The 556,542-nt window shown below is 51.5% G+C and overlaps 21 protein-coding genes and 1 long non-coding RNA gene across 96 annotated transcripts in view; 12 read left to right on the top strand and 10 right to left on the bottom strand.

The window, feature by feature from the left end:
• The window catches only part of TIMM17A (translocase of inner mitochondrial membrane 17A), a 12,448-nt gene extending 285 nt beyond the window's left edge, over nucleotides 1-12,163 (top strand). The window contains exons 2-6 of the mRNA XM_068173197.1: nucleotides 4,364-4,463; nucleotides 5,863-5,926; nucleotides 6,687-6,815; nucleotides 7,355-7,465; nucleotides 11,808-12,163. Coding sequence (XP_068029298.1) covers nucleotides 4,364-4,463; nucleotides 5,863-5,926; nucleotides 6,687-6,815; nucleotides 7,355-7,465; nucleotides 11,808-11,878 — 475 coding nt within the window. The 3' untranslated portion in view covers nucleotides 11,879-12,163. The remainder of the gene's footprint in view (nucleotides 1-4,363; nucleotides 4,464-5,862; nucleotides 5,927-6,686; nucleotides 6,816-7,354; nucleotides 7,466-11,807) is intronic.
• Nucleotides 12,164-13,053: 890 nt separating this feature from the next.
• ADIPOR1 (adiponectin receptor 1) lies at nucleotides 13,054-19,847 on the bottom strand. 2 transcript variants are annotated; one of them, XM_068173189.1, is made up of 8 exons: nucleotides 19,698-19,847; nucleotides 19,367-19,590; nucleotides 18,617-18,733; nucleotides 17,786-17,957; nucleotides 16,672-16,858; nucleotides 15,481-15,668; nucleotides 14,098-14,291; nucleotides 13,054-13,801 (listed from the first exon to the last, which is right to left on the bottom strand). In XM_068173189.1, exons 2-8 carry the CDS (start codon nucleotides 19,520-19,522, stop codon nucleotides 13,673-13,675), a joined length of 1,143 nt encoding a protein of 380 aa, XP_068029290.1. In that variant the 5' UTR covers nucleotides 19,523-19,590; nucleotides 19,698-19,847; the 3' UTR covers nucleotides 13,054-13,672. The 2 variants fall into 2 exon arrangements, with proteins under 2 accessions (XP_068029290.1, XP_068029291.1); XM_068173190.1 differs by lacking the exon at nucleotides 14,098-14,291 and having other exon boundaries at nucleotides 19,367-19,744.
• Nucleotides 19,848-21,109: 1,262 nt separating this feature from the next.
• LOC137462710 (tetraspanin-18-like) lies at nucleotides 21,110-27,146 on the top strand. The gene is made up of 7 exons (XM_068173332.1): nucleotides 21,110-21,260; nucleotides 21,507-21,701; nucleotides 22,245-22,319; nucleotides 22,560-22,658; nucleotides 22,740-22,919; nucleotides 23,173-23,256; nucleotides 23,612-27,146. The coding sequence occupies exons 1-7, from the start codon at nucleotides 21,204-21,206 to the stop codon at nucleotides 23,657-23,659; spliced, it is 738 nt and encodes a 245-aa protein (XP_068029433.1). The 5' UTR covers nucleotides 21,110-21,203; the 3' UTR covers nucleotides 23,660-27,146.
• Nucleotides 27,147-56,650: 29,504 nt separating this feature from the next.
• UBE2T (ubiquitin conjugating enzyme E2 T) lies at nucleotides 56,651-61,534 on the bottom strand. 3 transcript variants are annotated; one of them, XM_068173022.1, is made up of 7 exons: nucleotides 61,447-61,534; nucleotides 60,439-60,584; nucleotides 59,839-59,908; nucleotides 59,014-59,119; nucleotides 58,306-58,404; nucleotides 57,853-57,933; nucleotides 56,651-56,942 (listed from the first exon to the last, which is right to left on the bottom strand). In XM_068173022.1, the coding sequence occupies exons 2-7, from the start codon at nucleotides 60,542-60,544 to the stop codon at nucleotides 56,817-56,819; spliced, it is 588 nt and encodes a 195-aa protein (XP_068029123.1). In that variant the 5' UTR covers nucleotides 60,545-60,584; nucleotides 61,447-61,534; the 3' UTR covers nucleotides 56,651-56,816. The 3 variants fall into 3 exon arrangements, with proteins under 3 accessions (XP_068029123.1, XP_068029122.1, XP_068029124.1); XM_068173021.1 differs by having other exon boundaries at nucleotides 61,384-61,476; XM_068173023.1 differs by having other exon boundaries at nucleotides 61,376-61,453.
• A 213-nt stretch (nucleotides 61,535-61,747) lies between these two features.
• LOC137462623 (cryptochrome-1-like) lies at nucleotides 61,748-79,095 on the top strand. 5 transcript variants are annotated; one of them, XM_068173182.1, is made up of 12 exons: nucleotides 61,748-61,979; nucleotides 62,968-63,092; nucleotides 65,655-66,115; nucleotides 67,041-67,157; nucleotides 69,907-70,054; nucleotides 70,311-70,451; nucleotides 71,559-71,729; nucleotides 72,273-72,413; nucleotides 73,539-73,690; nucleotides 75,681-75,778; nucleotides 76,888-76,998; nucleotides 78,667-79,095. In XM_068173182.1, the coding sequence occupies exons 3-12, from the start codon at nucleotides 65,703-65,705 to the stop codon at nucleotides 78,756-78,758; spliced, it is 1,584 nt and encodes a 527-aa protein (XP_068029283.1). In that variant the 5' UTR covers nucleotides 61,748-61,979; nucleotides 62,968-63,092; nucleotides 65,655-65,702; the 3' UTR covers nucleotides 78,759-79,095. The 5 variants fall into 5 exon arrangements, 4 of the variants coding, with proteins under 4 accessions (XP_068029283.1, XP_068029282.1, XP_068029280.1 ...); XM_068173181.1 differs by lacking the exon at nucleotides 62,968-63,092 and having other exon boundaries at nucleotides 61,841-61,979; XM_068173179.1 differs by lacking the exons at nucleotides 61,748-61,979; nucleotides 62,968-63,092 and adding an exon at nucleotides 63,959-64,206.
• A 26,182-nt stretch (nucleotides 79,096-105,277) lies between these two features.
• LRIF1 (ligand dependent nuclear receptor interacting factor 1) lies at nucleotides 105,278-116,782 on the top strand. 2 transcript variants are annotated; one of them, XM_068173177.1, is made up of 4 exons: nucleotides 105,331-105,377; nucleotides 111,174-112,698; nucleotides 114,062-114,340; nucleotides 115,598-116,782. In XM_068173177.1, exons 1-4 carry the CDS (start codon nucleotides 105,346-105,348, stop codon nucleotides 116,063-116,065), a joined length of 2,304 nt encoding a protein of 767 aa, XP_068029278.1. In that variant the 5' UTR covers nucleotides 105,331-105,345; the 3' UTR covers nucleotides 116,066-116,782. The 2 variants fall into 2 exon arrangements, with proteins under 2 accessions (XP_068029276.1, XP_068029278.1); XM_068173175.1 differs by lacking the exon at nucleotides 115,598-116,782 and having other exon boundaries at nucleotides 105,278-105,426; nucleotides 114,062-114,379.
• Nucleotides 116,783-117,890: 1,108 nt separating this feature from the next.
• Nucleotides 117,891-131,547, top strand: LOC137462632 (uncharacterized). The gene is made up of 2 exons (XR_010993738.1): nucleotides 117,891-124,491; nucleotides 130,735-131,547. It is a non-coding gene; the product is annotated as an uncharacterized lncRNA (long non-coding RNA).
• On the bottom strand, nucleotides 125,879-272,717 carry DRAM2 (DNA damage regulated autophagy modulator 2). 2 transcript variants are annotated; one of them, XM_068173195.1, is made up of 9 exons: nucleotides 272,705-272,717; nucleotides 137,790-137,881; nucleotides 134,904-135,061; nucleotides 133,906-133,973; nucleotides 133,216-133,355; nucleotides 130,880-131,057; nucleotides 127,463-127,545; nucleotides 126,674-126,766; nucleotides 125,879-126,193 (listed from the first exon to the last, which is right to left on the bottom strand). In XM_068173195.1, exons 3-9 carry the CDS (start codon nucleotides 135,032-135,034, stop codon nucleotides 126,086-126,088), a joined length of 801 nt encoding a protein of 266 aa, XP_068029296.1. In that variant the 5' UTR covers nucleotides 135,035-135,061; nucleotides 137,790-137,881; nucleotides 272,705-272,717; the 3' UTR covers nucleotides 125,879-126,085. The 2 variants fall into 2 exon arrangements, with proteins under 2 accessions (XP_068029296.1, XP_068029297.1); XM_068173196.1 differs by lacking the exon at nucleotides 125,879-126,193 and having other exon boundaries at nucleotides 127,405-127,545.
• Nucleotides 141,255-174,532, top strand: CEPT1 (choline/ethanolamine phosphotransferase 1). 3 transcript variants are annotated; one of them, XM_068173188.1, is made up of 9 exons: nucleotides 141,255-141,460; nucleotides 143,785-144,185; nucleotides 147,418-147,565; nucleotides 148,626-148,767; nucleotides 156,353-156,437; nucleotides 169,766-169,897; nucleotides 170,550-170,708; nucleotides 171,907-172,032; nucleotides 173,745-174,532. In XM_068173188.1, exons 2-9 carry the CDS (start codon nucleotides 143,847-143,849, stop codon nucleotides 173,862-173,864), a joined length of 1,251 nt encoding a protein of 416 aa, XP_068029289.1. In that variant the 5' UTR covers nucleotides 141,255-141,460; nucleotides 143,785-143,846; the 3' UTR covers nucleotides 173,865-174,532. The 3 variants fall into 3 exon arrangements, with proteins under 3 accessions (XP_068029289.1, XP_068029287.1, XP_068029288.1); XM_068173186.1 differs by lacking the exon at nucleotides 156,353-156,437 and adding an exon at nucleotides 164,905-164,989 and having other exon boundaries at nucleotides 141,258-141,460; XM_068173187.1 differs by lacking the exons at nucleotides 141,255-141,460; nucleotides 156,353-156,437 and adding exons at nucleotides 142,647-142,791; nucleotides 164,905-164,989.
• On the bottom strand, nucleotides 179,621-191,798 carry DENND2D (DENN domain containing 2D). The gene is made up of 12 exons (XM_068173183.1): nucleotides 191,729-191,798; nucleotides 188,385-188,569; nucleotides 187,733-187,845; nucleotides 187,538-187,607; nucleotides 186,338-186,415; nucleotides 186,107-186,247; nucleotides 183,991-184,139; nucleotides 183,680-183,857; nucleotides 183,179-183,220; nucleotides 182,493-182,583; nucleotides 181,836-182,075; nucleotides 179,621-180,540 (listed from the first exon to the last, which is right to left on the bottom strand). Exons 1-12 carry the CDS (start codon nucleotides 191,781-191,783, stop codon nucleotides 180,479-180,481), a joined length of 1,404 nt encoding a protein of 467 aa, XP_068029284.1. The 5' UTR covers nucleotides 191,784-191,798; the 3' UTR covers nucleotides 179,621-180,478.
• On the top strand, nucleotides 205,947-216,991 carry MYBPH (myosin binding protein H). 2 transcript variants are annotated; one of them, XM_068173239.1, is made up of 11 exons: nucleotides 205,947-206,505; nucleotides 206,727-206,861; nucleotides 208,621-208,788; nucleotides 211,366-211,454; nucleotides 212,403-212,598; nucleotides 212,927-213,066; nucleotides 213,198-213,357; nucleotides 214,087-214,223; nucleotides 214,639-214,825; nucleotides 216,443-216,485; nucleotides 216,793-216,991. In XM_068173239.1, exons 1-10 carry the CDS (start codon nucleotides 206,145-206,147, stop codon nucleotides 216,451-216,453), a joined length of 1,584 nt encoding a protein of 527 aa, XP_068029340.1. In that variant the 5' UTR covers nucleotides 205,947-206,144; the 3' UTR covers nucleotides 216,454-216,485; nucleotides 216,793-216,991. The 2 variants fall into 2 exon arrangements, with proteins under 2 accessions (XP_068029340.1, XP_068029339.1); XM_068173238.1 differs by having other exon boundaries at nucleotides 205,948-206,505; nucleotides 216,767-216,991.
• Nucleotides 220,641-244,665, bottom strand: ADORA1 (adenosine A1 receptor). The gene is made up of 3 exons (XM_068172995.1): nucleotides 244,366-244,665; nucleotides 243,540-243,922; nucleotides 220,641-221,309 (listed from the first exon to the last, which is right to left on the bottom strand). Exons 2-3 carry the CDS (start codon nucleotides 243,878-243,880, stop codon nucleotides 220,673-220,675), a joined length of 978 nt encoding a protein of 325 aa, XP_068029096.1. The 5' UTR covers nucleotides 243,881-243,922; nucleotides 244,366-244,665; the 3' UTR covers nucleotides 220,641-220,672.
• On the top strand, nucleotides 256,791-262,105 carry MYOG (myogenin). Of its 2 annotated transcripts, XM_068173237.1 has the most exons (3): nucleotides 256,791-257,482; nucleotides 260,309-260,390; nucleotides 261,504-262,105. In XM_068173237.1, exons 1-3 carry the CDS (start codon nucleotides 256,943-256,945, stop codon nucleotides 261,623-261,625), a joined length of 744 nt encoding a protein of 247 aa, XP_068029338.1. In that variant the 5' UTR covers nucleotides 256,791-256,942; the 3' UTR covers nucleotides 261,626-262,105. The 2 variants fall into 2 exon arrangements, with proteins under 2 accessions (XP_068029338.1, XP_068029337.1); XM_068173236.1 differs by lacking the exon at nucleotides 261,504-262,105 and having other exon boundaries at nucleotides 260,309-260,712.
• Nucleotides 262,386-322,451, bottom strand: PPFIA4 (PTPRF interacting protein alpha 4). 3 transcript variants are annotated; one of them, XM_068173172.1, is made up of 31 exons: nucleotides 322,363-322,451; nucleotides 296,323-297,187; nucleotides 288,209-288,310; nucleotides 287,937-288,101; nucleotides 287,337-287,411; nucleotides 285,680-285,775; nucleotides 284,617-284,838; nucleotides 284,058-284,204; nucleotides 283,816-283,954; nucleotides 283,052-283,131; nucleotides 282,116-282,247; nucleotides 280,451-280,513; nucleotides 279,182-279,273; nucleotides 276,332-276,473; nucleotides 275,886-276,091; nucleotides 275,233-275,473; nucleotides 274,983-275,018; nucleotides 274,264-274,397; nucleotides 273,965-274,122; nucleotides 273,224-273,317; nucleotides 272,909-272,990; nucleotides 271,918-272,118; nucleotides 270,301-270,363; nucleotides 269,011-269,037; nucleotides 267,945-268,120; nucleotides 267,124-267,221; nucleotides 266,341-266,516; nucleotides 266,048-266,116; nucleotides 265,278-265,455; nucleotides 263,941-264,028; nucleotides 262,386-263,518 (listed from the first exon to the last, which is right to left on the bottom strand). In XM_068173172.1, exons 2-30 carry the CDS (start codon nucleotides 296,557-296,559, stop codon nucleotides 263,970-263,972), a joined length of 3,690 nt encoding a protein of 1,229 aa, XP_068029273.1. In that variant the 5' UTR covers nucleotides 296,560-297,187; nucleotides 322,363-322,451; the 3' UTR covers nucleotides 262,386-263,518; nucleotides 263,941-263,969. The 3 variants fall into 3 exon arrangements, with proteins under 3 accessions (XP_068029273.1, XP_068029274.1, XP_068029275.1); XM_068173173.1 differs by lacking the exon at nucleotides 274,983-275,018; XM_068173174.1 differs by lacking the exon at nucleotides 280,451-280,513.
• A 3,390-nt stretch (nucleotides 322,452-325,841) lies between these two features.
• TMEM183A (transmembrane protein 183A) lies at nucleotides 325,842-339,177 on the top strand. 4 transcript variants are annotated; one of them, XM_068173297.1, is made up of 8 exons: nucleotides 325,842-326,002; nucleotides 326,704-326,793; nucleotides 329,652-329,807; nucleotides 331,975-332,131; nucleotides 333,535-333,715; nucleotides 336,866-336,946; nucleotides 337,564-337,719; nucleotides 338,699-339,177. In XM_068173297.1, the coding sequence occupies exons 1-8, from the start codon at nucleotides 325,906-325,908 to the stop codon at nucleotides 338,882-338,884; spliced, it is 1,104 nt and encodes a 367-aa protein (XP_068029398.1). In that variant the 5' UTR covers nucleotides 325,842-325,905; the 3' UTR covers nucleotides 338,885-339,177. The 4 variants fall into 4 exon arrangements, with proteins under 4 accessions (XP_068029398.1, XP_068029397.1, XP_068029400.1 ...); XM_068173296.1 differs by having other exon boundaries at nucleotides 331,972-332,131; XM_068173299.1 differs by lacking the exon at nucleotides 329,652-329,807.
• Nucleotides 339,178-339,332: 155 nt separating this feature from the next.
• Nucleotides 339,333-349,647, top strand: LOC137462691 (alpha-1,6-mannosyl-glycoprotein 4-beta-N-acetylglucosaminyltransferase-like). Of its 5 annotated transcripts, none has more exons than XM_068173294.1 (4): nucleotides 339,333-340,304; nucleotides 346,834-346,963; nucleotides 347,259-347,406; nucleotides 348,353-349,641. In XM_068173294.1, the coding sequence occupies exons 2-4, from the start codon at nucleotides 346,853-346,855 to the stop codon at nucleotides 349,492-349,494; spliced, it is 1,401 nt and encodes a 466-aa protein (XP_068029395.1). In that variant the 5' UTR covers nucleotides 339,333-340,304; nucleotides 346,834-346,852; the 3' UTR covers nucleotides 349,495-349,641. The 5 variants fall into 5 exon arrangements, with proteins under 5 accessions (XP_068029395.1, XP_068029392.1, XP_068029393.1 ...); XM_068173291.1 differs by lacking the exon at nucleotides 339,333-340,304 and adding an exon at nucleotides 343,535-344,184 and having other exon boundaries at nucleotides 348,353-349,647; XM_068173292.1 differs by lacking the exon at nucleotides 339,333-340,304 and adding an exon at nucleotides 343,960-344,184 and having other exon boundaries at nucleotides 346,834-346,978; nucleotides 347,298-347,406.
• A 1,134-nt stretch (nucleotides 349,648-350,781) lies between these two features.
• Nucleotides 350,782-357,624, bottom strand: TMEM9 (transmembrane protein 9). Of its 3 annotated transcripts, XR_010993758.1 has the most exons (7): nucleotides 357,297-357,346; nucleotides 354,898-354,999; nucleotides 354,710-354,801; nucleotides 354,161-354,269; nucleotides 353,147-353,278; nucleotides 351,132-351,850; nucleotides 350,782-351,015 (listed from the first exon to the last, which is right to left on the bottom strand). XR_010993758.1 is itself a non-coding variant. In XM_068173301.1 (6 exons), exons 2-6 carry the CDS (start codon nucleotides 354,988-354,990, stop codon nucleotides 351,701-351,703), a joined length of 576 nt encoding a protein of 191 aa, XP_068029402.1. In that variant the 5' UTR covers nucleotides 354,991-354,999; nucleotides 357,564-357,624; the 3' UTR covers nucleotides 350,782-351,700. The 3 variants fall into 3 exon arrangements, 2 of the variants coding, with proteins under 2 accessions (XP_068029402.1, XP_068029401.1); XM_068173301.1 differs by lacking the exon at nucleotides 357,297-357,346 and adding an exon at nucleotides 357,564-357,624 and having other exon boundaries at nucleotides 350,782-351,850; XM_068173300.1 differs by having other exon boundaries at nucleotides 350,782-351,850.
• A 32,141-nt stretch (nucleotides 357,625-389,765) lies between these two features.
• On the top strand, nucleotides 389,766-422,853 carry IGFN1 (immunoglobulin like and fibronectin type III domain containing 1). Of its 50 annotated transcripts, XM_068173485.1 has the most exons (29): nucleotides 389,770-389,944; nucleotides 394,596-394,664; nucleotides 395,118-395,240; nucleotides 397,527-397,666; nucleotides 398,203-398,302; nucleotides 399,107-399,154; nucleotides 399,698-399,743; nucleotides 400,453-400,627; nucleotides 401,181-401,294; nucleotides 402,498-402,669; nucleotides 403,281-403,553; nucleotides 405,247-406,171; nucleotides 406,253-406,359; nucleotides 406,501-406,656; nucleotides 406,810-407,070; nucleotides 407,143-407,571; nucleotides 407,728-409,026; nucleotides 410,246-410,370; nucleotides 410,808-410,949; nucleotides 411,420-411,716; nucleotides 412,340-412,639; nucleotides 413,387-413,560; nucleotides 413,959-414,087; nucleotides 414,519-414,821; nucleotides 417,371-417,459; nucleotides 418,560-418,755; nucleotides 419,923-420,222; nucleotides 420,683-421,009; nucleotides 421,742-422,853. In XM_068173485.1, exons 2-29 carry the CDS (start codon nucleotides 394,646-394,648, stop codon nucleotides 421,753-421,755), a joined length of 6,783 nt encoding a protein of 2,260 aa, XP_068029586.1. In that variant the 5' UTR covers nucleotides 389,770-389,944; nucleotides 394,596-394,645; the 3' UTR covers nucleotides 421,756-422,853. The 50 variants fall into 50 exon arrangements, with proteins under 50 accessions (XP_068029587.1, XP_068029603.1, XP_068029576.1 ...); XM_068173486.1 differs by having other exon boundaries at nucleotides 389,766-389,944; nucleotides 405,247-406,572; nucleotides 406,645-406,730; nucleotides 407,028-407,085; nucleotides 407,167-407,571; XM_068173475.1 differs by having other exon boundaries at nucleotides 389,769-389,944; nucleotides 405,247-406,359.
• Nucleotides 422,854-440,355: 17,502 nt separating this feature from the next.
• Nucleotides 440,356-487,270, top strand: PKP1 (plakophilin 1). The gene is made up of 14 exons (XM_068173614.1): nucleotides 440,356-440,807; nucleotides 448,477-448,577; nucleotides 459,321-459,742; nucleotides 468,012-468,156; nucleotides 471,188-471,395; nucleotides 472,078-472,255; nucleotides 474,299-474,413; nucleotides 475,618-475,773; nucleotides 475,875-476,051; nucleotides 478,373-478,526; nucleotides 478,974-479,160; nucleotides 484,176-484,260; nucleotides 485,579-485,678; nucleotides 486,682-487,270. Exons 1-13 carry the CDS (start codon nucleotides 440,606-440,608, stop codon nucleotides 485,648-485,650), a joined length of 2,202 nt encoding a protein of 733 aa, XP_068029715.1. The 5' UTR covers nucleotides 440,356-440,605; the 3' UTR covers nucleotides 485,651-485,678; nucleotides 486,682-487,270.
• Nucleotides 487,271-509,591: 22,321 nt separating this feature from the next.
• On the bottom strand, nucleotides 509,592-524,067 carry TNNT2 (troponin T2, cardiac type). Of its 2 annotated transcripts, XM_068173630.1 has the most exons (18): nucleotides 523,961-524,067; nucleotides 521,661-521,708; nucleotides 520,740-520,750; nucleotides 520,606-520,623; nucleotides 519,814-519,843; nucleotides 516,754-516,810; nucleotides 516,163-516,195; nucleotides 515,650-515,685; nucleotides 515,377-515,398; nucleotides 514,414-514,474; nucleotides 514,194-514,310; nucleotides 513,518-513,595; nucleotides 513,304-513,414; nucleotides 512,803-512,912; nucleotides 512,246-512,336; nucleotides 511,776-511,816; nucleotides 511,114-511,119; nucleotides 509,592-509,801 (listed from the first exon to the last, which is right to left on the bottom strand). In XM_068173630.1, exons 2-18 carry the CDS (start codon nucleotides 521,696-521,698, stop codon nucleotides 509,753-509,755), a joined length of 909 nt encoding a protein of 302 aa, XP_068029731.1. In that variant the 5' UTR covers nucleotides 521,699-521,708; nucleotides 523,961-524,067; the 3' UTR covers nucleotides 509,592-509,752. The 2 variants fall into 2 exon arrangements, with proteins under 2 accessions (XP_068029731.1, XP_068029730.1); XM_068173629.1 differs by lacking the exons at nucleotides 511,114-511,119; nucleotides 520,606-520,623; nucleotides 520,740-520,750; nucleotides 521,661-521,708; nucleotides 523,961-524,067 and having other exon boundaries at nucleotides 519,814-519,996.
• A 457-nt stretch (nucleotides 524,068-524,524) lies between these two features.
• LAD1 (ladinin 1) lies at nucleotides 524,525-535,843 on the bottom strand. Its single transcript, XM_068173092.1, has 10 exons — nucleotides 535,177-535,843; nucleotides 531,943-532,083; nucleotides 530,163-530,649; nucleotides 529,611-529,754; nucleotides 528,845-528,894; nucleotides 528,046-528,118; nucleotides 527,559-527,690; nucleotides 527,114-527,203; nucleotides 525,925-526,002; nucleotides 524,525-525,606 (listed from the first exon to the last, which is right to left on the bottom strand). The coding sequence occupies exons 1-10, from the start codon at nucleotides 535,212-535,214 to the stop codon at nucleotides 525,598-525,600; spliced, it is 1,242 nt and encodes a 413-aa protein (XP_068029193.1). The 5' UTR covers nucleotides 535,215-535,843; the 3' UTR covers nucleotides 524,525-525,597.
• Nucleotides 535,844-542,735: 6,892 nt separating this feature from the next.
• On the bottom strand, nucleotides 542,736-549,963 carry TNNI1 (troponin I1, slow skeletal type). Its single transcript, XM_068173263.1, is given in 9 exon segments — nucleotides 542,736-543,112; nucleotides 543,403-543,513; nucleotides 544,819-544,995; nucleotides 545,463-545,552; nucleotides 545,637-545,768; nucleotides 546,285-546,326; nucleotides 547,138-547,178; nucleotides 549,581-549,680; nucleotides 549,682-549,963. Coding segments are annotated over 8 exon segments (759 nt in total). The 5' UTR covers nucleotides 549,751-549,963; the 3' UTR covers nucleotides 542,736-543,112; nucleotides 543,403-543,405.
• Nucleotides 549,964-556,542: the final 6,579 nt, after the last annotated feature.

Genomic DNA, 556,542 nt, shown 5'->3' with positions numbered 1-556,542 from the left:
CCCGGGGCCGCTCCCCGTCGGGGGGGCGGGGTTGACCTTGGTGGGGCCCCCTGAGGGAGGCGGCGGAGGCCGTGCCGCGGGGCCCGTTCGGAGCCTGGGCAGCCAAACACCTCCGCTACCGAGCCCCGCGCGGCCTCCCGGAGCGGCGAGGAGCCGGCGGGGCCCTACGGCCTGCTCGTGGGCCTCCGGGGGCGGCGGGCGCTGCACTGATGGTTCCACTTTCGGTCCTTTAGCAGCCCCTTACTCGCAACCTTGCCTCGGTCCCTCATCCTCAGCTTCCCTTCCAGCTTTTCCTTATCCTTAGTGCCTCCTCATTCTCAGCCCCCCGTCATCGGCTTCCCTGTCCTCAATTCCCCCTCATCCTTAGGTCCTCACATTCTCGGTCACTTCCTCATCCCCCACAGGCTGCCCCCCTCCCCCTCTGCTCCACATATCATCTCAGATCGTCCATCCTATATCGCCTCTCATTCTCAGCTCGCTTCATGACTCCTCGCGATGTACAGCCCCTCCAATCCTCCCCGATTCTCAGTGCTACCATCTTCAGCCTCCCATCTCAGCCCTCCTTTCATCTACAGCCCACCTCACTCTCAGCTTCCCCCACACCCCACCTCAGCCTCTTCTCTCTTATTTCATCTTCAACCTCCCCTCAGCCCCCAAGTCCTCCCTCATATTTCTTCCCCCCCCCCCCCCCCCCCCCCCCCCCCAGGCTCCCCTCACACCTTGCATGGCCTGTCCCTTCTCTCTCTCCATTTCGATAAGCCTAGCCTGGCCCCCTCCATGCCAAGCTGGCAGTGTCTGAATCCTGCCACAGTTCAGCAGTGTCACGGTTCAGCAGTGTCACGGTTCAGCAGTGTCACGGTTCAGCACTGTCTTTGTAGACCTACACAGCCACATTGGTTGCAAGTCAAAGGTTGTAGGTGTAGTAGTAAAAGGATTAAGTGCAAGCTCAGGTGCAGGGTTACTGAATCATGGGCAGAGTTTTTCATCATGGAGAGGGACTTGGGCCTCAAGTCACAGGCAGGACAGAGGGGAATGGCTTCCCACTGCCAGAGGGCAAGATTAGATGGGATAGTGGGGAAAAAATTCTTCCCTCTGTCATGAGGCCTTGGCCCAGGTTGCCCAGAGAAGCTGTGGCTGGCCTATACCTGGCAGTGCCCAAGGCCAGGTTGGACACTGGGGCTTGGAGCAACCTGGAATATTGGAAGTTGTCCTTGCCATGGCAGGGGGAGGAATAGGATGAGCTTCAAGGTCTCTTCCAGCCCAAACCAGTCTGAGATTCTGCTCACCTTTGCAGACAGAGACCTGTAAGTGTTCATGAGGCTTTTCCCAAACTTTGCAGATTGTTCTGCTGACAAGTATTAAGTTTGTCCATAAACATCACCCCTGCCTTTTTACAGCATAACATCTGGGACATGAGCAAAGTAAATAGTATTTATTAATAGATTGCTGTGGGCTCCAGGTAATCCCAGAATTACTTAGATTGGAAAAGACCTCTCAGACCATCAAGTCCAACCTGTGACCCATTGTCAACCTGGGACCCCACCTTGTTGACCAGACCAGAGGACTGAGTGCCACATCCAGTCATTCCTTGAACACTTCCAGGGATGGGGATTCCACCATTTCCCTGGGCAGTCCCTTCCAGTGCCTGACAGTCCTTTCTGTTGAGAAATTCCTCTTGATATCCTCCTGACCCTCCCCAGGCACAGCGTGAACCTGTGTCCTTGATGCTGTGCAGCTGGGATGTTTTGCTGCCAAGCCATGCGGGGCTGTTTGTGTCCCCCATTGTTCTGGCCCCTTGGCTGCTGGTCACCCTGTGGTCCTCCTGTTATCCAGCCCCTGGGAGCTGCTATCCTGCGGTCAGGCTGGTTCCCTAAGAACCACTGGCACAGAGAAAAGGCCCCTTTATTCATTTAAAATGTGGTGGCCTCTGATTCCAGTGGTTTTCCAACCTTCAGGAGAGCTGCAGGATGCCACGGGGCTTGGAGGGAGGACTCACCCCTCTCCCAGGCAGCCAGAGCTGGTGTGTGGCTGTCCCATAGCCCTGGGAAAAGTGAAGTCTTGCCCTCTGCTCTCCTCATCTTTGAGAAATTACTGATGCCATCAGGAGCAGGAACCCAACCTTATCCACATGTCATTTCCCTATAGCCTGGGCTCCCCTCCAAGTCAGGGAAACAATTAACAGTAATGTTATGCTTGTAGATAAATGCCAGATTAACAATGGAATAATCTCTTTTCTTCTCCAGTTCTTTATGAGATCAGGCAGTGCCAGGGCTGGGGGTATTTTGTGTCAGCTCTGAGGGAGTTTGGAGAGCTGACACATGCTGGCTGTGCTGGGATCAAAGATGTTCTCTCATTTAAAAGGTGCTCAGAAAAGTTTGGAGAGTAGTTTAAAAGGAAAATTAGGAACACTGAAGGTAACAGTTAATGAGGTTAAAGAGGGAAGCATTCCATGACTGGCGTCTCATTAACAAAGCTTCAAGAAAAAAGCAGCCATGATTTGTAGATTGGAATTTCTTGACTTTGTGGTAAGGGAAGCCCACTTTACATAAGCCATTTAGATTTCCAAAGAGCTTTTAATGAGATCACTCTCAGAGAGTTAACAAAGGAAGAGGGTTGGGATGTTTTATTCATAGCAGAGAAGATAAAAATCTGCACAGGAGATGTAAGAACAAATCAACAAAAAATCCCTGAGAAGAACGATATGAGTTGCTTTTCCTCTTGGCATCTTGGACAAGAGTGTGCCTGGAACCTTTTCCTGGGAAAAGGTCTTTTCCTGCAGGAAAAAGTGGAAGGAAAATAAACTGTTGAATTATTGAATGCATTTAGGGAGTTGTAATGAGATGAGATCATATGCAAGCATAGCAGACAAACAGGAGGTGATGAGGGATGAAATACACCCCCCTGCTTCCTGAGGCCATGTGTGTTTGGGACCTGGATGTAGCTGTCACTGGGGACACTCAGTGGTGACACTTGGGTGGGGTTCTGGTGCCTTGGGAACAACCCGGCGATCCAAGGTGCAAAAGCAAAGCCAACATTGAGTGTGACCTGTGCATGCTGGAGTTCTCTTTGCAGGGGCAGGGCTGGCTGCGGAGGAGGAGGCTTGGAAGTAGGTTGTGAACATGAGGAGCCTGGGAGAACACTCAGGGGGAGGGACTGAAAATTAGAGATACTTTCTTCAGGAAGAAAACACCTTGTGGCAAAGCCTGCAGCACAGTGAGGGAGGTTTGTCACCCCTCACTAGAGGAGGTCTGTAAGGTGGGGAAGTGGCAGGTCAGGGATGATGTCCTCATGTGCAGGAGCTAGAAGCTGTAGGGGACCCTCAGGAACAGAAACATGACATTGCGAGTGAAATTGGAAGTGCTCATTGATGCTCCTGCCTGACAGAAACACTGAGCTTGCCATGGTGCTCAGATTTGTGACCTGTATGCTGTTGTAGGCTGATTTTTGCATTTTCTGATGATTGGCAGTGTAGGAGTTAAATCACCTGAGTGCTTGGCTGGAAGATCTAGATACAAGATGAAAGAAACCAAAACAACTTTGTTATTCTGTGCTCTGAGATTACCCACAGTGACAACAGAAGTGAATAGCATCTTAAAACTCACCTAATTCAGGAGTTTGGTTTAGGGTTGCAGGGCTCCAGTTTTTGGCAGAGGTTCTGAATCCATAATTAAGGGTCCCTTTGCAGGTACTGACAGCCTATGCTGCAGGAAGGTGCTTCTATGCAAGGTTTTCCTGGATGCTCTGTGGTGTTGGAGTAGGAATTGTGGGTGCTATACCTCTGAGGGGATCTCTCTTTTGTTTGAATGGACTTCAAAGATCTAGGATGCATCAGGAAAAACCTTTCCAGCTCAGCAAAGTTGACTTTGAAGTCTTAAATAAGCAGAACTAATGAAAGGACGAGTGATTCAAGAAAAAGTGTTTTGTGCCAAGTTGCAGCTCATGAGATGAGCTGCATCTCATGGAATTTGGTACCTCAATTCTCTGTAGATCAAGAGAAGAATGAGATCAGGAAATTTAAAGCTATTTACACTATGTAAATAGTGTAGGGCAGAGCTGGAATTCTGCAGGAGTTTTCCATGATGGAAATATGTCTCTCTGCCTTGTGTGAAGAGTTCAGGCATTTCTGTATATTTGGTACTTCCCACTCCGGAGAAGTGGGCCAGGAGACTCTGGCAAAGGTTGAGTCTGTTTTGCTGTAATATTCTTGATTTTTTTGTTGCTGCCTGCTCAATTAGCTGGATGTGAGATGACATAGCCATCAGGCTCAATCTTCGCCCCAGTTATACCAGTGCTGAAGTGCTGGATCTATCCCACTCACTTACATGGTGGGATTTAATATTATAATCTCTATTTTTCTTTCCAGTCCCTGGAGGATAGTGGATGACTGTGGAGGAGCCTTCACCATGGGGGCCATAGGAGGGGGCATTTTCCAGGCTATCAAAGGCTTCCGAAATTCCCCAGTGGTGAGTAAAATCCTCTGAAGGTGCATTGACTGCAGTCTTGCCTCCACTGTCCTTCCCCAGGGAGTGTGGCAGTGAAGGGGAAGGAGAATAAATCCCTGTGCAGGGAGCAGGGCTGATTAAAGACCTCTGCATTGTTAATCCAGACCATGAGAATCTGTCCTGGCTCAGGATCTGTGGGGGTTCATCTTTTGGGATAAAATTGCTGCTTCCCTGTTTGCTCTGGTGGCCGCAGTGGGACACTGGTTGCTTGTTCCTCCCTAACTGATGAACGTTTCCCTCAGGACGGGGAAGTGCAGCAGGAAAGATCCATCTGCCTGTAGATCTGTCTGAATGGAGGGACATGAAGCCTAGGCTCTCCTTCCTTTCCTGGCCTTTCCCTTTCTTTTAAAACATGGAACAAGTCAAAGAATGAATCTTTTTCTCCTTCAGATTTATATTAAAGGATATATATTTTTTTCATGAATCTCTTTTTAATCATTGCCATTTTTATTAACTCAATTTTTTTAATGATCAGATTTGGTTTCAGTGCAGGAGTGAGTAAACATGGAAGTGAAGTTTTGCTGATACAAGTTGATTTTCACTTTTGGGATATCTGCTGCAAAATTTTGGCTATAAACCCATTGCAGGGACACTTGATAAATTAAGATTCAATTGCTGCTTGAACATTAGTTTTAAAATTTCTCTGACTTCATAGATAAGGTGTTTTTGTTGTTACTCTGACAATAAGATGTTGGTTTGAGGTGGGTTTAATAAATAACAGTTTCCAAACTAGTCAGATCCTTCAGACACTTCACTTGCAAAGGACTATGTGCTTAATTAGAGTCTTAATTTTGCTTAAGACTTGCAATTTATACCTATCCCCACTTCTGAGTGATTGTAACAAAAATAAAACTTGGTGGATATTCTTTAAACTGTGTTAAAGTGTGGGGGGATGTGTGATTGTTCTGTGGGGTCCTGAGTGACATATTGAGTATTGGACTGTGGAATGCTCAGCATGACTTTGCTTCTCTTGACTTCAAAGACACCTACAGTTGCACCTGCAGGAATGACTAAACACAGGACAGCTAGTGGGCATTGCCCAGCAGATAGGAAGAAAAAATTATGCATGTGAAAAATCACTGCTTATCCTGCTAAAATGTTACTGTAATGCCTCCTTCACTCCTGCTCAGACTGTGAACCCAAATTGTTTCCTGTCAGGTGATTTCCATCTCTACCTGACTGGGATATTGTATGGGAGTGATAAATAGTGAAATAGGTGTAAAATACACTTTGTCTCAGCTCCTTACAGCTGCTGAGGGGGCTCAGAAATGTGTTGGGCCTATGGCAGGTTTATGCAATATAGACTCAGCTTGGTTGTAAGATTTTACTGTTTTATTTTAACTGAATTCTCTTATTTTAGGGTGTAAACCACCGGCTGCGGGGCAGTTTGACGGCTATTAAAACCAGAGCCCCACAACTGGGAGGTAATGAATTTTGGGGTTTTGTTGCACAGAATTGACTGTTGTTAGATAACAGAGTTTGGGAATGTAACATGGTGCAGTTGCACTGACACCTGCACTGAGTCTCAGCAGGTTTGTTGTCCCAAGCAACGGGTAAATACAGTTCTGATATATCCAGAATGAGTTTGGTTGGGGAGGAAACAGTCTATGTTCCTGGAGTGATAATCCAGCGGTAATAACTGGTCATATCTTAAAAAGCAGACCTCCCTGGAGCCTCTTAATGGTGTGGAGGGGGTTGAGATAAAACTAACTCATTACAAGAAGTGATCCAGCTTGGATGAAAAAATAGAACTTAGGGGTGTCCATGCATGTGCTGTAGGATGCCGAGCTCCTGAGGCCACAGGAGCAGGGTTGGGTGAGGTTTGAGGTGTGACATGACTCTGCATCATTGTCAGTAAGGAAGTATGTTAAAAAGGGATAAATCTGGAAGTTCCCTTAGCTAATCTGACTTTGTTAGGATGAAAGTTCCATTATAATCACAGTTTGATAAATTTTCTGTAGTTAATTGTAGATTAGTGAGATGATATGTAAAATGGGGGAGAGGGGGATGATGACATGTGGAGTTGGAAATTTCCCTGTATTGATTTTAACCCGTATTTGGCTCTTTATGAGTTTGAATTTACTTCATGTCTGAAATAGAGCACAGTAACACCACAGCATCTGTTGTGCAGCACAACTGGCTTCTCTGCTCTCTCCAAAGTGGCTTTGGTTTGATTTGGAACAGGGAGCTTTGCTGTCTGGGGAGGTCTCTTCTCCATGATTGACTGCAGTATGGTCAGAATGAGAGGGAAGGAAGATCCCTGGAATTCCATCACGAGCGGAGCCCTGACTGGAGCCATTTTAGCTGCAAGAAGTAAGAAACTGGGCATAACAGTTGAAAATCTCCTATTCTCTAAATGTACAGTTCTCATTGTTATAGCAAAGCAACAGTCTGTGACACACAAATTGGAATTTGCTGTCTCAGATGCCAGAAAACAATCTGAAACTTTTCTCCTGTGCTTAGGAAAGAAATAATCAGGCTCCCAAATGTCCCTGGTGTTCCTTGAAGAGAGGGCGGGGGAAGTTGCCCAGCAGTTATCCTTTAATGCGGCTTAATGGACACAAAATTACTGCTCTGAGTCTGCTTTAGGAGAGATTAAGGCACGAAGAGGGTGGTGAGGCCCTGACACAGGTTACCCAGAGCAGCTGTGGCTGTCCCATCCCTAGAAGTGTCTGAGGCTGGGTTGGATGGGGCTTGAAGCAACCTGGGATAGTGGAAGGTGTCCCTCCCCATGGCAGGTGGTGAAACGAAATGATCTTCAGGGTCCCTTCCAGCCCAAACCATTCTGGGATTCAATGGATTCTAACATGTAGCAAAGAAATTAAGTGTTGGTTTGTGCTTTTCATTTCCAGATGGCCCGGTTGCCATGGTCGGATCTGCTGCGATGGGAGGAATTCTCCTGGCCCTAATCGAAGGAGCTGGAATTCTGCTGACAAGATTTGCCTCCACACAATTCCCAAATGGTAAGGAGCCAGCAGATGATGTGTCACAAGGATTTGCTTTGCTGATGTGCCCCTGGCAGTCATATTATCCTAGAGTGAATCTGCACTGCCCTGCCAGCTCCTGAGGCTGTGGAAAGCCAAGGAGGAGCTGCAGGTGTTGATGACATGAGATTATCACCAGCTGCTTCCCGCTGGGAGACTGAAGGTGGCATGGCTGAGAGCAGGGATGTCCCTGCTGTCCCTGGCTTCTGCCACGCTCATGGTGGCAGAAGGGTTTTACTCAGGGGTGAGACAATGGTTTGAGGGAATGGCAGGCAGCAAATTATGCAAAAGAGGGCTAGTTCCAGCAGGCCATGGTCTGTGTGGGGAATCCCAGGTAAACGACAGGATGAAGACCTGGCAGGTACAGATACACGATTTCCAAAAAGGGTGGTGGTGAGTCTCTTCTAAACTGCTTCAATATCTACATCACTTTTTTGTTTCCCAAGTAAAATGCAAGCAGAGCTCTCACTGAGTCACAAACTGTTGTGTGAATGCTTCCTATGGAAAATCCTAAATACCTCTGTAACATAATCCCAGACTGGTTTGGGGTGGCAGGGACCTCAAAGCCCATCTCATTCTACCTCCTGCCATAGGTAGGGACACCTTCCACTAGCCCAGGTTGCTCCAAGCCCCGTCCAACCTGGGCTTGGACACTGCAGGGATGGGGCAGCCACAGCTTCTCTGGGCAGCCTGGGCCAGGGCTTCATCACTTCCACAGGGAAGAATTCTGTTCCAATTTCCCATCTGTCCCTGCCCTCTGGCAGTAGGAAGCCATTCTCCTTTGTTCTGTGATTCCAGGCCCTTGTCCCAAGTCCCTCTCCAGCTCTCTTGGAACCCCTTTAGGAAGTGGAAGGGGCTCTAAGCCTTCTGCTCTCCAGGTTTAACATTGCCAGCTCTTCCAGCCTTTCCTTATTGGAGAAGTGCTCCACCTTATTTTGGGAAGAACACAAACCACTAATGTTGGATGAGTAGCAGGTGAATCCCAAGTGAATCCTCTCCTGGGTTTGTTCACCAATATTCTTCATCCAACCTAAACTATGACAATTTCTGTTTTATAAAGATGCTTGAAAATTAATCTGCCTTGGAGAAAGTGTGTCATCTGTCCATGACAATTAGTTCTCTCTCTGTATTGTCCCACTGCAGCTGTGTTGCTCCCTCCAGCAGCAGGCAGTGGATCAGGAAGCTGACTCCACACTTGTTCCATTTCACTGGTTGCTTTATTGTCGGGCAAGTCACCATGGTTAAACCTTTCCAGAGGGGCCAAGGTCACCTAAAAGGCACTAATGTGCAAATTTCCAGCTCCTTTAGATGATTGGAAAGGTTTCCCTCTCCCTCCTCTGGTCCATTTCCCTGTTAGAAACTTTGTCTAGTGCAAGGTGTTCCCTGCCCATGGCAGAGGGTGGAGCAAGATGAGCTTTACGGTCACAGAATTCACAAAATGTCTGGGTTGGAAGATACCTTAAAGATCATCGAGTCCAACCCATGCCCTAACACCTCAACTAAACCATGGCACTAAGTGCCACATCCAGTCTTCTTTTAAACACATCCAGGGATGGTGACTTCACCACCTCCCCGGGCAGGCCATTCCAGAACTTTATCACCCTTTCTGTAAAAAACTTTTTCCTAATATCCAACCTATATTTCCCTTGATGCAGCTTGAGACTGTGTCCTCTGGTTCTGTCAGTTGCTGCCTGGTGAAAGAGGTCAACCCCCACTGACTACAGCCACCTTTCAGGAAATTGTAGGGAGTGATAAGGTCACCCCTGAGTCTCCTTTTCTCCAGGCTAAACAACCCCAGTTCCTTCAGTTGTTCCTTATAGGGCTTGTGTTCCTAGCCCCTCCCAGCCTCGTTGCCTCCTCTGGATGCACTCAAGCGTCTCAACGTCCTTCCTAAACTGAGGGGCCAGAACTGGACACAGCACTCAAGGTGCTGAGTGCTCACCAGTGCCTAGTAAAGGGGAAGGATGACTTCCCTGCTCCTGCTGGTCACACAATTCCTAATGCAGGCCAGGATGCCGTTGGCCTTCTTGGCCACCAGGGCACACTGCTGGCCCATGTTCAGCCGGCTGTTGACCAGTACCCCCAGGTCCCTTTCTGCCTGGGCACTGTCCAGACACACCGTCCCCAGCGTATAACGTTGCAGGGGGTTATTATGGCCAAAATGCAGGACTTGGCACTTGGACTTAATAAACTTCATCCTATTAGACTCAGCCTATCCATTCAACCATTCCAGGTCTCCCTGCAGAGCCCTCCTACCTTCCAACAGATGGACACACGATTCTACCTTAGTGTCATCTGCAGATTTACTAATGAAACACTCAATCCCCTCATCCATGTCATCAGTAAAGACACTGAACAGAGCTGGCCCAGCACAGAGCCCTGAGGGACAGCACTGGTGACTGTCCCCAGCTGGATGCAACACTGCTCACCACCACTCTCTGGGCCGGCCATCCAGCCAGTTCTGAACCCAGCACAGAGTGCTCCTGTCCCAGCCGTGGGCTGCAGCTTTTCCAGGAGTGTGCTGTGGGAGACAGTGTCAAAGGCCTTGCCAAAGTCCAGACACACAACATCCACAGCCTTTCCTGCATCCACCAGTTGGTCATATGACCAACTTGGTCATAAAAGGAGATCAGGTTGGTCAAACACAACCTAGTCCTCCTAAACTCCTGCTGGCTGGGTCTGATATCCTGGCCATCCTGTAAGTGCTGTGTGATGGCACTCAGTGTAAACTGTTGCATAACCTTACCTGGTAGAGAGGTCAGGCTGACTGGCCTGTAATTACCAGGATCCTCCTTCCCATCCTTTTTATGAATGGGTCTCACATTGGCCAGCTTCCAGTCTTCTGGAACCTCACCAGTGAGCCAGTGCTGCTGGTAAATGATGGAGAGCAGCTTCACAAGCTCACCTGCCAGCTCCCTCATCACCCTGGGGTGGATCCCATCTGGTCCCTTGGATTTATGAATATCCATCTGGCTCAGCAGTTCTCTGACTGCCTCCTCTTGGATGATGGGGGGACCATTCTGCTCCCTGATATCATCAAGCAAGCCAAGATGACAGTTATCATGAAGGCAAGTCTTCTCACTAAAAACTGAGACAAAAAAGGCGTTAAGCACCTCTGCCTTCTCATCTGCAGTAACAAAGTTTCCTTCTGCATCTAATAAACAACAAAGGTTCATCTTACTCTTCCTTTTACCATTAATATATTTATAAAAACATTTTTGTTATCCTTTACAAAAGTTGCCGTTTTAAGTTAAAACTGAGCTTTAACGCCACAAATTTTTTTCTTCTACGTACTCTAGCAGCCCCCTTAAATATTACCTGAGAAACTGGACCCTCTTTCCAAAGATAATACATCCTTTTTTATTCCTAAGTTTCTCCAAAACCTCCTTGTCCATCCAGGCTGGACATTTGCCTCATCGATTCATCTTTTGACACACAGGGACAGTCTGTTCCTGTGCCCTGAAGATCTCCATTTTGAAGCATGCCCACCCTTCCTGAACTCCTTTATTTTTAAAGACTACTTTCCAAGGAACTCTCTGAAAAAGTCTCCTGAATAGGCCAAAGTCTGCTCTCCAAAAGTCCAATATAAAAGTCTTACAAATGTTCCTCTTGACTTCACCAAATACTGAAAATTTTATAATTTCATGATCACTATGCCCCAAGGAGCCTCCAACCACCGCATCTCCCACCAACCCATCTATATTTGCAAACAACAGATCTAACATAGTTCCTCCCCTGGTAGGCTCACCCACCAGCTTCGACAATCCAAATCATTCCACAATTCCATGATTCTATGAAACTTGGAGAAGTGGTTTGTCTTTGGAGCAGCTTGAACAGCATACTTTTCCTAAAAGAGAGCTGAAGAGGGGTTTTGGACAAGGTCCTGGAGGGACAAGACAAGGGGGAATGGCTACCCACTGCCAGAAGGCAGAGTGAGATGGGATATTGGGAAGACATTCTTCTCTCTGATGGTGGTGAGGCCCTGGCCCAGGTTTCCCAGAGAAGCTGTGGCTGCCCCATCCCTGGAAGTGTCCAAGGCCAGGTTGGACATGGCTTGGAGCAACCTGGGATAGTGGAAGGTGTCCCTGCCATGGGAACATGGCAGGGGGTAGAATTGCATAAGCTTTAGCGTCTTTTCCAAGCCCAACTAGTCTTTGATTCTATGCAACTTTTGAAACCTTTTATGAAACTCAAACAATTCCAGGGTTTATGATTCATTTTAAGAGGGATTTATATAAACAAACCAGCTGAGAATTCTGTTAATAGGAAGAATCTCCTGCATTTTGGTATTTATTTGCCTTTTCCCCTGTCCCTCCTCCAGGCCCACAGTTGTCAGAGGATCCATCCCAGCTCCAGCCACCCCCGTTCAGTGACTACCGACAGTATCAATGATGGTCCCCGACCACCTCCTCGTCCTCCTCCTCTTCTTCCTCCTCCTCCTCTTTCTCTCCCTTCCCTGTTCCTGAGTGGTCCCACCTGGAGGATGTGGAGGGGGTTTGTACTTACACCAGTGGTTGTCCCTTACACACTGTGCCAGGAGGACCTGCAGCATTTCTCAATGTCAAACTGCTCAGGAGAACTTTTAGAAAAGAAAATCTATTTATTCCTGATATATTCCATTGCTGTAATGTTACAAATGTCTGGTAGAATACAAGGAGGTTTGAGACAAGGACCAAATGGAGTCTTGTCATCCTTTTGACACAGACTGGAATGAAAGTCTTAAGTCTCCTCTGGGATGTTACATCTGCAGTGAACACAGCTGGAATGTAGCCTCTTCCGTGTTGGATTTAGGTTATGGGGTTGGAGGGGGAAGCGTTGCACCTGCTGCCAGCACAGCCTCCTGTTTTTCATCTCAGATCTTGGCCTGAGCAGTTACCACATCTGCTCTGTGGTTTTGTCCCTAAACTCCAGCTGTGGAAGCCCCTTCCCTCTTGCCAGCAGTTACAAAATCACATCCAGTGAGGTTTTCTGTTGTAACTTGTTAACTCATTGACACCATTGCTTGCTGGCAGTTCTTGATACAGTATACAGGAGCCTGGGGGATTTCCAAAGCTGGGCCACATCCAAACAACTCAGCAAAAGGACACCCTCACCTCTGGGGGATGGCAGGGACAGGTGGCACAGGGGCAGTAGTTGCTTTGCCTACACTCCTTCACCCATGGGTCAGGCAATGGCCTTCAGCTGCCTGGGCTGGGCTTTACGCTTTACTGTGCTGACCTCTGCCCCTCCAAACCCCCTGATAATCACTGTCCCCTGTGCACCAGGAGAAGCCTTTGACTGGAGCATAGTCCTGCACTGCCCCCACTCTGGACAGGCCGTGACACCTCTCCTCCCCTACTGAGCCCCAAGGGAAGTCACAGTCCCAGAGCTGTCACCAACCAGGGCCGTGTTTCCTGCCCTGTCATCACCACAACACCCCAGTTTCCTGTTTTATTCCAGCCCAGTCCTGAGTCCACTGCAGCTGGAGGGATCCCACTGCCCTGGGGCACTCCTGCCCTGCTCCTGGGGTGGAGCAGGAGCCCGGAGCCCTCTCTTGGCCACATCAAAAATGGACACAGACACAGCAGTGACACTGAACTATTGACCTTTTTATTTCAATCAGCTACAGCAGCTCTACATTCCCTACAACACTGTCCTTCCTCCCTCCTCCCGACAGTGAGGGAGCCAAGGACTGTGGTGGCAGCGCGTTGTCTTAAAGCTTAGTATTAAATATTAAATATTCTTTCATTTATGTTTACATTACTTTGTCAAGGAAAACAGAACAAAACACAAAGGACAATTAAAAGTTTAAATTACACGAGTGTGCCCATGCCTGGGGCTGCCCCAGCCAAGTACTGCTGTGGGGGATATGCAGAACTCCTGGTGCGTGAGGACCAGGATGTGCTCGGCTGTGTGGGAGCAGGGAGCTGTTCCCCGTGCTGTCGGAGCGGCAGGTGATCCCGGTGCAGCTAAAACACTGTTTGGAGGAGTTGGGAGCCCCCCTGCAGCCCCAGCGCAGTGCGTGGGGAAGGGAGTGAGGATTTGGTCAACAACGTTGCTAAAGGATTTATCAATTTCTTATTTTTTTGTTTCTTAAAAAAAAACCAACAAACCAACAACCCCAAATGGTTTTGAGTCTTCCTTTGATTTTAGCAAAGACAAGAGTTTAAAAAGCACTTAGGAAGCTTGTACTAAAACCAGGCGCTCTCAGAGGAGAGAGTCATCTGTGCACCCCCCTTCCAGGCCGTAGCGGAATTCCTGCAGGTTGGACACCCCATAGAAGTGGACAAAGGCTGCAGCCACTACCAGCACGTGGAAGATCTGATGAGACTGGAACTGCGGGGAAACAAAAAAAGCCTTTAGACCACACCAAAGGGGACAGGAACGTTGTCAACAGCTCCTGTTCCTCCTTGCTGCTCCAGGACTGTCCTCTGTGCTCTGCTCCCCGCTCTGTTGCACCTAGCAGTGATTTCCACCCTGTACTTTGCCCTGCCCACGCACAAAACCTGTTCAAGGTCTGCCTGCCAGCATGTGCTGAGGCACAGACAGACACCCCCAGCCTCCAGCCCTTCACTGCCCCCTCCCCTGACCCCAGAGCTGCCCCCAGACAACCTGTTCACCCCCACACTCACCCAGATGTCGAACTTGCCCGGGAAGAAGCGCTCAGGGATGCGGGCAGCGTAGAGCCCAGCGCCCGTGATGTACATCACAGCCATGAGGAAGAACCAGCCCATCTGCCCCACCGTGGTGGCCTTCACAAAGCCCTCGGCAATGGTGAAGTGCATGGTGGGCACAACCCCGCTCAGTCCCAGCCCCAGGAACACGCCTGCAGCCCAGAGAGGAGGTCAGGGAAAAGAGCTCAAATGTGGAGTGGGAGCCGCTCTCACACAAACTCCCCTTGATCCCTCAACCTGTGCTAGGGAAGCAGCTTTTCTTCACTGAATTAATAAAATATCTCAAGCTGGAAAGGACCCATAAGGATCATTGTGTCCAACTCTTGGCCCTGCACTGGAGACCCCCAAACAATCTCACTCAGTGCCTGAAAGCATTGTCCAAACACTTAAACTTCTCCAATCCTCATGGCATTTATCCTTCACAAAATGAGGGACCCACAGCTCCACATCCCAGGTAAAACTGCCCCTGTGCTCACTGGGTAGAACCCGCCCAGTGTTTCTTATGCAGGGCTGCAGCAGCTCCCGCTCCTGGCTACAGGAATGGACATTTTGGAAGGTGCCAGCCTTTTGGATTGCACCAGGAACACAACCACCCCTTCCAATAAAGTAATTTCTTGCAGCTCCTGAGGAAGGAGCTCAGCAGCAGCTGAAATGTTCAACTCTGGCCTCTGATGAGTTGGCAGAGAACAAGTGGCACTGGCCTGGAGAGGCTCTGGGTGGCGCTTGGCTAGATCCTTGTGCTGGGGGCACAAGATACAGTGGGGAGGAGTCATGGGGACATGAGTCCTGCCTGTCCCCTGCCCTCATCTGCGGGCTCTCAGGTGGCCACTGTCTCAGCATGGTCTTTCCTCACTCATGTAGCCAGGACAGTATTCTGAGAGACATTTGCTTTGGGACTCCTGGGAGCTGGGGAGGGAGGGTCTCCTGGTGTTCAGCAAGGCTGATGGGACCTGCCATTAAAATTGGGGTAAATTGGGGTGTGGGGCTGGAGGCAGCCCCCCACTCCACCCCCAGGTAGGCAGGGACTGGCCAACGTGTCCTCGGCAGGGAAGAGCTCAGGAATGCCTTCCTCCTCCACCCCAGCTGCAGGTTCCTGCTGCTAAAATGCTTCCCAGAGAAGGCAGAAAAGGCACAGCCCCAGCCCGCCCAAGGCTATTTTTAAACTCCAAACCTCAGGCTCTGCTCAGGAGATGAATCCCCAGGACAGCAAGAGAAGGCAGGAGGCCACTCCCTGCAGTGCTGTGCTGCTCAGGGAGAATGAATCCTGCAGGTGCCCAGAGCTTCTACCAAATGGGATCTGCCCAAAGTGCCTCCTAGGACTCAGGAGGAGGGAGCTCCTACCTGCTCTGGTCTGCCTGTGCTTGGGGGTAGCAAATCGGTCCCACTGTGCCACAATGATGGCAGAGATACCCAAGACACAGACGATGGAGAGGTAGATGAGTCTTGGCTGTGGGGAGCAGTAGAACGAGTAGTAGAGCCACGGGACGAAGCTCCCCATGATCAGCAGTGCAATTCCTGAATAATCCAACCTGCAGGCAGGGTGCAATGACAGAGAGCCACAGGTGAGCCCCAAAATCCACCCCTTCCGTGTATGGGAACTCTCCAGCCTGCACCTGAGTGGAGTCACTGGGCAGGAGAGGTGTGTCCCATCAGGGCAGGTGCAAAAGGAGAAAGGGCCTGGGCACAGTGGGAATGCTGGGGAGGGGCAAGAGGAGGCTGGAGCTCAAAGCACTGGAAACAAATCCCCATGCACATGGATCTGTGATTCTCTACTCATCACACCACAGAAACATAGCTGCTGAACTGTCCCCATTGCCTTCCCAGGAACACAAGGGCATTCCTGCTGGATTTGTTCTGGAGACAGGATCCCATGGGATCTCTGGCGGTTGTGCAAAGGGGATGGGCAGGATTCCCAGCAAGCAGCACCCAAACAAATGCCTTTAACAGTCATATGGGAGCAAAATGTCACTTGTTAGCCTCACTGCAAAGGCTGATGGGAGCTTGACCCTTGCAGCAGCCCCGGAACAGGCACAAACCACTGACCAGCCTTCCCACTGTGCTGGGAATCCTGTTTGTGTTTCTTCTTTCCATTTGGCTTCACTCCAAACTAGATCCAAAACAGATGTTTTTAAAAGCATCCAGTAAAGTGGAACCTGCCAAACTGGCCATGGCCCCCAGCTGCCCAGTGAGAGCAAGACCCCTCCTCAATTCACTACTGTAAGGGGCATAGAGCCTGTTCCCTTGGGAACACAGAGGCCATTCCCTTGGGAGCCAGGATCCTGTTCCCTTGGGAGCTGCAGGGTCTCAGTATCTTTATCATGCACCTGAGGCCCCTGACCTGGCACTTTTAAGGTGCTCAAGCAGAACCCTCCAGAACCCTGTTATGGTTCCCCTCAGTTCCATGCTGGATTGGGTTGATGGTCCCTTCCCCCAGGGATAAAACATTTGGGAACACAGTGCTTTCCAAGAGGAAGTGCTGCAAAAACCCAGCACCTCCCGGGAGACCACACAATCACACTCATGCTGACTCACTTTGAAAAAGTCCGCGAGACCTTCTCTGAGTGACAGTAGACAGTGTGGAAAAGCCAGGAGAAGCTGAGGCACAGCACTGCTCCCAGGAAGAACATCCCAAACACCACCTTCTCTTGGAGAGGAGCCATAAAGTACATGTTGGGCCGCAGCATGGTCAGGATCCCCAGGCAGAGGAACAGAACAAACCCTGCAGGAACACACGGAGAGGGAACTAAGGGGGACAGTGGGGGATTTCAGCAGAACCAGGATAAGAACATCCCTGGCCATGCTCCTGGAGGTCCTGGATGTATCCCAGGGGTGCTCAGTAACCCACAGTGAGTCCTTGGCTGAGGCCTTTGTGCAAACAAGAAGGGCTGGGGCCAAGGGAAAGGGCAGGCACAGGGCAAAGAGCTGCTGAACTACTGTTTCACAGGGTCATAGAATCACAGAATGGTTTAGGTGGGAAGGAACCATAAAGCTCACCACATTCCACCCCCTGCCATGGGCAGGGACACCTTCCACTAGCCCAGGTTGCTCCAAGCCACATCCAACCTGGCTGTGGACACTTCCAGGCACGGGGCATCCACAGCTTCTCTGGGCAACCTGGGCCAGGGCCTCATCACTTTCATAGGGAAGAATTTCTTCCACTCTCCTATCTAACCCTGCCCTCTGGCAGTGGGAACCCATTCCCCCTTGTCCTGTGATTCCAGGCCCTTGTCCAAAGTCCCTCTCCAGCTCTCCTGGAGCCCTTTTAGGTACTGGAAGGGGCTCTGAGGTCTCCCTGGAGCTTTCTCTTCTCCAGGATTAGTATTCCCAGCCCAGCTCCAGAGCAGAAGAGCTCGAGCCCTCAGACCATCTCTGTGGCCTCCTCTGGACTCATTTCAGAGGAACATCCTCTGAGGCTCCCCTGTTTTGCCCAGGACACATTTCCCTGTCCCACTCCTGCAGTGGATGAGCCCAGCCCTGGTCCCTCTCTCCCAAGGGGCTCCAGGCACTCCATGTCTGATCCTCATGCATGCACAGGATCTGCACAGGGAGCCCTGGGCATGGAGATGACCTGGCACCAAGCCCGTTCTGACCCTAATGCAGGGTCTGAGTACCGCCAGCCCCAGGGCTCCCCCTTCCCCACAGTCACCCAGCAGGTGTGTCCAGATGTTGCCTGTCTCGGTGTGTATCCGGAAAATGCTCCGGAAGCAGGCACGGAAGGAGGGCATAGGGGGCCGGTGTCCATGCAGGAGGTAATCGTTGTCCTTGAGCCAGTCGGGCAGAACGTCGTATGGAATCACACGCCAGCGTCCTTCCCACACCTGCAACACACCAGGGGGATCAGGGCAGCCCAGAGCCCCAAATCCACGGGGAACAGCCCAGCCCTGGGATGCTCCTCAGGGAGAGGAAGTTTGGCTTCTGCACCATCAGGTGCCCTGTGGGACCCTGTAAACCGCTCACCCACATCCTGCCTTTTGCTCTCCATAACTTCCCAGGGAGTGATTCCCAGTCGCCCCAGGGAGTGATTTTACCCCCACCTCAGTTCCCACAAGGACCCCCAAGGAAGTCAGGGGTGATTAATACCCTTAGCTTTAACCCTTCCACACCCATAGACTGTTCCCTGTGGTGGGAATTCCTGTTCGATCAGGGAATTCCTGCACAGGAGCTTCTTGCACAGGAGCCACAGTGACTGCAGGACCGGGTGACACGTGGTCCAGCACTTGGACTCCCGGGCCCCACCCAGGCCCGCAGGAACATCTGAATTGCTCCCAGGTTCTCATCCACCATGGCTGGGCCAACCCCCATCCAAGCCATCCCCTTCCCACACCGTTCCCAGTGATGCTGCTGGGAGCAGCCCGGCAGAGTTGGAGCCAGCTGCAGCCATGCGGAGCGTTATGCAAACACATCCTATCACCCCAAACCGGGAGTTGGGGAATCTGCACCAAAACCAAGACTGGGGGATCGCCATAGGCTCTGGTACCTTGTACACGAACTCTTCCATCTTCTCCATGGCATGGTGAGCCTGCAGAGGCAGGGTCAGCACCCGCACCACCTCCTCCTCCTCCTCGTGGGCCACTGGGCATGGTGGGTCCTCAGCCTGCAGCAAGAAGAGCCAGGAGGGAATCGCTCCAGCCCCCAAGAGAGGAATCATCCCTGCCCTTCTGAGAGCACCTGGGGCTTCATCCCTCTGACGGGATGGGCAAGACCCACCGGTCACCCTCGTTTATGCAACACGCTGCTGCCTGACCCATCCTGAGCGTGCTAATCCCAGATTTATCCTGTCGAAAAGTGGGATTAGCACCAGGGATTTTCATCCCTACAACCAAAGCTGGGATGGCCACTTGGCCCAGCCAGGACACCTGAGCAGAGGCAACTCCGATCTGGGAACACTCAGTGTCCTGGCTCAGCTCCCGCTCTCCTCAGCCGGGAAGGGGTTTGGGAAGGTGATTCCCGGCCCTGTGGAAATGCTGGGGCACTGGAAACACCCGGTACAGACACAACGATCCCGGTGACATCCCTGTGAAGGACTATCCCGGCTCCATGCCTGCTGGGCAGGAGCAGAGTTTAGGCCGGCTCGGAACACTGACAGGCCCGAGGAACAATACAGAACCATACTCCTCTACTACTAATGGGATAACGGGCAGATTCCCGGGATAATCCGCGAAGACGGAGCGAGGAGACTGAGCCAGGCTCTGAATCCCCTCCCGCCCAGGGTCTCGGAGGGGCTCACGCTGGCCGCGCCGGTGGGTCCTTGGTCCCCCTTCTCTTCAAGGAGCGGCCCCAGCTCGGCGAGCTCCAGGTGCGCCCGTTCCCGCTCCCGCTCCCGGTCTCGGCCGGCGGCCACAAGCCCGCTGCCCGCCCCGGCGGGGGCCTTGCGGGACGCCATCGGGGTGGCGGGTGCGTGCGGCTCCGAGGCAGCCGGTGAAGGTCCCTCCGCGTCCTTCTGCCGCCGCGCTGGAGGGGGAAGAAGCACAGAGTTACCGGGACCGAGGGGACCGGTGGCAGGGCTCTCCCCGGGGGGCTGGGAACAGCGGACGCCCCCCTCCCCGCCCGTCCCTCACCGGCCGCTACATCCCGCGGGCGGCGGCGGCGGCACCGGAAGCAACGCTGAGGGAACGGGAACGCACAGGGCTGGTTCCGGCCTCGGGCCGCGCCCCCACCAGGGCTCCGCCCCTCGGAAGGCGCTCTATGATTGGTCAAGACCGCTGTCTGTCCCTCTTTTCTCCCGCCCCAACGGCCGCCGCCCGCTGCGATTGGCCGAGCCGCCTCGCTGGGGTGCCGGCGGAAGCCGCTCTGGCCGCGTGGCGCAGCTTTGTGGCCGCGCGCTCCGTTGCCCCCTGCTGGCGCCCCGGGGGTAGCGCGGGGGGACGGCGCCTCCGGCCCCTGGGGCTGCGGTGACACCGACAGCGCCCTCCAGCGGAGTTATCCGCCCCCAGGATGAATCCTCCCGCTTTTGCCAACGTAACCGTCCCAGTTCCATTTCTCCAACAGAACATGCTTTAATGAAGAACTTCGTGTTTCGAGCATTGAGGAAAGTCACATCACCTAAAAAAATATGCATTAGGCAGGCGAAGAATATGCTTTAGATATGCAGGTTCATGTAAATTTTACTGTATTTAATCTTTTATCCCTCGGTGTGCTTGATTTGTGGAAACCTTCTCTTTGTACCTGGTTCAGAATAAATAATGTTTCCTTTCTAACGTGACTCAGTGTTTAGAGAGCTCCTAAAGTGGGCAACAAGAGGTGACAGACTCTGTCATCCATCTGGGATGGCCCTGTGTCCCAACAGCCGATAGCCCTTGCCTGCCCGTGTGTGGCCATTGAGGGCTTTCCCCTAATGGCCACAGCAATTATCAATGGCCGAGGTCACCCCCAGCCTGGTGGGGTGGCTCGTCTTTCCCTGCCCACAGGTTTAATTTCCTTGGCTGACAAGAGCAGGAGACTCCCAGCCTCCGGCTGCACAATGGTGGATCCTGTTCCCCATCAATCATTCATGGCCTTGCTGCTGGAAGAGATTTCTTGGGGACTGCTGGAGTCGCAAGGGGGGAGAGATTTTCCGACCTTCGTGATGTTACATAGGTGCTGGCAGCACCAGGGAAGGCCGGAGGTACCTGGGTCGCCCACTATCCCTGCAGGGTGAGTGGTGTGGGGGCTGAAAGGAACACAGGGTTTAGAGAGAACATGGGTTTGGAGGGGACATGGAATTTGTAGGGGACACGCGATTTGGTGGGGACACAAGGTCTGTAGGGGACATGGGTTTGTAAGGGACACAAGATTTGGAGGGGACACAGGGTTTAGATGGACAAAGGACTGGAGACATGGGGTTTGAAGGGGACATGTGGTTGGGAGGGGACACATATTTGGAGAGGACACAAGTCTGGGGCTTTTTGGGGTGTCATGGGAGATGGTGGGGATAGAAAATGATCTGGGAATTTTGGGAGGCTGCATTCCCCCACATTCTGCTGGAGCCAAGGGGTCCAGGACAAGTCAGGGCTGGCTGTGGCCAGGGTTCTGCTCTCCTCTCCATAGGGACAAATACTGCGGTGTCCCCCCCTCCCGGTGTCCCCATGGGTGTCTTGAGCTGCGTGAAGTACCTGATGTTCATCTTCAACGTGCTGGTGTTTGTGAGTCCCCCTGGGCCCTGTGGGGTGCAGGGGTGGAGGGGACCTGTGCCTGGGACTGATAACTCCAGCTGGCTCAGGGGTGGGTGACGCAGGTCCCAGGGAGGGAACCAAGGGTTGAAGCATCCCCCATCCACAGGGGATGACATTTCTGTCTGGCTCAGGGGTGGGTGTCACCCATTCCCAGGGAGGGGACCAAGCCTTGGACATTGCCTGAGCCCATGATCATCTCCTGACCTCCCCCTGCAGGCTGGGGGAACATGCCTGGCAGGCATGGGAGTCTGGGTGGCCGTGGACCCGTCCGGTTTCCAAGACATCGTGGCCGCCAGGGCCGTGCTGAGTGCAGGCGCGTGGCTGCTGCTGGTCGTGGGCATCGCCCTGTCCCTGCTGGGCTTCCTGGGCTGCTGTGGGGCCCTGCGCCGGAGCCGCCCACTCCTACTGCTGGTGAGGGAGGGAAGATGGGTGTGAAGGGGCTGCAGGATATGGCCAGGGGGCACTGGGTCAGGAGTCATGGGCTGGATGGTGGTGGGGGATGCAGCTGTTCCTGGAGGAGCAAGGAGCTGGTGCTCCTCATCCTCAACATGTCCTTCCATCCACTTCCCACCTGGTGAGTCTCAGTTTAGAGCCCAGGCGATTTATAAAGCCACCACGTAGGGTCAATTCTCTCTGAAGCCACTGGCTTTTCTCACATGGCATTTCCAAGATGACCCCACTGCTGGTAAGGGGCAGAAAAACACCTGTTTGAGCACCAAGACCCCCATTTCTTCAGCATCCCCAGTCCCTTGCAGACACTGCTCGTTTTTAACCCCTGCCTTGCAGCCACAGTGGTCAGAGATGTGGCATCTGTCCCCAGGAGCTGTACAGATGTCCCTGGTCTGAGGGACACAGGGTACAGGCAGAGCTGGTGCAGAGGAGGGCAGGGATAACGTGAGCAAGCTTCTGATGGGATCAGGCTGGTTTCTGACTCCTTCACCTGCTGCCTTCCAGTTCTTCATCCTCGTCAGCCTCGTCTTCCTCACACAGCTCATTGGGGCCGTTCTCTTCCTGGTGCACTGGAAACAGGTACTGGCATCCCCAGTGTCACCCGCCTCCCTCTGTCATGCCATGGCCATGGCTCTGAGTCCACCAGGCAACTGGGGCTGGTGTAGGGACACCCTTCCCCTCACCTCCATCATCATCACCACAATGCAAACTGCAGAGCAGGTTGGGGGGTGTCCACTAGGTGCCCAATTCTCCCCAAAAGAAGCTAGTCCTGAGCAGAGTGGGAGAGGAACAGTCCCAGCCCTGGCACCAATTCCACAGGTCCAGCCTGAGAACTTCCTGTCTGAGCTGCAGAGAAACTATGGTGGGGACGAGGGTGCTGAGGTGTTCTCCACAGCCTGGAACACCCTCATGGTCACGGTGAGCAGCTGGGAGGCTCCTGGGGGATGCACAGGATCCACCAAGAGTGTCCACAGTGATGATGTTTCCCTTCTGTTCCAGTTCTCGTGCTGTGGTGTTTTAGGACCCGAAGACTTTGGGAATGGCTCCCGCTTCCAAGAACTGCACCCAGGCATGCCTTGGCCACGAGCATGCTGTGCCCGGGATGGGCTTCTGCAGGTGGGAGAGCTCCTGGGCTGGGAGCAGTGCCAGGACAGAAGCCCTGGCTACATCCATGAGCAGGTACAGCACAACTCTGCTGTGTCTGTGTACCTGTCCCAGCCTCAGCCCTTCCCAGGCTCATGGAGTGGAGCATAAGGGACAGAAACCAGGGACATTGCCTGGTTGTGGTTCAACAGTCCAATGGTTCCCGAAGTCTTCAGCTCGTCCTGCCCCACAAGGGACCCCCCACATCCCCCTGCAACCCAGTCCCCCTCTGGGCTCTCTGTGGCCATGGGGAACATGAGAGAGCCCCTCCCTCCTCTCTCTGCCCCAGGGCTGCTTCTCTACCTTCGGCAAGACCCTGCAGAGGTACATCTCCCTCCCTGGGACCTGCAGCTTAGCTGTGCTAGGCATCGAGGTAATGAGGGGCCGGGGACAGGGCAGGCAGAATGTCTACTCTTTGTGGAAGGGGGGTTGCTCAGTGGGCAAGGAGAGCACAAATGGGCTCAGGTCTGTCTTGGGGTACAGAGCCTGCTCTCTGCTGCAGATAGGGCAGGTGAAGGAACAAGGAAGGGTTTGTTTTACTCCCCCTGGGTCTTCTCGCCCTGGTGTCCCTGTGCAGCACCAGGAGAGCTGGCCCAGGCCCCTCGAGGGGCACAGTGATGGCCCCAGGCCAAAAATCTTCCTGCCCCTCTCTGCTTCCAACCGCAGCTAGGCCTGGCCTGGCCCAGCCCTGCTATGAGGCTGACCCTTTCCCACCTCCATCATTCCAGATCTTTGCCATGTTCTTCGCCTTCTGCCTTTACTACAACTTCGACTGAGTGGGACAGGGACATGCCCAGGGCTTTGGGAGCAGCTGAGGACACAGCCTTTCCTCACTCAACAGAGATCAGCTCATCACTGTATAAATGACTCAGACCCCGGGCGGGAATGAGTAAATAAAATTTAATTAGAACCTGTTAAAGTTACAAAGCAAAGAGGAGACAGCGCTAGGAGCATAGTGACACTCTCTCTGCTCACCAGAGGCTCAGCTCACAAAATGGCATCTTTGCCTTTTATATATTCAAGGTTGCATCAGCCACATTAATATTCATACACAGTCCTTCTATGCCCTCCCAGCACTTCCCACAGTCTGTTCCTTTGCCCATATATATATACTTGTCTCCTCCTAGGGTCCATGAGCTCATTCTTGTAAGTAGATTTGACTCCTCCCAAGGTCTGTCAGTTAGCCCTCTGTGCCTCTCGTTGGTGGAGCCCCTCTTGCATCTTGACTGGTGGTGAGATGTTACCCTGCCAAGCCTCCCAGCAACAAGTGTCCCCCACTCCCTGCCACCTCTTGCAAGGGGCAAGTGTATGCCCTCCCCGACATTTTTGACAGCTCTGTTGGCTAAAGTTGCCAGGCAGCAACCACACAGGGGGACGGGAGGATTGGAGGGAGAGTACAAAACGCTTCAAAACCAAACTGGAACAACAAAAGTACATGTCAAAAGAACTGTAAACCTTAGCACAACTTCTTCCCACCATACTTAATAACTCCTCCTCATTTGCATGAGTCAATCACTACACCTTATTCATTACAATCACCCCTTTTTCTCTTGATACCTCATTTATTTTGCTCATGCAAATGAGTCTCATTTCCAATTTCATTACAACACTTGAAATTGACCAACCCAACATTAACCGTATTTACTTAAAATTGTCCAACCTAACATCAACCATATTACAACATCCAATAATACAAAAACAATTCATATAGTGTCTAGTAAAATCAACGTCTCCTAACTTGTTCTCGTTTTATCTGATTAGATAAACTTGAAATATACTTGAATGAGTCCCAACATTATCTGTTGACGTGGTTCAGGGCAGCAAAAACCTTGAGTCTCCCTGAGAAAATGATTGATGGCTCTCATGATATGGGTAGTCCTCTGTAATAAAAGACAAGTGACAGACGAAAATGGGAGTAACAGAGGTCCGGTATGGCTTTTACTTCCACCCACCATGCCTTATAGGGTCGCTACCTATAGCAGGTGTGTATGATTTTCCTGGTGGAAAGTACAGAGGCCAAGCCGGTCTTGCCCTCCATCCCTTTGTTACTTCTCCCAATTTTGCCACCTTCCAGTTTTAGTTGCCTTTAGTACTTTTTCCATTATGACCTTTTCCTGGTCCTCCAAGCTCTTCCCATTTAACAGACTCTAGTAGTTTCCATCCACAGAGAATGATAACCTCAATAATACATCACATACTAATGTCAATATGTTACACCCTCTCCCTTTTGACCAATACAGTCCTGGTCCTTCTGCTGGGAGCTTAAGTGTCTTTCCCTGGTGTGAAATCGAGGTCTCTCAGAGTCCATACAAACTTGGCTGTCCTTCCCCATTTTCTGTGCTCCTTTTAATATTCTCCGGATTATTCGGATCATCTCAGTTCGTTACCTCTTAATCCCTGTTTAAGAGTCAGTTTTGTACCACCTGGTTCAGATGTTGTAGTCCACTCCTCAGGTTCTTCCACAGGTCCTTTGACTTGGCTAGCGTGGGTCCACCCTCGTTCAGCGGTTCTGATGGCTGTCTCGGTTAATATTAGCACTTGAAAGGAACCTTCCTATTATGGTATCAATGGTTGATCATTCCAGGATTTAATTAACACCCAATTCCCAGGTTTTATATTGTGTATCTTGAAGTATAGAAGGGGAATTTGGGGAATCATTCCTTGTTTTCATAAGTCCTCTAGATTTTGTGCTGTGGTCTTAGCATATTTCATGACATTTACTTCCTCCTCTTCATAGGTTGCAACTTCGTGGGTTGAAGCTAAAATGGGTAACCCAAACATCATCTCATAAGGGGATATACCTAGGTCGGACCAAGGTTGTATTCTAAACCATAGTAATGCTAGGGGTAAACATCTTATCCAAGACATTTGAGTCTCAATCATTAACTTAGTCAAGGTTCTTTTAAGGGCCTTATTCATCCTCTCAATCCATCCGAAACATTGTGGGTGCCACAGTGTATGTAAATCCCATTTTATTCCCACTGCTTGGACAATCTATTATAAAACCTTGGAAGTGAAGTGTGTTACCCTATCTGAATCAATCCTGTTCACCATCCCATATTGGGGAGTAATTTGTTCTAACAGCATCTTCAAGATAATATTGGCTGTGGCCCTCACAGCAGGTATAGCCTCGACCCAGTGAGTCAAATGATCACTAACATCAGTAAGAATTTCTATCACTGGATCTGGCAAGTTTGATAAAGTCCACCTGTATGCTTTGAAAGGATCTTAGGGCTAGTTCGCCACCTCCTGGGGTTGCTTTTCTCATTGCCTTTTTGATCACCTTTTGACAAACTCCTCATTTACCAATTATTTGTTTTGCTATTCCAAAGACTCCTACACACCCATAATTCTTTAAAAACTCATCACAGAAGGCTCGGGTACCCCAATGGGTCTTTTGGTGTATTCTGTCTAATACTTCTTTGGCAAGGGGTCTATTTAACATTTGCCTTCTCTCTGGGAGCCTCCAGATACCTGCATCATTCTTCTCTGCCCCTATCTCCCTCAATCTGTCCTCTTCTGGTTTACTAAACCTTGGAATCCCTGATTCTTTGTCTTTTGATGTTAGGACTATCATCATTCTCTTCTCCCTGTTTTTTGCAGCATCCTTTGCTTGTCTATTGGCCAGATTATTTCCTCCGATCTTTATGGCCATTCCCTTCTGGTGACCCTTAATATGGACTACAGCAATCTCTTCTGGTAACCTCATGGCTTCTGAGACTTCCAGAATCAACCTTTCATGTATCAGTCCCTTCCCTCTTGAGTTAAGCAGCCCTCTTTCTTCCCTTATTTTTCCAAAGGTGTGCACTACTCCAAAGGCATATTTTGAGTCAGTATAGATTGTCCCTTGTTCATGGTCTAGTAGTTTTTAAGCCCGGACTGAAGCACACAACTCACAAGCTTGGGCTGACTAGTCTGAGGGCAATTCCCCTTTTTCAGCTACTGTCATCTTTTGTTCATTTCTGATGGCATACCTGGATTTCCACTGCCCTTGTATATACCTTGAAGAGCCCTTTATATAGAGGATCTTTCCTCCTTGGGGAGGCTGGTCAGTCAAGTCCTGCCTCACCTTGGTTTGGTATTCAGTTATGTCCAGACAGTCATGTTCTAATTCTCTGAATGGTTCTCCATATAGGAATTCAGCTGGGTTTAAATACTTATCTGTAACTAATTCCAAATAATACCCATTTATTAATATGGCCTCATATTTGAGTATCTGAGAGTCTGTAAGCCACTTTTCAGTCTTTTGGTTTAAGATATTTCTTACTGAATGGGGAGTATATACTTGTAACTTTTCCTCAAAGGTTAATTTCTGGTTCTCCTCCATCAGCAGTGATGCAGTAGCTACAGCTTGAGTGCACAAGGGGCACCCCATGCTAATAGGATTCAACAACTTAGACAAGTATGCCACAGATTTTCTACATCCTCCCCAGTCCTGGGTTAGGACCCCATGGGCCACCCCATTATCCACATTCACAAATGGGTGAAAGGGCTTTTTTAGAGCAGGAAGGCTGTGGGTGAAAGGGCTTTTTTAGAGCAGGAAGGCTGAGGGCAGGGACAGTTATCAATTTTTGTTTTATTTCTTCAAATCTGTTTTCATCCTCCTCTGTCCAGATTATCTCCTCTTCAACTAACTTTTGATACAAAATCTTAACAGCCTGGATGTATCCCTCAATCCACAATCAGCAATATCCTTGTAATCCTAAAATCTGCCTTATTTTTTCTTTGTTTTTGGTCTAGTCATTGAGACAATCCCTGTAACCCTTCCTGGATGTAACTGTCGGCTGCCTTTACTAATTATATGACCCAAATACTGGACCTCCTGCTCCACAAATTGGATTTTTTTCTTTGATGCCCTCAATCCCTGGGCTCCTAGAAAATTTAGAAGGCCTATTTTGCCTTCCTTAACTTCTCCTTCCTCAGTCCTGGAAAGTAACAAGTCATCTACATATTGTATGTGTTTAATTTCAGGACTCAGGGTAGAGAATCACAGGGTCTCCTCTGTGGCCCACCCAAACAAATGTGGGCATTCTGTAAACCCTTGGGGTAATCTCATCCACCTCAGCTGTTGTTTTCGTCCCATGTTAAGATCCTCCCACTCAAAAGCAAAAATGTCCCGACTCTCCTCAGCCAAAGGACAAATCCCAAAAGCATTTTTAAGACCTATTATACTGAACATTGATGTGAAGGTGGTATCTTACTTTAGAGAGTGTATAGCTTAGGAACCATGGGATATCAGTCAATAGTCCTTTTATTCACTTCTCTCAGATCCTGTACCAGTCTGTAGGTACCATCTGATTTCCTAATAGGTAGAATCAGGGTAATGTGAGGAGACATACACAATGCCAGGGTTCCATCCTGATCAGAGAGTCAATAATGGGTTGTAACCCTCCTTGCCCTTCCGAGGAGATAGGATATTGACAAACTCGGATTGGGTGACTTTCATCAGTTATTGTAATTGTAATGGGCATCACGTCTAGTTTTCCCTGATTCTTGGGTCCTGTCCATACAATTGGGTTTATTTTCTTTTCATCATCTTCTTTTAATTTGAACAGTTTCACTACCATTTCCCCTTCTTTTGGTAACACCCCAATTCCTAATTGTACTTGCAAATCCCTCCCAAGAAGATGCCATCCTGCCCCTGGTACCAATAATATGTCTCTCATTCCTGTTTTATGACTCACTTCAAAGGTTACCTGTTTGATAACAGGCACCTGAAAGCCTTCTCCTTTTGCTCCTGTTACCTGCAAAGATTGTCGGCTCTTCTCACCTCCCTTTCTGTACACATTCTCTCAGCTCCTGTGTCAACTAAAAACTCAAAAAACTTCTTCTCTGGGGGGACTTAAATATAGGGTTATAAAGGGCTCACGATGGTATTTTATCCCCAGAAGACAGAGCCCCTGACTCCCCTAGTCCTCTGTCTCATTTTGTGCTTCCCTATACAGTTCTAAATCCCTTTTCCTTTGAGAACAATCCCTCCTCAAATGTCTCTTTCTCCTACAATGTGAACACCTGAAATTCTGATCTTGGTTTGTTGTTCTCACTCTACTATCCAAATCTCTACTTCTTTGAGGACAGTCCCTCTTTCGATGTCCTTTTCCCTTACAATAAAAACACATGAAACCTTGATCTTGTTCTGTTGTTCCTGCTTCACCCTGCCTATCACTGTCCCTGAAAGCCTCGGTTGACATCCTTCTCTATCCTGTTGAGGGTACCACTCCTAACAGATCAATTCCCTTCTTTTATTGCTGCCACCATAACCTTGGCTTTTGTCTTTGCCTTCTCCTCTTCTCTTCCCACATAAGCCTTCTGAGCCTCTCTCAACAGTTCATTCAATCTTTGTTCCTGCCAATCCTCAAGCTCTTGTAATTTCTTCCTGATATCTGGCCAGCCAGGAATGCATGACAAAAGTAACCTTTAATAGTGTCTTGCTGGCTGCTGATTCCTGGTCAATGTCTCATATTCCTCCTGAGTCTTTCCTCCATGGAGGTTTCATCCTTCCACTGTTGTTCCATCAAAAGCTTTACTCATGCTTTGATTCTGTGGAGCAGCCTCCTTTATTCCTCTAATTATCAATGGTTTATAGTCTTCCATATTTCATCTCCCCTCCTCGTTTTTGTGGTTCCAGGGAGGATGTTGGATGGGCATCTTTTCTTCCCCATTCTGTGGTCCATTCTGATGCTCTCTATCCCAGATTGCTATACGTGCTATCTTGATAATTTCCCTTTCCTCTGGGGTAAACAGTATGCCTAGGATGGACTGCATTTCGTCCCAAGTATAGGTGTTTGGTCCTAAAAACTGATCCACCTGTTCAGACAAACCAATAGGGTCATCTATCAGTCCTTTAAATTATTTCATAAAAACCTGCACCTCAGAAGAGCTTAGAGGAGCACTCACAAACCCCCCTCCCCTTGCACCCCACTCATCAGTACTTCTCTAAGGGGATATACTCCAACTTGATGATTCTTTTTCTCATTCTCACACCTTGATTTTGTTTTACTTGTGGTATTCTGGCTAGGCCCATCTAGGGTTACCACCTTCTCTGGGGATGCTGGCGCTTCTGGGGATATTGGTGCACCTTGGGCAATAGGGTAGGCTGGTACTGCTGGAAGTACCAGTGCATGCAGGGCCATGGGAAATGGCGGAGGTAAGTTATCTAGAGGATCCCGTTCCTTTTTCTGTGACACTTTAAAGGTTTTGACCTCTGAGGGAAAAATCTCCCCTTTCCAGCAGGCCACATAGTCACCTTCCTCCTGATTGTAGGGTTCTTTGGCATTCACATATATTTGCAGGGCTTGGCAAATCCACCCCTCAAGTGTCCCATACTGAGGCCAAAAGATATGATCAGGTTGTATTTCCTCTTTTGTCCACTATATCATGCAGTACCATATCATTTTTACCTCATCCTTCCCCCTTGTATCAGGGTGGTGATCCCATTGGGATAGTTTTAGTCCCAGGGACTATCTGATGGTATATTCCTAGGTACCCTCCTACTTTCTTCCTTTGGCTTTTTTTCTGCTCTCTCCCTGTCCCATGTTGTTAGTTCGGGACTACCTTCTGCTTTCTCTCCTGCCTCTGCCCTGTTGTCCAGCAGTTAGATTTCCCCCTTGGGTTCCTCCTCCGCCACTGCTGCCCCTTTGCCTGGTAACCAAGCCCCTCTTCAGGGCTCCCCTAGGGCTGCACTCCTCCCTTTGAGGCTTGTCGTATCTCCTCTGCCTCACAACATGTGTGCTTGATCACTATCATGCTTGCTCTCCACTCTTCCACTGCTTCTGTGCCCACCGCACATCCTGCATGTTCCCATTTTTGTGGCCACCACCCTGCCTCCTGCACCTCCCTGCCACTGGGGTTTCCCTGCTCCCTCTCCTCTGCCTCTGACCTCCTAGGGTTTCCCTGCATTTGTCCCTTGCATCCTGCCTCCTGGGGTCTCTCTGCCTTTGTCCTTTGTGTCCTGCCTCCCAGGGTCTCTCTGCCTTTTTCCTTTGTGTCTTGCCTCTCCCAGGGTCTCCCTGCCTTCGTCCCTAGTGTCCCACTGCCCAGGGCTTCCCCACCTCCCTTTTATGTAGCGCCAGAGATTCCTGACACTCCAGCTATCCATCCAACCATCCAATGTCCCCTTGCTCCAATGGACTGTGGTACAGGTTGCATGAGAGGCTGCTGGAGCTGTGACTCCCGCACCCGGATTACAGGGACTGGCCAAACCTCTCCTGTCCGCCCATGTCAGGTCTCCATGCATGTAAAATAATCACCACAGCAAAAAGGGGGAATTTTACTTTTGCCTTATGGGTTCTCCTCATTCCCGGTTATGCAGCTACAGTCCAAGGGCCCACCAGAGGCCCGGGGTGGGCTGCCAAAATCAATGAGGCAAGCCTCTCCACATGAGTGACCCCAGGGTCCTCAGAATCAGTGGAAGTATCCCGGACAAGTCCTCAAAATTGTTATAAATGACTCAGACCCCAGGCGGGAATGAGTAAATAAAATTTAATTAGAACCTGTTAAAGTTACAAAGCAAAGAGGAGACAGTGCTAGGAGCACAGTGACACTCTCTCTGCTCACCAGAGGCTCAGCTCACAAAATGGCATCTTTGCCTTTTATATATTCAAGGTTGCATCAGCCACATTAATATTCATACACAGTCCTTCTATGCCCTCCCAGCACTTCCCACAGTCTGTTCCTTTGCCCATATATATATACTTGTCTCCTCCTAGGGTCCATGAGCTCATTCTTGTAAGTAGATTTGGCTCCTCCCAAGGTCTGTCAGTTAGCCCTCTGTGCCTCTCGTTGGTGGAGCCCCTCTTGCATCTTGACTGGTGGTGAGATGTTACCCTGCTGTGGGAAATGCAAGTGCAGAGAGCTCCCAAAGCCTCGAACATACAAGCACGGAGATAGAGATGGATACAGTGTTTGACCTAAGATCTTGGAGAAGGCTTGAAGGTTTAGAATAAAAAAGTGAAACAGACACAAAGTAAGAATAAAGATTTGTGGTTTAAGCAGAAATATGCTTTAAGCAAGTAGAAATATGCCTCATGTAAGCAAATAAATATGTTAAGCAAGATCGAAGAAAATTTTAAAGTCTAGTAATGGAACTTGTTACAGAGTTAGTAAGAAGTAGAAAATAGATCAATAAGTTTCTGTAGAGTTGTATGATTGGATAAAAATAGACACATTGTGGCAAAATTCTATAAAAAATAGCAATTATTGATTGGTTAATGAAGATGCAAGTGAGCTTTGTGGAAGTAACTGATTAGATAATAAATTTATAAAAGACATTGTAACTAGAATTAAAACAGCTTCTGGTGTGATGGTGTTTGATGTAACAACCTTATGGTCTTACCCTTCCATGAGACTGATTTTGCAATAAACCATCTTTTAATTGCCTCATCAGTCAATCCCTTGAATTCTGTATCCCAAGCAATTTTTGCCCACTGTGTGAGGAAGAAGACTTTTTGTCCCAGTTTGGGACTGCCCCAGAGGACGATTAAAAGGCTGCTGAAAGGAAGCAGATTCTGTGGAATATGTACACTTGAGATGAGGGTGAATTGAGCTCTAATCGGCTGCTGAGAGGCAGCAGAATAACCGTGCTTGCTGGATCAAGACCGGCCTGAGCTTGACTTGGATCACCTGTGAAGAGAGCACAGGTGAGCTCTGGGAAACAGGACAAGAGATGTCTAAAGAACAGAGAGATGTTTATACCTTTTTAAAAACCCTGATAAAATCTAATTCCTGTGCCATACCTAAGGAAGAACTTAAAGACCTTTTAAGCTGGGTACAAAAATATTTTGCAAATGCAGATCTGGAGTCTGCTGTCACTATATCTCTTTGGGATGCTGTTGTTTTTAAACTATATGATGCGATCTCCCATTGAGATTTTATGGCTGCTAAGTTGCTCCCAGTGTGTCATATACTTACTGAGATATTTAGCAAGTAGTCTAGTCCAGCCGCACCTTTAGTAACTCCCTCAGTTCCACAGAGCCCACTGCCACCCACGGCGGCTGTGCCTGCTCAGCCGCACCCCCGTCTTGGGTGGGCTCCCCTCCTGCCTCTACTCCTGCTGCTCCAGCAGTGGCTGTGCCTGCGCCTGCAGCTGTGGCTCCAATTATGCAGCTTCTAACACCACAGAGGAAGGGAAAGATGAGAAGGAGTTTGGAAGTTTTAAACAGATTATTGGGGTGCATGAGCCCAAAAATGATTATGCTTCTGAAGAAGAAATGGTCTGCTAGACTGCAGTCCCATGGACCCAGATTTAAAACGTGACTTGTTTCCTCCTGACCCCCAGTCCTTTCCAAATCAAAGCATTTTTCAAAAAAACAATTTAAAATTGACTGATTAGGCTGAAATATGGTGCAAAGCAATGAAAGAAAGAAACTTTGACTTAGCGCATGACTAGCTCCTAGCTACACCAGTGAGGTACGGCAGGCAGAGCATAAATTCAAGGTGGGAGCCAATGACACATGACAAGATTAAAGACTTGCAAAAAGCTATTAAAGAAAGTGGCTTATTTTAAACAGTTGTTGAAAGGCATTTATGGTAATTATGATTTAACACCTTATGATTGTCTCTATGTCTCATCCATGATTCTAATGGACTTGCAATATGTTTTGTGGGATTTAAAGTGGAGAAAGCTTCTTAATAGGCTGATAGAAAACTATGCAGGAGGTGCAAATGCTGCTTTTAAAATTGCCCATCTGGCTGGAGATCCACCTCACGACAGAGCAGAGGATCAAGCAGTTGAATTACCTAGGGGTGTGCTTGTTGACATTAAAGACACTGCTCGCAAGGCTATCCTGCAAGTTCAGCTGGCAGGGAGCACTGAAAGGGTCTACACACAAAGAACATAAGGAATGTCTGAGCCATTCACCACCTTCATAGATCGCTTAACACAGGCCATTGAAAGGCAATGTGATGACGATTTAGTCCTTCTATGTATGCTTTGTAATCTTGCCTTTGCAAATGCTAATGAAGAATGTAAAAAGATTATTAATGCCTTGCCTCATATACAGCCAGACCTGCCTCAGAAGATTGAAGCCTGTAGTAACATAGGTAGTCCACAGCATTATAGCTACAATACAAGCAGACACTTTAGGAGAGAGTCTTGAAAAAGCCTTTCCAGCACAGGCAGAAGTGATAGACCAGAAACTTATAAAAACCCTCGCTGCTCTTAACACCTCAACAGAATACTTTTAAGGCAGTAATGCAAGCAGAGACTGTTAAAAAAGTATGTTTCTGATGTGGAAAGCCTGGACATGTAATAAAAAGATGCCCAGAGCCCGCAGAAAGCACAAAACCACTTACCCTTTGCCCTAAGTGCAGGAAAGGAAGACACTATGCGAGTCAATGCCACTCGAAGTTTGATGTTTCTGGGAAGCCTTTGTTGGGAAACTCAAGAGTGAATGCGCTGCACCACTGCGTGACGACACAAGCAGTGGCAGCCCAACAACCTGAAAACTTTGTAAAGGTGAATCAAACTGGAGATTTTGGCCAGATACCATTTGCAAAATTATCAGTCATTTTGCAAGCAACCCCGAGTTGTTTCCCCCAGGGGCACAATTCAAACTGGCAACTCCCAAATTAATACTTTTTATGAATGAAATTCATGTTGCAGATCCCACAGGAGTTACTGGAACACCACAGACAAGACAAAATTTTTTAATTATGGGGAAAGATAGAAACTGCTTTCTAGGACTTGGTTATCCAACCATTGTTTCAGCTAACTGTAATGAAGAACTTACAGTCTTAACTCAAGCATATCAACCACCATCAGTAATTCCAGAAAATACTCCAATCGCAACAGCTAATGCATAACCAGCTAAACTGGTTGAGTGAGTTTGGTTAACAAAATGCTGACAGTCACCACCTGAAAGCTCTGACATGGAGACTGATGTCTTTTGGATAAAGCACATCGGCCGTGATCTACCACAGATGACCTGCTACTGATGCATGATAACCAATTACAATTACAGGCTTTGTTATAAATGAAAAATGATCCAGCCAAATAAAAAAAATAAAAAGAATTTATTTTAGCAATAGAGATCTAACTTAGCCAGCCACACGGAAAAGGACAGTGCCAAGCCCGGGATCGGCGCTGGGTGCAAGACACAGAGATCAGCCTCAGCAGAGGTTTCACTCTATGCCTCCACACCACCATCCTGGTACAAGCGATTTTTTATAGGGAAAATTTTGCCTGAGGCCAGGATTTCTGCATTCAGTCCTTTGTTTCATTTAAAGTCCCATAAGTTGACGAGATTGCCTTCTCGGCAACAAGGTAGAGAAATTCAAAGTCTAGTGTAGTGGAAACTCTTGATGAAATTTACGGGAACAGAGTATTCACATGTATCGGCCCGGGGAGATGATCCTGATGTCCATCTTGGGTCGTTCACGCGATGATCAGCGCCTGGGTGTCTCCATATCGCCTCAGATAAGGCCCATCTCCTGGCGAGCCACATCTCCTTGCTTGTAAATGGTTTCAACACACACTCAGTTTTGCCTGAGAAGGGGGGGGCTTCTAATGCCAAGAGGTACATCCTAACAACTATTTAACATTATATATATATGAAGCAAGAAAATGGCGCAAATTATACCTGTTACATATAACAATCCCCCACCTTTTATATTGTATATCCTAACAACTATTTAACATTATATATATATGAAGCAAGAAAATGGCGCAAATTATACCTGTTACATATAACAATCCCCCACCTTTTATATTAACCCATTGATTCGTGCCCTACTTATTATTTCTAGTAGTTTCTATAGTTTTTATTTTGTCTTACAGTTACAGAGCCTACAACGAGTTTGTTATATATTCTTTCCTTACTTCCCCATGTTCAAGTCCTCTCCCGGAATTTCGTGGTAGTATTTGTGTATCTGTTCTCTTCCCTTTATTTGTTTTTCGAATCTGGCTAGGGCTTCAGCTGCCCTGCTATGTGGGGTCTCTTCTTCTAGTGTCATCAGTTTTGATACCTGGTTCATTTTTCTTAGAGTGGATTCTGGATCTGTGGGTAATGCTGCTATCTGCATCCCTTGTACTACTGAGCGTATGAGCCTTATGAAACAGGGGATGAGACAGGGTAGGAATATGACCCCTGCCATCGAGCATGAAATGAAGAAAATTACCTTTTTCCACCAGGCCCCGTCAAACAGATGGTCCCACCACGATGACTGGAGCAGGGAGTTCCACTTTTGTACCGGGACGTAGGCCACTCGTTTAATCTCTGTGGCCAGGTCTCTAATAGTTTCCCCATAATCGTCTATCTCTACACAACACTGAGATTCATTAAATTTCCTACAGACACCCCCTTCTTCGGCTAGTAAGTAATCGAGGGCTACCCTGTTTTGGTATACAAAGGCCCTCATCTGAGAGTGTTGTTTGGATAATAATTCTAGGGCATCTGAGGTGTGATTGGATACAATCTCTACCACAGCTTGCAGTCTTATTAAGCGGTTCAGCAAATAGATGGGGGTCCTATATCCCCATGACCCATCCTGTGCCCACGTTGCTGGACTATAGTATTCAATAATTCTTTCAGCGGGCCATTCATCTTCCTCCCACGTTTGTCCCCCACCAATGAGAGGGAATTTTTCCTTTAAGCTTCTCCTCTCCCGATTTAGAGATTCATACAAGGGGGCCCCCAGTGAGTTGCTTTCTGACCTGGGTAAAGTGAAGAAAACAGGTCTAATTAGTCCTACCGTGCAGGATCCCTTCCAGCGTTGAGGTAACTCGCTGTAGGCCTTTTTCCCACAGATCCAGTACAACCCATTTGGTGCTTTCCATCTATTCTTGATGTTCTCCGGTTCATCGGTATGGGTTGGCTCTGGGGCCTTTGTTCTAGCAAAGCCCAATTTTATCACTCCATTCGCACTTATCCTTTTTTTCTTGGCTCCAATACCCAGTAAGGTTTTCAGGCTGCCAGGTCTTAATTTTGCTGGTAGAGTTAATGGTTAAAATGGATATGCACGGAGTGTAGCCTACAACTTCTGAGTATTCTCTACCTTCTCTGCTGAGACAGAAAGTTCCAATTACCCATTTATCCAGCACCCACCCCTCTGGTCTTTGAATTATTTTGGGGGTCCAGTCAGCCTTTCACTTTAGTAGCTGTTCAGGAGTCAAACCCTCACCCTTCCAAGGCCATTTCTCAGCAGATTTTAGCCCCCCACAGATCCAGCAATTCGACAGCCTTAGTTCTGTGGCAATTTCCTGCATCAGATCCACAAATAGATTCTGATCTGAAGCATGTAATCCCCATTTTGTGTATTGTTTTTTCAATTGGTCATATTGCTCACTTAGAGTTTTCAATCTTTTCTGTTCCACCCTCTTTTTTCTCATTTCAGCCTTCTGTCTTTTTACCTCTTGCATTACCTGTTTCATTTTGTCTTCTGGGTCCATTCCCTCTTTGTCTTTTGTGAAGCAGAATACCTTGTCATACTGTAAACAAACCCTGTTGTCCTGGTCTTCTAAAAGGTCCAGGATAATTGGCTCAGTTTTTAGAGGTACCCTATTTTCATACTTCCGGTTATTTCCTACCCAGTAGGTTTTTCCCCCCATCACACACATACCTAGTTCATCGGGGTTATAACACAGTGAATTACCTTGAAAGTAAGCAACAAAAACTGACTCTTGCTTCCCACCAATCTATACAGTACGATTACATTTGCTACAGGCTGGGATGGAAATTTCCCCTGGGATCCTTCGGTGCAATTTATGTGCTGACTGTCCATTTTCGTGGTATTTTAATTTTTCCTTGAATTTATATGCCCCCTGTTGAGTGTTAATTTTAGAACAAGGTTTATTAGGCTTACCCTTACTGCAGTTCCATGCGGTCAGGGGCACTGGGCCTCCTGGGTACCTGCTACTGGATTCCCCTGCTTCAGGGTTAGGAAGGTTACTGAGGCATGTGGCTAGACTCAGGTTCATCAGGATTACTCTCACTGCTAGGATTCCTCTGCCGTTCCCTGCGCCCACTGGGGTGCTTCCAGCGGCAGGGTAGACCATCTTCTTGGCAGCAGGAATCTTTGTCAGTGGTTTCGTACTAAGACCGAGCTGCATACCTTCGCTCAAAGGTGCTCCACCAGTGTAATTCAACAGGATATGCACTGCAGGGTACCTTGTTCAACCTACGGCACCCAACAGTAATGATTTTAGCTTTTGTTTGTAATTTCTCCCTCAATCTGTTCTGATATAGACGAAACCAAATTATTAAATCCAATTGAATCAGTCTCAGCCTGGTGGCCAATACCAGAAAATGGCTGCTAGTCAGGTTTTGTTCTTGTTTAAAGCACTTTGCACACAGCCCACTAGGTCTTATTCCTCTCCGACAGTGAACAACCCACTTCTTATAACAGTATTTGCAAATGAAATATGCAAAGGGGTAACAGTTACAATCTGGTACAGAACATCTGACCAAGTTACTCTCGGTCATTTACTAGGCTGGTGCAAAGTTATTTTCAAATCTCCAGGGGAAGAGGTGACTTTCTACTCTGGGGCTCGGTCCTGAAGGTCAATTTTTTTCACCCTTGATGCGTGTGTCCACCCCTTCTCTGCAGTGCGTATAGCAGTGTCTGTAGTTAGAAGAACGATACAGGGTCTCTCCCAATGAGAGGATAGTGGAACTTCTTTCCATGTTTTTATGAGAACCCTGTCCCCAGGCTGTATCTTATGTATTGAGAAGCCAAGGGGGCTGTGCTGCATGATTACACCCTGCTTTCGCAATTCCTAGAGATTCTTATTTAATGTTATCAGGTATGGTTGTATTTGCCCATCCTCTAATTTCGGATGCCCTACAGGCATACCATGAGTATAAGGCATTCCATATAACATTTCAAAAGGTGAAAGCCCCGTTTCAGAATGAGGCATAGTTCTTATGTTTAATAAGGCCAATGGGAGACATTTTATCCATGACATTTTTGTTTCTAACATTAGTTTGGCTAGTTGGGCCTTTAATGTTTGATTCATCCTTTCCACTTGCCTAGAACTCTGAGGGTGCCACGGGGTATGATAACCCCATCTGATACTTAAGGTATCTGCCAATTGTTTAATAATTTTTGAAGTAAAATGTGTTCCTTGGTCCAAATCAATGTAGCTTGCTAACCCGTATCGAGGTATAATTTCCTCCAATAAGAACCTTGATACTGTCTGGGCTGTAGCCCTGGAGCTTGGAAAAGCCTCCACCCAGTGGGTTAGTTTGTCAACTATGACTAGTAAAAATTTGTATTTCCTGACCTTAGGTAGATCAGTGAAATCTACCTGGATTCTTTCAAAAGGTCAGTAAGCTGCTGGGCGACTCCCCAGTGTTAATTTCCAGGAGTTTGCCCTATTTATTTATTTTTTTTTTGCAGATTATGCACCCCTGTACCTCTTGCTTAGTCAGTTCATATATCCCTTAATAGCCAAAGAATCTCAGGAATTGCTCGGCTAGTGCTTGGGCCCCCCAGTGTGTTTGTTGGTGCAATCTCCTTAGAATCTTCCTAGTGTATTCTTTCGATAATAATTCCCTCCCGTCTGGCAACTTCCACTTACCTCTTTCCAGAGGCCCCCCAATCTTCTGATAATCTTCTATTTCCTTTTTGGAGGGTTGGGGGGGGGCGGTTCCTGGGTTTCCTCCCTTTCAACCTCCGGGATACTTACCTTTAACAAAGCCGCACTTTTTGCCTCTTTGTCGGTTAAGTTGTTCCCACACACAGATTTTATTCTTAGATTCTATTTCTACTTTTCTCAAGACAGGGACTTGAAAGGGTTCCCTTTTTGCCCCAATTACAGTCATAGAATCCTTACCTTTTGTGCACCCGGGAGGTAGTTGCCAGACTGTGGTTCATTCTGCTCCTGAATCAACTAAAAAATCAACTCTTGCTTTTGGGGTCCAACTTTTAATTTTATCAAGGGCTCTCCAGATGTTCGCAACTCCAAATTATAGAGCCCCTGACACCTTTAATCTTCCTGAAAAATAATTTCAACTTTTATCCTTTTTTTTTTACAGTCCCTCTTTAGGTGTCCTATTTTCAGTAAAAGCATTCAGGGGCACTTACCTGTTTGTCCTTCTTTTGTGTAGGTCCCCTAGTGCTTTACTAATCTTTTGTCTTTTGGGGACTGCTCCCCGGATACCTTGTATTACAATGTTTCTTAGTCCCATCATTTTGGCCCAATCATCTTCCGCCTGAGCTTTCCATGATGGTCTTTGTTCTGGCCACTTCTCCGCCCCGCTCCTTCCCTGGGGGTTTCTGAATTCCCAATCCTTGATGGCAGCCTGCTTTATCATATCTCGTTCTTCTGCATTAAACAAGGATCTTAATATGGCTGAGATATCATCGTATGAGTATATACCATTTCCCAAGATCTCTCTGCTACCCTTAACGGGTCATCTATTAGTTTCCCCATCTCCTTTTTAAAAGCCCTTACATCCCCCGTATTGATGGGAACGTTTACAAATCCGATGACTCTGGGGGTGGTTGGGACTTCCCTTAAAGGGTATAGATTAGGTCTGTCCCTTTCATCATTACTATCCTCCGTATTTTCTCTCCTTGCTTTACGCCGAGTTCTACTGGCGGGAGGAGATGAGTTTTCCCCAGTGTGAAGCGGCTGTGTGTGTGTGTCCCCGTGTTGTGGGGGGGGAAGGAGGGGAGGGGACGAGTCGGGGGGGGGGGGATGTTGACAAGGTCCCGGTGCGTCTGCAGCCAGTATTTGGGCATTAGGTGGCGATGCAGACTGAGCTAGAGGTGCTGTTGGTGGGGCAGCCAGGACCTGTGCTTGTGATGGAGGAACTTGGTATGGGGGTGGTAGGTTTTCCAGGGGTTCCCAAGTTTTACCTGAACTTACCTTGCTGCCGGAGGTCTTAATAGGGAACAGTTGTGCGCTAGCATATTCCCACAGCCTGGCATACCCCACCCCCTCATCATCCTACTCCCCTTCTTCGTACAAGTGCTCAGAGAGTGCTTGGCAAAACCCACCCTCAAAGGTACCAAAAATGGGCCAGTATAGGAATCCTCCAACTTCCCTGTTTCCCCATACTTCCACACAGTAGTGCATCATCTCCTCTCCGGACCTCCCCCGCCCCAAGGAGCAGACCTCCCAGCGCTCTAACATACAGCCTAGGGGACCCTCCCTCGGAGCCTCGGGCTACCCGTCTTCCCTCCTCACGATTTATTTTTCCCTGATTTTAAGTTCTTACCCTTTCAGGATTTAGAACTCTTCTCTTGAGTTCTCCCCTGGACTTTACTGTTCCTTTATCCCATGTCTGAAGTTTTTCCTTACCGTGTTTCTGAGTCGGTGTTCGTAAGCCGTTCCAAGAAGTCAGTAACTCGTGTGCTAAATGTATACTCCAGTCCTGTCCCGGACTGCGTCTTAACTCTAGTCCTGTCCCGGACCGAGTCTTAATTCCAGTCCTGTCCTGGACCAAGTCTTACCAAATGTTTAAACCGGTCTGTCCCCGACCGAGCCTTGCCAACTTAGCAGCCGCACAGTGAACCGCTCTGTGGGTTTTCAGTTGGAAGAAGGGTGAGCTCTCTTTTACCTGTTTCCCTGGACTCCCTGAGTCCAGAAGTCGGTGAGGTTTACCAATTTCCCGAATCCATGAGAACGTACCTTCCCTCCCCCGACCTGTCCATGAGTGGATCCCCGTCACTCCCCCGAGTTTCAGGTTGTATGCATGTTGTGAGTGTACCCGAGTTCTATTGCTTCCCGCGTAGCCGACCACTTCCCTCGCGGGATAGTGAAACTGCGGTTTATTGGGGTCCGCTCTCGCCCCGTGACGAGGTCACGTCTCACACACACACCCACTCACGCCTCACTCAACTACGCGATACTTACGGCTCCTTTTCCCGCGTGGATTCTTCGTGCACGTTGATTTTATGAGTGAAAAATTTCTGCTGCAGCCTCGGAGACTTAGGCTCCGAATTCTGAGAGCTCTGGGCTCACCTTTTTTCCTTTCCGTGGCTTTTGCGGCTTTTCGTAATCCAGTTGGTTCCGTGGGATTCCTCTTCCCCGTCCGGCCACTGAACTCAGCAAGGCGCCACCCGGATTGAGGATAGGGAACCCCCTGGATACCCCAAACCAGATCACGTCTGGGGTCACCGCGGCTGCTCTTTACTTCGTCTGCCCCGATCAGCTCCCGAATGCCTGGCTTGGGCGTCTCAGCTTTTCGTCGGGGCCGGGGCTCGCCGCAGTTTCCGGGCGCTTTTGCTGTCGTGCTCCGGGGTGGGCTGTTGGCCGCGCTTTGCCGTCGGCGCAAGGGAAGAAACAAAGAGGCAGGGAATTCGTCCAAATCCGTCCGCGTGGCGGCTGGATGCTTTATTGGCTGCGAGAGCTGCGATGGAAAGGCTGCAGCCGACCCCAGCTTCGCACGGACGCAAATGGCCTCGAGCATGCCGAGGAGTGGGATCAAATAGGGAAGGGACAGGGCGGACGGGGAGCCCTCCCGCCCAATGGGTACAGACATCGCGGTGATGACGTGTACTGCAGCGACCAATGGGAACACGGCAGGGGCGGACATGAGACTTTGGGGTGAGTGGGACCACGAGAACGGGAAGACGGGCACGGAAACCACAGGAGTAGGGGAAAACTCGGAGGATGCACGAGGGTACAGAGAACTGGAAAACTAACAAAGAAAAAACCTATTATGTGAACCCAAATCTGGGATGCAACAGGTCACCAAGATTGTTATAAATGAAAAATGATCCAGCCAAATAAAAAAATAAAAAGAATTTATTTTAGCAATAGAGATCTAACTTAGCCAGCCACACGGAAAAGGACAGTGCCAAGCCCGGGATCGGCGCTGGGTGCAAGACACAGAGATCAGCCTCAGCAGAGGTTTCACTCTATGCCTCCACACCACCATCCTGGTACAAGCGATTTTTTATAGGGAAAATTTTGCCTGAGGCCAGGATTTCTGCATTCAGTCCTTTGTTTCATTTAAAGTCCCATAAGTTGACGAGATTGCCTTCTCGGCAACAAGGTAGAGAAATTCAAAGTCTAGTGTAGTGGAAACTCTTGATGAAATTTACGGGAACAGAGTATTCACATGTATCGGCCCGGGGAGATGATCCTGATGTCCATCTTGGGTCGTTCACGCGATGATCAGCGCCTGGGTGTCTCCATATCGCCTCAGATAAGGCCCATCTCCTGGCGAGCCACATCTCCTTGCTTGTAAATGGTTTCAACACACACTCAGTTTTGCCTGAGAAGGGGGGGGCTTCTAATGCCAAGAGGTACATCCTAACAACTATTTAACATTATATATATATATGAAGCAAGAAAATGGCGCAAATTATACCTGTTACATATAACAGGCTTGCAAGACACCAGTGCAGATGTCACAGTTATATCTCATGTGTTTTGGCCAAGAGATTGGAAGTTAATAACACCTCTGGTCTCTCTCACAGGGATTGGGCGAGCCAAAATACGATTACAGAGTGAACATGATTACTGTTACAGGAACTGAAAGGAAAACAGCTGAAATAGAGATTTTTGGAGTTCACTTGAATTAACAAAATAAATTAAAACATTTAAATTTTAGTTTGTAGAATTATGTGTTGAATTTTAACCTTTTACTTGAGAAACCTCTGCCATGGTACAAAGGGCATAAGAAAATGCAAATCTCTGAAGCTTCTTGCATAAAGGACAATGCCAGAGAAGACCAGGAGATGCAAAGAACCCAGATAAAGGGGCTCCTCTGTCTCCAAGCTTATCAAGACTGACAGACCTACTCAGATAGGCACCAAAGGACCAAAAGCACATGCACAGAGGAGAAAAGTTCAAGAGTTCAAATAGGAGGAAGACCACAATCTTCAGCCTCAGAGACCACCAGAGACCACCCGCGCGACCACCACAGCAAACCACGCATGCCCAGAAGGGCGGGGACCTATTTAGCATGAGAGGCGAGGACAGGCGGGGCCAGGGGTTGAATATGCATGAAAAAGTTGTGTAATGTATTGCATATGGAACACCTTTGTGAATAAAGATGTGGGTCAGACTGAGGCTCGGGGCACAAGTTTTTGGAGAACTATCTCACTTGTGCCGGGCGCTGGCATACATACCCACTTCATAACTATATCGAGTTGTGGAGTCTATTTATTTATTCCTCAAATCACTTCATTTTGACGACCACGAAGGAACCACTCTGCTCACCCGTGGGTCCGGTTAGGGGGCAGATGCCCTCAGGCACTGCGGGGCTCTTCCCCGGAGGGACTCTGCGCCTCGGCTGTACACTGCAGGGAGCAGACCACGGCCCTGCGACTGCGGACAGAAGCAGTATGTATTAATTTCTTTCTTAAGGTTGGCACTGATAAGTCACAAGAAGACATTTTTGTGCGCAGTTTGCCCAGGGGCTTGCAAGCAGGATGCCACCGGGAGAGAGACCGGTGGCGGGAGAACCCCCCCCCAGCTGATAGCGCAGCTCGGGGAGGGAGAAATCGCGATTTCAGTGTGGTGTGTTGTGATTTCAGTGTGGTGTGTCCCAATTTCGGTGTGGTGTATCTGTTATGTCCGGACATGTATGCTTGTGTGCGTTGCGTGTATGTGTGAGTGAAACGGTGAAGCACGGTGTGGCGTTACTAAGATACATAGATGCGGCGCGGCGGTGCTGGAGACCGCAGCACGGGGCAGCTCCCAGCCCGCACTGCCCGATGGAGCGGGCAGAGCGCAGTGCGGGGCAGCTCCCAGCCCACACTGTCTGATGGAGCAGACAGGGACATTCGCCTGATAGAGCAGGCAATGCGCATGCACAGCACGGGCTGTCGCTGGCGAGCAGGGAGAGCGCGGCGCAGGGCTTGAGCCGGGGCTTGCAAAGGCGCTCTAAGCGCAGCCTAGCTGATAGTGCAGCGGGCGTGCGAACAGAAGCCGCGGTTTGAGGAGCTGCTTTGAACACCGCTAGCTGATAGCGCAGCTAGTGGGCGCGTGGTACAAGTTGGGACTTGCAAGCACCACTTACAAGCATCGCTGGTTGGTAAAGGGTTTGCAAAAGTAGCCAGCGAACCTGGCTAGGCTAAGAGTTAAGTGTTTGTTGTACGATAACACTGCCCTTTAGTGTAAAAGCTGTCACTGAGAGATCCTTTGCATTACGGTGTTTGCTGCTTAGTTCTTGTTACAAGTGAGAGGCGATCTGCCCACAGTGGCTGCAGAGCTTCAAGCCCGGGCCGAGAGAGCCCGGCCTTTGAGACAGGCTCTCCACAGGTGGTTTCAGTTTGACCCAAGTCAGTCTCTTCATCCATCAAGGGACTAGGTAGTCATAGAATGGGAAGACAGAGGGAGAGACCGAGTGTTCTTGGGAGGAATATACTAAAGTTCAACAAGTTGCTATCTAGCCTTTGACTGGGAACAGCCCCCAGTTAAAGGAGCATTTAGAAACCCCTTGAAGTGGGGTCTAGAAGGGGTAATGCCCTGTTTCATGTGCGGATTGACAACCTTTTGCTAGAAACCAGACTGGCACACAGCTTAGGTTCTCCTCCGATGCTTGAAGTGTCAGAAGAGGTGGTATTATATTTCATATACGCGGAGATCCACGTGTCGTGCATGTACCCCTGAATTACTGAGATATTAATTTTCGAGAGCACCCAGGATTGAGTAAATGGGCTGGGTTGAGGGATTAATATTCAAGAGCACCCAGGGTTGAATAAAAGTCTGCTGGGTTGAGATATTAATTTTCGAGAGCATCCAGGATTGAGTAAAATTTTGCCGGAGTAAGGGTACACCTGAGAGAATCTGGGGTTGGGAACAACACAGCCAGATTGAGGGGTATCCAAAAACACTGGGACTGGCCAGGGACACCTAAAAGTGTAATAGGTGTGTTGAAAAATAAAAGGTACCTTGTTGTTGTGGTTGTTTTGTTGTGTGTGTGAGTAAGTGAAAAATAAACTTGAGTGAATTGGGATAGTTCCTTGGAGGAAAGTGTATTGTATTGAATAGTAGTGTGAGAAAAAGGAGGTTTTTTTGAGAATATAGTCGAAAGAAAAGTGGTATTTAAGTAGGGAGAGGAAAGTGAAAAACAAAGGCATGGAATGAATAGATAAGATTTGGGAAAAAAAAAAAAAAAGGGACAGAAAACCAGTAAAAAGGAAGAAAAAGGGGAAAAGGGAGTGGAACAAGAGGGAACCACACCACTCGCAGTCGAACCGCTTGTCCCGGGCCCTGGCTCGCCGCTTGTTTCAGCTCCGTCTGTCCCAGTCCCGGCATTTGTCCCAGGTCCCAGCGAGCCGCTCCCTTCAGCTCCGCCGGCCCCGGTGCCGGCGCCTGTCCCGGTGCCTGTTTCGCCGCCCGCAGCCTCTGTACCAGTTCCCGTCTCGCTGCTCACAGCTGCCCAACCAGCCCCTGCCCCCATCCCGCCCGACTGGTCCGTGGCCGCTCTGCCGGCTGCGCCTGGCGGGCTCCCGTCCGTCCCGTCCGTCCCGTCTGTCCCATCCTTGACAGCTCCTCCTGCGGCTGTTTCCTCTGCCCCGTCCCCAGTGACTCTGACCGTTCCAGCTGCGCTGGGTACCGCTGCTGACCCCCTCATTCTAGCTCTTAAAAAAGAAAACAGAAGCAAAATATGAGAACTTAAACAGTGCTGCTCGGCCTGTAGCATAAGACAGAGGTGCACCAAGATGGGTGCGACTGGCTAAACTGAAAAGGCAATTTTCTTTAGACCACTAAAATACAATTTGGGAAAGCAGTGGGGGAATCCACAACTTTCTATATATGCCAAACTCCCCTGAGCCACTTTTGGGCAGAGATTTGCTGGGGCAATTACAGGCAACTACTACATTTAAAAATGGGGAAATTACTCTAGAGGTAAATGATCAAAAGTATGTAGAAATATTGAGTTTGGTATTAACCACTAGCTAAGTCACAAGGGAAACTGAAATTGAAAAGAAGGAATAGATCAGGTATTCCCTGGGGTATGGGCCTCTCATGTACCAGGGAGAGTGAAAAACGCTCCCCCTATACAGATCAGGCTAAAAGAAGGAAAGCAACCTGTCAGAGTTAAACAGTATCCCTTGAGGAGGGAGGATAGGGAAGGAATTAGCCCAGTAATTGAGAATTATTAAAAGAATGTCAATCTGATACCCCTATCCTACCGGTCCGCAAACCTGATGGGTCATACCGGTTAGTACAGGATCTGCGAGCCGTGAACAAAGTAACTGAGGATCGGTATCCTGTGGTGGCCAATCCCTACACATTATTAACTTGCTTAACACCCAAACTAACTTGCTTTACCATTTTAGATTTAAAAGATGCCTTCTTTTGCCTTCCTATCCACGAAGCCAGCCAGAAAATTTTTGCATTTGAATGGGAAAGTCCTAAAAGCGGGCGAAGAACCCAACTTACATGGACTAGACTCCCACAAGGATTCAAAAACTCACCCACTCTGTTTGGAGAACAACTTGCAAAAGAATTAGAGACCTGGGAAGCCCCTCCAGAGGAAGGGAAGCTGCTACAGTACGTAGATGACATCCTAATAGCCACACGAACAAGGGAAGCATGCGTGGCCTGAACGGTAAGCCTCTTGAACTTTCTGGGGCTCCAAGGGTACCGGGTATCAAAGAAAAAGGCCCAAGTAGTAAAACAGAAAGTAACTTTTCTGGGTTACGAAGTCAGTGCTGGACAACATACCCTGGGCCAAAGCCGGAAGGAGGCAATATGCCAAACCCCAAAACCTCAGACTGCAAAAGAACTACGAACTTTCCTGGGGATGACGGGGTGGTGCAGATTATGGATCTATAACTATGGACTGTTTGTTAAGCCCTTATATGAAATGATTGCAACTGAAAGCAGGGACATCCAATGGACAAAGGAAGCTACACAGGCTTTCAACCAACTGAAAAAAGCCCTCATGTCAGCTCCGGCTCTGGGATTGCCAGACGTGAGTAAGCCTTTCCTTTTGTTCTCCCATGAGAAGCAAGGAATCGCTCTGGGAATATTAGCACAGGGCCTCGGCCCGTACTGGAGAGCAGTTGCTTACTTCTCTAAGCAATTGAATGCAGCTGCTAAAGGGTGGCCTGGATGCCTCAGAGCCGTAGCAGCAGTTGTACTGAACATCCAAGAGGCATGTAAATTCACCCTGGGCCAGAAAATGACTGTGCTAGTATCTCACACGGTGTCTGCGGTACTAGAGGTAAAAGGCGGGCATTGGCTTTCCCCACAACGGTTCCTGAGACACCAAGCTATTATGGTGGAGCAAGATGATGAGGAGATAGTGGTGATTAACATTGTCAATCCAGCCTCCTTCCTCAGTGGAAACCAAGGGGAACCAGTGGAACATGACTGCCTGGAGATCATCGAGGCCACATATTCCAGCCGCCCCGACCTAAAGGACACCCCTCTCGAGAATGCAGATGTCTGGTTTACTGATGGAAGCAGTTATATCATCAGTGGAAAACGACACGCCGGGTACACAATCACTACCTACAAAGAGGTAATAGAATCTGGACCCCTGCCAACGAATACCTCTGCACAAAAGGCCGAGATAATTGCTCTAACTCGGGCCTTAGAATTGGCAAAAGGGAAAGGGATAAATATATATACAGACTCAAAGTATGCATTTGGAGTAGTGCATGCTCATGGAGCAATCTAGAAAGAGAGAGGACTGCTGAACTCTCAAGGGAAAAACATTAAACATGCATCCGAAATACTGCGACTTCTGGAAGCAGTTCAGTTACCAGAGAAAGTAGCAATCATGCACATTAAGGCACATCAGAAGATAAACTCACAAATGGAAGAAGGGAACGAGCTGGCAGATAGGGAAGCAAAAGAAGCAGCAAAAATTGAAGTAATAACTGAAGCAGCCCTGATTCCAGATGGGCAGATTTCCCTCGAAGGTAAGCCAAAATACAACAAATTAGACAAAAAAATTGATCCAAGAGCAAAAAGGAGATTATAGCCAAGAGGGATGGGCCACCATAGAAGGAAAATTAGTTATACCATCCTATTTATTATGGTCCCTAATAAGGGAGGAGCACCGGAAAGCACATTGGGGAATTGATGCCCTACATAAATATCTAAATGAAAGGATCATAGCTAGACATTTACGAGCCACTATTACTCAAGTGACTCGACAATGTGACCTTTGCCTCCAGACCAACCCCAAGAATATTCCCAAACCAAAACTTGGCCAGACTGGGAAGGGCCATGGGCCTGGGCAGCAATGGCAGATCGATTTCACAGAATTGCCAAGAAAAGGGGGGTATAAGTTTTTACTGGTGCTAACAGATACCTTTTCAGGATGGCCAGAAGCATTCCCCACCAGGACTTCTAAAGCTCAGGAGGTAACTAAGGTATTGGTACAAGAAATCATACCACGCTTTGGAGTCCCGGCCAAAATCTCCTCAGATAGAGGACCACATTTTATCGCAAAATTAGTGCAACAGGTTAGCCAATACCTGGGCATAGACTGGGAACTTCACACCCCATATAACCCACAATCAAGTGGTCAGGTAGAGAAAATGAATCATTTGATCAAACAACAAATTGTACGACTGGGACAAGAGGCTAATTTGCCGTGGCCTCAATCCCTCCCACTAGCACTACTGCGGATTCGAACCAAACCCAAGACCATGGAAAAACTGAGTGCCTTTGAATTGCTTTATGGGAGACCATATGGGGTGCAGAAGGGAATGTCTGCCCAGGACGTATCACTAACCTCCTATATGATCGCTCTAAATAAACAGCTTAGAGCAATTGAAAAATATGTAGCCGGAACTCGGGGTATGGGGCTTGATGCACCAGTACATGATGTACAACCTGGAGAGTATGTATATGTTAAGTCTCTTACAGAGAAGGCCCTGGAACCACAATGGGAGGGACCATACCAAGTGCTCCTTACTACCTTCACTGCCATCAAGATTAAAGAACAAAGCACGTGGATCCACCACAGTCGTGTTAAGAAAGCTCCAGAAGCCACGTGAAGAATAACACCGGGTGATGGTGAACTGAAATTGAAACTTACTCGGACAAAATGAATGTATCATGGTGGGTGGGGATTTTCGCTGAAATGTTGTTTACAATCATAGCTGTAATCCAACAATTAGAAGGTATTCCTAGTCACAGCAATGCTGAATGGGCGTGGTCCCAAGCCTTTACTCAATACACTGGATCTATGGGGAAACCTTCCGATTTAAAAGGTTTAAATCTAACAACTCTAGTCATGCACAGTAACCAAATATATAAAAAGCAGGAGTGGCAAAAACAGAGGTTGTGGTCACTTCAAGGGACCATAGGGGAGGTAATTAAGATAAGGTGTCAAAGAAACTTAGAGCCTTGCATTGCTCGGAAGCAACAAGGATTCATCTGTGAGAGTAATTTGATTAGTGCTCAAGACGTATGCCTTGACACTGACCAAGGCATTTGCCACTTTGAGATCCACCCAGACACCAATCAACAAACTGTACTAGTGTATATAGGTGATGGCTGTGTGTGTTTCAGGACTGTGTGTAGTGTCATAGAGATTGATAAGAACAAGGTCCCCTTATCTATTAAAAATCACTCCAATTTTTGTATTTGCAACTTTATCAAGGTTACGGGGTGTGACTTTGTATGTTCAGCACCAGTTGTATCCCACCAGTTAATAAAGTCAACCACCCACACCCATTGGAATGAATTTCAGAAAGCAAGACACAAGTTATAACTGGTGGGATGCGCTATTTGGATGGTCACCAACTGCAACTGGGATCATGAACACTTTATGTCACCCCATTATAGTCTTATTAATTTTAGTTAGTATAAGTTTCATTAAGTCTATTTTAACACTCATGTGGAATTGGAGGATGCTAAAACGTGTAGCCACTCTGACTTTGCTCTCTAGAACTCATGGAATCCTACTGAAAGAGAACTGTCATGATAGTAGGCCAGAATTTAGACAAGGACCCCTGTAGTAAAAGAATTTACTATACTTTAAGAAAAGGGGGGGACTGAAATAGAGATTTTTGGAGTTCACTTGAATTAACAAAATAAATTAAAACATTTAAATTTTAGTTTGTAGAATTATGTGTTGAATTTTAACCTTTTACTTGAGAAACCTCTGCCATGGTACAAAGGGCATAAGAAAATGCAAATCTCTGAAGCTTCTTGCATAAAGGACAATGCCAGAGAAGACCAGGAGATGCAAAGAACCCAGATAAAGGGGCTCCTCTGTCTCCAAGCTTATCAAGACTGACAGACCTACTCAGATAGGCACCAAAGGACCAAAAGCGCATGCACAGAGGAGAAAAGTTCAAGAGTTCAAATAGGAGGAAGACCACAATCTTCAGCCTCAGAGACCACCAGAGACCACCCGTGTGACCACCACAGCAAACCACGCATGCCCAGAAGGGCGGGGACCTATTTAGCATGAGAGGCGAGGACAGGCGGGGCCAGGGGTTGAATATGCATGAAAAAGTTGTGTAATGTATTGCATATGGAACACCTTTGTGAATAAAGATGTGGGTCAGACTGAGGCTCGGGGCACAAGTTTTTGGAGAACTATCTCACTTGTGCCGGGCGCTGGCATACATACCCACTTCATAACTATATCGAGTTGTGGAGTCTATTTATTTATTCCTCAAATCGCTTCACAGCAGCCATATGTCCCTTCATCATGCAAAAACTCATCATAGTGTGGGGAAGAGATCTGCTATCCCAGTGGGGAACAAAAATAGAAGTGGGTTTTTGATGGGGTCCACAACAGCACTTGCCACTCTAAAGCTGTCATGGAAAACCAACGATCCTTTTTGGGTGGACCCATGGCCCCTAGAAGGTAAGAAACTTAGTGCTCTTAAAAAATTAGTCGATGAACAATTGCAAAAGGGCCACATCAAACCAACAAACAGCCCCTGGAATTCACCGGTTTTTGTCATACACAAGAAAATCTCTGACTCTTGGAGATTGTTTCATGATCTTAGAAGACTTAATGAAATTATAGAAGACATGGGACCCACACAACCTAGATTTCCTTCTCTTTAAATGATCTTGAGAGATTCGCCACTTGTTATCGTTGATCTAAAAGATTGTTTTTTCAATATTCCACTTCGTCCAGAAGATGCCCCTCTTTTAGCCTCTTCAGTTCCAAGCATCAATAGACAAGAGCCTTTGCAAAGATATTACTGGGTAGTTCTCCCTCAAGGGATGAAGAATTCACCTGCTATTTGCCAATGGTTTGTAGCACGAGTCTTGTCTCCAGCTTGACACAAGCATCCTCAAGCAATGACTTTACATTATGTGGATGATTTGCTTATTGCAGCACCAACACAAAAGGAGATGTAAGAAGTTAGTGACTGCGTAATCACAGAAGGTCCAAATGCTGGACAAGAAATTTCTACATCAAAGAGAAAAGAATCCTCACCATTGAAGTATTTAGGATGGAAAATAACAGAACAGTCAATTAGGCCACAAAAAATACAACTTCAGACCAGTGTTAATACTTTGCAAGATTTACAGCAACTTTTAAGAGAAATCAATTGGATTGTACCTGTTTTAGGGGTTACTAATGATGAACTTGCACCACCTTTTGATTCATTAAGAGGAGACTGTAACATTAAATCTCCTAGAATTTTTACATCTGAAGCCCTTGAAAAAGTTACTGAAGCTCTTCAACAAAGACAAGCACACTGTTGTGCAATATCACAACCCTTTTTTCTTGCAATATTAGGAGAAAAAATACAGTTGTATGGTCTCATATTTCAATGGGACACTTCTGAAAAAGATCCTTTGCTGATAATAGAGTGGATTTTTTTACCTTACAGGTCCCTAAAAATTTTTACAACATTAGAAATGATGGCTCAGATCATAATCAGAGCCAGAGCAAGATTGTTAACTACAGCAGGCCAAGATTTTGTTGTGCTTTACCTTCTTTGAAAAAAAAAATATTTTGATTAGGCTTTACAACATTCAGTAGACTTACAAATTGCATTGCTAGATTATTCAGGTGTTTCTTTAATTTGATTACAGATTCTGTTTATGTTTCTACTATGGTTAGAAGAATAGAAGGATCGGTTCTAAAAGATGTTAATAATGATAACCTCTATCATAATCTCACATGGCTTTACTAAATTTTACAACAGAGAACTAACAAATATTTTGTTTCCCATATTGGGGCACATTCTTCCCTTCCAGGATTTTTAGCAGAAAGAAATGCAAGAGCAGATAAATTAACAATGGTTATTGCAAATATCTTACCCAATATTTTTGAACAAGCAATATTGAGTCATGCCTTTTTTTCCTCAAAATACACAAGCACTTATGTGAATGTTTTGTATTTCTAAAGATCAAGCAAAAGCTATTATAAATGCTTGCCCTGATCATAAACTTGTGTAACCTCCTATGTCCACAGGAACTGTCAACCCACGAAGGTTGCAAAGCTTGTAATTATGACAGACAGATATCACCAAATATCCATCTTTTGGGAAATTTAAAAACATCCATGTGTCAGTGGACACTTTTTCAGGTGCAGTTTTTGCCTCGTTACACACAGGAGAAACTGCCAATCATGCCTGTCAACATTTTTTGCAAGCATTTGATTCCTTAGGTGTACCTCAAGAAATAAAACCATACAATGGTCCTGCATATACAGCTCAAAAATTGGCCACATTTTTTATGGTTTGGGGTGTTTGCCACACTTTTGATATTCCCTACTCTCCCACGGCTCAAGCTATTATTGAAAGAACACATCACACTTTGAAACATCTTAGATAAACAAAAAGGGGGAGTAACACAGGCAACACCACAGATTGAATAAACCTTTATGTTTTGAATTTTTTAAACAGCTCTTTTGCAGAACCAGATCCACTGATTTTTCAGCATTTTTCTAATAGCACACAGGCAAAGTTGAAAGAAAATCCTTTCGTTTTAATTAGAAACAGGACAAATTGTGGGTCCATTTCCTTTAATAACATGAGGCAAAGGGTATGCTTGTGTTTTGACAGGTGGAAGACCTAAGTGGATTCCAGTAAAGAATGTAAAGCCGTATCATGTGCAAAAACACGCTGACAACCCCACAAGTAAAGAAATAAGCACGCAGATGTGAGCAGAACAGAGACTACATCTAGCAATAGAGAGTGCATATATGAGCAACAAGGAGCCAGGGTATCCTGTCTCATCTACACTGACCAAAGGCCAGAAGAAAAAGAGGGGAAGACCAAAGAAACAGCTACAGGAAGATAGTGGGAACATAGCTATTATCCCGCAGGATGATGTGAAAACATAGCTAGTAAGAAAACCATGAGGAAGGTTAAAAGGAAGCAAGAAAGCGACTGTTTTAACTGTGGGAATGTGGAGCTAAATAAAATGTTATGTATTTTTATTTTGTTTGCTTTTAGTAGCACAACTTTGACGATTAATCAACCCGAAACAAATGCTTGGCTGACAGCTAATGCATCAGGCTTAGACACCATATGCTTAGCCACTACAACCCCAGAAAATCCATTTTCCACTTGCTTAGTAGGGCTGCCCACAGACACATGGCCAATAAAGGAGAAAACTATTCATGTTTTAAGAGGTAAAAGTGCTGGCAGCATGTGGGATTGGAATCACAACCCTGAAGATGCTTGGAGAACTTTCTTAAACATCCTTAGAGCCTCAGGAGATCGATTGCCTTGGCTCAGGATTATATCCTTGTAGGAATGCTAGGCTCCTCCTCTGGGCGGAGCATCTCACAATGGGATGTTGTAGTTCTTATCAATTATACAGTGATATTCAATAGCCCATTATCAGCAAATGTCTCCCCGGAGGCAGGATTGATTGTGGAAGAGATAAGGAACAACTGTCCACTTAACACAACTGCCATACAGATGGCAAATAGAATACATCTTGCTTTTTTTCAATCGGGGACACTGAGCTTCATTGCTTCCCAGGCATTGGGAAACTCACTGAGTCCTGTCCTGCCTCCAGAGATGGGCCTGACTCGCTTTTCTGGGAGTAGGGACAGGACATGGGTTAAACTCCCAACAGGGAACCTGCAGAGCAAGAGGCCAAGCTCCTGACTCGCTCCTACTGCAATCTGCTGCCAGCCCTTGACTTTGGGTCTGTGGAAGCACCAAGAATCATCCTCCATAGTTCAATCCTCTTGCGCTCTTCCCTCTACACAATGCTGACATCTTGCTCTTCTACATCCATCCTCCCAGATCTCTTTGGGATCTTCCTCACCTGCTGTGAGCTGTTTCTTGTCACTGGCCACCTCTTGAAGTCACAACAGAGCAAAGACACCATCCCACTTATCCTAAATGGCCCAATTGGAATCTAACAGACTGCTCTGGAGAGCCAGAGTTGTAAGACTTGAGTTTAATGACTTAGCCCTTGAGATTACATGGAAAACTAAGCCTTTCCTGGGAAAGGATTCCCACCAGCTGGTTCTGACCTGTCTGCTGCTCAGCTCCTGCTCTGTTGGTTGTGAAAATAGAAACTGAACTACTTGGCGCTGTTCCCAGGTCTCTGAAAATTGGAAACTGGAAGCTGAAGCAGTGGTTCCAGTTTTCCTTTCCTCATGGTTTGACACTGGCCAAACACCAGGCACAAAAGTCATTTGCTTACCCTCTCCTGCTACAGTTGGGCAGAGGCAAGGGAAAAAAATTAAGGACTTATGAACTGAGATAAAGACTGGTAGAAAAAAAACCACTAAGGGCAAAACAGGTTCAAATTTAAAGGTATAAGGTATATTTATTATTAGCAGAGTCAGAAGAGAAGAATGAGAAGTAAAAGAAGCCTTTAAAATATTTTTTTTCTCCCCCAGCCCCTCCTTCTTTCCCACCAACAGTGTAGGGAGACAGGGTGTGGGGGTTTTGGTCAGTTTGTCACTCAAGATCATCTTCTGTTCGCTCAGGGAGCAGAGTTTTTCCTCTGCTATGCTGTGAGGTCCCTCCCACAGGCAGTCTTCCCAAAACAGCTGTGTTGAGGGTCACTTATCCATGGGCATGTAGTCTTTTCACAATAGGCTGCTCTAGTTTGGAAGCAAAGGCTCTCTTTCTCTATTTGGGTCTCCCACTGGATTGCAGCTTTCTCTGGCAACCCACTCCAGCATGAGCCCTTTTCTCCTGGCCTGCAAGTGAATTTCTGCATCCCCTGTGGACTTCATGCATTATAGGGGGACAGTTTGTTTCACCATGGTCCTCACCATGGCTTGCAGAGGAATCTTTGCTCCGATACTTGAAGCACCTCCTCCTCCACTGACCTTGGTGCTGGCATGTTGCTCTCACGTTCTCTCACGTGTTCTCACTTCCTCCTCTTCTCTGACTAGAAGAAAAACTGCTGCTTGTAGGTACTCTTGCCAAGAAGTCCCTCTAATTCTTGCGAGATCCTGCAGCACAGAGAAGTTGATATCATCTAGGTTCCACGTCAGGGAATTGCTTACCCTGTTTCCCTTGCTGGCCAGTTGGCCCTGCTGTCATTGCGTGGTCAGTGGCTGCCACAGCACTGGCATCATTTAACACCTCTCCTCATGCAGGGAGGGCATCAGGGAGGGGAAGACACTGCCCTTGCACTTCTGTCTGCAGTGGTTGGCTAGGGGTGGCCAGGCAGGCAAGGCTCACCACAGGCCACACCAGCATGGCAGTGCCTCCCCACCACTGGAGAAAAACTGGCCCTGTCTGCTGTTTTGATTTTCTTCTTAAATGTCATCACAGAAGCAGCCTCTCTAACTGGGCCAGCAGCATGTCCATCTTCAGAGCCATCAGATTGGCTCTGTAAGAAATGGTGGAAGCTTCTAGCAGCTTCTCACAGAAGCTACTTCTGTGGCCCTCTCTTGCTACCAAAAACCATGCTGTGCCACATCAACTCACCTTTTCTTTTGAATATTCCAAAACCTCCACTCAACAAAATGGAAAAGTGGTGTGAAAAATTAAATAAATTAAAGCTTTATATTTTATTAATATAATGGTACTTTTCACAAAAAAATAAAACCCCAAGGAAACAGAAACCCAAAGCTGGTGCAGCCCCTAAAAGGCAGACTCTTTCCTTGTACATGTGTGAGGGGAAGGGGACAGTGACAGCCCAAAGAGAACAAAAACCCCTCAGGAATCTGGGCAGGATTTCTTCTCCTTCCTACTGATGTCAACCCCTTTTCTTTTCCGCATGGTCGATTCACTGCTGGTGCTTGATTCACTTTGAATTATTTTCTCTTCCAAAGGCTTGGAAACCTGCGATGACGCAAGAAATAAAAGAGCAGTGAATAATTTAATTTTACAGCCATTGGATTGCCCTATGCTCCACCAAGGTCAGAGCCAACTGTACTCTGGCTCTAACGCAGTGAGCCTTTGTTATTCTGCTCTCACTGCTGGGATTTTTAGGAAGGGGGATAACAGGAGAGCAAGATAATGGCTGAGCAGAGCAGTAGAACATACATAGATGAGCCAGCTCACTCCAGGGCTCTGTGTGTTGTTGCAGGGATGGCTTCACTCTATGCCCTCCTGACAACCACAGTTAACTTGGAAATGCGTTCAGAGCTGGAGCAGTGAGCATGGCTCCTGCAGGGAAGATATCCCCATCCCACAAAGAAGTTACCCAACTCAGATGCAAGGGAGGGAAGGCACCTAGGGAAGGGAAAAGGCCTAAAGGTAACTGATTTTTGGGCAGAGGCTTTGATCTGCTTAAGTGTGATTTTATTCTTATGAGAATCATTGGTGAGGTGACAGAGAGGAAAGGAGGCAGAAAGAATGGAAGGATGATGGGAGGAAGGCTGAACTCCATCAGGGAATAGGGAGACCAGTCAGTGAATGGAAGAGCAGGTGGAAAACAGGCACAGGTGGGTATCAGGCACAGGAGGACAGGGAACAGAGCTGAGGGAGAATAGGGCTATAGGATCCCTGGGAAGGGTTTATCCATCTGTCCCTCCTCCTCCTTGAGCAGCATGGCAGTTATTAGAGAATGAGCACATTTAATTGGAAGGAGAGAATGTAATGAGCTTAAAAAAATATAATGAAAATACAGATCCAAAACACAGAGCAGAAGGGGAGGAAGGAAAGAACAAAGCAACTGAAAGGGAAACTGAGACAAAAGGACTGCAGACCAAGAGGGAGCTATACCGAGTGAGCAGAGCATGCTCCTTACCCTCAGCTGCCCTGCATATTTCTCGGTCCACTCCCTGGCGTTGAGCAGGAACAGCTGCTTGTTGTACTTGTACTCTGAGGACTAAATGGGAAGAGCAAGACAAAGACACATTTTACTGAATACATGTCACTGAGAAGCTGGGACCAAGTCTAGCTTTAGAACTCCTAAACCAGACTAAAACTGCAAAAAGCACGAAGTGTAAGATTCATTTAGCTTGCTTGAAGAACTCATGCTGCCATTTGCACTGAAGATAATGGCTTGAAGACAAGACCTTGGCCATCTCTTCTGGCCTCAGCTGCCTCAGGGAAGCCCAGGAATGCCCCAGCTGATCCAGGTCAAGCCATACTCCTAGTGTGTCAATCCAGAGTGAGTGAAGCAGAAGTTGAGCCTAAGTCCAGCCCCTCACTCCCTCCCCACCTGTGTCCATGGCCAGGAAAGAGGGAGCTCACGTACAATATTGGCCATGAGAGGATCGTCAGGGTTGGGCTCTGCCATCAGCAGCTGGATGGAGGTCAGCAGGGTGGAGATGTTCAGGGAAGGCCTCCATGCACCCTGTTAGGAAACAGGACGAGAGCAGCAGCTCAGAGAAAGAAACCAGCACGTGGCAGCCCAGAGACACCTCAGAACCCACAGCATTTCAACACAACCTGCCCACAGTTGCCTTGGGACTACCAGCACCTAATGCCCCATGGAACACACCAGACCCACACTCAATACAAGGCTCCAAGGAAGCCCAACTGACAACCACGGCAGTGGTCGTGGCTCCAAGGCTGCCAGAGCTCAAGGAGCATTTGGATAAAGCTCCCAGGCACATGGTGGGACTTTGGGCTTGTCCTGTGCAAATCCAGCTCATGGCTCTAATGATCCTTCCAGTTCAGGAGATTATATAATTCTATGGGCTGTACCCTACACATCTCTGCTGTGTTGGGGCAACTCATTTTCAGATGTAATGCATTTTGACTCCAATCTTTAAAGCCTTGGAAACTTATATGGAACAAAAAACATCATGTTCTGGCTTTAAACAAAGAAGATGCCACTCAAAACTTCATTCCCTGCTCCCTGTAAATAAGTCAGGAGCAAACAGACATTCAATCAGATAAGCAGATAAGGAGTTCATTATCCTGCCCAGGCTCACTTACCCACACCCAAGCACTGTCTTACCTTCGGTGGTAACTTAAGAACATCTAGGCAAATCCTTCCAGCAGAGTCGATGTTGGGATGGTAGATGGGGGTCAGGAAGCGAATCTTTGGTGGCTCAAATGGGTACCTGAAGGCACGAGCATTAAGAAACAAAAGTTATTGTTACATGTATAAGACCAGCTGTTTTGTCACCCAAGCAATGCCATCATTTCCTCCTCCCAGCCTACATAACACCCTTCCCCACAAATCTTCAGAGGCAGTGCTCTGCCTTTGCTGCCTCCAGCTGTGTCTGACTAACACTTCCCTGGATAGCCTTCCACAAGGGGAAGAACATAAGAAACTTTGTACTGATGAACAAGCTCTTTCCAGAAAGCTTTGAGAGTATGATGAGGCAAAAGTCTTATCATTGAACTTTTAGATTTTTAATCACACATCTTTGATGTTCAATGCAAATTAAGTATCAGCTATTAGAAAAATTGCATTCCTTAAAAAGAGGGCCTCAATTCCTTGTTGAGAAGATACAGGAAATACATGTTAGTATTTACAGCAAATACCTTACATCAGTTTACTCATATTTAAAGCAGGACTACACCAACTATTTAATCAGAGAATCCCAGACTGGTTTACATTAGGAGGGACCTTAAAGCACATTTTGCTCCACCCCCTGCCATGGGCAGGGACACCTTCCACTAGCCCAAGAGGCTCCAAGCCCCGGCCAACCTGGCCTTGGACACTTCCAGGCATGGGGCAGCCACAGCTGCTCTGGGCAACCTGTGCTAGGGCCTCCACCCTCACAGGAGAAAACTCCTTCTTAATTAATCTTAATTAAGTCTATTGCCCACTTACCTTTCAGGAACTATGATTTCCAGGTTGAATATTCCTTTCTCATACGGCGTGTCTACTCCTCCTAAAATTTCTTTAGGAGCAAGATGAAAATACAAGAATTACATTCAAAATCAGAATTATAGAATGGTTTAGATTGGAAGGGACCTTCAAGATCATCTTGCTGTCTAGCAGTCCCCACATACCTCCCACAGTTACAGAGATGTCCAGGCGACAGAATCACAGAAAGTTAAGGATTAGGAGGGACCTTAAAGTCCACCCAGTTCCAGGAACCCCTTCCATTATCCCAGGTTGCTCCAAGCCTCATCCAACCTGGACATTCCCAGGGATGGGACAGCCACAGCTTCTCTAGGCAACCTGTGCCAGGGCCTCACTACCCTCACAGGGGAGAATCCAGGAATAAAAAATGTCATCTTATCTAAGACCAGTTCCACTCCACAGCAATCAAAACTAAGGGCAGACCAGTCAAAGCACAGGCCAAGCTATGTTTAAAGGAAACTACAATCCAACGTTTCCAAAATAGCCTGTAAAGCCCAAAGCATGCACAGACCTAGCAGCAAACTGCAACCCAGTCCTGCCGTTGGGAACCCCCAATGTACGTACGTGCCCGTAGGTCATCCAGCTGCCCGTTCTGCCAGCAAGTGATACCCGGAGGTGGCTCTGTAGCCAGGAGCGAGAGCTCCCTTGTCAGCCGAGATGCTCTCTGCATGGTGCTGGAGCGCCGAGACCAAGTTCTATTCCTTACAAACCTGGATTTTTAAAAATAGCCCTTTAAACTGAGATTTTTTTTTTTTTTTTTTTTTTTTTTTTGCTAAGGACCTGGGGTTTTAGCTGTTATCCTGATGTAATACCAGAATCACAGAGAGGCAGAGCCAGTTCCTGGAGCTGCTCTTACACCCAGCTAGGGGAGGGGCATGAGAACCTTTATAATCCATCCCATCCCCTCAGTCCCCAGCTGAGTCTCATAAACCCTGGGCTTTAACAAACCCTAATAAACTCGGAGGCCGTAACCAGGCTCCAAACCCCTTATGGGACTGTAACATCTACCCTGGGACCACCTGTGTCCTTTCATGGTTAAGGTACCCACTGCCCTGCTTGGGCCCCCATCAGTGCCCCTTCCTACCCAAGAGCTCCATCTCCCCCATCCTGTGCAGGGAAGCTGCTTCAGGGATGGACTACAGCCCATGCCCCTGACACTCCCAAAGCAGGGCTCTGCCCCCAGTCCCCACGGACAGGGACACAGGCACTCCTGCCAGTCCACCCCGAGAGGAACCCGGCTCGATAACCCACCACAGCCTAAGGATGGGGGCCACCCCCCGAGGTCTCTAACTGCCCCCTCCAGGGATTATCCTTTCCATCAGGCAACATTAACATCCCACAGACTTCCTCGCCCGAGCACCTCTCAGTTTCACTGCACCTCTAGCCTGACTATCCCTACTGAAGAAGCGTTTCACCCCCCACCATCAGCCTAATTAGCCCCGCACACGGATAAGGGCTGTGCCCCCCTTCCCAGTCCCCAAGGATGGGAACGACCACCAACACCCTCACCCCTCCAAGATCCCCCACACAATCCCTTCGGAACGCCCACCACCCTCTCTGCTTACTAATTACCGCTTCACTCTAACTAATTAACGCTCCTCCGCAGCGGCCACGCCCCGGGCTCCCGCCGCACAGAGCCGTGAGGCGGCGCGGGCCGGACTTCCGCCATCCCCTGGCAACGGGCGGACTCCAGGAGGGCAGCCCCGCCCCCTCGCCCGCCGCGCGGGCGCTGATTGAGCTGTGCTGGCGCTCAGCCCCGCCCCTCAATTAGATTGGGGCGCTGCCATTGCGTGAGCGCTGCGGGCGGGAACCCAAGCCCCGCCCCTTGGTACAGCGCGCGCGCGGGGCGTGTCCTGATGCTGTGGCGGGGAGGCGGGAGCGGGGCCGGAGTAGCTCCGGGACCCTCCAGGATCCCCGGCTCTGGGATTCTCCGGCCCTGGGACTCTCCCACCCGGAACCGCGTTAAACATTCGCGGACAGCGGGCAGGGCCCCGCTGGGATCGGTCCTTACATAACCCGCCGTCCCAGCCGGCGTTGTGTAACCGGCCCCGTGGGGCGAGGAACCGGTGCCGCGCCCGCCGCCACCACGGGCCGTGGGGAAGGAGGTAAAGGCGGGCTCAGGGAGCCCCTCCAGGGAGGAGGTGGGAGTCCAGCCTGGCCCGTTCGCCCCCAGCTGCTGCAGGGTTGGCGCAGGGGCCGGCCTCCCCCGTTGCCTCCTCGCCACTTCCCCGTCCGTCTGAGGGGCCCGGGCAGGGGGTCCTGGAGCCTCAGCCCTCCTCCCTTAGCCCCATCCCCCATGGGTAGAGACTCCCGGGTGTGGTTCTCGACCTGTTGCAGGAGAAGCCCCAGTCAAGCCTGTACACTTTTATGTGTTTGGGACTTATTTCCTCCTGTGACTCAATGTGCTATTTTCTTGCATCAAAGCTGTATCCAGTACCGTATTTATCACCTAAAGTATTCAAACGGGAAGGAACCTAGACGTTGGAATCAACAGTAGCCTCAGGTCTGGCTCAGTGTGGAGAATGGGATTAAGGAACCAGATTTATGCAAGCAATTAATTCTTAGATCCCAATTAAGAATTGTTCTCAAGCCTGTCAAATCAGAATAACATTGAACAATGGTGATAATTATTCCACTTCCCAAGCCCAGACTGCGATTTGAGAGAACAGGTGTGAGGTCGCTCTCTCCAGGTGTCTGACACCTATGTTTATCTGTTTCACTTTTGCTTCTGAAGCAGCCAAGATATAGTCAAGGAGCATTTGACAATGAAGAGTGTCCCACAGAGGAAACTGCTACAAATTTCTCTTCCCAGTTCCTAGGCCTTGGTCTGTCCCTGCCCCGTCTGGCTCTGCCAGCTCCAAGGGCCAGTGGGACCAGAGAGGAGCTGCCTGCAATCCTCCTCCTTCGCTCGTGGGAATTACACAAAAGCTTGAGTGGCTTAGACCATCTTTGATGCAGAATCCAGCTCAGTGCAGATATTTATGGTATTTAGGGGTGTTTAAAACTGGGCAACTCATTTCTGGATGCCTGTAGGACCAGGAGCAGCACAGTGGGTTTTGGATAATGCCACTGACAGCCTTTGCATCCCTCCAGCACATTCCTGCCTGTGGAGAGAAATGCTCAGCAGTAGGAGAGCTGGGATCAGTGACTGTGTGACCTCCTCTTTTTGGGGTGACGTGTTGTAAAGACCCTGGAGCATCAGCTGTGCAACCCTCAAGGTAAGGCCTGGATTTCCCTGCTTTCTGTCTTGATGTACCTGTCCCGAAGTGCAGGGATGAATCCTGTGTGAGGTGTATTTTCTGCCTGCCTGGTTGATTTTTGGGGAACAGATGTGATCTGGATGTGGCAGGTACTCTGCCCAGCCTTGCTGAGTGAACAGGCTCAAGCCACTGGTTCATGCAGAGGTGGAAGAGTAACAGTGGATAAATCCCAACATGATGTCAATGACACACAGCACCTGCTCTGCCTTCTTTCCTTTCCTTGTGACACAACAGGAGTGTCCAAGAGCTCAGTTTCTTTCTGACACTCCCCATGGCCTGCACAAGTGATCCCCTTCCCCATTTCTTCCCACCCAGTAGGGGATCCCACTCCTCACCCAGCTTTGACACCTCTTTGGCTCTAGGCTCCTGCCCTCCCCAGTGAGCTTCAGCCCCTTTTAATGGAGCCCCTGCTCCTCCCAGCCTGTTTTAATGAAATCCTTGTTCCCCCAGCTCTGATTCCCCCAGCCCCCTTTAGTGGCATCCCCAGAGCTGCTGTTAACCCAGACCCTACAGCCCACCCAGGCCCTAGCCTGGGGCCCACCTACCCTGTGCCCTGTTGCTGATGTGGTGTGGTCCTGCTCCCCACTGCTCCTGCAGGGATGCCATGACTGGAAGGGATGGGATGAGATGGGATGGGTCCTGCCTGAGGATATATCTTGGGGCCATTCCATAGGCTGTGTGGGGCACTGGGCTCAGAGCAGTTCCAAGTGTGTGAGACAAAGGGGCCTAGGGGTGAGCGTGATCCTACAGACATCAGGGTGCTGCAGGGCCCTGGATTTGGGGTGACTCTGCAGACCATGTGGGGCCACAGGGCTTGGGACAGCCCCAAAGGCTGTAAGGCTGTGGGGGCCTTGGACCGCCTGATTGGGACAGTCCCTCAGTGAGGCTAGCTGGTGCATAGGATGCAGGGGACTCTTCCAGCACACTTTGCATGGTTTAGTACCCAAAAATGCCACCTGGGTGCTCCCCTGAGCAGCGAGAGTCTCCTTGTTTTTCCGGTTCTCCCAGGAAGTGGGTGCAGGGCAGAGCACGCCACACAGCCCAGCCCTGCATTGGGCTGCAGCCTGTGCTCGTGAGTTTGGGGCCTTACTGGGGAGTTGTAACAAAGTGGGCCTGTCTGCGTGCTGCTGGTGCATGTGTTTGGAAATGGAGCAAATCGGATTTATGGAAAAGCTGCTGGATGTGGGTTGAGCAGGGACAAGGGCTGAGTTGCCTGGTGCAGCCATTGTGAGGGGGTGAGTGGAGCTGTTTGGCTGGAAGAGCTGAGCTGGATTAGGGATTGTTGTTTAGTTCTTTGCTAATCTCTTCTCCTCTGGGGGTAAGGCTCGAAATTAGCAGCAGGTGGGGACCCACCTAGGAGGTGGGCATTGAACTTTCCCAATTTCACACGGGAAAGCGAGTTTAGGAGGTGCTACTGGGCTTGGTGCAGGCATGAGGTGGCAGCTGGGCTCCTCCTTTGCTTCCCGGCATCTGCTGGGTCCATTGTCCTGAATAGGGCAGCCAGAGCTTGGGAGCTGCTTCCCAAACTGTACCCTGAGACGCTTCAGCCCAAGACCCAAGGTCAGCACTCCTGCTAACCCTCTGAACTCAGCTGAAGTGGTTCAAAGGGGAATAAATGTATGAATCAAGAGTAATTTTGTGTCATTATCACACCCAGCTCTGCTCTGGAGGCAGGCTGGGAGAGCTGGGGATGTCCAGCCTAGAAAAGAAAAGGGAAGAACTCAGCCCCTTCCAGTGCCTAAAGGGGCTTCAAGAGAACTAGAGAGGGACTTCGGACAAGGGTCTGGAGGAACAAGACAAGGGGGAATGGCTTTGCACTGCCGGAGGGCAGGGTGAGATGGGATATTGGAAGGAATTGTTCCCTGTGAGGGTGGTGAGGCTCTAGCACAGGTTGCCCAGAGAAGCTGTGGTTGCCTCATGCCTGGAGGTGTCCAAGGCCAGGTTGGCTGGGGCTTGGAGCCTCTTGGGCTAGTGGAAGGTGTCCCTGCCCATGGCAGGAGGTAGAACTGGATGGGCTTTAATGTCCCTTCCAACCCAAACCAGTCTGGGATTCTGTGGAATCGATAAATTCAGATGTCTCCTGCTAAAATTGCCTGAAAGAGGGAGTATTTTACCAGGTCTCTGATGAGCTGATTGCTCCTGTGGACCTCCTTGAAATCAGCTGATGACTTCCAGAGGGTTTGCTGATGTGTGTGGGGTTAAAAAGTGTTTGTGCACTAAATGCAGCCCTGGCAGCTCCATCTGTTTTGATTCCTTCTTTCTGGTGAGTGTTACTGGGATGTAATTTCATCGAGGGATTTAATTTAAGAATTTGATTGACTCATTTGGGGCAGAGACCATTCTCTGTGGAGCTGGATGGTCAGCCTGCTGCTGAATGGTGGGGCCAGAGAAGAGGTTTGGTCTTGTTTCTGCATTTCTCTCTCATGAAAACTTACCAAAGCAAGAAGCTTCTGGTAAAAACTGCAGAGGATTTTTTTTTGAGCTCTATTTCTAATTGTTAATTGACCTTGTTCTTTATAGGGATTTGGTATCCCGAAAGCCAAGGGTTCCCTTCCTCCTGTAGCCAGGATGCTGCATCGCACCATTCACCTTTTCCGGAAGGAGCTCCGGCTCCACGACAACCCAGTGCTGCTGGCTGCCCTGGAGTCCTCAGAGGCCCTGTACCCTGTGTACATCCTGGACAGAGCATTCCTGACCTCCTCCATGTGCATTGGGGCCCTGCGCTGGAATTTCCTGCTCCAGTCCCTTGAGGATCTCCACAAAAACTTGGGCCAGCTGGGCTCCTGCTTGCTGGTTATTCAAGGGGAGTATGAGGTTGTTCTTAGGGATCACATACAGAAGTGGAATATCACGCAAGTGACGCTGGATGCAGAGATGGAGCCGTTTTACAAGGAGATGGAGGCCAACATCCAGCGCCTGGGGGCAGAGCTGGGCTTTGAGGTGCTCTCCCTGGTGAGCCACAGCCTGTACAATACCCAGCGGTACGTAATGGCCCCACATCCACAGGTGTCTCCAGGGAGGTCATTTTAGAAGAGAAAAGGCCAAGTGTCTTGGTTTTTCCTTTGGAGGAAATTGAACTGTCTGAGGTGAACATGATGCTGTTTGCTGGGTGAACTTTGTGTGTTGCTCTCTTGGAACAAACAGAAGAGATTGTGAACAGATTTTAGGATTTCAGCCCAAACAGCTGCTTAATTTTTCCTTTTAAGCAGTTTAATTCACCTAAGAACTTACTCTTTTAAACAGAGTGGAAGAAAGTCTAACACATTTAGTAGGATTTGTAAAAGTTCTATTAAATATGGTTAAGAGTTTATGGTGTCAGATTTTTTTCAAAATCTTTCAAGTCAACTTTCACTGGTGTCTGAATACACTTGGATCAGAGCCCCTCAGAGGTTACTCAGTGTTGAATGACTGAAGATATTGAAATTAGTAAGAAGGAAAGCAGTAATAACTAAACCAGCCCTAACACTCCAATTTTGCAAAACCCCTAAATTATGTAAATGAATGGATGTGTGTAACTTGCTGTCTTGAATTCAAACTTTTTGCACAGGTGATTGCTCAGAGAGGACAGTTATTTACTGTCCTGAACCTGTTTTTTGTGACACCAGAGGTGTCCCACGCCCTGCCCTGTGTGTCCTGGCTGTGTGTGGCTGTGCAGGTGAAGCCATGGCTGGAATCCTGATCCCAGTTTTGATGTCTAAGGTCCTGAGAAACTGCTCTTGGGATAGATGTAAAGTAACCCAGGGGAGTTTTACTTGTAAAATCTGTAATTTCTACATTCAGTTCCACTAATGGAGTTGTTATAGCCTGTGATGTCTCCTTCCTGTCCACTGGCAGTTCCAGCTTCTTCCTTGGTTTCTGCTATGTGAGAAGAGATCTTGTTGTTTTTGTTTTTTGCTTTTTTTTAAGGATTTTGGACCTAAATGGTGGGAGTCCCCCATTAACTTACAAGAGGTTCCTTCACATTCTCTCTCTGCTTGGTGATCCTGAGGTGCCTGTCCGAAACCTCACAGCTGAAGACTTCCAGTAAGTACCAGCCTGTGAGTGGGAATTGCTGGTCCTCTTTTTCTGCCCAAAAGAAGAGCCAGGCCCAAATGATAATGAGGCATTTTAGATGTTTTCTTGTTTTATTTCTGTGCATGGAGGGTTATTGAATCTATATACAGGGGATGTGACTGTTGTTGGGAGGGGAGAGCAGATGCTGGAATGGTCTGATACTCATCTCTTTTGATATTTGTGCAGATTTCTCACCATGTGGGACACCTCACAAAATAATGGTTGGATTCAATGACTTAAAGGTTTTTTCCAACATTAATGATTCTGTGATTCCATAAAAGTCTTCAGCTTTTGCAAGGTACTTTGTCTTGGTTTGAAAAGACAGGTGTCTGCTAAGGAAGGCAGCAGCCTCCCCTGAAATGGAAAATGTAAACCCCCTCCCTCCAAATTACTATAATTTTGAAATTAAGGGGCTCTCAGACAAAGATACGGGAATAGGAATAACAGTTCTTTACTAAGAAAATTAAAAATACAAATGCAATAGTACCAAAAAAAAAACCCCAACAAACCCAACACACTGATAGAGTCAGAATATATCCTGAAACCCTGTGGGTCAGGGTGGTGGCAGCAGTCCCATTCCATGGTGGCTGCAGTCCTCATGGAGTGCCAGCTGTGGTTCTGTTGGAGCAGTGATCCTGTAGAAGGGTGGAGTTTTCCCCTGAAGGGCCAGTGGTGGTGTAGATGGGCCTGGTCTTCCTCTGGGAATCTAGTGGAGAAAGCTGCTCCTCTTGGAATCCAGTGGGGAAAAGGCTGACTGTGGTGTTCCAATTCTCAGATTATATCCAGGTAGGAATACTTGGCTCCTCCATCTGGGTAAGGCATCTCCCAATGCATGATGGAATTTTATCAGTCAGGCAGTGACACTCAATGGCTCATTAACAGAAGATATTTCCCGGAGGGAGGGTGTGAAGAGATAAAGAAAACTGCCCCACTTGGTTTTAACAGGTGGCCCAATTAACAGAATATAACTGCCCCACCTCTAACAGATGGCAATGGAATACACGCCCCCAGCCACATCTTGTAACCTAAGACACACCTTGAGAAAAGCTTTTAAGAGCTGTCAAACTCCTGCAGAGGAAAGCTTGGGGAATTTACTCAAAGGCATGCTCTGCATTCCTCTCTAAATTTTGGACAGGAATTGGATGAACCACCATAGTTTTTTTTTATGCAGGAAGTATGATGGAATGATCCTGCTGTTCCCTTCTGACTTTAAATCTCTGCTCTCCTCTGCTATATGGGAAAGAGAGACTGAGCTCATGTCTCCCAGGACTTGAGAAAAAGCTCAAAGTCAAGGATGTCTTGTGTTTAGCTCTCCATGAGGAGAGGTCAGTGATCCAAAGGGAGGTATGAGTGGGGCAGGAGACAGCTGGAATGGGACTGCCAGTACTTGGGATTCAATGTCAGGTGCCTCCTGCATGACCTCAGCTCAGTGCCACCAACCCAGGCTTGGATCTTCCCATCTTGGGGGAGTCCTGTTTCTTTCTGAATGTTGTCCTCAGATAGTCTGATGAAAAGACTCATGTAAGTACTGGGATATATAAGTTCCTGTATTTTTTCCTAGCACTGTTTTTTTTTTTTTCCTTTACTTGCCTGATTTTTTATTTGGACTTTTAAAATTAATGCTGATGAGAGATAAGTGGTTCACATGCTTCCCAGCAGGCCTGAGCTATGTCAGTGCTCTGAGAGCTGCACTGGCCCCACCTCTGTAGGTGTTTGCAGCAGGGCTGAGCTCAGGTTTGTCCAGGTAAGTACAAAGATCTGTTGATGTCCAAGTTCATTCATGGGTTTTGAGAAGTCTCTGTGCCACCAACACTTCTTGGGCCTCTTAATCTGTGTTTCACAGGAGGGAAGAAAAACCAAACTGATGATCTTCTAGCCATATGCGGGGCAGAAGCCTTGGGAAGCCTCAGCAACTGAGGCTGAGGAGATGTTGGGGTGGGGGGCTGCTGAGGGGTGTGGGCTTGAGGGACCCCAACGTGGTTAGGAATGAGTAGTCAGGGTGGCCCAGGAAGCTATCTGCCTCATTCCCTGTGAAACTGAAAGAGAGAAGGTTTAGATTAGATCTTGGGAAGAAATCCTCCAGTGGTGAGGCCCTAGCACAGGTTGCCCAAAGAAGCTGTGGCTGCCCCATGCCTGGAAGTGTCTGAGGCCAGGTTGGCTGGGGCTTAGAGCAACCTGGGCTAGTGGAAGATGTGACTGCCCATGGCAGGAGGTGGAACTGGATGGGCTTTAATGTCCCTTCCAACCCAAACCAGTCTGGGATTCTTTGACTTCAGATTGACCTCTCCTCAGAGGAACAGGAGCTGGAGTAGCATTTGGAAGCAGCACTATAAATGTGTTTAGGGTCCCAGGAGGCTCTTGGTTCCCTCCTAGGGATGGATGTGACAGCTGGGAGGAACTGGAGAGGAGCTGCCTCTGAGCCTTGTGTAGGGCATGGGAACTAAAAGGGGTCTGAGCTGGGAGTGCAGCTGACTGCTCTGAGCACTGTAACTTGGTGGGACTGTTCCTCTTCCCCAGTTCAGGCTAGAATTCCATGGAGCAATTGCAGGATGAACTCTTCTCCCCCAGGAGAGTACAGCCTGGGATTTCTCACTGTGCTTTCATTCTCTGTGCTCTGGTTGGACTGTGATAGATGATACTTGGTATGTGCATGGACAGGGAGTGCCTCTTTCTCCTGGCTCCAGTTGCTCCTTTCAAAGAGTTTTCTCTCTCACCTCAGGAGATGTAGGGCCCCTGATCCGGGCCTGGCTGAGTGTTACAGGGTGCCTCTCCCCGTGGATTTGAAGATTTCCCCAGAGAGCCTTTCTCCTTGGAGAGGAGGGGAGACTGAAGGTCTGCAGCGCCTGGAGCAACACTTAACTGACCAGGTCAGCCCTGATGGAACACAGGGGATGGTGGTGGCTCCAGGTGGGCTGAGATCACTGCCCAGCTTGGCTTGGAGGAGGGTGGCAGCTTGGGCATGGGTTTTGTCTCCTTGATTTCTGAGAAGTGGGAGTGTTTTCCAGGCATGACATCAAACAAGCCCCAGTGATAGTGAAGCCAGTTCCAAGAGCTTTCCTCTGTTTATTAATGGCCATGTGTGATCTTGTGCTGCCTGAACCCAGATTTCTGTTTTCATTTCAGGGCTGGGTGACAAGTTTTACTAAACCAAGGACAAGCCCAAACTCGCTGCTTCCAAGCACCACAGGCCTGAGCCCATATTTCAGTATGGGCTGTCTGTCAGTTCGGACATTTTTTTATAGGTTGTCAAATATTTATGCTCAGGTAAGCAAATAATTGGACCTAAGTAAGCAAAACCAAAACCGTGACATGTGGTATGGGAGGTACTCGTCTTGGTAGAGACTTGGTGTATCACAAAATGCTGCTTTGTTAATGTCTTCTTACAGTGTCCCATGAAATCTGTGGAGTGGCTTCATGTTGTGTGAAACACCTGTGAATGTCTGCAGCTCTTCCCAATTAAGTTTTAGAAATAGAATATTCATATTCTAAATTCATATTTTCATCAGGAACTGTAGTGACAGGGCAAGAGGGAATGGCTTCAAACTTAAAGAGAGCAGGATTGGATTAGATGTTGTGAAGAAATTATTCTCTGTGAGGGTGGTGAGGCCCTGGCACAGGGTGCCCAGAGAAGCTGTGGCAGCTTCATCCCTGGAAGTGTCCAAGGCCAGGTTGGATGGGGCTTGGAGCAACCTGGGCTAGTGGAAGGTGTCCCTGCCCATGGCAGAGGGTGGAATGAAATAGGCTTTAAGGACCCTTTCAACCCAAATCATGGTTCTATGAATAGGGAGCAAGCAGACCTTGGATCAGCAAGGAAGTCCAGGAAAACCTTCCTAAATTTCAAAGATTTAGTTTGTCTGTCTGGTGGTTAAAGAAAGTTTTTGATTGGTTTATACAGTTTTGTTTCTGGAAATCAACTGGTTTTGTCTTAGACAAATTTTGATTGTTGCATAAATGAAAACCACTTCCTGAAATCTTGTTTGATTCTTAAGAAAAAGTGAGCTTGAAACCAGCCCGAGAAAACCAACCTCCTTTACCTTCATCCTAAGATTACCATTTGAGACATGGCTGAGCCACCTGAATTCAGTTAACACATTAATAAACACATGCTTGGTGTAGGAAATCCCAGTGTGATACTGTTTTGGAATGTTGATGGAGTATGTTTGCGGTAACACTGAAGTCTGGCAGTTTGACTTTGCTTTGGGCCAGGCAGCATTGCCTCAGATATTTGATTTCCTTGACTTGAATGCTAAAGTGCCTTGAAACCAGTATTGTAGTCAGATTAATCTTTATTTTATAGGCCTGACAGTCACATAATGAGTGAGGCTGCAATGGTATGTATGAACTGAAGCTGCCATCTTGTGTCTTTTGCAGGCAAAGCACCACTCTCTGCCCCCAGTGTCGCTCCAAGGGCAGCTGTTGTGGAGGGAATTCTTCTATACAGTAGCATCAGCAACCCCGAACTTCACCCAGATGGCTGGGAACCCCATCTGCCTCCAGATTTGCTGGTACAAGGATGCAGAGAGGCTCCACAAATGGAAAACGGTAATGAGATGCATGGCCACCTCAGCAGCTGCATTGGAGCTTGGAGCTTTCCTCTTCCCTTGATTGGTCCCTGCTGGCAGTTTGAATGCATCTTGCAGTGGTGTGACAAGCTGTGAGAACTGGGAATGTTCAGCCTGGAAAAAAGAAGGCTCCAGGGAGACCTTAGAGACCTTTCCGGTGCCTAAAATGGCTCCAGGAGAGCTGGAGAGGGACTTGGGACAAGGGATGGAGTCAAAGGACAAGGGGGAATGGCTTCTAACTGACAGAGGGCAGGGTTAGAAGGGATATTGGGACAAAGTTCTTCCCTGTGAGGGTGGTGAGGCCCTGGCACAGTGTGCCCAGAGAAGCTGTGGCTGCCCCAGATCCCTTGGAAGTGTCCAAGGCCAGGTTAGATAGGGCTTGGAGCAACCTGGGCTAGTGGAAGGTGTCCCTGCCCATGGCAGAGGGTGGAATGGGCTTTAATGTCCCTTCCCACCAAAACCATCCTGTAATTTTGTGAAACCAGTGTATGAGGAGAGAGCTGATGTTTCTGTTCTGCTGCAGGCACAGACAGGGTTCCCATGGATTGATGCCATTATGACCCAGCTGCGCCAGGAAGGCTGGATCCATCACCTGGCTCGGCATGCTGTTGCCTGCTTCCTGACACGGGGGGACCTTTGGATCAGCTGGGAAGAGGGAATGAAGGTTCACTGCTGGCTTTTATTTTCCTTTGTTCTCACTGGCCCTGAGAAACCCTGCACAGCCTGAGTCTAGCAGTGGAGGGTTCTACAGAGCAGCGTTTAGTTCTGCCCCTTCCTGCGGATCTCAGGATTTATGGAATTTCTTTCTTTGTCACTCAGTGCAGTGGTGAGAGTTCATTCCCTTCACCATAGCAGAGGGAATATATCTGAAAATCCTCATGATTTTCAGATAACGAGGATACTAGTGGAGACATGCTCAGTCTGTAGCAGGTTCCAAACCCAGAGTTTTTGGGTTGCTCTGTCTTCCTTCTGTCTGTGGAGAGCTGTCTTGGTTTGAAAAGACAGGTGTCTGTTAAGGAAGGCAGGAGCCTCCCCTGAAATGGAAAATATAAACCCTCTTTCTCTGAATTATTATAATTTTGAAATTAAGGGGGCTCTCAGGCAAAGGTATGGGAGCAGGACTAACAGTTCTTTATTAGGGAAGAAAATAAAAATAAAATAAACGATGCAGTACTACAAAACAATGCTGACAAAGTCAGAATACGACCTGACACCCTGTTGGTCAGGGTGTTGGTAGCAGTCCGGTTAAATGGTGGCTGCAGTCGTCCTGCAGTGACAGGTGTGGTTCTGTTGAAGCAGGGAGCCTGTACAAGGGTGGAGTTTTCCTCTGAAGATCCAGTGGTGGTGTAGATGGGCCTGGTCTTCCTCTGGGAATCCAGTGGAGAATCCTGCCTGTGGTTTTCCAGATCTCAGATTATATCCAGTTAAGAATGCTTGGCTCCTCCTCTCGGCGGAGCATCTCAGAATAGGATGATGTAATTTTTATCAGTCACACAGTGAGGCTCAGTGGCCCATTAACAAAAGATATCTCCCTGGAGGGAGGATGGGTTGTGGAAGAGATAAAGAAAACTGCCCAATTAACAGAAGATAACTGCCCCACCAGATAGAAATAGAATACACCCCATTTCCAACTTAAAACAAGAGCATTCTTGGTGTGCCTGTGAGGAGGTAACCCAGGCCCCACAGTGCTGTGCTTCCAGCAGCAACCTCCCAGCCAGGTTTTGTCTAGGTTTTGCAATATAGCCATTTCAGGGGTGTTTCTCTCTCTCTTCCCATCCCTGATGTGCAGGTGTTTGAAGAGCTGCTTTTAGATGCTGACTACAGCATCAACGCTGGGAACTGGATGTGGCTGTCAGCCAGCGCCTTCTTCCACCAGTACACTCGGATCTTCTGCCCTGTCCGCTTCGGGAAGCGCACAGACCCTCAGGGCAACTACATCAGGTCAGGGGATACCCACCCCACCATCTCCCTGAGAGCTTCTCAAGCTCCTCTGACAGCAGGAGCTGATGAACTGGATCAGTTTCAAACACACAGACCTGTTAAACAGGGCTCATAGCAATGGTTTTATTGAACACTTGAGGAAACTGAGGCATGGAGAAGCAGAGAGATATCTGTCATTCCAAGCGATGGCTGCGCAGGGCTTGTGTTCATTTGTGAGCACTTGTTGCCTCCAGCACCATGGTTGATCACTAGGCTGGCTCCTCTTTCTAAAGGATTTGAGTAGAACTTCCCACAGCTTCCCTGCTGCAGTCTGCACTTTGTTTCTTGCTTTTCATAGAGTTTTGGGATGTGATTGGAAGGGAGCTTAAACCTCATCCAGTTCCACTCCCTGCCATGGGCAGGGACACTTTCCACTATCCTAGTTTCTCCAAGCCTGGCTTTGGACAATTGCAAGGATGGGATAGCCACAGCTTCTCTGGGCAACCTGTACCAGGACCTCACCACCCTCACAGGGAGGAATATCCCATCTAACCCTGCCATTCTTTCGTTGCACACACATAGATTTTATTTTCCACTCTGAGTTCTCTTTGCTTCACAGTCTCATTTTGTTGTCTCTCCATAGTGTGCTGATGGGCTTTCTCAAAGCACTGGGCTCACTGTGTTAATGTTGAGCAAACAGCTTGTCTTGGTTTGAAAGACAGATGTCTGCTAAGGAAAGTAGGAACCTCCCTTATAATGGAGAATATGAACCCCCTTGCTCTGAATTATTTTAATTTTGAAATTAAGGGGCTCTACAGCAAAAAGATATGAGAATAAAAATAGCAGTTCTTTACTTGTATGTGTAGCAAGGCAAGCAAACAACCACAGCTGCACATTAACAATAACAGAAGCAGGAATCCAGCCCCAGCCTTCTCGGCTGCGGCACTTTCCCCTGTGCTGCAGTTCCGGGCACAGCCGGCAGGGGCGCTGGTGGCTCCCGGTGGGCAGGGCAGGTGCTGTGATCCCCCCGCGGCTGCAGGGGGCGCTGCGGGACAGGCTCGGCTGAGCCGGGCCGGGCCGGAGGAGAGGCTTCGCTTCACAAACCCTGGGGCAGCCAGTCCCAGCAGGGCTCTGAGAAACACTGAGCTGGAACAGCAGGAATGAGCAAAAAATCCCAGCATGGTGGGTGAGATGTGTCAGAAGCTCTGCAACAGTAGCTGGAACTGTGGGACTTCCTGGTAGGGCACGGGGGTGTGGAGCCCAGCAGCAGAAGAAAAGCAGCTCCCAGCTGGGTTTGGCGGTGGCAGCGAATTCCTTTTCCCAGGCCGCAGGTCCGACCATCCTCCAAAGCCCAGACTGAGCGAGAGATCCACAACTGCCCCAGCCCCCCTCCTTCACCTGCTTCTATTCTCACAGTGTCTCTGTCCCTCCTAGAGAAACTCCCCAAAACCAGAGGAGTTTCCCCATCCCAAAGTCTCAAGCACACAGCCATCAGTGCTTCTTAGCAACTCAATGGGAAAAAAATCCACAAGTAGAGGAAATAAAAGGAAAGAAAACACAACCCCCAATACAGCTCCATTTCCCCACATCTCTTCCTCCCATCCTGTCTAGATTTGGGTATTGCCAAGGAGAAGCCTGTGCTGAGGTACCTCACAGAGTGGGACAGTAAATGATTTCAGCATTCTGCAACAATTTTTAAAAATTAGTTTGTTTTTTAAATTTATTAACGTTTAGGATGAAATATCCATGAAAATGTTAAAAGCATATTTTGGAGGAAATCAAAACTGAAGTACTGATTAAATCACCCCATTTATTCTATGCTGTGAAGTTAACTTTTAGAACCTATCACCTATGGAGGTTTGAGAACATAAACCCGATTTTTTTTGTGGAGAGTGATTTCCCACAGATTGTAATATCAATATCAATACGGCACAGGTTGGTTTTCACTTCTCTGAATGTACGAATATTTGCCTACAGGATTATAAACCCCCCTATTCTCCCTGTTTTGTAGGAAATACTTGCCCATACTAAAGAACTTTCCCTCTAAGTACATCTACGAGCCCTGGACAGCATCTGAAGAGGAACAGAAGCAAGCAGGATGTATCATAGGTAATTCATTCACATTTCTTGCTAAGGATTTTTCTGCTGCTAACTATCCAAAATAAATATGTATGAGATGGAAGCATCACACTTCCAACATAAGCCATTTATCTTCTGAAAATGGATGAATCCAACAGCCTTCCTTCTGTTCATTCTCATTAGAGTTTTTTCATTGGAGTCTAATTTCACAGTACATATTTTTGCCTCAACTTTATGTCTTAAAACTCTTGGATCACTCCACACTTTTGCCTTTGAATTTATCCATCTTGGATGCTTGGCTGCTTTAAATAGTATCAGAACATCTTGTGCTTTTACTCCTGCTCTAACACATCTTTGAAGGCTCTTAGGTCAAAGTGGGAGCTCTTCTCTTTGATGGAAAGAATTAGGCACTTCCATTTAAGAAAAGCTGGAAGTATTTAAAATCCAGGGAAAATGTCCTTGCCGAGTGTGGTAAAGGCTCTGTCTCCACTTTACTGTTAAAGGTAATAAAATGATAGAGCTGAATTAATAATCAAAAAATAGGTTTTTATTTTGTGACCAAGATTTGGTCTCCTATAGCCACAATCAAAGGGAAAGCACCGAGCCAGGGATCAGCACTGGGTGAACACTGATCCGAACTCTATCCCTTCGGATCCCCTCTGTTCAGGAATGTTGTCTCTGTCCAGTTAGTTTTATACAGGTTTTTCTGCCTGGGGCAGAGGCTCTCCTATTCTTTTTGTTGCTTCATGTATTCATGGGGTCTCCTTTTCTCTGTGCTGGGCTGGACAAAGCTGTTTCTGGGAAGTGATGAATGCTGATCGTGGAGTTACGGGAACCTGGTATTGCAATGCACGCCCTTGACGGCTCTGACTATCTTGATCGTAGATACTTCTCGAGTATTCATCGCTTGGGTGTCTCCTGGATTGTCCCGGGAAAGGACCCATCTCTGCACAGAGCCACGTTTTTTCATTTGTAAATCTGGTCTTTCTTTCTGCTGCCATCTGTGGTTTCGAAATCTTTCCCCAGCTGCGGCTTGTGGTCTTTTAAAACTTTAAGAATCTTTTTGTACAGGCACAACTTATTTCATGTATATTTTACATAAGCACAAATTATTCCATAACATATATTACATTACCCAGGTCAGGATTACCCCTTCCCCATGGTGAACCACAAGGAAGCCAGTGACCACAACCTGCAGTTGATGAAACAGGTCAGAGAGGAGCAGCACAGAACAGTCCAGCTCACGAGAGGTGAGAGATGCTGCAGCTCCCACATTTCCTGTGCTGTGACACACAGGCTGTCCTCAGGAACCCAGGTCTCCAGGCTTGGCTTTGGGTGCTTTTCCAGGATGCTTTTCCATGTTGGATAAAAACATCATGTGCAACTCTTCTGGTTTCTGTTAAAATGTTGTCCCAAGTGCGAGAACAAGAGTGTGAGCCTTTTCTTCCTTCCCTCTCCCCTTGGAGCATCCTCCTGCCTGCTGCAAAAATGCCTTCTCAAAACCAGATCTTCTACACCTGCCCTGACTCTCCAGCCTCAGGCTGGCTGCATGTGTCTCCAAGGTGCAGAAATATCTGCAGCTCTGCCCATGCCTCTTGTAAACCAGAACATTCTTGTTTGTCCTTGGTACCATGATCTACCTATGCCATAGCAGAAATTGAGATTCCCACTGAGCACAAAGCTCTGGAAAGGTGAGTTGTTTCAAGAGATTTACCTTTTGGCATGGTTTTCTGCATTGCTTAACCCTATGGATAACTAACAGGTAGTTATTAGGTAAGGCTAGAACACTTAAACTGTGCTGAGCCTTAAGTACTTAATTAATTAGGTATTTCCAGTCATACAGATGTGTCACTTATGGCACCTCTGCTCTTAAAATTGAAATCCCAGGGCCTGTGCTGAGCTCAGAGGAATCCTTCATAGTAAAACGTGGAATCTCAGCCTGGTTTGGGGGGGAAGGGAACATTAAAGCTCATCCAATTTCCACGTCTTTCTATGGGCAGGAACACCTTGCACTATCCCAGGTTTTTCCAAACCCTGTCCTACCTGGCCTTGGACACTTCCAGGGATCCAGGGGCAGCCACAGCATCTCTGAGCACTCCATGCCAGGGCATCACCACCCTCACAGGGAAGAACTCCTTCCCAATGTCCCACCTAACTCTGTCCTCTGGCAATGTGAAGCCATTCCCTCTTGTCCTGTTCCTCCAGGCCCTTGTCTCACGTCCCTCTCCAGCTCTCTTGGACCCCCTTTAGGAAGGGTCTGTCAGGTCTCCTTGGAGCCTTCTCTTCTCCAGGCTGAACATTCCCAGCTCTCCCAGCCTGGCTCCATAATGGAATTTAAGTGACAAAATACCTTTTTATCTAATGGTGGGCCACAGCAGCCTCTCTATATTATAGAAACCCAACATGCAGCAGCTGAGGGGAACCTTAACTATTCCTTCCTTTACCCCTCTGATCTGAGGGAATTAATTGTTCCTAACCCTGGAACAGATACCTATTAATGTGTCCAGGAGGTTGCACACTGGAATAGTACAGGTATAACCACTGTATGCTGGCAGTTCTTCCAGCAACCCTGTGGTACCAGGAACTAAATGTTGGGAATGTTAGGAAAGCCAAAATTTTGAGAGTCCCTGACTCCAAGCGTTATCCCAACGCCCATCTCAGTATGAAAACCAGCTCATACAGGGGAGCAGATATTGGAATAGAGTAAGGGCTAAGCAGTAGGATGGGACTTGGAGCAGTCTGGAAGGTGCCCATGGCATGGGGTGGAATGAAATGAGCTTTAAGGCCCCTTGCAAACCAAACCATCCAGGGATTTCATTATTCTTGTTGTCTATGAATAAAAGCATTTTCTGATACTTTGTATCTTCACCTGACCAAAGACTTTGCAAACTTTAATCCTTCTTTATTTCTTGCTGTAGATGATGCAGATGACCCCATGGAAATAAAGGTGAAACGTGACCATTCCGAAGAAAACATTTTGAAAGGAAAAGTGGCCCGAATGACAGAATAAACCAAAATTCCCTCAGGGGTCACCTGCTGGGTACCAAAAAAGGCAAGAGAGGAGAGCCAGGGGCCAGCTGAGCTGGCCAAACCACTGTCCTCTATACTTTGCCCTGCTAATGGTGCCTCTTGCTTGTGACCTGACCTCAGGAGATGTGTTGGATCCTGAGTAGTTTTAGTGCAGTTATTTTGGATGGAATTGTTTATCTTTGAGTGGCTTCTGGACTATTTGTTGAAGCTCTTGGGTGAATGCAAGAGGTACTTGGTTGTGGCAGGTCCCTGCTGCTGCAGCATCCTTCAAATCCATGTGTTTCATGCACCCGTATAAATAGATTTTGTGACAAATATCTTAATGTCAGAAGACCATGTGCACATTAATGTGGTTGCACATTAGTATTAGGACCTTGAATTGCTTGCCTTGCAGAGACTTAGGGATGTTCAGATTATTTATTCTAAATTCCCAGTTTATGATTGTAGTCCCCAGTTTGGAGAGACAGAGCAGAGTGCAGCCCCTTGTACCTTGTGTGTAGTTTTCTAAGCCATAAGTAGGAATTATTATGTATTTTAAGGACGAGGTTGAAAATATCTCACTAAATTAGGGCTAATATATAACTTTGTCAGCATAATTCTCTTCTTGGCTAACTAGAACTGTAGGGCAGAGATTAACTCTATCACGTACCACATGGAAAAATTTCTCCTCCCACTGAAATGTATTGTTGTGAAGTTTGACAGGGCTGGATTAGTCAATTGTGACTGGGGGTTTGGGAGTGGGGAAGTTCAGTGGGGTTTTCATGGCTGCAGGTAGTATTCAGGGTTTGGAAAGAAATAAAATTTATTTCTGACATGAACAATGCAAGGCCTCTGGAGCAATCTGTTATCACAATTGATATCCATCAATCCTCTCGGGAAACCTGGTGGCACAACAGCTCCAGCTGAACTGCAGTGAAAAATCAAGACCCCACAATTCCTATAAAGATTTGTAGGGACGGTATGTTTATTCAGCACTGGACGCATGTGAGGGATCTTTTCCCTTCAAAGGACATGCGTGCCCCTGAAAACTCCCGATCCTTTTTTATTACTCTGGCTAATTTACATAGTCATAGAATTTCACAATAGGTTCATGCATATTTGTTCTTCTGATTTCATGTTACACTTACAGCTGGTTACACTTGTACTCAGTTTTTGTCAGAAAGTACAGAGAGAACTCCTGGGTCACTCTGCGCTGTCTGTTTCAAGGTCCAAGGAGTCTTTCTTATCTCTTTAGCTTGGAAATTTGCATTCTTTCTCCTTAGCTGGGGCACTTTTGCTAGTGCTGCAGTTACCAGACTAAACAGCATATTTTACTTATGTTAGCAAGCTCAAAGAGGCACATTTCACCTAAATCCAAATGGATTTCTACCCTGTTAAATTTTTACTCTGTCTCAGCAGCAATCCAAACTCCTTGGAAGCATCCCAGGATCTAGTGCAGGAGTAGCACAGGAGCCATGAGCACCAGGAGGAGGCTGTAAACTGCAGGATCTTTCACTGCTGCTGGAGACCTGCAAGACCTGTCAGGGCAGACCATGCTGGCAACAGGACAGTGAGGTGTAAATACAAAGCTGCAAGGACCTTCCTGCTACTCCAAGCCTGCATCAAGCTCCTGGAGATGCCCATATTCTCTGACACTCCAGCCCTCCAGCAAACCTAATGACTTGCAGGGAGGACCAGAAGGAAAGTCCTTCTGCCTTCCCCTTTATGGGAGGTAGAATTCTAAGGTGGTGCTTGTTTCTTTGGGGAGATCTGCTGCTCCAAAGCCTCCTGGCATTCCTCCCCTCTGTCTCCGGGCTCCTTCCTGTGCCTGAAGGGATTTATGGCATCCCTGAAGGGATTACGCCCATCCACAAGAAGGGCTGGAAGGAGCATCTGGGAAACTCCAGGCCTGTCAGCCCAGTAGGATTATGGAACAGATCATCTTGGGTGCTATCACCTGGCACCTACAGGATGGCGGGGGGATCAGACCCAGCTAGCATAGGTTTAGGAAGGGCAGGTCCTGCCTGACCAACCTGATCTCCTTCTATGATCAGGTGATCCACCTGGTAGATGCGGGGAAGGCTGTGTATGTGTCTACCTGGACTTTGGCAAAGCCACTGTCTCCTGTTACACTACGACACGAAATAACTCACACACGGATGCTACATGTAAAGGGGAAAAGAAAAGAACTTAAAAAGAAATTTTATTTTCTGACTCTGTAATATATACAATAGCAAAAGTGACAGTGGATTGGATGGTGAAACTGCCATCTCTTCAACCACACTGGTCAAACTAACAGTTTATCATTTTTCTCCACCCACAAAGAAGAATGCAAAACAATCATTGTTCATATGAACAATGTGAGAAAATTCAGTAGAAATATGTAAACATCAGAAGGCATAAGAAACTTTTAGAAGAACATTAAAACTCTCAAAAGAACAGGGCGACAGTCTCCCACAGCACACTCCTGGAAAAGCTGCAGCCCAGGGCTGGGACAGGGGCATTCTGTGCTGGATTCAGAACTGGCTGGATGGTCGGCACAGAGAGTGGTGGTGAGAGGTGCTGCATCCAGCTGGGGACAGTAACCAGTGGTGTCCCTCAGGGCTCTGTGCTGGGGCCAGTCCTATTTAATCTCTTCATTGATGATCTGAATGAGGGGATTGAGTCCACCATCAGTAAATTTGCAGATGACACCAAGCTGGGAGCATGTGTTAATCTGCTTGTGGGTAGGAGGGTTCTGCAGAGAGACCTGGAACTGTTGGATGGATGGGCAGAGGGTAGTAGGATGAAGTTTATTAAGTCCAAGTGCCCAGTCCTGCATTTTGGCCACAATAACCCCCTGCAATGCTCTAGGCTGGGGACGGTGTGTCTGGATAGTGTCCAGGCAGAAAGGGACCTGGGGGTACTTGTCAACAGCTGGCTGAACGTGGGCCAGCAGTGTGCCCTGGTGGCCAAGAAGGCCAACGGCATCAGGAATAGTGTGGCAAGCAGGAGGAGGGAGGTCATCCTTCCCCTGTAGTCGGCACTGGTGAGGCTGCACCTTGAGTGCTGTGTCCAGTTCTGGCCCCTCGGTTTGGGAAGGACGTTGAGATCCTTGAATGTGTCCAAAGGAGGGCAACAAGGCCCTTGGGACTTGGAACAGAAGTGCTTGGAACACAAGCCCTGTGAGGAACGACGGAGGGAGCTGTGGTTGTTTACCATGAAGAAAAGGAGATTCAGGGGGGACCTTACCACTCTCTAGTGACCACCCTGAAAGGTTGTTGTAGCCAGATGGGGGTTGGTCTCTTCTCCCAGGTGACCAGTGATAGGATAAGAGGTCACAGCCTGAAGCTGCACCAGGGGAAGTTTAGGCTAGATATTAGAAAAAAAAATATTCACAGAAAGAGTGGTTCAGCAATGGAATGGGCTGCACAGGCAAGTGGCAGATTCACCATTCCTGGAGGTGTTTAAAAAAAGACCTGATGAGGCACTCAGTGCCATGGCTTAGTTGGTAAGGTAATGTTAGGTCACAGATTGGACTCAATGATCTCAAAGGTCTTTTCTAATCTGGTTTATTCTGTGATTCTGTGTCTGTGGCCTGGCCCCAGTGCAGGGGTGTTGGAACACAGAATGTCCATTGGACACTCTTGGATGTTCTGGGCCCAGGTCAAAAGCATGTGAGACCCTGGAATGCAGCCAGAGACCCCTGTGGCTTTGAACCTGATCCATGGAACAATTTACCAACTTTGCAGGAAGAACAAGAAATCACAAAAGTTTAGATATTATAGCAGAAGTAGTCACAAAGTGAGAGGAAGAGTTTTTGAGTGTGGTACAGGTAGGGTTTAGGCCTTGTACAGAGGGGTCTGAGTTTTGTACATGGGGGTCGGAGGTTCTAAGATGGTGGAATTTGGGTGTGCCCTGTCCTCTTTCCTTCTTCTTCCTAACCTCCATGTTCTTGGTGATGTTGGCACTCACAGATTCTTTTAGAGTAGAAAGTCACTGTTCAATATAGGTGATAGGCATTGGGTAAAACCATAAACATTTAATACGTTATGTATGATATAAAAGAAGGCACCAGCCCCCTGGGTGTCGGAGTGTGCCTTTGCCTGACTGCTGAACGGACCGCAGCAGCTCAGGGAGAAATCTTTTAGATAACACACAATAAACTACCTTGAGACTGGACGACTGAAGACTACTGAGTCTTTCTTTGGAGGCACGGGTTGGAGGAGAGACTTTTCCACCTTTCCAGCTCACCCCAACCAGGGGGTGAGACCTGTCAACTGGCATCCCTGGAGGGCTGTGGCAAGAAGCCAATTTACTAGATGACCTCCAACCTCCACCCAGGAAAAAGGCTCCGAAGAGAGAGGGAGCGGAGAGCTCAAGATAAAACACCCTGACCGTCACCAAGGTAAATCATCTCGGGAGCAGCCCAGAGAGGGGAGAAACCAGAAGCGCGCCTGGAATTTCTCGCCTGTGATCTGCTGGACGGTGACCAGGACCATCTCCGGACCAGCCTTGTGCTGATTCAGCTTTTTGGTGAGAACTGTTTGAATTAAGAACGTGGTGGGGGGGCATACTCCCAAGAGCAGGTCCAAATCTTTTCAGCCCTTCAGGGGGTCGTAGCTACACATCCTGTGGAGATAGCTCCAAAAGAGCTGAGAGCCCTGCTGTTGTGGGTGTGGTGTAATTATCCGCACACAGAGATGAACCTCTTGTTTGAACCAACTTTCTGGCAACAGGTCAACAGACATCTATACCATTTAGCCAGCAAAAGAAATAAGATTGCCACGAAGCTTTTACCATCAGCAAGAATAATGCTAGAGTCAGTTTCACAACGTGGCAAGGGGTCTGTCATTTTACAGCAGACAGCTCAGGCTTCTGGAGGAGCACCGGGGGGAGAATTGCCCAGCCAGCAGCATGGGGCAGCCCCCTTCACCACAGATCCAGGGGAAGCAGGACTGCCTCCCATGGAAAGACAAGGGGAAGATTTTCCATCACGCCCTGGGTCCCCGGGCTCCCACAGTTCCTCAGCTTCCCCTGAGCCCCCAGAATCTCTAGGGTCCTCCGATGCAGAAGTCCCTCAGTCGACCGTAGATCAGCCAGGAATCGCTCTTACAGCAGGGGAGGCTGAAACGGTACCGGCGGGGGAGGATGCAGACGGGAGCGCAGAGCCCAGGGAGGAGGGGGAGCTGTCTCTCGCAGCAGCGGCGGCGGGCAGCTTACAGCAGCCCACGGCGCCGGCGGGAGCGGGGGGACCGTGAGGGCTAAGGGAACCGAGGAAGAGAGGCGGGGTGCGAATGCGGCGGTTGTACGTCCTAAGGGTCCTGTAACACACGCCATGGCGAGAGCCCACGCAGCCGTGGAGGCAGCGCCCAGCAGGGGCAGGGTGAACGCTCCCAGATCGCGGCGGCGGCGGCGCTGGCCGGGCAGCCGACCGAGACAGAGCCGAACACTGCGATAAATGCGCGTCTCGCGGCATTTATCGGTGAAGCGAAAGCCAGAAGCCGGGGCGGGGGAGGGCACCTCGCATACTGCAGATGCGGCAAGGACACAAACGGGACAGAAGCTGTGTGCTCGGGTTGTGAGCGTCGGCACAGAGCCAGGAGAGGCGTGTCCCTATGAGGGGCAGAGCGGGGCGGAGACATCAGAGCCGGAGTGGGATCGGGAAGGTGGTGACGTCAGGCTCGAGGAGGATGAGGACACTTCCGAGACCGCGGCTGCGCCGGGGCGAGCGAGGAGGAGCCGCGGGCGGGGTCGGGGCGGGAGCGTCCACACCCCCGTGATGACGCAGGCAGGGGCGGGGCGTGTCCAGGGTGCGAACGCCTGCCAGGGCACCGCCCCCCTCCGTTCCCACGGCAACCGAGACACACGCAGCCGGCCCAGGACCAATCCCGGCCAGCCTCAGACATCGCAAAGTTGAAACAGTTGACACAGCAAGAGTGGATATCCCAGACTGCAGGATTTGCAAATGAGAATCAATTATTACAAGAAATGCTCAGAGATTTGTCGCAGGTGCAGGTGGGGGAGCAAACGTCACAGTCTTTTGCAGCGCCGACCTCGGCCGGTCGGGCGGCAGCGCCACCCAGTGGCGGGACCGCAACATTGCAGCAGATCGTGCCGTCCCCGGTTGGTCAAACCACTGCGCCACCCTGTGGTGGCACTGTAGCATTGCAGCACTTTTTCCAGTTTGATATAAAAAGAAATCTAGGGTGAAGAAAACCACACCTGCACGACAGCAGGAACCTCCGCTGATTCCAGAACATCATGGGATTCAGGACATTCCTGCCGAGGCGCAGCAACAGGATGATACTGTATGTATCACCGCTTCGGAGGGTGTTCCAGTCTGGACAATTCCAACGTCAAGGTCTGCTGATTCTTCGAGTCAGGGAGAGTCAATTTTAGTATCAAAAGGGCTTGTCAAGTTTCTTTTACAGTACTTGGACACAACCTTGGAATCGCATCCAGAGCTGTTGGTTCATCTTCCGCAAATTTTCCAAATAATGCAGGGCAGTTGTGTGTTTTCCTCCACAGCAGACACTTCATCCTCATCCGCAAGCACTCAGCCTTCATCTTTGCAGATGCCACAGATGCCGTGGATGTCGGTGAGTTCTGCTGCACCAAAGCAGCAGTCACGTCAGATGACTCCACTGTACAGGCAAGTACCCACAAAATTTCCAGCTTTACCAAATGCAAAATTAGACTGACAGGACATGCGAGCAGAATTGGAAAAGGAGAAAGGTTTATTGCAGGGCTTGGGAAACATCATGATGCCAGTGAGCTACGACACTCAGGGCCAAAATCCGAGGCGGGAACGCCTGGACCGTGGTGCGATCAAGGACCTAGCCAAGACCATCTGAGACAATGGCTTGTCATCACTGTACTTCAAGCAGATGTTGAAGAGCATTTTTGGTATGTACGATTTAACACCCTATGATCTTAAATATCTCACAACATCAGTTCTTACAGACGCCCAAGCTCTCGTGTGGCAGAAGGCATGGAGGAGATCCCTGGAGGAGCTGGGAGCCAGATACCAGGGCAGACCGAACGCAGATGTCACCATGGTGCAGCTTGCTGGTGATCCTCCCGAAAATGACCCAACTCAACAAGAGGTGAGGCTTCCACAGAATGTGCTCAGCGACATCAAAGAGGCAGCACGAAGAGCAATCCTACAGATTGCTCCAGCGGGAGTCCAGGACAGCATCTACACGGAGATAAAGCAGGGTCCTTTGGAACCATTCTCCTAATTCGTGGATCATCTTTCCCAAGCAGCGGAACGACAAGTGGCCGACGAGGGGGCAAAACCACATTTGGTCAAAAGCCTCGCGTTTTCCAACGCCAATCCGGAATGCAGGCAAATCATCAGCATGATGCCACACCAAACCACCTTGGCAGACATGATAGAGGCGTGCAGCAAGGTAGGGACACCACAGCATGTCACATCCCTCATGGAAGAGCAGTTGGGAGACTGGATTGAGAAACGTGTCCAGGAAGCTCTTGCAAATTACACAAAGAGCAACAGCAGCGCAGAAGGACGATGTTTTGGGTGTGGGGCACAAGGACATATTAAAAGGAACTGCCCACAGTCTGCAAAATCCAACAAACTACCAGACCTTTGTTCCCGATGCAGGAGAGGGAGACATCTTGCGAGTGAGTGTTGTTCGCAGTCAGATGTGGACGGAAGACCTCTACCGCATCCGGGAAATGGGAAAAAGAGCACAAATCATCGCCAGCGCGCTCCGACACAAATCATGGTGGTGATGCAAAGTCAAAAGGGACAATCCTCGGGGAATAACAAGCAGATCCCCTCAGCAGAGCAATCTCCAGAATCCCCAGCAACCCAGACTTGGTACCGCCCGGATTCCAATGCGTGTTGGCAACCTCCAAATTGACGTGTCTTTTGGACAACAGCCACGCAGTGATACCCACGGGTGTCACTGGGACTTCTTGGAAAAAGCAAGACTTTTTGATAATGGCCAGGGACAGAAGCAGCATTCTTGGACTTGTTGTTTATCCATCCTTGATTTCAGCAAACCATCAAGAAGAGCTGATGGTCATGGCAAAAGCCCTTCGACCACCTTTGACAATTCCAAAAAATACACCGATAGCCCAAGCCATGGCTTTGCCATCTCACGCAGGAAAGCAAATCATGCCAGTGTTTAACAAGCAGGACTCTTTTTCTGGTGACCAAGCAGAAATACATGCATCTTGGGTGAAACATTTGAGCCGAGATCGACCCATCATTACCTGTCAGTTGACTTGTAACGAAAAAACAGTCACCATCACAGGAATGCTCGACAAAGGGGCAGATGTCACAGTCATTTCATACATTTTTTGGCCCCAGGAATGGGACTTGGTTGCACCTTTGAGTTCTCTCACAGGCATAGGAGGAAGTTCCCTAGGCATGCAGAGTGAGAACGCAATTGTTTTCACGGGTCCAGGGAGAAAAACAGCAATCATCTGTCCTTTCATTGTGCGAAAGCCCATTACAGTGTGGGGAAGAGACCTCTTAGCACAATGGGGACTGAAATTGGAGTTGGATTTTTAACAGGGATCACTTTTAAAGCACACAGACAATGAAATTTTATATTCATATCTATCGTGCATGAGAAGAGAGCAGAGAACACAAATACTTTGTTACACACATCAGGGCGCATTCCTTGCTTCCAGGGTTTTTAGCAGAAGGGAATGCTCGCGCAGACAAGCTCACAATGTCCATCTCACAGACACTGCCAGACATTTTCGAGCAGGCAAAATTGAGCCATGCATTTTTCCATCAAAATGCACAAGCACTGATGGAATCCTTTCGCCTTTCAAAAAGCCAAGACAGGGAAATCATCAGTGCTTGCCCAGATTGTCAGCTTGTGCAGCCACCTGCATCCACAGGAGCGGTCAATCCAAGAGGATTGCAAAGTCTCCAGCTGTGGCAAACTGATGTCACAAAATATCCATCTTTTGGGAGGCTCAAAAACATCCATGTTTTGGTGGACACATTTTCAGGGGCAATTTTTGCATCATTACATACAGGGGAAACCACAGAACATGCCTGCAAACACTTTTTACAAGCATTTGCATCATTAGGGATGCCACAAGAGATAAAAACAGATAATGGACCAACTTACACAGGCAAGGTGCTTGACAAATTCTTGAAAAAATGGGGAGTCAAACACATTTTCGGTATTCCTCATTCTCCCACAGGTCAAGCAATCATTGAAAGAGCACATCACACCCTGAAGTCCCTTTTGGACAAATAAAAAAGAGGGGAGGCAGGTGCAACACCTTCTATGCGGTTGAACAAAGCTCTGTATGTGTTGAATTTTTTAAATGGCTCTTTCTCAGAGCCCACTCCACCAATTGTCAGACACTTCACTAACAGCACACAAGCAAAACGAAGGGAAAATACTTTAGTTTTGATCTGAAACCCAGAGACAGGACAAATAGAAGGCCCATCACATTAATCACTTGGGGCAAGGGTTTTGTTTATGTCTTCACAGGGCGAGGACTGAAGTGGGTGTCAGCAAGGCACGTGAAACCTTATCGGACGCAGACGTAAGCGAACGCGGATCCAAGAAGCAAAAAGACAAGTGCGCAGACGAAAGCAGATGACGACACTGCGGACATCCCACCAGACAACGATTGACAACTCAGAGACTTAGGGTTTTTCTTGGGACTTGGGTGTCATTCGGGTGTTGCTGCACTGCAAGGTCTGTCATGGGGAGTGAGGACATGGGCATGGGGTTCAGCCAGATAGTGTTCATGTGCTCCATTCTCTTTCCTGTTGCCTTGAGCAATAGGACAGATTTTCCCAAGAGACTATCAAAGGGAAATGTGTGGGAGACTTTGTCAAAGGCAGCGGGTCTGGACAGCATTTGTCTGACCCATTCAAGACCGGGGAAACCATTCTCAACATGTCTGGTAGGTGTGCCAGTGAAGGAATGGCCGATCCTAAAAAACTTCCCTCCAAAGGTTCTGAAGTCTTTTTCAGATCCTATGGAAGGATGGCATGTTTGGACACAGTTCCTTCCTGTGGCTCATTTTGAACCTCAGGAACTGGACATCTTTGGGTCAAGTTCTGCATCATGTTTGATCCATTGAGAGTGACAGAGACAGATAACCACACAATAGATGTCACTCCAAACCAGCTTTTTTACAGAAATGCATCATCCTGGTGCAATTATACCAAGATGATGAGCAAACCATCCCTCCAAAGTCCAGCCATTTTACCAAAAGGGATGTTCTTGATTTGTGGGGACAGAATTTGTCCTGCTATCTCTGCAAAAATCAAGGGCGGTCCATGCAGCATTGGAGAACTCTCATTGATAGCACCCAATTTGAAAATTTTGAGGGAAGAGGCACGCAGGGAAATCAGATCCATTGAACAATACAGTCCAAATTGTGATGATGAAGTTTATACCTGGAACAAGGCTCGGAGAATTGCAGTAGCAATTTTCTCACCCCAAGCAGCATTGGGGGTGGCCTTGACACAATTGGACCACATGGCGTGTTGGTTGAACAAACATACTCATGCCATTTCCTCTGCACTGAGTGACATGTTAACAGACATCGACAGTGCAAGGCAAGCAATACTTCAGAACAGAGTGGCAATTGATTATTTGCTGCTGTCACATGGGCATGGGTGGGAAGAATTTGAGGGAATGTGCTGCATGAATTTGTCCGATCACTCAAAATCTATCCATGAAAATATAAAACAAATGCAAAACAGCATTAGCAAATTGCAGGAAGTTACAGGATCCTGGTGGGATGATTTCATCAACTTTTTTAGTCTCTCACCATTGTGGAGGGAGCTTTTGAAAATAGCATTTTATATTCTTATAGGATTTCTAGTTCTTCTGCTTGTTCTGCCGTGCATTTTTCTATGCATTCGGTGGGTCATGAACAAAGTGGCAAAGGCAGGTTTTCTTGGTGCAAACAGGAGGGGGAGATGTCGGAACCCAGAATGTCCCTTGGACACTCTTGGATGTTCTGGGCCCAGGTCAAAAGCATCTGAGACCCTGGAATGCAGCCAGAGACCCCTGTGGCTTTGAACCTGATCCATGGAACAATTTACCAACTTTGCAGGAAGAACAAGAAATCACAAAAGTTTAGATATTATAGCAGAAGTAGTCACAAAGTGAGAGGAAGAGTTTTTGAGTGTGGTACAGGTAGGGTTTAGGCCTTGTACAGAGGGGTCTGAGTTTTGTACATGGGGGTCAGAAGTTCTAAGATGGTGGAATTTGGGTGTGCCCTGTCCTCTTTCCTTCTTCTTCCTAACCTCCATGTTCTTGGTGATGTTGGCACTCACAGATTCTTTTAGAGTAGAAAGTCACTGTTCAGTATAGGTGATAGGCATTGGGGAAAAACCATAAACATTTAATACGTTATGTATGATATAAAAGAAGGCACCAGCCCCCTGGGTATCGGAGTGTGCCTTTGCCTGACTGCTGAACGGACTGCAGCAGCTCAGGGAGAAATCTTTTAGATAACACACAATAAACTACCTTGAGACTGGACGACTGAAGACTACTGAGTCTTTCTTTGGAGGCACGGGTTGGAGGAGAGACTTTTCCACCTTTCCAGCTCACCCCAACCAGGGGGTGAGACCCGTCACAGGGGCTCCAGGAATGTAGATCTGGCTCCTGCCTTGTGTTTCAAGGCACAAGCCTTTGCCATCAAGCCATAAAGGGGCTGTTCTTTTTTCCTGAATGTTTCTACGCTCAAGTAGCAGTTTCTATTTGAGCTTCAGTGACTTCTGGGGCTGAGTAGTACAGCAGAATTGTGGAATCCCAGACTGGTTTGGATGGGAAGAGACATTAAAGCTCTTCCTGTCCCAGCTCCTGCCATGGGCAGGGACACCTTCCACTAGCTCAGGTTACTCCAACCCTCGTCCAACCTGGCCTTGGACACTTCCAGGCATGGGGCAGCCACAGCTTCTCTGGGCAACCTGTTCCAGGGCCTCACCAACCTTTCAAGGCCTCTTTGGGACTTCTGTTGTTGAGAAGCAGTTCCATGGTCTGGTCTGTGGTTGGAAGGAGCAGGACTTAGCCTGCAAAGGAGCTGCTGTGAGAGTAGGAGCTGTGTTTGAGCAGGAAACGGCAAGTACATTTGGAGTCTGACCTCTGCTTCTGGCTGACAAAGTAGCATTGGAGAAGTTTCTGAAATAAGCAAAATCATGGAATCACAGAATCCTTGAGGTTGGAAAAGCCCTCTAGGATCACCAAGTCCAAATGTTCCCCCAGCACTGCCATCTACACCCCTAACTCATGTTCCCAGATGCCACATCCACACACTTTTGGAACACTTTAATGAGTGGTGACTCCACCACTGCCCCAGGCAACCCTTGCCATGGCCTGACCACCCTTTCCAGAAAGAAATTTTTCATAATATCCAACCTAAATCTCCCATGGGGCAACTTGTAAAGTCTTGTATTTTCAGTGCTGAACGTTCTTGTCCTGTCCCTGTTCCCTGGGAGCAGAGCCTGAGACCCGCTGGCTGCTCCCTCCTGTCAGGGAGTTGTAGTGAGCCAGAGGGTCCCCTCTGAGCCTCCTTTTCTCCAGTCCCCCCAGCTCTCTCAGCTGCTCCTGGTGCTCCAGACCCTTCCCCAGCTTCATTTTCCTTCCCTAGGACATGCCTCAAGGTCTTTCTTTGGGGGGGGGGGGGGGCTTAAAACTGACCACAGGGACTGACCCCAGGGTTGGAGGTGGGGCCTCACCAATGCAGGGGGACAGTCACTGGATGGTCTTGCTGACACACCATGGCCAGACAAACATCCCCAGGTCCTTCTCCCCAGCAGCCACTTGGAAGGACTGTGCTGGTTTGTGACCTCATGGCCAAGAGACTTGCTCTGTGAAAATTAATTACTGGCAGAGTATCAGAATGAATCAGGTGAGACTCCATTTCTTCATGCATGAAAAGACAATTCTTTATTCACACAACTCATTTTTATACAGTCTTTACAGACCTCGTGTGCAACTTTAATGGGTTAATAGCTTTCTTGCCAATTACTCTACTGGTTAGTAAAAGGTACTTTTCTTTTCATGAAATCTCTCTATTTTTAAATGGTTTACATATTTTCTTCACTGATTCTCATGGGATAGATTTAGTGTTTATGGAGGTGCTAGTTATTTTTCACCCAGGAATAGATTGTTATGTTAATGAACTGTTCACAGCAAGATTGTTTTCACATGGGAACTTGCAAATTGCTAGCTGCACTTAGAAGAAATGACAGGCCAGCCATCGGTCTAACAGAGCAGGACTGATTTTATGAGGCCTTTCTTTTATAATTTTTCTACTTGACTGCAACAGCAGAGTGTATCTGTCTCTGCACCTTTTTCTCTGCTGAGACAATCTTACTTTGGACGCAGCAGGATTTGATGTGGAATTGTTCAGACACTGACCCACAAAAATGCACCTGATGCAACTCTCTGAATTCTGGGGTGTGGAGACAACTGATGGCATCTTTGCTGGGCATTCCTGGCATGATTCAAAGCCACTCCAGCTGGATTTGGGTCACCTTAGGTGCTTTAATTATAGGAGGGAAATGTGTCTGATGGTGTTGATTTAGTTTGATTTTTCTTTTTTTTCTGACCACTCCTCCCCCACCTTGTCTTCTTCACCTCTTCACCCACATGCCCAAAGCTTCTCTCTATGCCTGGGTGATATTCTTTCTCATTTTTGCTTCCTTATGAGACTTATCTTGTAAAGTTTTCATTTAGGGCTTTAAGTGTCTTTTCTGATCTCATTTTCTTTGGTTTGAGTCACTGTTGGCGGAAATGAGAGCAAGACATGAATTAAATCACTTTTTTTGGGTCCTTTATGCTCCAGGGAGCCTTTAATGGAATCCCAGACTGGTTTGGGTTGGAAGGAACCTTAAAGCTCACCACATTCCACCTCTTGCCATGGTCAAGGACACCTCCCACTAGACAGGTTGCTCCAAGCCCTGCCCAACTCGGCATTTTCAGAGCTGCTTTAGTGTTTTGCCAACAGTGGAGTTGATGAGCTATCTGCCTTCCTGGCTCTTGAGGAAACCTTCACTTCCCATAACAGGGCAGAGCTACTGGGGGGCTGCAGCTCCTCCTGAAGGGCAGCTCTGATCTCTGCTCTCTGTGACCAGGGACAGGACTCAAGGGAATGGCTGGAGCTGTGTCAGGGGAGGGTCAGTCTGGATATCAGGAAAGGTTCTTCCCCCAGAGGGTGCTGGGCACTGCCCAGGCTCCCCAGGGAAGGGGCACGGCCCCGAGGCTGCCAGAGCTCCAGGAGTGTTTGGACAATGCTCTCAGGGATGCCCAGTGTGGGATTGTTGGGGTGTCTGTGCAGGGCCAGGAGTTGGAGTGGATGATCCTTGTGGGTCCTTTCCAGCTCAGGATATTCTATGATTCTATTCCTCCAATTCCTTTGGCACAGGAAGGTGACCAAAGCAGCTGCTCCCTCGACAGCTGCAGCCCAGCTCTCTCTGCATCCTGACATGTCACACATGATGGTGACAGCAGAGCTTTTGGAGTGGCACTGGCTCCACAGCACCTCTGTATACCATCTTGGTGTCCCTGAGGATGGGATATGCCATGATAGCCCTGCTCCCTCTGCCCCAGCTGCATCTCCACCTGACCGGTTTTTCCCCTCACTGGAAATCACTTTGCTCTCAGGAACATGGTGGGATTCTTAGGGTTGTCCTGTGCAGAAATAGGAATTGGACTTGACAGGTCCCTTCTAACTCAAAATATTTTGATTCTGTGATTAAAAACATTCACCAGTTCAACCAGTTCTGGCTGTGTTGAAGGACTGAAATCAAAGGCTGAAAATAGGAACAACTATGTAACCTTATCCCTGAGGACTTGCTCCTGGATGGTGACAACTGGATCTTTACCAGGAGTGACAGCAGAGGGAAATCCCACCCCTCACCTCCATATGGTCCCCCCAGGGCACGAGGTCTGCTGTGCTCTGACCAACCCTGGTGGTGCTGTACTTCCAGTGGTGGAGCATTTGTGTCCCAACACCTTCATTTCTGCAGAGCAGGATGTCAAACAGCCCTTCCTGGCTGGGAGTGATGCAGCAAAGAGCCACCAGGAAGATGTTTGATTCTAGGCCATAGCTGACCCTTGAACCAGAACCACCTCTCCAGGCCTCCGATGGACGATCCTTTTCGGAATAAACCTGTTCACTGCAAACCCAGTGCAATGAGTCACAACTCCAGCTGAACAGGGCTGGTGCCTCTGGTGCTGTCCTTGAACCTTCATCAGCTGGAGAGAGAGAAGGACAACCTGCCTGTCCTCCAGTCAACACTGTCTTGTTTAGGATGGATGTTTATGGGAGAAATAGCTGAGTTTTAGACTGATTGGGTTTTTCTGGATAACTAAACTATGTTTTCTCAGGTTTCCGCTGATGGGAGAAGTTCTGGGTATTAATCTTTCATGTAAATTTATTATAGTTTTTAAATAAAATCTTCTGAGTTTTTGTATCTAAAAAATGTGCTGTCTGAACTAAATCTAAATCCTTTCCCATATCTAAACTCTAAGACCACAGAAATCTGTATCCTAATGTTTTTCATTACATTACATGGTTAAGTGAGATATCACTTTAAAACTGAGATTTTGAATTCCAAGTAATTTACTCCTTATTTTATTTGATTCATTAACAGGAACAATAATTACCCTTCTCTGTGCAGTAAACACCTATGGGAGGCAGTGGAGCCAAGGCATGGGACTTTTGCCCACAATTAATTTTTTTCATTGTCCAAATTGTCCTGTCAAAATTGCAACTTATTTTTTTACTCAACTGGTTTTCCTTAATCCTGAAACTTCAAGCATGATGGTGATGGATCCTCAAACAGCCCATTGGCATTTCAGACTTGGGATAACTTTTGAATTTTAATTCTTTGTGGTTGAGTGGAATTGGACAAAGAAATATCTTGAACAAAATAAGCACTATGACCCAGGATTTGGTGCTCCATTGGGCCTTGAATAGAATTTCAAGCATTTATTTGCTTAATGTGTAGAAATCAGAAGTGGAATGTAAAATTCTTGTGAACCCTCATAAAGTCAAATTTTAATTAAAATGATGGGATCAACTAATCTCAGCCTGGTTTGGGTGGGAAGGGACATTAAAGCCCATCCAGTTTCCACCTCCTTCCATAGCAGGGACACCTTCCACTATCTCAGGTTGCTCCAAGCCATGTCCTACCTGGCCTTGGACACTTCCAGGGATCCAGGGGCAGCCACAGCTTCTCTGGGCAACCTGTGCCAGGGCCTCACCACCCTCACATGGAAGAATGTCTTCCCAATATCCCATGTAACCTTGTCCTCCACCAGTTTTTATACTTTAAAAATCCTAAATGAGGTTTTTGTGTGTCTAATGCCAACTCTACCTTTCCAAGCTGAAAAACTGGCAGCGAATTTAGCCAGTCTTACAACTTCATATATACAAATTTGCTTTACGTGGTGGAAAATATGAATTAGATATGTCCTCAAAGAGGTGGAGCCCTGCCCTTGTAGGACAGGTATGGCTTTGTTGACTCAGTCCTAAATATTGCACTAAGAACTGTAAACCAGTTTGTAATTGACGTAGCACATATGGAATAGGCAGCACATGGTAACGTCTAACTCAGCACCATTTGGTGCTTTCAAGACTCCAGGTGAATTTTGGCACTAGTTCTGTTACAGCTCAGTTTTTCATCTTGTGATATTCAGTGGAAATGAGTTTGACAAGAGCAAGTATTCACAGCATCCCTATTGACAGGCAGTGGATGCATCTGTCTGGCTGCTTTTCCAGATGAAATGGCAGACCAAGGAGCCAAACAATCCTTTTGAGAGCAGACTGGACCAACATCTGTCAAATAAATAGCTAATCAGCTCTGCACATAAGTCTCTGCTGACACCAGACCTCAAAGTCAAACCCAAATGATGTCAAATGAACAGGCAGGAGAGGAGACAGTCAGCTGAAATATTTTTTCCCCAAATTGTTTGTTTGAAGCCTGTGGCTCTGTGATTGGCAATTTAGAGGAAGCTGAGTTAGACCTTGCTCAATGTGTTTGAATTCAACATGAGGAAAATTTCTGACCATGAAAAAAACCTGAGATGAATTGTTAGCCTGGCATCTCATAAATGAGGAAGGCAAAGATTGACCTCCAGAGGCTGGAGGACTTCACCAATTCAAAGGGAGTTGAAAGACTTAAAAAAATTACCCAAATCCAAATGAATTTGAATTTTGCAAGAGACCAGCTGGCGTCCTCTTGCTAAAAGGATCAGCAGTAAATATTGCTGGCGGACAGTGATCCTGGGAAATAGCAAAAACTTATTCTCAAAGCCTTTACCTATCTGTCCTGGACTGGTGACATCCAGAACATGCCGGATGCTGTATTTCCAGTTCAGTCAGACACCTAACCTCGCTCATTTTTTAGGATTAGAATCTACGTGGGAAAATAAGAAAATAGGATAAAAAGCTTTTGACTGAGTAGAATGAGGTGCTCTGGTGAGGCACCTGTAAAGCTGTGTCCAGTTCTGGGCTCCTCCTGGAAAGAGAAACATCAAGGGGCTGGAGCATGTCCAGGGGAGGGAATGGAGCTGGGGAAGGATCTGGAGCACCAGGAGCAGCTGAGGGAGCTACGGGATGTCATGACCCATTGGTTGGTTCATTGTAAATCCTCATCAGGCTGAACAAAAGTCAGGGAGCACTTGTGCTTTTATTGTACTGTTGCCTCAACTCCAGCAACCAGCCAGCTGAGTCACACACAGAATTCACAGAATGTCTGGATTGGAAGATACCTTAAAGATCATCGAGTCCAACCCATGCCCGAGCACCTCAACTAGATCATGGCATCGAGTGCCATCCAACCGAGCCAGGTCTCTCTGCAGAGCCCTTCTTCCTTCTGGTAAATCGACACAAGCTCCCAGCTCAGTGTCATCTGCAAATTTACTAATGGAAGACTCAATTCCCTCATCCATGTCACCAATAAAAATATTGAACAGAATTGGTCCCAGCACAGAGCCCTGAGGGACACCACTGGTGACTGTCCCCGGCTGGATGCAGCACCGCTCACCACCACTCTCTGGGCCCGGCCATCCAGCCAGTTCTGAACCCAGCACAGAGTGCTCCTGGCCCAGCCGTGGGCTGCAGCTTTTCCAGGAGTGTGCTGTGGGAGACAGTGCCAAAGGCCTTGACAAAGTCCAGGCACACAACATCCACAGCCTTTCCTGCATCCACCAGTTGGTTCACTTGGTCATAAAAGGAGATCAGGTTGGTCAAACACGACCTAGCCCTCCTAAACCCCTGCTGGCTGGGTCTGATACACTGGCCATCCAGCAAGTGCTGTGTGATGACACTCAGTACAAGCTGTTCCATTACCTTGCCAAGTACCGAAGTCAGGCTAACTGGCCTATAGTTACCAGGGTCTTGCTTCCTACCCTTTTTGTAAATGGGCGTCACATTGGCCAGCCTCCAGTCATCTGGAACCTCATCAGTGAGCCAGTGCTGCTGGTAAATGATGGAGAGCAGCTTCACAAGCTCATCTGCCAGCTCCCTCATCACCCTGGGATGGATCCCATCTGGTCCCATAGATTTGTGAATATCCAAGCATCCCAGCAGATCTCTGACTGCCTGCTCTTGGATAACAGGGGGACCATTCAGTTCGCTGACGCTATTAACCAACCCAAGAGGACAGTTGTCCTGAGGACAAGCCATTTTTCCGCTAAAGACTGAGGCAAAGAAGGCATTAAGTACTTCTGCCTTCTCCTTATCTGCAGATACTGAGTTCCCTCCCTCATCCAATAAAGAACAATGGTTGGTCTTACCTTTCCTTTTACCATTTATATATTTGTAAAAACATTTGTTATTATCCTTCATGGAAGCCGCCATCTTAAATTCAAGCTGAGCTTTAGCCTCCCTAATTATTTTCCTACATGCTCTAGCAGCCCTCTTAAATACTTCCTGAGAAACCAGACTGTCCTTCCAGAGATGATACATCCTTTTTTTATTCCTAAGTTCCTCCAATACCTCCTTGCCCATCCAGGCTGGACATTTACCTCGTCGACTCATCTTTCAGCACACAGGGACAGTCTGTTCCTGTGCCCTCAAGATCTCTGTTTTGAAGTATGCCCACCCTTCCTGAACTCCCTTGTTTTTAAGGGCTGCTTCCCATGGGACTCTCTGAATAAGTCTCCTAAACAGGCCAAAGTCTGCCCCCTGGAAGTCCAATGCAAGAATCTTATTAATGCTCCTGCTGATATCACAAATTATTGAGAACTCTATTATTTCTTGATCACTCTGCCCCAAGCGGCCTCCAACCACCACATCTCCCACCAGCCTTTCTCTATTAGCAAACAGCAAGTCTAACATAGTCCCTCCCCTGGTAGGCTCACCCACCAGTTACAACAAAACATTGTCGTCTATACATTCTAAAAATTTCCTGGACTGCTTCTTATCTGCTGTATTAAGTTCCCAGCAGATGTTTGGCAGGTTGAAGTCACCTACAAGAACAAGGGCTGATGATCCTGAAATATTATCTAGTTGCTTATAAAATAAGTTGTCCACCTCTTCTTCCTGGTTGGGTGGATGGTAACAGACTCCCAGCAGGATGTCAGCCTTGTTGGCCTTCCCCTTAATTCTTACCCATAGGCATTCAACTTCATCTTCATTAGTTTCAATACCTATGGTGTCAAAATCCTCCCTAATATAAAGGGCCACCCCTCCTCCTCTCCTCCCTTTCCTGTCTCTTCTGAAGAGCTTGTACCATCCAATGCAGTGCTCCAGCCATGTGAGTCATCCCACCACGTTTCAGTGATGGCAATTACATCACAGCTCTGCTGCTGCACCATGGCCTCCAGCTCTTCTTGTTTGTTGCCCATGCTTCATGCATTGGTGTACATGCACCTCAGCTGGGCTACTGATTTTACCCCTAACTCAGGCTTACTGCCCTTGGGCCTGCTTCCAGACAGACCAGCTGCATCCCCTTCCCCCTTCAAACCTAGTTTAAAGCCCTGTCAATGAGGTCTGCCAGTTCATGAGCTAAAAACCTTCTGCCCCTAGCAGAGAGATATATCCCATTTGGTTCCAGCAGGGCAGGTGCCGTGAAAGTTGCCCCATGATCAAAGAATCCAAAATTTTGCCAACGACACCAACCTTGAGCCACTTGTTAATGATGCGAGTGAGTGATGGAGTCTAGAGTAGACTCCAAAGGTGTTGACCAACAAGCTCTTGAAAATTTACAATGCACTTCCACAGTAGTGGTGGCTACAAGCCCTTAATTTTGTGCAGTTCTCTTCAATGAGTTGTCAACTCCCACAACAAACTCCTCAGAGGAGCTGGCTCACAAGCCACAGTACCACTACTCAGTCTTCCAACTCCCACATCAAACTTGAAAACAGAGCACAGGATGGAATGTGAAAACCATGCTTTGTCCAGGCAAAGCAAGGGAGCAACTCCAGAGCACCCTGAAAACTACAGACCTGCCAGTCTCACTTCAGTGCCTGGTAAAGTTATGGAGGAGGTTACTGTGGGAGGTATGGAAAATACACCTGAAGGACAATGCAGTCCTTGGGCACAGCCAGAATGGCTTAATGAAAGGAAGGTCCTGCTTAGCAAACCTGATTTCCTTTCATGACAAGGTGACCCACCTGGTTGATCCAGGAAAACCACTGGATGGAATCTTTTTGAATTTCAATAAAGTTTTCAATACTGTCTCTCCCAGGATCCTTCTGGACAAAATGTCCAGCCCACAGCTGGATAAAATCATGGAATGGGTGAGCAACTGGCTCACGGGCCAGGCACAATGAAGTGACATCAGACTGGGGACCTGTCACCCTTGCTCCAAGTATGACACAAGAACAGATGAGAGACCAAATTGCAAGAGGGAAAAAGAAACTTTAATACAAAGGATTCTCCGGCTTACACAGACCAATACGATACATTCTACTGGATTGGCTAGTTTATAAAAACATCTTTCTCACACACCCTCCTTGAGAAGAACAGAAAAACAAGGTGGAAAAACACCACCTGCAAATTGTTTATACCAACAAGTTATCACATTCCTACAACTCCCTAAAAATTCTCACAAGCCACTGTGAGAAACAATTGCTGTTTCTCTCTCCCTGACCAGGCTGGCATCCACAGGGACCTATTACTAGTGGGGTTCTACAGGTCTCCATCCTTAGCTCTTCAACACCTTCATAAATGACTTGGATGCAGGACTAGAAGGGATACTGAGCAAGTTCACAGATGATACAAATCTGGGAAGGAGCTGTTGACTCCCTCGAAGGCAGGGAGGCCCTGCAGAGAGACCTCAACAAATTAGAGGTGGGCAATCACCAAATGTATGAAGTTAAACAAGGGAAAGTGCTGGATTCTGCACCTGGGATGGAGCAAACCTGGATGTACGGACAGAATGGGGAATGAGAGGCTGGAAAGCTGCGCCTGGAAAGGGACACAGGGGTTCTGGTCAATGGCCAGTTGGATCTGAGCCAGCAGTGCCCTGGCAGCGAGGAGGGACATCCCTGTCCTGGTAGGCATCAGGCCCAGCATTGATGGCTGGGCATGGAGGGGATTGTCCTGCTCTGCTCCTGGCTGAGGCATCCTCACCTTGAGTGCTGGGGACAGTTTTGGCTACCACACGATAAAAAAGACATTAAGCTGTTGGAGAGCATCCAAAGGAGGGAAAAAAAGATGGTAAAGAGCTTTGAGGGGAAGACATATGAGGAGCAGGTGAGGGCACCTGCTCTGTTCAGCTGGAGGAGAGCGACAGGAGACTAATCACAGTTACAATTTCCATGTGAAGGGAAGAGGCAAACACTGACCTCTTCTCTGTGGTGACTAGGGACAGGACCAGAGGGAATGGCTGGATCCTGGAGTGTCAGCGGAGGTTTAGATTGCGTATCAGGAAAAGGTTCTTCCCCCAGAGGGTGCTGGGCACTGCCCAGGCTCCCCAGGGAAGGGGCACGGCCCCGAGGCTGCCAGAGATCCAGGAGTGTTTGGACAGTGCTGCCAGGGATGCACAGGGTGGGATGGTTGAGGTGTCTGTGCAGGGCAGGGGTTGGACTCTCCTTGTGGGTCCTTTCCAACACAAGACATTCTGTGGTTCTGTGAAATAAAGACAGAAATGGGGAGGAAGAGAACAAGAGCAGTCTCACTAGTCCTTAGATCCCGCCTTGTTCCTGAAGCTGGGCTTGTGAGACAAAGTGAAAGTGAAAGAGAGGAAAACGAGAACCAGGGAGCCCAATACACTTCCCTCCATAGCTAATCCAGTGCAGCCTCCTATGTAAATTTGATTTTTTGTTCTGTTTTGTTCACAAATGCACAGCCAGCCCTTTGAGTCCTCCTTGAGAGGGGGGACTGAGCACAAGTCTCTGGGAGTTGGCTCTGCTCCACAGGACCTTCTCTGATCACACCTTTCCTGTTGTGACAATTACAATGTCTTAGACAAATCATGCCTGTGCCTGATCTTCTCAGGGGACCTGATGAAAAAGGAGGCTCGGGGGGACCTTCTGGCTCTGCACAATTCCCTGACAGGAGGAGGAAACCAGGTGGGGTCAGGCTCTGCTCCCAGGGAACAGGGACAGGACAAAAGGAAACAGCCTCCAGCTGTGCCAGGGGAGGTTTAGTTTGGATATTGGGAAAAATTTCTTCATGGAAAAGGTGGTCAGGCTCTGGCTCAGGCTGCCCAGGGCACAGGTAGAATCACCACCCCTGGAGGTGTTCAGGGGATATAGTTTAATGGTGGCTTTGGCAGTGCTGGGTTAACAATTGGTCTTAATGATCTTAGAGGGCTTCTCCAACCAAAATGATTCCATGATTCAGTGATTCTGGGCTGTGACTAGGATTACAGGTGTTGTAGAAAAATGGAAGGAGGTTCGTAAACACGAGTTTGGGCATAAGCAAATCCCATTGACCAAGTTGCTGGCCAAGAAGTACCCACAAGGGCTTGTAAAGGCTCCCTCCTGGGCTGAAATGGTGGGGTGTTTCCCCAGGTAACCTCTTGATGCAGCCCAGGGGTTGGATCAGTGCAGGATCATCTCAGAGCGGTGACATGGACAGACTGTGACTGGTCATGGCGCCTTTGCCTGGTGTCACATGCCAGATACTGTTCTCAAGTGTCCCCATGACACTTTTCTCTGTGTAAGCCCACCACTGGTTTCATGGCAGGTTCCAAACTCAGTCTTAGTTTATAAAGAATAGTAATTCTAAAGATTATAACTTTTTAGGTGTATCAGGAACCACAGAGATCAGAAGATGGTCTAAACCTCTGTGTCTTGAGCCTTTAGATGTGCCAGTAGAGGTTCAAGTTAGACATGAGGAGGAATTTCTTCCTGGAAAGGGTGGTCAGGCATTAGAAGGGGCTGCCCAGGGAGGTTTGGAGTCTCCATCCCTGGAGGTGTCCAAAGAATACCTGGACATGGCACCCAGTGCTCTGATCTGGCTGATAAGGAGACCAATCACAGGTTGGAGTCAATGGTCTTGGGGGTCTTTTCCAACCTGAACGATTCCAGGATTCTGTGGATGACTTTATAAGTCAAGTCTTGCCTGGATCATGACATACATAAAACAGGAGGAGGATTATTGGGCTGGGTATAAATTACCCTAGTGAGGAGGAACACCTTAGAGAGAATCAGTGGGTGACTCTGCTCTTGCCCCTCCCAGCTGGGGATGCCTTCTTGGTAATATTTTGCATACAATTATTATTACCCACGTTAGCACATCATTATTAGTATGGTTGTTGTTGTTGATCATCATTATAATCATAATCATCGTCATCATTCTATTGGTGCTGGTGCATTTATCAATGGCAATTCCAAACCTGCATTTCTGTTGTTTCAATAATTCCTACTGTTTGTGAATCTGTGATTATGAAGTCCTTATTGAACAGGACCAGACTTGTATTGCCCAATTGGTTATGACCGGAAATTTAACCCAGCTGTTCCCAGCCCCTCTGAGGACCAGCTGGGACAGAGGAGGATTATTTTCTGCCAAACTCCTATAATCTCCCACATGACACCAATAATTGTCATGGGCAAACACTTAATGTTGGAAAAAATAATTTAGTTTATTGCAAATTAAAATATGTTTGGATGTTGAGAAACCAAGACAAGATTTAAACCACTTTTTCCCCCAGGCTCAGCTTCACATCGCCAACTCCTCTCTTTCCCTCTAGTCTGGGCAGTGCTTGGGTATGGAGAATGGGGGATGTGGTCAGTGTATAAAAACTCCCCTCTGCTGCTCATTCTTCCTTGCATTTCTCCTGCTCCAGTGTGGGTACTTCATGGGATGGATGTGGTTTCTTCATGACACACCCACCTTCTCCTGTATTACCCCAACAGCCCATTGTTACTACAATCTAGACATTCACAAATCCAAAGAGTTTTGACTCATTCTCTTGCTTGGGGTGGAGGGGGGAAATGGGGGATCCATTGGTGGTAGAGTCATTGTCCTTGGACATTTCCAAGGATTGACTGCTTGTGGCACTCAGTAGTTTTGTTCAGCTGGTGACTGGTCATGGGTTGGACTTGATGGTCTTGGAAGTCTTTTTCAACCTAAGTGATTCTGGGATTCTGTGATCCTGGCCATGGGGCAAGGGAGAGGACAGAATATAAAAGGGTTTCAGTCTGTTCCCAAGGGGCAACATGAAAATCAGTGACAAGAATGTCTCAAGCAGTTTTGTAACATCTCAGAATCCCAGAACTCCAGACTAGTTTGGTTTGGGAGGGTCTTTAAGCTCATCCTGTCCCACCCCCTGCCATGGGCAGGGACATATTCCACTATCCCCGGGTGCTCCAAGCCCATCCATCCTGGCCTATCTTCATGGACAACGTGACATGGAGCACCATGTTTGGCCCCACTAGTGACTGTCAGTGTGTTGGCTCTGGGGTGGGGAAGCAGCTGAAGCTCTGGGGAGGTGGGGTGCGGGCTGACGTGGTCCTGGTTCACCCTCCGAGCCACACGGGCTCACCCCTGCCAAGGAAGAAGAACAAGCCTGGCGTCACAGAGGGAGGGACACGGCTGCCAAAGCTGTTCCTCCACCTGTGGAGAACACCCAAATGTGCCCCCAGCATTTCGTCTCACTTTGGCAATTTATAGGTGGTGGAAGTAAACTTTACCAGGTGATTTTGAAACTCCCCAGCATTTTGTGTCACCTTGGCAATTTATAGTTGGTGAAAGTAAATTTTACCAGGTGATTTTGAAACTCTTCCCTTCCATGGAATAGAGTCTGACACTGCAAGTCATGGAATCGTTGAGGTTGAAAAAGCCCTCCAGGACCATCGAGTCCAACCTGTGACCAACTCCCACCTTGTCAACCTGACAAATTTCACTAATATAATTAATATAATATAATATAATATAATATAATATAATATAATATAATATAATATAATATATATGTATTATATATCTAATATTGACATAATATATAAACACCTTTAGTATGTGTATTTATACACATACATTCATATCTATAGGCCCATGTGTTTATACAGTCTCAGACATCCTTTTATCCTAATGTTACACCATAGAGCACTTAACCATATATGATGTGATTTGTGTTATTTTCACTCTCTCACCATTTTATACACACATATTTATACTCTGCGAATGCACCCACTCCCAGGCACTCTTTCATTTTTTTATGTAACTTTAATAACCCAGAATATATAACAAAATGCACAGGGTATTTTATATCTGCCATATATATATGTTTTGTAGTGTATTATTTGTACTTATATTTACTGTTACATCCCACAGTGTCATGGTATTGTTTCTTGTTGGGTACTATACATGTTGCTATATTACAACATTATCTATAATTATATATTACATATATTTACATATATGTATACATGTATATATATCACAGCCTCAGTCTCCTTTTATATACACATGTATATTTGTAGTCTATGCAGCCTCAGGTGCCCCTTTTCATAGCATCTGTATAATACAAAAATACAATAATGATAGATATATAATAATATATTACAAATATATAATAACACATAATAAATGATAAAAATATAATAATTATTCTATATAATAATATATATATAATATATATAATATAATATATATTCTATATAATAATAATAATTATAATATATATAATTATATAAAAATATAATAATAATATAAATTTTCATTATATTTTATTATAAATTTTATTATTTATTACTTTTATTTCAATTTATTTTACCACGATTACTTATAATTATACAACTATATCATTACAATATTAGATGATCTATTTTGTTATTAATTTTATATATTACATAATATATATTACATACAAAGCTCACCAACAGCACACAATGCTTCTCACGTGTGTAATATATTCAGCCCACGCTCTCTGACAGACACCTGCGCTTGCATACATTATAACAGATTTGCATAGGCAAATTGCCATGTAAACGCCCGCCCGCGCTGAGTGGCGCTGTCCCGTGGCCGGCCCGTGTGCCGGTGCCGGTGCCGCTCCCCCTGGCCCCACCCCGCCCCGCCCGTTTCCGCCCGCACCGGAAGCGCCACCCCCGCCATGCCGTTCGTGGCCGCCGGGCGGCGCCACTTCCCGGAAGCGGCGTCCCGGAAGCGGCGGTGGCAGGGGCGGGGCGAGCGGAAGTGACGCGCATGCGGAGCCGCGGCGGGGCCGCCCCGCCATGTCGCGGAGCCCTGAGCGGCGGCCGCAGTTGTGAGTACGGGCGGGCCCGGGGGTCCGGCTCGCAGGGACGCCCCGCCAGGTACGGTCCCGCCGCTTGCCGCCCTGCCGGGACCCGTGGGCGGAAACGGGAGGGCGGGGGCGGTGGCGGCCCCGGCGGGACGGGCGGGGAGCGGCGGGGATGGCATCGTCCTGTTCGTTCCCTTCCCATCCATTCCTTTATTATCCCTTCCTTTCTCATCTGTTTCTTATGTTTTTCTATCCCATCCTTTCCTTGTCCTTTTCCTTCGTCCCTTCCTTCCTTCTCTCCTTTTCCCGTTTCCATTCCAGGCGGAGCGGAGCGGCCTGGGTGCAGTTCCAGCTCCGTCCCGTGTGCGGTGCCGTCTCCGGCTTGACGCCACTTGTGTTCTGGTTGTGTTTTGCTGTCGGGGGCTCTTGGTCTTTGTTGTCACTGCGGCCACATCGCGGTGGGGGTGGTGTGTGCTGGAGATAGCCGGGAAAGCGGGAGTGGGGATGTGAGAGGAATTGAACCTTTCACGGAATTATTTGCCTTGGAAAAGCTCAATGAGATCAATGAGTCCAACCAATTCCCCCAGCATTGCCGCATTCACCACAAACCCATGTCCCCAAGTGCCTCATCCACTCATTTTTTTTAACACTTCTACGGATGGTGAGTGCACCTCTGCCTTGAGAAGCCTTTTCCAATGCTTGGCCACCCTTTCCTTGAAGAAATTTTCCCCAGTATCCAACCTGAACCTCCGCTGGCCCAGCCTGAGGCCGTTCTCTCTCCTCCTGTCCCTGTTCCCTGGGAGCAGAGCCTGACCCCTCTGGCTGTCCCCTCCTGTCAGGAGTTGTGCAGAGCCAGAAGGTCACCCTGAGCCTCCTTTTCTCCAGGCTGAGCCCCTTTCCAGCTCCCTCAGCTTCTCCTGGTGCTCCAGCCCTGTCCCCAGCTCCGTTCCCTTGCCTGGGCTCTCTGGGTCAGTTTCACTGCTCAGGTCCCTCATTACCATTAAACCCCGCAGAGGTGGCAGTGCTGGGCTGTCCTGGCTGCAATCCTGCTGACAGAATTCTCTGGGCTGCCCAGCTCCCTGTGTTTCCGTTCATGCTTTACGCTGGGGAGCTCAGCGGGCCCAGTAGCTCCAGCCGTGGTTTGGCTCCTGATGCCTTTCCACGTCTCTCAGGAGTTTTCAGGGTGCTTTGTGTGTTCAGGGATGAGTTCTGGGTGATTTCTGAATCCCGAGGCTGCTGTGGGATCCACGTTGGGTGTTTGTGATGGTCACAGGTTCTACCAGAGGTTTTGTGGTGGAGGAGGATTCGGTCATGGATCAGGAGAGCTGTGGTTGATGGTAGAGCACAGGGGGTGTTTCCTGGCAGTTTGCACATCCACAATTATCTCTACTTCAGGGAATATTACACAGTGGATGAAAAGAGTTCCCAGAAACAATTACTGTCAAACAGAAAGGTTTTTTCTGCCATTATGGAAAGCTTCTGGTTTAGGATAAAACCTCACATCATGAGATGGCTTGAACTGAAATTCTGGTCACAAATTCAGCATCAATTTCTTGATTTCCTTTAGATGATGATAATGATAATAATGATGGTTACTGTATATTGTCTAAATTATATGTTACTATATATTTATTATCATCGTTACTATTATTATTTTATTACAGTTTTCAAATAATCCATGGAGTGAATGCAGCTGTATCAAATAAATATGTATCAACTACAATCATCAATTCATTTTACTTTGTCACTGGGTGCACGTTTCCTGTTTACAAGAAATTGTTACTTTGCCACTTCCTGGATCCAACTGAACCCATTAAAATAAATTTTTTTGGTTCTCTGGAGTAGCCCATAGTCCCTGGTTATTTATTCACATTTGTAGATGAAAGTTGTGCCTAAAGGAACAGTTGGGAGTGAAGGTAGGTGGAAAAGTAGCTCATTGCTCCTTCTGACAAGTTTGCAGGAAAATTGAGCCAGTTTGTGTCTTTGGTCTCCACTGATGCATTTTTTAATGGCACTGTCTGGATTTCTGGGGAATCATGTGCTGGTGTTTGCACTGGATTTGGTGAATGAATTTATTTGGCAGAAATAAATATTCCTATTTCCTGAAAATAATCCAAGGGTGGTTTTGTTAATGCACGCATAAAGGACAGAAGGTGAATGTTTGAATACTCAGTATTTTGTGTTTTGTGATGCTTACTGAGAGTAATGAACAGAGAGAGAAGTTTGGACAATAAAACTGGTGTGTCTGGTCAAGAATACAGGAATTCTGATGAACTGAAGGGAATGTAGATTATTCTTTTTATTTTTTTCTGTTTTGAAATAAGTAAGTAAAGAAATAAATCTCCCAGTTTCTTTCTGTTCTGTCTGCTTTCTTGCCTTCCTTAATGCTACATCTATGGGGAGGTGTTGGTGTTGCCACACACAGACTGTTCTCCAAAATAAATCTCCTTTTTGGGTCAAAAAAATGTGATCTGGTTGACAGGTCCCTCTGTGAATGTCACATAATTTTATTTGATTGTTTTTATTGAATTTGATAATTTCTCTGGTGATGTTAAATAAGATTTTTTCCAGTCCACCTTTTTTTTTTTGTCTTCTTTGAGTTTATTTCCCTCAAGATTTGTTCATGGATCTGCCTTAGGCCTTTCTAAAGTATCATAACAAGACAATTATTTCTGAGTGTTTGTATACGAGACTTGAGGAGATACATTTTTACGGGGTTGGAAGCGAAGGAGGATGAAGAGGAGAAAGAAAACTCTACTTCAGTAACTATGGGAGAAGTCCCCAAGGACAACCTGGCATGATACAGATTTCCTTTTTTTTTTTCTCCCCGCTAGGAAAAGAAATTAACCTGTTCATTAACCAAATTAATCTGACACCCTAAAAAGGGGATACTGATGGAGTTTTTTTCATTCTGCTTAAGACATTCTTAAAGATTCATTAATTCAAGGAAGCAATGACCTTGAAGACTGAAGCAAAGCTACTTCTAACTCTCCTCTTCATCACTCAAAAATGTATGGGGACAGTGCTTTATTTTATTCTGGTAACATGAAACTTCACCTGGGAAAAGCTTTATGATGTGAAGTTGTTGCAATGAAGCCTTTTCAACTTAGAGAGCTAAAAAGATTTGCTGTGATTCTTTCTCTCCTCTGTTGTTTGAGTAAATATGTGTGAATTCCACTTCTCAATATCTTATTGGACTTTCCTTCTCTCTTGCCTATCCTTTAGCTTTTTGTCATTCTCCAGACATGTAAATACCTGATATTTGTTTCAAGTTAAAGAATGCTATTTCCTAGACAATTATGATTTTGGGGTGTCTTGCTCTTTTTCATGTAGATAAAAAGCTACAGTTGCCTTCTATAATCATTGAAAGCAGAATGATCTGAAATTCAGGCAAATGAGATTTTTTTACTGGTGCTTTTTCTCCCAGTCTACTTTTAAAGTTCCTGTTTGTAGCACAGTCAAAACCAGTTTTTAAGTCCGTCGAGCTGAGGTGAATGGTGATTCCAGGTGGAATGAGGAGGTGAGCACTGGAAACTGGCAGAGGAACATATTGATGCAAATACATCGTCAGCTCATCTCTCCCTGTTTTTCTTGCTTCCTCTCCCTCTGATCTGCTCCTCCTCCTCTTGCCCAAAAGTTAGAAGTGTCCCCTTGCTTTGACAGGTGGAGGAGCAAGCCTCTTTGGAGGTTTCTTCTTGGTGCCATTTTGCAACCCTAGTTAGTTGGGGGTGCAGGTAAGTGCCTGTTTCTCTGTTCAGCACTTCCATGTTTGTTGGACTTGCTGAAAAAATCCTTCTGAATTTGCCTTTACTTCTTATATGTAGAAGTAAAGTTGAGGCTGTAGATCATTAAGTTATGAAAGAAGTGTTGAGAGATTCAAAGCACAGAACAGACAAAGTGTTGTCCAGGAGCTGCTGCTGTTCCTCATTTGCATTGGCAGTCGTGCTAGAAGGCTTAAAGTTCTCGAAAAGTCTTTTTTCTCTGCTTTAGTTATGTTCAAAGACACAAATATTTCTACTTCCTCTTCGTTCAAGCAAAACTGTTTTCTGTCGGATTGTTATCTGTCAGTGCTAGTCCATCTCAAGTCTCATTTCTGATTCCAAAGCATCCAGTTCCATTTTGCGCCTAAGCCCTTCAATGACAGCTTCCATTAGGAATTGTGTGATATATTGACCATATTTTAATTTTCAGTACCTTAAAAGCAAAAGTACTGCAGAATTTCCTGCCCACTGCACTGATACCTCATGTAAAAATCTCAATTTTCACACATTGTGTCCAGAATTGAGACATTGTACCAAAATACTAGGTGTGGGAGTTAATTCCAAGGTCACAGCAAGGAAAGCTGTGTGTCCCTGATGCCTTTGTGTGTTGGGCAGACAGTAGTGGGGTATTTTTGTCAGTCCCCAGGGGAATGGGACCCCCAGCAGCAACTGCCCAGCTTTGGGAGTGAAGAGCATTCCTGTGACTTCCCACTTGATGGGAAAAGGCAAAGGTTGGTTGACTCCTGAACAGACACAGTGGTGGGATGCAGGACAGAGCTCTTCCAGGCACTGCTCCAAGCTGAGTCAGATGCCTGAAAAGACAGAAAACAATGCTGGTTTCAAAAGTACCTGACAGAAAGCAGAACACAGCACTGATATCATTGGGATGGGACTGGGACCTACTCCCATGTTCGTCTTCCCAAGGCATTTATTGACGTAGGAGGTCGATGGGATGGAGCTGGTGCTCTTGGTGACTCCAGGTGGAATTGGCAGCTCTGCCTTTTCATCGCTCTGGATCTGCTGTCAGGAAATAACTTCCAGTGATTTGGTCTCTTCATTCCAGTAAGGGCAGCTCTGCCCACATGTGTCTCTGCAGTGCTTTGGGCAGTAGATTGTTCTCAGAGTCAAGCTCTTTGCAGAAGAGCCTGCTTTGGGCAAACTCCCCTGGAGTGGAAAAGGTTCTTTGTCTTGCCATGGACTCAGAAAACCTTGGCGTTTGGAACAGTCACAACTAACTTGTGTTTTGACAAGATCTGTCGGTCTCTTAGTGAGTTCCTACCTTTACCTGCAAGAAATCTGTTTTCTCTTCGAGATGTCCCTAGTGCTGTTTCCATGTGTTCCTCCTTGGTTTTGAAGCCTTTTCCTTCCCAGATTTAGACTTCTGTTCTCAAAAATGTTTATAACCCAGTAGTATTTGAGGGTTTTCCATCTCTTTGAGGATGAACCACCTCTGTGGTCTGTATCTGTCTCAAGAATGGCCAGGCAGGTGTGATGGAGGCACAGGAGCCACCTGTTCCACAGGATAAATGCATCTGCTTCAAAATTCCTTTGTTGTGTCTGAAGTAATTTCTGCTTCCATCTTGCCATGCAACTACTCTGCCTGTATTTTCCTGAAATGTTCCTGAAATTCATAGTTCATAGCACTCAGGAAGGATATAAATAGTAACAGGGAGGTGGGAAAGGGAAAATTATGGCTTCCTTGGGAAATTGGGAGGTAGTGGTTTCATTTTCAAAATGAAAGGCCCCCATGAGGGGAAGAAGAGGTAATGTGAGTTCTTTCCTGGGGTCTTTTAATTTACTTTTAATCTGAAAAAGATGCCATTTCTTGCTACTCTGGAATGTTGAAGTTGGACACTATTTTCGGACAGTCTGAGGTGGTCTGAAATGGAAACCTGGGTAGGTCAGTAGGAAGCTCCTGAAGATTAGCTCAGGCATTTCCAGGAGTTAATCTGCTTCAGCCCTGGGTGTAGAGTTCACTGATGCTCGTGAATTAAAGTACCTATGCTTATTCACTTACACTGCCTTTCATTTTTCTCTCTTTTTCCTTTTCTTTGTTAAGCATTGCAGGCTGTATGTACCGAGTCATTCAGACAACGGGACCAGATGGAAAAAACCTTCTGAAATTGCTTCCCATTTCTAAAACTTCTGGAAGCTTTGTGCCAATAGTTCAGTCTCCTGCCATGCCAATTAATTCTAACGCAGATGTTTCTAGCCCAGTCCATCTTACTTTTAAGACACAGATTGGCAATACTGCTGCACCTTCATCCGTTAAGATACCGATTTTTCAGCCTTCTAATCCTGGAAAGATTATTCTTACGAGGACATTAGACAAGCAGGAAAGTGCTAGGGCAGATTCTGAAAAGGAAAGCTTGATTCCAAGTGCACCTGCCAATGCCCAGAGCAGCTCTCTGCCCATGGATGGAGTGTCCTTGCAGAACGTGACCATCACAAGCTCCTCTCACCAGAACAGCACAACCTACAGGGTGGTGAACACCAAACCCCTCCCCGTGACTGTCAAGTCTCCAGTGCTGCCCTCCGGACACCACCTCCAGATTCCAGCTGATGCAGAAGTGAAATCTGTCCCAGCGTCTCTTTTGCCACCTGCAATACAGCAAAAAATCCTGGCAGCTGCAGCCACCAATGTGTCTGGAGGGGCTGACAGTACAAAAACGCCGACGGTGATTTACATGTCACCCGTGAACACAGTGAAAACCTCCCAAGTCCTGCCCAAGCGCTTGCAGAGCTTTTGTCGCAAACCTGCCACAGAAGTTTCAAAGACACAGATAGTGACAGCTGCCCAGAAGGGATCTGGTTCTTCTCCTGAGCCAGTCACATCTGAGGGGCAGCAGTGTCAGCAGACTCCCATGAAATGGATTGTGCAAGAAACTGCCCCGCTCTCAGCAGCTTGTCTTATCCCTGTAAAGTCTTCAAATAATGTGGCTTCCAAGATCCTGAAAACTTTGTCAGACACGAAGAATGTAGAAGTTAACCCTGCAAATATTTTGCCACTCTGTTCTAATGGTCCTGGTGGAAGCCAAACCAAAATCACACCTTTAAAAGATAATGCTCTGGTCATGTACAATGGGAAAGTCTATTTATTGACCAAAAGAGGCTCTGATGTACTGTCAGCCCAGGCTGACAAACAGACATCTTTCTCTTCTGATGCTTTACTTAAAAAGGAGACAGCCAAGCAAATTGATTCTACTGAAGTCAATAAAATAACCAGTGAAGTGGTGAATCTGGTGTTGTCAAAAAGCAAAGGAGTGGTGCTGTCTCAGAAAGACCCAAAACCATGTACAGTTTCCAAAAATTCATCACCAGTTAGCTTAAGAAATGACTTAAAATCCCTACCTGCAGCTCTGCTGACACCAAGTGCTAATCAGCAGGATCCCACTGTAATCCAGAGACAGAGTTTGTCCTTCACCAAGAGCATTTCTTGCAGTGAAGTGATCCCAGATCCAGCAGTAGGGATGCAGGAAAATGTGTGGCAAAATGGCAAAGACATGAGTCATTCCCCAAGAGCAGCAGGGGCTGTGTTACCTCAGGCTAAGCAGGAATGTGCTGTCAGTGAAGACTGGCCAAAGGTAATAAATCATAAACATGCCACTCAGTGTCTGGTCAGTAGTTCTGCGGTCCTGGTTTTAGGTGGATAAAATGGCTCTTGATGAGTTCACACATTTTTGTAACCAGGTATCCTGGAAATGCTGCTCTAAGGTTGGTTCTAGTCAATAAATGGCCTTTCCCCCAATAATTTTGCACTGTGGAAGTGAGAAATGCATAGAAAAGAAAGGAGCAGAGGAAAGGTGGCTTTTGATTTCCTCCCAAGATAAATGATCAGCAATAACTGAACTCCAGGGAGGCTGTTCATGGTTTGAGTTCTTAGATGTTGATGCCACATGCTTACAGCACAACCTTAGGGCTGTAGGGGTGATGTAGGGTAGAGAAGGACAAGTTTGTGGCTTCACAAGAGGAAAATAAGTTGGAAGAGCAGAATTTGTCCTCCAGAGACAGCTCTGGTGTGGCACTGTCAGCTCCAGGTTCCGCTGGCTCTGCCAGCCAGGGCAGGAGCTGTGTTTCCTTCCTCCCCTGCCCTGGTGGGGAGGGTCCACCTCCTTCCCTTCTGGGTCCACGCCAGGCAGAAGGAACTCTTGAGATCATTAATGGCTGCATCGACATATTCCTTTAAGGTCATAATGCTGAAAATATGTTAAAAGTTGTAAGCCTCCAATCCTCAAACTCCCCACACAGGACTGGGGGTCATGTTTTAAGTAGCTCCAGAGGCCAGAATGAATTTGTCTCCAAAGAAAAAAATCCAAAATTTATTTATGTTGTCCAGGAAGAACAGAAATGTCAGCTAAGTGTATTTTTTCAATTTTTAGACACTTAATTGTTGCAACAGACTCTAAGACTTAGTTTTTTGATTGTTTGTCACCTGAAAAATGGTTGAAATACCATTTATTTTCTTCAGTGCTGTGTGATGCCGAGTCTCAGCATTTGCATTTGCTTTAACCTTAGTGAGAAATAGCTCAACAAATTTGGTGTTCTTGTCCCTAAATTTGCAAAGACCTGGATTAGAGAGTAAAGACACTACCTGCTCTCCCCTCCTCTTTGGTACTTTGAAAGTGTAAAACAAGTGATTCTCTTGTTGCTTCTTTTATTTCTGTGGTTTCTGGTTGGCCTGGACATTTTCAGGATGTTCCACAATGTACTTGGTGTGTTAAATAGCGAGTGTTAGACCTACAATAATTTGCATATAATTTATCAAAATCGGCTTGTCTTTGTCAAATGTTACCTGTGTTAAATGTAGCTCTTGGAGAATGGCAGACAAAATAAATGTTCACCTGTCTTTCTAGTACCTACTTTTTGTATATTAATATATGTTATCTATTTATAGATATATATAGTGAGAGAGTGATTGATGGCTCTTTCACTGTTTCTGTATTTCAGATCAAATGTGTAAAGATGGATTCACCGGGAAAGATTATTCAAATCAAACACCAAGAGCACCCACACTGGAGACAATACTCGGAATTAAGGAAAAAATTTGGTCTCTTTAAGGAGGAGAGAGTTTACCTTACGAGAGTACCATTAAGGGCCTTCTGTGAGAGTCCAGAAGAAAGGGTTTGTTCCAATGACAGCTTGAAAAGGAAAAAGGAGTCTTGCAGTTCATCCTCATTGGATGTGGAAGTAATGAGTCATCATCAAGAATATGTTAAAGAAGAAAAGGTACCTGGGATTTTTCAGTGCTAAACACACTCAGAAGGCAGCATATGTTTAGTCAGTACAGAGCTGGGGGTGTTTGGAGCCTCCCACCTCTAGATTCACCGGGTGTTTGGAGCCTCCCACCTCTAGATTCACCAGGAGAGTCAGGAGTTGTTGGGATCTTTATGAGAATTGTTCCTAGAACCTGTTTGAGATTTCTGTGACTCAAGTACCTTCTAGGAATTTTTATTCTCAATTTTGGGTTCTGCTGGAGGAAACTTGAACAACAAATGCATTTGAGAAGACTGTCCCTGCTACTTACGGTGATGGTCCTTGTTGGAATAGGGACCTGACCTCGTGATCCTTATTTATATTTAAGCCTCTGCAGATGATTATGTTTGTCTAGGAGTGCAGTGGGTACAGGCAGAGGAATGGGTTTACATGAAATTAAAAGAAATTTACTTCTTGATCTGTCCAATCTTTAGAATTACAAATGTTGTTACAAACTTTGTCATTGGTTGAGTACTTCTGGAATGAAGAATTTCCATGTTAATGCATGGAAGGGATTTTATCCATCTAAGTGTTTCTGTTCAGCTACATTTTCTTCTGTGTGATCCTACTCAACTCAATCAAAGACTTTCTCAGGTTTACTAATTTTGTGCTAATAATTGAGCAGATCCATGGCTGCTCTTAACATTAACATTAGCATTAACCCATACCTTAGAAGTGTCCAAGGCCAGCTTGGATGGAGCTTGGAGCAACCTGGTCTGATGGAAGGTGTACTTGCCCATGGCATGGGGTGGAATGGAATGGGATTTAAGGTCTTGGAACTCAAACCTGGATGTGATTCCATGATTCAAATAATAAAACATCTGTGAGAAATTTAGTCTGATAATGGACATTACTCTTCAGATTGAGGTTTTGGAAATGTAGACATGAAGAATTCTTCTACACTGAATTTTCCCATCAAATTAGAAAGTTCTTGTCCTGCAGTAATGTTAACTTAAACAGCCACAGGAGATGATGGATATGGCCAGGAAAGGCAGACATGCAGCATTGACTAAGGAAGGATTTCAGTGTCTGGAATTGTTAACTGGGAATCTTTGCTAGAAAAACATCAAACACAAAAATATGTTTGTTCCTTTGCTGAAAGAAACTTCTTACAGTCAGTTCCAAGCTTGCAACAAATAACTTGTAATTTGTGCTTAGAGAACTTGGTGTTATAATGTAACTGATGCTGAGTTTAACAGAAGTGAATTTTGTCTGTTTCTAACTGTGCAGATAATTGTGGATCTGGAAGAGGATTTGATTAGGAAAAGGAAAATAAAATCCTCACCTTTGTCGGACAGTGGCAAGAGGAGGAGAACTTCGATCAAATCAGCCACAAGTCCCAGTTTAGAAATCACCAGTTCAAGTTCCAGTGCACTTAACAGGAGTGTTTCACCTGCACCAGCCTCCCCACAGCCAGGTGTTCCCACTGGCTTTGTCGGAGTGTCCCAAGAGAGGAGCTCGGAGCAAGACACGTTCCCCCAGTACAGTGACACTACCCACCCGGGGATTTCAGTTTTAGTGACTTCTGAAGAGGATACTTCCATTCTGGAAGGTTCTTTCCGAGATGATGCTTTCCCAATGGCTCCCCCGGACCTGGATGAGACAATACGGGATGAAAAAATCAAGCGACTGAAGCAGGCCCTGCGGCAGCAGAACGCAGCACTGGAGGAAATGCGCCGGGAAATGCAGCAAAGCTGAGACCTCTGCCCTGGGGATCCCAACCTCGTGCATCACCTCTTCAGTGACTTCAAGAGGAAATCCCATGCTTAAATGAATATTTCTAGTAGATGGAAGAACTAGATGAAGTTTAAGTATGTGTGTATTTAGAGAAATGTAGGTTTTTGTTAAATGTCAGAAATAAGAGACTTGGACCATCAAATCCTACTTCTGGGACATGATCCAAGAGCACAGACAAAGGACGTTTTTACCAGCATATTCCCCATATTTTGAATTGAGGGGGTTCTGTATTAGTCTCAGCAAATAAACTTTCCCCTTTCAAATTCCATGGCCTGGCTCTTAGAGCCCCAATGCAAATTGCAAACCCTGGCTGTAGATACTTTTTTGTTTGTTTTTCTCATGTGCATGAGAACTTTGAATTCCCGAGAACTTTAATTTTCAGAAGAGGTCAACAGTCAGTGGTTAATAAATGCTATTTAAAGAATCTGGGAATTAGACTTTAAACAGTAACAGTGCAGATATTTATAGGAAACCTCTTGCAGATGTGAAGACAGAGGCAGGAGGAGCCCTGTGACAGTTGTTTGGATTCATGGCTCTCTCTGTCATTATTGTGAGCCTTTATAAGGCCATGGCTAGCTGTGCAATGTGGAAATTTGGTTGTGGGGTTGTTTTGGAAGGCTGGGATGTATTTTTTTTTAACAGAATTCTGTTAATAATAATTTCTTGAAGTTAAAAGAACTCTTTATCCCTGGATAGTACCTTTAACAATGATCAATGAATGTCTTTTAATTTGTTGTTGTTTGAACATGTCTCTTGCCACCTTCAGTTATGGTACCTTAGTTTGCCTTGTAGGAGGGGATGTGCCCTCAGACTGTCTTTACATCCTAATTTTTGTAGAACTTTGTGTGTATTTCCCCACTGTGCTCTGTTGTATGTGTAGGGACACCTTTTCTTGTCTGTCCTCTGTTGTCCATGTCTTTGATCCTTGCAGGTTCCTTCTGCAGTTTTTCAGTTTCCATTTCACCAATTAACAACTTTCTTTGCCAGCAGAGTTTGTTATTGTTTTGTTCCTGTCTGTTTATATTTATGTTAAACATCACCAATCCTGGCAGAGCTCCGCTGCAGATTTGTGTTCATGGAAGGCTTTTTTTTACTGTCCTTAATTTTGTATTTATTCTTACTTTGTTTAATTAAATTTTCATCTGCAGGGTTTTCATTTCTTATCCCATGGATGCCCAGTTTATCTATAGGTTTTTGGTGGAGGATGGATGTTTCTTGGAGAATTTAGTCCCATATTCCTTATTTATTTAAGTTTTCACAGTGGGAAAGATTTCAGTGGATTGGAGAGGCAAGAGAGGTTTTTTTCTGCAAGAGCAGAAAAAGGAAGTTCCTGCTCTGAAGAATCACAGAATCATAGAAGGGTTTGGGGTGTAAGGGATCTTAAAGCACATCTCATTCCACCCCCTGGCATGTGCAGGGACACCTTCCACTATCCCAGGTTGCTCCAAGCCCTGTCCAGCGTGGCCCGCGACACTTCCAGGAACGGGGAGAGCTTAAGCTAGACCAAGTTGGTGGGCCAGATGCACAGTGGTGGGTGAGGAGGGAAGGTAATGGAAATAAACTCTGCAGTGATTGAGATTACTTGGTAGGAGGGAAGTGTGGTGGAACAAGCAAGTCAGGATGGTAGTGTGGTATCCATGGGCTCACTGTGTATGGAATGGATGTTTTGGGACAGAATTGACTTTGGCCAACTCCCAGACACCTACCTGCTCCACTTGCTCCCCTCCTGTGGCATGTGGGAAAATGGAAGAATGGAATTGTGGGTAGAGATAAAGGAATTTAACAGGTCAAGCAAAAGCCACTTGCACAAAAAGTAAAATCAGGAATTCAGTCACCACATCCTGTCAGCAGGCAGAAGATTGGCTATTTCTGGGGTCTCCATGTGCACAGTATTCGCCTGGAAGACAAATACTGTGACCAGAAATGTCCTTCCATCCTCCTGCTTTTATAAAGCTTTTATTTGCTGAGCACGGCCTTCTGTGGTATGGAATATCCCTTTGATCAGTTTGGAAAGACTGTCCTGGCTGTGTCTCTTCCCAGTTTCTTGTCCATCCCCAAATTGCTGTCCATCCCAAGCCTGCTAGGGGGTGCACAGCAAGAGAAGAGAAAATCTGGATGTCGTGGGAGCTCTCCTCAAAACATGGGTGTATGATCAGCAGTCTCCTCAAAATCCCAAACACGACATGACATAGGGCTACTGTGAAGGACATCGACTCCATCCCACCTGAAAGGATGAAATGGAACTTGGGAAGGAGATGGAGACAGCCTTGTGTCATGTGTCTGGTGCTGCAGTCACCTGGTAGATACTCTTCCAATAGGCTTTGCTCACTTACTGTTCTCTAACAAATGTCTTTCCTTTATTTTCCAACTATCTCCAAAAAAATTAATGAAGTGGAGTTCTCTTGCCCTCTCGTTTCACTTAAGGATTCCAACATTGACATTCTACAATGCACCATCTTCTTTCTCCCAGAACCTCTTTTACCCTAACAAAGTAGTCCATTTGCCTGAGGTTTTGTAGAGACAATAGTTTGGAGAAGAATCCTCACTGCAAAATTTTGAAGAAATGTGACCAGGATTTGATGGAAGAAGGTGAATGGGCTATGTCCAGTATAGTGATGGAAAACACCTGGTGCAGTTCAGAAACCAAGTATGGAAGAAAGAGCTCTTCCTTGGAACACCACCAGTGCAAGGTTGCAGGGATCACTGAGAGCCAAGAGAAGTCTCTTGATGTGCCCACGGGGAAAAGTTGCGCCAAGAGGAGCAAAGGGGCTTCTGACAGCCAGGGACCTTGAGGCTGTTGGAGCTGCTCCTCATCCAGACTCACCATCTGCAGCATGAGTTGCATTTTGCTGCCCTGTTCATCCTTGAACTCCTGCGATTTATGAAGAATCTGTGACAAGAACAAGAGTTCTGGAAATGCTGGCTGTCACCCCAGGAATGAAGGTGACTGGTGGCCATCCCTGAGTGCAGCCCAGGCTGGTAGGAAAGTGTTGCACACCAGGATTGCTATGCTAAGTACATACAAAATCCATGGATTTAGGATATGAATTACAACTTCAAGCAAATTCCTGGCAAGAATCAGTGGAAGACCTTTTAGGAATTTCAGAGTCCAAAGAGCAGAGGTGGCAGTGAGTGCTGGACAGAACAGATCAGGAAGTGAAGATGGTGCTGGGCAAGTTGCCAACATCAGCCAAACCTGGTGCCTTGGAGTCCCGTGCAGAACTGTCTTTGTGCCTGTCTCCTGTACTGGAGACCCACCACAGCAGCCCCAGAATTTCTATGTGAGGCACAAACTTTCACAGAGGTCTGTCCTAGACATAGAATCATTGGATTATTTAGATTGGAAAAGGCCCTCAAGATCATCAAGTCCGACCATAAATCTGAGGTAGCCAAGCCCAGCACTGACCCAGATCTGGCCATTGCCAGGTGCAGTCCAGGAAGCCACCTGGGGGTAGCTTTTAGGGGGCTGTACCAAGAACATCCATCAGATGAAGCTCTGGACAGACAAGAGCAGTGTCACGTTCACAACACAGCAGAGCATAATTGATCCAGGAGGTTCTGGAATGCATTGAGGATAAACTCTTCCAAGTGAGAGAGGAGCCAGCAAGGAGAGGAGCTGTGCTGGACCTTGTGCTCACCAACAAGGACGACTTGGTAGGGAGTGAGAAGCTCAAGGGCAGCCTGGGCTGAGTGAATGGAATTGTGGATTCAGGATCCTCAGGGAAACAAGGAGGGCACAGTGAGCCCTGGGATTCAGGATGCATCTTCAGGGATCTCCTTGGTTGAGTCTCATGGGATAAAGCCCTGGAGGGAAGAGGGGTCCATGAGACCTTGTTCATATTTAAGGATCACCCCCAAGGTCAGGAGTGACACATCCCAAGCACGAGGAATTTGGACAAAAACTCCAGGAGGCCTGTGAGGGTGAACAAGGAGCTCCTGGACAAACTCAAAGAGTGTGGAAGTAAAGACAGGCAGCCTAGGAGGAATACAGAGACATTGTCTGAGCAGCCAGGGATCAGGTTAGGAAACCTGAAACCCTGGTAGAGTTAAGTCTGGCCAGGGACATCAAGGGCAACAGAAAAGCTTCTATAGGTACATTGGTGATAAAAGGAAGACTGGGAAAAATGTGGGCCTTCTCCAGAAGGAAATGGAACACCTGCTTACCCAGGACATGGAGAAGTCTGAGGTTCGCAGTGTTTGTGCCCCAGTCTTCATTGGAAAGTGACCCAGTCACACTGCCAGAGTTGCAGGGGCAAAGGCAGGGACTGAGAGAAGGAGGAACCATCCACACCAGGAGAACCACAGAATTCCAGAATCTTTAAGGTTGGAAAAGCCCTCCAAGGTCATCAAATCAAACCTGTGTAATTGAGTCCAACCTGTGACTGATAACCACCTTGCCACTCAGCCCAGAGCACTGAGTGCCACATTCAGGCATTCCTTGGACACCTGCAGGTATGGGAACTGTATCATCTCCCTGGGAAAACCGTTCCTTCAATGCCTGACCACCCCTTCCAGGAAGAAATTCCTCCTGATGTCCAACCTGAGACTTTCCTGGTACAACTTGATGCCATTTTCTCATGTCCTGTTCTTGTTCCCTAGGAGCAGAGCCTGACCTCCCCTGGCTGCCCCCTCCTATCAGGGAGTTGTGGAGAGCTAGAGGGTCCCCCTGAGCCTCCTTTTCTCCAGGCTGAGCCTCTCAGCTCTCTTGTCCATTCCTAAGAGGTCTTATGCTCTATACTCTTCACCAGCTCTGTTCCTTTCTCTGGGCTTGAGAAGATAAAGTATCTTCTACTGGAGTATCTTAAATACTTCATTAAAGGAGTATTTAAGGAATATGAAGGTGCACAGGTCTGTGGGACCTGATGAGATGCATCTATGGATCCTGAGGGAACTGGCAGAGGAAGTTCCTAAGCCACTCTCCATCACATTTGAGAAGTTGTGGCAGTTCAGTGAAGTTCCCACTGACTGGAAAATGGGAAATTTGACCCCATTTTTCAAAAGAGAAGTAAGGCAGATGCAGTACACTACAGGCCAATCAGTCATACTGGTGTCTGTGTGCAAGATCATGGAGAAGATCCTTCTGGAAGCTATGTTAAGGCACTTGGAAAATAAAAGGTGATTGGTGACAACCAACATAGCTTCTCTGAAGGAAAATTGTACCTGACAAATGTGGTGGCCTTGTATGACAAGGTGACAGTGCTAATAGGTGCAGCAGAGCAACTGACATCTTCCAGCTGGACTGTGCAAAGCATTTGACACTGTCCTGCAGGACAGCCTTGTCTCAAAACTGGAGACCCAGATCTGATGGGTGGAACACTCACTGGATAAGGAACTGGCTGGATGGTGGCACTCAAAGGGTTGTGGTCTGCAGCTGTAGACAAGTATGTCCGAGTGGAGACCAGTGACAAGTGGTGCCCCAAGGGTCAGTGTTGGGACCAGTGCTGTCTTTGTCAATGACATGGACAAGTGGGATTGAGGCACCCTCAGCACAGTGCTGACAGTGAGATGTTTGGTGGGGTGACATGCCGGAGGAAAGGGATGGGGCATCCAGAGGGACCTGGATGGGCTGGAGAGGTGGGATCATGTGAACCTCATGAAGTTCAACAAGGCCAAGGATGAGATCCTGCCCCTGAGTTGGGGTGACCTCCAGCACAACTCTAGGCTGGGGGATGAATGGAGCAGCCCTGAAGAGAAGGACCTGGGGTTGTTGGTGGATGAGAAGCTCAATAGGTGTGACTCCATCAGTGATGAGGGAAAGCTGACCAATGTCATTTTTCTAGACTTCTGTAACCATTCGACATGGTTCTCCCCTAGTATCCTTCTCTTCTTTGGAGAGATGGGTTTAACGGGCGGACTGTCAGGTGGATAAGGAATTGGATGGTCACATCCAGGCAGTTTGGTCAATGGCTCAGAGTCCCAGTGGACATTAATGACAGGGATATCCCTCACGGATCTGTACTGGGATCAGTAGTGTCCCTCGGGTCTGTACTGGAACCAGTGTTATATAATGTCTTCATTAATGACAAATGAAGGGATCTAGGGCACCCTGAGCAGGTTTGTAGGTGACACTGAGCAGAGGGGGCAGGGACACCCTTGAAGGAGAGAGTCACTGAGAGGGACCTGGACAAACTCAGAAGTGGCCCATGGGAAACTCAGGAGGTTTAATAAGGCCAAGTTCCAGGTGCTGCAGCTGGGTCAGGGTGACCCTGGGATGGATCCAGGCTGGGGGTGAACAGATGGAGCAGCCCTGGGAGAATGACCTGGGGGTGTTGGTGGGTGAGACCTGGATATGCCTCAGCCCAGGAACTCCCCAAGCCCTTGGCTGATCCCCCAGTGTGGGCAGCAAGGGAGGGGGGTTCTGCCCTTATGCCCCAATCAGGTGAGACACCACCTGCAGAGCTGCCTCCACCCCTGGGACCCAACAGCAGTAGAAGGATGTTGAGCTGCTGGAGCAAGTTCAGAGGAGGCCATGGAGATGCTCAGAAGGCTGGAGTCCCTCTGCTCTGGAGCCAGGCTGGGAGAGTTGGGAATGTTTAGCCTGGAGAGAGATGCTCCAGGGGAAGAGAAGGTTCCAGGGAGACCTTAGAGCCCCTTCCAGTGCCTAAAGGGGCTCCAGGAGAGCTGGAGAAGGACTTTGGACAAGGCATGGAGGGACAGGACAAGGGGGAATGGCTTCCCACTGCTAGAGGAAAGGGTTAGATCAGATATTGGGAAGGAATTGTTCCCTGTGAGGGTGGGGAGGCCCTGGCCCAGGCTGCCAGAGAAGCTGTGGCTGCCCCATGCCTGAAAGTGTCCAAGGTCAGGTTGGACAGGGCTTGGAGCAACCTGGGATAGTGGGAGGTGCCCCTGCCCATGACACAGTGGTGGAATGAGATGATCTTTAATGTCCCTTCCCACCCAAACCATCTTGGGATTCTATTAATCGAGATCTAAGGACTGTCCACAGAATAAATCCAGGGGCAGAGGTGAACCAGGGCCACCCACAACAGCCCAGGCCAGGGCTGAACGCTCAAGCTTGGGCTCATGTGGAGCTCATGGGCCATGAGTGTGTGAGGAGGTCCCAGGAGGCTAGTCAGGGCAATTCAGGTGTATTAATGGACCCTGCCAGTTTGTTCAGTGCTTGGCTGGTCAGACATTGGAAGGGGCTGCCCAGGGAGCTGGTGGAGGCACCATCCCTGGAGTTGTTTAAAGGGTGTCTGGATCTCGCTGGGTGATGTGATTTTATGGGGTGTTTATGGGGTTACAGTGGCAGTATGAAATGGACTTCGATGGATGATCTTGAAGGTCTTTTTCAACCATGATGATTCTAAGGGAGGTGGGACCCAACCCAGACCCTGGATCAAGACTCTGTTGGTGGGACTGCAAAGAAGGGGAAAAAGGCAGGGATTCACTGGGGGTGTGTAACTCTGGAGCAGCTGGGAGCAGGGAGCTGCTCCTCATTGCTGCTCATCCATCTCTTGGCAAAGGGTGAGACAGCAGGAAGAGTTTTCCTGGCATTGAGGAGGTTGTTAAACAGAGAAAAGTTGGATGCTCTGAGGTTGAATTTCCATGGATCTGCAGCTGAGCAGGAATCCCAGCACGTGGTGCTGTGCTGATAGGAGAGCAGTGAGGGAGGTTTAGGGGGTTTAACTGTAAACCCAGGAATGTACTGGTTTGGGCAGTAAAATCATAATCTTTGAGGTTGAAAAAGCCTCTGAGATAATGGAGTAAATATTCCCCAGCACTGCCAAGGCCACCGTTAATCATATCCCCTAAGTGCCATATGCACGTGATTTTTTTAAATCTCTCCAGGACTGGTGACTCCACCACTGTCATGGGCAGCTGTGCCAGGGCTGGACAACTCTTTTGGGGAAGAAATTTTTCCTACTGTCCAACCTTAACCTCAGTCTGCCCTGGCTGGCTCATCACAGTGACATTAAGTTACAGAGAAATTCCTGCTCTCTGGGGCAGGAATTGCTTCTGGGAGCAACAGGTTGGATGTCTGTTGTCAGGATCAACCTCTCTGTGTTTCGCAGGGATCCATGGAGAAAGCAGTGAAGGGGAGGTGAGGAAAGCCCTGTGTGCAGGCAGATGCCTTCTAGAGCCTCCTGGAGAGCTACATGAATGCATCAACTGGGGTTTTTTCTTCTCCTCCCATTATATCAGGCAAAGAGTTCTCTCCCTCCTTCTCCACAGGGATCCCATCACTGTTGGCACCATCTCTTGCTTAAACCATTTGTCTAATGAGCCTTGGGGGAGGCAAAAAATTCTCTCAGCTGAAACATCACATTTTCTACATTGGAGCAGTTAAATCAGGATCTGGGGTTTACCTATTCCCTGCTTAGGAAGTCTGTAGCCAAGTGTGCAGCTCTCCAGGGCGGATGAGATCCCTAAGGATTCATCAGCAGGTAAAATACAATACTTGAGAAACCTTCCCAGGCCATGGAGCCCAGGGTTCTCTGTGACTCCATGGGAATCACATCCACTTGTCGTCTCACCCCACTGCCCTCAGTAGTATGGCATCTTTTGGCCCCAAATGTTGTTTCCACCCTGAACTCTGGCTGAACCAGGCTGGAGATGGAGTAACAGGGATGGAGACATCCCATTTCAATCTGGAACAAAGAAGCTACTCAGGGAACTGCTGGGGTTTCCAGGAGGCCTCCAGCTTAGATTAATTTCTTTCCAGGTGCTTTGTCTGCTCCTCCAGGAAGGGAAGATGCCACCGTAAGGGTTTCTGGTGTGGGAGGAAATGTGCTGGAACTCATGTACAAGCCTTGAGCAATAACTTGGGAAGGGAACTGAGCTATTCCTGCCAAGCAGGGCTCAGAGGCAGCTGTGGAGGTACTTGGTAGGTCTGTGTGCAATCAGATATCCCCTCAATCTGCTGTACTTTGGTGGAATTTGAGATACTTGTTTTTAAGGCTTCTGGCTTGGCCTGGGCATGAGTGTGGGAGGTTGTCCCTATGGATTGACCCTGGAAGCAGCTGGTGTGTCTGGCACTTAGAGGCTTATGGAGCTCAGCCTCTGGAGCACACAGACACTCCACAGGGATGGGATAAGGGCTGTCAGCACTCTGGGAGCTGCTGGAAGCAGCTGGAGGAAGGAGCAGCTGGCTTAGGTTGGAGGCTCTCAGGGAGCACCAGGGATGTCGAGAGCACGAGAACAGGGGTGACACTTTGGGGTGTTTAAGGGACAGCTCTTGCCTCGGGAGGGAACAGGACATGGGCTGCCTTGGCCAACTCTTCCACCTGTCTAACAGGAACACTTGGCATGAGAATTCCTGGGTCAACCTGCCTGTCAGCTCCAACAACTGCCAGGGAGAGGGAGGGAAGGAAGGCCAGGTTGGACAGGGCCTGGAACAAGCTGGAAGGCGTCCTTATGCATGGCAGGGGATGGAATGGGATGGGCTTTAAGGTCCCTTCTGAGCCAAACCCTTCTGGGATTCCATGGCTATGTGGTTCCTGCTTTCCTGCTTGCTCCCTGTCACTCCTCTCCAGAGCCAGCACAGGGCTGCCCTTCCAGCAGGAGGGAGCTGCCCAGCTGCCTCTTGATCTCCAGAGTAGGCTGTGGTATGAAGAGGTTTTTCCCCTATGGGCTGCTCAGAGGATGGGGTGGCTTTGGGGTCCATCCCATCTGGCCCAAACTACAGAGCATAGATCAGCCCGCTGGGCCCAAGGGGAGCAGAGGTGAGGCTGGAGGCTCTGCCATCCAAAAGGATTTGGCCTGAGGAGCACTGGAGAGATGAGGGTGAGGGAGGTCAAACTGAGTATGGAAGAAGAGACGAGGAGACACAACTCATTAATAACCTTCATTTAATCCTTCATGACATTGGAAAATGTAGAAATGTCACAGACTCATTCACAGTACTGGTAACATTTGCAAAGCTGTGCAAAGCCCTTGATGTCGAGTACAAGACAATGACTTCATACTTTTTTAATATAAAATAAATGTTTAGAAATAACAGCTGTTATTGCTAATTAATCCCTGAGTTCTCTCCATCCATCAGATGCTCCCTGCTATAAGCAGTGCCTGCTCCTCTGCCCTGAAGCTCCCTGGGCTCTCGTGCAGAGTCTGGCCCTGCAGGCTGACCACGGCTCGCAGGGAGATTTTCTGTGGAGGGAAGGCAAAGGGAGTCCCTGTGAGTGGCTCCTTCACTGCCTTGGCACTGGGAAGTTCAGTGGCCAGAGGAAGCACCAAAGATTTTTGTGAACACCAACAGATCAGCTCAGAACCATGTGCCTGGCTCCTAGCTGTGCTCTGGACTGGCTCCATCATTTGCCTTGTCCTGGAGAAAAAGTCCCCTGTGCCTGTGACAGGACTGGAAGTGAAGTCAGTCAGGGCCAGTCAAGGCTAGTTAAAGCCAGGCTGATGCTGGAGCTGTGGTAACACAGCAGGGACAGACTCTATGGGGGTCACTTAGAGCTGCTCAAGGGTCTCCAGCCCTGGTGACTGATCCATGCCAGGTTAATGGCTGGATCACCTTAAAGGTCTTCCCCAACCAAAACGATTCCATGATCCCATAAAATCTAAGGCTGCCCTGCTGCACCACACTGGGCTATTCAGAAACAGAGAACGTTAACTTCATTTTACCTGGAAGTCCCGGATGTAGGTGAGGAAGAAGCTGAGGAAGGAGAATGCCAGCGACCACTCAGAGACGGTGCTGATGATGTGGGGGGTGTAGCCCTATGTTACAGAGGGGAAATAAAATCTGTGTGAAAACTGCTCTGGAACCTGCAGTGGCATAAGGATGGCTTGTGACTTGTGACATCCCATGTGAGATCTTGCATCCAGAACTATTCCCACTGGAGACCAAAATCCCTTATTGTATCTGGAATCTCTGAGAATGAAGTGCTGAAGAATGACCAGGAAAACACCATCCAACTGGGATGATGCCCACTAGGAATTTAATATGCACTTAGAAAACCTGAAGGCTTAATCCAGAGCTTAACTAACAAAGAGCAGGGAGGTTCAAGGCCCTCCTCAAGAGGCAGGAGGGATTAATTTAGAGTTACACTTGAAGATCCAACAGTTTTGTGCAATCAGAATTTCAGCAAGTGCTGGCACAGGGTGCCCAGAGCAGCTGTGGCTGCCCCATGCCTGGAAGTGTCCAAGGCCAGGTTGGACAGGGCTTGGAGCAACCTGGGATAGTGGGAGGTGTCCCTGCCCATGGCAGGGGATGGGACTGGATGGGCTTTAAGGTCCCTTCCAACCCACCCCAGTCTGGGATCCCACAATTCCAAGGAGCTGCTGGCTGGTTCGGTTGGCACAGCTCTCTGCTCTCCCATCCCAGTCTGTGTTGTGACCCTGTAGGAAGTTCCCACCTGTCCCTCCAAATCCAGCTGAATTTGGTCTCCATTTCCCCTCCCCCCAATCACTTACTCTTTCCTGGGGGTCCCAATGCAGTTTCTGCACCAGATTCTGTCCATACAATCCACTGTACAACACAACCGAGGACACAAACACTGAGGGAAGAGGTTAAGGAAGATTCAAAGCCAAGAATGAGGAACATGGAACTTGCAGACTGTGTTGAGCTGAGGCTATGAGGTCTCAGCCAGAGGAGCAGTAATGGTGCCATGGACCGTTCACATTGTGCCCTTCAACCCGTAGCTTGTCCCAGCCCACTGGTTATTGTCTCATGAAAAGGTTAATTTGAACCTAAACCCATTATTTCTGTTCTCTGTGTGCTGCCTCTCATTATTCCTCTGATCTAACACAGCGCTCTCATGAAAGTGTTTAAGCTATGATCAGATGTGCACACTTACTGAGCATTGTAATTTAATTTTACTGGTATTTCCCACCCTAATAAGAGTCTGGATCTCTTTCTCTGATGGCTTGTCAATGTCTCAACTACCTTGCATTCTTGCTGTGGGCCACAGGTTGCAATTCTGTATCACCTGCAGCAAAGAGGATTTCTGGCTTTTCTGTTTCCCTCTTAGTCAGGGTTTGAGAAGTGCTTTGGATTTCACGCCATCTGACAATGATCCCCCATTTAATGCACGACTTAGATCCTTCTGGAGTGTTTGATGTCACTTCTTCAACATCTTACAGAGGGAAGGTACCCAAAAAAGTGCTCCTGCTACACAACAAATGGAACACAGATATTTAATTTATAGACAACCCGATTTTCATAGGATTAAGATATTAAATTCTTCAGTGGTTAATGAGATTAAACATGAAGAGCCTCCTGATGTGAAAAATTAATTTTGGTAGTGAACAAGGCTGGACTTCCTAGCACAAACATGGCCTTAAGAACCCAGACTTCCGAAGCTTATTCAAAAATGGATGTAAGTGGTTTAGCAGCTCTGGTTACTGATTGGACCACAGACACCCAATTTTCTGCTTAATTGAACTGGGCAGCTCTAGGAGCTATTTGTTATCTGCCTGAGTTCCTGCTGCAGTGGGAAGAATTTAATCATTGTGATACAAAAATAACTGGTTCCCATTCCCCCCCCTGCCCTGCCATTACAGTGAGTTATCAACTGCCTTGCTCTGGGCTGGCAGTTCTGCTGTTACACTCCACCACAGGACCAGGAGTATTTTCATGGATTTGGAGAATTATTTAAGTTGGAAAAGACCTCTGAGGTTGAGTCCAGTTGTTCCCCAAGGCCAAGGCCACCACAAACCCACATCCCCAAGTGCCACATCCACATGCCTTTTAAATCTCTCCAGGGATGGTGACTCCACCACTGCCCTGGGCAGCTGTGCCAGTGCCTGACCAACCTTTCTAGGAAGAAATTTTCCCCCCTATCCAAACTGAACCTCCCTTGACACAGCTTGAGGCTGTTTCCTCTTGTCCTGGCCCTTGCTCCCCAGCAGCAGAGCACAATCCCATCCTGGCTGTCCCCTCCTGTCAGGGAGTTGTGCAGAGCCAGAAAGCCCACTCTGAGACTCCTTTTCTCCAGGCTGAGCCCCCCAGCTGCTCCCTCAGCCATTCCTGGTGCCCCAGACCCTTTCCCAGCTCCATTTCCCTTCCCTGGACATGCTCCAGCCTCTCAGTGTCTCTCTTGTCAGGAGGGGCCCAGAGCTGTCCCCAGGACCAGAGCTGCCCCAGCAGAGCCAGCACAGGGAATGGGCACTGCTGTGACCCCAGAGCTGACAAAAAATACATTTCCTTCTGTCTTCCAGTACCTGTTACAACATTTAACCCAAGCCCACAGACTTCTCCCTTTCCCCATCTTTCCCTTATTACATTATGAGCTGTTAATTTAGAACAATAATTTCCCTTTTCTTCCTCTTTCATTGTTATATATGTACACATCATTACTTCTACAACTTCCCTATAATTTTGATTAGTCTACATTGGCACAAAAACCTCTACAAATCTGAGGTTTGTGGGCTTTTGGCGTCTGTAAGAGGAACGTAACTTGCAGCAGATCATATTGTTCATAGAACATATTTTAGTTTCACCAGTTTGGTTCCTTCCTATTCAAAGCTGAAAATCTTGATTGCTAATACCAAAAATTTCTGTTAAATACAACAATTCTCCAAGTTTCTTGGATGATTTCCTTGCTGTCTGCCAAGGCCCCTCAGCAGGTGAAGGTCCTTCATGACGGATAACAAGCCTATGCCCCACTGTCCCTGCTCCTCTGACTACTTCAGATTCTATAATCCTGCAGCAGCAGGGATGGGAGCCCAGTGAAATGCTCCAACCTTGGGAAATGGGACATACGGTTTAGTGTTGCTATTGTCTGCCAGCCTGGAAATACGTGGGATTGGTGGGGATTAAATCAGTGGCCTGGATAGAGCTGCAAGTGGGACAGTGTTTAAGCAATGGGTTTTGCATCTTGTGTCTCTGGAATTCAGGAAGTTTGTGTTATTGTCCTGTTTGACACAAAAACTGAGTTTAATTTTCAAATCCAATTTCCAAGTCCATTGTGGTGAGCAGGGGAACTATTCTGGTGCAGTTTCCTGACTGTTTCAATGATTTGGGAGAGGAAAAAGGCCTCTGTTTCTGAGTGAGTTTGCCCACATTTGTTATATAAATATAAGGATAAATGTTCCAGAATGGATTCCCACTGAGAGAGGGCAGCACTAGAAGGTTCCTTCAACACAAACCATTCTGTGCTTCTCTCTTTCTCTAAACCCCACAGCTGCTTCCAGCACTTGGAATTCAGAGCTAAAGGGGGTGATGGACTCTGATGCCGAGGGAATGCCAGTCAGAAATATCTTGTCTTTTGAACTGCAGGATGGGCAGGGAGGAGATCAGAGGTCAAAGTTCCCCCCTGACTCACCCTTGAAATGTGCTCCAGACTTGTCTCCCTGGCAAGTGCCAGCACATCATCCCTGTTCCAGAGCCAGCTGGCACAGCCTTGCTCCACATGGTCTGTTTTCCTCTTGTGCTACATTCTGGGTTTCTTTTTCAGTTGTATCCTAATCTAACACTCTGCACCATATTGGTCCTCAGGAACACACTTTTATTTCTTACCTGTTTTTTTCCCCCATTGAAACCACCCATCCTTTAAGCACACTTCCCTTTGGCCCCATATTTCTCAATTTAGTGAGACCTCTTAATTTTCCTATTTTCAGACTCTGGTGTGCAGTAGGAAAGGGGTGGAGAAAGGGTAGTAACTGTCCCTCTTACCTTTTTTTAATATCCAGGGGGGAATATTAAAAGTATTAAAGGGATTAACCATTTTCCCTGAAATTCCCAGGCTGGAATACAGAACAGGGCACTCTATAGGGTGTACAATCAAGGATGACAGGCCTCTTGTGGCACATGGTGGTGGTTCAGTTCAAGTAGGTGTAACTCCTGTAGAGACTGCTGGGTTTTGGTGCCACTGCCCAGGCAAAGGATACTGCTCAAGATGCTGGAACAGCTCCAGAGGAACACGGCCAGGCGGGTCCAGAAGATGTCTTTGCTGTGCACTTCTGGCTGCATCAGGTAGGACAGGATGGTCTGAACCAGCATGTAAATGGACCCCACCCCAAAGGTCAGGCAGGCTCCCAGCACGTGGATGTAGTACAGGATGCATTTCTAAGGAAAGAAAGTGCTGCCTGTGAAAACTTGGTTTCATTTTCTTCTGTAAACCTCTGCCATCTACCCCTCAGTGACCTTCTCCCATTCTGAGCTAAGCAGTTCTGGACTGTGCCAGTCCTCAAGAGACTTTTTTTGGAAGCCCCATTGGAAGATGTCTGGAAGCCAGAACCTGCCAGCCTCTGGAATTTCTGCTTTTGTTAAGTTCTTGTGATGTTGTTAAAGGTCACAGTTGAACCTTCAGTACAGGAATTTGTGAGAGCTCTTCTCATAAATGGACAATATCACAGGAATTGGGTGAGAGAATCCCTGCAGGTGGGCAGGGAGTGGGAGAGACAATATTTCTACCCCAAGAACCTGTGCATCTATGAAAGATTATGTAATACAGGACAAATACAACACATTTCTAGCATCCAATTTTGGATTAAAAATAATGAGGTTTTGCATTTCTCTGAATTAATTCCGGTTTGAATAACAATTGTTTATCAAATTAGTATCTTGGAATACTCTGAAGGAACAGGGTTCAATCAAGCAGCAATACTTAAAAACACCACCAGGAGAACCAAGTGTCAAATAGCAAAAATAACTAAAACCAGAAGATATTCTAAAAAATCCAACCCAACTAAAATTTTATTATTAAAATATGTGTGTGAAAACCGACGTGTGTTCAGCCCTTTCCTCTCATCCCCAGCTTAGCACATGAGCCAGAGACAGGGAACAGCAAGTGTCATCTGACCTGTTGCACCAGCCAAGGCCTGGCAGCCTCCCTGCACCCCAATTGTGCAGATGTTTCCTTCCCTAAAACATGAGGTTCTCTGTGTATCTTACTGAGTAACTCTTAAGATCAAGCTTTTCCTTGTGCACTTTCTGTGCACAAACGAATTTTAAGTGCTGCATCCACAGTGAGAATTTCTATTTAAGAAATAGGCAGGTTGCAAAGGTGTGTGCTCCAAAATCATGTGCTGTGCAGGGAGGTGTCAGCAGAGAGAAATTCTCTATTTTTACACTTTGGGGTCTTCAGTAACCAGTGGATTTCAGGGCAATATGCAAGAGCATCACTTCCAACTTTTGTTTTGCTCAAGATTAAACGATACACGAACTGTTACCAAATTAACTTGCACCTCCTGGGTTTTGACTGTTGTGAAATGCAAAGAAAGTAGAAAAACTCTTTATTGAGGGCAGTGGAGGGAAATCATGGAGTTGAGCAGAGCCTGGAGGATTCTTCTTGGTGGGTGTGGAATGGGAGGCTGGGACCTCTGAGAGCTCTAGAAAATAGTAAATAGATTGAGGCCTCCAAAAGAAAAATGCCTAGAATGAGAGTGCTGAGGTTTCTAAGACAGGGGCTGCTGAAGCACTTGAGAAGCTGTGCTAGGGAAAAGGTGGAGCTTTCCAAGAACTTTTCCTCTTTGGTTTTCCCTGTCCCTAATCCAGCAGGAGCCCGCGGTGACACTGCAGCCTGTGGTGGCTACAGGCACCACAACAGAGCCCCAGAATCCACCAGGTAATTAATGTGCTAAGGCTGGCAATTATACAATCACCTGGCAAATAAAGCCAATGATGGGGACCTGCTCATGGTGTGATGGGTGAGAATATCAGATTTGGGTTTTTTGGAGTGGAAAGTATTGGGGAGAAGAAAAAATAGAGACCTGGGATGGAGAAAATCAGAAGAATTAATGTTGCAGAATTTTCAAGAATTTGAGAAGGTTTGAAGCAAAATCTACCCAAGAGGGCAGGTTTTCCAGAGCTGGGCTTGTGGGGTTGGGTGGTTTTGTTGGCTTTACTTCTAGTTGTAACAAGTTTTTGATACCTTTTATACTATTTGATACCTGATTCTCCTGAGCCCCACTTTCAGGTTATCAATCTGGACCTCAGGTTTTCAACCTGCCTGGAAGGAGATCCAAGTGTGGCTTCTGCAATCTTGGTGGTTATGAATGTTTTGAAATGTCATGAACAGCTGCTCACAAGTACCAAAGCAAATAAAGAATAACTAACAAATGAAAAGTCAAACCTTACATTTTTTAACCGTTCTCTGTAGAGAATTTCACAAAAAAGCAGTTTGCCAGTTTCTGTAAATCCGCAGTTTATCAGGTATGACAGCGGGTATCTCAGAACAGACACAGCTCTGGCAGGGGCAGAGCAGTGCACGTGGAGCACAAACCTGGAAATTTGCAATAATGCAGAGTCCAAAGCAGCTCATCCATCCCAGTGTGAGGCCCAGCTTATTCAGCCTGAGGATCTTGGGTTTTTCTGGGCTCAGGGCAGACACTTGTTTGTACCGGACGTACATGGTGGCCATCCCTGCCAAAGACAGCCACAGGCAGTAAGATTCCAGCTGGGGAGCAGTGGCCTTGTTTACCCGGGAAGATGCTGAGTGACAGAGGCAACTTTTAAAATACAATAATTTTTTTACAGCACAGTGAAATAGGAAAGCTGAAAGGCTGGAAGTGAAAATTGAAATAATATAATGGCAAACAAATCAAATTATTAGATTTTTTGGATCTATTTCATTTAAAAGCCATATTAAGTTGTTTTCCCTCCCTCCACTGTTGTAGTACAGGTAAGGTGACTGCCTTGAATTTGCATTTTTATTGCTTTTACTTTTCTGTTTGTTTTTTTGAATGCATTTTTTGTCCTTCTGGAATCCACAATTGCATACTGGCAATTCGTGGATAACATCCCTGATACACATTTTGAATTGCTTAAAATAAGTGAGATTTATTGCTCAGTATTTAGTTTTTGAGTAAGACTTCTGGGCTGTTTAATGATCTGGAGAAGGAAGCGACCTTTTTTAAAGCTGTTGCATTACAGAACTGCCTGCAGCTCAACAAGGACAGTTTTCTGTACTCACCCAAGAAGGTTGAAACATTTAACATGATCCCAAATAAGCATCTTTCAGGTGGTATTGTCCCTGTATCACTGGAAAAGATAAATGGAGTGATACATATCCTATATTATTTATATTAAAAATACTTCCAACACAACTTTACCTATTTCAGTCTACAAAGGACATGTAAAAAAAGTGCCTCCCAGATGATTTTCACTGAATTTTTCATTACTCAAATTATGCTGTGCTGGTTTTAGAGCTGCAGAAATCACCATAGTAAAAACAAGCTCGCCTTGGAGCAAGGAATGATCATGCTCAGAGTAACTGTTCCTTTCATATTGATCTTGATGCCATAAAAGGTGAATAAAAAGGATTAAAACTGGAAAAATGAAGAACATGGAAAAATGAAAGAGCAAAGCTTGAGTTATATATATCAGCCTTGATAGAATAAAGTTGGCATACTAAAAGATTTTAGTATGGATTTTCTGGTGCAACAAACCTGGTGGCAACAAGTGGCTTCACTCTGAGCAGGGATGTGATGAGGCACCCCCAGTTCATCATCATTTTTAAGGGTATGTTCACAGAGCCAAAGCTTAGAGTTTTGCACAAAACTAGACACCTTTAAATAGAGTAAAACACAAATCCCAGCATGGGTTGAGAAGGACCTTAATGTTCATTTCAACTATCTCATTCCAACCAGGAACATGTTCCACCATTCCAGGTTGCTCCAAGCCCCATCCAGCCTGGCCTTGGACACTTGCAGGCATGGGCCAGCAACAGCATCTCTGAGCAACTTGTGCTGGATTCACCACTCTCACAGGGAAGGAATTTCTTCCTAACATTTAACCTGAATTTCCCCTTTGTCAGTTTAATATCACCTGTAACTATATATACAATGCCTATAAAGAGTAACTTTAGAACTGGAGCTGTTGGGTAAGAACTGCTATTTAAGTCTGGACTTGGGAAGAATTCACAGGAGTGGGGTCAGTTCAGTGCTCTGAAACAGGCTGGACATCACTGACCTGATGTAGGGCACCAAAGGGTCAACGTGGTGCAGGACAATTGCAGTAATGTAGGAAAACACAAACGATGCTGCTGACCACACAACCAGCGCCACGGGCAGGAATGAGAGGCCTTGCTGGAACCACCACATTTCAGGGCTGACTTCTGCCTCCAGACACTGCGAAGAACCAAATGCAAAGGTTTACTAAGAGTTCTCAAATGTTTACTGAGATTCTCAAATTTACTGAGTTCTCAAAGGTTTACTGAGATTCTCAAAGGTTATCTAGCATTTTACCATGAGGACTCTGAAATTTTGCTTTCCTTGAGGCAGGCTGCTTCCCATACAGCAGTTTGATATTGCTCTCAGTCCTCTCTGGCAAACCCAAAGTGAACACTGGCTTCACAGAAGAAATCATAAATAAGCAGAATTAAATCTGGAAATGTTAATTCTGAAATTCTTAAGAGTATCATTAGAAACCAGTATTGTCATTTTACTATGTGGCTTGGATTTTTTGCTGCCAGAAAAGGGTCATGTGGGTCACTGTGAGTAACTGACTCCATTTTCTTCTCAGCCTTGTGTCACAACACCAGGTCAGTAGAGTGAGCTGACAGAGAACGTGTCCCTGCACTGACACTGCAACTGATGGTGGCTGTGGTGGAGCCTCCAGCTTCTATTAACACTTAGCTGGGTAGATGTGGAGGAAATCACCCAAAATTACTTTAATACCTGCCCTCAATTATTCCCTGTCCGACTCTGTGACTTGACATCTGTTATAGAGTCCCAGGCCTGGAAGGGACTTTAAATCCCATCTTGTTCTACCCCCTTCCATGGGCAGGGACACCTTCCACCATCCCAGGTTGCTCCAAGCTCTGTCCAACCTGGCCTTGGACACTTCCAAGGATGGGGCAGCCACAGCTTCTCTGGACAACCACTGCCAGGGCCTCACCACCCTCACAGGGAGGAATATCCCAATATCCCATCTAACCCTGCCATTAGCTGCACACACATAGGTTTTATTTTCTACTCTGAGTCCTTTTTGCTTCACAGTCTCATTTTGTTGTCCCTCCATAATGTGCTGATGGGCTCTCTCAAAGCACTGGGGGGTTTCCCGGGCTCACTGTGTTAATGTTGAGCAAACAGCTCCATTTCCCCACATCTCCTGCTCCCATCCTGCCTAGATTTGGGTATTGCCAAGGAGAAGCCTGTGCTGAGGTACCTCACAGAGTGGCACATAAAATGACTTTGCCATTCTGCAACAAATTTAAAAATTAATTTAAATTTTTTTTAATTTATCAATGTTTTGGATTAAATGTCAGTGAAAATATAAAAACTCTTCATAATTTAGATTAAATCAAAACTGAAGTAATGTTTAGATCTATTTATTCTATATTGTAAAGATAACATTTGGAAGAGATCACCGATGGAGGTTTGAGAACATAAACCCAATTCCTTTGTGGAGAGTGAATCAGAACTTTCCCATGGATTGTAATATCAATAATAACGATACCCATATTAACAGGGCAGAGGCACCTTTCACTAGAGCAGGTTGCTGAGCTCCATCCAGCCTGGCTTCATGACCTCTCAGCTATCTGAGTTCACTGCTACTAACCACAACCCTCAAACTCAAGGGTTGCTCACAGCAGTTGCTGTTTTACAGGTGGGAGGAAAAGATTCATGTGCAGTGCAGTGAAATTATGACTCTGTACTCACACTGTCCAGTTCCCTAAATCCCACTCTGACAGCAAATCTGTGTCTCAACCCAGTTCTCTAAGAGCAAGAAGGGCTCTTAGCTCTAGTGAGCTCACACAGAGAGAACTGTGACTTCTCCCTACTCTTGCTGCAAAAGCGAAGTAATTTGCTACTAGCTTCAAACACCAGAGCTATTTCAGCCAGAGTTATTTCAGCCTCCCAGAATGGCTGAGGGGGGAAGGAGCTCTAGAAGTCACCTGGGCCATCTCCCTGCTCAAACAGGGCCACCAGAGCCAGTAGTGCAGGATGGCACCCCAAGGATGGAGATACCACAACTTTTCTGGGGAGCCTGAGATGACCAGTGCCAGTCACCCTCACAGAGAAAACGTGTTTCCTGATGGTCACTGGAGAGAAAAGGAGAAAAAGTGTTTCAACGTAGTTCAAACTTGAGAGTGTAAATGGAAGATGAAAAAGGACAAAGGTGAAGAGCAAATAATGGAGAGTGCACATCCAAAGGCATCCAGGCAAAGATCTGTATGTGAGAAAAGCAAAAGAATGTTGAAACAAATTAGAAGGAAGTACTGAGAGGTTTTAGAAGGGCATAGCCTGGGGTGGAGAGGCTGAAGGAAAGGAGGAAGAGAAAAGGAAGAAAGAGGAAGCACCAAGACTAGAAAGTCTCATGGCGAGAAAAAAGTTGAAACAAAAGTGGGTGAATCTTGCAAGAGATCAGAGCTGATCAACCTTCACAACTCTTGCACAGAATGGACAACTACAGCCTTGTAGAGGTGAAGGTTCAACTGCTTGTGAGAAAGCTGGTTGGTGACAGGTAAAGGTGTTTAAGGATATGTAGTGAATAAGAACAGATTGACAGAATTCAAGTTGCCTGATCTCTTGCCTATTTTTAAGCTAAATATAAAGTCTGCCATCTGATCATGATTTTAAGACTGCAAGCAGTAATGACTGTAACATCACAATCCCATCTCTAGTATAAGTAAATTGGGAATTTGAAAGAGAAAAGCGGATTTTGCATGACATTCTCTGTTATAAATGTTATGCTTCTGGGCATGTAATTCCCAGCTCCAACCAGTCAGTCTGAATATACTTTTCATTTCACATTTAAATATTCATAGTGCCTTGATTTTATTTCTGAGCTAACATACTTTGCCTTGCAAACAAACCAACCAACCAATGAACCAACCAATCACATTCCACATACCTGAGAAAAAGGGCATCAGAGGACATGTCACTTAAGGGGAATCCAAGGTCATTTTTCTGCTGAAGCTCCACGTTCGCTTCATTTTTCTGACTATGAGATGTAAAGGAAAATAAGCAAGATGTGAGGTACCTTTTGCCATGTTTATTCTTCTTAGCACCTTTTGTTAGTCACTGCTGCTGACTGGACACAGATTAGACTGCTGGCTTGACCCAAGGTGTTTTCCTGCATTCCAAGTGGTTTAAGGAGTGAAGCTTGTGTGTAGTGGGCAGGTAGAAATGAAGAAAAAATGGTGCTTAAGACTCTTTGATTTTAGGAGTTTTCTACACAACCATTTAACTTGAAGAGCTTTCAAGAGATGAAGTGAATGCAACTAAAACCAGTGCCTAAGACCACGGCTTTCACCTAAGAAAGGGAACAGAACATGGAGACTTCCCATTTCATTGTGGACACACATCCCAATGTCCTGCTGGTGCAATGCTAAATACATGGCTGGAGAGGGGCTGGAGCAACCTGAGTATCACAGGACCATTAAAGTTGGAAAAGGCCTCTAAAATCATCAAGTCTACCTCTTCCTCTGGCACTGCCAAGGCCACCACTAAACCACATCCCCAGGTGCCACATCCACAGCTTTTAAATCCCTTCAGGGATGGTGACTCTGCCTTGGACAGCCTGTGCCAGTGCTGGACAACATATCCCAGGAAGAACCTTTTCCCAGTATCCAACCTGAACTTCCCTGGTGCAGCTTAAAGCTGTTTCCTCTTGTCCTGGCCCTTGTTGCCTGGGAGCAGAGCCTGACCTCCCCTGGCTGTCCCCTCCTGTCAGGGAGTTGTGCAGAGCCAGAAGGTCACCCTTGAGCCTCCTTTTGTCCAGCCTGAGCCCCCCAGCTGCTCCTGGTGCTCCAGGCCCTTCCCTAGCTCTGTTCCCTTCCCTGGACACACCTCAGCCCCTCAATGTCTCTCCGGCCAGGAGGGGCCCGGAGCTGTCCCCAGGACTGGAGCTACCCCAGCAGTGCCAGCACAGGGAACCACGCTGGGCCTTCTGGACACACCATGGCTGTGACAGTCCAGGTGCCATTGGCCTACTTTCCCACCTGGGCTCATGTCCAGCCACTGTTACCAGCATTCCCAGATCATTTCCCAGCTTTCCAGCCACTCCTTCCCCAGCTTGGAGTATTCCATGGGATTGTTGTGACCCAAGGGCAGAACCTGGCATTGGTCTTGTTGACTGTCCCACTGTTGGCCTCAGCCACAGATGCTGCCTGTCCATTTAATCAGACATTCCATAACTCCTGACTTCACCTCCCACAGGTTTGAGGCACTGCCTTGGGGATGCAGAGGGGCTGAAACTCTGTGGGGATGAAGCTCACAGACAATGCAGATTCTCTACCTGCTGAGGGTATTTACATGCCTGTGCAGACTAATCTACCTGGGCTAGGACAAGCTTAGTAACGCAGAACAGCTATCCAATTTCTCCCTGCATATTGCCCTTACTACAAAATAATCATGTCCACACAGGCAGCTCATCAGCACCGCTCCAAAGCAAGCTGGGCAGCAGAGGAGCCCTCACTCTGTTAGGACTGGGAATCTATCTACCCTGAGCTGTCCCTGAACCCAGAGCTGAGCCCTGCACGTGACTTATCATAATTTTCATGTGGTCTGGCACAAAAGCACCTTCAGTCACACCACAGAGCACTGCTGAGGCACAGCTTCTTACTGAGAGTGTATGTGCAGGCTGGCAGAATCATGGAATCTCCTGAGCTGGAACTGATCCACAAGGATCACATCCAACCCCTGCCCTGCACAGACACCCCAACAATCCCACCCTGGGCATCCCTGGCAGCGCTGTCCAAACACTCCTGGAGCTCCGGCAGCCTCGGGGCCGTGCCCATTCCCTGGGGAGCCTGGGCAGTGCCCAGCACCCTCTGGGGGAAGAACCTTTCCTGATATCCAGGCTGACTCTCCCCTGACACAGCTCCAGCCATTCCCTTGAGTCCTATCCCTGGTCACAGAGAGCAGAGATCAGAGCTGTCCCTCAGGAGAAATCTGCAGCCCCCCGGGAGGATCATCCTGACAGCACCAGTTGGGCTATGGCCCTCTTGCCTTCCCCAGTAGAAACCCCCTCACTAACTCTCCTTACACTAGAAACAGTTTTATAAATTTCTCTTCCTTTAAAATTTCTTATGTCAGTCAAGGTCTACCCGGAGTTCTTATCTCCCTACATCTCTCTCCTCATTAAATATTTTACAGTGGAATCAAGTCAGTTTTCCCACTGCTCTGGGGCAGACTGTACATCTCCCACGCAGGCTTCACTCTGCAAATCCCTGGGCACAGTCAGGGCATGGTGTACTCCAGGCTGTCCCAACTTCCTGCTGTGCAGCTGCCCTGCATCCCTGCCAACTCCCAAGCTCTGCCTGGTCACAGAAAGAGGCACCTCCAAACACCAGGAAGCAGAAGGGAATTGCCATGTGCGCCAGATACAAGGTCCTGAGATAAATTATTATTAACACCTTGTCCTATCCCATTGTTTTCAACAGGGAGAAGGAAAACACACACGCAAACTCCTTGTTTTTTCATAAGCTCCTTTGCAAGCAGCTTATACAACAGCAATGAGCAGCCTCAATTTTCCATATAACTATAATTTTCTTAAACATTTATCCTGATCTTCAGGCACTTTGGAGTTCTAAGGGTTGCTTTTTTAAGCTCCGGTTTGACTATCACAGATTGTTTCCAAAATCAAGAGCAAGTGAAGAAAATGTTTCAAAAGCCAAGGAGATTTTAACCCTCTTGGAAGTGCTTCTCCCAGTGCAAGAATGCAGCCACGCCCTACCCAGGGAGCATGTGGATAGAATCTCCTAGGGAAAATGAATGGTGGACAAGACCATCAAGGGCAGGAAGTTCATGTTACCTGGAATGACAAAGCTGCAAAGATGGTTGAATTACGTGGGGAAAAGGGAAATTCCTGAATTACTGATGATCTCTGGGTTGCCAACCTGCCTCTTCCCTGCTCTGTCAGCCACACAGGCAGAGATAAAGCCCTACCAAGGGACACTTACTTTTGTCTCCAGCAAATTGTCCAGTGGACAGTGCTGAGGGAAGGACAGAGGAATTTGTCTGTGCCTTCCTAAACAAACAGAGGCTGGATGAGGCTGTGTCTGAACAGCCTGCACAGGTCAGGTCCAACTGATAAGCCACGGGTAAAGGTCACTGATCCTCAAAGCACTGACGTAAGGAGGTAGGAAATGTGCTACCTCTGCTGTCCCTGCTGCAGGGTAATGACAGCTGACCCATTTTGAGTGTTTTCTCAGTACAGACACCAAAAAAATTGCCATGAAATCTTTCAGTCCTGTGGGGCAGCTTCCAGGGGGTCTCCATGTTCTGGCTCTGTTCCTGTTCCCTGGCTGGGAAGACACAGCATGGCCTGGAGCCAACCCAAACAGTGCCAGGCCCAGGACACTGTGACACAGGATGTCCCCAAGCCTGTTTGGGACACCCAGCACACTGTGACAGTGGCTGGGCGCTGCGGCTGATCCACGAGCTGTGTGTCAGGGAAGAACCCACAGAACTGGCCAATCCCACCTGCCTGACCACAGTGTCAGCTACAAACACCTGAGCCCTCAGAGCAGAGCCACCGGGAGATTCCCACGGGACAGCTGGGACTGGAGTCACTGCAAGGTCACACGGGGAGTGGGGGTGCTGGGGGCAATCAGAGAGGAAAGGGAAAAGGAACCAGGACGGAGGGAGGTTTAGGAAAGGAAGAAAAGGGAATGAAGGGGAGAAAGGGGAGGCTGAAGGCAGAGAGATGTAGGGGCAGAGGGGCTCAGTGGGGTCCTGGAAGTGATGGGGGCTCACTGAGGATGAGGCGGGGGGGGGGTCACTGCGCCGCTGGGACGGTGGTGGGGGTCACTGTGGCTGCCAGGGGGGCACAAAGGGGATGAGGGAGATTTGTCAGGAGAGGCAGAGAGGACAGCTGAGGTTCCTGGGGATCCCGAAGGGCAGTGGGGACTGCAGGGCACCCGGTGGGGGCTGCAGTGGGGTGGGGGTGACATGGAGGGGGTCAGGGGACACTGGGGGATCACTGAGGGCGTAGTGAGGGCTGACAGGCCACGGCGTCACTGAGGAAGAGAGGATCTCTGAGGAGAGGACACGGGGCTTCCAAGGGGGTCTCTGACATGATGAAAGGGACACCGGAAAGTCGCTGAGGGGGACGAAGGGGGGTCCCTGAGGCGGTGACAGAGGATCTCGGAGAGGGTAACAGGGAGTGACAGGAGCACCGAGCGGTCGCTAAGAGGAGTGACAGGGAGACCGGGGGATGGTCGCTAGGGGGTGACAAAGATGGCAGGAGGGGTGAAGGGGAGGTTGTGGCTTCTCTGAGGGGGTGGAAGGGGTGAGAGCGACGCGGGTTCGGTGTTTGGGTCCCCTCCCCCCTCCCCTTCACCTCAGCCGCTCCCGCGCCGTCCTCGCACTGCCCCGGCCCCGCCCCCGGCGCGCGCTGCCACCGCCTCCTTTCCGGCCGTCGCAAAAGGGGCGTAAAAGAAGCGCTGCCCGGTGCGGGGAGCGGAGGTAGCGCTGGGGCTGCCCCGGCCGGGCGGGGGCCTGAGGGCGCGGGGAGGGCCCCGACCTGGGGCTGGGCCGGGGTCCGGGGGGACCCGGGGCTGCGCCGTGGGCGGGGGCGAAGCGTCGGCGGGCCCGGGGATGCCCTGGGCCCCTCCCCGGCCGGGTGTTTGCCAGGCCCGGTGGGAGTCCCGCGGCAGCCGCGCCGGGCGTTTGTTTTGGAAAACGAAGCGCTCCTGGGCTGTTTTCCCCCGGCTCATCCCCTCAGGATGAGGGAAAATTGGGAGTAATTTTTCTGGTCATCCAGGGCAACGCCCACAGGGACCTCCGCGGTGACTAATTCTGGTCTCCTGGCGATTGGAGAGGTGCAGCTCTGCTTCATCCCGAGCTTACCGAACACAGCGAAGGCCCTGCCGCTTTCTCTTCTCCTCCCTCTGACGGCGCTGCCTGAGGTGGCTTTTCACTGCTGGAATTTGCCTTGCTGAGGGTGTGGAGAGTGGAGCTCGGATCACTTGTTCTTAGGCCAGCGATGACCTTTGATTTGCACACTTTTCTCTACCCGTGCAGTGCAGATGGTTTTAGAGCTCTCTGTCTTCTTCCTTTCTCTGCTTTATTTGCTGGACTTCCACCGGGTTTTCTTTTTTTTCTTTTTTTTTTTTCATTATTATCTCCTACTGATGAACAGCAAACTTATTTTTAACCCCCTTTCTCTACTGCTTCTCTACTTCTTCTGGAGACTTGCATGTTTCTGGTCACCTGCTTTCAAGGGAGATGGAACATTGTGAGGGTTCTTGTTTGTGCTGGAAAAGTTGTTCCTGACCCTTTATTTTCTTTTCACAGCTGCTTCATGCTGTCTCTGGCCAGCTAAAGCTCTCCATCTCCTGCATGTTTTCTTGTCTATCTTGAGAGTTGAACAGAAAATGAGCTGGGTTAAATTTAGAGAGGAAAAAGCTATAGCAAAACTGAAACAAGGAACAGAAATCTGAAAAAAACCCGTGCATAACTGTTTTTAAGTGGTTGTCCCGCATCACTGCGGAGACAAAGCTGCTCCAAACCAATTTAACCTAATGCTTTTCAGTGTGAGTAAAGTTTTTGCTGCTGTCAGTTGATAACCTGAATGGTATCGCCTGCTCTCCTGGGAGAGGTGTGAGGGGTCTGGCTGTGCCCCAGTCTGTAACACAACTCTGCTGGAGTTGGGAGTTTCTGCTGCTACTGGAATTTCAGCTGGTGGCTGCAGGGTTTTACAGCTGCATTTGGAACACTTATTTCTTGTTGTTCTGTCAGCAATTCTCTAAATAACTTTCTCTTGCAAAGGAGTAGTCCTATGAAATAATCTTGCTTTGCTGATGGCAAATGAAATGCTCTTTAGGGCATCAGCTGGTAAGTTTTGGTATCCTAAAATCTCATTTGTGTGCTCAGGTGTGTCTTGCCTCTTTGTGTTGCAGGATCTTATGGTTCTCCAGCCCAGCTGCTGCCTGCCCAAGACAATTCCTAGGCCACCCAACCCATGAGTGGGCACCGGAGCGTCAAGAGGCGATGTGGGGAGTCGCACCTGGAGGGCCCCGCAGGCTGTGGCCACGGCCCCAGCGCTGCCTGCGTGCTCAGCAAACTGGTGCAGCTGCCCACGCCGCCCCTGTCCAAGCACCAGCTCAAACGGTTAGAGGAGCACAAATACCAGAGTGCCGGACGGTCCCTGCTTGAGCCCCTCATGCAGGGCTACTGGGAATGGTTAGTTGGAAGAGTTCCAGCCTGGATTGCCCCCAACCTGATCACCATCATCGGACTGTTAATAAATATATTTACAACTCTGCTATTAGTATGTTACTGCCCAACAGCTACAGAGCAGGTGAGTTGTGGACTCCTGACACTCTTTGTTTTGGTTGCTGTCACTGGTTTTGGGTGGGTTGTCGCTTTGGGGAGAGCTGGTTCTTGCTGTTCAGCCTGCAGTCCTCGTCCTTGTGACCTGTTCTCTGTAAATGTTTGTGCCTCTCTGTGATGCTGGCATGCAGAGAGAGCACGTGTGGATGCTGGAGTGAGACAGTTCCTGGGGCCAATACACCCATATGGAGCAGGATCGGACCCAAAGCAGCCATGAGGGACCTGCTGCACAAAGCTCAGCCCTGCCAGGAGTTGGAGCAGTGGCTCTGCAGCTGCCTGGCCTGTGTGGCAGGAGGAGTTGGTACCTGTTTACTTTCCCTCGGCTCTGGGATCAGAGTTGCCACATGAGCTGGGTGGGTTGGACACGCTGGGGCTGCACCAGAGCCAAGGCACTGAACTCTAGAGTAGTGCCACTTAAGGTATCAAAGGTAGTGCGACCAAACCCAGCTTAGTGAGCCACAGGGACACCTTCCTGGGCCCCACAGGTTCTGTGTCTTGGCAGCTCAGTCAGGACTTTGGCACAGCATGGTGGAGTTGTGTTCCTGAGCTGTGGCCGTGCTGTGAGGAGGCCAGATAAAAGTCAGTGGTATTATTCTTTGATCTGAATGCTCTAAAAGCTCCTCACCTGCCCTGAGCAGAACTGTTTTAACCTGATTTCAGGGGTAGAAAAGTCTTTTTGAGGCATTTCAACTTCCCTCTATCACCAGTTACCTCATAAGGCACTTGGAGACTCATTTTTGTGCACTGGAGGAGTTTTCACTTGAATGTTGAATCTTAAAAGCTGTTTTTATGTGTGCACTGAGAAAGGGAGTTACTTGGTATAGAAATGTATTAAACACCAAATGGCTGGGAATGTCTCAAGAGTTCCAGCTTTTAAAACATCTGAACTCCTTCCTAACCAAGTCTCCCAGCTGAGGTTGGGAATCCAGCAGGATACAGTTTGCTCACCACCATACTCCGAAATCTCACGTAGCTGGCACAGTCAGCACTGCATCCCTGCTCCAGGTATGACATGGGAAAGGGATGTTTGCCTCTCCTAGAAATCTTTTGAAATAGATTGTTTCACAATAACCTGTGGAATTTGGCAGGTGTAAGATAAACAGTGACTATTCAGTTTGAGCAGGGAATACTTGGAGCAATTCCTTCCTTTTCCAGGCTGTGGCATTGTGGTGTGGGTTGGTTTAACTTGTGTTTACTTCTGAGCAGGGTTACATGGAGGCTCAATCCAGTGTGATAGAGAGACTTCAGCTCTCAGGAACCCAGAGCTGGTTTGGATCACTAAACCAGAGCAGAAATTAAAAATTGGAGAACAGTTGTATCTTGGTTGGTAATTAAACTCCTGAAGTGCCCAGGAAGCTGCACTCAGAGCATCAGAAATTCAGTGTTAGCTGCAGGCTGCTGTATGAAAGCACTGTTCGGTGTTTAACAGTTTGAGAAGTACTTTGTGTGAGGTGAATGAGATTTTCTCCTCACTTGAACTGAAAAATAACTTGGTGCTGAGGCAGCTTTTGGCCTGATCTGATTTGCCACATGGCACAGTATGACCAGGGAGGTGCTTCTTAAGCATCAAGGAGCTGTGTGGCAAAGAAAATGAGGCTCTGAAACTCCAGGAGCAGAATTTCTCTTCCTTCCCCCAAACCACTATTGATTTCTGATGTAAATTTTCTCCTCCTTGTAGCTCAGCCTTGGTTCCGCTTTCTTTCAAGAGTGACTCCTCCCTTCCTGTTGCTGAAAGGTGCAGCCAGGGCAGGGCTGTCGCTCAGGGCCTTGTGCAGCCAGAGAGTAAAGGGATGCAAATACTTCCTGCTTAGCTGGGAGGACCCAGCTGGAAAAGTGCTGACTGATGGAATGGTACTTGAGCTTTAAAAAAAAAAAAAAAAAAAAAAAAAAAGAAAAATTACCTGGATAAGGAGAGAGCTGTGAAATCTCACTTGGATATAAATAGGTCTAAGGTGGAAACACCTACACTGCTCATGAAAGGAGCTTTTAAGAAATGAGAGCCAGCAGATTGCATCACCTTCAGGGTGATGCAATTTAACTTAACGGTGGCAGATAAAATCTGTACATGAGGGATAAAAATGGGAGGGGATTGTGTGGCATCAGAACCTTGGCTAAAAGTGGTGCTCTCCTCTTGGATGACACATTTCCCCTTTCTCACCTTGTGCTGTTTGTACAGACAGTACTGAAAGCACATCACAGTGGCAGCTTTTGGGGCAGAATGAACTGTTGTTACATGGCAGGAGCAATGCAAGTTGTAGAAGGAAATATATTTAAGTTGATGTGCTACAAATTAGTCATAGTTGGGTTGGCCAAAACCAGCTGGACACCTGGGCTTTATGAGAGGCAGGTCAGCTTGATTAAGCTGTATTTGGTTTTTCTTGGTGTGGTCTGTAGAATGAAGCTGCTCATAAATGTTCACTTCTGTAAAGTGTGTCAAATGTGAAGATTGCAAAATAGCCAATAATATCTGATTTATTGATGTGTAAATGGAGATGGAGTAATGGCAACTCCCTGGCTTTTGTGTTCTTAATGGTTTATGTTTCAAAAGGCATAAAAAAGCTTGCATTGTAATCTTGCTCTAGCAGGGCTTTGACATTGTTTGTGTTTCTGTCAGAGTAGAAATCGTTACTGTGCATGTGGCCATTAAGGATTCTTAACTTCGATTTGGCAATGCTGCTGGTGCCTCGTACTGGAGGGAACAGTTGGTGGTGGAGGGGCTGTGCTGCAGAGCTCCAGAAATGTTCTTGGACTCAAAGTCTGGGCACTGGCAGTGACACAGCTCTCAACTGGTGGTGGACTGGTGAAGGGCTGGTGAAGATGAACACTGGTGAAGTGTTTGTGACAAAGTTGGGGGCTAAAAGTTCCCAAGTTTCTGAAATCACTGGGACAACTTGCATGTATTTAATGAGGACTTTGTTTTGCTCTGCTTTGCAAATGTAGTGTTACAATTTTTCCAGCTGTACAATGCAGCTTCCTACTTTAGAGCAGGGGCTGTTGCTATTAATCTGTCACTGGTTTATTTACATTCCACATGTAACAACCCATTCTGTCTGTCCTTGCAAGGACCAGCTGCTGAAAGGTCCCTGGGAGAGGAGGACATATGTGCAAAGAGAAAACTGTTTTGTCAGGCTGTGGGAGAGCTGGCTTTCTCTTTTTTGAAGATTATTTTAAACCTTATTGTGATTGCCTTTCTCTCTTAGGCACCTCCCTGGGCATACATTGCTTGTGCTTGTGGCCTTTTCATCTACCAATCCCTGGATGCTATAGATGGAAAACAAGCAAGAAGGACAAATAGCAGCACTCCTTTAGGAGAGCTTTTTGATCATGGCTGTGATTCATTGTCCACAGGTATTGTTGTCATTTTTAATTGAAGTAGGAGGATTAAATTACTCTGTTTCAGGGATCAAATCTGCAATACAATAAAAAGCTTCTTTACTGAAGAAAGGACAACTGATAGTGTTGAATGTATCACTTTCAACCAAGAAAGTCACCTTTCTTTCCATAGAACAGTGCTCTGGATCAGCTGAATGTCTTCTCTTGTATTACATTACAAACAAAACTAAGCATGTGACTAATTCAACCTGAGCCAGGACTTCTATATGATGCTTTAGCATAGTCTTGGTTCTAAAATATTTTCTGTAAGAAATTGTCATAATAATGTGCTGTATTATTTCATATTGACTTGATACAGAGTGATACCAAGACAGGTCTAAGCCTAAGCAGTGGGATTCTACAAGTCAGAGTTTAAGATTTGAATTGGCCAGGTCAATTCCTGGGTAGGTGAAGTTCATTGAGCCAGCCTGAAGTTTACCCCATTGCAAAAAAATTGAAAAATCATTGAATATCTTGAGTTGGAAGGGTCCCACAAGATTGAGTCCAACTCCTGATCATGTGTTTTGGGTTCCTTAAATTCTAAAGGTCTTAGGCTTTAAATTTTAGGAATTCTTTATCAGAGTTGTATATGGAAAGGGTGGAGGGGAAAGCTTAGATATGTTATGCATCCTGAATGTATCCAGACCTTTGATTTTCTTAATGCCATCAGAAAAATTCAGAAGACAGGGAAAAATGTCTGGCAAATGCAGAAGAAAAACCCAAAACTTGCTGCAGGCTGCAGCTGTAGAAATTGCTCAAGTCCCTTAATGACGTTAGGCATCACAGGGAATGAAAATGTAGGAGACTTAGAAACCCTTAATATTGGTGACTTCTGATTACTGATATGGATTGAAATCTGTGTTGTGCAGCTTCTATATTTTTAAGTGGAAGCGTTAATCTCTTATGTCTGTGAAATAACCATGCCAGGATAACCTTCCCACTGTCCCTCCTCTGGGCCCTGTTGTTAACTTTGCTTCTGGTGAGGATGCTTACACACATCCACCCTTTTCACTCTGTGACTGATTTTCTCCTGCAGTCTTTGTGGTTTTGGGAACTTGTATTGCTGTGCAGCTGGGCACCAACCCTGACTGGATGTTCTTTTGTTGTTTTGCTGGGACATTCATGTTTTACTGCGCGCACTGGCAGACGTACGTCTCGGGGACACTGCGCTTTGGCATGTAAGTACCTGGCTGAGAAAAAGGGAAAGGCACCCTCTTCTCCTGAATTGCACCTTGTGTGGCCATAGTGCAGCTCCTCAAAGCAGTAGCAAATTGTTTTTATCCATAGTGACACACTTAGAGCTTCTGGCAGGTGTTGGATCTGTAATTAATAGTGAATGTCCCTTAGCCTGTGTTAGGAGTGGTAAAAATATAATTTTGGCCTATTAGTTAATTAGAGCTTTTGTTGTGATGTAAAGCAAAATGAGTAATGAGAAGTACCTGCTGTTTTATCCCAAGACTGGAATGCTTTGGTCAGATGGTGGCAGTCTGGCTTTAGCATTCATTAAACTCTGTCTTGATACTTCTTGATTGTGATGTGCAGTTATTCGTTAATATTAACCATAACCCTTAAAATATACTGTATTAATTGCCATTGTGCCTCCGATTTAAAGCTCGGAATCCCTTTTGGTTAGAGCAGATCATGGTTCTGTTAATAAATGGAACCAAAATTGCAATGCCAAGGTGTGGAGCAGAAATCCTGTTTCCTGCTGGATGAGGCTGGGTGGGAGGTGCAACACAAGGGCTTCGTGAGCTGTGGGATTCTCTAACCTTAATGGGGAAATAAATGTATTCTACGTGGAGAATTTATTCTGTGTTTGCATTCACAGAGTAAACACATTTCAAATAAATGCACTGGAGAATTGGGGTTTTTTGGTTTTTTTGGTTTTTTTTTAATCTGGAAACTGAAATTTGCCCTTAGTTTATGGGATTTTGAAACAATTCTTAAACAACTACATCCAGATGTCTAATAGACTGTTATTTATGGTCTATAATTGCTATCTATAGGTACCCAGATACTGCTTAAACAGTACAACAGTGGGCCTCTTGTATATGACAGCTTTTATTGGCAGGACACTGTTTAAATAATGCAGATGCTCTTGAGAAACTTCTGTGTTTCTGCTCAAAAATTTAAGATGGTGGATCAGTTTTAAATGTCTATTAGAGGAAGAAAATCTAGACTCTGTTCCAACTGTGCCTATGCTAAAGCATATTGACTGAAACAATCCCATTCTGGTATTTAAATCTTTAAAATAAGACATGTAGCTCAAATAGTTTCCTGTTTTAGGAGTCTCGCTTTCATGCTGTACCAGAAGTCTGAATGCTTTTAGCTCCCTTTGAACTTTACAGGGCCCTGATAATCAAAGATTTCTGGATATCGATCAAAGAACACAAAAGCCTGACCTTGACATGTGCTTGACTTCACAGATGGAAGTATCAACCTCCCCAAACTGCTGCTGTGCTGCAGAGAAGTGTTTGGGTCAGTGCTGGTATTGACTGGGACATTCCTTTGTGAGGAGTCTGTATTTTGGAGGCATTTTTTAGTAAATTTGATTTTTTGCCTGGCCTTATAATAATATAAGAATGTGGTGACCATTGATATGTAGTTAATTCAGATAAGGCAGTAAGCACCTACATGTGTGTATCATTAATTTAGATAACACAGCACTGTGTAGTAAACATATTTGTTCCTTCTTTTGCCCTCTGTCACAAGGTTAATAGACTGTCATAAGCTGATGTTCATTTTAATGCATAAACCATGAGACTATTTATCCAGTTAAAAGATTCTCACTGTTTGACACTTTTTTTATGAAGCTTTCATTTCACTAATCTAAAACTGATAAAAAGGTATTTTATCAACCCTTTCAGATTCACTGCAGTGCACAGACTTATGCATCCTTAATCCTGAATAAGTGGGATCAGAGACAGCTGTTGAAAGGAGCCAAAAAGAGCGTTTTCCTGTCTGTATCCCATGTGTTGTGACTCTCAAAAATCCTCAGAGAGAGGGTGTAGTAGTGATGTTTTAGGGAATGTGATGGTGTTTTTGACTTGCCTTAATTCCGAAGCAGCAGGAAAGAGTAGACAGCTGGTTATCACTTACTCTATTTGTGATGTGTCCAAGAAACGGTATTTCAGTGCAGAGAGAACTTGATAATGAAATGGCTTGGAAAAGAGCAGAGGGTGCTAAAGGGAGAGATTGTATTTCTCTCCTTCCACACAGGCCTAAAATGTTGAGTTATAGAATCAGCCTGTCTTGCTGGAAAAGTCCATCTTTAAAAAAACAGGGAAATTAGTGTGCCACACAAAGTGTGTGCTTGTGGAACAGTGTGTGGTTTGTGTATGGGGAAGGGATTGCAGCTCCAGGAGCAGCTGAGAGAGCTGTGAGGGCTCAGCCTGGAGAAAAGGAGGCTCGGGGGACCCTTCTGGCTCTGCACAACTCCTGACAGGAGGGGACAGCCTGGACGGGGTCAGGCTCTGCTGCCAGGGAATAAAGGACAGACAAGAGGAAACGGCCTCAAACTGCAAATTCCTCCTGATGTCCAACCTGACCCTGCACCAGGGAAGGGTCAGATTGAACATCAGGAGGAATTTCTTCCTAGGAGGGGGTGGTCAGGCATTGGAAGGGGTTGCCCAGGGAGGCCTGGAGTCCTTATCCATTCCCAAGGAACAGCTGGATGCGGTGCTCGGGCTGATGACAAGGTGGGGATCAGTCAGGCTGGGCTTGTTGATCCTGGAGGGCTTTTCCAACCTCAGCAATTCCATGATTCTCTCTGGTGTCAACTGCACCAACCTTGACTAGTCCCTAAAGATGAGCAGAGCATGTCAGATTGCAGGGTAGGATCAGTTCCCCTGAGGGAGGAGGAAATGGGATCCATTCTGTGAGATTTCTACAGATTCTGCAGGTGGAAGAGGAAAACTTTGTTCAGTTGGGCCCAATTACTGAATGCATCAACTCTGTAGGTTTTCTTCTCCCTGACAGCTGTGGGGGTGTCCCTGTGCTACACCAGGATTTAGAATAATCAGTTGAGTCAATAAAGTTCTGTCATCTGTCTCCATCTTCAAATGATCACATAATTCCATTAGATCCTGGCAACCACTGTACTCTTCAAAAAGCAATTGGTGTTGATTGAACAGCTCAAATAGCTAGAGGTCAGTATTGCTTAAAAATTCCCCAGGAGGAAGCAGGAAGTGTCTCAAGGCAAGTGGGGCAGGCTCCAGGAAAGTCACTGTAACAATATCAGCAGTGCAAAGGCAGCAGGGAACAGCAGGGATGGAGTTAAATGTTTTACCTAAAACACCTGATCTGGGGATGATCTTATGGGAGAACAGGAATACTCAGCACATTTGAAAAAGAGAAAGGTGATTTTGGATGGCAGAGAGACACTTAGTAGTGAAGCAGCCCAAATAAGGACTTGGCTCTCCTGACCTGGTTTCCAGCACAGGAGCTGGTTTGTCTGGGTTGTGGATTTGCTGTGCTGCAGCACAGGATGAGCTGAGTCATGTATTAGGGCAGCTGTGCCACCACTGGGGCACCTCTGCTTTGGAAACAGAGATTTTTTTCCTGCATATCCCAAAAATCAAACTGGCAAGCTGCGATGGACTTCGATGTGTTCTTGTGGAAGCAGATGTGAGATACTTCAGGAACATGATGTGGAAAACAGATCAATAGGGAGCACGGTGCACAAATCCTGAAAGGATTTTCTTGATGTTTTCTGGAGCCCAGGTGTGATCACCTGGTTCTTCCCCAATCCAGGGTTATCCCACTTGGATTTAGTAGTGGTCCTGGTGCCTGCAGGAAGTGCAGGAGGAGAGAATCAAGTGTGTGCAGGCTCAGGATGTTCCAGCTGCTCAAGGTCAGAGCACAGCCTGACTGCAGGGGCTGTCCCACATGCAGGGGCCATCTATCCCTGTCAGAGCTGGATTCTGCAGCACAGCTCAGAATCACAAAACCATGGAATTGGTTTGAGTGAGAAGGGACATTAAACTCATCCTGTTCCACCCCCTGCCTTGGGCAGGGACACTTTCCACTATCCCAGGTTGCTCCAAGCCCCAGTGTCCAGCCTGGCCTTGGATACTTCCAGGGATCCAGGGGCAGCCACAGCTTCTCTGGGCAGCCTGGGCCAGGGCGTCACCACCCTCACAGGGAAGAATTTCTTTCACTATCCCATCTAACCCTGCCCTTTGGCAGTGGGAAGCCATTCTCCCTTGTCCCGCCTGGGTGTTCTCTTGAGAGACATGAGACACAAACTGCTCAGGTAAAGCCCTGGTGCATTTGTCCATGATGGAAGTGCTGCAGGTGCTGAATCATATTGAAAAAACCCAGTGGGCACTGAACACTCAAGGGTCCATCCAGAGACATGAGGGGGCTGCTGTACCATGGTCTCCAGCATTTCTCCTACAAGTTACTGCATTATCTGGTTTATTACAACCTTTTTTAATGAAAATACCATAAGTTGGTGATGGTAGGAATTATAGCTGTGTATATATGTGTGTAAATATAGACACAATGAGATGGAAATGCGTTTCCAAGGAGGCTTCACAAAGGAATATCATAAATATGAGAGGAAGAATCCGTTTTTACCACCTTTCATATAACTGAAAAGTTAAAAATGGTCACTTTGCTGTGTGAATAATAATCCCCAGAGAAAGCAAAATAATTCAGGCTGCTGAACAAAAAAACCTTTCTTGATGAGAGTTGGAGAATTTAGGAAAACATTCCTGTTCAGTGACTCTGGAGCAGCTGTACAGGCCCAAGAGCCTGTGGGATGATGGGTTGGTTCACCTGAGTCCTATCACCACTGCTGCCACTAAGGTCCAAAGGAGAGGTGAGGAAATGGGAGATTTCAGAAAGCTAAGCCAGCCTTCCTCCTCTTCAGCCTTAGCAGAGGAGGAGTTGATGTTCTATCTTGCGTAGACAACACACACCAAATACTGAAATACAGGGATAGAAACCTTCCAAGTCAGACTTTAGCACATTGAGTTCTTGCTCCTTGGGAACAGCCTCAGGATCTCCACTCTGAGATAAGGCAATCATTCCCATGATTGTAGAGCTTAAAACTTTCCAACGCTTCTTGGAGAACTTTTACATCCAGGTTATTTACAGAGGAGAGTCTGAGGCTAAGTAATGTCAGGAGGTGTTGGGTTTCTGTACTTGTAAGCAGGATGTGTTGAAGTGTCTTTGTGGTAGGTGTGAAATTTGGTGCTGGTAACCTGCACCCCCTGCTCTCTTAGTCACACTGGCAGTGTCACAGAAACCTGTGCAGCTGATGAGGGCTCACGGAAAAGGTGGGGGTGGTTTCCATATCCTCCTCCTCTTCCCTCCTACAAGTCCTTCAACAGCATTTTCAGCCACGATCCCATTGGTCATGTGTGGAGATGCTTCTCCTGATTGTTCTGGTAAATCCTTGGAGTTCTCACTGCTCTGTGAAATAATGAACTGCAACATAACAAGCATATGTCTACTGCCTGACCTGTGCAACTTCTGTGTACCTCTGTGAACAGCAGAAGGAAAAATTTACATACTGGAAGTATATAATAACAAGGAAGGGGGCTTATGGCCCATTTTTAATATTATTTTTCCCTTTAAAATGAATTTCCTGGTGCTGGAAATAATTCTAATTAATGTTCTCATTTTTTCTGTACAGTTTGCTTTATTCACACTATTGTATTTCATTGCACCCAAGTGAAACTGCTGGATTGGAATGAGTTAGGATAAAACTAATAACTTTATAACAAAGCACTTGCACTGCTGGCATGTGACTCTCAGCCTTTCTTTCTCTTGTGTTCTGATGTTGAACATTTCTTTTCTTGCTGCTGTGGTTCCCTTAAGAAAACAGTCCTTTGTCTCCTGCTCAGATTCCCAGTTCATTGCTCAGCCTTAGTAATCCCACTTGCACGCTCAGTAGATATGGACAGGACAGATGGAAGAATCATCATTTTCCAGACCAGAGTATTAACTGGTAGATGGATCCCTGTAAGTTTTCCAGCCCCATAACTTCTGTTTTCTGTTGAGGCAGAAGTGTTTTTCTTGTCTTCTGTGATTTGGGACTTTTTCATGGAGTTTTGTGTGTTGGGAGAGGAAGAGGAGGATGGTGCATAAACCTCCACCATAGTTTTACACAGCCTTAAAAAGCTGTATTAGATCAGCTTTGTTGCTAGTGATTTACTTGATTTCAGAGCCATCTCCAGAGTAAGTGTCTGTTTCCTGTTGTCGTTGGATCATTTTCTCAGGGTATCTCTCCATTTGAATTCAGTTTGGGTTCCCTGTTAGCACAAGGAAGGGACTGACTGCAGCTGTCTCTGAGCCCTGAGCCAGTGGTGGCTCTTCAATTGTCTAATGATTTGTTTAGTCAAACAGGGCCTTTTAAGAATTGCGCATGGAATACACTCAGTAAATTAGCACTGACAAGGGAATAGTCTGGATTCAGCACTAATCCCCTGTGTGTTAATTGGCTCCAGACTCAGGAGCCTGACAGGGTTCCCAGCAGAGCTGGCACAGGCATTGTCAGTGCCAGCATCTCCATGGAGTGAAGCACATGCCAAGGTCAATGCCCCTTCTTAATCTTCCCAGATGCTGTTTAAAAAAATGGATCCATGTCTGAATTACAAATACCACCTAAAATAAAATAGGAACAAATGAATAGAAACTGCAGCTGTTGTGAAGCACCAAAGTGGCTGTGGGGTTTGGACATGGGGATTTCTCTTCTTGTATTCCCTAAAATACCAACTATTACCTCTCCCAGCTATTTACTGTGTCATGTGCTGTGATAATTAAACTGAAAATGTTTATCAGGCTGAACTTCAGTGGCTCCTCTCCTCAGGCCTGGTGTCTGCATATCATCACTGCACCTGAGCCCTGCAGTGAGGCCACAATGACCTTTCTGTGCTGCCCATTTTAAATCCCTTGGCATGGTGGGTGTCTGTTCCAGCACACACTGATAAGCACAGCCATAAACAGGAGCTGTGTTCTGGCTGCTGCTGCTGAATTATTTTCTTTTTAAACTAGATGGTTTGATTTTTAAAATTTGATCCCATTTAAAAATCTTTTTGTTATGGTAAAATGCAGATATATGGCACTGTATTAGGAGAAAGGGTGGTTTCTGTGGCTCTGTTTACTCCAGCATATTTTTTCATCCCTTTCTTTCAGGGGTGAGAAATAAATAGATACAGAATGGAGTGTGATCACCCCCGAGCAGGGGTCCAGAGCTCACTTCTTGGAGCATTATTTGCCAAGGAGCTGCATGAGGAGGGAGGTGAAACGTCTTCCTTTCCCTCAGAGGTGTCAAACTGAAATACAATCTGCATTTCTGCTCCATTGAAACATGCAGGAACATCTTCAGCTAAAGAATTCATGTATTCAGTGTCATTTGCAGACACGAGCATGAGGTCAGGAGATGAGAGTCCTGGATTGTGCTTGGTTATGGATTTTATTCACCATAACTCAGAGCCAGGAATTTCATTTATTCCCTCATGCACACACCGAATGATTGTTTTTCCTCATGTGTTGGAGTGGTACAGTAAAACTGTAAATTGCAGAAGTTCTGAATGGAGATTTAAATGTGTAAAATACTATGTGGATTAGAATGGTTTTCTTAATTCATTAATACTCCTGGATTTTGTAGTTGTTAATCCCTACCCTGAATTGCCCTTTGAATCATCCCAACCCTGGATTTTGTCCCTTAGCCTGACTGAGGATGTCTAATGGTTCCCCTTCCGAGGAGTGCTCAGGGCAATGTTCTGAACTGTTTCTCTCCCTCACATGTAGATTTGATGTGACAGAGTCCATGCTCTGCACAGTAGCCATCCAGCTCCTCACGGGAACGCTGGGGCCCTCATTCTGGAACTACACGGTAAAGCCTTTGCTTGGCAGCGGCATGGGCTGAGCAGGACAGCACCTTTGTCATGCACTGCTCTGTGGAAAGCAGCTCCTACAGGGGATTTCACCAGTGTTTTCATGTTTAACACGAGCGGGAAAAATATTTAACGAGTAGGAAGAATTTGATTTAACTGGAAACAAATTTTTTTGAAAGCATCTCATTTTATTTGAAACCAAAGGGAAACCTGCCTGTTCAACAAAAGTTTAAATCAAACTTTTTATCACAGTTTTGGCTTCACCTAAAAGCCAGGCAGAGCTGTGGAAGCAGCTCTAAGTGTGGGTGTAGAGTAATGTTTGTTGGAACTACTTTTTAAAAAAGCTTCTTTTGTTGCTGCCATTTTGATACCTTTCCACCAAAAAAAGGAGAATTTCTTGGCTCTTTCAGGGAACTGTGTCTTGTGTAATAACTTAAAAAGTCTGGTTAAAAATGTCTGGTTTAAGCTGTTCAACTTGATCCCTGTGCTTGTAGCTTCATGAAGAAGTAACTTCCTTTCCAGCTTGTCTTTATTTTTAAAATGCTTTTCCTTATGTCTGTGCTGAATAAGTCCTTCTCCCCTCTCATTTGCTAGCCTTAAAAAGGACTTTCTCTTCCTTATTTCACCTCCTTTTTCTTTTTTTTTTTTTTTGCTGATACATTATATGTGGGTGAGGTCCCTCCCAATAAAATGTTGTCATTAAAAGTGAATTAATTGGATTCCTTGAAATATATAATAGATTATGATTATTGTTGATGAATTTTTAGCCTGGACTTTTCCTTGAAATATTTGAGGATATAAGAATAGCTTTTTGATCTCTTTCTTAGAACTACATCAGATGTTAAACCAAAGTGAGGTTATTTTTTTGGTGGTTGGTTTGCATAGCCTTTGTTAAACCTATATTGATGCTAATTATTTTCTAATAGTTTTTTTTTTTTGTTTTGTTTTGTTTTTTGTTGTTGTGGTTTTTTTTGTTGTTTTGTTTTTTTTTTCATGTAGTAGCTCAGCAAAATCTCTGTTTTCAGGAGGTTATTTAGGAAGATGAATTACCAGTTCTGCTTTAGATGCAGCACCATCAGCTCACTGGTAAATCCTGACGTCTCTCCAGCTGACCTTGGAACTGGGTGGCTCTAAAGGGAGTCAGGTGACATCAGTGACTTAATTTTTAAAATACTTTGTTCATAATCTATGAAAGGCTGGAAGTAGTGTCAGGAAATGGTAATTTAGGAAGCAGTAATGCAAAGGAAGGAAGAGCTTAAATCAAGATTTTAGCCTGTGATATCAACTAACCAAGGAGTCACTTAGGGTGGAAAAAATTGTAAAATCACATAGTTCTGAAATCACTCCCTGGTGTGATGGTTGTGGGTTGGAAATAACTCAGATTGGGTGATGAAAGGAAATGGTTTGAACGGGAGTAGGACAATTTACCATGGGGTGGAAGAGAGAGGAAGGGCAGGTGCAGAGGACCTGGAGCTGCCAAAGATGTCCATCTGCAGCCCTCCCTGCAAACGAGGCCTTTGCCACCACAGGAGATACTGGTGATACTGGTTTTACAGCCAGCTGGGGAGTAGGGTGTGGGGATGGGCCAGGCAGGGCATTTTCACAGAATCCCAGGATGGTTTGGTTTAGAGGGACCTTAAAGCTCATCCCATTCCACCTCCTGCCGTGGGAGGGGACACCTTCCACTAGCCCAGGTTGCTCCAAGCCCTGTCCAGCCTGGCCTTGGACACTTCCAGGGATCCAGGGGCAGCCACAGCTTCTCTGGGCAGCCTGGGCCAGGGCCCCACCACCCGCACAAGGAGGAACTTCTTCCCCCTTTTCCCGTCCCTCAGTCTCTTGTCACTGGCTCCTGAGACAGAACCCCAGGTGTTGCCTGTGACAGGTCTCCTCACACACTTATTTTAACCCAGTTTTAGGCACTGAGTTACAGGATAGACTTTTAAATCTTTTTAAATTCTTGCATGAGTGATTTCAGATGCCTTCTGGCATCTTTAGTTTTAGTCTTAACTCATAACTAAAGATGCTGCTGCTTCCAAGTGGTTTACTCAGACACACCAAGCATAATGACTTATTTGCACACTCAGATGTCAGGCAGAACAGATTTTTACGTCATTATTGCACATCTCAGATGGGTAAGCTACAAAAAATGTATATTCATACTCTGGCTGTTTCATGTGACAAACATTTGTACTGAGAAAATTTAATAATATAACCTTGTCTTGAAAATTATACAGGAGCTGGGACAGTATGAAGTGAGTAGCTTCAAATTCTTGCAGCACAGCTAAATCTTGTACTTGCTGGGCAGGAAAGTTTTATGTTCACCAAGGAGGGGAAAATGTCTTAAATTGTTGATGAAGTTTACTTATTCCCAGTGGGAAATTATTTAGAAGAACCTGAAGGCTTAAAAAGCTGGAAAATAAAAATATTTTGGGAATCAAAATAGGTTTATTCCATTATTCTGCACATTCACCCTTGAAGTGCCAGAGTTTCAGCCCTGCCTCCTTCTCCCTGTGGCTCTGTAGTGTCACCCAGCAGCTCTTGTACTGATGGAATGTGACTTTGGTTTGGAACATTTTGCCTTGGTGATTTTTCAAAGACCAGAATTGGGCTGTTTTAATACAGTTTAGCACAACAATATAGAGGAATTGCAAATAAAGGTCTTGAGGATGATTCAATCTGGAAACCGCTCAGCATTTTATAGAAAACAAAATGTTAAAATAATAATGTTCCTCACAATATTAGGCCACAGAAGTGATTAGAGGGATGGAAATCTCCTATGAGGAAAAGATGAGAGAGCTGGGGATGTTCAACCCATAAAAGGGAAGAATCCAGGGAGACCTTAGAGCCTCTTCTTGTGCCTGAAGAGCTGGAAAGGGACTTTGGACAAGGGATGGAGTGCCAGGACAAGGCACAATGGCTTCCCAGTGCCAGAGGGCAGGGATAGATGGGATAGTGGGAAGAAATTCCTCCCTGTGAGGGTGATGAGGCCCTAGCTCATGTTGCCCAGAGAGGTTTTGGCTGCTCCATCCCTAAAAGTGTCCAAGGCCATGTTGGACAGGGCTTGGAGCAACTTGGGCTAGTGGAAATTGCCCCTGCACATGGCAGGGGGTGGAATGGGGTGAGCTTTGAGATTCCTTCTAACTCAAACCATGCTGGGGTTCTCTGGATCTTCTCTTATGTGGGAAGGCTGTACAAATTTGAAGACTGGCAAATAATCTGCATCTCAAGTTGTCACAACAGGGTAAGGAGGATCAATGGAGGAAAACACTGCAGTGTGTGCAGGAGAATCCATGGATGGCAGTGTCACCACAGGAATTGCAGCTGCCCCTGGAAGCTCTGCAGGAACTTTCCTGTCTTGTGAATTTAGACAGATAGGGAGTGAGGGTTGAAATGTGCATTTAAAAAATCTCAACTTTTATGCTTCTCTGAATTCATTTGAATGAAATCCTTAGGTGTTCTGGTTTTCACCCTGTGGTCACCCCCAGTGCAGTGCTGATATTGCCTGAACCTGTCCCTGCCTTCTACAGTGCTGCTGGTTTTTTTTCTTCCCTAATGTCACTTTGCTGCAGAATCAGTACTTCTGAGCATTATTGTGAGTGTTCTCCCCAACCTTGCTACTGGATGTTCTGCCTGAGCATTTTAGTTTGTCAAATATTGAGTCTGGGCTTTTTGCTCTGTTGTCAGCATCAGCTCTTTGTTCTTGTTCTTTGCCTGGATGTTCCTGCTTATCTTAAACCTCAATACAGGGTCTTCTGTTTATTTTATAGAAGATGAAAAAGTCCCTGGTTTATTTGAAGAAGAGATTTTTAGAACTTGATTCTTTGTGTCCGCTGAACTTGTACAATAACTTTCCGTCCATCTGTTGTAGTGTGGGAATGTCTTGGGAAAAGGGTTTATTTCATTTTCTTCATTTCGTGGGGCTTAATGATCTTCCACACAATGTGCACAGTGTCAGTGTCTGGGCAGTGCTGACATGACTCAGTTATCAGGAAACATCAGGCAGCAAAGCTGTCAGGTTGGGGGGAAGTGTGGCTCCAGTGATGCCTGAAAATAACCCACATAATAAAAATATCCCAGTTCAGAGGCTTTAAGAATCTCTTGCAGAATTCATGCTGCTTGCTCTTACCATTTGTTTTTTTCTTAGGATTTCCACTGTAGTATTTAAATGAGTAAATAAATACAAACAGAAGTTGAAAATAGAATCTTTGAACTGGCTGATTCCTTTCTTACTTTGAAAAGGTTTTGCTTTCTTACAGCTCTGTGTGTGGTACCTGCTTATATGTAATTAAATGTGATTATAGTAATTAAATGAGGCAGTCTGCAGGAACAAAGGCCTTTCCCTTATTTTCTGCTTTTTTTCCCTTAGTTTTTTACTATAATTTGATACATGATCCATTGCTCCAAAATTGTGTTTTCTCTAATGTTTACTATGGGAGAGTCACTTGACTATGCAATGGAACTTGATGTAGAATAAAATACAGTACTAATGATGTCATATCTAAGCAGGAACATTATCACCCTGCTTTGCAAATAAATTCCCCATCCACTAAAGCAAGTTGGATGTATTTTCCCTCAAAAACAAAGGCATTGGTCAGCCTCCCTCTGTAGAAACCTCCCTCATGGGTCCCCCTGATGGGGAGACCCCTAAAAAGTTCTGTGCTAGGAATGAGAGACGGGCGGGACTCTTGGTTTTTCAGTCTTCAGGTTATTGTTTATTTTTCTTTTATCAGAAGTTCTGTACGCCTTGTACATCTTAAACTTACCTGACAAAGAGAAGGCACCAAAAGTCACAAGACACAGAGATTCAAGGTCTTTTAAAGCTATTTTGTCCAGTTAACTCTTAGAACGTATTTTATTTCTACCTTTCTACCGATAACTAATTATTTTTCTGTCTACGCAGCATCTGCATTGCGGTTCTTTTTAACTAATCACCCTGTGCTCCCAACGCAGAAAATGGAGTAGATGAAGAACAAGAAGGAGATCAGACAACACCCAAAATCTTCTCTCTTGTCTCCTATCTACCTCCATACTAAAAACCTAAAACTCTTAAGTTTTTCACCCTGTGATAAACTTCACACACTCATAGATTCCAATTCTTCCCAAAGTCTTGGAAGCTTTCTCCATGGAGGAAGGTTAAAAGCAGTGTTCTCCTGGGGATCAGGACTTCTCAGGACAGGCAGAGAAATATTCCCTGTGCCCTGGGTTCCAACATTCCTCCAAGTGGAGCAAGTGCTTTCCTGCAGCCTTGCTTTTGCCTTCCCATTTATTTGGTACTTCCCAGCTCTACCAGAGTTTAAAAGTGCTATGGTGACCTAGGCAATTTATAGATTTTTTTGATTGCTAGCTTATTTTACCTGGATACAATGCATACATTGAAGTTAATCATTTAGGAATGTCCTCTGGATCACCCGATGTGTTAATGCTTTTCAGGCAGTGCGGATATTGCTTTGCTCACGTCTCTCTTAACGAATCTGTTGTTGATTTGGTTTATAATGGCATTTTTTTCACTTCTTTTTCACTTTAGGGGCTGTTTAGGACTTTTATGAAGGCTGGTAGCAATCCACTTGTCTGTCATTCCTATTTATTCCTCCCCTCTCTGGAGCTATCAAGTCCCACTGGCTCAGTGTTGGGTTGTGTGGCTTCCAGGGGCTGAGCAGACCTTCCCTGCCCTTTCCTTGTGGCTCCCAGCATTTCTGAGGTCACGAAAAAAACACCAGGAGAGCTGATGGGCTGGGAATTAGGACAGGAATTTCTTCGTTTTTGGGTGGATTGTTTTAGCCAAGCCAATCTCCTGACCCTACTGAGGGTGAAGATGGTGCTGGCACGAGAGAGAGCGTAGGGCTGAGCAGGTGTTTTTGGGGGAAGAAAGTGGTCAGATTTTAAGGAACTTGGGATGACTGCTCCATGTAGCAGCATCATAGATGTATCTGGTTCATGCTGTGGTCACACAGTTACCTTGAATTCAGGTTAAACCCAGAGAGGATCAGTGTGCCCCTTTCACCACCTTGTGCTTCCAGATGTTGTTCTCTTCTGTGGTCCAGCTTAGAGGAGCTGCCTGTGGATTTCTGTATTCTTAGATTTCTGTCCAGAAGCCACTTGACATCCTTCAAAAAAAAAAAATAAAAATTCAGTGAATAATTCCAACATCAGGCATATGCTTTACTGATACCAAGCCTATAATTTTAAGTCATCTGTGGTTTTAATGAGCATGGGATGTTCCCAGGCCTTTTTCTTCCTTGGGATTAAGAATTTATGCTTTGTTTAGGTGATAGTTTGGTGTTTAGTTTCTCCTCAGTAGGTCTTAATGCTTTTGTCTTCTGTTTTAAGGAGCCATTTGGTATTAAAAATACAGAATATTGAGGTAGAGCTGAAGTTAAGACTTGTATTTGTTCTACAGCAGGATATTCTTACTGTAAGTCAGGGGTGAGTTTTTAACAAATATCCTTGGCTGCCTGATGCTGTTTCTGTTTGATTTAGAAGGGCAGAGCCCTGGGCAGGGGAGTGAAGGTTGTGCCATGGCTGTGTAAAGATAAAACTGTTTCCCTAATCTCAGTCCAGGCACTGCTCCCCATGTATTTGTTGGGCTCTCAGTCTCGTGCAAAGGTTTGTCTGGCAGAATAACTTGGGTTTCCATACATGACATTACATTATTGGGCATAAGATTTCTGCTGCCAAAAGAAACCTGGTTTCCTATCTGAGGAAAGCTGTAAATTGGAGTTACCTCCGTGACTTATTAGTCATTGTTTCTGTGAACTTTCTCAGTTTCTTTCTGTTCTTTAGGAGATTGACAGAAGTAGTGAAATGGGCTAAAACACATTCCTGCACTCCTGGAATGGAGCTGATCCAGCCCTTCCTTGGCTGGACACAGTGAGAACACATTTCCATGCTGACTCCAAGGGCTGGGAGGAAGCAATTTGCATTAAATCAGTTAGTTTGTGTATCTCTGCTGAGGATTTTTATTTTTTTACTGCAAAGTACCTCAGTGGCTCCATTTGTTTGTATCAGGACTGAAAACAGATATTTTAGAACATTCTTTCCTCAGTGGAAGTTAATTTTTTCCCCAGACAGTTGTGATTGCCTTGCAGGATTGTTATTGAGCAAATTGAATATAGGAGGGCTCTGAAGGTTATTTCCTGGATGTTCCGTCTCCAGGTTTGTGTAGTGGAAAGCAAATTGGCAAAGCAAAGAATCACAGAATGGGTTGGGGTGGAAAGGACCTTAAAACTCATCTCATTCCAACCCCTGCCATGGGGGATGTCTGCCATGGGATTTAGGTGCAGCCTCGGAATTATCCCTTGTGCGTATGGCTCTGCTGCTGACCAGACTGGAGATTCTCAAATGAGAGGATCCACTCCCAAACTGAAACGAAGTCTACGGAGAAGCACTGAGCTGATACTAAAATCAGTTCCATGGTCTTGCAGCTCATTTAAGGCAGACAGAGGAAAGCCCACCCCATGATGCTTCTTCCCTGTGCACGTGATATCAGCAGGGTTTTGTCTCAGCAAAGCCTGTGTGTGCAGGAAGGGATTTGAAGTCTTTTAGGTAGAACTATCTAATTGGAAACATAGATAAGCCAGAAATGTTTCAAACTGACTTGAAAGATTATTTTTGATGTAGCATTTCAGTGCAAAATACTATTATGTGCCTATAATAGATATGTTATATGTAACATATTTTTTATATATAACATAGATCTATATACATATATATATATGTATAGTGTGTGTATGTGTGTGTATACCTATTTGTAACATATGTAGTGTATATATACCCCATATATATATCCCACCAGCAAGCCCATCCTCTTCATTTCACTTGTGTTTTTATATACTCCTGTTTCTGATGTTCATTTGTACACCTGTTTTCCCCTCTTTCTACCTCCAAGACTTTTACATGCTCTTTAAAACAAAGCAGTAAATTCCCTGTTTTCTCCCATTCTTCCTGCAGCACATCCTGGCTTTGCTGGAACCAGAAGTGGTTTCTCTTCTTGCTGCCACTGCACCATTTCCATCAACCCTTTAAAGATTTGTGTTTCTTTTCAAAGCTTGATGCTATTCAGAGAATATTCATATTAAGATAGGGTAGGGAATATAATAGGGGTTAAAAATACATTTTTAGAATTTTATCATCTGTACTAAATTCTCTTTTTTTTGGTGGACAAGGTTAAAACTGAGTATTTATTTCTGCAGCTGCCACTGGGCAGTGAAGAGTTCCAATGTTTCTGGTTAATAAAATGGATTTCTGTTATTGCACTGTGAAGTAAAACAAAATTATAGCACAACATTGCTCTTAATTTGAACAATAAAACTAAATACATTTTTGCCTTCTAAATTACTTGAGTTTTTCTGCTTTTCCTCAGCCTTTATACTGTGCATGACAGAGTTGTGCTGCTGAGCTTGCGAATAACTGACTTGAAATTGCTTTGAATAATTTTGCTTTTTTTTTTGGCTTTTTATACCTAATCAGAATTGATGTGACTGAAGTACAAATCTTCATAATAATCATGCATTTACTGGCAGTGATTGGAGGACCACCTTTTTGGCAATCTCTGGTAATTTTGCTCGTGTTCTTATTTTATCCTTTGTAATAGTCCCGTGGTCACTGAAGGACTCCTGCACATCTTGAGACAGTTTCACTTCTGCAGGAAGGTTTCACTTTTCCTTATAAATGGAAACAGATTTTTGAATTCAGATCCCACAGAATTAACTGTGGGTTCTGGCTGTACCAGAGTCATTAAAACAAGGTTATTTTATACCCTGTGCATGCAGGTAAAAAGCTATCAAACATTGCATGAACTTAAACCTTTGGTGAAATCCTGGCCAAAACCTGAATGAATTTCATGCAACAAAAAGTGGAGGAATATTAAACTGAGATGAGGATTTGGGGGAACTCTTGGAGAGCAGCTGGGAGCCATCAGTAGATAATTTGGCCTGAATGTGGCTGATGACTCTTGATTTGTGTAAGGAGACAACCCCTACTTGTCAGGTATTTCCTTTTAAACTAAGATGATTCTGGTTAAATTAGCTGCTGGCACAGCCTGGCTGCAGCTCTTTTATTTATATCTGTGACTATGTATATATCTATATATAATACAGATATGTTGATATAGGCTCACCAGGCCATGTCAGCTGACAGTTTAATAATAATTATAATTATAATAATAGTAATACAATAGTAAGTATTAGTGAAGCCACATTGAGCTATCAAAATGGCATTGCCCACAGAAAACCATGTATATGCATACATAAATTAAAAATATATAAATTTACTGGAAATAAAATCCAAAGTATTGATGTCATGAAAGGTTTTCCTTGTTTTCCTTCCTGGTTATTGATCTTCTCTCTGTATTTGATAAATGCAATTCTTAAGGAGAAAGAAATCTTGATTTCAGTAACACCAAGAGATGGTCAAAAGTCCCTGAAAAGCTTCACCCCAAATGGATGAATTTCTCATGTGCTCTATGTAATGGAAGCAGTGAAGCCACAGTATGTGGAGAGGATCCCAAATGAGCTAATTGTGGCCATCCTGATTTGCTGCTTGCTTTCAGGCTTAAAACTCCAAAGCCCTTAATTAATTCAAAGTAAATACCATCTATAGGGAATGAAGGTGGGTAGGACTGAATAGAAAATAAAAATGAGGCTACATGTCAACTTATTGGTGCCAAGTTTTCCAGAAATATTAGTGTGGCCAACATCCCCATGCAACTATACTTTAATATTCTGTGTTACCAAGAGAATTTCTCGATTCCTGTTCTTGGTTTCCTTTAAGAAAAAAAAATTTAAAAGGGGGAAAAATGCTGCTACAGCAACCTCTGGCACAGTTCAGTAATGTTGGTATGAGCTTAGAAATGGATCTCTTGTTATTAAATAGCTTAAATAACTCTAAAACAGCCTTTTAAAGAACCCTTTTCAGCAAAATCTTGAAATCTATCAGAAGTTCTGAGTTGCAGCAGCATTTGCCTAAGGCAGCTCCCGAAAATATGAAACTATTTTGGTTGGTTTGACGGAGCATTTCTCCAGGGAACAACCTTAATCAGGTCTCCCATGACAATTCTGTTTAACTCAATGAGTGAGATTTTCTGTTCATTTAGAGATAAATGTTACTTACTGCTTGCAGAGCAAAATAAATCACACAACCCCTTCTCACCCAGCCCTCTCTAATCCTTTAATATTTGATGTGACTGCAAAATTGCTGGTTTGGTATTTTCTATTTGCTTCTATTTGGGGGAAATATGGAGTAGATGTGGTTGTGTACTCAAACATTCCACTTTTCAAGGGAAAAGCAAAACACTGAACAGGCAAAATGCAGAGTTGTGAATTTTGGCAATTGTTGCTTTCATTACCTTTCTTTTATTCCACAAACTGTGTGTGCCCATCCTGGCTCCCTCCTTTCTGGTAGTGTAAATTCTCTTCAAAGCCTCTTAAATGCTGCTCCCCATGCTCCTGGAGCTGATTAATTCCTTTGGGATGCTGAATGTGGCTCAGCTTGGATCATTTGGGGCATGTGAGTAAAGCATGGAAGCTTAGGGTAACTTGTTTAATAGATTGTATATTTGGAGTTGATTTTCCTGCTTGAAGCAAGAAAAGTGTTGCAATTGCTGGAGTTTTTTCCCATAGGGTCTGCAATATGAAAAAGCACCAACACTTTGGTAATATGAAGCTGGAATTCAGCCCCCTGGAAGTTGTTCCTTGGGCAGATGTTACTGCAGTATATCTGGACAGCTCCAAACTCCAGCTGGGATCCAGCCCTGTGAGAAGGACTCCAGGGTTCGAGTTGCCCAGCTGGCTGTGGTATTTGTGGGATTGGTGACAGGAATTCCTGGAGGAATCTGCTCCGTGTCTCTTTGCGTGGTCTCTTACATGCTCCCTCCCTTCTGCTTCCATAAGCTCTTAGCTGGGCTCTGCTCTGGCCTATTTCCTCATAATTTTATTTTTTAAATCTCAATTAATTCTGCACAAAACTGATGAAATGTACTCTGGAATCCTGGCAGTAATTTTCTGGCAAAATATTCCAGACTTGCTTTAATGCTGGCTCTGGCAACTGCTCCCAACTCCATCCGTTGCCTGCTGCCACTTGGTTATTGCCATGCCTGGCCTCTTCCCAAACAAAATCTGGAATCATGGAATGGTTTGGTTTGGAATGGACCTTAAAGCTCATGCAGTCCCACCCCCTGCCATGGGCAGAGACACCTTCCACTAGACCAGGTTGCTCCAAGCGCTGTCCAACCTGGAATGCTCCTTTCCCAGGGTTTACCTGGATTCTGCAGCTCTCTGAGCAATGCAGCCTTCCATCTGTGATTGGTCTCAGAGGGTTTAACAGAGAACTTGATTTGCCTGCAAAAGATGTGACTGGTGATGCTTCCCTGCATTGCTGACACGGTTTTGGGAAGTTCTGCCTGTATGTGACTTTGGATGAAGCCCCTGGAATCACCAGGAAGGGTAGAATAATTGCAGGGACTGTAGTGATACATGGAATACCAGACAGGGAAGCCTTGCAGCTGTCTTCCAGTGTCCTCTAAGTTAAAATTCAGGGGCTGCAGTGCCACTTTGTAGGAACATTTCCCTCTTTTCCTGTACTCAGAGGGAAAAAATAAAAGTAATCTGATATTTGCTTGATTTTGCTGCTTCCCACTTTTGGCTTTGTTGATCCCATTTTGTACACAGAGAAATTCAGCAGTTGCTGACTTTTTAATCCATTCCTGGCTTTCCTCTGCCAAATTTCTGTATGTGGCTGTTCTCAATAATTTTTTCTTCAGGCATGTTTTGCACTGATGCAGCTGCTGTGGAGGCCGAAAGGAGGGTGTTAAGAACCCAAAATTGGTCAAACTGGGTGTTACAACAGTGTGGCCTTATCTTCTCCTTCCCTGAGCATCCTTTTCCAGTGTTCTAGTGGTAGCTGGGAGTTCACAGGGTGTTTTTCCCAGCCAACTCCTTTTGTCTTGGGGAAATGTCAACCTTAATGTCTTTTGACTTCTGTAATGGAGTTTGTTACTGTTTACTTTTGCTTGTAAAAGTCAATCCACCGGGTTCTTTAAATACCAAAGTTCTGAGGCAGAGGCCAGCACAGGTACCTTCTTTTAGAAGAGCTTGAGGAGTCCTGAGCCTCCTGACATTAATGGATGATTACAAAGTGGTGCTCTAGTCTGGCAATTCAAGCCTTCTCTTTACTTGTCTTTACTCTTTCCCTACAATCTTGTAGGAAATGTCTTTTTTTTTTCTTTAGCAGGGTAACCTTAGCAAGGGAGAAATACATTTGAGTGTCATGAAACTGGGCAGGATTTGGGGAGTGGGCTGAACAAGGCATGAAGGGTTAAAGCTCCTCTGCCTCTTAATCATGCCCTGGAAAGATGAAGAGATTCTGTTGTTGAATGGAATAGAATAGAAAACTTAGGATCTTCAAGAATGATCTTCAAGCTCTAGTAGGGTTTGGACAATGCTGTCAGGCACAGGGTTGGATTGTTGGGCTGTGTAGGAACAGAGGTTGGACTGGATGCTCCTGATGGGTCCCTTCTAACTCATAATATTCCATGATTTACCTGCTGAAAGCTACTCTGAGAGTGAAATTAAAGAAAAATAGAAGCAACTTGACCTCCTTTGGCCTTCTGTTCTGGCCAGACTCATTGGGGAGCCAAGCATTTATTAGTTGAGTGCCATGACTTCAGTTCCTGAATAAAGAGCTTTTAGTAGTTGAATAGATACAGTTGGGAGGTTTTGGGTGGTTATCTCTAAACACTTGCTCCCATAATATATTTCCTGTGGTTTACTTTGGACTATTCTTCATTTCTAGTTTTTCCTGTTCTGCTTGAAACATAACTGTTAAAAAACAAAGGAAACTTTCGAAACTGCCTGTGCTCGTTCTCCCCTTCTTTAGCAACCTCATCCTTCCTCTCCTGGGTCACTGACTCTGATCTGACTTGTTGGATCTCTTTGCTTGCCTTGCCTTGTGCAAAAGATTGGGCCCAGTACTTGGCAGGGTTTATCTGACCCATCCCCAAGTGACTCTTGTTCTGCGCAGTTTGATCTTGACTGCAGCTTCAGGAAAGGTGATGATTCTCTCCCCTGGGATGATTTAGAGCAAGTTCTTGGTTTCTGTCCATTTCTCTGTTTTGGTGTCTCTTCTCTGGTAACTGAACATAAGTCTGGCTTTCTGGGAAGCTTCATGGAAGCTTTTGGAAAATACATTTTTCTCTGTAGAAATGTCAATCTCTGTATAGCAGAGAGAGAAGAGCAAATGTTGTGTTGAAAAGTGGAGTGTTTGAATGCACCTGAAATATTAACCCAAATTTGAGTTTGTGCATATTTTAACTTCTTGTCTCTCTTCCATTAAGATTCCAATACTGAATATTCAGGTGAAAATATTCCCAGCTCTTTGTACTGTGGCAGGAACCATATTCTCCTGTACAAACTACTTTGGTGTGATCTTCACGGGTGGAGTTGGCAAAAATGGATCCACTATAGCAGTGAGTACCTTGGGCTGCCAGTTCCTCCTCAGCACAGAGGCTCTTCAGCCAGTTTCTATTTAACATAATCCCTCCTCCATGGAAAATATTTTCCCTTCAGTTCCTTGCTAGCTTGGAAAAAACAAGTTAATATTGTGTGTGTAAGAATTGTAGATTTAGGAGTAAAAGTTTTAAAATTTTTGATTAAAAATACTCATTGTATTTTGATATTTGTTTTTGAATTAATGAGATAAACAAAGTTATACAAATACACCCCTCACTGCAGAGTTCATAGAAAAATCCTGTGCAAAAATCCATTCAGAAAAAAAAAAGTCAAGAAGATTGTGAGTTTGATCCTTCTGAAAGATCTATATTATTTATATTACCAACGTAAAAGAACAAGTGGAGGTGTCTGCACAAGCACCTTCTGTTGCAGTGTTCTTGCTGCCTAAAATCTGGTTTCTTTCCCCAGCACCAGAAAGTTTCCACCACATTCTCAGCTGCTGCATGCTTAAGTTTCACTACTTTTTGTACATTTTACCACCAGCATTCAGAAATATGTTTCTAATGTGATTTTATTTTTAACCCTTCATTGCACACCACATGGGGAGCTCTTTGAGGTTTCTTTGCAATGTGCACATTTTATTAACTTCATGCTTTAATCTCACGACAGGGAACAAGTGTCCTCTCACCTTTTCTTCATATTGGCTCAGTGATCGCCTTGGCTGCAATGATCTACAAGAAATCTGCTGTGCAGCTCTTTGAGAGGCACCCCTGCCTCTACATCCTGACTTTTGGCTTTGTATCTGCCAAGATCACAAATAAACTGGTGGTAAGTGCGCCAGAACCTTCCCGAGTCTTGTTGCAGGAGAACTTTTTGTAGATTATGGAGCTCTCTGGGTATTCCACTGAGTAACTTGCACTTGTTTGTGCACTGAAGAGATACTCATGCTTTGCTTTAAGTGCTTTGCTGGAGGTGCAGCAGAGTCTTTTTCTGTTTGAAAGGGCAGTGGAAATGTGGAGTTGATGCTGTGGTTGCACAGGCAGCACCAGACAGCGCAGAGCTGTTTGTCTCCCTTCCCCAGCTGTTAATTCATGTATTTGCACATGTGAAGAGTTGGGCTGGAACAGAGGTGGCTGGAATCCCCATAAGATGCAAAAGGGAGAAAAATTTGGCAGAAGGAGAGGAGGTGATGGAGCTGCTGAGGTTTGAAACAATTCCTGAGGGTTTTACTTGAATAATTGGAAGAAAATAGGGGTTAAAATAATTAACAGGTTTATACAAGGGCAGAGGTGTCAACGAATGAGGGTTAAACAGCTTCTGCTTCAAAGGCTATCCCAGTTCTGCTGGCCTCTGTTGGGCTACTGAGAGCTGAGTCAGTGCTGGACTCACAGTGGAAGAGTTTAAATTCATAGTAAATTCATAGTAGAAGAAGAGTTTAAGCTTGCAGAGGAAGAAGAGTTTCTTTCTTACCATGCCTGCTTTGGTCCTCAGTCGCATCCCAGCTGTGCTGTGCAGTGAGGATGGAGTGTGGGATGGGTTCTGTGCATGTAGGGACGTGAGAAGGGCACACTTGAACACCAAAAATGTTTATCAAATTGTAACCAGAGAGAGGTGGTGATCCTTACGGAATGGAGAAAAAGAGGTGGAGAGAGAGGAACACCAAGTGTACTTGACTTTTCGAGCTCCAGCAGCTGGGAGTTTTTGTTTCCACGCTCAACTTTAAACGTTACCAGTCTGCTTCCATTTCACTGTTTAGTTTCTGGGAGGAGGAAGAGGTGAGCTGGAAAACTTGTTATTTTTTTTTCCTGTGCTACATTCTCTGCTCTAATAGAAGATGCCTCTCTGCAAACTTTGCATCTCTGTAGCTGTTGGAGCACCATGGTTCAAACAATACTGTTGCTGCCACTTGAGTATTTGGTATTTTGCAGTAATGTGGCTTGAACTGTATGGTTTTGGCTTTGTATATTCTGAAATCACTATGCCTTGGCTGGCATATGTTTATTTATTAAACTTTTTTTTATTGCAGGTTGCCCACATGACCAAGAGTGAGATGTATCTGTATGACACAGCATTCATAGGCCCAGCATTGCTGTTCCTTGACCAGTATTTTAACAGCTTTATTGATGAGTATATTGTCCTCTGGATTGCCCTGGTGAGTCCAAGCTCATTTTATTAATTAGCTTTGCCACTAATTCATTGTGTTGGCTGTGCCCATACCCAGCTGTGCCCTGGAAGTGGTGGGGGGGATAGATTTGAAGCTGTTGCAGAGCTGAGCAGGGTCACAGTGTCCTTGGTTTGGTGTTGGCACAGTCCTGGGCACTGTCTTTAGGGATGGTCTGGGTGAGGGGATCGAGGCACTCCCAGTCAGTTTGCAGAGGACACCAGGTAGGGTGGGACGGAGATCTTCTGGAGGGATCTGGACAGGCTAGATCCATGGCCGAGGCCAGCGGTGGGAGGGTCAGCCATGCCAAGTGCCAGGTCCTGTCCTCAGGTCACAACAGCCCCATGAAATGCTCCAGGCTGGGAGAAGAGTGGCTGGAAAGCTGGGAAAAGATCTGGTGGTGCTGCTGACAGTGGCTGGACATGAACCCAGGTGTGCCCAGGTGGGCAACAGCACCTGGACTGTCACAGCCATGGTGTGTCCAGAAGGCCCAGCGTGGTTCCCTGTGCTGGCACTGCTGGGGTAGCTCCAGTCCTGGGGACAGCTCCGGGCCCCTCCTGGCAGGAGAGACACTGAGGGGCTGAGGTGTGTCCAGGGAAGGGAACAGAGCTAGGGAAGGGCCTGGAGCACCGGGAGCAGCTGGGGGAGTTGTAGCGGCTCAGCCTAGAGGAAAGTTCTGGCTTTGCATGACTCCCTGACAGGAGGGTGCAGCCAGGGGAGGTCAGGCTCTGCTGCCAGGACACAAGGGCAAGGGGAAACAGCTTTAAGCTGGGCCAGGGAAGTTGAAGTTGGATATTTGAAAAAAAAAAAAAAATCTGAAAGAATTAATCAGGCATTGGAATAAATTGCCCAGGGTAGTGATGGAGTCACCATACCTGGAAGTGTTCAAGAGGTGTCTGAATGTGGCACCTGGTGACATGGGTTAAGAATGATTATGGTGGCTCTGGGGGTGATGGTGGAACTCGATGATCTTGAAGGTCACTTCCAACCTTGATGACTGTGGTAGTTCAAAATTTCAAAGCAATGTAGCAAATATTCAAAGCTTAAATTAGAATATTTTGCAGATGATTGTTGCTGCCTCATTAGCAGGGTCTCTGTGATGGGCAATGCCAGGGTGCTCTGGCTGTGGCTTAAGCTCTGGAATGTCTGTCATGACTCCAGCATCCATTGGGATAAACATCCTAAATTCAACTTATCAAATGCACAAGTTTAATGTACAAAAACAGTGTTAACCTTTCAGTAAAATTGTGTTGAGGTGGTGGGAAAAGACAGCGTGTGTATGGTTATCACCATTCAGAGTTAATGGGGCATTTCACAGTATCTCTGTAGCTGCTGTAACTCTTCTCCACTTTCTGATTGTACAATTAAGAGTTTATCTTGTCTTAGGCTGGAAGAAAGTCCAGCATTCCCAGAAACTCTTTAGGGAGTGATGCCCCATCCCTGGAGGTGTCCAAAGCCAGATTGGACAGAGCTTGGAGCCACCTGGTGTAGTGGAAGGTGTCTCTGCCCATGGCAGGGGTGGAGCTGGATGGGCTCTAAAGTCTCTTCCATCCCAAGCCAGTCTGGATTCTGTGGTTATTCCTGGAGTTGGAGATTCAGCTCAATGGACCGCAGTGCTGTGCTTGTGGAGTGTGGGCTGTTGCACCCTGTGTGGCACATAAGGAACTTGCAGGTATAACTGTGGATGACTTTTTCCTGTGCAGATCCTGTCCCTGTTTGACTTGCTCCGATACTGTGTCAGTGTGTGCAACCAGATCGCTGCCCACCTGCACATCCACGTGTTCCGCATCAAGGGCTGCCCCACGCACTCGAACCACCACTAGGGATGGGAGCTGCCACAGGGGAATGGAGAAGGAGTTGGCTTTCTACAGGAATGGATGAAGACTTGTAGGAGACTAAGGCTAAAAGCAGATATGAACAAAGTAATTTATAATAATTAATGTTGTATAACTTTTCTTCTTTGTTATCAGTAACACTCCTTAACTAGTCTCCTGCCTGAGAGAGTGAATTCCAAGTTCACCCTAGTCAACTTTCCATGTAGTCAACTCTGTTGGTTCCAAGCCTGGGAAAGCATGCAGGAAGAAAATGCTCTGTCTTTGTAATTACCTTGATTACAAATTAATCTCTATATGGTGAATGGATCCCCACCAATTGAAGTTTCTAATGTAGTGTAATTACAGCTGCAATCTGACTTGCTTTTAATTTTAATATTTCATCATCTCTTAGTGAAATACTTGTTTAGTGTCCACTTGGAATTTATTTACTAAAGACCTGAGCTGGTAAAAACCCAGAGATATCTCACTAAGTTGTGTGGCTGCAGCAGCTGCCAGGTGGGAGCCAGGCTGGGGTGGTTTTTGCTCGTGCATTGCTGACAAAGCGGTTTCATGCTGAACAGGGTCCTGCGAGCCAAGGGGTGCCCGGCATGCAAAATAGTGTGGTATCTTTGTCAATTAATTTTATTTTTTTAAATAAACATTATCTAAAAAGACAACTTATTTCTCAATTTTCTTCAGTAGAAAAGACTATAAGGAAAAAAAAAATACTGTTTACTTTTTTATGTATAAAACTTAAGCAAAATTTCCTTTCTGCTCTTAATAAATAAGAATTCTGAGAGCAACAATTGTCTTGAGATGTATGTGTTGCTCTGTTGTGCTTATACTTGTGAATGACAAACCTGCCTGTGGCTTAGAGAGTCGTTTTCCAGTGCTTTTATGTGGATCGTGTCATTCCAGGATCTCTGAGAGCTTTTCCTGCTATATAGTGCAGTAAGTTTGGGTTTCTTTTTTCTGTCATTATTTTCATACCATTTTAACTGTGGTGAACTGCATGAGGGGCACTAAGATTAATGGAGGGTTTAATTGCACGTTCATGAAATTCACGTGGTGCCACAGGCCCTGGCACTGATGGGAACTCCGGTCCCGAGCAGAGGGGCTGAAGTACCGAGCAGGGAGTGACTCCGAGCAGGATCTGCCTTGGCTGTGGGGAAGCTGCTGGGGACAGAGCTGGAATGCTGGGATCCCATGTCTGAAATCCCAGCCCTCTAACCATGGAGCATCTCTCTGAAGGTGGGAAGGAAGTCCTTTGTGCTGGGAGCCCAGGCCAAGACAGTGCCTGTGGACAATGACATGGCTCTAAAGAAATTAAACACAGCTCATGGTCAGAAAAAAAAATGAACCAAAAAACCTCACACCTCAGTAAGAATAAATCAAAACCTCCCTCAGCTCCTGGAAGCGCTGACTTGGATTTCCTCTGATACCCCAGAGATTAGAAAATGTGCGCAGGATGTGGAGAGAAAACTCAGTTCCTGCAGTGCTTAGAGAGGTTTGAAACCCATGTGCCCTCTCCCTGGGCAGTGCTCAGTGTCTGGCTGCCGTGGACTGAGAGACTGAGCTTGCTTGTGTCCTGGCAGGGACAGGACTGGAGGGGTCATGGAGGAAGGTGGCTCTGGTTTAGTGGGCTGTGCTAGGAAGTGGAGCAGAGGTGCCAAGTCCTTTGGCTTAGCCTTGGCACAGGGAAGTGCCCAGTCTTGTGGCTTCTGTGCTTGGAAGAGTCTTGGTTGGTTCCTTCCCGTGGGGTGGCACCAAGTCAGCAAGTGAGGTGGAGGTCATGTGTCAGCCTGGGGGCACTGGGGGAATCAGGAGCATGCTCAGGATGAGGAAGAGACTCCTATAAGGCTTCCCCACTCCACCCTTGCACTCCCACTTTGAATCTTGTGAGCAGCAGTTTTATGGCAAGCGCAGCTGAGAGTTCTTTGGGGACCTGGCCCTGTGTTGGGGGTCCCGACAGGGTCCCTGCCAGGCTGGAGCCAGAAAGGAGGTTTGGTTCCTGCATCCTGATGCACGTGGGGCAGCTCTCAAGTGTCCTGGAGCTCTGCTCCAACTTCCTTGGAGCCAGGAGCATCTCCATGTATGAGGTGACAGTTCTAGAATGACTTATATCTAGAATTTTTAGATATAAGTAGAATTCAGGGAACTCACTGAGTTTTAACTCCCCAGCAATGAGCTGGGGAAGGGGTTGATCTGGACAATGTAGCCTCTGCTACTGTCCTACAAGGGCAGCAGGTAAGTCTGCAAGGGAAGGGCCTGGAAGGGTTTGAACATGCCCTTTACAAATCACGTGTTTCCTTTCATCAGCATGAAGTGGGTGCAGAACTGTTGCTTGGAAAGTCCCTCCCTGGAGTGTGAGTGGTGTCCTTGAATCAGAATCAGTCTGGTGGTTCATCAAGTCCAACCTTTGACCAAACACCTCTGTGCCCACTTACCCGTGTAAACAAGGAGATTCCTGCTCTCAGTCCTCAGGGGTTTAAGATTAGGCCACTCCAAATAATTTGTTACTCATACTTGAGACTGGAGAAGAAACAAAGCCTTTAAAAGGCTGTGCAGGACCAGACTTCCATGTGCAAAGCTAAAGCCTGTTGCTGTTCAGGAAATGCAATAAGACACCTTTTTCTGAGCTTTTCTCAGAAACTCCCTGGAAGTTTGGATGCCCCCGGCCAAGAAAAAATTCCATTTCTCTGCTGATACAGTTTCAGTGTTAGCAGGGAACAGTCACTGCTGGCAATCCAAGGCCTCTAAAGTACTGCTATGGCTCTGGGTATGGTGACAGATAATGGAATAAACAACCTTTCCACCTGCTTTGTTTGTGGCCATGAGTCACCTCAGATGTGCTTGTGGGGTTGAGAAGGGGGACAGGGGATTTGTGGGCTCAGCCTGATCTCATGATGATGCCCTTTCACTTTCTGTTGTGTCAAGAAGATGCTCAGGAGGGAGAACTGCAGCAGCAGCAGCACCTAGGAATGAGATCACACCCTGCTACAACAATACAGTTCTGCTCTGCAGGTTTTCCTCTCAGTTTGTAAAGAGAAGCTGGAAATTTCCACTCGGTGTTGTGTTGGCTCTTTAAGAACTGTGTAAGGAGTTCCCTTGCTCTGATAAGGGGTTTAACACAGAAAAGGGGCAGGTCAGGACACCTCAGGGCCTCTTTCTGTGTCATCAAAGCATCAGCTTTGTTTCAAAACATTTATTTTCCTCCCCTTCCCATCCTACTCAGCTTGCCCCAGTACCTCCAGTGCTACTGTAACCTAGCTGTGAGTGTGGAATGGAGCTGCAGAGGAGTTCAATCATTTCCAGAGTGAGGACTACAGCAGTTCAGAGGTTATGGCCAGGTGGGCTGGGAGGAGGGTGGGAGCACAGGCTCTTCCTGCCCTGGAGCGGTTGGAAGCACTGGGCTGTTACCCCTGTGCTGGCTCCAGCAGGGTGAACCCTCCCAGGACTGTTTGCTGGCACCAAGGCCACTGGCAGAGGGTGACACATACCAGAGCATGAAATTATCTTTCCTAGAGCAGCTGCATAGCAGGGATTGAGTCCCAAATCAGCAGCGGGGGCTGAGCTGCCTGCCGGCCGGGCCCCAAGTTGTTTGGATGGTGTGAGTTGGCCAGTGCTCTGCTGGGAACTATGTTAACAATTTAGCAGAATAAATGAGCTCTTTCCAATTCAGGGAAACATTTCTTGGCGCTGTTTTATTTACTGTTGTAGGCTTGGATCAAGTGTTGGGCAAATCTCGAGCAGGAAGAAGGATTTAAAAATACACTGTGGGTTATGCTGATGTGCTGCAATGTGAGCCAGCCCCAGTGTCCCTGCTCCCAGCAGCTCTAGCTGAGCCTTCCTAGTGTGTCCCCAGCAAACAGTCTGTCTGAGCATTAAAGGGAGGGTATTAAAGCCAGAACTCAACAAATACCTATGAAAAAAGGTGAGTGAATTTTTACACAAGGAAACAGTGATAGGACAATGAAGGAGTGGATTTAAACTAAAATAGGAGATTTTTAGGTGGGATGTTAGGAAGAAACTCTTCCCTGTCAGGGTGGTGATGCCCTGGCCCAGGCTGCCCAGAGAAGCTGTGGCTGCCCCTGGATCCCTGGAAGTGTCCAAGGCCAGGCTGGACACTGGGGCTTGGAGCAACCTGGGATGGTGGAAGGTGTCCCTGCCCAGGGCAGGGGGTGGGACTGGGTGATCATTAATATCCCTTCCAACTCAAACCATTCTGGGACCTGATGATTCTAAGGCAGCTCTGGCCCTTCTGAAGCTGAAGTTCACCCTAGCCTGGCAGCTGGAGCACTGACTGCATTTGAAAATTTATATATTTTTTGATTTAAGGATGTTTTTGTGTGTCTGTTTTCAGCAGTTGAGGAATAACTTTCTGTCAGTTTTTTCTCCAGGAGGAATTAAGCAATCACACAGTCCAGCCCCTTGGGTGATTTGCAATTGTTTCCAAAAGAACTACTCCCAAAACGACGACCACTTCCCAATTTCTCAATGAGATGGTGTTTGGCTTCATAACCAAAAGGTTTGGCATCTCCTCACAACATAATGAACAAGCAGGAGAAGGGTGAGGCAAGTGGCCGTTTCCAAAGGGATTGTTCATGATATCTGCCCTTGATTTTCCACACCATTTTCTGCTGTCAGTTGAACTTTGAAAAATAAATATGATTAAAAAAAAAAAAAAAACCACATAAAAATACCACTAACCTTTAATTTCCTGTAGTTAACCCTGTATTCTCTCTACCCATGAGGGGGATTTTGTGGATCCAGAGAAGACAACCCCAGTACCAAAAATCCCCTTTTTTCCTGACAAATAATTCCTGTTCTCTTTCCAAACACACGTGGAGGCTGAACAACAAATTGACTATTTTCTTTCAGCAGGGCTGGAGATTTTCACTGCTGTTTGTGCCCTATGTCCAGCCGTGTTTGTGTCACATTTGTGCCTGACTAGACAAAGGGTTTGAAAATAAATATCCTTTATCTCTCTTGTTTGGGTGGATGTTGCCCAGCTCTGAGAATAAAAGCCAACTGGCAGCCTGGTGGATTTCAGTTCTTGTGCAAAATCCTCTGCTGGGGCTTCCAGTAGTACTGCAGAAATTGTGTTAAACTGGATTTGGAGCCAGGGGAGGAGGCATCAAGGTGGTCAGAGGGATGAAGCAGCTCTGCTGTGAGGAGAGGCTGAGAATTGGTGTTCAGTCTGGAGAAGAGAAGCTTTGGGATGACCTAACTGTGTGCTTTCAGTACCTGAAGAAACCACAAGAAAGATGGAGAGAGACTGTGGACAAGGGCCTGGAGTGACAGGACAAGGGAGAATTAATTCCTGCTGGCAGAGGGCAGGGTTAGATGGCATACTGGGGAGAAATTCTTCCTTGTGAGGGTGGAGAGGCCCTGGCACAACAGAGAAGCTGTGGCTGCCCCTGGATCCCTAGAAGTGTCCAAGGCCAGATTGGATGGGGCTTGGAGCAACCTGCCCATGGCAGGTGTCCCTGCCCATGGCAAGGGGTGGAATTAGGTGATCATGAACATCCCTTCCATCACAAAACAGTCTGAGATTCTATGATTCCAGGATATTTTTGATATTTTGATGCTTGGTGGGTACCAAGTGATGTGACAGCTGGCTGTAATGTCCCAGAGAGGAGAAGAATAAAGCTCTGTCTTCATTCCCAGCCTGTGCTGGGAGAAGTACCTGGGTTGGGTTTCTGTTGATGGGACCAGTCAGATCTGCAGCCCCAGCCCAGCTCACCTGCTGCAATATTTACGTCCTGGGTGAGTATATTCCGAAAGGAGAACTGTCATTTAGCTTTAATCTGCTGCTGGCCTCACATTTCAGAGAGGAATTGCAAGGTTTTAAGAGAAGTTGGCACCAAGACCAGACCCAAGGAGGATGGTGACAGGTTTTACTCTGGGATGGAACAAATCCTTCCTCTCTCCCTGAAGCAGTTGATCAGCTGTTTCCCCTTGACACCCCACAGCCATGTGGCCCTCACAGTTTGCTCCAGCACAAATAAATAACCTGCTGGAAATGAGTATTTTTGTTTCCTTAGAAAGCCAAACTTGGCTCTATGTGGCACCAGTGATGCAGCAGCTGCGAGAGAGGAAACCATTAACACCACCCCCCCACACCCCCATTCCTGCTGGTGTTCAACAATGGCTCAATAAAACAATATAAACCAGTTGTTAGTAACAAAACCTCAGGAACTGTGCAATGGGACGTTCCTTATTTGCAAATCCCTGGTTTGTTTTAATGAGAAGTAACACTATTTCCTACTCATGCCTTTTTTTCCTCCCTTCTAATAATTACTTTAAACCCCTGTTGTCCTGCAGCCAGCCCTGGCTGCCCTCCCTCTGTGTGAGGTGTTGGGGGGACAAGAACTGTGCAGGGCCAAGCACTGGGAGTCACAGTCTGTCCCTGGAGCGACCACGATCGGGAAAGAAATCCCAGCCTGGTGCTACTTCTGTGCAAAGAGTTTTCCAGTGCAATAATGCCCTGAGAAAGAAAGGGTGCTCAGTGCTGCCCAGGCAGCTCAGGAGTCCCAGGTGGGCAGGAACAGAGTCCAGTATGGTGCTGCTGGCAGGGATGTGTCAATCCCAGTCCTGTTCCCCTGCTCCCACGCTGGGCTTCAGGAGTCCCTTCTGTGCTTCTTCTGTTCATGGTACTCTATTATTTTCTGCTGGAAATATGCTGTGGAGGAAAAAAGGTCATGGGTGAGGTGCTGGTGTTTGGAATGGGAGATACAGGGCTGCCCATCCTGAATCCTGGGAAGTGTTTGTGTCCCAAACCGTCCTGGGTTACGGACACCTGCACCCACAGAGGACCTGGGGGAAATGTGGAAATGAAGTGTCCAAGGCAGGCTGGATGGGGCTTGGAGCAACCTGGGAATGTGGAAGGTGTCCCTGCCTATGGCAGGGGGTGGGATGAGATGTCCTTTAAAGGTCCCTCCAACCCAATTTGTTGGAATTTTGGGATTCTATACGTCTATGAAATGGGGGTGGTTGCAATGCCACCCATCCCTCTCATCCAAAATAGGCTGTATTATGCTGGGTTAGCCAGAGGTTTTAACCCATGTGTTCACTCCTGTTCAGTTTTGTGTTTCCCACCAGCAAGGAAGGGAGAAAGCAGCAGACCCAGCAAAAAGCCAGAATGGTGATATAGACTGGGAATACAATAAGAAAACAGGGATTAGGCTATCCCTCTCTTTCTCCCCAGGTTTGCCCTATAAGGTCTCAAATGAAAGGGCAGAGAAGCAACACCTGAGGCAGTGCCAGCAGGAGTCCCCCAGGCAGGGTGGCAGATCCCAGCCCAGGATGTCTCCATCCTGCAATACAGTTTTTGGGTGGTTCCCTCCACCTCCACTGCCCATTTGTCCGTGTCCCAGGCTGGGAGGAGGCTCAGCTCTGCCCTGTGCCCTGTAAATCCCCGGGAAGGGGGAAAGACCAGCCCTGCTGCCACAGAGTTAGGAGAGTTAGGGGCTGAGCTGAGTCAGGCTCCTGGCAGTTGCTGCTGTGCCCAAGCCAAATGTTTGTGCTGCTGTTGCTTGTTTGCCTCAACACAGAGCTCCCAGTGAGCTGGCCCCAGCTCCAGGTGAGTGACAAGATCTAAAATGAATCATTAGAGTCCAGAATCCCACACTGCTTTGAGTTGGAAGGGACCTTAAAGCCCATCCAGTTCCAAACTCTGCCCTGGGTAGGGACGCCTTCCACTAGACCAGTTTGCTCCAAGCCCCATCCAAAGTGGCCTTAGACACTTCCAGGGATGGGGAGTCACAAATGGGCTTTTTTTTTTTTTTTTTGCTTGACAGGTATGGAGAGATGAGGCCATTGAGAGCAAACAGGATCTGCTCAGTGCCCTGAGCACCCTCAGCTTGGGCTGCATCCCATCCCTCACCAGGCACGAGGCATCTCTGCCCCTAAACCAACCAGCCCAGGGTTCCACAGAGCTCACCCGCCAGGGGAAGGGACGAGAAATGGGACCATTACCTTCCTGTGGGATCCTGCTCTTCTCCGCTTCCTCAATAAATAGGGAAAACATGTTCGTCTTCACAAACTTTTTCAGGAATCTGCGGCAGCTCTTGGAGGTGATGGCCTTGCAGAAGGCTCGCTCCTGGAAGCTGCCGGAGCCGCTCCTGCCCCACTTGATGTGGGAGCCGTAGTGCCCGACCAGCCGCACAAAGAAGTGCACGAAGGCTTCCGACACCAGGGCGTTCAGCTGCTCCGAGGCTAGAAGGGGACATGGAGCACGAGAGATGGGGATGAGACCTCTGAACACAGACAGGATGGGCTTATTTTAACCTGGTCTGTGTTTGCATCCCAAGGAATTGCTTGCTTAGAGCCTTCCTCTGCCACTAATCAAGGATCAGACTAATTTTGCTGAGGGAACCCTGGCTTTCCAGGGTGTTGCTTTCCAGGGTGGCAGCATCTTAATGTTCTAAATATTAGCAAAAATCCATTTTTTCCAGTGGAATTAAATGTTCCTGCTCTCGTGTTTCAAAGGACAGAGGAAAACCCAAGGGATTACCCCTGCAAAAAGGGGGAGAAGCATCCCAGACCAGGTGACTTTAGGAAAATCCTTTGGCTGAAGTCTCTAGCCACGGAGAGGGCAGATCAGGGCTCTTTTACCATCACAGACATCCTTACTGTGCACGTTGTTGTTGTTGTTGTGCCTGTTCAGAGATAGCAGCATCTCGTTCTGCAGCTTTCCAGGCAGGAGCTCCTCCTCATCCCCCACCTGGAAGGCAATGGGGCTGTGAAGCACTGGAAGGAATCCAGCTCAGGGGGGCTTTCAAAGCTCATTAATTAATCATCATCACAATGTCCTGCACAGATGTGAGTTGGGATATCCAGTGCATGGACCCTGCTATTCTGGCTCAAAAACCAGGAGCAGTGGCTGTAGACATCCCCACATGGGATGTTCCCCCTGGGAGGGTGCCACTGAAGATGGCTCTGCCCCCAAAATCATAGAACCACAAAATCCCAAATGGGTTTGGGTTAGAAGGGACCCTAAAGCTCATCCCATTCCACCCCCTGCCATGGGCACAGACATTTTCCACTAGACTACATTGCTCCAAGCTCTATCAAGCTTAGCCTTGGGCACTTTCAGAAATCCAGGAGCAGCCACAGCTTCTGTGGGCAATCTGGGCCAGGGCTTCACCACCCTCACAGGGAAAAATTCTTTCCCAAAATCCCATCTAACCCTGGCCTCTGACAGTTTGAAGCTGCTTAAAAATGTGGAAGCTGCCAGGTAGCTGACACCAAAGGAGAAAAGTTTATCCAGGGGTTATCCAGGCCACCCCCAGCCCCACAGCCACACAGGGAGGACCTACCGCCCGGATGATCTTCCCTTCACAGAGATCAACTATCAGAGCCTGAAAGAGAGCAGGGAGTGAGCAGGTTTAGCCCTGCCAAGGCACCTGGGCTTCCTCCCACCCATTTTGGGATGGGACTGGTGTGTCACCAACCCATGAGGGTGGCAGGAGAGGGATCAGCCCCTTTCTGCAGGAGGGACCTGGGCAGGGGGACCAGGGCATTTCCCACAAGGACAATTTTTGCTGCAGGTTTGGTGGCTTGTCCCCACACAGCTTTCCTCTGCTTCAAGACTGGGATGACCCCAACAGCAGCTCCTGGAGCCGCAGGAAATCCCAGGGGAATGTGGAGGTATCGCTCCAGGTGCCAACAGGAGGGGACATGGAGGACACCCTAATTTCCAGCCTCCCTGGATGGGAAAAGGGCACAATCAGAGCCTCTGGCCCCAGGGCCAAGCCAAACCTGAGGACACAGATTAACTGATGGCTCCATCCAGCTGCCCTCCCCTCCAGGTGAAATACCTCCTCCATTGGCTGCTCCAGGACCTGCTCCAGGTGCCGCATCTGGATGCCAACCATGAAGGGTGTGGGGCAGCACACTGTGTCCAGCAGGCACTCAGGGACCACGGGGATGTAGGTGTGAGCCCAGGTGAAGGGGTACAGGAGAGCAGCCACGGCGTGGATACACTGAGACAGGACACTGTGGAACAGGCAGCCAGAAGTGATATCACAGCAGGGGGGAGGGGACATCCCACCTCGAGCTCTGCTGTGTCCTGTGCCACTTTAAGGGCATTTTTTATGGGCATTTTTATAATAAAGAGATAAGGACTCACCTCAGTTCCTCAGCCAGGAAAATGAGCCGTCGTTCCAACATGGCAGAGGCAAAGATGTGCAGGATGAGGTGAGGGCTGAGTCGCTGGAGCAGAGCCTGGAACTCCACGTGCTCCAGGTGGGCATCCACAGGCCGTGTGAGCTCGATGAGCTGTCAAGGAAGAGCCACAGAACCCCAGCTTAGGAGGGGCAACACTTCCCCCGTCCTGCCCTGGCTTCCTGAGAAGGTGATTTGGAAGCAATTAATGACCCAGCATTTGCGGCATCTGCACCGTGTCCGTGTACAAGGGACAAACCTCATTTCATCCTGCCAGGAGATTCAGCCTGTGCAGCACTGAGAGCTCAGGGGAGCCATGAGTAATGTGCACTGTGGGGCTCTTTATTTGGGCACTGGGTTTTAACCCAAATGCCTCTTTTCTCCAGTGCTCCCAAGTCCCTGGCAGGGAGTGGCAGGGACGTGTCCCATCTCAGTGTCTGAGAGGTCATCTGTGAGCTGCCAGGAAAGGGAGGAGCGGGGAGGGCATGACTCCTACAAATGCCACAAAACCTTCCTCTAAAGTGTCTGTGGCAGGGTCAGCCTGGCAATTCCTGGCTAAGATGCCCCAAAAGTGAGGGATCTAATAGATATTTGCAAGGCAGGCTGGCTACTCAGCTGCATTTGCCCACAAGTCTCCCAATTCCATCAATCCCCATGGCAGCCAGACACGGTGAGTACTGAAAGATAAACAGGACTGTGCAGCTCATGCCCTTGGCCCTTCTCCCCATCCTTCAGGAAGAAAATCCCCTTCTCCACATGCTTTTCCACCAAAGCAGCATCTTCCCAGCCAGCAGCATCAGGCTTGGCTGGGCTCCACAGCCCCTTTCCAGCATAAGTCCTGCCCCATCCCCACCTCAGCCCATGCAGTACCCAGGATTTATTTCCCTTCCTTTCTTGGTCTCAGTGATCTCCTTGCTCCAGACCCTGCCCAGAGCCCCAGAGTGCAGCTCTTTTGAAGAACATCCTCATTCCTTCTCCCTCTGGCAGCCCAGGCTGTGCTTCCAACCATGGCCCTGGGACAGAGCATTGAGCAACCTGCAAAGTCTTGCACAAGTTCCCTGGATTAAGAAATTGCTTAGATCACCAGCTGCTAAATTGCTCTAGAGAGCAGGGATCCTGCTTCGGGCCCTCCCTGGCACATCTATGGGATGCTCAGCATTGAGGATATTTTGCCCAGCGCCAGAGTGGATCCTACCTATTTTTCCAGCTTGGCTTTGCCACAAGAGAAAGAAAAAGCAAATTAAAAAGCTATGCCCATGCGAGTCTGGGCTGTTTGTGGGAGCAATGAGATCATCTCATCCATGCCTGGATCAGATCTTTTCTCTACAGGAAAAGACTGGGCCTGTCACACACCTGCACCTGCCTGAGGGGCTAAACCAGGCAGGAATCAAGACTGGGAGTTGAGTACAGTGGTGTGGAGAAGAGTATAATCATGCAATCATGGAATCATCAGGGTTGGAAAAGCCCTCTAAGAACATGAACTCCGTGTTCACCACTAACCCCCATCCCCAAGTGCCACATTCATGTGTTTTTTTAACACTTCTAGGGATGGTGATTCCAGCACTGCGCTGGACAGACGGTGCCAGTGCCTGACCACCTCTTTTGGGAAAAAATTTGCAGCCCACGACAGCCCTTGCACCACTGTGCTCCCCAGCCTTCCAGAGGAGCTGATGCTGGCTCAGAAGCAGGAGCAGCTCCCAGCCCCTGGCACAACAGGCCCCTCCCAGCCCCTGGCACAACACCCTACTTCCAGCCCCTGGCACAACATCCTGCTCTGGCATCAGGGCGAGGCAAGTCCCAGCACAGTGTATGGAGAGCTTTTTGTGCAGCAGTTCCAGCTTCAGGCTGGGGGAGCTGCAGAGGTTGCAAAGATGGAGCAGCATCCCCAAGGAATGGGCTCCATCCTCATCCTCACTGCTCTCCTCCTGGATCAGGAGAGACATAACGCCCATATTCCCAGGCGATGAGGCCCCTGGCAGCCTGACCCACCCTGCTCTGCTACGGTCAGCACCCCTGGGTGCTGCAGGGGTGGAGGATGCTCTCAATGTAGAGCAGGAGGTGTCCCTGGGTCCCCCACCAACCTCTGTGCCCGACTCGGGGATGAAGCTTTTGATGGTGACAGTTTTCCCTGGAGCTGGGAAGGGCGATTCCCGAAGGCCCTGCATGAAGGGGTAGATCACTGCCATGGAGATCTGACGCCTCTTCTCCACCTCGTCCAGGATCTGGGTGAGAAAGACATGAGCTGGGAATCCCCAGCAGATAAAGGAGCAGTCACCAGGACCACCACTGGGCCAGAGCCACCATGTCCCTACCTTGGAGAAGAGCCCAAAGCAGCCCAGGCAGCTGATGATGCAGAAAACCTCAGGGAGCCGGACACCACGCCCGGATGGCTGGAAGAGTGTGGGAAAAAGATTTGAGCATGTCCCAGCCCCCTGCACCAGCTCCACACTCTCCAAAGGGATCCTCACTTGCTCTCCTCAAATTCCCAGTCACTCACTGGAAGATTTTCAAAGCTAGGGCCAAGGCAAATGATGCAGCTGATACTGGAAAAGCAGAGGGTGCCCAGAGAAAGTGATTTGGGTGCCTAAGCTGTTAATTGTTTTGGTGCAAAGTCTTTTGGCATATTTGCAAACTCTCCTCCCACCCAGGCACACATTCTCCAAGACATCCTGCCCCACCATCCTTGGGGTTAATCCTGTTTCCTGCTACAACAGGGGCCATCAGGATGAGTTCTTTGGCTTTTTTTTTTTCCCTTTCCAACTGGACTATCCTGGGTCTGTTTGCTCTCTGCACTTTCAGCCCTCCAGACATCCAGTTCCAACAGCCTGAGCTCATCCCTGGATGCCAAGATGGGAAGGTTCACCAGGATGAAGGGGTGGTGGATCCAGCTGTTGCCCAGGCTGTGGCACAGGGATGTCCTCCTGGATTTATGTCGCTGTTTAAAGCAGCAGCCAGGGAAGACCATTGCATCTCAGAGCCCCTGAGCTGGTCAAACCCACGAGTTGAGAAACAGCCACTGCGATTTTTGGGGATGGGGCTGAGGGCTCCTAGCTCCGTGGTACCTGGATGGCTGCATAGATGTTCACATCTGATCCCAAGTAGGATTTGCAGCCATCCTGACCACTGCAGACATGGGAAAGGAGCCAGGGAAGCTGTGGAAGCCAGTGAGGAATCACAGAACCGTTAAGTTTGGAAAAGCTCTCCAAGACTTCCTAGTCTAAAAGTAGCCCAGCACCACCATATTCACCCTAAACTGTATCCCCAAGCACCACATCCCCAGGCTTTGTGAACATTCATTGTTTCCTCCATCCAACATCTGAGTTATGGCTCAGCAGAGAACTTTAAAAACCCCCTTTGGGTACCCTCTTGCTGCTCATCATCACTGTGGTCAAGGCCGGTGGCTTTCTGAGGCACATCCCCAAGAGCTGAACTCTGGGCCTGGCAGGAGGTGACGTGTCCCACCGTGGGGAGGGGGTGACACCTCCGATGAGTGTGGGGTGGGGAGGGCTCACCAGCAGCCGCCTGCAGTAGCCAATCTTCCTGCTGCCATCCACGTTTGTCAGGACAAAAGAAAAGGTTTCGCTGCAAGGAGAGAAAATGTGGGGCTGGGATGAGTTGGGATGGACTGGACTGGGCTGGTCCTTCCAGCCCTCAGGAGTCCAGCGGGGATGGGGACCCCCGCCCAGACCCTGCAGTGGGGCAGGTACCTGGTGAACTCAGTGATAGGTGCCCAGTTGTTGCCGTCAGGGAAGCAGAAGAGGGGGATGGCTTGGAGGAGGCGTTCCTCCTCTTCCTTCTGGCCCTTCAGCAAGTTCTCACGCTGGATGGAAGCGATGCCAAGAGTCAGGGAGATGGAGGGTCCCCATTGTCACCAGGAATGGGGTGGGATTCAGTGGAATGAGGTCTGTCCGAAAGCAACCCCCGGCTCTGAATGATGCAGAAGGGGCCTGCACATGTCTGGACAAGCACCTCCCAAAAATCCAAATTTTGACTTTCACCCCATGGACAGTGAGGCAAAGCAGAGGGACCCTCTGCAAACTGTGCCACCTCCCTGAGATCTCTTCCTGTGCCACCTCCCTGAGATGTGATTTCCCCACTGTAGTTTCCCTTTTTGGGACAGGAGGCCAAGGACAGCCCCTGGAGCTTCCTCCTGGGGTTTGTGGCCCTGGAAGCATGGGGAGGAACAGATGGTCCCAGCAACCCCAACCCAGGGCAGGCAAAGCCCTGGGGTCTGGGACTGTGACTCAAGGGCATGGTGCACCTTTCTCCTTCCACAGCTTTAATGATGGGGAAGGAACAACATCCCTTTCTCCTCTAAATGTGGAAAACAAATCTTATCAGAAACACAGGACTAAATACCTTTGGGAACTGGTAGGTTATTTTGGGTTCATAATGTCCATCTGGCATCTTCTTCAGTGACACCACCACCAGGTACTCAAAGAAGAACTGTCCAGCAGAGTAGAAGACTGAGCTCCGCTCCCCCTGCTTCCCCTGTGGTACCCGTGGGGGGGTGTTTTCTGCTGCAGAGGCCCCATCTTTTCCTTCTGAAGCCAAAAAGATCCCAAAAAAATCCAATCAGAGTGCAATGAAAGGTGTGAGGTGTCCTGAGGGCAAGGGAGGACTTGCAGAGTTACATGTGAACTGGCTGAAGGGAACAAGGTCCTGGTGCCGAGGACTTTTGGTCCCCAAAAATGAACAGCTGGGGACATGGAAAGGAAAGAGAAATGGATTTTATGAGTCTTTTAGGGAAAATCCTAAGACGCTCCCAGCCTTCCTTTGCCCCAGCCCAGTGAGGGCAGAAGGATGCTCAGAGCGAAGCAGGCACATGGAATGAGGGAGAGCAGATGGGCTCTGCATTAAACATCTGAAGGGAGGTGTGGGAATGTGTTTATAGCAGTAAATTTTATTCTCTTAGGGGAAGTAAACAGCAAAAAACCAGCCTAGATCTTGTTTGAGCACCTCCTAAAGCTCCAGTCAAATGAATCCCAACCTCTCCCTGTCAGGTGTCCTGGGAACTGCTGATTGCAAATGAGCTACTTCAGGGTTTCCCCTAAACCAAAGCAAAGCAGTTCCTGGAGATTACACCCCAGTTCTTGTTGGGCTGGTTGGGGAGGGCAGCTGGGAAGCATCAGCTGTCACACCCTGAACAACAAGGAATAGGAGGGGAAAGAGCCCCATCCAGCATCTCCAAGGGCCCTGGGATGACCACAGTGGGACAGTGAGATCCGAGGGCTGGAGAGGGGACTAGTTAAATGCTGGACAGAGACTGCAGCCAGGCCATGCCACAGCTCTTCCCTCTCCCAGAGGCCACTTGTGCCTCCCTTTATACCTTGTTCTTGACACAGAAACTGTGCCATCTCTGATTATGGTGGGGAACTGGAGCAGAAAAGTTGAGCTGCTCTTTTAGGAATAACAAGGAAAATAAATATGTGGCTGGATGAGATTACTGGCTCTTGCAGTTTGTCCTTGGATCCCAGAGTTTGTCCCTGGGCTCTTCTAGTTGTGCCACAGATGGTTAGGACAAGTCATGGCTGTGATCAGCTATTCCCATTATCCTTCTCCATGTATGGCATCCTCCTCTAAAAGCAGTGCTGGAGGACACCCTGCCCACATGTCCCTCCAGCTCCAGAGCTATCTCCTTTAGTCTGGAAACACCTCTCCAGCCTTTGTTCCAGGTCACTGGGAGCTGATGGGATTAGAAGGCTCATAAGAGGAGGTGGCACTCATGGTCCCATCACAGGATGTTCCTTCCCAGGGACTGGAAATTCCTTTCCCAGCTCAGGGTGGGGGAATGCTCAAAGCTACCCCTTTGTGCACCCTGGGGCTGCCCCACCTCCACATACAAAGTCCTTCCTCTTTGGCAAGGCGAAATTCATCCCAAAGAGGACCCTTTGTGGCAGGTGAAGGATGAGACCTGGCTGAGGATACCTCTGGTTTATCCTCATTGGGGATCATCCTGGACCTGCCCAATGAGGTGCTCCAGGCCAGGGAAAAGTTGACAAGATGTGCATTGCTTCTCCTGCTCTTCCTTGGGATGCTCCAGCAATGGCTTTGGTCTGCTCCCACCTCTGACCCAGGCAGGGAGTTGTTGTTGGGGGGACCCCAGGGAAGAAGGCTGTGTCATGGGAGGGCTGCTGTTGTCCCCCATCCATGCTGGACACTGGCATTGGCTGTTTTCCCATCACCAGGGCAAGATGAAAGTGCAGTTATATCCTGCCTATCCAGTCCCAGTCTACATTTCAGAGAACAGATCTGCTTTCCAGCACGGACTGCATTTGCATTTTGTCCATGGGGTTTACAAGCAAACAAGCCAAACCTGCTGCTCTGGAGAGCCTGGCCTTGCCAGGCTACAGCTCTGCCTCTCACACGTGGAAGTGTGCATCCCCCAGCAGTGCCAGGTCTGGCTGCAAAGCCCTCACTGGCAGAGCCCAAATCCCTCCAAGACCACAGCTCCCCATCCCCGGGCTGGACGATGAGCTCCAGGGAGGTGTGGAGTGAACTGTCAGGCAGGCTGAGTGTGGTCAGAGATCCCAGCGCTGCCCCAGACTGGCAGGGGTCACAGCGCCTCGTCTCCCGGGAACGTAAGTCAGGGTCACAAGAGCCAATGACTCTCCCACAGCCATGTCAGGAAGATTCGGGGAACACCCCCAGCACCCCAGCAGTGGGAGCATCCCCTGCGCAGAAGGTGACGGGTGGCCGGGGTGCTCTCACAACTCCCGGATGGAAAGTGGCTGCTGGTGACGTGGATCTTCACCCTTCCATCCACCGGGCACGGAGAGGGCAAAGGCTGCCGCGGGCTTTTCTTATCGCTCAGCCCCACTCTGCCTGTGGCACAACCGGTTTCTTTCCTCCCGGAAAACTCCCGACGTCTGGTGTGCCAAGGTTTCCCGACCTGGTTTGCGGGGGAGCTCAGCTTCCCGTATCGCCCAGCTGCCCACCTGCCCCAGCGGAGAGGAAATGGCTTTGGCTTTATCAAACCTCGGGCAACATCGAGCTCATGCGGAGCCAGAGCCAGCACAAAACAGACGGGGAGGGGAGCACAGTAAGCCCCCCCCAGTCCACAGACTGCTCCAACCTGCTTTGTTCTGCCTTGAGATTCGGCAGCCAGAAAACTCTGGTGATCCTTTCGGTATCTCGGAAAAGATCACAAATCCCAAAGAACCAATTTCTGCACCGCCTTCTGAAGGCTCCGCTAGACCCAACTGTCCCGAGGGGCACCGTCTCCCTCGTGGGTCCCTCCATGGATACCCTCAGGGGTGTCCCAGATGCCACGCGCCCGCATGCCCTGCGATGTCTTAGTGGGGATGTGGGGAGATAGGGGATCTGTGGGACCGCCCCTGGGGCTGGGGCTGGCTCGGTTGGGAGGGGGTGGGCTCCCGGGAGATGGGGTGCAGCTCTCGGGATGGGCTCTACCCCCGGGATGGGCTGAACCCCCGAGGACGGAGCAAGAGATGCGGTGAGTCCGGCGCAGCCGGCCCGAGCTCGGCTCCGTGGGGTGGGGTGAGAACGGGCAGGGCTGGAGGGACCGAGCCGCTGCCGCCGGTCGCACCCGGCGCAGTCGCGCTGCCCCGCCCGGGAACGGCCCCGCTCCGCCGGCAGCCGTCGGCTCCCGCAGCCGCGGCAGCGGGGACGGACCTGTCCAAACACCGACACCGGCACCGGCAGCGGCACCGGCACCTCCCGGAGCCCCTCCCGCCCCTCACCTCTGCGGCCGGCGCGCCGCAGGCTCCGTCGCAAGAAGTTGCCGAGGGAAGCCATGGTGGTCCCGGTGCGGCCCCGGCCCGGCCCGGCCCGGCGGGGAGAGTTCGGCTTCCGCCCGCCGCGCTTTCGCTTTCCCGGGGGAGGAGGGACGGCACGGGGCGGAGAGGAGGAGGAGCGGGGAACCGGGCAACACCTGGCACCGGCCGGGCACGGAGGACTCGCCCGGGGAGAGGGCGCACTGGGGCACGGGGTAGCCCGGGAAACCGGGAGAAACGGGCATGGGGTCCCGGGAGCATCGGGAATGAGGGGAGCAGGGAGCCGAGGATGCCAGGAGGAACTGGGGATGGGGGATCCGGGAGTACAGGACATGGGGGTAAGGGAAGAACCGGGAATGGGAGTCCTTGGGAGCACTGGGGAGGAGGAGTCGGGAGCACCAGGCACGGAGGAGCTGGGAGGAACCTGGATGCGGGGGTCCTGGGAGCATCGGGAATGGGGGAGGCGGGAAGACCTGGTTGCAGAAGAGCAGGAGCACCGGGCACGGGGGTACAGGGGGTACAGGGAGCACTGGGATCTGAGACTGAGCGGGCACGATGGTCGTGGAGGAGCGGGAATGGGGCAGGTGGGAACACCCCGAGTTAAAAGGATGCCAGGAGGAACCAGATGTGGGACATCCAGGAGAATCGGGCATGGGGACACCCAGAGCACCGGACACAGAGGGAGCTGAGCATCCCCTCAGACGGGTCTGGGCATCTTAGTGGGGAGCCGGCCTAGGCTCGGACACAGGGTGTGACTGGGCACAGCGTGGGAATCAGGGTGTGGACACTTGGAACAAGGTTTGCCCTACATCACAGGGGACAGAACACTCATTCCCCAGGGCCACAGCATTGCCCAAACGCTGCTCCAGCCTCCTGGTCTCCTCCAAGACCTTTTCTCCCCAGGACCCCACCAGTGCCAGGACCAGTGCCCAGCGCAGCCTCTGTGGGGTCGGATGGCTCTGACCCATCCCCTCCAGGGTACAGATGTTTTGGTGTCTCTTGCTCTGCAGTGTGGTGCGGAGTCAGCCCATCACCCGCTCCGGTGGCTCCACTGTGCTTTATTCCCATGCCATGGGCTGCGAGCTTGTCCTGACCGCTCAGGCATGCCAGCGGGGGTGTGCTTTACCTCAGGCTGGTGTTTCTTCTCCGATCAGAAGTTTTATCCTCCGTCCCAGATGTACTGAGAGGTGCTTTGTCCAGGTCTGGGGCTAGAAGCCAGTTGCCATCCGCCTTCATTGCAGGATGGAAAAGCAGTGTCCTGGTGCTTCTATCCAGGGGTTTCCCTGTCTCAGGCATGCTGGGACACTGAGGAGCTGCTCGGCTTTGCTGGGTGGTTTCACTGCTCTGCACACACCAACAGGGAAAGTCCCTTAAAAACCAATGATGTTTTTAAAAGGAAAATTCCCCTTTCCTATTCTCAGCCTGTCCACCAGTATTTCCTCTGCTGTTTTTGGGTAATGCTTAACTAAGTTGCAGTTACTAAGTTGCAGTAACTAAGATCCATTCCAAACCAAACAATCTCTGATCCGAAAATTGAAGTAATGAATATCTTCTATGATCCTAATTAAACATACAGAGGGGCCTTGGGCACAGCTACCGGTTATCAGACTCCAGGTGTGATGATCTGTGCACAGTTCTCAGCCCCAGTGCCAGCTTGAGGCTGTTTGCAGCTGCAGAGCCGATTCCCTGCACCAAATGTCATCTCTTTTATTTTGCAACGTCTCCCATTCCTCTCCCTTTCCCGAGTGTGGGCTGGAGCTCGAGGATGGGTTTGCAGTTGTCAGGAATGGCCTTTGCCGGCTTGCAGAGGTGGTGGATGCTTCCAAAATTCATCCCCATCGGGACACGTGCCTCTGATTCAACCAGGATGCTGCCTCCTCATTGGGCTTATCAGGGAATTGCTGGTCCAGGAGTCATTTTTCTGTCTAATTTTGAGTGGGTGGGAAAGCATTTGTGCTTCTCGAAGGAGAGGACAGTGTGTTTGTTTGTGCACAGGGCTTGTTCCCAGGACAAATTTCCTCTTGGCACCAAGGGAAAAGAAAAAGTTAGGGGTTTTCCCCTCGATTTCGGAGGAATACGCCTGCTTCCTGGAAACTGGCGCCACCTTAGGAAAACAGCTGCTGCTTTCAGACAGAAGAAAACCCCCGAAATTCTTTGATTTTATACCCATAAACAGAATTTTTTTTCCTGCTTTCTCTCTTTAAGGCAAGTCTCTGATTGCGATCCTGCCTCGATAACGCCGTGATTCCGCTCAGGCGGCTTCTGTGCGGGAGTAGAAGCACCGTGTTCCAGCCACAGAACCTCCTGCTCCTGAAGAAACACTGTCCCTTTGTGCCATTGCACAATCCAGCAAACCTTGCGTTGCTGAGAGAGGTTGAACTTTTGAATATTTCCACTGAAAGCTCCTTTCTGCGGGAATCCGGCCGCCCATGGGGACAACAAACGGGCGCATTGTGGGATCCTGGGGGCCGCTGGCCACCGCGCTTCCCCCGCTCGCCGTCGCGCTGCTCTGTCGCCGCTGCCAAAGTCATTTCGTTTCCCTGAGCAACCCCAGGGAGTTTTGTGTTTGGCTGCTTTTCCCTCCTTGAAGTCCCGGTGCTGCTGCATACGCGCTGGAATTCGGCTTTCTGCAGGCACGGTGTGCTCAGACTGCAAATATCCCGCGGGAGCGGGAGGGGAGCGTTGGGAGCGTGCCCCGCATCGCCCTGGGACCGGGGTGGCCTCATCACTGGGACCTTGCTTGCACCTCAGCTTCCTCCTCCTTCTCTGGGCTTGCAGCCCTCGCCTGACCCCGGTGCATTTTCCCTCCTTCCCCATCCTCTCTCTGGGAGCCGGAGGAGCTCAGGTGCCGCGTGAGCTGTTTCCATTTTGCACCCAGGCTGGGATCGGGGCTTAGAAACGGAGGATGGAGTGCAGTCGCGGCATCCCTGGCACGGAGGCCGCCGAGGGCAGCCCGAGGATGGTGGGGAACCCAATGCCCTCTTTTCCAGCCTTTCCCGTGTCAGGGAGTTTCTCCCACTGGATGGCGGCATTAGAGCAAAGAAATCTCTCTGCCAGAGGGGACCTTCCCCCCCTGGTTTTCTGGCTCCCGGGACGTTTGTGCTTGGGCTGAGGATGTGTGGGTTCAGCACACTCGTGTTTGCACCGTTCCTGCCAGCGATGCTTATCTCTCTGCCCTATTCGGTGCTTCATGGTCCCTTCCAGCACCCCAAAACGGGATGCCATGGAACATCCTCTGCCAGCTCCTCTTCCCTGTGGGTGCAGAGGGACCTGCTGGGGCCTCAGCTGGGACACTTTAAGCCACAACCTGGAACAAAGCAGACCCAGACTGGGCAAGGAAAAGAGATATCAGCCTTCATGGTACACCAAAATCACAATTTCTTAGTAAGGCACCTCCCTTATCTGCCCAAAGCCCTCCATGTTACAATTGCGGGGGTGCAGAGACCTCCATGTCAAAGTCACACACCCAAACATGGCCCATTTTTGCATGGAAAAAGATTTGGGCCCAATTTTTCCATGGTGGTTGCAGTGGAGGATCCAAAGTTCCCAGGCACTGGAAAACAAAGACAATCTGGCCACTTTTCCTTGCACCTCATGGTTTTAACCCCAAATATTTCAATCCACCTTTGGAATTTCATGGACGTGGTGGTGGGCAGGGGGGCTTGCGCAGTGCTGGGTGGGCAGGGAAGGCTCATGCTGGGCTGCAGCCCCTCTGCAAATACAGTGCAGGGCAAGCGCTCAGAGGCTGTTTTCTGGCCAGGGGACATCTCAGCTTACAGGCTTCCAGCTGGGCTGGCATTGCTCTTGGCACATGGGCAACCACAGATCACAGAATCACAGGAACCCCTGAGTTGGGAGGCACTCTCAGGAACCATTCAGTCCAACCCCAGCCCTGCACAGGCACCCCAGCAATCCCACCCTGTGCACCCCTGGCAGCGCTGTCCAAACACTCCTGGAGCTCTGGCAGCCTCGGGGCAGAACCCCTTCCCTGGGGAGCCTGGGCAGTGCCCAGCACCCTCTGGGGGAAGAACCTTTCCCTGATCTCCAGCCTGGCCCTTTCCTGACACAGCTCCATGCTGCTTTTGCTGAATTATTTTCCCTGCACTCTGGGGACAGTTCCATACAGCATCACAGGTGGGAGCTGTCCCACAGTGCCAATAAGCAGGAGCATTATTTTTAATATCAGCCTGTGTTGCTGTTGCACTTGACCTTGGCAGCTTTTTATTCTGTAATATTTCCACAAGGAACAGGAGCTCAGCTACACTGACAAGATCCTTCTGACAAGCAACTTTTTCTGCTCTCCCTGATACAAACAGGAATGACCTGTGGCCAACACAAATTTTTTTGAGAACTCAGTGACAGGAGCTCTAAGCCTGAAATAAATCAGGGTGTTCACTCAAACAGCATGGATGGAAGAACAGCAGCAATCAGGGTTTCAGTCCCACATTCCTCCAGAACTTTGACTGATTACTGCTCTGAATTGGTTTCCTCCATGGCATTCTCAACACATACTGCTGCATCCAAATTACAAAATGGCCTGGAAAGGGTCGAGCCACAGAACTCTCAGGGGTAGCCTGGGATTTACCTAGGATCTCCTGTGATGACCCAGTGATTTATCCTGGGTTAAAATGCCATCTCCAGAATATTTTGTCCTTGGGAAGGTGTTTCAGGGGTCAATCTCCTGCAGGATCAGAGCCTGTGGTGATTTTCCATTGGAATGCACCTGGCTGGGGCTCCCAAGTACTTGATGCCCCTTATCCTGCTCAGTTCCAAGGATTTCTCACTTCTTTTTGTCTCACAGGCAGAATGAGCCCTCAGCTGAGCTTGGACAATTTGTGGCATGTCTGGAAGCACCGGGGTCCCACCTCCTGGGTGGCTTTTAAATCCTGGGCACTTCCTACCCTGAAGCAGTGCTGGGGTGCTGGGGGCCCTGGGGACACTGGGGAGGGAGGAGTAGGGTGATGGTGCTGGAGGTCATGGTGACTTGTCCCGGGGAACACAGGATGATGCTGGAAAGGGTCGGGGCAGCTAATGGGAGCTGGGTTTGTTTGATAAAACAAGGGAGGAAACTGGGGATTTTCCAAGGTAGTCTGGAAAGGAAAAGGCAAAGGGTGAGAATCCACAGGAGTGGGTTGCCAGACCCCACATCCACTGCTGACCCTGGACTTTATCCCATCTTCTTCAAAAAGCAAGGATTTGCAGCTTGGTGCAATCCCTGGGAGCTGGAGGGTGTGAGGTGAGGAAGACCCCCCCCAGTTACACTGGCAGGGCTCCAACCCACGACCCTAAAGTGAGCTTTAAGATTTGCTAATCTCAAAATATTGTTGGCACTCAGAGCAGTGATTTACTGCGTGTTTTGCCACAACAAGTACTTTCCTAAAGGCCATGCTAAGTTTACACTGGAGCTGCTGGGATCAGATAACTGGTCCTGGCAGCTCCCTCCTTGTCCCCCCCGCCCCCCCCCCCCCCCGTCCCTCCTGGATGTCGTGCTGGGGTGCAAAATGACAGCACAGCTTCTCCTGCACCCCACAAGAAGAGCTAACCACGGCCACAAGCAGCATTAAAAAAGGGACCAGCAAAGGTGTTTTTCCTTGTGCAGGTGGTGGGATGGGACTGGGTCATGGCCTGGCTTGCAGGAAGATGTGAACTTTTAGAGAGTCCCAAAGCTTTACTTTGAAATCACAGTGCCAGGGACAGAAAAGAGCCATCTCTGGTGCCGAGCCTGGCCATGTCCACCTCCCCAGGGCTTTGCAGGTTGTGAAAATAAATCAGCTTCTCACCTTCAGTGCCAGCCGGGGCGGGTGACAGCCCTGCACATCGTTTGGCATTCCTGCAATGTTAGAGCACCCCAAGAGATCCCAAGGGCTTTACAGGTACTGGGCAGGAATGACACCTCCAGCCACCACTGCCCAGTGGGATCCTGGGGCATTTCCAGCCTGCAAAAAGGATGGGCTCCCGCGGCATGTCGGCTGTGTCACAGAGCAAGGGGTGGGTCCCTGCATCTAGCTCACTGTGCCATGGAATCCCAGACTAGTTTGAATGAGAAAGGACCTCAAAGCTCATCCCATTCCCACCCCCTGCCATAGGCAGTGACCCCTTCCACTATCCCAGGTTGCTCCAAGCCATGTCCAGCCTGGCCTTGGATACTTCCAGGGATGGAGCAGCAATAGGTTCTCTGGGTAACATGGCCCAGGGCCTCACCACCCTCACAGGTGGAATCCCTATTCTTTCTCAATATCCCACCTATCCCTGCCCTCTGGCAGTGGGAAGCCACTCCCCTTGTCCTGTCCCTCCAGGCTCTTGTCCCAAGTCCCTCTCCAGCTGTCCTGGAGCCCCTTTAGGCACTGAAAGGTGCTCTAGGGTTCTTCCCAGAGCCTCCTCTTCTCCAAGTGAACACCCCCAGCTCTCCCAGCCTGGCTCCAGAGCAGAGGGGCTCCAGCCCTTGGAGCATCTCTGTGGCCTTCCCTGGAATTGCTCCAGCAGCTCCAGGTCCTTCCTGTGCTGGAACCCTAGGGCTGGAGGCAGCTCTGCAGGTAGGGTCTCACCTGGGTGGGGCAGAGGGGCAGAATTCCCCTTCCCCTGCTGCCCACACTGGGGGATCAGCCCAGTTCACTTGGGAGGTTTCTGAGACCAAGCCCACACAGCTGGGGCACATTGCGCACCAACACCCCAAGCCCTTCTCCCAGGGCTGCTCTCAGATTTTGTGTGACTGAGAAGTTCTCCTCCTTCTTAAGAGTCAGCACTTGGAAGGTAGAAGATCCTCCATATCTTCCTCTTGTCTCTGGATACCTTGGGATCTCTGCCACCTCCTAACCTCCAGGTGATGGGTAAGAGCCAAAGCCACCTTCAGCCTCACCCCTGGCTCTCACTGTCCTTGGTCATGTCCAGCTGGAGGTTTTGGCCTTTTCCTGCAAATATCCAAGTGTCCTTTTAGCATTGACCTGTGCATGGACAAGGAGGATGAGATTGGAGCATCTTCCATGGCTGTTTCTTTGCAGATTATTGGATCAACAGATCAAGCCCCTATTGTTCTCTGAGCACCATGTCTTGGCCCAGCTGCTGTGGAGGTGTTTTGGGGAAATGCTTCCCCCAGGGATGGCACGGGACTGTCACGCTGTGCTGAACAGGGCAGGGAGCAGCTCCTGGGTGCAAGCCCCTGCATCTAGAACAGCTGGGCCACAGCTGGCTCTGGGTATACCAGGAACTCCAAGGACCAGGCATTTCCAAAGCTTGGCTGGGAGGATTTCACTGTCTGGAGGAATTGGCGGCTCCCAGCACAGGGACAGCTGGATTGAAATGTCCCCATGATGCTCCCTGGTGGCGGTAGGAAAAGCATGCAGCTGGGCCCTGTTGGACAACCCAAACTGGCGTGCATTCCCAGTTTACTGGGACCTGCCAGAAGTCACTGGGATTTGGGGATGCTCCAAACCCTCTCATAGCCCCTCTGATCCAGCACACTTTCCCGGGAGGGGGAAACATCAGGAAAGTTCTCAAACAAAGGTCTTTGGGTTAGAGAGGGTTGTAGGGTGGGCCCAAGACATGCTGTCCCAACAAGGGAGCAGATCCTATTTGCTTCCAAGAATCCTGGGAAGGGACAGCCCTTCCCAAACACCCTAGACATGGCAAGGTGCAGGCAGCCCTTGTGGCCATCACCACGCTGGCCTCAAGGACTTCCTTGGGATATCACTGCCCCATCTGAAACTTGGCTGGTCCCAGTACCACCAGTGTCCCCAGGGCTGGGGCAGGTCTGGCTGCAGGACATCCTGCTGGTCCTACCTGCTCTCAGCTGAACAGGGATGCTCCAGGATGGAGCTTGGCAGAGTCCTGCAGGGACCAGGAGTGAGGTGAAGGGAGCAGGGGGGAGGAGGGGATGAGGAGAGCACAGGGAAGGTGAGGGTGCCAGTGAAGGCATATAAGGCAAGGAAAGGAGGTGTTGGATGTGAGAAAATATGGAAAAAGCTGGGAGGGGAAGTGGAAACACCACTGTTGGTCCTACAAGAGGGACTAGGTAGGAGCAATGGCCTTGAAGACACTCAAAGTGGCCTTAAGTCCTTGATGGAGGAATAGGGACCTGATGAAGGGGATGCTGAAGGTCAAATGAGTGTCTAACTCTGGGCTGTTACTGGCCAATGTCATGGTGCACCCTGGCAGGGGTTTCAGTCTCTCAAAGTCCTTAGGACAGGGCTGGACACCCTCCTGGGGAGTAGCAGTGCCTGGTCCTGCCTGGGACTGCAGGTGAGGAGAGGAGCAAAGCAGGCTCTGAGAAGTGGTGCCTGTCCTTGTGCAGAGCAAACACTGAGTTCCCTGCTGGTCCTAATCCATACTGAAATTTGCCCTTGGTGCTGGTGGGGCCTGGGGCTGAGCTGTTCCCTCCCCCTTCTCCTGCAGAGCCTCCCAGCTCCTTGCTCAGGGGAGAGAAGCAGCTGGTGTGGCTCTGGTCCCTGGGTACAAATGCTCAGAATAAACGAGCAAAGGGGCTTTGAAACAATTCAGGCCTTCCTGAGCTCCTAGTTTTAATGATGAAGGAAAACCTGAGCTGCTAATTGCAGCTTCTCCCTGACACAGGGCAGGGCCAGCCAGGGCAGGTGGTGACAGAGCCTTATTGGCATCTCCAGCTGCTGTCCCCAAGCCTTGGTAGAGGTGACTCTGGGCAGACGAAGAGACGGGGGCTGACACAGCGCTGTCCCTGCGGGCTCTCTGTCCTAGGTGAGCTTCTGCTGGCAGCCACAGAAGTAGGGCAGGGCTGGAAAAAACCCACCCCAGGCAGAGCAGTGCCCCAGGACTGGCATTGCTCCTGGGCACACTGCAGGTGACAGCTGTGGTGCCAAGGTGCGTGAGGGTTCCTGCTGGCCCGGCACGCTCAGGCCCAGCTGGCCCTGGGTGCAGCTGCTGCAGGTCACTGCCCTGGAGCTCCTGCCCTGCAGCTCCTGCTCAGGCTGTGCTGTCCCCTCGTACTGTGACTGTAATTGTGGTGTCCCCACTGGTGGCCCTGGGGAAACCATTTTGGCTGTGGGCAACAGCTGATGCCTCTCTGTGATGGTTTTTCCACTGCAGTGCTGTCGCAGGCTGGAGGGAACATGGAGCTCCCTGGCTCAGCTCCCAGCAAGTCACGGGGCAAAATCAGGACACCTCTGCATGGTTTTTCCTATTTTTCTACCCCATCCATCTTGGAGGAGAATGATCCCATTACAGCCCCAAAATAACAGCCCAAAAGCTGGTTCTGGGTGTTTGCATCCCCTGCCTGCATCTCGCAGCTCCTGATCCCAGCAGGGAGAGTGCAGGTCTGCTGCTCCATGAGCTGATGTTGGGGGACCTGGAGGTGAGTGAACCCTGACTGATCATGGAATTAAACAATCAGTTAGGTTGGAAAAGACCCTTAAGGTCATCAAGTCCAACCCTTAACCCAGCACTGCCAAGGCCACCACTGATCCATGTTCTCAGCTGCCACATCCATATGGCTTTTAAACCCTTCCAGTGCTGGGAACTCCACCACTGCCCTGGGCAGCTTGCGTCAGGGCTGAACAACTTTTTCCCTGAAGCAAGGGTTCCTGGAGAGTCAGTGAATCAAACTGGTGCTGCTGAGTGCTGCTGGGGTGAGCTGGGCTGCACCCAGAGACAGGGACAACTCTGGAGCCAGTGGCTGTTAGAACCCTGTACCAGCGCCCACCACCAGGCAAGAAATGCCCCTCAGCACCTCAGAGATGCTCCTGTTGATGTCTCTTTATTACCTGGTTGACTTTTCTGGACCAGACAAGGATATTTTAAAGCAATACTTGCTTAAAATTCTTTTCCCGGGGTGACACCTAGACAGGCCCTTTGCTGGGGGGCTTTGGGAGGGGAACTCGGGCCATGTTCCATCTCAGGCCTGGACCCCCTGCCTGCAGTCATTGCTTTGGGATGAAGTAAGCATCCACTTGTGTGTGACAGACAAATGGAAATCTAGCCTGGTCCCAGCCCACCTGCTGCCTGCCGCTGCTGCTTGACTCAGTGCTCTGTGAATATCACAGTGACAGCAAGGCTGGAAATGCTGCTGGGAGCTAGAGCTGGAGCCAGGAGCAGGGATGTGGAATATGGGAGGTAGTAGGTAGGGCACTGAGCCTGCCTACCTAAACACCCTGCTGGCATTTGTGGTTGACCACTGTGTGCTTTCCAGATGAGCTCCCTAGTTTTCTGGAGATCTGAACTAACCCTGGAAAGGGGACAGGCAAATGCAGGAACAGCAGTTGAAAGGAGAGCACAAACCCACACAGGAATCAGCTCCAGTAACCACCAGCAACAGCCTCCATGAAGGGGCTTGAACACCTCCTTTCTGCTGCAATTCAGAGGATTTGGGCATTTTTCTGGCCTTCTCTGATGTCTCCCATGGACTCACAATCCACACAATGTGTGCAGGGTTGGGGGATGTGGGCATGGCTCCTTCTCTGTCCTGTTGGGTGACTTTGAATTTATCTCACTGGGGTTGGCAGTGGGGACCCTGTCAGTCCCGGGTATCCCCTAATACAGGCTGTGGGTGGCTCTCCTTGTGGACACCCATTCTGATCCACTGGCACTCTGTCCTCTGCCCTGGCCAAACCCATGGCTGTGCCAAGGACCCGATCATGCCACGCCCAGAGCCTGTGGTGGCCCGGGTGTGACATCCACCTGCTGCTTTCACAGTCTTGCTGGGGTGCAAAGAGCCCACCAGGATCTCCAGAGATGTTCATGGTGACAGGGACAGGAGGGGACGAGCACAGAAGATGTGACAGGTCCAGGGAGCCCTTCCCATCTGACAAGCTCCTTGTTTATTCCAGGCCTTTGGCATCTTCCTTTTGCTTTACGATGTGCAAGTGGGAAGGTCTCACCACCTCCTGTCTAATCCTGGAGCCTATTTAGGGGATGGTCCTAATCTCTGGAAGCCTCCGTGATTTTCCCCAGCTGTCGGAGGCATCTTCTATCTCCCTGCACCAACACATCAGCTGTCATGGTGGGGAAGGCATCCCTGAGGCTGCCCCCATTCCATCTGGCAAGGTCTCTGGTTTCCTGAACTGGGAGTCTGCGTGGATGGGCTGATCTGATGTTTTGGGGGAACAAATTCAACTCTTTCAATGGGATCCTGTCAAACAAACACAGCTGGAAAATGATCGACCGCTGTGCTGCATCATCAGGGGGATTTGGAATAACAGTGGCATGAGGAGGATCTGATCCTTTCTGGCATAAATGATGTTTCCCATATTTAGACCTATACTCACTCAGAAAATAAGTAAGGAAATGTATCAGTGACTCGGTGGCTGGAAATGTGGGTCAAAACCAATTTATAAAAGTACCAGTTTTTGTAGGAAGATATTTTTTTTCTCATTGGAAAACATGGATAACCTGTATTTCAGCTAAATCCTGAAATACTTAGAGTTTCAGGCAAAAATGTGCTGATATTTAAATGATCACTCAATTTTTAATATTCAACCCTCCCAGCTGCCTGCAGGAACAGCCCCTTCTGTGTGCTTTTCATTTCCATCACCAGAGTAATTTGAGCTCCCTCACCCAATACTGGGGGCTGGGACAGCCCATCCCTGTCCTGAGGTGAAATCACCTCCTGGCAGCAGTTTCTCCATCCCCATTGTGAATCCACAAGTGAAGCCATTGTGTTGGGTAAGGAAAGGTCGACTCCCACCTCTAGAGCCTGTGGGAACCCTTTGAACTGGGACAACCTCCCAGTTGTTGATGCCTTTGCCATCAACAGCAGCAGCTCCTCAGTGATTCCCTGCTGGGGTTTGCTCAACGCCCAGCACTTGCCCAACATGTGAATAAACAAGATGCCAATAAACTCTAGTAATGTGGCCCAGATAAGAGTGGGTGATAAACCACTTTGATTCATCTGCTCGTAACCTGTTAGTCACCCCCTGAGTCAACAGAGCAGAAGCATCCAAACGTCATGGACCAGGTTGACAGACTCAAGTTTCTTTCAAATTGAGTACTTCAAGTGAAATTATTGCATTGATGTTCTTTATTTTTCTTGGGGAAAGTATTTAATTTTTAGCTGCATTCCCCCAAATTGAAATTAGAGAGAAATCTGAGTGCTCATTTCCCTATGAACTGGAGTTTTGGTATTGATTTATTCTTCTTTCTGAGCTCTTTAAATTGCTTCTCTTAACATGTAATCAAAACAAGCTTTTTTTTTTTTTTTTTTTTTTTAGTGAAGTGGGTTTTTTTTTTCAGATTAGACTCGGATTGAGAAAGACAGAGGGAAGATGCCTGAGCAGATGTCTGTGGGAGTCTGGAACTGGCCACCTGTGAGCTGATGGAAAGAGTCATCAAGGCATGGCCCATGTGGAGGGGTCAAGTGGAGAAGTCAAGGAGGGGGCCAAGGTCATCCAAGGCATGATGAAATCCTGGTGGGCCAAGGTATGAAGAAACCAGAGCTTCTCCAATTGGCCTTCGGGAACCAAAGACAGCTGGAGCAGGATGGACGGATGATCCTCTCCAGCCCCTCCTTGCTGTGCTGGGCAGCAGGACTTGTCCTCTCTCTGGCTAGAGCAGCTGCTGGGAATTTTCTGGTTCATGACCAACTTGGCAATTTTGAACCACTCCAAGGTGCTCTGGGCAGAAAAGGAACTGCCAGTACCAATCGATGCAGGCAGCACAAATGCCTGGGAGCCCCATATTGCTCTCTCCTGCCTCAAGGATCTCATCCCTCAGGCATTAATAGGGGATTTTGGGTAATGTGGAACTTTTATTACTCATATTCCTCCTCACTGGGGAAATAATCAAGGGACATCTGGGTTATCACATAGTTTGGGGCAAACAGACCCTCCCTGAAGCACCAACATTATCTCATTATATCCTGGCTTTGTCCTGCTGCCAAATAACCAGGAGACAAAAAAAATATCCCTCCCAGAGCAGAAGAGTCATGCTGCTCCAGCTGGGGTGCACCCCTCAGGCTCTTTTTTGGGATGTCAGCATGCATTTAAAGACCAACCTGGCCAATGGGGCTTGCTCTTCTTTCTCTCCCTCCCATTCCTGGGTGACCGCAGCTCCCCCACCTGGAAAGCCAGCCCCTTGTTAGCAAAGCTGGGATTATCTGGCCCTGGCAGGGAACATGCCTCATGCTCTGGCTGTCTCAGAGATGCCTCTTGACCCTGATGTCCATGTCTGGAGATGTTTCCTGGGGACCACAGAACTGTCAGTCTGTGGACCAGCACCCAGGAGAGCAAGGCTTGCTTGACTACTTCAGAGCAGCATCCCTGGAGACAGGGAATTAGCTGGAAAATGGGAAAAACACTCTTTCAACTCTAATTGCAGGAAGGTTAGGGATACAGAGACACTTCTAGTAGTGTCTCATGCACAGCATGTGGGCAAGGAAGGGAACAGGAGCAAGGAGAGGGTCAGTGGTTTATGACCTATAGAATTAATGGGGCTTTCCTGGGTCACTGGGGGGATTTGGGGTGAATCTGAGTTTAGGGGTAACAGTAAGGTGGCTGGTCACAGGTTCTGGGGTGACATGACACACCTTGTCTCCATGGACAAGGATGGTTGATTGAGCAGAACAAAGGCTGGAGAATATGGCATGGGGCTGGGGAGTGATTTATCTTCCCCAGAAATGTGGGTTAGGGGTATGGGCAGCTGGGTTGGTCCAGGTGACTCAAAGGTTGTCTTCCAACCTCTTCCAACCCAGTGGGATTGGGTATGAGGCTGAAGAAGGACAGAGGAACGAGAGGGGTCTGGGGTTACAGGGACTGTGGGAGGATCTGAGGGGCAACAGGTGGGTTGGGGGGGGTCAATGCAGGATTAACAGGGAGGACTTGTGGGGGGCGAGTCTGATGTTAATGCAGGGGCTAAGGAAGGCAAGGGGGATGAGGGGGTCCAGGGAGAGTCTGTGGGGACTAGGAGGGAGTGGATGGCTGAGGAGGTGGCAGTGGGGGGGGGAAGCCCTTAGCCAGAGGGGTGCTGGTGCTGGGGACAGGAGCTATGTCCCCAAAGAAAGGTGACCTGGCCCTGGCCTACCCAGTCCTGAGTGAGCCCAAGGGGGCTGGGGGGGCCGGGCCCATGTGCTGGCATCCCATAGGAGGGGGCAGCTGGGGCTGCTGAATGTGCAGGTCCTGGGTGGCTATTCCTGGCAGTCCCGCCTGCGCAGGCAGATTGGTTTGCAGGGAGGTGACAAGTGCCAGCCAAAGCTTATAAAAGTCACCCAGCCCCTGTTCTGGCTCAGTGACCTGGTTCCCCCCTCCCAGCACAGCCGTCCTGGAGTAGAGACCATTGGTCCAAAGTGGAGACCGCTGGTCCTGAGCCAGGACCCCAGCCTCAGAGACCAGACCCCAGATCCAGAGGAGAGATCTTTTGTCTGGAGCAGGAACACTAAAACAGAGCAGACACCCCGGAGCAGAGACCCCAGAACATCCCCTTGCCAGCGATGACCGGCAAAACTGCACCTCCAGCCAAAAAACCAGCTCCAGCAGCAGCCAAGAAAAAGGCAGCGCCAGCCCCGAAGGAGGGAGCAGCCCCGAAGGAAGAAGCCCCGAAGGAAGGAGCAGCCCCGAAGGAAGAAACAGCCCCAAAGCAAGAAGCAGCCCCAGCCCCAGTCCCAGCTACTGAAGAGCCCCCAGCCCCTGAGCATCCCCTGGAGCAGCCCCCAGCCCGCACAGATGAACCTGCTCCCATCCCCACGGAAGCTGGAGCAGAAGTGACTCCAGTGCCTGCAGAAGGTTCCCCAGCTCCCCCAGCTGAACCCCCAGCCCCAGCCCCTGAACCTAAACTGGAGAAACCAAAGGAAGGTGAGTGGGGAACACTGGAGTGGGGAGGGGACATAAGAAAGGCTTGGAGGGGCCATGTGCCGGGGAGAAGGGATGGGGGGGGTGAAGTCATCAAGGATATTTTTGCAGTGGGATACGGCTGGGGATTAGGTGGACTGAAGACAGACCTGGAGGTTTAGTGATTGCCCTCCAAAGAGCCCCGGTACTCGAGCCCTGCCATCACCACTGTGCGTTTGTTACAGAGCCACCCAGCTGCCCCTTGTCCTTGGCTGTGGAAGAAGTGAGTGAAAACTCATTCACGCTGACTTGGAAAGCCCCGGAGCAGACGGGCCGGGCAAGCCTGGATGGATATGTGGTGGAGATCTGCAAAGATGGAAGTAGGTTTGGTCTTTCCTGCCTTGCGAGCATAGAGAGATGGTGCATGGCTATGGGATGTGATGGAGCTGGGTGGAACCCAGCAGAGCATTTCCCCCAGCAATAATTCCCTTTCTTTGCCCAAATGGATCCATTTTGAATGGTTATTTCTTTTCCATGAAGGAACAGGGAATCCCATTGCCTTCAGACAGTAGTGATGGCTTTAGCAGGGGCTTGGAGCAGGTTTAGAGTCACTGCTATGTCTAGCTCTAGGGGGGAGCAGAGACCAACAGCCTCTGGGGATGGTCTCTGATGAACTCCAGATCTGCAGAGACTCGGGGCTGGGATGGTATTTCAAGAAAACAAGAGGAAAAAGTTCAACCCTCCCATGTTTGCTTAAAATGAAGCATGGAAGGAATGGGGATAAAATGGGAGGATGAGGAAGGGAAGGGTCCTGGGCATGTATCAGCAGACTTGATTCTGTCTGGAAGGAAGGTGGCTGTGGTGGATGGAGGTAGGCTGGGAGGTGGCAGCAGTTGTCCAGCAATTGTCCATGGTTGTCCAGTTGTATTGCTGGGAGGTGGAACGAGGTGAGTGGATGAGGTTTGTGTTTTGGGCACTGTCTTGAAGCCCTGCTGGGCTTTGGGGTGAGAGTGAAGGGTCTGTGTGGCTGGGGGGATCTGCAAGGGGAGGCTGGGCTGGAGTGGTTTGGGAGACCCAGGTGGCCCATGGACCTCAAGGAACTTGATCCTCAGCTGTTTAGCTTGTGGCACACATGATGGACACATTCTTGGCCGTGGGAGGCTTCCATTGCTGGACTGCACGTGGAGAGGTCACCACGACTGGGCGGGATGCGTGAGGAAGCCCTTGCATGGGACAAGGAAAAATGCAGCCATTCCTGGAGGGATCTGTCTGACAGCCACCCTAAGGGCCCAGTCTGGATGCTCTCCTGGCTTGTTTTGGGTCTGCTGGAGGACAGGAGAACTCCAGTCCCTCTGTCATTACCCAGGGGCCACGGGACTGCTGTGTTTGGGCTGGTACAAGACTCTGGTTGGCTAAAATATGGTGAGATTTGAGTGAGGGATGATTTGAGCAATGCCAGTGGTGAAGGGAAAGAGGATCTGGTGGGATTTGGCTGCTCCAATGGCATTGACAAGAAAACCTTCTTGTTCTGAAGCTCACATGGGGTTTGGCACACCCTGGCATATGTGGGTTTATTTTCTAAGTGAGAAACATCTTGAGAGGTTTGGCACATAGCAAAACCAGGTTAGCTGGGGCTGGGGGAGAGCTGGGCTCCAGGCTGAGTTTGAGACGTCCCTTACAAGCAGGAAGAACACTTGGAGAGGTCCATCCGGCCAGGGGCAGGTCCTGAGCAGACCTTGCTCAGTGTGGAAGGGTTTGTGGAGGCCATGGTGAGCCCCAGTGTTTTCCTGGGGCAGTGAGAGGAACAGAGTAGCTGGCAGGGAGCTCCAAGGATCTTTCATTTCAGAAATGCACCTGGTCAGCAGGGATGTGTTTGCTGGCCCGATGCCTTTTCTTGCTTGCAAATGTCCTCATGCTCCAGTGCTGAGCTCCTGCCAGCACTTCATACCCCACACTCCTTGGCAGGGATGGCCAGCCTCCCGACCAAAGTTCCTTTTTCTGCTTGTGCCCCAAATCCTTCCCCATTTCCAAGGAAAGGATTCTTTGCCTCTGGGTCTCACCTTCGGGGCCATGATGCTGCTGCTTAGGGTGTGTCTGTATCCATGGCACATCCAAAGTGCTGTGCTGGGTCTGTTGCAGGTTCAGACTGGAAAGCTGTGAACCAGGAGCCTTTTCTTTCCACCCGCTACACAATCCCAAACCTCAGCTCCGGGGACAAGATCCATGTGCGGGTGATGGCTGTCAGTGCCAGTGGAACCAGCGTCCCAGCCACTCTGGAGCAGCCAGTTCTCATCAGGGAGATCCTCCGTGAGTACTGTTCCTGAGGGCACAAATTCTGTGTATTGAAATCTCTGTCCATCCCTGCAGCATGAGCAGCCTCTCACAGGTCCCATCCAGCCTCTGACAGATGTTATTCTCAGTGACTGCGTCCAATTCCCTTGGCAGAAGTTTCCTGACCTCTCCCATCTTGCTGATGTTGAAAATTTGGGGGTGAAGGACTCAAAAGGCAGAGGCACATTCCCATTTAATGGCAAGAGCTCAGAATCCACCTCCCCCTGAGCACGTCTCCTCCCCTTGGCAGTGTCATATCCTGAACATGCCACGGCACACATTGGACAGCTTTGTTTATTTAGCTCAGGGAAGTCAAGAGCTGGTTGTCTGGAGCATGGGAACTTTAATCATGCTGAACTCGCTAATGAATGAGTTGCTCCCATGCTTAGCAATACTCAGATTCCTCTCGGGGTGCTGCCAATGTGCAGAGCCTGATGCAGGAGGGCAGGGCCTGTTTGCACTCGCCAAACAGCAAATACAGAGTCATTTTCCCTCTAGAAGGAATTATTATTGCTCAAGCTTTCTTGTTATTCAACACATCAGATTTTTCAGCTGCTTAAACATAATAATACTAACAAAAGTTATTCCAGGAACCACCAGCTTTTCATAGGAAAAGGCTTGGAGAAGACTATCAGCCCAATGGAAAGGGTCCTGCAGGGTCCATCTTCTCAGTGTGCTTGGAGGAGGTGAATTTGGCTTTGGGGTGGTGGCTGTGCCTTTTCACCTCAGATCTCAAAACCATCCCACCAAACCTCATAGAACTGGGAAAATTGGGGTGTGAGGGACTGGCATGAGATGCCAAATGCACAGCTCATGTTTTCCAAACCCTGTACCTGCTGCCTGAGCTTTGTCCCAGGCACATGTACAGGTGTAAAACCCAAAGAGCTGAGACACCGCCACACAACTTGATCTACTGGGTCTTTCTCCTTCCCTTCCCTTCCCTTCCCTTCCCTTCCCTTCCCTTCCCTTCCCTTCCCTTCCCTTCCCTTCCCTTCCCTTCCCTTCCCTTCCCTTCCCTTCCCTTCCCTTCCCTTCCCTTCCCTTCCCTTCCCTTCCCTTCCCTTCCCTTCCCTTCCCTTCCCTTCCCTTCCCTTCCCTTCCCTTCCCTTCCCTTCCCTTCCCTTCCCTTCCCTTCCCTTCCCTTCCCTTCCCTTCCCTTCCCTTCCCTTCCCTTCCCTTCCCTTCCCTTCCCTTCCCTTCCCTTCCCTTCCCTTCCCTTCCCTTCCCTTCCCTCTTCCCTTCCCTCTTCCCTTCCCTCTTCCCTTTCTCTTCTCCCTTCTCCTCCCCTCCCCATCTGTTGCCTCCTGGCCTTCAGATTTTCTCTAGGCCTGCATTTTGTTCATCTCACCAGTTCATTTATAGCACCCCAGGGGATTTTAAATAGCAGCAATTGGACAGCACGGAGCTTAACAACAGGTGGGATGAGTGGGCTTAGGAGGTGGAGAGAGACAAGGAGAAACTAGATGAAGGATCAGTATGGGAGTCACAGTTTGCAGGGAACAAGGGTAGGAAAAAAAGCCTTCCTCACCATGGCACTTTGTCACTGGGGGGCCACTGACCTTGGCCAGCCCAGTCCCTCTGAGAGAGGCACTGGAGAGCTGGGGAAAATATCCATGAATTAACATTCCTCCCCAAGGTCCGGTTTCCCTGCCCTGCTGAGTCTGATGAGCCCAAGTGGCAGCACGGGGGATGGATCCCTGCAGGAATCATAGCACGAGCAGAGCAGGGAGCGTCTCAGCTGTCAGGGAGGGCCATCTGGGACTGCCGGGCCTGTCCCTGTGCTCCCCAGCCCTCACAGCTGTTTGGCTCAGGCCTGGTTTATTCTGGCCGGGCTCCCTCCCCAGGGTTAAGCTCGTGTACATTTAACCTGGGCACAAACTCCCAGCTCCCTCACGAGGGGCTCCAGAGGGATCCCTGGGTATCACTGAGCCAGCAAAGTTGTACGGCTTCTGTTCCACCCTGGGAAGGGGACACGCTCCATGAGCATTCTCCAGTGGGGATTTTGCTTGTCTTTGTTATGTTTCCTTGGGGATGTTTGCCTTTGTCATGAGCCTTAGGCTTCCACGACTCTGGTATCACCAGGCACCTCCTTGGTGTCTCAGAGGCCTGGACTGCACAGGGAAGGTGGAGGTCAAGCCTTGTCCTTGCTGAAAGCTGGGCTGTGTGCCTCCAGAAATTCTGGAGGAGAAATATTTCCCAATTGGAAGATGCTGTTCCCTGCCTTGTTACAATATAAGTTGTGCTGTGGCTCTTCTGGTTGAGGCCAGGCTGTCTCCATGGCCGGGCAGTAATGAAGTGGGGTGAATGATCCATCAGAATGCTGCCCTTGGGTTGGTGACCTAGGATCTCAGGGATGGCTATCACTCTGGGGTACAGGCAATGGGATAGGCCAGCACAGCCCTGCAGGGGAGCAGAACTGTCCAGGAGATCAGAGGGAGAAGGTGGCCATGTTGGGGTGGATTTTCTTGGTGGCCAAGCAGGGGTGTGTATGGGGAGGGTCAGCCAGCTGAGGAATGGGAGTTCCTTGTCTCCCAATGTGAATTCTGTCCCCAGAGCTCCCAAAGATCCGCATGCCTCGGCACCTGCGGGAGACTTACATCAGGCGTGTGGGGGATGCTGTGAACATCATGATCCCCTTTCAGGTACGTGGGTGATTTGGGCTTTCATCTGCTGGACATTTCACTCCAGATTAGCTCCTGCAGGTTAGGTTATGGGTCCAACTGTGCTCTGACTTGGCCTGGTTGCTGTGTCTTATGGACCAAGGGTGGGTGATGGGGTAGGAATCTCTGTCCTCTTCCTGCCCAGATCCTGTTTTTCCCCTGCTACACCTTTGTTGATGATGCTGCAGTGGGACAACCCCAAACACATCAGGACATGGACTGGCTGTTGCTGCTGTCTCAGCCGATAAGTCCAGTTCAGCTTGTGCTCCTGGCCAGGATCTGGCCACATGCCTTGGGACCCCACAGCACAGCACTGGGGTCCCTAGAGGGGACCAGCTGCCTTTGGAGGGGGCAGCCCCAGGGCTGTGTGATGGTGAAGCAATACTGACACTGGTGGGCTAGGCTGGAGGTCATCTCCTCAGCTATCTCTCTCATCAGGTCTGGGACATCACCAGAGCATCTCCACCGTGGCAGCTGGCTCTGAAACGTGTTGGGCAAGCAGAGGGAGTGAGAGGCCCCTGAGCTGAGGGGCTTGTGCATGCTGTGTCTCACAGACAATTTGGACTCTGCTAGCTGTGCTCCAGTCATGAATTTTCCCTGTATGCTGAGTTCAAGCCCTTGTGCTATGCTGGAGCCTGGGCTCAGCACCTGGGCCATGAGAGCACAACTGTGCCCTGGCAAGTACAGCTGGGCTTGCTCCATGAGGACCTTGAGGAGCCAGCATGTTCCCACCTCATCCCTGCAGCCTGATGGCTTCCCATTAGTGACTCTGACAGGAATCAGCTGTAGCTTCTTTTCCAGGGACTGCTGGATGGGAGAGGTGGCACTTGGGTTGCTGGACACAGCGGGGTGGCTCTGCCACCCATCCTTCCCAGCAGGACCTGCTGGGACCATGTGCCAAAGTGGCTCCTGACCTGCCTTTTGCTCCAGGGAAAGCCGCAGCCTGAGGTGAGCTGGACCAAGGGAGGGCAGCCCCTGGACACCAACCGCATCAACATCCGCAACACGGCTCGGGACACCATCTTCTACATTCGCCAGGCCCAGCGCGGCGACTCGGGCAAGTACGAGCTCACCGTGCAGATCAACGGAGCCGAGGACAAGGCTACCCTGGACATTCAGGTGGTTGGTAAGCTGAGGATGAGACCCTGCAGGATCACTCTGGAGCTCATTTCTCCTCCTTAGTTGGGTAGGTCTTGTTTTGGGGGGGATGAGATGTGACAGCAACAAGGCAAGGGACTCTGGAGTCCCTGTTCCGGTGGGATCCTCAACAGGATCATGCATGTGAACTCTGGTTGGGGATGCAGTTTCTGCCAGCCTTGCCCCTCACAGCTTCTCATCCCTTGTGTGCTGCACCAGGGTGAGAAGAGATTAAAAGCAAGGTCAAGGGATGGTCAAGGTACGGAATGTGGGGGGAGCAAACTGGGATGTGAACCTGAGGGCGTTTGTGTTTGCAGAGCCACCCGGCCCTCCCCAGAACCTGAAGCTGGTGGATGTATGGGGCTTTAATGTGGCCCTGGAGTGGACCCCCCCTGCGGACAATGGGAACTCTGAGATCAAGGGCTACAGGGTGCAGAAGTCAGACAAGAAGAGTGGGGTGAGCCTGGGCACTCCTGCTGCTGATGGGAGAGGAACTGCTGCACTCCCTGCCTCACCCCACACCTTCTCCATCCTTGTCACAGCCTGTCATTCCTCACTGCTCTTTTTTCCTCCTTTTTATCCTTCCAGAAATGGTTCACAGTGCTGGAGCGCTGCACTCGCACCAGCTGCACCATCTCCGACCTCATCATTGGCAACACCTACTCCTTCCGAGTGTTCTCCGAGAACATCTGTGGGCTCAGTGACAGCGCTGCTGTAGCCTCTGGGGTGGCCTACATTGAGAAGACAAGTGGGGACTTTTCCCTGGCTGAGGGGCTGGGGAGGGTGGTATCCAAGAGTGCTCCTGACCAGAGGGCCAGTGGGACTTCCTTGGAGCTGTGTTGATGCTGCTGGGCTGGTCCCCAGGACAAGACCAGCAGGGCTGAGGCTGAGCACCCTCAAGGTCCAGAAGTCCCCTGCACCCTCTCTGCACCTCATTTCTCCTCTGGGGAAAGCTTGTGCCATGCTCAGCCTCCTGAGAGGAACCAAGGCATGGACATCCCTGGGATGAGATGGAAGCAGGAGCTGGGAAGGGGCAGAACAGCCCTGGCTTTGTGCCCACAGCTCAAGGCCAAATCTCCAACCAGCCCTGCTCTCCTTCCATCTCTTTCTGTCCTGCTCCCTGGTAGCACACAGTGACCTAGAGTCTCTGCCATCTGCAGAGCTTCCCTCCAACTCTTATTTCTGTGGATGAGATTTGGGGATGGAGTGGGAGGGTCAGAGTGTGCCTGGCCTGGGTCTGACCCGCTGCACACAGGATGTGTCACAGTGGGGTTGGCATCCCCCTGTTCCTTGCAGGGCCTGGGCACTACCATGTCATGATTGGATGAGGAAACAGGGCTGCTCTGAGCTGAGGGCCCAGTCCTTGGATCCCTTACAAGAGGGAACAGAAGTGGTTTTGGGTACCTTGTGCTGAATCATGTGTTGGTCAGCCGGGGAGCCTGAGGTCTGCCTCAGCTAGAATTAATTATTCCCTTAGAAACCACTTACCAGCCAGAGAAGATCCCCCAGCGGGACATGATGGAGCCTCCAAAGTTCACACAGCCCCTGACAGACCGAACAACTACACGGGGCTACAGCACTCACCTCTTCTGCTCCGTCCGGGGCTTCCCCCAGGTCAGTGGCTCCTCCATGGACAGTATAACCTTGGCCTGGGGACACCAGTGGGGTTTTTTGCAAGGTGGCTGGAGGTGTCTGGGAGATGGTTGGTGCTGTTAGATTAGGGTTGGCTGAGGTTAAGGGGCTGAAGCTGCCCTCTGAGTCAAACTGTGGCACATTTGGGGTGTTTTGGCATGGAGATGAGAGACTGGTCTTAAATCAAGCCATGTCCTGCTTCCTCTGTGCTGGGGGAGGAAGGGTAGAGCAGCGGTTAGGGCTCACAAATGGGAGATTTGGATCTTCAGAATACTTCTGACTGTGAATCCCACCATGGCCACAAGCTTCAGGCAGGGCCAAGGCAAAGGCAGAGAGAGGTGGCTGCATTTTGGGGACAATTAGATTTCTCATTTCTCTCCCTGCTTTAAACTTTCAGCCCAAAATCATCTGGTTGAAAAATCAGATGGAGATCCGGGAAGATCCCAAATACATAGCATTGATTGATCAGGGTGTGTGCTCCCTGGAAATCCGCAAGCCTGGCCCTTTTGATGGGGGTGTCTACACCTGCAAGGCTGTAAACCCCCTGGGAGAAGCTTCAGTAGACTGCAGACTGGATGTGAAAGGTGAGAATGGCTTATGGGAAGGAGGAGCAGGAACCCTTGCCTGCTTTTTCCAGGTCTCACTTTCCCAGTGCTGTGGTTTGTCCCTGTTTTGTGTTGATCCTGGTTTGTGAGGGAGTCTGAGGACACTGAGCAGCCCTATGGAGCTGCACCTTTGGGCTTCTTGTGTTTATGGTCTTGAAGCATCTTGAAATCACCTTTCCTTATTCATGGGGGGAAAAAATGGGGAGGAAACCAGAAATGGTAGAGCCAGAGGAGCTGCTGGAGGCCTGGCATAGCACTGGCTGCCCCTGCTCTTGTCCCAGGCATGGGGGGTGTGTGAGAACCTCCTCCCCTGCATCTGGGCTGCTCTGATTTAGGTCTTGGCATCCTGCCTATACTTCCCACTCACATTTCCCTGCCTCAGCAGAGCATCCAGAGCAGACCTGCCCCGTGTTGCTCCCCACAGCCCCTCCGTGGCCCATGGAAGGATCAATGCCCACACAGCCTCTGCGTGTTCCTGTGCTGGCCAGGTGTCCTTATATTTCCCCTTCTGTGGCTTCCAAGCACACTGCTGCCCCCAGACAAGCTCTGCCCCACTTCCTACGCAGGCAGGGTTCCAATCTGGCAACCCCAGCACCCCAGTCCCTGTGGAAGCTCCAGGGCTGTTGGTGTGGCACAGGGTAAGTGCTCAGCTCTGTGGAAGCTGCTGCTGGACTTTCCAGGAGTGCTGACCCAGCTGCCCCAGTCCCATGGCCCCACAGGCACATCCTCAGTGCAGCTGTGCAGGGGCTCTCAACAGAACAATGGTCTGGGTGGGAAGGGATCTTAAAGCTCACCCAGTCCCACCCCCTGCCATGAGCAGGAACACCTTCCACCATCCCAGATTGCTCCAAGCACCATCCAACCTGGCCTTGGACGTTTCCAGGGATCCAGGAGCAGCCACAGCTTCTCTGGGTAACCTGTGTCAGGACCTCCCCACCCTCACAGGGAACAATTCCTTCCCCATATCCCATCTAACCCTGCTCTCTGGCAGTGGGAAGCCATTCCTCCTTGTCCTGTCCCTCCATCCATTGTCCCAGGTCCCTCTTCAGTTCTCTTGGGGCCTCTTCAGGCACTGGAAGGGGCTCTGAGGTCGTCCCAGAGCCTTCCCTTCTCCACATGAACACCCCCAGCTCTCCCAGCCCGGCTCCAGAGCAGAGGGGCTCCAGCCCTCAGAACAGCTCTGTGGCCTCCTCTGGGCTCACTCCAGCAGCTCCAGCTCCTTCCTGTGCTGGAGCCCCAGGGCTGGAGGCAGCTCTGCAGGTGGGGTCTCACCTGAGCACAGGGGCAGAATCCCCCTGCCCTGCTGCCCACGCTGGGGGATCAGCCCAGTTGGTCAAGGCGGATGAGCTGGGCATTGTGCTGGGGACGCAGAGCACCTGGGAGTCACCCAGGCTGGGATCTCAGGGGACACTGGCCAGGAGCAGGCAGTGATGGTGGAGTGGGGGATTGCTTGGAGTAGGTGTGTGCAGGGATGGGGTGGGCAGGATTGCGATGTGCAAGTGCACATTGGGGTGAGCACACAGCACTTCTGGGAGTCAAAAGGGTAGTAAGACAAGGGGAGTTCAAGGGGTTTTTATCTCCTGTGATCTCCTACAGTGCCCAAGTGAGGACAGATTGGAGGACAAGACAAAAGAGCAAGGTAGGTCTGGGTTGGGGCACCAGGATGGAGGGATGGTGGATCACTTCAGGGGGCTGGAGTGGGCTGAGTGTCCTGGATTAGCCCTTGTCACCTGCTCAGGTCTTCCTTGTTCCATGGCTGGAGATGCATGGGTGGGGGGGATGATGAACCTAAGGGAAACCTGTCCCTTGGCAAGGTGCAGGGAGGGCTGTAAATGTGGCTGGGTTTGTCTTGCATTAGAGCTGTGGCAGGGACATGTTTCCCACCCATCCCTGACCAGGACTCTCTTGGTGCCCTTGCAGGACGCGGATCTCGTTCCTTTTCCCAGGTGGATCCCGCAGGTACCAGGCTGTGGCAGGGCAGGTGCTGATGCCCCTGGCCATGGTCTCTGCTGCCTGCTGCGCTGCCCCTCCCTGGCAGTGCTTTGGGGGCTGCACCTCAGCCTGCCATGGCATGGTCCTCTCTGAACCTGTCATTAGCTGTGACAATAAAACAAACCCAGCTGAGGGGCTTTGGTCCTAATAAAATCTAGCAAACCCCTCTGTCCTGCTTATCGTGGGGTTGGCTTGGGTGGGGGAATGTGGAGAGGTGCCAGGGCTGCTGTTGGGGTCACGTAGGATCCCACCCAACCAAGGGTGGGTTTTGAGCTTGGAAAGGAAGGACCAGCTTTATGAAACACATAGAGAGATTACTGAACCAGAAGGAGCCCAACAAGGAGAAAGAGAATGCAGAAAGATTTCCTTCTGGAGCAGGGGAATGATTCTGGCTGGGGAAAAAGAAATGCCACATCATTGTTGCAGCATCTTAATGCTTCAACATTCTTAATGCTTATTGAAGCACAGTTGTTTTATCCAAACCAGCGAGGCAGTGATCCAGCCAGGGACTGTCACCTCCCCATGGTGGGTACAGGACATGTTAATGTCTTATCCACAGGAGGAGACTTGTCCCTGTGAGCTGGTGGCTCATGTGCAGGGTGAGTTATCACTTGAGCTCTGGGCCAGCCCAGGGCAGACACTGCGTGTTACCAGAGCCCAGAGGGACCCATGGAACACATGGTTACCTGGGATCAGCGGCGTGGGGTGATCTCTCCACCAGCACCACCTCCCCTCTCAGTCTGGGGACACGAGGGTAGGAGCTCTCCCAGCTGTGTGGCAGCTCTGTCATGAGCCAGACCCACATCCAGCCCATGCCCTTGCTGGTCCTGGCATTGCCAGTGTAGATGCAAATCCAGCCTGGCATCCAAAGATCAGAGCCTATCCTGCCCTTGGTGCCATGGAGAGCAAAGCTGGGCAGTGCCTGTGATTAATCAGACCCCTCTCTGCACCATCTTTCCTGCAGCCCCTGTGCTTTCTCCCCATCTGTCCCCAGGCACCTACAGCCCAAGATGAAGTCCAGGGAATGTTACTGGTTCCCTGAGGCTCAGTAATTGTGCAGCACCGTCCACAGCAGGGTTGTTTCCACCATCAGAGGGCATTGTCGGATTAATTTTATCCCACTGCTGGTCAGGATGGATTTTTGAGGTGGTTGGTACTGGTGGTAATGCCACAGAGCAGAGGTTGCAGTCCCAGCTGGCAAGTGCAGAGCTTGTTTTCCCTAGCATGCTCACACCCAGCCCTAGACACTGCTGGGGGTGTCCTGTCCCCCTTGGTGTCCCTGGTACCTGGGCACGTGGCCTTGGCCAGTGGGATTCTTTCAGGGACAGGGTCTGGAAGCAGACTGTGAGCTGATCTCCAGGACTCTGTCATGCTGCATGCTGTGCCCTTTCCAGGCCCTTATTGCAGTCCTATAGAGCACAGACTGTGTTTGTAACCCTACAGGGGATGGAGGTGGGTGACAACATCCACTTTTAGTGAGGGCTCCCCGGGACAGGTCTGGAGAGCACGGAGTGGAAAAATCCACTGGATGCTATTTTAAATGAAGCAACCATTCACATGCCCTTTAATTTATGAGCAGCCCAGTTGCCAGGTTCCTGGTTACCTTAGCAAGGATCAGGCCAAAGGGTCAATTCCAGAAAAGCAGCAGAAATAAGACCTAAGTGGGAGTCAGAGCCGGGCAAAGACCAGCACGAATCTGAAGGCAAGGTGCTGCAGAGCCAAGGGACCACAGCCTCGGCTTGGGGCCCTCTCTTGTCCTCACTAACCTGGGATTGCAGCCTCCTCAGGTACCACTGATATTGGTGCTACATGAGACCAGAGGCTCTTCCCTCTGCCCTTTCCAGGAGATGCTGGCTCTGGCCAGAGGTGGCACAGGATGTGGCAAAGTGGGGGCACGGGAGTCACTGCACTGGGCAGAGGAGCCATTGGGCAAATGGGGTGAGCCAAAGCCTCACCCTCGTGTGAGAGGTTCAGCGCTCGCCCCAGGGCACTTGGTGATGCCTGGGAGGGGGGTGTGGGCTGAAGTCCATGGGGAATTGCTGCTCCCAAGGGCTCAGCACCAGCACAGCACCACCTACACCATGGGAATGTTGGGAGGGTGTTCAGGACCCCTCTACTGTGATGAGGACTAAGGAAAGGATTTTCTCCTGTCCTTGCCATTGTTTTTCTCCTCTGCTCCTATTTTTTCCCAGTGTTGTCTGAGCCAGGAGCCTGGAAATACATCAAGGCCCCTGCAAAATGTGGGTGGCTGAGCCTTTCATCTCCTCTCTTCCTTGCTGGCCTCCTCATCTCTCCGAGCTAAAACGAGCTGGCTGCAGCAGCGGAGAAGGGACTCCTGGCTGCCCCAACGCCTGTGCTGCACACTCCCAACATTGCTAAAAATCACCCATAAATCTTACCCATCCAAGGTGATGCACCCCCAGTCTCTGTGGGAACTTGCTGCAGTCATTTTGCTCATTGCTGACGTCCCCTCTGAGGAGCACGACCCTGCTGGGGCAGGGCCAGGGCTGTAGGACCTTGTTCCCAATGGGAGCCTGGTGAACAAGGGAAGCTGATAAGAAAAGAATCCAAATCAAAATTTTCCACCACTTCAGCCCTGGAGGAGGGACTGGCACTTCCAGCATCCAGAGGGACCAGGGCTGCATGAGGGATAGTCCATCTCCAGCCAACCCCTCCGCAAATCTATCCACAGCTAAACTACAGTGGTGGCAAAGTGCCCTGTGGCAGCATCAGCACTCACATGGTGGCCTGTAGCTGTCCCCAACTTGCTCCTCGAGGGGTCTGTGTTCCCCTCTGCCTCCTGGGCTGTGGAGGTGACTGCATTAACGCACAATGTTTGGGTCAAAAGAGCTTGGCTGCACAGAGAGGGTGAGAGGGAACAACATGGGAGGTGTGAGATGAACAGCTTGGGAGAGATTTGCTACTGCTTTTCACAGAAAGCAGCCAGGAGAAAGGAGTGAAAATGACTCAAAACCAGAGTAAAGGGAGAGAGAAGACAAGTGGAGAGGACACAGTCCCTGGGTACAGCTCGCAGGGGTGGTGGGTGCTGCTGGGAACCATGGGGAGCCATCAAGGAAGCAAAAGCAGTTTCTGCAGAGTTCTCTGGGATTATGCTTAAGGGTTTCACCAACACCCACCACTGCCTACCTCTCTGGTAGTACTGAGAGCTGGAGACTGACCCTTTGCTCTGTGGGGTAGTGGGTTCACCACCCTATGGATGCTGGTAATGCCATGGGAAGACTTTTCCTATCTCTTCCCACGTCTCAGATCAGCTCAGCTCACCTCTCCCTGGTTACAGAGGGGAAAGAAAGGGCTTTCAAACTAAATTTCTTCAGAAATCCCAGTGCCCTGGACTCTCCTAGTTCTCAGCATCTTCACTCCCACAGGGCACCCCTTTGTCCCAGTGCCCAGGTACCCCCATGGACATGGGGCCAGAGCATGAGGTGCCCCCAGCACCACCAACACCATGGAGATGATGGTCTCCATCAATGGCAGGGCACCTCCTGGGTGGTTTGGATCACTTTATTTGCATGAAGATAAACTGCGCATTTGTCTGTACAATTGCTCCTTAAATACTTGGCAATGCTTAAAAAATGAAAAACAAAAACAATCAGGAAGAAAAAATCCTAAACCAGAAAGGAACAGTGCAGGCTACAATATCCAAACAGTGCAATGCTTGTGGATAAATAACCCCCTGGGGTGGCTGTAGGACTGCAGGAGGCTGCTGAACTCAGAACCCATCAGGTCCTTGCTACCCCTTCCTGAGACAGCAGGAACGGTGTCCGAGTGGGGACTGGGTGGGCACAGATGCCCCTCTCTGCCCTCTCCCAGTTCCTAGTTGCCTGTCTCGGCTGTGGTGGTGCTGGTGGCGTTTTTGTTGGTTTTGCAGCAGAAGTACTGGTTCCAGATTTGCAGGAAGGCTGTCCGGAACTTCTTGATGCGGAAGGCGTAGACAATGGGGTTCATGGCCGAGTTGCCGTGGGTGAGGAAGATGGCGATGTAGGTGAGGATGTGCGGGGTCTGGCAGGATGGACAGAACAGGGTGATGCAGTTGAGGATGTGCAGAGGCAGCCAGCTGAGCGCAAACAGGAAGAGAACCAGCGCCAAGGACTTAGCAATCTTCAGCTCCTTGCCATAGTACTTCTGGGGGTCGTTGGAGCTGGAGGACACCTTCTTGTTGAGCTGCTTGCGGATGAGGTTGAAGACCTCCAGGTAGATGAGCAGCATCAGCAGCAGGGGAGGCAGGACCCAGACAAAGAAGTTGAAGTACACCATGTACTCCATGCTGATGACTGTCTCAAACTGGCACGTGATGACAAACTCCGTGTAGCTGCTGTTCAGCTCCTGAGTCCTTCGCATCTTGTTGAGGTTGTTCCACCCAAACATAGGGGTAAGTCCCACCAGAAAAGAGACTATCCAACAGCAGGCGATGGCCACGGCTGCCCGCCGTGGTGTCACCATGCTCTTATACCTGTGGGAAAGACAACAGCCAGAGAAAGGAGTTAGACATGGGTGGGATGCTCTGTTGGGGGCGTGTGTAGCTCCAGATGGAGTGGCAGTGCCTGTGCTGAGATAGGAGGATGTTCCTCCTTCCCTCCCGTGTTCTGAAAATTGTGTTCAGACTGGTTTCCCTGCCTGTGCCCTGGGATGGCAGAGACCCCAGACACAATCCATGAGCTCTGGGGGATGATGCCAAGCCAGGGAATGCATTAGCACCTGGAATGTGCCTGAGTGTCCAACCCTCATGACTTGGAGGGAGTTCATATGCTCTGGAGTCCAGCTCCCATCCAAACACCTGCACCCAGAGCAGCAGGTCACCCTCTCCTCCCGCCACGCACCATCCCAGCCAGCTCACTGTCCCAGAAAATTGCTCGGTGACTGGGGAGGAAATCGCCAGCAAAAGCATCCCCTGGGATGTGCTAGGGTGGAGGAAGGATCTGCGGGTGCTAATGGACCCATGGGGAAGCTTTGGGCACAGCCTGTTCCTCTCCTAATGTGCTTGGGTTGATGAAACCCTCTTTCTTGATGGGCTGATGCCAGGGGAGGGAGGAGGAGGAGGAGAGGGAGGAGGAGAGCTGTGTTCTGGCTAGGCTCTGCTCCCTCCCTGATGCCCCTGGGGAGCCACCGGGGATGGGCTCATCTCTCCAGAGCTCTGCAAGCGGGAAGTGCAGTCTGCTGGATTGATTTTTTCCCCTGGCTCTCCAGAAAGCTTTTCTTTGGAGACTGAGAAGATTCTCAGCCCAAGAGTTATTGCTTTCCACCAAAGGAGATTGAATAAAGAATGTTTTCCTGATTGTTTGCTGGGTCTCTCAGTGCTGCTGGTGTTAACTCAACCGTGGGGACCATGTGGAGGTGGCTGGCAAACCTGGTTTCCCAACCCTGCTGCTCAGAGCTCCCTACTGCAGATCTGCAGCCTTTACCTGTGATGGAAATTGATGATTTTTGGGCCTTTTTTATACAGCCAAGGACCCAAACCCACTCTCCCTTCTCAAGACCCCTCTCATGGGCAAGGCATCAAGGTGGGAACTTGGAGTGGCACAGGCTGGAGGAGAGGACATCATCCTTGTGAGTCCAGAGGGTCCAGAGCCATTGGTCCCCAACAGCTTTCCTGAATGAACCTCCTGTGCTGTGGGAAAAGCTTCACAACATCCTGGTGGCAGCCAGGTCCCGTGGGAAAGAGGTGACAGTGTGGGCAGCTGTTTCCTCTGAGAGCCAAGGCTGGCTTTGGAGGGTGATTTATTCCTTGTGGGGAGGAGAGAGGGCAGGAGACCCTGAGAAAGGCTCAGGGCAGGGAGAACTGGGGCATAGGGAGGGCAAGGGTTGTGGGAAAGAACCAGCACTGGGGGTCAAGTGAAGGGAATGGAGAGGAGGGTCCAAGGGAGCCAGGGGTGGCAGAGGGATGCCAGAGACTCCCGTGAGGCTGTGTGCTGACCCCTGCACCCCACATCTGGTTGCAGGTCCTTTGAGGGGGACTGATGTGCCCTCCAGCTCTGACACCCCACTGCCACCTCCCCAGGCTTGAACAGCTTGGGGGGTGACACCAGAAACAGCAAGCAGCACCATCCCCCTGCCCCAGCTCCTTCCCTCTTTGCAACCCCTGCAAGCTGTGTCCCATTTCTCACTCCTGGGGATTTCTGGGGTCTTCTACTGATTTTGCTGGAGATGCTCCCACTCTGGTGCTCCCTGACCTGCAGAGCTGTGTGGGAGCCATTGCCCAACACACAAAGCTGCTAAGCAGCAGTGGTGTCACCACAGTCCCGAAACACAATCCCAGGGCTTGCCGCCACCACCCAGACACAGGGTCCATCTTTCCTCACTGCACACGCATCTCTCTCCATGGTCCATATCCATCCCTCCTTCCTGCACGTCTGTCTCTCTGCCATGGTCCATATCCAATTCTACCCCTTGCTGCAGTGACTGGTCTGACACTGTTTGGGAGCAGGACCTGGCTCTCCCTGCTCCTGCCTGCACTTTGTCCCACTAGGTTTGAGGGTGCACCTGCAGAAGCAGCCTGGGGAAACCTGGACATTCTCCTCCAGCTTGTGTGTGACATGGTCATAGAAAAGTGGGTGAACCAAAAAACCTATAGAAAACAGCCACATTTTCTTCTTTGAGCAAGAAGCCAAGGGCAGAGGCAGCTGCAGGAAATGTGCTCCCAGCGACCTGTGTCCACTGTCTCCCTCAGCCCCACATGGAGAATGACAAAAGCTAATGAATTGCTCCAAGTTCCTCCTCCCTCCAGCCCACCAGGTCCATCCATCCACTAGAGCTCTCATGGGGATCAGCTGGTCCAAAGGCCACAAGTCCAACTTAATTCCTTTTACATTTTATTTTCCTTGTAGGTGTCCAAGGAATGCCTGGATGTGGCCCTCAGTGCTCTGGGCTGGATGACAAGGTGGGGATAGGTTACAGGTTGGAATTGATGGTCTCAGAGGCCTTTTCCAACCTAATTGATTCTGTCATTCTGTAAAGGGTGGAAATGCAAGATCCTGCCTAATTCTCAACCCCTGCCACATGGTGGGAGGACAGTTAGCAGAGGGACAGGGATAGACCTTGCTGTTCCCAGCATTATTCTTGATTATGCCATAAAGAAAATATTTTCTCATTTGTCTCATTTTGCATTAATATGATAGGGCTGGAGTTTGGGATGGTCTGGGAGGCAGAAGCACTAGAAAATGCTGATAATGGCTCATAGTTAATAAATAATCTTATTATTCTCATCAGCACCAGAGCAATTACCAGCATCATTGCAATTTTATTACTGCTGTTATTTTTATTAACAGCACTGACTAAAACATCCATGGTAATCACCACCCCCATCCTCATCCACTTTGGGTTTGTTTCCTCTGCCCAGGGGGGTTTGAGCCTGACTATAATTGGTAGATGTTCCTCTTGCTCTCCCTGAGTGGTGGTTTTTGTCCCATTCCTTCCCCATAGAGATGGGCATTGACCCAAGCCCTCCTGGATGCAAAGTCTAGGAGAAAGGACCAACGACCATCCAGACTCATCATGAGATGGGATGGGCAGGAACTGTGGTGTGAAACGAAATTGCCTTGGAGGGCTTGGAAGACAACGCCAAGAGGCAAAATGGCAATTATTGATAGAGTTGTTTGCTCCCCAGGGGAAGGGAATAGGTGATGGGTGGAGGCCGAGGCCGACAAATTGTCCCCAGGGGCTGCACAGAGCTGAAAGGGAGACAGGGAACAGCTCTCCAGGGCAAGATGCTGTCTCCAGGAGAGGATGAGGGTGGAGCAGACACTGAGGCCTTTTTTCTCATGAAGATCATAGGATCCTAGGGGTAGGGAAGAGATTTGGTAGGGAAGGGATTTAAATCCCATCTCCTTCCACCCCTGCCACGGGCAGGGACACCTTCCACTATCCCAGGGTGCCCCAAGCCCTGTCCAGCCTGACCTTGGACACTTCCAGGCATGGGGCAGCCACAGCTTCTCTGGGCACCCTGTGGCAGGGCCTTACCACCCTCACAGGAATAATTCTTCTCAATATCCCATCTAACCCTGCCCTCCAAGTGAGAAGCCATTCCCCCTTGTCATGTCCCTCCAGACCTTTGTAATGGCCCCTTGGCCATCATTCTGAAGACACCATCCACCCTCCTTTCCTTTTGGTCCTGATTCACAGGCCAAATTCAACTTCTTCTGCCACATCTTGATGTGTCCAGACCTCCACAACCCTCTCTGCTGCAGCCCAGGGAGCCCAGCTCAGCCCAAGCCCTGCTCTGGAACTGCCCAGCCCTGGGTGGACAAAGGCCCTGTGACCATTTCAGATATTAGGGCACGTCTGAAAGCACCTGGAGAACAGAGCATTCATTGCTTTCATGGATTTCACCTTTGCCTTGGGGTCTGTCCCTAAGAGAGAGATGAGGGCTCATTTCCAAGATCCCAACCTAGAGGTCAATCCAAACCCAATCCTCACCAAACATCTCTTGTTTTGTTTGAAAATGCTTCAAAAACTCTAGGCCTGGTTTGAATAAAATGTGGAGGTTTTAGCAGTTCTGTGATTAGTTTTTTTGTCCACAAAACACTTGCTGTTGTCCAGCCAGTGCCAAGATGTGGCTTTGCTGGTCTTTGCTCTTGAGAGTTTATTGCAGTGCAATTCCTGGGGAATTAATTCACTAATGAAGACAGACCATTACTAATGAAAAGAAGCTGGAGCCAATGTGGCAGGGAGAAAGGAGGCCAAGCTGACATGAAGCTCATCTGCAGGATGAACACAGCAAGTAAAAGCAGCCAGACCATGTCCTGATCTAATTGAAATTCTCTAGACAAAAGTGCTTTGATCTCAGAGGATTTGGATTCCTGCTCCTTTCTCCTGGCTCTATCTTCCCTTCAGATCTTTCAGTGTCTTGGAGGCTGCTGGGTGGGAAAACAGAGATTGCTGGTGTTCAAAGCTGCTCCGAAATGAGTACCTGAGAAATGCAAAGTGGTGTCTGGGTTCTGCAAGGGTGAGGTCAGCCACAGCTCAGGGCTGGGACAAGGGGGTTCCTGGGTACTCACACAAAGTGGGAAGTGCTGCAGAAGGAACTCTGATCGTAGAGCCTTTGTCACCTATGATCCTGGAAGCGAAAGGTTGGTTCCTTCTCCATAGAATCACAGAATGGTAGCAAATGTGGGTTTGTGGCCACAAGTGGGTGTGTCACCATGTAAGTGGTGGCCTTGGGAGGGATAGGGATCAACCAATATCAGTCAAAGCTGGTATTTGGATGGACATTACAGCTTGTTCCTACAAATGCTTGGAATGGAGACACTGGTTCTATCAGCATCCCCTTAGGATACATGAGGGACTGTCCTGATCCCCAAATCCCAGACTGATTGCTTGTCAAAACCCAGCTGGCAAGTAAAGGCATAAAAAATGGTCTGGTCTTTCGGACAAGCCAGAGGAGCACATCCAGCAAGGACATTGGTGTTTGTTGATGCTGGAGCCCCTGTCCTGTACCAAAGTAGCCCAGCAGTCTCCATCAGCACAGCATTTCCAGCCTGACACCTTCATCCTACCACAGAGCCATTTTCCAGTGTTCCAAAGGGACCTGGAGGGCCCTGTGTGTGTCCCTTCCCAGCACCTCTGGCTGGCTGGTCTGCAAGAGATTTGAGCTGTGGGAGAAACCTGAGAAGTGCCAGCAGATCCCTGGGAGAAGAAGGAGTGGGAAATATGGTGGGAGGGACACAGAATCCTGGCCTTAGACTGTGCCTTGGGGACCTGATTTAAAAGGAGTGGAGGAGGAAAATCTCTTCCTGGTACCCGGCCCATGTCTGTCTGCTCAGGGTGAGGGACAGTTGGATGAGGACAGTGGTCCCTTTCCTACAGGTGTCACTTTTGGAGGGTTCCCAGGGCAGGAGAGGCACCAATGGCAACAGGCACCTTTTACCTCCCACTCACATGGGTGGGGCTGCATCCCAAACTTCCACCTGGAACCTCTCTGGCAACCACTGAGCCCAGGTCAGGGGCGCCCTGCTCCCATTACCACCAGCTCCCCAGTCTGGAGCTGGCACTGGGACAGCCCAGAGGGCCATGGGTGCCTGGTGCTCCCTGGGCCATGTGCTGCAAGGAGAGGAGGCCATAAGAGGTCCAAAGGTGAGAAGGAGTCTAGGGATGAATGCTCCCCACGGTTGCTGGGTCCTCCCACCCACACCTCTGCCCCTGTGTGCTCTGAGCTGTGATTCCAGAGGTCATGGCTGTCACTGGAGCACTCTTGGCTGTTACTCAGCCCTGCAGGGCACCCAAGCCCAACTAGGACCACCCCACTGAGAGACAGGGAAGGATTTTCTCACTGAATGGTGCCTTTCCTGCTTGGCCCAGCTCTGGGAGCAGCTGGCACCTTCCTAATCTGGCAGCTTGGCCCACACATGATGACCTGGAGCTGCAGCCACTCCTGCCTCCCCAGAGAGGACCTGGGCATGAGAAGCATCTTCTTTGAGGATCGCTGCTTCTGAAACACTCTGAGTCTCCTCCACTGCAACACGAGGAGATGGCTCTACAGCAGGAGGCTTCTTGATGCAAACCTCCTCCAAAGCCACCAGGAGAAACCCCAAAAGCATGAGAAAGGGTGGATGTGTGCATCACACTGCTGACCATCCTGGTCCATCCGTGTTCAGGGTTTGGTTTTACCATCCCAAAAAGTGACTCTCTGTAGGAATCACCTGCAACAAGTGCCTGCAAAGCACAAACAACTGCAGCCAGGCAAAGCGTCTGGCAAGACCTCTGGATGTTTGCAATCACCTCTAATAGCCAGTAATTCTCTAATGGATGTGGGTGAGGGTGATTATGAGGCTGAGGAGAACAAATTCATGCTGCCAAAATTGACTGGTCCCCACACACCGAAACATGGAGTCCCCAGGGCTTTGGTGAGGGCTTCATTCAGTGGTGGGAGAAGATGGAGCTGGTCACAATTCCAGCAAATGGCAAAGCAACAACACAAAAATGGGATTTCGTGCTTTGAGCTTTGTCAGAGAAGTTTGTGGAGAGACCTGGAGCATTTACAGATGTCCTGGGCTCCAAACAGGGACTGGGGAAATGCTGCTGCCTTGTTGTGGGTTGAGCCTTGATGTGTGTTCAGCCTGCCCTGCCACATCTCTCAGGATCTTGGAGGCATTCTGGAATTCTTGAGGACTGCAGAGGAATGTGGGCACATCCAAAAGCAGCCCCAGGGACACAAACATCCCCACAAGACGCTGAGGAAATAAGGTAGAAAAGAGCTTTATGTGCTGAAATGGTTGGAAGTGGGAATGATGCCTCCATGGGGCAGCCTGACCATGCCATGTCATCTTCAGCCCAGACTGGCAGTACCAAAATGAGGGTCCATCGGGATGTCCATCCACATGGTGGTTACAGGTGTGGGAAAAGGTGACCCCCAGCTCCAGCAGTGCCTGTATCAACACAGAGCCTGGCCACGTCCCCCCAGTTCTGCCACTCCCCTGATGCCACCAGTCTCAGTAGGACCAAACCTCAAAGCACAGCACACCCCAGAGATCAGCCCGCTCTGAGCTTGGCACCTCCTGTGTGTGCATCACCCAGAGCCTCAGGAGGTTTCTCTGCTCCCCCATATCCCCACACACCCCCACAGTGCCCAGCTGGTTCTGAGCTAAACCTGACACATTTCAGGTTCCAGTGACAGGATTATGTCTTTTCCTGCAGAGCCAAGGAGATTTATCCTATCACACCTCTGGTCCCTGGGAGCTGGGAGCAGCCACAACGTCCCACCAGGCTGGCTGAGCTCCCCATACCCTCCTGGGCCTGCTCCCGGCCCCGCTGGAGCTGGATCCACGCCTCCCTCCAGGTGTTTGTGCCGCTGTACTGCCCCGGCTCTGGCAATGAGTCACAGCTTTGGGAACAAACCACAGGCTTCCAGTAACTGCAGAGCTTCTTTCAGATCTCTTGCCCAGCTGTCCTCAGCTCAGAGGTGGGGGGTGAGGAACTGGTACCTGATATGACAGCGGTTCCACCACAGACCAGTACCGACAGCTCCCCTGGGGTATCCCAGTGGCTCCCACCGTGGCCAGATGCTGCAGGGGAAGGCGGAGGGCTGGAAATCTCAGGGAGGGAAGATGGAAAGCACAGAGACATCACACTAAAGCATCCTTCCTTCAGGTTGTGCCCTGGTGTGGAGGAGATGCGGCTGCTGTCCAAGGAAGGTGAAGGAGTGTGAGTCACCCACTCTGCTCAGAGAGGATTTTCCTACATCCTCCAGCAGCACCCTCACCCCAACAGCCAATATCAATCCTTTCTGCTCAGAAAACTAGTGTTGTTTCCAAACTGAGCTTGGTTTTCAGCCTGAGGCTGCACCCTGATGTGGACTCTGTCACTGCACAAGCAGATTCTCAGCAAGGACCACTCACCCTGTGCTCAGCCCCTCACCCCAAATGTGTTTGTGGAGGTTAAGCAGGGAGCTGGGATGCCCAGGCCATCCAATGCCTGAGGGAAATAACAATTTAGTTTGTGTCTATGAGTGAGCACTACCCTCCAACCCCAGACAGACCCTTCATGCCCCAAAAAGAAGCCGTGAGACCCCTGATGCCATGGGCAGCACCAAGTCCATCCAAGGGTGCTGAGTGGGTGGCCCTGCTCTGGACATATCACCCTCCTGCTGCCGTGTGACAGTGAGGGTGCACCCAATGGCCCTGGTCAGTGGGGCACAAGTCCCTCTGAGCCATAGTTTTCCACCCAGGCAGCTCTGGGACTCCCTCCCAGCTCTACCATGTGTGGTCAGGGCCCTCCAGGACCCCTGAATTTTCCTGAGCCTCTGGCTTCTTCCTCCAGGACCCTGAAGTAGGTAGGAGGGAAGTGATTTAACACTATTGGCAACGGCTGCAAAATCATGAAACGAGCTGCAGAATCTCAGAACTGCTGATGTTCTCTGAAAAAATGTGATGTTCTTGTCTTTTGGCTGCTGCTTTCAGGCAACAACATTTTCAGCAAAGCAAAGTGCGAGAAATGGTGCTTAAAAAAAAAAAAAAAGAAGAAGAAGAAGAAGCTGAGAATCTTTTATAGACCCAGGACTTTGGGAATTAGGACACACAGAGAAGGACAGCTTGGTCCCCAAGAGATGGGGATGAGGTTGTTAAAGCTGCAGGACAGTGTGATGAGCACCATGGACTTGTCTCTGGTGCTGCCCTTGTGCAATATATTTCCTGGACATTTTTAGTGTCTAAACAGTTTTGTTGTCAAAAATAGGGATTTGCTGTGTGAGCATAGCCTTGGACGGTGTCTCCCACACAACTGCATCACAGGGATGAGCCCCCTGTGCTGTGGGAGCAACCCCACCTCCAGCAGAAGACAATTTCAGGTGGAGCCACTCATCCCCATGTGCATCCCTCTCTGGCCAGGCTGGACAGAGCAACCTGGCCTAGGGAAGGTGTCCCTGCCCATGGCCGGGGATGGAACAGGATGAGCTTTTAGAACCATTCCATGATTCTGTGACAGTGCTGGAGGTGTTTCTCACCCAGTGCTGTGGTGGGATATCAACCTGCTTGGCCAGGACCCTCAGGTCATCTTCCCCTGCCATGCTGGGCCATCGCCCTGTGGATTTGGCCACCGCCAGGGGTGCCACACAACAGCCCTGCCCCTGCCGTAGGAATTAGCCAGGAGCTGATTGTCCAGACCCAATTTAGCAGAGTATCTGTGTGATTGGGTAAGTGAGGGTTAGGTATTCCCTGAGTACAAAGGAGAAGGGATAAAAGGCAGCTTTTGGGAATCTTCAGTGCAAATCCAGGGCTTGGCTGGATAAAAGCAGTGGGTTTTTAATTATTGCTTGTATTGCACTTGATTTTTCTATGCATTGCATATTTTGGTTCTCTATGCAAAAGAACCTCTTTGAAATGAGGACTTTGAAAGTCAGCCCTCAAAATTTAGGAGGGAGGGGAAGAGGGGAGGACGGAGAAAGAAAGTAGCTCTAAAACCCACTTAAAATGCCAAATGTGACAAATGTGGCTCTGAGAAATGGAAATGGGACAGCAGATATAAAGTACCTGATATGACTGGGCTCCAGAGCCTCTGTGGCTCAGAGTCCACCCCACAAAACACTGAGCTGCAGAGGGAAAACGGCTGTGCTGGGAGGGAGGTGCCAGCTGAGGAAGTGCCCGGTGCCACCACCCTTCCCTGCCTGTCACCACCACACTGCTACCAAAGGCCAGCTGGGTGTCCAGGGGAGGGCCCCAGCCAGGGGAGTCTGGAGAACATCAAAAGGTAGGAGCAGATCAGGGACCTCAAGGAGAAGGGAAATGAGGAGGGTCCTGAGAGCTGCTGTTGTTGTATTTGCATTCAACAGGACATTAAGATCTGCTCCCCAGATAAATGGGAGGCAGGAAACTGGAGATAGAATCTTATTAAGAGGCACCAAGAAAGCCTCAGAGCAGGGCTGAGGTGGGTCTTTATCTCTCCAATGCAGAAGGACTCATCAGTAAAAAAGAGATATCCTAAATTACAGTTGGAACAAGAGATTGGTATTGGCTGCCTTTTAATTTCTTGGGTTTTACACTTCTCTTGCTAACCTGACTCCTGATTTTGCAGTCAACAACTAAACTCCTCAGTTCCTTAGGCTGCAACTTGTTATTGGATTAGGATCATAGCACAATTTGTCACTGCAAAGGGAACATTTCCTTTCTTGCACTTAACCCAGTTCAAAGATTAGGAGATTCAAGACTGAAAAATTGGCTGGAGGTTCCCAAAACGAGGGAGGTTGTTTTCTCCACCCAGTGCCTAGAGGAGAATTAGCAGTGCTGATGAGATCTACTGTTTCTAAACCTCAGAGGACATAGTAACCCAAAACAACCAGTCCAGCACCTTCTGTCCAATGCATACTTCCCCTGATTAAAATATCAATTTCAAATGCAAAAGCAGCTGGATTCATTTAAGGTTTTTTTGTTTTATTTTGTTGTTGGTAGTTTTTTTTTTTTTTTTTTGGGGGGGGGTGGGTTTTTTGTTTTCTTTTGGTTTGGTTTGTGGGTTTTTTTTTGTTGTTGTTGTTTTTGTTTTTTTTTTAACAAGATGGTTATTTGTAGTTTCAATTGGTGGTAAAAATTTTGGAGGTACCAATTTGGGCTACAGTTGGCTTCCAACTTCTGTCCAAACACAACTCCCCACAAAGCTGAAGTAAAACCTGTGTAATTACCCCCTCCACACACCATAAAGATTGAAGAAGTAACAATCAGAGGACATGTGTGTAAAGCCATTGAGTTGTTTATCTTGGAATGAGTCTGAACAGTAAATCCATATCTCAGTCAAATGAAATGCCAGTTTGGAAGTGAAGGCTCCAGTTAACACCACAATTCTCCCACCTCTGAGTGGGGAGTTCCCCCACCTCTGAGAATCTGCCACCAGGAAAACAAATAAAAAGTGCAAATGCAAAGCAAATCTGAAGTTTATTTGCACTCTGTTTTCTCATTTAGATTAGAAGATTATTTATTCCCTTGGAATAAAATTGAGGGGCCTTGTTCCCTGGGAGGAAGCAGCTCAGTATTTCCATCAGGATGGTGGAGACATCTGAGACCCAAGATCAGGTACTGCAGTGAAATGCCTCAGCTGGGCCTAAATTACAGCCTGTGCATGTTCCTAATTACTCTGGTCTTAATTCCAGGCAATGAACAATGGGCAGACACAGCCCGAGGCTGCCAAGGCAGCCTGGCTGGCTCAGGCCATGGAGATGAGGGGCACACGGACCAGGCAGGATGGAGGCCATGGAGATGCTCCAAGGCCTGGAGCCCCCCTGCTCTGGAGCCAGGCTGGGAGAGCTGGGGGAGCTCACCTCGAGAAGAGAAGGTTCTGGGGAGACCTCAGAGCCCCTTCCAGTGCCTGAAGGGGCCCCAAGAGAACTGAAGAGGGACCTGGGACAATGGATGGAAGGACAGGACAAGGAGGAATGGCTTCCCACTACCAGAGAGCAGGGTTAGATGGGATATTGGGAAAGAATTGTTCCCTGTGAGGGTGGGGAAGCCCGGGCACAGGTTGCCCAGAGAAGCTGTGGCTGTCCCATGCCTCTAAGTGTTCAAGATAGAGGCTGGATGGCACTTGGAGCAACCTGGGATAGTGGAAGGTGTCATGGAAGGGGGTGGGACTGGGTGAGTTTTGAGGTCCTTTCCCACCCAAACCTGTCCGGGATTCTGGCACTCTATGAAATGCATTTCCCTGTCCCCGAGCCTCAGCAGAGCCAGGGCTGCCTGGGGGTGGGGAGCAGGGCTGGAATGTGGAGGATCCCCACAACACCCCCTCATGTATGGGTCACACAGGGGGTGGAATGAGATGATCTTTAAGGACCCTTGCAACCCAAACCATTCTAGGATTCCATGATCCCCTGGAGAAAAGGGGTGTCAGTGACTGCTCCATCCTCAACCCAAGAATGGGTTGAGCATCTTCTAGATTCTGGGACTCCAGGTCTTTTGCTATTGGAGCACTTTCAGCTCCTCAGAACAGACAAACCTCCTTGAGCCCATAAAGAATCTGTGTCCCAGCAGTGCTGAATGTGGGGAATGAGCTCCCTGAGATTAGATCCATCTGAGCTGCACCCATGCTGGCTCTGCTCAAGCTTTGCCAGGTCCATCTGGACCCAGGCTGTGCCCTTGACTCTCCCATTCGAGAGCACTCAGTGGAGAATGGAGCCTTCACACCGAGAGAAATGACTGTTTCATTTGTGTATTCCACGGGTAAAGGCACTGAGTGTTGTTACCAGAGCAGAAAAAAAAGAGGAATAATTTAATCTGTAGGACTGTGCTAATTCTGGCATGTCTGAGACAGCATTTCTCAGCATCAGCCCCTCGCTGTTGTCAGAGAGAGAGCATCACTCCCTCTGTGAACAGATGGGGAGACTGAGCCGCAAAGGGGAGCTGTGATCTGCCAAGATGGACCAATCTGAATGAGAAAACATCCCTGGTGCCAGGAGCTGGCACTTTCCTTCTTTGAAGGAGGCCAAAGAAAATCATCCCCATCTCTGGTTGCAGGGAGAGAAATGGCCTGGAGAAGGTGGATAAACAGTCGCGGCAGCAATGTCCCTGCATTCTGTGCCTTCCTTAGAGGAATGATGGAGAGGTGATATTGCCACCCCAGGCAGGGGGTGGGACAGAGGGATGTCACCTGTGTGTCCCCACAGTCCTGCTGGGAGTGGCTGGTACCTGGGATCTGTATGCAAGAGGACCAGGGCCGGTGCCAGGGACAGCACAGAGGGAGGCTGGCGAGGGACACACAGGAAAGAGGCTGGGGAAGAAATCCCTCATCCTCCTCCAGCTCCTTTTTGTGATCAGGGGCTTCGGTACTTGACAAAAACTCAACCAAACCACCCAAGACTGTGGCAGCTGCTGGTCATAGTCACCTGCTCAGTGCCAAGGGCAAAGCCCAGGCAAGGAAGGGATGAGGGAACAATGGGAAATGCAATGAGAGGGTGAGGGTGCAAAGAGGAGGTGTTGGGTCCCACAGAGTAGAGAAGGGCAAACCCAGATGCCCCAAATCTTTCCAGGGTCTGATCCTGCTCTGCTCTTCCCTACATCACCAATTGCCGCCCTCCCTCCCCTGTTTGTTCCCATTGCCCACCAGCCCTGAGCCCACAGGACTCTGTGAGGAGGAGGATCTCAGTCTTTCAGGGTTATTTCATACTCTCATGCTGGTGGCATCACCAGTGATGTCTCCCCTTCCCCCTGCCCTGCCCATCCAGCCACCCTTGGGAATGGCATCTCCATGCAGGGCCACAGGTGCCATGGGAGTGGCTAGAGTGCTCAGCTCATTGCTGCTCTGCAAAACAGCCCACTGGCTCTGTGGGCTTTTTGTGGCTGCCTTAGAGAGTGTCGATTGTTCTTTCTTGCCACTGGGCACCACAGCAGCTGGGTGGCTGCACTTCCAGAGCAGGAACTCCCTGCCGGGAGCCCAGGCAGCCTCTGGGACAGCACCTTTCCCATTCCATGGCCTTGAAAGTTCAGGTCACCTTGGGTGAGAGGACCAGCCCCTTGGGACACCCCTCCCAACCTACTGGCAGCCCCAGAGCTGGATTCTGCTGACACGGCTGCTGTGTCCATCCCCGCTGCTTTGGCAGGATCACTGTGAAAAATCATTCCTTTGTCTCCAGGATAATCTAATGCTGTTCCTATCAGCTCAGCTGTGCTGGCTGTCATTTCCCCAGGCTGAGACAGTGCTGTTGTCCCCAAGGGGATGAGCCTCTCGAGCTGTCACCATCCCTCCCAGTTCTCCTGTGGTCACCTCCATGCTCCATGTCCTGCTGTCTGCAGAGACAACAACCCTCCCTGAGCTGTGTCTGGGCTTTCCTCACACCCCTGTGGGCAAGATCCTTCAGGGCTTTTCCCTGTCCTTCCAGACAGAGATTTTCTTCCAGCCCATCAGTCCCTGTCCAGTCTGAAATGACTCCGGTGTGTGTCACAATGAAACTCATCTCCCGGGTTCTTTCACTATGGTGCCTCCTACACATTTTCCTCTTTTTTCCATCCTTCTTTGTGTTGCTCTGGCCTTTCTCTCCCCACTGCCTCCACCCCAGGACACAGACCTGCCAATGCACCACTGTGACTCCTTGGATGAGCCATTCCCTGCTGTCAGGCTGATTTCAAGCACAGTCATTTGGATGCAGGAGCTCCACTGTCCCCATCCCTGACCCTTTGTCCAGCTCTGCCTTGGAGACCCATGGATCTGCATGTCCCAGGCCACTCAGACAGGTCCCCTCAGAGCAGATCCGCACAGCCAACAGTTGCTGGTGCTTGGTACAAGCTGCTCTGAGGTATGCCAGGAGATTTCATTGGGTCTGGCCTCACAGAGATCCCTCCAGATCCGAGTTTGGAAGTGGAGGCTGGTGGGCTTTGTCCCAGCTGTCTCCCACCTCAGCTCATGGCCAAAATTCCCTTCCTGGTCAGCAGAGCCAATCTGTCCCTTTTATGACACAGTTAAGCTTATCCTGACACCACAAATGGACTAAAAATCCCTGGTGTGATTGTCCTGGGGGTGTAAGAGGAGCTGAGGGTGTTTTGGCTGTTGGTGGCCACATGGGACATATCCAACAAGAACAAGACAGAGGCCACGTGTCTGTGCCAAGGGCTGGGCAAGGACATGGAGACCAGCCCAGACCCCAGAGCCGGTCAATGGGAAAGGCTCCAGGTCAAGAGGAGCATCTGAGCCCCTCTGCACCCCCAGCCTGCATCCCAGAGTGGTGTCTGAGCTTCTCTGCACCCCCTGTGAGTCACTTATTCCTGCTCTGGCTGACGTGGAGCAAAGGTGAGACCAGAGGTGGGACTGTCTTGGTAAAGGTCAGGTGATAATGGCACCTTCCCTGGATGGAGTCACATTCCTGTATCTTAGGGGTGGGGGAAGACCCGGGACCCCATCCAAGGGCTCCTGCATGCCCTGAGCCAGCTCAGCACAGAGCATGGTGAGCTGGGCCTGACTCACCCCAACACCCAGCCTGCAGGGCCAGGCTGGGCTGGCGGGGGCCAGGGCAGCTGAATCAGCAGCTTTGGCATGGCAGAGCCTCGGGTGTTTGCCTTGACTCTGTGCCAGCAGCTGCACAGGGCCCTTGGACACCCCGCCCAGAGGGACAGCACCGTCACTGCCACCAACCCAGTGCCCTGGGACACAGCCCAGTCACTCCAGGAAAGGGAAAACCATGTTCTGGAAGTGTGGCAGTGTGTCTGAATGTTCCCAGGCAGTTCTGGGGCCCTGCAGCTCATCCATAGGTCTGTACCCTGGACACAGGAACATCTCTCAGCTCCAGTGAGGGACCTGCTGTCTGCCCCACCCTGTCTGGCTGGTCCTGGCTGTGGTCCTGGTCCTGGGTGCTCCTCACTTTCTGCTAAGTGGGGACCTCATGGACCCTTTCTGCTGCCATGGGATGAGGGAACACAGCCTGGCTGTGTCCCACCAGCTTGGCAGAGTAGATCCTCTTGGGTTGATGGTACCACACTTGAACCAGGGCCATGGAGGTGGCAGAGCCTTGCTGGGCTGCATCCACATATCCCCACTTGGTTCGGTGTCTGCTCCCTGTAGGACGAGTTCATGGGGAGCCATAGAATCACAGAATCCCAGAGTGGTTTGGGTGGGAAGAAACCTTAAATCTCATCCCATTCCACCCCCTGCCATGGGCAGGGACACCTTCCACTAGCCCAGGTTGCTCCAAACCCTGTCCAGCCTGGCCATGGACACTTCCAGGCATGGGGCTGCCACAGCTTCTCTGGGCAACCTGTGCCAGGGCCTCACCACTCTGGCAGGGAACAATTCCTTCCCAGTATTGAAACTAAATTTCTGTTTTTTCAGTTTAAACCCATTGCTCCTTGTCCTGTCCTACAGTTGTGCCAACCTGGCCCATTGAAGACACATTCAGTCTATTTTAATACCACAAATGGCTACAAACCCACGCTGTAGTGCACCCTGGGCTGTGAAACAATTTAATTTCATGGAATTACTCCTGCAGCAATCAGCAGGGCTGGGACTGGATCCTGGAGGATCCTGGGCACAGTTATGGCAGGACTCCAGTGCAGGAACAGAGAGGCCATGTTGTCCCAGCTTCCACAATTTCCCTGTTCCCAGCCTCTATCCTCCACCTGTGAGATCACCCTGAGCCAGCCATGGTGCAGCTCACTGCCTCAGTTTCCCCATCTGCAGACATGCCCTTGCTGGGAACATGCCCTCAAATTTACTGGTGAGACATTGCCATTCCTTACCCTGAAAATCAATAGAAATAGCCTAAAAGCCCAATGAAAACATTCCCAGAGCAGGGGTTTGGGGCGCAGCAGCAGGAAGGAGTAGGTTTTCATTCATGGCCCTGCAGCACAGCCCTGGCAGACGTGAGCTCTGTTAAGGGACAGATGTGACACTGCTATCGGGGTCAGAGCGATTACCCAGCACAGGGACCACACCTCGCCCTACTGGGATACACAAGGACCAGGAGGGGACAGGGTCCTGCTGCTCAGGAAGCCCATACAGGGTCTCTTGGTGCCATTCATTTCCTCTTGCCCTTTTAATTCAGAGAATTTGGGAATAGCTCCAAATATCAGGCTCTGAGCATTCCCGCACAGGATTCAGGGCTGTCCTTCCCTTCCCTTTGCCCTACTGAGGATGGAGCATCCCACACTCAGCCCCTCACTGCATCCCAAGTTGACACCCCCAAGCCCCAGCATTTTTCCTGCCATTCCAGGAGCTGGGAATGCTGCAGACAGCCCCACCTGCCTCCCTGCAGCCGCACGGCAGTGTCTGGAGCTTTTGGGAGTGACCTGATTTCACGTCTGCCAGCGAAGATCTCGTGGCACTGCTGCAGCAGCTGTGTGAGCTCCCAGTGAGCCTAATCCAGGCATCTCCTCACTGAGGAAAGAGCCCTCATGGCTTTGATCCCTGACTTAGCCTGTTCATGGCTGAAAATTATTCTGTGGATCAGAGAGTAGGGCTGAAAACCAGCTCATCTGGGTATTTCCAGGTCTTTACCAGGCTCTCAAACTAACATAACCTGCTGGCAAATCCCTGCCCATCTCAAGGGCTCTGGGATTTTGGTGATACTGGGATTGATCTCCTGGTGCTGCACTGGCACAGCTCGTCCGTGCAGCCGGATCTGGTTAGAGCAGAGCTCGGTGGGAAATGCTGGCTCTGATGTAGCACCCACATGCTGAGCTGGTGCAGTGTGCTGGAAACTGTGGCTTGGAAACAGCCTCAAGTCTGCAGAAACCTCCCTGGACTGTAATTCCTGCATTTTAATCTCCATCCCTGATTCAGAGCTGCCTGTTCCATGGAATGAAGATCTCCACAGATCACTCTCACTTCCTAAAAATATACCTGGAGGAGGGCAGGGGGGGAAGAAACAAAAGAGGTGTCTGCAAAGACCTACCAGTCCCTGAAATTCCTCCAGGTTAGGGAAAATGGAACTATTCTCCTTGGAAATGAAATGTGCTTTCTCAGACACTGGACCTGTATGGATGGATGGCATCTTTTCACTGACTAGTGGAGGTTGAAAGAAAATAGATGAGCTCCAGGGTGAGAGCTCTGAGTCACCTGGATGCTTTTGAAATTCTTCTGAATGTAAAACAGGCCTTGGAAGAGCTGTGGTTTGGCTTGTTCACTGGCCTGGCTGGACAGGAATGTTTCCTGGCACTAAGTGCGGGTGCCCATCGCTCCCCTGCCAAGACCCTCCATGAACTCTTGGTGAAGGAATCATGGAACAGTTTGGTTGGAAGAGACCTTAAAGCCCATCTCATTCCACTCATGGGCAGAGACACCCTTCACTACCCCAGGTTGCTCCAAGTCCAGTCCTACTTGTCCTTGGACACTTCCAGGGATGGTGCAGCCACAGCTTCTCTGGGACACCTGGAATGGGGAAAAGCCGCCTCAGGTATGTCCTGCTCCAGCACCCAGCTGGCTGAGGGCAACAAGATTTCCCAGGCTTACCATGACCTAGTCCTAGCTGGCCCCATGCCTGTGGTCCTTGGCAGGACTGGAGAGAAGGCGAAAGAGCGCTACAATCCCAGGAAGAGCCTGAGCTCAGGCAGGAGCCTGGAACAGAGGGAGTCCAGCGGGGAAGCTTCCCCCTTCCCCCTCCATGTCCATCCAGGAGCTCACAGGTCCCCTGCACATCCCCCTCACTTCCTGCCTTGCAGGCACTGCTGTCCAGGGCTGAAGGATGTTCCTGCTATCCCTGAGCTGTTTTATCTCATTCCAGACAGGGCACTCTGAACCAGCAGATAATGCCAGCGCTGTCCACAGAGCCACCCCCTGACACTGCTTTTACCCTGGTCTCTCCCTCTGCTGTGCTCCAGCCTCCTGCCCCCCATTTCCTAGAGAGTTCCAGCCATTCTGATCTGTGGCTTTGCAGCCTCACAGGTGTGCATTCCAAACCTTCAGCAACACCAAAGGCAGCTCTCCCTGGTGGGATGCTCCTTGGGATGCTGCAGGGTGGGAAGGGCAGGGCTAGGAGGATACCCCAGTGCTGAGGCCCAGGCACAGAGGGTGGAGGTCCTGGCTGTGGACAGAGAGACTCCAACACGAGGGCTCCTGCAAACATCAGATTCCTGAAGGTTTTCCCTTGCTGGCATGTTTCAAAGGGTTTGGGATGAGGTCACAAGGTGAGGACCCCCAGGGACATTCCAAGATAGGCTTGGGCTGCATCCACACATTCAGCATCCCCAGCCAATGGGTGGTTTGGCACATCCCAAGGACAGCAGCTCCTTTTGCTATGGCCCTTTCCAAAAGGCCCAAAACACAGAGCAGAGACAGGGCCCCCGGGGCAGCAGAGACTGGTGCTGAAGGAGATGCATCCCCCCAAAAATCCCCCCAGCACCATCCTCCCCAAACATCCCTCTGGCACCATCCCCCCAAGACAGCCCTCCGGCACTGTCTCCTCCAGCATCCTGCCTCCACCGGGATACTGAGGGGCCGGTTCCTGCCAGACACCCCCAGCTGGCTGCTTCCCCTCCCTTTGAACTCGTTTCATTTTCCCAAAGCACGGCTGCGAGAGGGAAGTTTGGGTTGGGCTGAGGGACCCCGCTGTGCCCGGATAGGGGGGATCACAGGCTGGGGGTCCTGCCTGGCTGCCGGGCAGGGAGGAAGGATGTGAGAGGGGAGGGGGAGTTTTCCACCAGCAAATCTATTTTAGGTGGTTTCCAGCTGTTCCTGTGGGGGCTGGGAAGTGGGGGACCCTCTGCTCTAGCCTGCACAGCCCAAGTGATGCTCTTGCATCCCTCCAAAATCAAGGAAAGGCCCCTCGTGGGGGAGGCAGCATCACTCAGGGCCCAGCAGCCAGGAGGGATCATACCCAGGGGCTGGAGCAAATGGAGAGGGTTTGGTGGGATATCCCAGTCCCTTGACTATGCTGGGTAAAGAAGGAAGAACAGGAGGTGCCAACTCAAATCCAAGCAAGACCCCTCTTCATCTAATAAAATCTGCCTCCGCCTTGCAGGAGTGGCTCGCTCATGTCTGTGTCCATGGGAAGTGGCCACTGGAGTGATGGAGCATTGGATGCTGCTTTTGCATCTCCCACTGCCATGAAGCGACACCCCAAATGTCTCAGGGCACCATTTTCTCCAGGAGAAACCCACCCCTGGGGCCACCAAGTTTCCAAACTCGCAGCCCAAGGGCCAGGGTGTCCATGGGGAGCCTGGAGCTGGAACCAGGCTGCCATGCACCATGCTCCCCATTCCCTGCCATTCTTCCCTGTGAGGAAGGCACAGGTTGTCCAGAGAAGCTTTGGCTGCCCCATCCCTGAAAGAGTCCAAGGCCAGGCTGGAAGGGGCTGGGAGCAACCTGGGCTAGTAGAAGGTGTCCCAGCCCATGGCAGGGTACGGCCCCATCACACACAAACCTTTCAGGGATTTTGTGATTCTGTGAAATGCATTTCCCACTCCCTGAGCCTCAGCAGTGCCAGGGCTGCATGTGGCTGGGGGGCAGGGCTGAAATGTTGGCGATACCCACAAGATGCCCTCAGCTCATATGGGTCACGCTGGTGAGGATCCACCCCATGCCAGGCTTGTCTGAGGAATGCCCTTGGCACAGGAATGGGCTGCAGTGAGCACACTGTCCATGCATGTGCTGGAGGGGATGTCCCTGCTCAGTGTCCCGGCTGCCCTAGGGATGAGCCTGAGGCAGATATTACCCACCTGCCTGCAAATCTCTGCTCAGGTCTGGCTGCCATCACTGCCTGCAGCCCTCCAGGGATGCTTGGAGCTCTCCCAGGCACCGTGGCCACACGTGTTTCCCCGGAGCCCTGAGTCCTGCCAGGTCCTGCTCCAGGCTCTCAGCACCCACTTTGCCATTGCTGGGTTCAGTGTCACAGTCAGGAATGACAGCACAAGAGTCATGAGCACTGCAAAGATGCTGTCACTATCATCCTTAGCATCCTGCAACAGACTGGGAGAAACTCAAGGCATTTCAGATTCAGGAAATACTCCGTAGTTGTGTTTCCTCTCCTGTGTGCTATATACAGGGCACTACATCTCCTAAAGTCTCCACAAGTACCAACTGCCAGGAATTCATGAAGTTGTAGGATCTTTAAGTTTGGGAAAGACCTCTGAGATACTTGAGTCCATCTATTAAGTTGATGAGGTTACAAAGCTTTTCAATATTAAAATAGGCTCTGAAAAGACAGAAGAAAATCTCCTGCTGCTGAGTGCTTGGCACACAATGGGATCACAAAATTCAGGGTGGAAATTGCATAAGAAAAACCCACCCAAACTGTGTACAGCATAATATTAATATTGATATTGCTCCCAGGATCAGGGCAGGAATCTCCCCTGAAAGGCCCATCTGATGCTCAGAGGCAGACAAGAAGTTAAAAATGGACTGGTTTGTTAGGAAAATGCCTGACAGGCTGTGCTGCTCCTGTGGAGCTGCAGAACTCCCACACCAGAGCCTTCCCCACAGGCAGGGGATGTGTGAAGCCCAAAAAAGCTCCAAGAGCAGTAGGAATCACTCTGGTGACACTGGCAGGCTGGGAGACAGTGATTGGGAAAATCACACCTAGGGAGGAAGTTGGGAACAGTCTGTGAAAATCATGTGTGGCAGGGAGGGGGTGGGCAGCGATTGTGGATTTATCCTGCGCCCCCTCCTCTGTCTTACACTCCTTCTCCAAGCAGCCTCTGCTGGTGGTGGCTGGGGGAAAAGCCCAAAAGAGCACATCTCTGGCCTGATCCCATGGATCTGGGAACACCGAACACTCTAGAGCAGTCAGGTGATCCCCAGCACCTGGGGTACCTCCTGTCCCTGTCTGCCTGTATGGGAAGGCAATTCCTGCCCCAGGAAGGGTCCTACACCTGCTGGGGTCTGGGCAGCACCAACACAAGGGGGTTTGTGCCTTTCTGGGGTGTTTGTGCTGATGAAGGGTCTGGGACCCCTCCAGCAAACTTCCACGCCTGCAAAGGGGTAATGGGGTGACCCGAGTGCTCAGCTGGGCTGGGCTGTTTTCCAGCAATGCTCCCACTTCCGGAGCCTTGCGGAGCCGACGAGGCTGGCAAAGGCATCCCCACAGAGCCAGGGGGACTCAGAGCAAGGGGCTGAGCCTGGCTCTGCTCAGAGTCACCGAGGTCAGGTGTCATGTCCCCTTCTAGCCCCACTCACAGCCCCCGGTCACACCGTGGCACTCCAGAAATGCTTCCCCAGCCCAGCATGGCCCCGATGGGAAGGGAGAGGGGCATAAAGAGTTAACTGTCTCCTCCTGAAGCGGCAGAGTTCGAATAAAGTGCTCAAATAAAGTGTCCCTTCCTTTAGGCCTGGAGGCACTTGCTCTGGGCTTGGAATGGCAAGAGATACAGAAGGGGCAAAAAGGGGAAAGGAGTTATTTGTGGGGCACCTCACAGCAGGGCTCTCTCCTGGGTGAGGCTGCCCCATGAAACGTGCCACGCTGTCAGCTCTAGTTCCTCAAAATGTCAAAACTGTGTCCCATAGCAAGCCACCCCTGTGCTCCCCATGGCAAGGGAAAAGCTGGGGTGAAAGCCAAACCTGTCCTCCACTTTCCTCCTGGAGCATCCGGCTGGGGCTGTCCCATGTGTGGGGACACACTGTACTGGCCATGGGCATCCCGTGGCTGTCCCTCACTGCCAGCTAGCTGCCACAATGTGATCTCTGCCTGCACACCCAGCACCCCCTGAGCCCCCAAAAGAAGCTGCTGGAGGCTCCAGGACACCCACCTCCACACACCCCCCTGATTGCTGCTGCAGCCAGATGTGTCTGGGATGGCAGTGTGGAGGAAGGTCCTTTCTCCCAGTGCTTCTCCAAGAATTTGAGGTTTCCTCACTCCTACCTGACAGGGATCTTCACCCTCAGGTACCGATCCACAGCGATGGCCAGAAGCGCCAGGATGGAGCTCTCCGTGAGGATGAGGACGGGACAGGCCACCATGAGGCAGGTGTAGAACTCCATCTGTGGTCCGATGTTGATGATGATGGCTAGAGGGATGACCAGAGCCCCCACGGCCACGTCGGCCACCGCCAGCGAGACGATGAAGCAGAAGGTGGCATCCCGCAGTGCCTGGTTCATCTTCACAGCCCAGATGACCAGGATATTGCCCGGCACGGACACCAAAGCAATGAGCACTTCGATGGAGATGTAGGCAGCCTGGAAGGCTGAGATGGGGTGTGCCATGATGCTCCGGTCCTCCCTGCTTCTGTGGGGTTCCTCGGTCACCTGCAAACGCACAGGGAGGCAATGAGAGAGTGGCATCGCTGACTGAGCTGCGAGCAGGACAGAGCCTGTGCGAGGGGGTGGGAAAAACCCCTCTCCCGTCTCTGCCGTCCCCTGGGGCTCCGGGCCCCCCCCCCCCCCTCCAGCTCATCCCGCACCCACCTCCATCCCGCACCCACCTCCATCCCGCACCCACCTCCATCCCGCACCCACCTCCATCCCGCAGCGCGACCGCTCTCGGCGCTGAGGAAGGAGCGGGAGCCGCCGGTCAGTCCTGGGAGCGCGGAGGAGTCCCCCGCCCCTCGGGCCACCCCGGGGCCCTCTGTCGGAGCCTTTCGGGTCTCCCTCTGTCCCCTCGCTGGATCCCCTCCCTGCTCTGCGCTGCTTCTTGCAGCCGCCCGAGTCCCGAGTCCCGGCAGCCGCCGCCCGGCCCCGACCCCTCTCACCTTGTCCTGCAAATCCGGGGCTTGTTTTGGGGTGCCCTCACCCCCAGAGAGCCAGCGCTGCCTCCTCGCAGGGCAAGGTGGGGCTCATGCCGGGGGCGGCCGGGGCGACCCCGCGGCCGCCGGGGGCCGGGCTGGCCGCGGCCGCCGGGGCTGCGCTCGGTCCCCGGTGCCCGACACCGCTCGGCTCCCGCTGGCGCTGCCCCCTCCCCGCCGGAGCCGAAGCATCACATGGTGCCGCCTTCCAGCCTTTAAAGAGCGACTGACCCGATTCGGGGCTCGCCGGCACCGGGAATGGGTGCGAGGGGCCGGGCGGAGGCGGCAGGACCGGGTGGAGCGGGGAGAGGCGGCGGGGGGGAGCAGCGGAGCCAGTCCCAGCCCCAACGCTGCCGCCACGAGTCGGGCTCTGGATTTAACATTAAAACCGGTTTTTGAGGTCGGGTGTGAGCAGAGGATCGGGACGGAGAGGGGAGGGCGGAGGCAGAGCCTGAGCAGGGGTGGGCGAGGACCCGGCCCGTCCCCGGCACGGGCAGCGCTGGTCGGGACTGTGCCCCAGGACGGCGTCGGGACCCTAAGTTAGACCCGAACGGCCCCAAGGAGCTCTAGTGCTCACCCGGGCTCTGGCTCGCACTGCCTCACCCAAAATCACTGCTGGGGTGGGCGGGGAGCGGGACCCCGAAAGCGCTCTTCATCCTCCGAACTGCACTGCCCGGGCTGGGGAGGGGCTGTCCCTGGGGCAGGGGAAGGGTCTGTCCACACAAGGAGTGGGGAGGAATGGCAGCCCCGGTCTGCTGCTGAGACTGGACCAGACACTCTTTGTGGTTCTAGGAGAAGTTTGGGGGAATATGGTCACGCCCCAGTTCCCCTCTCCGGCCCGGGCAGTATAGGGAAAACGGGTCTGGGGACTCGATCTCACTGATGAAGTTGAACAACCCAATCCCTCCAGGGACCTCCGGATGTGCACCAGGCACCTGCAAAGCTCATCTTGCATAAATCACTTCCCAGAAGTGCGGCTGGTTTATCCAAATGCTGCAAGGAACAAGACCTTAGACTTGAGGCAAAGAGACTCTCCTGACCCCCATCTGCACCTCTCCCCGTCCTTCCTCCCTCCTCTCATGGGACTCGGGACTGGAGTTGTCCCCTGCTCTGTTCTGCCTCGTGAGGGATATCCCAACCCTTGGATCTGCCCCTTGAGGCTGCCATCCCAATCCAGGGCTGATTTTCCATCAGCTGCTGTCCCATGAGGTGCCTGCTCTCCCCCTTGGGCAAGTGGCCAGCAAAGAGCTGGGGGTCCCAGCCTCCTAGGGCTGTTTGGGGACTGTGGCATTATGCCACCTCTGGGCACTGGGCTGTGCCAGCAGCAGGGCGAGGTGAGCTTAGATTGGTCTGAATGATCTGTTTGCTGTGCAGAGAGGAAAATAAACCGAGGCTCGCAGGCTCCTGTAAACACAGCACTATTTATGGAGCGTTTGCATCCTGCAGCATCTCCTCACACCTCCTCCACTGCAGGGAAAAGTGATACCCCCTATGGCTGAGCATAAATCCAGAGGTCTGGGGTGGGATGGGGGTGCTCAGGATGGGCTACTGAGAGTGAAAAGGGCATTCCCAAAGAGCCCAAAAACCCTCGCCCACCATCTTCCCAGGGGGAGTGTCCTTGCAATCAACCTCTGGCTGGGAGCAGGGCAGGAAAACCAGCAGGTTCCTCACGGGAGTGCAATGCGGAAGCAAATGCGGGCAGGGCCCGGCCTAATTGTATGCAAATCTCCCAAACAGAGATTAAAACCACTCCTTTTCCTTCGTGGATTTGAAGTTTGTTCTCCCTCCCTGGATTCGTTTCCCTGAATGCTCAATTTTAGCAGCACCCCTAAAACCCCCCATGTTATGCCAGAAATGATCTGCTGGCTGTGAACCTGCCAGAGGGGGTCTGAGCTCTCTCACCAGTCCAAGCAAAGTGTCCCAGGGCATGGGCAAAGGCTGCAGAGGTTGGATGACCAAATTGATACAGAGCCCATTCCTGACAGACAGGGATCATCAGTTCATTCTCCTGACAACAAGCTGGGTATGTGTCCAAAGAGTGTCAGGGATTCCTTAAAAACCCATGAAACAGAATTTTCTGGTGAGCATCAAACACTGGGAAAGTTATTCAGGTCTTCCAGGCTCTTTCTGGGTGTTTTAAGGAGAAAATGTCCTAAGAGTTGCAATGGATTGTGAAGATCCCAAAGTGTTGGATGATGCTGCTATGGATAAATACCCTTGGCACACAGGGAGAGATGGGATGAAGTGGGACAAACAAGGGACATGGTGTGGCTTCCTGCAGCAGCTCCTGTGAGCTGGGAACAGGAGCAGCCTGTGGCCGTGGCAGGAGGGGATGGTTGGTGTCTGGCTTGATGCCAGTGGGATGCACCCGAGGCTGTGGCGTGTTGGGGCCAGTTGATGAGACCGAACCCTGACTGAACCCCCCCCCAGGGTTTGGCAGAAGCCAAGAAATGCTTTTCCAGGGAGACAAGTCAGGGCGTGGGGAGCTCATTTCTGCCCATCTTTCTTCAGCTTTTCTCGGGGGCATGAGCTTCCCCCTCCTGTCTTAGTTTACCTACACAAAGAGCAGCTCCATGGTGCCATTCTGGGTGATCAGGGCAGGAGAAGTTGAGGATTTCTCCACCTTTTCCATGGTGACCATCCCACAGCATTTCTGGTCATGGAAAGCGGCCTCTTAACTAGGAAATTTAATTAGGAGTGTGGCTGGTGCCAGCAGCACAGGGATGTGCACTTGGAGGGCTGATGGCTCTGAGAAACATTAATTAGGACAAGTGACCTCCTGAGTGCCACGGTCTGGTGGGTCCACACAGGATGGCACAAGGCAAAGAGAGAAGCAGCAAACAAAGGGAAATCCCAAAGCTTTTCCAAGGAGGCCTCGACTGTGCTGAGATGTTTTGGAGTGATGCTCACCCTATAGGTTGGGGCCACCATTCTGTGTGTGCCAGTGACACAGAGCCCTGGGGACCTCACTCAGGACACGACTGGTTTATGACTTGTGCTCAGTTTCTCTCCATTTAATGGGATACATGGTCCTGGGAAGCCATCTGGGGAGCAAGGAGCCCCAGACTTCTGTAGGGTGGTGCATCCCTATCTGGGATTGACAGGAGATGCTCAGCAACAATGACACAACACAGAAAATACCCTAGAAAATAAATTAAAGGGGGAAATCCCAGAGAGTGGATGAAGGAAAGGCTGTTTCCCTGTGGACTGCCTGTTCCCACTGAGCACATCCCACCCCTGTCACTCAGAGCAGGTTGGGAAGGGGGCTGGCAGTGCTGCCCGTGTGTCGAGGGAGAAACTGAGTCCTGAGAGGTGCCTGTGATCCATCAGCCCTGTGCTGGCATAAGGATGTGCCCCAGTTCCCTCTAGCCTGGGGAGATGCCACATCCACGATGCTGCAGATTCCCGCAGTAGCCAAATGGGTCAGGCCCCACTTGGATCCCTGCCAGATGCCAGCCAGATGCTGCCCACAGGCAGCTGGGTCACTGTGCCTTGGCACAATAGGATATTGCCAGGCTTTTGTGCTGCCCTGTCAGGGAGGAACTGCTGAGACATCACTGGGTGGAAGAGAAAACTGATCCGAGCCAGCGCTGTCCCTGGCAGGGCAGCAGGATAGGGCAGAGGTCTGTCCCAAGGTCCGCCCCCACACCCCGATCCGGGCCCCTTGCCTCGGCACTGCTGCCTCTTCCTCACCACACCGGGGTTATTTCATCCCCCAGGGAGCCTCGGGAGTGTTATCGAGCCAGGCTGAGGGCCAGGAGCTATTATTCCTGCCACCGCTTCCAGCCGTCTCTGTGGGGCAGGAGGGGGTTAAACCTTTCCAACCCTGCCAAGCAGTTTCGAGGACAGTCCAAACCCTTTGCCCTCTCTCCAGAGCCACCCCTGGAACAAACCCAGCGCTGTTTGGCCTCTGCTTTCAGTTGCAGTAGCCTGTGGAAGGGCAGGATGGTGCCTGCTGCCTCCAGCCCCGTTGTGCCGTGGGGAGGGAGGAGGGAGATGGTGCTGTGAGGGCTCTGCAACACCCAGCAGTGATGACAGATCCTTCTGGGGCAAAGACTGGCGTGAAACAGTGACTGCTCAAGAAAGGGGGAAAAAAGACTGTGAGGGACAAAAATGTAAAAGGAAAAATAGGAGTTCTGGTTCGTTACAGGGACTGAATGAGGGGAATCATTTCCTTTGATGGAGCTCAGAGATGGTGAAATAATTTTCTGATTGATCTTTGGGGAAATATTGGGGAGGCAAAGAGCTGAGTGGGTGTTGTGTCTGGAAGAGCCCAGGGCCACCCCCAGACCTGGGCCTGTGATGGCCTGGGGATACCATAGGGGTGGTGGAAAATGAGGATTTGGGGTGAAGGATTGACAGCCACAGCGGGAAATGTCCAAGGAGGACCGGGCTGGGCTGGATCGGTGGCTCTGAGTGAGGAGGGAGGGGTGGCAAAAACGAAACCATGGTTGCTGCTCCCCAAGCCCATATCTCTCACTTTAGCATTTTGTCCCATAATTCTATTTTTAAATTCCCTGCTTTTAGCTTCCAGCTGTCACTTACAGCTCTCGGGTTTGGTAACGGAGTTTTTCCCCCACTCAGGCTCTTGCAGACTGTAACCATCTCACCACCCTCCAAGAGGAAAGCTCTTCTTCCACCCAGCCCCTGCAGCCTCTGAGCCCGGCACCCTGCTGCTGCCCAAATTATTACCTTCCAACCAATTTAAGGTGAATTCTTTTATATCCAGAAATTAATTCAGGACAGCGATTCACTGAGCAGGTTCTCTGCGTTGTAGCAAAAGCTGTTCAAACCCTTCCCACGTGCCTAAACCTGCAGATTCCTATGGAAGACGTGGAAAATTTCTTATCAGCACAGGGGATCCGCCTCCTGCCCTGTTCCACTTCTCCTCTTCCATCTGTAATCGTTTCCCCCATGGCCCTAGAGCGGCACAAACACCGCTGGAGCAGTCCGAGCGCCGGCCAAAGCAGCGTCTCAGCCGATCCCCGGGGAATGGCTTGTCCAGGACGGTGACACTGCAGCGGGACATGTGACATTCCGCAGCGCTCCCAGCAGCCGCGGGACGATCGGGGACACGTTCCCACAGCTGGGCGCCTTCCTCGGGAACGCGGGGCCAGAAGTCCCTGCCACGAGCTCGGAGCGCACCAGCTCCGTTGGACGCGGAGGCTTCTGCCGCCTGTGCCCCTCCCCCGGCAAGGCTCGGGGGACCTGGGGCAGGCCCTGGGGGCGTCACCCAGCCTCACACTGCGGAGCCCCGCAGGAATTTGTGCCCGGGAGGTCACTCGGTGATGCCTCGGACCTGCTGCCACAGCGGTGCCGCACGGCTCCGGAGGTTGGAGAGGAGAGAGAAGGGGGTTCCATCAGTGCTGCACAGGCCAAGGGGTGTCAGCTGGGCGGCTGCAGTTTTGGGGGGCTGACATCACCCAGATTCTCTTCGAGCTCTGGGGGAACAGAAGATGGAGCGGGGGGGAATGCAGGCACCGCATATCCCTTGATGGGAAAGGCTGGGAAAAGCACCAGGCTGAAGGGCAGAGACCCCAGACAGGCGTGGTGAAGGCAGTAACCCCAAATTTCCTCTCCTCACCACAGAAGCAGCCCTTTCCACGAAAAGCCTTGGCTGGAGCAATGTTTGCCATCCACGTCCATCTCCTCCATCCAGGTTGGGCAGGGGGGGGATGGAGTAGGGAAGGAGCCTCCCGATGTGTCCCCATGACGCCCACACCAGCTCACCCTTCCCAAAATATTACAGAAAGGCAGGAGCTGGGATGTTGCACTGTGGGTGGACCAGCGGCCCCTTCCACGCGCTCTGCAGTGGCCCACATTGCACCTCTAGGGATCCCGTGGGATTAAAATATACCCAGGCACTGGAAACTGGGAAATTGGGAAAGAAGCCAAGGGTCCCCTACTGGGGACAAGGGACGTCCCCAACCCCAGGGGCAACTGGGGTTCCCAGTTTCACATCCCTCAATAAATGCTCTTGAAAGGGCAGAGAACTCCGGTGGCTGAGGGGCTCCTCCCTACCCTACCCATTGCACTTCCCAAAAGCACTTAAATCCGTGGAGCCAAAGGGACCAGATGGGACATGGGCACTGGGAAAGAGCATCCCGTGAGGGACAGAGGAGAAAGAGAATAAATAGAAAAGGATATGAATATTATTATTAATAATAATAACATAATAAGAATAATAGTTAAATATTATATTAAATAATTATTAAAACTGATCGTTTATTATTAATATCATTAATATTATTTTATATTTCTGCTGCAGAAGAAATAGAGAAGGGAACCCCTCAAATCACACTCCTGTCCCTCCCTATGGGATGAAAGCCAGCTGATCCCCAAAGCAAATCTGTCTGCTTCAGCTGAGGCCAAAAATTCCTTCTCCAGGACAGTTTCATCCACAAATGATCAGGAAAACACAAAGTAAAATGTTTCCGGGGAGTCCCTCCACTTTCCAGGAGCCTCCCTTTCCCGGATTAAGATGTTTTGGCCCAAAAGATGAATAAGGGAACTGGGACTGGAGCAGGAACCACAGGAAGCCAAACCCTGGGAGTTATTTTCGGCCATCAGGCAGGAAAAGCACCTGTTGGGGTCATTACGCCGCGGGAAAAAACAAACCTCGAGATTTTCTCCCATGGGGGGGTCGGAAATAAATAGCTGGAATCATCCCTGCTGGAGAACTGGATCTGGATACAAGGGAAACACCCCACGGTTTCTAAATCCTGATCCCCCCTCTCGGCCGCCAGGGGCCCCACCCTGGATCCTGTGGGAGAAGAGCAGGGTCCCCCTAAAAAAGGGGGATTCAGAGGGGTCTGAGATGCTTTTGGGCTCTGGCTCGAGGTGTGCATCCCTAAATCCGGACTCATCTGCGGATTACCGGGCTGCTGGTGCCCTCTCCCGTCCAGCTGCGGTGGCTGATGGCTCCTGCATCCCTCTGCCATCCCTCCTCCATCCCTCCCGCATCCCTCCTCCCTCCTTCTGCCGCTCCTCCTGCACGGAGCCGTAGACCTTGACCCTCCCAGGTCCCATGGGACCCTCGGGCGACCTGACCAAGGAACGGAGGATTTATCCTCGGTCACAGCCTCGTGGTTCCACAAATTTGCCTTTCAAGGCATTTTTCCTAGCAGGCAGCCAGGGGTGGCATTTCCTCTGTGGCTGAGATGGGCTGGGAGGAGCTTGATCCCCTGAAATGGGGCACGGGGAGCACCCCAAAAACACCTACCCCGCTTCTGTTCCCTATACCAAAACCCAGCAGGCCTTCTCACCCCTCCCAGCCCCTCCTCATCCTCCCGGCTCTCCTCCCCCCGCCTGTGCTCCAGCTCCATCGGCTCTTTGGGAGCAGGACACCCCCATGGGGTGCAGCACCCCAAACCGGGCCTGCGACCCCCATGGGGTGCAGCTCTGCCCGGCCCCGGGCCAGGATTCTCCTCCAGCCCCCGGAGCGGTGCCGGCAGCGGTGCCGGAGCGGCGACAGCTGGGAATGCGAGTGGGGGTCGGGGTTTACTGAGGCTCGGCCTCCCGGACAGGGGGGAAATCGGGGAAGGGGAGGAACGGAAAGCTCTGCCCCTGCCAGGGGAATTTTCAGGGTGGGGCCCCTCCGGAAGGGCTGGGGGCCCCTCCCTAGGGACCGGCGTGTCTGGCATCATTGCTGGCATGTCAAGAAGGGGAGTCTGCTCACCCTTGTCCCCCGGGGAATCCCACACTGAAGCCACAAAATCGTCACAACCCTCCCTCCCTGTCTCTGAGGTACCACGGGGTGCCCTTCATGGTGGGGAGAGGAGGGTGGGTGTCACCCCTCCTTGTGCCAAAATTTGCTGTCACTTGGGGTGGGAGCAGCAAAGTACAGGAGTCACTGGTTTATGAAAGCTCGACATGAGCATCACAAGCTCTTTTTTCCTCCATTCACCAGACCTTGGTCCTGCAGCATCAGCCCCAGTCAGGCCAAGGAGGGAATGGAACATGCCCACCACAGGGACAAGCTGATGGTCACCCACCCAGGACACCTGGCTGGCAGTCACCCAGATCCCTCCCCGCCCTCCCTGGTGGTTCCAGGCATCTCGTGTCAGGGCTGTCCCTGCTGAGGGATGCTGCTGTCCCTGCCAAGGGACACTGCTGTCCCCAGGTCCTGTCCCTGGGCCTCATGCCCTCCTCCGCCTGGACAGCTGTCCCCTCTTGGGGTCAAACAGCCACCACATGCCACTGCTGAATCCCTCACATTCATGGGTCTTCCTCTGAACCCCCACCTGTCCTGCAGCTTGCTCCTGCCACAGTGTCCTACTCAAGGGAAAACAACCCCTTGTTGACAAACCAAGTTCCCCCTGCTCCTCCCCCGGTGACACGTGGGGACAGCCCAGCCAGTGCCATCCTGCAGGGGATGGAGCAGCAGGGGATGCCCCTGGCATGGGGTCAGGGAGGGTCCAGAAGGGAAACCCCCCTGTGGGGTTCATTAGTGGGGGTCCTGCTGGGTGAATCCCTCCTCCAGCTGTAATCTGGGGCCAGGGACTGTGAAGGGGAAGGGTCATGTCCAGGCCGTGGGGTTACAGAACAAGGGAGGCCACGGAGGGGCAGAAACACAGGAGGTTTAGTGCTGCAGTGGGGCAGAGCATCCCCTGATCAGTGTGGGCAAGGAGGGAGGCCAGGGCACCCAGTGTGGTCCCTGGACTGGGAACGAGCAGACTCGTGGGTCAGGGTACCTGGGTTTTGTCCCCAGATGGGGATCCTGGTGGGTCAGGGCACACAGGGTGATTGCAGCAGGTCACCCACTGAAATCCACAGACAGGGCCCAGTGGCTTGGCACTGTCTATGTTGGGGCAACCAGTATTGTCCCCAAACTGGGATCCCGTGGGGCTACTTAGCCACTAGCACCACTCCATAAGTTTGACCTGGGAGGGAGGTGAGGGATTGACAAAGACAGTCAAAAATGAAACTGTTCTCCAGACAGATTTTAGACCTCCATCATGATCCCTGATTTCCTGATGGGGAAACTGGGGCACCTGGAGTGCTGGGGAGTGAGGGGGCACCAAGGGTGCTGAGCCCCATGGGGACTCAAGAGCTGTAGGGGCTCCCTGTCCAACCAGGGAACTGAAACTGGAAAAGTTGGCACTTATGGGTGAGGGAGGGATTGTCTGCTGGTGCTGTCACCACTGCTGCCATCCCTGCCGGGACAGACAGCAGGACATCATCCCCCATTGCTCCCCACGGGCTGGACCCCAAACTAACCCCAAATCCCCAGCAGCACGAGACGTGGGTGTGCAAAGTCTCGGGCTGAACGGGGAGGATCTGCCGAGCCCCATCCCGGCGGAGCAGCTGTCGCCATCCCAAATCTCCAGCGGGCAGGCACGTCGGAAATCCCGGGTGTCGGAGGAGAGGTCTGCTCCACATTCCTCGGCCGAGCGTGGGGACAGGGCCAAGCATCTCCCCGCCGCCTGCAGCTGCTCCCAAATATGTTACGACTTGTCACGGCGGCAGGAAGGGATGTCGATGAGCCTGGAAAGCGAGAGGGGATGTGGGACGGTGGGGTGCCTGGTGGGGCGCCCAGTGGGGGTGGGAGGGTGGATCCGACAGGAAGTCGCATTTTGTTGAGTCTCCTTTCCTGTGCTGAAATCCCAGAGGGATGATAGCTGCTGAGCCCTGGCTTTCCCCCTTTCTCCCCAACAGTGGGATGGTCCCGGCACCCCAGGTTGTAGATGCTGCTTGGGGCATCCAAATCTCTTCACCAGCCCGCAAACCCAGGTATCTCTGCCCCTTCGGGTGGGAGCTGGCTGGCATCATCCCCACCATCGCTTCTCCAGCTTGGGCACGGCGCAGCTCCATGCCCCAGGCAGGGATGTGCAACCCGTGTGTTCCCTGCAGCTCCGAGCAGGGAACAGGGACATGCATTGGTTAAGGCTCTGTGCACTGGGAGGGACACTCCCCAGGCTGCAACACGCTCACATGTATCCCCAAAACTCAGCAAATCCAGACCATCAGACGTGGTGGGAAAGCAAAACAGCCGAGGCAGCCCCTGGGTGTCTCTCCATGACCCGGCTCCGTGGTCCTGGCCACCAGCTTGGGAAGCTGCCCTGGAGGAGCAAGGACAAAGCCTCCTCTCTGGGATTTTCTCAATGGACGGGTATTTTTAGCTCTGGGCTCGTGGCTGCCCTCCCCGCCAGCTGTGTCGGGGTGAGCCGTCCCCGCGAGGCCCCCGCCGGCCGGGGAGAGGTCACCCCGTGACGGATCGCAGCACGTTCTGCCCGGGGCTCACACAGCGTCACTTTGTGCTGCCTCCCAGCCGCCACCATCCATCACGGCATAACCTGACAGCCGGCAGCAGAGCCCTAATCCCCCCTCGGCTCCAAATTACCCGGGCTGCAGCCTCGGCCGCCGTGGGCACCCACGGGACCGGGAAAAGCCACGCTTGCCCGTCCCCGAGCAGGTGGCTTTGCGGGGTGGGGTGGCCATGACGGCAATCTCCCTGTAGCCCAGACACGGGCTGGGGGAGTAGCCTTGATGATGGCTACTTGCCCAATGGGATTCATTATCCTTGATTTGATACTCACTGGGATGAGACCGCTGGACCTACAGACCCCAGACCCCGCCGTGTCCCTCCTCCGTGTTCAGGAGGGATCATCGATGGCATGGAGGGGCTGAAGGAGCTGCAGAGCTGCAGCTGGGTGGGCACAGCATTATCCCTGCTCCCACATCACTGGATGAGACCCCCAAATGGAGCTGGAGCGAGTGCAGCTGCTGCGGTAGCACAGCTGCCGGTGGGATCCCTCTTCCCAGTGTCCACCCCACAGTGGCACTGAGTGCCCTTTCCTCCCCACCTCCTTAAGCTGCCTTCTGTCTCCCCTGCCTGCTCAGCCATGGGTACACAGTGGCCTTGGCTGGGGCTGGCTTGTGCCACTTCTCCAGCTGGGGACATGTGGCCGGCGCTGCCCCTCCAGTGCTGCCCCTGTTTATGAACTGACAAATGCCTGACCGCTCTCCTGTGCGGGTCAGCCACATGCCCCTGGCGTGGTTATGTCACCACTGTGTCTCTCACCCTCCAAATATGCTCCTGCAATTCCAAAACGCCCATTTATACCAGGGGGTCCTGACACCTCCCACCCAGGGATGCGGCTGCAGCTCAGGAGGCTCACTGGGGTCGTGTTTACCAAGTGCCACTGATAAAGGTTCCCGTGAGTGACTCAAGCTGATCGAGTTGATGGTGTGGGGCTGACGTGAAGACCTCAGGCTCAGGTTATCAACTCCTAAAGCCTTCACTCCTGCCATGAGCACCTCTGCACATCTGAGGGATGAATCCTGCCTCTTCCCAACCCTTTTAGTGCTTTTTCTTTAGGCAAGGGCCATGCTGATGCTCTGATTTCTTTCCTTCTTGAGTATTTTGGAGTTTGACTGACTGTGGGGAGCACAGGGGCTGTGCCGTGGGTGAACCTCAAGGCTGCAGGTCCTGCTTTCCTTAGTGCAGACTTTCATAAATATTAAAACCATAGGGACAGCAAATCCACAGGGCTGGGACCCCGTGAGAGTAGAATTGGGGTGAGGAGGTGTTGGAAAGCTCCTGGCCACAAAGAAATCACAACAAGGAGAGAAGAGCATCATGAGAGATTCCAACAAGGCCAGAAATCAATCCCAAGTGAGTAAGGGTGCTGATAGTGGGCACAGGGAATGTGCTACAGCACAGCCTCTCCAAGGAGGGGGAATTTGGAGAAGGAAAATCCCAGCAGGGTTGGCCCTGCACTTTGCTGACATTCTTTCCACTGACCGATCCCTCAGCTGGAATCTGGCCTGGAGCAGGAATAGGAGGAGATGGGAGATGGTCTGTGATGTTCCAGATGGAAAAAAAAAAATCCCCTTTGAATTAAAGACAAAGCTGGAGAGATGTAGCCAACCCATTGGAGTCAGCAGGGAAGAGATGGGGATGAGTTAAAATCCCCCTCATGCTGCTTATGCTGGGTGTGCCTCAGTTTCCCTATCAGGAATGCATGAGCAATGTGTCTTTTCTGGGAGAGGTGTGCACCAGGATGGCATCTGGGGCTTTGGTTCTCCACAGGTACACGGGCCAGCACAGGAGAGCAGGTGGAATTGAGGCAGTGCCAGCTGGGAAGGGCTGCGAAGGGGACGATGCTGTGCTGGTATTGAGTCCCACCGCAGGGAAGGCACGGATTTGGGATACCGCGGGATCCAGGGGGTCAGCGTGAAGGGATGGGGGTGCCCTGGTCAGGCAGACTGGCCACGAGGCCACCACGGCTCCCCCAGCCCAGCTGTAACTGAAGGGACCAGATGACGCAGGAATGCCGGGGGGAGCGGAGCTGGCAGCCGCCCGCCGTCCCCAGTGGCACCTCGGGGCTCACACAAAGCCCTTGTTCGGGTCCAGCCGAGCTGCCCCCCCGCCGTGCCAGCCCCCCAGCCCCGCCAGGCCGGGCACTGTAATCCCCGTGGGGAGAGCACATAGGATCAGACGGACAAGTTTTGATGTGAGGCAGCAGCTTAGGGTGGGCTCAGGTTTCCTTTGGGTTTTCTATATTTATCGCCGTGATTTAATGCCAGCGCCGGGGTTTAAATGGCACCGAGCAGTTGGCGCGGGGAGAGGGAGCAGCCGTCCCCGAGCCGCGCACACGTCCCCGAGCCGCCCATGGAGCTCTTCGAGACCAACCCATATTTCTTCCCGGAGCAGAGGTTTTACGATGGGGAAAACTTTCTGGGCTCCCGCTTGCAGGCCTACGAGCCCGCGGCGTTCCCCGAGCGCGCCGAGGCGGCCCTGTGTGCCGAGGGCAGGGCGGCTCTGGAGGACAAGGAGGCGCTGGCCGAGCACTGTCCCGGGCAGTGCCTGCCCTGGGCCTGCAAGGTGTGCAAGAGGAAATCGGTGTCCATGGACCGGCGGCGCGCGGCCACGCTGCGGGAGAAGCGGCGGCTCAAGAAGGTGAACGAGGCGTTCGAGGCTCTGAAGCGCAGCACCCTCCTGAACCCCAACCAGCGGCTGCCCAAGGTGGAGATCCTGCGCAGCGCCATCCAGTACATCGAGCGGCTCCAGAGCCTGCTCAGCTCCCTCAACCAGCAGGAGCGGGACCAGCGGGACCTGCGCTTCCGACCCCAGCCCGCCGTGAGTGCCCCCGGCTGTCCCCGGCTCCCCAGCCCGGGCTGGGAGCAGCTGCGGCAGGCGGTGCCCCGTGGGGTGATGCGTATGGGGGTGACGCTCTTTGGGGCGATGCCATTTCGGGGTGACTCTCCATGGGAGAAGGGCCATATGGGACTGATGCTCTGTGGGGTCAATGCCCTGTGAAGGTGACTTTCTATGGGGTGATACTCTATGGGACAATGCTCTATAGGGGGATGCCATTTAGGAGTGGTGCTCTATGGGAGTGATGCATGATGCGGGGTCATTCTGGGGTGCCATTCTGTGGCAGAGATGCTCTATGGGGACAATGCCCTATGGAAGTTATGCCCTATGGGGGTGACACTCTATGGGGTTGATGCCATATGGGAATGACGTTCTGTGGGGGTGATGTCATTCTGGGGTGTCCATTCTACGCAGGCGGTGCACTATGGGATGATGCTTGAAGGGGTTGATGCCATCTCAGGGTTAAAGGCCCATGGGGGTGATGCCATAGGGGAGTGATTCTCTATGGGGACATTGCTCTATGGGGGTGATGCCCTGTGGGGGTAATCCCAAGCAGAAGCTCTGGGGCGCTGGGTCCTGCTGGGAGGGGACAGGACCCCAGCTCTGTGACAAGGCAGACACTGCCGTCTTGGGACACTGGTGGATGTGTGAGTGTGTCCCGCACGGGGGCACGGAGACAAAGATCCAACCCTGCCGAGTGCTCACATCCCGGCAGGAAAGAGGTCACTGCCACTGTCCCTGTGAACGCCTGCACTGGGGCCGTGCATGTGAGCAACACGTGGGCCTGGGCTGGGGAGGGGTGGGAATGGTGAAAATGAAGTAAACAACATAGAACTAAACGAAATGAAAATATAACATAATGTATTAAATTAATAATATTAAATACTAAATATAAAAATAGAAATACAAATATGAAATATACAAAAAATAAAGAATAAAATAAAAAATAATATTAACACTCCCTGTTCACACACAGGCAGAGGAAGGGATGAGAGGGATGGCACAGGGACACCTCTGGTTTCTAGGACCAAAGGGGCCGATTTGGGCACTGGCTGAGGATAGTTAGAAGTTGTGTCTTGCCACCACCCCCTGAGAACCAGGACCTGTCACTCTACAAGAGTTTGGTCATTTAACCAAGTTTTTGAGAGGTATTCTCATCTGCCCCCTGGTTCCTGTGGATGGCTGGGTATGTGCTTCCCTGCTGCTCTGAGGTTTGGATCTGTGAATGCACAGAGAGCTGAAACTACAGCTACAGGTCTAGGGAGAGATGGTTGATGCAGATGGAATAGATAGATGTAGGGGCATGTATTGGTAGAGGCTTTGATGATATGGGTTCTATAGATCTAGAGATCATATAGATAAATTAGAGATGAAATTGATATGGATATGATAGCTATATAGATACAAATTGTAGAGCTAGATTACATAAATATGTATAGATAATATAGACAGTATTAAAGATTATATAGATTATCTATAGATATATATTATATAAATGACATACAGGTATATCTATAGATACAGATTATGGAAATATGGATAATGTAAATATGGATTGTATAGATACAGAAATAGGTAATGTAGATATGGATATAAATATGACATATATATATGGAGATAGATGATAGATGATAGATAGATAGATAGATAGATATCCATATAGATAGAGATGCAGATAGATACAGATACAGACACAGACACAGATACAAATATGGAAGGACTTTATCAAAGGCCCAGAAGAGGGAATTCCACATCTCCTTCCATACTAAGGGATTTAAGGATCAAACCAGTAGGTATCCAGGTAGTCCAATTTAATGCTGAGTAAAGGAATGAAAAAGTATTTAGGCTCCATCCTACATATTTGTGGGACTTCCCAGTATCCACTTTAATGCCAAAATCCACTTGGATACCAGAATCCAATATCCACTTCCCAGAATCCACTTGGGTTTGCAACAGTGCCCAAAACTGTGCTGGGCTGTCCCTTTGTCACTTCTGTTCTGAGCTGCCCCTTCTCCCAGGTGTAGCCAGGGGTTCACATATTGATGCAAAAGCCAATATTTTGAGGGAAAAAAGGATCACACCTGTAAGAATTTCCTGTTTTAATGGGATATAAGTCGAAATGTTAACTAATTATCCCGCGCTGCCATGAACTTATAGAGCCCAAGTGCCATTCTAGTCTGCTACAAAAAGTTGGGTCTGTGGGGTTGCTCATATAAATAATATTCGGGGTTTTACCTGAGCTGACATCCACTCCCAGATAAAGATACACTCCAAAAAAAGTGAATTCTGAGCTGTGCTGAATAATGCTCTCATTTTTCATGCTGTCAGCTCTTTTCTCCAAAACCACTCAGCCCCAAATCCACAAATCAAACTGCCAAAAGCTTTTCCCAATCCCCTCCCTCAGGATGGCCTGAGGGCATCCAGCCCATGTATCATTTTTTACGAGCCTGATTAGGTGATTCTCAGTAAAAAGGTGTTTGCCCAAGGACATTTGTTCATCTCCAGCCCTTTTTCATAATCAGTGGGGAAAGAGACACCTTTTTAACTGCAGTGAGCGGGGAGTCCCATTTCTCTGTGGCCAGTGTCCCAAAAAAAGGAGGTTTTCCAGCCTTTATGGTTAAGGAAGCACCTGGCCCTGATGGGTCCTAGGGACCCTGCATGCTGGTGGCTCCTCCAGGTGGGGAGGGACATGCCCCTCTCCACAGGGGTGTCATGCTGTGGGATGGGCCCCCCGGGTGTTTTTGGGGATGCTGGCGGGGTTTGGCTGTGCCAGAGGAGGTGACAGATGGTTGCTCTGGTCTCCTGCAGGCAGCCAGCGACTGCGGGTCCGGCAGCTCCTCCTGCAGCCCCGAGTGGAGCAGCCAGCTGGAGTTCGGCACCAACCCTGCAGGTAACGCCCTCCTCACCTCCCTGGGGCATTCCACGGCCTTGCTGGGCTCTGCAGGGACTGGGAACAGCGGGGACACCGCTGGCCTGGAGCAGAGCATCACTGAGCCAACCCCCTCCCCGGGCAGGAGATGCTTGGAGCAAAGGGCAGAAGGAACCTTGCCCTTCTCTCCCCATCCCACTGATGCAGAGTGATGAGCTCAGACATCCTATAGCATCTCCTTGGCTCAATTCTCAGCAATTCAGGGTTCTCTGAGCCCTGATTTCACCAAAACACCAATCCTTGGGAGCTGAGAAATTGGGCTGCAGCAGCCTGGGGACCTGGTGCTTTCATCCCCAGCAAGGGTTTCATCTGTTGTCATCCCTTGGCTTGGCATGCTTGGCTGGGCATGGCTGGGCATGGCTGGCCAGCACTGCCCCAGCCCCCTTTCCCTCCCTACACCCCCTCGGCAGCTGCTGATCTTTTTTCCCATGCTTGCCACTATCCCCGCCCCTGCCAAATCCATCTGTTCTTTTCCCCAGAAGGCATAAACTAAATCTAATTTTCCAGTGGAGATTAAAACCTATAAAGGTTCCACTCCCTGTTGGAACTTATAAAGGTTCCAAAAGCTCCACTCCCTGTTGCTCTCTCATCCTTCCCCAGGGTGGGGGCTGGCAGCAGGTCCCTAGGTCACTCTGGCCATGTAGAGGATCATGGGGTCACAGAATCATAGAAAAGAATCAACAAATTGTTATGGATGCAAAAGATCATCAAATCCAACCCTCAGCCATGGTCACCACTAGCCTACATCCCCCTGAGCAGAACCAGGAGCCATCTCCAGCACATAGTCCCCATTCCCAGCAGTGTCCTCACCCCTCTGTCCCCCCAGATCCCATTCCCAGCAGTGTCCTCACCCCTCTGTCCCCCCCAGATCCCATTCCCAGCAGTGTCCTCACCCCTCTGTCTCCCCAGATCCCATTCCCAGCAGTGTCCTCATCCCTCTGTCCCCCCAGATCCCATTCCCAGCAGTGTCCTCACCCCTCTGTCCCCCCCAGATCCCATTCCCAGCAGTGTCCTCACCCCTCTGTCTCCCCAGATCCCATTCCCAGCAGTGTCCTCACCCCTCTGTCTCCCCAGATCACCTCCTGGCCGATGAGGCAGCCGAGGAGCGCAACCTGCACTCGCTGTCCTCCATCGTGGAGAGCATTGCCACGGAGGACGTGGCTGTGACGTTCCCGGAGGAGCGGGGTCAAAACTGAGCTGATGCAAACCCCGGCAGCTCCTGGAAATGGTAACGGGGTGGGAATGAGATGCCAGAAGGGTCCAGCCGCTGGAAATCACATCCACCCCTCCAGTGCTGTGGGCTGCACGGCTGACACCACTCGGCTCCCTTCCCATTCCTTGCGGAGCGCTCCTGCTGGGCTGCAAGAACAGGCAGAGGTGGGATGGGACAGCGGCCACAGGTCTTGCAGGGGCTTCCCAGGGCCAGGCCCTGCTCCACTGCCCAGCCAGGGACGGGCAGGTTTAGGGCCAATGTGTGTGCTGGGTTCGCTTTGCTGAGTTTTCCAGATGCTCCTTGACCAAGGTCTCTCTCCAGCCGGTGTCCGGTGGTGCTGACCCAGAGCCCACCTGTCTTTTCTACTGAACGCTGTGTGCAGTTGCCATTTAGGTTTTTTTAATTATTATTTTTGCTAATTTATTTGGATTCTTTTTTAAATAAAGGCATTCTTGTTTGGACAGCTTGGGGTTTCCTTTACTGCTGTCCTGCCCTGTGTAGGTCTCCCCAGTTCCACAATCCCCAAATCCAGGTTGGAGATTTTCATATCAGTAAATCCAGCTGGACCTCAGCACATTCACTCAGCTGGGAACTGGATGTGCCACACTTCAATTAGCCCTACACTGACCAGTATTTCACTGGTGTTAACTGGAGTTCAACCTTGCACCCCAAAGATCTTGAGGGAGCTAGAGATTAATGATATTTTTAATCTGGGCTCTACAAAGAAGGGCCAAAGCCAGCACTGTTTTAAAATCCTGTTTATTGGAACACACATACATCCTTTCCTGACCCGATCCAGGGTTTGGAGTCCATGCAGTACCAGTAATATGACGAAAGAAATAGGGCATCGATATAAAGGGCTCACTGACTCTTCAAATTAAAAAAATATTCAGTACTGTATTAGGCAAATGATACACCGAAAAGACGTTGTGACTGTAGAGTCTCTCAGATATTGCACTTCCAGACAGCACATGATAAGTATAAGGTCATTCCAGCCATCAATAAATATCACATCAGAAATAGGGGCCACACAAGGCAAATGTGGCATGAGGAGACAAAGAGATCCTACCCTATGGAAGAAATGGGAAGAGTTAAGAGCCTCCTGGATTGACCCCTGCCAGGAAGCAGGAGGGGAGAGCATCTCCTCTGCACCCAGAGAGGAAGGGTGGGCACATCCCGGGGGTGGAGGGGGCTCCCATTGTCTCCCCAGGCACCCAAGGAGGGTCTCCTCTCCTGTGGGTGCCAGACACGGTCCCCATGAGCCGTGTGGGGCGGTCCCAGGCACAGCTCCCCCGAACAGGGCACCTGACAGCACCAAAATCAGCACCTTGCCCACCCAGCCCTGGGCAGACACCGCCCTCCTCACCTCACGCTGGGCCCCCTTCATCCCACCCAGCACCAGCCCTGGCACTGCCCCGGCCCCACCAAGGGCAGCTCCTTGCCCTCCCTGAAGGGAGGATTTTCACGAGCCTGAATCTTCCTTGGCTTCAAGTTCTGTGGGCAGCAGCATCCCTGACACCCAGGGCTCAGGTGAGTGAGTGCAGCCATGTGGCAGATTGGCAACTTGAACCAGGCAAGAGAGAGGCTTCCAAACATCGCAGACGCTTTGGGGGTGTCTGTGCTGCTCCCCAGACTGCACCATGCCAGGACGGCATCCGGAGCACATCCGTGGCCCAGCCAGCGCAGGAGAAGTGGGGGACAGGCCATGGCGGGAGCCACGGGAAGCCGGGGGGAAGCAGGGGGTGCATGAGCAGGAGGGACAGATCTTGTCGGTCCACAGCAGTGACAGTCTGGGCATCGGGGCCGAGGAACAGGCACAGGCTGGGCTCTTGTCCTGGAAGGCAGCCAGCACATGGCGTACAGACATTGGGATTTGCTGAGGAGCAAAGTGGGAAAGGCCCTGTGAGGATGCTGGCTCAGCTCCACCCGTGCACCCACTGGCCAACAAACCCAGACGGAATCAGCATTGGATCCTCCTGGCATGTGCAATCATGGCCCAGGGCACAGCAGGAGCCTCCCTGAAGTGCTTGACTACCCTTCCCTCGCTCAAGCGGGAATGTCATCCTGGGGTCCCCAGTGCAGCTGTCCAAGAGCGGACAAACCACACGTGGTGGGATGCTGAGCATCCCTCCTGTATCATCTCCGTGAGCCTGGGGCAGCAGCAGCTCCCCCACCGCTGTGGTCTCCCTGGTTCACCATGGCCAGGCAAACCTTGGTGAGGGCAGCCCCCTGCCTGGGTGCTGCTGGGGCTCCTGCTCTGCCCTTGGTCCCCAGCCAGCTCCAGGGCCTCGCACTCACCCAGGGCCTGGCTCCCATCTCGCTGATCCTCAGCACGAGTACGTCCGGACCGTGGAGGTCTCCAGCCTTGGGGACCCGGAGGCACTGACTGGAGGGAACCAAAGAGCAAAGCAATTAGTAACTGCTCCAATCAGCCCCCAGCTTTCCCAAAACCCGTGTTTATTGAGCAACAACTGTGCACTGCAGCTACGTGAAGAAGAGGGTCAGAGGAAGAGCCACGTTTGACCAGCTCAGATGCTCCTGAGGCTCCAGGGTATTTGGGAAATTGCCACTTGCCATCCCTGCTGCTGGGCAGCGAGCACCCTGCTCCCTGTCTGGGTGGGATTCTGTCCTAGGTTTCACTGTCTTCAGCCAGGGGGGAACTGCAGCTTCCATGGATGGGGTGGAGCAGGTCAAACAGAAGCTTGACCCAAACTGCTGGATGGAAAGCTGGGACATCTGAGCAAAACTGGAGGCAGGAGAAGAGCTGAGACTGAGGTTTGGAGTTGGAAGATAAGTACACAGCTTTTTAATTCTCATTCCCACCCTCATTTCTGAGCCTGCTGAAGCCAGCTTTGCTCCAGTGGGGAGCAGCTGCTGCCTTGGGATTGTGGGACCAGGGTGCCTGGTCCAGGGGACAAATCAGGGTGACCTGGCTGGAGCTTCTGCCTCCCTACAGCTTTGGAAGGGACCAAGACACCTTGAAAAAAGGAGTTGTGTGGTGGGGGCAGATCCTGGGACATAAACCAGGACAGCCAGCAGCACAGGCAGGCAGGTGTCCCAGCAGGTCCTGCCAGCCCTGGGAGAGCTCAGGCAAATGGAGCCCGTTAATACATCCCTTTGGGGGTGGTTCCCAAAAGGCAGAATGGAGAAAACTGGGCTCCTGCATCTGGGCCGCCCCTGGGTGACATATCCCACTTCATGCCCCAATCCTGGCCCCTAACTGGTTCTTGTAGATCATAACCAAGAACTCACACACAGATCTGAAGTAATCCTTCCAGAAAAAGCATTTCCAGCAGGCCACAGCTCCAGGATCATATGGATTGAACATCTTGGGTGACCAGCAAGCCTCTCCCTCTCCCTCTCCCTCTCTTCTCTCCCTCTCCCTCTCTCTCTCCCTTTCCCCCTTCCCCTTCCCCTTCCCCTCCCCCTCCCCCTCCTCCTCCTTCTTCTTCTTCTTCTTCTTCTTCTTCTTCTTCTTCTTCTTCTTCTTCTTCTTCTTCTTCTTCTTCTTCTTCTCCTTCTCCTTCTCCCTCTCCCTTCCATCCCTTTCCTCTCCTGGTGGCACATCCTTCCCCACATCCTCTAAGACTCTGAGCAGGGGTGGGAGAGGACCCTCTGGAGAAGGGCTGACCCACCTTCCGGGGGCATTTTCTTGGCTGGAGCAGCTGGAGGGGGCAGTGGCACGAGGCTGGTGACACGGAAGCCGGCGGGGAGGGTCTCAGCAGAGCCGCTGAGGAGGTTGATGCTGTGCACGTCCCGTGGGCGGAAGCGCTTGCGCCAGGACGGCGTCCGACGGAAGGTTTTGTCATCGCCCTGCAGGGAACAGCGTGTGACGGGCCCGGGGTCGGTGCCAGCAGCACCTCCTGGCCCTGTGAGACACCAGCTAACAAGGGCATGCCTGTCCTTGGTGACCAGCTCTAGAAAAGTGTGGGATCAAACTTGGCCAAGGACATAGGACATCTTGCTGGGATCCCATGGCATTGGCTTTTTCCTTTCCAGCTCATCTGTCTCTTCTCTACAGCAGCCTGTAGAGAAGAGACAGATCATCTTTGCAGCCTGCCTGCAAAGATGCCTTGGAGACATCAACACAAAAGTTCCAGTAAAGATTCCAAGGGATGTTGGACTCATGGCAGAGCTCCAGCCCTCAGAGCACTTCCTATGGACTTGCTCCAGCAGCTCCATGTCCTCCTGATATTGGAGCTCGGGGCTGGAGGCAGCTCTGCAGGTGGGGTCTCACCTGAGCACAGGTGCAGAATCCCCCCCAGCCCTGCTGCCCACACTGGGGGATCAGCCCAGCACACGGTTGGAAGTCCTGGGCTGCCAGAGCACAGGGCTGGGACATGTTGACTTTCTCATCCATCAACACCCCCAAGTCACACAGGACATGGAGAGGTTTGGCACTCACATCATCCAGCCTCCGGTCTGTGCCCAAGGCGAGCAGGTTGTTGAACTCCCTTTCCAGCACTTGTCGAGCCTGCAATTAACCAAAAAATTATGATCCTCCATCAATGGGTAATGTGCTTCCAGCCCAAACTTTCATTCTAGGAAAGCCTGAGTGTGACAGAAAAAGCCCCCATGCCATAGGAGAGCTCTGCTTTTAAAGGTAGAGCTGAGTTGGTGACACAGGTGTGGTCACACCACAGCCTTGTCCTACACTGGCCACTCTCCTCCAAAATTCCCCAAGGATGCTGCTCCTACCTGGGTGTTCTGGGTGGGGATCTGCAGCACAAGGGCCAGGCTGTTGTGGTCAAAGTTTTCGTCGAGGGCCAGCAGGGCCCCGTGTACACCACTCTCCACGAGGTTGTTCCCATACTCGCGCAGCCCGATGGACTGGATCCAGTGAATGACCTGGTCATTGGTCCACACCAACACATCTGCACGACAGCAAGGGCACAGCTCAGGGCCACCTCATACCACACTCGTGGCTCTGAGGAGGTCTGGGGATGTCCTGAGGCCCTTTTCCTTTGCTCCAGGATGATCCTGGGACTCTCCTTCCCAAGCCAGCAGCAAAACCGGGAGCTCAAGTGCCAAAACCAGCTCAGTTCAATTTACCAAGCTCAAAGCTGAAATAACAGGCGGAAAACAACTGTGAAAATTAATCCTAAGAACCCACGGCTGCTGATGTAATTAGGAGCATTATCAATAATGAGATGTAATCCAAGCAGCAGCCAGATGCGCAGGGAATCTCATGACAGAGACGAGGAAGGGGAGGCTGAGCAAGCTGGGGATGTCCTGAGTAGTGAAATGGGCAGAGAAGATCATGGGATGCTCAGGCTGCAATTTTGCCTTCCCCTCCTCCCTCCTCATGCCTGCCTGGGGTCAGCTGATAAAGGCACTTGGAGCAGCAGAAAGGTGCCTCAGGAAAACAGCACTGGGGGCTCAGAAATAATGGGTTAAAAACAAGAGATAGAAGAGAGATGAGCCCTGGACAGCTCCTGAGAGGTTTCTCTCCTGTTCTGGAGCTGGACAGGGGGTGCTGACCTTTGATTTCATGCTGGGTCTCCTCTCGCCTCCTCTCGAGCTCTTTGCGGTCGTAGTTGAGCCTCTTGAGGCACATGATGCCATACTGGAGGCTGGTGCTGCAACAACACGAGGGGACACGAGGGGACACAAGGGGTCAGCCAGCCCTCCAGGACACGTGGCTTGGAGGGACTTGGGTAGGGACCCCCTTCTCTGTGTGCTCCCCACATGCCCAAAGGATGCCTCAGGCCAGGGATGGGTCGGGACAGACAGAACCCAAAGCTGGAAAATGGGGAATGTCCCCCCCTTCCATGGCAATTCCCCACTCCATCAGTTTGAGCCTATTCCATCTGCCTGAGAGTGTACAAATCCAAATGATGCTCACACTTGGTGGCTAGAGAGGGAAGGGGAAACCAGCCCATGGGGGCTGCTCCAGGCTGAAGATCTCACCCCTGGAGGTGACCCTGGCAAGCCCATGGGTCAGGGTGGGCAGTGGGAAGCCCATGGCAGGGCTGGATTCTGGTGTTGGAGCCATGGCTTGGATGGCACACACCTTCTCCCACTGGGCTTGCTGGCAGAGAGCAGTGGAGCACCAGGTGGGAAGAGCCTGAAGTTTTGCCCATGGATTGCTTCACAGCCAGGGGAAGGCCTGGTCCTCTGCAATTCTGCAGCAGGGAGTGAGGTGAAGGAGAACTTCTATCCATAAGAGCTGCCCCAGCTCAGGGAGGTGAGTTCAGCCTGGAAGAGCCACCCAGGGCTGCCCAAGACAGGGGAGAATCCCTCAAATCCCCCCCTCCTCTGCTCCATGTGCACGCTGGGGAGCTCCGAGGGCCTGGACTCACCGGTGGAAGCTGTCCACCATCTTCAGGTGCACCCTCAGGTCCTTCTTGGTGAGGTGGTCCAGCATGCGCGCGTCCACCAGGCATTCCATGAAGTAGCTGCGGTACTGGGGCAGACCAAGGCTGGGCAGCCACTCGTTCCCAATCCACTCGTGGTTCATGTCCCCATAGGCCAATGTCTGCAGAGAAGCACATGGAGAAGCTGGGGAGAACCCAGGGCTTGGTGGAGCTGCAGAATCCCAGGAGATCATTGACAGCCTAGGAGGGTCACTGTCCTGAGGCTAAAGCCAGGCCAGAGGAGTCAGCCCTGGGTGATACTGAAGGAGCTGGAGGGAACAGTCCTGTTGGCCATGGTCTGTGTCCTACTCATGTCCCCCCAGGAGATAAAGCATCGCCAAAAGCAACGGCAAGAGATAATTGGACTTTATGAGCAGCTGCCTCTGGAAAAAGCACACTCAAAGACAGAACAACTGAAAAATAGATTCCAGTGCATTCCCAATTATTTTTTAAGAATCTCTGCTTGAAGAATCTCTATTTTATGACTTCAAAACAAAACAAAAAAAAGGTTAATTTTGGAAAAAAAAAAAAAAAAAAACATTCACTTCCACTGCAAACTGATTTTGGGTCCAAAAATGAATTAAAATCCACCAGAAGGAAAGTAAAACATTTGAGAGGGATAAAACCAGAAGAGATGGATCCAAGCAGGACTCTTTCCTCCCACCTTTTTGGTTCATAAAAATCATCTGTATGGACTTGGGGCTACAAAATAGGTGAAAAGCAAACAGGTGCAGCTTGAATCCTGCCTGCATGCAGGGTGGTCACACAGGTGGGGGTTTACACAGTCTCTGGATCTCACAGAGGTCCCAGGAAAAGCCACTGCCTGGAGCAGAGAAGGGCCCAGGAGGACATCCTGTACCTGAGAGATGGCCCAGAGGAGCAGCCACGGGGTGTAGGTAAAGCCTCCAAGGCCTTGGTGAACATCAGTGCCCCAAACACCCCCTGGGATGTCCAGCTCCCCCCCAACCACCCCATGCACCGCCCACGGACAAGAGTGGCCCGGGGACCTCACCTGTGCCCAGCTGCCTTCCTCTGTGTCCTAAGTGTGACACACGCAGCATGTCAACAGAAAGGACAGTGGAGTCAGTACCTGGTGGCCCTGCACAGGGACAGGGCCCGCCACGCGCACTGAGCACGGCACCCCTCAGCACAGAGGGACACGGAGGGGACAGGGCTCACTCTTATGGCTTGGGGACCTCAGCCTGTCCCCAGGGTGCTGGGGACACCCCGACCCTGCTGGGGCTGGTTCCCACCCCATCTCTAACCAAGAATACAGGATGGAGGAGAAGGAGGAGGAGGAGGAGGAGAAGGAGAAGGAGAAGGAGAAGGAGAAGGAGAAGGAGAAGGAGAAGGAGAAGGAGAAGGAGAAGGAGAAGGAGAAGGAGAAGGAGAAGGAGAAGGAGAAGATAGGATGAGGCTTGGGATGGAGATGGCACCAACCCTGGGGCTCATTCATCTTCCCTGGGAAACACAGAGAGTTCTTAGGTCCCCCCATGTCAGGTGGATAAAAGAGAATTAAGCTTCAGTATATCTGTCAGGGCCCACAGGAGGCTGCCCAAGCCAATTTGCTGATTTTGTGGCTATTTCCTCCTTTGCCAACTTATGCTGGTTTTCCTCAGTCTCAGAGAACCTGCTAAGGGACAGTGGCACATCCCTGCTACTCAACAAAAGCTTCAATAAAATGCCTATTTCAGAGAACCCCAAACTTGTTTGGATTGGAAAGGACCATAGAGCTCATCCTATTCCACCCCTGCCATGGGCAGGGACACCTCCCACTATCCCAGGGTGCGCCAACCTGGCCTTGGACACACAGTTCCCACACAAATCAGTGATCAGATTGCAGATAGGGGAGTGTGACTCCATCTCTCCAAAGGAGCCAGAACTTTTGGGAGCATGGACACATCCCTGCAGGGGACCCCAAGCTGTCAGCCAGTGGCAGGGACACATGGTGGGGACAATATTTGGGTGTGCTGAGGTCAGTGGGGGATTAGACCATGACTTGGGTGCAGAATGATTCAGGGATCTCATGTGTCTTGAGATCACTCCTGGGTTTTGTCTTTAACTCCCAAACAGCCAGGCTGCTCTGAAACCCAGCGATATACACAAGGGAAAAAAATCTGATGGGGTTTTAGAATTGCTGGGACATTAAAGGTTGAAAGAGGGCTTCTAAAGAGCTGCAGGGTGCTGTCCAAGAGCTGACGTGTGAGGGATCCCCCTCCCTCTGGGTTAACACACCTGGAGCTGCTCGGACCCTGACACCCCAGGGGCTTCCCCCAACACCCTGGGGGCTGCCCAGCCTCACCGTCTTGGTGGAAGTTGCCATGTTTTCCATCTCCTCATGGGTGACCCAGACATTTCCAGAGGACTGCAGGGAAAAGAGCAGAGGAGTCAGAGCAAACCACCACAGAAACATGGCCTCGGTTCACAACCACCACGGAGTCATGGAATCACAGAATTATTAAGGCTGAAATATCATCAAGTCCAACCCCCAAGCCAGCACCACCACCATGTTCAGCACTAAACCACGTCCTCAAGTGCAACATCGACTCATTTTTCAAACACTTCCAGGGATGGTGACCCCACCATTGCCCTGGGCAGTTGTGCCAGGGCCCGACCATCCTTTCCCTGAAGAACTTTTTCCCATTATCCAACCTGAACCTCCCTGGGCCCAGTCTGAGGCCATTTCCTCTTCTCCTGTCCCTGTTCCCTGGGAGCAGAGCCCAACACCCCCAGCTGTCCCCTCCTGTCAGGAGCTGTGCAGAGCCAGAAGGTTCCCCCTGAGCCTCCTTTTCTCCAGGCTGAGCCCCCCATCTCCCTCAGCCACTCCTGGTGCTGCAGACACTTCCCCAGCTCTGTTCCCTTCCTTGGACATGTTCCAGCCCCTCCAGGTCTCTGTTGTCATGAAGTGCCCAGAACTCCTCCAGGATTCCAGGTGTGACCCCAGCAGTGCCAGCACAGGGGATGGAGACTGCCCTGGGCCTGCTGCCACCACAGTGCTGGGACAGCCCAGGTGCCCTTGGCCTTTCTGTCCACCTGAGCACACCTGGGCTCATGTCCAGCCTCTGTCAGCACCGACTATGCTGGACCCAAGCTTGGCTCAGGTTGGTGGAGGATCAGACCACTGTGTGCTTGGAGCTGCCTGGGGACACCCCACATCCTTGCAGCTCAACCTGGTGACACCCCACTGCCCAAGGGGACGCTGGGCTGTCCATGCAGACACAGAGAGCAGACCAAGGTCCTTCATTCATCTCCCCTTCCACTTTAATGTGGTGCTCAAGGAGCCTGCAGGCCTGTCCCCATCTGCTGTGACCCCAAACATCTGAGGGGGACATAGCAGCCTTCCTTCTGCCAGCTGCAGGTCTACAGATGTGTCTTGGCATTACTTGGCCACCATTAACCCCTCAAGGCCTTTGGGGACCAGCAAAAGACACAATCCCTCCATCCTACCAAGGGCAGGGATCTGCAGTTGCTCTGAGTTGCTCCAGGAATTTCAGATGGAAAAGGTTTGTGTTGAAATGATTGGGAAAGAGGCTGTGTGCAACCAAGCTGGCCCTGTACATCAGGAATATTTGGATTTCTGGTCTTTGGATGGAGTTTTATCCTCTCCAGGGCAGCCAGGCCCTGAATTCTACTCTTTGCAGGATTTGCCTCCTGCTGACAACCCCATGTGAGTGGCAGGAGTCTTAAAACTGGAAAGAGCTTCATGCTTCCAGCTGGGAATCCCCCAATTATGCTGGGAGATGAGTGGTTTGACCAGTCCATGAGGGGACATCACCCCCTCCACGGCCATGTTTGCCACAGCGGTCCCAAGGGGAAGGAGGGCAAGGAGGGCAAGTGTGGCAAGCACAATGTGCTTGCCACAGGCAAGGAGCACACTGTCTGGCCCATGGAAGGTCTGGGGGTGTGCAGGGGCACTCACCGTGCGGGACGTGGGCGGTGCTGAGGGGCTGGTGAGGGACACCATCTCCTGGATGGCCAGGCGCAGCTTGAGGCGGTGCAGGGCGTTGCTGATGCCGATCTCCCGCTGGATCTCGGTGTCCGACAGGGCCGACATGATGGCCCCGCTCTTGACGTTGGCCCGGCACGCGGCCACGTACCAGGCTGGCATCCCCACCCAGAGCTGAGGACAGGGAGAGCAGTGACTGCCTGGCATTGCTACCATGGCTCCAATGCCAGGGGCAAGGCCATCCTCTCTAGAGCCCAATATCGAAGCCGAATGTCCATGTGGGAATCTTGGTTTGGTTGTAACCTTGCAGAGGTGGCCTGTGGGCGGCCCAGCATCCCTGTGCCTGATGGGCACAGCACAGGGAGGGAGCACCCACAGAGCTTTTCATAGAATCATTAAGGTTAGGAAAGCCCTCTAAGATCAGTTCCAACCATTCCCCCAGCACCGCTACATTCACCCCTAGCCCATGTCCCAGGTGCCACATCCACACATCTTTCAAACACTTCCAGGGATGGTGACCCCACCACTGCCCTGGACAGCTGTGCCAGGGCCCAACCATCCTTTCCCTGAAGAACTTTTTCCCAATATCCAACCTGAACCTCCCCTGGCACAGTTTGAGGCCATTTGCTCTCCTCCTGTCCCTGTTCCCTGGGAGCAGAGCCCAACACCCCCGGCTGCCCCCTTCTGTCAGGAGTTGTGCAGAGCCAGAAGGTCCCCGCTGAGTCTCCTCTTCTCCAGGCTGAGTCCCTTTCCCAGCTCCCTCAGCCGCTCCTCATCAGACTTATGCTCAAACCCAAAGCTCTACTCAAACCACAATCCCACAGGCCCTGTGCGGGATGCAGGGGTCTCCTCTGCTCTCCCAGGATTTGCAGGCCCCAGCCATGTGCATGGACCAAGCATGGTGGGACATGGTGGCACACACAGACCTGTGGGGACAGCACGGGGACAATCCATGGGAACGCACCTCCAGCCAGGACACAACAGTGGGGCCGTCCCAGTGGGCAAAGGGCAATCCTTTCCTCCGAGCCTCTTCCAGGAGTTCATGCCTGGCAGGAACAGAAGCAGAAGAGTGATTTATGGGGGATTTGTGTGGAAGGGAGAGTTCTTTGAAGGGAACACACCCTGAGCAGCAGGAAGCAGCTGCATACAAAGCTGTGAAGGAAGTAACAAAGCCCAAGGGAGGGTGAAGATGAGATGACTTCCCAGCAATTCCTAGTCCTCTTCCATGGCTTCCCAGCAAATCAGTTTCTTGCAGGGGTAGGGAAGGAAGTTCACTCACTTCTTCCGTAGGCGCCGATCCTTCTCGGCCTGAGCCCCCAGCTTGCCCAGTCCCAGGGGGTCCTGGATGCCCCCTTCCACATCAGTCAGTAGCACTGTTGGGCAAGCAAGACGCTCAGGTCAGTGTGATGTCCCCAGGTCAGTGACCTCCCACAGGGCCAGTGTGGGCGCTGTCACCATCTCCATGCCAGGGGGACAAACAGTGACAGCACAAGAGGTGACAGTGTCCCTTTGCAACCCACCCCCATGGCCCCCCTGCATCCCTGAGAAGCCCAACAGACCACCCTCCTGCCATTCCTCCTATTTCCAAATCCCAGAATCCCAAAATCACAGAACAGTCCCTTCTGGAAGGGACCCAGAAAAATCATTGAGTCCAACAATGCTCAACACGGAAGTAAGTAAAGGATTTAGGAGTGAAAAAGCAGCTCCTACCAAAGGGCTCTGCAAAATCCATGGGGAGGGCAGTAGATTTGGGGACATTAAAGATGAGACAGAGTGACAGGAGGTCACTGTCCACACCCCAGCTCTGACAGAGCATTAATGTGACACCATGCTTAGGCCAGAAAGGCCAAGGGGAGAAAACACCAAGTTCCAACTTCCCTGAATCTGCCATGGCCCCAGCACCCCCAAACCAGCAGGGGTGTCCCTGCCCCTTCCTGTCACCCCAAAAACACCCCAGTGGCAGGCACAGCCAGAGGGCCTGGAGGGCCTGGCACAGACAGGGACAGGACTGCTCACAGACCCTGCCCCGTGGCCCCTTCTCTGCTCAGCTGGTTAAAACGACCCTTCTCTTTCTTCCCAAACAGGCGCCCAATGGAGGATTTGATCCCCTTCCTCTTGGAGCCCTTGTGCAAGGAGTCCTGGCTGCTGCTGGGATTGCTAGCCTGGTCCTCCAGTGAGCTGGGGATGGAAGAGGGAGAGGAAGAGCAAAGCCTTTAGGTTATTCTCGAGCAGGGCACATGGCAAACCCCAGGCCACCCATCCCACGTGTGCCCCAGGTATATCCTCAAACCAAGAGAGATGCCAAGGGTCTCCACACACCTCTTGCCATCCTCCTGACTCAGAGCAGGGTGGCCCAGCTTCTCCAGCCGCAGTGTCCTGGGTGAAGACGGCGGGGACGTTTCACACTTGATGGTGGTTTTGTCCTCCCGGCTCTCGTCCCGAGCTGCGGGCGACTGAACAAACAGAGAGGCCGTGAGGGTGGGAGGCCAGACCCCAGCTCCATCCTTGCCCTGCTGCCTGCCTCTCTCTTGCTCCATGGAGGCATGGCCAAAAGAGCCACCAGAGCCCTGGGGCTTTGCCACGCTCCAGGAATGGCCTGAATGAGAGCTCTGGCAATGGTTCCAGATGCCCAAGCAGATGGGGAGGATGTGGCAGTATGGCTGAGATCCTGGGAATGGGGGGTGAGAGGATGCAGCCCCATGGTCCAGGTCAGGGTGTGGGGACAAAAGCTGCTGGCCCTCATCAGAGGGCTCTGAGGAGCACAGATGGGAATGTCCCAAGGACACCCTGTTGCCAGAGGGGACACAACATTTGAGGACCCAGTGGCTTTCTGAACCTCCCCATGTCCTGCCAGACCCCCCAGGCTGCCAGCGGGAACATGTCCAAGCACCTGTTGGGATCCCCATGATCCTCCTGCTGAATCCCTGGGGTCCCCAGCTCCATCCCGCGCCTGCTGCACCCTGACCTGTTGTGGACAAAGCCAGGAGCAGGCTGGAAAAAGGGCTTGGACAAAAACCAACGGGATGGGAGCCACTCACTAGCAGTTTCCTCCGGTGCTTCCTCAAGTCGCTGGGCTGATTGCAAGGGGGAAAGCGAGAGAGACACAGAAAGGGGGGCAGTTAATGGAGCACCCCCCCAGAGCAGTCCCGGGGCCAGGCTGCCAGCCTGGAGACAGCAAACACGGGTACCCCGTTGTCCCACACCCCCCACAGGCCCGTGTGGACACCGGGCATCGCTCCCACCTCACAGCCGGAGCCCCGGCAGCCCCGGCCCCTCCCGGCTCCTCACCAACGTCATGATCCCCATGCGGTCCAGGTCCTGCGCGGCGCTGCGGGAGCTGAGCTTGGGCGTGGAGCGGCCGCTGAGCGGCGGGGACGAGCTGGCCAGGGACAGGGCCGTCAGCGAGGTGGGGATGGAGGCCCTCTTGCACAGCTGCGTGAGGTTCAGGCCCTCCATGCTGCCGCTCGTGACCCGCGTCTCCAGCTCCTCTGCACGGAGCTCCGTGGACTCCTTCTCCTCCTGGATCATCCTGGGGGAGCAGCAGGGCTCAGGGCTCCTGGCTCCCCACCTTCCCAGGGACACAGGACCTCTCTCCTGGGGAAATGCACCTTGGTCCTGTGCCTCAACCCCCTGTCTCCAGGAATGGCAGCAAGATCCATCAGGATCCATGACAACCAGAGCTGAGACACACCCTGATTCCTTTTAATGTCCATGGAGGACTTCTTATGAAATAACGATCCTTTGAAATAACGACCCTCTGAGCCAGCACTGGTGCAGCCGGGGGAAGGACCAAGCCCTGTGGCTGGATATCCTGGAGCCACTTCCCTGCCTGCAGACACACCAAGGCCCCAATTTTAGGACAGCAGAGCCTCCTGACTATTTGTTGCCCCCCTGGAGCCATTTCTGCACAAGGCAGTGGTGGGTTTTGGCCATGGTCATACCTGATCTCTTCGTTGATGGCATCCAGCTGCTCCTGAAGCATCATGGCCAATGTCTGGGCGTCTGAGTGCCCACCAGGAGAGAGCACATCCATGGAGCTGAACAGCGTCTCGCGGTCATCCTCGTCCACATCGGAGATGTCGGGGTCGCTGTCGAAGGCGTGAGGCCCCGTGGCCAGGACCCCACCTGCCTGGGCCTGCTCCCAGTCCTAGGGGAACAAGGGCCACAGTCCTACACAGCATTCCCATGTCTTCAAAAGCCAGACTGGTGATCTCCATGCAGGAATTCTATCTCAATGGGACCTCAACGAGAAACCCTTCCGATGTTCCCCCATCAATGCACCAGGGGAAGGAAACTGCCCCATGTCTCCAGATCTGACCCTAATCCCAGGGTGCAGGGATTAGGAGGAGCAGGAGCAGACCCTAAGGCTGGGGTGCACAGGGTTTACCTTGGCTGGCTCCTCTCTCCGGGCACTGAATCGTCCCTTCTGTGCCCGGGGCAGCCCCGGAGCTGCTCCGAAGGGTTCGGCTGGGGCGTGGACCACGGCTCCCAGCGGGAAGCGCAGGTCAGTGGCACTGCCCATGTGGGACCTGGGAAGAAAGAGCCCTGTGGGGGACATTGCTCTGTGCAGGACACCCTCACCCTCAGGATGCTCCCCTTGCAGCCCAGGCTTCTTGGGACAGAAGAGGAAGAGGAGCAGGAGGAGGAGGAGGAGGAGACCACTGCAGGATGCCCATCCCAGCGATGTTTGCCCGCTCGGTATGAAAGGATGCAAAACCAGGCTCTGGAAAAAGGTGCCCCATTCCCCCACAGGGGACCTGGAAATGCACTCACAGAATCACTCGCAGAATCATTGAATCACAGAATATCCTGAGCTGGAAGGGACCCACAACCATCAAGTCCAGGTCCTGGCCCTGCACAGACATCCCAACAATCCCACCCTGGGCGTCCCTGGGAACATTGTCCAAACACTCCTGGAGCTCTGGCAGCCTCGGGGCCGTGCCCATTCCCTGAGGAGCCTGGGCAGTGCCCAGCACCCTCTGGGGGAAGAACCTTTCCTGATATCCAGCCTAAATCTCCCCTGGCACAGCCCCAGTTGCTCCCTGGGTCCTGTCCCTGGTCACAGAGATCAGAGATTGGAGCTGCCCCTTCTGAGGAATCTGCAGCCTCTGATGATCTCTGACCCCAGGAGACTCCTAATTTTCCCAGACTGTCAGAAGTTCAGCCCTGGGCCATCCCCTGCTGCTCCCTCCCCCTTCTCTGTGCACCCATCGGGACATCCAGCCAGTTCTGCCCAAAAGCCCCTGCACTGGGGGGCTGCTGTGGGGCCAGGGCTGAACAGGCCCCTCCTGCCCCTCCCTCTCCTGAGCAGCTGGAATGACCCAACACAGCTTGTGTCTTCTCCAACCCATGTCCCCAGCAGGAGCCAGCCAGGGAGCTCTTGTCCTTTTTATGTTTATTCCAACATTTTCATGAGAAAATACCCTGATGAGGGTCGGTCTCTTTTCCCAGGCAGTGAGTGACAGGATTAGGGGAAATTGCCTCAAGGGAAGGTTCAGGTTGGATATTGGGAAAAATTTTAGTGGAAAGGGTGGTCAGGCCCCGGCACAGACTGCCCAGGGCAGTGGTGGAGTTCCCACCCCTGGAAATGTTCAAAAAATGGTAGATGAGGCACTTTGTGATGTGATTTAGTGGAAATGCTGGTATTTGGGTGAAGGTTGGACTTGATGAACTTGGAGGACTTTTCCAACCTTAATGATTCTGTGATTTCAATGAATAAAATTCCACCTGAAACATCTTCCAGGTGTGAGGACATGAGCATTGTTGGGACCTCCCAGCAGGAACCAGCTGGGACTTCTTCACCCTCCTCCTCCTTGCCAGGGCTGGTGCTTGGGACCAGGCCCTGGTGAGTCCCATTCCAGGCAGAGCAAGGCAGCAGCTTGACAGGAGGACACTTTGAGCCACTTGTGGTGCTCATTCCATGTCTCCACTTTGCCTGGTTGTTCCTCTTGGCCCTGAAGACCCAACCATGGAGCCAAGCAAGGCACAGTCCTGGGCACACCATGCTTACTCCCCATATACAGTGCCACTGGAGACTTGAGGTTTGTTTCGTTTAAGGTGAATTTAAGATGACAAAATCAGCAGCCCCAGGCAGATCATGGTGCCTGGAGGTCAGGCAGATACAGGCCTGGAGACAAAATCAGCCCCATGAGCAGCATGGCTGGACCAGCCTGGTGTGTCAAAGGCACAAGCCAAGTTCCAGGGATTTCAGAACTGCTGACAGGCTGCTGCCCAGCTAAAACCAGATAAAAACACCTTAGACAAAAGCTGACATTTCAGCTGGGGGATCATTCTGCAACTCAAGATTTCTGCTGATTTTTCACCTGAGAAATATAAAAAATCACCAAATTGTCCATCCTGCTCTTACAGACTCATGCAAAGAGGTGCTACACATGCTCCAGAAAGTGCTCCAGCACTCAGCTCTCCTTCATCCTCACAGGCTCCTCCTCACCCTCCCCATTTTTTCTATCCATGACAAACACAGGGTCTCCAGGCCTTCTTCTCCTTTCTGTTGACAGGTCCAAGGCTGGTTATACCAGCTCCTCCCCATCTTTTCCAGCCTTGATAAGAGGGGAATTTTCTTCACTGGTTGCTCCCACTGACCCCTTGCTGCCTTGAACCCACACTGTAAGTGCTCAGGGCAGGGTGTGGTGTCCCAGGTGGGGTCGTCGTGCTGCCACCCTCCTTTTCCACCTCTGTTTTCCAGGAGCAGTTCTGAGTATCCTGCTCAGTGCTGGAGGCTGAGACCCGATGGACTCACCTCTGCTCCTGGTGCCCTGGGCTGGGACATCCCCATGTCCCAGCTGACTTTAAATGAAAGGGTGTGAGAGGACCATTGCATTGGAGAAAGAGCGGCTTCATTCTCCTTTGCCTGCAACAGCTCCAAAGCAATTCCTCCTTTTGCCCCAGCCCATCCCCTGTACTCCACAGGGGAAAAGTTCTTTGGTGAATATCCAGCTTGCAGAGCAAAATAAGTCCTAAGCCACTTGTGCAGAAAAACAAGAGCAAATCTGGGGACATTTTCAGTTGGGCTGGGCTGTTCTCAAGAGTCCATGTCCCACCCCAGGACAGAGCCATGGTGGGACAGCACAGCTGGAGCTGACCCTGCTGGGAGGACCCTGCAGCCCAGCACTGAAGCCAGGGGGGCACCAGAAACACCCAATGCCAGCACTACTTTGGGGCCCCCAAAGCAAACTGCCCCAAAGCCAGGGGTGCAGGGGTTTGCCCTGGCACTTACCTGGTGTGCACACTCTCCACAAACGTTCCACTCCTGGTCTTGAGCTGATCCACCTCCAGCCTCAGCTTGTCGATCTCGTCGGACAAACGCCGCTGTTTGGGGGGATGAGACAGGCAGGGTTGGGTTTGCTCTGGAGAGCAGCCAGGTGTGGGGCAATCCACATCCTTGGCTACTACCAGGTTTACAACCCCTTTACAGATCCTTACCCCAGGTTTAAAGCATCTTGGACACATCAGTAAAGCTCATGCAGGAACAGGGAATGAGGGTGCTGGGGAGGGAGGATCAGGACAGACAGACACTGGACAGACAGGTGTGCTGCTTTGGGAGATGAAGGAAAACAGGTCCCACTTGGATGCTCTGGTTGCTCTCCAGACTGCACGTGTGTGTTCCCTTGGCAAGGGACTGGCAGTGAGGAACCCCTCCAGCCAAACCTGCTGCTGGCCCTGTCCCTCCTGCTCCCAGCCCCATTCCCATGGGGAAGCTGTGCCTGCACCCAGTGCTGGGAAATGCCAGGGGGAGACTGCAGATGGACAGGGAGGGAGGGGAGAAGGGATCTCCCAGGCACAGCAGGATCCAGTCTGGGGGACAAACAGGCTGAGCCAGGGTGGGAAAAGTGCCAGCAGTGTCATGCGAGTCCCCAAGACCTGCCCTGCCCAGACCTGAGCAGCCACGGCTGGGAAGCACAAGCAATAAGCACACATTCTCCCTGCAGGCAAGGGGAAAAGTAGCCCCCTTGATCCCCCAAACCATGCATGAGACATGCAGCACATCCCACAAGCTCCCATTGCTCCAAAAAGCCACATCCCTCCAGCTTTCTAGCAAGGCCACTAGGGGTTCATGCAGATGCTACTGAGATGCTTTATCTGAGAGCAGGGTGTGAAGACCTACAGGGCCTCTGCAAGCTAGGCACGGGGCACATCTCCTCCCCAGTCTGAGAAAGCCTCAGGGCCGAGGGGATGTGGCTGCCTGAGCCCTCCCCTACGCACGGGTGAAGCCAGCCTGGTCTCACCACTGCACCCAGTGGGTCAGGGATGGAGGAGTGTGACAGGAACATGGATGGTAGGGAACTGACCCGGGGCTCTCCGGGGAGGGGGGTGGCAGCTTCCATCCAGCTACTGCGTGGGTGAGTGTGTGGCCTCCTGCTGCTGGGTGCTCTGGGATTCCAGCTCCCCCCAGAGTGGGGCATTTTTGGAGAAGAAAGTGCCCCTAGCCGGGGGTTGGGAGTGAGGCAATGCCATCACTGGGTCAGGTTCCTGCAGCCACATTTACCTTGTCATGCTGGTGTTCCTCTATCTGCTTTTGGGTATTTTCCAGCTCTTGTAACAATGTATTCTTTAAGAAAAACCAAAATTAAAATAAAAGGGAACAAAAACAGGAAAGAAAAAGAGAGACCATTTAGGAAACGGCCGTGTGGCCTCCCAGGAATGGCCAGTGTGGAATCCCTAAGTAGTGAACACCTGGAAAAGGCTCCCTGGGCTATTCCTCACCTCCCTGTGCACAGGTCTCCTCTGCAAAGCTCCTGCCTCTCAAGCAGCGTGGCCACAGCTCAACTCCTGCCCGCTCTGGGGCTGAGCATGGCCATGGAGGGCAATGAGGAATTTGGTGGACAGGGCTTGAAGATTAGGAAATATGTCTGAGAGAAGAACAACTCCTCGAGCAGCTAGATCAAAGGGAAAAATGTCCCTTACATCTAAGCTAGGGAGTAGGCAGGGGGAAAAGGAGATGTGCTTACAGAATCACAGAATCATGGGATTGTTAAAATTGGAAAAGCCCTCTAAGACTGAGCCCAAACATTGCCCCCAGCACTGCTGTGTTCATAGCTAAACCATGACCCCAAGTGTCACATCCATGTTTTTGGAACACTTCCAGGGATGGTGACTCCACCACTGTCCTGGGCAGTCTATTCCAGTGCTATAATTACTTCCTTGAAATTTTTCTTCCTAATATCTGTCTAAACCTCCCCTGGTGAGTTTGTAACTGCCTGAACCAGTGCTTGTTTTCAGTAAGTGCTGGCAGCCAAACAGGATCTTTTTTGTGCATGAAAGACCTGGATAAACTCTCAGGGTGGGCAAGTGCTGGCACCAGACTGGGGAGCAGGCAATGCCCTTCAAAACGTGTCACCACTCTGGTCCCTGTTGCTGGCTGGGGTGGGATTTGGACTCATCCCCGCAGGTTGGGTCCTGCTCTTTATCCAGACAAATCTGCTGAACAACTGGACATGCTGGCATAGCCACATTTGGTCGAGGACAGGAGGAGCAGAGCAACGGGGGTGGGGGCAGAGCCAGACCTGGAGGCATCAGGTGGGTGATGCACCTGTGTGCTCTGACTTGCTGAGGGCAGGAACCCCGAGAGAACTGAATCACCAAGGCCTGACCTCCCACTGGCACTCTGGGTGGATCCTTGCTTGGAGCCAGCTGCTCCCAGTTAATTCCATTCACACTAAGACAGCCACAGCTCCAGCCAGCTCCTCCAAGGAAACCCAGTTCCCCTGGAGTCAGGTGGGAGATGTTCATGGACACTGCCCTGGCTTGGAGAAGGGAAATTAGTCTGCACCTGGGGGCAGGAAAGTTTTAAGGCTGCACATGGGATGAGCACTGGGACAGGATGAACGCTGCATTTTTTCCTGCAAAATGCAGTTGGGATTTGCTCTGACAGCTGGGCACAGGTGGCATCACCGGCAGAGACAGGGAGGTGAGGGAATGGAGCAGGACAAATCCTGCTGCTGTGGGAGCGGGGAGGTGGTGGGGAGGGGGTCTCCCTGGGTGAAGTGACCAGAGCAGTTCCCTGTGCTCCACCAGCCCCAGCACAGCCATGTCTTGCACGTTACCATTTCTCCAGCCCTGCACAGGCACTTCCAGCCCTAGGCCATGGCTGGATGAGGCACAGAGGGGCTGCAGACCCCTCAACCCAGAGGACCCCTGCCCCAGGCAGTACCTTCTCCTCCAAGGCTGCCATCCTCTCCTTGAGGTGCAGCTGCAGCCGCTCGTTGGACTCGCTCAGCAGCCGGTCCACGGTGTCTGAGAGCCGCTTGTTGTGCTCCTCGTTCATCTTCTCCCGCTGGCGGGCCTGGGACACACACAGTGAAATCCGTGTCACATCCAGAGGGGCTCGGTGCCCTCCTGCCATCCTGTGCCTGCTGCGGTGTCAGAGCTGGCCCACCAGGCCCAGCATGTGGGGACAAATCCACCTCTCACAGCACTGGTTGGACCCTCTGTGGTGGATCTGCTGCTCTCTGCCAACTCCCAGCCAGGGATGAACAGGAGAGAAAAGGATTTAAGGAGACCATGCCTGCCTGCCCCTCAAGAAAGCTTCTCCTGTGTATCTGCCAGGAATACCCACATTGGGGGCACCTTCCAGACCCCACTGGATACTGAACCACTGGATTTTCAAATATCTGTCTTAAGGCAAAACATCTGGGGGCTTCCCCAGGGCCACATCTATAATGTCACCTGGGTGACCCGAGAAATGGGCATCACAACCTCCTGCATGGACAGCCCAGCCCCGGCTGAGCAGCACAGAAGCTGAAGAACACTGTGCAGCCCAGGGTACAGCAGCTCAGCTTCCCTGCCCTTTTCATTCTGCTGATCCAGGCTCGGGGAAAGAGCTGCTGAAGCCTCCCCTTCCACCCTTCCAGGTCCCAGCTTGCCCCAGGGGGTGATGCTGAGAGGAGTTGGTGTGGAATATTAACAGCAAGCCTTGGGTGCCTGGGAGAGGGGAAATCACAGCAGAGTGCCATGAGCTCCTGTGTGGCTCAAGTTTAAGTGATCCTGGATGGGAAAGGATTAACCAGGCTGTTCTCCCAACCTGCTCCCAACCTGCAATCCAGGTGGGCCCAGGTACCCAGGCACCAAGGCAAGGATCAGGACTTACCCTGGCCAGCTCCTGGTTCTTCTCCTCCAGCTGAGTCTCCAGCTGCCGGAGGTGCTCCTCGATGCTCCCGTGCCTCTCTTCTGCCTAGGAAAAGCAGAGCGGCCTTCTCGGATGATGCTCCCCAAAGCCATGAGGGCCCTGCAGCAATCTGGTGTCCATCTCTGCATCTGAGTCCTTCCTGGGATGCAGGGCTCTCTCCCACTGCCTGCAGCCCTGCCAGGGCTCCCTGCGAACCCAAACCAGCCCTGCTGGCACGGTGACAGGAGCTGGAGGTGCTCTGCGAGGGACTAAACACCACTCCAGAACCCAGGAAGGGCAGGGATGGGCGCATCCATTCCTCCCTCCAGGCCTGCCCCCTCCAAAATCCAGCCTGGTGCTTCCTCTTTCTTCTCATCTTAGAGTGGTCTCACCCAAGCCAAAGGGCATCCACACCGACAAGGGCCATCCCCGCCTTAGAGAAAGGGGCCGAGGGAAGGGAGCAAAGCCCTCATGTGCAGGACACATTGAGGTGTCCTTTAAAGGCAGTGCCTTGTCCCTGCATCAGTGAGGACGGCAGGGGACAGAGAGGCCACAGCTGGGAAGCAGAACGGGATGCCTTGGGCTGTCAGGGGCTCCATCGCTGCAGGGGGCAGCCAGACCCAGATCCTCCCCTGATCCCAGCACTCCCTGCCCTCCTTCTCCAATCCCTTCCCTGTTCCCTCCGGTCCCTGGCGTCCCCTCCAGCTCCAGCCCGGCCCCTCCAGCCCCCGCCCCACCCCTGCCACTTGCCTTGGTGAGCGCAGCAATGCGCTGGGCCAGCTCCGCTTCCACCTCGGGCAGCGTCTCTGCTTTTCTCATTGTCTGCTGCAGCTTCTGCTCCGCCAGCTCCAGCAGCTCCTGCAGGTGCCGCGCCTTCTCCTCGCACTGAGGGACAGCAGGATGACTGCCCGGCATGGCCCCCCCCGGCAGCCCCTTCGGCCCCCCAGGTCCCCGGGGCGAGGGGACACTCAGGGCCCAGTTTCAGTACCTGGCGGTGCAGGGACTCCTTGTTGGCCAACTCATTCTCCAGTTTGTCATTGAGGTCGTGGATGGAGGTGGCCTCTCGTTGGGCTGCCAGGTACCGCTTCTCCAGCGTGGTGATCCTCTCCTCCATGTCCTCCTTCTGTGCCAGGGCCTGGGGAAGCGACGGGGCTGTCACATCCTGCTCTGTGACAGCATTTTGGGAACAGCAGGGCCATCCAGCTCTTCAAGCCTGGGACACCCCGAGGCTAAGGGGTGTGAAAAGCCCCCTTGACATGGGGATGAGGGACAGCAGAATGGGACAGTGATCAAGGGAGAGTGAAACCATCACAGGAAAACCTTCTAGAGAGGACACAGGTCACTGCCCCAGGTGTGCAGCACACCTGAAAGCCTGTCTGTAACCTCAGGGAAGTCCTGCTGGTGGACTTGGGGGCAATTTCCAAAGGCAGGGGCCTCTTTTGGAGAACATCCTGCATGCAATGGATTTCCAACCCCTTCCCAGCCCAGTGGAAGCAGCTGTGAGGTCTCTGCCCCAGGCTGGGCAGTGCAGGGGGACAGGGACTCACCTCTCGGAGATCTCTCTGGTACTTGCTGCTCATCTCCTCAGATTTGATCAGATCCTTCCTGGCAGTGCCCAGATCCTCCTCCAGCTCGGCCACACTGGCAGCCAAGGCAGAGATTCGCTCCTTGGCCTGGACCACTTCAAAATTCTGCTTCTCCAGGAGCTCCTGCAGCTCCACCACCCGCCCGGCCTCGTCGTCTGGGTGGACGGAGCCATTGGAGAGACGCTGCAAGGCACCAGAGAGGGAGGTGGAGATCAGGATGCTCCAAAGCTCCCAGGCTGTGGCACTGCCTGCAGCTACTCTAAGTGGGACTGTGGCCCTGCAGGGACTTGGTGAAGGGGTACAAGTGGAGACAGGGGGCTCTGGGACTGCCATCAACAGCCTCCACAGAAGCCAGGGATGGGGCTTTGTCGCCATTGAGCAGGATGGGAACAGAATGACTCCAAATCAAAAGATAAAGAGAATGAACTCTTCTTCTGATTTATTTCAAATGCACCGCTCTATTTATAGAGAACATCATGCAGACTAATTTCATTGGTCTTAGAGTAAAAACACTCACACCATTGGTGTGCAATGAATGACGCACGGTGGCAGAACCTATCTATGAACAATGTGAACAACAAGAGAGATTAGAGAATTATTTACATTCTTTCCCAACTGCTTCCCAGGCTCTCACCTGGTTAGAAAAACCCTCTCTTTTTCTCTCTGACTGAACTGAGAATATCCACAGGGCTTCTTACAGGAATGATGGAATAGGGATGGCTGAGGGCTTCCCAGAGCACCTGGTGGAAGATGTCCCTGCCCATGGTGGGGGTTGGAACAAGATGGCCTTTTAAGGTCTCTTCCCATACAAACCATTCTGTGATCTCTGGGAAGTAGAACCCCTTGGAGCACTCAAGCACAAATTCAGTGTTCAGAAATGGCCTGCATCCACCAGGAAGGGTATTTCCCATGGGGCTGGATCCAGAGGAGAGGGAAAACTGTTTTCAGCACCATGGAGCCAGCACCAGCGAGGTGGGACAGCCTCACTGAGCATGGTCAGAGCAGGGGTTTCCTGGGCTCTCACCTTCCATGGAAGCTTCGGTGCTGGTTCCTTGGGCTCCCTCTCATCGCGCTCGCCCGCTGCAGGCTCCCGGCTGGAGCCTTGCTGCAGAGCTGCCACCTGCACGGGAACAGGGACTCAGCAGTGGGGGACAGCAGCAGGTGAGGCCAGTCCTGCTGCACCCAGGGCTGCACCAGCTTCCTGCCAGGGTCCTGCTTGTGGCTGGGGGGCACCCGGAGGGAGCGGGTGAGAAACAGCCCTGAGCTGGCACTGCTGGGGTCACACCTGGAATCCTGGGGGCAGCTCTGGGCCTCTCAGTTCAGGAAGGACACTGAGGGGCTGGAGCATGTTTAGGGAAGGAAACAGAGCTGGGGAAGGGTCTGGAGCACCAGGAATGGCTGAGGCAGCTGGGGGTACTCAGCCTGGACAAAAAGAGGCTCAGGGGCCCTTCTGGCTCTGCACAACTCCCTGACATGAGGGGAGAGCCAGGGTGGGGGGCGGTCAGGCTCTGCTCCCAGGGAACAAAGGGACAGGACAAGAAAAAATGGCCTCAAGCTGTGCCAGGGGAGGGTCAGGTTGGACATCAGGAAAAAAATTTTCCCTGAAAGGATGGTCAGGCCCTGGCACAACTACCCAGGGCAGTGATGGAGTCACCATCATTGGAAGTGCTCAAAAAACAAGTGGACATGGAACTTCACAATATTGTTCAGTGGGCATGGGGGTGTTTGGTCAAATATTGGAGGCTTTTCCAGCTTTAATGATTCCATGATTCTAAGAGAGTGGAAGTCAGAGATGCTGGGAAAGCTCAGCACTGAGGGAGGTTTTCCTGGTGAGCCCTGGATGCCAGGGCTCCTTCCCAGCTCATTTCACTGATTTACAGCCAGACAGATTCTGAACCCAGTGCAACAGGAGCAGGGGATAAACACTGGCACTGTGTCCTGCTCTGATAGGGGAGGATGGGGAATGGTCCCTAAAAGGAGAGGGGCCTGGGAAATATCATGAGACTTATCCTGGGAACTGGAAAGAGGAGCAAAATTTGTCTGGCAGAGGCTGTAGGAATGTCTCTTTCCTTTTGGGAGTAGTGGCTGGGCACAAACTCCAGGAAGGAAAACAGAGTTCATGTCTCTTCAAGAACACTTTATCCCTGGACGTGTTCAAGGCCAGGTTGGAGAGAGCTTGGGGTACCCTGGGATAGTGGAAGGTGTACCTGCCCATGGCAGGGGGTGGAACAAGATGAGCTTTAAGGTTCCTTCCCACTCAAATGAGTCTGGGATTCTGAGATGACAATGGCTGGAGGTTGGGACAGCGAAGTTCCAACCCCAGGACTCCAACAGGGAAGAAGAAGGGGGATGCAAGATGAGGTGCTTGAAGCAGTGTGGTTTGGGTCTCTGCCAAATCAGGGCAAACCCCACGTCACCCTCAGCCCCCGGAATGATTCAGATTCAGACTGTTTTTGTCAGTGACATGAATTCCAAACAGCAAACAACAGGGAAATGTCACCTGAGAGACAAACGCTTTTCAGAATCTTTACAAGGTTCCTTAAATACAGACAAACCTTCAAATCAACAGCAATTTTAGAACAAAAGCCTTACATCAAACCTGACCAAATGCAAATAACACATGAACTCCCAAAGGTAATGGGGAGCATTCCCAGCCCAGCAGGTGCCCAGGTATCTCTTACCTGCCGATGGGCATCCACAAGCTGTTCCTCCAAGGTGGCCACTCGCTCCAAGGCTGCTCGCAGGCGCTCCCTCACCTGCAGGTGAGTGAAACAATGGGAAAGGCTGTTATTTATTCAGGATGAGGGTGTACAGGATTTAGGCATGCTCCCAGGCCTGTTTGTTGGGCTGACAGCCAGGCTCAGGTGGATTCACAGGTTCAGGATCTTCCAGCCCATCACGGGAGTGGGGGGATGAAGTTGTGTTGGAGACAACAAGCTAGGCCAATTCTTGGAAATCTAGGGCAAGAATAGCCTGGAGAGGTCTCCTAGCAGAGGAAGGAGATGCTTGAGGTGAATGAATGAGGAAGAACAGCAAAGACTGACCCAGGGTGTCAAATGCCATCACCCCGAGAGTGACCTGGGAGAGTTCCCTGTCCCCAACAGCCTCAAACCCAGAGGACACACTGGGCAGCCCTAGCAGCTCCTCATTGCAGGTTTGGGATATCCAAGAATTTCCTGCTGAGGGCCCCCATGTCACCTTAACAACACAATGTAGCAGGGAGGGAGTGAAGGGTTGGGAGAAGGAGCTCTGAGCAGGAGAGGTCCCAGAAGCTTTCCCACCTTTTCATCCAGTGCCTTGTGATGCTCAAAGAGTGACTTGAGTGCCTTGAGCACCTCGACCTCACTGGACACCCCAGATGGCGACTGGGCCTGCCGCTTGACCACGGTCATCCTGAGGGAGCGCTCATGCCGTGACACCAGGCACTCCAGGTGCTCCAGCAGGAGCTGCAGGGGCACGAGAGAGGGGCTGTCACTGCCAGGATGGGCCCGGCAGCCTCTGGGGTCCCGCAGTCCCAGGACTGAGGGCCTGCCAGCAGGGTCTCCAGGCTTACCCGGGTGTTGTTGCGCTCGGCTTTCAGCTCTGAGATCTCCTCCTCCCTCTCCAGGAGCTGCTCCCGGCAGGCGCTGAGCTCCCGCGTCAGCGTCGCGAACTCCTGCGGAGAGCAGGGACAGAGGATGGGATGGAGTCAGCATTCCAGCCCCGCTGCTGGACCTCCAGCACAGCATTTCCCATCCAGACCCAACCAGGGTAGCACTGCAGGGAAGGTGGAGAAACCAGTGGAGAGGCCCAGCCAGGCCAGGAGGGGATTTATTCCTGACTTCCCTCATGCTCTGGACAAGGAGAACACAGAAGCTCAAGATTTATCCCACTTGGTTTGATGTCCAAAGACACAAGAAACTGCTCTACAGCTGCAGAAGTGGTCGATGGCATTTAAAGCATCCCAGTCAAGACCATCAGCAGGTTCCCGTTCCCACTGTCCCCTAGATGCAGCTCCCACCTTGGAGCATCCCATCAGGCTAGAACTCACCACAAATCCACAGCCGGTCAGGATGAGTCCCCTGGCCCTCAGCCAGCCTCTGCCATGGCCTCAGGACCTGGAATCATCCAAAACTTCCTTCCAAAAGAAAGAGGTTGCTGCCTCAGTCTAGCATGTGGAGCCCCAGCGAGCTGCATATGGGGCATCCCCAGGTCCCGAGTCCCAGCTGGGAGAGATGGGGCACAGCAGGAGATACGTACGCCAGGTGCCACCAGCTCTTGCTGCTGCCACCACTTCCTCCAGGGATGTGACAGCCAGCAAGGAAGAGCCATGCCCAGAGCAATGCCAAAGGAATGCTGCACACCCAGCACATCCCTCAAGACAGGATGAAAACCACAATCACACTTGTGCCTGTGTTGGAGGGGAAGGGAAACTCACTTTGAAGTCCCTCGGATACAGGAGGGTTCCCTTTCCCATAAAAAATGAAACCCAGGCACCTGGGTGAGCCCAGGAGCACCTCCCATTGCTCCCAGTGTCTCTTCAGTGGTGCCAGGCCTCAGTGAGGTTTTGCAGCTGGGATTTCTTAGGGTGAGAAATGCAAATGTGGGAACGTGCCATGAATTCACACCATGTTCAGTGTTGTTGGAAAGAATTTTAACAGGCAAAGGATTTCAGAAGAAGCCAAGAAGGATTTGATGGAGCATTAACAAACCAAATTTCAAGAGGGGGCTGAGAGCTGCTTTACAGCATGAAATTCTTTTTCACTTTAATTTTCAGGTTTACCAAATAAAACCCTTTCAAACTGAAGCAAAGCATTGAGGCTTAGGCTGAACCAAATGCTCTGCTCAGCTCCAAGTGAAACCTCCTGTGACAGCTGAAGCTCCAAGAAATCCAGAGCTTTTACATCTGTTTGCCCCAGCCAGGTTTTCCCTCTCCCTCCCCCTGCCAAACCTGTCCCACTGGTGGGGTTTGTAGCCTGGGATTGGTGGGGATGGTGGTGCCACTGGTGCAGTTGAGACCTCCACAGTAGGACAGGACCTGAGCAGGTGGCAGTGAGGGGAAAGGGAAAGAATCACTGTCCCCATAAACAGCTGCTTTCCTGCCTGTCACCTGCCTCAGGCAGCTGCCACCCCACACCCCTGCTCCACACCCCTGCTCCAACATCCCTGCTCTGGCATTGCCCCAGGGCCTGAGGTGCCCTGTTCCTTCCCAGACCCCTTCCTGCCCCATCCATTCCCCAGGGCCCACTCCAGCCCTGCAGTTTTCCCTCTTCCCATCCCTTCTTAGGGACCACTCCAGTCTGACCCCATCCCTTCCCCCGGGATCCCTCCAGCCCTGGGATCACCCTTCTCCCCACCAGTTCTCCCCCAGATCTGTCACAACAGCCCAAACCTCGTCACTAACCCCTGCCATGCCCCATCCCATCTTGCTTTGGGACCATCCCACAGCCCACACAGGGAACCCTCGGCAGATCCAGCTCCACTGGGATCCCGCTGAGCCAGCCCAGCCCCTCCTGGGGCCGAGCTCTGCCTGGCACCGGGATCCCGGTGGGACCCGGCGGGCTCAGGCTCGGCACAGCCCGGCCGCAGGCACACGTGCGCCTTCCGTGGGTTATGCAAGCGCTGCCAGCAGCTCCCGAGCATCCCTGCGGATTAGAGCTGGGCTGGGAATGCCGGCGAGCAGAAAGCAGCAGGGAGATGTGCCAGAGAGGTGCCCATGTGTGGCAAGCACATTTCTCTCTCTCTCTCTCAGGATTTTTCATAGAGGTGCACAGGGAGACAGAAAAAGTAAACAATTTCTATTTCTGCTCCTTGTTTTTCCCATGTGGAATGTGTTTGGAGAATTGTTTACCTGGGGTGATTGCTGGGTTGGGTTCTGGTGAGGATTGTTTGAGCCGATGGCCAATCCAACCCACCTGTGGCTGGACTCTCAGAGAGGGTCACGAGTAGTGAGTGAGTTAGATATGGTAGGTAGAACAAGTAGGTATGTAGTTTTAGTATTTCCTTTTTATAGTATATTAATGTATTATAGCATAGTTATAATAAAGAAATCATTCAGCCTTCTGAACTGGAGTTGGACATCAGCATTTCTTCCCACTGGGTTCACCTGCATTTTACAATACCCATGCATTGCCACAGGCTCAGTGATCTGTCACTCCCCCAGTCCCTCAACATGCCAAGAGACAGGTGGCGGGGCTCCAGGAGCTTGGGAAAAGCGTCCTGGCAGCCGGGATGGCCCCAGGAATGTCTTCCAGCAGCCCCAGCTGTAAACGTGGGGGACGCATCAGCTCTGTGCTTTTCCAGCACCAGGGCAGGACCCTGCAGATCCAAAGGCTCTCTTCTGCCCTGCGGCTGGAAGGGGACATGGATGTTCTTCCCACTGGAGTGAACAGGGCAGGGCAGCGTGGGATGGGTGGGACAAGGCATTGGAGGCAGCAAGAGGACAGGGACAGCCAGTGCTGGGGACAGAGATCACCAGCACCCAGCCTCCTCTCCCTGCATTCCCTCGTTGGCCAGGCTGTACAGATGCTCCTGCAATCAGGATTTCATCCTGAAAGAGGGGATTAAAAGGGAGCAAATCCTCTGGAGAGAGAGGCAGCCCCTGCTGCGGCCAGCCCGGCGCACAGGCGGTCAGCGGGTCACAGCCAGGGGTGGGCACAGCACAGAGCTCCTGCCAGCCCTTCCCTAGGGTGCTCCTCTCCAAGCCCTTCATCCCGACAGGAGTGCCAGCTGCATCCTGTGCTCTGTGTCCCACATCCTGTGCCAGGCCTGGAGCACCCCGGGGCAAATCAAAGAGCCCTCGGTCACTGTCCCCCCTCAGGGGAAGGCTGCAAAAATGAACATTTACATCAAAAATAGCAACAGCCCTGCGGCGAGCCAGGCCAGCAGTGAGGTCAGCCAAGTACACAGGGCTGGAGTATGATGCCTTGGGAATAAAAAATAGGAATAAATCACTCCAGCACCCGCTTGCAGCCGCCTCCCTCAGCCCCGGCTGTGCCAGATGCCAAAGCTGCCACCTCACTCTGGGGGCACAGGTGGGCACCAGGCTAGTTGGGGACCATGACAAGCTGTCCCCAGCTCACAGCTGCAGTGTCACACTGTGGAGTGCAGCCTCCACTCCCATCCACAGGTGTGCCATGGCCCTCCATCCCTGCGAGGTGGAGATAAAGAGGATCCAGATGATTTTTCCTCTGCTCTGACCATGGCCAGGAGTCTCTCAGGCAAGGCAGAGGCACATGCCCAGCTCTGATAAGCTCTGGGACTAAGCAGGGACACCTATAAACAGATTAGAAAGTGAAGGAGAGGTGCCTGATCTCCAATCCAAGGGTGGACAATGAGACACAGCCTGGGAGTACCCGGGAGCCCTGCAAGTCCAGCAGTTCAGGAAGGGGCCAGTTTGAATTAAAACCAAACCTCCACCTTGTGACTGACTGGGCTTGGCCCCAAGTCCTGGGGTGAGAGGAAGCAGGATGGAGGGAAGGAGCAGGATGTAGAGATGCTGTTTTTGGGGCAGGGAGGGAGACCTGGAGCACCACACAAGGTGTTGAAGTGGGATGCTGTGGACTGGGACTCAGATCTTTAGTCAGCACCAGGCATGTTGGGGGTTTGGGGTTTTCCTCCTTGGCTGCATCAGGGGAGAAGGCACAGGGAAGAGCTGGAGGGAGGCCAGGAACCAGCAGCATGGAGATGGCTAGAAAAGCCTGGCGAGGCTTAGGAAGCTCAGGGGGAGAAGGCTCCAAGGCCTGTAGCATGGAAAAGCTGAAATGCCAACGTCCTCAGCCCAGGGCCCCCCCAGGGCCGTCTGCAGCACAGACAGGGATGCAGCGGGATCACACCACAGCCAGCAAAATTCCCTGTTTGTGGCAGGAGCACAGCTGCTGCTCCAACACACCCAAGCCTGGGGACAAATGGGCTCCAGCTGTAGGATCAACGGCATTTTAAAGCCCCTAATTGGAGAGATTGCTCCTGATGAACGGCAGGAGATGGGTGGGAAGGATGCCCATGCTGGGAAATCAGCACTGCTGACTCAGCACGAGAGGGAGAGTCCTATCCATTGTCTGCCCGTGTGGCAGCCCCATCACCCCACTTCTCCTTCTCCAGGAGTGGAGCAGAATGAAGAGAAAGCCCCAAATCAGAGACAAGGGGATAAACACAACCCCAGCAGTTGTAGCATGGGATTACACAGATTAAATCCTGCTGGGTAAACCCAGGGCTTCGACCATCATCCACCCCCAATGCTGGACACCGGCACCTCCTGGACCTCCGGGATACAACACTGGGGCTCTGCAAGAGCATCCATGGGGAATCAGTGTCCTCCCTTCATCAGGATGTGTATTTCCACCTGGGATTGCTCAGGGAGGAGCATTGTGCAGCCAGGCAAGCAGGAATCCAACATCTCAGCATCCATGTCCTGAAAGAGCACAACCAGCTCCAATGGCTCCACACAGCTACCAGATCCCTCCATCCTTCCCAACATCTGGAGATGCTTTAAGGGTCTTACCTGCTGAGTGTTTTCTCCCACCTGGGGCTCCTGAGGTTTCCATTTACCTGCTGGTCTTTGCAAGTTAACTCAAGATACGCTTTGAAGTTAAATGTGATTGTTTGATGTCAGGACCTGCCCCAGCTCCTGGGGGACCTCCGGGGAGTTTGGGCAGTCTTAGGGGGTCTGCTCACCCCAAAAAGTCCAGATCTCAGCTCTCCAGGCAGCCCAAAAGGCAGCAAAGGTGCAGCAGAGCTCCATGGAAGAAGGAACAGCAGGAGGTTTGCATGGCCATTGGCAGCCCACAGCCCTCAGCCCTGTTGAAATCTGGGAGTGTGTTCTCCCCCTGACACAGCTGGGGACAGGGACTCCTGCCAAACCTCCAAGCCATGGCAGGACAGGGAGGAGCTCCATCCCACACAGGACCCTGAACTGGGAACACATCTGGATGCACCAGGAGCCCTGAGTGTCACATCCCCTCGTGGCACCTGCCCCCAGGAGAAACTGAGCTGAGGGGCTGGGAGCAAAGCCAGGGCCTTGGGGAACTGCTAAGGGCACCCATAACCTGTTCAGGGCTCGGTCCTCGGCCACAAATTCCCTGCAGAACAGGGGGGCTGGAGCTGGAGCTTTCAGCCTGATTAAGTCACATTCAGCACTCTCACATGAATAAATAAATCATGTAAGAAGCATTAAGGCAGCTTAGTCTCCCCAGGAAATCGCCCTGGAGTTCTGCCTTTTGGGGGCTGAGGGATGCCCCCATGGATTGGGGGTGGGGATGGTTCAGCCATGCAGCACAGGCAAGGGGGAATGGGAGCTACAGGCAGCAGCGTCCCTGCAGCATCCCTGCAAAGGGGCTTGCCCTGGACAGGCACATCCCCTGCCTGCCCTAGATGCACATTCCCAGCCTGTCCCTTTGGATCCCATGCTGACACAGCAGCATCCAGCTGCCACTGTGCCCTGAGAGGGTGCAGAGTGCCACGTCCCCAGCTGCCACCTGTCCCAGCCTCACCAGGCAGAGCATCCCCCAGCCTGGCTGCACCCAGGGGACACTACTGATGAGCCTGGGTGCCCAATCCTGCCCTCAAAGAAGGGGTTATCCCAGAAATTCAGCTTGCATCCCATTCCCAATGGGGTCTGAGACACTGCAGGAAGCTCCTGGGTAAAAGAGCTCACAGAGAAGGAGGAAGAGGATGGGACAGACCTATGGGATGCTGCCCAGTGCAGGGAGAGACCCGCGCATCCCGGTCCCACTTACCTGGTACATGCACATGCTGGGATTAATCCCATTGGGCGGGTGAGCGCCTCTGGATTTGCTTCCCGTGTTCATGCCGAGCCCTCATGTCCGGGGGAGAGCACAGGGGGCACCGGGGGTCACCGTGCCCGGGCGCGGAGCCCCCTGCCCGCGCAGGGACCGCGGGAGGCAGCAGAAGCTCCGGGGAATTCCCCATGGGGTCTGCCCCAGTCACATCCCGGGGCCGGGGGGGCCAGAGGCGGCCCCAGCCAGGCACGCAGTGGGGCGCGGGCACAGCGCTGCCAGCGCGTCCCTGTGTGCTGACCCAGATTGCTCCGAGCACCCCCCGGGGCTCCGAGGGCCCGTCCCTGGAGCGGGAGCAGAGGCTAAATCCGCGCATCCCTTAATCCGAGATGCTGTGGTGGGGCGGGCGCAGCGTCAGGGTGACCCGGCTTGCTCTCTCCAGAGCGGGGAGCAGAGGGACCGAGCCCTCAGCACAGGGAGGGGTTGGTGAGACTGGATGCACCCAACACCTGAGAATGTCTCAGCAACTCTCTCAGGAAGGTAGAGTCATCCACAGGGACCCCAGGAGCTCCTGAGAAGCACTGTTGGGTGTTTTGCTCTCAGGATCTTGGGCAGAGCCTGGACCAGCCCAGCTCTGCGTACGGAGCACCTGTTCCCAAGCTGCTTTCCTCTATCCAGACAAGGCAGGGATGCAGAGAGCTGGCCAGCCAACAGCCCAAGCTCTGTCCTAGCTCGTGCCACCAGCTTTGATCCGTTTCCTGTGGGAACCCAGGACAGGGGGGTATTCCTGGGGTGCTCTATTTCCCATCTCTCCAAGGTGCTCCAAACCCCACCACCCAGGCAAGGAGGATCTCAGGTTTCAGCACTGCAGAGTTAGAACAGATGCAACATTGGAAGCCTTCAGCTTCCCTTGGTTGTTGGGCTTCTCCCACACCATATGCACAGTGGAGCAGAGCAACAGCCCCCCAAAATCCCTGTAACCCCAAGTCTGTGCCCTGGGACACTGTGCTATCCCAAAAGACCCCAAAGGGATGGTGGGTAGCTCAGACTCATCCTGCACAGCCCTGTGACACTGGACTCATCTACCTCACCCTCTTATAGCCTGAATATCTTTGTGGAAATCAAGACCAGGCCTCTGGAGTACCTGGAGAGGGTCCTGCAGGTGGAGGAACCAGGAGCAGAGCACCAGCAGAAGCCCCAAGGCAAGCCCTGATTCCCAAGCCCTGGGCTGCTCCCTGAGCACAGACCTCTGGCAGCCTCGCTGGCCTCTGCCCCTCTGCTCCCTGAGAGGTCCCAGTCCCCACCCTGCACCAGCTCTGCCTCCAGTGTCCCCTCTCAGGACCAAGATTGAGACACAGAAGTCCCATGGCCCCAATGGGAAATGGGGCTGATGGAAAGGAGCCCTCCTGGCAAGGGAAGGGGCAGCAGTGGGGCTGCTCTGCACAGTGGGGAAGGAGAGTGATGAATGGTTAATGGTTAATGTCCCCATCTAAAGTGCCAATGTGGGCTCCGCACTTCCTGACATCCCAAGAAGTTGACTGGAGGCAGCCAGCCAGATCTGCTGCCCAAAATGAGCTATCTGGTCCCCAGGTGCTGTCCCCCACGGACTGACTGTCCCCATGAGAAGCGGAGGCTCTGCATCTGCCTTGCTCTCACCCTGGGGTGTGTTTGGGGAGGTTTTGTCCCTTCTCCAAATCCATTCCCCTGTGGACAAGGGGATTGCACTCCTACCCCTCCTCAGAGACCAGCAAGGGTACAGAGGAGAAGGGGAGATGTCCAAGCTGGTTGTGGCTTGGCCTGAGAGAACCTACAGGATTTACTGTTGACATGAGGTGCAACACTCGTGGCAGCATCACCACTGCCACACCAATCCCAGGGCCATGAGCTACACCCCCCATCCAATCCCCTCGTGTGCCTCAGGGCAGGCTCTGCTCGTGCCAGGCCAGGTCCTCACCTGTGGGAGTGCCGAGTTCAGCTGCCTCTGGAGCTGGTCCCGCTCCCGGAGAGTCTCCTGCAGGCGGCTCTGGGTGACAGCGAGCGTCTCGCGCGTCTCCCGCAGGGTGTCCAGCAGCTTGTCCCTCTCGTCCAGCATGTTCACCATCAGCTGCTCGAAGTCAGCGTCCGCCTCCGAGCCCTGTGGGGGGCCCAGCGGGTCCCCCTCGCTGATGGTGGGCATCACCTCGCACATCATGGCTGGGCTGGCTGGGGGAGGGTCCCGGCGGGGCTGGGGGTGTGCTGAGAACAGGTCACATCACTACGGGCTCCCGGGGGCCAGGGAGCCAGCACGGGAGGGGACAGTGGGGTGTTCAAGGAGGGGGACTCCCCATCCCTTCCTCCTCGTGCTAAGCAGCAGCTGGCATCACTCCAGCAGGGTGCAGGGGTGTCCTGGGCACCAACAGGGTCCTTGCAGTCACCAGTGCCCCACTCGCTGCTGTCACTGCTGGCTCCCGCTGCCACCTCTCCTGGGTCCCGTGTGTCACCACTCTGGGGTCCCGTGTGTCACCTCTCCTGGGTCCCGTGTGTCACCTCTCCAGTGTCCCGTGTGTCACCTCCCTGACGCCTTTCCAAGGGGCTGCAGCGTCCGTGACCCACGGACTGTTCAGAGCAGGACAAAAGGATCCTTGAGGATTTGTCCCAGTGGAGAGCCCAAGCCAAGAGCAGTACAGGGAGGGTCCAGGGAATGTTTGGGCTGCCTGGGCATACTGAGGGGAGCTCTGGTGAGGATGGGCTGTTCTCCCTAAAGCTGGATGAGGTGTCACTGCTGACGTGGAAGCGTGTCTCCGTTGAGCATCACAGTTCTTCAAACACCCTGCAGTGACCTACAGCAGAGGGGACAGAGATCAGATCCCTCCTGCTGCCCCAAAATGCCCAGAGACCTGCCCAGCCCCCTCTGCCCCCCATCAAGCCCTCGAGAGCTGCACCAGGTGGGATCAGCACCCACATGAATGGGCTGTGCCGGGCTGTACCTCCTGTGCCCACTACACCAAATCCAGGATGGTACCAAGCTGCAGGAAACAGCAAGCCTGGCACCCAAAATCCTGCAACTGGCTTTGGCATTCACATATCCTGGGCCAGGATCCCACGCCCTCTGTGGAACTCCTGGCTGCCCAGGGCCCCTGTGGCCCCACTGTTCCCCAGCATCAAGGAATTTGCAGAAAATCAGGCTCCAACCTGAGTTTGGCCCAAACCTGGCAGGAAGTCAAAGCAACAAATGAGTTGAATGATTGGATTAATGTTCCTCCCTCCTCCAGACTGATGTGCTGGGCCCAGCTGTTCAGTGACAACTGAACTCCAGCACATCCTCCCTTGGTCAAAGCTGTCCCAGGGGATGGAGGGAGCAGCATCCTCAAATTCCTGCCCAAGCACAAGCACCACAGATGAGAGGCTGGAGGGAAGACGCAGAGCTGACATTTGGGCAATATAAAGGCTGGATTAAAGCAAACTGAGAACCCAGCCCAGGGGTGATGCTGGAACCCACAGCCCCACCTTCCCTAAACCACCCCAGACAAGGGTATTCACAGTCCTGTGGGGGAACTTCAGCCCTCTGCAGCTGGGTGAGGGTCCCCAGCAGCAAGGGTGAGTGTGACATTGCCACCCCAGCCACTGTGGGGACCTGCCCACTCCGGTCACCATCTGTGCCAGGGGACAAATCATGGGCAGGGCTCGAGCTGAGCAGCAAAACACAACGTGGCAGGCCCAGGGCGAGGAGTGCTGGTCTAGTGCTGCTTCTGGGGCAGGCCCCGCTCAAGGATAGGTCTGAATATTCTGAGTCTGTGGATGCATCTGAGGCTGTGGCTGCCCCATCCCTGGAAGTGTCCAAGGCCAGGTTGGACAAGCCTTGGTGCAACCTGGGACAGTGGCAGGTGTCCCTGCCGGTGACAGGGGGTGGGACTGGATGAGCTTTAAGGTCCCTTCCAGCCCAAACCAGCTGTGATTCTGTGTCACTTCCCCTTAAATTCTCCCCCCACACACGGATAAAAAGGACCTGCACACAGGCATGGGCCAGAGCAGCCTGTTCTGGCCCTTTGGGCTGAGATGAAAGCTCTTGTGCCCAACAGCTCAATGGCACTGCAGGGACCTGCCTGATGAAAGGTGACACTTGTGAAGAGGTGCCTTTGTCACACCAGACACTGCCAGGACGGGGGAATCAGAACTCTGCTCTTTGGATGACATTGGCTCATCAGCTGAGGGGAAGTTTGACACAAAAAACTCTCTAAAAATAGAGAGGCTCTGGCAAAAGCAGCAGCCCCTCACTGTGCATCCTGTGTGATGCTGAGTGCCAGTTCTCAGGGGACAGAGGACAGGGCTGTCCCACAGGTGGTGTCCTCCCCTCCCTTCACAGATTGGATCCTCAAGTGGGATAAAACCTGTTGTGGACGTGTAACGCTGTCCTGAAGCTTTGGGAGCTGTTCACACTCCATCCTGGCTGTTGGGATGTGGATGACCAGGGTAACTGTGGATTCATGGGATAACTGCACTGAGGACATCCCATCCCTGCGGCATCCCACAAAAACAAGGCTGGTGGAGCAAAAGGCACAGAGTGAGGGACCATTCCAGCCCCTGCTCTCCTTGGGTCGAGTTGGACATGAGCCTCATCCCTGTAATTATGCAGGGAAAATGCTTTCCAGTTCGATGGCCCCTAATGAACAGCCACAGGCATGTGGCTCCCTGCCACCTTTCCTGGGGTTAAGAGGTCCCAGACTCCAGGGAGGTGCAGGGCCAAGAAGAGCAGAAACCAGTCCTACCCCAGGGCTAAGCCCTGTTAATTTGGGTGCAAAACCTAAGTGAGGTGACTTGCATGCCCCCTCCTCGGCTGTGCCTCTGCCTGAGGAGTGAGCATGGAGAAGGAACATCCAGGCTGGGCAAAGTCTGGCAGTCCCTGAGCACGACTTGAATGGCAAAACGAGCCCCATGGGCATGGCCCCAGCCAGCTGCTGGTGGGGAATTGGGAGAAATTAGCAGATGAATTAAGAGATTTCAATCAAGGCACGAGGGAAGAGCCCTGCAAGCCCTCAGGGAAGGGAAATGCTGCAGGGAATGTCCAAGACATAAATCTGACCAGAGCGATGATGGGATGGAAATTTATCCCAGCTGCAAAGGAGAGACACCCTCACCATGAGGAGACTGCAGATGCCAATTCCAGCAGGGCCGTGGCAGCTTCCCACACCCCCATGGGGCTGGACCCACACAGTGCAGGAAGAGGCACAGATTTACATCCAAGAGCTGATTTTCTTTCTGCTTCCCCCATGGCTGAGCTCGTGAATGGGTTGTTCTGCAAACCTGCTCCTGCCCACAGTCACATCCTGTTATTCCTGTGTGCTTGTGCAGGGAGATGGGGAGACGAGCACAGCCGGTCCCTCAGCCTGGGGAGGGTGATCACAGAATCACAGGGATCTCCCACAGCACTGATGCTGGTCCAGGATGGACTCATCCCATTCCACTGGTCCCCAAAAGCCTCTGTGCCCTGTCCCTGAGGATGCTCAGTGAAGCATCAAACTCTCCTGGACAAGCAACTTTGGTGACCCAAAGCTCCTCTGTGCCCAGGGTTTGGGGGTGTCTCCACCAAGGGAAGTCACATCCCCCCCTTGTCCTGGACCACCAAGGACACAAACAGAGGTGTAAGGCAGGAGTTGCTACAAACCCCTGCAGCTGGAGCAGCCCTATGAGCAGGGTGAGACCTCCCACCACCACAGAGAGCAGCCAAAGCCCCCTTGGCCTGGCCTGAAACCCCCAGGCAGGTGGGGACAGCCAGCCCAGGGCTCTTGGGGCTCTCTGTGCCTCCCAGGACACTGTGGCACGGTGAGAATCCTTCTGCCAGAGGGGCCCTGGCAGGGAATCCAGGGGGATGCTCTGCCACCTCCGAGTGTGGCTCTGGACACAGTCCAGCCCCTTGTGCCCATCCTGGCTGGAACCATGGCAGAATCCAAGAGTGCACTCTAGTGGAATGGTGCACATCCATGGACAGACACTGAGCTGCCTCCAGCATCCCCATTATGGATCCATTCCTCTAACAACCACAGGAACTCTCCTACCCCATGGATTTGTGAGTGATCATTTCTGGATTCAACCACTGCAGCTTTCACAGCAACACCCAGAGTCCCAGGTGTAGCCCCAGCTTTGGGAAGGGCCAACAGGCAGAGTCAGGGCAGATGCAAAGGGTTTATTTGGGATGGCACGTGAAGGAGCCAGGACCAGGCTGGGTTTGATCCCTGCTGCCGTTGAGGCCTGTGGAGAAGGAAGTGAGTTCAGTAAGCAACGGGCAGAGGTGAGCGTGCAGGGATGTGCACACAGGGACAGGGATACAGCAGTATCCACGGAGCCAGGGATGTGCACACAAGCAGGAATGTGCAGGAAGTTCCTTTCCAGGGCCATCTCCCCTAATTTCTGTCCCACCTCAAACCTTGGGCTTTCCTCCATTCTCCAAAAGCAAGAGAATCTCACCCATTCCCAGGCGCCTCTCCCAGGAAGCCCAGCTGGAGGGGGCAGACCCAGGCTCTGTCCCTGCCCAGCAAAGCTTTGCAGGTCCCAGGCAAACCCACCCATGCCAGCGGTCACTTTGAAGGACCTTGGGGACATCCACGTGGGTGACAGCCCAGACACCCTCCACACTGCTGTGACTGCAGCAGCAGCAAGGGCAGAGCAGCTCTTTGCTGCTGGAGGTCAGAGGGGTCTGAGCTCGCTCCCAATTAGTGCCTGTAAATCTCAACCTTTCACAGGTCTCTGGGAGAACTCCCTAAATGCTTCTGCCTGGCTTTAGAGGGCCTTAAGTGCTGGGATAATCATCGGGTAGAGGCTGTGAGGAGACAGCTGGGAGCTGAGCAAACACACTGCACAGCTCCAGCCCTTGCTGGGTATTTTTAGTCCCGTGGGGCTGCCAGGCACAGGCTTGCTGGGAGCAGGTTTCTTGCCAGGGAAAACGTGCTTGCTTTACTATCCCTCCCCCATCCACCCCAAAACGATGCTTTCCCCCCCTTTTTGGGATGGAAAACAGCACCATGTTCCCTGCTCAGAGAGGCCACTTCCTCACGAAGGTGCCCAGACCTGGAGCAGCTGATGGGGAGAAGAGGGGTTTTGCCCTGGAGCTGATTATTTGCTCAGCACAGCTCAGCAGTGAGTCAGGCTGCCCGTGGGATGCTGGGTCCCAGGGAGCACCCTGGCTTTCCCTTCCCAACGAGGGCGAGAAGCACCCACAGCTTTACCCACACATGGAGGATAGAGACAGCCCCGTGTTTCCTCTCCACTCACATCCCAGCCCTGACAAGAGGAGGAGAAAAGCCTCGGTGGCTCTGTCAACAGGACCATCACCCAGCAGGCAGCTGGCAAAGAGGCTTGAATGCACTCCTTGGAGGCAACAAGCTCTCAGAGACTGATCATCCCATAAAAGTGTCACTCTGATCTCTTCTGCTCCTGGAAAATCCTCCTCAGCTGCCCAGCTTGGCTTTGGAAGCACAGAGTTGGGGTGGCAGCAGCACCCCTCACTCCCTGGCACAGGAACAGCCTCCCCTCTGCCCAACCAGCCAAACTCGGGGTCCAGCACCCACACTGACCCCTCTCTGACAGATCCAGGAGGGACCAGAGTCTGATGCCCTTTTGCTGTTACTTTTACCTTTCAGGAATCGTGACCCCAGGACAGGCTGCAAGTGTCGCATCCTGGCATTCCCAGCAAGCTCATCCCAAACACTGCCCCTGCAGACAGAGCCACATCCCAGCACAAGTCCTGCCCACCCTCACTGAAGTCAGACACCACTTGGAAGCAGCCAGGACATGTTGGGCCACCAATCCACACTTGCCTACCCCAGGGAAGGTCAGTAGTGACCCTCTGAGCAGTGGGATGGCAGAGTGGGAACATCCTCACCATCTCTACCAAGCCTCAGAGCCCATTTCTCCTACCCTCAGTGAGAGATGTGGTAATTAGAGGTTGGGAAAAGATACAGCCTCATCCCAGCCTTTCTCCCAGGTTCCCTCATTTATTCCCAGGATACACTGTGGCCTCTTGAGACCTCCAGTCCCCTGAGAAGGTCAAGGAAGATCCAGTTTTCCGTGGGGCCCATATGGTAACAGTGCTTCCAAATTCCCTAACACAGCCCCGCTGCCGGCAGGGAACTGCACAGATGGTCCCTGGCTGGTGCCAGGGGCTGCCCGTGGCCAGGACACCCAGGGATAACAAGGGAAATGAGGCATTCTGGCTGGAAATAAGGTGCCATTTTTCAGCAGCAGAGGATTGGATTCCCATTCCAAAAGGTGAGATGGATTTGCCAAGATCGGGGCTGGGAACGTGGTGGAGACCTGAGAAAAGACGCAGCAGTGCCTCCTCTCTCATCCAGGTCTGGGAGGTCTCCTGGGGTCCCCACACCTGCAGCAGTGTGTCCTTGCCCCAGCGGACAATGTCCAACTTGTCCCTTGTTGGAGATGCAGCAGTGGCAGGACAGGACATTCAGGCAGCGTCTCCAGGGCTTGGAGCTGTCTCAGGTGTTGGGAAGCCCTGGGTGCCCCTAAAGGGTGGGTACAGGGGACATAGCAGGCAATAAAAGGCAGCTGCTCCCAATATCTTACCTTAAAGGACACACTTCTGCCCCAAAGACTTGCTCCAAACCCATGAAGCAGTTCCCACCTCAACCCTTGCTCACTCAAGTTGCTAAACCAGAGAAGAATCCACAAGGAAAAATGTCCAGATCTGAGTTTCTTGGCAGGGAGCGGTAAATGCTAGCATTGCATTGGTATTTATACTTCCCAGTGGGAGGGGAGGCATTACACACCACTTCCAGAGGGTATTTTCAGACAGCCACCTGCTCCTCATTGTGCAGAGACACAATTGTTCCTCAGCAAAACCTTGTCAGACGAGGAGCTGAAATCTGTGCTGGGCCCTGGGGGGGAGGAGGGAGCTGAACTCCCAGGGCTGGCACCCAGACATGGTCACACAGACACCTACAGGAATCTACAGGACTTTGTCACCTTGGGACGTGCTGTGGCGGTTGTGTCGGGGGTCCTGACTCAGTTTCCCTGTTTCCAAAGTGGGACACAGAGAGAGGCGGGATCTCAGGGTATTCCAAGGAGGACCACAGGTCTGAGGGTGCTGCTGAAACCTGAGGATCCCAGGAGCACGTACAGAAGCACAGGGAGTGTTCTGGAGGAGCACGAGACTGTGGCGCTGGAACACGAACTGGAATTCACTCTCTGGCACAGCTGCCCCAGCTGGCATGAGGGGTTCACCCGAGGCAGCAAAAACACAAACCAAACCCCCAAATCCTGTAATCACACCCCACTCCAGTCACCCAGCAGCATCACTGAAAGACAGGACTGTGGAAATCCTGGAGAAATCCCAGTTCCTTTGGTGCACAAGAGGTTGGAAGACCACCATGTGCCCTGGAAGGGAGGAGACGGAGGCACCTGATCCATGAGACCAAGCTCACATCCCTCTTCCAGGATGTGGCCTGCACTCAGATCCATCCACAGGGACAAGGAGGGGTTTCAGCAGCCACCAAACCAACACAAAAAAAAGCCACAATTCCGGTTACAATCATTTCCTTTTCCAGTTGCTGTTCTGCTGTGTGTCACATGGCTCGTCCATCCTTTCGTTCCATAACTTTGCAACCAAAGCGCCTGTCCTTTGCTCTGTTAGGCTGAAGTGACAGAATCCCAGAAGCCCAGAATAGTTGGAGTTGGAAGGGACCTCTGAAGATCATCTAGTCCAACGCCCTCTCAAGGCAGGGTCAAACCTCAAGCAGGTGCCACAGGGACACATGCAGGTGAGTTTCGAATGTCTCCAGGGAGGAGACTCCACACCCTCCCCAGGCAGCTGTTCTGGTGCTCTGGCCTCCTCCATGGAAAGTTCTTCCTCGTGTTGAAGTGTTGAGAGTCTTTGATTTCTCTCTCAAGGAAGGTTACTTTAAACAGCAGCAGAAGGAAATGCATTCCCTACAGAAGCAGCAGATCGAGGTGAACCAGCCCCTGACTCTGCCAGGGAACGCAGCACTGGGATCCATCCCAGCAGTCGGGCTGGTTTCCAGCCCGAGGTGGATGCAGACTCCTCTGACAGAGAACAAAGCACAGGGAAGTGAGCCACAACCATTGAGAGAAAATCCTGTGCTTGTCACAGAGGGAGCATCACTGCAAAGTCCCCTTACCTTTGGGAAAGTGAGGCTTTGTGCCTCACTCTCCCCACAAGCAAGGCACAGCTTCAATCCTTGCTGAGACACAGAGGAATGGCTGGTGATTTTCCATGATTTCACTAGAGGTTTTGCCACGGGTACATCCCTCCCGCCCCCATGACACTTCTGCTGAGGAGTTATCTCATCTGGGAGCCTGCCGGGCTGGAGCCGGGGGCCTCCCCCTCGCTGCCAAACCAGCGCCTGCCCTGCTTTAGTCACACCCCGTGAGCGCTTGTGGTGCTGATTTATTCAGCGACGAGGGAAGAGTCACCAGCTCCAAGGGGGGCTGAGGAAATCTGTGCCACGGGTGCACCCGAGCCCTGCCAAATGCTGCAGAGGCGCCTCTCCACTCTCCCAGCCCTGGCACCCACACCCAGCCCATGCCCAGGGCATAGGGGAGGCCGCTGCTGGTAGAGAAACCCCACGTGGGGCAAACCCCACGTGCACCTGAGGAGCTTCCATGCCTGGTCTGCCCAAGATCCAGGGTTTCCCCCACACCACCCATCCCACTGGAATCTCTCCCACACCCTCAGCAGGCTCTCCCTGCCCTGAGCCTCAGCAGTGATAACCAGTCTCACACATCAGCTGCACATCTGCCCAACTCCCAGCGTAAAATTCAGCCACCAACTCCGGGACTGGTGGAAAGGGAAAGGAGCTCAGTGAGCTCCCTGATGCCCACAGTGAAATCCCACTCCCTGCCCCACTCGAGCAGGTTTCCAGCATTCTGCCACCACAGAATCATGGAATGATTCGCTTTGGAAAGGACTTTGAGAGCTCAACCAGTTCCATGGTTCCCTGCCATGGGCAGGGACGCCATTCACAAGACCAGGATACTCCAAGCCCTGCCCAACGGGGCCAACCATCCTTCATCAATCTCTAAATTATAAGTAGGGTTGAGGAAGAGCCCAGGGAGGGAGTTTGGAGTCAGGGAAGAGGCAGATGGGACTTTCAGTGAAATTTGGAAAGTGTTAGAGGGTGTTCAGAGCCACAATGGACAGAGCAGGGAAGTGTCCAGTGCTGCTGGCCTCAGGTTGGACCACAGCAGGCTCAGGAACATATCCCTGCATCACACTTTGGGGTTTTGCAGGCACCACAACCTGCAAGGGAACACCAATGGTCCTGGAGCACGACCGTAGCCCTGGGGAGGCCTCCAGAGCTCAGCAATTCACCACCAACCACCCCAGCACACAAACAGAGACAACAGCAGCAAGACTGTGCCTCAAATTCCCCTTGTGCTCCCCATGCCACCTGCAGACAATCCAGGCAGGGCTCCCCTTTCCTCCATCCTCCCGAAGCATGGAAGGTTTTAGTCCATCGTGTTCCAGAAGAGTGCTGACATCATGGCTTGGGCACTGGATGACTGCAGCCAGAGGTGACTGGGATGGTTTCAGTAACTCAGGTGATGGAGGGTGGGTAGGATTCCCCCTTGTTTTCATCCCTTCTGTTGCTCCTTGCCTGTGCTAAGGGACTTTGGCAATTACTTAATCCCTTTGCTGATAGCAGAGCTGGTTCTCAAAGAGCTTTGGCCCAAATGCAGTGGCAGGTAGTGGGACATCAGTGGGATTCTCAGTTCTGGACACTCAGGCTTTGAGGATGAGCAGATCCAGCACTGGGACAGATCCAGCAGATCCAGCTCTGCAACATTTGGCAAGGAAACCTCACAGCATTTACCACAAGCATCTCCACCCCTACTGGGACATGTGGGTGCTCAGCTCCACGTAGGATGAGGCAGGACCGTGGGGTTAAATCCCTGCCTGACTGAAACCTGCTCTTCCTCCCAAGCACGCTCACACCGTGGATAACCACAGCCCTTCCTTGCCAAGCTGGGCTCCTTTGGCACCTTGGCTGTCCCCCACTGTCCCCCACTGGTTTGGAATGGGTGGATGAATCCCAGCAAGGAGCAGGCAGAGATGGAGATGAGCAGCCCCCGGTCCAGGCTGGAATGGCCCCGGTGCCGTTTCCGCGGTGCCCGTGCCGGGAGGGCCCAGGGCAGCGCCAGCTCCCGACGCCTCAGCCCTGACAGCCACAGGACATGGCAGGAGCAGCCCTGCGGGGACATCTGAGGACAGTGACATTACAGGGCAGCTGGGGGCAAGGCTCAGGCACTGGAGCCCTGTCTGCTCTGTCTAAATCCACATCGAGCAGGGTCACATCTTCAACCCACACCCTTCAGGTGCAAAGTGAGCTCCCAAAATGAGCCCCAGCCAAAGCCCACCTGGCACACCCAGTACACCTGGCACAGCCAAAGCCACAGCGCTGCAGGAAGGACTCGTCCTACTCCTGTCTGGTATTTTAAGTCTTGTTTCATGCAAGAAGGACTTTCTGGGGGAGTCTCTGCCCTACACATCCCAACTCCTGACACAGGGATGGCAGCAGCGAGGCAGAGGGCCTGGAGATGCAGTGCTTTAGAAGGAAAATTCAAGTTGTTCCTCCTTAGGAGAATTGTAGGATTAGCTCAGCCCTTATTAAGCATCAGAAGAACCAGAAAAAGCACCTCAAAAATAGCCTGCCAAGGAAAACTCCATCTGGAGCTCATTCCTCCTGGATATAGGCCACAAGGAAGATATAAGGGATCCAGAAATCCCAAGTACTGGAAAAGATCAGGGAGAATAAATCAAGGTTTGGATTAATGTGATGAGCATTGTTGGATCCAGCAGGGAGCTCTAAGCAGAGCCCCTGAGGGCTTCACCCAGCATGGAAGGAGCAGAGGGAGGGACCAGAGGAAACACCATGTCCCACCACTGCTCCTCTCATTTGGGAATTGGAGAAAACAGAGAAAGCTTCAAATCGAGGGAAGCAACACCAAATTGCTCCAGAAAGTGTGGGGAGTGTGGTGGTTTGCAGAGGGGCAGCAGCGCTCCCCCAGGGCAGCAGAGCTTTCATCTGGGCACGTATCATCTCCAAATGCAGCACCAGGCACTAGTTCCTCTCAATTTCTAACTTGCTCCCTCTCACAATGTGAGCTCCACTCAGCTCCATGGAGTCCAGCTAAGGCAGTGACTCAGTGTCCCCAGGCACTGCCTTGCCTGGCACGGGAGCCCCAGGAGCTCTGCCCTTGTCCTCACTGTGCTACCCACAGGCTCCCATGGCCATGCCAGCTCACCCAAAGCAGAGCCCTAACCTTGGCATCATTGAGCCTGACCCCTGCTTCCATCCACCACCCCCAAAGGGCACCCAAAAAACACTGAACCCATTTCACCCTTTGGCCCAAAGCCCCTGGGAACAGCACTCTGCCACCCCCAGTACTTTGGGGGCTCCTGCATACCCTGAGCTCACAGGATCCCAGACTGGTTTGGGTTGGAAGGGACCTTTAAGCCCATCCTGTTCCACCCCTTGCCAAGGGACACCTTCCACTATCCCAGGTTGCCCCAGTCCCTGTCCAACCTTGCACCAGGAACAATCCCCTGAACCACCTCAGGAGGTTAGAGCAGGATTTGGCCAATCCATGAGACATCACCAGGAGAGGAGGGACACATCTGCAGCTCAGCAGGCTTTCAAAGGAATGAAATGTGGGTGATCACACGGGTGCACCACTGGTGGGAAGAGTTGCAGGCGGGGTGGTTTCCTACCTGGTCCCTCTGCTCCTGTGCACACTCAAAAACATGGGGGCCAGGACACCTTAAACTCCCTTTGGGGGGAATGAAGGAAAGGGGATATCCCAGTGCCTTGGAAAACATCTGGTGCCTGAGCTGAGGATGATGTGTGCTCTCTATTAAAAGACAAGAGCATATCAAAGCTCACAAGGCAAAAGGACACATGTGGGGCTTGGAATCTCTCTCCACACACAACCCAAGAACAACAGCTGAGCCAACGCTTTCCAGAGGGTTTAGTGACCATTTCTGCAGACACCTTTAAATTTCTGGCTCTTTTACAACACAGTTGTGGACCCTGCACACCTCCCAGTGCCTGCTCCTGCAGATGTGGCAGCAGGCAGAGCCCAGCCCCAGCAGCACTGGCTGGGGGCTTCAGGCTCTCCCTGAGCCCCAGCACTCAGCAGTGCCAGGCTGAGCTGCTGCAGAGCTGCAGCCCCCCCAGGGCAGCATAGGCAGAAAACCCAGCCTGTGTCAGGACTGGTGGGATGCTCACCCAAGCAGAAGTGGCTCCCTGCCCAGCCCCCTGTGCCCTCCTCCTCCCTCCCCAAGTTCAGAGCTGTCTGCAGGCACCAGCCCACCTGAGGTGACCTTCACCTGTCGTGCTGATATGGGGACATTCACTGAGTGATGCTCACATGTGAACACCTGATAGACAGAGCCCCCTGACCTTATCTCCTCTGGGTAAATGCACCAATTTATCTTCACTAGCTCTGGAAGGTGCCTGGTTTGGACAGCTACAATCGCTTCCCTGCTGAAATACAGCGATTCCAGGCCAGCTCACCTGAGTGATGATTGCTGCTGGGTTCTACCTTGCCACCATCACGAGAGGACCTTCAGGCCAGGCAGACACAGCAGCAACACCTCCCTGGTGCAGGAATGCACCCAGTGCAGGCACTCAGAAGGATGGGATTTACCCTGCATCCAACTGATATGTAACTGGAGGTGGCATTTTTGTGCCTTGCCCTTTGCAAAGTGCTTGGCCCTGCTGAAGAACATGGGGGACTCTGAAAACGTGGTGGACTCTGGGCTTGACAGGCAAAGCACTCCCAGAAGCTCTGGGAATGTACATAAATACCCACCCTGCAGGTCTCCCACCCTCCTGGCACAGCATGAGGTGCTGTCCAAAAGCCCTTTCTCCCCTCCAACATCACAACCACAGTTGCTGGTCACCATCTTTCAGCTCAGCAGAGCCACCTTCACCTGCCTGGACCTGCTCAGAGCTGACAGGGAGCTCCAGGGCTGGGCTCACATCCAGCAGTGCTCTGCATCCTTACAGGCCATACAGCCTCTCCAGGGTGCTCCCACCCCAGATGCAGAGTGACCCTGAAGAGGATTCATCTCTCCCTACACCCAGGCACCTTTGTGGTGCTTCTGGCACCTTTACATGTCCAAATCCTTCCATGCATAGAGCAGGGATGGGTCCAAGCCCACCTTGCTCCTTGCTCTCAGGGATTTCTGAAGAGCATCAGCCAGTTCTGAGGGCTGAAATGAGATAAGGGCCTAAATGTTCCAGAGATAAGGTGGAATCTAGTTCCTGAAGCTCAAGAACCAAACACTCTCCCAAACTGGGTCTCACCATCTCCTCTGCCCTTTGCAAAGTGTGTGGCCTCCTCCAGCTGTGTCAGGTCTGGGGAACATGGGACAGGGCAAGGCAAGAGGGTTTCTGGGCCAATCTGAGTCTGCTGAGGGGAAACAGATGGGTTTTCTGGAGGGGACTGATGCTCTGAAAAGCAATTACACATGAAGACATCCCCAAAAGACTCTGCTCTGCTCTGGCCCAGAGCCCAAGTCATCCTGGGTTTGGATTTTAATTAGCCCCGTTTTGGTATCTGCTCCCTCTTCCCTCCAGATAATGATTTAATTATTACAGACATGTCTTCAAATTAGCAGCTTCCTCAGTGGATTATTCAGATCTCCTCAATTACAGAGCCCAGCTCACCACCATCACAAGAGAGGCTGGAGAGAACAAAGGAAGTTTGAAATGCTTCCTGGAAAGAGGAACCATGCAAGCACCTGTACAAGCAGGGGTCCCTGCCAAGCCCTTCTCCTCCATTTATCCAGGTCTCTCTCACAGCTGGACAGGAAACCTCGCTCCAAACCATGCCCAAAGAGCTGCATCATATGTGACCACGGCCCTGTCTTCCCACCAAGCCTTTGTGCTCAGCAGAGCACAAGGAAGGTGAAAAGGACGTGGGATGAACTGGGACGTGGAGCCACCTCTAATGAGATCACAAGTTAGGGGATCCCCCAGCAGAAGGGACCCTGTGGGGATCTGGTAAGGACCCACTGCCAGACTACAAGTGCCCTTGTGCTGGGTGTCACTCAGTAAGCTCCTCACCTTGGGAGGGACCACAAGGGAGGTGGGATCAGGCAGGGAACAGGGACCAGGAGGTGGAAATGGCAAGTCCAATCTCCTCCAGCAGTGGGACTGGGCAAGGGCCTGGGACTAAGCCAGGCCCCAGGCCTGAGGGATGCTGGTTGAAGAGAAATCAGCAGAACAGGCTGCCAAAATAAACACCAGAGATAAATGCAAAGTGAAGGAAGGGGGAAACCTTCAGAGTGCAGCTCCACAGCAGATTTGGTGCCAAGGAGCAAGGACTGACCTGCACAGGAGAGGAGTCCCTAGCTGAACTGCCAGGCAGACGCGTTGCTCCCTCACAGTGAGGTGTGGGCAGAGCATCTCCAGGCTGCACGAATTCCAAGCAAACTCTCCTCCCCAGCCTGGCACAGACTCACAGAATATTCTGAGCTGGAAGGGGTGATCCCTGTCCCTAGGCTGGGCTGGGACAGGAGAGGACACACTCAAGAGGTGCCCCATCCCTTGCTGCAAAGGGCAACAAGCTCCAAGGACACCCCAACAAGCACCTTGGTCCTTTTCCACCGACACACCTGAGCTCCTGACTCCACATCATGCTTCTCCAAGGACCCCCAAGATTTCCCTCGCCAGCACTGCAACAATACCCACATCACATCACTACAATATCCACATCACTACAACACCCACATCACTACAATACCCACACCACTACAATACCCACATCACTACAATACCCACAACACTACAACACCCACATCACTACAACACCCACATCACTACAACACCCACATCACTACAATATCCACATCACTACAACACCCACACCACTACAATACCCACATCACTACAATATCCACACCACTACAATACCCACATCACTACAATATCCACATCACTACAATACCCACATCACTACAACACCCACATCACTACAATATCCACATCACTACAACACCCACATCACTACAATATCCACATCACTACAATATCCACATCACTACAATACCCACATCACTACAATACCCACACCACTACAACACCCACATCACTACAATACCCACACCTCTACCAAAGGAACCAGATTTTGCAGCAGCCACTGGGAAAGCTCTCTCCCTGCTATAGCACTGGGAAAGCTGCCTCTCCCTGCTGTAGCATAGGCAGGAGCAGAAAATCTCTTCTGGCTCCCCTGTCACTGCAGTTTACACTCCAGAAGACCAGCTTAAAGCAGCTGCAGCTCCTGCTGCTGCAGGAAAAGCCCTCGAGCACAGCCATGTGCGAGTCTGCACCTGCAAACACAGCCTAGGCCTCCCAAATCCCAGGCTAACCCTGCATTTGTGAGGCTGGATCCTCCTCTGAATCCCTTCCTGAGCTCAGGAAAAGCTGCTGTGCAGCACGAATAGCCCGGTGCTGTGGCCTGTTATCCCCAGCTCATGGGCTGGGGGATGCAGCCCTGCTGTCCCTCATATCCCTGGCTGGATTCACAGCCCTGTTCTCTGGGCAATGAGCCCCAGTCCTGCACCGCTGGCCTCGTGCCCCATGTCCCTCTGGGGTGTTCCCTGGCTCTGTCCTCTCCAACAACCATCACAAACATTTGAGCATTCCAAGCTCTCCACCCCATCAGAGACCAACACACTCAAGAGAAAGCAGGGGGAGTGCAAAGACCACGATGGAACAAGGCTTTTGGTTTAATTTCCTTAAGAAACCAGGCTAAAGAAGATGGAAGTGGAAGTGACACACAAAAAACCAGAAGGATTTTCATTAACCTGATCAAACCTCCTGGAATATGATAACAGAGGCAATAACAGACACCTCCCCTCTGGCCAAGGACAAAGAAAGGCTTCCTAGTTATGAAGAAGATGAAGAAAATTGGAGTAGAAGAAAGGAAATTACTCACAAATGGCTGAAATGTCAGCTGTTATTAAAAAGTCTTCACCTGGAGAGAAATAATGAGTGATGAGACCAGGGATATGATGAGGGAAGCTGAACAGACAGAGAACAAGTGAGGGAGCAACCACCCAAGAATGGCTCTTGAAAGCCACACTGGTGACTAGGTAGGCTGACCTCCAGAGCTGTGCCTGGGGTGACCTGTGAGGAATTTGGGGTCCTGAGAGACCGTGCCAGTCAGGAGAGTGACAGCACTGCAGGTGACAGCAGCCCCGGGATATCCCCCACCCCCGACGAGCGAGTCCCAAAGAGACACAGCTAAACCCCCCCGGATTTTGAAATATCCATCCAGAGGCGCTGATCCCACCCTCCTGTCACCTCTTCTCTGCTCGGGAACTGGGACACTGCTGCTTCCTCGGGGCACCTGCGGTGCCAGCAGCACGGCCGGGAATGCAGCCGCCAGCATCCCGAGTGGAAAAGCAGCTGGCATCGCCCAGGAGCGGACACCCAGGGCTCCGAGCCCCCGGGGACCATCCGCCCGCTGAGCCGGGGCGGCCGCGGCCTCGCACGGCCCCGGCGCTGCCGGCAGGGAGGGGAGTGTCGGGGCTGTGTCGGTGTCACCGTCACTGTCACCGTCACGCAGCACTGCGGGACCGCCCGCTCCCGCTCCCGCTCCCGCTCCCGCTCCCAGCCACGGCAGCTCCAGCCCCGCCGGGAGCTCGGGCCGGAGCCGCGCCGCCCCCGCCCTCCCGGCGCGGACACAAAGCCCGTCCCTGCTCCCGCCCCGCTGATCCCTCCGGCACTGCCGCAGCTGCCGTGCCGGGAATTCTGGAGCAGGAGCCGCTGGCATTCCCGGCGGCATCCTCCTGTCCTAGCGTCTCCCTCCGGCGCCTCCCAGGAGCTGCGTTTGTGGACACGCGGCTCCATCCTCCCCCCGGCAGAACCCCGGGCACGGCCCCGGCTTCCCCAGCCCAGCCTTGCTCTGCCCCACGTTCACTCACACTCACGGTGTGGCCAGAGTCCTCCGAATCTGACAAGATTCACTTTTTGGGACACAAGAAGTGAGAGCCAAACCTCACACATTTCCTGCTGGAGTAAGGTCGAGGGCAGCAGGGAGTTGGGAGCTGTGCCTGCTCAGAGGTTGGACTTTTCCAAACCCAGATCGTCACCTTCAGAGGAAAATACAGAGGCAGTAAAGCCATCCCAGCTGCCACCATCACCTTCAGCATTCTCCTCCCACCACCAGTCTGGACCAGCTCTCCCCTGCCAGCCTGCTCTGGTTACTGGTGTCATCAGCACCTGTCCTGGGCCTGGAAGTCTTCTCATATTTACAGAAGTTTTGGGTACCACCAAGTGCACTCAGCAGCTGCCTCAGAGTGATAAGCCTCAATTCATGCCAGGGGGAACAGACAGGGGCAAAAGGAAACCCTGAGGTCCCAGCTGCCTCAGGGACTGGTTAAACTGGGTGCTCACAAGCAGCATCTGATCATGGTTTAATGGCCATGGTGGTATTAAGTCAAAAGTGGTACTTGATGATCTTGGAAGTCTTTTCCAACCTTAATGATTCTATGAGTCATTGATTCTATGATTTGGGGATAAATCCTGCAAATTCTCACACTTTTGGGAGAACACATTCAGACAAATGTCCAGCTCAAGAGTGACCACACAGGAGCTGACCAATGTCACTCTCCTCTCCACCTGCACCAAGAGAAAAGAGAGAAAGCTCCAGGTGCAGGCAGCAGCATGGGAAGATTCTTCTGCTTTCTTCCCCACACCAGGGTTTTGGCAATTTGAGGCACCTCAGGGCAGCCCACGAAGAATCAAGAGTCCTTGGAAGGAGAAAGTCCAGGCACTGAGTGATGGAGGACCTGACACACCTTGGTCTGACAGACCAGGGTGGATCTTCCTGATGGGTCACTGCATTTGTCCCCAGGCCAGGGCAGTGATAGCCCCTCCCTGGCATCTCCAGTGGTTGGATTTCCTTCGAGTTGCAGTAGAGAAAGGAAGAAATCAAGCAGCCAGTGTCTGCTAGCTGGTGGGGGCTGGTGACTGGTTTCCTGACCTTTCCAGCCTCGAAAATAAACATTATTTTCTCTGCAAGACTGGGGGAACTATCAATGCTGTGTCCATGGCCTGACCACATTGCAGCAGGCTGTACGGCTCCCAGGGAACAGCCAGCCCTGTCAATGTGTTCCTCGAGCCCCTGCTCCTACACTGCTGGATTCCAGCTCCCTCGTGAACTTCCCAGCAGCAAACAGGGTGATGACATGGAGATGGAGACAGGAAAATCCAAATACCTTCAATCCAAGGTCTCCTAAAGAAACACATCCCTTGAGAGTACCACTCCTGTTTTACAGCTCAGCACCTCCCAGCTGTGCTAAACTTCAGTTTGCACATCCATCACACCCAGCTCTGCTCCCAAATCCCTGTCAGTGCCACAAAGCCACTTTGTCACTTCCCACCAAGATCAAAGCACGTGACATCAGCCCTTGTCTTCATTCATAGTTCAAGTGATGAGCTCTCCCTGCTCTACCACAAGCCAGCGGGGTCAGGAGGCTGAAAGCTGCTGGAGACGAGAGGCTGCTGCCTGCACACCAGTCTGCCCAGTGCCCTGTGTGAACTGGAAACGCCAGCAAGCCCTCTGCATTCACCCACTGAACAGAGACTTGGCTCTCAAAGCAAAACAGTTTGCCACATTTTCTGTATCCCACATCTCAAAGCCAGATGTGAAAAGGTAAATTGTTTATTTACAAAGAGGATGGAACACATTCCCAGGACACACACACAGAGTTAACAGAGGGTTTTGAGGGTAATTTGCTTAATGCTACATGAAGTTCCCAAAACTCATCCTTTCCTCAATAAGATGGGTTCTCAGTGGCCACCAGAGAAGGTGCCATCATTTCCCTCCTGGACCCCACATCCTCGATCACAAACACACCTCACAGCATGGAGAGTAAAGATAACAAATGTTCATTTACCCCCACATTAATGCAGCTGCTGCATTACCTAAAGGCCAGATCTGGAGGGCAGAGTGTGACCCTTGGGAGCGCAGCAGATGTCCTGCACCGAGCCATGAGCAGTATCTCAGGCAGGAATGGAGGCTGTGCAATAGCCAAGTCATTGGAGAATTCAAGCGCTGGTATTTTTAGGCAGCGGGAGGACGTGTGGGAGAGCTCTCCCCATGCAGGCTGATGCCATTTGCTGCAGGGCATTTGGAATGAGATTTATTGACAACGTGTGATTTGAAAGCGACACCGGTGCTCCCAGAGAGCCAGGCACTGATCAGCAGTGCTGGGGCTCATGGCAGCCTAAGTTTAGGAGACAAAATTTCTCTATAAACGTGTAAACACGAAGGACACGCGTAACAAAAGCCATTTCTGCTTGCAGGGATGATCTGGCTGCCAACTCCAAAAATGGCCACTGTGAAAGTCTGCTAACTAAACTAACTAGAAGCAGATGATCAAAAGCAGGAAAAAATGCTCTTTTTTTAATATGGCAGCCCAAAGTGTTGGCTGTAATCAAGTGATTATCATCCAGGTTTTGATGCTGGGGAGAAGATTCTCTCTCCATCAAACACAAGCTGCTCTCTGGGTGGCACATCTGGATGTCAGATAGCTAACAGCAGCAAAGCAAACCCCTTCTGGATCTGGGAAAGTAAAGACAGCTCAGGTCAGGAGAGATGAGCCTTCTGGCTCTAATTAAAACCTGATGGGTTAAAATGAGTAAAGCCATATTATTGAGCACATGGTGCATGGAGAGCCCAAGCCCCTGGAAGGGTTCTGGGAGGACGCTCTCCAAGGGACGTTGGCAGTGACCCAAGACTCCATCCCATGTCCCAGTAAAGGCACATCTCCCCAGCTGCAGTGCTGGGGAGGAACATGGACAGCAGCTCTGACAGGCACATGGGAATTTCCAGAATTTCCACACATCCACTCTCTAGCACAGCCAGGCTGTCCAAGCAGCAAAGCTTTAAAATACGGGTTGGTCAACACCCCAATGGATCCTTCAGAGGCTTTGGTTTTCTGCTCCTCTACGCAACATGGCCTCCTCAACCCTCCCTAGCCTACCTCAGCCCAAACTGCTGGCAGATACAGCCCTGGCTGCAGGAGATGTGGGGACTGGGCCCCCTTTGCCCATCCAGTGGTGCATCCAGGCTGGACATTGCCTTCAGTGATGCTCCAGTCCCACAGCAACCTGGAGGGACAGGCCCTCTGCTGCTGCCTGCATCTCTGCACAGGGACACAGCCGAGAGTGATTCCATCCTCAGCCTTGTGGGAGACACATCACCAGCACACTGGGATGGCAAATGCTCCAGCAGCACTATGTCCCAGTGATTCCCACCCTGGCAGATCCCAATCCATGGCCAGAAACCAGCTGTGGCCACATCAGAATGCCCCAGGAAAACATTCCCTTCTGCAGATACAGGAGAAAAGCAGGATTTGGCTGTGCCACCCTCACACTTCACTCCCACCACCCCTTCCCAAGAGTAGGAGCTCAGCTTCACAGCATGCCAGGGAAAGCAAACACAGGAGGGAAAAATCCAGGAGCACCAGAGCATCCTGCAGAGAAACCATCCCAGACACAGTAGCCCTTCCTAAGCCTCAAAACAACACCATGCCCAAAAGAGCCCTGAAACAGCTCCCTGCGGTCCCCAAGTCCAGGTGTCACCCAGGGAGACCCCAAATGAGCTGGGTACTCCTTGGGATGGAGCAGGAATTGTAAGGCACAGAGCCTTCCACCACCCCAGGACACAGGGCTCAGGTCTGTCCCCAGGGACAGAGGATGAGAAGGCATAGAGCCCATGTCCCCTGGCTCTGGCCTCATCTGAGGACCGCGAGTGGGCTCACAGGACACGGAGTGTCCAAGGTGGTTCCTGAGAGCTCCATCTGCAAACAGGAGTGTCATCCCCCAATGTCTCCCAGGGAAACCACACCCGCACATGGCACTTGGTGTTATGTGGGGCAGTGTGGGACCAGAATAACTCCTCTCCCGGCTGATCAGCGTGTGAATAAATCAGCCACAGCCAAAAATAACCTCTGGGCATTTTTTACTCCTTCCTGGAAAATGGTTTGGGGGAGATACTTGAAAGAAGCCCAGATCTACTTAGTTACAGCTGCCAGACACTGAATTACAGGGCAGATTAAGTGGATTATGGATTTTGTACAAGCCCATCTTTCCCCTCTGTGCCCGCAGCCCCTGGCACTGCAAATGTCTGCATGGGGAGCAGTTCTAGGCATCACCACCAAGCCCATTTAACTCATGATCAAGAGCCTGAGATCAGCTTTATGACACCTGTGTTAATGCCACATCGAGGCTATAAACACCTTCCCACCTCTGGAACCAGAAAGGCCAGGCTTTGGCAGGAGAAAATCCATGTGAGGATGCTCTGCACTAATGAGTCTCTGAAAAGGTGAGAGTTGGGCTGGGGCTAGACGTCCTCTTCTCCCAGGCATCCCATGTTCCGCCCAGCTCCTTCCTCTGGGCTATGGACCCCCCGGGCACCCTACAGCTGCAGTGTTTGCCCTGTCCCAGCACCTCACATCATGCTGTGGCCAGGAGGGAATCTGGAACTGCGGAGAAAATTCCACCAGGAATTTCCAGCAGGAAAGGGTGGAAATGAGAAGTTTAAACGCATGCACCTGCCGCATGGGCAGCAACCGGGAGGGGACCCATTCCCTGCCGTGTCATCCCGTCCTGGCGAGGGATGCTGCCCTCTCTGGAAGGCGGGACGTGGAGTCCAGGCAGGAGGAGCCTCCTTCCTTCCCTCCCGGGCGCACGGCCCCGCGCCCGCTATGCAGAGCGCTCGGCCCCGCTGACAGCGCCTCACCGGCCCGGAGGAGCCGGCCCGGGCCCCCGCCTTCCCGGGCACGGCTCTGCCTCCGGGACCACCGGCACGAGGGGCTGGACCGGGCGGGAGCTGCAGGGAGGAGGCACCATGCAGCAAAATCCCCGGGAACTGCCCTCTCCTGGAAACCGCTCGACGCGGCCAGGAGGATGGGGAAACGAGCGCTCATCTGCCACTTGTTTTCTTCTTTTTTTAATGTTTGGATGCAATTAAAGGCAGCCACCCAGCCGGCACCTCCTCGCGCTTGCTAAGAGAAGCATGGCAGGAACTGAAAACCAGGAGCAGAAAAAAAATAATCTGCATTTCAGATCAATTCCAGCCTTGTCAGTCCTGCAGGATTACAGAGCTGGAGACAGCGAGCCACGAGCTGCTTAAAACATCAGCGTGAAGATTCAGCTACGGAAGAGCAACGTGGAGGACACAGGGTCAGTCCCCTCCTGGCCAGTGGCTTTTGGAGAAGCTTTGACATCCAGCTTCCAGATCCTCCTGTGGGATGGGAATCACTGCGCTGCCAGTGCTGCCCAGGGCTGAGGGGCAGCAAGTTTTGCACAAAAATGAGAGAGATGAGTGGTGACTTCATTCATAAAACCACAGAATCACAGCATGGCTTGGGCTGGAAGGGACCTTAAAGCTCAGCTCATTCCAACCCCCTGCCATGGGCAGGGACACCTCCTACTGACCCCTACTAACCAAGCCCTGTCCAGTCTGGACACGGACAGTTCCAGGGATTCAGGGGCAGCCACAGCTTCTCCAGGGAACCAGGTGGTGTGCCAGGGCCTCGCCACCCTCACAGATATTCCTTCCCAATTATCTAATCTAAATCTCTCTTTCAGTGTGAACCCTCTTGTCCTGTCACTCCATTTCCTTATGCAGAGTCCCTGTCCAGCTTCCTTGTGGCCCCTTCACACCCTGGAAGGGGCTGTGGGGTCTCCACACAACCTCCTCCTCTCCAGGCTGAACTGCCCCAGCTTTCTCAGCCTGATTCCTCAGGACATCCTCACCCTACAAATGAACTCAAGGCTTTTACCGTCTCCACAAGGGTTTCAACCTTCTTGACCACACAACAAACAGAAATAAAATCCAATTATATCAGCACAACCTTTTTTAGCAAAGAGCCTGGAATAATTTTCCAAAACTTCTGCTCCAGATGGGCCCAAGCACAGACCTGTCCCCCAACACTGCAGTTGTTCCATGTGATATTTTTCCCTCCTCCCTCCCAAATGCCAGCCTGTGTGAGCACACCCACACGGGCACCCACCTCCAAGCCTTTCGTCTGCTCACAGAGCCTTTAAGCACTGAAAACTCCCAACCACATCGCCCAGGAGCCTGGCCAAGGCTTGGACCCACAGCAGAGCCCTCAGCCTGGGTCAGGTCTGTCATCCCACACCTGGTGCTTGGAACGTCCCAGAAATCATCCGTAAGGAAGGCGCTGTCAGTCACACCTCTCTGGGAGGGCAGCTAGGCAATGGATCCAACAACCTTCTCCAGTTAATATTCAGAGACCTCACAGCTCAGTTTTGGGAACCATCTGGGAAACCTCTGGCTCACCAAAGCATTCTTTAGGAGGAAATTAATTGTGAATTAAGGTTTCAAGGTTAGATAAAGAATACATTATCTTTCTGCTTTGCTGGAAACCCTGAAATGGCACTCCCCAGGCAGAGGATGGACTCTGATGTCAACGTCTCTCCATGTGGAGAGATGTCTCTCGACTCTCCAGAGTGGAGCCCTCCAGAGGTACTCCCAGTTGGGCCCCAATTTGAGTTCAGCTCCCCCTGAGGCACAAAGAATGCCTCTCCCAGCTCCAGTGTGAACTTCCAGCTCCAGCAAAGTGTCAGTCTCTTTCCCAGCACTGACTCAGGACCTCAACATCCTCACCCACCAACTCACACTCACTCAGCCTCCTCCTCATCCCTGTCCTCATTCCCAGCCCCCAGTGGGAGCTGCCCCAAAGGACAAGACTTGCAAAAATGTCCCTCCAAAGATGCAGATGAGAAGGGTTTCAGTGGGGGTTTTATCCCTGGCATCTTCTGAGACAGCTGAGACAGGCAGGAACTCAAATCTCCAGCATGTCCAGTCCCTCTGCATCTCCACTGGAGCTGCTGCCAAGCACAGCTGGACCGGTACAGATCAAGACCCACTCACCACAAAGACACAAAGCTGCACAGGGATGAGATGTTTAAACACACATCTGCCAAGCTGGCCACTCCAGAAAGCCGGATCTGTCCATCAGTCCCACCACTGGTGTCTCAGGAACCTGCCAGTTCAGAGGCACCCCCGCCCTCCTGCGGGTGACACTGGTCCCAGACAGCCTCTGGTCTGACTCCTGGGAAAGAGCTGCAGGAGGAGCAAGCCCGGAAGCTGGGAAGGCACCTGTGCACCTGAGCACCACAGGGTGCCAGGGAGATGGCAGGGACCTGTGCTGATGGCTCCCTGACAATTCTCCAGGGAAGTCCCTAGAGATCAGCCCTGTTCCACAACCAGCACATGCAGGGAGCAGCACACCGTGATGTCCCCAAGAGCACAGGTATCTGAGACTGTCAGACCATCAGAGACACAAAGACACCCAACTTTCCACCTTCTGCTGTGTGGGCAGCACCACAACCAAGAAACTCCCAAACCACACAGGCACATTCATCCAGCTCCCAAACTCTAGCTCATGCTTGCCTCTGGACCAGCTCTGGCTCACACAGTGGCTTGGTGGTATTAAACCCACCAGGAGAACCTCATTCCAGCATCCAGCAGATGGTGGCAAATGAGCTAAAATGAACACTTGGCCAATCCTGACTTGGCCAAAACTAGGGCCTCCCCAGAAGGGTTTGCACAGCTTTAACAAAACCCAGCTCCCTAAGCCAATTGCTGCTCTAATGATGCAATTGAGGGGATAAACAAGCCCTTCAAGGCTGGTTATTCAGGAGCAAACAGTGCTGTCTGGAGGCAGCTTGCAGCAGCCCTGTGAACAGAGCTAACAGAGGCTGGGAACCAGCGTGGGCACAGCTGGAGCATCCAGGCTGGCCAGATGCTCTGCTGGTCCGGCCCCATGTTTAGGCTGAACCAGATCCATGAGCATCTTCCCAGTTCCAAGCTGGCCCAGCTTGGAAGGCATCCACCTGGTGCTGAGCTCCAGGAGCATGTGTGTGGCAGCATCCCCACGAGCCCGTCCAGCCCAGAGCTCGGAGCCAGGCAGATGCTCAGTGGGGCTGACACAGAGCTCGGCACTGGGTGGATGCTCCAGGGCTGGAGGCAGCACCGAGGAAGGCGGGAGGAGACGGTGCTGGGAAATCAGAAAACCGACCAGGAGAAGGCCATGGTAGGACCAGGCTCACCAGCATTCCTGCCCTCCCCTCGGTGTAAGGTAATATCTGGGGGAGGGGATGCAAAGGGACGGTTTGGGAGCATATGGGGGGCTGCCAGGGGCAGAGAGCAGCTGAAAATCAAGGCCCCCTCTCCCGGGTTAAGGAATCACTGCCCCCTCCCTGCCCCCCATCCCATGCGGCCTCGGGGGATGTGCCCACCCTTCACTCCCCTGCCTGCACACCCAGTGGGGATAGGGCAGCACATCTCCCCGGCTCTCGGTCCGGGGCCAGTGCACTGAGGGGAGCAACCCTAGCGCAAATGCTCGGTCTGAGGGTAAAGCCGGGGCACAGCAAGTCCCCCCTCCAACCCAGCTCGGGGTGAGAATGACATCCCCCAGCTCAGACTCAACCGAAGGGAAATGAGGGAGCTCAGCACACCCTGGCTCAGACACCCCCTCCAAGGGGTAACAGGGTGGCAGAGGAAGCACCCCCGGAGCGAGTCAGCCCATTCAGGAGGGGCAGAGCATCCCCCGGGGCACGGCAGGGCTGAGCATCCCTACTGCGGCCCCGCCCGGGGGGCAATGGGGAGCATCCCCAGACGGGGGGTGGGGACAGGAGGGCAGAGCATCCCCGGGGGGTGGCAAAAAGGGCAGAGCCCGCCGAGTCCAGCCCCACCGAGGGGCCTGAACGTACCCACGGGAGGTGGGGGGGAGGGGGCCGAGCATCCTTTCAGGGGGCAGCAGAGCATCCCCGGGGGAGGCAATACGAGCAGAGTCCTCCGGGTCCGGCCCCACCGCGGGGGATGAGCACCCCCCGGGCGGCCCCACGGGGGTCACGGGGGCCGAGCTCCCCCCGGGCGGCCCCGCGCGGGGCTGAGCATCCCCCGTGGGCAGCGCGGCCCCGCCCGCACTCACCGCCCGCCGAAGTCGCTGGAAGCCGCCGCTGCCGCCGCCGCCGCCCCGCCCTGCCCCGCCCACTGCGTCACCGTCCCCGCCTGGCCACGCCCCCGAGCGGCCACGCCCCCAGGGAGGGGGTCGGGGGGCCGGGGGTCAGGGCGGGACCGGGGGTCCCCCCGGGGACAGGAACCTCCCCGGGGACGGGATCCCCCTGGAAAGGGGGGGAACCCCTCCCACCTTGGGGCGTTAAAAGACTTTCAGGAGCGACAGAAATCCCCCCAGGGGAGCTGTCCTTGAGGGCAGAAACCCCCTGGGGGGGCAGGAATTCCCCCGCCAGGACAGAAGGCTCTGAGGTGGGGCAGAAATGCCCTGTGGGAGTAGGAAACTCGCTTGTGGGGAAGGTTCCTCCCTGGGGCAGGTACAGGACTCCCCCTGGAATGGGCATAGAACTCTCCTGGGGGCAGGAACCTCTGGGGTTCATAAATCCCCATAGGGGCAGGACGCCCCAGGGGTCTTGTCCACCCCCGGAGGGAGGGAGGCGGGAGCAGACCTGGGCTGTGAGGTGTCCCAAGCCCTGGGTGCTCCGTCCCCCCACCACCATCTGGGGAGCAGCGACGAGGCCAGGCAAGGCCCGCTCCCCCCGCTGCCCCCGCCCGCTCCTCACCCTGCAAGGCTCAGTTCTGAGCCCTGGAGGGATGAGATGTGTCACCCGGGCTCCCCTCAAGGATGTCTTCAGCATCATAAATGGCATTTGGGACAGAGGGCACCCATGAACTTCAGTGGGAGCAGTCGAAGGCCCACCCTGCTCCATCACCCTGCCCTGAACAGGGACACCCTTCACAAACAATTAATCTAGGGGCCTTGGAAGCACACCCCTGGCACAGCCTTTGGGATCCCTCAGCAGTCCTCACCCAGCCCACCAACGAGGAGCTCCTTTCTGTGACCCCACTGGGAACAACTGGGATCAGTAGCATCATCACAGAGCAGCACCTTCCTCTCTCCAGGAAGGACATCAAGCTCATCCTCAGGATTTTTGCTGGAGCACCCTGGGGCGATCTCACACAAATATCTCCAACCCACCAGAGGAGGGAGCGTGCTGGATCCGCCCGCCCGCCAGCCAGACTCGGGAACAACTGCCTTCAATCCCAAGAACTTTTCATCTCTTTTCCACATGCCAGAGTTTTCTAAGCCAAGACAAGCTTCACTTTTTAAAAATAATACTGTGATACAGTTCTCAAATAACAATGATGAATAGGATAATCCAAGTAAAAAGAGGTGGGTGCAGCCAGGAGCACTAGGATCTGGTTTATTGACTGCCATCCACATTAGTTTGTATCCATTGCCTTAAAAACAGATGGATTAGGAGTAGCCTTTCTGTCAAGGAATGGCCTTTCCTGCCTGGGATGATCAGAAGTTTTCTCAATCAAATGTGTTCCTTGCTGATGAAGTGCTCTTTGTGTATTTAAGAAACGCTGAGAGAAATAGGGTCAGGCAGGGAGGTTATGGACATACCAGCTCCTGACCATGCCTGGGAAGCAGAAGGAATGTGGATTTCTTGGATTTGTCCATATTCCATGCTTTATCCTGCTCTGGAGAGGCCCAAGAGCTGACACCAGAGCTGTGAAAACATCTCACTGTCGTTCCGATGCTCTCCTGAAGTTTTGTAGGAAAGGGGCACAAGTGGGAATGCAGCCCTCCGGAGCGTTCAGAGCCATTGAGGGAGAATGGGGCAGGGCTGGGCTCTTCGGTCGCTGTGTAAACCCCAAAGGAGGGGAGCGGGATTCCACCAGCCTGCCCAGTTTATCCCAGGACTGGGCAGGACTCTCAGCCAGCTCCTGGCAGTGCCCAAACCCCCTTGTGAGCAGGGCACAAGCCCTCAGGGGGACACAGGCCCCCAAATCTCCATCAGACCTCTGCCTGTCTCTGAAATCATCAGCATAAACCCCGCCAACACTGTCTTTTTAGTGTCAGTGGCATTACTTTATCCTTGGCCAGGGTGTGTGTGGCCAACAGAGTTCCAGCCTCCACACACAGAAATACAAAACCTTTTCACATGTTTTTACATTTTTAGAAGAAAGAAAAAAAAAAAAAAAACAAAGAAAGAAAACCTCAAACAAACAAACAAAACTTTATTTGGTCTAATTTCCATAATTCTCTTTCATTTAATACTATTCTATCCTCTACCTGATTACTGATTTCTCACTTCTTATGTTGATTAGTCCATCTTTTTAGTCTTTAGTTAAAAGTAGGAACTTTTAACACATAGATGGAGTCTTTGTTCGCCTCTTCTCTATCTTCAGGGTTCTGCAAAGTGTCCTTGTTGTTCATAAATTCAACATTCCAGATGTCCAACCTCACCAATATGTTCTTCTCTCCCAGACTTTGTTCACTGAAGCGTATCAGACTTAGTTTATCAAAACTTCAATTTCAGTACTTTTCCCAATCTGTGTTCCTATGGAAGTGGCTCATGGCAACTTTGCTAAATGCTGGAAAAGAATAATTTAAAATTCACACACTATTTATGATTTATATATCGGTTATGATTAAAGCAATTAATTTAAAAGTCAATTAAAACCATTAAGTAGAATTATTATTTAAAAGTTACATTGTTTCCAACAGGGGGGTGCATCAGTACAATCATCTCAGGGTTTCTCCTTACTGGGAGCACTGGGGGGGGCCCGCAATTAGGGCAGAACCCTTTTTACTGGGGGCCAACTGCCTCAGAGACCCTCCCTACTGGGAAGATGGGGGGAATCCCCTGAGAGGGCCTGCTTACTGGGATGACTGGGAAGGGCAATTACCTCAGAGCCCCTCATTCCTGGCAGCACTGGAGAGCGGAGTGACCTCGGGGGCTGTCGTTACAGGGAGGACGCGGGGGCAGTTCCCTCAGAGATCCATGTTCCTGGGAGAACTGGGGACCCACTCACTCAGAGGCCGTCGTTACTGGGAGCACTGGGGAGCCAGCATCCTTTAAGGCCTTCGTGAGTGGGAGGACGGGGGTGCCGCCCACCTCAGCGCCCCGCAGTACTGGGAGGACTGGTGTGTGCGAGGGATCCCCTCAAGCGGCCTGGTTACTGGGAGGGGGCACTTACCTCACAGACCCTCGCACTGGACCCAGTTCCCTTAGGACCCCCCCATTGCTGGGAGGACTGGGGCAGGCTGGAAGCCCCTCAGGGCCCCCGGTAATGGAGCACTGGGAGGGGCAATCCCTCAAACACCCCCCATTATGGGAGGGGCAATTACTTCACAGATCTTCGTTACTAGGGGGGATCTCCTCAGGGGTCCCCTTTACTGGGAGGGACTCTCCTGAAGTGCTCTTGTTACTGGTAAGACTGTGGGGGGAGGGAGAAACCCTCAGGGACCCTCAGTACTGAGGGAGGGCGAATCACCGCAGGGCTCCCCGTTACTGGCAGCACTGCGGGGCCGTGCCCTCAGCACCGGGAGGCCGGGGTGACGTCACGGCGCTGTGACGTCAGAGCGGCGCGCGGTGTCGCGGGGGTGACGCGCGCGGGGCGGGCGCTGTGGCGCTGTCCCCGCTGTCCCCGCGGGGCCCGGCCGGACATGGCCCCGCGCGGCCGCCCCGCCGCCGCCGCCATGCCCCGCAGGGGCGCCCGCAAACGCCTCAAGTTTCGCGCCGACGACGTATGCTCCGAGCGGGGTGAGAGCCGGGCCGGGCCAGCGGGGCCGGGCCTGGGCCGCGGCTGAGGGAGGCCGGGGCTGATGAGGGGAGCGGGGGCTGTGAGGGAAGGCGGGCCTGAGGTGAGCCGGGCCGAGCTTGGCCCTGCTGGTGCACGCCGGAGAGAAGGCCTGGGCCCGCATTAGGGCCTGGAGCAGGAGGTAGTTAAAGGGCCTGGGCCTGGCCTTGGCCTGGGTGAGGGGCATGAGGGAAAGAGGACAGTCCAGTCTCACCTAGGAGTGAGCTGGGCCCTCTCGGGTTTGTGCAGGCAGGGAGCTGCGTCCAGGAGGGATCCCCCAGCGGGGTTCTGGACGGATGTGTGGAAATGAGACCTCTTTGCCTGTGGAGGAGGAGCCTGAGACCAGAGGATCAGCCAGGCTCGAGTTGGGCTGTGTGAGGGAGAATGGGATTATCACTGGCTGAGGTGCTGGGAGAAGGAGAATTGCGCTGGGCTGGGCAGGGGCATGGGTCCCTGAGCCTGGTAGACCGATGGTCTGGAGTAGAGACTTGCTGGGGACTCCTGGCCTGCATGTCTCTGCTGAGGCTCATTTTCCTGCTTGTGCACCTCCTCTTTGAGCCTCTGCTCCTCTGGGGACTGTTCACTTTAGTCATCGTGACTCTTAGCCCTTTTGTCCCTTCTCCGTAATCCCTAATCCTTCTGACCCGTTTCCCCCTCTCTGCAGTGACGGTGGCAGATTATGCCAACTCAGACCCAGCTGTCGTGAAGTCTGGGCGGGTGAAGAAAGCTGTGGCCAATGCAGTGCAGCAGGAAGGTGAGTCTGCACTGGGGCCCCAGCCTTCCCCATGCTGCCTTCAGGTTTTGCTCTGCATGACATGGGAAACACTTCTTCCTTAAACTGAGAAAATGTGTGTCCTTTAGCGCTGAAAATGAGCCCGTGATACTCTGCAGACAATCAGGTATTAAGGACTTAGGCAGGAGGTTCTGCAGAAAGCCTGCTGCAAGAATTGCTGAGTCTTTGTTAGTGCCTGAAATGGAAAGGCTTTGGTGTCATCTCCTGCTTGAGGTAGAAAATAACGTTATAAAAGTCTTTATTACTTTATTACCACATATAAAATTGTAGATAACTGTATTAGCAGGTAAAGTTCTTTGCCGGGGGAGTAAGGTTGTGATAGGTTTGTCAGACATGTGTTGCGAGGAGGTCTTGGGAGGGTGTTACTGTTTTTTTGATGAACTTTATAAAGAAGGAGTTTTCCTGGAAAGGTGAAAGGTAGTGCAGTATTTTGTTATCTACTTCCTCCTTGTCTGAGAGCTTTCTGAGCTAACACACTCCACTTGCTTGAGAAACAGTGATGTTTAGGCCTTTTAAATGTAGCTGGTGACATGTCTTGGAGGTGGATGTTGTGCTGACAGTGATGACTGAACTTTTCATAAAGGGAAACTCTTGGTTTGCTGCTGAAATCTTGCATTGTTGGAGGCAGTATGCACTTGGCATGAGTGCCTGTCAGGGGCAGTGGTGCTCCTGAACATTCTCTTCAGCTGCTGCTTCTAAAGCTTTTAAGATCAGGGCACCTCCCTCTTTTGTGGCCTCATTTGTTTGGGGCCCTTCCAGTCTTCCCAGTCCGGCTCCTGTTCACCCATCTGTGTTCTGTCTCCTTGAGGCAAAGTCCAGCACTTCAGCATCATGCTGGCAAACTGCTGGTGTTCTGTTCTCCCTGCCCCCAGCATCATCTGCTTCATCCAGTTTATCCCCTTTCCTGCTGTTTCTGGCTCACCTCCACCTCATCCTGGTGCCTCCAGGACACAGCAGTTCTGTGCCCACCCCTTTCCCAGGTCTTTGCAATGCAGTCTCAGGGTTTCCCCTCTGGATTCAGGGATTCTCGAGATCTCTCCTCCCCAGCCCCAGGGCTGTGCTCCAGCCTTATCTGGTGCAGCCATGACTGTGCTCCAGCCTTATCTGTGCGTCTCGGGGTGCCACGCGTGGGGCACCCACAAAGGAGCCCCAACCTTTGGCCTTGCTGCCCTCCAGAAACTTGGCTCAGAGTAAGCCCCGTGCTGGGCGTGACCGCAGCGGGCGGGGCGTTTCCCACAGTGAGCATCCAATGGGCGCTTCACCTTCACCGGCAGGGCAGCTAGGCCCAGGAGGAATTTTTCTGGGCTTCTTTCTTCCTCATTCTAATGCCCAGGATGGGAGGATTGCAACAGTGAGGTGAAGAGAGGGTGCCTCTGCAGGATTGCAGTGCTGCCGTTCACTGCTCGGTGGACTCGTGCTGTTGACTCAGAGGTTGACTTTTCCTTAGGAGAGTGGGGTGTACTCTTCTAAACCCCACTCAGAGTTCCTGTCAGTTTTGTCTTCTCTTGCTGGCTGTATTTGATGTCCTAACTCACTGTCATTTGTGTTGCCACCTATTTCACTCTCTTCTTACCTATAAAAGGTCGTGTGGAGAGGGCAGTGGGGGAAACAACTGCCATGAATACATCCAGGTGCCAGGAAAACATCCAGTTTACAGAACAAACTGTGCAAAGTGAGGTAGAACTGGTTTAGCAAAGCACTGAGGTGTGTCTAGTCAATGGGTAACATCAAGCCCTGTCTGAAGACTGTCTTTCCATCTGTTGTCTTTTCATTATAAAACCTTGTTTGGTGGTTAGAAATGAGAATATTTTTCATCTGAGTTTATGTTCAGTTTCTTGTTGTTGTTTTTCTGCTACTCTGTGATTCAAACAGCACATTTTGCTCTTTGGTGGCTCTGGTGACTGCAGTGACTGGACCTGGGATGTATAAAACCTTCCTGGGCTTCAGTTTGTGCTGAGTAGAAAATGTTCTATTTTCCACCAAGTTTGTTGGGTTGAAATTCAGCTCTTGAATGAATTTCACAGCCTATTTGCAAAGCCTTTGGCTGCTGTGGCAGTGCTGGTCTGTGGCAGCCTCATACAGCTGTAATGTAGGACCACACCTTTCTTTTTCCAAGACTGTCATTACTGACTCTCATGTGCATTTTTCTGCACTAACGAGCACTCAGTTTACAGATTGAGTTTTAAAAATAACATTTCTGAACAGGGATATGTCTAAACATGTCCTGAGATACAGGAAAAAAAACCAGCCCCAAGCTCCAGCTGACTCATCTGGCTGTTTTCCTCACTAGGCCAGAGCCTTCCCCTTCACTGAATTCCAGGGTAAGTGGAACTCCTGTGCACTTGACACAGAGTTCCAGCCCCAGTAGATTGTGTCATCGGCCACAGGACAGTTGTCCTGATGCAAAGGGAGTTAGTCTTCTCCATGTCATAAAACAGTTCCAGAACAGGTGCTGGCTCCCGGCTGAACATGGCCATGCAAGGCAACTCTGCTGTTTAGGGAAACCAGTTACCCCTTAGAAAGAGCCCATTGTTTTATTTGGAGTTGTAAATAGCTTCAGCTAAACCAGTGGGATCTGCATAATGTGCTGGTAATCATCCTCTTTGTTCATTATTTGAAACAAGCAGCTGAATAATTATGTTTCCCATTCACTCACCCCTGCTAATCTTTCTCTGACAAGGTAATCCTTGAGCTCAGGATTTACCTTGCTTGTGTCACTCACCAGAAAGCTTTAAGGCAGTGGTTCCACTGAAGCATCTCCTGAACCTGGATCACCTTTTCCTCTCTGCTGTTGTACTTACTGTCATTTTTCACTCCAGTAAAATCCCTGTGTGGTTTGGAAGCTTCCTGTGTCCCTACTGAGGAAATTCTCTCCGTGTCAGGAGAGTCCTGTGACAGCAGTGATGAGATGGATACCAAGGAGAGCATCAACGGGAGAGCTGCCGCGAGGAAAAAGAAGAGCAAAAGGCACAAAGGTGTGGTCACCTGCTGTCCTGGGGCTCTGTGGGCTCCTGCTGCGTGTCCAGAGTGGGGGATGCTCATGCTGGGGATTTACAGGATGGCCATGGGGCTCTTGGAGCATTCTGGAATTTGTGTGTGCACAAAGAAATGCCAAGGGTTCAGTCACTTGTAAATCTGCTGGCACTCGGTCACAGGAGCTGTGTTTGCACCGAGGCAGAGCCTGGGGCATGAAATCGGAGCCCGAGAGCTCCTTGCTTTTAACAAATATCCCTCAGCACTGGAAAACAAACACTGCTGTTCTAAAGTTGTGCAACTTTTCCACTGGCTGTGTTGCTTCACTGAACATGGGGTGGTGGCAGCAGGTTTGCTTTGGGGTTGAAGTGCTGCTCTCCATGATGCAGTTGTTGGCAAAACACAGGCTCTGTTTTCAGTGTGTTTCCGAGGTTGTGGTTTGTTACAAATGGGTTTAAAGGACTCTTTTTTCAGCAAGGAAGTGCATTTGATCCTAGTGGCACCTTAATACATTAATTCAAGGGAGATGTATCCTTCAGCGTTTGCACTATGTGCAGCTCCATAGAAATCCATTGACAATGCAGTGTAAGCATCAAACAGCTCTGCTGGGCTGGGGAACCCTGCAGAAGTTTCTAGCAACAGGTTGCTTTCAGGTTGAGAAGCAAATTTTAACCAGTTTTCTTGAGCTTAATAGCAATTTATGTAGCATGTGATCATCCACCACAGACTGAGGGTGGACAGGACTTCCTCTGGGAAGGGAGTTAAAAGAGGTTAACCTCTTTTATTAAGGCATCATTTAGAATCCTGGCAAAATAATATCTGAGTGGCTGGAGCTATGAGTCTGGGAATGCAATATTCTGTTCTACCACAGCCTTGTCTTGTTTCTGCTACATGTTTAGGGAGGAAAAAATGGTGATAGAACAGTGATGCTTCTGGCTGCCCTCTGAGTTCAGCAGTGTGGAGTTTGATGGCTTCCTGAGCCAGAGCTGACCCAGCAAAATGGGTGTAACAGCCCATTGTGGGTGTGCCTGCCATAAATCTGAAGTGCTGTGGGGAAGTGATCACATCCAGAGCTTTCTTTAGCAAGTATCACATGAGGATAAAGAACTGCCCTTTGTATTAACCTGCTGACTCTGGGTTAGATCTGGCACCCTCAAGTTCCCAGACACCTCTTCTATGCCAGAGACCTCACAGCAGCTTTTCCTATTAGCACTGTGCACAAGTTGTGTTTTCCTTCTCTGTTCTTAACCTTTCTAATGCTCAGTGTTGTTCACCTACTTATATTCTTTAAAAGTACTTTTTGCTCCTAAAGTTGGAGCAATGTCTGTAGGAAAAAAATGTGGTTTAAACTACAAAGCACTCCAGGAATGAAAGGAGTGTGAGCCCTCAGTTCTGACTGAGCAGTTCTGACACCTCTGAGAGGAAGAACAGGCCATTCTCTCTATCTGAAGTGCATTAAAAGTTCCCATCCAATAAGTTTTAATGAAATTTAGAGATTTAACAAAAGAAGCTGATTGCTAGATGCAGAACAGAATTTCCCTCCCTGACAGAGCTCCTACCAAAATATTGTGACCACTGGAACAAGGACCTGACAAGCCTGGCAGTACCAATGACCAGGGTCTTCGTGTGTGAAGTTATTTTAGTGACCTGTTGAATGTGCCATTTTCATTAAAAATGCAGGAACTTGGCACTCCTTTACATAAAGTTGCCTCTTTATTTGACATCCAATTTTTATTTCTCAACTTCAGTGTGGTATTTCAGCTGTGCCAGGGTCAGGCATCAAAACAGGCTCCAGAAAGGCTTTGTGGTTTCCATCCTTGCACACAGCACTCACTTGGACAAGATGCTGAACAAAATGACCTAATTCTGTATGCTTTGAGCTGAGCTGCTGGATTAGAAACCTCCAGAGAACCCTTTCAGCCTGAATTCCTTTATGGATCTGTCACTTTGCCCACTTGTGCAGCAGGGATAACAGTGGCAGTGTCCGGCACAGGGGAGGTGTCGTGGCTGATGGGAACAGGGAGCAGGGCCACTGAGGCTGTGCAGACTGGGGCTTTCCCTGTGTGTGTAAGTCAGCAGCCCAGCTGTGCTGCCAGGTGTGCAGCACGTGTCTCTGGGTGGGAGTTGGTGCAGATTCCTGCACTAATACACCCTCCTTGCCTTTAGAAGATGCCGAAGGGGGAGGAGGAGAGGAATATCCCATCGACATCTGGCTGCTCCTGGCTTCCTACATCCGCCCTGAGGACATCGTCCGGTTCTCTCTGATCTGCAAGAAAGCCTGGACTGTCACTTGCACTGCTGCCTTTTGGACCAGGCTCTACAGAAGGTGAGACTCTAGAGGGTTTTAAAACTGGCTGTGGGACGTTTCAGTAGAAAGCAGTTCTCTGCGGTCCTGGAAGTAAGGGAATAATTCCCTGTAGGCCTGGGCCCTGTGTTTGCACATTGACATGGTGATGTGGGACTCTCTTGTGGAATATTCTTATCCATCAAAGACAAGCTAGGAGAGCTGGGATTGTTCAGCCTAGAGAAGAGAAGGCTTGGGGAAAACATCCCTGTGGCCTTCCAGTACCTTAATGGGGCTTATAAAAGGGAGGCAGAGGGACTTTTTATATGGGTGGGTGGTGACAGGACAAGGAGTAATGGTTTTAAACTGAGGGCAGAGGGCAGGGATGTTAGGAAAAAAATCTTATTTTGAAGGCAGTGAGGTCCTGGCACAGACTGCCCAGAGAAAATGTGGCTGTCCCATCCCTGGTAGTGTCCAAGGCCAGGTTGGAGCACCCTGGGATAGTGAAAGTTGTCCCTGCCCATGGCAGGGGGTGGAATGAGCTGAGCTTTAAGGTCCCTTCTAACCCAAACCATTATAAGATTCTAATATCATATCTGCTTTGGGTCTGGAAATGGATCTTTGTGGTGTATTCCTGTATGTTCCCTGTAAAATCTCAGAGCTTTGTGTCCTTTGCTGCTTGCCATGGCCCAACACTTGTATATATCAACCTCTCCAAGTATGTATGGCATGGTCGGTGCTGAAAGGCAAACATCATTGATGGACACCTTGCCCTGCTCTAATCACAGCCATCTCCCTGTAATTTGGGAATTTTGGAGCTGTATAGTGACAGGAGTAAGTGAAAGCAAGGAGGGCAAAGGGCTGGTCAACACTTGATACAAATCCTTCTGTCCCAGCACATGCCACTGGGATATTCCTTCAGGAGAGAACATTTTCTTTACACAGCTCTCTCTACCTGTTGCCCAGGAGGCACAAGCAGCAGGGGCACAGAGTAGAGAGCAGTTGTGGTCATCCTCGCCCCTGGTTTTTAGTGTGACATTGCCTAGCAAAGGTTCCTTTGGAATTTGATCAAGGAATAGCCCTTGAGTGCAGGTGTGCAGGCTGCTCAGGCAGTGCTGAGAGCTGCAGTCAGCTCACCTGGGAGACCCTGAAAACCTGCAGCAACCTGCAGCCTTTTGTGCAGCCTGCAGCTACATCCCTGGCTGGTCTCTGGGCAAACTAGAAATTATTGGGAATTGAAGTAGGATGTGTGGACTGGAAGCCTGCCTGGTGCAGGTCAGGGCTTTGAGGCTGCCATGTGGTGTCCTGTCAGCAGCACAACCCCCTCACAGCCCTCAGGGTTGCCCAGAGTCCTGTGGTCAGTCAGGTGTGGAGTTTTGTCCTGACACGGTTCGGTCCCTGCCGTGTGTGCCCTGGAGCTGACACCATTCCTGTGGGTTCTGCAGGCACTACAGCCTGGACGCATACCTGCCCCTGCGCCTGCGCCCCGAGTCCATGGAGAAGCTGCACTGCCTGCGCGCCTGCGTCATCCGCTCCCTGTTCCACATGTACGAGCCCTTCGCTGCCCGCCTCTCCAGGAACCCCGCCATCCCGGACAGTACTCCCAGCACTTTAAAGAATTCCAGAGTAAGTGGCATCACTCAGGAACTGGGATTTGTCTGAGGTGTTGCCGTTTCTGTTTGGTTTGGTTTTTCTTTTCTAGAAGAAAAACAGATGATGTGGAGATGGTCACCAGTGAAGCTGGGGTGTAGGATGGTCACTAACTGGGTATTCTCAGTGGGATTTGTAAAAGTGGGCTGGTTACTCGTAACTTCTGCCTAAGTCCTACACTACATCATCTTAACGAACAAAAGGGCCTTGGTATCACTGGATATCAGAACTGCCAGGGATGTTTGCAGCTTCCCTTCCTCTGATGAAGGTTCCATAGGATCAGCTTTTATATGTTTTGCTTTATTCTGACACTGTGTGCCAGAGTACATCTCTCTGTAACAGGCCTCTGGAGAGCTCAGGAGTGACACTGATGCCAGGAGTTGTCACCCTGCTTTCCTGCAGGTCATCCATGGCCTGGTGTGTGGGTGAGGCAGGGTAGTGATGCTGGGGTGAGCATGGCAAATGTGGAGAGCCAGTGTCTGCTTTGGGACTGGGCTGCACTTGTGTTGGGCTGTGAAGAGTTTGTGTTGTGGGCAGGTAATTCCCTGTGCTATCCCAGCTTGGAGCACTTGCATATCATTATTGCTGTTGACCATTAACTCTGAAATGCCTTTGTGTCTCTTGTTTGGTTTTAACTTGCAACTGGCCGATACTCTGTGAGCAGCTTAAGCAACGTGAATTCTCCACCCTCAAAATCCTAGGTCAAAAACCTGTTGAATGAGGTTTTTGGAGCCAAACTGAAGTGGGTTTCATTGAGGAGTTGTTCTTTCTTTTCTATGCAAAATAGAGGACCCTCATCTATCTGTACATGACATCCCACCTTTCTTCCTTCCTCTCCCTGTCACAGGCTGTCATAGGCTCGGGGAGCATCCAGCAGCACACAGGAGGTGGTGCTGCAGCACAGGGAAAAGCACATGGCTCTGTGTGCAGTCTTATCTCTGCATCCAGAGCTCCTCGTTTTCTTCCTGAGTCCCCAGGCTGGGGATCTTCATTCTTACCAGCTGAAAAAGCAAGACACTTTGAGGAAATTCCAGTAGTCCTGAGCCCAAGCTCCCACTGCTCATGGCTGTAGGAGCTGGAATCCTGAGGCGATGCTGGCAGGGTCGACATTTCGGGAGGATTCCTGGTGACATCATAACGGCTTTGGTGCCCACTGCTAGTGCTTCTCCTGTACTAACAGTTGGAGGAGGATCCTTTAAGTGCAGTCTTTCATTGTTCAGCTTTTAAAAAAGGAAATTAAATGGGGACGAGACTTTGTCAGAGCAGTAGAGGTTTGACCTAACCCCTTGCAGCATGAAAGAGCCACCCTGAGTCTGGTCTTGCTGTACTACTGCACTGCAGGACTCTGAGCTCCACTTGTGTGACTGTGCACACAAATCCCTCAGCACAGAGGGTTTGGAGGAGGACCTGGCACTGCCTCCCCACGTTCTGTATTTCCTGGGCTTTGGTTGTACCTTTGTGGGTTGCTGACACTAACGGCAATGCCTACCTAAACTGCATGTGGCTAGAGGTGAGCCCAGCCCCGGGTGTGATCCAACCTAGCTTTTCCTCTTTAATTTCCTTTTTTCTTTCCCTAGCCTAGCTTGTGTGGGACACTGGAGCCGTTATGGTGTCAGCAGAGGTGTTTGCCCTTAAAAGACACCCCATTATTTTGGGCGGAGCGGCAGCCGCACGGCGCGTCTGAAGGGCAGGACGGCTGACCCGAGGACGACATCCTCTGCCCCTTAGGAGGTACTGACCTTTTGTGCTTCACTACTTGCCATGACCAAACAGGTTGCTAGACCAGGCTGCCTCTGCAGGTGAACTACAAATGCCACTGATGGTGGAGTTGAACTCAGCAGCATCTGCTGCTCACCTGAGTTAAAAGATCTGGAGAATGTTTTTGTTGGAAAAAAACCTGAGGGCTGCTTCCTCCCAGGTGGAGGTTATTCCATGCATGTTTCTGAGCTTTACTCCACAGAGCTTTGTTGTTCACCTCACGAAGATTGTGGAGAAAAAAGGTCTTTTAAGGACTTGTTTATGGATGTGACTCAGAGTTGAAGTAGAGGGTCTTGTATCCCCTTTGGTCTCTTCAGAGCCCCTGTGGTGGAGGCTGGCTCTGGCTTCATTTTATTAGGATTACTCCATCCTGGAATAAAGTTAAATGTGTGCTTTGCCCTGCAACCCAGTCAGGCCTTCTCTCTTCAGGAGAGACTGTGTATGGATCACAGGGAGTTCTCTTTACTCACATTATTCCTCCTTTTCCTGCTGACACCGATGAAAGATAAGACCAGCTGTGGTGGGCTGGCATCTGTGGTGTGGAAAAGCTTTGTGGGATGGCTGGACTGACTTGCCAGGTTCTTTCCTTGCTGTTGAAGGCTGGTTGCTTGTGACTGGTAGGCAGGGATTTCCCTCCTACAGGAGTTTTTCTGAGCCTCCTGCTCCACGAGCTCCTGGGCTGGAGCCTGTGGCCCACACAGTGATAACCAATTGAAAGTGGAGCAGTCGTGGTGTATGCCTGCATGAGAGGGCAGTGCTGGTGACTTCTGAGGCTATTTGAGGCTGGTTTCTCATTTTCTTTTGAAAAGAGACAGAAGGTTGGTCAGACTGTGCTGTCCTGGCAGTGGTTTTGGACTCGAAATGATGACAGTGCTGGTAATGGCAAAGTCACAGTCTCCATTTGACACCGCAATGGCTTAGGAACTTCTTCATCCATCACCTCATAGCTCATGTAGTTGTCTTTGTATTTCCCTCTGGATCCTTTCCTTCTCGATCCTTCTTCTGGTCTCTGTTGTTCCTCACTTTAACCTTGTTTGGAACCCAGTTTCATGGGAGTTGCTGGTGGGTGGAGGGAATGGGTGAATCTGCACCACTCATACCTGCCCTAGGAAAGGTACAAAGGGCACATCAGGATTTTGCTGTTTGGCACATCAGTGACTACGTGTTGCCTGAGGAGTTGGCCAGCTTGAAACTGGGAGATCTACACTGCTGAGATTGTTCTTTGAACATAATTAATTTGAATAAGTGGCTCCTGATTGCTCCTATGTAATTGTGTTTTCAATTGGAAGCCTTTATGATCTGTTAAAACTTATTTAAAGTGGCCCTTCTAAGGGTTTCATAATTTTGTGTTTCTGTTTTCCACTTCAGTGTCTGCTTTTCTGGTGCAAAAAGATTGTAGGGAACAGACAAGAAGCAATGTGGGAATTCAACTTCAAGTTCAAAAAGCAGGTATGAAAGAACCAGATCAGCTGTGACTTTTGTTTGAAGCAGATATTATTTTTCTGGGGGGTAGAAGGAAAGTGGAAACTTTGTCCATTCAGAGAATAAATGCAAACGGATTCCCATGCTAAAATAAAGCACATTGTGGAACTACACTCAGTTTTCAGTCTGTGTTCCCAAGACATTTAGAATCCCACATTTTTATTTCCTCCTTTGGTATCCTTTCCCTGCTATAAGATGTGGATCATCACTATTGATTGTTACCAAAAACCAGACTGTCTGACTGCAGTGGTCAAAATGTTGACCAAAATCTGAAACTTCTTGTTATGCCATTGCCAAGATTTCTCAGAGAACTGAAGACAGCCAGCACTGCCAGGGAAAGCCTCCAGTAGTGGGTGTTGGGAGAAGCCAGTAATTTCAGGCAGCCTTGGGAATTGTGCAGCTTTCCCCTCTAAAGAAATGGTCCTGAAAATTGCCCATCCTGAATGATGGCATTTTGTTGTTATTGTGACACTTTGCCCAAATATCTGGGGAGGAGAAGAGACCCTGCCAGGCCACACTGGGGAGGAGCAGCCAAACCCAGCAGAGGTTCCAGCTTTGCTAAATCAGCCTCTCTTTCTTTCAAGTCTCCCAGATTTAAGAGCAAGTGTTTCAAAGGTCTCCAGCCCCCAGTCCAGTATGAGGAAGTGCACACAAACCCAGATCAAGATTGCTGCCTGCTGCAGATCACCACCTTCAACTTCATCTTCGTGCCAATTGTCATGGGCATGACCTTCACCTTGGTGAGTGGGAGAAAGCTGCCAGGCTTTGCAGATGAGGTTCCTGTAAGGACATGGAGAGGGCACCTGGAATCTCCTTTGTTGGAAGGGATCCACAGGTTCCCCTACTCCTGGCCCTGCACAGAACAACCCCAAGAATCCCACCCAGTGCCTGTTTTGGGCTGTATAAATCCTACTGCTCTATCAGCAAACCAGTTCTGGGAATCATATGGTTAATAAAGAGAGGAAGTGCTCAGAATCTCAGTTTAACTTCTCCATTTCCGTTGGCTCTTCCCTGTTGGGTGCAGTGAATAGAGAGGATGTAGAGAATCTGCCAGGAGCTGTGGTTGTGCAGTGTCTGGCCACAGATCAGTTACCAGAACTGCAGCAGGTACAGGAGACAGGGAGCAGTACAAGTGGAGGTCTGCCCCTCACAGGAATATCTCTTTATGGCAGTAAATTCTGAGAGGAAAATCCCACATGAGCAAAGTCTCTGATTGTGTGTTTGGTCCCCGACTGGGAGTCAGGGTTTCAGAAGTGGCCAGTGCTCAGGAGAGGTTTGGTCTGGCCTGACTTAGGAGTTGGGCAGTGAGTTCCAGACTTCTCCTGACAGCCACTTGTTTCCAGGTTCACTCAGAATCAGAGTCATAAAATTACTTAGATTGGAAAAGACCTTTAAGATCAAGTCCCAGCACTGCTGTGTTCACCCCTAACCCATGTCCCAAGTGCCACATCCACATGCCTTTTGAACACTGCAAAGGATGGTGATGCCACTGCTGCCCAGGCAGTTCCAGTGCTCTTTTACAACCCTTCCAGCTTCCAGCATGATTATTTGGGGCTGCCAGCCAGACAGCTGGTTTGGATACAGCGTCGTAGCCTTGAGAATGTGACTGTGAAACACCTTGTACAATTCAGAGGAATTGATTATGTTTAGAAGTGTCATGTTGAGAGTTCTCTTGATCACAGTGACTTTCTGAAGCAGCTCTGGTCTCCTCTCTTGCAGTTCTCCATCTCGGTGAGCACGGACATGCGGCACCACCGCGTGCGCCTGGTGTTCCAGGACACGCCTGTGCGCAACGGGAAGAAGCCGCGCGTGGAGCAGGGGGTGCAGGTGGTGCTGGACCCTGTGCACAGTGTCAGACTCCTGGATTGGTGGCACCCACAGTACCCCTTCTCCCCGAAGGCTTAGTGCTCTCCTGAGGCTGCAGGAGCCCACAGGGGACTGAATCTGGCAGGCTGAAGAGAATTTCTAGGAACCAGGAAATCCTATTTTTATTTCTGAAATAAATTCTGCAGTCTCCTTGCAAGTGGTTGAAGCAGCTGAGCTAGTTTGTATGTATATAACTTCTGGTCAGTAATGAGCAGAGCTGAGTGTAAAGCAGAAACTATTTGTAAACACACTTTTATGTAAAATTGACATTTTATGATTTGAAAGGAGCTCCCTGGAACTGTTCATTTAAAATCCTTTTGGTGCTAATCAAAGTGGTCTTGTGTTCTCTTGTTCGGGAAGAAGTAGGAGGTTTTGCTTTCCAAGAACTTTCCTTTTTGCTTTCCAGAACAATTGACAAACAAAATCCATGTTTGTTTTACTGCAGCAGGACTGTGTTCATGCACAGTGTGATATTTCAGTGTCTGAGAAGCAGTGATCAAGACAGCAGTGATCAACAATAATCTTAATTCCCAGCCCAGCAGATTCCAGTTTAAGGAAAGAAAAAGGCGTAAGTGATCAAACAAAGGAATTACTTGAAAGAGGAGTTCTAAGGGAAAAGTCTCAATTGAATGTAAAGGTACTCAAGTTCTCACACTGGTGTTTTTCTTTGGAAAGAAGATCTAAACTTTTAAAAACAGAAAGTGCTTTTCAGAGAACATAAACAGGGAGGGAGATGAAGGGATAAAATAAAATAACTGAAGCAGTGAGGAAGGACTCTGTCTTTTCAAAGAGCAGCATGGAAGTGTTTTCTGCTGAAAGCCCTCAAGCAACCACTGATCTGGCTTTTGACTAAACAAATTGATTTCTGTGAGGAAGAAGCAACTGTGAAACTTCCTGTGGTTCTGGGGTGACTGAGAAGTGAGGGGTGCAGGGGCTGGGCCTGTCAGGAGTGTGGTCTGACCAGAAGGAACCTGGCTGGACGTTTAATTGAACACCTGGCTCCCTGGGGAGGTGCAGAGGAGGTGCTGCAGGGCAGGGGAGCAGCTGTGCAGATACAGACCCTGGACAGAGCTTTGCTGCTTATCAGATACCAGCTCCTCAGTCCTACTGCACACCACATCTGCTCCCAAGCAGGAGGAGCAGTACTTGTCCGTGTAGAATGTTCAGTGAAGCTCCCGAAGGAGAGGGAGTTCTGCCATCTCTGTTTGGACTCGGTGGTCTTCGAGCTCTCAGTAGGTCCCTTCCAGCTCAGAATATCCAGTGATTCTGTGACCCCACATGCCCTGGTGTAGCTGCCCAGAAGGAGTTTCTTGCCACTCTGTAAATCAACACTAAGGACATCTGCCCCAACCTTGGATCTCTGTTGGAGGCTCTTCATGTTGACTTAAAACACGTTTGGGACAGCTTCTGCCTCACAGTTCCCCTTTGCACCACTGCTGAACTTCTTTTGATGCCCCAGGTAAGTTTTGAAGTTAAATTGGTTTATTAGAGATTGAGGGCAAGAAAAAATGTGCTGTCCATGTGCTCCAGGGGCTGCCACAACAGCAGAGCCTGGGCTGTGTTGTGGTTGTGGTGCAGGAGAGGGTTGGGGCTGCAGTTGTGTAAGGGCTGCAGGGGCTCCATCCCCAAGGAAGCTGCTCCAAGGCAGTGGGAGACAACAATCTTCCTTTTGCTGTAGGGTTAAGGGGACAGGTGGTGAAGCTCAGGCAGTGAAATATGGTCAGGTTGCAATTTCTGGTTGTCCTGGAGGGAGGTGGCTGCTTACTCAGAGCCTGGTTCTGGCTGTGCTTCAGACTTTCCTGCTACATTCCCTGAAAACTCCCTCATGATGGCACAGCTATGTGCCTGGTGATTGCTGTTTATGCAGGGTCTGGAGAGTGGGAGCACAGGGGTTTGGTTCCAGGCTCGGACTGATGGCAGGAGCATGGAGCAGGCTGGCGTCTGTGTGAGGCTGTGCCCTTACCTGTGGGGAACTGCTCGGGCTGAGCGGGGCTGGGAACGGCAGCCTGGGCCCTGCTCTGGCTCCCATGCAGAGCTACAGGACAGCCCCATGGGCTGTGTGTTCCTGCCATCTGGCAAAGTAGGAATACCTTCTGATCAGGCATATGGCAAATCCAGGGGGCAAAAGGTGCTTGGCAGTTCTCAGAATTCCCTGGCTGATCCTGTGCGGTGCAGCTGGAGCAGGTGGCACAGGCTGGGACAGCAGGAAGCAGGTGGATGGGATGTTTCCTGCTACCAACAGACTTGCTGGATTCAAATATGGATATTTAGATACAGATGCCCCTAAGCCAGAGGTGCCCCTCTCAGGCCAGGCTTTTTGTAGGCTGAAATGTATAAAATGTACAAGAACAATTCTCAGTCTTTTCCTTTACAAAGCTCCCGGTGATCATGGTGCTGGAGCTGTGCTGATCAGCAGTGCTGGCAGGGATTGGGAACCTGTTCTGATCCATGTTGGGAGGATGGGGAGTGGCAGAGATGCTGTGGAGGGGGGATTCTGCCTCTTTGTAGAGCTGCAGGTGCAGGTGTTCCCCTTGGTCCTTACCCAGAGCATCAGACCCTGAACCCTGGGCTGAGGTTTGCTCAGTGAGGGAGTGACACCAAAGCTCAGCCCTGAGAAGGCAATCTCCACCCTGGCCCCTGAGCCCAGCCTCTCTTGAAGCTTGATTGCCAAAAAAGTCCTCTTCAGTGTCCTCCAGGGTGGGATGCAGTGAGTGCACTGGCAGGAGTAGCTGTGGTTTGGTGTCACCTGTTTCTGTAGGACATGGCTCAGAGGGGCCCTCGGTGGTGTGGAAATGGAGCCCCAGATGAGCATCACAGTGGCTCTCCCTGTGCTCTCCCTGCTGTGTGAGGCCCCGTTCTACCTTTGCTTTGTCCTGCTCCTGAATAATGGAAGGGCTGTAAACAGATCCTGCCTGGCTCTCTGGTTTCCTAGGGGAGAAAGGAAGACTTGGCCACCACCCTCACCCTGCTCCTGTCCTTGTCAGGGATCTGGTGGCCAACAGGAGCTGATCTGGGTAAGGCAAGGCCTGGGGGCTTGGGGGAAGGGGTCTAGGCCCTGCTCTGAGTCCCCTTGTGCCTGTCCCATCCCAATCCCTCTGCTCTGGCCCCAACTGGGGGAACTGGTCCTCCCCAGCCCTCTGAGCTGGGTGTGCCTGTGCAGCCACGGGGCCCTCTCAGAGCAGCCTTTGCACCTGGGGCTTCTCTTTCTTCTTCAGCTTATTCTAAAAGCAAGCAAAAATGTGCCTTTTAGCCTCATTTCAGCTACCTCCCTGTTTCCCTTGGTCAAATATTTCAGTGAGCAGAGCATGTTTGTGTTCGGGGCCAGAGGGAGGTTTGAGAGCAGCCTTTGGTGCCAGGCTCTAGTTGGTTCCTAGGCACTGAGGCTATGCTGTGGCCCTCACAGGGGGGCAGGTGGAGGGACCCTTTTTCAGCACCCAAAAACCATTTGGGACTTGCTCCATAGCACAAAGGGAGGACTGGATGAACTGGTTCAGGCTGGGCTTGTGGCACTTGCTTTGAGTGGCTTGTGGCACTTGCCAGCTTTGAGGGCAAGAAGACCCAGGATGTTTGCCTGGTCACCAGGAGCTGTGTCCTAGCTGGATTCCTTTCCTGCTCCAAGCAGGGAGAGGGTCAAATCCTGCCCTAGCATCACACCCTGAAGCAGCCTGTGGGGACCAACGGGGAATTTGGTGGCTCTCCTGCTCCCCTTGGCAGGGCTGGCTGTTCCTATTGGCAGGGCTGCTGCACCCCGAGCACTGGGGACTCAGGGCTGTGCTGGGTGTCACAGCCCTCCCCCTCTTCCTTTCTGCGGGGGCAGGAAGGACCAGATTTCCTTCCTGTGCAGGGGTGGTGGTCAGGGGCAGCTGTGGTGAGAAAAGCCCTCCCCCTCCTGCAGCTGCCACCAAGCTCCACAGTCCTTCCCACCCTGGGCCACTGAGCAGCAAAGCTCTGCTGGGCTGCACCATCCCAGCTGCCTTGGCCCTCCTGGAGTCCTCCAGCCCCTGCCCAGGTGGGAATCCCAGACTGTCTTTGCTCCAGTGCAGGTGGGGTGACCCCACTGGGACAGAGCCACTGCCATCCCACCATAGGAATGTAAGGATTTAAACCCAAACGATGTAGGAAGAGTGAAAGCCAGCAGATCCGGGAGCCTGGGAACATCTCTTCCGCCTTCCCAGCACCATCACCTGCTTCCTGCTCTACCTTATCTCTCTCTCGCAGAGGTGTTCCAAGCTCTATGTGCTCCCATGGGGGATTTGTAGGAGACAAGCTTGGCAAGAGATGCGAGGTCTCCCTGAAGGTAGGAGAGGTTCAGGACAGCAAGGAGAGAAGGTGTGGGATCCACACTTCTGTGTGAATAAATAGGGTGGTGGGAAGGGAAGGGAAGGGAAGGGAAGGGAAGGGAAGGGAAGGGAAGGGAAGGGAAGGGAAGGGAAGGGAAGGGAAGGGAAGGGAAGGGAAGGGAAGGGAAGGGAAGGGAAGGGAAGGGAAGGGAAGGGGTTTCTTCTCCATTGGGCTGCTGTGGGAAGGAGCTGATCTGGTTGGGAGCTGGGGACAAGTGATGCCATTGATGACTCGTGGATGCTCCAGGAGCCACATTCCTTGCTCTGGGTCTGGAGGAGGAAAGCAGTGGGAGAAGAGGCTTGGAGGATAGAGGAGCTGGGAACAAACTGGGCCATGGAAGGGCCCTATGTGGCCCACACTGGTTCACTGGGATCAGAAGGGGCTTCGTTCCCAGCCCAGCTGCAATGCCCAATGCTCCAGTGAGGAGTATGTGGGGAAGCTGTGGTGTCCTGGAGCTACATCCTGGGTGGGATCCAGGTTCTGCCCTGGCCCAGGGTGCCAGGCGTGCCATTCTGGCTCTGCAGCCCCAGAGGTTTTTGCCACCTCAGCACAAGAGCTGGAAAACAAATGGGCAAAAAGATGTGCCAGCTCCGTGTCACCAGCTCCTGGCTCGGTGAAGTGTCAGGTTCGTGCCAGAGTTGGGGATGCTGGGGCTTGGCAAGAGCCCCCAGCGGGGGTTGGTGCTGCCCAGGGGACTGGAGCTGCCTGCGAGGATGGGGTCGGTGGGACACAGCTGATGCCATCCTGCGATGCCCGTCCGTGAGGCTGTCGAAGTTCCCACGGTGGGCTGGGGCCCCTGGCCCGTCCCACGTGTGTGCCCGCCGACCTGGCCGGTTCTCCGAAGCTCCTGGGACTGAGGCCGCCGGCGGACGCTCCTCCTCTGCGGGAGGCAGGCAAGGACTCGGGGTGGGGCTTTGCCGAGCAAGAATCCAGAGTCCGGCCAGCCTGGGGGAGTTGCCAGGGCCGAGCACCCCGGCGAGCGAGGCTGCCGCCCACCCGTGAGTCTCTGCCCTCGGCGGGTGCGTCCCGAGCGGGGCTGGCCAGGAGCCATCCCCTGCAGCCACGGGAGCGGGGGCCTGGGGACCCGGGGTGAGGGCAGGGGGCTGGGCTGGGGGCTCCCCAGCTGTCAGCGGTGGGGACAGGATCGGTGAAAGTGTCCCTCCCTGCAGGGACCTCCCCCTGTGCTATGGGACACCTGAGCTGACCGAAAGCTTTGGCCCCCGGAGCCGTGTGCTGCTAGAACACGGCATTTCCCCTCTTTTGTCCCTGTGGGACAACCCCTGGAGCAGAGACACTCACGTACAGTGGGGCCAGACCCTGGCCTAACTCCCAGGGGCCCAGGAGCCCCCATCCCCCACAGCCCCGAATGGCCAGAATTTGACCATGGGGGACGTTGTGCTGCCACAATTTGCAGTGTCCCCCACCCATTTCTGGTGCTGGGCTCCATCCCGGGGACCCTCAGGGCGGGGCACTCAGCTGTGCTGCAGGAGAGCTGGTGTTTACCCTGCTGGGTGACACAGCCTTTGTCTGTGCCTCAGTTTCCCCCAGCATGGAAAGGAACTCCTGGCAGTGGGAAGGGAGCCCTGGCTGTTCCCTTCTCCTTGTGCAACCAGCCCCGCTCTCCCCAGTGCCGGCGGAAGCAGCTGGAGCTGCCTGCTCACCGGGAGCTTCCTCGGAGCCTCGTGGGACTGAGGCTGGGAATGGACTGTTCCTTCCCCCTGCCCTGGACTGAGGCTGGGGAGGAGTTTGGCTCCAAGCAAGTAGCTCTCAGCTCCTCCTGGCCAACGTCCTCACAGTGGGGTGGCTTTTGGAGACATGTGCAGTGGGGTGCTGGGCTGTGGGGAAGGTGCATGAGGTGTCTGGAGCAGAGTGTGGGGACAGGGATACTCCCTGGAGGCACTTTGAGCTGGAGCAGGAGGATGCTGCACCCCGGTTGTGCCCACTTACTTGGGCTGCTTTGTTCCTCCACGGAGGCAGAAATCCAAAGCCCAATTAGGGGGCTAATTACGGGGCTGCACTCGTTACCTTCTGTTCTGCTCTGTGCCGGTGACCCCTGTTCCCCATGGGCTGCTTGCTCCTTGGGTAAAGCTGCTGCCTGTGAGAGCTAGGGTGCTGAGCAGCATCTTTTTTTCCATGCAGGATGGGCCGTTGGCGGCCAGACATTCCCCAGCAGCCAGAAAAACCTTTGGCCACCCGGAGTGGCCAAATGCCCAGCCTGGCATGTGGCCAGGCCTCGCCCTTCCCAGCTCACCCCGTGGCCGTGGTTGTAGATCCCGCAGGTCCAGGCTTGGAAATCCCTGTCCAGGATGGCATCAGGGTGTGCTGTCTCTGTGGCTCGGACAGATCGTAATGGTGCTCCCACCTGAGCTGGTGAGGTCCCCCATGTCTCCAGAGCTGTAAGGGATGGAGAGGCCACACTCTGCTGGGGCCTAGACAGAGATTTTGAGCAGGAGCTGGCTGTGTCTGCTGCGAGTCAGCCCTGCCCTGCCGGGGAGCGCGGCTCTCTGGCTCCAAGTGTTTATCTCCAAGGGAGGAACCGTGTCCCTGGGCGGGGTCAGTGCTCCAAGGGCGAAGTGCCTGCGGATCGGATCGGGGGCCCCTGCTCGGCACCAGCCTCTTGGGGATGTGACAACCCCTCCAAAGGACTCCTGGGCACAAAAACGAGGGTTCTCCGTAAAATAAGCCCGGCACACGCTTCAGGGATCGGCCCCAGCGGTGCTGTGCTCCTATCTGTGGGGCCCGTGGGTGGGCTCAGAGCATCCTCTGCACAGCGTGGTTGGGACAGGAAAGTGTCTAAGGCGTGGTCCTAGGAAGCCCAGCCTTGGTTTGGGGAAGGCTCGGGTGGGCTTTTCTTTCAAAGCTGCTCTGATGAAGCCAAGTCACTGTAAACAGTTTGGATGGGGCTCAGGGTGTCTGCCCCATCAGGCTGGGCACTTGCCCAGGCTCAGCTGCTTCTCTTCCAGGGCAGCACTGTCATATTTATAATGGAAAAAACCCCAGGCAAACACAGGAGCCTTTTAGTCTCCTGCCAGGCCTCTGCTACAAGGTACAATATCTCAAGTTCACTGCAACTTGCTTGAAGGTGACACTGTCCCCTCAGGGACGCTTTTCTTGTCCTACCAAGCAGGGGACGGGGCTGGGACAGGGCAAGCTGGTGCCTGCCTGGAGGAAGGTGGGGAGCTGCTTCCTCCTCACAGTGCTGGAAGAGCAGCCTGGGCCCATTTGAGACCTGAGTGTTTCCCAGGGCTTGGTGACAAATCCTGGGGTGTTGGTGACTGGTTGTGGGGTGTCTCCATGACCTGAAAGTTTTTTTCTGTGGCCCTGTCAACTGCATTTCTTCTGCTTCCAGTTATGTGGTGCTGCTTGGGGTGTCCCAGGACAGCTGAGGTGTCCTGGGGCTGGTTTGGGAGGATTTTGTACCTGGCTGATTTTGTCCTGGTCAGGTTGGGGTGTCCCTGTCCCTGCCTGCCCAAAGGGGACAATGCACAAGTGTCCCCTGATGCCCCATGGCTGCCCACAGGTGTGCACCTGTGGGTGCTTGAGGCAGGGGGTCAGTCCCAGGGGTGTATCTAGGTGCTGTCCCACTGTCCCATCCAGGGGGTGGTGGCTTTCCCCAGGCTGTGCCCTGACATGTCCCCTCTCCCCAGGCCTCAGCCAGCAGGGGCCATGCGATGCTCCCTGAAACGCTCCCTCACGGTTCTGCTCGCTGCCTCCTTCCTCCTCCTCCTCCTCCTCCTCCTCCATGGGGGCAGCCGGCAGGAACAAGATCCCCTGGAGGTGAGTCCCCAACCAGTGACATCCCACGGGAGAGGCTACTGATGCATCCTCTATCCCTTCCTGCCCCACATTAACCCCAACCTCAGCTCTGCTCTCTTCCCTGCCCCATGTCAACCCAACTCCCCCCCGGCCTTCTCCTCTCCCTAGGGTTGCCCTGGGCAGCTGGACCCCCCTGAATCCAGGAGTTGGGAGGGCAGGACAGGGGCTCCCCTTCACTTCTGGGTCCCCCTGTTGTCATCCCCCCTTGCTGCATGGTGCTCTGGGGTGTGACCTGTTGCCTGTGGCTCCCATGCAGGTGCAGCTCAGGGGCCTGGCTCCCGATGCGATCCTGCAGCTGCTGCAGCCGGAGGGAGCCCAGCACATCCTCAGGGACACAGCTGAGCTCTCTGCACTCCACAACATCTCCTACCAGCTCCTCGCTGGCTCCCCGGCTCCCCGAAAAAGTGAGTGGTCCTGGACCCTCTGGGTATGCACATCTGGGTGTGCACAGCTGCACATCCCAGCACGGACCTGCCCGACTGCTGCTGGGCAGGGCGGAGCTGTGTTCTGCCTTTTTGGGTGGGGACCTGCCCACAACCTCCACAGCCTTCATTCCTTGCTCTGGGGGTGGAAGAGTTGGGGAAGCTCCACGTGCTCTGCACAGGGTCCAAGTTTCTGCACCTTGGGACTGGGGTGACCACAGGTGTTTTGGGCTTCCCAGACTTCTCTTTGAGGGGTTGCTGATATCCCATCTCCCTGGGGTTGAGGTTCCAGTGGAGATGGTGAACTGGACCACTGGGACAACCCCACAGTGTGGGAGAAGTGGGCCAAGCTCTTGGACAGGTGCACAAGAAGCAATTTCCATGCAACCCCTGTGGGAAGGAGCTCAGGGCAACCTGTGAGGCTGTGCTAGAACCAGCACAGGAATGGTGCTGTCCCAGCCATCAGCAAGAGAAGCTGAATCAAGGCAGCCACTGCTGTGCCATGGGGAGGACACAAGGTGCCTGATCCCAGTGTGGGTGTATCTCCATGAGGTGTGGAGTGGGGAATGCTTCCAGGATGTGCAGGCATACCAATAAGCCATTCCTGCTCTATAGACTCTCTCTGCACTGTTACTTGCCTGGGTTTGGCTTTTTTAAGATGTTTCAGGAATACTTCTTCAGTGGAGCCCCTGCCTCCTCAGCCTGCCTCTTGCTGCCATTTGAGCCAGTTTTGGGCCCCTCCTGAGATGCTGAAGGCTTCAAGAAAGGGCCACCGGCCTTAGACATGGGGTTACAAACAGCACTGACCCTGCAGGCTGGCCATGGGAAGAGATTTTTTGAGCCCTTTCATTACATCTTGAAGGAAGAGCATCACTGTGGTGATCCAGGTCACCCCTCTGCCTGTTCACGCCTTTCCTTTGCCTTGCAGAATTCCTGGCAGTGGGGATGGCATCCGTGCAGAGGCCGCGTGGTTTCTACCTCCTGGCCACGCTCCAGTCCCTCTTCAGCCAGTCCACGGAGGAGGAGCTGCAGGAGATGGTGGTGGTGGTGCACCTGGCTGACACCGATCCTGGCTGGAACGTGCGCGTTGCCGCCACCATCGCCCAGAAGTTTGCTCGCCACATCCTCCTGGGCCGGCTCCTGCTCATCCACGCTCCCCCTGAGTTCTACCCCACCCTGGAAGGCCTGAAGAGGAACTTCAATGATGCAGAGGAGCGGGTGAGGTTCCGCTCCAAGCAGAACGTGGACTATGCCTTCCTGCTCGCCTTCGCCGCCAACCTCTCCTCCTACTACCTGATGATCGAGGATGACGTGTGGAGCTCCAAGTCCTTCCTGACGGCCATCCGCAGGGCACTGGCTTCCCAGGAGGGCTCCAACTGGGCCACGCTCGAATTCTCCAAGCTGGGCTACATCGGAAAGCTCTACCGCTCCAGTGACCTTCCTCGCTTGGCTCACTTCCTCCTCCTCTTCTACCAGGAAATGCCCTGTGACTGGCTGCTGGTCCACTTCCGCCAACTGCTCACCCAGAAAGATGTGATCCGCTTCAAGCCATCCCTTTTCCAGCACATGGGCCTCTACTCCTCCTTCCAGGGCACCGTCAACCGGCTGGAGGATGAGGATTTCCAGGCTGATGCCTTGGACCTCCCGGACAACCCGCCGGCATCCCTGTACACCAGCATGTCCATCTTTGAGAACTATGAGCCCCTCAAGGCCTACAGCTCGGCACAGGGGTACTTCTGGGGCAAAGACCCAGCAGCTGGCAGTACTTTTTCCATCGTGTTCCAGCAGCCAGCCCGTGTCAGCCGTGTCCGGGTGCGCACAGGCTCCGTGGAGCGCCCAGGTGATTTCCTGCACGCAGGGTTGCTGGAACTGGGCCAGCGCCGGGACCGCAGCCGGGACTGCTCCTCCTACATCCCTGTGGGCTCCTTCGAGAAGGGGACCCTGGAGCAGCGGGGCCTGGAGAAGGTCCTGCCTGGGCCCGTGGAGTGCGTGAGGATCCGGGTGACCCAGGACCAGAGCGAGTGGCTCATCATCCAGAGCATCGACATCTGGACCACAGCAGGAACTTGAGCACAACACCTGTGGCAGGATGTCAAAGCAGCTGGATTTGGTTCTAAAAGGTCCTTTATTTTTCACACTGCCTTTTGGATAAGAAATTAAGTTATTCACTCTCACTGCCCCATGTCCGGAGAGATGGGAACCACTGCTGTGGGCTGTGGATGTGTCTAGGAGTGGGGCCCATCAGAATGTACCTGCTGGGGGTACAATGAGCCAGGGAGGGGGCAAAGGAAGGGGAAGGGGCTTGGGAGTTCAAGGCTGAGCAGTAGAAAACCTTTCTTCCCAGGGATGATGATGTACAGGACAAAGCTGATCAGCTAATTAACAAACTAAATAATGAATCAGGCAGTGGTATTTTTTGGAGCCTCTCCATACTTTACCTGCTTTAAGTTTTCTAACTTTTCCCAAAACTCTAGATTTCTAACTCCCTCCTCTCTGATCCCATTTCCTAGCGGCTCCTGGAGGGGTCAGGAGAAGGTCTGGGGGTGCTGCTCACCAAACCCTTCACCCTGCAGGCTCAGCAGGTTCGTGGCAGCAGCAAGCTCCAACTGGTGCCCGGCCATTTCCCGGTGCCGATCGGGGGCGACGGCCACCAGGTGGACCCATCGGCCCGGCCCCGGGCAGCGCCTCCCACCAGCGCTGCTTGTTCCCGCCCTCGAAGGGAAAAAAACCAATTCCCAGGGATCTCACTTCATGTTTTTGCGGGGCTCACACGAAGAGGGCAGGACAGGCAAGATGGTGCTTCTGGAAAGGCGAGGAAGGCCCAGAATTGAGCACCAGGGAACAAAGATAAGCCAAGGAAAATGTGACCTCGGCATAATGTGAAGTTACGTGTCCTTTTTAGCCCAGAGAGGTGCTGAAGGGTAACTGGGGTACAAACGGGATCCCAAAAACTGCTGTTTGGGTTTGTCTGGCAGGGTCAGCTTGGAGAACTGGAGGCTCCACTAGCAGCTGCGGGCCCCAGCACGCAGGGCAGTGACTGGCACCTCTCCCAGTTAGGATTTTAGCAGTAATTTCTCAGCTTCCTGCAAAGGAAGAACTCCAGTCTGCTCAGCATTCCCATGGGATAGCCCAGAGAAGTCAAGTCACTAACCTGTGCCAAGCAGGACTCTGGTCTGCCCATGTTCCAAGCCTGGCTCTCCTGGGGCAGGACAGTTACTGTCAGCAGGGAGCAATGCCACTCCTGCAGTGCCATAACCACAGCTCTGGTTTGAGGTGCACCTGCTGGGCACTGGGAGGCAGATGGAGAGCCCCAGACCTGGCATAATGGGGTTTTTCCCCTGAAAAAAGCCACTCAGGTAGTAGATCATTGCATTTAATATGGAGGTGCTACACCATAAACTCCAAATGTTCTCAGTGGGATCAATATCATGCAGAATCACTGCAGCTTCCTCCACACAGCCCAAGTCCTGTCAGAGCTCTTTGAGTGTTCTGAGTGGCACAAGTGTCCACTTCCCAGGGCCCTGACAGGTGTTTCCAGTGCTGCAGGAAAGCCTTTGCCCCAGTTCTCTTGGACACAAATGCTGCTGCCCACTGTGGGAGAATACCAAGGGTCGCCAGTGTGGGTACAAATCAAACAGGTTTCACCCCAGGAAGTTTTTATCTACTGGTAAAGCACAAAAAAATAGAAATGTAAATCAGCTTTTTACCTGCTGGACTCTTACTGATGTTGGTACTAAAAGGTTTTGTGATATTCACGTGCCCAGAAGCAAGCTGCAGTCTCAGTTACGCTGGTGTAAACCTGGACAGACTCCAGAGGCATGGAAATCTCTCCATTTACATCAGGATAAGCAGAAGCAGCAGTGCACACTGGCAGAAACCCCCTCCCCTTTGTTCCTGTGCTATTCCTGTGTGGCTTAGCACCGCAATGCCCAAGGACCACCAGTGCACACTGGAGGAGGTGGCTGCTGCATTCTGGAGAAACATCACATAATTTATCCCACATCAAAATTCTCCCACTATTTTTATCCCAGGAAGACTCAGCCGGCTCGCAGCACTCCATTCCCAGCCCCTGTCCCTGCTGGGGTGGGCTCATGGAGTCCGGTGTTCGGCCGAGCTCCACGTGGCAGCCATAGCCCAGGGGCCAGCGTGGCTGGGAAGGGGAAGGCAGGGGACACGACCAGAGAAGCCTTTGGGGCTGCTGCTCCCTCTGGAGATGGTGAATCGGAGAGGGTTGGAGGTTCCAGTCCAACACCAGGGTGTCCTGATGCAGCAGGGCCTAGCTCAGCATCTTGTGCCGGTCGAACACCGTCTTCCTCTGCTCCTGCACCTGCCGCTTCCAGCGTTGCTGTGCCCCCTCCACCCGCTCCAGCACGGTGTTGGCCCTGGCGCCAGCCAGGGTGGGTACTGTGGCCAGGGAGTGAGTGTCCTGCAAGGAAAGGAATGGGGCTGGAGACCAGGCAATGCCCAGCCCGAGCACAGAGGGAGGCAGCTGACTTGGGGAGAAACTGCACCTGAAAGAGCAGTTCAAGGTTTGAGTTGCTCTGATAAAAAACCTCCTTTTCAGAGCTCCTCAACACCAGCCCCCAAGCCCTTGCTCTTGGGGATCCAGACTCCAGATAAAAGTCCCCAGCAGAGGAACTGCACGAAGCATAGAGCTCTGCTAGAAACCCACTCTTGGAGTCTGCCAGGAGCCAAAGTGCCAAGGTGAACCACCTCCCCCCACTAAAACCAGGATGACGACTGATGGAGATCCGTCATGGCACAGGAACAAGGCCTATCCCAGAGGACTTAGTCTAGCACACTGGAGCGAGATAAACCTCACTTAACACCAGGCATTTACCATGTGCACCTGGATCTGGATCTGAATTACTGCTGCAGAGCAGGGTGCCAACCCATGACTTTATGATACAATTCATCTCCTCCTGCAGGACCTCCTTCTTCAGCAGAGGGAGGCAATGGATGGACTGTGGACACTGGAGCAGTTGCTCCTCACATCAGAATATGAAGGAATTGGGCCAAATAGTTTATACTCACAACAAAGTACAAATAGGACAGTCCAACCCAGTGCTGCAACTGCATAAATTTTATGCAGCAAGAAATTTTTCCTCCCCCAAAACTGGTGTGTGACAAAGAGAGAAAGAGGGAGAGAGTGGCTCTTTCTTTGCTACTGTGTCTTAATTATTTTGCCCATGGTTTGTATGCCAGTGTCCCACAAAAATATGGGGTTTGAATGAAATTGTGCTCTGGGGAGAAGCACAAGGAACAACAGCCTGGATACAACCCAGGGCCCAGCCCCAGAGCAGGATCAAACAGCACCTCATAGTCCAATGTTCTAAGTGTCTAGAAGATGTTTTTGCCAACACTTAAGGTCATCCTTCCCTAGAAGCTCAGCACCTCAAAACTCCACCTGGGACACTGCACAAACAGGATCTCTTTGACTTTTTTTCCCCCTCTAGATGGACAAACCAAATTCAGACCAGCTGCTACAAAGTCCCCTCTGCCTCTGAGGGTAGGGCTTGCCTAGGGGTCAATTACACAGAACTCTGAACATTCCTTGTGCTTCTGCATGACATGCAGAGATCTGAGTCTAAATGTTCACCTGCGTTAGTGCCCCCAAAGCAGCAGTGCTGGACCCTCACTGGATCAGAGGAGACAAGCAGGAGGTCACTGTTTCCCTGTCCCCCATTCTCCTGTCCCCTGTCTGCACCCCCTGCCCCCTCACCTCGCTGTCCTCCTCATTGTGCAGGGGCTGGGTGTAGGGGTCTGGTTTGCGGATCAGGGGGTCCACGAGCACCAGGAACGCCATGTAAAGCAGCAGGGCCCCCACCACCGACAGGTAGATGATGATGATCACCTGCAGTTGAGCACAGCACAGGGGGAAAGGATAAGCAGTGTAGATAAGAAGCACCACAGAGGTCAGGAAGGTCCTTTGCAGCTGCCTCTGATGTGTGATCTCTTGTTCTCATTTTGCTCACAAGAGTCTCTTGCTCTTGCCAGGAAGCCAAGGTTGTGCCATCACTGCACAAACTGTGCTGAGGCTCTCACTGTGCAAGCTGAGGGCATGTTCTGCACATAAGGGACAACAAGACGGGGCCCTGGTCAGAGATACTTGGCACTCTTGTCACACTTGTCATGCATTCCCAGCAAGACCAGGCTCCCACACAGCTCACTACCAGGAATGCCCCCGTCTCAGACACAGAATCACAGAATCCCTGAATCACTGAATGAGGTTGGAGAAGATGTCTGAGATCATGGAGTTCAACCTGTGACCAATCCCCACCTTGTCACCCCATCCAGAGCACTTAGTGCCACATCCAGTTGTTCCTTGAACACCTCCAGGGACAGTGACTCCCTGGGCAGCCCCTTCCAGTAGCCAACACCCTCTTTGTGAAGAAATTCTTCCTAATGTCCAACCTAAACCTCCCCTGGTGCAGCTTAAGACCATGTCTTCTTGTCCTGTCACTAGCTGCCTGGGAGAAGAGGCCAACCCCCACCTGGCTACAGCCTTCTTTCAGAGAGCTGTAGAGAGTGAGCCCCTGGCACTGCCACCATGTACTCACTGTGACAGTTTTCTTTCTGAAAGAAAACTTTCTGTGCTCTTCTCCAGGAACCTACCAGCGTGGCAGTGCTGGGGCTGCTGTGGCACGGGGCAGGGCACAGGCAGTGACTGCAGTCACCCTGGGCTTGTGTGGCATGGCAGGGGGCAGGACACAGGCAGGGGGCCCTGCTCAGGTACCTTGATGGTGGTGGTGCTGCGCTCCTCGTACTTGCACTCACAGAGCAGGCAATAGGCCTCCACGTCATTCCCGGGCACTGGCATGGGCTCCACCACGTGCAGACAGTTGCTGCAGCACAAACAAACCACTATCAGCAGCAGCACAAGGTGAAACCAGTGCTCTGTGCAAGGACACTGGGGTGACTTTGTCTGTGTCCCAGCTTTCCTCTTGGGCTGGTAACACTGATCTAGTGTTAAGAGCTCCCCTCACAGCCTAGCTGGCCCAAAATCCCTGGGATAGATTGTCCCAGCACCTTTTGCAGGGATCCAGTCCAGGTGGAAAGGATTGGAGGGCACATACTACATCTGCCAAGAGTGGTGGGTAAATGTATCATCCCATATTCCTCAATTTCTGTTTAAAAAAATGCCCCTGGCCTGGGCTGAACATCTCCCACCAAAGCTGCTCCCTCTGCAAACATACAGGCAGGGAATCCGTTCCTCAGCATCAGCTGGGAACTCCAGAGCTTGGCTGTCATGGACCGACCCCTGAGGCTGCTCGCATTCACTCACCAGTCCTTCTGGGACACATTCTTGTTGTAGATGTGCCCGCTGATGTTGCGGTACGGGGGGCAGATGCACTTGCAGCGAATGTCCTCAGAGCTCTGCAGGACACAGGAGCCATGTGAAGGAGGGGACATGGCTCTGTCCCCTCACACCCCACCTCTGCTGCAGCCCACACACTGCTCGGTGTCACCCACCTTGCTGGCCTGTACTGGGGGACACAGGACACAGCCCAGCAGCAACAGCAGCAGCACAGGATTCACACAGTTCCGGGAGCTCTGGGCAAACATCCTGGGAGCCTGAGGGAACAAAACCCACATCCAGGATAGAGCATCTCAGCTGAAAGCTGCCACAACGAGGTAGTCAAGAGATTTTTTTTGGCCCACTTGCCTTTGTTTTGCCCAGGAAGCAGAAATTTGTTCCTGAATCACAACTGATGTCAGCCAGAAAGTCTTAGAAACAACACAGATCCCAAGAAAGCTCCTGTCAGAAGAGCTTCCACCCTGCACAACCACACATCTAAACTACCCCAACCCTGCAAAAGTATTGCTGATTTCCTTACAATTGGACTTGCAGAAAACCTCCTGTTCATCTCTTACTGCTCTGGAGCCCAGATACAGATATTTTGGTGCTGACAGTTTTGCTCAGTAAAAGACACAGAACTAGGAGCAAGAGTGACCTAAAGCAGTACACTGGGGCCTCCCTGCTGCACTGTCATGAATGGTAAATCATTCATCTTCTGGCATTCAAAGTCTTGCTGCTGAAGGGAATAATGTATTTTCCTGTCATGAGTTATGGAGAAGGGATGGAATATTCCTAAGTATTCCAAACCAATTCCTAAACCTCCTTTATTTCAAGATACCGGTTCAGTAAATCCTGATTTTAAAATTACTTCAAGCTGGTAGTTTGGTGAATTTATTAATGCCTTTTGCTACATATCACAGAATGGTTTGGGCTGGAAGGGACTCTAAATATTATCTCCTTCCAACCCCTGTGTGTGTGGATAAAATTGTTCCAGGGACATGTGCTTCCATAAATCCATAAGAATATGAATTTATTCCCTGTGCCACAAAAGGCAAGTTTGCCTTGGTCAGGCTGACATTCACCCTCAGAGAGAAAAGGTGGAGCAGGTGTTGGGGACCTTGGGACAGCACGCAAGAGCTGTTCCAGCAGACGAAGAGGAAGGGAATTTACACCTTCATTACTCAGCTCCCAGGTAATCCCACAGCTCATTCCAGGTACTTGTACTCCATCACCTGACCAGATTCCATTGGGATTTAAATCACTGCAATTATTCCTTCACCCTTGGCTTTATCTTATGTCAACACCTTAAATTCACATAATGGATTACAAACACCAAGTTCCTTTCTTCTTTATCAAAACTAAACACCAGCAACTTCTAACAAACCACCAGACCTCCAAAATGCATCCCAGTCCTATCACCTCATTCAATGATTTATTAAGGTTTTGCACCACAGTTTCAAAAATCTCCTCAAACAATGGTTCTTTCCAGGGAGACTCCCCTGTATATCAGGGGTTCAGATCTTCATCACATTTCTGGGGAACAGGGCTGATCTGAGCTGCCCAGTACATGTTCCCCATTTTAAGTGGGTGTGGACTTTTGTCTGAATTTTTAACACAAAAATGGGGCATGTGGCTAGAATTCAGTTTTAGCCTCTCAGCTGAGTTCAGAATATCTGAACAACTCATAAATGTCACTTTTAAATAGGAGGGGAAAACACATGATCTATTATACCTTAAACAAAAACTTAGAACCTGGGCAGAGTTCACGCACCACGAACTGCAGAACACCCTCAGCCATACAAAGGATAATTAAGACATATTTATCTCCAAGTTTGACAGCAAAGGGACACATGCACACATGCCTTAGAGCTATTTTTTCCAGACCAGCGGCCCACCCCACAGCAGCCATGTGGCCAAAAACCACTGCATCTGGACCAAAACCCGCCAGCGCAGTAAGCGCAGCAGAGGGTGCGTGGTTGAGGTGAAGTTCTCGGGGGCTGTGAGTGTGGCAGCTCCCAGGATGAGCCCTCACAAAAGGCTGTGCAGAGCACGGCTGCACACAACACCCCCTCTTCACCCTGGGCTTGCCCAGTAATCACCTCATCTTTACCCTCCCCATCCCTGGAAGTGCCCAAGGCCAGGCTGCACGGGGCTTGGAGCAGCCTGGTCTCGCGGAAGAAGTCCTTGCCCATAGCAGGAGGTGGGACTGGATGAGCTTCATGGTCCCTTCCCACCCAAACCATTCCAGGCTGATTCTGTGAACGTCACCTGGAGCGCTTCTAAGACACCCTCCAATTCCCTTTGCGGATCCGTGCTCGAACCACCCCCGACACCGACGCGGACCCAGGGCGGGGCCGGACCCCTCAATTCCCGCCGAAGGCCCGGATGCTCCCTCAGCCTCCAGCGGCTTCCACCGCCCGGTTCCACCGGGCCTCCTCCGGCGGTGCAGGCCACGGCCGCCCCGCGAGCCCCGGGTCCCGCACAGCCCCGCCGCGGGGGCGGGGAGCGGAGCGGGGCCGGGGCCCGAGGCCCCCGAGAGCCCGGCCGTACGCACCCCACGTCCGCCCCTTACCTGCCCCTCGCTCCAGCCCGAGCGGAGCCGGGGCCCGAGGCCCCCGAGAGCCCGGCCGTACGCACCCCATGTCCGCCCCTTACCTGCCCCTCGCTCCAGCCCGAGCGGGGCCGGGAGCGGGGCCGGGGCCCGAGGCCCCCGAGAGCCCGGCCGTACGCACCCCATGTCCGCCCCTTACCTGCCCCTCGCTCCAGCCCGAGCGGGGCCGGGGCCGGGGCCCGAGGCCCCCGAGAGCCCGGCCGTACGCACCCCATGTCCGCCCCTTACCTGCCCCTCGCTCCAGCCCGAGCGCGGCCCCGCCCCGCAGGCCCCGGCCCCGCCCCCCCGCGTGCCCCGGCCCCGCCCCCCCGCGTGCCCATTTGCCCATGGAGCGTGACGCCCCCTGACAGACAGCTCCGCTGGCCAATCGGAGGGCAGGCGGCCCGGCCTGCGCTGAGGGCGGCCCGCAGAGCTGAGGGGACGCGGTGGCGGTTCCCGCAGCTGCTGTTGCCGGAGGGGCCTCAGCCGGACGTGCCCCGGGCCGCTCCCGCCTGGCTTCCCGGGGCAGCGCCGCCTCGTCCTGGGGCTGAGACGCGGGATAGCCCCGCTCCTTCTCAGCCCCTTCTCACCTCACATCCCCGTTCTCCCCTTACAGCCCCTTCTCCCCTCACACCCAGTTCTCCCCTCACGGTCCCACTCCTCCCTAATGGCCCCTCTCTGCCCTCACAGACTCCCTTCGCCCCTCACACCCCGCTCTCCCGTCATGGCCCCTCTTCTCTCGCAGTCTCCGTCCTCCCCTCACACCCCGCTCTCCCGTCATGGCCCTGCTCTCCCCTCACACCGACGCTTGTCCTGTGTCTATCAGAGGCTAGTGGGGGCCACAGTGGTGCCCTTGCTTCTGTTTTTGGCTGATTGTGGTTATAGATGATATCCGTGATCCTTCAGGTTCAAAGGCTTCGGTCTTGCCATGAACCTCTTGTATTTGAGACTGGTGACTCATTTTAAAAGCCAGGTTCTTGTACCAAGAGAAACATTGTGCCTATCCAAGGCATCAGGGTCTCGTGTTTACCCAGAGAACATTCCTCAGATGTGGTTCTTGTAGTATCTCGGGTTTGCCCCACTTTCTGTGTCTGCACCCTTCAGGTGTGCAAATACCCCCAGGCCTTGGCTTTGCTCCAGTGGCAGCTCCCAGGAGGTTCCATTCAGAGCTGGAGGAATTGAGGGTGTCAGGAAAATCCACAAACGCCAGAGGTTTATGTCCATAAAGGTGACAGAGGAGTCCTGTAACTTTACCGGAATAAAGGGAGACAGTCCACCAAGGCACACACCCGCGGGCTTTTCTGTCCCGAAGTTCTGGAGGGCACAGCCTCGTTTTATCGCAAACTCCCGGCCCCAGGTTGCCTGTTCCTTTGCCCATTGGCTGAGGTGCTAGGAAGGTACAGCCCTCCTGAACCACCTACCACATGTTGAACCTACTATTTTACCCCCGAAGTTCAAAAGTTCAGACTTGTGCAGACACTTGTCTGTTCCAGGAGCCAAGCTGTCTGGGCTCTGCAACAAACCTGCTGCCCAAAGTTAGTAGATACATGAAGACCCTTCAAAGACGTTAACACCCATACCTTCACCCACCAAACTGTTTGTAAAGACATTAGCTTTCCTCTCAAGGGGCTTACCAGCTCCTCTGGCACTTTGCTGCTTTACCTGGTTCAGATTTACCTGGTCTGTACTGCTGGATAAAGTCAGGACCTAATTTTTTTCCAGGTAAAAAAAAATCCCTTGATGGAAAAAGAAGAGACCCAAACGTCTGGTTTCACTTCTAGAAATAGAATCACAAAATCAAATAGGTTGGGAAAGACCTCTGAGATCATCGAGTCCAACCTGTGCCTGACCCCCACCTTGTCATCCAGCCCAGAGGACTCAGTCTCATGTCCAGGCATTCCTTGGACATCTCCAGGAATGGGGACTCCACCACCTGGAGTCCCTGGGCAGTCCCTTCCAATGCCTGACCACCCTTTCCATGGAGAAATTCCTCTGGATGTCCAACCTGAACCTTTCCTGGTACAACTTCATGCTGTTTCCTCCTGTCCTGTCCCTGTTCCCTGGGAGCAGAGCCCCAGCCCCACCCTGCTTGTCCCCTCCCGTCAGGAGTTGTGCAGAGCCACAAGGTCCCCCCGATCCTCCTTTGCTCCAGGCTGAGCCCTTCCCCAGCTCCCTCAGACGCTGCTGGTGCTCCAGTCCCTTGCCCAGCTCTATTCCCAGCTCCGTTCCCAGCTCTGGACTCTCTCCAGCCCCTTGATGTCCTTCCTGAACCCACCTGCCATGGACCCCTTGTGGGAGGGTGTTTCCAGTCCTGACAGAATTTGTTCCTTTGATAAAAATAAAAATGAAAATAATAAGGTAAGATACATTCAGCCAGAAATAGATGGTAGTGGGTAAATGTCTGTTTGGCAGATAGTTCTGTCTCTCTGATAGTTTTAACTTTCTAGAAATGAGTACATAATTGAGACTGCTTGTTTTAGGGCTTGTACAATGTATAAGTTATGGAGACTGCTAGGTTTTAAAATGTCCCACACTGCTCCATGCCCCTGGCATAGGAATTACTGATGTAAAAGTGCTTCCATAGAGTCATAAAGTCATGGGGTGGCTTCAGTTGGGAGGGACCTCAAAGCTCATCCCATCCCACCCTCTGCCCTGGGCAGGGACACCTTCCACTGTCCCAGGTTGCTCCATGCCCCATCCAACCTGGCCTTGGACACCTCTAGGGATGGGGCGGCCACAGCTTCTCTGGGCAGCCTGTGTCAGGGCCTCCCCACCCTCACATGGAAGAATTTTTTTCTAATACTTCATCTAAACCTACTGTCTTTCAGTTTGAAGCATTCACACTTGTCCTGTCATTGCATGTTCTTGTACATAGTTTCATAAATAATATTCTAAAGAGTTTTCTCACCCCATTGCTGTAATGTTTAAAATCTTGGCCCTGCCATGGCTGCATTCTACCCCCAGTCACTGGAGTCTGTATAGGATGATGGTCTAAGTCAGCTGGACTGATCCAAGGAAATATTCCATGAGAATAATCCCAGGTATTACATGCACAAAGGACTTCTAATTCCTTCCTCCTACTCCAGTGTTGCTGAGTGAAAGAAGCTCTTTGGTGCTAAATCAGAGCTCTCCCTTCAGAGCAGAACCCTGGGCCTGCTCATGGGACACTCAGTGCTGTGACGCAGCTGAGTTTTTTTAGGTTTAAAAGCCCATGGCCACAGGGATTTTCTGTCACTGACTTTCCTCTGGCTGGTGAGGAGGTGTTTTTATCTCTGACATGCCTGTTGTCAGAAGAACAGCAATCTGTTCTTCTGTGTCTTTTGCAGCCCAAAGATCTGTATCACTGCTTCTTGTGGGGTTACAGAAGACACTTGGAAGAAGCAGCCCAGACTGGGGACAAGACACTGGAAATGCCTTTGGAGGAAGTAAAGGAATGGCCTAGGCAGCTGAGAGACCACATCCAGGGATCAGATTTTTTGGGTGAGTGCCTCAAAAACAGACTGACCCAATACAAATTTGAAAGTTGCATTTCAGTTCAAGTGCCTTTTCCAAGAGGCTGGTTTCAGAATTCTTGGATGGAAGAGTGAGTTGTGTGTACACTCCTGCAGTGATGAGTGGGAGATCTCACACATACTTCCAGGAAAATGTTTCCTGTTTCCTTGCTCACTTTCCCCCGGCAAAGCTGCCTTTTTGTCTGTCCCAGATAATCGGGATGCAGCAGGCTCAGTTATCTCCTGGATGTTATCCCTGTTGCTGTGTTTAAAGCCCAGCAGCAGTGGGAAAAGTGAGTTTGCCTGAAGGGAACAGGATTTGCTGCTTTATTTCTTCCTACCTGTTGCTCAGTCTTGTCCTCATTCCTAAGTGCATTACAGCACACACCCAACAGATGTGGTCATGTTTCCTGAATTTCTGTGTGTGCTGAATGCAGGCCCCTTCAAAAATCTCTCCAGCAATGGGTTCTGAACCCTGTAGAGATCTTGCCCTGAATTCCCAGTAATTTGGGTTTATTTTAGCCACTGACACCACCCTGTAGGGATCTGTGACTCACACAGGGTCTGGGAAGAGGCTTTGGAGACCTTGGGACTACCAGCGACACCGTGGGGCTGTTCATTCCTGATTTCTGCCTCCCACTTTTCTAGCAGCACCAAGGTGAGAGGTGCCTCAGAGGAGCCTTCCATGGGCAGTGCCCTGGGAATAGAGGCCAAACACAATTCACATGACATGGAGGGAGAGGGAATGGGAGATAGGAGACAAACACAAATGTGCAAAAGAGGGGAAATGCATCAGGTGTTAATACCCTGCCCTGTTCCTGTCTCCTTAACCCATGTAATTAGGCCTTGCTGGCACTCATGGTGTCAATCTGAAGGACAGGTGGCATTTTTGTTAACAAGAGCAGCGGCTGAGGACACACAGGAACAGCTTGTCCTTGTTCTCTCTGGACACAGGTGTTGGTGACAACACTGCAAACCTCCTTCCGGCCCAGCGCTGGGGTCACAGCAGCTGGCACATATTTAAAGGGCAGTTTATTTTAAATTGTGAACAGATACATTGACTTGTAAATATTCTAGAAATACATCCTGCCATTATAAAAAGCATCCTATAATTCAGGGAGAAGAAATTTCATTCTTCACCTGCAACAAGATTATTTGGTCTTTCTATTGCCTATGAAATGAAATGCTTTGGGAATTGTAAGCTGACAAGAGAAGACCCCAGGGTACCTGGCCATTGGGCCAACCTGTGGGGCTCTCTTCCTTATGCAGGATGGGTGGTCAGACCAAACAATGGCAATTCTCCTTCTCTTTATGCTGTCATCTTCATTCCAGCTCCAAGGAAGTGGTTTGTGGTGCCGTGCCTCAGTTTCCTCAGTCAAATGGCACCACAGCACTGGGAGGGGCTCTGTGAGGGTGGCTGAAGAGCTCGTGAGGGTCACAAGAGCTGCTTGTGACAGCAGTCAGTTCTTGAGGGCTTCTCTCACCCTGAAAGACCTGATGGTCTTAAAAAGCCTCATGGAGATTTGTGAGCACACATTAATGAACAAACAGTGTCAGTCCCAGGCAGGAGCAGCTGCTGTGTGCGTGGGAGCTGACAGAAGATGTGGCTGCCCCGCAGGCTGGTCTCCGATAACCTGGGAGATCCAGTGTCAGTGTGTGTCCTTGGGCCATGCATATGCAGGCTGGGGTTGTGCAGGACCCTCGGTCCAGCATGACCTCCCATGGCATGGATGGGCAGAGAACAGCCAATAATGTCCAGCCATGAAGGGTAACTCTGGACAGTGGAATTTGGAGCTGGTTCTCATGGGTCACAGCTGTGCAGCCGTGAAGGTGTGATGGGGAGGACCCTCACAGTTGGTGACGGGATGGCTGGGGGGTGGTGAGGGGGAGCCAACCCCCACATGGCTGACCCCCAAAGGGGGGATTCCTGCTTCTCCACCTGTGTTGTGTTTAATAATTTCTGCCCCTAGACAGGAGACTACTGCCAGTCACAAACTATGTGCCAGGGAGGGCTCAGATTGGACATTAGGACAGATTTCTTCACAGAAGGGGTGATTAGATTGGAATGGGGTGCCCAGGGAGGTGGTGGAGTCACCATGCCTGGAGGTGTTTCAGGAAAGCCTGGAGTGACACTCAGTGCTGTGGTCTGGTTGGCAAGGTGGGCGTTGGTCACAGGTTAGACTGAATGATCTCAGGGGTCTTTTCCAGCCTCAGTGATTCTGTGGTTCTGTGATTCTTTGAAACACAAAGATGGCTGAGGAACAGGGCCTCCTCTGGGTTCAGCCAAGCCTTCTGCAGTGCTGAGACTAAAGGAGAGAGTGGCTGCACCCCAGAGCAGTGCTCTGACCCACACTGCTTCCCCCTGCCTGATTTCATTGTGCTTTCCCAAGGAAACAGAGGGAAAAGGGAATCCTCTGTGGCCTGAGGTATTTTTCAAGAGCTGATGCTCTTCCGTGGAGCCTGGGATCCTGTGTGGTGGTGCGGTCCTGCTGTGAACCAAACAAGAGCTTCAGCCTCCTGGGAGGGAGCTGCCATGGGAAGGGGTAGGGAATTGTGCTCTGATGGAACTGAGGCAGGTGGAGACTTGGCAAAGCCAGACCCAAAATACTTTCATCTTCCAGGCCAGGGGTGTAGAGCACTGCCCACAGCAGGGATGCTTCCAGCTCCTTGGGTGTAGAGATGTCTGTGACGCTCCAGTGCCACCCTCCCTGCTGTCCTCCCCCTGTCATGTGTGTGATGTGAGGGAAGAGGGGAAGGAATAGAATCAGGATGGCTGTGATGGATCCTATTTGTGAGGCTGAGAGGCTGCAGCCTCTGGGGACTGCTCCGTGCTGCACCCACTCCTGTTCCCTGTGGATGTCCTGGAAGTCTGGCTCTTCCTTACTGGGCAGAGAATCACTGCCATTGGCATCCTTTTCTGTAACACCTGATGCAGCCAAAAATATGTTTCTCCAAGACTTTTGATGGAATTGAATGAACAATTATGCCTAAGTGTATTTTTGGCATCAGGCCTTCTGGGGCTTGGTTTTGCCTTCTATGGTTGTGCAGGAGGGCTGCAGCCACCCCAATACACCTCATGCTGTGATTGCTCCTTAAACCCAGACAGCTTGGAGCTGTTAGGCTGGGCTGATGGTCAGGGACTCCTCCTGCTTCCCGGTGGGTGCCCCAGTTTAACCCAGCTGCCAAGTCAGCCCCACACTCACTCCCTCCTTCACAGTGTGATGGGCAGAGAGTCAGAGGAGTGAAAGCAAGACATCTTGTGGCTTGAGATAAATCAGTTAATAAGTAAAGCAAAAGCCGTGCACACAAACAAAGTAAAACAAGAGATTCCTTCACATGTCCCAACAGCAGGAACAATGGGGGGAAATTCTACAAGTGAGACCAAGGAAGTCTTTGCTAATAGAGGTCACTGCCTTTGGGGCAGTTTATAGCCAAAACCCTATTGTTTGGAAGGGTTGCTCAGTGCAGTAATGGACCACGTCTCAGCCTTCTTCCAGTTTGTACAGCTGGGGTTTTGTTTCCTTGAAAATTCCCAGGTGGATACAGAATTCATAATCTTCTGACCTGCCATGCTGAGTTCTTCTAAACAGCTGCTCTGTTTCAAAGCATGAAAGAATTCCTGGGGAGACCCCTGGGCAGGATTAATTTCTCTGTTTGGTGGGACTAGGAGGGCACTGTGGTTATAGGATCCCACCTGTATTTGCCACCTTGGAGCAGGATGCTCTCCAGAAACCTCAGTAGAGACTTGGAGAAGTGACTCCGCTGTGTTCAGAGGAAGTGATTTCAGTGCAAGTAAAGTACATGCTCATTTCCTCTGGTGCAGAAGAGAACACAAAATGGTACTAGGTAGGCAGGTTCCCTCAGTGCAACTAAATATTGTGCTTTCTCAGCCTTTAATTTGGGGGCCCCAGATGGGTCATCCCTGTGGATCCAGCAGTATGGGTGGGAGTTTTGCCTCTCCCTGCAGGGCTGACCTCAGGGAGGAGGAGAGCCAGGGAAGCTCCGGCTACAGTAACTGGTTGTCTCCTGTAGAGCTCAGCCCAGAGAGGTCTGGGGGCTTGTCAGGGGCTTTTTCAGCCCTTGGAAAAGGGACAGGGAATGAGTACAAGCCTTTCATTTCTGTGTTGCTTGGATGAAATAAAATGTAAACCAGAAGCAAACACAGACATGCAGTGGGAAGCTGCCGAAGGCTCACAGTAATACACTGGTCATTTTTATCTCCACACCTTTTGTTGTCAGCTGTAGTGACAAGCATATATTTATGTTCAATTAAAGTGATGTGCTACACTCATCTGACATTATCATCAGTCACCCAGCTGTGCTGAGCTACCCCAAACTGTTGTGTTTCCAGCTGTGGGGCTCCTAGCCCGGAGGGCTTGTCTGTGGTGTGGGCTTTCCCTGGACATGATCTTTTCAGGTCAGGCATCTTCCCCAGAAGGCAGTGATGCTTTTGTTAAAAATTATTCCCTCCTGTCTAAATTAATCTTTTTGCTGCTAATTTGGGAAGTAATAAGATAGTGGTGTGGCAGGCAGTGCTCTCAGCACACGTGTAGGTTGTATTAAAAATAGACATTAAAATATAATTTCTTGGGTCCTTTTAAAATTATCTGGACCTTTGTCAAGACAGGTCCATGCTTTTCCTCCCCCAGCATTCCCCCCTCCTTGGAATGCTGCTTCCCTCACGATTTTTTTATTAGCATTGCTTGCTGCCATAGGTTTTATTTTTCATATCATATTTCACCTTCCCCTTCTCCATGTCCCACTGCAGCCACTGACCAGGACAATCCCTGGCCAGGCTGGGAAGGGCAGGACAGGATAATGTTGCTGACAGAAGACTTCAAGAGGCAATTAACAGCTTCTCCAGCATTCAGGCCCTGACTGGATAGAGGTTATTCCCAACTTGTCAAAGAGCCTTCTCCTTGGAAGGGAAGACAAAGGAGGGCCTGGACACAGAACCTGCTCTAAATTTCTGCTGTGTTGGCTTTCTCTTTGGGCAGGATTATTTCAAGAGTTGGTTCCAAGTGGTGTTTTTTGTCAGGAATGACCTGTACAGGTGGGTCACATCACCAGTGAGTGCTTCCACATCACTGATGCTGTGCTGGATGGTTCTGGCCCTGTGGAACAGATGGGCTCAGGAGCAGTGGGAGTGAGCCAAAAGCCCCATTTCCTTCCACTGCTGTTCTGGGCTCAGTGACAGAGGGCTGGGAGCGGGGTGTAATGCAGAGCAAGAATCAGCCCATAGCTGTAGGAGTGAAGAACATCTGTGGAGGGCCGTGCTTGCCCTTTCTGTGGAAGTATGGGGGACCTACAGTGCTGGGAATCACAAACCTCTGAGAACAGCCTTTGTGCTGGGAAAGGGGGTGGGAGCTGCTGTGCCAGCAGGTGCTGCGCTGGAAGATACTGGTGGGTTATGGGAGGGTGCTGGCAGGAGGTGGTCACATCCTGCTTCAGAATGCACTGGCAGGGATGGAAAGACTGACACCAACGTCAGCAAGCACTGCCCTGGATGTTCTGAGCATGTCCTGAGCCATATGTTAGGAATGAGATGCTTGACTCAGCCAATATATCAAACAGCAATTAAATTTATTAATTAATATGGTAACGTATGAGCAAAGACAGTGTTGGGTACAGTGGTGGCAGTTTTCCCCTCCAACTGCACACCGGTTGTTGGGCTTGCTGGTATTTGTCAATCATATTCATGCATATTCATAATCTTGTCCCAGTTTCTACGTGAGCTTTCGACAGTTTCCATTTCTACCTTTAACATCACAATTCTATACTTCAGGATCGTAAATCTATGATGGTGATGTTTGGTTCCTTTCCAATTTCTATACCATATTGTGTACATCCCTGGATGTGTGTCCAGATGGCGGGCTCCAACTTCTGTTTTCTGGGATCATTAATCTATGGTAGTGATGGCCAGCTTCCCCTTTTGAAGTCACTAATCAGCAATCTTGATGTCCATCTTCCTTCTCCAGGAGCTTGGGATAGGGTCACTTCCCTTTCTGTTTAAATCCTTTGTACATTCTAAAGCTGCAGTTTAAAATCTTTAGTACTAAGCAACATTCTAAGGTTATAATTCAAAAGTTCTTATTACAAAACAGCTTAAGACTTATACATTCTAGAACTACAGTTTAATATCCTTCCTACTAAGCAACATTCTAAAGCTATAATTCAAAAGTGCTTATTACAAAACAGTTTAAGACTTATAATTGTTATTTGCAAACAAAAGATTGGTTCAAAAGCCTTCTTCCATGCTTTCCTCAGTTGTTTATTAGAACTCATCCTTATAGCTGTCCCATGGCCATGTTCCACACATTTCATAACCACAACTGCACTGGTTGCCTTTATTTACCTGACACGAAACACAACTTCGTATTTCACACATAGTCTGCTGCGGGGATGTGGAGTCTCCACTGGAGCCTTGCTGCAGGTGTTGGAGCAGTGCAGAGGTGCTGTGAGAGCAGAGAAATGCTCAGAGCCAGCCTGCTCCAGAGGGAGCTCTGGATTGCTCAGTGATACACCAGGCTGTCCCAGCCTTGGGGGCCAGGCCTCTCCTGCCTGGTGCAGTGCTTTTTGCTTACCCTGAGCTCCCTCCAAGCGTGGCCTGGCCTCACAGGTATCTCACCGGTGGCAGTGCACATCCCAGCTCCCCTCCCAGCTGGCCCTATTTATGGAGTTCCAATGTTGGCAGGTAGGGAAGTGAGACATTTGAAGCATGAGGGCCTATGCTGGTGAGGCAGGGATATTTATTTGAGCTGATGAGACTTCTTGTCGTTGCCTAGGGTTAGGAACTCTGCACATGTGTTCTGAACCGTCATTTCCAGGGCACGAGTGGGCTCAATATTCAGGACAAAGCAAACAAAACATTGTTAGAGTGGGAAGAGGGATTTCTACCCATATAAATTATACCCCGTTATCACCACGTGGAGGGCAGTCACAAGTGAGAACATTTCTCCTGAAGCTAAGATGACTTCACTCCCTTTTTATTTCAACAGTCTGATCTCCCAGAGCTGTGTAATTTTTCTTTTCCAGGCAAGGGAAAGCTGGGGGGGAAGCCACTCAGCCATAGGTCAGATGGGCAGAAATGTCTCCTGTGGAAAGACAGGAGACATTTAAAGACAGCGGAGAGAGTCTCTTTCACTGCCCCCACTCCTCCTAGATAATAGGGGAAATTCTCCTGAAAATTGGTCTTGCTGCAATAGTCAGATTTCACAGCTCCTTCCCAGGCATTCCTTGTTGGGGAATGCTCATGATGGGTAATACAGAAATGACCAGATAGTCCCTAGGAGTGGTCCCACCTCTGCAGGGTGTCCCAGGAGCAGGGATCACCACTGTGTTCACAATATCCAGCTCTTACTGGTGCAGAGAGCTGTGATCCTACAAACCACTGCTGTTTTTCATGTTTGCTCCCACAAGAGCCAAAAATGCCTGAGCAGGTAGAGCTCTTGAAGAGTTTGGGCTTGGATTAGAGACTTCAAAAGTTCCTTCCCTTCTGTGTTTTTGTTTTGTGACACAGTCATTATTCAAGGCATTGCACGGGGATTAGTGACCAGCAGAACACCCCTCTGGTAGATATCTGGTCCAAAAGGGATTTATTTCAAACCCAGAGCAGATAATACTAAAGTGTCTCTGCTGACTCATCTTCTGTTTGCCCCAAAGAAATCTCAGCCCATGCAGCCTTTGTCAGACTGGGACAAGGCAAATGTGCACACCTTGAGCACTCCCCCCCAGGTAACCCACAGCCCAAGCAGTGCTGCCACGGTCACCATCCATCACACCTAATGAAAACACCTCAGATACTTCTGCTGGCTGACAGCTCTCTTGCTCCTTGAGACCCAGCTCTCTGACACAGTTCAGAGAGCCAGGACTGGAGCACCAGAGCTTCTCGAAAAGAAAGGGACTTCATTTGATTGCTTTTTCTTCTCCTTTGACAAATATTTCAGTGTAGATGCTGAAAACCTTTCAATTCACTAAAATCTGCCCATGTGTGCTATTTCTTCCAAAGTCAGTCCCTTTTCTGGGGGTCTCTCTGCAGGGATGATGAGCCAGATTCTGTGTGTGTCCAGTCCTGTTCTGGGGTAGAAGAATTAATGTAGTAACCCTTCTCAAAGGGCTGACAAAATCCCTTGGTGCTGGTCACTCCTGTAAGCATGCTGAGGAGCTGGAAGAGCTGGCTGGCAGGACATTACCAGCAGCTTGTTTGTACTCTGAGCAGGCTGTCCTGGCCCTCAAGCTCTTCTTTTCTTCGGGCAAGTCCTGTAGGGCAGTAGTGTCCACCCTACCCCCCATTAGTGCTAGCCCCTTGGAGATTCTGCTCAGGTTACCCAAACAGCCAAGCTACACCTGTGAAGGCTGCAGGCAGTACCAAGGAGCATTCCAGCACGGAAGGTGTGTTTATGCTTCCCCTGTGACTGAATCACAGAATCATTTAGATTGAAAAATACCTTTGAGATCATTGAGCCCAAGCTATGCCCGACCACCCCTTGTCACCCAGCCCAGAGCACTGAGTGCCACATGCAGTTGTTCCTAGGGTTGAGGACTTCAAAGTTCCCTCGGCAGCCCCTTGCAATGTTTCATAATCCTTCCAGTGAAGAAATTCCTCCTCGTGTCCAACCTTGCCTGGCACACCTTGAGCCTTTTTTTCCTGAGCACACTAGAGCTGCAGAGGGCTCTGAGCCCTGACTGGACAGGGGTGGCCGGGGCAGGACCTGTCCCCATCGCAGCTGGCTGAGCTTGTGTGGTCTGCAGGATTGAAGGGACAGTACACACCCAGGGCTGTGTCCTGAATCCCTCTCTTGCAGGGCAATGTCTGACTAACCCAAGCAGCCCCTCCCTGTGTAATCGTTCAGGCCCTGGCAGCAGAGGCAGGGCAGTGCTGCAGCCAGGCTCAGCTTTCCTGCTCCAAACCAGGGGCTGTGCCAGTGGTGATGGACAGACATGGAAGGGACGTGAGGGAGCAGAGGGGAGGGTGTGTGTACCCCTTCCCCTCAGCTTCTCCCACTCGGAAGGTGTTTATCCTAGTGACAAGTGCTATGGGCCTTTCATAACTGCTGCATTAGCAGAGGATCAAGTGGCACTTAATGGGAGCAGTCTGCCTCATAAAGTGTGATGAGAAAGGTCGCCAAGGTCGAAGGGGAAACATTTTCAGCAGGCTGACACAAGCCTTGGCTTCTGCCTGACAACAGGTGCCAGTTTGCTGGGCTGCTCTCCCCTCCTGCACTGCTGCTGCCCTGTCCCCTCCTGTGTGCTGGCTCCAGGCTCTGCAGCAGCACCAGGAGTGCCTGTGAGCTCTGTGTGTGACACACAGGGAATAAACCTCCTGCAGAATGCAGGGAAAAGGGGATCTGAGGCCACGGGCTGGCTTCTGAACTAGGGAAAAAAGGGAGTCAAGGGTGTGATGCTTCATTGTGAAGCTGCTCCAAACCAGGTGGGTAGGTTGAGCACTTCACTTTGAAAGGAATGAGAGAGATCTGTCTTTATAAACAAACTGTGGGTAAAGCTAGATACTGAGAGATGAGAGAAGCAATGGGAGGAACCATAAATCTCATAGGAAAAGAAAATGGGGGGGTTATACTTTAGAAGGGGGTCTGTCTGAGGCAATTTGGGAAGTCTGTACCTCTCAAGTACCTCAGCCAATGGGGAAAGAGAGAGGGAAATATGGCTGGGAAATTAGGAGGCTGTGTCCTCTAAAAATTTGAGAGACCCCAGGGGAAATGCCCCATGGCCTTTCCCTTTATTCGAATAAGGTTACAGGACTCCTCTGTGTCCACTTTGGACATAAACCTCTGGTGTTTGTGGATTAATTTTCCTGACAACTTCAATGCCACAATAAAGGGCTTCACTCCTTAAGGCCACTGGTTTTGCTGGGGTTTGTCTCTCCCTGGGCTGGATTTATGTTGGGTTTGCTGAAATGAGGTTGCTGGGTTCCAGCCAATCTAGAGTTTGAACACCCCCAGTTTGTCCAGGCCAGATGAAATCTTACTGCTGCTCCTGGCAAGCCTGGCCCTGCAGTCAGACACTTATTGATGGCTTTGCAAGTCTTCTTGCCCTCCTCTCTTGCTGCTTTGGTGTCCCATCTGTTTTACACAGTTTCATTTGGGACAATGCAGGGTATTCAGTCCAGGCCAAGTTGCTGATGACAAGCTAATTAAAGACCAAGCAAGGGAGGAGCAGCCTAATGAGGGAGAAGTGGGAGGAAGGGCAGTTTGCCAGGACGCTGCTGGGAGACTCTGGCTCGGTGGAACTAACTGTGTGCTGTAATTGATGGTTCAGGGGAGGCCCTCCTCACCCAGACTGTAGGGCAGAGGAACAGAGACCTGCTTCAATGCCCTGTTCTGGGAGACTGGGATGGGATCACACCTTCCCAGCTCCAGGATTTCCTCTACAGGGTCAATCCTTAGCTTTAACATGGAGTTAACTGTCCTACACCATTGAAAATAGGAGACCTGGAGAGCACTGTATGGTCATGTCAGTGCAAACAAAAAGCCAGGAGCAGGAGTGGCATCTTCTCAGGACCAGCAGTACTCAGGTTGGAGGTCCTGTGACCATGAGCCACAGGATCACAGAATCATTTATGCCAAAAAGACCTCCAAGATCATCCAGTCCAACCATTAACCCAGCTCTGCACAAGCCACCACTAACTCACATCCCTAAGCACCACATCCACTTGTTTTCTGGATACTTCCAGGGATGGTGACTCCACCACTACCCTGGGCAGCTGTGCCAGGGCTTGATCACCCTCTCAGTGAATAAATTTTTCCTAATATTCAATTTAAGCAGCCCCTGCCCAGCTCCCTTCCTGCAGTCCTGTGCAGGGAATGGGGCACGAAAGGGAGGTAGAGTCTGGCACTGGCAGGCATAGAGGTTCTGCTGGAACATTTCATTTGGAATGGGCGTGCTGGGAACTCAGGGGTTACCCCAAGTACTCACAGGAAGTCAGCACAAACAGCCAAGTGCTGCAGGTGGTGACGGGGCTGTGCCAGAGCCGTGTTAGCACCTCACCCTGGGTCCCCTTCACCTACTTCATCCTGAGTAATCAAAGCGAGGCAATTCCTCACCTCTGGGGTATGATGGAGTGTGAGAAAACATCATTTATGAGTATGAAGAGACTTTTATTTGGCTCGCTTTCTGCTGTTTCCATGCTGAATTTCCTTTCTGAATGGTGGCACTGAGACTTATTTGATTCACAACCAAATATTCAGTGCATCTCACCAAACATGGGGAAAGGACTGAGAGCTTCTGTACACTCTCTGTAGTTCCAAAAAGGACTGTGGACTGTAGAATGATTGTGTCTTGTGTGTTTGTTCTGAAATCTGGAGAAAGATTTTTCTAGCCTTTGCCTCAGGAATGCTCATTTCTCAAGTGAAACGATGCAAAAGCTCTGCGTTTCCCACCTCCTCAGGAAAGCCTGGGGATTTTTGCTGCAGCAGACTGCTCCTAACCATAAGGCATGGTCCAAAGGCTGTTGTAGCAGTTGTGTTTGGCACAGGCTCTGCCAGGGATCTGTTTGCAGGAGAGCTCTGTCCTTGAGGCCAAGTGCCCAGGGCAGTCAGTTGGTGCAGCCACCTGCACTGCCCTCCCTGTGCTGCGATCTCTCCTCGCAGCTTCTAAAATTCCTCTCGCCACGGGGGGGCATTTCCTTATTATCAACACCTGCTTGGACAAGCAGAGGCACTGACCCCTTCCAGAGCCGCTGGGACCGAAAGCTTTGGGGCATAACTCTGTGGAGGTGTTAAAGCTGGCTGTGAGTAATTTATGGTCTGCAGCAGGGACGCAGCCCCTGGGTGCAGGGTGCTGGGGCAGGAGCTCTGCTGTTGACTCTGCTGGCAGCTGGGTGTGCAGCGGGGAGGAGGGGATACTCCTTGGTCACAGCTTCCCCCACTCTCCATCACAAGTCAGAGGAGTCATGAACCCCAGGAAACTGTGGTGATTCTGAGGCCCCAGAGCCCCCAGCAGGTCCCATGAAATGCTGTCAGAGGCACCCGCACGCAAATGATGGAAGAACCATCACAGCAGAGAACAGACACACACAAAAGGTGTATTTCTGTTTGGATGAAGCATGCATCTGGGAATTCTGTCTAAAGGACGTGGAGGTCTTACAGTGGGTAAGAATTGGGACCTCCTGTTCCAAGGGCTTCTCTGGTGGGGTGTTGGCAGCCTGTAAGCCTGCTGTGACACTGCCTTGTTCACACAAATGAGTGCACTGGGGTACCCAGAGCTCTCCCCAAGGCTCTGCTGCTGGGCTGGGACATGGGGGCCATCGTGCTGTGCACACAGTTCACTGTCGGCTGGCAATTGAAAGAGAATGTCCAAGGGTCAGGACAACAAATTGCCAAAATAGCTGTATAGCAAGTCACCCCCAACTGGCATTTACTGCAGCCAAGAGTTTCTGAGCTCAGTGTCTCCTGGCCATTTGTCCTCCCAGATCTCCTGACCTTAGAAAAGGCCTCTGAATTTGAGTGGCAGAGAGTTGTGACACCAAGCTCCCATTATAAAATAAATCTATGGTAACTCTGTCAGACACTCCACCTTGTTATTCCAACCAGGAGGCTGGGCTAACCACATCTGGTGGTTAAAAGTCTCCTGATATTCCTCTTTATGGACAGTTATTTTCTTTGTCCTTCTCTCACCTTGTGTCCCCTTTTGCTGTTTACCTTTGTAAGATATTTAATATTTTTTATCACCCATCTCTCTCTTGTTGGGCTGAACAAACTAACCTTACTCACTCTATTTTAATACAACTTGCCCTCCACTACCTGAGCAGCCCATGGTGCCACCTCCACACATCCTCCTGCTTGAGAAACTTGGTTTTCAACATGGACAAACAGCCATGTTTCCTGGAAACTGGGATATTTCCTTAACAGCAATAGTTACCAGCTTGTGCTGGAATTGCACATGGAGTTTTCCATCCACGCTCTTATGGTGATTTCCATTCCTGTGTCCTTGGTTCTCCAGTCAGCTTTGTCATCACCATTTTTGCTGTCATTATGACTGAAAATGGAGGCTTCACATATTCTCACTCTCTCAGCACTGCAGAGTCAACCCATTTCATCTTCTTTTTTTGGTCTAAATTTTTTTCACTGCTTGTCTTAAGGAATTTGTACTGTCTTACCTAGGTTGATATTTGTAAATTCTTACTTAATCACTTAACCAGGCTTTGCAAACAGACCAGGTTGGAAAAGGCATAAAAGCTGGCAAAACATCCCTTCTCAGACTCATCAGGACAAGAAGCATGACAGAATCTATAGGTGTGAGGAAGATATGAAGGGAATACCTTGGGGAATCAAGGTCATAGTAGAAATAAAAAGAGCCTATTGTTTTTTTTTTTTCATCTGTGTTTGGTGTGGAGGTCCCTATGCTTGGGTCTCTCATCTGTGAGTGTCTCCACTTAAGTCGGTCTCAGACTGAAGCCTCAGGAAGCCATGGAATGTAGAAATGAAGGAAACCAGCAGATTTCAACAGAAATATGAAAATGGACCAGAGAGATGAAAATCTGCCCCAGTGCAGGGATGGAACACCTGAACTGCGGTCTTATACTAAAAGTTGACTTTGTACTGTGACAAAAAACTTGAGGATCAGAGTCAGGCCCCTGAGTGTAGCAATAGACCCAATTCCCTGGCAGGAATGGCATCTTCAGAGCACCTGTACAAGGTCAAAGGAACCTGATCACTCATGGTTTCCTCCCCACTGAATGCAGATGAAACAACATGGATCTTCTCTGAGCACACCCAAATGTATTCCTTTCATAAGCCAGGACTCCCCAGTTATTAATAATAGCTGATATCAGACTGCAGCATGACAGCAATTCCTCACGGGGCCTTAATGACAGATTTTCTGGTAAGCAAAATCATTAGAAGAGAAATGTTGCCAGGAATCCTAAATCCCTGACTCTGGCATGCTGAGGTTTAGAAGCTTCCATCTCCATGCTGCCTTATGGGACATGATTTGTCAGGATGGTTTTCAGCTCAGGAGTTCTCCTTTCTGCAGTGCTTGCCCTTCTTCATATCATGCCTTTGCTGACAGGCACTGTCACTCCAACCTTCACCTTGAGCTCTCTTGGATTAATTTTTGTTGCCTCCTTTTAACCCTTTATCCATTTCCACACATTTAACAAAGCAAGTTTCTGCAGTTTTGCCCTGGTACTTGTACACAGAAACTTCACTGTCATCTCATGTTCACTGCTCAAAGTTAGCACAACCATTCCACCTGAACAGGAGGTGTTCTTGGGGGGGTGCCAGCTTAAAGATGAACCAGTTCTGTGTGCCCATCATAAAGTTCTGCACCCTGGGCTAAATCCAGAGATGTGTGGCCAGCAGAGCAAGTGTGGTCACAGAAGGGACAGAGAGACAAACTCTTCTTTGTGCTTCAGGATTGAATTGCAACAGGAAATGGCCACAAGTTCCATCTCAGGAGGTTCAGGTTGGGCACAAGGAAAAGGCCTCCCCAGGAAGCTGATGCAGGCCTGGGACAGGTCACGAGAGAGGGGGAATCTCCATCCTTGTGAGAGTTTGGGGTGTTTGCTGAGACTCAGTGGAAAAGCCTTGGCTGCTCCAATCGAGTGTTCCAGATAGTCCTGCCCTGAGTGGGAGGATGGACTGGGGACCTCCAGAGCCCCTGTTCACTGCCACCTCCATGGTTCAGTGACTCTCAGTGACCCAGCTGCATCTCTCTGTCACCTGCCAGGCCAGGTGTCTTTCAGGTTCAACAGACCTGACCAGGCTGTCCAGGGCAGTGGTGGAGTCGCCATCCCTGGAAGCGTCCAAAAAATGTGTAGACACTTGGGGCAGGGACTAGTGGTAAACATGGCAATGTTGGGGGAATGTTGGACTCAATGATCTTTGAGGGCTTTTCAAACCTAAATGACTCCATGATTCTGTGACTGTGTGACTTTGCTTGACCCTGAGCCTTGTAGGAGTGCTCTGCCCTTGCATCTCTGGAAACAATGCTTAGGCAAATAATAAACTCTTTTCAAGAATTACAGCAGATAAATAAATCCTACAGGCCTCAGCTGCTCTGTGGAGACTCCCAGCTTTCCTACCATCCTCTGACCAGCTTTGGAACCTGTGGATGGTTTGACTAATACACCCCAGAGCTGAGGGTTAAAGAACCTTTCCTGGGTGAAACGTTTAAGGAATTGCTAAAACCACTTGTGTTGAAAGGGGTCCCAATCCCTTGAGACTTATAAAGTTAAACTGGGGCCAATCTTCTCCTTTCCCCCTCTGGCTGAGCTCAGCAATCAGCTGACATAGTTAAGCTGACAGGCATTAGATTTATATGTCCTTTGCTTCTGGCATTCTGTCCTGTCTGCTGGGGCAGTTTGGGGCTGATGACCTTTGTGGCATGTGGCAAGGCCAGTGAGTCTTGGCTTCTGCCGCAGACGGCTGTGGCTTGTTGTTTAAGGAAGTTTATTTCTCAAGGCTGTGGTCAGCAGTGAGCGATGCACTTGTGCTATATTTGCAGGCATACCTAGAGAGTCAGGAAGGAGGCCAGAACCATTCCAGAGAAGACAAACTGCAGATCTCAATGTCCTTATCAATGAGGTGTATATTCATAAGCCACAAGGGAGACACAAGTTGTCCAATGGGATAAATTAAGAGGGAGAACAGGGACAAGAAAGGCACCTGGAGTATCAGATAGCCACTTAGAAGATGATGGATAAATGGGAAAATACTATACCAGGAAGAGAAAGCTGGATTTTTAGTGTAGATGTATTGGATAGAGAGCTTAAAGTTGTGCTTTGAAAGATAAATATGCACAAAGCCCAGATATTTTGTCTTCATATACCTGCAGAAGGTGAGCAGCAGCAGTTAATGGTTTATTGGATTGCTCCCTGCTTTTTAGAGCTCCTTAGAGTTTTCCTCTGGGTTGCTGAGAATCTTGTTCTCTGCTGGATTGACCCTCCTGCATCAGCAGCTTGCTCTCTGCTCTGCTGCCAGCTTGGAGTGGGATCCAAGTCCCCCAGTATTGCCATGAAAGGGGTGGGAAGGATGGCCAGGAGAGCATCTCACCAGTGCATTCCTGCTTCCAGCAAGGATTGGGCAACAGTCAGTGTGACCCAGCTGGCCTGAGGAGCCAGGGGGTGTCCAGACTGGTAGTGGAACTGAGGAGTACAGGTCAGCTGGTCTGGGTAATAAACATGTGAGGCTTCTCTCCTCCTCTCCACCGAGGGCTGCCTGAACAGCTCAGCCCCTCTGTGGTCACTGTGGGGAAAGAAACTTTGTTCTGGTTAGACCTTCAAACTGGAACTTGCTGGGTGCAAAGAGAGGAGTGAGTGGTGAATGTAAAATGAGAGATGTCTGGAAAATAAGCTGAATGAAGCTGAAGAGCTCATGAATGAGAGCATGACCCATTCACTGTCATGGTCACACACAGCCCTGAGCCACCTGAGACACTGAGACCTGAGAGTCTGTCAGTCCAAGAGATTGACAAGGACATACTGGATTTGGAATTGCTCAAACTATGAGCAATTTGCTTGCCCTTCAGTTTGCCCCAGAGCAGCAGCCCAGGTCTGTCTCAATGCAGGGTTAATCAGGGCCTTTGCGTGGGTCTGGTTTCCTCCTGCTCAGCTCCTGGCACTGGCATTGTCTGCCCCAGCCACCCTTCCCAGAACACAGATCTCCCTCATCCATCACAGTTCTGACACAGGATCCCTCTCTGACACCCACCCCTCCTTTCCTCCCCTTCTCCCATCTGACCAGGATGGATCAGCACCCCTGACATTATCCTGCTCCTTTCAATGATCCATCCATACACCCATCCCTTCCCCATCTATCCATTTCCCTGGAAATTGACCTGCTCACTTGCCCCTCCCCAGCCCAGAGCCTGCCTGTCTGTCTGGGAACAGCAGGACGTGCCTGGGGGTGGAAAACACAGAGTGTGTGTGACTGTGGGTCACCAAAGCAATCCAGGAAAACCAACTCCTGGAAACTGCCAGAGACAGTTTGTAAACTGGGCTGCAGACACGAGATCATCAGCATGTTCTTCTCAGAGGCTCTGCTTTTCCCAGGCAGTTGCAAACTCAGCTGTGTTGAAGAGAATAATGTTGCAACGAGGTGACAAAGGTCAGTGTGAGACATTAAAGGAGGGGAAGGTGATTTATTTTAACACAGAATGTTTTCATTCACTCAGGATCAAATACAGATACCCCTTAGCACCAAGATGTATCCCAGTGCTTTTCCCAGCTTGCAGGCACCAAGAGATGTGCATCCAGATGAACCCAGTGATGTTAGGGAAGGCTCCAGGTACTCGGTACCTCTTACTCCAAACTGGTGTGACTTGAAAAATGAAGTTTTGCATCTTCTGGAGCCCTGAAGTGACTTCATTTTCTCCCACTGCTTGGGCCAGGTCACATGGCCATCTGACCATGATCTTCCTGGGCATCTCCTGTTCTAGGCTTGGCTCATCCTTGGGGCAGAGAAATAACTGGCAGAAGGAGACTCCTGTGGTTGGGCTCACACTGGTTCAGCTTCACTGCACAGCCCTAGCCAGGAACTACTTTGGCTGAGACTTCTGAGATCTTTCTTGCTGCAACTTTGATCCTAAACAGAAGGATTGCTGCCTGTGACACTTTAGAAAGTCAGCATTAGTGTGAAAGCAGACTAGTAGCTGCATGTGCGGGGATGAACTTGGATGAGGACTTTTGTGCTGTAAAGCATTGATCAACTCACTGCATATATCAAATTAAATTCCTTGGGAAAAGTCTTGCAATGATTTTGAAAGTTAAGACAGTGGGATCTCACAGATTCTTTCTAGACTGAGAGAGCATGGAAGGGATTAACATCTCAGTTTGGATTTCTCAGAACAACAGAAACTCCCAACAAAAAAGGATTTTCCTCTTCAGTTCCAAACTAGGCAATGGCACATTCATTAAGTGGTACACTTTTTCCTGTCACATGCTGGGGAGTGAGGGAAGAGAGAGGTAAATCCCTGTTTGCTTGACTGTCTGTCCGTTGCTGGGTGCCTTCCCTTCCTGCTCCCTGCCTCTTCCCAGGGCTCTGCTCCTGCCCTTCCCTGCAGCCATGGACAGGGAGGGCACATGGGCACACCAGTGCTCCTGAGGGCACAGACTGGCAGAGGGATAGAGAGACCATCCAGGCCTGGAAATCAGCAGGAGAGCAGAACCACCACGGGGGCAGGAGAGTTTACAGAGAGTGGGAGGGGAGGGAGCTGAGTTTGAAGTGTGGTGCTGAGAGCCCCAGTTGTGCAAGACTTGGGTAAGCTGATTTGTCATAGAAATGTTTTCCTGGACTCCAGGGATAGGGCCTTGGGGGCACTAATTAGGGCCTAATCACCCTGAGCAGCCTCCCTTGGGGTCCCTTCCTACACCTCTGCCTGTGGCCAAGGGGCTCTGCTTAAACTCAGGCCTGAGCCTTCACCCCCTTCCTGTGCTTTGCTGCAGTTGCACCAGGTTTCAGGTTTTCCTGAATGGTTGTTTGGCCTTCCTAGGTTGACCTTGGACCTGACTTCTTCCCTGGCCATTGATGATCACAGGACTGTTGATGGGAACAGTTGATGGAGCCTGCCACCATTCCCTCTCTGCTCACCCACTTCAGGTGCTGGGTTGAGTTTACCTGGTCAGTAATGTTCCTGCCCTGCCTCTGCTGGGGCTGCCCCTTCCACCAGGGAACAGCTCCCCAACATCCAGCCCTTACAGTAACTTCTGTACCTCACAGGTGCTCCCAGCCCTTTGGTCCAAGGCTGTAGGACAGCTGGGAGGGGAGTTTGGCTTTCCTCCCTGGGAGAGGGTAACGGAGGGGATGGATCCCCTGCACTTTCCCTGGCAGAGGTTCTGTATTTCAGTATCTTTTACTTCGTGTCCAGGTGTGTGCTGAGCTCCTGGCTATGGACAGATCACTCAGCTGCTGGGCTGGTTCTCCACTGGATCAGTCTTTCCACAGCCAAGACTTCCAGTACTCCCTGCAGGAGTGTGGCCTTTAAAGGGACAGTGAATTGTACAAACTCAGGTGTCTGAAGGGACTGTGATGTGTCACACTGGATGGCTGCTTGAGGGGTGGCAAATGTCAACAAAAATAGATCTTTGTCCCCTCAGAGAGGTGCTCTGCCACCAGCTGCATCCTGGGTTGGTGTGGAGCTTGTGCTTGGATCTCAAACAATGCTGTGGTGTCTGACTGTAGGACACTCCTGTCAACACAATATGCTGGGGGTCAGAAGGCTGTCTGGGATGTGACAATTGTGACAATGGGTACAACTGCCTCTGGTGTCCATGGCCACTTCTTTGGGACTCCACATTGAGCACGAAGCTTGAGAAGAGCACCGAGGGACTTTGTGTTTAGTCTGTCACAGCAAACACTCAGAGTTCTCAGTGTTGATGCACTCATGGGTCATTTCTGTGTTTTGTCCTCATTTGATGGAGAAGTGAGGGGGTTTTGTGCCCTCAGTGCAACTTCTAAAAGACAATTTAATGGCTGCATTCAGACATAAAAGGGGAGAGGGCCAGGGCTGGCTGAGTTAACAGTGTTTGAGCATAATATCCTATGGGAGAGTAACAGAATCTGTCTGTGTCATAAATAACACTGAATGGCTTATTTTGGCAAAGAATTTTCATTCCTGACAAATGCTATTTTGCAACAACCAATAACCACCTGCTGATTTGGGATGAAATTAGAATTTAAATGCTCAGGTCAGCTCAGACGCAGTGTTTGGTGGGCTTCCAGTGGAGACTCTCACATGTCTGATAGGAAATAACCTTTATGAGGCTGTCAGAGGCAAGGGAATACTCAGGCTTACAAATCCTTGCACAGTTTTATTGGGAATGCCCATGTCAGAGGATTGCTAAGTAAAGCACATTACATAAGGCTGCCCTTTGGGGTGCTAAGGTCTCGTAACTGGGACATATTTTCAAGTCTATCAGAATGATTTTAACATCTCCTGAGTTGTCAGTACTTCACTGTTTTTTGAAGCAGATGTTTTTTTCTCTTCTACCGCATTAAATGGGACCTTGTGTGTTTTGCTGACTGTAAAGATGCATAAAGGTGTGTAAATGTGATCCTTTGGGATGTGTCACTTGCACTTTCTGGGTTAAAGCTGTTACAGTACAAGCTCAGCAATTTGTGCCCCAGCTCTCTCCTTCACAGGAAAGATGTTTAGCTGTGGAGGGGCAAGGTAGGAAACCCTGAGCAGATTTCAGCTGGCTTCTGTGGTATTAAGGGACTGAGAATCTGAACTCAAAAATCTGGTTAATCTAAAGTAAAAATTAGGGAATTATATTCCCATTTGGAAAGTACATTAAAGTACTGGCAATCCTGCTGTCTTCCTGCTGGTTCATCTTCCTGCCTTGGCTGTTCCTTTGTACAATGAGTGCATTTGAAGGCGTGGCGCACCTGAGCTGCAGTTTCATTCCGAGCACAACAGGCCCATTGCTTGGTGTGGGGGGATTGCTTTCACTAGACAGAAGCAAAACCTTTGGAAATGATGTTTGCTTAGGTTCTTGCTTCTCGTGTGGGCTAAGGTTGGTGTGGTTCCAGGCAGGTCTCATGGGACAGGGGGTTTGCCCACCTTCCAGGCTGGAAGAGCTCCAGGCACAGCCTCTTCCACAGGCTTCCTTGAAGAGGACAAGACAGAGAAAGCTGAACTTTATCCTAATCTGCTTTTTAGAAGCACTGATGTGCTCATATCTATCTGGAAGTATGCCTCTGAAATGACTGTGACTAGCATTCCCCCAGTATGTGCCTGTCCCTGAGATGGGCAATGGGGGCAAGGAAACACTTGGAATACCTGCAACCTGCAGCCCTTTGGGTGACCCTTGGGTGCCCACTGCCCTCTGCAAGCTGAGGAAACTGTGCCTGTAGCCTCTTCATTCCTTGCCTGGGGTCTTTTACTTTGAGCCTCTGTCTTGTTTTTCTCAAGACTTATTTCCATCAGTCCAGGTGACTCTGTATAAATTCTCAAAGCAGAGAATTACTGCTACAAGTTTGCTGAGGTGTCTGATCTCCATTTCCACCCTGACCTGTTTGGTCCTAATTCTCTGTTAAAGCTGTTTTTTTCCAAAGGTGTACAAAGGACTGTAGGTGACAGCAGCTGCTCTTGGCTGTGTAACAGGAGGGCAGACTCAGACTGTTCAGTGTACACTACAAATTCCCATTAACACTGTGAGATAAGTTCACATCAACACTGTGAACTGCTGCTCTGGAGGGCTCTGTCCATCCCTTACAAATCTGACTTTTAAAGGAATTATTTTTAAAATAGAGTGTATGTGAAGAAGCCTCATGCTTGGCCACTAATTTTTATCTGAAATTCAATTTATCTGTTCTGTTAGGGACCCTGCTTATTCCTTGAATGGGATTCAAACCAGCTGAACACCAGTTCCCTTTAAAACATCGAGAGCCCTTCAGTTGTGTCAAAGTTTGTAACAAGTTGCTGTGAAGAGGAAACACAATCCACGGATAAAGCACCATCCCACTGACTTGTGAAATGCTGAAGAATTATGTTCATCTCAGATTTGCTCAGCACCATTACTGGAATGGACTGAAATAATAACGAATAGGAGGCAGGTGCCCGGGTGCCCATAAAAATCCCAATCCTCTGGATGTCTCGCAAGCTAACAGCCTTGTGACAGGCGGCCCCGCCCGCGGCGACACCGCGCCGGGACAGCGGCGGGAGGGAGGCGGCACGGACGGAGAGGCCGAGGAGGCTCCAGCCTGGCCCGGCCCGGAGGGACCGCACTGACCCCGGCCCAGCCCGGCCTGCGGCTGCGGCTGCCACAGCACTCGGCTAGAGAGGACACCCGGCCTGAGAGCCGCAGGTGAGTGCCGGGACCTGCTCCGGACCTGGAGCCGTATTTGCTGCGAGCTCTGCTGCGTTTGAGCTCCACAAGGCAGGGGAGGAAAGGGGACATTCCGCACGGGGACAGACCCTGCTCGGGGACAGACCCCGCACAGGGACAGACCCTGCCCAGGGACAGACCCTGCACAGGGACAGACCCTGAACAGGGAAAGACCCTGCACGGGGACAGACCCTGAACAGGGACAGACCCTGCACAGGGACAGACCCTGAACAGGGACAGACCCTGCACGGGGACAGACCCTGAACAGGGACAGACCCTGAACAGGGACAGACCCTGCACGGGGACAGACCCTGCACGGGGACAGACCCTGCGGAGGGACAGACCCTGCATAGGGACAGACCCTGCGGAGGGACAGACCCTGCACGGGGACAGACCCTGAACAGGGACAGACCCTGCACGGGGACAGACCCTGCTCGGGGACAGACCCTGCACAGGGACAGACCCTGCACAGGGACAGACCCTGCTCGGGGACAGACCCTGCCCAGGGACAGACCCTGAACAGGGACAGACCCTGCTCGGGGACAGACCCTGCACGGGGACAGACCCTGCACAGGGACAGACCCTGCACGGGGACAGACCCTGAACAGGGACAGACCCCGCACGGGGACAGACCCTGCACGGGGACAGACCCTGAACAGGGACAGACCCTGCTCGGGGACAGACCCTGCTCGGGGACAGACCCTGCTCGGGGACAGACCCTGCACAGGGACAGACCCTGCTCGGGGACAGACCCTGCACGGGGACAGACCCCGCACGGGGACAGACCCCGAACGGGGACAGACCCTGCACGGGGACAGACCCTGCTCGGGGACAGACCCTGCACAGGGACAGACCCTGCACAGGGACAGACCCTGAACGGGGACAGACCCTGCACAGGGACAGACCCTGCGGAGGGACAGACCCTGAACAGGGACAGACCCTGCACAGGGACAGACCCTGCACAGGGACAGACCCTGCCCGGGGACAGACCCTGCACGGGGACAGACCCCGCACGGGGACAGACCCTGCACAGGGACAGACCCCGAACGGGGACAGACCCTGAACAGGGACAGACCCTGCACGGGGACAGACCCTGCGGAGGGACAGACCCTGCACAGGGACAGACCCTGCTCGGGGACAGACCCTGCTCGGGGACAGACCCTGCACGGGGACAGACCCTGCACAGGGACAGACCCTGCGGAGGGACAGACCCTGCAGAGGGACAGACCCTGAACAGGGACAGACCCTGCACAGGGACAGACCCTGCACGGGGACAGACCCCGCACGGGGACAGACCCTGTGGAGGGACAGACCCTGCACAGGGACAGACCCTGCTCGGGGACAGACCCTGCACGGGGACAGACCCTGAACAGGGACAGACCCCGCACAGGGACAGACGCTGCACAGGGACAGACCCTGCACAGGGACAGACCCTGAACAGGGACAGACCCTGCACAGGGACAGACCCCGCACAGGGACAGACCTCGCACGGGGACAGACCCTGCACAGGGACAGACCCTGCTCGGGGACAGACCCTGCACAGGGACAGACCCTGAACAGGGACAGACCCTGCACAGGGACAGACCCTGAACAGGGACAGACCCTGCACAGGGACAGACCCCGCACGGGGACAGACCCTGCACAGGGACAGACCCTGAACAGGGACAGACCCTGCACGGGGACAGACCCTGCACAGGGACAGACCCTGCTCGGGGACAGACCCTGCACAGGGACAGACCCTGCACAGGGACAGACCCTGCCCAGGGACAGACCCCGGGAGGTTAATTTCTGCAGAAAGGGGAGCTCAGTGGCCCTTCTGTGAAAGCACAGGATTCATAGAACAAGTGGGGATGAAAGGAGAGATGGCCTCTCTTACTCTGTTTTTCTCTATTTCCATGTTTTTCTGTATTTACGGTTTTTCCCCCTATATTTCCGTTTTCTGGAGGGGGATCTAAGCAACCTGGTGTTCCCCCCCTTGGTGGGGAGTGGAACGATCTGAGCTTTAAGGTCTCTTCCAACCTAAACCATTCTATAATTTTGTAATTTTATCATTTTGTTTATTTCTCCATTGGATGCTGGCATAATTTTCTGAGGAGAGAAGACAAAGACTTTGTATGATTCAATGTGAATTAAGTAAAAGTTGTTTACTGTGCTTCTAAACATTGTTTATATTTACTTCTTACCTTGGTTTATACAGTCACTTATTGTTAAATTGGTAGTTCTGTTTTGTCTATGCATCTTTTGATTGGTAGTTTTACTCTGTTTATGAGGTAAGCACACATCTCTTTCCTAATCTAATTGGTAGATGTTGTGTTATTTTAATTGGGTTGACACCCGTGTATGTTAGTAGTTTTTTTGTTTCTTCTTTCTTTTTGTAATATTAGCTTTTTTCTCTATAAAGATGACTTCCTTTTTTAGTTCTAGAAGGTTAGGCTGGTTCATTTCATACATGTCTATTTTCTTGTAAATATGATCTCACAATTTTCTGGCTTAAGATGACATTTATTCTGATATTTTAGTGCTGGATAAAAAGAGAGAGTGTGACAGTGAACAAATTTCAGAAGGAATGGGGCAGCATTCCTAGAAATGTGAGTCCCCTGGGACCTCTGTAGGTGCCAGACATTCACTGGTGCCGGCACAGGTCAGCCACTACCAGGAGAGTGTTTAGATTAATTCTGGTGTCCCACATAGACAACGGGAAGGTGGCACATGCTGTGGCCTCTTGAGGTTCCAGAGAGAATTTCTTACCATTTATTTCAGTATGAAACTTCCCAGCACATCAGGGAATGAAACATTAAAATAGCTGGTCAGGCCAGGATGGGTCTTGTTTCATCTGTTGCCACCTGCAGGCTGGGGCACTAAATAATAAATCCTGTAACAACATAAAGAACTCAGAACTGAGGGGTTTGCTGTGCCTCTGGTTTGAGGCAGAGAGGGGGACAGAGATAAAGCCTTCAATCCCTGGTTGCATTTTATTGTTTAATACGCTGCATACAGTGAGCTTTGTTAACCCTCTGCATGCCTGAGGGGTGGTGTCTGTGAAGTGCTCCCAACACACAGAGTTAATTTTAGCTGGAGAGAGACATTTAGCAAAGCCCAGTTGCTGTGTAGGGTCAAATAAAAGTTGTACAGGCACCCCTTCTTATCTGCATTCATTAATCCCAGATGGCCTTAAACCCTTGTCCTCTTCAGTGTCTCAAGGGGGATGGAAAGTCCTGGTGGAGGGATATGTCTGGTAATAATTTGATGTTTAATCACATCTTTGCTGAGTCTTTATTGAATGGCTGTTGCCCACTATTTTGTTTTGTGGATGAAAACTGTAAGTAAATCCAGCCCCAGGAGTGGAACATGCAAGGAAGATAGGCATGGGAGCAGCTATTACTGGGAAAAGTGGGAATATTGGGTTTATAGACAGCCAGGCTCCAACTAAATTCCAGACTGCTAGCAAAGCCCTTCAGTCAGTCATGGATGCAAACACTAAACCAGTGAGAAGAGAACTGAGCAAGAGAACAGAAGGAATTCCCTGTAGAGTGGGAATAAGGGAGCTGATCTGCACTGTGAAAGCAGAGCACTGGTGCCTCTTGCATTCGTTCCCTTGGTTCTGATCTCCTTGTGTTGCGTGAAAATCCCATGAACTGCAGTGGGTCTGACCCTGGCTCTGTGTGCAGTGACAGCAGCCCTCAGCTTGCAGGTGACAGAGGGACATACTGGCACCTCAGGTGGGGAGGAAAAATCACCACAGTTTCAAGCTTGAAACAAGTTCCTTCAATTTCTTCTGGACTCTACAACGTGGATAAACTGGTGTTGAGGGACTGGAGTAGGAATGGGCATCTCCCACTGAGAAGTGCAGCAAGTACTCAGTAATTGGAACCTCACATTTACTTAAATTCAAATGTTGTGGGTATGGAAGACTCACTGGGGCACTCACATGCATGGTGTGACTGTTCCTCATACTGGTGCAGGACATTCTCCTGGGAAAACCAAAATGCTCTTCTGCCACCCAGCTGGCCTCTGGCCTGATCTGAACACACAATGTCCCTGTACTGACACATGATCAGCATGACCAGCACTGCCAGACTCACCTGATTTTGTGTAGTGTGTTGGGTGGTTGGAGGGCTGCAGGTACCTATAATCTTCACTGAATTTGGGCCTTTATTCCATACTCCATGTCCATTTTCTTGTGTAGTGTTTATGGGATTCTCATTGCTGTTATGTCAAGATGGACTTGGAACACGACCATTGAGCTTTGCACATCTTCACCCATTTCATATGTGAATATTTCTGCTCCAAAGAAGCCTCCCTGCCACCACCTCCACCCTTAGAGCAGTCAGGGCTGTCCACCAGGCTGCAAGGAAATGGGGTGTCTTGGCCTGGTTTTTGATCTTGGTCATTTCTTTATGGACTGAAAATCCAGACAGAATTTTGGACCTGCCAGGTCTTGGTTTCTTGAGTTCTTGCCCTTTCTGAGCCATGTGGGTGCCAAAGTCTGTAGGAAGAGCTGTGCCAGTTGTCATTGGTCAGAGCAGGAAGACTTGACACAAAAAATCCAGGGAATTACAGGGAAAACAGAACGTTAGAAGAGTCTTGTTTCCAGTAAAACAGAGTTTTAAATTCAATTTGAAATAAATGCCCTTCAGCTGCCGCCTCTGGACGTTTCTTCACTGCCTTTCCTTAGGTGAATGGCCTTACTTTCAGGGAAAAACGTGTTCCCTCTGCAGGGAAAGCAGTGCCCACTGAGCGTCCTGGCCTCGCCGTGACATTCTGCAGGCTCCCAGTGGCACTGGGTGGCTCAGCCCTGGCACACAGGGGTTAACAGGGCCTTGGGTGGGCGTGTGGAAAACAAGCTGTGAAATGGAAGAAGGTCAAGCTCTTGGAGGAGGTTGCTCTGTTGCAGATGGTTTTAAATTATCAGTCCCTCTGGAGGAAACACCCCAAGAAAACTGTAAAACCAGGGCTGGAAATGAGGCAAAGTACGAGCAGGTTTGTGGGATCAGTGGAACAGAAGCAGCTGTGGCTCTCCTGGGACTTGCTAGACCCATTAGATCCCACTATCTGTCTAATTAGGAATTCCTCAATTGAGACCCAACAGTTAAATGTGATTGGAGACTCAATAACATTGGCACTTTTCAGTGGGGAGCAAATGCCTGGAAAGGGGGAACACAAGGGAAGAGGAACAGCAGAAATCCCTGTGGCCCTGGATAGCTCAGGCTCTGGGATAACTCTGCTTCTGCTGCAGCTGAGGAGAGCTGAATTCAGGTTTCAGTAGAGGCAGGTAAATGCTTCCAGTGGGAGCATTCCTAGGCCTCACCCAAAGTGCTACTCTCTTTAGAGACTTGTCTGGCAATGGGGTTTATTAAAGGTGCAGCATCCAGTCAGCAAAGCCACAAACTGCTGTCCTGGACCAGCAGGACTGACGTCTGAGGGAGCATCTTTGGGATGATCATTGTCCAAAGCAGGTGAAAATGCTGTGGGAGTCCCACATTGCTAGAAAACAGTGTCTGCTACTGAGAGGATTTTCCAGCAGCAGTCCAGATTTCCCAGATCCTTGTTGTCTTATTTTCTTGGCTTGTCAACTTTCAAATGGTTTATATTTCACTTTGCAATTGCTTCTACTTTCTACTTTTATATCACTGCAAAGGTAACAGGGGATGTAGAACTGAAGTATCTTAGCCCAGGCATCAGTTTGAGCAATTCCATTTTCCTCTGTTGACATGCTTTTCTCATGAACTGGGAAGCTTTAAACACTGTCACCAGCAGCAATGGTCGAAAAGAAAGAAGGAATGAAGAAAATTACTCCAGAATTTAATTTTCACATTTATCTTTTAAATTGTTGGTTGAAATGGTGATTCCCAGCCCTGCAAGGGAGAAATTTTTGATACCTGGGTGAGAATCTTCTTTCTCAGGCTAGTGGAAATGGTGCTCTTTGTGGTTCATCTGTCTTGATGCAATCTAACAGGAGTCTAAGCTGTGGCACTAAGGATTTTCTGTGTGTTCCTTTTCCATTAGCCTCAGATTTTAAAATTATCATCTTCTTATAGGAGAGCCTTCTTCTGGTTCTGCCAGCACAGACAGCCTGTGAACCATGGCCATCACAGTAAAAACACTTCTCTTGCCACCTTGTGGAGCCAGCCGTTCCTCTCCAATTAACATGAGATTTAGTATTAACTGGTTCACCCAGTGCAAAGACTGTGGGCTCTCAGGCTGAAGTGAGTGAAAGCAGCCTACAGGCCAGTCTGGGTTTGTTGCCTGCAGGTCGAGCTGCTGGGAGAAGGGAAGTTGCAGTCCCAGACTGGCCATCTCTGTGAACATCAGGAACTAAGCAAAGGCCCCTCTGCTTTAGGGGAGCTTTCTGAGCAGGGGAAGGCTTACAAGGTCTTCAAGGGCAGATCAGAAGCAAAGATTTGAGGTCGCAATGCACTGAACTTGTATATCCGGGTACCTGTCCATGGAAATCAGGGATCCAAGAGTGCTTTGGGTTGGAAGAGAACTTTAAAACCATCTAATTCATGCTCCCTGCCATGGGCAGGGAACTTTCCACTGGTGGAATAAGTGGCCTTGTTTGCTGCTCATGGGAAAGGGATCAGCCTGTGTCTGTGTTGGAAGGAAAGGAGCAAGCTTAGGTGTGTCTTTTGGCTGTAGCTGTGAAGCTACTCTAGAGCAACTGGATTTCTTTCAGGCCTCTTGGAATAGCACAGACTGAGGGACTCTTCTGCTGAGGACCAAGCCCAGGCATGGTTGACCCACACACAGATGCAATAATTCACTGGTTTTACTTCTCTACTAAGGAATTGTGGTATCTCCTAAGGACTTGTGGCCTCTGAGTAGGACACACCCATCTTCTGGTGTGTCCTACACAACCTGGTGTACAGCCTGTCCTTTCCTTGGATCTGCACAAGTGTTTGTCCTTCTTTGAGGCCCAAGGTCTTGCATTGGAGATGCAGCGTGGCCTTGACTGATGGTCGCATCTGGCCAGGCTGGCCCAGGCCATGGCCGGCCTTGCCAAGGGTTCCTGGGCACCTCCCCTGGGCTGGGGGAGTGTGGGGCTATAATGAGCCCCCAGGACTGCTTCAGAGCAGTGTGGAGACACCCGACAGCTCCTGGGCACAGCCACACCTTCTGCGAGAGTGGAGAGGTGTGAGGGGGACAACAGTTTGCTGTTTCTTTTGCCATTTAGTGACATTTACACCAGACGGATAAGGTGCTTATCTTCCTTCCCACAGGTCACTGATATCTGGGACCAGGGGACCCACTGGACTGCTATGAAGAGCTCTGTGCTCTGAGTGAACAAAGGCACTGTGGGCCTGGAGACACACAAGTGACTTCCAGAGGATCCTCTCAGCTCAGCCTGTAGAGTGGTGAGTTTGGCCACGTCACCGCTGATTTGTGTGGGGGTGATGCAGAGCTGGGACTGGGAAGTGACACCTTTGTTGTCACACTGAATGTGGGTTTGTGTTGCAGTAGGTCTGCAAATAGTTGTAAACGTTCTGGGAGTAGTGGGCTCCTGTAGTGTTTGGCTCCTGTAGGGTACACTGATTTCCCTGGATTTCTCTGGGAAGATGCCAGGCTGTTGAAAATCTGCTGTCATTGTCCCTTGGAGCTGGCAGGGGACTTGTGGCACAGGTGAACTGGGGTTCCTATGGGTTTTCATCCTGGACAGTGAGTAGGGATATGTTATCTTTCCTTCCTGGCAGTGAGACACTGTTGTGGTTGCTCTGATACTTGCTGTGAATCTATTGTCTGTATCAAAGTCTGTTTCTGTTATGAAAAATCTGTGGGAGTGTTGTGGCCACGGGAAGGCACAGACTGACCGGTTCTCCTGCTGCCATCCCATCCCTGCTGCTCCAAAGGGACATGGATTCACTCTCCTGCTCACTGGGGGGGCTTAATGGCTTTTGCTCCCTTAGAAAATAGGGATGGCGTGTGTCTCCTCTTGGCCTTTGGTACCAGTGCCACTTTCATACATAAATGGGTACAGGGTATCTAGTTTGTGTTTCTGTGGATCCTGAGCAAGCACTTAGGTCATGTTCATAATCCCTGGAGCAGAGGAGAAGATCAGGTCAGGTATAGATTTACCAAAGGGATAAGTCACACAAAATCTGATCCTTGGGCATTCCTCCCCACTCTGCACAAGACCTCCATTCATCACTGGAGAGCTTGTGACATTCCCGCTCTGTGACCTGCTCAGAAGTTTTCATGAAATTTCCCTTCTGCAGTTTGTTGGCCTTCAGTTCTGTGGTTCTAACCAAAGCATTTGAAATTTTCCTTGAAAATCCATCTGAAATGGGAACACTCAAGCTCAAAAGATTACTTCAAGTTAACAAAAAAACACAGAAAGCCAACCCCAAGCGAAAAGAGAACTTTTAGGTGCAATATACTCACTGAGATCTGGATCTCTGGGGCAAAGCACAGCCAGAATTTGACTGAGCTCACAACAATTCGGTATTTTGTTTAGAACATTTGCTGTGTCAGGACCGCCCTGATTTTTGTCATTTACAAAGAGAAATTCAAAGAGAATTACAAGGAGAAAAGCTTTGTCAGGGGAGAGTCAGGCTGGATATCAGGAAAGGTTCTTCCCCCAGAGGGTGTTGGGCACTGACCAGACTCCCCAGAGCTCCAGGAGTGTCTGGACAATGTTCCCAGGGATGCCCAGGGTGGGATTGTGGGGGGGTCTGTGCAGGGCAGGGGTTGGACGGTCCCTGTCGGTCCCTTCCAGCTCAGCATATTCCATGACACATGCTCCTATGAAAAGGAATGCTGCCTCTTGCTGATTACTTCACCATCGCTGGTTTAAGTCTGTGCTAATGGCTTTGTCCACGCTGTGTCTGTGCTTGTGCAATGCCCGTGGCACATCCTGAGCCTCTGCACCCATCCTCTCCCCATGACCCACTCACCGTGTGCCACGTCCCTACAGGTTTGGCTAATTTTGCTCACCAGTCTGCCAGCAATTATGTCACATCTTGTCTGTGTATTGCACTGTCTGAAGCCCATAAATAACTCCCTGTGACGCCCCCAATACCCCAATCCTCTGACTCCCAAATGTTTTGCTTATTCACTCAGCTGATTTATGGCCCCAGCACTGGTGTCCAGTCAGGCTCACAGGGAATGGTCTCTTACTCTGTCTCATCCAGACAGATTGATGAACACACAGGATGAAGGGCACCCTCCCACACTGCCAGTCTTGTTGCTTTATTTTGGGACATTAAAAATGTTGTCAGTAGCCAAGGGCTTGCTCCAGCTCTCCGGTCAAAGCCACGGAAGCTTTCCCTCTGTCTCCAGTGGGGACGTCCCTGCAGCTGCAAAGCAGACAGACTTCTGCCTGGAATGAGGAATGGCCAACTGGATACCTGAACAAGGCTAATGCATGACAGGGATGTGTTTTACAGAGGAGTGAGAGTGTTGAGCTGCTTCCAGTGTTGCTCCGTTGTGCTGGGGGTGTTAGCAGCATTCACCTGGGGAGGGGCGACTCCCTCTTGGAAGCATTTATTCCATTGAATAAATCATCCTCATGTGGACACCAGTGTTTCAAGCACCTGTGAATGAAGATATTAATTACACTACGACAATTTTTGGAAGGCTTTAGCTGTCTCGTTTTAAAAATTCCGTGATTTCTTTTTCTAGATTGGACTGAAGTCAGAACAAAGCCATGATTATTCATGTAACAAGGGAGTAAAAATTTTAAAAGTAAGCAGGGGTAGGTTTTAGTGACTCTGTGCCAACCAGGGTGTTATTTTCTGGTCCTTATTTAATACACAAGACACTGGAAAATGCAACGTGGTTGGATTCATTACACTGAAGGAATGTTCCCTTCATATCCAGCACTGTTATTTTAACCCTGCAATCAATGTGTGGCATTAACATGCTTCCTTCTCATTCTCCAGAAGTCAGGAATTCACAGGAGTTTAAGGACTCACAGGAGCTTATTTTTAATCCAAGTGAATTTCTGAAATCTTTAAGACTCTGTAAACTCAGCAGTTTATACATAGTGCACATAGTGCATGTTGTCCACTGAGGGAGGGGGTCTGTCACTGCCTGTGCAAATATTGCCAGTATTTGGGCGTTTTACCAAACTAGATTTGAATTTAGACCTCTCTCAATAGTTTCTGTTGCGGTAACACATTTCCACTGTCACACCAGGCTGAGAATTAAACATTCAGAAATGAAACATTTGGAGATGTAAGGAAAGGCTTTGGAGCTGAGTTTGTTGCTGTTTCAGAGTAGCTGCTCCTCTCCACTGCCCAGCGTGGAGGGAAGGAGTCGGGAGTAGCAAAGAATAAATGCAAGTGTAACATAAACAGAGCTTAGGGGAAAGCTGCTGCAAGCTGGTGTCAGGTCATCCTGTTTGTTGAGTGTTGTAAACATCAGACATTCCAGCTCCAGGAGTGGTGACATGTTTAGGAAGATACAAGAGGCAATAGGGGATTATGTTTGTTGTTAATGCGGTTCAGTACTGTGGAGGACAAATTAAATCCATAAGAGGGTGATCAAGAGCCTCTAAAAATCTCAGCCATTCACTGTGCAATGAATGCCCTGCCCAGGGCAGGACAGGGTGTCCTGGAATTAGCTTCTTTTCAGTTCAGTTTTGTGTCTTTTCCTTCCCACAAGCTCCTCATTCCCTTCATTCCCAAGTTTTAAGGCATCTCCCATGTGTTTTCAGAGGTAACTGTGTGATGTACCAGACTAGCAGCGCACAGATGAAATGCAAACCCCTTGTTTTGGTGGGAGCAGCAGAGGACACCCAGATCAGGAGGGGACAGGAGAGAGAGCTTGGCTGGTGCTCACACAGGCCTCTCCCATCTCCCAGTGCTGTTGTCTCCATGCATTTCCACTGAGGCCAGGGAGGCTCACAGAGATGTCAATTATTGCTGAGATCTGTAGTGTGTGCAGAGCCCCAACACAAGATTTGTGATAGGGACAAAGTGGAGCCAGTGATTTTTTGTAGGGAGGTATCTGTGGCTCTTTGCAGCTGCTGAGTAATGGCAAAACACATTTTGGTTCAGAAGCTGACCCAGAGGTATTGTGAGTGACACTCTCTTTGGCCTGGCTATGGTTTATCCAGCACAAATTATTTTTGCTCACTAAGTTGTCTCTTACCTTTAGCTGAAACCAATTCTCACCCAGACAATGCAGCTCGGAGTTGAATGTGTGACAGGGAGATGTCACCCGTATGTTTTCATCAGGTGCCAGGTGACAGAGCTCAGCTGGATGAATGCCTGGTGTAGGTGTGCTCCCAAAGTCCCTGTGCCTCTCAAAACTGATGGAAGTTGCATGTTCCTGTGTCCCTCTGTTGACTGAAGGAGTGCAGAGGGTAAGCAGAGACACAGTACTAATGCCACAGGCAATCCAATCCAATTGCTCTTTCAGAGCTGCAGTAACTCTATAGTTCCTGAGCATCTCTCACATGACAGAGAATCTGCTTTCCCAGCTTGCTGCAAGGCAGGGATGTGTTACATTACACATTGTTCAATTTAAAATACAGGGAAAGAGACTCCTTTGGCAGAAGGTCCCTGAATGATCCATAACAATAACTCCTTAATGCCAAGCTCACACTTCACCATTCCCTTCTAAAGGCTTCTCGTCTGCTCTCAGGTCTGTTGCTAATTTAACCAAGCTAAATGAGATCAGGATGTACCTCTGCTCCATGCCCCAGTTTAGACATCCATCTCTGTGGTTTTCTTCTCAGCAACTGCTCTTGCCATCCATCAGAACCCACCACGTGAGTGCCATGTGGTGAATGTTTGCCTGAAACACGAGAGGAGGTCTTTACAGGAAAGGCAGGTGACACAGAGGGATGCCTCTGGATGTGTACATTTTCCATTCAGGCCTGCTACTCATCCTCATACCCAGGTTGTGTTGGGCATGACAGGCTGATTGGCAGGTCTGCCTCTACTTGGCTGCAAGGATGTGGCAAGTGAGGAAGGACAAACTGTGTCATGAAAGGAAGTAGTGTTAAGGTCTGTCCTTTCCCTTGCAAACTGTAAATAATGAAAGTATTTGTCTTTTTCAAAGGAGAACTTGTAATCTGTTTGTGCTGACCCCGGAAAGCTGAGCAAAGCATCATGAGCAGCCATCAGACAGGTGAGAGAACAGACACAGCTCTGGGGATCCCCTGGGAATAACCCCCGCTTGCTTCTCTAGCGTGGAGGTGGCAGGGACTGACCCACCAGGCTCTGACTTGGCAGTGGGGCTTTTCTCATGCCAGATTTTGTGTTTGGAACAAGAACTGATGCAAAGCTCTCCCTGTCCAAACCATCACTGGAGCTGTGAGCTGAGGTGGTCCTGGATTAGGAATTTGATTGCAGAATTTCCTACTTGGACATAACTTTGGGAAAGCCACCACAAAATCCCAGACCTTAATGCCCAAACCTTGGGACACATTTACAGCCTGTGGCACTGGAATGGGTGGGACCTTTGTGGTCCAAGAGGAGCTGAGCAGGAGCAGGTATTGCTCTGCAGAAGGCAATGCAGACTGAGAGATTCTTTCTGAAAGACTAACATGTAAATTGAATGTATTTTTTCTTGATTTTCTAGTAAAAATCTTCAAGAAATCTTCTATCCCAGGAGTTGTTATCACTCAGTTTGTGAATGATGTTCCACAAGGATGCAGTACACCTGATTTTGAGAAGAAACCACTCAGTCTGACATTGCAGGAAGGTGAGACTTGATAAACAGGCAAAACCACAGATCTGGGGGTTTGGCTCCATGTCCCACCCACATGAAAAAAATATCATGATTAAGTCAAGTGAGTTTCTAAAGTGATTTGATATGACCACAAAAAAAGGTGTTGTGTGGCCAAAGTCTTTGTTACACTGATGACAATTCCATCAGTACTCACACAGGTCTCCTGAGTTGTCACTATGTGTATGCAAGACCAGCATCTGGCTCTTATGTGTACAGCAAATCTGGTGAATTCTGCAGGAAGATCTCACAGTAAGGATTTTGCAGCAAAAGATTAAGCACATGAAAAAGCTTGGGGTTTTTTTTGGTGTTTTTTTTTTTTTTTTTTTTTTTTTTTTTGTTTTTTTGTTTTCCTGATAAAAGAACTTGCGTTCAGCACTAAAATCAGCTGCTTTTTAAAGTAGGATATGCTGACTGGAGTTGCTGTTTAGGCTATAGCAGCCTTCCAGTGCCTAAAAGGGCTCCAGGAGAGATGGACAAGAGCCTGGAGTGCCAGGACAGGGGGGAATGGCTTCCCACTGCGAGAGGGAAGGGTTAGGGGGGATATTGGGAAGGAATTCTTGGCTGCGAGGGTGGTGAGGCCCTGGCACAGGCTGCCCAGAGAAGCTGTGGCTGCCCCTGGATCAAGTGTCCAAGGCCAGGTTGGCTGGGGCTTGGAGCACCCTGGGATAGTGGAAGGTGTCCTTGCCCATGGCAGGGGCGGAATGAGATGGACTTTGAGGTCCCTCCTACCCAGGCCATTCCATGGCTCTGTGATGATTCTGTAAGGAACAACACAAGAATCTTGCACAGAGCACAGAGCAGGCAGCTGATGAGCCAAGAACTGGAATCACTGAAGAGCCTCCCAGAGGTCTCTCTGCACCTGCAGAGAGTCCTTTAGTTTTTTCTTTTTTGTTGGTGTGGAGTGGCCTGAGAACATCTTGTAGCTCCTCTTTCCTGCCAGGACTGAACCAGCAGCTTGGATTTCAGTGTTCCACACTCACCTGTGGATTTCCAGGAGCCACTGAGGTTTTATGAAGGAGCACAGTGGCCTCTAGTGGAACCTGTCCCTCTTCCTCCTCCTCCACCTGCACGTTTCACACACTACCCAAGGCCCCTGGCTAAGTTCTCACCTATCTAAATTTTCGCCTCTGTAAATTTTCCAAGTTGCTTCATTTTCAGCAGGTTCTTTGCAGTTCCCATACACACTGTGCATTCAGGTTGGTCAGTGTAATTCTGTGTCTCTGTAGAGGCACCATGAGGGCCTTTAATTCTATCATCATCACCCCCCTGTGTTCAGTGCATGGCTGAGCTGATTCTTCTGGCTGGGTGGTCTCTCACAGGTGGCAAGTGTGGGAAAGTGCAGACAAAGTGGCTGAAACGTAACAGGAATAACAAACTGCAATCAGATTTCAATAAGAGATGGTACTGCAATCTCAAAGGCTGGAAAAGGCCTTTTGATAAGGGTCTGTTGGCAGGAACTTGTTCCATCAAATAAGTTTGGTGGTGGTGACTGCAGAAAGGTGTGAGAAATATTGCCAAACTTTCCAGGGAGATTCTTTAACAGTGTTGGTCACCTGAAGACCAAGGTATTAAAAAATAAGAGAGAGTGATCATTTCTACCCTGAGGTGTTTCCATGGATAACTCATCTCCATTTCTATTCCCACTCACCCACACAAGTCACTTCTCTGACTTGTTTCCCAGTGTTCCCTGTGGTTTTGGAGCCTGTTGGAGAAGAGGTTTGTACTGGGCAGTGGGAAAGCTGTTGGAGACTTCTGTGCTGGGCTGCTGGTTACTCATGTTCCTGGGGAGCAGGGCTGAAGGAAAGGAACCCCCTTCTCTTCTCCCTCCCTTGTATCTTCAAACAGCAGAGCCTGGTCAGTTTGGAGTGCAAGGTGGTGCCAGTTAAAGATTGGAGAAACAGTGGGATTTGATAGAGAATATGTGTGATGAGAAGGGATTTGGACATTTCATGGGTAAAACGCAAGTCTGGGTTGAACTTGCTGTCGGGCTTCTGATTTCAGGGATGGTCAGAGATGTCAGCAGCCACGTCTGGCAGGGCAATGCCACGTTTTAAAGGCCTTTTATGATTGAATACACACAAAACCTGAATTATTGATGTGCAAAAGAAGATGTTATTGTTATTTTTGAAGAATGATTCTGCACAAAATAACAGAAATTACTCACTCTGGGGATCACTCTTGATAAAATAAGGGGCTAGGCCTGAGAGTCCTTATGTTCAAGCCTGTATTAAATAACTAAATTCTTGTCTCTTTTCAAAGGCAAAAATGCAATTTTCAGAGCTGTGGTCAAAGGTGTCCCAGCTCCTGAGGTGAAATGGTCGCGTACACAGAAAGGAATGGATGATCCTGCCAAATATGAAATGTCCTTCAATAGTGCTACAAATGAATTCATTCTGCAGGTAAAGATGGAATACTTCAGAAAGGACTTGTGGAGATGAGAGAAATGGACAAGAAAAACTTGCAGTGGGATGAGGGGAAGCAGAGGGGCAGCTCCAATCTCTGCTCTGGGACAGGACCCCAGGGAATGGCTGGAGCTGTGTCAGGACAGGCTCAGGCTGGATCTCAGGAAAGGTTTTTCCCCCAGAGGGTGCTGGGCACTGCCCAGGCTCCCCAGGGAATGGGCATGGCCCTGAGGCTGCCAGAGCTCCAGGAGTGTTTGGACAGCGCTCCCAGGGACAGGCTAGGATTGTTGAGAGTACCCTGTCCAGGAGTTGGACTTGATGATCCTATGGGTCCTTTCAAACTCAGGGTGTTCCTTGATTCCACACATCCCCAGCTCTGAGATAACACAAAGATAAGCAAACAAAGCTTTTTAGAGCCCTTCGGGAACAGAAGAATCCTCTGAGGTGCTATTGAGTAGCTGGTTTATGAGAAGCTGAAGGTGAACTGAACCCCAGCCCTTTCTGTGAGCAGTTTCTGTGCTCTCCCTTTGAAGATCAAGAGCCTGGTTCTGGATGACAGTGATTTGTATCGCTGCTGTGCTGTCAATGCCTACGGAGAGGCCTCGTGCTCTGCTGGCCTCAGGATCGTCCAAGGTAGGACTGGCAGCTCTGGGCTCCACAGGCCCCCGTGGTCCCAGGCAGTGGCTATGCTGTTCCCTGGGCTGGGTGTCCAGGACTTTGTCTGGGTATTCTTGGTGTGAAGGTTTGGTATTCCCCTCATTGAAGACTGGAGATCTTTTGGTAGCTCCCTAACATTGCCAGCTTTAAGGCAAGGGGGAAGAAAGTGGAATTGTGCTCACTGCAGTGGTCCATAATCAGACACCCTAGATTTAGTGCTGAACTGCCCCAATCCTTTCTTCATGTTATTGAATGAATCAGTCCTTTGAGAGGGATCCATCCCTCTGTGGCTGTCTCTGCACCTCAGTCCTGCTTCCCTTTATAGTCAGTACAGAGAAATGGGCACTTGTTGGGTCAGATATAACTGATGTTCTTGGAATCCACTTGAGCAGAAGACGGATTATATCTGAAGTGTCCATGTCACCTCTGTGCCTTTCAAGTAAGTTTAGAAGGCACCTATCTGCAGTTGCCATTTCCACCTTGGCTCCCCATGTCTAAAACAGGATGTTGATATTTCCCCCCCTGCTTAGACCATAAAATTGATAGGGCAAAAATGCTCTCCTCCTCTGTGTGGAGTTTCCAGCAAACACAGAAATATCACCTTTATAGATGGAGTTTACAGGGAGCAAATGTCAGATTGACAAGGAAATCCAAACTGGGATTCCCTCTTGCACTGGTAACAGATACAGTGGTTTCGTGGCTCAATGGTTCACTGCTGTTAATCTAATCTTGTTCATCCCATGGCTTGTTTTCCTTCTGTTTTCTCTTATAAATGTTCAGTTGGCTTTAAGAGGAAGGCAAAATATGTTCCTGTTCATGCTGCTGATGGTAAGTTAAAGATTTATATGTGTATTATATTATTGGGTGGGCAGAGAGAAAAACACTCCGTCTGCCACACTATTGCTACCCCAACTTGTGAAGACTGGAGTAAGAGAAGGATTAATGAGCCTCTAATGTTCTGTCATCTCTGTCTGCTTGCTCTTTACCTTCTGCTAAAGTGATGATTTTAGACACAGTTTTGGGCTGTTCTAATTAGTGGTTGTGGAATCATTAGGAAAGGAAAAAGGGATTTGGGGATGGATGTTAAACACATCTGGATCAAACTTGTTAACATGGCTGAAAATAGTGGGTCTCTAGAGGGAAGCCCCTTAGGGAGAGATGAACTTCACTGGCACTCAAAGAATATGCATGACAGTGAGAGCTGACTAAGTTTCATGACAGTTTTTTGGTAGTGTGAAAGAAACACCAGAGGAAGAGACCTTGACAAAATGACCTGTTGTCGGTGGCTATTCTGCATTATCTTCTTTGGGGAGGTGTATTTCACAGTGCTGGGTATGTGACTGTTAGTTGTTTCCCCCACTCTTGTAACAGAGCTCAAGAAGACACTCCTGGACTCCAAGAAGCTGCTGAGGAAGAGGTAAGTCTCTGGAGTAAGGGCCATGCTCCCATTTCTAGATGTTTCTTGGAGGTAGGGGACAACTCCAGAGACCTTCAGGGCAGCACTTCTTGTGTCCAAAATTGTGGTGAGTCTCCCTGTGGAGAGACAGGCCAGAAAAGCTTGACACTGCTGGCTGGACTGAGATAAACACAAGGTTCCATTCCAGCCTCATTTTGAGGGGTATTTCCTCTGCACCACGAGGTTCTGACAGGCAGGCTGTGCTTCTCTGCTTCCCTCTGTTGAGCTCAGGAGTAGCTTCCTGTGCAAAGGACAACTCTTCATGCACTGATGGCTCTGGCTGCCCAGGGGCTGAGCTCTGGCTGCCAGCCCAGCTGCACTGCCAGGTGCACAGGGCAGAATCCTTCCCAGGTGGGAAGCTCTAAGGATTGCCTGCTGATAATGATCTCTGTGCAGAATCCTGAACTGTGCTAGGCAGTTACTGGGCCTGGGCCAGACTGTGCCAGACCCTCTGATGATAATTCAGCAATGTGGAAGCTGTTCCCTGGCACCATTTCATTTGTAGTGCAGATGCAGAAAACCTGCTCTGGAAGGGTCCTGGTCTTTCCTGTCTGCACCTCCAGGGCCAAGTGAACTACAGGAATGATGGAGAGAGAGGAAAGAGGCATAGAAAAGCAGGACATCTTGTTGTCCATGCAAATGTCTGAATGGTTCTCCCCCTGGCTCTCAGGGTTGCAGCACCAAAACCGAAGCCCCTGGACAAAGAAGCTGTGTGGCAGCTGTTGCTGCATGCAGATAGGAGAGATTATGAGAAAATCTGTATGAAATATGGAATTGTTGACTTCCGTGGGATGCTGAGGAAGCTGCAGGAGATGAGGAAGGACACAGAAAGCGAACAAGACAAGGTAAGTAAACTGAAACCACTCATTTTTAACAAATTGTAGCTTCTGAAAACAGGCTATATCTTCCTAAATTGCTTTGGAGATGAAAATTTTCTTGTATGACAGTGATTTATGACAATATTTTAAAGAAGTTCCACTTCTTTACTCATGCAGGTGAAAATGCTAATGAATTTTTTGAAGCTCAGTTCACAGATTTTAGGAGATAATAGAGTTTTAGGGGTATTCAGTTGTCTCTGATAAGAATTTGGATCCCAAATTAAAAATTATATGTCCAAGAGTAAAAATTGGCCTTCACATACAAGGGCATGTAGAGGCCTGGGATGGGCAGTGTGGGAGTGACCAGGAGGCAACACATAAACAATAATTTATATGCAGGAGGAAACTTGCAACTTACAGACACTGCAACTCACTGTACCAGAACTGTGACTTACAGATACTTCTACTACATAATGTTAGAGGTAGCTCTTTAAAGTAGATTTCACATTAATTCAACAGCTTAAGGACTCTTGTCATGGCAGCTTTATCATTTACTAAGTTCTTCAATATTTCTTTGCAGTTAATTCACAGTCTCAAAAACTTTGAACACATCAAAGTCAACAAGGAGGGAAATGCTACTTTCAGCCTGGAGATGGAGCTGAAAAACAGCAACAGCAACGTTTACCTGCTCAAGGTGAGGGGGATGTTGGGCAGCAGCAGCTCAGAGCAGCCCCTCAAGTGTTCTACAGAAAAGGCTTTGTCTGCTAGGCAGTGGTGAGAGCAAAGAAATGCCTTAAAGTTGTCTGCCTTTTGCAGATCCCTGCTTGGTTAGGGAGCAGTGTGGGTGTGATCTTTGGTGGTGAATATCCCTGTGGATTTGTAGACCCAAGTACAGAGCATGCAGTCAGTTACTGACATCCTTGTGTCTTCAGGAAATTCATAGAACGGTTGAGTTGGAAGAGACCTTTTAAAGGTCCAGGGACCTTAAAACTTTCCATCCTCTGCCATGGTAGGGACACTTTCCACTATCCCAGGTTGCTCCATGCCCTGTCCAGCCTGACCTTGAGACTTCCAGGGATGGGGCAGCCACAGCTTCTCTGGGCACCCTGTGCCAGGGCCTCCCCACCCTCATGGGGAAAGCTACTTTCTTATATCTAACCTGACCCTCCTTCAGTTTAAGACCATAACCCAACAGTGTGTTTCAGGCTGCAGAAATTCTGCAGTTTCATATAAATTTTATTCACTTTCTCAAGTGTGTTATTGCACTATAACTCCCCCTGTGAAAGAAGATCTCAGAGGTGTAAAACATTCTCTCTAGATCCATAGTCCCATGGATGGAATCTGAAGGTGCTCAGTGCTGGGTGTGTTTTTCTGAAAGATACTTTTTAGTCAAATTGTGGTTAGAGGCTTTAATCCAGGGGAAATCAGAATGCCCTGAAGGGGAGGACAGACTAACTATGAATCTTCTGAATCAAATATGTGACATGAAGTTGATGAGCCACAATTTGGACAATGTAACCCAAGTGTGCTACAGAAAGTGGTGAACTCTCCTGCTCATCCAGCTATGAGGAAGCTAAAATCTAGAATAGAAAGTGCTTTATCTTTGTAGCTGCAATAACTGTGTATTAATTCAGCTTCAGACCCTTATGTGGGTAGCCAAGAGCTGCTGTTTTGCTAAGTTTCAGAGCCTGGTGCCCTGCTCTGTGCAGGATTCACTGCCCAGACAGTGCCTGTGGACTGCAAAGAGCCCTGGGCACTGTGAGGTTACTAATTTATATCAACAAGGGGATTGTAGAACCAACCTGTCCTGATCTGTTTGAAATGCCTGGCACTGGTTGAGCCTTTGTGAGGACACTCCTCCCCTCCCTGTCCTCCCGTCCTCCCCTCCCCTGCCCAGGACGGCGAGCGGCTCCGGTACGGGACAGGGGACGAGTACAGGAAGCACTGCCTGCGGAGAGTTGGGAGGAGGTACTACTTCACTGTCAATGATGTGCAGCCAGAGGACGCAGGGGTGTACCAGGTCAGGGTGGAGGACGTCCCTGTCTTCTCAACTGAACTGGATGCTCAAGGTAAGGAATTCAGTTTGATGGATGTGGTGTGCAACTGTGACAAAAGTTGACTTTCTGCTGGAAAAGTGTGTCTAGGAGCAAAGGCAAAGCTCAGTAACTCCTGACTACCACCGAGGATTGGTTTTGTGCTGCCCAGTAAGGGTTCTTTGTCTGGTACAGGTGAAAAGGAGCAGGAGGGTGATTAAGTGCTTTAGGTGCTGCATTTGCAGTCCAAGGGAGCAGGCCTAACCTCAAGTACCAGTCTGGCTGTGGGTGACAGTGAGCACACTCCTTAACCTACCCCATATTACAGTTTGCTTCAGTGACCTCAGAATAATAACAACAAACTCAATCCAAGTATTGTACTGCAGGAACACATCAATGACTACAGACTGGCAACACATCAGTGCTGTGAGGTACAAATGTCTCAGAAGATAATAAAGAGAAAAATCTACTTTTCTGCTTTTCTGCAGAATTGGGCACAGAAGCACATCTGAGTTTTTCCTTTTTCTCAGTAACCCAATGCTCAAAGGCACCACAACTTCCTGTTCTTTCCTCCTTCAGCTGTAGCAATTTTACTCGGAGCACAGAACCAGCTGCTCCCTTCCCATAGCTCTCGGTTTCCCCTGCAGCCATCCCGGCGCGGTTCCGGCAGCCGCTCTCCGACCTGCGCTGTGCCGAGGCCGGGGACGCCGAGTTCCAGTGTGTGCTGTGCATGCCCTGCCACCAGCCCCTGTGGCTGCACAAAAGCCACCCCCTCCAGGCCAGTGACAAGCACCAGATCTCTGTGACACCTGATGGCCTGACCCACAAGCTGATTGTCAGGAACGTGGGGCCGTCGGACAGCGGCCTGTACACGCTCGACGCGGGACAGGGCTCCTCCAGCGCCTGGCTCCTCGTGGAGTGTGAGTGGTTGGCAGCGGGTTGTTCGCATGGTGTGTGGGCACAAAACATTCTTCTCACTGTCTGATGGCTCAGGGAGATGTTGCTCTGCTGGGAAATGCATTGCTGAGCCTCTAATTCCAAAATTATGGCTGAGAAAACCAGGGGTTTTCAGTGTGGAGAAGATGAGAGTCCAGGGAGAGCTTGGAGCCCGTTCCAGTGCCTAAGGGGCTCCAGGAGAACTGCAGAGGGACTTTGGGAAAGGAATGGTGGGACAGGACATGGGGAAATGGCTTCCCACTGCCAGAGGGCAGGGTTAGATGGGATTTTGGGAAGGAATTCTTGGCCGTGAGGGTGGGGAGGCCCTGGCACAGGGTGCCCAGAGAGGCTGGGGCTGCTCCATCCCTGGAAGTGTCTGAGGGCAGGCTGGACAGGGCTTGGAGCAACCTGGGATAGTGGAAGGTGTCCTGTGCATGGCAGGGGGTAGAATGAGATGAGTCTTAAGGTCCCTTCCCATCCAAACCATGTTGTGATTCCATGATTCTAAATCCTGTTTGGAAAAATGAAGGTCTGGTTAGACCCTCTTTCCTCTTCAAATTAGACCAACTTTTCCCCTTTTAATTAGTCCTGACAAACCCTATTGGCTTGTTTGCTCTACAGCTATGATGAAGTAGCACATTCTCCATCAGTTATTGAAAAAATGCTCCCTATCTACCCACATGTTTTTGATCACAGTGCTGCAGGCAGGGGCTCAGGGAGCTTTTGATACTCTCAGTTCTACACTATCAATGCCATTCTTCTTGCTAGATAATATTTTTCATTCCCAATTAGAGTTAAACATGCTGGAAGGAGCTCAGAGGAAGCTGGGAAGGTGGGAACACAGTGCAGGCACATTGATAATCACCTGGCTTATATTTGTTTGCTTATGAAAGGTGGTTCCTTTGGTACCCTTTGACTCTGGGATCCTCCTGCAGTAGCAGGAGAGGTCTCTCTTACAAAGGCCTCTCCAAAGCAATGTAGGTTTCTGAAACAAACAGAAACAAAGAAACTTCCCATGGATTTCAGTCAGCTGTGAGCTCTGATAAATTATATCTGACCTGGAAACCAAAGCAGTGAGTGACCTGCTCTCAGAACAGCCTGAATTTCAGATTAATCCTAAACTATTCACAGATCTGAAAGCTTTAGTCCTCAGGTTGGGCATCCCTAAACCAGCCATTATCCAGATGTGCAAGCTGCCTCCAGAGCAGTGAAATCCCAGTTTCAGGGTGGGAATTGAGGCTCCTCTGTGCATGGAATATTCTGTAACTCCTCCACAGCTGGAGGGTGAAGGCAGATGGAATTAATGAATCCCACATACAATCTCAGCCCCTCTAAATCAGACCTGCCATGCTGGAAGTTTCTTTTTCTGTTATTTTTGGTTGGTTGGTTTGTTTGCTATAAGGAGCATGTTTCCATTAAAAAACAATGCATTTTAACTAAAAATAATTGTCTTTAACTAACATTTCATTGTCTGAATGTGGCATTGCAAATTCAGGATTTGAAATTATTTTAGATTTATTTAAATGTATTGTGTGTGTATCCTAAAATGAAATTCAAAAAGTGCTAACACATTTTCTTTGGCTGTTGATGCAGTGCATGTCCTATTGATTTTCTGTTATTTTGTTCCCTTCTTTTTCTGTAAATTGTAAATCTGCTGCCACGAAACTGCAACTTCAGATGCCAAAGGAAAGAGGAGACAGGATGAAGGAGAAAAGATTGGAAGGGAGACATCTGAGTGGCTGAAAGAAACAATGGCAGACAATGAAAGGGCGAGGAAGCTTCGTCGCCAAGAACAAGCTGCTGCTGAAGATCGTCCTTCCTTTTCCACATCCTCTGGTGTGGAGAAAAGTGGCTGGTACAGAACAGGTCAAGGCAGCAGTCAAGGCAGGGGCCAAGGACACTCCATTGATTCTGATGATGGAAGCCAAAGATTTTTGGGAAAAGAAGGGCTACGCAAAACCCACGTGAATGGAGAGATGGGGTCTGGGCAGTTTCCTGGAGCAGGTCTAGATGGAGACTCGGCAGCCAATGATGGCAGCATCTTTGGACTCAAAGGCTTAGGGGGCAGAAGTGGGTTAAGGGCTGTCCATGGCATGGACTCTGGGTCAGGCAGAGCAGGTCCTGGTGGTGCAGTAGGAGGGGCAGGTGAATGGAATTCTGTGGATGGCAGAGGGGAAGGTTTGCTGGGTGCTGTTAACATTGACATGGATGATGGAGAAGGTTTGGGCTCTCAGCATGACAAGGATGGGAATTTAGGTGATGCCAGTTACAGAGCTGGTTTTGGGGGTTCTGGGAGGTTTGGTGGTGGAAGTTCTGTGCCTGATGGGCTTGATCCTGATTCAGCTGGAGTGGGAGCCAGTGTGGGCGATCTGTTCAGCAGGACTGGTCCAGGAACTGGAGCTGGGGGGAATGCTGCAGGTGCTGGAATGGTAGGAGGAATGAGGTCCCACCATGGCAAGGATGGGCATACCACTGTGGGTGATATGAATAGAGCAGGTATAAACAGAGAGGGACAAACAGGGGCTCCCTATGGCAAGGATGGCCTGACACCTCATGCCAGTGGTCAGTTAGGGCAGACAGGAAGATCTGGCTCATTGTATGGGCCAGGAGGCCTTCCAGGTGGAGATGGGGCTACACCTGGTACAGGTGGCAATTCCACAGGAGAAATGGAGGCTTTGTATGGTCCAGATGGTCAGGCACTGGGACTGGCTGGTGGTGCTGGTGGAGCTGGTGCAGGGGGATTTGGGTCTCCCTATGGAAAGGATGGTCTCCCAGCTGGGGCTGGTTTTGGTGGTGTTGGTGTAGGGGGACTTGGAGCTCCCTATGGGAAAGATGGTCTTCCAATTGGAGCAGGTGCTGGTGGGGCTGGTGGTGCAGGGGAACATGGATATCTCTATGGAAAGGATGGTCTCCCAGCTGGGGCTGGTGGAGCTGGTGCAGGAGGATTTGGAGAGGCTTTGTATGGTCCAGATGGTCGGCCACTTGGAGCAGGTGTTGGTGGTGGTGCTGGTGCAGGGGGATTTGGAGTTCCCTATGGGAAGGATGGTCTCCCAGTTGGAGCTGGTTTTGGTGGAGTTGGTGTAGCTGGTGTAGGGGGATTTGGAGCTCCCTACGGGAAGGATGGTCTCCCAGCTGGAGCAGGTGCTGGTGGTGCAGGAGGATTTGGGGAGGCTTTGTATGATGGTCGGCCACTTGGAGCTGGTATTGGTGTTGGTGCTGGTGGTGGCGGTGCTGGTGCAGGGGGATTTGGATTTCCCTATGGGAAGGATGGTCTCCCAGCTGGAGCTGGTGGAGCTGGTCTAGGAGGACTTGGAGAGGCTTTGTATGGTCCAGATGGTCGGCCACTTGGAGCAGGTGTTGATGGTGCTGGTTCTGTGAGTGCCAGAGGAATTGGAGCTCCCTATGGAAAGGATGGTGTCCCAGCTGGAGCAGGTGCTGGTGTTAGTGATGCAGGGGGAGTTGGGGGTCCCTATGGAAAGGATGGTCTCCCAGTTGGAGCTGGTTTTGGTGGGGCTGGTGGTGAAGGGGGAGCTGGAGTTCCCTATGGAAAGGATGGTCTGCCACTTGGAGCAGGTGTTGGTGGTGGTGCTGGTGCAGGGGGACTTGGATCTCCCTATGGAAAGGATGGTCTCCCAGCTGGAGCTGGTTTTGGTGGTGTTGGGGCAGGGAGACCTGGAGTTCCCTATCGGAAGGATGGTCTCCCAGCTGGAGCAGGTGCTGGTGTTGGTGGTGTAGGGGGAGTTGGGGGTTCCTATGGAATGGATGGTGTCCCAGTTGGAGCAGGTGTTGGTGGGACTGGTGCAGGGGGATTTGGGTCTCCCTATGGAAAGGATGGTCTCCCAACTGGAGCAGGTGTTGGTGTTAGTGGTGCAGGGGGACCTGGAGCTCCCTATGGGAAGGATGGCCTCCCAGCTGGAGCTGGTGGAGCTGGTGCAGGAGAACCTGGAGAGGCTTTGTATGGTCCAGATGGTCGGCCACTTGGAGCAGGTGTTGATGGTGCTGGTTCTGTGAGTGCCAGGGGAATTGGAGTTCCCTATGGAAAGGATGGTGTCCCAGTTGGAGCAAGTGCTGGCGTTAGTGATGCAGGGGCAGTTGGGGGTCCCTACGGAAAGGATGGTGTCCCAGTTGGAGCTGGTTTTGGTGGGGCTGGTGGTGCAGGGGGTGTTGGAGCTCCCTATGGAAAGGATGGTCTGCCAATTGGGACTGGTGTTGGTGGTGCAGGGGGAGCTGGGGGTCCCTATGGAAAGGATGGTGTCCCAGTTGGAGCAGGTGCTGGTGTTGATGGTGCAGGGGGAGCTGGGGGTCCCTATGGAAAGGATGGTCTCCCAGTTGGAGCAGGTGCTGGTGTTGATGGTGCAGGGGGAGCTGGGGGTCCCTATGGAAAGGATGGTCTCCCAGTTGGAGCAGGTGCTGGTGTTGATGGTGCAGGGGGAGCTGGGGGTCCCTATGGAAAGGATGGTCTCCCAGTTGGAGCAGGTGCTGGTGTTGATGGTGCAGGGGGAGCTGGGGGTCCCTATGGAAAGGATGGTCTCCCAGTTGGAGCAGGTGCTGGTGTTGATGGTGCAGGGGGAGCTGGGAGTCCCTATGGAAAGGATGGTCTCCCAGTTGGAGCAGGTGCTGGTGTTGATGGTGCAGGGGGAGCTGGGGGTCCCTATGGAAAGGATGGTGTCCCAGTTGGAGCAGGTGCTGGTGTTAGTGGTGCAGGGGGAGCTGGGGGTCCCTATGGAAAGGATGGTCTCCTAGCTGGGGCAGTGGTAGGAGCTGCTCATTTTTCTCTTGGAGGTGAGGAAGCGGTGGGATCTGGCCATGGCACAGATGCCACACTGAGCAGAGCTCCGGGATATGCAGGTGCAGCAGGAGGAGAGGGCCTTTCCAGGGAAGGCTCTGCACTGTGGGGTGCAGGGTCTCCCTATGGTGAGGACAGAGGGTCAGCTGTAGCCACAGCTGGTGCAGGTGGAGTTGGGAGGTTGGGAGGGGATGAGTGGGATTCAGTCCATGGTAAAGGAGGTGTGGGAGCTGCTGGTGTACCAGGTGGTGAATATGGGCTGGACGCACATCTTGGCAGATCTTCGAGAGGTGAAACTGGAAAGGGCACTGCCAGTGATGTCAGAGGGCCAGGGAACAAAGGTTCAGCTGGTGACAGAGGGTCCCTGTCTGGTCCAGGAGGAGCCAGGGGAGAGGGCAGAGATTTCAGACAGTTGGACTCCCTTTATGGCACAAATTCTGCCTTTGGAGAGGCAGGGAGTAAATCCCATGACAGATCTGTTGATGGGAGTAGTTCAGGTGGGTTTGGTCAAGGTCCACTGAGTTATGGCCAGATGTCAGGTCCTTTTAGTGGACCTCCTTCAGCAAACCAGAGAAACCAGGAGCCTGATGTGGATCTTAAAGCAAATGATTCCCTGAACAACAAGGAAAGCACAGCACAAAAGAGACGGAGTGTCCTGGATGATCTCAAAGGTACGTGGTTAACTGGTGACTCCTGGTCTTTGCATTTTGATACTCACATTCCTAATCCTGCAGAGAAATTGGATGTTATGGTTTAGATAAACACAAGTCTATAGAAATTTGGTTATCCCATGATCTGTTCCTAATTCTCCCACTGATTGGCTGTTTGATCTTATACAGTGTGCTCTGATCAAACTGCCTTAAAGGTCTAAATTATTTTCTTTGTCTAAATGATCTAAACCAGGTCTCATCTCTTCATTTGTGTTTCACATATCATGGAAGAGACCAGTTCCCAAGCATACCAATTCCCATAAAGTTTCAAGAAATATCATGTTTCTTTGATACTGTTCCAAGTCAAAACTGAAGGTTTCACTTTGTTTTTCAAACACCTATTTTAAAGAACTGTGTTTTCCAAGTTCTGGGAACAATTCTGTGCCTGCTTATATGGGATTATATAATGTAAAGAGCTCTTTTCTTTTTGTAACATAACAGGAATAATAAGGTGTTGCATAGACTAAGAGGGTAGTAATGTGTTTGCAGCCATTTGAGTAAGACCTGTGGCTCCACCAGCAAGATGATGATGTGAAAATTGTAGGAATAAGAAATTTCAGGTGTATAATCAGAGTGGAATATTGAGCTAATGGGATGGTTCACAAGTTAGGAATTATCATTGCTAAACCATAAATATAAACAAGGAAGTAAAATCATGAAAATTGGGGTTCAAGGGGAAGGAGTGGGGTATATATTAGAGAGGAAATTATGATGGTAATGGAGAAGAACTTGGGAAGAGAAAGAGGAATAGAAGGGTGGAGAACAGTGTTCCTGGGGCTGTTTACGGGGTGTGTTGGGCAGCCCCATGTGTGGTCAGTGCAGAGGAAGAGGAGGATGAAGCAGTATATCCACACCCTGGAGCAGCCTGGTTTTTTTCCACTGGCTGTAGAGGGAGCCAAGACAATTAGCATAGACATAAACTAGCAAATCCACAGCTGGATAATATGATTTGTGGTGAATCCATTGCCCATGAGGTGGATGTTGGGATATAGCTGATGTTGGGATGGCCCTCAGGCACTGAGTGTACCCAGCTGGCCCACAGCTGGGTACACAAAAGCCTCTCCTGACCAGAGGACATTTTTTTTAAAAGCTCTTTACCTCACGTGCACATGCATTTTCAGCTCTAGGTGTCTCTCTGTAGCACAGATTTAGCTTTGTCCCTTCCTTTGTGCCTGTTCAGTCCCGCGCTGTTACCTCAACAAGCAGCTGGCGACCGTGCGAGTGCTGAAGGGGGACCCAGCTGAGCTGTCCTGCACTGTCAGCAAGGACAACGTGACAGGAACCTGGTTTAAGGATGGCCTAAAGGTGGGTTCCTTGAGCTTGCTGTTGGCTTTGGGTAGCAATGTTCTGCTCTCTGGCTCTACTTCCTACGGGTGGTGTCAAGGTGTCCTTCCCCATGACAGTCACCTGCAGTCTGAGTGGGGCCCTGGAAGGGTTCTCAGAATCCCAGAGTGGTTTGGGTTGGAAGGGACCTTACGGATCATCCAGTCCCACGCCCTGCCCTGGGCAGAGATACCTTCCACTAGACCCAAGCCTCGTCCAACCTGGCCTTGGACACTTCCAGAGATGGGGCAGCCACAGCTTCTCTGGACAACAGAATACCAGAATGTTGTCATTAAATATGCATGACATTCGTAAGTCTTTTCAACTGCCTTTCAAATTGTAGTCTGCCCAGTTTTAGTTTGGATTGCATTTTTTCCTTTTTTATTTTAAAAAGGATAGGTCTGTCCCTTACTTTGTAGTTAACAAGCATGGATGGAGTCGTCTTTGAAAAGAAAGGTCTTGTCCACAAACTGATCATTAACAAGGCTGAAGATATTCATGCTGGGAAATACAGGTTTGAAGGTGGAGATGTAAAAACTGAAGCTTCAATTTTTGTTGAAGGTGAGTCTACTCAAACCACCAAGGCAGCATGAGATGGACTTCAAATGTAATATATTTACTCAGAGACATGTTATTGGTTATTGAGATCAATTTATTATAAAGAATTACAAGATAAATGGGAAATGGTTTTTGTATAGGTTGGTTCATTTTGCATTTGCAAATTTAACTAGTGACCCTTCTGTCAGCAACTCAAATATTTTTGGGGTGCACAAAACACTTTATCAGGGCAGACTCTTCATTCTTGTGTTTAGTGTGTTGCCTAGGGGAAATTTTCTCTAGTGAAAGTACAGTGTGATACCAGAAAAGTTTGTGATAATTATCCTGTAGCAAAGTACAACCAAAGGTTCAGATCCAAGTGTTATGAGCTTCTAAGCATTGCTGGCAGCACCATGGAGGGGATCACTTCCCTCCAAGGTGAGCCTTATCCTCTTTGAATTGTGGTTTTTAGTGACCTTGTATCACCTGCTTAGATCCTCCCCAGGTGGACAAAGTTCTCCTCAAGAACTTGACCAGTGTCCCCACAGTGGCCAAGGCTGGGGAGGGGGTGAAGCTGCGGATCCCATTCGAGGGTCGGGGGCCCATCAGGGCGGCGTGGCTGAAGGACAGGATGGAGCTGGGGGATGACACCAGGATCCGTGTGGACAAGACAGACACCAGCACCACGCTGTCCATCTCCAGCTGCGAGAGGAGGGACTGTGGGGATTACAAAGTCAGGCTCAAGAACGACAGTGGTGTCCTGGAGATCAACCTAAAGCTCGTGGTGACAGGTAAGATCCTGTAACATTCACCGTGGCTTTCACTGTAAAGCTTAGCCAGGGAATCCATTGACACTGGTGACAACCTCATTTGGAGTGACTGGGTATTTCGAGAGGAACAAGACTCCGGATATTGCCCTGAAATCAGGGTACAAGGCAAGATTGCTGAACATGCTTCATGCCCTTTAGTACAAGGGAACACAAACCCAGTTTGGTTTTTCATGGCCTAAGCAGCTGAGTTTTGAATGTTCAGACACTGTGGGAGATGTGACTGTACATAACATGCAAATCTGAAATTGGATATCAAGGTCCAATTCAGCCCTCCCATAAATGTCTGGGCTCCTTTGAGAGACCAGAAATGAAGTTTTGTTTGTATTAGCAAGCTGAACTGGTGCAATTCTTATGAGAACTATTGACCTAGGGAGGGCAAGGGCCTGGCTTTCCATCTTCTCCATAAAAAGTTAGAAGAGTACAAGTTTAGAAGAGGCAATTCACATTCCCAGCCCTCACCCTACAACTGTGCCTGCATTTCATCAGGAATAGTCTACCAGCTGGTGAGCAAGGGACAGTGTCTGCTCCAAACCCAGGAGCAGGTCTGGGTCTGGAACTGCCTGTGTCTCTGTTCATCTTTCCAGACAAGCCACAGCCTCCAGCAGGACCCATCAAAATTGTAGAAAGCTCTGCCAACAACATCACAATCCAGTGGAAGCCCCCAAAGGATGATGGGGGCAAACCAGTACAAAGGTACCTCGTGGAGAGGCAGCAGGTGGGCAGGAACGACTGGGAGACACTGGGAGAAACCCCCCGGAGCTGCACCAGCTTCACCATGAGCAAAGTGGAGGAAGAGATGAGCTACTACTTCAGGGTGAGAGCCATGAATGCCGAAGGAGTGAGCGATGCGCTGGAGTCAGGGGAAGTGAAGGCTGCTGGTAAAGGTGAGGAGATCTTCTCATGATTCATAATTCAAATTAGGAATTTCATTATCAAAGCTGACATCAGAGGAAACTCACTGCATTGTGTATGTTGCTACGGATCTCAACTTCAGTCTTCACACAAAGCTGTGGAAGTTGCCCAGCAAGAGCAGCAGTTCGTTGTACACTCTGCTGATGCTGAGATGTAATTATTCCTTGGTCATGCTCCATTTTAGATTGGAAAGGAAGTTTCATGGGGGAAATGCAAAATGCATCAAGATCAAAGGAAATTTTTCCCAGTGTGGCTGCAAAGTGTGAGGCCTTTTCTTAACTCCACAGGCAAAAGAACTTATATATGCAGCCCTTCTCAGCATGACCACTCCATTCCCCTGATCTCCAAACAACTGAATATTGGTTTTGTCTTTCAAGGAGTTTAAATACTAGAACAGGTTTGCCATGAGCACAGATGCAGTACTAGAGAGAGCAATGTTCAGTTCTAATTATCTTCTATCTCCATTCTCATTCCCATGATTCTGTATCTTGAACACTTTAGCAGAGGGCAAAGAAAATCCATTTTGTTACCAGTTCCTGTTGTTTGCTGGATCCAGTTTGTGTGGGGAACAGGATCCACAGCTTCAGGTCTCAGCCAGGTTTTCAAAGCACATCCATAGGAATACTTGGGGGAATCTGGAAGAAGAAATTATACACAACACCAGTTTATTTTGCCATAAAAACATACCTGCTAATAATGAAGTCCTCATCTCTTTGTAGCTTCCCCTGGTGCCCCAGATCCCCCTGAGATCATCAGTTCCAGCAGAGACACCATCACCATATCCTGGAAAGCTCCTTGTAAAACTGGCACTTCCCAAATTATGGGATACATTGTTCAGAAACGCAAGAAGGGCACTGTGACCTGGCTGCCAGTCACCAAAGTGCCTGTCAAAGGTGGGTATTCTAACTCCTGGAACAGCCTGGTGGATTTGAAAAGGCAAAAATGTCAGCTGGGTTTAGGAACTGCTTAGGATCTTACACCTTTCGTATCAAGGCGGTGATGGGTGACTTTGGATGTCTTTACCAACTAAATGATTCTGGGGTTCTGTGATTCAAGGGCTGTTTGATTTTGAAAGGAATACAATGAACACATCCCATAAGATCACATGCACTTGGCTAGGGAATGGCAGGGTAATCAGTGACAGCTTTTATGGCTCCTGAGAGTTTTTCAGTCCATTATTCTGCATGAAGTAAGGCACAGCTTTGTTGTGTCACCTTTCCTCATGGGAAACAGCTCCCCTGAGGCAATATCTCTCCTTTCCTCTCTTCTCTCCTCTCTCCTCTCTCCTCAGACAAGAAACTGAGGGTGACCAGCCTCAAGAAGGGTGTGCAGTATGAGTTCCGTGTGGCAGCTGTCAATGCTGCTGGCACAGGACAGCCCAGTGACCCCTCAGAGCCTGCCTTTGCCCGGGACCCCACCAGTAAGTGCCCTGCCCTGTGCTCTGCTTTCAGGGTATTCGTGGAGAGATGTTTTTAAATCCTCTGTAAAAGTGTGTGGGGACAAGGATCAGTAATTGGGGAATGTTTCATGCCTAAGAATCAGCTGGAGGAAGGAATGGAAGGATTTCCTGTAGGATGTCCAAGTCAAGATTTGGCAGATCCCAGTGTGGAGTAATGTGCAGTGTGGAGGAATACTCAGGAGGGCCACAGAGTGTTTTGGAATGTTGTGGATTTACTGCAGGGCTGGTAGGAGCAAGGACCCAGATCCAGCTCTGAAAAACTGGGTCGAGGTGGGGCAAGACAGCACGGTAGAAATCCAGTGCACAGCAAGAATGTTGGGGAATCTCAGGCAGTGAATGAAGAGGGAAGAGAAATCTTAGAAAAATAGTTTAAATAAAATTTCTCCATCCAGAATCTCCAGGCCAAGTGCAGGACCTTAAAGTCAGCAGCAGTGACAGCACCAGTGTCACCTTGACATGGAACAAACCTGAAGTACAAGATGGGAATGATGTGAAAGGCTACGAGGTGGAGATGAGGCCCTGTAACAGCCTCAGCTGGACCAAGTGCTTCACCCTCCCTGCAGAGAGCACGTCGTGCAGGGTGCAGGGCCTGCAGGCCAGGGAGAAGCTGTTCCTGCGCGTCAGGGCCCTCGGCGACGGCGGCCCCGGGGAGGCCTCGGAGCTCGAGGCGTGTGCTGGAGCTGCTGCTGCCCTGGGTGAGTCAGGGGCCCGGGGCTCTGTCCCAGGAAAAGGGCACACTCCCTGGGCTCTGTCCTGGGAACGGAGCACTCTGCCCGGGCTCTGTCCCCAGAACGGGGCACTCTGCCCGGGCTCTGTCCCCAGAACGGGGCACTCACCCTGGGCTCTGTCCCCAGAACGGGGCACTCTGCCCGGGCTCTGTCCCCAGAACGGGGCACTCTCCATGGGCTCTGTCCCGGGAACGGGGCACTCTGCCCGGGCTCTGTCCCCAGAACGGGGCACTCTGCCTGGGCTCTGTCCCCAGAACGGGGCACTCTGCCTGGGCTCTGTCCCCAGAACGGGGCATTCTGCCCGGGCTCTGTCCCGGGAACGGGGCACTCACCCTGGGCTCTGTCCCCAGAACGGGGCACTCTCCCTGGGCTCTGTCCCCAGAACGGGGCACTCTGCCCGGGCTCTGTCCCCAGAACGGGGCACTCACCCTGGGCTCTGTCCCCAGAACGGGGCACTCTGCCTGGGCTCTGTCCCCAGAACGGGGCACTCTGCCCGGGCTCTGTCCCCAGAACGGGGCACTCACCCCGGGCTCTGTCCCCAGAACGGGGCACTCTGCCCGGGCTCTGTCCCCAGAACGGGGCACTCTGCCCGGGCTCTGTCCCCAGAACGGGGCACTCTGCCCGGGCTCTGTCCCCAGAACGGGGCACTCTGCCCGGGCTCTGTCCCCAGAACGGGGCACTCTGCCCGGGCTCTGTCCCGGGATCGGGGCACTCTGCCCGGGCTCTGTCCCGGGAACGGGGCACTCTGCCCGGGCTCTGTCCCCAGAACGGGGCATTCTCCATGGGCTCTGTCCCCAGAACGGGGCACTCTGCCCGGGCTCTGTCCCCAGAACGGGGCACTCACCCTGGGCTCTGTCCCCAGAACGGGGCACTCTGCCCGGGCTCTGTCCCCAGAACGGGGCACTCTGCCCGGGCTCTGTCCCCAGAACGGGGCACTCTGCCCGGGCTCTGTCCCGGGATCGGGGCACTCTGCCCGGGCTCTGTCCCCAGAACGGGGCACTCTGCCCGGGCTCTGTCCCCAGAACGGGGCATTCTCCATGGGCTCTGTCCCCAGAACGGGGCACTCTGCCCGGGCTCTGTCCCCAGAACGGGGCACTCTGCCCGGGCTCTGTCCCGGGATCGGGACACTCTGCCTGGGCTCTGTCCCCGGAACGGGGCACTCTGCCCCCGGAACGGGGCACTCTGCCCGGGCTCTGTCCCCAGAACGGGGCATTCTCCATGGGCTCTGTCCCCAGAACGGGGCACTCTGCCCGGGCTCTGTCCCAGAACGGGGCACTCTCCATGGGCTCTGTCCCCAGAACGGGGCACTCTCCGGGAGCAGGAGCGGCCGGGGCTGTCGGATACCGGGCGGCGCTGTCCCCAGGCCCAGCCTCGCACAGGGCATTGGGGCTCCTGCTCACCTCGGGGTTATCTGCTCACCTCAGCAGGGCAGTCTCAATATTAACTGATATCAGATATGCAGTGCACAGTGCTCAGCTCTTTTAGAGACTCCTTTGGATAAAACAACCCTCAGAACTCCATTTTCTCATTGGACTTACATTTTGCCCCCTGTGCCCACACCACAGTCACCAGACAGAACCCTGCTTGCACCCTTCCAGGGGAAACATAGAGTTTTCACTCAGTTTTTAGACAATATTCTGAAATGAAACATTTTGTTTAGTTCTCTTAAGTCACATTTTTAAATGCTGTTTTTGGATACTTTATTTTACTTTTTAATTGTTTAGCTTGAAAGTTTTCACCACTTTCACTTTTCCATCTTTATTTACAATCTGCAGCTCTGTTTTTTCCCTGCTCTTTGGGAACATTGCAGAATTACAGACGTAAGAGATAATTCTGTGACGGGTTCAGCTTCCTGAACTTGGATCCTAAGTGAAAATGTCTACTTGGGCATATGCCTGGAGACCCCATTTATTTATTTATAAATAAATAAAATAAATAAAATCAAATAAGTCCATCTAAAGCAGGTGTTCAATTCTATACTGGAAACATTAAATACAATTTAGCATTACTGTATTTGGTATTCTTAGATAAATACCAACTGCTGCAGTGTATGGATGAAATGAGAAAAGAAAATATTTTAAATGCTAAAAAATACTGTTTTAGATAAACTCTGGCAGCTTTCCTGTGGATGTCCTGTGCTCTGTACTGCATATGTATTTTATAAGTGTCCATTGGAATTTCCTTTTTCCAGACACTATTTAAAGAGAAAAGATGATCCCTGTGATGGGATAAAGTGTGGCAAAGAGCCAATTTCTCTGTGACTGAGACATCACATGAATACAGAGATTGTTGTGATTGTATTTTTACATCCTTTTCCCTTGTTCAGTCATGGTGATAAATAAATAGTAATGAAATTTGGGAGGTGTAAAGTCTGGGACTGAACCAGGGAGATTTTTCCCTCTGTGAGTCCCTCACCAGCCTCACCCAGCTGGGAGAGGCACCGGGGGTGGAACACTGATTGTCACCAGTGACTGCACCAACATCCACCTTTTGGGAGTAATCTTTGTCTCTTCCAGTCTCCCCCAGGTTACTGATAGATGACACAGTGAAAAGCTTCCTGGTTATAAAAGCAGGGAATCCCATCCGGGTGAAGATTCCCTTTGAGGTGGGTATTCAGGGCTTTGAAGGAATTCCCTGCCTGGTTTTATAGCAGACAGGAAAACCGAGCCACTCTTTCTATGTCATGGAATTGTGTTTACAAGATACTGGGAAAATAATTTGGCCTGCCTGTGCTGTGTAGACTTTCAGGGTGAGGAAAACACGAACCAGAACTGAGCTGTCAGTCTTGGCATTGGTGTTTTATGACATTGTGGTCATTCCTTAACCTCTGCAGACAAGGCTCAGTGCTGTCCACCTAGCCTTAGCAATGTATCATCATCTGGTACTGCTCTGTCAGACTTCCCAAATCAGGGATTTCCCTGTGACACCCTCAGAAGGCCTTGGGGCACCCTTTCCAGCAACACCTCCACTGGGCTTGTCTCACCAAGCAGCAGCACTTGAGCTCTGTGACTTGAGAGCTTGGCAGGTGCTGACAGAAATCTCAGAGCTTTGGAGTAAGCTTGGAACAACACAGGCTTTTCCTCATGGGAAGTGTGGTCAGGCTTTGGAAGGGGCTGCCCAGGGAGGTTTGGAGTCCCCATCCTTGGAGGTGTCCAAGGAACACCTTTTGTGTAAAAAGTGTAAAAGTGCTTTTAAGGTGGGGATAGGGCAAGGGTTGGGCTCTATGGTCTTGGAGGTCTTTTCCAGACATAAAATGATTCCATGATCCTGTGAAGTCTGGGATACCAGAGGAGGGTGATGAAGTGTGTGTGTTTGCTGGCCTTTCTCCTAGTCTCTGGGAGAAGAGACCAAAGATGGCACAATGGAAATAAAGACTTAGAGAATGTTTTTTCTTTCCAAAACCAACAGATCTTTTTTTAAAAACAGAAAATACTATCTCCTGAAGTTATCTGTCCTTGATCTGGCACAGCCTGTTTGACACAGTTCGGAACACTTTACTGCAATTACATCCTTAAAGGACAAAAAGGAAAAAAAATGCGTAAAGAAACTGTAGAATAGATCAGGGCTCTCAGATCCATCGTGGATCTGTATTTCTAAACATTACTATGTTGTGGAGGTGCATATTTGGGGTAAGATAATGAAACTAAAGATATAAGACACTGTCTGGAGGTGAAACAAGTGGCTGTGAGTCGTTGTTGTTTCCAGGGATCTCCCGAGCCGGTGGTGACCTGGTTAAAGGATGGGCTCCCCCTTCCCAGCCGGGCTGCCGTGAGCACCGAGGATGGGAGCAGCCAGCTGCTGCTCAGGGCAGCCGAGCTCAGTGACAGCGGCACCTACACTGTGGAGCTTGGGGATGGGCTGGGGAAAAAGGAAACCTTCAGCTTCCAGGTTCAAATTACAGGTAACTCACTGCCATCCATACAAATCTACCAGCAACTCCCAGCCAGTCCAGGCTGGGGCGTGAAGGGACTGAGAGCAGCCCTGGGAGAAGGACTTGGGGGTGCTGGTGGGTGAGAGCTGGACATGCCCTGGGCTCATCCCCCAGCATGGGCAGCAGGGGAGGGGAGGGTAGGGTTCTGCCCCTCTGCCCCCTCAGGTGGCACCCCACCTGCAGAGCTGCCTCCAGCCCTGGGGCCCCCAGCAACAGAAGGATGTTGAGCTGCTGGAGCAATTCCAGGAAAGGTCACGGAGATGCTCCAAGGGCTGGAGCCCCTCTGCTCTGGAGCCAGGCTGGGAGAGCTGGGGGTGTTCACTTGGAGAAGAGGACACTCTGGGAAGAACCCTAGAACCCCTTCCAGTGCCTAAAAGGCTCCAGGAGAGCTGGAGAGGGACTTGGGACAAGAGCCTGGAGGGACAGGACAAGGGGGAATGGCTTTTCACTGACAAAGGGCAAGGTTAGATGGGATATTGGAACTCCTCCCTGTGAGGGTGGTACAGGTTGCCCAGAGAAGCTGTGGTTTCCCTCTGGATCCCTGGAAGTGTTCAAGGCCAGATAGGACAGGGCTTGGAGCAACCTGGGAAAGTGGAAGGTGGGGTGAGACTGGATGGGCTTTTAGATCCCTTCCCACCCAAACCAGTCTGGAATTCCATGATTTACTGTGAGTAGGCAGAAGGCCACAAACTGAGTTTGGCAGGGTGAGCTCTGATGCAGTTTGTCTGTGCAGGCACAGGGAGAACCAGGGTACAGTTTTCTGTGAGATTGTCTAGGCACTTTATGATTTCACTTGTCTGCAGGACAGAGCAATCCACTGATTAAAATTATCCTTTCACAGTGAATGAGGGAGGTCAGCACAGGCTGCAGGTCATCGAGCACAGCTCTCCCAGCTGTGACCCCAGGAGGAGAAGCAGCTCGGCTGTACCACCCTCTCACCCCTCAGCCAGTGCAGATGTCGTGCAGCACCAGCTCAGTTCATAGAAATGCATTTGTGTGCCTGGAGAAGGAATGGCATTTTGTCCCTTCCAATGACCAGGATGGTCACTGAGCCCCAGACATGCAACAGACTCCAGGATTTTAGGGTTCTGTGCCACTGTCCCTACAGCTGTGACATTGTGTGCCCTCCCCTGGCAGATATCCCTCAGCCCCCTGGAGCCATCCGGCTGGAGGAGAATGTGCCCAACACGGTGACAGTGACCTGGGACCCCTCAGCATCTGAGCAGTGGGAGAAGAACCTGTATTACACTGTCCTGAAACGGGAATCCCAGAAGGGCCTGTGGCATGTGCTGGGGGATCTGATCTACAACAACAAGTTCACCTTCACCAGGGTGGTCCCAGGCAGGGATTATTACTTCAGGGTTGTGGCAAAAAACGACCTGGGAGCCAGTGATCCATCAGAGACTGTGCAGCCCTGGAGGATCTGGAAAAAAAAGGGTAAAACATTTTCAAGTATTTCTCTGTGTTGTGTTTTGTTTCTTTCATTGCTTCTAACACCCCACCCTCAAATGGGTCTCTCCTCCTGTGAATATTCGGAGGCCCAGAACAGGAATGTACAGAGATGCCTTAAGGAATTCCAGGTGAGCAGGGAAGGTTTGTTCTTTCTGCAGGGACATTGTGCAGACAGACCCTTCATTCCCAGCCATTATGACATGCAATTTGCCCCAGAATGAATTCCCAGCAGGATCTAAGGCTTTAGTATTGCAGAAACCAAAGTTTCTGGCTTCAAAGTTAAATGTTGGGTAATTCTGAGGAGCAGCAGAGGCTACAATCCATAGGTGCATGGGATCTCTGATAATTTGCAGAATTCCAGACACTGCACAAACAAACCCCTGCAAACATTGCAGTGCTGGGAGCAATATCTGAGTGTGTGTTTGCTGCTGTTTATTTTTCACAGCTGAATTTCGAGTGAAAGCACAGAAATACAGAGGAGTCAACCAGAACCAGCACCCGAGGTTCCTGGTGCCGCTTAAGTCGCACGTGGTGGTGACGGGCAGCGAGTGTCACATGAGCTGTGCTGTTGGAGGCCATCCCCCACCAAAAATCACATGGTACAAGGACAGCAGAGACCTCTCCAGAGATCCCAACTATTTCTGCACCAATGACTTCGGAGTGTGCTCCCTGGTGGTGCTGGGGGTCACCAAGCAGGATGAGGGGGAGTACATGGTGGAAGCCAGAAATGAAGTGGGCCGTGCCTTCAGCAAAGCCTTCCTCGCCATCAAAGGTAACTCTGCAGTGCTGCTTCCCTGGCAGATCCAGGGCTGTCACTGCTGCCCAGGGCCTCAAAAATGGTCCCCAGCCAGCTCCACCTGCTGACAAAGCAATGGTACCTTTGGGCTGTTTAACTGAGTTCCTAATCATGGTACTCGTGATCAAGTACCAAACAGAACCAGAAGAAAAGGCAGGTGGGAAAGACCACTTGATTTCTACATGGCCCAGAGGTTTTGGCTGAGCTTGAGCAAATTTTTTAGAAGGAATGATCCCATCTTCATGAGGTAGGATAATATCAAGGTCAGATTTTTCTCAAGTGCAGGAGCTGCAGAATAAAGACCCTGGCAAATGTGAGGGGAGCATCGAGAGAACAGTTGATGTTTGGCCCAAAGCAAACAGAAAGGGAGAAAAGAGGGAGACATGGTCAGAGGCATTGGGATCCTCATGTGGATGGAAGGGCAGTGGGATTGACTGGGGATAGACTCTTGGATATACTTATGGATAAATATTATTGGTGACTGTACCCAGTGAAATATCCTTTACTTGGAGTCAAATATTTTTCTTTAAATGCGAAATACCTTGCTGGGATTACAGGAGTGGCAAAATGGATCAGTTAAACCCTGTCACCATCTTGCACACTTTTAGGCCCTGTAACATTTCAGCTCCCCCTCCCAGGGAGCTTTTCAGACTATTTCTGATCTCCCTCAGTACAACCCTGAGCTGCTTCTCTTATTCTCACTTTCAGACTCCTCCCTGTAGTGTGGCCCTGCTGAGAACATCCCTGCATGGCTCTGAGGATGAGAAGGTTTTGGTGAGGACTCGTCCATATGAAGGCTGTGCATTTATTGTCAGCTGTTCACAGTCTGAGGGTGTTATTGTTCAGATCCAGTAATTGCATGTTGAAAATGGTGCTGCATTGCCATCAATACTGGGGGAAAAAGGAGCTTTAAGAGCACTGTTTTGTTTTTGGTTTTTTTTTTTTTTAATGATCAGGCTTTCTATGAGACCTTTAAAACACAGCTAAGAAGCTTCAGGAACACAGAAGATGAGAGGAAAAATAATTGGCCAAAATTAAACTTTCCATGGTGGGAGAGACCATCCTGCCACAGCACTCACCTGCAACAAGGACCTTTTTGGACATCAGGGATCTCTGGTCCTTTCACATACACTTTTTCAAGCCAAAACAATCACTGTGGATTCCATGTGATTCTCTGCAGGCTTCCCAAATCTGGCAAAAGCAGTTCTGCATATGTTCTACTACCAGTAGCTGCTAAGTAGATTATCTTCCCTAACCCCAAAGTTTAAAAGATCATCTGCCTGCTCCTTTTGTCTGGGCAGGAGATGAAACCTCAGACCAGACTGGCATGGGGTAGGTGAGGCTCCCAGTGCAAATGCACCGGTGGGAAGGACTGGCAGTCTACAACCACTGTGTGAGCAGAGCAACTCCCAACATCCACAGCATGTGCTGTACAAAGGCTGTGTCAGTCCTGAATCACCCCCAGCATCACTGGTGCATCCCAACTGCCCCTGGTCAGGGCACTGCTGGAAGGCTTTGCCTTGAGCACAAAGAGTTGAAAAGTCCTTCCTGTCTGACCAGAAATACGAGGGACCCCCAGGGACCTCCTGCCACGGCCAGGGGTTCCCATCACTGGGCCTGGACAGCAAAATGTTCTGGTGGCTGTAGGAGGGTGTCACAGCCAGAGCACCGAGGGTACTTGGTGACAGGAGAGAGCAGAGCCAAACACAGCTGGGGCTGGAATCTTCCTGGGATTACATTTTGTACAATGTACAGGTGTACATTGCTACAGATGTAGCAGCAGTAGATAATGAAATTAAACCACAACCCAGTGAAATCTACCCCGAGTCCGTGTTTATTCTGGAGAAGGAATCCCAGCCAGTTTCGGCATCCCTGCCTGCTGCAGTTTCACATCCCATTGCTGCACTTGGTCATCCCTCACGGAACTGCTCCGCAGCTCCTCCTCCTGCGGGGCTGCAGGCAGGGGACATCCCCTGCAGGGCATATCCGCTTCTTGACTGATAAACACAAGAACCAAGAATGATGGAAACTGCAATTGGAGCTGAGGGACCTCAGGAAGCCTGGCACAGCAGGAGCAGGAGATTCCTGCAAGTCCTGCTGAGATGCCCGCACCAATTCCAGCGAATCCGCTGCCGCCGCTTCACCCCGCCGGCTCCGCTCCCGGCCGAAGGCGGATCCGCGGCCGGAGCTCACCTCCAGGGTGGCAGGGCCGAGCTTTGCGGTCCGATCAGTGTGCCGGGCTGGCCGTGGCAGCGGTGCACTGGGCGGGGTTTTGGGTTTCCCCCCGGCCAGGCCCGGCTCTGGCGCTGCCGGCGCGGAGCCCGGAGCCGCCGCGGGGCCATGGTCTCTCCCGGGCCGCGGCGCCCCCGGCACCGCCCGCAGATGGTCCCTCCCGCCCCGCCAGCAGGTCCCGCCCCCGCACGTCCATCACGCCAGTGCCGTCGGTGATTGGTCGATCCTCAGGGCCCTCCCCGACCCAGCCAATGGCGGCCCGCTCCGCCCTGAGCCAAGATGGCAGCGCCCAGACCGGGCCGAGTGGTTTCCTCGGCTGCGCTGTTCTCGCGGACCCGGGGAGCGGCGAGCCCCGAGCGCTGGGGCCGTGCCTCCGCAGCGTCCCGCGGCTCCGGCTCCGTGCCTCCGCAGCGTCCCGCGGCTCTGCCCGAGGCTGCTCGGACGGCGAGCGCTGCTCTGGCCTCGGGAGAGGCGGGGGCACCGGCCGGTGTCTGAGGGAGCGGCGGCAGCGCGGGACGAGACGGGCCCGGGGAGCCGAGCCCGCCGGGGAGGGGTGAGAGGGCGGGACAATAACAGCAAAGAGAAGGGAAAACAGAGGTGGCGGTTCGGGCGTGGGGCGGCAGCGAGAGGAGCTCCGTGGCCGCGGGGGGAGCGTCCCGGGCCGGGAATGCCCAGCACGGCCGGGGCCGGGCGCGGGGCACCGGCGGTCCCCTGGGCGGGGATGCCGCCCTCGCCACTCCCCCACCGGCCCCGAGTGCCCGCGGGGCCGGTGCCGCCCCTCGGGGCGTTCTCCCGGGGCTGCTGCGGCCTCTCCCAGCTCCGGGAGCGGTCCGAGCTGCCCCAGAGCTCCGCGCTGCCGCTGGAGCGGCCGGAGCACCCTCGGGATCTCCTGGAATTCATCGTGGAGCGGGGATTCCTTCCGGGGGGAACAGCGAGGGCGGCCGCAGGGACACGGCGGGCGGCAGCATCCCCCGGGCCGGGGCACCGGCGCAGCTCCTTGGCTTCGGTTCCAGCACACTTCTCCAGGACTTGCTGCACACCCAGCTTGTGGAAAAATCTTGGGGATGCTCCCACTCCTGGGCACTGGGTCCAGCCTGGGGGGTAGCGGACATTCCCCCTTTGCTGGGGAAAAAGGGTGAAGTTTTTGGCCAGTGCTGAGGGGAGCAGAGGTAGAACATTCCACACCCAGAGAGGTCAGGCCTTTCCCAGGCTGCCGCTGTCCTCCAACACCAGCAGCTTCATTTTCCAGCCTGGAGTTTGTAAACCAGTCGGGTGTGGGGAGAAGGCAGGGCAGTGACAGCAGCGCAGCTCCCAGCTCCCAGGGCGATGGGGTGAGGGCCTGGGAGCATCCACGTGTATCCCACAGGGGCAGGGGCTGTGTCCCATCGGAGAGGATCCGCTTCCAGCGCTGCCTGGGGCGGGCAGGGACAGTCTGTGTGTCCCCTGCACACAGTGGGGAACCCCCCTTTGAGCAGGACTAGGACATGGCTGGGACCAGCTCCTCTTCAGCAGCACATCCCGGGCAGTGGTGCCCGCCTTCGTGGCAGGGGTGGGATAATGGGTTTGTGCTGGGCGCGGGAACGTCCTGCCCTGGCAGCTGCTGAGGGGCTTCATCTGCCACACTTGGCTGCAGAAGGTGGCACCTGTCCTGCCATCCTGCTCTCCCAGAGAAGGGACTTGGGAGGTGTGGGCACAGCTCAGAGCATGGCCTGGGCACTGCCGAGGGTGGGACAGGGTGGACAGGACCCTTTTTCCACTGTCTGCCAGGTTCTGCTGTCTCTCCTGAGTGCCAGCATCTCCTTAGCTGCTCTTTGTCCACCTGTTTTATTCGCTGTCAAAACAACTGGAAAACCTTCCCAGTGTGTTGGCTCCAGTCCAGCAGCCCCAGCTCTTAGTTCAGTTTAGCAGTTATTAATAATAACAAATAAATAAAATATATTTTTTTTGTAATTTGAATGTTTCTTTCATCCTTTTCCACCTGATCTAAGGGAAGGTGTTTCTTCATGGCAGGGGGCTGGAACTGGTTGGTCTTTAAGGTAATTTCCAGTCCAAATCTTTTTAAGATTCTGTGACTCTGGGAGGCTGCTCCCCCCTTCCAGGAGCTATTTGTAATGGCCAAAGGATGTCCTAGAGGAGCCCTGACCTGTGGCTCCCGGTCACCAAGGTCCCAGTGGTGCTGCTGGGGGGTGGCACTCGGGAGTCCTTGGGAGCCACTCCCCAAAATTCCCATCCCATGAGAGAGCAGCAGTGCCTCATTAGTGGGGTTTGTGAGCACCGAGGAGAGAAATGCTGAGGAGAGAAATGCTCCCGAGCTGGGAGGGAGGGATGAGCTGAGCTTGGGGCTCCCACCCCGTGCAGGACAGCCCCTGATGTGCTGAGCTGTCCCTCTGCCAGCGCTGGGACTTTCCCCGTGTTCCTGGGCTGGGTTTGGTGCCACTGCTGAGGTCAGTGGCTGTGCCAGCCTGGCGTGGACAAGCTGGGGAACAGGTTCCAGCAATGTTACAGCAAAATCCCCTCTCAGCCCCTGAGTAGGGAGGGTGGATCCTGCTGGGGCAGGAAGTAGCTCCTCACACAGGAGCCTCCTGGGCAGGAGGTTGCTTGGGGCTGATTTCCACCAATCCTCCTCTGCCTCCTCCCATGCCCCCACATTCTTTTGTTTGGACTCCATCTCATCTTTGGTGACTTGGAGAGCAAGATCAAGTTTGCCCATGAATCAGCAGGCTTTTCCAGGCTGTTTTCTGAGTGCTGAAATCTCACTCAGGAATGCACTGGACCTTCTTTCCTTGTCAATTTTCCCTTCATTGGCCCAACTTAGGAAAGGCTTTTCACCATCCAGCGCAGTGACCAAGGCTGTGCCTCCTCACCCTCTGCATGTTCCTGGTCTCCATATGCCGGGAATGTCCATGTCCCTGTGTTTGCCCTGTTCAGCTGTGTGTCCCAGTCCCTTCCCTCCAGGACACAGCTGCTCAGGGCTGTGGGACTCAGCTCTTGGTGGAGCCTCTCAGGAAGGAGCTGCTGCTGCATCCAGGAGGAGTTTGGATGCTGGTCTGGTTCTGCTGGGAGCAGGAGTGGGGGCAGGAGCTGTGCTCGTGTCTTTGGGAAGCCTTTTGTCCCAGAGAGCTCCGGTGCATCCCGAAGTGTGGAGTCCTCCCCTGGCAGGGCCCGGCTGTGTTGGTGTCAGTCCCCAAGCAGTCCCTGAGGGTGAATTTGGGTCCTTTTCCCTTTGGGAAGGTAACTCCTCTGTGGCTGCAGGATTCCACGGCCCAAGCTCCTGGCAGAGCAAGACAGGTGTGGATTGACCCTGGGCAGCAAAGGCAGCCGAGTTTTGCAGCCATCTCCTGGATGCAGGTGCTGCAGGGGGGGATCCGGGTGCCTCTGGATCTCGCAGAGCTCAGCAGGGAGCGCAGCCGCTGGAGCAGCTCCTCCCTGGCTGCACAGCCCGTCCCATCCCTCCCTCTCCAGGGAGTGGTGCTGGAGGACTGCGGAGCTCCCTGGGTCTTCCTCAGAGGCTTTTTCCGTGCGGGAGGCTCTGCAATTCAGCTCCTTCAGAGCCTGGAGACACTTGAGTCTCCGTGAGCCTCGTTCAAGAGCCGCCAGTGGCATCACTCACCTGGAGCTCTTCTTTCCTGGCTGAGGAGATTCGGGCAGGAAAAGCTGTAAACTGGAGGGTGCCCTGGCAGCTGCAAACCTGCTGTGGGATCCCTTCCTGTGGCATTGGTGAAGACATTAAATACCGCTGGTCCCCGCAGGGCCCCTGAGCAGTCCTGGGGCAGCTGCTTAGGCCACATGAGAGGGACGAATTTGGCACTGATTGTACAGCACTGTCTGTTCCTTAGGGAGGTGATGCTAGCCCCAGTGTCCTGTAACACCCACACTGGAAATGTCTAGCCTGGGAGGGATGCTTTGTGCTGGAGGAAGCTGGTTTGGGATGTGGCCATCCTGGGGAGGAAGAATGGGAGCCCGGTGAGGTCTTGGATTGCTCCTTGGCTTGCTGGGGTTTGCAGCATCCCCTCTGCAGGGTCAGGCCTGCTCGGTTTGCTCATGGGAAGTGACAGGAGATGGGTCTCCTCCAGCACATCCAGACAGGATGGACAAGATGGGGACACAATGGAGCCTCTTTCTGACCCTTGGCCCTGGATCTGCACTGGCTGCCATTCCCTCCCTGGAGCCCTCCATATGCAGGGATGAAGCTCCCGCGGGGAGAAGCTCTACTGTTACCAGATTCCAAGTCCTTGTTCTCTGTTCTGTGGGCTTGGATGCCATGGGGGTGTGGGTGCCTTCCCTGTGCCCCCCCTGGCTGGGGGTCCTGGTGTGAACCCTCAGAGCTGGGCTCTCTTTCCTGCCCAGGACAGGGGTTCTGTGGAGGCTGGAGGGGGACACTGACAGCTCACATTGCCTGGCTCAGTCACCCCAAAGGCTCCAGCTGGAAGTGCTGCCATTGGCACTGCAGGCAATGAGACCTGGACAAGTGTGGGGTGTTCCCAAACCCTCTGCAGTGTCCCAGCAGTGGCTCAGCTGTGGTGGGAGCCCAGCAGGGCACAGCTTAGCTGAACCTCTCAAGATGTGGGCAGTGGGTGCAGAGCTGCAGCTCCCAGGGCACTTCCCACCCAAGGCACTTTTCCTGCAGGGAGCGTGTCTGGATGCTGGAGCTTGTCCAGCCCTGACGTGGACCTGTCAGCCACGAGCAGAGCTGCATGGAGGTGTCCACCAGACCACGATTTCCTGCCTAATTCTAATTTTGGGACTGGTGACATGAAAGGGAAGCCAGTGCCGTGCAGTAGGATGGTGTCAGCCCTGCCCTGCCCTGCCCTGCCCTGCTGAGGGCATGTCTGGGGAATGCAGTGGGGGCTGGATCCCCCATGTGTGGATCCTCATGGAACAGAGCCTGGGGGCCACGGTGTGGGGTTAAACTGAACCCTGCTGTGCCTGGTGGATCTCCTGGTGTCCAAGGATGCAGCAGGGCAGCACCAGTTCAGTGAAAGGTGATGCTGTGTGTGCTGCTCTGACAGCAGCCTTGGGAGGCACCTTGATCCACGGAAAAGATCCTGTTACACCACAAGGAGCTGTTTGATAAGGAAACCATCTCCACATCTGGGCAACTCAGCTGCTGTTTTTGCTGTATAAAGGCACTTTTGAGGTTTCTCAGTCTGTGCCCAACCCTGGCACTGACAGAGGACTGGGGATCTGCCCAGGGGGCCAGAGCTATCTGAAAACTCAGAGAGAAAGGAACATGCTGAAATTGGAGCTATCCAGCCTCGAGAAAGGAAGGCTTTGGGGAGAAACTTAGAGCCTCTTCCAGTGCCTAAAGGGGCTCCAATAGAGCTGGAGAGGGCCTTGGCACAAGGGCCTGGAGGGACAGGACAAGGGAGATTGGCTCCCTACTGCCAGAGGGCACAGATTGGATATTGGGAAGGAATTTTTGGTTGTGAGGGTGGTGAGACCCTGGCACGGGGTGCCCAGAGAAGCTGTGGATGCCCCATCCCTGGAGGTGTTCAAGGCCAGACTGGAGCACCCTGGGCTAGTGGAAGGTGTCCCTGCCCATGGCAGGGGGTGGAATGGGATGAGTTTAAGTTCCCTTCCAACCCAAACCCTTCTGGGAGTCTATGAAATGAGATGTGCACAAAACCACTGTGAGCAGTGAGCAACAAACTGCCACTGCTTGCACGCTGGTTTCCCTCATCCTTCCCATGACTCGGGCTCCTCCTCGCCCTGGGCAGGCTCAGCCTCTGCAGCAGATGCAGATTTGCATGGCAGACCCAGAGGCTCTGACCTGGGAAGTTCTGTTACCCTGCACATGACATTTCCTCTCATTTCATCGCTCCTTTGCGGGGAAGCCTCGCTCAGACCTGGCCCAAAGCTCCAGTCTGGGCAATTCCATTCCCTCCAGGATGACCTTGGAGTAGTTGGAGGTTCCAGTCATGATGGCTTGTGCAGCTCTTCTTTTCCTGTGCCCACAGCTCCGTCTTTCTTGCCTCTTTGTCTGTGTACAGCCACCTGCCCTCTGTGCAGTCCTTTTGATGGGATGGTGCTGCCTCAGAGAATCACAGAATCTCCTGAGTTGGAATTGATCCAGAGGGATCATCCAGTCCAACCCCTGCCCTGCACAGACACCCCAACAATGCCACCCTGGGCATCCCTGGCAGCACTGTCCAAACACTCCTGGAGCTCTGGCAGCCTCGGGGCTGTGCCCATTCCCTGGGGAGCCTGGGCAGTGCCCAGCACCCTCTGGGGGAAGAACCTTTCCTGATATCCAGGCTGACCCTCCCCTGACACAGCTCCAGCCGTTCCCTTGGGTCTTGTCCCTGGTCACAGAGAGCAGAGATCAGAGCTGCATTCCCTGCTGAGGTTTGACCTCAGCTCTTTTTCTCCACCTGAACAAACCAAGTGCCCTCAGTCACTTCCCACGTGATTTCCCCTCCAGACCCTTTCCTATCCTCTCCTCCCTCCTTCCCTGGTGCTGGTGCTGCTCCTGCTGCTGTCACTGCTCAGGGAAGCCCAGGTTTCTCTGCTGTTGTCCCCAGAGCTCAGCCCCTTTGCTGGCTGCAGCAGCCACTTCTCCCCCATCTGCTGCAGGGCTGGCAGGGGCTGAGGGGGTTCTGCTCCCCCAGCCTGGTCCTGCCTCTCCCCTGCCCACGCCCTGCTCCTCTGCCCTGGCGTGGCCTCTGCCCCCGCCCGCTGCTCGGGGAGCAGATGAAAGCCGAGCGTGGTGCCTAATTTATAACCAGCTTGGAGCTCAGCTTTGGCAGGGCAGAGCACGCCAGGAGGATGTGGCAATGCCCAGGGAGCTGCGCTCACACTGCTTATCAAAGGATGCTTGAAAGGCTGAGCAATGCAAGGGGAGGGTTGAGTTGCTTCATTCCAGCAGAGGATAAACTCCTCTATTACAGGGACACGTGTTTGGGAGAAGGAGCTGAGAGCTGGATTTTAGAACTCGTCCAGCCAGGAACTCACAGCTCCTGGAGCCTTGTCCAAAGGGAGCCAGGCTGAGGAGAGGGCACCTGGCTCAGCAGGGCTGCACCACCTCCCTGTGCCACCTTCTGGAAAAGTGCCCAGAGAGCAGCTCATTGCCTTTAGCACAGTCCCAAATGTGAGTCAGTCCCACGCCGATGGTCCCGGGACCTGTGGGCAGCAGGAATTGTGGCCAGCACTGCCCTGCTGCTGCCCAGGCAGCCTGGCAGCCTGGCCATTCCTCCCTGCCCTGAGAGCTGAGCCCTGGGCACATGTGAGGAGCCAGCAGGGACCATCCCAGCTGGTCACACCCAGACTGGTCACAGGGCAGTGTCCAGAGCTTCCCTGTCACCCCTGTCTCTGCTGTGAGGTGCCCCTGCCCTGGCTGCTGGAGGGAATCTCATGGTGCTTGAGGAAGGGCAGGATCTGAACAGTCCAGGGTGGGAGGGAAGCACAAAAAGTCTCCGTGTCCTTTCCCTGCTCCAGGATACTGTGACCCCTCCTTAAAGGCTCCAGAGCAGCAGCTCCATGGGGTAAAAGGCACTTAAATCATCAACAGCTCCTTTTTTCCCCCTCAGACCCCCCTTTTCAGGGATAGGAAGAGTCCAGGAACTGTTCTCCCCATGAACCCTCCCCAGCAGCCAGGACAGGGAGAGTTTAGGTGCAGCCTCCTGCCCACAGGACAACATTGGCTGTGAAACTCTGGGAGCCCTCTGGGAGCCTTTGGGACACTCCTGCTGCCTGTGGGAATGGCCAGGCATGCAGGGAAGGTGCTGTGGTGCTGCCCAGGCCATTTCAGCAGCTATCTTGGGCTTTTGGGTTTCTGTGGGCCTTGGAGAAAACTGTCCCCCACTGGATCCTGTGTGATGCCCCGGTCCTGGTGTCCCTGTGCTGCAGGGAGGATTCAGGGAGCAGCTCCAGCCCAGGCCAGGCTCCTCCACCACCAGCTCCCTCTCCAGCTTTTTCTGAGCTGTTCCACCCAGCTCTCTCCAGGACAAAGCCTGGGGCTTGTGCTATAAAAAACCCACCTCATCTTCCCTCCAGCTATTTCTGACACAGGAAAAACCCCTCTGATAGCAATAATTATGTCACAGGCCACCACGAGGGTCTGAGAGCAGGATCTGTAGGCACAACCTGCTCTAAGGAGGGATGTCCCAAAGCAGGATAGCTGGGAGCCCATCCATGGATGGATGATGGATGAGCCAAGGACCCCAGATCAGTCTCTGTGCCTCTTCTTGTGATGACTCTTCTGATACTGCCGAGCAGGGCAGAACCTCAGGGTTGGGTGGGGGTCCTCTTGGCCAGTGTTTCCTTATCCCAGCTACTGGGACAGGAATTCTCATCCTGGCCAATGTTGAAAACGTGTCCTAGTTGCACATTTGTCCTCTTTGCTTTCCCACAGCCAGGACAAATGCTTTGGATGCCATGTGCTGTGCCGAGAACAAGAAGTTCCTCTTCCCAAGGAGGTTCCCTCCTCCCAAAGCTGCTGCTGGGCTGCAGCAAGGGGCTCTTTCCTCTCTTGTTCAGTTCCCCCCCACAAGGGCAGGAAATTCCCAGGACATGAGGCCTCAAATGGAATATGGAGTAGAAGTGTGTGGAAAACTTGTGTTAAACCCCATTTCTGCCCAGGAGGCTCTAAATTTTATTGTATTTTGTCAAATCAAGTTAAATCAGAGATTAAAACCCATTCAAGACAGCTGCTACTCAATCACTCCTGAAACCACCTCCCTGGTTCTCCAGAGCAGTCATTGGACAAATGTCAGCCTGGTGTGATCTCTTTCTCCAGGCAACAACAGATAGAACAAGAGGACACAGTCTCAAGCTGCGCCAAGGGAGATACAGGCTAGACTTAAGGAAGAAGTTTTTCACAGAAAGAGTGGTCAAATACTGGAATCACCTGCCCAGGGAGGTGGTGGAGTCACCATCCCTGGATGTGTTTAAAAAAAGACTGGATGTGGCTCTTGGTGCCATGATCTAGTTGAGGTGTTAGAACATGGGTTGGACTCAATGATCTTAAAGGTCTCTTCCAACCTAGACAATTCTGTGAAATCCTGTGAATTACAGCAGGAGCATGAGACACTTTGATCTACAGAAGCAATGTAAGATTTCTTTTTCAGACACCCCTAAGCAGCAACCTGTGCCAGGCCCTCCCCACCCTCACAGGGAACAATTCTTTCCCACTATCCCCTCTAACCCTGCCCTCTGGCAGTGGGAAGCCATTCCCCTTGGCTTTTCCTCCAGGCCCCTGTCCCACATCCCTCTCCAGCTCTCTTGGAGACCCTTTGGGCACTGGGGAAAGAGCTCTAAGGTGGAGCCTTCTCTTCTCCAGGTCTTCATCCCCAGCTCTCCCAGCCTGGCTCCAGATCAGAGGGGCTCCAGCCCTTGGGGTTTTCTCCATGTGCTCTGGACTTGCTCCTGTTAATTGGCTGCAGGAGCTGAAAGATCTCTCAGCTCCTGTTAATTGGCTGCAGGGAGCTGAAAGATCTCTCCCAACTTTCCCTTTCCTTTGTCTCCTGTTCTCCAGTCCTGAGCACCTTGGGGCTGAAAGGCAGGTCAAGGCCTTGTCCTTGTCAGCTGGACCTCCATGGGCTGAACGTTCCTGGCTCCCTGCCTTCGCTGCCCCTGTTGGTGGCAAATGGCACACGTAGGGGACACGGGGACACCAGGCAGGACAGGGTGGGCTCTGCGTTGGAGAGCACCCTCAGAGTTCAGTGCAGGGGCCTGACAGCAGCTCCAGACTCAGCACCATCACGGCTGAGGACACAGATTGTCCCCTCTGGACATCCTTGGACATCCCCTGACAAACAGGTCCCACCTCTGATGAGCTACAGCATCACGATTCTGAACTGCTCAAAGCTCCAAGGGCTGTGCAGGCCTGACAGCAGGGAAAAGGGACATGGTCAGCAGGGAAAAAGGGACATGGTCAGCAGGGAAAAAGGGACATGGTCAGCAGGTCACTCTGGAAACAGGCACCAGGACTGGTTGTGCAGCTGCCAGGGAAGGGCAGGCCCCAGGGAGGTGCCCTGGGAGGTGAGGATGGTGATGGAGCAGGAAGGATCTCTGCTTCCCCTCCAAGACAAGGCCAACCCACCCAGTTTTCCTCTCCTTGTGTCCCCATTTCACTTGAGAAGCCTCTCCAGAACAGGCCAAGGAGCTGCTGCTCTCTCCCATCTCTCCCCAGTCCTCTCTGCCTGGGCTGTGCCCTGGTCAGGGGGGCTCCCCCTGCTCTGTCTCCTGTCCCAGTTCTGGGAAGGAGCTGTGCTGGGGGGAGATGCTGCACACCCAGACTCACGGGGGACACTGCTGGCAAAGCCCCTCCTTGCTACAGACCCGGCCCAGCAGCCCAAGGGCAAAGCCTGAGCTGGAGTTTGAGTCTGGGAACAAAGACCCAGATTGAGCCCCAGGACACTGCAGAGAGAGCCCAGCTCAGGATCCTTGGAGCTGGCTCTGTCCCAGGGACTTCCTTGGTGCTGGTGACACCTCCGTGGCAGGGTGTGACATCCTCAGAGAGGACATGTGGGAGGACATGGTGCAAGGAGGAACTCCCTGTGCTCGTGGCACAGTCTGGGGGTGCAGCCTGTTCTTGGGGCCCGATTACCCAGAGTGGCTGCAAGAGCCTGGCCTTGCATGTGGGCCCTGCTGGGAGGTCAGTGTGGGGGCTGCTCTGAGTGTCTGGGTCAGACACGTGCCCTGTGCTGGTCCCCTCTCAGGCTGGGGTCTTGTAGCTGCCCATGGGGACGTGCCAGCCCCTCAGCAGGGTTGTGTCCCCATGACAGGCTGCCAAGTGGCACTGCCTTGTTTGTCCTGTCACAGGGAGGAGCAGAGCATTGGGGTCACAGCTTTGCAGTGATGCCATCTCCAGGCCTGGCCTCCTGTCCTCCTGAATTCCAGGAAGATTTTTCTGCCTCTGCCAGCACAGCTCAATCCTTGCCAGATGAAGACATTGGGCTGAGCCCACGCCATGGTGCCCTGGCCCCAGCACTGCCAGGCACTGCTGCCCACCAGGACGTGCCATGGCAGATGAGTATCACTGAGCCCATGATTGTCCCCTCTGGAAAAGCAGCTGCTGCAGGAGTCTCCACCACCCTTGCTGTCTGCACTGGGAAGGCTCCGATTCCTGTGCAGGATCTGATTCCTCCCTGGGGTGGGATGCACCAGGCTATGCTGATGGGGACCATCCTCCCCCTCCTGTGGCATCCACCGCAATCCTTAAGGAGCCTCTGCTGCTATGAAGAGCCCTGGAAAAATGAAGAGAAGAGATGGTTGAGAGGAGAGCACAGACATTGCCAAGTTACTCCCAGGACCAACTGAGCAGCACCAGACTTCCACCAAGTAAGGCTCTGGATGCCGTGGGCTGCGGCAGAACCACTCTGGGGTCACTCACAAGGTGGGACACACAGAGCAGGGCTGACCCATGGGTCTCATCCTCCATCCCACCCCACTCCAGAGGCCCGGGGTCCAGTGGTGCTGGGGGCAAACCCAAGGAGTAGGGGATGAAGACAGCACTAGATGCCAAGTGTGGGGCAGAGCTGCTTCTCCCAGGTTTTGTTTACTCCCTTGGCACCCACTGAGGGCTGCAGGGAAGGACTTTGGTGATAACAATTCCAGCAGGAAGGGATGAACAGGATAACCTGGAAGCTCATTCTGTTTTCTAAATAACCACTGAAACCCTATTAAATAAAAACTACTCTGAACCACTCCAGAGGTTTATGCAAATCATGCTAATGACACGATTACTGAAGGGTATCTTTTATTTTAACACTGAAACCCAGCACCAGAGAGTAGAGATCACATCTGAGGCCAATCAGCATGGCCTGCAGAGGATCTCTGTTTCATTCCTGCTTTCCAGGAACAGTCCATGCTGGATTGGCTTTGCAAGGTGGACAAATATCCACATGTTCACCTTCAGACTGAATAGGGAAACACAAATTTTCCAAGAGAATTTACGACCTGGCACCTGAACCATCATCAGGGAACAGTGCTAGAGACAAGCAAGGAGCTTCCCTTACATCCAAGGGGGTGTCCAAGCACCCAAGTTATTCCTGCACAGTTGGTGCTGATTTTGCAAGTCCCTTTTGCCAGGTCTGTCCTTGCAAAATTCCCTCTGGACTGGAAATGTGCTGAAGCACCAGGCTGAACTTCTGCAGTCCTGTTTCTGTGTGTGAGGGGAGGTTGGGCTGCTCTGGGAAGTTGAGCACTGCCAGTGCAGCCTCTCTCCCTGTGGCTCTACATTCCAGGGAGTGAGCATGGATACCCCAGGCTGGGACAGCCTGGCCAGGCTCTGACCCCTGGCCGGAGGAGCTGGGGGCAGGGCAGGTGTGACCTCCCCTCAGCCTTTCTTTAGGGATTTATTCCACCTCCCAGGTGCTTGGCTGAGCTCCTGCTCCACATCCCAGCAGCCCCAGGCACCATGGAGCGAGCGGGTGACATTCACTGGCAAATCCAAAGGGGAGCCAGAAGCAGAGAAGGCATTTGATCCTCAGGCAGGGTCTGATGTTTGACCATGGCACAAAGCCAAGGAGAAGAGGAGGAGGCTGATGCTCCAGAGCACATCCCTGCCCTCCTGCCACACATCTCTGTTTGGAATGGAGAAGACTGATCAAGTCATCTGTGCAGGAATGTCCCACACAGCCTTGTCCTGGGGCAGGGAAAGCAGGGGGTGCTTGGGCCCCACTCAGCTTCCAGGCTGCCAAAGCCAAGGAAGAATTGTCACTGTCAGGGGACATCTCCCTCTCTTGTGTCTCCTGCCGGACACAACGAGCTCCACGTGTGGGAACTGTCAGTGCCCTTCAGGTCAGGGAAATCAGGAAAGGCTGGAAGGACTCCGGGAGGTCCTGAGCCCCAGGTCATGTTCAAAGCAGGGCTCAGTGCAAGGCCAGCTCAAGTGACTCCAGTCCTTGCCCCGGTGAGTTCTCAGAGAAGATCCCATCCCAAGGCTGCACAGCTCTCATGGGAAAAGCTTTTTCCTTACGGACAGTTTGAATTGTCCCTGTTGCAGCTGCTGCACAGTGTCACTTGTCCTTTTCCAGAGCACCCTGCAGGGCTCTGGGCTTTCCCCAGAGGGACAAGGAATCTTCTGGGGAATCTCTGAGGAACTTTTGGGGAACCTCTGCTTCTCCAGGCTGGAGTCACCTCCTCACTCAGCCCTGGGTTTGGTTTCCTCTGGCACCCAAAGTCTTCACTGAGAAGGGAGAAATGAGGGTTTAAGCAGATTAACCAACAACTCCATGGACTTTAGAGTTTCCATGCACAAACCAGGAGTGAACATTATGCAACCAAAACTGGCCAAGTAGAACCATTTTAAACTCCAAACTCACAACATCCAGGGGACTGCAAACCCCCCTTTGAGAGGAGGGGATTGAGGGGTCTGACAGCAAGACACAGCTGATTTGGGGGTTTATTGTGGTTTTTTGCCATTTCTACAAACTCAAGGCTCCTGCTGGGCAGTGGAAGCTGCCAAGGCTGCAGAGGAGGCTCACCCCTTCTATGGCACCAAGGAGCTTTACAGACACTGCAGCTGCTGATGTTGGAATACACAGGTAATTCCATTAAAATTGCCTCATTAGGGACTGCTCTGCTCCCCCATCCCTGGCTAAGGCCAGGTTGGACAGGGCCTGGAGCAATCTGGGGTAGAGGAAGGTGTCCCTGCCTGTGGCAGGGGGTGGAATGGGATGAGCTTTGAGGTCAGTTCCAAGTCAATCAATCCATTCTGGGATTCTGTGAAGGTGGAGTCACACCTTCTGAGGTGCATGGAGAGAGGAGAGGCAACAGGAACAAGCTGGGACATGGGAAATTCCTGTTAGATACCTGAAAAACAATTCACCATGAGGACAGTCAAATACTGGGAGAGAGGCCTGAGAGGCTGTGGAATCTCCATCAAACCTTCCCTGGACAACATCTGGAGTAACTGGGTCCTGACTTGGTTCAGCCCTGCTTTGGGCAGAGGGGCAGCCCCTTCCTTACTCACGCATTCCAGCATTCCACGTTTCTGTCAGGGAACACCTCAGTGATGTTCCAGGCTCTTTTATCTCCCTTATGCAGCCCAGGCTTTCAGCTGGCCGGATGCAGCTCTGCCCGAGGCATCCTTTTGTTTTGGGAAGAAATCAGGGATTTCCCTTCTTTCCAAGCTCCCATGCACACTGGGAGATCTCTGGGGCTGGAGAAGTGTCCCTGCTTTGCCAAGGGCCAGCCCATGACCTGCCTGGCACTGTTGCCTTCTTGTCCTCCCACAGCACCACCCCAAAAACCTCTCAGTGCCACACGTTTGCAAGGAGTGGAGGGGAGGTTTTTCTCAAGAACAGCCTTGCCACAAGTCTTAGCAGGCTTCTGCCTGGCTTTCCTCACCATGGCAGCTCCATATTCCCTTCCAGCTGTGTCCTGTTACTCTGTTGGGTCAGAGCTCTCCATCTGCCCCCTTCCTATGGTGCTTTCTGGTCACACAAAAGAGACACTTTGAAGGCAGGCAGAGTGAAACCAAGGTGTGCAAGTCTGAAGAGCAGGTTCCCTCCTGCAGAACCTTGCCAGGCTCTGGTAAGTCTCAGCTGGGCTGGGGCAAGGATGAGTCACTACTCAGAAAACAGCATTATCCTGGGAAATACAAGAATTCCCATCATCTGCACCTCTGCCCCTCCTGGCGACCATCTGTCCGAAGGAAGGATCAACCCCCAACAGCTGGGCTTCCTGACACCAGGGCTGGGGACAATTATTCCCCCCAGCAGAATTCGAGCGCGCCTCAGACACTTCCAGCTCAGGAGCGCCCGACAAGTTTGAACAGGCAACCTGCGCCTCTCTGGGAGCAGCATTGGGCCAGCGAGCGCTTTGATTGCGATCAGGCAGCTGGCAGGAATCCCAGGAACTCTCACAAAAATGCTTTGAAGAGCCCAGATGCACAGGGCGTGTCCCGGAGTGGGTGCGGAGCGTGAGTCACAGCCTCGCCATGCGCTGCTGGCCGCGCTCGGGCAGCGCCGGGACCCCCGAGCCCCCAGACCACCGCCCGCGTCCTTAATGACACTGATCTCATTAACCCTCCGGCCCCTGTCCATCGCACCCCGAATTCGGCACTGGTTTGCGTCCCTTTCAGCCCTGCCCGCTGTGCCCGTGAGCTCCAGACACAAAGGCAGACAGGGAATTTGCTTGGGGCGCTGCTGGGTGAAAGCTCTGCTGCTGCTGCTGCTGCTGCTGCTGCTGCTGCGCCGGGCTGGCTGGGATGATGCTCCCCGTGCCCCCCTCAGGGACACCCCCAGCCCAATACCAGAAGGCAGTTTGCACAGAACCGCAATAAAAACCTTCGCTTAAGCACCTTTTGCTCTTCCAGATACGGGTTTGGAATCTGTTGCAGAATCCCGGGAGATTCCCTCCCTTGGGCTAAACCGTGCGAACTCGCCCCAAGAAACCATTGTTTCCTGAAAGCCTCCCTAAGCTCCCTGTCCGCAGCTCCGCAGCCCAGCTCAGCAATTTGGGCGAGTTATGAAACCGGGAGATGCCAGCGCGCAGTGACGGGGTGCGATAAACACGCGGCTCTCCCGCGGGGACAGGGACAGGGCTGTTCCTCGCCCCGGGCCAAGTGACATTACAGGTTTGTGAGAGCTGGCACTTTGTTGTGCAGGAGGCACCTGACGCTGACAGCCTGTCATTGATTTGCGAAAACACCGCTTGGCATCGATATCGAGCTTTCAGGAGAAACAAGTGGGGCAGGGGAAAACAACAGCCGGGCATTGCTGCATTGCTCCTGCCTGCACCAGGAGAGCACGGCCTGATCCCCACCTGGGAAATGCTCAGGAGCAGCAGGAAAGGAGGGCACCCACTCACTCCATCCACTCCATCCACTCATCACACTGGGCATCACCCACCCGGCCCTGGGCAGCACCCACCCTCCTCCAGGCTGGCCTTGCCTGGGCATGGTCTCAAAGTCCCGGCTGGTTGGGTGATGGAGCAAAGTAAAGCCTCTGCATCCCTTGGTGAGGTGTCAAGAAAGGTGGGGAGAGGGGACCAAAGGCAAATAAATACCCTCCAGTTGCTCTACCCCTGTGTCATATTGACAAAACCTGGCTTTCTACTCCTAGGTTTCATGGGAGGAGCATCCTGGAGCATGGAAAAGGACAGTGCACAAAGCTCATCTTTCCCAGGAGCCTGCTCTGTGCTTTCTGATGCTGCTCTTGTTCCTACAAAACATGAAAGGTGGACACAAACCACCCGGGAAACACAAAACCTGATGGATGGGAGTGAAAGCACCAGGTCAGACCCTGGGCACTGCTGATTCTCACTGGGGAGAAACTCCACACATCCTTCCTCCCGCAGCAGATCCATCTGGCAGCACAAAGGGCTCTGCTCCTCTGAGTGTTGACAAAAGCACCCAGGTCCTGGTCCTGGAGCACCCAGGAAGCCTCTACCCTGGGCATCCTCTCCTCAGCCTCCCTCCTGATGAGGACTGCTCCTCTTCTCCTGTATCAGCCTCCTGTGGCTTGGCAGGAGCTTTGTCAGCACTTGCTGTGACCTGAAACTGGTCACACCAGCAGCGAGGTGCTCGGTTCCCTGCAAACGAGTTGCTGCAGTGTGGCTTGGCACAGGGAGAACTCTGCTCCCATTCATGGCCTGGCGTGTCATTTCTTGCACAGCCATTTTATCTCCTCTTCTTGCTAAATTTCCTCTTTTCCTCCCTGCTACCCCAAGCTGCGTGCAAAGATTGCCCCCGCTGTGCCGTGGTTTCTCCATAGGCTTGTCCGTCAGACAAGTGGGACACCCTCTGGGGGGATGTCCCTGACCTCCCTGACCCCTGGAGCGGCGTTCTGCAGGAATCCTGCATTCCTGGCCTTGGAGGGGTGCATTGCAGAGCTGGATCCGAACGGGCGCTGCGGGCAGCGCTGCTCCTGCAGACAGGGCCATCTCTTGGCGCTGAGACCTGGGGTTGTGCAGTTTGGACTGAGGGAAATGCTGGAACCCGAGAGGAGCCGTGTGGGAGATGCTCCAGCCCCCGGGGAGCACCGTTTCCTACCCAGACCCACAGAGCCTCGCCCCGACCCCTCGCAGTGACCATGTCCATGCCCAGCCCCCGAGCCCACCCTGCCCCCTGGCTCCGCCGTGCCCCGGCCCGCGGGGCTGGGCAGGGGCTGGGGGCCGGCTCGGGGCCGGGAGTGCCCCGCAGCGGCTCGGGGGTGCCGGGGCTGGCGGGGAGGCGTGGGTGTGTGCGGGCAGGGCTGTATATCCAGTCTGGCAGAGGGTGTGACTGCTCACACGCCGGGGAGCCGAGCTGCGAGCAGCAGCGCTGAGACACCCTGGGCCAGGGGACGTATGGCAAGGAGGGCTTCGGGGGACTAAGCCCAGCACAGACGGTGTTCGGTGGCCCCGCGTTGTCCGTGCGAGCCAAGTGCAGCCCCGCGCCCGCGGCCTCCAGCCATGCTCCACTCCCCGCTGAAAACCGCGCTGGCCTACGAGTGCTTCCAGGACCAGGCCAGCTCCACGCTGGCCCTGCCCTCGGACCACAAGCTGAAAACCAAGGGCACGGGCAAGCAGCGCGTCCAGGAGCAGGTGATGATGACTGTCAAGAGGCAGAAGCAAAAGTCGTCGGTGTCGTCAAGCGTGGGCCACTCAAACCGAGGTAAAGTCCCTCAGCGAGGGGCCTCGGGGGCAGGGCTGGTGCTCTGGGCGCTTTGGTGGGGTTTGTGCAGGGGGGACGGACTGCTTTGCTTCTCTCCTGGCACACCTCAGGCGGGTGGTGCCCAGATCTGCACTGGATGGAAGGGTTTAGGACAAGACACAGAGCTGGAGGCATCTACTCCTTCCTGGCTGGAGCTGATCCCTGGGAGTGCTGCTCTGCTCCACAGCCCTGAGGCACTTGGACATTTCAGTGTGTGCTATAACCAATTTTTCCCTGGCTCTAAAGCTGGAGTAGCGGTCTGGTTTTGCAAATCCTTCCTCTGCAAGTGCCCCCATGGCTGGAATTCCCTGCCACCCCGTCCTGTGGATGGGCAAAGCTGACAGTGCTCCTCCTCCACCCTGCCGTGGGCTGGGGCTGGGGCTTTGCTGCCTCCTGAGCGCTGGACAGGCGCAGAGCAGGAGGCTGTGCCCGCAGACAGGACACAAACCTCAGCTCGGGATTCACCTCCCAGCACATCTCCCAATTGCAGGCTGAGAAGTGTGGAGTCTCTGGGACCCCGATGGCAGTGGTAGGAAGGAGATGAGTTGAGAGAAGTGTCCCTGTGTTGGTTGGTGGGGGTGTTTCACAGCCCCCTCCACTTTGCCTGTGTTGGGGTCCAGGCGGCCGCTCCACCTCTGTGCACTGTGTGCCACAGAAACAATCAGCTGAGTCCTGCAGCCAGGTGTGCCACTGTAACCCCCTGCTCTTTGGATCAAGGCTTGGCAAATGGTTCTCTCTGCCATCCTTGTGTCTGGAGAAAGCTGATCTGGAGGTAAAGCCCAGCCTTCCCCAGCTGGAAGCTGCAAACACAGAGGGTTGTGACAACTTCTGTGCAAAACCTCCTGGCTCTTGGAGGTGCTTTTTCCAGCAGCCACAGAGCTCTGGCCTGGATGAGTCCACCAGGAAGAGGAAACCCCAAGGCTTTGGGGGCCATTGGGGTGCTGGAGCTGGGACCGAGCAATCAGCTGAGTCTGGAGTGAGCAGCATGGAGGGGGGTCCTGGGTGAGCTGGGCCAGGCTCTGTTACCTCCTTCAGGAGCTGTGCCTTGTCCAGCAGCTCTTCCAAGCTGCATTGTGAGGCTGAATCCTGTGCTGGTGAGCTGCCATGGTCCAGAGACATGTTTGGGGCTGGATTAGCAAGAGAAGCTGGGTGGCTGTAGGCTGCTGGGGGGAGTGTGGAGGTGGTGCTTCCTCGGGAGCCATCCCTGCTCTGGGAATTGCAGTTGCTGGAACAGAGGGAGTGGAGCATCTCCAGAGAGAGGGCAGGTGGGCTCTGCCAGGAACAAATCCCTGCTTCCTCTGCTTTTGTCGACACAGACTCCAACAGGTGGGGGAGGGGGGGGCAGGAGAGCTTTCCTCTGCCACCAGAGTGGAAGATGGGAATCTCCTCCCACCTCCAGAGGGTTTATTGCTTAAGGTGTTACAGTGACAGACCTGACAAAATAAAATACACAGCAGGATGAGCTGAGGGGCTCTGGATGGAGAGGCAAGCGGGCAGAGGGATCCATAGGTAGGAAGGAGGAGAGGCAGAGGGGGATTATTCAGCTTGGAAAGGAGCTCAGGTGAAACCTCTGGGAAAGGAAAAAAAAAAAAAAACACATTCCCAAATTGCCAGTTTCTGCTCAACAAGCTAAACCCCTCCTCCAGACACTTTGGGGAATGTCTGGGAATGGGAATTGCGTGGAGATGTGCAGCTCTGGTTTCTGTGGCCCAGGGAAGCTGAGTCACATCCCACTCCCAGGAGTTGCCTCCAAGTACAGGGCCCAGGCCCCCCCTCTCCTCGTTCCCATCAGGGGTGGTTGGCCAGCAAAGGTCCTGGGGGCTGATTCATCCCAGTGCATTCCTGGATGGAGTCCCAGAAGGGTGAGAAGTTGCTGTTTGTTCCCAGGGCTGTCTCCTGGTTGGTGTCCGAGTGGGTCAGGCTCAGCTTTCAGGTGTTGGGTTTTACTGCTCTTGCCCAAAGATCAGGTGGGCAGCCCTGATGAGAAAAAATAGTTTTTCCTACAAAGAGGTTATGTGGGTCTGTTAAGCGTGGATTCTGCCTGTCCAAACCCTCATCCAGCTTCAGCTCCCTGCATCCCCTGGGATTTCTCAGAGATGCTCCTCAGAGGCAGCACAAGCTGGGGAATTCCCAAAGCCCCCCGACAAGTGCCTGAGTGCTTTGTTCCCTCTGCTCCCAGACAGTCCCAGAGCGGGGCTGGGCAGGTGTTGGGCCAGCTCCAGGTTTGTTGCTGTGTTTGGAGCTGTGGTTTGAGCTGGAGCTGGAGCAGGGCCCAGAGCTTCCCCCAGCTACAGAAACCGTGTCCTGGTGTGTGTAGGATGGGGAACATGGACATGGAACCCTCATGCACACAGCAGGGTGGAGGTGTTGTATCCCACCACTGGAGTTCCTTTAGTGGGGAGCACACACTCCCTCACTAACCAGTGATTGATGGAACCATAAATGAGTTGGTGATTTGGAGTCCAGCAGGTCAAGGTGTTGTGGCCACTTTGGAGATCTGGTGTTCCCCAGGGCAAGGTGGCCAATGTGGGCCCAAACTGGTGTGCACTGGGGGGGGACAGTGAGCAGAAAACTGCTGCCAGCAGAACACACCTGAACCCAGTGGGACCTTGGCTCAGCACAGCAGCTACAGCTGTTCCCAAGGGTGGCCTTGGAGTCTGGGATTTGTGGGGTCTGTGGGGTCTGTCCTCCTTGGGGGTTGGGTCTGCGGGCTCTGCTCTAGGGCTTATCTGTCCTTCTCCCCGTGGCAGTAGCAAACTAGATGGCTCCCCCTGAATTTGTGAGTAATGCACATTTCCAGGGAAAATTAATTTCAGTAGCATGGCAGAGGAAAAGGCCAGGCCAAGCTGAACCAGCTCCTTGTAGCCATCAGCTCTGCTCTACAAAGTCCTCTGGCTAAAGGAAAGTTCTGCCAGTGATTTGTCACTGAGGGGACACATCCAAGGAGTGTAAGATCCAGCTGTCCTATGGCTGAGCTGGGATTGAAAAGTTTCTGTGCCAGCTGTGGCTAAGAGGAGAGTAATTCCACCAAGGTCTGATGGGACCTCATCTGGCTTTGGTGGGGATCAGGACTCTGATGTGAAGGGAAGATGAGATTTGGGGGAAAAAAGTCTTTTGAAGACTTCTGTAACTTCCCTCAGCGTGAGATGATTCAGTGAAAGAAGATTCCACTCTTCCACAAATCTTAGATTATTGGAATACAAAAAAATCCTCATTAGCTCATAGGCCAGAAGGCAGAACTGGAGTTTTGTCATTCCTGCAGGAATCTCCATGTCTGGGATTTCACTGACACTTCTCTCCTAGAAGGCACCCAGGCTTTGCTTTGTGCCTCCCACAGGCCTCTGCTCTCCCTGTGTTTTTCCTATGTTTAATCATCCTTATTGTTTAAAGCTGTGCATAGTTTATGATTTAACTTGCCTAGCCTGCACTGCCAGTGACTGGTTCTTGTCTTGCCTTTCCCTGCCACAGATTAATATTTATTAACAGACATCCTTTTCCACAATCTCCACGCTGGCTCTGTGTGTCCAGCTGGCTTTGGGAAAATGGCACTTTGAACACAGCTCTCCTCCTGCCAGCAGTGCCAGCTGCAAGAGAGGAGAGTTGCCTTTGAGGATAGGAAATAACTCATCAAGAACAGCTACACTGGGTTTGATGGCAGCTTCAGTTTGCTCTGCAGTAGTGGATAACAGGGATGGAGAAGGGGATGAGGGCAGGGGGAGCAGTGAAGGGGGGCTCACAGAGATGCACTGCGAGGTCTTGCACTTATTATCTGCTGTAATTGGATTTAACCCTCATGAATTGTCCCACTGAAGATAAAAGAGATTTTAAAGTATCTAAGTTTTAAAGGAGATGTCATGGGGGAATGATAACTTGGGGAGAGGGGAATCTCAGCAGCCTTCAGTGTTGTCTTCTGCCCACATGGTCACTGGGAGGCTGCACCTCATCTGTGTGGTTCTGCCACATCTTTCCAGCTCTGTCCCAGCTGTTGAGGGTCCTCTGTCATGAGAAAGAGTTGAGGGAGCTGGGAAAGGGGCTCAGCCTGGAGAAAAGGAGGCTCAGGGGGGCCCTTCTGGCTCTGCACAGCTCCTGACAGGAGGGGGCAGCCTGGGGGGGTCGGGCTCTGCTCCCAGGGAACAGGGACAGGAGGAAAGAGAACGGCCTCAGGCTGGGCCCAGGGAGGTTCAGGTTGTATATGGGGAAAAATTTCTTCATGGAAGGGGTGGTCAGGTCCTGGCACAACTGCCCAGGGCATTGGTGGGGTCACCATCCCTGAAAATGTTCAAAAGATGTGTGGATGTGGCACTTTGGACATGGGCTAGGGGTGAACATGGCAGTTCTGGGGAAATGGTTGGACTCTTTGATCTCAGAGGATTTTTCCAACCTCGGTGATTCTGTGGTTCTGTGTTACTGACTCTGTGTGTTTGCCCAAGTGCACATGGGCCCTTCAGGGACCTAAACAGCTGCTTGGGTAACAGCAACTGGGACACAGACCTGTGGACATAACCAGAGAAAAGCACAAGGTGGGCATCTCCTACTAAGAGCATTTCCACCCTGGCCCAAATGGTATTTTGTGATTGCCTGGGTTTATCCCAAATTCCAAGGATGTGTGACCAGGTTGTGTGGTCTTTACTCTTGAGGTGTTTGAAAAGAGGGATCTCCTTCCTGTCTCTGAGGGCTGGGGATACTGGCTGTCAAGCTGGCTGTCAAGATGAACCAAGCAGAGAAGCATCCAAACCTGCACAAAGATCAGGTTTTCTTCAACCACCTCCACCAGAAAATCCCCAGGTTCTTCCTGGCCTCAAGACTGAGCTCTCCAAGCAATAAATTCCAGTTGAGTGGTGGCAGGAGAAGCATCTTCTCCAACCAGCAGGGTGACTTCAAAATGCCTTGAATGTTTGAGGTTCTGTGTAATTCTGTGTTTATAAGCTCTCATGTACAAGTTCTGTGAGGTGAAGGCAAGCCTTCCCTGCTGGAGAACATAAACTTGAACCAACTGCCTGATCTCCTGAATTTGGCCACATAGCCATGAATTTATTGAAGAAAGTTACCGATGTGCCTAAACTGGCTTATTTTGGGTATTTCCTTGCTCTAACCCCAAAGTCTGGAGTGCATGGCAGGAACAGATCCTGAAAGGAAAAGCATGGTCCCCAGGCAGGACTGGTCAGAGGGACCTGTAAGTCAGGCACAGAACCCTTTTTTACAGCTGCTCACTCAGGAAAATGCTCCAGGTGCTCACACCTGCAGTTAAAGAATGTTTACAGAGAACAAGAGGCAGATTTGAAGAAGGAATTCCGAGGAAATTATCATGGAATCACTTTACCTTCGTGCTCGGAATTATGATTATCACATAACTGTGTCCTGGGGAATCAACCGTCCCAAACTCACCACTTTCAGCACTGCCTTGCTGCTGCTGAGGCCCAGCACTGATGTCCTGATGTGGAGTTGAAAGGAAATCCCAGGGTGGAGAGGGAGCACAAGGTGAAGGACATGACTGAGTCTCCCATTGCATTCCCATGGCCACTTCCTTGCCTTATCAGCAAGCTCAGCAAGCGCTGTGCAGCCTTATGTGCATGAGGCTTCGGGGCTGGGGAGATCTGGGTGAGGAGCAGTGCCCACCGAGTCCCCAGACTACGGAAAAGGAGCTCCTGTGGTTTCCTGCACAGGGTCAGGGCTGGGAGCCAACCTGGCTGTTGCCTGTTCTCCATCCAGGGATGTTCTCCAGGTGCAGTCCTGCTGACAATAGAAAGCAAATCTCATTATTTACACCACATCCACGGGAATCATCTTCCTGAGAAAATGCAAGAATTTTTAGCCACAAACCAAATCACCATAACAGGTTCTGGGTGCCTCAGGCAGAGCAATAAATAAGGTTTATTCCAAGGATCAGTGGCTGGAGGAGACCTGAGTGGCTCCGGGGCCTTTGTGGTCGAGCGTATCCAGTTTATCTCAGAGAGGAGTCTTATCAGACAATCACAGAGATTAGGATATTTCTGACATTACCCACCAGTTCAGGTGCCTAAGTTAGGACAGGTAAGTCCTGATTTTGTACTTTGTTAGACATTCACAGCTTCCCCTGGAAGTTAATTGGAGTGTAGGGTTTGCACTTCCTCATAACGGGATCTGGGATGCCAGAATTATTGAGCACTTCTGAAAATGAAACTGAAATCACCCTAAACTCTTTTGGACCATCCAGAGGGGTTAAGGGAATTCCATTGTGGAAAGAGAATGATTGACTTCATTTGTCTTGTAGTGATGAACGTGGCGTTGAGTAAAATACTTTTAGGAGAGATCCAAAGGTTGTAGTGCCAGAGACTGCTGGGACAGCTCTTGGAAGGGCTGGAGTAGGTAAATCCAAACTCTAGTCAAAGCACTGAGGAGTAGGAAAAATGGCTGATGGGTTCCTCCTGATCCAAGGTATTTGTATCTTTAAAAAAACATATCTGAGATCCAGTCTCATTTATTCCTCTAGCATCCCAAAAATAATGATGGAGCGCTATACATTTTCAGGAAAAGAAAGTATAGACATACTAAGTGATCTTCTAGAGCCAAGACTGGAATTCGAAGAGTGCAGTGAGGTTTTGTAGTGTTTGACTGTTTTAGATCTCCAGGTGTTGAATAGACTGGGTCATCCTTTATCTGTGGTGTTTGTTAGAGACCACTGATTGATTTTAGCAAGCCTTGCTCAGGCTGCTTGTGCTGATGAGATTGGTAGGATTCAGACATGGAGTGGACTGGTGAAAGGGTCAGGGGTGGATTTTGCCTTCAGAGAGGGAAATTGTATTTACTACAAGTCTGGCCAGACATTCCGGGACATGTAGCACAAAATATCACCAGGTTCCTCTCATACTACAGCTAGGAGGCCACCAAGCTGATCAGAGGAAAGGAACTCCTCACCTGTGAGGAAAGGCTGAGAGAACTGGGATTGTTCAGCCCTAGAGAAGAGAAGCTTTGGGGTGACCTAATTGTGGCCTTCCAGTACCTGAAGGAACTGACAGAAGACATGGAGAAAGATTATTTACAAGGGTCTGGAGGGACAGGACAAAGGGGAATGGCTTCCCACTGTGAGAGGGCAGAGTTAGATGGGATATTGGGAAAGAATTCCTCCCTGTGATGGTGGTGAGACCCTGGCCAAGGTTGCCCAGAGAAGCTGTGGCTGCCCCTGGATCCCTGGCAGTGCCTAAGGTCAGGTTGGAAGGAGCTTGGAGCAACCTGGGATAGTGGAAGGTGTCCCTGCCATGGCAAGGGTGAAACTGGATGAGCTTTAAGGTCCAAACCAAACCATTCTGGGATTCTGGGATTCCATGATGTCAGACACTGTCCCCGTCTCTGACCCTTTCTGCTCCTCTGCTTTGGGTTTTATGGCACTTGGTCTTTTGTGGTGCAAAGCTTGGGGTGGTTTAGGGGGTCTGTGGTGTGAGGGCTGGAGTTCCCAGCAGTGACAAGGGCCCCCCTTGCTGCCTGTATTCCCTGTGTTCCTGTTGAGATTTATAACTGTCACTTTTCCATAACTAAACTTGCTGTTAAAGAAGAGCTTTGTGCTCTGAAAGGCACCTGCTGGGAATACTTTCTCCCGTGAATCCTATCTCCTGGGAATGCTTTCTCATGCTGACGATGCCTTTTCCATTTGCAGGTTCCATGTACGATGGTTTAGCTGATGGTTATGGCTACGGGACATCCCGGGGCAGCTACTACACCAAAACCCAGACAGGAAACAGCAGCTGGGGATACCCGGTAAGACACTCCTTGGTCTGGGATTATGGCATGGTCTGAGCTCACCTGGACAGGAGGAACATCTCCTTCAGAAACTCGCCTGAGAGAGGTCCTGGATCTCCTAGAAAGGCATTCAGTGCAGTGGAGGAGGAGGATCGATCGAGGGCCCCACAGCTGTTCTATGTGGGGATTTTAGAGTGGACAAGATTCTGTGGGTTGATATCCAATGACACGAGAGTTTGGAAGCTGCCTGAGGGATCAGGGCTGGGTTCAGACTATCACAGCTCAGTTCAAGTCTCGAGCACATCCAGGAGTTCCCATCTTTGTTCCTGTGCACCAAAACATGGCTGTGAATGACACGAATGTGGCTGGGGAATGCAGATCAGGGGATTTGCATTAGAACTGTGCTGCTGTTCCCAAACTCAGTGCTACTGCAGACCCTTCCCAGATACTCTCTGTGCTTGCAAAAAAGTGGGTCCAGTTCTTCCACAGTGATTTCCAAAAAAATTATTGCAGATTTCCAGAGAAAGCCCAGGTGAGATGGTACCTGTCTTTGTGCAGTGTGAGGCTGAACATCCCTCAGAGCTCCTGGTCCTTGGTGACAGACCCCTGGTACACAGGGAATCACTCCAAACCACTCCACAGTCCACTGGGACAACTTGTGCTCATGTTGCCCCTCCATTTCAGGCCTATGTTCTGCTGTTCCCTGCTTCTCATCAGCTCTAAAGTAGAAAGGAGCAATTCACAGATCTGGGATTTGAATATGAGAAAAGCAAAGGACTCCTTTCAACAGCTCTGGGACTGTAAAGCAGCTCTGTGTCAGCCATCAAAGGCTTGAACCAGGAAAGGTCTTGGTGGCTCCAAGCACACAGACAGGGCTGCAGCTTTTCCTGGTGGTTGCCAGATCCTCTGCTTGTTCAGAGCACCAGCATTCCTCAGCTTCAGGAGGATTTACCTGGGTCTTTCCTAATGGCCTTGTAGCATGATGGCTTTGAGGCAGTGGTGTCACTTGCTGAGTTTGCATCACTGGGTGTTCAGTAGGAAAACTGGGAGCACTGGAGTGTCTTTGGAATGTTTCTTTCCAGCCTGTCTGTTGGCCCATTTCAGTGTCCTTTCCTGTGCTGGTTAAATCCCAGCCAGGGGAGATCCTGTCCCCAGGTGGGAAAAGTGTGTTCAGAGGAGGCACCAAGTTGATCAGGGGGATGGAGAATTCTGCTGTGAGGAAACACTGGGAGAGTTGGGATTGTTCAGCTTGGAGAAGAGAAGGTTTGGGGTGACTGTACTATGGCCTTGCAGTACCTGAAGGAGCTACAGGAAAGATGAAGAGAGATTATTTCAAGGGATGGCGGGACAGGACAAGGGGGAATGGCTTTCCACTGCCAGAGGGCAGAGTTAGATGGGATTTTCTTCTCTGTGAGGGATGGAAGAAATTCTTCCCTCTGAGGTTGGCGAGGCCCTGGCACAGGGTGCCCAGAGCAGCTGTGGCTGCACCATGCCTGGAGGTGTCCAAGGTCAGGTTGGACAGGGCTTGGAGCAACCTGCGCTAGTGGAAGGTGTCCCTGCCTGTGGCAGGGTGGAATGGGCTTTGAGGACCCTTCCAACCCAAACCATTCTGGGATTCTGGGATTCTGTAATTGGTCAGAGCCCAGGTCCATCCATCCAGGTGTCCTGTCTCTATCCCTAAGACAGTGGTGGAGCCCTACAGAGGGTCCAGCCATGGTAACCAGGCAGGGTTTTTGTGGCCACTAGAAAAGTGCAACTGAGACAGTTCCCAAGGCAGACATGGAGCATCTGAGCTTCACAACTCAAAACAGTTGGGATGTTTTGTTTTGATGATATGTTGCTGTTTGCCTATTGTGATTCCTGAATGGAGTTTGTTTTGCTTTGTCCAAGCAAAATTGCTGTGTTTCAGCCATTCCAAGGATTTGTAGATGGGGGTTTTTCTTAAAGAGGGAGGAAGTCAAGGCCTGTCTCTGCTCATGCTGGTAAGGTGCTGCTGTAGCTCCTGCTGCTGGTGTGAGGGTTATTGTTTCCTGTTGTTAGTTCCTGATCTTATTCCCAATCATTATGGCAGCTGGACAAATGCTGGGTAGGTGGGAATGCCACTGGCTGCTGGGGGTTTCAGTCAGCAGTGTTGGTGTTCTGGGGAACAGCTGGAAGGTGGTGATGAAGGTGATAAAGTTCAGGACCTCCATGAGACACCAGAGTCCCGTGGACACAACAGTTCAGTCCCTTCAGGCTCACTGGGGATTTAGGCAGCTCTGTCTGTTCTCTGAGAGACTCCTCGGCACTTACTGAGGAAGGAAGGTATTTCTTCAAATTTGAGTCCATGCAAGTCTTTAATTCTGAATATTTTTGATAAAGGTCTTCAGGATCTGGGTTACTTTAGCAAAAAGGACTGGGACCTGTGAAAGGGCCACAGTAAACTTTGTCTTACCTGAGTCTATCTGAGAATCAGCCATTTAGTCCTGACCAGTTGTCTGACTCCTCCCCTGGCCAACAAAGGCAGAGGTAGGGGAGGTGATTCATCTCCTCTACCTGGGAGATCTGTCAGGTCAGGATGAATCAGCCCCCCTGGATCCCTATCTCCTGCTGCTGGAGCTGGATGGAGCAGGAGATGAGTGCACAGGGAGATGACTGCAGTCACAGGCAAGCAGTCGCAGGTGCCACTGGCTCTTTGGAACACATAACCTCAAGCCTAAATGTGCTTAAGAAGCTCAACAGACACCAGACTCCCCAACCACACTGAGCAGCTTCCTCCATTCTGCTTTTTCCAGACAGTATTAAAGGTTCCACACATCTGCCACCAGCCTCCAGCTTGGGATAACTTCAGCTTTTGTCTACAGACCTGTTTGAAATCTATGCAGGTTCTGGGCTTCCTAAGAAATGTTTCCTGTTTGTAATTCCTGGGTTGTAAGACGTGAAACCAAAGATAAAGCAAATCTATTTTTGAAGGCAAAATTGCTGGACTTATTTCCAGCTGGAGCTGGTGCTGTGAATGTGTCTGAAAAGTGACAAAGTCCTTTGAGGTGCACAGGCAAACTCAGATACTCCAGGGAGGTGACTCATTGTAATATTGAGGGAAATGACTGACTCCCAGTCCCCCTGGAGTTTAAAAGGTGCAGAGGGAAATCCATGTCCAGGGTGTTGCTCCACAGCACCTGCACTTGAGACACTGCTCTTGGAGTGCCCTGATCTAAAGCACTGCCTCAGATGGTGACACTAAAGGTGTCCTGTCCCACCCACAGCTCTTAAATCTGCTATCCCTGACTTTCTCCTTTTGTCTTGTGTCTTCCCGGAAATGTCAAACTTTTCACTTCTGTGTTTTCTTCCCAATCTTGTGAGACTGATGTTCAAATATTAGAGTAAGAGAAATGATGGATCTGGAGGAAGAGCTCTTTCTGGATCAGTCAGTTTGGAATAGGCTGCCTAGGGCAGTGGTGGAGTCCCCAGCCCTGGTAGTGTTCAAAAACTTGTGGATGTGGATCTTGAGGACATGGTTTAGGGTGAATGTGGCAGTGTTAGCTTAATGAAGGGACTCTTTGATCTTAGAGGGCTTTTCTAATTTAATGACTTCATAATTCTTTGTTTCTAACACTTTGGATTAAACTCTGTGATTCACCCATTATTACAGATTATTTTCTGTTAATTCCCCTTGTGGGGTGCCTCATTTGCAGCATCGCTGTCCCAGTGAGCACCTTCTCACTGCCAGTGCAAGGAACACTGAGCCAGTGGGGCCTCTCCAGGAGGCATTTGGAGGGCAGTGGGTTTGCTCTTGGCTGCTGCATTTCCTTGGCTCATGTGTCAGGGGCTGGTGCAGCTCTCAAGGATTTTCAGCCTTCGGGAATTCATTTGCTCAGATACCACACTGGGATGCAGTAACAGGAGGATCCGTGTCTGCAAACCCCTCTGTGTCAGGGTGATAACTCAACCCATGTTCAGAGAAGCCTTAGAGGCATTTGTAACCCTACTGCCACTGTGAGCTATGAGTGGCCAGCAGTTCCCAAAGCCCTCCAGCCTCAGAAACTGTGTCCTGGTGTGAGCAACACCTCAGGTCCCACAGGAGGGTCATTTGTGACCACAATTCACACAGACAAACCTGGGAGAGGGTTAAGGAAGCTGGACTGGGCACCTAGAGCAGTGCAGTCCTGGCAGAAGCCTCAGCATGAGCCACACCCTTGTCTCTGACAGCTCAGTTCACCCCAAAAATGGAGTCTCTCCAGCAGTGTTGCAAAGCCACAGCCACAGTCAGGTGGTCCATGGATTGCAGGGACCTTGGTGCTCACCCCAACTGTAGGTGCAGCTTTGGAGAGGCACAACAAATCCCAAACACATGGAGGGCAGCACGTGGGGTTCCACCAGCAAACACCTCTGAGGCTCAGTTCCCTCCCAGCTCTTGCCTGGGTCTTGGCAGGTCCATCACTGGCAGGAAACTGGGGCATTCCCAGGTCCCACAGCATGACCAGGATGAGGCAGGACCAGGACAAGGTACAGAGCCCACCTGGCTCGCCATGCTGCTGCTTCCACAAGAAGGAAATCCCCCACATGATGTGGATGCGTCCCCCCAGCACTGTACCTAGCGAGGGCAAACAAACACTGGATGTGCTGGGAAGGGGGAGGGAATCTCAGATGTGTCCTGTCTCCAGCAGGTCCTTATCCCCACAGAGCTGAGCTGGGGCTTTCACAGAATCACAGGATCACTGAGGTTGGACAAGACCTGTAAGATCATCGAGTCCAACCTTTGACCCGTCACCACTGAGTGCAGGGTCCAGTCATTTCTTGAACACCTTCAGGGACAGTGACCACACCGCTGCCCTGGGCTGTCCATTCTAATGTTTAACAACCATTTCCATGAAGAAATTCCTCCTGATGTCCAACCTGAAACTCCCTTGGCACAACTTGATGCCGTTTCCTCCTGTCTTGTCCCTGTTCCCTGGGAGCAGAGCCCAACCCTCCCTGGCTGTCCCCTCCTGTCAGGAGTTGTGCAGAGCCAGAAGGTCCCCCTGAGCCTCCTTTTCTCCAGGCTGAGCCCCTTTCCAGCTCCCTCAGCCGCTCCTGGTGCTCCAGTCCCTTCCCCAGCTCCGTTCCCTTACCTGGGCAAGCTCCAGCCCCTCAGTGTCTCTCTTCCAGGGGGGGCCCAGATGTTACTTTAACAACGGCTCTAGGAGCAGCCATGCTCCCAGACCAAGGAATATTTGGCTGGTCTGGTGGTGCTGGATTAAAGCAGTTACCTGTATTAATTTCATCCGTTATGGCACTAATGAGAAACACACACCGATGATCCCTCTGCACCAGAGACTGTAGGAATATTTGTAACCAAAAATCCTCTGTGGGACAAAGTGTCAGAGCTTTCTCTCTGAAGAGCATTACCTGAACAAGAGGTGGTCACTGTTGTCCCTGCCCGCCTTTGCCTCTTTGGCCAAAACCTCTCATTATCAGTGGGAGCTTTGTCCCATAAGGATTTCAGGTCAGAATTTGTTGTTTGTTGTGACAATGCATCCAAGCTTAAAAGAACCCCAAAAGAGAGTGATTTGGATAAACTTGCCAGAGAAAACAAAGGTTTAGAGTTACTGCACATCATTGCTTGATCAGAGCCTGGTGTCCCTGGGAGGTTTGCATGAGGCTTTAGGCTTTGGAACAGCAAGTTGGACACTCCCTTGGCCAGAGCTTGTGGAATTAGCAAGACCTAAATCTCAGCTGAATGAGAAAAAAGAGAAGAAAAATCATAGGTAAAGGCAGCTCCTGGGAGAGGTGGGAAGGAGCATTTCAGAAATAGATAAACAATATATTTGCTGGTTTTGCAATTTTTCTCCCTGCCATGGAGGGAGCAGCACTCAGAGGGTTTCGCAAGGAGTGTGCGGAGCTCTCCCCACCCAGCACTCAGGGTGGGACCTGCTCAGGTTGCATCTCCTGTGCTTTGCCCTCCAGCCTGGGAGAAACCTGCTCCTGACGTGTTTATACGGAGCCCTCACTTCTCTGTCTGCTGCTCTAGAAACAAACAAATTGCAAGGGAAAAAAATCCAGGCAGGTAATGAACTGATGGCGTCCTCAGATGCGGAATCAGAACCACCCAGTTCTCTGGGAGGGCTCTGACGTGGGAAGGCAGAGCTGGATGCGGGTGCCATTCCTGGGCTGATGCACCTTGCTCCGTGCTTCTGCTTCTCTGGAAACTAGGGGGAGGACAGAGACTTTTCCTGCCAAGCAAAAGGGTTTATGGAAGAAAAAAACAGAAAAGGACTCATGGCTGATGGCTGGGAAAATGCCATTTTGACTTTCTCTCTAGAAGCACTTTTATTCCAGCTGAAATAAGAGGCTGAAGACGTTTATTTACCTGTCTCATGTGTTGGATATTCTACTTGTTGTTCCTAGAACATACTGCAGGCTGAGAACTGGAGATCCATAAATGCTCATTAATTTAAAGGCAGGTCTGTGCTGCTGCCAGAGAGGGAAGCACTTCCTCCCTGGGCCTGACAGGAGCAGCAGTGCCACCAGTGCTCATCTCCAGTACCTTTCCTTCCTCCCTCCCTTCCCTGTCTGACTGTGAATGAACAGCTCCCAAGGCCTGGCCTCACACAGACACACTCATTTCACAGTGGGGAGGCTAAAATTCAGAATGTCAGGTGGCCTGGCTGCACCTGAGCATCCTCCTGCATCCTAAAGCCACAGGGGACTGCCAGGGCCTGATGGAATGGCTGGAATCAGAATCATAGGATTGCAGAGGGGTTTGGGTTGGAAGGGACCCTAGAGATCATCTCATTCCACCCCCTACCATAGGCAGGGACACCTTCCACTATCCCAGCTGGCTCCAAGCCCTGTCCAACCTGACCTTGGCACTTCCAGGGATGGGGCAGCCACAGCTTCTCTGGGCAGCCTGTGCCAGGGCCTCCCTACCTTCACAGGGAAGAATTTCTCCCCAAAATTCCATCTAACACTGCCCTCTGGCAGTTTGAAGCCATTCCCCTTGTCTTGTCACTTCAGTTACTGATGAAAGATCCCTCTCTATCTTCTCTGTAGCCCCTTCAGATCCTGGAAGGTGCTGTTAGGTCTCCATACAACCTTCTTTTCTCCAGGCTGAACATTCCCAGCTGTCCCAGCCTGTCTCCACTGGAGAATTGCACCAGTCCCCTTATCAGCTGGGTGGCTTCCTCTGGGCTTGCTCCAACAGTTCTATGTCCTCATGACTGGAGCACCAGAACTGTGCAGAGTATTCCAGGTGGGGTGTCACAAGAGCAGAGTAGATGGGAGACTCCTCTCCCTCCCTGCAGCCCACACTAGGGGATGAGCCCAGGACATGGATTGTTTTCTGGGCTGCCCCTTGGCAATCCAAGGAGTTGTGTGATAAAAGGGGACACCTTCCAAACTGTCCTGACTTCTCAGCTTCTGGGGGGAGAAGTCTAAGTGACAACCTGAGCCCTTCAAAATGCTTCCCAGATCCTGCAGTGCAGAGGGAATCACTGCTTTCTGTCTGCACCCCACTGTGAGTGACTTCCTGGTCTTTCCCAGCATTTCCCCACACTCCTAAAGGGCAGAGGTGTGGATGGCACACCACGCACACACCCATGGGCAGTGGGCAGATGAAATTCACAGCATTAGGAAATCTGGGCACTGATGAGGTCTGAAGGCCAGAGATTGATTCTTTCCTTTCATTGCTGCTCTTCTGCACAGGGAGAGCCCCCTGCACGTGGAGTGGCATCAGCAGAAGTTGGGAGCTGTTGTCAGGTGGCTCTTTAAAGCACAGACTGTGTGACACCTTCCCCCTCAGAGATGGCATCTCTCCAGACAGAGTGCTTCCCTTCTTCCTTGCTGGGCATCCTGTCTCACTGATGGCTGCAGGGAATTCCATTCCCTCGGCCACATTTGCTCCAGTGCTGGAAGTGACAGTCCCTGACTTAGCTGGGTCAGCATCCAACACAGGGATTTAGATTTTAGTGTGGGGAAGCTTTGCCAGGAACAGGAAGGGATCAAGTCAGCCCCAGTCATGCAGGGATTCATAGACTCAAGGTCTGAGGTCCATTGGAGCTGGCAGGAGAACCGTCATCGATCAGGAGCCGTTGGATCAGGCTCCTGCTGCAAAAAGGAATTCTGAGATACCAGTTAGGTCCGTGCCACTTGAAAGAGATTAAAATGGGCTCAGCCAAGCATCTGGTAGAATCAGCAATAAAAGTCGTGGACTGCCTTTGGTAATGAGCTTCACATCACACGGGAACAATTTTCCCATGAGTTTGCAAAAGGCTCCCCCGCCCTGCCAGGACCTGCTCGGACTTGCAGCCCAGGGCTCCTCTGTTGCAGAAAGGTGTCTGCAAACAGCTTCCCCCATCTCAGGGCTGCCAAGGAGGAGGACAATGCCACGGCCACTCTAAAACCCAGCAGGGAATCGGGGAGCCATGATTCTGTCTCAGTAAACAGAGACACACTCCCCCTCCCCTCAGTGAGTGCACTGCAGAGCAAGTCCCAGCTTTAGATAAACAACGAGTTCCTCTTCCAGGCTCCCTGAGTCGGTTTCAGCAGATGCCCAGGGGCTCCGCAGCTCTGCCAAGCTTCTGACAGCCCTACAGAATAATCCCAGCTTAAACTGACTCATAAAGAAAACCAGCAGGGCTCACATCTAACAAGCTGCTCTCTGTCCTGCAGCTGTTGCCAGCAGCTCCACTGAGCACGAAGTCCACCCTGCATCTTCCCACTGCAGCCCTGTCCATCCCTCACTGTCCCCAGGGTTTCTGAACCCAGGAAAATGAATTGAAATGAGGATGGTATCACCTCAGAAGGACATACATGGTAGATCATGACTCCATGGAAGGTCACTTCACCACTGCTGTGTGTGTGCTGCATCCCAAGCAAACCTGGGATGGAGAGAGCCTGTGTATGTGGCTGTTCTGGATTTTATCCTGGGCAGCAGAGGGCTTGTCCCACTGCCAGAGAGCCCCCAAGACTCATCACAGTCTACTGTGATGTGCCTCACCCTGGCTCTTCGTATCACCTGCAACCTGTCCTTCCAAGCCCCGGGAGCTCTGCAGAGAGCTCTGCAGGAGGCTCCGAACCTGCCCCTTCCCCACTCAGCACCAGGTTTGTTCTGTCTCCCCTGGAGAAGGCACAGAGAGAATCTGCTCTCCTTTTGTCCCCTTGCAGCAATTCACCTGTTTAGATGAACATTTGAAAGTCTGAAAATGACTCAAATAACAGTGATCTGGGCATCAGCAGAGCTGGACTAAAGGGTTTAGTCCCACCCAGATGGTGCCAGGGAGCCCCTTGGGAAGGGTTTCAGCCGTTACTTCTGCAGCTCTCTGGGACACATCCGAGAGGATTCCCTGCATTCCTGATGATCGGTTTGTTAATGGAAATATTTGGCTTAATTAATTAACATAATGACAATTCTGCAGAGTGTTGGAGGCAGGAATGATGCTGAGTGTGCTGGGGCTGGGATGGACTTAGGACAGAGCTGAGGGACTTGAGGTGAGCCGGCAGAGGATTCCAATTTCTCTGTCATAGCGTGTTTCTAGGTTAGGAAATATGGATTTCTTTTTCAATGACATGAACTACTACACCAGGCACAGGCTTTTCACAATTCCAAGGAAATGATTAGGAGCCAGTGTTGACTTTTCTCTCCCAGCCAAAGGGACCCTTGGGTGGCCTTTGAGAAAGTGTCACCCAAAGTGCCACTGCTTAGAGTTGGATGAGAAAAAACCACTTTGATCCAACAGGACACCATGGATGAACTTTCCCACGATAATCAAAGGGAGATGAGGAAGGCAGTTTTGTTCCTTAGTTCTTTTTATCCCTGTTTGCTGTATGTCTTGGAGATCTTCTTGCCGGGCTGCTGAGGGGATGCAGAGCACAAACTCAGCATCATAGGGCAAACAGCCCTAAAACGGTTTAATTTCCTTTCCTTTCTGTAGTACACATCTGAATGAGTTGTCTCTCATTTGGACATAACCCTGCAGGCTCCCACAAGCCAGCACTGACATCCCAAGGGTTTAACATTGCAGAAGAAGATTGAATTCAATCCTGGTGTGGCAAACTTGATGCAAATCTGGAGGACTTCTGATGAAGTGGTGAAGGCATTTTGAACTGACAGCAGGGCAGCTAAAGCCATCTTTTTGTTCTGCTAATTGTAGATGGTTTATTTTACCATCTTTTATCCTTTTTTACTTCCTGTCTTAGTCATCTCAGTTTTTATTGCATATTCCCCATTGTTCCCAGAGCATCCCATTATCTGAGCAGATACTACACGCCTTGTAACTCATAAGCAGATATTCATTGTCTCCACTTGTTTCTTGGCACAAGAAACAAGATTCAATAATCCCTTCTTACTCATTTTTCACTCCCTTTACTCCCTTTCTAAGGAACTAATAGATGGGAGGGAAAGAAAAGAGCGTAAGGAAATTAAAAATAAGTGCAGAGACTGCTGGAAGGTCAGAATGGGGCGTCAAGCTCCATGATGGTGGGAGATATGCAGTGAGCTCCTGTAATTACAGGGTGGGTTAGACCCTGTGTGTTGGGAATAAAGCACTTCCTCTATTGCCAGGGTCATGTTTCAGCTTTCGGTTCTACTTTAAAGCTCCTGGATCCCACATCCTGATCCCTCAGTGTCCCTGATATCCAGGTGGGGTTTGGCTCCTTTGTAAATGCTGCAGGTTGGATAACCTCGGATAAATTTTGGGCACGAAAGTGCTCGAGAGGCCCAGGAAAGCGGTAACAGGCAGCCAGGTGGGCCTGGCGGTGCCGAGCTCAGCTCGGCCCTAACGCGCTGTGTTTGGTGTTTGGCAGCTCTACAACGGGACGCTGAAGCGGGACGTGGAGAGCCGGCGCTACAGCTCCTACAGCCAGATGGAGGGCTGGGCCAGCCGGGCCCACGGCAAGGCCCTGTGCAGCCCCCGGGCCGGCAGCGACTACTGCTTCGTGCAGAACATCAAGAGCAGCCGCAGCGAGCCCGACCTCTACTGCGAGCCGCCCCGCGGCACCCTGCGCAAGGCCCACGGCGGCGGCCGGGCCGAGCACAAGGCCACCCTCAACCGCCAGAGCATCTACAGCAGCTGCAGCACCCAGCAGGGAACCAGCAGGACCAGTAAAAAAGTGCCAGCGCGGGCCCTGTCCTGCCCCTCGAGCAACAAGCCCGACGTGGTCTATGCCCAGCCCATGATGAGCTGCAAGCAGGACGGGGTCTATGGACAGGCCCAGTCCAGCTCCAAGTAAGTGCTCTGACCCTGAGGGAGTGTGGACAGTGCTGGGAGCTCTGTCCACCAGAGCCAGGCACCTGAGCTGCTGGAGAGCCCTTACCAGTGCGCTGCAGCAAAGTGGGTCACATGAGTCACTCCTAAGGGCTTTATTTCCTTTCCTGGGCTGTGGAGGGGAACTGATAGGACTGGCTCAGTGCAGGTATCTCTGCTGTAGCTCTGTGATATTGGGCAACACAATCCCTCAGTGTCTGTGGTGGCATTAACCCACAATGATTTGAGGATGGGGAGGTGAAGAGCAGAAGGCCTGGTGTGCAGTCAGGGTGTCTCTCCTGGCTGTCCTGCTGCTTCAATCTGGCAGAAAACTTATCCAAAAAAAACCTGTCTTGGAAGGAGTCAGTTCCTGAGGGTCTGACTCAGAGCAGAGCTGAGACCCTGCTAAGCAGTGCTGTTTCCCTCTCTCCACCTAGCCCCTGCTTCATTTGCCCAAAAGATCTGACTTGGGTTTCAGAAAAAAAAAAAAAGAGTCATAAATTGAAATAAATATCCTAATTGGAATAATCTGACTAACCAGGAAAGAGGAGCAGTGGAAGCTGTTCAATTCTTTTCTGTCCAGAGCATCCAGTCTCATTTTGGGTAGGAAATATATAAGGGTGGAGGATGGTCCATCATGTTTGAGCATCAGATCCCTTCTTGTAGATGTTGCCTACAAGCACGGGGCACGTAAAACACAGCAGTGAGCTCAGACCCTCCCAAGGATGTACCTGTGAGTGCAGCAGAGCTCCCACTGACAATCACCTGGTTTGGGTGGTGACTGAATGCTGCCCCAATGCCCTGTGCTACCTCCAGCTCTGGAGCACCAACCATGTTCTGCTGCAGCCTTGGGAGAGGCTTGGTCTGCACAAACCATAGTCTTGGAAGCCTTGGAAGACCATGGTTTGCATGTTTTGAACTGCAAAACATTGCAGTGAAAGCTGGAGAGGGAGGGGCTGCAGCTTCCACAAGAGTTCCTAGGGCTACTGCACTTCCCGTGCTGCATCACCGTCCCGCAGGACTTGCTCTGCACCAGCCCAGAAGCAATCACAATTTCCTGACAGAGGGGGAATTTTGTCACACAAACACTAAAAGCTCCTGAACTCATTCCTGGTGGTCCCTGGTCCCAAGGAGAAATTTCCCACTGCAGGATGTGTGTGAAACTGTTTATCAGGTCTCATGGACTTTGTCACAACTTCCACCGAAGGCCTGGAACTGTTGAGTTGCTGCCCCAAGGAATGATGGAAGTACTGAGAAAATCCCCTTCCCTTTCAGCAGCATCAGCCAGACCGTGCCCTTTTCCACATCTGAATGTCCCAGGTTACTCTGGCTAAGCCTCCCTCCTTTGGGATTGAGTAGGAGGGTGTATCCCAGAGCATGGATGCCAAGAAACGTCACTGCCCCATTAGAATGCTATCATGAACCCTTGGTTGCCCATGTGCCCAGTTACTCCATGTTTGACACATGCCAAATTAGCCCTGGCTAGCCCAGAGCACTGGTGGCCTTGGCTTGCTGCTGTCAGCAGCTCTTTAAATCCTCTGGAACAGGATCCAGAGATGTTACACAAACTGGAAATGATCTGTTCTAGGGAATTTCTCACTGAAGAGTAGAAAAGTGTAGTGGTGGGGGGGATGGCAGAATGCCTGGACTCAGGGCTGCAGCTGCCTTCTCCTAGGGAGGACACAGCTTTGGAGCAATTAGTCCTGGCAGGCTCTGGCCAAAGCCACGGTCAGGGGCTTGGTCATGGCTTTGGAGAGGTCACTTGGGGAATGATGGCATTTTCTGAGAGGAGAGCTGCTGTTTTGAGAGGGATCCTCTCCAGCTCTGGTTGCCCTTGGTTAGGGAGTGGCTCCATTTACACACTCCTGGCTTGGGGCATGGCTCATCTGGCAGAACTGGTTCTGCTCTGGAAACCTCGGGCTCCAAGTTGGGCTCCAAGCTGGGCTTCGAGTTGTGGGCTCAGCTGGGGCTGTGTCCCCTGGGTGAATCTGATATGGCTGTGACACAGCCCCTGCTCTGCCGAGCTGGTGCAGGGGGCACCTGGTACAGGAGTTGTACTCAGAGGGCAGGAGGTTGAGAGCAGCTGTCCTTAAAGCTTTGGAGACATACAAAGTTGTCCTCTTTGGAAAAATGACTCTTTTGGATGACTCTTAGCCCTCAGAAGTGTCTTGCAGGGCACTGTTGGCCTTGCTCGCAGTGTGCTCTTGATAGGGAGGGGCTTCTGAGGTGGGTTAGGAACATATCTGGGCTCTCCTTGCTATGTAGGGCTGTTGTGTCTGGAGGATTCTCCACCCAGAGATTTCAATCTTCCCTTGGCTCCCCCGATGTTGAGTAAGGAGAGTTTTGCTTGCAGGTACTCCATTATTAACCTCCACATGCAGGGACAGGGCTCAGCTGGGTCACTGCTGCTGCCAGTTCCCAGTTTGGGGCTCTATCCTTTCATTCTGGTCGTTCTCCAGGTGCAGTTTGTGCCTTTGCGACATGGAGAATTCTGTGTTCTGTTTTTGTGCTGCAGATCTACTGTTTTGGGATGTGGTGGATGTCTTGTCTGCAGGTTTGCCAGTAGCCTGCAAGAGCCAGGGGAGGGCTGGATGCTTTCTATGCATTCTGAGGGGATCCATGGGGTGATTTCCATTGCTGTGAGAGGGATTGCAGTGGACCTGTGCTCCACTGGGTCTGTCTGTGGTACAAAACTCTGTAATGCCCATGGACTGGCTCCACAGTGGTGCTTCTCAGTCATTCTGTGCTGTGGATCTGGTCTCCCTGGCTGGTGTGAGAGGAAAAATGGGTCACGGAGTGTTATCAGGTGGCAAGAGTGGTGTGCAGGTATCAAAATTCTGAGTGTGCAATGACTGTCAAACTGTCTGTGCTGAGCAGTCCCTCTGCATTTGGTGACAAAGATATTTAATTTCCATAACTGTTCTTGATTATCACTGCCATTTATTGAGCTGGCTTTGTCTGTATGAGACAGGGAAGAGCTGTCTCTGATAACTGATATCCCTCAGAGTCCTCCCTCTTACAGCAGCAACTCTGACCAAAGCCCCTTTCCTCCAGCTGCCTGATGAGCAGTGTAACACTGACCTGTTTGTCAGGAAAAGCCATTCTATGATTCCCTTATAAACTAAATCATGACACAGGGGTTTACTCACCCCATGCTGCTGGTCCTGGTGATGAAATCTGAGTTCTGCACTGTTTGCCAGATCAGGAGGTTGAACACTAAAACTTCTCATGCAGTTTATTCTCCTCCACCAGCCCTGTTATGATCCTGCCTCAGTGAGCAGAGAGGGACCTTGTCATGTCCATTCCATTTCTTCCATTAAAAATTTATTCATAGAAGGGGTTGTTAAACATTGGAAGGGGTGCCCAGGGAGGTGGTGGAGTCCCCATCTCTAGAAATGCTCAAGGAACACCTGGATGTGGCACTGAGTGCTCTGGGCTGGATGACAAGGTGAGGATTGGCCACAGGTGGACCTGATGGTCTCAGAGGTCTTTTCCAGCCTCAGTGATTCTGGAATTCCAGACATACTTCTCTTCACTCAGAGACTTGAGCCTTGGTAATCATTATTTCATATCTGGATCAACATTTCCAAGCTCAGCATCTCTGGCCTGGGTTCAGACAATTCAGGGTGTTCCAGTGGCTCCTGCCCAAAGATTGCTCTCAATGAGCAACACTCACATTTTGCCAAAATGCAGCTCTCTGGAGTCTGGTAGAGCTGGAGGAATTTTCTTGGTGTCCAGGACTCCCAGTTCTCCACAGAACCCTTCTCCTTCCTGATTTCTTGTGACATTCCCCAGAGCTGCAGTATTTCACCCTAGAAGCTGTAGCACCGGTGATTTCAGCAGCTAGTGGAGACCAGCCACATCTGCCCACTTTGAACCATTCCCTCTGCTGGGTGGCACTTGCAGCATGCTCCAGGTGACAGGGTAGCACCCTGAGCGGGCAGCTTTTGGCTAAATTGCATGTTGCAATGTTATTGATGTTATTGATACTATTTATGCCCACTCAGGATAAAAGTTTCTACATCCTGCTTGGTCATCAGGGAGCAATGGTAAGAAGCAGTAACAAACAACGGGTTGTTTAATTCTCCTGGGAAATTTGGAGTCTTTGTGCCCCTCCAGCTGAAACTTGAGGTGCAAGAAATCTGTATCCACCAAGGACTGACATTGTATTAGTTCTACTTAAGAGCTGTTGTACTTTGTGCTTCAGGGGCCTCATGGCACAGACAGGGCAAGGTGGTGGCCGTGGTGTTTGTGGCCCTGCAGTGGTCTGAGCTGGTCACACCACTTCAGGAGCTGCCTCTCTCTGAGCTGAGGTGCCCAGTGCCAACGGGGCTGAATTTGGAGACAGGTCCCTGAGTTACCCTCTAACAAAGCCAACAGCTCTTGCTGTTCTCAAGGAAACCCAGATGTCTGAGCTGGAGACATGGCTGAGTGCCCAGACTCATCCCACTCCCGGAGAAGGAGTTTTTCTCCTCTGAGAGCATGGAATGAGGAGCTGGGTGTCTGCAGACAGTCCCTGGCTGAGGGTTTGCTGATCTGGATCAGGAGCCTTTAATGGGCACCTGCAAACCCACACTTACCTTTGGCCCCATTGGGAGATGTGGATGCTCTTCCCTTTGGAGTTCTCTGAGTGTGGAGAAGAAGACAGAAACACCTCATCAGAGACCACGTGGAAGCGAGTGTCTCTCCAGGCACCTGGGAATCCGTAACATCTCGGAGTTGCTCTGTCAGAAGTCTTGGATGCCTCAGCTGGCAGCTGTGCAAGGGGCAGTACAGACTGGGGCCACCCTTTGGGATTTCTTAGTGCCACATTTGGCTCTGGTGACACCGACCTGGCCCCGGCTGAGCTGCTGCAGTCTCTGTGCTGTGCCTGAAGCTCAGGGACAGTGTGTCCCCAGCAGCCATTCCCTCCTGAGCTCAGCTTCTCTGGCAGTACTGCAAACAGAGAGAAGGACAGGAGTTGTTGAAATAGTCAGGAAAGGTGCCGAGGGTGTTTTCTGATCTATCTCTCATCTTTTGGAATAATTAAAGCTGATCAATATCAAAACATTAATTCTTCAGGGCTAAGCCATGCAGTGGAAGCAGAACCAAGTACAATGAAAGGCACCTTCATTTTGGTTTGTTTGTATTTGGGATAGAATGCTGGGATGTGCTGAACACTGTTTTAAGAGTCTACTCTGATTTTATTAATGAACAATGGAATTTGTTAATTCCTCCTCTCTTGGGACCCGTAGCCCTAAAAAGCAGGATGGAAACTTAGATGGGAATTAACACAAAACAATCTGCTCATGAAATGTGAGGAAAATTGCCTTTCTCTGATACTAATCCTCTTCAGTATTTGCCTTCCATTCCAGAATCTGATCTTTGTCTCCATTGAGTAATTTCTAGCTGAGGTCTCTTCCTAGTCTGCTTCTTTCTTGTGGAAGAACAACCTTTGGAGCTCTTCCTACCAGTCACATTGCCCAGGCTGGAGATGGCTCAGTCCAAGAGTTTGTCTTGAAGCATGTTGTTGTTCCCACAGTGTAGATCTGGTTGGGAATATCCCTGACTGCCTGAGGAACAATCTCTCCTTTGCTGGACTTTGCCAGGGTGATTTTATTCTCAGGTAGGAGAAATCTCTGCTGCTTCCTGGGCAGTGTGACCGAGCCTGACTGCTGTCCTGCTGTGAATTTCTGCTGAGGAGACAGCACGGAAAAGAGAACCTTTCCCATCTTCTCCCACAGAACTGCACCTGCATCCCCAGTTTTTCCCAGCTGAAGGAGGGTTTGTCCCTCTGCAGAGTGGATGTGAATAAAATTGCCTTCCTTGAGCAGCTGGACCAAGTGGACATCCTTCTGTCTCAGAAAAAGTGCATTTGATTCAATAATTATAAAGCAAAATAGATCACTATGCTTACATGGCCACTGACCTGGTATTTTTACCAATCTGCCTCTGTCCTGGTTCAGGGCAAATTTGGGAGAGAACCCCCAGAGGGGTTCCTCTAGAAGGCAGATTCAATTGGCCCCTCCCTGCAACCGGTTCGGGAAAAAATACTTCCTTGGAGAAAAGTGGAAAAAACTGTTTATTAAACAAGAAAACCTAAACAATATTAAACAATGAAACTTCCCATACCTCCAGTCCAGGTCCCAATTCCCAAAGGAGAAGCCCTCCCTGGTGCAGGGGAGTTTCAGCTCAGTCATCTCAGGAGCATGAAAAAAAAACTGAGAAAAAATCACATCCTGGATCCAACCCAAGGGTTTCTGGGGCTCCATAATTTCTAGTTTTCTTAGTCTTACCAGTTTTGTGTCTCTATGTTGCAAGTTTAATGGAAGTTCCTTGGTGCCAGGTTTTGATAGAAGTTAAAACTGATGAAAAGTCTTATGAGGAAGTTATGTTTTATTGCAGTGTAGAAATAAAAGTGGAATGAGGTTTACCCACCTTTAGACATGGAATGCTTAAGGTCCAACCCCAGACTGCTGTCTTTCATTCCTGCATACCAAGAGAGGCAGAGGTGTCTCCAGAGGGCAGGGCTTCCTTTCCTAGGAAAAATGTCCAAGACAGAAAGGCAAGGTGGTTTTTGGAACCACTGATTTCTTTCCACTGACTCCACAGGTGCTTGATTGAGTGAGGCAGGCTCAGTGTAACTTTATGCCAGTGAGGGCAGTGGAGACCAGAGTCCCTCATGCTGCCTTTTGTGTGAAATTTCCTGTAGAATTATGCATATTATTCCCTGCTCTGTGCTCTGTGGAGGGGAACCCTTGGATTCATAAGGATAAATGTTTTATCTCGCTGGAAGTGCTGCTGGTGGTGACCACGTGTCTTTTCCAGACCTTTATTCTTTATATTTCTTTGGCGCAGTCAAAGCAACTCTGTCCATCCCATGCCTGGAAGTGCTACTGTCTTGTGGTGAAATTTAACACTTGAAATGTAATGGGTTCATTTAAGTAACTTATTTTAAATCACTCTTCTGTTGGTCTGTGGCATTGTCTGAAGATAAGCAGCCCCTCTACAGAGTCACTCCTGGTATGACATGTAGCAAAAATGTGTATAAATAAATGTGGTTCAGCCAGGGACTGATTTCCTGAGCTCCAGGTAAAACTCCCCATCAGTCCCAGGGAGCATCATCAGCCACGACTTCACTGGCCTGGGAAAGCCCTCACACTTTTGGATTGCATCCACTGCTAATAAAGCCTTTCTCGTTTGTATCCCATCACTGCTGACAGTAAAACCTAACAGGAGTTTGGGGTTGACTCTCCTCAGTCCTGGACTTTGCAATTAATGCAGCCACCACTGCCATGAGCTGAGATCCCCATGCAGCCTCTGCAGGATTCAGCTGCAAGGGTGCTGAGAGGAGACAGGAGCCTTCAATTACATTAATTTCTATAACTGGAAGCACAGACAAGCTTTGCAGTTCAGACCCCCCCTGAAAGTTTGGACCCTTTTCTAATTTAATGTGGTTATCAGAGTTGTACTGAATAAGAACAAGCCAAAAAGAGCAGGACCTGCACATTTCTTAACAAGTGGTAGAACCTTCAGATGTTTGTATTTCTCCTGAGGTTCCAGTCCTGCCCCAAGCCAGAGGAATTAATATCCTTCCTCTTGAGTTGCAGGCACATTCTTTACCTCTAACAGGGACGATGACAGTGGTCAGCTTTTATAAGAGCTTGGAGACAGCCAGTGTGAACATCCCCTGGGAGTAGGATGTCTCAGAGCTATTATTAGCATTTCATAAACTGCCTATTTGTCCATCCTATCACTCCAGACAGGCCTTTTCCTGAGGGATCTGCTTGAGCTTCCCAAGACCATCAACTGCTCTCACATTTCTGCTTCTACCACCTCTCACATTAAAGAATCCCATGCTGTGGGAAAACCACCTGCCTGTGTTACCTTGTCCTCATGACCTGGTGGATGGTTTCACTCCTGTCCACTCACTCCTTTATTTGGGGAACAGCAAACTGGGTCTCTGTTCATTAAACTTCCACTTTGGGCATGATCAGACAATCCACCACCTCAACCCAGCTTTCATTTTCTGTCTCCTTTGCTTGTGGATAGACTGGATCTAGAATTTATTACCCTTAGTGCTCTTCACTGTGTCTTTTCCATCTTTTACCATCTCTTTTTTTGAGACAGAGAAATCCTCTAGAAGTGCACTGTGTGGTCTGTGTCGAATTGTGATAATATTTTATCATTGATTCCTTCCCAATAACTCCCAGTGCTGACATAGCTGTCTTGGCTGAGCACTCACCCAGTTCTGGATTTCTCTTTGACACAGGATCTGTGGTGACGAGATTGATGCTGGCACCATGACCATCCAGAAGGCCATCCAGCTCCTGTGCTCCTCTGATGACAAGTACCAGGCCATGGGGGCTTACTACCTGCAGCACACCTGCTTCCAGGATGAGTCTGCCAAGCAAGAGGTGAGCAGACTCCTCCAGTGCCACACTGGAGCTGATGGCACAAGAGAGGGATGGGACTGGTTTTCCTGAGTGCCAAGGATCCATAGGTTCCCTTGGTTTTCATGAGGGTGCTTTATACCTCTTTAGTCAGGCTCAGGTATCAATTAAATAGATTTTTCAGCCATTAATTGCCACTTTCTCACAACAGCAGTTGGTCAGGATTTAATGCCTGGAATAGTTTCTGGGTAGCAGAGGAGTCTGATCCTGTTGCCACCACGAGCTGCTGTGGCACAGGGTGATGGGGTTTGACAGTGTGGAAGCTGCCATCCAGTGTCCTCTCCTGGGGGCAACTGCACCCACTTCCACATCAATCTTGCACCCACTTCTGCATCAGTCTTTCACTATCTTAGTACTGCAGTGTCAGAGCTGGATAAAGCTGCTTTAAATCCCACTGTGACCTCTGCTGGGCATTGGTCAGTGACCCTGCAGCCCTTTGCCAGCCTTTTTCACAGCCCTTTTCCAGACTATTTCAGCCACCTGAGCCAGTGGGCTAATTAGTGATCATGTACAAAGATAATTTCGCACATCCATAGTGGTGGCTGCCCCATCCTGGAAGTGCCCAAGGCCAGGTTGGGCAGCGCTTGGAACACCCTGGGATAGTGGAAGGTGTCCCTGGACATGGCAGGGTGTGGGACAAGATGAGTTTTAAGGTCCTTTCCCACCCAAACCCCTTTGTGATTCTGTGATGCCTGACCACAGAGAAGCTCTTCTTATAGCAGAGGTTATTTTTCTGATGCTCTTACTCATCATTTCCTTTGCCAATATGCAGCAAAGGAGGCAGACTGAAGGATGAATCTGCTGTGGCAAGGATGTCACCAAAGTTTATCCCCACCCTGGATTTACTGAGATGCCAACCCTTTAGAAGTGGCTTTCCCTGTCCTGGCACAGCAGCGGAGCTGGAAGCGCTGGCCCGGTGTGGGGCTGTGCCCCTGTGCCCTGGCTGTGCCTGGATGAGTGCAGGTGCCCAGCCCCCGTTCTGGTGGCCGATTGTGGGGTGGCCTCACCCTTTGTTACCGTTGCAAACCCTCTCTGAGCACTGGGCCGTCCCATCCTTCCCAGGAAGATGTGCCAGAGCAGGTTGGTGACTCATGCCAGCACACGCTTGTTTTCCTTCCCTCCCAAAAGGTGCTCATTCATTGTCCATTGTCAGCAACCCTCAGCCGAGGGGGTGTTTGTGGCAGGAGGGCTCCGGGCGGGATCACGGCAGAGCACATCCCAGAGCGGGAACGCTCAGCATTTGGAGAGCTCAGCTGCAGGGATTCGCCTTCAAAGCTCCGTGTGCTGTGTGTGGCGTCCTGCAGGTCTGGGCTCCCTCCGCTGCCTGTGGCTGACCTCGAGGGTGGTGACACTGGCCATGACCATCCCTCTCAGCTCAGCCTGTGATCTCAGGATGCAGATAAATGACCACAGCATGTCATTAGATGGCTATAAATGGCCTCTGCACATAGACAAGGCAGCATTTCCACTCGGTGCAGACTGTGGAGGTGGGTGAAAGTTTGCAGGAGCACATTTCCATCGGTGAAGGACTCTGTCCATGGCCATTACTCACAGACAGCCACTCCTGTAGTTGAAGCTTTTGGCTCCAACCTCCAGTCCAGGAGCTCTGTGCTCATGACCCACAGCCTGAACCAGACTTATCATCTCTGGCCCTCGTTCTCTGGCAGCTCTGCTTCTCCAGCTCCCCCAGGATGGGCTGTCCAAACCCTGGCACTGCTGGGGCAGTTCTGGGGGTCCCTGTCCCAGCAGTGTCCCGTGCTCTGTGCTGATGGCCCATGTCTGTCCCGGTGCCATGCTTTTGGCAGCTGTCGGTCCCGTGTCTCTCCTGGTGCTCCATGCTCATGTCCCGTGTCTGTCCCATGTCTCTCCTGGTGCTCCATGCTCATGTCCCGTGTCTGTCCCATGTCTCTCCTGGTGCTCCATGCTCATGTCCCGTGTCTGTCCCATGTCTCTCCTGGTGCTCCATGCTCATGTCCCGTGTCTGTCCTGTGTCTCTCCTGGTGCTCCATGCTCATGTCCCGTGTCTGTCCCGTGTCTCTTCCCATGCTCCATGCTCATGTCCCATGTCTGTCCCGTGTCTCTCCTGGTGCTCCATGCTCATGTCCTGTGTCTGTCCCATGTCTCTCCTGGTGCTCCATGCTCATGTCCCGTGTCTGTCCCGTGTCTCTCCCCATGCTCCATGCTCATGTCCCGTGTCTGTCCCGTGTCTCTCCTGCTGCTCCATGCTCATGTCCCGTGTCTGTCCCATGTCTCTCCCCATGCTCCATGCTCATGTCCCGTGTCTGTCCCATGTCTCTCCTGGTGCTCCATGCTCATGTCCCGTGTCTGTCCCGTGTCTCTCCTGGTGCTCCATGCTCATGTCCCGTGTCTGTCCCGTGTCTCTCCCCATGCTCCATGCTCATGTCCCGTGTCTGTCCCGTGTCTCTCCCCATGCTCCATGCTCATGTCCCGTGTCTGTCCCATGTCTCTCCTGGTGCTCCATGCTCATGTCCTGTGTCTGTCCCATGTCTCTCCTGGTGCTCCATGCTCATGTCCCGTGTCTGTCCCGTGTCTCTTCCCATGCTCCATGCTCATGTCCCGTGTCTGTCCCGTGTCTCTCCCCATGCTCCATGCTCATGTCCCGTGTCTGTCCCATGTCTCTCCTGGTGCTCCATGCTCATGTCCCGTGTCTGTCCCGTGTCTCTCCCCATGCTCCATGCTCATGTCCCGTGTCTGTCCCATGTCTCTCCTGCTGCTCCATGCTCATGTCCCGTGTCTGTCCCGTGTCTCTTCCCATGCTCCATGCTCATGTCCCGTGTCTGTCCTGTGTCTCTCCTGGTGCTCCATGCTCATGTCCTGTGTCTGTCCCATGTCTCTCCTGGTGCTCCATGCTCATGTCCCGTGTCTGTCCCGTGTCTCTTCCCATGCTCCATGCTCATGTCCCGTGTCTGTCCCGTGTCTCTCCTGGTGCTCCGTGCTCATGTCCCGTGTTCTGTCCCGTGTCTCTCCTGTCCAGGTCTATCGGCTGGGGGGCATTGCCAAGCTCGTGGAGCTGCTCCGCAGCCAGAACCAGAATGTGCAGCGGGCGGCAGCCGGAGCCCTCCGGAACCTGGTGTTCAAGAACCCCACCAACAAAATCGAAACCCGGCGGCAGAACGGGATCAGGGAGTGTGTGAGCCTCCTCCGCAGGACAGGGAACACTGAAATTCAGAAACAGCTCACAGGTACCCAGAGTCTGCTCAGCTCTGAGGTTCCCCTTGCCTGAGGTCTGTAGCCCTGGTGCTACCTTAGCACAGACAGGAGGTTTTCTCTTGGACCAAAGGGTGACCTAAATCAGAAAGCCGAGGAGGCCCTGGTCTTTCCATGTTCCATAAGGATTCCTCACTTCCTAAGTGCCCGTTGGGGAAGCACCTGCCCCAGGTCCCCTCCCAGTTATGGTCACCCTGCCATTCCCACGCCTCCCTGCACCCTGGCCCCTGTGCTGTTCCCAGGGATGGCCAAGGGAGCTGCCAACCCCGATACAGTTGGCTGGGTTCTCTCCTTGATGCCTCACCTTTGCCTGAGGAGTTGATGGGAGATTTTTGGTGCAGGTCACCCTCAGATGTGTCCCAAGTTTTGTGTGCAAGCCTTTCCGAGATTCCTGGAGAGATGCTGCCCCCTGCAACCTAATAGCAATAAACAGCAATTCTAGGAGGAGGAAGGGTGCTTAAATGCCCATTTCCATGTGGACCCATCCTGCCTGTCTCCCATAGGGGTGGACAGGGACTGAGGTTTCAGGCAGCCTCTGCACCCTCAGCTCAGAGTGGTGAAGGGAAGAAGGATTTTGGTGCTGGAATCACCCTGACCTAAACAAGGTTCCTAATGCACATGACCTTGTGCTTGAGCTTGTGTCCCACTCCTTCCTAGGACTGCTCTGGAACCTCTCCTCCACTGATGAACTAAAAGAAGAGTTGATACAGGAGGCTCTGCCTGTGCTGACAGACTGTGTTATCATCCCTTTCTCGGGCTGGTCTGATGGCAGCTGCAACAGGACACGAGAAATTATTGACCCAGAAGTGTTCTTCAATGCCACAGGGTGTTTGAGGTGAGTCACCAGGCAGGGACTGACTGTAGCCTGTGTCTGTGGGCAAAAGCTGAAGCCATCTAAATCCCCTTACAATGAGCTGAATTCATGCTCATTACAACTATGTTAATGAAAAATTCTTCTTGAGAAAGTTTTCTTGACTAAGAGAAGGTGCAGAAAAAAAATTACATGTGAAATACTTTTCTAGTAGCTTTTTATTTTAATAGTTTTGTTCTTGCAAAGTCTCTTTTCAAAAGAAATGGAAGCTGTTTTGTGCACTAATGAAACCCATCAGTGTTTAACTCAGAACAGGAAACTGGACAGATTTTGCCTTTAGAGTTTTGAGGCTTCCAGAGAAAACAAACTGATTTAGGGTTTAGGTGACAAATTCTCTATGTGGGGAAAACAAGCATTTTCATACTTCTTTTGATAACTGTTTTAGTACAGAACAGTCCCATTGTCCTGGACTTTTCCTGGCTCATTTCATCTGGAGACTCAGCTACAAAACAGGAGGTGCAGACTGAGCCCAGATTAGTTTATTTTGTGCACGGGAAACCAGAGTCCTTTTGTAGAGGATCTTCGCCCTGACTTGCTGTTTCTCCTCCCTTCCTCCTCCACTTGGGTATGAGCTCCTTGTCTCAATGGGAACAAGTGGGGCAAAAAACCTGCCCTGTATAATGAGGTGCTTTCATCAAGGGAAGCTCTCCCCGAGGGAGGCAGCGCCGGCCGCGCCCTTCCCAGACATGCAGCTCGCAGGAGCAGGAGCTGCTTATGAAACGAGAGGCTGATCATGGCAGGGCCTCTGGAGACCTGATACCATCAGCTTTTGTGGCTGGGAACCATGTCTGGGAGATAGAGAGTGCTGCTCCCTCCTTGCCTGTCCTGGAAGGCAGCTCCCCGAGCAGCTGCGGCTCGGGATGTGTGGGGTACGGTGGGTATGAGCTGCTCTAAGGCCATCCCAACCTACCTAAATATCCCATTAAAATTAGGGAAAGACAATGGCAACCACCTGTAAAAACTCTGTGGAGTTTAACTGGAGGTAGGCTCTGCCTCCTGAGACTGATCCCAGCCTGTGGCAGCAGTGCCCAACATCTCAAGGAAGACTGGCAGCTGCAGGTCAGCAGGGAGAGCTCCAGAGGCCTGAGGGAGCAGAACTGGGGAGCAGGGAGAGTGAGGGAAGTTGAGAGTTGGATCCAGAGCCCCTGCTCCAAGGGCTGTGCCAGGACTACTCTGAGTCACTGCCCTGCCACATCAGAACACAGGGATGAGAACAGCCCTGGGTTTGCCCTGGGCCTGAGCCATTGCTGCTCAAGCATTTCTGGATTGCAGATGAATCCATGTTAATGAGGAGGCTGCAAATCACAGTGAACATCAGATCCAGTTCTGGAACGCCTGCAGTGAATATCTCACAACCACTGCCAACCTCTCTTTGTTTTTCATTTGCAAGCTATAAAGCAATAAAATAGGGAAGAAAAAAAAATCAGAGCAAAACAACAAAATCCATATCCTGTTACTGGAAAAACTCCCCTGTCCCAACAGCTGCCAGTGTCCAGGAACCCATTTCGACCTCACAGATGGGTCAGTCCCTCTGGCAAGAGCCATTGCTGCTCTCCAACATCTCCAGCCCCTTTCCCACACAGACATTGCTGCTGGCCCTGGGTAGGTCTGTGCTTACAACCCTGTGCACCTTCCTGATGATCACAACGACCCCAGATGGTCTTTAGCCAGTCTTCCCTTTGGAAACTCCTCTCAGGACACAGTGTTTGTGTAGAGGCACATGCAGAGCCTCTGAGGCAACCTCCTGCTAGTGACTGTCCCTAGGAGGGTGTCTTCTGTGCAGAGCTCCTTGCAGGACATGTTCCAGGTGAAATCAGTCCTAAAGAGCAACAAGAGAGCTGTGCACTGCTGCAGTCCCACCAAAGGCCTTCAGAACAGGAGCAGTTCTTCAGCCTTGCTGAGGCTGCCAAAAAATCCCCAAATTCAGTGAGAACCATAGCCAGAACAGGGGCCAACTCACCCTCTCTCCTCCTTGTTCCCTGTGGTGTTCCTCGATGGCTTCCTCAGGAACCTGAGCTCTGCAGACATGGGGCGCCAGACCATGAGGAATTACCCTGGCCTGATCGACTCTGTCATGACTTACACCCAGAACTGCGTGGCCTCCAGCCGCCCCGATGACAAGGTACCAGCTGCTGCCCTGGGCTGTCCAGCCCCACAGTTAACAATTGCAGCCTTGGGAATGCCTCAAAATCCCTTTCTAACAAACACAAGAGGTGGCTGGACTCTCTGACTGCTCTTGTCCTTCCAAGTCCCAGTGGGATCTGTTGGAGGGTTGTAAGTCCTTGTGCCTCTGGGCCTGAAGTAGAGCTGAGCTTTAAAATTTTATTTTAACAAGCACAGAGGAACAGTAAAATACTTTGGCTCCTGAGTCCCCAGAATACTTCCCTTCCCTTCCCTTCCCTTCCCTTCCCTTCCCTTCCCTTCCCTTCCCTTCCCTTCCCTTCCCTTCCCTTCCCTTCCCCTTCCCCTTCCCCTTCCCCTTCCCCTTCCCAGCATGCTAATCTCCATCTCTTGCTCTTTACCCCCCACATCTTGCCATCCAGCAGGACTCAAGTGTATAATCCCCAGCTTGGCACCATGTTCAGCAGGAAGCCAGGAGCTGGCATCTCTCTGCCAGTCCCCTGACTGTGACTGATGGCTTTGTGTGAGCAGCACTTGCCTTGGACAAAAAAGTGTTTGTAGACACCTTTCGGATGTAACCCTCAAAGTTACCAAAGTTATTTTGAATTCTCTCTGGATTGAGCAAACCCTCTTTTGGGAATGGCTTTTGCAGGAAGCCCCTGTCCAGCAGCACACACAAAACACAGCTCTTTGGAAATGTAACCACAGGTTCTGGTGTTGGTTGTGGGTATCCAGCCAAAATTCTCCCTTGCTCTTCCCATTGGGCACTCCAGCATCCAGAGAAAGGAGGCTTAAAGCCTGTTCTTGGTAAAAAGTGGCACCTGATCTGTAGCTGTGACTCAGAGAGAGTCATTGGAAGTTACTCCTGGCGAGAAGGGCATTTCAAGATTTGGAATTTCATGGTTGGATCCAACCACTCTCACACTCTATTTTCCTGTTTGGCAACCTGTCTGTGGCAAGTAAGACCTCCCAAGGTTTTCTGGGCCAGCAGCTCACTGAGATCCTTCCTTCACATCTATTCCAGCTCTTCACATCTATTCCAGGATTCCAGCTCCTTCCCTCCCATCCCTTGCTCCCTGAACCAGGCTAAAGAGCATCTGTGGTGCTAAAAAGCAGATTATGGCCCAGTCCATGTCCTCTCTGGTGCTGCTCCATAGTTTTCTGCCTAATGTGATGTTTGCATTTGTCTTCTGGGGGTGATACAGTCTGTGGAGAACTGCATCTGCATCCTGCACAACCTCTCCTACCGCCTGGATGCTGAAGTTCCCAACAAATACACCCAGCTCAACCACATGGCCCGGAGCGTTTACATGGACAAAACTCTCACAGGCTGCTTCAACAGCAGGAGTGGGAAAATGGAGGTATGATGTGCCACAGAGGGATTGGGAATGTGATGTTCAGCCCCAGGCAGGGGCTGCAAAGGAAGAGCAGGATCTGAACTCCGTTTCTCATGTCTTTGCAGAATGATGAGTATGGGGTTCCCCTTCCCGAGGAGGATTTCAAACCCAAAGGCCCCAGCTGGCTCTACCATTCAGATGCCATCCGCACCTACCTGTCCCTGATGGATCAGAGCAAGAAGGATGCCACCCTGGAAGCTTGTGCTGGAGCTCTGCAGAACCTCACTGCGAGCCGAGGGCTGGTAAGAGCTTCCCTCTCCTCCACATGTGTACACTCAAATGTGTCAGCACTTCCATGGAATCAGTCAGTAAGGTTGGGAAGACCTCTAAGGTCACTGATCATCATCACTTCTCAGCCATGAAAAAGGAAAATGTCCTCCTTAAACCTCAGAGCACCACAGCTAGTCTTTCCATAGTGTTTGATCCAGTGGGATACTAACTCCAAACTCAGGGTCTCATGGTGAGCTACAACCAGCATCCCAAGGATCTATCCCAGACCCATACACTGGGTTTCCAAGTTTCCCCAATCTGTTGGTCGCACTGCCAGCAGCTGCTGGTATTGGCACCCTTACCCAGGGCAGCAGTGAGGGTGAGCCCAGATGTGCACCCGTAGCCAGATGTGATGAGAGATGGGAGGAGGGCTCTGAGCCACCGCCCGTGCGTGCGCTCCAAGGGGAGGTGGCTCTAATGACAGGGTGGGTTGTGCTGTGGATTGTGGCTTGTCCACACCTCAGAGCTACCTGTAAAATAGCTGTGACAGATGTCCTGACCCGTGGGCACGGCAGCGTGGCGGTGCCAGGGGCTGGGTGATGCTGTGGCACCGTGAGGGACGCGTCACAACCACGGCTCCGCGGGCCCACGTCACTGCCCTGGGCACGTCCTCGCAGGCTGCCTCCCCTGGGACAGCCCTTGACTTGTCTGTTTGTGCCCAACTCCATCAATCCCAATTTAAATAAGATGGATGGGGAGATAAAGAGATAATGATTCCATAGGTAGGAGAGGCGTGTCACGTGTGGGGAGTGTCCCACCCAGAGACACGGGTGACTCACTTGGAGCCTTCCCTGCTGGGATGGCATTAACCTGTCAGCTCTGATCTCCTTTTGTCACAGCGATTTCCATGCTAAATAATTGGGAACCTTGACTTTTGGCAATTTAACTAAGCATTGCCACGAACCAGAAGGTGGAGGGAGGCTGTCACATATGAGTAGAGCTGGCCAAGGAAATGGGGCTGGAGTTCTGTGCTCCAGGGAAAAGAAAATTTCAGCAATCAACATTGCACAAGGGACAAACAACCAAACCCAGCTCTGACAGTGCTGGAGCAACTTAATTCAGCCTCCTGGAATGGAATGTCTGAAATTTGTCTGGATGTGCAGAAGTGGCTCTTCCCCTCAAGGGTCTCATTCCAGCTCAGAGCTGGAGCTGGAGCTGTCATTTGATGGAAAGTGAATCTGGGGATGAGCTTACGGAGCTTGCTGTGATCCTTTAGCTCATGGAGGATGGCTCTGAATATCCTTCAACTGTGCTGTACACACCCCAGTCCTGCTGGTGTGAATGTGGAATGGGGCACATGTTTTCCAGACCCTTCTCTCCATTCCCATCTCACTGTTGATGGACAAGTGTCTCCAGCAGCCTTTCTGGTGGGGCAGCTGAGAAGTTCAGTTTAAGCTCTGTCAATAAGGGCAGTTCACTCAGGAGATGTGCTTGAGCTCATCTGCCCTGGCTGCATCTTGAAATCTTCGACATTTACAAGCACAAGATCACATCTAAGATGAGTATTTTTGGTCCTCAGACTGTTTTTTAAAGGCATCCATTATCTTTTCCTGCTCCCCACCAGCCCACTGTGGCATGGCAGGGAGCTGTGAAGGGCCAGGGCAGGGAGCTGCCAGGGGGCTGTGAAGGGCAAGGGCAACATGGATATGAAAGCAAAAGTTCTCCAGTCTTTGGAATGTCAGTTAAGTGATCAACTGCTCCACTGGGGCTCCAGAAAACAGCAGAACCAGCTGCATCACAGCACCTGAGAGGCTGATTTTTCAAATGTCCCAGAATAATGGAATCATTAAGCTTGGAAAAGCTCTCTAATACCATGAAGTCCAGCTGTTCACCCATGTTCACCACTAACCCATGTCCCCACGTGCCCCATGCATGTACTTTTTGAACGTTCCCAGGGATGGTGACTCCACCACTGCCCTGGACAGCTGGGCCACTGCTTGACAACTGCTTTGGTGAAGAATTTTCCCCAGTATCCAATCTAAACCTCCCCTGGGGCAGCTTGAGATCATTTCCCCTTGTTCTGTGGGAGCAGAGCCCAACTCCCTGCTGACTGCACCCTCCTGTCAGGGAGTTGAGGAGAGCCAGAAGGTCCCCCCAGAGCCTCCTTTTCTCTAGGCTCCCATAACTGTGGGGAAGAGAGGTAAAACTGAGAGAGTAAGTGGGGTTATGGCAGCAGAAGAAAGGATTGTACAGTGCTCATTTTATGGTACAGTCGCATTCCTCCAGCCCTGACCATCATCCCAGCTGTTTCCCCCTGGCACTGTAAGTCATGGACACCTCTGTTGTCCCTCAGATGTCCAATGCCATGAGCCAGTTGATTGGGCTGAAGGAGAAGGGGCTGCCCCGCATCGCTCGGCTGCTCCAGTCCAACAGCTCCGAGGTCGTCCGCTCCGGGGCCTCTCTGCTGAGCAACATGTCCAGGCATCCTGTGCTCCACAAAACCATGGGTAAGTCCTTCCCCCGTGCTGGATCCCAGCTTTCAGCTCTGCGGGATCTGCCCAACTCGCTTTGTAAGCCCCATAATGACATTTAGCCATGCTCCCGAACTGGGCAGAGCAGTGTCATTTCCTCTGGCCCCAGGGACAGTCACCAGTGCTGCGGGACATGTGCTGTGCTTTACGGACAGTGACAAACCTGCAGGACCACGAGGGTGACAGTGTTTTGGGAACTGAGTTGGACTTCAGTGTCCGTGGCCAACAACACTGCCTTTCCAAAGGGCTGCAGCCCTTGTTTTGTCTTGGGAAAATCCACTGATGACGATGATGCCATTGCTGTCCAACACTTCCAGTGCCTCCCTGCAGAGATAACTCTGCTTGGTGTTAACACAAATAGCATCATTCACTTGTGCCAGATTGTGTTTAATTGTTGATTGGAACATTCCTCCACCTCTTTAGCTCACCAGGTGCTCCCAGATGTGTCCCGTCTCCTGTCGTTCCAGTCTGGAAACACCAGCAGCTATGGGGAGATCATGACATCAGCTTGTTACACTCTGAGGAACCTCATCATGTCCAACCCCCACTTGGGAAAGTCTTACCTGTCCAGCAACTTGCTAAATAATGTAGTGAGCCTGTGCCGGAACGGGTGAGTGTGGGGCACAAGGCAGGGGCAGGGACAGAGCCAGACTGACCCCAGAGCCTTCCCAGCACCCTTCGGAGCCAGAGTAGAGCATTATTCCTTCCTAATAAAGGAACTGGGTATGTTGGTGAGCAGAAGTCCTCAGTACTGTTTTCTTGGAAACAGGCAGGAGCCACCCATGGTGGATTTGCAAAGGGGCCTCTGGAAACTTTCTGGTTGAATTTTAGGAAATTCTAAAAATAAATGAAGCACCAACATCTTAAAAGTCTTTTAAAAATAGTACTTACAGAGCTTATGAAAAAGAGGAGAAGTGACTTTTTACACAAGCAGATAGTGACAGGACAAGCGGGAGTGGTTTCAAACTAAAAGAGGAGACATTTATACTGGGTATTAGGAATAAATTCTTCCCCATGACAGTGGGGAGGCCCTGACACAGGTTGTCCAGGGAAGCTGTGGCTGCTCCATCCCTGGAAGTGTCCAAAGCCAGGTTAGATGGGGCTTGGAGCAACCTGGGCTAGTGGAAGGTGTCCTGCCATGGCAGGGGGTGGGACTGGATGATCTTTAAGGTCCCTTCCAACTCAAACCATTCTGGGGTTCTCTGCTCTATGAAAAATTCCAGCCCTCAGAAGAGGGGATGTCAGTGACTTCCTGGCTCCTGGGCTTCCCTCAAACCTTGTCATGAAGGTCAGGTCTGAGGTTCAACACTGCCGGTACACAAGGATTGTGCTTAACTTTTATGTGCAAATCTGTTCATCTTTTAGTTGAATCATCTTCCTCAAGATGCAGCTCTGGAGGAACATGGACAGGAATTATTTTAAGTACCTCCCTGGTCTACTCCTGTATTTTATACCAGCTGAGCAATCTTATCATATTTTACCGCTTTCTATTTTAGGACTTGGTTTGGGGTTTGGTGGTAGGAATTCTGTCTTGTTTGTTATCCATATTCCCTGCAGCACAAGCCTGTCAAACCTTGCCAAGTTCTGTGTTCATTTCTGGTCAAACTGGTGTTAAACTTCCATTATCTTCGACCATGTTCTCTCCTTCCTAGGCTTTCATCTCTCCTGCCATCTGTCTTTGTTTTAAAATTCCTTAGACAAGTAACCCATTGTTTTCTGTTGTGAAAATCCATTTGCATGCCTTCATCATCCTTTGATAAAGTTATTCCAATCCACCTCTTGTTCCATGGCAGAGACACTCTCTGTCATTACACAGGGCCTGTTTAGTTTGGGCCTGGGCCAAGGAGCACTGCTCTATTTGCTGCTTTTACTTGCTTCCACTCTCCAATGAGCCCAATTACCATGAAACCCAGCCCTCTCCTAAGCCCTCGTTGTTTTGAATGGTATTTACTCGTGCTGAAGTCCCACTGTGGCTCTCTCAAACCAGTGCTCAGTAATTTGCTGCTCCAGCACAGCCTTGCACAACCCGTGCTGGGAACACTTTAATTGCCCTGGCTGCTGGGGATGAGCTTTCTTGGAGGTGACTCACTGAACTGTGAGGAGTTACCAAACTCTGGAGATGTCTCCAGTCCTGCCTGGATCACAAAATCCTCCCCATTTCTTACAATGTCCAAAACTTGAGTTGTTCCTTTGTATCTGTTATACATTTTTGTCCCCTGAGATTTTTATGCTATTCAATTCTTACGGAAAAAGAAAAAGAGAACGATTTCCATCCCGGACTAATCTTACTTGTCCAAGCTGTATTATTTCAGGCTGTTCTAGTAGAGCAGATATTGGAGAGACTTCCAACTTTTGCTGGGTCCCAAGGTGAAATTTTCCCAGTGTCACGTGTTGCCTGTGAAGATAAACAAAAAAAATAAAGGGTGGGATTTGTCCAGTCCTACATCAGAAAGAGCCTCCCCCTCCCTATTGGAAATCAATAAATCTCCACCTCTCCTGGGGACTGGCTGAAGCCCCTAGGTCCCCACTGAGGTTCTGAATGTGGTGAGTCCCACGTCATCAACCTCCTCATTCCCAGCACCGCAGGCAGCAGAGAGAGGGGGGACAGGGGGCTCAGGGGTGCCCCAGTCACCAGGGAGGACCTAGGGACACGCTTCAGGGAGTGACCCAGGGACGCTGCAGACTCCAGCACCCTGCACCCTGTCAGGATTTTGTAGTTTTCTCTGTTAATCTGCCTCAGGTCCCCGTGGACGTTCCCTGACCCCCAGGCTGGGGTTGGTGTCTGGGTGCTCCCTCCCTGTGTCTCCCCTGCCACCCACAGATCCTGCCCTGTGTTTCTGAGCTGGGCTCTCACTGCATTACCAGCTGCAAACCAGGAGCTCCACCTGCTCAAACAACTTCAGAGTCATAGCTTAGAAAGAGACTCCAGGTTCCAGGCCAGTGAGTTATGGATCTTGCCCTCTCCCGTGTTCTCCTCCCTTCTCATGTTTCTTTCTCCTCATGTTTCTCATAGCTGGGTTCTGACTGAAAGGCAGAAAGGGTTCAGCAGTTTATCTGATGGATGTGGTTTCTTCTTCTTCCTGGAGCATCCCAATTAAGTAATTGTCTGTGTTTCCTGCAGATGCTCTCGTCTATGACACAGGGTTCATGGTCAAATGGGGTTCCTTCACTCTTCATTATTTTTAAACCAAGTTGCCAAAATATTGAATATTTCCTTCAATTTTTGGTGGTGTTTCTGAAAATCAAACCAATGGACCTGATTTATTGGGGTGTTTGGTTTCCTTTTCATTTTTCTTCTCCAGCTGTCTGAAAAACATTTCTCTGCTCATTTTCAAGCAACATTATTTCACTAATTAAATTTAAATTTTCCTCATTAATTCTACTGGCTCAAAGCTTTTCCCAAATCTCTCCTTGTGCTTTAGAGCATCTAATTTGCAGTTCATCTCTTTACCATGGATTTATTTCTGTTTCTCTTTGTTCCTTCACTTGTCACACTTTTGCTATTGCAGTTTTATTTTGCAGCTCAATTGCACCACAGCATTTCAACAAAATTAATCTTTTGAGAGACTCAGATCTTCCCTTGATTATTCCCTGTGCCAGAGAGTTCTCATCTACACATTTCCAATTTCCCATTTGTGCCAAATATTGCACCTTGATATCAGTTTTATAATCTCTTCACATCCTGAAGAAATCCTTGTTCTGGGAATTCCTTGGCATTCTCAGTGACACACCTAAAGTTCTTTGTACATTTGTCCTTTGAGGAAGGTTTATTTCTCCCCAGTATTTGATATCTATGGACAAGATAATTGTCTTTTTTGCCCCCATTCTGTTTCTCCCCATTCCCCACCATCTCCTTCTGATTGTGTCTTGTTTATGTTTTGTTGAGTCTGTAGCTTTTTTGATGACTCCTGCCACTGCCACCAGGGGACATCTCCCTCATTGCCTTTCCACAATTTTTCATGAATAATTCTATTTGTAAAAGACAGACAGTACTTAAAATCAACTTTGATTTTCAGGCAATTTGTTATTAAGGGATTTTCCCCCCAAATCAGCTGTTCTTGATATTCTGCTCTGTGTTACCCACTACTATATTCACGCTATTTTGTTTTGGATATGTTGCTTTACCTACTGAAGTTGGCATCACAGCTCCACCAACTCATATTGAGCTTTGTATACCTAAATTATAGCAGTCAATGCTGTAAGAAAGAGTCAGTGCCAGTTCTTCAGATGAAGAGTTCAGAACTACTTCTGCCTGAATTCATAAATTACTCAGGTACTGCTGCTGGTAATTTTGGCTTGAAAATACAAAACTTCTGAGGTGTTCTCTGGAGACATAGTGGCAAAAAGTAGATATTTAGCATCATTAGAAGTAACTTTTTTCAAAAATAAGAGAAAATTGCTCTGGCTTAGGAAGAGAGAAACAAACTTGAAACTACAAATCCTTGAAAGAGAGAGTTCAGTTTGTGCTCTGCCTGTCTGATCACAGCTACCCTTGGGTTTGTAGGGATTTAATGTCTTTTCAGCCATAGACAACATTTCAGGCAAAAAATGTTTTAAAACATTGTCATTCTGGTGACAGAGCATAGTGTACATATAACTACAGAAGAGATTTGGCAATAAAACCTGTTTTTTCTGTCCCAAAGCATTGCCCAGGAATTTCTGGCTGTCCTCCAGTCCTCCACAGAACAGTAGGAGCTGCACAACACCTTTGAAGTTTATGACCAAGTTAAACTCGGTCATTTCTTTGGTAACAGCTGCTTTGTATGTCAGAGAAATGCCTCAAAATTTACTGGACATGGTTCCATCCCTGTCCTCCCACACTCCAGGTGTGGAGTCGAGGTCCCAGGTTCCTCATATCTATTGGTCCCATTTCTTGTAGGCTTTGGGGGACTATTTTGAGGAATGTTTTGAGGACTCTTTTTTGATGGCACAAGGTTTTGTGGAGCTGTATCAGATAGGGAGAGTCCTGAGCTTGGTCCTGTTCCTCTCCATCATCCTGGGTGGGACAGGCTGGGGCTGCTGCCCTGATCCCAGAGCAGGAGTCTCCCAGAGGCAGAAGGAGGCCCAGGAGATCAGCAGCAGCAGTGAGAGCCAGCAGGGAGGGGACATCTGGGTATAAAATGTTCCAAAATTATAAAAGGTCCTGCGATGACTCACGGTTTCGAGCGGTTACGTGAGCAGGTATCTGTTCCCTTGTGCTGAGTAAGGGCTCTGGGCTGCTTGCAGATGTTGTTATTGCAAAGGCTCCCATCCCTTGTCCTCTCCAGGCAGCTCCAAGCCCGCTCCTCTGCCCCCTCCCAGGAGATCCACCCACGCTGTCCCTGCAGACTCCAGCAAAGGGTTGGCACTATTTCCCTTCTCTCTCTCTCTCAAGTTTCAGACTTAGCTCAGTTTTTTGCTCATTCTCCCACTCAGATCCTCCCCTCTCTTTCATTTGCCCTGCTCTGGTGGCAGTTGTTGTCACACAACGTTGCTGAGAGAGCACAGGGTGTTACTGACAGTCCTGTTCGTGGCTAGCCAGGCTCCCAGCTGGAGATGGGTTTGTCCCGGTGCTCAGCAGTGTCTGTGGTGCAGCAGTGCTACTCTGTGCCTGCCATAATCCTCCTGTTGCTTTCATCTTCCCAGCTCCTGTCCAAAAGCAGCTGAAGCTGCTCGACTTCTCCTGACAGACCTTTGGTCCAACAGGGAGCTCCAGAGTGTGCTCAAGCAGGTAAGGACAACACTCCTGCTTCTGGGAGTCAGCAACAGCCCTGGGTCGTCTACCTGCTGAAGTGGGGAGCTGGTAAAGGCCCTGATCCAGCAGCGAGTGGGGCAGGGCCCAGGAGGAGCCTGGGGCACTTGGGCACCTGCCGGGGATCTGAGCAGGTGGCAGGGGGTCACTGCTAGGACTCACTCTGGGGACAAAGCAGATGGTGACATGGCTGGGTCAGACACCTTCCTCCCTGGGGGTGGTGCTGGAGTGCTCCCCAGCCCAGCCCCTCACTCTGGGCTGGACACACTGGGTGTTTCACCCTCGGTTAGGGGATTACCTTCGCTGCAGTCCATTGGGTCCCAGCAGGTGCCTGGCAGGGTCCCTCCTCTCTTTCCTCCCATTTTCTTCTGTGCCCATAGCCCTGCCCTGTGGTTACATCCCCCTGCAGTCAGGGTAAGCTTTCAAACCGAGAGAAGAGGAGTATTTGGGATTAGCTTTACTCCCTGCAACAGAAGCTGGGAAAGTGCGGAGCCAAACTGGCACTGAGCCAGCTCCAGCTTCCAGCTCCCAACTCCAGCCCCCAGCTCCCAACTCCAGCGTCCAGCTCCAGCTGCTCCCAATTCCCAGCTCCTGCTCCCAGTGGCTTTCTTTGAACAATCTGGATTTTTCCAACTCAAAAGCATCAGCACCTGCAGAGAGTACAGGGCCAAATTAAAGAGAATGAGGAATTCCTACAAAGGGGAGCACCTGGAGGCAAAAGCAGAGCATCCAAAGTCTGTTCCCATATTGACAGTGAGGGCTTTCTGCACAGGAGCTGGGGTAGTTTTGTGCCAGGCTCTGCTCACAGCCCATGCCAGCTCATTTTGGCATGACTGAGTCACTCTGGTGCTCACACACAGGTTTATTGCATAGGTACCTGTCAGGGGAGGAGGATGGGAGTCTGCAGGGGTACATGCACCCTGCAAAGACTTCTCTTTTTTCAGGATGAGGAACTAAATGGAACAATGCTCAGTGAATGATACTATAAGTTTCCTCCAAAAACCCGGAGGGGTCCAGCTCTGGGTTGATGGAAGGCAATGCAAGGAGAAGCAACCTGGTCTAGAGGAAAGTGTCCCTGTCCATGGCACGGGGTGGAATGAGATGAGCTTTAAGGTCCCTTTAACCCGAACCATCCCACAGTTCTGTGATGCTATGGAGTTCATCAGTAAGGGTGACAAAGGTACCCAGAGGGCTGACAGAGGAGGTTGGCAGAGGATGAAGCACACTTTGCTCAGTAACTGCTCTCAGTGTAGAAATTGATACGCACTCACTGCACTTCATGTTTCTGCTTTTTTAGCAAGGGTTTGACAAGAACACGATGGGCTCTTTAGCTGGAACGACCTTCAGGACCCTCTCCTCAAGATTTTAGAGCCTCTCCATGCACATTCAGATTGCAGGTGAGAACATGGTCCTTGTGGTGGATTTGGGGCACAGGAATCCTTTGAGATTGTTGCTACTTTTGATATCCCAAAAGTATGTTTGTGAGATTTTCATTCCAAATCTTCCCAGCCCAGTCTGTTTCTATGAGAGGTCAGAGGCTGTGCTGTCCCTGGGCCCAGGGCAGATGTTGCCCCCACTGCCCAGCTGTGCATTTTGGAGATGCTCAGCACAGATGTCACAGGACACACAGAGCTGCTGGGTTTGACTGTGCCTCTCCCTTCCTTTGCCCAGCAATCACTGATTCAGTGCATTTTTCCAGTCTCTCAAGTGAGGCTCTTCCTGGGATTCTCCCTGGCACTGCCCTCATTCCTGAACTTTGAGCAGTGTTATCCAGACAGTGCCAGTAATGTGCAGTGAATTCCAGCACATCCATGGCTTCAGCCGTTAGCCTTAGCAATTGTTTGAGCCCTTAATCTGCCTGTCAGCCTCAGGCCAGAATTGAGAACCACATTCTGTCAACTGAAAATCCCAATAGAGAATCCAGGGAAGAGAAACCATGGGCAGAATTTCCAGGGCACCATTATAGGTTTATATTCAGTGTGAAATGAGGATTTAACCCATCAGGCACTTTTCACTCATGATTCCCACTGAAGGGAAAAGCTTTAAGCACTTTGAAAATCCCAGAGGTCTCTTGGATAGTGTCTGAGATTATGCATAGGGAGTTACTCACTCCCTGCCCCAGCATGGTCCTTGTGAACAAACCAAGAGAAAACAGTGCCAAAGCCCCTTCCTTCTCTCTGCCCAGGAATGGATTTCACTTCTTGCTCTGTTGGGATGTTTTCACTGGGACTCTGAGGAGGGTGGAAGTCCAGGGTGAAAAGCTATGGGCAGCTGAGAAACTGCAGCCAGACTCAGAGAAAAGATTAAAAGTTGGGTTTGCTGTAATGAGGAGATCTATTGAATGCTTTAATTATCTGGGGTTTTGCTTTTTCTTTGTTTTATTTTCTTTTTCCATTTCAGAATTTGGAGTTGGTTCATGTCCAGGAAGAACAACACTTCATGATTCCTGAGGATGTTAAAGATGTAGAGTTTCTGAGTTCAACTCAACTGTAAAGCCAACCAAACATGTGGATTTCATGTGGATGACACTGATATTTTTAAGCATTTTCTTCTTTTTAGGGGGGAGAAGGGACTTTTATATACTTTCTCGATGTCAATAATTATTTTTTTGCCAAGAGTGTGTCTGTGTAACTCTGGGTGTGATGTAGAGGTGTGTGCAGGCAGCACACAGAGCACACGTGGGGAGCAGGATCTTCCTCCAGCTTAGTCCCCTGTTTTCCACCCAAAGTCAGGGTGATTGTGCAGTTTAACCCCTTGCAGGATTTTATTCCAACTCTACTCTATCCATGCACCAAATACTGCCATGCTAAAAATTTGTCACAATGTGTTTTTATCCACAAGCACAAAAAAAAGTCAATTTTAGGTCAAGTTCCCCCTTTGCATCTGTCCATTATTAACAGATACACACAAGGATGCTCTTCTTTCCAAGGCTGGTTATTCCTAACAGTTATGAACAAGGGCTTCTTCTCTGCTTAGGATTTTTCTCTGATAATTGTTAACATTTTCTTTCCTGTCACATGAACTCTTTATCTCAAGAAGCAAATTGACACCTGCAGATGCTCTCCCAGGCCTCCATCACCCTTCCCTGAAGCTGTTTGTGAGAAGACAGTTGGGACACAGCTGCAGAGCTTGAACATTCCCAGGTCCTGATCCATTCTGAGCACCAGAGCAATTCCAGTTCCAGGCTGTACCTGGACAAAGGTGGCATTTAAGAAGCTGAGCAGGACAGGCCAAGTGTTTTCCCCCTGGAATCATTGACTGCCACAGGAATGAAAGAAGGGAGAGATGTGGCCTCTTTAATCATATTTTGTTTTTATTGATCAATGTAAAGAACTGGTACTAATGTGCAAAGGAATGTGAGCACTTGCGTGATGTCAGGTTTGGAAATGTTTTATTTCTCGGGATCTTGAATTGCATTAATCTGCCTGTGATGCTGAGGCTGTGATGAGGGACTGCTGAGCTCATTTCAGAGCACCTCAATTCTCACAACCTTCCTCTCTCCAGAAGAAAAATGTCCTTCCCATGGAGGGGACACAGCTCAGACTCACAGGGAAGGAGCAGCTGAGGCTGTCTTTGCTGCCTGAACTGATTATTATTCCTCAAAGGGTGTAGGGGCACAGGGCCCTGTTTTTCAATCATCAGGGGCCCAGGAAGTGCTTGGGAAGGATGGATTATGAGCCTGGAGATGGAAAAGCAGTCTCCTTTTAAGTGTCAGGCTCATAAATTGGTGGGACTCAGGATATTCAGTTCACATCCATGGGGTGATCTGTACCCACTAAAGAACCCCCTGTGAAGTTTGGGTTTGCTCTGCTGCAGTTCCAGGTGGCCCTTGCTGGTCCCCCTTTGGAGCACAGGGAGCTCCTGCCCACAGGGGGAGGTCATTTCCAGCTGTTTTTCCTCTTGGGCTACAAAGGGCTACATAACTTCATCTTGTGCACTTTACTGAGCAGCCACTCTTTGCCCACGTTCAGTCAGGAGCTTTCTGTGCCGAGCTGCAGCCAAATGAGAAAGGGTAAAAAGCCCCTTTGAAGTGGAGAGGCAGAACCAGGAGAATCCAGTAGGACAGAAGTGTTCCAGGAGGGTTCAAACAGAGCAAAGAGCCCCAGACTGTGGGCAAAGCCCTTGCAGCAGCTCTCTTGCTGCATGTGGATTCCCAGATGCAAAATGTTGGAAATGCTTTGGGCAAGACCCATCTGTGGATGTCCCCAAGGACTGCAGCTTCCACAGGGTGGGTTCAGTTTGGGTGTGAAGTGTTCTGTGCAATTTTGCCTTCAGGTTTGATCTGTAATGACATGTCCAACACAAGTCCTGGGAGCAAATGTTTTTCTCTGGAAAACTAATTGGGGAAACAGAACTACAAAATGGAATGATGGAATATTGAGGAAGTTCACTCTAATTGGCTGTGATTTAGGCTTTTTTTTAAAACAGTGCAGCTGCTTTCTCCCCTAATGCAGTTACTGAGTCACTGTACAAGGCACAAAGAGCCATAGCATTACAATCATCAGCTCACAATTAAATTTACAGGTGCTGGAGATTTCATTAGTGAGTATTGGACTCCAGAAGACAGATTCATCATTCACATAAATTTTATTACAAAAAACATTTTTACAGTTGTTTTTATTAGAGGTTTTTTTATAAAGCTAACAAAATGCTATAAACAAAATCTGTCTCCATGCTCAAAGCTTTCCCAAACCCTTTTCCAGCCCTGAGCAACCTCACCCGCCTGGGATGTTTTCCCTGCCCTGAGCTGGGTACACCAGGGAGGTTCCTCTCACTGAGCTGTTTTTAGGATGCTGTTTGTCACTTCTTGCAAACCTCAGGGCAGAGCCTACTCAGGAGAGCCATGGGCTGCAGAAATCACAACCATTCTGCCATTCCAGGGCTGTTCTGAGCTGAATCTTCCCTGGGAAATTCTCTGATACCCTCTATTTTCCTCCCAGTCTCTCTTTAAAATCTGGACACCAGACTCCACCCAAGTCAGTGAAGTGACTTTGATGCCCAACTCTAAGAAGTGAAGGGAAATTCAGACATTGGAGTAACTGGTGTTGCTCAGAACCAGCTATTCTGGGAACTCAGTGAGGTTCTCCCCAATATAAATTAATGCTGTTTTCACCTCCACTATAACTGTTTTCATTCTGGGGAGGTATTTTTTAAAGGCATGATTTTAACTGTGACTTCCTCTCTGATGAGCTGGTTTCCTGTTCCTTGCTCCTTTAAGGGCCAGGGTAGGGCACACCCCCAGGACAGGACAGGGACTGGGCAGGTCTGTGGCACAGGGATGGAGAATTCCTGAGGAGGAAGAAGGAGTGTGGCCAGCAGGAGCAGGAGCAGCTGGACAGCCAGCCATGTAAATAAACACCACCTTCATTGTCCTGGGCGCAGCAGAGCTTATTTGGTCTATTTTCTTACAAATGCTTTGTTTATTTTGTGTGTGTACAATCCCACCCCAGCATTTCAGAAGCCTCATGGACAAGTCGAAGGCAGTTTCATTCCATTCTGAACACACACCAGTGTGAGACCAACTCAGCCTTACCAGTCCATAGCTCTACAGTGTATTCTGTAAGATATAGGTATGTGAGAAAAATGTCTCAGAGTTTTGTTTTGGCTGTACTGTATGTATTTGCTTCATTGGAAAAGCTGAAATCAATAAAAATTGCTGAAATTTCTTCAAGCTTTCTGGTTTGGATGGTTTTATTTTGATTGTTTTGCTAGTGTTAGGAAAGAAGAAAGGTCTGAAAAAACCCTGTTACCCTGCAGCAGGAATCAGCTTGGACTGATCTGACTTATCCAACAGGAGTAAGGAAGCTGTAAATCCCATTTCCTCCAGCCTGGCACTGCCCAGGCTCCCCAGGGAATGGGCACGGCCCCGAGGCTGCCAGAGCTCCAGGAGTGTTTGGACAGCGCTGCCAGGGGTGCACAGGGTGGGATTGTTGGGGTGTCTGTGCAGGGCTGGGGTTGGACTCAGCAATCCCTGTGGGTCCTGCCCAGCCCAAGATCTTCTATAATTCCATGATTTCATCCTCAGTGAGTTTCTCTCCCAAGAGCTTTCAGAGCCATGACTTCCATCTATGGAAAAGTTAATTACCATTAGTGTCACTTGTGTCATTGCTGAAAGGATCCAAAGGCTCCTGGGGCAGGGAAAATCCCTTGGTTTTTCTAGACCTGCCCCACCTGAGCTGTGGTGGAAGCTCTGTGGTTCTGATATTTAAAAGGTGTGGTGAGGGCACGGGGATCCTCCCCCGATTCTCTCTGGGCCAGGCTGGGCAGGCCCAGCTCAGAGAAGGTCCTCACACAGACCCAGCAGCTCCTGGTGCTCAGTGACCTCCTCTGGACCCTTCCCAAGGGAATGATTTCCTTCCTGAGCTGAGGCGCCCAGAAGGGGGCACAGGGCACAGGGCACAGGGTGAGCGAGCCTGGGTTTGTGTTGGGACATCAAAGCCCTTCCTGATATCTGCTCCATCCCTTCCCATACCTGATATTCCCTTGGAATATCCCTTGGAATATCAGGTTGAGCTTTTGTTGAGCTGCCACTGGGATGGACTGGCCATGAATGGTCCATGGAGTCACCTGCATGCCCATCTCACAAAAGAAAAAATTATTTCACCCCACATGTATCACTTAACATTTCACTGTGCTGATGTTTGTAATTTACCTCCCTTTCCTTAATGGTCTCTAGCTCCCTGAAATTCCACAGACATTTCTCCATCCTCAGGAATGTCATTGATGTATCAGGTATAGCAGCTTGTAGGAATCCTCCCCATTTTTCACAGGCATCACTAACTGGAAAAGGTAAATACCTGCTCTTTTCTGCTCCTCTCCTTCCTGAATGCTCCTTCTGACACCCCCTGATCCCCCAGTCTCCTGGCAGGTCCTTCCCCTCTGCTGGGAGACGCTCTGACTTTTTGGCTCATTCTTCTGACTCCAGCTGGTTGTTCCTTCAACTGCTTTTGGCAGGTTTAGTGTAGTTTATGTTGAACTTGGAAGAGCTTGTGAAGCCTTTCCTATTTTTGTCTTCAGCTGTTTGAAAAACACCTGCTGGTACTTCTTTCTCCTGCTGCTTCCCCAGGCCAGCTGCCTTCTTCCGTTCCTCAGGGAATTCCTCACTGCTGGGATGTGCTGGGACTGAGCTTCAGGATGATGACTGCAGCCCACATCGCCTGGAAACTTCAAATCTCCCTTTCCTTTTCCCTTTAAAAGCATCTCCCTCTAAGTTCCTGTTTTGGAGGATGAGCCTGTGGTGATGGATATGAAGGCTTTTGTTGAGCCCAGACTTTTCCTGCTAATCAGGACCAAATTGGAAGCTGCATCTGCACCCTCTGGGGACTCCCAGCCTGCTCCATGGAATTGCTACTGACAACATCAAAGGATTTGGTCTTTCCATCAGACCCTGCAGGAACAAGAGCCCAGTGCACATGGGGAGAGCTGAAGTGCAGGATGAACAAAGGACTTTGTACTCCCAGTACTGGGGAGCACTGGGGTGTGCAAGCACTGGAGCAGCCTCACACAGAGGACAAGGAAGGAGCACCTCATGATCTCCTTCAGGAGACTTTTCAAAGCAGACACTTGGCAAAGGGGAATGAGCTCAGCTCTGTGTTTGGTATTTACTCAAGGCAAGGCTGAGGAATAATCCTCCACCACTGCCGGGATCTCATGAACAGAGGATTTGCAGCCCATCAGACAGGCTGGGAACACTCTGTGAGCCCGTGCAAGGGACAAGGGACAGGTGCCACTCCCTGCACATGGCTCAGAGCTGCTTTCCAGGAGCACCCTCTGCTGCTCTGCTGGGGCTGCTGAAGCGTGGGTGAGCACTGAAGGATTAAGCACAAAGGCAAAGCACCCAAACTCAAATGTCTAAACCAGCTTTGGGTGGACCCAACAGCCCTTCAAAGTCTAATTGCATTTCAGCTGTGATCACTCCTTCCTCAAACTGCTCCTGGGCCCTGGCACAGCAGCAGTGTTTGCAACTGGCTTTGAAAGTGGTACATAAGGAATGGTTTTATAAAAGCCCATTGGGGAGCAGCACATCCAGCAGTCCTTGGGAGGATTAAATCTGACATCACAAACACCACCAGCTGGGGATGTGCAGTCTGCAGCTTCTTCAGGCATGAATCCCACCTGAAGTCACATCTAAGAAAGGTCAGATCAATGACAGGCTGGGAGTTGCCTTCTACCCAATCTGGAGTGTCTGCAAGGAATGCAGGTGAGTTCTACTGTCATTCCTGAGTAGCTCCCTGGACACTGGAGAAGGGCAGGACATGAGAGCGTAGCTCAGAAAACACCTCCAGTTGGGAAATGAATTCTTGCTCACCAGTGGAGCCAACACATGACCACATGCTTGGATCTCTGTCCATGTGCAGCAGGTGAAATGAATCCCAAGAAACCACTGGGTCTTTATGAGGTCTACATCCTGTGTGTGGACACGTGACAAAAGCCCATTTTTGGATAAGGAAGTCTGTGGACACACACAAAGACCACAGGGAGGTTGCACGGTGGGATTCAGCGGTGCTGTGCTGTCCCTTCAGAGCCTGGCTCCGACAGTCGCAGAAGCACTGATTTAGCTCGTGTGGAACGGGACTTGCAGCAGGACTCAGGGGAGAAAATGGATGCTGCAGAGTGCAGAGCATCCACAGGGCACTCGTCCCAAAGACAGCAGGCACTAACTCCTTGGAAACCATATATGTTCTGCAGCCCCAGGATCCCCAATAATCCATGGGACTCCAACAGCAAAGCCTCATCTTAGCAGCCAGGCAGCCCCTGGCACGGCCCCTTCCCATTCCACAGCACAAAGTCTGAATCCTTTTTCTCTGCCTGTGATGCTTCAGGGCAGACTCCACTCTTCATTTTCAGGTCCATGGGGTTCTATCCCATGGGTCCCAGGCACAAGAACTTCCTGACTTTCCCAAGCCATGAGAATTCCATGGCCCAGATTCCACCCTGAACTGTGCAGGGCAGCTGCAGGAAGCACCGAGCCCAGGGCAGAAACCTGAACAGCCCTAAGGACCCCACAGCACCAGCACCTCCAGCAGGGACCCTCAAAGCTCCTGCTGGGACAAACTGGCTCAGCCAAGTCCCTGTGTCTGCATTTCCCAGCTGCTGGGTGGGATCACCCCGAGCACAGGCTGTGCTGTGTCCCCATGGCCAGACACGGTGGCAGTGCCACAGCCCCGTGGGGCTGTGGGACACACGGGGCAGCCCATGGCAGGAGGCCCTGCCCCACACAGACAGACACCTGTGCACCAGAGCTGGGCATTTGCACCCAGAACCCCAGCAGTCAGCCCAGGGCAGCTCCTCTGGGAGCTGGGGCTGGCTCAGGAGAGGGCAGCGGCCCCACAGGGACTCCATCCCTGCTCGCCTGCCCTGGAGCAGGCAGGACTTCAGGCTCCTCTGTACAGCCCCAGCTGTGCCTCTCCCACAGTCACCCAGCCTTGCAGACTGGATCTTGCACAGAAGGTGTTACAGATCCCAGATTGTTCTTGGGCCCTTTTTTGGTGCTTCCTGAGCTTGTCTTTGTCTCAGGGGAGCCTTTTGAGGGACCCCCAGGAAGCATCCCAAGCACAGGGCCATGTCCCTTTCATCCAGCACCAGGAAGCTGTCGCACTACAACACAACTTACACACACACAAAAAATGTAAAAGAGGGAAAAAAGAAGAAATTTATTTCTAACTCTGCAGTATATAAAATTCTAAAAGTGACAGTGGATTGGAGGGTGAAATTGCCACCTCTCCAACCACACTGGTCAAACCAACAGTCCATCAATTCTCTCGTCCCACAAAGAAACAGTGTTTACATGAACAGCGTGTAAGAAACTCTAGTAGAAATATATAAACATTTAAAAGTATAAAAAACTTTTAAAATAACTTTAAAATTTTAAAAGAACAAGGTGACAGGAAGCCTCTCCTCTGCACTGCTGGGATGCAGAAAATTGAGCCTGAGCCTCCATCAGGGTAGGGGCAGCAGTGAAATCTAGAGCAACATTTCCCCGATAAAGACAATTGAGAGCAGTTTGTCAGGATGTGGCATCTACTCCCAAGCCCCAGAACTTCTCAAACTTCCATCCCAACTCTCTGCAGCTTGATCCTCTTACACAGAAAAGGCTTTGATGAGAGGTCTTGATGTAATTACCTCCCTCTTACCCGCTCCTGGATGTGGTGGCAGAAATTAGATGAGATCCCTGGTGCCGAAATGAGATCCCTGGTGCTCCCAGCCTCCTCATCCCAGCTGATGGAGACCAAGAAAGTGTTTCAGCACAAAAAGAGCACTGCAGGAATCCTTACAGGATATCAGGGAATGCCATTGGGAAGGTGGAACTTCTGACAGGCATTTTTAGGAAGCAGATCTGGTCTTGATCAACACTTGGGCCAATATTTCAGCTCCTGGATGAGACCTTGGGTATCCCAAAGGTGGGAGGTGGCCAGAGCTGAGTACAGTTCCTGCAGCAGTCCCAGAGCTCAGCACTGTGTGGGTGCAGAGCCTGCAGGGGCCCTGCATTGGCTGCATTTCTGCAGAGGAGGAGCAAAGCAGCCAAAACCCCCAGGCTGGGCAGCAGGGAAGAATCCCCTCATGCCCAAGGTGGGTCTGGCTTCCCAAGGGAATGCCATGGGAAAAAAAGCAGGTGGAAATTTTCAAAGGTCATAAATCTATTGGATGTTCCTGGCACTGCAAAACCCAAATACTTTTCCAGAGAAGGAGAGTTCCTCCTGCCTTTCCCTGGCACTTGTCTCCACAAAGAGCCTCACAAGATAAGGATTTACTGAAAGAGCTGAGCTCAGGCAGTCCCTGTCTCTGCTTCTGGGTCCCCAGGCCAAGTTTCGGTGTGGTAGATGTCCCAGCCTTTGCTGTCCAGTGAAGGGCAGCAGAGATTTGCTTTGTGCATCTCAGTGTTTTCTTCCCAATGTTTTTTACTCTTTCTCCAGGAAGCCTCCTTCTCTCCCAGTACAGGTAACTCCTGCTTCCATCAATGAGGATCTCTCCCAGAAGAACAGGAAAATCAGTCCCACTTATTTTCCCAGGGCTGAAAGAAATGCTCAAAAATGTAAAGGGAAAAATTGGAGATTATCTGGGAGCATGTGAGTTGAAAATTTATTCCTGTTTCCCTCCAGGGGAGGAGATGCAACCAGGAGGGAGAAAGACACTGGAAAGGATCATTGGAGCAGGATCGTTGGCAGGATTTCAGTGGGACCCTGGATTTCCCAGGCAGCAGCACATCTCTTAAATGGCTTCTGTCATTCTTGGCCGTGCAATGAGAAACTCGCTGTGCCTGTCCCAAGAATTTTTCTTTTTTTTTTCCAAGGGTAAGCCAGAAGTCACACAAATTATTTCCCACAGGACGTGCCAAAGCAGAAGAGGAGCCAGGAGAGAGGGAGCAGGAGGAGATGTCTCAGGGAGTGTTTACGGCATTTGCAGTGGTGGCTCCCTGGTACACGGAGCAGATCCCACACCCAGCACCCTTCTGCCCCTGGAGCGTGCCCCACGCTCCCGAGGGCAGCAGCAGCACGGCCCCAGTGGGGCCCCTGAGAGCCCAGCTGGGGCTGAGTTGCTGCCCCGCCCTGCAGGGAACAGCAGGAGGCAGAGCCTGGAGCAGCTCCCAAAAAAGGCTGAGCACGAGGGGGTCAGACCCACAGACCCTGATCCCATCCCACTGCCAGGAACTGTGGCTAAAGCACAGACACAGTCGTGTGCTGAGGAAGGGAGGAATGGATGGATGGATGGATGGATGGATGGATGGATGGATGGATGATGGATGGAGGGATGATGGATGGATGGATGGATGGATGGATGGATGCATGGATGATGGATGGATGGATGGATGGATGATGGATGGATGGATGGATGGATGATGGATGGATGGATGGATGGATGATGGATGGATGGATGGATGGATGGATGATGGATGGATGATGGATGGATGGATGGATGGATGGATGGATGGATGATGGATGGATGGATGGATGGATGATGGATGGATGATGGATGGATGGATGATGGATGGATGGATGGATGGATGGATGGATGGATGGATGATGGATGGATGGATGATGGATGGATGAAGGATGATGCATGGATGGATGGATGGATGGATGGATGGATGGATGATGGATGGATGGATGGATGATGGATGGATAACGGATGATGGATGGATGATGGATAGATGATGGAGGGATGGATGACGGATGATGGATGGATGGATGACGGATGGATGGATGGATGATGGATGGATGGATGATGGATGGATGATGGATGGATGGATGGATGGATGGATGGATGATGGATGGATGATGGATGGATGATGGATGGATGACGGATGATAGAGGATGGATGGATGATGGATGGATGGATGATGGATGGATGGATGGATGGATGGATGAATGGATGGATGATGGATGGATGGATGACAGATGATGGATGGATGGATGACGGATGGATGGATGGATGGATGGATGAATGGATGGATGGATGATGGATGGATGATGGATGGATGGATGGATGGATGGATGATGGATGGATGATGGATGGATGATGGATGGATGGATGGATGATGGATGGATGATGGATGGATGATGGGTGGATGGATGGATGGATGGATGGATGGATGATGGATGGATGGATGGATGATGGATGGATGATGGATGGATGGATGGATGGATGGATGGATGGATGGATGGATGGATGGATGAGCTTTTCCTCCAGTGACTGAGGCAGTGATAAGCTGATGGTGACTTTCAGGTCTCCAGGAAGGGGATGGGATGGGGTGGGGTGGGATGGGATGGGATGGGATGGGATGGGATGGGATGGGATGGGATGGGATGGGATGGGATGGGATGGGATGGATGGGATGAGCAGACACCTTTACTTATGGGCAGGACTGCTCTACTTTGCCCTGGGAGAGGTCAAAGCAGATCCCAGTGCTGACAGAGCCAAGAGCATGGGATGTGGGAATATCTTCCCGATGAGAGTCCCCTGCCACCACCTTCCTGCCATGGACCATCCCTGCAGGGGGAAGTGCCAGCACATTTTTGGGGCTGTGCAATCTCCAGAAACCAGGGCTGGGGTTTGTCACCACAGGTCCCCAGCCGGGTAATAATAAGCATTGACTCTGTGATTGCAGAAGGCTGATTAATTGCCTTATTATATCATCCTATACTATATTATACTATACCTATTCAGAAACTCAGTAACCCTTACAGCCAGTCCGATCCTGCTTTGACCTAATTGGTCAATCCATCCAAACACCATCCAGTGTCCAATTAAGAAATCACCCTTTGGTAAACAAATCTCCATGACACATTCCACATGTGCACAACAGCAGGTGCAACAAGTGGAGATAATAATTGTTTCTCATTGCTTTCTCTGATCTTCTCACAGCCTTCCCCTGGAAAATGCCTGGGAAAGTCTGTGCCTTCTCTCTGTGGCCAGAGGGCTGCTGCCACAGGGGTTTGTCCCACACATCTCTTGGGGTTTGGCAAAGGGAGGGAACCTTTTCCCTTCCACCTGAGCTGAGAGACAGGAGCAGATTGTGGCAGGGGACACGTGAAGTGTCCTGCAGCCATGGCTGTGCTAAGGACGGGGTGGTGACCGTGATCTGGCAGCAGCAGAGCCACAGGCACCTACCATGAGCTATCCAAAGGGGAATGCAGCCTGCCCAGAAGCTGTCCAAGAGCAGCCCCTCCACACCAGTGCAGAGCTGGGTTCTCACCACGGAAGCACCAGTGGGGCACAGCCCAAGGCCAAGCCCTGAGGAGGAACCAGGCCAAAACCATTGGTGTGTCCAGCTTTCCTTGGGTAGATGCTGAGGGACAATCCCCATGTGAGAGCACTGTGGCTATTTCTGTCCAGGTTTATGGATGTGCCACTGGGCTGCTCCTCCTTCCCAGGAGGACCAGGACCACAAGGTTCCCATGCCCAGGCTGTTGCCACCACCCTGTCACCCTTCCCTGGAACCACAGTAGGCAGAGGGACTGGCACCATGACAGCCTCTTTCCTTCAACATTCAAGGCCCAGCCAGGAGTGGGTTTCTCTCCTTTCCAGGTGCCTGTTTGGGCCCTGGGGTGTCTGTTCTGCTGGGTTTGGGAAGGTCCCAGGCCTTTAACATGGGGGACCTGCTTTGGTCCTGAGGTGGCTCCACAACTCCCTGCAGGAGAGGCAGCTCAGGTGTCCCAGGGAGTTCTCTGTGGCTCCTCCTTCCTGGAAATCCTGGCAGAAAACTCCTCACATAACCTCAGATGCTCTGTGATCCCCCAGACACCTGGGTGGAGCAAACTGGACTCATGGAGGGTGTCCCTGCCCATGGCAGGGGGCTGGAACCAATGATCCTTGAGATCCTTTCTGACCCAAACTGTTCTATGGTTCTTTGATTCTGTATTTTTGAGCTTGGAGGTGTCTCCAGCATGATTTATTCAGGACAGATGTGCCAGCAGTGCTGGTGCAGGGCAGGGCAGCCGTGCCAGGTGTGGAAGCAGAGGATGCCCACAGCACCTGCCCTCCCACCTCTGCAGATGGTGTTGCTGTGTTGGCAGCTTCCTTGGTTGTTTTTAAGGTGCCACCAACACCTGTCCATAAGCTGAGCTCAACAACCACATCTAGGAAGGTTTCCCCACCTTCCTGGCCTTTATTGCTCCTTCCTTTTTAGGAGGAATCTCCAAGGATCAATGCACCCTCACTTGGACAGCTTCAGACAGACACTGAATTCTGAGACAGTTGCTGTGGGTTCTCTTCGTAGCCAGTGGGGAGAAATAAACTGCCCAGCATGTGATTCACCTCATGACCAGGCAGAGGTGGATGGAGGAGCAAATGAACATTTTTCTATTTCCACTGCTGGTTGAGGAAGTGCAGATTAAGACGAGCAGTGCTCAGGCCCAGGAGGGCTCGAACCTCACCCTTTATCTCCTGGGAGAGCACAGGCACGGGCACATGCAGCCTGTGTTCCCTGCAAAGGAACAATCTTCTTTCCAGGAAGCCAGACCAGCTCTGCCCTGGCAGGATGGGATGGCAAACAACACATTCCTTGTGTCTCTGACAGGAGCTGAAACTGCTGCCAGCCCAACAAAGGAGGTGAAACCACAGCAGCTCTGCAGTGCTCCTGCAGCTTCTGCTGCACCTGAGGGGCTCCCACCACTGCAGTGCTGCCAGCTGAAATTCCCTCCTCTTGCAGTCACTACCCTACCCAGGACATTTGCTTTCTTTTATTTGCAAGCAGAAGTCTTCAGAGAAAAGCTTGGCACACTCAGCACCACCCTTGTGCTGCAGGGTAATGCATCTTTATGGCCAGGATTAAGAGACTTCTCTGTAAATCCTGAGTGCTCTGACTCATGTTCATTGTGCTCAGCCTCTGTGGAAACCCTTCTACCTGCATTTCCTTGGCAATTTGTGGCTGCTTTCCCTCTCTCCGGTCAGACAGAGCAATGCAAAGAGAGGCTGGGTAGCAAAGGAAGCTTCACTTGATTGTCCACCCTGCCTCTCACGGGGCTCTGAGCCAGCACTGAAATGAGAGCTGGAAATTGGGAACTGGTGCCAGTAGCCACAAAAAGCAGTGAAAAAGATACATTTTGTTCCCCAAACAAGGAATATCATTAATTCATCCTAGTATCAAGGGATGAGAGGAATTAATAATTTCTGTCCAGCAACACCAAGAAACAAAACTCGTAGCAGACTCTGGGAAGGTGAGTGCTCAGGGAGATGGTATCAGTGAAACCTGCAGTGAGGAGTGAGCCCTGGGAGCAGCTGCCTATTTAATTCACATTTATGTTTGGGCCCTTGCACGTGCCCAGGGCTGAGGCTCACACTCAGCAGGGCCTTTTCCCACAGACTGGGCTTGTGGTGCTCCTGGAGCACACCCAGGCCCAGCTGGAGCACTGCAGGGTGACCAGGACAGCCCACGTGCCATCTCTCTCTCAGAAACAGATGGATATTTCTGCTTCAGGATGGGCTAGAATTCAACCAGAGGCTCATTCTGCATGTGAGACCATTGCAATGGGGCCAACAGAGGTGAAACACCAATTCTGACACACAATTCCTTGGAGCAGCCCAAATCCCTGCACCCTCCAGCTTTTGAAGTGCCTCTGGTGAGTTCCCAAATTTCCAGGAGCAGCACCAGTGCCCAGCTATGACACAGTTGTTGGAGCTGCTGCTCCCAGGGCAGCAGCCTGGCCAGTTCTCCTTGGCAGAAGCACAAACAAAACTGTCAATACTAGTTCTGCTCTTTGAGCCAGACACACAGGAGCTGCTTCCTGTGGACAAAACTAATCAGAACTCCTCAGTCATCCCCAGCTGCTCATTCATGGCTTTCTGGGCTGCTTCATTTTACTCCTCTCTATAAAAATCTCAGGTTCTCAGATGCTGAACTTGACCCTGAACACATCCACATCAAGGTAGAAATTGTAAAAAACCCCAAACTGTCTTCAATCTCCCCCCACTTTTTTTTTTTTTTTTTTTTTTTTTTTTTTTTTTTTTTTTTTTTTTTGAGTAGAAATAAATAGAAAGAAGATTCAAATTAATGGCCCAAATTCCAAATGTCCAGGTGTTCTGTCAGGGTAAGGTTAATCCTGGAGCTGTTGCTGATTGCCTGGGCTGGGATGCTGAGCCCTCCAGTTGTGCCTGGCTGGTGTTAAGGGGCTTTAGACTGAAGAGTCACTGAGCCTTGAATAAGACAGAGAGAAATCAGAGAGCTGGGCGTGAGGACAGTTCAGATTTTAGTGCTGTTCAGCATCTCAGGCTGAGCCTGGACTTCATTGCTCTGTCACATAAAAAGGATTGCAGATGAGCTAATAACACTTCACTCTCCCGGCCTGCTTTGCATCTTCAAAGCCTCCACAAGAACAAATAATTAATTGTCCAGAGCACAAGCTCATAACTAAGAGCTGAGAAACCAAGTGAGTCAATGTGCTTACAACAGCTCCTTGCAGTTTTCAGTAAAAACTCATTTTGGAGGAAGGGCTTTACTGGCCCAACTGGTCGCCCCAATCCACATTCCAGGGACAGACCCGGGAGAAGCAACTTCAAAAGAGCAACACCTTGGCAGGAATGGCCCAAACCCAACCGTGTGGCTTCCTCCTTTTAATCTGCAGGCGCGGGGTGATACTGCTGAGCTCACACCCTGGGCTCGGGGAGGGGGCCGGACCCATCCCGCTGCACACAGCGAGGCTCTGCCTGCAGACAGCCTCTTCCCGGGACCATTGATTCCAAATGAGGGGAATGATTTGTCTTTACAAACCAGCTGTGGGTCTGCCGGTAGATAAAACTAGAACTGAGAGATAAAAGAAACAATGGGAAGGATTCCACTAATTGATGAATGGAAAAAGATATTTGCTTTTACAAACAAACTGTAGGTTGGCTGATAAATGAAATTGGATATTGAAAGATGAGAGAAGCAGTGGGGGGAAACCCTAAATTCCATAAGAATTAAAAATTAAAAGGGAGGGTTATACATTAGAGGGAAATCTCTGGTACCAGGCATATTGGGAAATCTGTACCTCTCAAGTACCTCAGCCAGTGGGGAAAGAGAGAAGGGAAATGTGGCTGAGAAATTGGGATAAAAAGGAGGCTGCATCCTCCAAAAATTTGAGAGACCCCAGGGGAATGCCCCATGGCCTCTCCCTTTATTCAAATAAAGTAAAAGGATTCCTCTGTCTCCTCTTTGGACATAAAGCTCTGATGTTTGTGGATTAACTTTCCTGACACATATGAACTCCATTCCATTCTGTTAGAGCAGCCCAGAAATGCTTCTGAGTCTTTGCCAGGATGTAATTACATCAACGGGTCTGAAACAAAACAAAAACCCTGAGGTGGAAAAGCTCTCAAAAGCCAAACAATCCTTTTCCAGGATATGCTGGTCCAAAAAATTGAGAATTTGAGAATGACAGGACTTAGCTGATTTTAATATTCAGTTATATTTCATATTCAGTTGAACCTGATATTCTGTTGAATTCCGTGCCCTGTCACTTTTCCCTGAGGTGTGGCGGACTCAGCTGGGACAGGGACAGCCCGTGTGGCACAGCCGCTGCCACACCACGTGAAAAGTGCCCATAATTGCTCTATTTTTACAGCTAATCAGCAGCATCTGATTCACAGGAGAGATCAAAGCGTTTCCCGGGATCAAAGTGTTCCCTCTTTGTCATGATATCAGAGCCGGATCTATTGCTCTGCCGAGGCACAGCCGTGTTTGTTGATAGGGCAGATAAAAGGTGTGAGTGGCTCCCAGCCCTTCCCAAAGCCGGAGCAGCCAGCAGAGCTCGGGATGGAGCCCTTCCCATCCCGGGGTGCCACAACCCAGCGTGGCCGTGAGCCTGAAGCGCGGGGTTTACCCACCGGGGACACCTCGCTGTGGCCTTCTGATACCTAGAGGAAGAGCAGCTTCTTACCCAGACAGACAGTGACAGGACGAGGACAACAGCTTCAAACTAAAAGAGAAGAGACCTGGATTGACTGTTAGGGAGAAATTCTTCCCTGGGAGGGTGGGGAGGTGCTGGCAGAGGGTGCCCGGAGGAGCTGTGGCTGCCCCATCCCTGGCACTGTCCGAGGCCACGCTGGACAGGGCTTGGAACAGCCTGGGACAGTGGAAGGTGTCCCTGCCATGGCAAGGGTAGAACAGGATGGGATCTGAGGTCCCTTCCAACACAAACCACTCTGGGATTCTGTGATAAACCAGCACCTCACAAAGGACTGAGCGCTGCAGCTTTCAACCCCACCTCAGCTGGGTTAAAAACCAGTGCTCAAAGCCGTGTTTGTATCAGACAAGGACATGAACTCGCGTTTTCCACCCCATCAGCAAGTGCTGCACCCTCTGAGCTGTCAGATAAGGGATGCTTTCCCTTTCTCTGCTGCTCTTCCCTCCTCCTCTTTGTTTGTGGTTTAAGGCTCAGGCTCGAGGCAAACTGGGATAAACCCCCCTGCTCTGTGCAGGTGCTGAGGCTGCAGCAGCCCCAGAGAGCAGGTGAGGGTGAGGGAGGTGTGGTGGCAGATCGGGACGGGGGTCAGGCACTTCAGTCGCCTGCACCACAGCAGCTTCTCGCATATCCATTTCTCACAGCAGGACATCCAAAGCGAATTCTGTGGAATGAGGATTTTCCGAGGCTCGGGTCATTTCAGGCCTGAAGGGAAAGCCTGTGAGTTCGCACCTGGGCATTTCCATCTCCTCCAGCCTCTGATAGACCCCAGCTGTGGAGCTGGGCGCACAGCTCCTGCAGTGAGAGCCCACGGTGCAGGACCTTGCTCTTGGCTACCGAAATCCCATCCTTCACTAAACGAGCTCACTGAGGGGTCAGATCTGGGACCTGAGAGCTTCCACCAGAGAGACCCGAGCTAAAACTGAGCATCGCACCCACACCCCTCCAGCACAGCCCACCTGCCCCTCTGCCGTGTTCTGTGCCCCCCTGGGCCCCCCACACTCTGAACGGGTGTCTGTGAGTGGGCGACACCCAAAACCTCATCCCCTGCCTCTGGGACAGCCCATCCACCAGCAGCGCCTCGGGAATGCCATGGGGACAGCCCCGTGTGCCCCCTCCATCGCCTGTGCCCCCTGTGCCCCTGTGCCCCCTGCGCCCCTGTGCCCCCTCCCTCTCCTGCACCCCCTGCACCCCTGTGCTACCTGCACCCCCTGCACCCCTGTGCCCCCTGTGCTCCCTGTGCTCCCTCCATCTCCTGCACCCCCTGCACTCCTGTGCTCCCTGCACCCCTGTGCTCCCGCTACCCCCTGTGCCCTCTGTATCCCATTAACCCCTTGTACCCCCTGTACCCAGTGCTGCTGTTCCACCTCCCTCTGGAGGGGTTCCACAGGGACTGGTGCTGGCAGTGTGGAGTTCCTGTGTGTGTGCACACCTGGCACTGCACACGTGTGCGTGTCTGTGTCTGCGTGTGCAGGGCAGCCTGGAGCAGGCGGTGTCAGCAGAGAGCAGCAGGAATGTCCTGAAGATCCACGGCCACAGAACTGCAGAGGTGGGTTCTGAGACCTGTCACTGCGGGGTTTGCCAGAGGGGACACCTGGGGGACACCGCTAAAGGCTCCTGACTCACACTCACTGCTCCTGCAGAGCCGCGTGAGCAGCTCAGCTGGGGCGAGTCCCAGACCCATGGGGCGAGTCCCAGACCCATGGGGTGAGTCCCATCTCCATGTGCCTTTGGGAAGGTGGGTGGGTTGGGGGTTGGCCTGAGCAGGACCAGTTCCCTGCAGTGTTCCAAATGTGCCTTCCCTTGCCTGTGCCTGCCAGAGCCAGCACTGCAGGGCTCACTTGGGGCTCAGCACCACCTTCACCTGTCAAGGACCTCAGGAATCCAGTGCTGGGCAAAGGGCGGGTCCCAGCTCCAGGCAGGGCTCAACCCCTCAGTGCTCCTGCCAGGGGCTGCTGCCCTGAGCTCAGGAGCAGAGTTTACACCCAGGCCCTACACTGAAACCAGGGCATGAGAGCACACGCAAAGGCAATGATTCACACATCACTAGGAAGCTCATTTTCCTTCCACCAAGTGCCAATAAAATGCTGCTTCTAGACAGCAGCCAAAGCCTCTTTCTTCCCTCCCAGAGCATCACTGTCTGCTGTGTCAGCGGGGCTGGTCTGCGGACACGGGCCATTGTGTCAGTGCCAAACCCAAACCTCGCTTGGGGTGCATTAAAGACTTCGTTGGTGACTTAACACATCTGTGGAATCAGCAGAAACCATGGGTGACTTTACCCAATTAAAGGCCATTAATTGAGACCTGTGAATGAGCTGCTACGGGCAGTGATTTACAGGGCTAACACTAAATTAAACTGGAAGTTTTATAAGGCATTTAAAAACAATCATGAGAAACTTGCAGATGTCAGATGTTTGCAGGAACAAACGGAACTGCCCTGCAGGGGCTGTGTGAAGAGACCATGGCACAGCAATACCAGGGCTTGGGACTCTGAGGGTGAGGCCTCAACATCTGGAAGGTGTCGCAAAGTTCAGCATTTATGTTCTTTTCCCTGTCTTTTTATCTACAAATCTACAGGTGGTTGTTGGACTTGACCTGCAAGAAATCCAATGTTGTACTTCTCCATTTTCTGCAGTTTTTGGTTGTCATTTGGCCTTAGTTTGAGCTGGAGGCTGGGCATTCGCTGCTTATGTGGGGACCATGGCACTGTGGATCAGGGCAACACAGGCACCCTGTACATGAATTCACGGGTGCTGGAAGCTGTGAATTCCACAGGACGCTCCAAAGCTCATTGCCGGCCACCCACAGTGATGGCATCCAGTGCCACCTGCCCCATGCTGCCCTGCACACCCTGGATGGCACCAAAACCCCAACCTGAGCAGTGGAGGCTGTGCTGGCCCCAGTCCACCATGGGCACAGGAGTCAGGGTGTGTTATCCTGCAGTGCTCTCCCCTCTCCAGCCCCACAGGACCCAGGTTCCCCATCCTGCACCAGGAATGGGGCTGATGGGCTCCCCAGGGAGACAAGCAGGACAGGCAGAGCAGTCCACCCACCCGGGATGGGCCTGAGGGGGAAACAATTCCTCAACATCCCCCTGCTTCAGCAGGGAGGAGGGACTGAATCACAGAATCACACAATTGTGGAATGTCCTGAGCTGGAAGGGATGCACAGGGATCATCCAGTCCAACCCCAGCCCTGCACAGACACCCCAACAATCCCACCCTTGGCAGCGCTGTCCAAACACTCCTGGAGCTCTGGCAGCCTCGGGGCCGTGCCCATTCCCTGGGGAGCCTGGGCAGTGCCCAGCACCCTCTGGGGGAAAAACTTTTCCTGATATCCAGCCTGACCCTCCCCTGACACAGCTCCATCCTAGCAAACCTCCCTTGGCCCCTCCCAACCTTCACCATTCCACGATCTGCCATCTCTGAACTGAGGGTGAGGGGATCCCTCACTCTGTGCCCCAACTGATGGCCCCAGTGAGAGGCCCCACATCCCATCTGGTGAGACCCTGGGACCCTGGCAGAATTCCAGCTTCAAGAGCTTCTGCTCCATTGTCCCACATGGTCTGTGAGCCACTGCAGCCCCCTCCTGGCCCATAACGCTGTGGGCACTGGCCTGACCCTGCTTCCTTGGACATGCATTGGCCAGATGGCCCCAGGACAGCAATCCCAACATCTCCCGTGCTGCCCAGACTCCCCCTGGATAACGGGAGCTGGACAAAGCCATGAGCAGGCAGCTCCTGTGTGGGACGCAGTGGCAGCACCAGGCTCTGCAATATTTCACCATGGCTTTGCTCTGAGTCTCGAGCAGGCAGAGAAGAGCACGAGGCTGCCTCACTCCCAGCACTGCATTAGCACAAAGAGAGCTCCAAACATCGCCCCTGCATTTATCAGCACCTTCTCAGTACCAAATGCATCCTTCCTCACATCCATCCCACCCCATGGGGACATTGGCACCCCGGGGAGCACCCTGGCACAGGAATGCATCGACAGACCATGAGCTGCAGGTCTGTGAGCCCTGGCACAAGTCTGCTGCAGGCTGGGCTTCTCAGCAGTGCTGGGACACCTGTGCTGGACACTGTGGGAGAAGGATTTGGACCCTGGGCTGGCAGCAGCCTCTGGAGGTTTGCGCTCCTGCCAGGACATTGGCACCACCCCGGGGAGGGCACAGAGCCCTGTGCTGCACACAGCACACACGCGCTGAAGCTCCTGCCAGTGTCTGCACTGAGCAGCCAAGGGCTCCTGGCTGCCTGCACTGCACAGACTCCGTGGGACACAGCCTGACCCCAGTGCTCAGGCTGACATGGTTCCCATGAGCTGTGTTCCAGAGGGGTGCTGCAAAGGGGCTCCCCAAAGGACCACAGGATGGAGCTGGAGCTGGACTCGATGATCCTTGTGGGCCCCTTCCAAGGCAGGGAATTCTGTGACCCTAGGTCCACGTCCTGTGGCAGAGATGCTGCTCTTCTGCAGCCTGTCAGGGAATGTTTCACCTCACAGCTCCCGGGAAGGTGCCCTGCTAGGAAGGGCAGAGCTCCCTACCCCTCACACCAGAGGCAGTGCCTTGATCTGGCAGCCAGAGGTGCTGCTGCCCATGGGGATAGTGAGAACACACAGAAGAGCTGGAGAACAGCAGAGCACTGCAAACACGGAATCACTGAATGGACTGGGTTGGAAGGGATCTCGGGCTCATCCCGTTCGACCGCCTGCCGTGGGCAGTGACACCTTCCACAGACCAGGTTGCTCAGATCTCCACAATAAAGCACTTCAAGGCTGTGAACACTCCGCACGACCCTCCCCAGGCTGCTCCTGGGCTCCCTCACTCTGGGCTCAGCCCTGCTCTGTTGTGCTGCCCCAGACTCACCATTTGGCAGGTGGGGACAGCAGCACATTACAGAGTCTTGGAATGTCCCGAGCTGGAAAGGACCCACGGGGACCATCCAGTCCAACTCCTACCCTGCACAGACACCCCAACAATGCCACCCTGGGCATCCTTGGCAGCGCTGTCCAAACACTCCTGGAGCTCTAGCAGCCTCAGGGCCGTGCCCATTCCCTGGGGAGCCTGGGCAGTGCCCAGCACCCTCTGGGGAAAGAACCTTTCCCTGGAATCCAGCCTGACCCTTCCTTCGGCTCCAGTCGCCGCTCACAGAGAGCAGAGATCGGAGATGCCCCTTGGGAGGAGCTGCAACCCCTGGAGGGGGGTCCGGGGCAGAGCTGCTCCCCAGCAGCAGCACAGAACCCGTGCCATGCTCCAGCCAACCTCGGCACAACCTCCCGAACCACGGCAACCATCCCACAGCCGGTGCAACACCTGCGACGTTTCCAGCACCCAGGGAGCCCCCAGCGAACACCCCAGGCTGCTCTGCCGTGTCCCAGAGGATTGCAGCACCCCGCTCCCGCTCCGCCGTTCCCGAGCACGGCAGCAGGGCACTGGGAATGCCCGGGCTGGGCTGGGCAGGGCCGGGAGGGCCGGGCCGGGCGCTGACTCAGGCGCGGTGCCCCGGCGGTGCCAGCGCGCAGCGGCGCTCGGGGCGGTGCCGGGCGGGTTCGGGCCCGGCGCGATCCGGGCTGGAGCGGGGCCGGGAGCTGCCGGGACAGGCAGCGCTGAGGGAAGCAGGGAGTGCCCGGGTGCCCCCGCCCTGGGCGGTGCCAGCCCCAGGCACGGGCAGAGCGGCTGCGGGGCTGCGCTGCGGCACCGGGCACTGGCAGGGCCCTGCCTCCGCCCGCAGGAAAAGCCGGGAGCATGGATCTTCAGAGCCTGCAGAAGGGGATGTATTTTCCAAAGCAGACACAGCTGACCGCCCCGAGCGCTCCCGTCTCCTGTTGCCGTGCATCAGGCAGGCTGGAAATGTCACTTGCTGCACCATCACTCTGGCACCCTCTGGATGTGTCATGCCCCAGCACTGCCACCCTACCCAGCTCTCCCCTTTGCCCTCCACACCTCGGTTTTGAGGAGGGAGGTGGTGGGGAGCTGGTTGTCCTCCACTTGTGCCTCACTGATTCTGAGCTTCCCACAGCCTTATTCCCCAAAACCTGGTGGTGTGTGTTGAAGTAGGGAAAATAAATCTTCATCCAACAGGAGCACATGGGAGAAACCTGCAGGAACCCCCACATCACCGGGCAAGGGATGGGGAGGACAGGCAGCCCCAGCAAGGGGGACAGAAAACATCGTGCCAAGGGACAAGATTCACCACCCTGTGCAGCCTCCCGTCCCCACTACTCTGGGAAAGGCTTCTCAGATGCTGGACTTTGCTTTATCAACAGCATGGGACAGCTTGTCCTAACATAAAAAGCAGCATAACAGCCCTCCAGGAACACTGGTGCCTGGGGCTGGCTGCCAGGTCCAGATCCAGGTCCAGATCCGCCAGGAACACTGGGAGGTCTGCAGGTGACATGTCCCCAGGGACAGCACACATGGGATGTGCTGCAGATTCCCAGCCAGATGGAAGAGATCTGCCCACTGAAGCACAGAGAAGCAGCCTCCCCACACAACTTTATCTCAAGGCTTCATTGCATGCTGTCAGGAACATGCAGAGGAGGCAAACACAGCTGGTCAGAGCCTTTAGCAAGAGCTAGAAATAGGAATGGAAATAGCCTGGAAGGTGAGGTAGTGACTATTCCATGGGCCAAGAGGCTTGGTGTGCCACAGGGCCAGCTGTGACCATAGAGGAGCCAGTGGGGCTCTGCTACAGCAAAAGCAGAACAAAAGTGGCCATGACAAGGATTGCCCCAAAGTGCAACAGGAAAAGCAGCTCAGACCACTGAGGTCTGCCAAGGACTGTAGCTGAGATGATGCTGGGAGGCACAGGGACAGTTACTTGGGGGGTCCTGGGTGGTTGCTGTGACCTCTCACAGCCTGGAGAGCAGGTGGGCAACTCCTCAAGCTGTGCTGAGCCTGTGTCCTCTGGGATCAGAGCCTCAGGATGGAGACCACATCTGCACCCCCTCATCACCTCTTTATTTACAGACACAACAACACTGGGGGGTGGAGATGGGACACTCATGAGGCCTCTGCCCCCTGGAGCCCCCATTCCTGCAGCCAGGGCTCTGTGCAGCCACTGCAGCTCCTGAGGCTCGGCCTCCTCTCTCCCTGAGTCTCTACTTCCATCGGCTGCCCACCATGGTCTTCCCACGGGCACCCTTGGATCTGCAAGGGAAGAGGAAAATCACGTGCAAAAAGGCATCAGTGACCACACAGGGAGGATGAGGTGGGTGCTGTCAGTGCCTGCAGCCTTTTCCCGTTTGAAGCTGCCCTGGGGGTCGACGGTCTTCACTGGCCCCAGGAAAACCTTGGGACCTGAGTCAAAGTGTCTTGGGACTCTGGGAACAAGCTCATGCAGTTGCCAGGTGATTCTAAGGACCCAGCATTTCCTTCCCATGTTTCTCCCCACCAAGAATTGTTCCAAGAAGAATTGACAAGTTGCATCTGTGGCTGCAGAGGGATAAGAGCAGCTGCAGGATCCTTCAGGACCCAGCCTATTGCTCGCCTTAACCAGCACAGGGCAGCACAGAGGAGGAGGTCAGGGTGGGCAGTGAAGGGCATTTCTGGCTGCCAATCCTTGGGATCACCTTGTCCCTGAGCCCTGCTCCTGCCCTGGGGTCCTGGTGTCCCTGCAACACACATGGAGTGGGACACACACGGGATGTGTGCAGGGACACACACAGAGCACCTGTGCAGGGACACACACACACACACACACACACACACACAGTACCTGTGCAGGGACACACACACACACACACAGAGCACCTGTGCAGCGACACACACACATACACACACACACACACAGCACCTGTGCAGCGACACACACACACACACACAGAGAGCACACACACACACACACACACACAGAGCACACACACATACACACACAGCACCTGTGCAGCGACACACACACACACACACAGCACCTGTGCAGCGACACACACACACACACACACACAGAGCACACACACACACACACACACAACAGCACCTGTGCAGCGACACACACACACACACACACACACACACAGCACCTGTGCAGGGACACACACACACACACACACACACACACACACACACACAGCACCTGTGCAGGGACACACACACACAGCACCTGTGTAGCGACACACACACACACATACACACACACACAGAGCACCTGTGCAGCGACACACACACACACACACACACACACACACACACAGCACCTGTGTAGCGACACACACACACACACACACACACACACACACACAGCACCTGTGCAGCAACACACACACACACACACACACACACACACACAGCACCTGTGCAGCGACACACACACACACACACACACACACACAGAGCACCTGTGCAGCGACACACACACACACACACACACACACACACACACACACACACAGCACCTGTGCAGGGACACACACACACAGCACCTGTGCAGGGACACGCAGCCCTCAGAAATGCCTGTACTCACCCTTTGCTGCAGGATCACGCCATGGTGGGGCAGGAGAGAAGAGAGACCTGGTGTAAGCGGGTGGGAGCTGCTGCCCCTGACACATGGGGTGGGCTGAGCACCTCACACATGAGGGGGAAGTGGGATGGGGATGGGAGAGCACCAGGCTGCTCCTGGGAGTTAAACACCCTCTCCCACCCTCCTACGAAGGGTTCCCCAGCCACATGCAGGGAACATGGGCACAGGGACCAGTTCCCCTGGCCTTGTGGGCCTGCACAAATCCCACAGCCCTTGGGACTTCCCCTGCTAGACAAGCTGGGATCTCCAGCAGCTTCCTGAGATGCTGGGCAGAGCCCCTGCAGGGATGGGGTGGCTGCAGACTGGAAGGACCCCACAGGACACAAAGCTTCCCATGCTTTCTGTGGGTTCTCCCTGGGGTCCATCCCCTGCCGAGGTCTCTGGGGAGGGGGATAGCTGGTGACAGTGGGACCAGGGAGGTCTCTCGGGAGCAGAAGGGCGGGGACTGAGATCCCTGGGACAGACCTGCAGGTCCAGGAATGCCAGGCACCAGCAAGACCAGAGGCAGGAGGGGGAAGGGGAGGAGGTGGTTTAGCAAGGGAGATCCATAGGAGGGAACTGGGGAGCTGGAGCTGGAGCTGGAGGAGGGATGTGCAGCCACTTACACTTTCTGGTGGTCACTGATGCGGTTTCGAAGAACATTGATCTGCAAGGAAAAATGGTGGGTGGTGAGGTCGGGCAATAAAAAAAGCTGCAGGTGGATGGTGAGGTCTGACAAGAAGCCCCAGGCTGGGAACAAGGGCTGGCTGAAGATGCATCACTGCTCTCTTTTCCCAGGCAGTTTTTCTGTGGGGTTTAGAATCCCAGAATCCCAGGATGGTTGAGTTTGGAAGGGACCTTCAAGCCCATCTCAATTCCACCTCCTGCCCTGGGCAGGGACACTTTCCACTGTCCCAGGTTGCTCAGGGCTCCCTCCTGCCTGGCCTGTGATGTGTTTGCCCTGTGGTGGTGCCAGGTACACATCCCCAGGAGCTGGAAGATCACTTGCACACCCCAGCTCATCTCCTGGTTGGGGAGCAGAAGGAGCAGTCAGGAACACACAGGGTGGACAAATCACAGAGGCCCTGGGGCTCACCTCGTATTTCTGCCGCTTGAACTTCTCCTGCAGGTCAAATTTCTCAGCCTCCAGGTCATGGATGCTCTGCCACAGCTCCTTGGCCTTGTCCCTGCAGGAAGAGCCGGCTGGGGACAGTGCAGGGAAGGGCTGTGGCTCCCAGGGAGCTCAGCGCAGGGACGGGGCACTGATGCCAACCCCTCATCTGCTCCCGGGGATGGGGCTCGGGAGGCTCCCAGACAGGGATGTGTTATCCAGGCAGTGAGCTCAGGACAAGAGCCACGGGAGAGGTCAGTGCATATGGGGATGCCTGTCCCACCTGTGTGACTCTGGCTCCTCGGGACACACCTGCCCCACCCGTGTGACCCTGGCTCCCTCTCATGGCTGGTGCCATCAGCCGCAGCCTGGCCATGGTGGCCCTGCACAGCCTTGGAGCCTGTGTCCCCCATGGGGTGTCACAGCCCATCCCCCTCAGCTGGAAGCCCCAGGGAGCTGTCCTCAGCCCGGGATCCTGCCCAGGAGCTGGGACCCAGCCCAGGGTTCCTGCCCTGGCCATCCCTCCTGCAGCCTGTGCTCACCTCAGCTTGTCCTCACTGAGGTGGTCAATGTTCAGGGGCTTCCGTCGCTCACTGAGGATCTTCTTCTTCTTTTCCCGCTCTGTTTGCTTCTTCCCACCCTTTTTCTCTGACTGAGGAAACCATCAATCCACTAGAGAGAAGGAAGTCTGCCCAGCCTTTGCTCTCCCCCATCCCCAGTTCTTCACCCAACACCCTCAGCTTTTGGGACTCCAGAAGCACAAGAGGTCCTTGAGGACATTTTGGCAAAAGTGGACAGGACACCTTGTCCTTGTTCCCATCCCTGTCCCTGAGGCAAGGCTGGAGCTGCACATCTGCAGGGCAGAGCTGATCTCGGGGCAGCTCTGAGCTCACTTTGGCCCTGTAACTCCTGACCCAAGCGCAGTTCCCTGCCCCCTCCTGCCTGTAAACCCCACAGGGTCACATGAATGAGGTCAGCCCATGGCTGAGCTGTTCCCAGGAGCAGCAGTGGCTCCATCACAGCCCCCTTGGGAAGGGTCCCACCTTCTGCATGTAACCCCCAAAGTGCAGCATGTTGGAGAACGCCTTCTTCTTCCGTTCCTCCTCCTCCGCCCTCTTCCGCGCCTCCTCTTCCTCCTTGCGAGCTCTTTCTTCCTGCCAGGGTCAGAAGGCGGTCAGCAGTGGATGGATGGACACACAGCTCGTGTCCCCAGACTCCCCCAGCCCATCCCAAGCCACATTTCCAGAGGACACTCACAGCCATGCGGGCCTGGCGCTCCTTCTCCCGCTCACTGCGGATCCGCTGCTGCTCTGCCCGCTCCGCTCGCCGCTGCTCCTGCACAGGGAGGGGACCTTGGCTTGGACACCGCAGGGAATCTGCATCCTCTCTGTCCCAAGGGACAGATCCCTGACCCCGAGAGCCCCAAGGGAGCCTTGCGACAGTGACCCCGGGGAGAGGTGCATCCGCATCAGGCACCGCAGCACCACAGCAGCCACACCAGGGGCATCCCAGTGAGCAGGGACAGGAAGGGAACGGCTGGAGCTGTGCCAGGGGAGATTTAGGATGGATATCAAGGAAAAGTTCTTCCCCCAGACGGTGCTGGGGCACTGAACAGGCTCCCCAGGGAATGGGCACAGCCCCAAGGCTGCCAGAGCTCCAGGAGCGTTTGGACAACACTCCCAGGGATGGGGTGGGATGGTTTTCTGTGCAGGGCCAGGAGTTGGACTCAGTGATCTCTGTGGGTCCCTTCCAGCTCAGGGAATTTGATGGTTTGCAGGCACTGGGGCTCATAGAAATCTGGCTCAACCTTCAGGCTCTGTCCTGCAGGGTCAGGGGTGTCCCAGGTCTGCCAGGACTTGGGGGAGGGGACAGTGGCTGAGTGCCCACAGGGACAGAGTGGCAATAGCCAGAGAGGGGAAGGCTGAACACATACAATCCTGTCCTTGAGGGACAGGAGCTCCTCTTCCTCCTTCTTCCTGCTCTCAAAGTGGGCTTCGATGAGGGCCTGCAGCTCGTTCAGGTCCTTCTCCATGCGCTTGCGGTGAATGTCCTGCACCAGACACGAACAGCCAGAGCCTCCAGGAGCTGCCAGACACTGAGGGAGAGCGGCGGGAGGGCAGCACCCCAGGAGTGGGAACTGGGCCAGAACTTACATCAAAATCCAGTCTCTCGCCATCTGGGATCTTGGGAGGCACCAGGTTGGGCATGAAGACCCTGCAGTGGAAGGGGAGCCGGAGCACGCTGTGGCTGCAGCAGGCCTGGGACAGCATGTGCCCTTCACCCATCCCACCTCCCCTCTGAGCCCTGCAGTCCCCGGGGATGCAGAGTGGGCACAGCTGGAGGATAGGGAGTGCAATGCATCCTGCTGGAGGTGCCAGCTGGGCAGCCACAGAGGAAGACCTGTGGCATTCCCAGGAAACACTCCCAGGTGCCTGCATGGCTGGAATAACTGCAAGCTGCAGACAGCATGGCAGGGCTCTTTGCCAGGACCACCGAGCTGGCAGGCACCCACTGCTCCCCACAAAGGGCACTGTGTGCTCCGGTGTGACCTGGCACAGGCAACTGCATCCTCTCATACTGTGGGGCTTGAGGGAGTGCAGGAGATGCTCAGCAGGGGCACAAGGGGATGAAGGGATGATGATGGCTGAGGGCAGATCTGCCTCCCACACTGCAGAATCCCAGGGGCCCAGGAGGACCCCCCAGGTTTCTGGCAATGGTTCACAGTCCTGCTCCCTCGGGCTCAGTCCCTGGCACTCCTGGAAACATGTGCCTCGTGCCAGCCATAGCCTGGACTCTGTATCCTAGACTGGGATGCTCACACACAGACACACACACACTTCTGCCACCTGCAGGGTTCACAGGGCAGCTGAGCTTCTCCCAAGGAACATATAAAATGCTTCAGAACTGCCTAAAGACCTCATTCTCAGAGTCCCCTTCATGGTATGTGTTTTGTTGTCCGTTTCTCTCCCTGTTTCTCTCCATGCCCCAGTCCCACCCTGTTCCCATGCCCTGGAGGCTCCCTGTGCCCTGTCCTTTATGGACCAGGCTCTGTCACACGGAGCCTCTGCCCTGGCACGGCTCAGACCTTGCCCCAGGGAAAACCCTGCCACACTTACTTGGGTTTTGGCTTCGATTCACCTGCAGGTCCCAGGAGCAGGACAGAAAGACAAGGTCAGTGTCAGCGAGGGGTTTCCTGTCACACCTTGACCCAAGCCCCGCCCTGAGCCGAGCCCTCCCTGTCCCCGGCAGCAGCAGGGGCTTCCCCGGGACCATCTCCCAGCAGCGAGTGCCAGCCCAGGTTGTGCCCGAGGCACAGCTGGTGCTGCTGGCTGAGCAGAGCAGACCCTGGTACCCCCAGTCAGGCAGAAGGAACGAGGGTGATACTTCACCTTCCCCAGGCTCCTGCTCCCGGTCTCCCTCTCCGCCTGTGGAAAACACGATGCTTTGCATCCCCGTGGCCAGGCCTGCCCAGGGACACTGTGGGAAGGCTGTCTCTGGCTTGTCCCCACTGCAAACCCCGGCTCCATCCCTGCAGGATGAATGGGGGGAGAGCAGGCCCCTGAGGGACATCCCTCACTCACATGGTGGCCAGGAGAGCCCCAGGTTCTCTCCAGGAGGAATCCAGACAAGTTTTGCAGAATGTCAGGCTGGAAAAGCAGCAGTGACTCCCTCTCCTGCTGTATTTTGGGTGCATTTCTGCCAGAGGCAGCACAAATCCATCCCTCCTGCTGCCCCTGTCCTGCTGCGGGATATAGCCAGGGCAGCTCTGCCCCATTTACCAATTGTCCCTTTGGCAGCAAATAAATTCAGCACCCAAACCGCATTACAAGGGCCCAGTGTCTCAGGGGATTTGGATCAGCACTGGAATGGCCAAACCCATCTCTCCTCTGCTCCTGCTTTACCTTCTCCTCCTGCTTTCGTTTCATCTTCTTGCTCTGTTTAAAAGCAATGGGAGAACGTGAGCACCCCTGGGTGACGGCAGTCACATCCCCCAGCACAGAGGGGTCCCAGCACCCTGACTCAGGGTCACAGTTGGGATCTGAGCCTGCCCCAGCAGAAGTGACAGCACAGGGTCACACACCATGCCCCAAAGCCATCTCATGAAACCCAGTGCTCTGTTGATGATCAGACACATCAGAGCTCAATCCCAGTTCTGGAAACCCCCTCTAAGGCAATGGATCCCTTGGTGAAACAGCGTTGGTGCATTTTTGGCATTATTTCAGAGGGCTGGACACAGCCACCAGCAGCAAACACAATTTGTATTTCACATATTTCTTCACCGTTTCATGTTTGTAGGGCCCAGACAGAGCAGGGAAGGGCATCTCAGTTTGACACCCCCTTACTGGACACCAGATCTGGGGGACAGCTGCCCCTTGGTGCTGATGTCCCCCTGTCACAGCCACCCTGGGACATCCCAGCCCCCAGCTGGCATCCCCTGGAGCAGAGCATGGCTCAGCCAAGCCACGGAGCTCCCTGGCACAGCCCCCACTCACCTTCTGCCGTGGCTTCGGTGGTCTCCTCCTCCGCCTCCTCTACCTGCTCTTCCTGACCTGTGCAAGGAGGGCAGAGTGAGCAGAGAAGCAGCAGCGTTCCCTGGCTCCCTGCAGCTCCTCACATTTACCCCTCACATTTACCCCTCACATTTACCCCTCACATTTACCCCTCACATTTACCCCTCACATTTACCCTCACATTTACCCCTCACGTTTATCCTCACATTTACTCTCACATTTATCCTCACATTTATCCCTCACATTTACCCCTCACATTTACCCCTCACATTTACCCCTCACATTTACCCCTCACATTTATCCCTCATGTTTATCCTCACGTTTACCCCTCATGTTTACCCCTCACGTTTACCCCTCACGTTTACCCCTCACACTTATCCCTCATATTTATCCTCACATTTACCCTCACATTTACCCTCACATTTACCCCTCACATTTATCCTCACGTTTACCCCTCACGTTTACCCCTCACGTTTACCCCTCACACTTATCCCTCACATTTATCCTCACATTTACCCTCACATTTACCCTCACATTTACCCCTCACATTTATCCTCACGTTTATCCTCACGTTTATCCCTCACATTTATCCACACATTTATCCCTCACATTTATCCCTCACATTTACCCCTCACATTTGCCCCTCATGTTTATCCTCACGTTTACCCCTCACGTTTACCCCTCACACTTACCCTCACGTTTACCCCTCATGTTTATCCTCACGTTTATCCTCACGTTTACCCCTCCCATTTACCCTCACGTTTATCCCTCACGTTTATCCTCACATTTACCCCTCACATTTTCCCCTCGCATTTTCCCCTCGCATTTTCCCCTCGCATTTTCCCCTCGCATTTATCCCTCGCATTTTCCCCTCGCATTCTCCCCTCGCATTCTCCCCTCGCATTCACCCCTCGCATTTTCCCCTCGCATTTACCCCTCACACTTACCCCTCACATTTATCCTCACATTTACCCCTCACATTTACCCCTTACATTTACCCCTCACATTTACCCTCACTTATCCCTCACGTTTACCCCTCACGTTTACCCCTCACGTTTATCCTCACGTTTATCCTCACGTTTACCCCTCACATTTATCCTCACACTTATCCCTCACACTTACCCCTCACACTTACCCTCACGTTTACCCTTACATTTACCCCTCACATTTTCCCCTCACATTTAGCCCTCACATTTACCCCTCACATTTACCCCTCACATTTATCCTCACGTTTACCCCTCACATTTACCCCTCACATTTACCCCTCACATTTACCCCTCACATTTACCCCTCACATTTACCCCTCACATTTACCCCTCACATTTATCCCTCACATTTACCCCTCACATTTACCCCTCACGTTTATCCCTCATGTTTATCCTCACGTTTACCCCTCACACTTATCCCTCACATTTATCCTCACATTTACCCTCACATTTACCCTCACATTTACCCCTCACGTTTATCCTCACGTTTATCCTCACGTTTATCCCTCACATTTATCCCTCACATTTATCCCTCACATTTATCCCTCACATTTATCCCTCACATTTACCCCTCACATTTACCCCTCATGTTTATCCTCACGTTTACCCCTCACACTTACCCTCACGTTTACCCCTCATGTTTATCCTCACGTTTATCCTCACGTTTACCCCTCACATTTACCCTCACGTTTATCCTCACATTTACCCCTCGCATTTTCCCCTCGCATTTTCCCCTCGCATTCTCCCCTCGCATTCTCCCCTCGCATTCTCCCCTCGCATTCTCCCCTCGCATTTTCCCCTCGCATTTACCCCTCACACTTACCCCTCACACTTACCCCTCACATTTATCCTCACATTTACTCTCACATTTATCCTCACATTTACCCCTTACATTTACCCCTCACATTTACCCCTCACATTTGCCCTCACTTATCCCTCACGTTTACCCCTCACGTTTACCCCTCACGTTTACCCCTCACGTTTATCCTCACGTTTATCCTCACATTTACTCTCACATTTATCCTCACATTTACCCCTTACATTTACCCCTCACATTTACCCTCACATTTACCCTCACTTATCCCTCACGTTTATCCTCACGTTTATCCTCACGTTTACCCCTCACATTTATCCTCACACTTATCCCTCACACTTACCCCTCACACTTACCCCTCACACTTACCCTCACGTTTACCCTTACATTTACCCCTCGCATTTACCCTCGCATTTACCCCTCGCATTTACCCCTCGCATTTCCCCCTAGCATTTACCCCTCGCATTTACCCCTCGCATTTACCCCTCACATTTACCCCTCACATTTATCCCTCGCATTTACCCCTCGCGTTTACCCCTCACGTTTATCCTCGCAATTACTCCTCACATTTATCCCCACGTTTATCCCTGCTTTGGGATAGCTGCGGCACAGAGCCCAGAGGGAGCCGGGGAGCCGCCGCGGCTCGGGAGCAAAGGGCTCCTCTCCACCCTTACCCCGGGGCTGCTCTGTGCTCCTCAGGGCAGCACCCCTAAATGAATGAAGCTGAAGGATTTATCGCCACCTCCTCGCTTGTCCCTCATCCCTTCTCATGCTACTGTTCCCTCGCAGCCCGGGAAGGAAGGAGGGATTTCTATTGCTCTGCTCTAGCAGGGAGCTCCAGGAGCGGCTGAGGACACGCCTCTGGCACTTTTGCCATGGCATTTCTGACACTGCTGGAGCCTTTTCCACTGGAGGGAGCAGCGTCCCCACAGGATTCCTCCAGCGGAGCCAGAGCGATGCTGTGCCCGCACGCCCTGGGAGCACCCGCGGTGCCACAGCCAGACAGAAGGGAAGAAAAAGAAGGCAGCAAAGACAGCAAACCATGGCTGGCAGATATAAGAGACAAGGCACAGACAAAGGATGGACACACAGCACAGCAGGGCATGGGAAGAGTGCAGGAAGAAGAGAGAGAAGTGGAAGAATGAAAGAAAACCATTCCCCAACCAGGGAGAGGCGGAACACATCGACCCACGACTTTTCCCAAGAGAAGAGAGAGGAAATAATGAAAGGTGCAATAACTACCGTCGTCTTCCTCTATCCATTCTTCCTCTTCTGAGCCAGGGAGGAGGGAAGGAATAAGCACAGGGATTAGTTGGGTGCCACAGAGTTTGGGCATGCGTGAGATGAGGACTGGAGCACAGCAGGGGCTTCCCCTTGCACCTCTCTTTGCTTTTACACTCAGGGTGTTTTGCCTGGCAGTGCCCTAGAGCAGCCAGAGGCTCGGCTCGGCCCGGCCCGGCTCAGCTCAGCCCAGCCCAGCCCAGCCCAGCTCAGCCCAGCCCAGCCCAGCCCAGCTCAGCTCAGCTCAGCCCAGCCCAGCCCAGCCCAGCCCAGCTCAGCTCAGCTCAGCCCAGCCCAGCCCAGCCCAGCTCAGCCCAGCCCAGCTCAGCCCAGCCCAGCCCAGCCCAGCCCAGCTCAGCTCAGCTCAGCCCAGCCCAGCTCAGCCCAGCCCAGCTCCCGTGCTGGGGCTGTATCTCAGGCTGAGGCAGGTGGAAGTTTGACTTTGGGCACGACTGTCACACGTTCAGCAGAGGCTCCCGTTGGGATATTGGGATTACACTTCAGCCAACACCCATGTCCAGCATTGCCAGCCCTGGCCTGAGTCAAAGGATCACTGACAAAAGAGATCCTGAGAAAATTCCGACTGGTTTTGATCCTACTAATGTTTCAGGTGCAGGCATCTCAAACGTGGTCACATCTGCCTTTCCTGGACATGATTTGCCCATTGCAGCCATGGAGCTGACCCCCAAACCCCCCAGCAAAACACTGAAGCCCTCGCATTTGGCTCTTGGTCCTTGCAGGTGCAACTCCTACCTTCCTCCACGCACTCCTCTTCACAGAGCACACAGGGCACGGACAGAGAGAAGGGAAAGAAGCCTTAGGTTATTGGAGTTTCTCTGATCAGTTTGTGGCCTCAGGGCAGCTGCAGGTGCTCCATGTCCTCTTACCTTCCTGCTCCCTGCAAAGCACAACAGGAAATTTACAGAGTCACATCGAGCTGCTGGAACAGGGCCATCAGTGAGGCTGAGGTGAATTTGGGATTTCCTCAAGGCTGGCTCCCCTGTCTCATAGCACAGGCCATGGCTGCGGGGCAGCTGCTGAGTGGGTGGCTGGCAGGTGGCAGTGGGGACAGGGACAAGGCCCAGGTCACCCTGCAGGCTGTGGAGAGCAGGGGCTGAAGGTCTGGACTGGCACTTCGACAGTGGTCAGGGCACCCCACCATTGTGCAGCATGAGAAGATGAGTGACCTTGGCCTGTAATCTCAGAAATGGGCATCTCACATCCCACCTTTGCTCCCAAGTCCTTCCCTGGCAGTGGGGGAGATGCACAGCCTGTCCCACAAGGACAGATTGGTGACACACATGTGTCTGGTGTGGCACTGAAACACCAGAGGATTCAGGTTCCCTTTCTCTGCTGGTGGAAGAGAAGTGGGAGCTGTGTTGGAGCTCACCCCTGTAACCCAACCCCATCTCTCCAGATTGTGCCCCCTGGCCCAGCAGCCTCCATCAGCAGAAGCTGCTCTCAAATCTGGGCCTTGGAGAGTGATGCTCTGGATTTGGCAGCAGGACTCCAGCAGCAGCAGACTGGGTTTTCCCATATCCCCATCGACCTCGGGTTTTCCCATCTCTGTCTCACAGGTTCAGACTGCAGCATTTTTAACACAGGAATCGTCCTTGTCCTGCCCACGGGTGCGGATACAGCTCCAACCGAAGCTGCCACTGCTGGGGTCAGGCACTGCCAAGGCAGAGGGGCACAGGCTGGGGGTCCATGGTGGGTGCTGGACTAACACTGAGAGCACTTCCAAGCAATGCTGCAGTGGGAAAATGGGAATAGGGAGAAAAAAAGGGGGTTAAAACCACCCCACTTACTGCTCATACTCCTCGGTGACCTCCTCCGTGTCTGACATCCCTGGTTCTCTGGCAGAGTTCGAGGCAGATTGGAAAAAGTGAGGGTTAGAAGTGAGATAAGGGCTAGCACAGCCTGTCCCTCAGCACCAGGACAGGGGCTCAGAGATGCTGCTTCTCTCCAAAGCGCTTGGAGCTTCCAGCTGTCCCTAGCCAGGCTGTGACAGCGTTATCTCAGCAGAGATAAGGTGCCTGCCCCGCTCCTGTCCCAGGATCACAGCTTGCCCCAAACAGGAGGCAGGAGATTGGACACAACCTCCTGTGACACTGATAACTCTGTCAGGAACCATGTCCAGGGCGCTCAGCCCCCCTGGCCCAGCCCTCTCAGGGGCTGTGTTTGCTCAGGGGACAGGAAAATCACCCCATTGCAGTGTTCAGCTTGTTTTGCTTCCTGACTATTCTTAGCCCAGGGCTGACCCCTTCTCTCAGATTTACAGCCCTGCACCAGGCACAGCACAAGCCCTCAGCAAACCCTCCCAGCCCAGCCCTCCAAGTGCAGAACTGCAGGGAAAGGGGCAGCCTGGGCTCAGCAGGTGCATTTTTCCCCTGTTAGCTAAAAGGAATAATTTACAGTCTGGTTTAGCAATTTAGCCCTCATTTTAGGGCTAAAAGCTCTGCAGAAACATCTTCCCAGCACATCTGTCTCCCATCTGTGCTCAGGAGGAGTTTGCTCATCATCTCACCTCATCTGACCTTCACCCAGCACTGCACTGTGAGATCTGCACCCACCAGCCCCATCCCTGGACATCCTGGGGCAGCCCAGAACCCCAGCCCAAGCCCAGCCCAGCCCCATCCCCTGCTCGTGCCAGCCCTCAGCAGGGCTGAGATGCCACAGGACGATGCAAGGCAGCTCAGAAATAACTTCCATGTGCTGAACCACCTGTTCCCAGAGCAGCAAGGCTTCCCTGCTCCTGCTACCCAGAGTCTGGGAACAACTGCTCCTGGCTACATCTGTCAGGCATTTATTACCCGGGATGGGGAGGCCAGGCCTCAGGAGTGCTTATTCAAGATGCTGGGTCCAGGGTTGGAATGCTCAGGCATGGGAAAGGGGCATTCCAGGCGGGGAACCTTGGCATAACCATGGCTCCACAGGGTCTCTAATCTCACCGTTCCTCACAAGGTGTTTTTTGGAGACAAATAAAGACAGAACTTGAGCCCCTCTGCCTTGGGGTCACTGCCTGGTCTTGCCACCACTGTTCCCTTTCCTGTTATGGGTCCAGGGCTTGGCTCGAAGCCCCCCCTCCAGCACCATCCCTGGGATCTCTGCTTCCCCACCAACATCAGTTCCCACTTCTCCCCCAGGCTCAGCATGGTCCTGATGCCCCAAGTTTGGCCAAATCTGAGCACCCAAGGCTCCACACAATCATTTCATGGCACGGGAGAAGAGGGTTCCTGGTCCCCACAGTGTGAAAGCCTCTTCCTACACTCTCACTGCTTCCCTCCTCCCTCAGACACCATTAGAACCCACAGAGCTGAGGGAACAGCAACAAGTCCGGCACTGTTAAAGGGTACACAAAAGAAAAAGTGGCTCCAGGAAATATTAATGCATCCTCTGCACAGAAATACATAAACCTTTTCATTAAAGCTTGGAAATCTTGATTTGGTAGAAGTAGGAGAACCCAGCAGACATTACAGAGATAAAGAAGAAATATTGCACTGACTACAAAAAGTCTCCCAGAATTTGCTGTGTATTCAACATTCCAGATATTCCTCACACTCCTCAAAATTCCCCTATCCTTTAGCTCAGGGCTGGCTGCTCACAGCTCTGGAGCTGAGTTAATCCTCCACAGTCCTGAGTCTCTGCTTTCCTCCACACTGCCCAGACATGGAGCTCTCCTTTCCCACCGTTTGCTCCGGAATGGGTCATGTCCCTGCTCCAGTCCTGCTTGGCAGGGTGAGACCAGGCACAGGAGCATCCCATCCCTAACCCACCCCCTGGGCTGCCAGAGAGCCAGGGCCAGGCTGGCCATGGGCATCACATCACTGCAGCGACACAGGGAACGGGAATCCGGGAGATTTCCCCGGAACCAGGGCAGCCAAAACCCATCTGAGCCACCTGGGCACCCATCAAGCTGCCTCAAAAGACAAATGGCAAATACAACCCGCTGGTGAGGCTCCTGATGCTTTATGCATGGGAACGGCTCCATGGCATAAAACACCCAGAGAGCGCGGCCGGGGACACCCTGAGCCCGGAGCCGATCCCCTGCCGGCTCTGGAGCCAGCGCATCCCACCCCGGGAGGGGCGGGCGCCGCCCCAGCCGTACCTGAGCGCCGGAGATGCCGGGGAGCGCGGGGAGCCGGCGGGTCTGGGAAAGGCTCTTTGGGGCAGGAGGCTTTAAGGGGGCTCCAGCGCCCACCCCGGGGCGGGCAGCGCCGCAGGAATGTGCCCGGCGCCCAGCGAGGAATGCAACACTTGTGAGCTGCTATTTCGGCAGCCGCGGCCCTGGCCCCCTCCGCCGCTCCCCCTTCCCCCCCAGGAGCCCATATAAGCCCAAGCTATTGTGTGGCCTCAGAGATTTGCTATTTTAAACCCTCCGGACCGAGATACGTGAGTGCCCGAGGGGCTGACACAAGCCAGCCCAGCTGTCACCGGGGCCGGGACGCTGATAAGGCAGCGCTGTCACCAGTGCAGGAGCAGACCCTGCCCGGCAGCTCCGACCCGGCTCCCTCAGCCGCTGCTCCGACCTCGGGATGCCGCAATGAGAAGGAAAAAGTCCGTTTTTAATCCCCCAGGACACATTTGATTCGGGGCTTTCCCTATTTTCCCCTCGTCAGGAGAAGGGAAGGGAACAGTTTCCAGTCCCAAAACAGCAGTAGGTGACCAGGAGTGTCTTAGAAAGAGCAACTTTTATTAGAAAAAAAAAAAAAAAAAAAGCACAGAGAAATGCAAGTCCTTCCCCAAGCCCGACAAGCAGGATCAGCTCCAGGGGCAGCAGCAGATTCCCACACTGAATTTATCACCACAGTGGTTGCTCAAGGCACAACCCAAACCCAAAGAATGGCCCCAATAGGAGAATTTCAGCCCTTTGCCCATGGCACCCTAAAGCCACCCTAAAGTCCTCGAAAGAGCATCCCCCATCCCTGCTGGGTGGGCTCAGCAGCCATGGGAATGCAGCAAAGGGCTCAGGAGCAAAGACAAGAGGGAAATGGGGCCCAGCACAGGGCACTCAGCTCTGTGAAATACCCCAAACAGGGCTGTGGCCATGGCCAGGGCCAGCTCACCCTCCCCTGGATCACTGGATGAAGGGTCACTGCTTGCAGGGGCAGGGGACGGCAGGGACAAGGACAAGTCTCTGGTTCAGCTGCATGTGGAGGGAAACACCAGGGCCAAGTCCCCCCTTCTTCCATGAGACATCTTCGAGCACTCGTGTAGCTTCGTGAACATCAGCCTCTGGTTGGGCTCCTCTGGCAGTGACAGCCTGGCAGGGGTGACAGCTGCTTGCCCTACCTGCCCCAGGCAGCAGGGACAGACATGGTCCATGGATGTGCAGCTGGAACTCCCTCAGCCAGGCAGGTTCTCGCCCCACTGACATCCTCCAGCTGCCAGGGAGCCGTGTGGGGGATCCCCTTTGCCAGGGCAGTTCTGGGGCACAGGCAGAGATCAGGAACAGAACAGCAAAATGTGGTGGGCAAACAAGGCAGGAGCTTGCCTTCAGCATCTGTGGGGAGCCTGTAGGCCTGGACACCCACAGACAGGCAGTGAGTGGGGACTAGGGGCACAGGGAGACTCTTCCAGGCTTCTTCCTTCCCATCCCACAAGCAGAGGACCCCATGACCTGGGCTGCACCCACACATGGCACAGGGGACTCATGGCAGTGGCTGCTGGACGGTTGGGTAGGACTGGGCTTTGGTCTTTGGAGTAAACCAGTTTTTCCCAGATGGTCTGATACCACAGCTGGTATTACTGCAACTGCAAAAGAAAGTGGGAACCACTGAGGCTGTGCCTGAGGCTGCAACCCCCTCAGATGCAGCTGCTTTAACCAGGACAGCGGCTGTCCCCAGCAGGGGATGGGGCAGACAGGCATCCCCTAAATCCCATGACAGGCCACGTCCCTTCTCCTCCCAGACCAGAGTCCTTCTCTCCCTTACAGATGCCCCCAGCTGTCCCCTCCTGCTGACTCCCCAAAGTCACAGGGTCCTGATTAGCCCACGTCACCTCTCCCCTTACATCCTGGCTCTGCCTCTGCCTCAGATGATGCACCAGGTTCCAGAGCAGCTCCATAATTACCTTGGTGTCTCCAGAGGTGTCTCCAGGCTGCTTTATCCAGACGTCTCGCTTTGCCAGGCTGTTGATTCTCCGGATTTCCTGCAAACAGGAGAGTCACAAGTGACAGGACTAAGTTTTCCCCATGCATTTTGTGCAGCCTTGCCTTGGTCTGACTGTATCCAAACCTTGAAGGACACATTGTCCAGGTAAAACCAGCCAGCTTCAGAATGGGGACACCCTCAAAGCCTAGTGCAGCTCCAGCCACAGAAGTGGAACAGGCACTATTAAAGGAGAACTGATCAAGGAGCTGCAGGCTTTCCCCAGGAGTCACTCCAGGAACAAACCCTTTGCTGGCACAGCTGCCTGGCACAGACACGTCTGGGCAGTGCTGATCTCCCAGCCCAGCCTGGATTCACCTTCCCTGGCTTCACCTTCCCTGACTTCAGGGCTGGGCTGGAGCTGTGCTTCTTGGGCCAGTTGGCTGCCACGAGCAGTGGCCAAAGCCCTCCCTGCTGTGAGCAGTGAGACCTGCTGAGCCCCTCCTTTCCAAGAACACCAAACAAGCCTGGGGCCAAAGGCTCTCTTGTCCCTCTCCTGCACATGTCCAGGGAGTAGCCACGGTGGCCAAGTGGTGACCTCTGAGTCCCCTTGGCTGAGCACTTTGCACCCACAGCCACAAGACCCCCTATTTTTGGGGGGTTGGTTTCACATGGGGGTGCAGATGACTCCAGACCCCTCATGCACCAGGACCTCTGCAAGCACACACAGGTCTCCAAGCCCTTCAGAGCTGAAGGGCTGAGCACACAGCTCCTCTCCCACTGCCCTCCAGGCAGAGCTGCTCATCCAGGCAGAGGAGATGGATGGCAGAGATGGGATCATGCTGGGGTGGCAGGGTCAGGTACCCCTGCGTGTCCTGGGACATGCACCCAGCTGGCTCCCGCTCCCTCCTCAACCCACCAAGGGCTGGAATCAGCTGTCTTGGGAATTTTGGGCTCACAATCAGGACACAGCAACCAGTAGAGCCCTGATATCTCATCATGGTGGCCCTGCAGCTCTGAGACCTCCAAACCTGGCTAAACTGCTCTCAAACCCTTTAATAGGTTCAGCCAAGGGTTCATCCACCCTTCAATCCTGCCCCAAGGTGCAGCACCATGTCCTGTGAGACTGCCTGGTCTCCGGGCTCTCACTTGAGGGTGACACAAGCTGGTACCTTGCTGTTTTCCTCCTTGGCAGGCTCCTGAGCTCGGCTGATCCACAGATTAATACGGGATGTCACCGACCCTGGGATCTTCAGGTTGTCCTGTGGCACAGAGAGGGACACCAGGGTTACAGCAGTGGCTCTCCCTCTGCACGAATGTAACCCGGCCCAGTCCCCAGGGTACGAGGAGACAGAGCGGAGCTGCAGCAGGCAGAGCCCAGCCCACACACTGGCTCCATCCCAGCTCCTCAAATTCCAGTGCTCGGCAGGAACCCACACAGTGCCGGGGCAGCTCCTGTGCCCAAACGCAGCCCTGGCACCCAGCTCCCACCAATCCCTGCAGCAGCCTGCCAGGCTGAGCCTGGTATCCAAAGCGGGGAAGATTTGCCCCAAAGCCGGTGCCTGCCCCAGCACAGACCCGCTCGGAGGTCCCCGCTCAGCGCCGCTCCTGCCTCACCTTCCTGAGAGCCGCCGGCTCCGCCTTGATGGGAGCACTTCTCTCGAAGAAATTGCGCTTGCTCGCCACCCCCTCCGAGGAGAGCAGGCGACTCTTCTGGGCAGGCACGGAGGATTTCACCCCCTCCGAGCGCTGGGAGAGAGAGGGGTGTCAGCAGGACTGTGCTGCATCCCGGGATGAGAAGTCCAGCTTCTGGCTCATATCCTGAGCTCCTTGGTGTCTGGTCCCCTCCTGCCCATCACCAGCTCACAGCCTTGTGCACTGCTTCCTCCAATGGACCACAGCATCCCCAGACCCCCTCCAAGGGTCCCTGCTCCTAAAACCCTGAGGCCAATCCCTTTTCCTGCCTGGGACCATCTCCTTCATCCCCATCAGCTCTGGTATTTGGTGCAGCTCAGGCCCTCCCCACTCAGCTCCAGGCCACCCCTCTATGCCTCCCCACACATCTCTCCCACCCCTGCCTGGCTCTGCCAAGGGCCCTGGGTACCTGCACAGCCGAGTTGTACTTTTCCAGCTTCTCCCCAATGGTGCTGTTGCTGCCTGGGATCCTCAGACTCGCACTGAGGAAGAAGAAGAGTTGAAACCAGCTCCCCCAAGATCTCCTGGGATCAGCCCAGGGTCCTGGGGAGCTGCACTTGGCAGGAGACGGCCCTGTCCCACCCAGGCACTCCTGCATCTGTCTGGGTCCTACATCATCTGGGTGTCCCTGCCTTTCCAGGGCCACACTGAACACTGAAATATCTCGGAGCTCCTCAGCCTGCCCTGGGTTAGCTCTGCCAGCTCTGAACTGCATTGTCCCAGTGTCAGTGTGGCTCTGCCTACAGCATGCACCTGCCCAAGGTGGGGTGGAGGATCCCTTGATCTGGTCGCTGTCAGGCTGCTCACGGACCTGTTTTGATGTCCCCATGGATGGGACCTGTGCAGACCCAAGCACCAACATGGAACTACATGACCCCAGAGAAGTGGGGGCTTGCTGGGGGATATTGGAGCAACCTGGGACAGTGGAGGATGTTCCTGCCCATGGCAGGGGTTCGAATGAGATCTTTAGGGTCCCTTGGAACCCAAACCGTTCTGTGGTTCCAGGATCTCATTCAGATGCAAGCTGCACATTGGACATTGTCCTGCCCCCTGCCAAGCATCACTGCCCATCCACTCCCGAAAGCTGGGGACCAATGTCCAGATCTGTGCCAGGCCTGTCAGGCCCCAGCACCTCCTCCTCCCTTGGAAAACAAAGGATGGCCATTCCTGCCCAGCAGGAACAAAGCAACACGACGAAAGGTGCTGACCTCCTTGTGAGAGGGCTTTGGCTCTCTTCTTTCTGCTTCTTGGAGATGATCTGGAAGAGACAAGGAGAGGAGATCCTACAGTGAACTCTGGTTATCCAAGATAAGCATGGGAGACACTATCTCACTGATCTCCCCCAGGAAAGCTCCATTTGCACCCACACCAGAGCTTATCTCATATCTCAAAGCTCCCCAGACTATAGATACATTATGGTGATAACAGTTTTATTCCCAGTAAAGCCTCATGGAAGTCAATCAAGTGTAGCCAGTCAGCCCTGACTTGCAGCAGGGATGATCTTGACAGTTCTTGGCTTTCCCAGCCTCTTCAATCACTTTATTCCAGAGATCTCTTTTGAAATGAAATATATTCTCAGACTGTAACATGGGATGAGAGGGAGGATGGATGTTATTTTTATCCTGTGCTTTCACATAAGACTGGAAAGGCTGGAAGGTGGATGGCAATTCCTGTGGCTCTGGAAATTCTGAGGACAATGAGTTGCCTGTTTTCTCATCGCTTCCCGTAAGTTTTCTGGCCAGCACAAGGTGGAAGAACTGGACATGTTCATCCTCACAAGCCTTCAGTCAGACATGAGGAGGAAAACGGGGGGAAGAGGGAAGCAGGACTGCAGTGCCCAGACCAAGGGTAAGTTTTGAACACACTTCTAGGAACAAGTTCTGCCCACATAATCCAGAGGCCAACGCAATCCTTCCTTCCCCCCATCCTCCACTGCCTCAACAGAATCCTTTCCCCACCTGCTTTAGCTCTTACCCTAAAGGAGACGGTTCTGGGGCTGGCCCGTCGGATGGAGCTGCTGAAGGTGACGTGAGTTGGAGAAGGGTCTGGCTTTTCTGCAGGTTCATCTCGGGGAGGGGACAGCTGGATTACCTGCTTTGAGGGGTTCCTGGATGGCTGCTGAGGGAAAAGATCTCAGATGCATCCCTGCAGAGCCTGCAGAGAGGACTGAGGTGCAGGAGGTGAGCAGACAGGGTGGGAACTGGGTTGGAGGCTGGAGTTTGAGATCAAAATCCTCCAAACCTTTCCTGTCTCCGCTGGACATACAGAGTCCCAAACAGCCCTTCAGTGCCACCATGAAGCAGGACTTGCTGGAGAAGGTGATCAGGACAGCACACACCAGGGAGGGGAAGGAGGTGGTGGGACCCCGTCCACCAGCTTGTGCTTTGCAGCTCTCAGAAAAACCTTCCTCAAAATCCTTCGGGTTCCATTTCCCTCCTGGTACTTTTGGGCTGTGTCTTTCTCTGGTCCTCCCAGCACCCAGGACCTTTCCCCCCGAGGCCTGGTGCCCCATCCACTCCTGCCTACCTGCTGCTCCAGAGATGAGGACACCACTGAGGTTTTCTCTTCTGTGCTGTGGTTCCCCACCCTGGTGAGGATCTTCACCTCGCGGAGCCGGCAGCTCCCCACCTCTGGCGGCTCCTTGGCCTCCTTCCTCTGCTCCCCCTGAGGAGTCTGCACTCCTTGGTCTTTGTCCTGGAGCCGTGCCCTCACCACCACCTTCCTCTCGGAGGCTGGCTCCAGGTTCTTGTCTCCTGGCGGGTCCCCTCTGCCCTTGGCCGCCTCCTGAGCCCGCTCTGCAGCCCGGCTGCTCTCCTGCCTCCCACGGGGCTGTGGCTCTGTCTCTGGGCAGCTTTCTCCTACTCCTGGCTCCTTCTGCTCCTTCTCTTGCCTCGGCTTTTCGGACACAGGTGGGAGGCACCTCGTCCTTCTCCCTTCTCGTGTCTTCTGCACCTCTGAGAGCTTTCGCTCCTCCCCATCCTCTGGAGACTGCGGCTTCACCAGGGATGAAGGTCTAGGAACAGGGACAACATGGGATGACAACCTCAGCACCTGGGGTTAGAGGGGTGGATTTCATGCTGCAAGTGAGGCAAAAGGCTCTGGATAGGGACATAAAAATCCCACAAACATCCTGGAGTCCTCCCTGCAGACCAAGGCTTGCAGCCACTCTGATCCCCATCACCCCAGCTCAGCTGTCTGAGAAAAAGTTTGGATTAAAATTCTTTTTTTTTTTTCCTTTCTGTTGTAGAGATGGAGCATTTCTGCAGCCTCATCCCAGGACACCAGCACCCACCAAGTCCTGTACAAAGGAGATCCAGCCTCAGGGCAGTGTGCTGGGTCTGCTGCTGGATAAGTGTGGCTGTGACTCTTCACTGGAGGAAAAATCCCACCAATTTAAAGTGGGAAGTGTTGATTGGAAGTCAATCTGTTCTGGCAGGTCCACCCACAGTCCCAACATGACCTGTGAAAAGCTGTTTCCCCTCCTTCCCCCAGGCAAACAGGCAAAAGCCTGGGAAGGGGCAGAAGGACACCTGGCAGGCTGTGTCTGCACACTCCCAGGATTGGGGAGGAGATGGGATAACATTTGCCCTCCTCCTGAACTGCAATCACCACACGGCCAGCCTGTGTCAGCACCGGGGAAGAGGAACTTGTCCTTCCCACCTGGTTCATTGTAGTCACGCCCAGCCCCCCTCCACCCCATATCCCGCCCAAGCATCCTGACTCCATCCTGTCTGAAACACAGGAACACCTCTGGAGTGGGAGCCTCACTGCAGACACAAACCACCTAAATCCTGGACACTTCCAGAATCAATTCAGCGAGTGAGTCAGGTTGTGTAAGGGCAGCCTGGTCCCAGAGTACGTCCAAACCCCAGCTCCCTGCAGCCAGGGACTTTGGAAGCACCACTGGAAAGCCCTTGGGTCAGATCCCCACTTCAGCAAAGGTGCCACAGCGTCACTGTGAGGTTCAGAGGGGCAGCACAGCCAGCCAGGCTCTGCCTGCTCTGCTCTCCCGCCCTGCAGAGCTGGGCACCCCTTACCTGCTGCAGATCCCACCTGCAGCACCATCCTGAGCTCGGCCCTGGCACCAGCCCTCCCGCAGCACTCGGGCTCCTGTGCCGTGGGGAGCCCACCCGAGAGGCTCCCCCCTTGTGCTCCTCCTGGGAGCCCATCCCTCCTCCCGAGGGCTGCTGGCTGGAGCACAGCTCTTCCCACAGCTGAGCCCTCCCTCAGCCAGGAGCCGCCCGCAGCAGCAGCTGCCAGGGCCCGCTGTCAGGAGCGAGGCCAATGGCAGCAGGACCCCACAGACCTGCTGGAAGCTGGGCTGGTGTCCTTGGCAGGGCTGGCAGGTTCCTCATCCGTGGATGTGGATGACAGCAGGCTCCGGTGCCTTCGCCGGCGCTCTCTCTGCTGCTCTTCCTCATCCTCCAGGGTCCTCTGCCTGGCCAGGCTGTTTGGGAAGAAACACAAGGACGTGGGGATGCTTGTCCTGCATGGGCACCCTGAAGCCCTGGTGCCAGACAAGAAAGGAACTGCTACACCCTGGGCAAGGCCAAGGGCTGACAGAAGTCACCTTGCTGGAGGAGAGCGAGGCCAGCACGAGCCAAGTGCCCCAAAGTGCTCTCACTCCACCCAGCTGATGCAGGCCCTTCTCAAAGCAAGCACTTGACTTCCCAACTCCTATTTTCTCCTGCTGGGGGGAGCACTCATTTCAAAGGAGTCCCTGGATTAAGCAAACCTTGCAGGGGAAGGATATTGAACCTGTAACTCAGCCAGACCAGAACCCTTGAGCTACCACAGAGATCTCACCCACACAAACTGGAAGGGTAACCACTATGGCACAAGATTTTAGGCCAAAACCAGGCTGTGGTGATGACAACTTAATTATTATAGAGCAAAAAGCCTCAAATGCAAAGTATCAGAGGCTGAAGGCAACTGCTGAGAGGTTCTGCCTGGGGATGGGGCTGGCAGCTTCTCTTCCCCCCTGCATGTGCCTGGACTGAGAATTGTTTATAACCACAGACTGAGCCAAAAAGACAAGGTTTGGAATAATCTTTAAGCATTTTATTTTGCACAAGCCAAATGTGTTTGGGGTTTTTTTGGGTTTTTTTTGGTTTTTTTTTTTTTTTTTTTTTTTCTTTTTGGGGTTTTGTTTTAATAAAATGCCACTTGGAATAAAATGTTGTCTGGAAAACACCAGCTCTGCCATTCTTTCTTTGTGCCAAAGCTGCCCACCCTCTGTACTGGTGCATGAAATGTGTTGGAAAATATTTTTATTGGCTGGATGGAGCTTTTCAGAGTCAGGTTCATCTGCCCCAACATGAGCCCTCAATCAGCCACAAACACTGCAGGGAACCCCACGGAGCTCCCGGCACCCCAACAGAGCCTCCCTGCTCAGGGTCCGTGCCAGAACCTCATCCCACCTCCGGCCAGGCTCAGGCTTTGCCATGAATTTGACTTTTAGCGAAAGTCAGAGGGGCAGGGCCGCGTTAAAGCGAGCGAGGACTCGCGGCTGGTTCCGAGTTACTGAGTAATCGCAGCCGGTCATAAATTAAACCGCTTTACCCCCCGCGAGTGTTTGCGGCTTCTGTTCTTCCTGCTCGGGCAGGCGGGAGCGCGGCGGGGCCAGCGGAGCGCGAAGGGCGCCCGGACCCGGCCGAGAGCTCGGGGCTGGGGACAGGCCGGGCTGGGGACAGGGCAGCGCCGGGCTCTGCTGCCCTGCCCTGCCCTCCGCTCACCCCACCGCCGAACAGCCCCAGCAGCAATCGGACCCACGGCTGGGGAGCTCCGGCCGGGCTCCGATGCCACGCTCGGTACCGGGACAGACGGGGCTGGCGAAGGCTGGGATGTGCCCAGGGAGCATCCCCAGCCGGGACAGCCCGGCCGTGTTTGCACAGCCCCGGCGCTCTCCGGGCAGCGATCCCTGCGCACACGTCCCAGCGGCAGGCTCCCGGGTCGGGGGACACACATCCCGGGGCCTCTGCACTCCTGTCCCTCGAGCAGTGACAGCACAGAGCACTAATGCCGGCCTAAAGCCTCACGACGACCGGGTACTTTGATTTTACAGTCTCCTTCGAAGTGAAAATAGGATTTTCCTGCCTTGAATTACCGCGGCTCCTTCTGAGGCAGCACAAAGCCTGGCACTATCCACAGGCAGCTCCTCGTTATTTGTAATTAAGCGATCCACCCATCAGGCTATGGATTTGCTCTGTCAATATTTCCCTCCTCTTTTCAAAGAGGGATTTATTTTTCGCTGTCTTGCCTTTTTTAACTCAAAGAGATAAGTAAAAAACTTTGGCAAGTGTCCCTGCCTTGTCCTCTCCTGCCCTGTCAATGATTAGTGCAGAGATTTCTGACACTTCTGCTGTTTCTGTGCTGCCTCATCTCAGGAGAGCTCAGGAAATGCCTTTGGGGTTGTGAAGCACACGGGGTGCAGGACCCAGCTGGGCTGGTGTTGGGGTAGGTCCGTGGCTCAGGGGAGATGGATCTGGACAGGGCTGGAGTGGCCTCTGGATCTGTCCCCAGAGGCAGCTGAGAGCTAGTAGCCTCCGAGCAGTGCGGTCTCCAGTAAAATAAGGAAGTTTTTCACAGTGAGAGTGGGGAGGCCCAGGCACAGAGTGCCCAGAGCAGCTGTGGCTGCCTCTGGATCCATGGAAGTGTCCAAGGTCAGGCTGGGATAGTAGAAGGTGTCCTTGTCCATGGCAGGCGGTGGAACTGGATGGGATTTGAGGTCCCTTCCAACCCAAACCATTCTGGGATTCTGTAAACTTCCCTTTCTTACACCTGGTACTGAGATTTGCAATTAAGTCTCGGAGCCATAACATCCACTTGGGCCAGGGTTCCTGCTCTGATTTGTGGGACAGCGTGGCTCTGTGAGTTTCCATCACCGCTCCCGCAGAGCCAAGGCTGGCAGGGCTCCCCTGGGGTCTGCAGGGGGTCAGGGCTGATCCCACCTCACCCCAGCCTTGTGTGAGCGCCTGACCCACCCCAGGGTGCCCAGGAGCCTCCCCTACTCTGGAGCAGTCTTTGGGAAGGCCGAGGGAGCTGGCGGTGCTGCGGGGATTGCTCAGGGATTGCTCAGTCAGTGCCGCTGAATCAGGGCTTGCTCAGCACAGGATGGGCTGCGGTGTCCGCAGGACACACACCCAGGGGCTGCATGGGCATGGGGGAGGGGAAACGCCCCCAGCCAGCTCAGAGCAAGTCTGGAAATAGTCTCAGGTAGTCTGTTCCCCAAAGAAAGGCAAAACAGACCCAAAATGTATCCAGCATGGGGCGAGAATGCTTATCCAGGTAATTTTCCTGTGCCTGGCTCAGCTTCCCCAGGCAGCAGAAACAAAAACGCCTCTGATCTTGCCCAGCCACAAGAAACCCCAGCAGCTCCGCGCTCTCGTGGGGCTGGCATTCACCCCTGCAAACAACAAACACCCCCAGGGCAGCTGCCCCCTCCTCCCATCCTCCCCAAGCCCCTTCGGCCACCAGCAGCCCACCCTCACCCCTCCCTGCCGGCGATGGGAAGGGTTAAGCATTAATCCACGGCACTTACCTGGAGAGATCGGACCAGTTCCTTCTGCTAAAGGACATTCCTGCCACCCGGGAGTTTCAGAGAGGCCCCGGAACCTGAGCAGGCATCCAGGCCAAGGTGCCGTGGGAGCCGCGGCGATCAGCGCTGCCCGGAGACTGCTCCCCGAGAAGGGAAGGAGGGAGGGAGGAACTCCCTGCAAGGTTATTTCCCTGTGCACCTTTACCCTGCCAGCCTCCTGCTCCCACCAGCTGCATCACATGGTTCCTTATCTACCTGACACAGGCAGGGCTGTGATTTGTGTGCCAGCGGCGCGGGGCGAGAGCCGCCCTGCCCAGCAGTGCCACGCAAAACCAGAGCCCTCCTCGCTGCCAGGCTCCGAGCCGGGACCCGCGGCTCGGGCCATCCACGTCTCCCAGGGTTTCGGAGACAACTCCCTGCAGAGAACCTGTTCTACCAGCCACAATCCACCAGTCAACAACTCCGGCAGCCCGGCGGAGGAGGTGAATTACCCCGGGCCGAGTGGGAGGAGGTTGGCTCCCGGGGATCCAAAACAGTCATTAAACACCTCCGGCTGGGCGCAGTCCAGCCCTTTCCAAAGAGCTTGGGAGGGTCCCCTGCTCCTTCCAACCCTTTCTAGATGTCTCGAATGGAGCTGTCAAGGTCTTCTCATTCTCGAGCTTTGTGCAGCAGTGAGCACTCAGAGAGTCTCGGAGGGGCCTGGGGCATGGCGGGATCCAATTTTTGTGTACTGGAGCTCTGTGCCAGAGAGGACCTGTGTGCCCAGCTTTATCCTGCACCTGGACCCAGCCCATCAAACCCATCCCCCTCTGGCTGTGCCCACCCTTACACCAAGGGCAGGTGTGAAGCCACGGGGTCACTGCCTTTACTGGGGGAATGGGGGTTGTCTTAGGGGAGGATGGGGGACCCAGGCACAGCAGAGCTGGGTCCCTTTCTGGATTTTCCTACAGCATGGCCACAACCCCAGTGCTCGGGCTGCCAGGCACTATTCCCTGCAGGAAATGTCATCCTGGACCCCTTGAGTACAACCTCTGCTCCCAGTGAGACCCATCCCTGCACCAGCCCGAGGAACTGGTTGTGAGGCTGGGCTGGCCCTGCATGCTTCCAGCCCACAGGGGTGTGCCATGACCTGAGCAACGATTTTAATCAAAGGTTCCTGATTAAAAGCCCATTTCTAGGAGATAGCCCTGTCAAACGAGCCGCCCGCTCCAAGCAGGGCTCGCTCTCTGCTCTTCTTTCTTCTTGCAGTAATCGCTCATCTTTCAAGTGTTTTCATATACACAGAGAATTCAGTTAGTTGTGGCATAAGGGAAAAAAATTACTTAAATAACCTTGCAAGCATCCTGCTAATTGCTGACAGACTATATATAGCAGTCCAGCATCAGCAGCTCCTCTAGAGCAATAAAAACTCTGTGATTAATGCACGGCGCTCACAAAACTCATTGCCAAAGGACAGCACTGGAGCACAGGACTTAGCGGGGTTTTCCAAAGGATTAGACTGAACGTGGCAGTGAAAGAACACCCCCAGCTAGGATCTACACAGCAAAGGAATATAAAACCTCCCAGTCTGCAATTCCTCTGGTTATTAAGTTGAAGAAATTCTAGATGGGCATTTAGTGCCTGGGGATTAGTCAGAGGATGAGCCTGGCTGACACTCGCCCCCTCACTGACACTTGCCCCTTCCTGGGGCTTTATTTGCAGCTCAGAAACCTTTGAAGCTGAACAGTTTCCTCTTTATTCAAGATCCCTCAGAGGGTTTCTCCTCCATGGGTTTGCCCCGTTTCCCTCAAACCCAGGAAAATGGTCAGAGGAGAAAATATCCTTCAGCAAGAAGTTCCCAAGGCCTATTCCCCAGTGCTGGGAATCTCCTCCTTTATCTTGGATGAATCCTGCTGGGCTGTACAGCAGCACAAAGCATTGACCTCTCATGTCTGGAGATCTTTGCTGCCATGGAGCTCCTGTTTTCCCTGATGTTCCTCACATCTTTTCATGTCCACCATAACCCCAAAATTTCACTCCCAAGGAGGTAAAGCCAGCCCAGAGCCCCTCAGCTCATAGATGAAGTCATGCTTCATGGATTTTTCCCCTGTGTGTCACTTCATGCCCCTCTAAACCTCCTTTATCCCAAACTCCAAGTGCTGCCAGATCTTTCTCTATGTCTGCATCACCAGTCTTCCCCTCTGCTGTGACAAAATCGCAGGAATTATCAGCAGTTTGTTATCTCACTGCTGTTTCCTCTCTGCTGGTTGATTACTTAGCTCTGTTTGGACTTTCCCTCTGAACTGTGCTTGTCTTAAAGGTCTTTGCTTCTGGAAACCCAGGGAAATGCTTGTCTCCCAGGTCACCCTTATCCATAGGCTCATTGATGCCTTCAGCAAACAAGTCACTTTGTCAGACCGGATTTCCCTTAACAAAGTTATTTAGGCCACCCTGAGGTCATCCTCAAAGCACAGCCCAAGCTGCAGGTCCTCAGAGCTGAGGGTGATGAAATCAGGCAGAGATGAGTCTGTGAGGGAAGGGATGCCCAGAGAACCGATCTGATGTTTATCCAGACCCGCTCCATTCTCCAGGCTGTCCTATCTGCTGTTCCAGACCCACAGCCCCGAGGGGAAGGCTCTGTGCTTGTGGCCCAGGGAGCAGAGCTGCAGGATGTGCCCTGAGCAGAGAAGCTCCAGGGCCAAACCCTTCTCCCCTGCTCTGCCCAGGGGAGCTGCACCTACCCGAGGAGGAGCCCAGAGCTTCCCCTGGTGTGATCAGCAGAGCTCATTAATACCCTCTAAGGAGCTAGACCAGTTTCAACAGGGCTGGTTTTTCCCTTGGGAACAGTGTCCTGTGTCTCATCACAGTGCAGAGCCTGTTTCTTTGGCTACAGGGTGGTGGAGAGCTCCCAGTTTTCACAACTGTGCTGTAATTATGGCATTCCTCAGCTTTTCCTGGGGCCCAGCTCTGAACCCTCCACCTCCATCCCTTGTGCTGTGCTGGTCCCTCACCCACGGCTCAGCTCCTCCCTATCTCCTGAGGCTCACCCCTGCCGCTCTGCCATGGTGGAGCAGCATTTTCTTCCCAGGCTTCCCTCCTGAGCTGGGATGTGGGGCTCCATGGCCAGAAAAAGGGATTTTCACTCTTGCTCAGCTCCATCCCAGTGCTGCAGTGGTGCTACAGCTCCCAGAGGTCCCACCAGCTTGTAAAAGCTCTGGGAGGAGCTGGAGGTCTCCTTCCATCCCTGGGAGGGTGCTCTGCAGGCCCTGGGAGTGTCCAGGGCTCTCCTTCCCCCTAAAATGTATTCAGCTTTTGGAGAGATATGTGTGATGGTACAGAGAGAGCTCTGTAGAAGGGTCTGGAATTGGTGCTTGCTCAGAAACTGAACCAAGCCCAATCACGGCCTTTTCTAGGAACAGAAATATTCCTAGGAAAGGAATTATCTATTGTCTGAACGGCCTGGCACCAGCTACCAGAGGGCTTATTTTCCTTTAGAATTTAGCTTTTTATTAAAAAAAAAAAAAAAAAAAATCTTGCTTCAGAAATTCCACCATGGTGACTCATTGTCCTTCAGGTTGCCATTCCATTCCCTGCAGATTGGCCCCCTCATCAGATGCCATCCCTGTCACACTCCAGATCTAATGATGGCAAACGAGGGACATCCCCCAAAAGTGACATGAGTGCAAACTTCTGAGGTGATGGACAGTACAGGCCTGGCTCACTACCAGCAGCTCTGTGACAACTGCTCCCTCACAGCACAGGGAGTGACAGAACCCCAGGGTGGCTGGGCTGGAAGGGACCTCTGGGGATCAGCCAGTCCAACCCCTGCCCAGGGGACCCAACCCCTGGAGCAGGGGACACAGGGATATATCCAGGTGGGCTTGTCTCCAGAGAGGGACACTCCAGGCCCTCCTTGGGCAGCTGTTCCAGGGCTCTGCACCCTCCAAGGAATGAAGTTCTTCCTCATGTTGAGGTTGAACTTCTTGCTTGAGTTTGTGGCCATTGCTCCTTGCTTGTCCTGTCCCTGGGCACCCCTAAATTGGTTGTGATTCCTGAGGAGTCCGTGAGCAGTGAGGGGCAGGGCTCAGGCCCAGCAAGGGCAGTTGGACAAGAGGGATATGCCCTGCTCACCCTGAACCCTGCTCCTCCCTGGAGCTGCAGCACCTGAGCCTGGGAGGCTCCAGGAGGGGAAAATTCCTTCCCGGCTTTTACCACAGGGGACACACAGGACGACGTGACAAGGCAGGGAGGGGTGACAGGGGGTTGTGCCATAGGGTCTGATCCTGCACCCAGAGCCCACAGGGGTCCCCGGGTGATGTTTCACCTTCACCTCAGGGACTGCAGCCTGTGCCAGCCCTGTGCAGGGCAAGATGCTGCAGTCACCTGCAGAGGCTGTGGAATAAACTTCACTCCCTTCCCATCACCACTGACCTTTCTCCCATCCTCCCTTTGCAGCACCAGCCTCCAGCTGAGCTGCAAATATTCAGGGAAATATTTGGGCACAGTTCAGGTGTCTCTGAGCATGACTGGTCAGCAAGGAGGTCACACAGCCCCCGTGTAACTTGGAAGGGACCACGTTACAACCAACAAGGAGGGATGTTTTCTGAAGTCCATACTATCTTGATTATATTTTTTCTTTCCTTCTGTCCAATTTAATTTGAAATTTGTGTAATTTTAAGATTCTAGTGCTTTGCTTTGATTTCTTTCAGTCCAGGCTGCAGTGGAGAAAAGTGCAGGACAGTGGGGACTGGGCTCTGCTCCTCTTTGGAGGAGACAGGGCTGACTTCCAGTTCCTCTAGAAAGAGACACCAGTGACTCCTCCAGCATCAGTCTCTCTCCCTGAGATCAGCCTTGTGAACTCCCCCATTTGGGCTGAATTTTCAGTAAAAATGTACTGGAGGGTTCCTTTCTAATTCAGTGAGCAGAAACAGAGGTTGCTGTCGCCTGGGGGGGAAACCACCATGGCACTGCAGAGCTGTGGGAAGCCAGCTGCATCCCTGCATGAAAGGCTCAGCCTTCCCCTTTGCCATGGGGAGCCTGGGATCCAGCTGGCCCAGGGCCACAGCAGCAGCTCCAGAGCAGAGATGGAGAGGAAGACTTGGATCAGTCCCTGATCCAACCAGGAGAGCTCAGAGCTGACTGTCCCGTCTTCCCCTGGAGATTCAGTCCCACTAAAGGAGCTTTTTTTTCCCCCCACTTTTTCTGTGCTCCTCATAGAACTGAAATCTGTAGAACTTTTTATTTTCCCATGGCAGTCAGTGTGGTTTTCCACCAGAGAAGGATGAAAATGGGATCCAGTGACTGGAGAGCATTATACCTTGAAAAAGTAGGGAATCTTGTAGAGGGAAAAGTTTTGGGGGTGGGTTCTTCTCTCCCCACTCAATCTAAAACACAAGGGGGCCTCTTGTACAAAGCCATCTGTAGCCCATGACAAAGGCACATGGGCCCTGGGACCTCGCTGAGCACACTTGGCTGCCTTTGTGGCTGCAGATTCACCTTGGGGAGCCCCTAAGTTTGGCTCTGCAGCAGTTTTGGGTGGGCAGGGGCAGGCTGGGCACAGCAACAGGGACAGGCTGGGCACAGGCATGGGGACAGACACAGGGACAGCCAGAGTGCCCAGCATTGACCAGGGCCTGGTGCACAGCAGCCAGCACCCCTATGGCCTTTCATCTCCCTTCCATCCCTCCCCAACCCCGCAAACTCCACCCCTGTTTTTAATTACTAAATTAGCATAATTGTGCTAAGCTCAGAGAACTGTATTCAGGCCCTGCTGTGCCGTTTTCTGCTTCTGTTCCAGGCCTGAAGAAGGCTTTGTTTCCATGAAACCTCTCTTGCATTTTCCAGCTCTACCAGTTGGTCGGGTCACAGTTATTAACTCTCCCTGCACATCTTTCTTCCTCTGCCAGGACCTGTGTGAGTTCCCTCTGGGGCTTCCTGGAGACATCCCAGGATCTCAGACCTCGGCACTGCTCCCACCTGGGCCCTGAGCTTGGAGGGGTGAGCTGCTAACCAAAACCTTCTGCCTCCAGGGTGGGCAGGCTGGGCCATGGCAGACCCTGGGGTCTCACCACACGACCCTGGGAGCTGAGACACCGGTGTTGGCCACGACAGAGACACTTCCCAGGGCTGGGCCTGCCTGGAACCTGTCCTGGGTGCCTGGGATGAGGACGAAGTAGTCCTGGCACCCTGCTAGGCTGCAGCTGCTTGGCCAAATTAAGCTTGAAAAGACAAAAAATGGGCAAGAAAGGCTCTGTGTGCCATGCAACTGCTCCAGTCCTGCAGGAGGATGCTGAGGTGGGGGGGAAGGGTCAGTTGGAAGAACAAGGACTGAGCATCCCAAAGACTGAGCTAAAGGAGCAGATTTTCCAGTGGCAGCCTCCTCTGATCCATTCCTGATTTGGGGAAGAGTTTGCAGATGAGTTTTGAATCCTCCATGAAGGAGCTGCAGGGTGCTGTGGCAGCCTTGAGTGCTGGTGGCTGGGCTAGAGAAGTGTCCCCAGTAGTGTCCCCCATCACCCTCTGTGCCCAGGGACAGTGAGCAGCTTGGCTCAGGATCCCTGAATCGGCCAAAGGAAGGGATGTGATGCCAGAGGAATTCAGCTGTCCTGGAGACAAACCCAAACCCACCTCCCAATGCCTCTCCCTCACTCCCACTGCCAGCCATGAGTCTGCTGTGGGAAGTCCTGCAGGAGCCATCTGCATGGGGCCATCCTTTGCCATCCCTTTCTTTGGGAATGCAGTGCTTTCCTGGGAAGGCTGATCTCTCTTGGAGCCCGGACTCTTTTTTGATGCCATTTCCTTCCAGCCCTGTCTGGGACCTGCCCTTTGCTCCCAGTTTATGGCATTTTCTGCTCACTCCAAAGGGATGGGGGGTGCTGCAACACACCCCGGTGTGGCGTGGGCTTGAATCTGTGGATGCTGCAATTCCTCTGGGTACCCTGGGAACACAGACAAGGCACTGCTGTAACTACCAGGAGCAAGCTCTGCATGTGGGCTGAGCATCTCCTGCAGTGCCCCCAGCCAGGAGACCCCAGTAGTTTGAATTCTCACTAATTCACCCCTCCAGCCCTGCTCCAGAATGAGCTGACACATTCCCAGCTGCTTTCACTGACCAGCTGCAGTTTGGGGGGCTGTGACACAGAAATGGTTGTGCTGGGGGGAAGCACGGGATGTTTGGCCTGAAATATGGGCTCATCTCTGGAACTAAGCCTTGAAATGGGGCTGCCCCAATTGCCACAGCTCCAGTGCTTGTGGTGGGCAGCTGGTGGGGAGCTGGTGTCTGGAGCTCTGAAGGCTTTTCCAAACCCAGAGGAGAAGCGGGGATGGAGAACAGGCAGCTCTATTCCCCCAGCCTGGTGCCTGGGGAGCTGCTGCACCCCTGAGGCCCAGCAGGGGTGGCCCTGAACGGGGCCGGGGGGCTCAGCAGAGCTGGTGGCATATGAGGGGCAACCTGGGGCTGGAAGGGACGAGCCCGAAGCCTGTGTGAGCCCAGGGCGTGGTGTCTGAGTGCCAGCATGGGGACACTGCAGGGTGACCTGGCCCTGGCCCTGGGCAGAGTTCCCCCAGAGAGGAGTCCACGCGGCCTCGGCCCAGGACAGTCCTTTAATGCACGTCTGGCTGCACGGGGACATCTCGGGGTGCCACGTCTCGGGGTGCCACGTCCCGGCTGAGCCGGGCACGGGGGGAGCAGCTGCTGCCTCTGGGGCGTCTCTGCAGGGCTGGGAGGGGGCGGGTGCCAGTGGCCCTTGGGGACAGCACGGCCTGTGCGGCTGGTGGAGGGGGGACGCTGTGCCGGAGCAGGGCTGAGCGCACTGCTGCAAGGAAGAAGCTCAGGTCTCCTTTCCACACCGTTGTCCTTGCGTTTCAGCGCAGTGGGAATTCAGGGAAGGGCACGAAGGGGCAGGGGAGCAGCGAGGGCAGGCCGGCAGCAGGGATGGGGACGGTCTTCTTCCCAGTGCTCCTGTGGGAAAGAAACAGCAGAGGGGCGGCTTTGGCTGAGGGTGGTGCCAGCAATGCCTACGGGATGAGGGTGGCACAGGCAGCACGCCCAAAGGGGAGCACCCAGGAGAAGAGGAGAGGGGCTGGCAGGCACGCCATGGCAGGGAGGTGTGGGACAGACCCCCAGCCAGGTGTGGGGTGGGACATGGGGACGGGTTGCCTTTTGCTGTAGGGAGAGGGGACATTTCTGCGTCTCTCCAAGCACAGCCCAGGAGGCTGAGGGAGCACAGGGGGATCAGGACCCGGCCCTACCTCTCACTGCCCCGTGGGGGACTTGGCAGCGTCGAACATCTTCTTCCTCCCCTCCATGCCCGACATGGCTTCCACGTTCTTGCGCCAGTCGCCCACTTCCACAGGGCGTTCCTGCCGAGGGACAGGGCTGGGGATGAGGGTCTGGCAGCCCTGCCCCGTCCCTCCCCTGCACAGAGCCCTCACCTGGGAGACAGCTGCCCCCTCACAAAGTCCCTGTCTCTCTGTCATGTGTCCCTGCACAAGGAGCTGCCTGGGGAGGTGGCAAACAGCGGCCTGATCTCCACAGGGAGGTCTGGATCCATGTGGATACCCCCCTCCTCAAAGCCTGCATTCATACACCAGAAGGCTGAATAATCCCAGAAGGATTTCTTTAGGAGGAAGAAACCATGTGGGACTTTGGGTTTACACCAGCACAGTGGGGCAAATGTTTCTAGTGAAGGAAAAACACTTCCTGCATTGCCCTCCCACCTCCACCTTCTCTGAGCCTTTGCTGGGGACTGGGATTGTTGGTGTGACAGTGGGAGCCTGGCACTTCTAGAGCAAAAGGGCAGGTGACAGCAGCTCTGGGCAGGTGACAGCAGCTCTGGGAGCCCAGGTGTCTGCTCTGCCACCCCCCAGCATTCGTAGATTACAAGCTGTGCCCCAACACCATCTCACCACATCTACAACAAAGCCAGATCTGTTCTCCAGCTGGTGCTCAGGGCTGTAAGCACAGTTTTCTGTCCAAAGGGCTGGAAAAGTGCTATACCACAATGGGGGGGACAAAGGAAAAACAGCTGAAAATTGAGATTCTCATCCAGTTCTGCTCATCCAATTCTCATTCAATCTGCTGAGCTGGAACGAGCTAGTGAAACCCCTCTGGGGAGAGGGGATTCCCAGCTGTGCCTGGGGATGAGGCACAGCTGCTGGTGCTGGGGCACCTGCACAGCCCAGGCAGGTTTGGGCATTGCTGGCATTGAGACTTTCCCTTCTCACACCTGCCAAGCTGGTGGGAACTGGGTCATTTATCTCAGGCCAAGTGCTGGGCTGCTCTGTTTAATCTAATCTGGGTCCGGGAGTCCCCCGGGAGATTTCTGGGTGTGATTGTGCCTAACAGGAGCTCTCGTGGTTCCCTACAAGATCAAAGATCAGACCCTGCATGTGCAGCTCAGCCACGGTGCCGAGGGGGCCCAGCTGAGAGACCCCCACGCACTCTGGGAGGGAAGAGCACCACGGACACAGCCCTGAATCTCACACGTCCACCAGTTGCCTGGCCCAGCCAGACTGGTCCTACGTGGTCCCACAAGATCCCAGAACAGGAATGGCCTCACAAGGCTCTTTCCAAGGCTGACAAGGGTGAACACAGGGTGCCCTGGAGAAGGGCAAGAGCACCCCTAGGAAGTCTGTCCATCTCCAGCCTCCAGAGGAGTCACCCACCTTCTCCGTGTCCTCCTTCTTGACAGACTTCAGGTTGGCCCTGAGATCCATGGACACCTTGTGCTTGGAGCCCAGCAGAGCCCTGAGCATGGCATCGGCCGAGACACGAACCCGGCGCAAGGGAGGGCGCTTGAACTTCCCTCGGAGATCAAGAACTTTGATTTTCAGATCTTTAATCTGCAGGGGCAGGGGAGGAGCAGGAGTGGGAGGTCACTGCTTGGCTGCCTGCACAAAGAGCCCCTGTGGGAAGCAGTAGGCTCTGCCAGCACCGAGCCCCAGAGGGATCTGCACTTCTCCTGCAGGACCACCCCCACCAAGGCTCTGCCCACCCAGGCTCAGAGCTGGGCCATGGGCTGGGCCCAGCCTGCTCAGGCAGCAGCTGTACCACAAGAAGCTCTCAGACCCACAGGGGTGACCAGGAGAGTAAGGAACCTCTCTGTGGACCCCGAGGACAGTTGGGATTCCCTTGGGCAGGGATGAGCCTTGCTCTGAGTGGTGCCTTGCAGAGCAAACACCAGCCCTGAGAAAACCCTGGTGCCTGTCCCACATCCCAGCTCAGCCTGGTCCATGACACATCCCCATTCAGGCCAGAGCTGCCACTGGGAGGGAGTTTCCAGAAGGAACCAGCCTGTCCTCCCTCCTACCTCCCGGGTGTTATGGTTGCATTTCGCTTCAATGTCGTATCTCTCCTCATCCACAATTTCCACCTTCTCATGCAGCTCCCTGCACAGGTCCTGGCGGCCAAGAAAACAGGAGAGCGGTGAGCGAGGCCCCTCATGCTCCCAAGGAGCTCACTCCACCCCTGGCCTGAGGAATACCTGGAGCTGGCTCAAGGAGAGCCCGCTGGTGTGCAGTGGAGTGACCCGCTCGGACAGGTACCTCTCCTTCTCTGCCTGCTTGTCCACAATCTCCTGATCCCACTCCTCCTTGGCTTTGGCCAGCATCAAACTCTGTGAGCACAAGGAAATGCAGAAGTGGGAATTGAATAGGCCCCTGTTTCCCCTGAGCCTCTCACAAACAGTCTCTGGGATGGGGCAGTCTCGTGTGCCACCCCCTCCCTGCTGTCCCCAAGCGCACATCAAAGCCTCCCCACGGCTGGCTGGGGCAGGCGGGGCGGGCACGGGGCTGTGGGCCCCGGTCCCGCTGGGGGCTGACGTTGGCTCTGCTGGGGCAGGGAATGTTTATCCCAAGCCAGAGCCCAGGGAGCTCCCAGGCTTGTTCTGCAGCACAAATGGGCTGAGGCTTCAGAGCTGAAGGTGTGGGGGTCTCTCCCCACCTCAGTGAAGGGGAGGTTTGTTTGGACCGCAAATCCCACATGAGTGAGAAGAGAAAGGTGGGGTGGGAGCTGCTACCCACAGCCCATCCTTGAGCTTTCCTCATCCCTGTCCCACCGACCACACGCTGCAACCCGGCTCCTTTCTCCCAGCAAGACAAACCCCAGGGAGTTTCCAGCCCTCGGGACTCACCTTCAACAAGAGTTTGCGTGAGGCTGTGATCTTGGATTTTCTCTAGGGGAAAGGGGAGGGAAGGAAAACACCCTTTGAAAACAAACGCACAGCAAACGCAGAGCAGCACTAGGGTCTCTCCCAAAGGGAAAGGCACTTACCTCCCTGCAGGCAGGGGAGCAGCCAGGGAGGAGCAAAAAAAAAAAAAAACAAGAGAAGAGAACAGGGCATCAAGGAATGAGAGTAAAAAAGAGGGGACAGTCAAGGAATGCATCTCGTGGGGTTGCAGTTGGTTCCTTATTTCTGTATCTCACAGCTGCCATCAGCACGTGAACCAGGTCTGAGGTGAAGGTGCCCTCTGGAAATGCAGTGGGAGGGGGCCACAGCTAAGAAAGCCAAAATGTCACTCAGGTGTGACAGGTGAGCTGGCACTGTGCCCATCGTGCCAACCCCAGCTCAGTCCCTGTGGTTCAGACACCCTCATTCCCCCACTCCCACTTCAGCTGGGTCGGGATGCTTGGATCCTGCTCAGGCTCACAGGGTTGGGACATCCCCAGGTCGTTGCTCCAGGAAAGCTTTACAGGGAGTGCCTCCCTTCTCTGCCCACCGCGGAATGTGTTGTATTTGTGCAATGTGCTACAGAGAACCTCACGGCAAATCCAGAGGTGCTGCCCCCCTTCAAATCTGCATTTTGGGGTCCAGGAAAGCCCCGGCGTTTGAACTGGGAGACTGAAAGGGCAAACAATTGGCATTTAAAGACAGCTTTTGCAAGGGGAGTGGCACGGAGGTCTGGGGCAGGGCAGGGTCTCCCAGCCGATCCTCCCCAAAGGGACAAGCGCAGCTCATGGGATCCGAGGGGACCGCAGCTACTCACGGCTCTGGCATCGCGGCGTGTGCGGATCCCTGCCAAAGAGGGGAAAGCGGCTGGAACAAAGGTGCGAATCCCCAATGCACCCAGAGGCACAAGGCGGCGAGGGAGCGATGCCGAGGTGCGGTGCTGCCCCGCGCTGTCGGCGGAGGGAAGCGGCTCGCAGCCTCCATCCCCGGTGGAACACGGGACGAGCCGCCGGGCTCCGGGAAAACCTGCCCGCATCTCGGGCGAGCTGCAGCGTGCCGCCAGCCGGCCCTGCAGGGCTCGGGCTCGGGCTCCTCGGGGCTGTTCCCAAGCTCCCAGCTGTTCCCCCGCCGGCTGCGGCGCCCGCCCCAGCCCGGGGCAAGGGATGGAGGCTGGAAATGGCAGGAGAAATGGGGGTGCCTCGGGGGCTCCCCCACTGTGAGGGCTCAGGGAGTCCTGGCCTGCAGCTCCCGTGGGCAACGGCAGGGATGGGAGAGCCAAAACCCATCCGGGCACGGAGCAAAGGGCAACAACTCTGCTCGGGAACCGGGCTGAGAGGGCTGGGGGTGCCCAGTCTGGAGAAAAGAAGGATCTGGGGACACCTGAGAGCCCCTTCCAGTGCCTAAAGGGGCTCCAGGAGAGCTGGAGAGGAGCTCTGGGACAGGACAAGAGGAATGGAGAGCAGGGTTAGGTGGGATGTTGGGAAGGAATTCTTGGCTGCGAGACCCTGGCCCAGGTTGGCCAGAGAAGCTGTGGCTGCCCCATCCCTGGAAGTGTCCAAGGCCAGACTGGACTGGGCTTGGAGCAACCTGGGCTAGTGGAAGGTGTCCCTGCCATGGCAGGGGAGGCACTGGATGGTCTTTAAAGTCCCTCCCAACCCAAACCATTCTGGGATTCTCTAAGAGCCCACAGCTGAGCAGGTTCCTTCAGCAGTCACATTCCAGGTGAAACACTCAGGGTTGCCTATTTTACATTTGCCTGGTGATCCCAAGCCCAGGCAGCTGCTCCAGCCCACGCTGCTCCCCTGGCCCTGCTCTGACATCGCTGTCCCTTCCTGTGCTGAGCAGCTGGGGCACCCTGTGAGCCCAAGCAGCAGAAAAATGTGGGGGGAAATAGCAATCCCTTTTAATTTTTTTTCCTTAAACAGCATTTTCCAGGTGTGGGTTTAGTCCTTTTCTTTGGGAGTGAAATGGACAAGTTGGGATTTTTTGCCTTGATCCTTTTGCCTCCCCCAATATTTGGAAACTGTTTTAGACCCTAAGGATTCATGCTGGGGGAAATGAAAAGCTGGTCTCAAACAGCTGCCCACAGGTTTGTGTGGAGCCTGTGCCAAGCAAATCTCAGGGCACTTCCTGGCTCTGTCTCCTTGTCCCTGTTCCCTCCCCATGCCCGCACAGCTCAGCCAGAAAAATGTCCTGAATAAATGAAGTTTAGGGGATGGGGGGGGGGGGGAATGTAATAAAATCCCAGCAGGAATCATCTTCCCCAGAGCCCCACAATCCAGATCCCTGGATTTACAAGGCAAAATCCCAAGAACATGAATTTCTTTGTCCTCAAACCACATCAGACAGATTCTGTTTCCTGCCTTTGTAGAGGTTTTTGGTGCTGTGACAAGCATCCCAGGCAGCACTGATGCCTTGAACAGGCTGGGTCCCAGCTGCTGCCCCCAAGTTTATTTCGGGGGTGGCAGAGGAGCCTTTCTTTCCCTGGAGCTGAGAGGGTTGGGAGCAGCCTCTCAGCGTTTCCATTGTTCCCTGCTGGAGCAGAGCCCAGCATTCCTTGGGGTGAGATCCACACCACACCTCGAGCTCACGACCTCTGCCAAGGTCAGTCACATTTTCGGGTCCTAAATTGGTTTCCCAAACAATTGCAGGGACTCAGCTGTGCCAGTGAGACATCCCCAGCAATCCCCAGTGCCAGGACTTTTGGACTCCAGCTGGATCTGGAGCATCCATGAGAGACTTCACGCCCTGATGGGGACGACAGGATCTGGGCAAGCTAATTCTGCACTATTTGCACTGTCCCAGCTGTGAAAAGCTAATAAAGCTTATTGAACCACTGGATCATGGAAATCCTTAAAGAAATAATCCCATAGACCCAAACACGGTCAATCCCGACATCCACTCCCATCCCAGGAGGCTGGAGACAAACCACAAGCACTCTCCCAGCTACCAGGACTCCACACTCTGTTCCCACCCCGAACCTCCCACCAGTGAGCCAGGCTGGAACACTGGGGCAGTGCTCCCCAAACAGTCCTGTTTGCCATGGTTTGGGAAAAAAACAGGCAAATTCCAGCTCAAGTCTTTTTCCTCATTGCAGTTGCAGCCTCACCAATCCTCTCTCCAAGAGCAGAGGAAATGTCTGATCCACCTCAGAGAGGGGGAGAAATTCAGGCAGATTCTCGTGCTGGGGGTTCCCCTCTGTCACGTGCGAGTGCTGGGGGTCTCGTGCCCATCTCAGCACCGGCACACCCACAGGGGGACAGGGGCAGTGGCAGTGGCAGTGCCTTACCTGGCTGTGCAGGAGGGAGGTGACGCCTGGCCTGGGGACAGCCGCGCTCTGCCGGGGCTGGGGCTGAGCGGGGGTATTGAATCCCAGCCCTGCCTGCAAGTGGTCGGTAAAAATAGCACAAATCCCCTCCTCTGCAGGCATCTGCTGCAAGCCCCGGGAGTGCTGGGACTGCTGCTCACACCTGGGGCCCTGCCTGGAACACAGGGACACACACAGGTCACCCGTGTGTGCACTTGTGTCCCAGGGCACCCACAACCCCCCTTTGGTTCAGAGAATTCCAGGGCTGTTTGCATGCGAATCATCCCAGGCTGGTTTGGGTGGGAAGAGACCTAAAAATCATCCAGTTCCAGCCCTGCCATGGCAGGGACACTTTCCACTATCCCAGGCTGCTCCATGCCCTGTCCAGCCTGGCCTTGGACACTTCCAGGGATGGGGCAGTCCTGTGCATCCTGGGCACCCTGTGCCAGCGCCTCACCACTTTCACAGGGAAGGATTTCTCCCCACTATCCCATCTAACCCTGCCCTCTGGCAATGGGAAGCCATTCCCCTTGTCCTGTCCCCCCAGGCTCTTGTCCAGTCCCTCCCCAGCTCTCTTGGAGCCCCTTTGGGCACTGGAATGCCCCCAGCTCGGACAGCACCTGCTCACATGGGGTTGTTGGGGACACACAGACAGGCTCAGGCTGACCAGAGCTGGTGATGCTGTGGGGATGGGCTGGATCCTCCTGGCACCTCTGCCTTGTGTCTGTCTGCTGTGACAGCTCCAGAGATGCTGGAAAAGGCAGGGGAGGGGGTGTGAACAGCCTGGGAGCTGCTGCCATGCTGAGCCCTGCACGGTGGGGCACACACAGGACAGTGCTGGCCAAGGGGCCTCCTGGCAGCCACCAGAGCAGGACAGGGAACCTCAGCAGGCCAGGCTGCACTGCTGAGGGGTGATGGTGCAAATGTGGGGTCACACCTCAGGCCAGGCAGGGTGGGGACCAGGGAGGACACAGTCCCCTCTCTATGGAGAAGGATCAGCCCCACTCCCCCCGCACAGCACTGCAGCTTGGCATGCTCAAGCAACTCCCAGCCCTCACAGGCCCTGAGGTTTTCCCCGTGAAAAGCAGTGAAAAAGCTGCTGTCTGTCCCCACTGCTCCCCACAAAGCCCCTTGCCCAGTGTCCCTTTGCATGACAAGGACTGCAGGGCAGGCAACACCTGTTCCCCGGGATATTTTTAGGGACAAATTTAGGAGCAAACAATTCCCAACGTGGGGCCCAGCAGGGACAATGCGTGGCATGTTAATCCTGGGGCTTTTATGGCCAGGAGAGGGACAGAGCTGCAGGAGTGGGGCAGCTCCCATGGTGGGGAGCACAGACAGCCCCCACCCTGCAGAGCCTCCCCAGTCCTTCCCCCTGCCTGGACACCAGCAGGAGCTGCTGGGAGATCAGTGACAGTAGCAATGGCAGTGGCAGTGGCATCCTCGTGTGAATTGCACCAACAAGTCCCAGCGGGCAGGGGAGAAGCCCCCCTGCATCCAGCCCACCGCCGGGACCCCAGCAGGGACCCTTCCCTGGCTCCAAACGCCAGCGCAGAGGATCTGCTGTCCCCTCCGAGCAGGAGGAGGAGGCTTTAAGCAGCCCCGTCAGACCTTTATAAGGAAAAGCCCCCTCGGGGCCAGGCCTCCAGCATCTTTCCTCCCGGATGCCTTGGAATTGTTTTCAGAGCACAGAGGAGCCAAAATTAGCCTGTGACAACGGCGCTGCATTCCCGCAGCTCCGGGGATGGGGCGGGGGCTGCTTCGGATGCCATCTGCTCCAGTCTCAGGTTTCATCCTCTGCTGGGACCCGGAGTGAGGAGGAGGAAAGGGCAGGAGAGGGGTGGGGCAATGGGACCCCTATATTTGGGTTTTTTCCATGGGCTTCAAAGCCCCAGCTCTGCCATGGGGGCTGCACAGAGGGACTGGCAGGGGACCAAGATGTCCCATCCCTCCTCCCCAGCTGACACAGAGGGGACGTTCTGAGTCCCCATCCCATCCCTGGCTCACAGACCACAGGGAGCTGCCTCCAGGTGAGGGGTTGTTTTATCAGGTGCCACCTGGGCCTTGGGCACCGCTCTGAGCTGGTGGGGGTGGGAAGGATCAGGCTGGAAATCTACAGGGTAGAGCAGTGCTGAGGGCAAATTCAGAGCAAAATAATGAAAATATATCTGGGATTGGCTCCGTTGGTCAGAGCTGGATGCTGATAACACCCAGGTCATGGGTTTGATCCCCATTCACTTTAGAGTTGGACTCAATGATCCTTGTGGGTCCCTTCCAATTCAGACTATTCCATGATTCTGTGATTTGTCCATGTGCTGCTGCTGCTACAAATCAAATACCCCCGTTACTGGGAGCCACTGGTTGAAGGGAAGTGTTCCCCATGGGCTGCCACCAAAGGGATGGATGCCAACAGAAAATTCCCAGAGAGCTGTATGGGGAGGTCAGACCCAGCCAGGAGCAGGTCCCCAGGGATAGCTGCTTGTCCCTGAATGTCCCTGGGATCTACAGGTCACCTGTGTTTAGTCTCTTACAAGTGGACCTTCTGGCATGTGTTTAGAGGGATGGGGCATTTCCCCCTCTGGACCTTCCAAGTCCCTGGAGGGTGTTGGTGCATCAGCCCCACACCCATGGCAGGGGCTGCCAGAGCTGCCCAATGGTCCCTGGCTCCTCAAGGTCTTAGGACTCCAAATGCAAAGGTACCTGACTCCTGTGAGCAGTTCAGCTGCCCCACATGAAGCCAATCTCCCTGAAGAAATGGACTTGAAGCAATGCTGGAGAGATCTCTTCCCCTCCTCTAGAACCCTCCCACCCATGCCGTCCTCGCCCTCTCCCAACCACCATCCTCGTTCCATCAACCCCAATGGAATTCACAAAGCCAGCAGCTCCCAGAGCATCCAGGACAGACTGAGAAATGACAGCTGAGCCTCTGGTGTCCTTTGGGACTGAGCCTCTGGTGTCCTTTGGGACTCATCCTCACTGCCACGCTCAGAGTCCAGACTGGGGGGTGACAGGAGACCCCCAGCTGCACCAGGCTTGTCACTGGACTGGGACAGATGATGCCCCACAGACTCACCACGGTGTGGGAGAAGGTTTTCCTTCTGTGGGACAGCTCAGGGACCAGGGGACAGCGAGGTCACCCCTTCAGCCAGGTGATTGCAAGGCTGCAGGGTCAGGTGGCAGTGAAGTGGTGAAGGGCCATGGGACTTGTCCTGAGGAATGGTCCCCCGTGGTGTTTCTCCTGCAGACCATCCAGCAGTTCTCACCCCTCCCGAGCTGCCAGAGGAACCCAGCCAGTCCCACCTGCTCTGTGGATTGGTGGCAGTGCAGTGGAAGCTCCTGGGGTGCTTCTCTAAGAGCCGATGGCTTCTGCAGCCCTGGGGCGAATTTCCTCACCCTGCTGCATCTGTGAACAAGTCCCGCCAAACCTGAGGGATGCCCTGAGATGGAAAGGGGGCCAGAATTTGGGTAATTACCACAGCCCGGCCTGGGATAATCAGCACAGCCCCAGGCCAGACCCCAAATATTCCCCAGGGGCTGAGAGACCTCTCCCCGCTCATCTGCCTCACTGATCTTCACCCCATTGCATCAGCCCCACCAGGGCACCCCCATTTCCCACTGCCTGGCGGGGCAGAGGCTTCTCATCCCTCTGGGATGTGCTGCTCCATGTCCTGCTCCTGCAGCCACAGCCCCATTCTGGGAACCCCAAACTCCAGGGACCCCCTTGGGCCTGGTGCAGCTCAGGAGGGTGCCCGTGCCAGCCCCTCCTTCCGTGGGCATGGGACTCGCCCTCCCCACTACAGAGAGCAAATCCATTGGAAGCAGCTCTGGGGCTGGATGCCAAAGCAGGACAGTTATCCAAAAATGCAAGAAACACCTCCCACTTCTAGAAGTGTCATGGCCAGTTTGTTTTTCTCTGCTTGAATACTTTGGGGAGGCCTGAAATGTTTGCAGAAGGTGCCAAGTTGAGGAAGGGTCCCCAGAAGCCAAGGGGCCCTTTAGGAACAGCACAGGCTCCTGCCTTGTGCCTCTGGCACATGGAAAAGGCTTTGTTAAATAAGGAGGAATTCCCTGCTTTGGGATAGTGGAAAGACATCATTGAAATGGAGCCACCTGCTGAAAACTTTAAGCTTTCAATGGCTTTGCCAATGACACATGAAACCTTCCCAGTGCTGATCCTGTGGGCTCTTCTCACCAGGAGGGGGATTTGAGCTGTTCTGTGCCAGGGGCAGCCATGGCTCAGCAGCAACATCAGTTTGAGTATCACAAAGTCCAGGCTGGTTTCCAGCCTAAGGCAAAATATTCTACATAAGCAAAAAAAGACTATTCCAAATAATCCAAAATTTCTGGCCCAGGCAGGGACCCTGAGAGAGTTCTTGGACATTTTCAGGGTATTTTCAAATTTTTACATGTCTCTGAGACACATCTCAGTACCCACTTTGGGCTGGGCTGGGCCACCCCCACCCCAGAGCCACTCAGTGGCTCCTGCTTGGGGACAGTGGGAGACAGATGGGTGCTGGCATGTGCTGGTTGTTCCCCCTGCAGCTCCAGCAATGCCTGGGCCCTCGTTTTGTTTCTCCCTGCCTTTCCTGGGCTCCCACAACCTCAGCTCTACTGCTGGGGAATGTCACAGTCACAGTTCTGAACCCCCTGGGACACCGAGCCCAAGAGTGCAGCAGGACCCTGTGGCTGGGGAATTAATGTGTAATCCCTGCAATCCCTGCCCCGACCCCCTCAGCACCCCAGGATCTGTGGAACAAGGACAGTTATTTCTTCCTACACTCCAGTGCAGGAGGATTCAGTGGAGAAGGCCAAGCTCCCCACAGCAGTGCTGGGGACATCCCAGCCTCTGCTCCCTGCAGCATGGACATACAGACATAGAAGAGCTCTGGGCAGGTGGCGTGTCCCAAACCAAAATCCAGTGATTTAGGAATTGTAATTAAGGATGGCCAACAATGAAATCATTTTAGGAACATCTGGAAGAAGTTGAACAGTTGACCTAAAGCCAAAAAGCAGAATACTACTTGCTACAGCTGGGATTTTTTTTTTTTTCATTTTTATCTAAAGAGGAACCACCCACAAGCTCAGAGACGATCCCAGGAGAAGCAGGGCAGTGCCAGGCTCTCCACGGGGCACCTGGTGATGGAGGAGGTCCCATGTGACAAAAGCATTGGCACCATCAGGCTGCACCTCCCTGTCTCAGCACTGTGACCCCACTGCCCTCCCTGGGGCATCCTGTCCAGCCAGCCCCAAACTGATGCCAAAGCCAGACCTGGGATGTCATCAGGTGGAAAAAACTCCTGTCCTGTGCACCCACTGCACCCTCGTGGTGCTGCAGGGAGGGTGCCAGTCTCTGCGGGTGCTGGCAGAGCCCCTGCCCAGGGTGGGGGGCACAGGGCAGCCCCCCCAGAGCAGCCTCAGCACCCTCAGGAAGTGTGGGGAGGGATGCTGCAACAGAGGCACCGCGGGCTGGGAGCAGCAGAGCCAGATTTTCAGGCTCCTGCCTTTGAACTCGGGGTGCTCCGGGGCACCTCTCTCCTCTCTGGGGCTCTCCCCGGAGGCCCGAGGGGTCTGGCCAGCCCCTCCTCACCACAGGAGCCCATGTGCTGGAGGGGCTGAGGGGCCACAAAGCCACCCTGCATCCCTCTGTTGTGCCTCAGTTTCCTCACCTCTGGGAGCATTGGAAACGCTTCTTGTGGGTCCTCTCCTGCTTTCCAGGCTGCCTGGGAGTGTGCTGGCACCATGTCCCTGGCACTGGGGGATGCTCCAGCCTCTGGCCCTGCCCCTATTCCACTCCCTGGCCGGGTTCCTGGGCTGTTTATTTGTTTATCAGTCTCGGGGTGACTTTTCCTCTGCAGAGACATTCAGCCCTCCCAGGGGAGATGAAGCCAACACACCTTCCACCCCCACGCTGCTGGCTGGGCTCTGACCCCAGCCCCTGCTCCAGGGTCAGCCTGGGAATCCACCCACTGAGGGAGGGGCAGGTGTGGGTGTCTGCTCAAAAGAAATTCCCAAACCCGGTGGCTTGGGGAGCTCTAAAGTCCCTGGGGGATATGGGGTCCAGGCAGGGAGCCTGGATGTGTGTTGGTCTGGATGAAGGGCTGGGGATGAAGATGGAAAAGCTGAACTTTCCCCATGCCTGGGCCTGAAATGCTGACACAAGGATTTGTGTTCTCTTACTGTCCTCTCCCTCCATTGACTGCCTGAATTTCTCCCCAGCTCTGGGGTACCGTGTCCTCTCTGCTGCCTCATCATGAGTGCCCAGGGATGTACCATGGCCAGGGCTAGTGCTTACACACCCTCCTTGATCATTTTCTCTGACAGTTCGTTGTTGACAGTTGGAAAACAGAAAATATCTATTTACAGGGGGCAAGAAGGCAGAAAAAATGAAAAAAAGGAGTCACACTGAATAAAATGGGTAACTTTGGGAACCCCCTGGCACTGGGTGCTCCCCACCCTGGCACCCACCACGGCACAGGCTTGGGATGCTCACACGGCTTTGATTGAGCCTCACTGAATCCCCTGACTCTGGGAGCTTGGGATTTAGGGGAAACCCCAGGACAGTGATACTTGCCCTGGAAATGCTGTGTAAGCACCAGCGCCTTCCTGACCACCCCATTCCCTCCTGACACGTGTGCAGGGACCTGGTCTGGGGCTTGTAAACACAGGGCACCACACCTGAAACGTGTCCTGTGGAGGGTCCCACCATCCCTGGAGCCCCCCGTGTCCCTGTCATGACCCTGGGATGGTGCAGAGCTCCGTCTGTGCAGCGTTTGGGTCCGGCTCCATCTGCACCCCCGGCCTGGCCCCACCTCCTCTGCACCCCCAGCTGGGGAGGTCCCGGTGAATGCAGCTCTGAGGACCGGCTGGCCAAGGAGGCTTCGCTGCGTGGAACCCCCCGTGCCTGTTCCTGCAGAG

This window comes from Anomalospiza imberbis, chromosome 26 (assembly GCF_031753505.1).
Source record: "Anomalospiza imberbis isolate Cuckoo-Finch-1a 21T00152 chromosome 26, ASM3175350v1, whole genome shotgun sequence".
Lineage (NCBI taxonomy): Eukaryota > Metazoa > Chordata > Aves > Passeriformes > Viduidae > Anomalospiza > Anomalospiza imberbis.
This window is presented reverse-complemented; position numbering and strand designations above follow the sequence as displayed.

Bases quoted from the DNA above. Each gene is read 5' to 3' on its own strand.
- ADIPOR1 (XM_068173189.1), bottom strand. From the start codon at position 19,522: ATGGCGTCCCGCAAGGCCCCCGCCGGGGCGGGCAGCGGGCTTGTGGCC. The intron at 17,958-18,616 runs GTACCAGAGCCT...GGTGTGTTGCAG, and splicing joins TGGAAGAGTTCGTGTACAAG to GTGTGGGAAGGACGCTGGCG. The intron at 14,292-15,480 runs GTAGGAGCTCCC...TCTGGGCTGCAG, and splicing joins GCACAGGCAGACCAGAGCAG to GCGTGTTCCTGGGGCTGGGA.
- LOC137462710 (XM_068173332.1), top strand. From the start codon at position 21,204: ATGGGTGTCTTGAGCTGCGTGAAGTACCTGATGTTCATCTTCAACGTG. The intron at 22,320-22,559 runs GTACTGGCATCC...CCAATTCCACAG, and splicing joins TCCTGGTGCACTGGAAACAG to GTCCAGCCTGAGAACTTCCT. The intron at 22,659-22,739 runs GTGAGCAGCTGG...CTTCTGTTCCAG, and splicing joins GGAACACCCTCATGGTCACG to TTCTCGTGCTGTGGTGTTTT.
- UBE2T (XM_068173022.1), bottom strand. From the start codon at position 60,544: ATGCAGAGAGCATCTCGGCTGACAAGGGAGCTCTCGCTCCTGGCTACA. The intron at 59,909-60,438 runs GTACGTACATTG...TTGCTCCTAAAG, and splicing joins GCTGGATGACCTACGGGCAC to AAATTTTAGGAGGAGTAGAC. The intron at 58,405-59,013 runs GTAAGACAGTGC...GTTTCCTAACAG, and splicing joins TTCTTAAGTTACCACCGAAG to GGTGCATGGAGGCCTTCCCT.
- LOC137462623 (XM_068173179.1), top strand. From the start codon at position 64,084: ATGCCACCTGGGTGCTCCCCTGAGCAGCGAGAGTCTCCTTGTTTTTCC. The intron at 64,207-65,654 runs GTGAGTTTGGGG...TGTTCTTTATAG, and splicing joins TTGGGCTGCAGCCTGTGCTC to GGATTTGGTATCCCGAAAGC. The intron at 66,116-67,040 runs GTACGTAATGGC...CTTTTTTTTAAG, and splicing joins AGCCTGTACAATACCCAGCG to GATTTTGGACCTAAATGGTG.
- LRIF1 (XM_068173177.1), top strand. From the start codon at position 105,346: ATGTCGCGGAGCCCTGAGCGGCGGCCGCAGTT. The intron at 112,699-114,061 runs GTAATAAATCAT...TCTGTATTTCAG, and splicing joins TCAGTGAAGACTGGCCAAAG to ATCAAATGTGTAAAGATGGA. The intron at 114,341-115,597 runs GTACCTGGGATT...CTAACTGTGCAG, and splicing joins AATATGTTAAAGAAGAAAAG to ATAATTGTGGATCTGGAAGA.
- DRAM2 (XM_068173195.1), bottom strand. From the start codon at position 135,034: ATGTGGTGGTTCCAGCAAGGCCTCTCATTCCTGCCCGTGGCGCTGGTT. The intron at 127,546-130,879 runs GTATCCTTTGCC...CTCTTCCCTCAG, and splicing joins CTGTTCCAGCATCTTGAGCA to TGTTTGTGTCCTCGGTTGTG. The intron at 126,194-126,673 runs GTAAAATGAAGT...TTCCCTCCACAG, and splicing joins CCTACATCCGGGACTTCCAG to AAAATCTCCCTGCGAGCCGT.
- CEPT1 (XM_068173188.1), top strand. From the start codon at position 143,847: ATGAGTGGGCACCGGAGCGTCAAGAGGCGATGTGGGGAGTCGCACCTG. The intron at 156,438-169,765 runs GTAAAGCCTTTG...TCTTCCATTAAG, and splicing joins CCTCATTCTGGAACTACACG to ATTCCAATACTGAATATTCA. The intron at 172,033-173,744 runs GTGAGTCCAAGC...TTTCCTGTGCAG, and splicing joins TTGTCCTCTGGATTGCCCTG to ATCCTGTCCCTGTTTGACTT.
- DENND2D (XM_068173183.1), bottom strand. From the start codon at position 191,783: ATGGCTTCCCTCGGCAACTTCTTGCGACGGAGCCTGCGGCGCGCCGGC. The intron at 188,570-191,728 runs GTGAGGGGCGGG...TTTTGGCTTCAG, and splicing joins GCGGCGCGCCGGCCGCAGAG to AAGGAAAAGATGGGGCCTCT. The intron at 183,221-183,679 runs GTATTTCACCTG...GCTCTCTTTCAG, and splicing joins TGGAGCAGCCAATGGAGGAG to GCTCTGATAGTTGATCTCTG.
- MYBPH (XM_068173239.1), top strand. From the start codon at position 206,145: ATGACCGGCAAAACTGCACCTCCAGCCAAAAAACCAGCTCCAGCAGCA. The intron at 206,506-206,726 runs GTGAGTGGGGAA...CGTTTGTTACAG, and splicing joins ACTGGAGAAACCAAAGGAAG to AGCCACCCAGCTGCCCCTTG. The intron at 213,358-214,086 runs GTGGGGACTTTT...TTATTCCCTTAG, and splicing joins GGCCTACATTGAGAAGACAA to AAACCACTTACCAGCCAGAG.
- ADORA1 (XM_068172995.1), bottom strand. From the start codon at position 243,880: ATGGCACACCCCATCTCAGCCTTCCAGGCTGCCTACATCTCCATCGAA. The intron at 221,310-243,539 runs GTAGGAGTGAGG...TCTTTCCCACAG, and splicing joins AGGGTGAAGATCCCTGTCAG to GTATAAGAGCATGGTGACAC.
- MYOG (XM_068173236.1), top strand. From the start codon at position 256,943: ATGGCACCGAGCAGTTGGCGCGGGGAGAGGGAGCAGCCGTCCCCGAGC. The intron at 257,483-260,308 runs GTGAGTGCCCCC...GGTCTCCTGCAG, and splicing joins GCTTCCGACCCCAGCCCGCC to GCAGCCAGCGACTGCGGGTC.
- PPFIA4 (XM_068173172.1), bottom strand. From the start codon at position 296,559: ATGATGTGCGAGGTGATGCCCACCATCAGCGAGGGGGACCCGCTGGGC. The intron at 285,776-287,336 runs GTAAGAGATACC...GTTCCCGTGCAG, and splicing joins TTGTGGATGCCCATCGGCAG to GTGGCAGCTCTGCAGCAAGG. The intron at 284,205-284,616 runs GTGAGTCCCTGT...TCGCTTCCCCAG, and splicing joins ACCAGAGAGATCTCCGAGAG to GCCCTGGCACAGAAGGAGGA.
- TMEM183A (XM_068173296.1), top strand. From the start codon at position 325,906: ATGGCCCCGCGCGGCCGCCCCGCCGCCGCCGCCATGCCCCGCAGGGGC. The intron at 326,003-326,703 runs GTGAGAGCCGGG...CCCTCTCTGCAG, and splicing joins CGACGTATGCTCCGAGCGGG to TGACGGTGGCAGATTATGCC. The intron at 329,808-331,971 runs GTGTGGTCACCT...CCTTGCCTTTAG, and splicing joins GAAGAGCAAAAGGCACAAAG to AAGATGCCGAAGGGGGAGGA.
- LOC137462691 (XM_068173291.1), top strand. From the start codon at position 343,754: ATGGGCAAAAAGATGTGCCAGCTCCGTGTCACCAGCTCCTGGCTCGGT. The intron at 346,964-347,258 runs GTGAGTCCCCAA...GCTCCCATGCAG, and splicing joins AGGAACAAGATCCCCTGGAG to GTGCAGCTCAGGGGCCTGGC. The intron at 347,407-348,352 runs GTGAGTGGTCCT...TTTGCCTTGCAG, and splicing joins CTCCCCGGCTCCCCGAAAAA to AATTCCTGGCAGTGGGGATG.
- TMEM9 (XM_068173301.1), bottom strand. From the start codon at position 354,990: ATGTTTGCCCAGAGCTCCCGGAACTGTGTGAATCCTGTGCTGCTGCTG. The intron at 354,270-354,709 runs GTGAGTGAATGC...TTTGTGCTGCAG, and splicing joins AATGTGTCCCAGAAGGACTG to CAACTGTCTGCACGTGGTGG. The intron at 353,279-354,160 runs GTACCTGAGCAG...GCTCAACTGCAG, and splicing joins GCAGCACCACCACCATCAAG to GTGATCATCATCATCTACCT.
- IGFN1 (XM_068173462.1), top strand. The intron at 407,035-407,106 runs GTCCCTATGGAA...GGGGAGCTGGAG, and splicing joins TGATGCAGGGGGAGTTGGGG to TTCCCTATGGAAAGGATGGT. The intron at 417,460-418,559 runs GTGGGTATTCAG...TGTTGTTTCCAG, and splicing joins GGGTGAAGATTCCCTTTGAG to GGATCTCCCGAGCCGGTGGT.
- PKP1 (XM_068173614.1), top strand. From the start codon at position 440,606: ATGCTCCACTCCCCGCTGAAAACCGCGCTGGCCTACGAGTGCTTCCAG. The intron at 468,157-471,187 runs GTGAGCAGACTC...TCTCCTGTCCAG, and splicing joins ATGAGTCTGCCAAGCAAGAG to GTCTATCGGCTGGGGGGCAT. The intron at 478,527-478,973 runs GTAAGTCCTTCC...CCACCTCTTTAG, and splicing joins TGTGCTCCACAAAACCATGG to CTCACCAGGTGCTCCCAGAT.
- TNNT2 (XM_068173630.1), bottom strand. From the start codon at position 521,698: ATGTCAGACACGGAGGAGGTCACCGAGGAGTATGAGCA. The intron at 516,811-519,813 runs GTAGTTATTGCA...CTCCTTGCACAG, and splicing joins ATGGATAGAGGAAGACGACG to GTCAGGAAGAGCAGGTAGAG. The intron at 511,817-512,245 runs GTGAGCCCCAGG...TTTTCCTTGCAG, and splicing joins TCAAGCGGCAGAAATACGAG to ATCAATGTTCTTCGAAACCG.
- LAD1 (XM_068173092.1), bottom strand. From the start codon at position 535,214: ATGTCCTTTAGCAGAAGGAACTGGTCCGATCTCTCCAG. The intron at 530,650-531,942 runs GTCTGTGGGGTC...CCCTGTTCCTAG, and splicing joins ACCAGCCCAGCTTCCAGCAG to ACCTTCATCCCTGGTGAAGC. The intron at 529,755-530,162 runs GTAGGCAGGAGT...CTTTTCCCTCAG, and splicing joins CCTCATCTCTGGAGCAGCAG to CAGCCATCCAGGAACCCCTC.